The following is a 576,716-nucleotide window of genomic DNA, read 5'->3' as shown; positions in this document are numbered from 1 at the left end:
TGGGTAGACACTGCATTCCTTACGGTCATTCTTGTTAATTTCACGGAAGAACTGTCCCCCACTGGGAGCCCTACTGCCCCCCTGGGGTCCCTGCTTCCCACTCCTCACCAGGAGCACAGCAGCTGACTGGAGTCCAGGCGCAGATATTCCCACCAGAGGGGAAAAGCCCCAGGCAGCTGCCCCCCACCCCCGCTCCCAGCTGGGAGCAGTAAGGCGAGAAGTAAGTTTAACATTTGTAAGTTCAACTTTCATTATGAAGAGATTGCACTACAGTACTTGTAATAGGTGAATTGAAAAATACTATTTCTTTTGTTTTTAACTGTGCAAATATTTGTAATAAAAATAAATATAAAGTGTGCACTATACACTTTGTATTCTGTGTTGTAATTGAAATACATATATTTGAAAATGTAGAAAATATGCACAAGTATTTAAATAAATGGTATTCTGTTATTGTTTAACAGCACGATTAATTGCGTGATTAACTGTGATTAATTTTTTCAATCGCTTGACAGCCCTAGAAAAAAGTGATTTTATTTTCATTCTGACATGACTAAAAGAAGGCTAAATCAAATTTGGTTAAAAATTATACAAAAATCACATTCAGGCTGAAATCAATCATGGAAAGTTTCAGACTAAAATTTGTTTTGTTTTGTTTTAAAGAAAATTATGGTCAACTAGTAAAAGGGGTTAGTGTGGAAAACATGGCCAGGATTTTCAAAAATAGGTGCGTAAAGTTAGGTTCCTAATCTATATGTAGACACCTGAATAAGTAGAGTGATATTCAGATATGCTGACAGCCTAGCAGCTCTCTCACTTAAGTCATCCAGATTGGAAAACCTTTGGCTTTTACTGTACAGTAGTTCTTGCAATAGATGGACCAAATTCTGTTCCCATTTACACCAATGTGAATCTATTGGGAGTCAGATGAGTTACCCTGGTATTTCAGTATTATAAAACTGAGAGCAGGATTTAGCCCAGTGGATTTACGTTAAAGCGTTTAAAGCGTTTGGGCTTAAGTATACCAAGAGTGGAATACTGAAACGAATTATGGAGGAATTTATGCAGTCTTTAGCATACACAGAGGTCATTGAGACTTCAGCAACTATAAATAAGTGCAAACATGTAATACTAAAGGGAAATACAGTGTTAATTTTGCTTTCAATTCATGTGTGGATCTGCAAATGATATCACTGGAAGTTCTATGTATAGATCAAGGGTAGTACATAGCCCCATTTCCCACGGTCATCTAATCATGTACCCAGTAGCACAACTGTATACTGCTAAAAACAAAATAGTTCAATAGCTGGGTCACCAAACTGACAAGCAGAGCATAGAAGAATTGCTATAGCGCTCACAATAAAGTGTCAGAAGATCTATACCATGTAAATACACACTTTAAGTCCAATAATGGCTTCCCCAGATGAGCATATTAAGGGAGAACAGGTGCCTCTTTCCACCAGAGCTTACTGCCTGTTCAGGAGCCACATAAAAGGCTGTCTAGTATTCCTGAGCACAGGGGGCAGAGGGCATGGGTGGATATTAGCACTGCTGGCAGCACTCTAACTCAAAATAGGCATGTTCAGATAGCTTGAAGGGGTGGCCTTGCTCCATACATGAGACCTATTCCATAAAAGTGTAGAAACAGCCATTGATGAATGATCCCCACAGCATACTTGCATCCCCATCTCTGAGCACTTCCCCAGTAATTCCATCAAGAGCAGGCAATAGCGCTCCCAGCCACCACTAAGAGCAATTCCTAGAGTGGCTTTGGCAATGGGGGCCCTTGTTTTAGTGTACGCTCCTATTTTTTATTAGAAATACAACAAAACATCTGACATTCTAACTATACTAAGAAAAAAATAAATGCCATTTTCTGCAGGGGTGTTTACTTTGTTATGAAGAGCATAGTATAGCAAAGAACTAATCTGTAGTTTATATTTAACTTATATTTGTTAGGATCATATCAGCCATCCCCTTTTACATAAAATTCCCATGGACTTCAGCCAGAATTCCTTGTGTGGAACAATGGCAGGCTATGCCCCCAAATAAAGTGCCAACATTAGACTGTTACACTGGTTTTAGTGATATTCTTGAGACTGATTATGTTTCCGTTTTCTTTTTCCATCACTGTCAGAAGTCTTACGGTGATGTGTAGAGGAAATGTTGGGAGTGTGAAAAAAATATGAACATTTTTAGTTCCCAAGAGGAATCAAATGGAATCATAAGCCTACTGACCACAGATTCAGATTTCTACATAATGACTTGACATAAGAAACTAATTCAAACAAGCAGTCAAAAAGTAACTCTTCTTAGAATCGTTTTCCTTAGAGTGGACTGAAAACACATTTATATCATTTTCTTTCAGATATGAGCTCACTAATGGTAAAACAATGGCTCCATTAGTACATCAAAATTCCACAGAGAAAAATTTAATTGAAAATATGACTGTAATAACTGAATTGCATGTGGTAAATATACTAGGGCCCAAGGCAGGCAAAACTTCAAATGAAGTCAAATTTCATAGGCATAGGCACTGCAAAATTAGCCCTGCATAAATAAATGGAAAGATTACACTATCATTTTTAGTATGAAGGTGATCCCATTTGGCAGTATTGACAGATAGGAATATTGTAAAATATTTATATGTAAAATAATATTTAGAGTTTTACATTATTAACTTAATTGAATAAGCCATATTAATTCCTGGTATAACTCTACTGAAGTAAGTGGAGTTACCCAGAGATTAATTTGATCCACTGTCTAGATTTACAAAATTATGGTCCCATAGTAGTTTGTAATAAGCACACTGGTACTCCTTGACCTTAAAGAACAACAATATTGTCTTTATATACTTGTCTTTTCCTTTGCATAATCCTGTTTCTTTTAACTATGAATTTAATTTAAAACTTCACACAAATCTCATGAATCATTTTACTGCATTATCTCTTAATGGAATTTTACTAAGGACTACACTGATTGCTTTCAAGAAAGTGGCTTAACTTGCTGTAACAAATGTGTAATGTGCCTCATAAAATCAAAATGGGGACTGGAAAACAAGAATGGATATTATCACCAAATCCTTAAATGCTGAAAATTTTTAAAATATACAGTAGGAATATAATACAAGATCTTGAACTGTAGTACTGCCCTAGAATATTGTAACATAAATGTGGAGAAATGAAAAAAGTTTGAATAGACAGTGAGATTTTTTTTGCACTGTCCAAAGCTGATGAGGTGGAAATATGAAACATGAGTACCTGAAGTTAATAGGTATTCACACTGAATTTAGGCCCCTCCACCTAATAAATATATCCCTAATCAGGATATCTCACAGGGCGTCAATTGAAGCCTGACAAATAATTAAGCCAATTACAGTGGTTGCTGCTTAAAGGAGACAGATTCTGCTTAATGGATATGTGTTCTTGTGACAAATTGATGCTCAGTTCTGGCTCTGTTTCTGTCTCCTGCTGGGTCTGTACGTTTACTCCTCTGACAGTTCTGTTCAGATTTTTTGAGCTGTGATACAATCGAAAAGTGCTACTGCCTGCTCTTAGCTTGACCCTTCCACATCAGCTACACATGCGAGACCAGCGGTGGGCAACCTGTGGCCCACAGACGGCATGCAGCCTGTCAGGGTAAGCTGCAGGCGGGCCGCCAGACCATTTGTTTACATTTGCACGGAACCCCACAGCTCCCAGTGGCCATGGTTCACCATTTACCGCCAATGGGAGCTGCAGGAAGTGGCAGCCATGCCCACACCGCTTCCCACAGCTCCTATTGGCCGGGAATGGCGAACTGCAGCCACTGGGAGCTGCAGGTGGCCATGCAAATGTAAACAAACACTCTGGTGGCCCACCAGCAGCTTACCCTGACAGGCTGCGTACACCACTGTACTAGACTATCATTGTGGTCCTTACAGTTAGTCCCTGTTCCTAATTATTGCCTCTTCCTAATTACATAGACCTGTTCTGTATGTGTGACAACCTCACTAGCTTCCCGGACAACAACATCACTACTGCAGTGACATTTTTCATTAACCAGGAATTCTGTTTGCTCAGGACAAAAGGCCATCTATAGAGATACCTTGGTTAAATAGATCTTACTCTATCTAGCAGTATAATGAGTTGGAAAGAGCCCTGCGTTGGACTATTTTTTTAATCCCACTCTCATTCCACCCCACAATACCCACTCCCACCTGTTCTCACATTGTTTCTTGCATTTTTATCCCACTCCTACCCACAAAAACCTTAGATCCCACAAGAGACAGATTCTCCCATGTTGTTAAAAAAAAAAGAAAAAGAAAAGAAAGAAACAGAATTCAGACACCATTTTTATGTGGTAAACTGACAAGAGATTTAGCGTTTTCCTGAAAATTACCATAGTCTGTTTTGGTTGTTCACCCAATCCCACCCACTACAAAGTATATTTCACCCACAAGATCCCAGTCCCACTGCAGAGATTTTGAAAGGCGCTTCCAATCAAGGACATCTGTTCTTCCAGTGGTGAATATACATAACTTGCATTACCATTCATGGGTAATAAGTACCTTTATCAATAGCAGACTAAACCATAGGTTGTTTAGATATAGCACTGTGTTTCAAGAACAAATGTGGAGCTAGGCTATTGCTAGCTGAGGATCTCACCCAGTAATTCAGCACACTGCTTAAGATAACTGGTTTTACTGTATTGAGTACTGGAAAGGCATAATAAATAGGACTGATTCCTCAGTGTTTCTATGTTTGTTTCAGTTCTTATTGGACAGTTGAATGTTCCAATGCATTCTGTATTCCCTATTGAAAATGCATAATGAATTCTAAGCTGGTTGTCCTGGAGTCTCTATTGTGTGAGCTGCCTGTTGTCCTTTCTTTATAAAGTGCGTAACTGCCTTCCAGAAATGTATTGTAACTACATTTAGCAATTGAAATGATATAAATGTAAATACATTTGGATATGTAAAATATCAGAAAAATATCAGAAAAAAATAGTACTCAGAAAACTTGGAACTTGCACTTTTATTTTAAAATTGAGAGAAAAGAGCTTTTTCTAAGTGCTATACCAACTTGTAAAATTGCAGATTTAAATAAAAATGGCAGTACAGTTACATACCTTCCTTGTCCATAATTTTCAGAGGAGAATTCATTAGTGCCGCTATCCTAGTATGGAGTACAGTGCTTATATCCTGGAAGCAGGTTTCAATGAACCAGAGGTTCTCAAACTTATTCATTCTCACAGGTGATCCATAGAATGTTTCATGGACCACTTCCATCCCTCCCAAACCCATTTGCAGGTATGCAACGTCCCACTGGTAACTGGTTACATGGAAAAGTCATATTAGCAGTAGCATACACTAATATTTTCTGAACTGTTTTTGATGCAAAAAGTGAGTTTTTTATTTTTGAAAAATTAATCACTCTTTTTGCTCTTTATTTCATGCCCTCTCTCACCTTTCTGTTCCTTTCTCCCTGGCTTCCCTGCTTATAGTTCTAGACTGCTTGATACTCTTCTTCTCCTTTCCTTCCCTGCATATATTTAACTTCCACTTCTTTCCCTTCTCTCTGGGCATACTGTCTAGCCATCTGGCTCTCTTCTCCTCTGAGTCTGCTGATATTCCTTTCCTTTTCCATACTAACAACAGATACCAATTTCTCCGACTTTCCAGTGTATCAATGGCCATCAGGCTGCTCCTCCTTGTCTCTAACAGCTTTTTTAGGTCTCTGTGTCCTTTGCAGTAATTAACCTGGGCACCTGGAGAAGCAGCTGAAAGCAAAGAACAGAACCAGCATCCTAGCAGAAGCTTGCTCTCTGCAGGTCACCAGAAGTCTGTAAACCACAGGCTGGGAATAGTTCAAATAGGATATCCATTTTTTAGAGTACAATTATGGGACATACTGGTTATGGCAGGTTACACTGCTGTCACCTACTTCCCAAGAATATCTGATCAATCATTTGACATTCAAGATGTCAGTAAAAATGTATATATTGATCTTAGCACAATGGGGTCCTCATCCATGACTATTTATATTGTAATATAAATAACAAATAATCATAATAATTCTGCTTTTAGTTATGTTGCTGCAACTCCACCGATATCCCACTGAGCTGAACTTAGTCCATTAAGTTATTCTTCTGGGTGGGATGGGAGAAACGTGCTAAAAATGTAGACTATGTAGTCAAAAGGATTCTTACAAAATATTGCAAATATATCAAATGAAATCTCTGCTTTCATTAAAAAAACAAAGAAAAATAAATTTAAAATTGGGTTATAGTTTTGCTTTAGACTTGCCTAATTATATATGGTTGAAAATCTACTATGGATTTAATCTGGAAATATGAAATGGAAATTATATATATTTCCTTTTAAAATTAGTTATGCTGATTAAACCAGCAGAATTCAGGAAACTCCAAGTGATGGGTCAGCTTTCATTCTGACATGTCAGTTGAACCAAGAAGGTAAATCAATAATTAAACACATTTTAAAAAACAAACAAATCCTTCATCTGCATGAAATGGATTTCATCCAGCACTCTGGCAGTGGGACAGTTTGTACAATATGTCCTGTGACATAGTGCAGCAAGGCACTGACCACTTTTCTCCCAACCTAAGCAGACGAGGAGTCTCATTGAAGTCAATGGGACAACTCATTTGCTTGAAGTTCAATAAGTGATTCACCAGTTCAGGGCCTAAGTGCTTAAAACCTTACAGGGGCAAGTCCTGCATGCTTAGTAGAGTACAACACTGAATTGGGGACCTATTTCAAATATTTATGCTGCATAGTGTGTTTAGTAGAAATGAACTCATCATTACCACAGCTACATTATTCTTATCTAATAACTGCATAACCTCTCCAGAAGCAAGTATAATTAATTATGTTTCAAACAATACTTAGTATAACTATAATTAATGTACTATAACTGACATGCCTTGTTTAGATATACTTTTTTTCCTAAGGCAGCAATGCTTACTAGGATCTATTTAAGGAAAGAAACAATATATTTCTTATGGTAAAAATAAAAAGCTACTCAGTGAACAAGTTTACATGATGAAAAGTCATTCTGTGGTGTATTAAAGAACTGACATTTTCATATTAATCTCATTTTTCTATTAGGAGAAAGTGGATTTTATTAAAGTTCATTATGGCACTTAGAATACAGATTCTTCATTAGTTCAAAATTATGCTAAATTTATATCTAAAATAAATTGCAAGATAATTCATCTTGTATTGTACAGTATAAAGAAGCATATTTTAAAACAAACAAAAAGAGTAACATGCCTAGGCTGCAATTTTATTTGATCTACAGAAAAACAATATTATACTTACCTTTCAGAGAGATTTGCAGAGGCTGATGATCTTTTGATGGTAACACCTACATAAAGATATCAAAAATAAGACTCTCTGAATCTTGATTTGCTGATACTTTTATACAGTGGTTCCAATCGAGCATGCATCCTGCAGTTATGTCACAGGGTGGTTTGCACTGTTTGCGAGAATTTTTATTTACTAAAAGTGTCCCTGTAATGGACAAAGTGGGAGGAGTATCAATATCCATAAAGTGACTCTTAAAGAAATTTCTTTAACATCTGACTAAACCCATCCATTTTCATTATGAGCTGCAAATGTACCTATAAATATACCTAGCATTTCAGAATTTTTTTCTAATGCGATATCACAGAGCAGTTTTAGATTTGGTAGGTGGTCACTAGAGGGTATTTGTTTACCTATTTGCAGTGAACTAATTGGTTTTAATGGATAATCCAAACATCAGTGGACAAGAATGTAGTCTACTTATTGAGATCCATTGTACTAATAAATGTTTCAAAAAAACAGAATTAGTGTATAAAAGCACAATGTGATCAATACCTAATGCAATATGGAATAGTAGAAAGAATTGCATGTACTTTCTTTCTGAAATATAAATTGCACTTTATTTTCTCTATTTTAACTTTGAAACTGCACAAAATTGTTTGGTTTATTTGAACTAATGGGTATATCTACACTATGAAATAAGGTCGAATTTATAGAAGTCATTTTAGGAAGCGATTTTATACAGTCGATTGTGTGTGTCCCCACTAAGCGCATTAAGTCGGAGTGCATCCACAGTACCATGGCTAGCATTGACTTTCGGAGCATTGCACTGTGTGTAGCTATCCCACAGTTCCTGTTGTCCTTGCCACCCATTGGAATTCTGGGATAAGCTCCCAATGCCTGGATGGGGCAAAAACATTGTCGCGGGTGGTTTTGGGTACATGTCGTCAGTCGCCCTTCCCTCCATGAAAGGAGCAGCAGACAATCGTTTCGTGCCTTTGTTCCGTGCGGACACCATACTGCTTTCAGCAGACAGTGCAGTAGGACTGCTAACCGTCATCATCGAACCACCGCTTCCGCTGCAACTCTGCTCTGCTGCTCTTGTCTCGATAGCAAATTTCTCCATGTTGGCTGTCATGGGCTCCCGCTGCAACTCTGCTCTCCTGAATCCACCTTTCAGGTCCTCTTGTCGTTCTCTATAAATATCTATTCTTGTGGCATCTGTCGTCAGCCAGCACTTCTGCTGCAACTCTGCTCTCCTGCAGACGCCATACCATGGCAAGCATGGAGCCTGCTCAGATCATCACGGCAGTTATGAGCATTGTAAACACCTTGTGCATTATCCGGCAGTATGTGCAGAACCAGACCCTGCAAAAGCAGGCGAGGAGGCGACAGCAGCGCGGTGACGAGAGTGATGAGGACATGGCCACAGACTTCCCTCAAAGTACAGGCCCCAGCAGTTTGGACATCCTGGTGGCAATGGGGCAGGCTCATGCTGTGGAACGCCGATTCTGGACCCAGGAAACAAGCACAGACTGGTGGGACCGCATAGTGTTGTGGATCTGGGATGATTCCCAGTGCCTGTGAAACTTTCGCATGCGTAAGGGCACTTTCATGAAACTTTGTGCAGGAATACCAAGATGAGAGCAACCGTCACAGTTCAGAAGTGAGTGGCGATCGCCCTCTGGAAGCTTGCAACACCAGACAGCTACCAATCAGTCAGGAATCAATTTGCAGTGGGCAAATCTACTGTGGGGGCTGCTGTGATCCAAGTAGCCAACACAATCACTGAGCTGCTGCTATCAAGGGTAGTGACTCTGGGAAATGTGCAGGTCATAGTGGATGGCTGTGCTGCAATGGGATTCCCTAACTGTGGTGGGGCAATAGACGGAAAGCATATCCCTGTCTTGGGACCAGACCACCTTGGCAGCCAGTGCATAAACTGAAAGGGGTACTTTTCAGTGGTGCTGGAAGCACTGGTGGATCACAAGGGACGTTTCTCCAACATCAACACGGGATGGCCGGGAAAGGTACATGACCCTCTCATCTTCAGGAACTCTGGTCTGTTTGAACAGCTGCAGGAAGGGACTTACTTTCCAGAACTGAAAATAACCGTTGGGGATGTTGAAATGCCTATAGTTATCCTTGGGGACCCAGCCTACCCCTTAAAGCCATGGCTCATGAAGCCATACACAGGCACCCTGGACAGTAGTCAGGAGCTGTCCAACTATAGGCTGAGCAAGTGCAGAATGGTGGTATAATGTGCATTTGGACATTTAAAAGTGCGCTGGCACTGTTTACTGACTCGGTTAGACCTCAGCAAAACCAATATTCCCATTGTTATTACTGCTTGCTGTGCGCTCCACAATATCTGTGAGAGTAAGGGGGAGATGTTTATGGTGGGGTGGGAGGTTGAGGCAAATCGCCTGGCTGCTGATTACGCACAGCCAGACACCAGGGCGGTTAGAAGAGCACAGCAGGGCACGCTGCGCATCAGAGAAGCTTTGAAAACCAGTTTCATGACTGGCCAGGCTATGGTGTGACAGTTCTGTTGGTTTCTCCTTGATGAAAACCTGCCCCCTTGGTTCACTCTACTTCCCTGTAAGCCAACCAACCTCCCCCCTTTGATCACCACTTGGAGAGGCAATAAAGTCATTGTTGTTTCAAATTCATGTATTCTTTATTAATTCATCACATAAATACAGGGATAACTGCCAAGGTAGCCTAGGAGGGGTGTCGAGGAGGGGAGGACAAGGCCACACTGAACTTCAAAAAACTTATTGAATGCCAGCCTTCTGTTGCTTGGGCAGTCCTCTGGGGTGGAGTGGTTGGGTGCTCGGAGCCTCCCCGCCTGCGTTCTTGGCATCTGGGTGAGGAGGCTATGGAACTTGGGAGAAGAGCGGTTGGTTACACAATGGCTGCAGCAGTAGTCTGTGCTCCTGCTGCCTTTTCTGCAGCTCAACCATATGCTGGAGCATGTCAGTTTGATCCTCCAGTAGCCATAGCATTGAGTCCTGCCTCCTCTCATCACACTGCCGCCATCTCTCCTCTTACTCCCGCCACCTGTCCTTGCGTTCATTTTGTGCTTTCCTGGACTCTGACATTGCTTGCCTCCACACATTCTGCTGAGCGCTTTCAGTGCGGGAGGACTCCATGAGCTCAGAGAACATTTCATCGTGAGTGCATTTTTTTTGCCTTCTTATCTGTGCTAGCCTCTGGGACGGAGATGATAGGGGGAGCGTTGAAACATTTGCAGCTGCGGGAGGAAAAAAAGGGAGAGTAGTATTTAAAAGACATTTTAGAGAAAAATGGGTAGACTCTTTCATGGTGAACCAAGCTGTTAACATTACATAGCACATGTGCTTTCGGTACAAGGTCGCCCCCCCGCCCCGACACACACAATTCTCTGGGATGATCACTTCACCCCTGCCCCCACCGCATGACTAACAGTGGGAATGGTTTCTTTTCAGCCACAGGCAAACAGCCCAGCAGGAACAGCCACCTCTGAATGTCCCCTTAATAAAATTCCTCTATTTCAACCAGGTTATCCACTCTGAGGATAACACAGAGAGAAAGAACGGATGTTGCTTGAATGCCAGGAAACACCGGGACCATATGCTGCCATGCTTTCTTATACAATGATTCCAGACTATGTGCTACTGGCCTGCTGTGGTAAAGTGTCCTATCATGGAGGATGGAGTAAGGCGGCCCTCCCCAGAAACCTTTTGCAAGGGCTTTGGGAGTACCTTCAGGAGAGCTTCATTGAGATGACCCTGGAGATTTCCGCTCCATCCCCACACACGTTAACAGACTTTTCCAGTAGCTGTACTGGCTGCGAATGCATCCCAAGTCTTCAGGGAAAATCAATCATTAAACACGCTTGCTTTTAAACCATGTATTATATTTACAAAGGTACACTCACCAGAGGTGCCTTCTCCGCCTTCAAGGTCCGGGAGCCCACCTTGGGAAGATACAGGTCCAGGGTGATAAACAGTTCCTGGCTGTTGGGGAGAACTGTTTCATCCTCCTCATCTTCCTCGTCCCCAAAATCCTCCTCCCTGTTGTGTGAGACTCCCCCCTTGCAGGGGTGCATGTACAGGGGTGGGGTAGTGGTAGGGGCACCACCTAGAATTGCATGCAGCTCATCATAGAAGAGGCATGTCTGGAGGTTTGACCTGCAGCAGCCATTTACCTCTTTGGATTTTTGGTAGGCTTGCCTGAGCTCCTTAAAGTTTCACACCACACTGCTGTGGGTCCCTGTTATAGCCTCTGTCCTTCATGCCCGTGGAGATTTTTTAAAAATATTTTGGCATTTCGTCTTTTGGAATGGAGTTCTGATAGCACGGATTCATCTCCCCATATAGCGATCAGATCCAGTACCTCCCGTTCAGTCCATGCTGGAGCTCTTTTGCTATTCTGGTACTGCATGGTCACCTCTGCTGATGACCTCGCCATGCTGGCCAAACAGGAAATGAAATTCAAAAGTTCCCAGTGCTTTTCCTGTGTACCTGGCTAGTGCATCTGAGTTGAAAGTGCTATCCAGAGCCATCACAGTAGAGCACTCTGGGATAGCTCCCCGAGTCCAATACCATCCAACTGCATCCACACTACCGAAAATTCAACCCGGTGATGTCAATTTCAGTGCTAATCCCTGTGTCGGGGAGGAGTACAGAAATCAATTTTAAGAGCCCTTTAAGTCAACAAAAATGGCTTCATCATGTGGACGGGTGCAGGGTTAAATCTATCTAACGCTGCTAAATTCGACCTAAACTCATAGTATAGACCAGGGCTAATGCATCTTAGGCCTCATCTGCTCTACAGAAAGACTCATGCTACACATAACCACTGTTGATACGCTTTTTTGATATGGGAACAGTCTGTGTGGTTTAACACATCTATACTGAACAGTATTTCCTAGCACAATCATATTTCAACCAAGTTGTCTAATCACATACCAAACTGCACAACTGTATTTGTGTAGGCTGGAGAAATTTGGCTCACAACGGTATGTTATACTGCCTCATTTACTGGGTGCCACGATCAAATGATTATGGGAGTTTTTCAAAATATTCCTTCTCCCAACTCATCTTCTGGTTTCACAGTCCATCAGTTCCAGAGGGCATTTTCAAACCAGGGTGTTCTGTAGTTCAGAGTAGTGCATTCTCTAGCTTTGCTGTTTTCACACTTGATTGTATAGGAAGAGGACAAAACAGAAATGTATAAAACACAGTAATCTAATCTAAAAAACATAGTAATCTAAAATATCTAAAAACAAAAGCAACTCCTGATGCAAAAGTTCATCTCTTGAGCCTACTGATTTGTGCCAAATGGTATCTGAACTGTTGCTCAAGTCCAGCTCTACTTATTAGTGGGATAAGGTTGTGATTAAAGCAAACTGAGAATGAATAGTTGGCCCACTTTGAAATGATCAAAACAACTATGAAATTTCTGTGGCTGGATCTTGCCCTAACATTATAGCACTATTCTATCCATAGGCAAGTATCTATCGCTGTGGAGAGGGCAAAGGGGCTCAGACTTTGACTCCAGCCCTGGGCCTCACAAGTCTAATGCCAGCCCTGGCAACTCCATTAATACAGGGTTGTGACCCACTTGGGCGTACACACCCACAGTTTGAGAACCACTGCCTAAGCGATAACCACTTTTGGTGCAAAATATTTCTGTAATATTACAAATTAAGGGATTTGAGAGGGAGTGGGGCTCACAGTTATAATAAGGTTATTCATGGAATCTACTTTCAGTGTTTCCAAATCAAAAATGTTCAGAATTTCTGTTCTGGAAGAAATTCTGAAATTGTCTTTTGATTCCAATTTGGAACAAAATCTAATTTTGAAATGTCAGAAATAATTAAATGTTCTGATATAATGTGGGACAAGAATCCCATTCACCTCCATCATAACACACTGAAATTCTTGAAAATGTTGGTATTTGTGTGGGCAGCTGATGTCAATATCAATTAGAGCTGCTTGGAAAATGGAATTTCCATTCCATGAGAATTCTGACTTTTCATAATTTGATTTTGTTTCAAACTTGAATGAAAAGACAAAATTTCAGAATTTCTCACAGGACAGAAAAAATTGGGGAATCCAGCCTACCTGATGTTGCTCTGGTATTAAAGTCAAACCACAACTACTCCAATATGGACAAGTGATCCTCATCTGTCACCTCATTTATCTAAGGCACATGTTCCCCATTACCTGCACCTCACTATCTTCAGTGTATTTATCCTCAAAACACCCCTGTGTTGGGGAACGGAGGCATTGAGAGACTAAAAAGGGTATGTCTACACTACAAGCACTACAGTGGCACAGCTGCAGTGCAATATCTATGCTGCTGTACTGTAAATACTTAGGCCTTGTCTACACTACACAGTTTTGTCAGCAAAAGGCAGCTTTTGTAGAAAAAACAGCGGAGGTGTACTCACTACAATGCCCCTCCCACCAACAAAACTCTCCTGCTTTGCCAGCAAAATAAAACCACCTTGACGAGAGGCACAGAGCTTTTTGCAGCAAGGTTAGATTGACAACTGTAGACACTGCATTCATTACATTGCAATAACTGGCCTCCAGGAGTCCCCCCCTCATTCCTGGCATGCTCAGCCCCTGTCCCCAATAGCCGAGCCCAGGCAGGGAGAAGACCACCACTGCCTCCCAGCCTGGCTCTCTGAAGCAGAAGCGTCTCTGTCCCACTCCCTGCCCCACTGCCAGGGAGAGCTACCGAATGTGTTGGGAGAAAAAGGCACAGGGGGAGAAGGACAGAGCCCCTCTCCCTCCCGCCCCTTGCGGGCCAATGGGGGGGGGGACTTGACCCCACATGTCCCCCCCATATGTGGGATAGCTGCCCACAGTGCACTGCTCTGTGTCAATGCAAGAGCTGCTGTTGTGGATGCACTTTGCCAAAAGAAGGAGCATACTGTGGACATGCAACAGCAGTTTAATTACAGTGGTGGCTGTATGTCAGCATAACTTGTGTTGATAAAACTTTGTAGGGTAGACAAGACCTTAGGTACCTCTACACTTAAACTGCTACAGCAGCACAGCTGCAGTGCTGTAACACTTCAGTGTAGACAATACCTCTGCAAACAGGAGGGGTTCTCCCATCAGGTAGGTAATCCACCTCCCCAAGAGATGGTAGCTAGGTTAACGGAAGCTGTCTAAACAGGGAGTGAGGTCAGAGTAGCTGTGTCTCTCAGTGGTGTGAATTTGTCACACCCCTAAGAGATATAGTTATGCCAATGTAAGTCTCCAGTGTAGACCGGCCCTTACAATAGCAACACAGTAGTAAATCTACCCCTCGAGAGGTGGTAATTAGGTTGACGGAAGAATTCTTCTGTTGACCTAGCAGTCTCTACGACAGGGCTTATGTCAGTTTAACTACATCTCTCAGGAGTGTGAATTGTTCACACCCCTGAGTGACCTAGCTAGGTTAACCTAAGTTTTAGCAGTAGACCAGACCTTAGTGATTTGCCCAAGGTCACACAGAAAATCTGTTGTGCAGCAGGGAATTGTACCCTGGTCGCCCAAACCCTGAACACTGGATCATCCTTCCTCTCATCAGGAGAAGGATGCTGGTGAAATATGCTTCTGGCAGACTAAAGGGGAAATGGAGATGTCTACTGATGTGCAGCGTTAGGTATACTTGGTCCTGTCTCAATGCAGGGGGAGGGACTAAATGATCTCTCGAGGTCCCTTCTAGCCCTACATTTCTATCATTAATTATCTTAAATACATCTGCAAAATGACTAGTGTGTTCTCCCCAACCTTTGAGAAAACAATGGAGAATGTTATGTCAGGGCACAGGTCTTTGCAGCAGCCTGAAATATGAGATGTGTGTGGGAGTTGGGTGGGGTGGAGGGAATACTGAGAAGCGGCTTTTGCCAGATGAACAAAATAATCAAAGGAGGGATATTTTGTAACACTGTTGTGCCAGTAGAGAAGCTGCAGAGAAGGTGGGCTTATATTAAAAACATGCACCACTGATGGTCACAGAGCTCTCAGGGCAATAGAGTTGCAGGTTTTACATATAAATGATAGCATTGAGCTAGGTAGATTAGTATTGCTGAGTGACATGATTCCTATTTCCAGGTATATTAAAGGCTGATTCTTTCTTTGTGAATAGTTTATATTTCTTTTTATTCCTTTATCAGTGTGTAGTACTTACAATATGCCTCAGTACTAAAGGAAGACCACCACTGGGGTTTGGAAGCCAGAAGAGCAAGGATTCAGAGGATGGGAGGAGGAGTAGTAAGGAGCTGGCAGGAGGGATGTAGGACCAGGAGCAGAAGGATAGAGATTGCCAGGTGAAGAGAGGAGCCAGAGCAAAGGGACAAAAGCAATTTTGAGGAGGGGGAGACTGGTGAGCTGTGAGGGACAAACTGGCTGTAAGTCAGGTAGATGAGCTTCAGGAGTGTTGATTAACTAGGAGAAGGAGTAGCAGTGTGCTGGCTAATAGGGAAAGGGGGAAGCTAGATAATGCGCTACTGGCAGGCCAATTTGAGATGGGGCAATAGAAATTGCTTAGTCAGGATGAAAAGGAATAGGGCAGGCATGAGGGTGGGGTGAAAGCCAACAGAGACCCAGAAAGGAAGAGATGCTTCCCTGACAATTTGTTAAAATCAAAGGGCATTAGCACTGCAGGAGTATTGCAAATGCTTTTTCCTAAGACCAGTTCAGGTGCACCACTAAATGGACATGTCAGAACAAAGAGGCAAATGCTAACATGATGGAATGCTGGAAAACTTGATTAAAGGCACATCACTGTTAAAGAAGTTCAGTAGGGCAGCTTATTGGCATCCATAAACATTGAGTCAACTTAAGGCCTGGTCTACACTATGGGGTTAGGTCAAATTTAGCCACGTCAGTCATTTTTAAAATCGACCTGCATCCACACAACCAACCCAGTTCCGTCGACACTAAAGGGCTCTTAAAATCGACTTCTGTACTCTTCCCTGATGAGGGGAGAAGCACTAAAATCGACCTTGCTGGGTCGAATTTGGGGTAGTGTGGACGCAAATTGACAGTATTGGCCTCTGGGAACTATCCCAGAGTGCTCCATTGTGACCGCTCTGGACAGCACTTTGAACTCCGATGCACTAGCCAGGTACAGGGCTGGCTCTTTTTGCTGCCCCAAGCAACATGCCGAATTGCTGCCACCGCGAGCAGCTGAAGAGATGAGAGCTGCTGCTGATTTGCTGCTGCGGGGGGCTGAAGATAGAGGCTGCCACAGAATTGCCGCCACTGCGGAAACGCCCTAACGGCACACGGACTGCCACCCCTTGCAGATTGCTGCCCCAGGCACCTGCTTGGAACACTGGTGCCTGGAGCCGGCCCTGATCAGGTACACAGGAAAAGCCCTGGGAACTTTTGAATTTCATTTCCTGTTTCCTGTCAGCGTGGCGAGCTCAGCAGCACAGGTGACCAGTCCCCCCAGAATCACAAACGAGCTCCTGCATGGACCCAAAGGGAGACACTGGATCTGATTGCTGTATGGGGAGAAAGCATCTGCGCAGGCTGAACTCCGATCAAAAAGAAGAAATACAAATATATTTGCCAAAATCTTACAGGGCATGTTGGACACAGGCTACAACAGGGACACACCGCGTGAAAGTTAAGGAGCTCAGGCAAGCCTACCAAAAGACAAAGGAGGCAAACGGTCACTCCAGGTCAGAGCCCCATACATGCCGCTTCCATGATCAGCTGCATGGCAGTCTAGGGGGGACCCGACCACTATCCTACCACTGTCCATGGACACCTGCAAGGGGGGGGGAAATCTCATGCAACAGAGAGGATGATTTTGGGGATGAGGAAGAGGAGGAGCAGGAGGAGGAGAATGCGTAGCAGGCAAGCGGTGAATCCATTCTCCCCAGCGGCCAGGACTTTTTCATCACCCTGGAGTGAATACCCTCCCAAGGTGGGATCCCCGACCCTGAAGCCGGAGAAGGCACCTCTGGTGAGTACACATTTGTAACTACAGTACAGGGTTTAAAAGCAATTGTGTTTAATGTTTGATTTGCCCTGAAGAATTGGGATGCTCTCCTGGAGGTACTCTAAAAGCCTTTGCAGAAGGTTTCTGGGGAGGGCTGCCTTATTCATCCTCCACGGTAGGACACTTTACCATGCCAAGCCAGTAGCAAGTATTCTGGAATCATTGAAGCACAAAGCACGGGAGCTAATGGTCCTGGGTTTTGGTCGCATTCAAGCAACATTCAGTCTATATCTTTCTGTGTTAGCCGCAGTAGAGTGATATCATTCATGGTTACCTGGTTGAAATAGGGGAATTTTTGTTTCTGCTGACATGCTAAGGAGTATAAATATAAAGATAACCCCTGTGTAAAGGGAACTTAGCACTTGCATTGCAATGGCTTCTGGCTGGCTGGGTGGTTCACGTAAAAGAAGGAAGTTCTTACATTTTGTTGTAGACTTAGTTAAGACAGATTGCTGAAGGCACACTGCAAACAATTTATTACATATTTGTTTTGTAGACAAATCCTATGTTAATTTTTACTTAGTAGCTTGGAAATACTAAGGGGCAAATGCTGATACTTGTATACATGGTGAGTAGTACCTTACTCCTCATGCAGTCCCGTTAGAATCATAGAATATCAGGGTTGGAAAGGACTTCAGGAGGTCATCTAGTCTAACCCCCTGCTCAAAGCAGGACCAATCCCCAATTAAATCATCCCATCCAGGGCTTTGTCAAGCCTGACCTTAAAAACTTCTAAGGAAGGAGATTCTACCACCTCCCTAGGTAACGCATTCCAGTGTTTCACCACCCTCCTAGTGAAAAAGTTTTTCCTAATATCCAACCTAAACCTCCCCCACTGCAACTTGAGACCATTACTCCTTGTCCTGTCCTCTTCTACCACTGAGAATAGTCTAGAACCATCCTCTCTGGAACCACCTTTCAGGGAGTTGAAAGCAGCTATCAAATCCCCCCTCATTCTTCTCTTCTGCAGACTAAACAATCCCAGTTCCCTCAGCCTCTCCTCATAAGTCATGTGTTCCAGACCCCTAATCATTTTTGTTGCCCTTTGCTGGACTCTCTCCAATTTATCCACAGACTCAAAGAGCAAGATACTACTCAATATGTGCAAGGACATCAGTATCTGGCCTTAAATTATTAAGGTTTGTTGACAAAACTATTTCAAACCAAATCATTATGGCCCAGGTTCTCTATCCTGGCCAAACTAGGAAAATTAGAGGTGCCTTAAAAAACCCACCCTTTGTTTTTTCCATATCCTGGCCCCTGGCATAAATCAACGCAATCTCAAAACTCTAATGTACGTTGGTTGCAACAGTCTACTACTGGCTGTTTCACAGCTGAGACTAGTAAGAACACCTCCAACTGTCTCCAGCACACCCTTGGAAGCTGCAAGGGAGGTAGCAAGGTAGCAAAGAGCCATTCCAGCAACTGTATGGTGCATTGGGAACTTTAATATACTAGGACTATTATGGCTGTTTCCATCATGTTTCTGGCCTGCTTATGCCACCAGTGAGGTGTAAAGGGAGCAGATTGCAATGGAAAATTTGGCCTGGTTTTCACAACTGAAAAGATAAAATATACAGGACTGATTCCTTGACATACCTGTATTTTTTTCAGTACTTACTGAGTTGCTAAATGTTTCCAGATATCCTACATTAACTATTAAACAAGTATAATAAATTGTGAGCTTCTTTTCCTTTGAGTCTAATTAATTCATGTGCTGAAGTTTCTTTATGTATAATAGGTATTGTATCCCTGACTTATTTTATATTTGCATTCAGGAATGAAAAATGTTAATAAATACTTGAAATATACCTCATTTCAACATGCACGCAAGTGTGACATAAATAAGGCACACAGGTTCATGCAGATGTCATACATCAAAGCATATGATGCAAGAAAATGGCTGAAATCAGAAATGAAAATAGAACTCTAAAGAAGTTGTAGCTGGTTTCTTGATTTTAAATTAGAGAGAAACCCCACTATTTCCTAACACTAACAAGCAGCAAAAGGTGTAGCTTTTATTGGGAATTGTATCTTAACAGATATTGATATGGTAAAGCTAGACAAATACCTCAAGAAGTGTTTTGTGAATATTCATTAAAACCCCATTTTCTGATGTTGTGCCCTTTCAACAGCCACAATTAGCGGCTAATATTAAGAAATGCTGCCATGTGTTTGGCCCAACTGCAGAATTGGTTTGGGGACTCAGGCCATTTCTAGACTAGAAAATTCTGCCAGAACAGCTATGTCAGAGGTATGATGAGGTGCAATTTGTGACCAACATACTCTACAGGCAAAAGCCCTAGTGTAGACAATGCTTTTGCTAGTATAGTTTATTTCACAGGAAAGGAGTGGGGGTGAAGGACTGGAATAAGTTATATTGTCAAATGCATAGTTTTGCCAGTATATGCTGCATCCACACTGGGAGCACTTAGCTATACTTGTAAAGTGCAGTCCTAGGGCAAGCCTACACTACAAAATTAGGTTGACCTAAGTTATGTTGACGTATAGCCACTGCAGTAATTGAATTGGTTTTACATGTTCACACTACACTCTTTGTGCTGGGCGGTGTGCGTCCTCACCAGGAGTGCTTGCACTGATTTAACTGCCAGTGTGGGGCATTCTGGGACGGTTTCTGAAAGACAGCAACAGTGGATGCAGTGTCTGCACTGATGCTGCGTTGACCTAACTACATCGACTTAATTCCACCTCCGCAAGAGGTATAGTGCTTAAGTCGGTATAGTGGGTGAGTTATGTCAGTGGGAGCTACATTTTAGTGTAGACACTTAGAGTTAGGTTGACACCTCAACCTAACTCGGTAATGTAGACCAGCCCCTTGTGTAAATACTGCATCAATCTCTTTGATTCAGTTAGCAATGGGCCTGTGGAACAATGCAGCAGATTCTCAGATGTAAACATTTAATGAAACAATTGTGCTAATTCCCTTTGGTCTCACTGAAGGTTTCATCTCAGGAACTCAGGAAACCAGATCCTCAGTCTCATACAATTTCACAGAAAGTTAGTGGATAAAGTTCTGTCATTCATGATTAAATGAGGCACCCATGTTTGTATGTGTAACAAAGACCTACTTGAGTAAGTCAGTTGGTCACCAAGCCTGCAGATTTTCAAAGCTCACAAGTGACAAATTTCACACAAAAAGTCTGAGTTTTTGTGGGTCTTGTCGCAAAACATTCAGCCTTCTAAATTTTGTAACAAATTAATAAAAAAATTTAGGGAGGCAATTATGTGACACAAAACTGGCAAAACATTTCAAATGAATGTTCATGAACTACTACCACCCCTTTCTCCCAGCTCTAGTTCTGAATAAGCAGAATTTTAAAAAAAAAACCACCATTAGAAGGGAAAAAATTTGGCAAGTAATTGATTTTAGGTGCCAATACTACCTCTCGACTCTTTCTGGTTTAGCCAGTGGGAAATAATCTGATTTTTTGTATGTACACGTAATTGTATAAGTTATTTTTTCCTATAGAACAGGAGTAGGCAATTGTGTATTATTTCCTCTAAACTGGGATTTTCAAAGGAGCCTAAGGCAGATAAAACAATTAAAATTAGGTGCCTAACTCCCATAGCCCCTAAGAAATTACATGCAGTACTAAACTTGAAAGTGTCTGTTTTGAGAGGCCACTGTGCTAAATTAATCTCACTGTCTAATTGACTACAGTAGCAAATATGAGGAGATAATTGATTAGTACTGGTTCCAGAGTAACAGCTGTGTTAGTCTGTATTCGCAAAAAGAAAAGGAGTACTTGTGGCACCTTAGAGACTAACCAATTTATTTGAGCATGAGCTTTCGTGAGCTACAGCTAACTTCATCGGATGCATACTGTGGAAATTGCAGAAGACATTATATACACAGACACCATGAAACAATACCTCCTCCCACCCCACTCTCCTGCTGGTAATCGCTTATCTAAAGTGATCATCAAGTTGGGCCATTTCCAGCACAAAATCCAGGTTCTCTCACCCTCCGCCCCCCCACAGACAAACTCACTCTCCTGCTGGTAATAGCCCATCCATCTGTGAGAGTGTCACAGATGGATGGGCTATTACCAGCAGGAGAGTGAGTTTGTCTGTGGGGGGGCGGAGGGTGAGAGAACCTGGATTTTGTGCTGGAAATGGCCCAACTTGATGATCACTTTAGATAAGCGATTACCAGCAGGAGAGTGGGGTGGGAGGAGGTATTGTTTCATGGTGTCTGTGTATATAATGTCTTCTGCAATTTCCACAGTATGCATCCGATGAAGTGAGCTGTAGTTCACGAAAGCTCATGCTCAAATAAATTGGTTAGTCTCTAAGGTGCCACAAGTACTCCTTTTCTTTTTGATTAGTACTGGAGTTTTGAACAGCAACTCACATGATTGCAGTAAAACTTCACTCTTAGCATTTGCTGGGTGATTAGCTATTGGAAAAATTATATTCCTGTGAGCCTGGTTAAACGTCACTGAGATCATTAGTCACTATCAAAAAATGTAATTATCTTGCTGTGATACTATGCATATGAATGGTTGCAAGGGATTTGAAAGGGTGACAGATGAGAGTGGTGACATGTATGCGAGAGTGAGAATCCATTTGTAAAAATGTTTCTTGTAGCTCTATCAGACTCCTGGATATACCACTCAGAAAGCTGGAAAAGAGTTCTGGGTAGAATTAGTACTCTTAGGGTATGTCTACACTGCAGTGTAAACACATACTTGAACCTAGGGTTAAAATACAATGTAGATGCTCAAGTCCAAGGTTCCCTAACACAGGTCAGCTGACTCAAGTCCTACTAACTATGGGCTTACATTTCAGACATACCCTAAATAGAACATAGGGTAGATAGAGGAGATATCAGTGTGGTAAATTTGCACTAAGTGTCTTTTGTAGTATAGACCATGCAAACAACATTATATGGATTATGTTATAATTTTAAACTATTAAGGATGTTCTTGCAAACATCATGAGATGGAATTTTCCTTTTTAGTTCAGATTAAAAATATAGCAGGAAAAAAGGCAATGTGAACCAGATCCCAGTCAATTAAACAGAGATACAGTTGCACTTTGTTTCAGTGTTCTTTTGGTAATTAACAAAAAATAAAATGGCATCTTATTTCACGTGGCAAAATCATCAATTGAAATGGTCCATGCAAACAGTCATCTTTAGGGGAATAAAATAGGCTTTCCAAAGAGAAGATGAAAAATTCAACTGAATTCTGCATTATATACAAAAAGCAAACACTTTCGTAGTAGATGTTGCCTGGACATTTATAGGCTTGACTAACAATCTGAAGAAGGGAAGGAAGTTGGACAGGGACACTTCTTTATAGAAAATAGGGAGCTGGAGACTTCTCCTACAAAATAATCTCAGAATTACAATTTGGTGTAATTAATGGAACATCTATTATATTCAAGAGCTATTAAAAAGAGCCAGCCTGGAATGAAAGCCACCTCAATACACTTACTACCTTGAAAAAATGTGCTTCCAAAAAAAAAAAAAAGCCTGAACTGTGAAGTAAACTTATTATAACAGCACCATTTTCCCTAGCATGGGTAAAGTGGGGTCTGCACTTGTTATAAATTCTGTCTGTGTTTATACCACCTGTGAATACAATTTCTGTGGGTGTTACTCGTTATCTAACACAGATGAGAACAAACTTTGTTTGATAGAGTCTAATCCAACGAAGCCATTTCAGTATACTAAGATATAGTATGTTATTAAGTACTTTGTTTAAAATCTGCTGTCTTATGTGTTTACCCAAGAAACTGCAGTAGCTCAGGGTCCTTCTAGTCTCACAAGTAAACAGTTATATTTACACACTAGTAGGAAACATATTTTGCCTTTAAAACAAGGCAGGGAAAAGGTATCCAGTTTGCTATACAGCTGACAATATGAAGCAGTTCTAGATGACTGAGTGACACAATCATACCAAAAAACCCAACCCAAACTGCTAAGTGTAAAGGTCTCCAAAAATGCAGAAGAAACACCCCAGCAAGTGAAAGGAATAGATAAAACAAAACAAAGCTCTTACCAAAAGAGAAGTGGTAGAAACTCATGAACTTGGTAAGAAGAGAACAGTGACGGATTGGCTTAGAAATGGTGAAAGAAAAAAAAATGGGTAATTGTATAAAAAAAGGAATTGGCTGGGATGGGGTCTTGGGGAGGCAGAGGAGAAATCTGAACTAAGAGGCTAAAACAAGCACATTTCCTAGAAAATAGGTCTAGGTGCAATCATGCTCCCCTCTTTAGATTGCCCAGAGAGATTAACCCACTTTCTTTTAGGCATATTTTAAAATATATGTTCCAGAATTAGGTTACTGTAGGTACTCAGATGCTGAATGCTGTAGAAATGCCTGCCTATAAATATAGAATAAATTCAGAGTCCAAGTGAGACTACAAAGACTTTGCAGGAGCCAGCCTCACCCTATTATTATGATGTTCCTATACGGGCACTAGGAAAAACTAGCGTTGAGGCACGCACAACATGCAGCTCCATTGTTTGTAATGTAACAGACCTAGTCATTTTTTTTATTTGTACAAAGATAAAGTTCCAGTCATGGCCCTGGTTGGTGCGCTGTTGTGTTAAGCATAATACAGACAGTTAAGACAGACATGATATCTGCCTTTGAGTTTACAATCTCATTCAAGACAAGATGCAACCAGTGACAGGGAGGATAAGGCTAAGGGTAATAAGAATCTATATCTCCAGAAGCTACCTGCGAGTACCAATTGATGCTGCTGAATCTGTTAAAAGGCTGGGGACATTTTAAACACTAATAAAGATCAGCAATCTTGTCTCCCAGCAGGATTCTTACATGCTTAGTTTAAGTTCCTCCAACAGCTAAAAAAACAATTGGGTAATACTGCTGGCACAGAACAGATGCTGTGTTCACCCTTGACATAGAGGATTTCAATAGTTGATGAGTAATCCCTAAAAACCATATATCGTTCGCAAATAAATTTGGAATGTTCCTGGCAGGGTTGGAATAAGAACAAACAAGACCTGAATCCACCAAAACTTTGGGATCACCCTACAAATTTTTCATCCTACTTTAAGTCTCACCCCTTCCCCAGGGAAACCTCATCCTCCAGTTCTGTCCCACCTGGCAGCTGGCCGCACTTCAGCTATTAGCTGTGGCCTACAGCCTTGACTGCTACTCTGCCTTTGCCTCTTAGATTCATAAAATTTAAGGCCAGCAGAGACCATAATGATCTAAACTGACCTCCTGCAGAGCACAGGCCATAGCATTTCACCACTTTTATATTTTGGTACTCTCGGCCTGGGGGGGCCAAGGATCCGACCTTTGATCATCCCTTTTTGTGGGCTGAAAGATGATGTAATAAATATAAAGAACAGATCCTCAGCTCGTGTCAACTGGCATTGCTCAGTTGAAGTGAATGGAGGTAGATTGATTTATACCAACTGAGAATCCGACTCAAGGTGTTGCTACTTTTGCTTCTTTCACTGCAAATTATTTCGGTTTTCTTTCTTGTCTCCTAACCTCTCAGACATTTCAGAGATATTAATTACTTTCTACACCAGGTTCCCTACCTTGTATGGAGTATCCATGGGATCTTGGAAGGGAGGATAGAGCACAATCTAGTCTAGAAATATCAGGAGAAAATAATGAACCATGAAATATTTCAGTTTATTGAATTGACACAACACACTTCATTTTGAGTCAGTTAAACATTAGACCACATCTCCCTATTCTTCTGCATTGCTTCATGGTAGGTGCAGCTCATGCGCCCGTCTCTCCCATGTGGTGGTCTCTCCAGCCAGGCCACATCTCCTGCAATGCACTGTGGTCTCTCTGCTGATGAGCCACATGAGAAATGTCATTTGGAAATATCAAAATGTTTTGTTTGGACTGAAAATGCACAACAAAACTGTTAGCCATTTTTAATTGAATTTTTTTAGAAGTTTCCATTCCATGAAAAATTGATCTATATCAGCTTTCTGTTGCAACTGTGATGAAAACAAATATCAACATTTCAGAATGTCCATGGGCTGGGAATTCGGATTTTTGCTCTACTGCAGAGGCCTGGCAGGAGAAATATAGATGTACTTCCCCAAGCAATGGACAAGAAGAGGTTACCCGTTAGTGTAACTGGTGCTGCATTGGTAGAAGGGAGGTTATCCTGAAGACTAATTTTAGCTAGCTTATTGATTGGCTTGCTTAAAAAAGGGAGGTTAGCAAGCGGGTGATAGTTTGCAAGGTTACAGGAATTGAAAGGGAGTGGATTTAGCATTGTACAAGCTATGGCATGTTTAAGTATGGGAGGTAGAATTCCTTCTTCAGAGTAGGTGCTGATGTCATCCGGGCTGTGCTCAGCTATCTTTCCTCAACCAGGAAGGGCAAAGTCAAGAGTCTCTAGTGGCGATCCCAAGAGCTGTCAGTGGTTTTATGATTATTCTTTTCAGAATGGGCTGAATTCTTGGAAAGGGAAAGGTTATGGCCCCAACCTGAGGTTTTATGTCTTGTCTCTTGAGGTGGTCTTGGATGTGAATGAGCTTTTCTAATGAAAAGAAAAAACAGATAATTCCACACAATGAGAGATGCTAGGTTCTGCCAGGGACCAACCTTCAGCAGAGCCAGTCTCCTGGTGCTCTAATGAATGCAGCTGGTCCTGACAGAAGGTGTCTGACTGCACCACCAAACTGGTTGCAGGAATCAGCAGGCTGATACTTGAGCTCAGCAGCAGACTAGTTACTGCTGAACACATTCCTAGCCCACAGCTGTGCTTGGTCCTGTCCCTGCCTCTAGCCTTGCTCCAGCCCCAGCCTGTACCCACTCATTGCTCCAGGCCCCGGTTTCTTCCTGACTTCTGAGAGGAGTATAAAAATACTATGTGGTGAAATAAGATCAGGGATATTTGGTATCTTTCTTCTTCCCCTTTTTTACCTCGGTCCATGAGTACACCACACCAAGTACATCTATAAACAGTTTAGATCTGCTGTAAACTGGAGAAGTGAAATGTGATATTTCCTTTTGTGTATATACACAGAAGGGAAGTGGAATAAACAAGGTATTTTTTAAAAGTTCTCATTTCTTGCATGTTATACTATATACGAAGTATCCACCCCATCCCTGCAACCACAAGCTGGACTCAAGAGCCAAAGCTCAGGATATCTTCAAGCTGCAAACCTTTTTCTTTGTATTTCTTTACAGTTATTAGCAAATGTAGCTAGGCAATGACTCACCAGTGCAGCACCTCCTGCTGGTTGTCCAGGGAATTAGCTCTCCAGCATACAGAGCACCCTCTGCAGGCCAGTGTCTTGCCTGCCACAGGCCCCATGTCCCTCCTGGGCCCCAGTGCCCTTTAGCTTGGGGTTCTGCCCTCTGCAGTACCCCCACTCTGGGTCTCCCCTCCCAGGGAAACCCCCAACCCTCTATCTCCACCTTGCCTCAGTGGCTACTGCCAGTCATCATCCAGCCCCTGCTCACTGGGGCAGACTGCAGTCTGTAATGGCCACTCATCATTGGCAAGGGGTAGGACCAGCTACCTCTGCCTATTCCCAGGCTGCCTCTCTGCAGCCCCAGTACCTTTCTGGGCCTTTACCAAGGCCTGCAGCCTGGGGGTTTACCAGGCTGGAGTGCCACCAGCTCCCTTTGCCCTTCCCCAGTACTGCTCCACTTAAGGTACCTTGCTCTCAAGCAGCTAGCCCTTCCCACTCCAGGGCTAGAGTAAGATTCTTCTGCTGCTGGCCCACAGCCCTCTTATAAGGGCCAACTGGGCTCTGACTGAGCTGGCCACAGCTGTGGTCAGCTACTCACACAGCTTCCCACAGCTGTCCTCACTCCTCTTCCCCCAGCCACAGCCCTCTCCAGGGCTGCTTTAACCCCTTCAGGGCCGGAGCGGGGTGACTACCCCGCTACAGCAAACTACTAAGACCCTTCTTGAATCTTGGTGGTCTGAACATAGTAACAAATCATTCAATTTTAATTGTATCTGTTTTCTGTTATTTTTGTAATATGTAACTTTTCGTTTATTATACTGTATGTTTGTTTATCCAAATACACTTTTTTTAAAAAGGGAAAATATCTCTAGTTTTGCTGCTCATTCAAAAAGACTGATTTTCACACTCCAAAGACAGACACATCTATTTCCTGTCAGTTTTCTGGACAGCAAAAGGAAACAGGATTTTTCTGTACTGTAATTTAAAACTACCAGAAGGCATTTGAAGCACCAGCATACATGATATGCATGGTAGAAGAGACATGGATGAAAACTCTCTTTACATTTCAGACTTCCAAAATATCTCCTAGGTTTTAATCACCTGACTATAAGAAGAGAGTGAGAGCCTGGTGGTTGCAGTCTCTTCAACCACATGCACCATTAAAGAAACAACAGAAGTGGAAGCCACAGAACTTTAGTTATTAACTTTTTATTGATGTTTTTGTATCGTCAGAGAAATCAAACCCTCAAAATGAGTGGGTTCAAAACACATTCTTATCACCCTTACTTTTGGATGAATAATCTCTGCATTTCAAAGCAGTTGCCTTTTTCAAAGGCTAGACAAGAAGAGAAAACAGGTTTACGGTATAACGGCTTCCACTCAAGATATTCTAAAGCAACTTCAATAATTTAGAAGCTGATACTGTAGAATTTATGTAGAGAAATGGGGCATCCACGATGCTTTCAGCAGGAGCAAAGGAAAGCTTTGGCCATTAAAACCTATTTTATTTTATTGAAAGGGGAAATATTAACCAGGACACCATAGTTATCACCTCTCATACCTGTATAAGATAATGACACTTTCTACAACTATCAAATCTGACACCTTTCCTGTACAAAATACAAGCAGATGAGACACAAAAAAAGCACACGTGTGCATGTGTGCGCGCACACACCTGCAGTGGGGGAGATGATTGATTAGGGAAGTCGCTTGTGCAAGCTGGTGGTGTGTTTGCATAATAGTGGTATGACTGATTAGTTAGTGGAACTGATGTGGTGGTTCAGCAAAGCACGGTTGCCATGAACTCAGCAAACTCTTCAACATGATCCCCAACTAACAATACGTCCCCCCAGAAGACTCCCATAACTGTCACGTTTTCCATGCCTTTCATAGAATCATAGAATCATAGAATATTAGGGTTGGAAGGGACCTCAGGAGGTCATCTAATCCAACCCCCTGCTCAAAGCAGGACTGATCCCCAATTAAATCATCCCAGCCACGGCTTTGTCAAGCCTGACCTTAAAAACTTCTAAGGAAGGAGATTCCACCACCTCCCTAGGTAACACAGTCCAGTGCTTCACCACCCTCCTAGGGAAAAAGTTTTTCCTAATATCCAACCTAAATCTCCCCCACTGCAACTTGAGACCATTACTCCTTGTTCTGTCATCTGCTACCACTGAGAACAGTCTAGAGCCATCCTCTTTGGAGCCCCCTTTCAGGTAGTTGAAAGCAGCTATCAAATCCCTCCTCATTCTTCTCTTCCACAGACTAAACATCCCCAGTTCCCTCAGCCTGTCCTCATAACTCATGTGTTCCAGTCCCCTAATCATTTTTATTGCCCTCTGCTGGACTCTTTCCAATTTTTCCACATCCTTCTTGTAGTGCGGGGCCCAAAACTGGACACAGTGCTCCCGATGAGGCCTCACCAGTGTTGAATAGAGGGGAACGATCACGTCCCTTGATCTGCTGGCAATGCCCTACTTATACATCCCAAAATGCCATTGGCCTTCTTGGCAACAAGGGCACATTGTTGACTCATATCCAGCTTCTCGTCCACTGTAATCCCTAGGTCCTTTTCTGCAGAACTGCTGCTGAGCCATTCGGTCCCTAGTCTGTAGCGGTGCATTGGATTCTTCCGTCCTAAGTGCAGGACTCTGCACTTGTCCTTGTTGAACCTCATCAGATTTCTTTTGGCCCAATCCTCCAATTTGTCTAGGGCCCTCTGTATCTTATCCCTACCCTCCAGCGTATCTACCTCTCCTCCCAGTTTAGTGTCATCTGCAAACTTGCTGAGGGTACAATCCACACCATCCTCCAGATCATTTATGAAGATATTGAACAAAACCGGCCCCAGGACCGACCCTTGGGGCACTCTGCTTGATACCGGCTGCCAACTAGACATGGAACCATTGATCACTACCCGTTGAGCCCGACAATCTAGCCAGCTTCCTATCCACCTTATAGTCCATTCATCCAGCCCATACTTCTTTAACTTGCTGGCAAGAATACTGTGGGAGACCGTGTCAAAAGCTTTGCTAAAGTCAAGGAACAACACGTCCACTGCTTTCCCTTCATCCACAGAGCCAGTTATCTCGTCATAGAAGGCAATTAGATTAGTCAAGCATGACTTGCCTTTGGTGAATCCATGCTGACTGTTCCTGATCACTTTCCTCTCCTCTAAGTGCTTCAGAATTGATTCCTTGAGGACCTGCTCCATGATTTTTCCAGGGACTGAGGTGAGGCTGACTGACCTGTAGTTCCCAGGATCCTCCTTCTTCCCTTTTTTAAAGATGGGCACTACATTAGCCTTTTTCCAGTCGTCCAGGACTTCCCCCATTCGCCATGAGTTTTCAAAGATAATGGCCAATGGCTCTGCAATCACATCCGCCAACTCCTTTAGCACTCTCGGATGCAACGCATCCGGCCCCATGGACTTGTGCACGTCTAGCTTTTCTAAATAGTCCCAAACCACTTCTTTCTCCACAGAGGGCTGGTCACCTCCTCCCCATGCTGTGCTGCCCAGTGCAGCAGTCTGGGAGCTGACCTTGTTCATGAAGACAGAGGCAAAAAAAGCATTGAGTACATTAGCTTTCTCCACATCCTCTGTCACTAGGTTGCCTCCCTCATTCAGTAAGGGGCCCACACTTTCCTTGACTTTCTTCTTGTTGCTAACATACCTGAAGAAACCCTTCTTGTTACTCTTAACATCTCTTGCTAGCTGCAACTCCAGGTGTGATTTGGCCTTCCTGATTTCACTCCTGCATGCCCGAGTAATATTTTTATACTCATCCCTGGTCATTTGTCCAATCTTCCACTTCTTGTAAGCTTCTTTTTTGTATTTAAGATCAGCAAGGATTTCACTGTTAAGCCAAGCTGGTCGCCTGCCATATTTACTATTCTTTCTACACATCGGGACGGTTTGTCCCTATAACCTCAATAAGGATTCTTTAAAATACAGCCAGCTCTCCTGGACTCCTTTCCCCCTCATGTTATTCTCCCAGGGGATCTTGCCCATCAGTTCCCTGAGGGAGTCAAAGTCTGCTTTTCTGAAGTCCAGGGTCCGTATTCTGCTGCTTTCCTTTCTTCCTTGTGTCAGGATCCTGAACTTGACCATCTCATGGTCACTGCCTCCCAGGTTCCCATCCACTTTTGCTTCCCCTACTAATTCTTCCTGGTTTGTGAGCAGCAGGTCAAGAAGAGCTCTGCCCCTAGTTGGTTCCTCCAGCACTTGCACCAGGAAATTGTCCCCTACATTTTCCAAAAACTTCCTGGATTGTCTGTGCGCCGCTGTATTGCTCTCCCAGCAGATATCAGGGTGATTGCCCTGCCCTTTACCCAGCCCTCCCCTGGAAATTCATAGAGCATCATAACAGACTCACACATGTTATCAACACCAGAAAATCTGAAGCACAGGGACTGCTATTGTGGGCAGCACCTGCACAGACATAGAATGGGCGGGGGGTGGAAGGAAGCCTCATGCTTGCTCTTGTGTGGGGCAGGGGCTGCTCACAATCTGAGCCTAAAATGAGATATAAAAATACCAAACTAGATATACCTTAGTTATTTTTATTAAACAGTAAAAACCAGACTCCATCAGATGGTAATACTTCTAGCAGCAAAAACTGTTATAACCCTCCGGTGTAAATTTCATTACACAGTACATAAAAGCAGCATTAAGTGACAACCATCCTTCACTGAGACACCGCACATCAGCTCATTACTAATCAAATGCTCCCTTAGGAGCCAAGTAAATATTTGCAGACAATCCTCCTGTGTTGAATAAACCAAGAGAAAAAATAGAGTGGAAGCTGCAATCTAGACTGTTAGAAAAGACTCCAAAGTCTATAATTACACAAATCAGCCAGGAGGAGTCACACCTTCATCTGACGCTCACTAAAGTCCTAATTTAGCAAAAGTATTCAAACATCTGCTAAATTTTAAACATGTGTTTAAGTCCATCCCTGTTTAGCAAAGTACTACAATGTTATGCAGGAAAAGACCATTTTCAAATCTCACCTAAATCTGGGTTTATTAGGCTGAATAAATAATCTTGCAATCGGGTAAATAATATTTTAACCAATTTATAAAATAAATGAAGTGGGAATTTGTACACAGGGATTGCTCTTTTCCCAACTTCTAAGTGTTTAAACCTGTCTCAAGGGAGTAATTTAAGGTTTCCAGCAAAAATAGAGAAATCTATCCACTAATGGCTTGATTTCTGGCCCAGTTCAGGAAAGCACTTAAGCATGTGCTTAATTTTAAGCACATGAGTAATGCCACTGATTTCAAAACAAAGGATATGCTTAAATATCTCAATGCACTGGGCCCTGAAGTCCATTCAAATTAATGGCAAAATACCTATTTATTCTATTGGTAGCATGACTGTGTGTTTTATAATAGTTGTATTCAAAAGGAACTACAGTCCATCTCCTTTTCCTTGTTATGCTTCTCAAGGTCTTTTAGAATTTCATGCACATTGGTTGGCTTTGTCCAATTATAATAATACTTGGTCTCTTTTGGCAAGTGTGTCTTTTCTAAAAATGGAAACAGTCTTTCCTATTATATGAGAAATGAAACTGCATTATAAATGTCATTATAAATGTCAATTCCCTCATGATCTCTTTAGGACTCAGAATAAGGGGCCAGACTTTCCCCTACATTCTGACTCCTTTGCAGCACTCTGATAGTGCAGAAAGGCTGGAAAGCAGTTAACCAGGCCAGCTGAGAATTCCGTTAGCACAAGGAAGCTCTCAGATGGTGCAGAGCCAGAACACTTGGACTAGCACCACCTCAAAATGCAGATTTAGTGGAAGGCAAGGGAAGGCGTAGGTATGATTGGAGTATAATGCACTCTGACAATCCACAGGTGGTGTACAGTTGCTTGGGCTGGGGCAGAGTGGTCCAGAGAAGTAGGGAGCTGTAACTGGCTCCATAATATCTGCACCCCCATGCTGAGCATAAAACAGGATAGCAGATTGTCTGGGGAATGAGTTATGTCATTGGTTAAGACACTCATATTAAAAAGTGAGCATTCACCAATGCAACCACACAGTGGTTTGAGATAGTTCTCTAACCAAAGTATTAGGCGATAACTGTGGTATGGCCAGCTGATCCTCTGTGGTAACTCCTGGTCAGTGATGACATTTTACATAAGTTCTGTTCTATTATATAAATTTTAGTTTAGCAAGTCACAGGTGGCAACTACACAGGTGGCCACCTCCTCAGCATAGCACCATTGAAGCCAGTGGAGCCAATTTACACAAGTTGATTGTCTAGACCTCTATTTTTACCAGTCATTTCACATTATAACCACAACTTCTAGATTGACAAGAAAAATAAAACTCCTCAGTTCTGTCAATAAATAGTATCCTTAAGTTTGGTTCTTAATTCTCTCTTGGCCCTCTGAAAGGGTTCTTCCCCAACTATATAGTCTTGAGTTATCTCTGTCTTTCTCAGCTGTTTCTTCATATAATTTGCCCTAAAATTCTTGTCTGAGGTTGAAATGGCTAAGAAGAGTTCTAATTCTATTTACTCTTAGTCAGACCATATCCAAAAGTATACCATGTAACCCTACAGTTCTGAGGAGGACTTCCAGGGGGACAAGGCAAGAACTATCTGGTAATGTGAGACACACAGGAAGGTTGCCCTCCTATTTTCTCTGGGTCTAGTAAATTTAATTGGGTTCAGCCTCTTGGAATTTCCTGTGAAGTTTGGAAGCAAATTATAATAATAAAACATTGTCATTCTCCCCCGCCCTCCACCACATACATACCGTGCAGAAATTTAAATTTTGCAGTTTTTCAAAACTGATAAATTTAACCAGTGTTCAAAATCTGCTATATTTCTGTGAAAAAAAAACTGGTAAAAAAGCTAGAAAGAGTGAAATATCACCATAAGGCAAGTTTGCAAGATAATCCATTCTTTAGGCTCCTAAACTCTATAAGGCAGGCATGTAATCCCTCATTAGAGCTGGTCGGGAATTTGCTGAGAAAACATTTTTGTTGGAAAATGTTAATTTGTCAAAACAGGAATTGTTGGGTCAGTTTTGATAAATCTTCCAATCCTAATTTTTTTAAAATTGTCTTGTTTTGACATTTTTGAAACAAAAAAGTTTCATTTTCTGGTTCAGAATAACTTTTCATTTCAAAATTTTACTGAACTTATAAGAAAGAAAAGTTCTTAAAAAGTCAAAGTTGAAACGAAGCATTTCAAAATTATCAAAGCAAAATGTTTTGATTGACCTGATTTGAAATTCAGATTATCAGTTCATCAAAATTTCAGATTTCAATCTTTCATCCCAATTTGTGATAAAAAAAAACCCTTCAAGATCTTGTGAAATGGCAAAACCATTACTTGCCCAGCTCTATCCAGCATGCCATTTTACATGAGAACTTCCACAAATGGAAGAGACTGGAAAATAGCCACTCCAAAGGATGAGATGGGGAAAATCAGTTGAGAGGTATGAGTGCAAACTGGATAAAAAATTCACAGGAGTGATGCAAAGTGGGTTGTATTAAAGTGGGAGATAAATCGTGAAAAGAAAGAATTACATGGGTGCAGATAATTTAACTTCTACCAACATATTTACACTGTATGTTGTGCAGAGAGTTACAATACTTAACTTATTTGAACTTCGAAGCACCTTACAAACACTGAGTAATCCCCATAGAGTTATGAGGTAGGTAACAATTGATAGCCTTTCCACTGCACATATCCAACAAGCTGTCACATTTCTTGGGCAGAGACCCATGTCTCTCTCCCTCCTGAGTCCGATATTCCCAGGCTGCACAGTTCTCTGTTTACACTTTGAATTCCCCACCAACACAAACTGCCTCAGTAGGCCTGATTTGCCTTCTCCTCAGAAGCTATGAACTGCTGTGACAGGATTGCTGGGATACAACCTGGAACTATGGGACCACTGTGCCCCCTTAACTCTCCAGCCTGGGCTGTCTTTCACAATCTTTTGCCACTGAAAAGCAGCAAACCCCTGCAGGCACTGTTATCACTCAGCCAGTATGAAGAGACTCACCCAGCTAAGTTGCATGAATGCTCTCCAAGCCATTCGTGAACTATAGAGAGGGAGAGACCAGCAAATCCTTCCAGCCCCCAGCCTTGTACCCCTAGAAATGTACCATCTTACACTGCTCAAGACTGTCTCTTAAACAATTCAAGCTCATTAATTAGTTCGCCACTTTGTCAAAGGATAGTGGCCATGCACCAGCCTTTTTAATCTGAGCAGGTTCCCCAAGCACTTTTGACAAATTCACTGGTAAGGATAAAACGTTAAAATAAGTTTATTAACTATAGAAAGATAGATTTTAAATGATTGTGACTGGTACTAACAGGGAATTTGTTTACCCAATTTGTAGTTGCTGTGTAACTTATATTTTTTTACTAATTTGTTTTTTTCTTGCCTTTATGTGGTTTTTAGCTGATTGTTAACTTAATTGTCCATATATGGTAGATAGAGGTGTATTTGACCGTCTTTTATTTATAAAGCACTTCATTTTTTTTTCTTGGTGCTTGGGGGTTTCTTTACTGTATACTTATATCATCTGGTATTTTTGTGGTGTGGTATCTTCTGGTGTGATATCTTCTGGTGGGATGCAACTTAAACAGCTAGTTAGTCAACATAATAAAGGTTGGTTGTTTTTGTTTTTTATATTTCTTTTGTTTTTAGTAACCCAAATTTAATACACAGATTAATTTAGTGTGTTTACAATGTAATAGGGAGCAAGTCTTGTATAACACAAGCTATACTTTTTGCAATTGTTGTACAGACATATATTTTCATTTGAGGTGCATTACTAATATTTTATACTAAATGTAATGCTTAACGGCTAAAATAAATGCTCACAATCTTCTATGAGAAGTTGTCTTGCTTTCCCTTGCTGAACACTTTGTTTCACCAAAAGAGTCAGTAACATAATTTTAACAAGCCTTTTAGAGTTAATTTTCTTGTGATACCAACTTTACACTTGTTAACTGTTTAGAAGCACAAACTTTAACAACCATTGCTTCCCATTAACATAACATAACAAAAGAAAAGCGTATAAAATTAAACCAAAATAAATTTTAAATATAGGTCCATGCAAATACTTTGAGGATATTAAACTTTCATGATGCTTTGTTATGTTTGGGAGCCAAAGGTGGAAACCTGTTGAAATTATTTGGTTAGCTTTATGCATAAATTGTTATTTTTAAACATTTGTGCTATCATATTCTTATAACTATATTCAAAAGTGTAAATAAGTTTATAAAAAGCCCACACAAGAAATTGACATTTTGTTTGTATTATCTTTACCTTAATGTTGAGGTTTTCCCTTACATTTTTTCTTTGAATAACAAATAAAAAAAAACAAACTGTGATTGATAAAGGAGAATTCTTTTGTTTTCAATTGCATTATTTATTGAGGCAGAAATATATGTACATATATTTGTAACTGAAATCTTTTGCACAAAACTTTGCACCAAAAATTGCTGCTAATAAGACTACGATTGTATCCCAACCATGATCTTAAAATAGTGTGGTACCACATATACATATATTTTTAAAAGGGTATAAAAGTGACTTTTGTTGCAACAAAATAAAAATAGTAAAAAATAGTCACGTGACACACACAACATACAACACACATGACATACAGGACAAACTTACAATTAAAAACAAATGGTGCCAGAATTCTATTTATAACTATACAAAATAAGGCAAACCAAAATACAAAATAAATAGAAGGGTTAAACATCTAAATAAGCAAGTTATTACCTTGTTATTTAAAACATTTAATAAAAATTGATAAAATTTAAAATTATAAATTCATATAATTACTTGCAAAATTTGTTGTATTAATTTAGTAACTTAAGGCATTTTTCATTACTTCATATTTAACGTTATTTTAAGACTTTGCTATATGGAAATAAGAAAAGAGTGTGCATTTTTGCTGCTTGGCAATCATATCTTTAAGAAAATTAGGAATAATTACAGCTGTTGCATTCTTGAAGGGTTAAAATAATTAATTTACTGGATTTATGTAAAGTAAAGTTTTCACCTTGTTTTCTCTTTGTTTGTTGTTTTGTTCTGTTTTCAATTGCTTTATCCTTTGGAGGTTTCAGTAAAAACTATAACTTTTAACTTTTAAAACAAAGAGATAGAGTCAAAGTGAGGAGAGGCGGGTAAAATGGGGGGTGAAGAGCAACTTAGGAAGGTAGCGAGATTAAAGTACAGGCAGTAGCAGTGAGTTTAGCAAACTGAGCTGAGGTGAAGAGAGGCGGGAGAAATGGGGGGTGAAGAACAACCTAGGAAGGTAACGAGATTAAAGTACAGGCGGCAGCAGCCAGTTTAGCAAACTGAGAAAGCATATAAAGGACAAAACTTAACCGGTGTGTAAAAATATTTGAGAAAGAAGGTTATATTTTTAGATATGAGCGCGGAGTGTGGTTCCGTGGGTCAAAGCAGTTGGGAACCTGCACATTTGGGAACTGTGCCCCTGGTTTTTATCCTGTCTTTGAGAGGAGAGTGGCGGTAGTTACCTGCTCTTGTAAAACCTGAATTTGTTCCCCCAGGGTCTGTTGCTTTTGTGTGCATGCCAAATGGATGACAGGAGTGCTCTTTTTTGCTGTAGTTAACTGTTTTGGGGCAACTCCAGGTCTTAATGCATCAATTTTAGGTGTTAACCCAATTAATTTTGGGTTTTTACTTTGAAATTCTTTTTTATTCACTCCCCTGCAATTGAGTCACAGCTCCTGTCTCCTAATGTGCTCTGTGAACTGTTCCATTTTTTCCTTCATTTGATTTACCAATTCAGTGAAAGGATTGTGTGCTACTTTTTCCATTTGTGCACTAACTTGTCCCGTTCTGACAGGCACCAGTCTAGGTCTCAGTTTAAGTTTAACTGGAACCTGGCTTTTATTATAAGGTGGTAGTTGCAATGCAGTGGACCCAGTTTCATCTTTTAATTTTGCTAGGGCCACCTTTTTCCATTTCTGTCCCCATTCTTCAGGCTCAGGGTAGCTACCTGAAGCCTGCTGTTTACCAAAAATATTTATAACAGGGGACGGCACATGTATTTATTGAAGGTTCCTTGCAGCTGTTTCCAGTGTTTTATTCTGTTCCTGTGCTGGCTGTTTTGGGGCTGCTTGCCACCCTGCAAGGGGAATGGGAGCATTCCAGGGCAGTGTAGCTTCTTTTGATTTTTTTTAACTCCTTCCTTGTTACTGTTACTCGCCCCACCAATTTTGTGGCATGTTGTCTTAACCATTTAGCAGCCATAGTTATAGTTTGCAATACCTTACATTTTAAGAAAGATAACAAATCACTCCAACAGCAAACAAAAAACAAAGGCCAGAAAAAATCCAGGCAGAAATAAATTCTGGGTCGGACCATAAACTCATTTAGCTAATCATCAAATACCACGGGGGGAAATAAAACCGTACAATCGTGGACCTGCCACAGAACTTAATACCTGGGGAGAATTGTAAATTCTCAGTGACAAGATCAACCCCAGCACAAGACAATTTTTATTACTTATGCTGACGCTGACATTATCACTGTAGATCAAAGGGATGGCACAATGGCACAAAAGGTAAACTATGCCGCAGAGTCTTTAGAGACTTATGGGTCTCAGGGCAGATGGGTTAAGTGTCTGACTGCATCCCCTTATCCCAGATTTTACAATCCCACTCTGACACCATGCGGAGATAAAGGAAGAAGGAGGCACGCATCAGGACCTTAACTGGGCCCTGGGTGATTGCTACTTCCCACCACCGAACACAGATGTAATGAGGTTGAGTAGTACACATATAAGAAAAATTAAAACTACTGATTATTCATCAAAAAAGGTTTTTAATGACTTTCGACTATAAAGGCAACACAGACAAAATAAGAAAAGCAAGAATAAAGACCAACACTGAATAAGGATTAATATAAATGGCAAGTTATACTGAAGACAAGCACAAGTACATGTAAAGTATTACTCATCAGCTACTTACTACTATTCTTAACACTATAGTATCGATACAGATTTGAGATCATTTCAGCACGAGCAACCAGACTTCTTTACGCCATAAACATACTGCATGCAACCAGAGTTCTTTACTTACCCTGAATTCGTCTGAAAATACGTTACCCTTCAATTGGCCGTTTTTCACACTGGCCAGGTACAGACAGTCGAGAAGTGCACGTTCCTTTGGTTCAGGGGCTGTGGGTAAGGTTTCCCTTATGACTGAAACACACACACAGTCCCGTGCCTTTGTACTTTTTATCTGATCTGTTGCCCATATTTTAAAACAGACCAACCAATTAGGGTAGGCCAAATTCTCACTGTGGTTAGCGTTGTTGCTTTGACTGTATAATTTATGCTTACTTATTTCCCTGTAGCCTATTGTGTTTTGGATTATTTTACCGCATAGGAGTCCGCATAGATTGTTGTCTGGTTGCACTGCATTTTGACCACAAGTCTTAGCTTCCTTTTGCAAAGCTTGCTTTTCAGAGCTTCCAGAAGTTTGAGGCCTAACACTGACAATACTTTTGTTCAGTTCAAGTTTGACAATACAGTTGTTCAAATTATTCACACATTACAGAGAAAACATATTAAAACAATAAAGAACCTAAATGAATTATAATAAACTGAGATCACCCCCAACTCCAGCAGGTAAGCTGTCCTTCAAACCCTACAGAGGGGTTTTCCTGTGATTACAAGTTCATAACTCCTTTTGCCTTGCTCAGAACAAGAACACCCATGAATCTGTGAGTTCCTCTTTTATGCCATTTGGGCCTTTTCATCCAGGGAATACATAATCTGTAGACAAAGGTCTCCTCCCAGGGTGAAGCTTCAAGAGATCAGATCTGGAAATAGGCATTTGCATTCTCCTCCTTGCAAGTGTTTCCTAGGAAACTTATTTGTTGCTTAGTGAAAGTAGAGACCAAAAGGATGAAATCCAACACGGTTTTATTTAGACAACCACCATGCTTCTTCAGAAGTAGTTGCAGCAGTTGTGCCTGACCACAGCTGTGACACACACATGCACACACACACACACATGTGCACACACACACTCCCTGCTTCCTGTTAGTTTTTGTAACACAAAGACCATAAATTCCAGCATGCAACACTGGATCTAGCAACACCACATTCCCCTTTATCTTAGGAACAAACCCAGTCTTACAACAATAATAATACCATAACTTGCTACCGTATTAACAAACACCCATAAAGTAATTAGCAAATAACTAAGAAGAAATGGTTATGTAACTATAATTAAACTACTAATTATAACAAAAGACTCATTTTTTTTGTTAATAATTACATAACACTCTCTAGTCCATACAGGTGGCTGTCTGGCTCTGATAACATGTCTGTCAGGACCAATGTCCTGTCGGTTATCCTATACTGTCAGTGGCAAAATAAAATCATCTAAACAAGTTAGATTGTCTGAAACATATCTGCTTTGTTCATGGTACATAAGTGCAAGATGAATAGCATTCCATACCCAACCATCTGACAGCTTGTACGTGTATGGTCCTTTTTTATAACAATTTTCAATGGAGATGTGAACGTGGGCACTCCTTTTTGTAAGATGCCAAATTTTTGTACTTGTATAAACAAACCACATTTGAATTTCAGTGCCTTGGTGTTTATCTGTAGACATCTTATATTTTTGGTGTTTCTGTTTAACCATTGGTCATATCTGGCTGCATGGATATATCAGATGTAGGCCTGTGTAATCCAGCAATATTTAATTTAGTCTCTACCATGCAATAATTCAACAGGTAACTTGCGTTGTGGCCTGGCACATAGCCCTGTCGATCTGTAAGAAATCAGTAGTAAAAGTTGTCCACGCTTTTCTTTCCAACATAGCTGTCTGCAGACTATCTTTCAAAATTCTTTTGAATTGTTTAATGTCCCCATTAGTGTGAGGGTAATACATGGATGATTTTCTATATCTAATATTCCTCTGTGCCAGAAAGTTTCAAATTCCAGTGAGGTATATTGCATTCCACTGTCAGATGCTAATCCTTTTAGGCTCCCTTTCCTGCTAAAGGCTGACAAAAACTTGATCATTGTAGCAGAGGCAACCTGTGACAAACACCACTTCCTTCAATTTACTGAAGTAGGGTGATAGTGTAGCGACTGTCACTGGGTGCATTGTCAAAGGGACCTATAGTATCAATGTCAATCTTTTCCCATGCCGCATCTTCAAGAGGAATAGGTTGTAAGGGTGGCACATGCATCACCACCATCTTATCATGTAATTGGCAAGTAACTCATGTTTTTATAGCTTAAACATCCATTCCGGGCCACCTATTCACATCCTGTAGACACTGTTTCATTCTGACAGTTCCTTGATGTGTGTCACATACCAGATGTATGAATTTTGGCTGCTGTTCATCTGGCACAATTAACCGATAAGTACTTCATATCACGCATCCATCTTGTAGAAAAAATTAACAGTGTACCTATAAAGTAAGGTACCAAATTAAAGCATTTGGGGTTCTGTGGCCATTTTACCATCAGCAGTTCCCACAATCTTTGTTGAATCAGGTATGCTAACACAAACAGTTTTGAATTGTTCGTATGTAATGCCTGTAAAAGTGCCTTTTATAAGTCTACTACTTATTTATTGTCATCTATCTGTATGTGAGGGGAAGGCAAGTTCAGGCAGGACAAGCAGTCAGCTGTCACGTTTTTAATTTCCTACCCATACTCTTGCATTCGTGAAAGACACTAGTCCTGCTGGCCATCTAGCAATTTGGCTTTCCACTCATTCGAGTTGTTTAGATGCTAACAATGTCATAAAAGCGCTGTGATCTGTATGTAGTGTGGAAGTAAGTCCCTGTCACATTTTGGGGTGCAATCCAGACCAGTGAAGGGTTTCGCTGCCTGCCCTGTATTCCCAATTGCCTCAAAATGATCTGCTACTGTAGCTCTTTTGTCTGGATGCTCCCAGCGATCATACAAGCATGAACAGCATACAAAAATGTCTCTGTGTTAACCAGCTCTGGCTTAGCAATTCTGATTCCAGCAGCCTGCTTGTTACACCACTGCCACATTCTGGATTCCACCAGCCTTGATTACACTTGGCAAGATAACCCCAATATTGTCCAGTCCCAGATTTTCCCAAAACCATATGGTCAGCAATATCCAGCCCTCTCCTGGGCCATTCAAAGAGATATTAAGGTTTGTTTGTTTCTTTAAAGATGCAATATCCACCAGCTTGCCACATTAACTGGAGTTAACATTCACTTTAAGTCAAACACAGAGATGGGTTAGTTCTGATTAAAAGTAAAATAAATGTATTAACAAAAGGAAAGGATTGTAAGTGAGTTAAAGTACAAAGAATAGAGTTAGAAATGGTTACAAGCAAATAAAAGTGAAAAGTGCTTTATAGAAGCTAAGAATTAACAAAACAAGTTATAGATTTTGTTCAAGGTAGTTTTGGGCAAGATGGCCGACCACCCCCCTGGTCAGGATTGCCCACAAAGTCCAAAGTGCTTGGTTCCTTTGCCTTCTTAGGTAAAAGATAACTTGGGGTTTTTTGCCCTTGTTTTATCATCCAGTGCACCTTTGCGATAGATTTTTCTGAAGATTACCCCTCAAAGTAAAGTTCATTCAAGCTGTGAGGAAGGCGACATGGAGTTTGGTGGTGAAGGAAGTGCTATGCTGGTTCCTTCCCCTGCTGGTGTTTGCTAAAATGCAAATTGTTCCGTTTTCTGCAGTCTCCTCCCCCTGCTGTGATGCTGAGTGGTTATCTCCTCCCCTTGTTGGCTCTCTGGTCCTTGAGCTCACTTAAAGCACTACCAGATGTCAGTTAACCCCTTGCCCTCTTGCATTAGGATGCTGTTAGGGTCACCACTTCTTCTTTCAGAGTAGCAGCCGTGTTAGTCTGTATTCGCAGAAAGAAAAGGAGTACTAGTGGCACCTTAGAGACTAATCAATTTATTTGAGCATAAGCTTTCATGAGCTACAGCTCACTTCATCTGATGCATTCAGTGGAAAATACAGTGAGGAGATTTATATACACACAGAACATGAAAAAATGGGTGTTATCATACACACTGTAAGGAGAGAGATCACTTAAGATGAGCTATTACTAGCAGGAGAGCGGGGGGGGGGGAAACCTTTTGTAGTGATAATCAAGGTGGACAAAAAGACTTCGAAAACAGACTCCAATGAGAGACTGCTGAATTGGAATTAATTTTCAAACTGGATACAATTAACTTAGGCTTGAATAGAGACTGGGAGTGGATGTGTCATTACACAAAGTAAAACTATTTCCCCGTGTTTATTTCCCCCACCCCCCACTACTCCTCGGACGTTCCTGTTAACTGCTGGAAATGGCCCACTTTGATTATCACTACAAAAGGTTTTCTCCTCCCCCCCCCGCCCCCCGCTCTCCTGCTGGTAATAGCTCATCTTAAGTGATCACTCTCCTTTCAGTGTGTATGATAACACCCATTTTTTCATGTTCTGTGTGAATATAAATCTCCTCACTGTATTTTCCACTGAATGCATCCGATGAAGTGAGCTGTAGCTCCCGAAAGCTTATGCTCAAATAAATTGGTTAGTCTCTAAGGTGCCACTAGTATTCCTTTCACTTCTTCTTTGTCACCACTATCAGTGGGACCCATTCAGATAATGCAATCTCTTCAGTACCACTATTCTGTACTAACTTTTTAAGTTCTTGCAATACAGCATCCCTAACTGAAAGTGGTAGATGGTGCAACTTCTTTCATACAAGTGGCCCCCTCTGTACCACCCTTGTTAAAGGTGGAGCCTGGAGTATGTGTTGTAGTGGTGCCAGATGAGGTAGAGGCAATGTGCCCTTTGACTAACTGCATGTGCCTGATGTTACTGTTTTGAGTGTGAATGGAAGCAGGAGGGAAGCCCTAGGGCAGTGGAATTAATGTTGGACATCAGTTCAGCAGTTCCTATACAGCCTGAATCTATTTACTTGCAATAGTTTGGCCGTGTGCCACTTAGTGAACTAAGCTTATACTTAGTGTGCTACTTGACGAGCCCCCATTCCTGTGTTTGGTTGCTTATTTGTAACTGACTTTTAATACATACTACCTACTGGCAGAATTCTATATCATTCAGGGCCAGGAAAGCTCTCCTCATCACCAGTGTGTTGAGTAGTGGGAGTCAAGACTGAAAGGGTGAAATCCAACTAGGATTTATTTAGAACCACCATGCAGATCCAGAAGCAGTTGCACCAGTAGTCCCTGATGCCAGCCCTCTCTCTCTCTCACACACACTCACACACACACACTTTTCTTGCTAGTTTTTACTAACTCAAAGACTACAATTCCCAGCATGCCATACTGGATCTAGCAACACCACACTACTCAACTAACAGTTCATTCTGATCTTACCCGATTGTTTAAAAGAGAGTCCTTTGAATTGCATAACACTTCCTAAGGTTTACATTACTCACATTTCCTAAACAAGTTACATGCAATCCTACAATACACATTTGCATTTTTAATACAATGAGTTCCTAAGAGACTTAATTCAGTAAGGTTTAACATAATTCCATATGGTTTGTCCAGGTTATTTCAAGAAATTACCATCCCTGTCCACAGGCCTATTTTACAGACTGCTTATCTGAGACACTGAGGTGAAGTGACTTTCCCAAGGCCACAAAGGGAATCTGTTTCACAGCAAATATTACAACTCAGTGTAAGGGTGTGGGAAATTTGGCCTAGCAGTCACAGATGGGCTGGAGTCCACAAGTCAGGGACAGTAGTCAGTGAGCAGGAGTTGGAGGAATTGCTAAAGCTGGGGTCAGTGTCAGGCCAGGGTCAGAGACCAGAGGTAGTACCACATCAGAGCCAGGATGCAAGAGTCAGGGTCGTAATCAGGCTGGGATCGGCGACCAGAGATCAGGCAACAAGGTGGAGTCTGAAGTTGCAGCAGGCCCAGAGCCTGCCTCGCTGCCCAGACAACCTCCTGGGCCACCCTCCAGGTTTAGATAGGGCACAGGGCGAATCAGAGGGCTGCAGGGTACTGTTACTCTGGGTCCCTTGGGTGGTACTTCCTGGGATGCTTATTCTCCAGAGCGTCCCTGGCTGTGGCTCTGCATGCCTCCCGGTGGCACTGGGGGACTGTCAGCCATCCCAGGCTCTGTAGACCAGCATTCTAGTCCACAGATCCTTACACTCTGGAGCATATGGCTCTCAACTGAGACCATTCCTTCTGTGAGGTTAATTTCACCTTTTTTAGAAAAAGGTGAAATTAACCTCACAGAAGGATGAAAACTATGAAAATATGAAAACTAAAATGATCGGACTCGCTTCATTACACCACTTGGGAGCCATCCCCAGCATGTGAAAATAACTCATGGATCCTACTCTCATATACTCATCTGGTGTACACATTCTCTCTTTTCAATCATATAATAGAATATTTAAAATCTCAATTTACCACCAGACTAAGATATTTACCCAAGCGCCAGGTGTAGTGCACTAATGGATTGTGGTAGAAAAGAAAGGGACTAAAAGTTCTTGACCTCATTTTACCTCACAGAATTTTGATATTGTTCATCTCATTTCAGGCCTATTTTAGATATTTGAGTTGAAAGTATTAGCTGGGTGAATGATGTTACAGGCAAATGGAAAATCTGCGTATACCACAAAATGGCTGATTCTACACTTTTAGTCTTGTTTTATATTTCAGTCTTACAAATTCCCCATGTGTCAATTTACACTCTTCTTTACTGCCACCCAATTACTTTGGATAGACCTGCTTCCTCCCAGGACTTGAGATTAAAGGTCAGGAGAAAGGTCTTTTCAAAGTAATATTCAGCCCTGTTGATGATTAATGCATTGTGTCAGCATCAAATATGTGTTAAACACAAAGATTTCAGTGTACAGGTGCCTCTAGATAAAATTTTAGATGACCTCAGTCCTAAGTGATTCAGCATTCCCAGTGTTTTCATTCCCAGTGGTCAGCATTCCCCACGTTTTCAGCTTCTCTCATTTTTATACTTTTTTTTGATGGGGTGGGGGTGGAGGGAGAAGTGGATAATACAGTACTACTATGTACTCATGAAATGTGCCACTTCAAACACTCCAGATTTTTAACATGTTGAGTTAGACAGATTATCTATAGTTTGGTACTGATGGATTATCTTCATTGGACTGTGATTACAGAATCTTAAGTGCAGATTTGTTATCTTGTAGAGTAGCTTGTGTGCTTCCAAAGGGAACGGGAAAGATTATTCTTTCCTTCCGCCTTGTACTTTATTTTTGTTTTGGCCCAAAACAGTGCCCTCATTTTAAATGATTGGTTTCACTTTGAGAGAGTGCCTCAAACTCCACTGGAGTTGTCTTAGTCTCCAAAGGCAAGATTTTCCAAAGTGCCCAGCCTTTAGCAGCTCCCACTGCAACACTTATGGCTTGAACATGCTGAGCTCTTTTGAAAGACTGTCCATAAGTCATTTATGTTTTTTAACAACATGGGGCCTAATTCTCCATTCACTGACACTAGTTTTACATCCTGATAGCTCTGTTCACCTCACTAGTGTTATTCTCGATTTACAACGGAGAAAGTGAGAAGAGAATCAGGCCCATAGTGCCTGGTCCTATAAACCCTCTCCATGCAGAACTCCCACTGAAGTTAATGTGAGCTCTGCAGTCAGTTAGTGAAACTGACCTCTGGGTGGTTCACCAACACTAGCTCTAGGCACCACTTTTGTCTCACTTAAGTTCTCAAAATAGAATCATAGAATCATAGAATAACAGGGTTGGAAGGGACCTCTGGAGGCCATCTAGTCCAAACCCCTGCCCAGGGCAGGACCAATCCCAACTAAATCATCCCAGCCAGGGCTTTGTCAAGCCTGACCTTAAAAACTTCTAAGGAAGGGGATTCCACTACTTCCCTAGGTAACGCATTCCAGTGTTTCACCACCCTCCTAGTGAAAAAGTTTTTCCTAATATCCAACCTAAATCTCCCCCACTGCAACTTGAGACCATTACTCCTTGTCCTGTCATCTGCTATCACTGAGAATAGTCTAGATCCATCCTCTTTGGATCCACCTTTCAGGTAGTTGAAAGCAGCTATCAAATCCCCCCGCATTCTTCTCTTCCGTAGACTAAACAATCCCAGTTCCCTCAGCCTCTCCTCGTACGTCATGTGTTCCAGACCGCTAATCATTTTTGTTGCCCTTCGCTGGACTCTCTCCAATTTCTCCACAAATAATAAATAATAATAATAATAAAGCTTAAGTGGACTTACCTGCTACATAGAACCTATGCTATGGAGTCTGTTTTACTCAGAGGGCTTGCAGGATTATACCACAACCCTGTGTTAAAGTGTTCTACTCAGAGAAGGGAGTTTGCAGAACTAGCAGCCTGGAGTTCCATGTTTATTGTTTCAGTGAATTCCACTCAAATTTGTTCTGTTTACAAGTTAAAAACAGCTTTTTTTTAAATTGCTACCCATTAAAACTCAAGATGGCTTCAGAAAATCAAACTGGGCTGCTTTTGTCTTGCACTTTATCATCAGTAATAAAAATTCTTCAGTTGGAACATAATGATTAAGCCAAAATTCTCTGAAATCATTGGGAGTCTTTCCACTGACTTTAGGGCACTTACACCCTACTCCTATGTCTCTACGCCTTATCCTGGGGTAACCCTGGCCATTCTTACAGATTCAGTTATTGAATCTGCAAATCTTCCTCTCTATTCCTGACATATGATTGCCTTTCTGACATGTTATTTTGAATGGTCCACTGCCAGGCAAACCCCACAATGGCTAAAACCAGGCATAACTGACCCCAGTTGGACTGTCTACAAGATTTGGTATTTGGCATTAAAAGCATGAGCCTCTAACCACTTGAAGTAAAGGAGTGTCCCCATTAGCTAGCAGCGGTAATATTCTCAGAGTACGTCTACACTGCAATTTAAGACCCACAGGTGACTCAGGCTCGGGCACCGGGACTGTAACATGACAGTGTAGACATTCGGGTGTGGACCCTCCCCCTCAAAGAGAGCCTAATTTCAAGTGGAGCTGAAAACCAGCAGTTCCCATTACATTCCCATTAGACCCGAATAGGCAACTTATTTAGATGCCTAAAAACATTTAACAAACAAATTATAGAGGGGGTTGGAAGAGGGAAAATTGAGAACATTTGGGCAAAATGTTTCTTGTTTTTTCATTGAAATTTAAAATTTTGACCAAAAATATCATCACAATTTTGTAATCTGAAAAAATTAGATGAGGTCTCACTAATAACTAAGATTAAACTTTTGGTTTATATAACACCTTTTTTCACCTCCTTTCCTGTGTATTGGCTCTTTTCGCTTTGCTAATAGACAACATTGTGCTGGTACTCAGTATTGACCCAGAGGGTAGAATGTGTTTCTAACCCCTTTCCCCATCCCATTCAATATAGCAAATTATTTCCTAAAGTACTTTTTAATTGTCAAGGAAGCCAGGAAGCCACTTCTAATTGTGGCTGAAAGCCTTGAACAATGCCATTAAACAAAACCTCAGTCCTCAGAGGGCAGTAATATTGAGATAAGTTTGCCTTTAGTTTGTGAGATCAAAATGTCACTTTAAAGCTTTTATTGCCAGCAGACTGCTTAGAATGCAGACTCCTAGCCATAGAACTTTGCTTCACTTACAAAAAAAAATTTTTTAAATGAAACATCTTGAAAGTGATTGAGAATAGTAGACTCGAAGTTTAGCAAAGAAAAAGCATTACTGACCATTTCAAAATGTAATTCTTACCACAAGGAGCAGACCACATTCACATGGCAAAAAATTACTTTAAATTTGAGGGCAAATAAGAGCAGCAAAATGTTTTTTTCTATATAGAGAGAAGTGGTTTCTAAACTTGCAAGTAAATATGCCAGAACAGTAAAAATATGAACTAAATAAATCTTATCCATGCTTTAGTTCACTGTTGAAACATGTTTACTCCATATATATTTAAGTATTAGACAAATGGTGGTCATTTTCAAAGTTATGAATCGGACTTGAGTTCCCAACTCCAACTGACATTCCTTGGGACTTTGGCGCTTAACTGTTCTTTGTGTCTTTGAAAATCTTTCTCAATAAAGATAGATACAGATTACATTTAACCTGAGGTTCATATTCCATATAGGCTGTATGTTTTTTCTCTTTGTGTGGAGCTGCCTGTTCAGTGAAGTTTAAACCAACCCATAACAAAATACTGCATGTATGCTGCAGTATTTTGTTATGGGTTGGTTTAAACTTCACTGAACAGGCAGCTCCACACAAAACACAGGCAGAAATGGAGGCTGCTCAGGAATCTGAACTGGGTCATGGAGCAGATTTGCTGGATATTTTGTGTGTGTCTGTGTGTAAGAGAGAAAAAAGCAGAAGAAATACTGAAGAATCAGAGAAAGAAGCAACAGAAATCCAAGGACATGGCCAGAACAATTACTAGGAATGAGGTCCTGAGAAAAGCCTATAGAGAGAGAGCTTTAGTGCAAAGTACTGGCTGGAAAGGGGCTGTGAACTATGAGCAAAGAAACTGTCCCCTGCTGTTTGAAACCTATGTGTTCAGGAGAAAAGGACTTCATACATTCTTTGTAAAAAAATAGGATTGTATAAAAAAAAAAAATATCTGACTCCGTCATCAATTAGTCCCCATAATGGAAACAATCCTCAGGACCCTGAATTTTAGCTAACTGCTTGGATTAACAGGGGGTAATAATATACTATTCAATTTTTTAAAAAACATATATCAAATGGGGCATATAAGAGAACAATAAGGAGAGGGGTAGTATAGAGTAATTATGAAGTGCTAATGTCACTCAATTTATTGGGAATTTTAAGTTTGAATTGTAGTTTTCACTGTGTGATTCTGCAGTTTCATGTATTGGTGCACTGCAAGCAAAGTACCTTCATAATGACTGTATCATTCGGATGTTTGGAAGCAGTCTAATGTCTTTAAACCATTTCAACCCATCTCAACTCTGAGTAATAGATTCATGATTTGCTCTTAATGTTGTTTCTGGCTCTATTTTTTGCATCATATCCTGTGTCTGGATCGGTTTAATTAACTTTTTTTTAATTTTTTTACAATACATTTGCTTCCTCCTTAGGTTTATTTTTTCACTTCATGTTTTGTTATTTCCCAGAATAGGGAATTCCTCATAACTCATGTAATCAGCAGGAAATATGTATTGCTAATAAACTCTTGCAGAATGAGCAAATTCATTAAGTACACATTTAGATCCCTTTTCTTCCTTGTAATAAGGCTCTCTCTAATGAGCTGGAATATAGCTTTTCTTGAACTCTGTCTTTGTTGACATTTGTCAGGGTTCCTTCCCCACTCTGAACTCTAGGGTACAGATGCGAGGACCCGCATGAAAGACCCCTAAGCTTATTCTTACCATCTTAGGTTAAAAACTTCCCCAAGGTACAAACTTTGCCTTGGTCTTGAACAGTATGCTGCCACCCCTAAGCATTTTAAACAAAGAACAGGGAAAGAGACCACTTGGAGATGTCTTTCCCCAAAATATCCCCCCAAGCCCTACACCCCCTTTCCTGGGGAAGGCTCGATAATAATCCTCACCAATTTGTACAGGTGAACACAGACCCAAACCCTTGGATCTTAAGAACAATGAAAAATCAATCAGGTTCTTAAAAAAGAATTTTAATTAAAGAAAAGGTAAAAGAATCACCTCTGTAAAATCAGGATGGAAAATACTTTACAGGGTATTCAGATTCAAAACACAGAGGATGCCCCTCTGGGCAAAACCTTAAAATTACAGAAAACAGGAATAAACCTCCCTCTTAACACAGGGAAAATTCACATAAAACAAAAGATAAACTAATCCGCCTTGCCTGGCTTACTGATACTGGTTGCAATATTGGAGACTTGGATTAGGATGGGTTGGAGAAGATGGATTTCTGTCTGGCCTCTCTCAGTCCCAAGAGAGAACAAACTCGTAAACAAAGAGCACAACAAAAGCCTTCCCCTCCCCCCCCCACCAAGATTTGAAAGTATCTTGTTCCCTTATTGGTCCTTTGGGTCAGGTGCCAGCCAGGTTAGCTAAGCTTCTTAACCCTTTACAGGTAACAGGATGTTGCCTCTGGCCAGGAGGGATTTTATAGCACTGTATACAGAAAGGTGGGTACCCTTTCCTTTATATTTATGACAACATTGATGGCCAAGTATTATCTGGATAGCGTATTTTTTAAGATAATATTTACAAATTAACCAATAAGCTTTCAAAATATTGTTAATGTTGATGAAACTTGTCTTGGAGAGTGAATGCCCATATTTATCTGCCCAACCATTAAAATGAAGTCAGCAGCAATGTAGGTTCCATCCTCTGGCCTGCTAATATGCCTTCACACCCATCTGGAAGGACAATGTATCTCCATGTCCAGTGAGTATTTCAAAGAAACTTAACTAAGCTGCCAGCTAGTGCCTGTTTTGTTGGTGGTTTTTACAATAAGGATACCTGTCCAGCAGAAATGGAAAGGAGACCAACAACTCATTTCACCTGATACTGAACAACCATAAAATTATTACTTTTGTTCACTACTCATCTGGTCTGGATTTGAATCCAATTCACTCTAGATGTAAAATGCACTTTATTCCTTTATTCATCTTCTTTAAAATAATGTTAATTAAAAACAAATGTCAAAATAACACTAAAAACTGGATTGTCAGAGATGGCCTGTACGTTTGCATATTCAATTATTACTTTATTTTAAAAATGTTTCTCCTAGTGAATAGTCGGCACAAATAATAGCAGTTAGACATGTAGAATCAAGTTGTCTGCTGGTGTAAACTGTCACAGTTCTATTGACTTCATTGGAACTGCATCAGAAAAGAGAAGTTGGCTCTTAACTAGTTCTTTGTACCTAGAACTCAGGTGATTAACAATGTTCCCTCTAATTTTTGACAGGCCATGTGTGCAAAAAATGTCTTCTGTACAAATGGTTGTGCTTCTGTGTAAATGTTTGTGCGTGCGGTGTTTCATCGTGTGCGCGGGGTTTAGGATCTGTGTGCTCATGCACACACGCGCACAGCTTAGCGGGAACAGTGGTCATTAGGTTCTAACTAGTAATGTTTGTTTCTGCAGTGCATTTTAGATGCAAAAATGCAGGCACAGTTATTTGAGGACAAAAATTACTGGGTCATAGTCTGTTGTAAATCAGGTCCTAAAAGGATACTGTCAGCTCACATTTAACCCACAATTCTGACTTTACAAAAGGAAGGATTTGCAAATTGTAGAACCAGGAGAGATCTGCCCATGGCATTTAAAAACAAAAATCTAATGGAAACACATTAGTATTTTTTTTAAAAAAAGCTGTATCTTTATTCATTATATAAATGTTGACACTCTGCCATGATAGCATGCCAATGAATGCACATCTTTACACTGCGTGGCCCCTTTTTTCCCCCACCCTTTTTTTTTTTCGTCCATTGAGCAGGCTGTATAATTTTGGAAGTTCCTCCTATCCTTTCATCCCTTTCCCAGAGCCTTTAGGTTTCTCTTTGGACCCAGAGGCCATTATGAAAAAAAAATAATTTTACATATTATTTAATTTATCATTATTTGAAGCATTATAAATAACAGAGTAAATAGAGATTTTATGCCTCTTCCCCATTTTAAGAGGAATTTTTTTTTTTACGTAGTTAGTTTATTTCTAAATAAAATCTTACGGTCAGAGGACTAAAGAAGTATTAAAACATATACAGAATCACACATTTTCAAAGCAAAATGTTTTTATGCATTTACATAGTACATTTTTTAAATAAAGCTGATTAAACAATTCCAAAAAGGCCACAAAATATTAGTGATAGAGTGTGAAAACACAGCTTTAGCGGCATTTACCTTGTTGTTTTACAGTCTTCTTTCAGAGCTGTCCAAGAAAGTTTTTAAAAATCCATAATGGAAAAAAGAGAAAAGAAAAGTGGGATACCCCATTGACTACTAGCAGCCAAATGGCAGAACTTCAGTTCTGGGGGTTTGCAAGCAACCATACCTCACCTGCTGAGCCAACTAGAGGACAATTTTTTAACCACATGACCATTAGCGCAAACATACCTCCCCCTTTGCCTGAGCCAACTAGAATATATCTGCAGCATGGTTGGGGTGTGGCTACTGACTGTTGGACGGTTTGAAAAATGAATCTTTTTGGCTGAGTTTGTCAGAAATGGTCTCCTGCTGATTGGGGCACTAGAAAAACACTAACTGAAAACTGTTTGACCTTTGTGTATAAAGCCAGGCTTTTTCGCAAGAGATCTTAGACAGGGAGCCTAAAGGTTGGATTATGGTCTTTTGGAAGACACCTACAGGCTCCAAGAAGCTTGAACTGCCTTTGGGTGCACCTGCTCGTGATCAGAAAGATGACCTACCTACACTTATTTCACTGAACTGGCAGCACTGATACTGAATGCTGTTTTCCATCTAGAAATTGAACCAAAGAAGCAGGGAGATCCTAAGGAGATACCCACTCCTGTAAATGGGGAAAAAGACATAACTGTACCATACATGCTTGAGGAGAGGGTGCCAGGAGCCCTCTTGACTGCTTCAGAGCAGACAGAGTCAAGGTATGAGGTAAGGCATTCTACAGAATTTTATAAGAAGTTGCAGTAAAATTATAAGAAGCTAAATGTATTTATGTATTTCTTGATAGGATGAATAGCCCAAATACATGAGCATGGTAGCTGGGGCGCCACTGGAGGACAGCAGGAGCCAGTCAGTATTTGACGATCCAGAGACAGATGACAATGTTATTACAGTAAAGCCACTGACCTTTTTACTACCCCTCTGTCTCTGAAAAATTATCACAATTAAGAGTCGAAAACAGGCTTTCTTTTCTTTGTTGTTTTGTTTTTGATATGTACCCAGGACTGAGAGTCACCTTGTTACCCTCCTGCCTCTAGCATGAGGCAGTCTTGCCTGTACTTAGCTGGGTGTCAGCTTCCTAATACCAACAGCCTTCTAGCCACTCAAGCACTCTCCTGTGGGCTATGCCAGCCCTTACTTTGACTTGCGGGTTAATAATAGGTGCACCCCAGTCCCCAAGTCCCTTTGAGGCATTCACCTACGATATCCAGGCCTTGTCAAGGCTACTCACAGAAATACCAGGTCTGCTATCCCCAAAGGACCAGTATATACACCAGCTTGTAAGATTCAGCTCTGGTCCAGAAGGTTGCTCAATATCACAGCTCTTATATATATTTATAGTGAAAACAAGAATAAGTTTACTAAAAAAAATTCAAGATTCAAGTGATAGTGAGTAAGGACATTGGAAACAAAACATTTATGTATAAAACAAAATCATAACACACTTTCTAGAGACTAAAATTAACTAACAGGTTAACATTATGCCTAAAGTTTTTCACCCAATGTCTTTTGCAGCTTTTCAACCAAGGTTGGCATTTCATGAATGTGAATGCTCTGCCCATTTACTTCCTGGGTGCAGGAGGAGGGCTTGTCTTCTTTGCCTTCTACTTATTCTCCGCAAAGTTCATTGTCTGTACTTTGAGACTATGTACTGCTTCCCTATTGATTTCACATCTCTTTGTTGACTTCATATGTAAATGGATATCCATTGTGTTAGCTTACAATGCTTAATTTACATCCTAACAGAGAGGCAGGTGAATAAATATCTCTTGTCTGACAGAAAACCTTTTTTCTTTTCACCTCTGCTGGTGATTCATACCTTGATACAGAGTCTAAGAATGTATTTTCAGTATATATACATAATTTCTTACATAGTATCTGTACATACATTTCACAACTGTATTCATGACTAGTGTGACCCCAGCTTTCATTTTAGCCCTCACATGATATTCTTTGGTGAACCAGAATGTACATACCAGATTCAGGACATTCCTGTAACCCCCTTGCCAGCTGGCATTAAGGGGTTCTTGGGTCACACAAGCCATGCCCATGCTGGATTACTAGCAGGATGAGGAATAAACTGCCAATGAATATTGAGCAGCCTGAGCAAGAGGTGGATACTGAGGTAACATTGCATAGAGCATTTTGAAAGAAATTGCTGTAAAATTACATGGGTGTGTTTTAGTAGCTTGGAGCAAAGACAAAAGATATGGATGAGGATGTGAAGACGAGATTGGCAGAGGACAGCAAGAGTAAGACTAATGGAGTGACCCTGAGGGATGATGATTTAAAAATGGACAAGAGAATGCTCAAGGTAGAAGTGAAAGTTTTTCAGATTGTTGGTCTCTCTCTCTCTCTCTCTCAAATTATTACAATGAAGAATCTAAAATGTGCTTTTTTTTCCTCTGCTTTTGACAGATATCTGATGAATCTTCAGAGCATGAAGCAGATTAAGAGAATTGCAAGTCTTTGGGAATAAACCTCTGTTTTTAGGAGGTACATTTCTGAAAGGGATGAAGGTCTTTTTAACCTCTGTTCTTTTTAACATCTTCCCCCTGTCTTTCTACGCAGGCTTTGGACCTGCAAAATAGCTTACAGCTGGGACATCTCATCCTTTCCCCATACACTTCAATGCATTCTGTGCTAATACATATATGGCAGATTTTTTTTACAGGCATGATGTTTGTGGCTATACAAAGTATGGAAATGCATGCAGAAATATGGTGCCCTATGAATGCTTTGATATTTAGGATACCATTATAATGTTTGATAAGTAACAGAATAAACATGGTTTAGGGGCACCATTCCCAACCTGATGTGACAATGTGCCAATCCTCTCCTTCATGGTACATTACTTTAATAGTCATACCTAAATGTTCTTCAGAAGAGCTCACATCAGTAAAACCCTAAATTCTGGTGGAGATGGTTGGTCCCTTTCTAATAGTTGTGCATCTGTGGAGTTTTCGTTTGATAAGCAGGCCAGGATGATACCAAGAAAACAAAGGTTATTACTCTGGTTATTTAAATCAATTCAATATTTCCTTTTTGGGGATAATTTTAACAATGCACAATAATCTTTAAGGGCCTAGCAACCTGCCTTCCCTCTTTCGAAGGACTGTCATAATCAGCTATAGAGTACCAGTTCCCACTATCTCTGCATTACTCTGCAAAATGTTGATGATGTTATTTAAGAAATCTGCAGCATTTATGTCTTTCCAAAGTCACCTTTGAGAAAAGACAGGGTGGTTTAACCCTGGATCACCTAAACATAGCTGTACAAAATCACCAGGGCCTATTTGGGTTTCAAACTCTTCCAGCAGAATTTGAATACTGATCACCTGAGTGAAGGTTGTCACTCTCTACCAATTAGCAAAATAACATTATTGAAAATACTATACGTGTTAAATGCTCTTTGATGTCTTACCCACCATCTCACACACTCCAGATGCACCTGTGGAAACTCTTCAGGTTCATCAGGAACAGTATCTTCTGCTCCTTCAGAATTTGGGGAAGAGGGGACTACAACCGTTCCTTCTGATTCGGGATTAAAGTTATCTGTACTCTTTCCTGAAGTGCTGGATTAGGCAGATCTATTTCCCTGGGGGAATTTTGTCTGGGGGAATTTTATGAGCATACCCTTCTTCCTAATGTGATTTTAATCTTCCTTCCAAGTGTTTTTGCTTTTTTAAGTTTCTTTGCTAATCTTCCCCTCAATATTTTAGACGTCTCTCACTTTTTCTCCTGTTCCCCTTTATATGTTCAGGATTCATGTGTAGTCAAGACTGATGTTGTGAAGGCCAAGACTATAACAACATTCAAACAAGAATTAGATAAGTTCATGGAGGATAGATCCATCAATGACTATTAGCCAGGATGGGCAGGGATGATGTCACTAGCCTATGTTTTCCAGAAGCTGGGAATGGGCAACAGGGGATGGATCACTTGATGATTACCTGTTCTGTTCATTCCTCTGGGGCACCTGGCATTGGCCACTGTTGGAAGACAGGATACTGGGCTAGATGGACATTTGGTCTGACCCAGTATGGCCGTTCTTATGTTCACTTTACCATCCTCAGCTTTAACCAACCCTATAAGCAACTCATGAGTCTCTGTTATTTCTTGTTTTAAGGTCTCCCGCTCATTCAGAGAATCCAGTTTTTGAAATACTTCAAAAAATAGATTTTTAATCTTTTTCTCTATTGCACATCTAACAGCTGCAGATCTTTGCTCATTTGCTACAACACCCCCCACTCAGGTTTGTAACTGTTGAGGAGTCAGAAATGTTTAACCTTCCAGACACTGTGAAATGCACCGCAGACCTGGGGTCCTCAGGGTTATGTGTAAGGCGTGCCCTGGAAGTACTGAGTTGTTAAAAAATCAGAATTATGAACAACACGTATGGACAGTCTGTTGTGTGGGCGCTGCTTACCACTAGTCTGGCCATCCTTGGAAACTGTAGCTGACTCTGAACCTCTTGAATTTCTTAAAACAGGGGTTATCTTTGCCCTTTTTAAAGCTAGTTCCTGTGAGCATTCTTCTTGTTACTGTAGTGTGCCTGGGTGGGTAATGTTTAAGTCTCACAAAGAACATATATAAACCCTTTTAGGATTCAGCAAAATATTCTAGAAGTTTAAAACAAAATCCTAGGCCTTTATTAATTATATTAAAATGTCAGAAACCTGCGCAGACATACAGACCACTGGGTTATAAGCCCAGCACCTTAAACAGTTGGCCACTCTGAGACAGAATCCTGCTCCTTAACAGTCTGCTAACCAAGTTAAGATACAACTTTGCAAATTCCTGTAGTAATGTATCCTTAGTATGTAAATGTCTAGCAGGGTTGTAAAAACAACACACATTTTTACACTAAAAAAAAAAGGATAATTTAAAAAAAAACTTTATACATACATTATCATGTTTATTTCAAATTAATTTTGAGTGAAACAAAACGAAACTTTAGCATTAACAAAAAGGGGGGAGGGGTGTGGAATGAGGGACATCCGAGTCTAACTTAATTCCTTAAGTCTGCAAAAACAGTTTGGTAATTACACATCCTGCTTCTTTAAGTAGAAAACAGTGTTACTTTATATTGTACAAAAATCATATTTGAACCCCTATAATATTAAAATATTTGTTATTAGTACGGGCAAATGATTTTTAATGCATTGTAAAGCCTTGCATATATTTAAATTAAAAGCAAAACTTTAATACAGAGTTATTTCAAAAACTAAGCAACATCAACATTTCCCACAACCTTATTGTAAACAATACCGTTTATTGCAAATAATTATGAATACTAACAATACATTCTTGGGTATTATCAGAAATAAGTACATAGTTTTGAATTTGAAGGCTGCCTTGATCTAATTCCAATAATAAAGAGAAAAACAAACTTTAAAATACAGTTATTTTATATTTGCAATATTATTAATAATGTTAGTGTACACTGTTTTGTGGAGTTATCAGGAACAATGACAAAAATTTGAATTTTACCAAAATAGGAGCTATTCATATATAAAAGAGAAAAAACAAAACTTTAAAATACACTTCAGAGTTGGAGTATCATTAAAAACAATAGCACACACTACCTTGTGGGTTATCAGGAACAACTATAATTTCGTGAGTTTGACTTCTATCTTGGTTTAAATTAAAAGGTAAACAAAAAGTTAAAACAGTTATTTCACAGATAAAACATAATTTTGGAACATATTACATAACTTGTCAACCCTTCTACCAGATCTTGTGAAAATTCAAAGAAAACCTCATCAGTCTATTTAAAATAAAATTCAAACATTTATTACTAAATACCACATGTATTACACACACACACACGAAGTATTTTCTCTTCCCGTATCATTGTCTCCCATTGGGCAAAAGTCTTATGTAGAAATACATCAGCAACCTTTCATAATTCCTTTATGACTGAATGCCAAGTTCTCTGTATATAAAAATATATCTCAAAAGGGAACATTCCTTGTAATGGCTCAAAGAAAGGGTGTTTAAAATTAATCCATACAAAGAACCCCCCAAAGAACAAATTTTTAAATTTAGAAATATCCTGGTATTGACGTCTTTTTTTTATTAACTAATACATAATAGCATTGTAAAACACACTAACACAGGTTTTTCATTTTTTATTTTAAAAGGGTGGTATAGTTTACATTTTAAAACTTAATTTTCATTCTCATTTTATTTAGTCCTTTATTAAAAACTATTTCTTTAGCAAAAGGATATTGAAAGAATGGCCTACATAACCCCATAAACCCCACATAAAATCCCTTGTTTTTATCTCAAGCCATTAGAAATCCATGACTTGAATTTTATTTTTTTTATGCAAACACAGATGTAAAAGTGGGTATAATATATATTGACATTCCCTTGTATTTATGTCTGTACTTTAGACAATTAGAAAGCTATGAGTTGAGGTTTTTAAACTTATAAACACAAATTTGTAAATGGGGACACTGCTATTGCCAAGACACCTGTTTCTTCCCAAATTACAAACTATATCTGTATAAACTATTTTTACAGGAGATTTTGCATATTACACACTTTGTTTAGGCAAAGCTTTGCTAAACTTGAGATGCAAAAGGGGCCTGACTCTCTGGTGCAGAATGATAATTATTTAATTATGCAAAGGATGTAAACTTAGCAATTTCCTGTTCTTGGCCTTTCTAGGGTGTAATATATAGATCCAATGTAAAAACAGATGCATGTTATGTTTAAAAGGCTGGAATAGTATAGCTTTTAAATGTTTTATTTCAAGTCTCATTTTATTTAATTTTAATCCTATGATTAAAAAATATGTTGCTGAATACATTGCAAAAGGTGGTTTTCTTAGGAAAAAGGATGAGAGGTTGTGGGGGACATGTTTCAGGGCAAGTCTACACTACAAAATTAAGTCAAACTAAGTTACATTGACATACAGCCATCGCATTAATTGAATCAGTTTTACAGGTCCATACTACCGTCCTTGGGTTGGCAGTGCACGTCCTCACCAGGAGCACTTGCCCTATTTAACTGCCAATGTGGGGCACTGTGGGATGGTTTCTAAAAGGCAGCAATGGTCGCTGTAAGTAACACAGCATCTGCACTGACACTGCATCGACCTAACTACATTGACTTACGTGCTTCGCCTCTTGCAGAGGTAGAATTATTAGTTAAGTCAGTGTAGTGGGTGAGTTACACTGGTGGGAGCTACATTTTAGTGTAGATGCTTACAGAGCTAGGTGGATGTAAACTGCCTTAAATTGATCCAACTCTGTAGTATAGACCAGGCCTAGGAAAACAGCGTCAGAGGGGGCAGTCTTTATCTGTCTCCTTCACACAATTACAAAAATATAGCTTGTCTTTTTTAACTTTTTTTTTTATTATAAAACTCCTCTGTAAATCATGGGGATTTTATGTGGATCTCAAAAATCTTCACAGGATTTAAATTCGGAGGCCTGCACACAGCTGAAGTCAAAAGGCACTTATTTCCAATAAATATAAAAGGCGATGAAGAAATATATTACTTTAAGTAAATGTAATAAGGGAAATTGGTATAAAGATTAGGCATGTCTTTCATTAGGGTCTGTCTACCATTTTTTATAGACAAATGCTAAAGCTATTGTGTAGAAAAAAGAAATTTGGTACAGGATTGAAAACAAATAAGGCTGTCTGATAAATTTGCATAGATTTTGTTAAAAGGCTGATAAGGAAATCAACATGCACATTCCTTTTGTTTGGTATTTTAGCTCCAATGTACATTTTAATATGCTGCAATAAATAAAGTGCTGTGTTCACAGTGACTGAAAAAATATGCAGTAATTAAATATCAATAGATAAACCATCAAGTGCTGTGTTCAGAATGACACAGGAAAATGGGATGCATTTTAAAAGAGGCCCCTTGGTTAACACGACCTTTTGATTGACTAGCCAAGCAGACACAGAATCAGAGGGTTCGAAGGGCATGGTTTGTCACAAGCTCTCGGGACAGGGGTTTCTGCCATTTGACCAGTAATAGTCTGTGGGTTGAGATGCTTTTCTCTACTCTCTGCCTTTTACCCTTTCTGGATGTTTTCAAACTTTCTTGGTCATCTCTGAAAGTTGCCTGTCCCTTGGAGTATGCAACTAGCCCTGTGGTTACAGCTTTGCTCTCTATCACTAATATTTTGTGACCTTTGTGGAATTGTTTCATCAGCTTTATTGAGAAATGTACTACCTGAATACAATTATTTTTTTCTGAAAATGCATGCTTCTCTATATATTAATACTTCTCCTTTATTCCTCTATTATTAAGACTTTGTACAATTGTTTTAATGACTTTATTTAGAAACATACTAATTGAATATAAAATATTTTCCTCTAAAAATGAGTGTTAACATGTATGTGTATTACCACTTCTTTATTCCATGGTTAAGGTTTTTGTAAATTATTTAGTGCAGAGGTGGGCAAACTATGGCCCGCGGGCTACATCTGGCCCTTGAGCTCCTGGCCTGGGAGGCTCTCCCCCAGCCCTCCCCCGCTGTCCCCTCTCCCTTGCAGCCTCAGTGCTCTGGCCTGCCGCTCCTGCTGGGCAGTGCGGCGGCATGGCTGCAAGCTCCTGCGGCTCTGAGCAGCGTGGTAAGGGGGCGGGGAGGGGTTGGATAAGGGGTAGGGGGTCCTGGGGGGCAGTCAGGGGACAGGGAGCAGGGAGTGGTTGGATGGGGTGGAGGTTGGGGGGCGGGGCAGTCAGGGGACAGGAAGAAGGGGGGTTAGATAGGGGGTGCGGTCCTGGGGGGCGGTTAGGGGCGGGGGTGTGGATAGGGGTCAGGGCAGTCAGGGGACAGGGGATCAGGGGGGTTGGATTGGGGGTGGGGTCCCGGGGGGGCAATCAGGGGGCAGGGGTGTAGATAGGGTTTGGGGCAGTCAGGGGACTGGGAGCAGGCAGGGGTTGGATGGGGTGGGGTCCCTGGGGGCAGTTAGGGGCGGGGGTCTTAGGAGGGGGCAGTCAGGGGACAAGGAGCAGGGGGGTTGGATGGGTCGGGGGTTCTGAGGGGGGCAGTCTGGGAGCAGGAAGTGGGAGGAGGCAGATAGGTGGCGGGGTCCAGGCTGTTTGGGGAGGCACAGCCTTCCCTACCTGGCCCTCCATAAAGTTTTCAACCCTGATATGGCCCTCGGGCCAAAAAGTTTGCCCACTCCTGATTTAGTGAGTTTATTTTAAAATGTACTAACTGTATTAAAGTTATTTTTCTCTAAAAATGAAAATAATGCATGTTAACATATTTTTGTCTTAACACTCTGTAGCTCACGAAAGCTCATGCTCAAATAAATTGGTTAGTCTCTAAGGTGCCACAAGTACTCCTTTTCTTTTTGCAAGATTTTATAAATTATTGAATGTCTTTATTTAGAAAAGTATTAAATCTATTACAAGGTTTTTCTCTGAAAATGCATGTTGATATGTTATTCTTCTGTCATTCAGACTTTGTGCACCTGCGTACTAGACTTTGTGCAGAGTTGCACTAAATGGGGAAAAATCATATTCCTCTTAAAATGAGGGAAAGGTATGAAAGTTCTATTTATCCATTTAGTTCTAATGTATCCGATAAGAACAAACTAAATGAATTTTTTAAAAAGCTTTTTAGCCCTATCGGCCATTCTGAAAAAATGCACATGTCAAAAAATGAGACCTAGGGGTGGGCCATAAAGCAGAAAGGAGGCATGGAAACCTGTCAAATGTATATGATTTTTTACTGCTCAGCTCTTTTTAAACAAAACACACACCTTCAATATGTGTAATTCAAGCACTGCAGAACTAAGAATTTGAAAGTGAAACTGACACCATTAAGTTCATAGATTCATAGAGTGCAAGGTCAGAAGGAACCACTATGATCATCTAGTCTGACCTCCTGTATAGTACAGGCCATAGAACTGCCCCCAAAATAATTCCTTTTGGGGGCAGATCCTTTAAAAAAAAATCCAATCTTGATTTAAAAATGGCCAGTTATGGAGAATCCACCACGACCTAGGTAAATTGTTCCAATTAGCCTCACGGCAAAAATGTACACCTTATTTCCAGTCTGAATTTGTCTAGTTTCAACTTCCAGCCTTTGGCCTTTTGTCTCATATCTTTCCCCCTTTTTACCCTCACCTTCTGTGGTTTGTTTAAAGCTCTCCTTACTACTCTAGCAGCCAGTCCTAGAAGAGATTGGTTTCCCTTCTGCTGGGATGGAGGCCATCCAAACTATACAGCCCTCTCTCCCCATAGAGGATGGAACAATCTTCCACCAAACCAATCCCCCTTGCTCTCTTCACCACATATCTAGCCAGGGGTTCACTTACAGAAATTCTGCCTTCTGTCTTCCTTCTCTCATGGGACAGGAAGAATCTTGGACATTCTTCTTCTTCAGCATGCTTCCCAGTTCCCTGAAGTCATCTATCATCTGTGAAATATCCCATGACACAGTGGTGATATGACCAATGGATCCTTGCCAGTTGACTTCAGAAGTCTACCCAATCTCAGAGTGATGGCTTGGTTCTTGGCTCTGGGAAGAAAATACACCCTTATGGTGTCTGCCTATTGCTTGTAGAATGTTCTTTTGATTCTTCTTAGTTGTGAATCTCCAACAAGGATTCCTTGGACAGTTGGAGATCTGTGTGTTCACTCTCAAAACTGAGAGAATAGCAAAAAGTAAACATAGTATTTCTTTAATTTTCTTTTCATTTTAATATTCTATGGTATTTGGTAACTGTTATAGATTTGTTAATTCTCTTATGTATAAAATAAAAGCCAGGACCCGTAAATAATCACATACTGTGTGTATGATCATGGATTATTTTGAGACTATAGCCCAAGTCCATATGCCAAAACTTTTAATTTATTCAGCTTTCAGGTGCCTTTTCTTTGAAGTGTTACGTTTAGTTTGAAACAACCAAATCTTAGCCAAGGTCAGGTGATTGTGTTTGTCTCTGCCTAGGCCATAGTCAGTTTGCACCTATCTTTAAAAAAAAAGAGCATGGGACAATTCTGAGAGCTAAAAAACAATAACACTTGCTTCACTCCACTACCAAATAAATTAGCTGAAAGAATTAAAATGATAGAAGAGATTGATGGGCTTGGCAAACCAGCACAGCTCTGTAAAATAAGATCATATTTCGCCAGCTTGCTAGAATTCTTTGAGGAAGTCAATAAACTAGTGGATAAAGAAGTGATAGTATAATACATTCAGCTTTGCTACAAGCCCTTGATAAAGTCCCTCACTAAAAATATATATGTTCTCACTATATTCAGGTAGATTTTTACATGTTAATTTTCAAGTCTTAGAGTAAAATCAACCTTGAAAACAATATGCTGATTGGCTCATCATTCCAAATGTTTACATTTCTGCAATAGGTGCAGATGCAAAAGTTGAGTATCAATATCATCTGGATCTGTTTGCTTATTATGAACCAGCCAATTCTTCTCAAATGTCAGCATTGACTAAAACAATTAGGAAGGATGCCAGAGTTTGGAATGGTTTTGATGGAAAAAATAGAAAAACAGATGATCCCAGCAAAGTCATCCGCCCTTAGGTGCAAAATTATTGCTGGAATTTTCAAAGGTGCCCAGTTCCCACTGAAATTTTTATTGTTGAAAGATCCTGGAAGACAAAGGGACTTAATCACACGCTGAAAATTAAGCACATGCTTACGTGCTTTGTTGAATCAGGGCTTTACTGAGTAAGTGGCAGTTATAGAGAGAAATTAGGAGATTAGAGGCTCTTTGCTCCATTTGAGATATAAAGCGGGTACAGCAGTTTTCCTTCTATTTTGAGCAAGCATTTGGAGTGTCTGCTCCATGTGAGAACCTCAAAAGGATTCTTCTACAAGCCAGGGATCATGAGTGCCAGTTTTCTTCTGTATTCAGGTTCCTGTAAAACCTGAATGCACAGCTCTTGCCTTGTTATAGGAAAATCTGGGAGTATCACATTCTTTGTGGAATCTCTCTAACTCTGACTTCAAAGAACTAATTATTGGTCAGTGGGATTTAAGTACATTCTTAAAGTTAAACACATGCTTAAGTGCTTTGATGGCTTGGGGTCTAGGTGCCCTTTCCCCTCATCCCCTGGTGGTTTCCATTATAACACCAGCCTTTTCCCCTTTCCCTGTAAATGGTACCTATCTTCCCCTGGTAACCCCTGTCCCACTCCCTTTTGTATCCACTCCCCCTCCTCCCCACTTCCCTTTGGATTTTGGGGACAGTCATCAAGATTGTGTTTTGGCTCCCCTATTCCCACATAAAGCCCCACTGTGTTTTCAGACTTCACGGGCCCCAAAAATCAACCCTGTGAAGCAATAGGGATTATTCAGTTTCTGGCAAGGACTGCCTTATAAACATATTTAAAAAAGCTTTTTGAGTCCTGTGATTTCCTTATGAGCAAAAGCAATTCCATCCCAGGGCAATGGCAGATCTAGTATTTCTTGAGACTACTTTAAACTTTGCCTCTAACAGAAATGAAGCACTACTGAAAATGAAAAAAAAATGCTATCTATAACTAGAGTAAAAGAACAAGTTTTACAAATTCCACTATTAATGCAATTCACTGCAACAAATTCAAATAAGGCTAATCTAAACATTCTTCTCCTCAGTTCTGCATTTAGATTCCTGGAGCTCCTAATCACTCAAGAATTTTAACCACAATTTATATGAGCTATCCTGTTGCAAGAAGATGAAGATAATCCTCGATGAATAATCTTCCGTTGGGACAAAAAAGCATCACTCTGACTTGGTGTATACATGGCAAGGCTTACGAAAGCACCAGAAGCAATAACAAAACAGAGAAGGTGAAAAGCAGCATCTGATCATTTGAACAGCCTGGATCTCCACAGACATATAGCTCATGTTGCAGTAGAATATCCACCGTTATTCATCACTTTCCAATTACACTTAGCACAACCACAGAGAAAGAGAAAACGGAAATGTACTTACGATGCCTCATAAAAACTAAATCTAAAAAATAGTTTAATATTATGCATAGCCAACAATTAAAATAATAGGGCTTTTTTACACCTTTATTATTTTTTGCCAGTGCAGTGACCTGCTTCTACTGGGAACATACCCTATAAGTATAACTTTCCATTTTACCTAGGCAGCAGGAATTTTCTTAGCTGTACAAAAGCAATTGTCCTGTTAATACTGACTGAGTATTAGTTTAGGCAGCTTCCAGAAATAGTTATCTGACTTCACGAGCAAGGAAAATCCTGCAGTGACAAGCATATTTTGGTGCTCAAGAATTTCAGTTGGGACATCCTTACTGTGATGTATTTAAATAAATTGCCTTTCAGATCAAATGTAAGAGTTTTATAAACTAAACTATTTCAAATGTCAGTTTCCTATTAGAAATACACATGGAACAAATTACAGGATACATCAAAGGGTGCTGTATATCTACTGAACCGTATACACTGCTACAGTGATCAACAATCCCCACAGCACAAGATCTATGGATCCTGCACATGCCTGTCACAACACATGGCGTACCTCATCCAATGCACTAAATGGCACAACAACAACTATGTGGGTGAAACCAGACAATCACCACACTCTCAGATGAACTCACACAGGAAAATGATGAAAGACAAAAACACCACATCACCTGTGGGTGAACACTTTTCACATCTAAATCTGACCTCTTAGTCCTTATCCTGTAAGGAAACCTGGGCAACACCTTCAAAAAACAAGCCTGGGAGCTTAAATTCATAACTTTGCTAGACACTAAAAATCATGGACTGAATAGAGACACTGAATAGATTTAGCAATCTATAACCCACTAACATCCTCTCCTTCCTTTCCCCCCTGTGACTGCCGGGGTGTCAACGAGCCACTTCACATTGAAATTTCCCTTGAAATATGTAAAAAGAAAAGAAGTACTAATGGCACCTTAGAGACTAACCACTTTATTTGAGCATAAGCTTTCGTGAGCTACAGCTCACTTCATCGGATGCATCCGATGAAGTGAGCTGTAGCTCACAAAAGCTTATGTTCAAATAAATTGGTTAGTCTCTAAGGTGTCACTAGTACTTCTTTTCTTTTTGCGAATACAGACTAACACGGCTGCTACTCTGAAACCTTGAAATATGTGTTAACTACTTATACTAAATAATCTGTTCCACCTCGTATTTTAGCTGTCACACTCTAAGGGCAGGTCTACACTACAAACTTGCACTGATGCAGCTGTGCCACTGTAGCGCTTCTGTTGAAGATGCTCTATGATGATGGGAGAAAGCTCCCGTGAGAGGCAGTAGCTATGTCAGCGGGAGAAGCTCTCCCACCAACATAGTTCTGTCTACACAGGGGTTAAAATAGATATAACTTTATGCTGATGTCTATGCCCATCATCTCCTTGATGGCTGAGATTTCCACCAGCATGAAGTGGTACAACTCTGTTTGGAATGAACACAGCTCCATGAAGTCTTTCTACTTCCATTTTTGCAGCACTAGTGATGAACTGCATCAGCTTATCATAATTGATGCACAATCCATGAAGGTGTAGCATATCAATTAAATTGTGAGACCAAATGTCAAGGTGTAGCTGTGCAGTAAGGCTTATGTGCAGTGATGAGATAATTTTGGAATTGCTGTGTACTCTGTATTTGAGAGATATCTTCTCTGAATGTCTTCTGAAGGATGATACTCATTGCTATCTGAATTATTTACCACTTTATCTATCAACCAAAGATAAAACTCCTGTACCAATTAGGGCACAAAATTGGTTGACCTCTGTAAGCCACAATCCTCTGGCTTTGGATAATATTCTGAGGTTTTCATTTTGGCTATTTCAGACCAAAGGATTGCAGTGACATTTTACAAAATCACTTGTTCATTTGAAAGCTGTTCATCAGGCTCACTCACCGGAAGAACATCCCTTTGGATAATTGAAGTTCCTGCTTTGGATTGCTAGCAGCTTGGATAACATTAGCTAATGTTATTGCACTGCATAGAACAATGGTAGATTTGCCTTGTCCATGTTGTGCATGGAATGAAATTGCTGAATCATAGTGGCAAGTATCAGAGGGGTAGCCGTGTTGTTTTTGTGGATACAAACTAATGAGGAGTCCGGTGGCACCTTAAAGACTGACAGATTTATTTGGGCGTAAGCTTTCATGGGTAAAAAACCCCACTTCTTCAGATGCAACACGAAAGCTTATGCTCAAATAAATTTGTTAGTCTCTAAGGTGCCACAAGTACTCCTTTTCTTTTTGCCAGTACAGACTAACACGGCTGCTACTCTGAAACCTGACATTTTTCAAAGTTTGTGGAGAATCTTTTTCTCTTTTATGTAAGCTTTGAGGGGCTTGTATCCTCCATGTCTTCATAGACTATAACTTCCCTGTAGAGATAAAATTCCCAAAGTATATTGTCAGCATTACAACCACCTTTTTTCATTTTGTACAAATGTATAGACCAGTGCTAAATTAGGTGTAAATCAGATCTATATGTTATTATCAGAATTGTCATTATTGTTGAGTAAGCACTTTGATTAAAGCGCAATATAAAGCTGTGTCATGTCATGTCTATCGCTAACACTGACTTGTGCATAAATGTCACTGAATTTAAAAACTAGTTTTTAGAATATTTCAAAGGCTAGTATTGCATGCATAGGCAATTTCAAATTAAAATCTTCTACCAGACAGACTAGATGCTACATTGTATGTACAAAAGCTTACAAATGGAGACGCATTGCTTTAGGAATTCGTGTACATTTATAGCTACTCACTATGCAGTACAAACTGTAGGCACACAATCTACTTACACTGGTGCACAGCCCTCAGTTAGAGACTGATCTGGTCAGCAAATTTCAATTGAAAATATAGAAAAGTATTATAATCACTTGTGAGATACGCTGACAATTAAAAATATGCAATGTGAAAAGCTTTTATATTCATATATTGCAAAATGTGAATATTTGCCATTTTTGCTGCATTCTAAGGGAGGAGCCAGGGAATTAGATGTGGCTCTCCCATGGTGGCTGCAGAAGTGAGCAGTCCCTGAGGCTATAACCCTGATGCTGTCTGTAGTTACAAGGTGGTGGGAACTCTTACTGTAAATAAAGAGCACGGGTGATTTCACCAAAGCAGAAGTCTCTGGCTGGTTTGTGGGCGCAGAAGTAGCTGAAGATAGAGGGGCCCACCTGTGCTCTATTACATGTGGAGGCTTGTCCAGTACTCTGAGCCAACGGACGTGGTTCGTGGCCGGGAGATGGAGGAAACCGTACAATGGCTGGTCAAACAGCAGGAGCAGACGCACAAGGCCCTGCAGGACTTCCAGCAGTCCCACCAGGCCGAGAGACAGGCCTTGCTAACCTGGCAGGCAGAACAGAAGAAAAGCCTACAGGACTTTATAAGAGACCAGGCTAACGTGCAGCAGCAACTCCTGCAACGAATGGTGAGTCCTGCAGTAGGGGATGGCACCCAGCCGCCGGGCTGGGGACTCTGTAAAATGGGCCTGGCAGATTATCTGGATGCCTTCCTCGGTACGTTCGAGAGGGTAGCCATGGGCGCCGGATGGGGTAGACCAACCTGGGCCCTACGACTGGCTCCCTACCTGACGGGAGAAGCTCAAGCGGCCTACATGGCCTTGAGCAAGGAACAGGCCTGGAACTATGAGGCTGTGAGGGCAGCCATCCTAGACCAGGTGGGCCTGTCAGTGGAGAAATACCACCAAAAGTTCCGGTCGGCCAGATGGACGGGGGCTATGCGCGCAGAGACTGATGGACTGGGCCACCCATTGGCTGAGGCCTGAGACGCAAATGGTGGGGGAGATAATGTATGCCCTCATCCTAGAACAAGTGCTACAGGGCCTCCCAGAGAATATCTGAGTCTGGGTCAGGCAACATCAGCCAAGGACGGTCAATGCGGCAGTCAAGCTGACTGAGGAGTACACGGAGGCAGATGTTCCCCGAACAGAGGGCCGACCCTATAAAGACAGAGAGTTGGAGAAGAAGCTGAGGGAACCGCTTCCTGAGAAAGGCACCGAGAGGAAGGAGGAACCCCGAGGAGCTCCCAGTAGAGCCAGTGTGATTGTTTGCTGGCAGTGCGGGCAGCCAGGATATAAAAAGGGGGACTGCCCAGACATGGAATGTGGGTGGGCTGAATTTTGTGGCTGGACTAATGCTGGAGGGTAGACAAGGGGGCAGAGGCTGTCCACCATCCTGGTGAGGGTGGGGAGGAAACCCCATAGAGGCCTAGTGGATACAGCTTCAGCCTGTTCACTCATCCAGAGGGGGCTGGTAAAACCGCACTGGATAATTCTAGGTGCACAGATGGCCCTGGATCCACAGGGACAGGAGATACTGCTTGGTGGCCCAGGTGCCCCTAGAATTGTGGAGCAGCTTTAAATGGAAGTGGGTCAGGGTAGTAGAGGGGTTACTGTACCCTGTTGTGTTAGGTATGGACTGGGGCCCTCCCCTAGAGGGAGAAGGAAAGGTTCCCCAAAGAAGGGGGTGGGGACCCCTAGACTGAGAAGCCTCGGGAAGGAAGAGGCGCAAGGTCCTCGGAGTAGCAACCATGAGAACCCTAGACAACAGAGCCCGGATAGGGTAGACAGAGGGGAAGGAGGTGCGGGGTCTATGGCCAGCCCCTTAGAGGGAGAAAAGGGTCAACTGGAGCTCCCCACAATGCAGCTCCCAGGAAAAGAAACAGGGACCCCACTTGGTGGCTTGGGAGAACCTGAGGCCCGGGGTGTCCAGCAGGAGGTCAGCATTGGCCTCGACCTCCTACCAGAAGAAAAGGGCATAAAGGAGAAGGGATGCCCGCAGGGGTGCAATTGGTGTGAGGACCTGTGGGTGGTGGCAGAGCTATGGGCACATCCACCCCTCAACCAGTGTACTTTTTGCAGGTGGGGGATGAAGGAACCCACAGGAGATGATGCAGGTGATCATCCAAAAGAGGGGGAGAGACTTCCCCAAACAAACCCCACTGGAAGGGGGTGGAGAGGCTGAGGAAGGACGAACCTGGTGGTTCATAAGGGGGAAGGTGTGTGACAGGGTGCTGTCTAGGAAACCCAGAGCCAGACCTCTGTCATGCCAGCTCCAATTGCTAAAGCAGAGGTCTCTGGCTGGTTGGTGGGCTCAGAAGTGGCTGAAGATAAAGGGGCCCACCTGAGCCCTGTTACAGTGGGAATTCAAATTCAAACACACTTTAGGAAAAGTTTAGATTCAGAGCCTAGCTTTGTGCCTTTATCAACTAAGAATGCTAAACAACTAGTTTCAAGAGGCACTGTGTATTCACAACAGTAATTCAGGAAAATACCCATTAGTGTGGGATTGCAGTCTGTTACTTTCTCAAATATAACAACAGTAACTAAAAAAAGCAATCTAGAGCTAACATTTTTCAGTCAACCAGCTGATGGCAGCATTTCCCCAATGTAGTCGAGCAATAAGGGTATGTTATTGAGAAGTGCTTGTTCGTTTGTTGTCCATTATATTATGAGACGGTATTATCGATAAAAAAATTGCTGGTTTTGTGCCAATTTTCTCATGATCCGCATTTATTCACATGTGATCCTTTGTATTCCCTGCAAAACCTTACTTAATGAAGACAGCAGTTCTTAGGTTATGAATAGCTCCTCCGACTTATCCTGTAATGCTTATTGTCCTCCATTTCAGCTTATGTAATTACAAAAGTGTCACTTTGGGAAATAAACATTAAGGAGCAAGTGCTGCTTTGACTAGCCCAGGTGCATAGGAACAAGAAAGGGCACAAGGAGTCTCTTGAAGAGAAGCAAAGAAAGAGCAGTGTCAAAGGCGCGGTTCCAACCAGGGATGTTCTTACTGGAAGACTAACCCTGAGATCCACAAGGAGATTTAGGCCTTGCAACACTCAGCATCGCAATGTCTAATTTTTAGACACTTAGAAAAATCACAGGAACAATCCACCAAGCTAAGGTAGGCCCCCAAGACCTCCAGAGAGTTAATGGGAAGAAATAGGTGCCTGAGAATGCAATCCACCAAGCCAGTAAGTTAGTAGGAAGCCACCTACGCGAGCCAATGGGAAACTCCAATGAGAAGGGTGTGTACTAAACCCCACCCCTCTCTCAGAGATAGGTTCCTAAGTCTGGGCTGCAGGGAGGCACCTATCTGTGCTTGAGATGCACGAATGGGAACCCACCAACTGGAGTCAGGCAGCTTAAGAACATAACGTATTTCCTACAGGAATGAATTAGGTGCCTGCCTTGCATCACACAAAACTGCACCCCAGCCTTAGAAAACTTTTAGCTCAGTGGTTAGAGCACTCACCTGGGTTCAATTCCCTCCTCTATCTGGGGGGGAGAAAGGAGTTAAACAGGAGTCTCCCATCTCTCAGAAGAATGGTCTAATCACTGAGCCATGGGATAGTCTGATGTCAGCCTTCCTCAGTCTCTCCTGTTGAAACTGTTTCCCTGTAGATAAATAATGAATGAGTAACTGGAATAGAGGGACCGGATACAGGGTCTCCCATCTCCTGGGTGAGTGCCCTAACCATGGCACTACACAGTTATCCCCACTCTCTCTCTCTCACCCAATGACTGGTCCTCTGTAGATAAATAATGAAAAAGTCGTTGGGCCAAAAAGAGAGAGAGGGGGAGACTCTCCATAGCCCAGTGGTTAGGATAGCCATCTGGGAGGTGGGCCCCCCCTGCTCAAATCCACCAAGAAAACAGGAACAACACTGTGCTCCACCAAGTTAGCATGCTAAGTGGGGAGCCACATAGTCCAGCCAGATCTCCAGACAGCAGCTGTGACTCAAACAGGCACAAGCCTGACCCCACACTCAGATGGTCATGCAGGACAATGGCTCCAGTGAAACTCTGCTCTAATAAGTTCCCCACATTGGACAGCACAGGGACACACAAACTATCTGTGAAGTACACATCTTAAATAGATTGCAAGGACACACTCAGAAGACACCACCAGAATCTGGGAATCCACTAAGTCCCGCACATGGTCCCAGTTCTGGTGATGAAGGAGGCCCTGCCCCAGTGATGCAAGATTGTTCCAGCCTCCCTATCAACCAGAATGAGGCAGGGCATGCTAAAGGCCTCGATCAAATGCTGGGATGAACAGCTCAAAGAGGCACGCATGAACAGTGTCCACCAAGGCTGGGTTTACAAGGCCATTTCATCGCAGAATGAGGCGCTGGACACCCAGATTGCAGTGGTTAATGGCATAGCTGATGCATTGATGCGAATGGTCACCCATGACCTGGAGGTGCACGTTCAACCCACACTAGCAGGGTCTCAGCATTTACCACTTGGCTCTGCTGGAGACCAGCACCCACCCCAGCACCCCCATACGTTCACTGTCATCACATGGGGCCTGGCTATGCTGCAGATTTCCCTCTTCCCCTCTCTTCCCCAACCTTCTCTCTACTCTCCTTCTCCTTACTCTACTGTCCTTCCCCCCATCCGTTTCTCTTTGGGCCCTCCTCTTCTCTCTCTTCCTGCTCTCTGTCCTATCTCTTCTGTCCATTCTCCTCTTGTTGTCTCATATCTACTCCCTCCTCACTCACCTTCTGTTCCTTCTTGCTCCCCTAATCCCTGTCCACCTCTGACCTTTTCTCTCTCCACTCTGGTCTCCTCTTCCTATTCCTTCTCACGCCCTTCCCCTCTTCATATTCTCCTCTGAACCCTGAAGCCCCTCCATGTTCCTCCATCGAGCACTCTCATCCTGTCCAGGCCCTTCATCAATCTCTCCTTGTCTCTCAGTTTCATTTGCAAGCACCTCATCCCTTTTCTCTGTTAGCCACTTGGTCAGCTCTTGACAAATGGCTTGTTCCTCGGAGTGCAGTGCTACCCACCCGTAGTATTTTTACATTTATGTTCAGCTATTCCCCCTCCAGCTCCCAGTGTGGTCCTCTCCTCCTGATCTTTCTCTCCTGCCCCTCCTCCCCAGCTCCTCACCTGCTTTCTGACCCACACCCTTCCCTGTCTCTCCCTGTCTGGGGGCCTTCCTTCTCTTTCTCCCCACCCTGTTCCCCCACAGAAGAAGCTATTCCACCCCTAACCTTGACTTTGTCTTTCCCTCTTCCTGGACCACTCCCTCTTTTTTGCTAAGATTGCTAAGACCTGTTGATGGCCTAGAACAGCTCTTGCTCCCAGTTTCTCCTTCCTCTGTCAACCAGGGACGGTGGGCTTCATGCACATGACCCATCATGGATGCTGGTGTCGCCCGACTTTGGCAGCTGTAAGCGGTTACTCTTTCTCCTCCTAGCAGCTCCTTCTTCTGTGTGTGTGTGTGTGTGTGTGTACCCTCATGAACAGGAATCCCCCACTACTTAGCAATGTTATGCAAAATGCAGCACACCAGGAAGATCCATCTGGGACTGTACTATAGTGTCCCACAGGAATTATGGGAGATGCTGAAGGATCTCTCTATCACCTACCGGGTGGTGGCATGGGCACAGTTGTACCGCTCCTCTGCTCAGCTGGTGGGGGTGAGGAGTCCAGGTTAGAAGAGAGATCCTTTGTCTGTGGGGAGGACACATGTAGCAGGGGTTAGACACTTATCCCCATAGAAGGATTGGACATGGTGGGTTCTGAGTGGTCAGTATTGGCTTGGGTGGGGCATGCATTGGACAGGGACAATGGAAGAATATATAGGATAGGATGATGTGAGGAAGGGAAGCCTACTCCCAGATCCTCTAATGTATGTAGACTCCTAACATCCACTGAACTCAATGGGAAATTAAATTAAATACAGCTGCATATGATGTCATGTATTGTACAGTGGAAGCACTATCAACTCATAAATGTTAATTAAAACAGTATGAGAATAGCAGAGTATATAACAGTACTAGAAAAAAATAGTATAACACTGTTATAATACTAAAAATTAAAAAAGCAGGCTATAAATCCCTCCAGCTTCAGCATATAAGCCAACATCTAATTATTTCTGAGGAAACTTTCCCTGGAGACAGGTTATTCCATAACTGCCTACTGCAGGGTTTTTCCTCTGAAGCAATTAGTACAGGCCATTGTCAGGGACAGGATGTTGTACTGGATAAATGATTGGTCTGATTAAATATGGCAATTCATACTTTCCTGAGTATTGTAGTTCCCAACTGACTGCTCAAAACAAACTTAATTCCCTCATCAGTGAATTGACTAACTTTTAAAAAGCATACCGGTGTCCAATCATCTTCCACACATACTGCATACATATAACTAAATTCATTCACCCTCTCCATCTCCAGAAAACAAAAATTGTGGCTTCCAAATGATATGGAATCATTTTCGCCCACATAAAACAACAATTACAACTACAGACATTTAAACAACAGCAACTATAATTTAAACAAGAATTCTAATTGTGTTATTTATTTAAATTAAACAGAAACTCGGCTAAAATGAACATTCATCCTATGGTAGTGGAAGGTTGGCTGGTCTATGTATCAAAGTTACTGCTATGGTAGTGGAAGGTTGGCTGTCTATGTATCAAGTTACTGCTGCTCTCTGCTTCCCTCAAGTATCTATGTATCTATTTTGGGTACCTGTATACCCCTGTTACCATAGCATCTGAGTGCCTCACAATCTTCCATTTATTCATCCGTACAATACCCCTCTGAGGTAGGGCAGTGCTATTATCCTCATTTCAGACACAGGGAATTGAGGCACAAACACACTAAATGACAATACTAGGCCTTACAGAACATCTGTGGGACCCCATGGAATTGAATCCTCATCTCCTAGGCAAAGACTGGCACCCTAACCACCAGCCCATTCCTCACATTGGGGAATAAAACTTGTTTTATTTTAAAAAGGACAGGGAACTGACTCATACATTCAATCAAATGAAATCTCTGTTCTTTTGCCTATAAACGCACTTCTATTAGGTTTATAATAAAAAATAAATGAATCCCCAGATTTAATATAGCATTTATAGTAAGTGTATCAAGTAAGCAATGATAGGATAGAAGTTGTGATTGCTCACATGGCTCAAGGCAGTTAAAATCAAATTGCTGCAGAGGCATCTAAGCTATACAAATAGAAAAGGGCAAGGAAAAAGAAAAGGAGCACTGAGACATAGGTTCTATACTTCCAGAACAAGGAGACAAAAAAGATTGAAGGGGGCTGAAGCTTCAGTATAAATACTTTCCTTGAGTGACAGCTTTTGCCTGGGTCCTGCTCCTGTCCTTGTTAGTGGAGACATGTTGCACCAAAGACTGCCAAAACCATGGTTCTCTGAGTACTTCTCAGTAGTCTGTGGAGAGCTGAGTTTCTAGCTCTGCTTCCTTCATTCAGCTACAGCCAGGACACCTGTGGAAGGAAGGAGGAGCACCTCTAGAGGGTACTCTATAAGGCCTATTATCTATCCCTTTCTTAATGATATATATACTTGCTCCACATTCAAAACTTTCACTGACTTTAACAGGAGTTTTGAGTGTGGTACAACTGCAGAACTGGGTCTGTAGTGGTTAGTTTATTATATTGCTACATGATGTGATACTCAGCTCTGAAGCCTTTGGGTGTGTCTACGGAAAGAAAAACCCACAGCACCCGCCTCACAAACCCAGGACAGCTGACTTGGGCTCAGGCTGCAGGGCTAAAAATAGCAGTGTAGACATTTGGGCTTGGCCTGGAGCCCAGGCTCGGAGACCCACCCCCCTTGCAAGGTCTTAGATCCTGGGTTCCAGCCTGAATCTGAAAGTCTATACTTTTTTTTTATAGCTTCGCAGACCAAGCCCCACAAGCCCAGGTCAGCCAACCAGGGCCATGCTGCATGTCTTTTATGGCAGTGTACCCTTAGAGTACAGGCATTTTAAAAAAATTGTTCTAATAATATTGGTTGTTGATCCAGCTTCATCACTTCCTTTTCCTACCAATGAAATCCCTCACTTGTCCAATTCCACCCCCCTCTCTGTTTTAAGAACATAATAATGGCCATACTGGGTCAGACCAAAGGTCCATCTAGCCCAGTATCCTGTCTTCCGACAGTGGCCAATGCACGGTGCCCCAGAGGGAATGAACGGAACAGGTAATCATCAAGTGATCCATCCCATGGTGCCCATTCCCAGCTTCTGGCAAACAGAAGCTAGGGACACCATCCCTGCCCATCCTGGCAAATAGCCAATGATGGACCTGTCCTCCATGAACTTATCTAGTTCTTTTTTGAACCCTGTTATAGTCCTGGCCTTCACAACATCCTCTGGCAAAGAGGTCCACAGGTTGACTGTGCGTTGTGTGAAGAAATACTTTTGTTTGTTTTAAACCTGCTGCCTATTAACTTCATTTAGTGACCCCTAGTTCTTGTGTTATGAGAAGGAGTAAATAACACTTCCTTATTTACTTTCTCCACACCAGTCATGATTTTATACATGTCTATCATATCCCCCCTTAGTTGTCTCTTTTCCAAGCTGAAAAGTCCCAGTCTTATTAATCTCTTCTCAAGAGATTAATAAACAACGGCAGTTGTTCCATACCCCTAATCATTTTGTTGCCCTTTTCTGAACCTTTTCCAAGCCCAATATATCTATTTTGAGATGGGGTGACCAGATCTGCATGCAGTATTCAAGATGTGGGCGTACCATGGATTTATATAGAGGCAACAGGATATTTTCTGTCCTATTATCTATCCCTTTCTTAATGATTCCCAACATTCTGTTTGCTTTTTTGACTGCCGCTGCACATTGAGTGGATCTTTTCAGAGAACTATCCACAATACATATCATTGGGATTATGGTTTCCAATGTGCATTTTGTTGCCCAGTCACGCAGTTGTGAGAGATCCTTTTGTAGCTCTTCACAGATTGCCTGGGATTTTACTATCTTGAGTAGTTTTGTATCATCTGCAAATTTTGCCACCTCACTGTTTACCCCTTTTTCCAGATCATTTATGAATATGCTAAATAGGACTGGTCCCAGTACAAACCCCTGGGGGACACCACTATTTACCTCTCTCAATCCTGAAAACTGACCATTTATTCCTACCCTTTGTTTCCTATCTTTTAACCAGTTACTTTGCTTCCCACCCTCCTGTCTTCCCCCCCCCCCAACTTACCTACTTCACTCTCACCATTCTTATTGTTCTGTGTGTTTAGCAAGTGGCTTTTTATTGGTTATCTATCTTTGTTTGTCTCTTATCTACTTAGATTGTAAGCTCTTTGGGGCAGGGACTTTCTTCTATTCTATGTGTGTACAGTGCCTAGCGCAGCAGCCCAAGGGCCCTTACATGCTACTGGAATACAAATAAAATAATAATAATTAACTCCCACTATCACATCTTCTTTCCACTTTTCCCTTTTCAACCCAAGTGCCCATTCAAAATATGAACACTATAAATAAAATATTTGCTCAAATCATACTATCACTAAAAAATATAATCACAGCTTAACACGCACGTATATCCTTCATACATGCCCCAGCAACATTTTCAGAAGGGGCCACTAATTTAGTGGGCCTCAATCTTTAGGTGCCTAACTTGCCACACATTGTTCCTGGTTTTCAGGAGATATTGAGGAGCTGTAGCTCTACTGAAGTCAGTAGGAGTCAGACTGAGCTTTTAGGGACTAATCTGCCATGAGATGTGTGAGGGCGGACTCCTGTGCCTGTATGGAGCCCACGTGAAGTCATTGGGTCTCCACTGGGGAGCAGGGGTAGGCTTTCACACCTCTCAGTGCAAATCTTTGTTTGTAAAGACGTATTCATTCTGAACCAAAAGACAGACATGGTATTGTGTTATACTTACTGAAGTCTGGGTTTTTGTTGGGAGGGGGGGTTTCAGTGTTGGACACAGCTTTCCTAACTAGTGTACATGGGGAGAATAAACATGAATTTCTCTCACTTATCTGCAATTCTTGATCAGTGTGTGTATATATACAGTAATAATCCAGTCCACTCAGGAATGCCTTGATGAAAACAATACTGTAGACTGCAAACAGATACCAGTGCTTAGAAACCAGGGGATAAAACTCTCGGTTAGCATAACCATATAACTAACTGAACTCAGTGAAGCTGCACCCATTTACACTAGCAAAGAATTTGGCTCAAAGCTGATGGATACCTTAGAAATAAATAAAGGGTGAAATCCTAGCCCCACCAATGTCAATGTGAGTTTTCCCTTTGACTTCAATGGGGCCAGGATTTCACCCAAGATACATATCTTATCTGTCATAATTTACCTAATTACTCTTCAAACAGGGAAAGCAACTGGAATTTAACCCTTTCACATATAGAGACTAATCACTGTGTGGCAGATTATAAAAATATGTTCAGGGAGATACATACCACACAAGGATACCTACCTGATGGAGATATTGATTTGCCATTCTTGGCATAACTTTTTGACAGCTAAGAATTCATTCTGTTTCATGTTTAACGTTGTGCTGTTATCATCTCTATAAAACAGCAGAGCATGAAGATGTTGGAATTTGTATTCAACCATAACCAAAGAGAAACCACAGTAATGTTTTAAAGTTCTTTGTTTTGAGACATAATCTATTGCAGATGAAACATTAAGAGAAGAAGCAAGAGCTAATCCACTGAGATATATGAACACAGACTCAAGTATAATGAATGTATTAACTCTGTTTACAACTGACCTTAGACAATGAAGTACATGGGATTTTAATCACTTACACACCCAAAGAGCTGTTTGCAGATTTTTCCATATGCGGCTTCTACAATACTCATAGTGATTTTGCTGTGTAACATTAAATATCTGTGCCAAAATCAACAGCAGACTTCTTTTTCATCCTCTGCCAACTAAATACTTAGCAAATTGTAGAATAGTTTATCATCAGTAAATACTGATGTGATTGATGTAGGAATTTGTTAACTACCAATCCATAGTTTCTCATTTACTCTTTGTGGTTATGTTCTCTAGCTCTTGGGTGATCTTTGGTTAATACTATGATGTTTGTTCTTTCAACTACTTCCAAAATAAAGAATACCACAAACAAGCATGCAATACTTTTACAAGATACATTATCATGAACAATTAGTGTGCAATGTTCTTCTTGTCTTGTCCCTGAATTTACAGTTTCTATGCTACTCCAGACTCCACAGTGGAGCTGTGTGATCTATGCACACTGATGTACTTATCCAGTTAGAATAGAAAAAGGTACCCCTTTGTTCAGAAAATTGCTCCGAGAAATAATCATTACTCTGAGACTGGTTGGAAACCTCAGCAGTGATGTGAATGGAGACTAAACCACACTCCTCTCTTTATAGGTGGCCATTCCACTTCTGAAGCAGCACCCTGGAGGGTTTTGGGGAGAAGTGTGCACTAGCACCACCTATCTATCTATTTAGGTGCTTACACTGCACCCCTCACCATGGTATTTGACTGGCAGCTGTCAGAGACACTGTATGTCAGTTTCCAGTGCTATCAGCCTTTCACACACACACTACATTTTTACCAATGTAAATAAAATAAGTGAGAACATGTAAACAATGCATTCTCTTTTACCTGGCCTGGTATTCTTCCAAATATGTATGGCATATTTTTAAACTTCTGTCTCTTACCTTGGCCATCCCACTCTGCTTGTGTTCAAGGCAAGAAGGCAGAATAGAAGTAGGAATTAACCATATTATGTCCCATCCAGAGTTTTCCCCATATCTTTGCCACTGCTGCTGAGATATTTTTCACAAATACATAATACAAGATCCTAGATTTCAAAATGTTAAGGGAATAATGGTGTTTCCACATGCTCTGGTGCACTTGACAGTGCAAGGACCGTCCTTCCCTTGAACTCTGCATACAGGGGCCAGACACAGCAGCTGTCCATGTTCTCAGGCATTGCAAGGACTCCACAGAGCTAGTGACCCTGTTAGTGCAGCCCCTTTTCCACCCCTGTATCAGTCTGCAGAACTGACTGAGCACAGAGGAGGGCAGATACATCACCTTTTCCAGGAGAGACCCAGTGGTTGGGCTCCCTGGACTCTAACAGGAATTGTGCCTGAGTCTGGTATGATGGTTCATAGAGCTACTGCTGGGCAGGTATCAGAGGGGTAGCTGTGTTAGTCTGGATCTGTGAAAGCAGCAAAGAGTCCTGTGGCACCTTATAGACTAACAGACGTACGGGAGCATAAGCTTTCATGGGTGAATACCCACTTCTTCAGATGCATGCAGCTGGGACAGGTCACCCTCTACAAGGTCTCCAATGCAGGTTCTGGCAATGTCACAATCTGGCCTTACCATAACATTGCATCATGCTAGATGTCTTAAAGTATTATGAAAAAAATATTATTTCTAAATGTCATAGATGCTACCTCCCAAACACCCCCTCATGGTCCAAGGTCTCTCTGCAGGCAGGCAGCCTCAATTTTCTCCTTTCAGAAGCTTCTTAAATAAACTCCAGACAGGCTTTTTTTTTTTTTTTTTAGGGGAGGGTGTCCAATAATGCCCTTTATCCCAGGCTCAAATTTATTAACACAAGACACAAAACAATGCTCAGTCCCGGGGCTTCTCTTGTCCCCGAGTCTGCTCAGTAACAGCTAGTGTATATTCCCCTTATTCTGTAAGCCAGTGGATCAGAGAAATTTGTTTTCCTCCCCATTTTTTAACAAATCCATGTGAAAGTTATATTAAGCTTTCATTTTCTTAGAACTTTTAGACTTAAGTATGAATGTTTCTGTTGCATTATCAGAATGTCTTTGTTTTTAAATGTTGGCAACCCGTGTGCTGAGACACAGGTACAAGCTCCTGTGTTTGTGTTGGGTCCATAGATTCTTATTAAAATAATACATCACAGGCTGGAGCTGTGGCTTTCTCTATGTTTTAAAAACAGATAAGACTAATTAGACTAGCCAGTGGCAAGACTATAGTCTACCTTAAAAATGTTCTAGGGGTAACTCCTTCGGGTTGTTTTTTTTTTTTTTTACACAGACTTCTTTCCTAACTTCTTAAATGCTGTTAAAATTTTAACAAAAGGTGAGATTGCGTTCAAAGACACTTTGTGAAAGTTATAACAAATATTTTATTCCATTTACTGATTGTAAAAGACAAAAAACTTCGCTTTTTGACTGCATGAAGCTCAGAGATAGGCTATCTGAAGAACCCCACTCCTCAACTTTCCCTCCACACTTTTAACACTTGCTAAACATGCAGTGTTTCATTATATAAAGGTTTTTTTTTAACATTTAACAGGAAAATACAGCATTGTCTGAGATGTAACATAACATGACCTTTTTAAAGGATATTCTGTATGCAGTGAGGCCTATTTGAAGCATTATGTTTGTTTGTTTTAAAGTTTAACAGGAAAAGGCAATATTGATTGAGCTGTAACAAAACAAGGTCACCCTTAGGGATATTTTGTAGAAGTTTAGTGAACTAAAAAGGTTTAAGATACTAGCCTAGCCTTTTAAAAATAGTGTTTTTAAAGTACCAAAATAGCAATGGGGTAAGAATATGAAAACTGGCAACTGAAGGGAGTTTACATGTGTTTTAATAAAAAACAAAATTAATAAAAAAAAATACCCAAGATTGCTTTTTAAAATTTGGATTTATACAAAAAACACAAGAACAAAATTAGCTTATGTAAAAAAAAGTTAGCTGTTTTTTACAAGAATTAAGGAGTCTGCACCACCCTCCACCCCCTACCACCACACACCTTCCTCCTCATCCCTTACCCCACGCCCCACTTTCTTCTTTTCTAATATTTTTTAAAATCTAAATCGAGTACAAACAAATTTTAAAACAAAAACAAACAAAAAAACCCCACACGGCCACAGAAGGGGGTAAGAAAGCTGTCCTGAGTTTTAGGGGGAATGTTGATAACTCTTTTAGTGAATCAGTTTCGTAGGCAGCCAGTCTGTGTTAGTGGTTATGCTTTAGCACGGGCAAGCGTTTGTCAGTCGGAAACATTTTCCCACTTTATGAGGTATTATCTCCCCCATCCTATGGCCTATCAGAAATATTAACAAAAACAAACTTAAAGATACTTTGTAGCAGTGCCTGCAAAGCAACAATTACAATTTTGTTTATCATTATCTTGTCTAAGCCCCTGGAGAATATTTTTTTTTGGTTTGCTTTTATAAAACACTTTTATGCAAACTGTAGCCCTAGATGCTGTATTTAATAATATGAACCAGTAGACGAGAGACCTGAGAGGTTGTTGAAATCAGAGAGGTCATGATTAAGTCCTAATGCAGAGGGCCTGGGGCAGGGAAATGAAAAGGTACAGCTGAAGCGGAAGACGGTATGATTTAAGAGGGGTTCTGGGGCTGCTTTGCAATGGCCCAGATGCCCCAACAGCCTATATCCCTCATGCACAAGCACCAGGGCTGGGTGGGTCTTTGTTAGAAGAACAAGCCGCTTATATACCTCTTGTTGTTCTTGACAAACTGTAACCTAACTGCATGTATACTACGGGGGCAACCTACTTCCCTTTTGACATATCCCACACCCCTTGAACTCCATAAAAACACGCTTCACACTGTTATTTTCAACTGACATTTTATTTTACAACATGCCCTGTTTTGTTCCCAAAACATGCTCTAACTTTTAGTGTTTTTTCTTAGTAAGATTTTGTAATTTGCTGAACAAAATAGATGTTCAACATTTCGCATTAAACATTTATCTGTCGGTTTGATGATTTCATCTAAAACACTATTTGGGTCCTCGGCCTCTGTCACTTTGTCCACCAATTCTGCCCCTAGACCTAAATGTTCCTGGGTTAAACAGAGGCACTGCAGCGCATCCCAATGTGATGATGATATTTAACACACTCTCCATACACAAATTACTGCTAATTTCTTTAAATTTTACAGTTCACATCATCTAAAGACCAGTACACGCAGTCATGATGCCTCTGACTGGGGGCATCTATGGTGCACCCAGGGCAGTCCTCATTTTGTTTCTCTCTCCGGCAGTGCTTGATGATGCCCTGCACAGCCGCATGCGCAATTGCACACATCACAATTTTACGGTTATGAACTTGCACAGGCTTAATACTGAATTTCTCCCTCAACCTCAGACAGTACAGGCCTATAGAATAAGTATCCCCCTCTGTTTCAGCATTCTGTTGAGCATCTGATTTTGGGTCTGGGCAAAAACAGATCGGGCCCGATCTGCTCAGACCTTCGGAGCTGTTGGGTGTCCAGAACCTCCAAGTCCTCTGAAGAACCATCACTCAGCTGCTGAAAAATTTACAATAAGAAATGTGTGTAAGGCATCTTTGTACTTTTTCATAACAGGATTTTAAAACCTTTTACACTGTGTGTCAAGAGACTGCTCCCGCATGCAGCTTTTAAAAACAACAAACAACAACAAATGCAATATGTCTCTGTGCACACATGATCCAAAAGGCTCTAGCCAACCAAGCACCGGTGAACGGATCCCTGGCAAACCATCCCTTGAATGTTCTTACATACAACATACCTGTGCCTCATCTCCGCACAGCCCTTTGTTTGAATCATTTGGGTTCTCCTGGCTGGGGTCCAGAGTCTAAAACAAATCTTGGCCCAGCGGTCTGGCCGCGTGTTTCTCCACCACGTCATTCTTGCAGGTACAGGCATAGTTAGCTATCCCTGATTCCCCGCTCCCATGACCCGTCTCAAACACTATTTGCCACAACGGTGTGTTTGTTTCTTCAGGTCCCATAGCAGCAACCGTATAAGCTCTCTTAATGAGAGGCTTGATTGCTGGTGTTGGTCAGGGCCTTCTAAGTGCAGACATCTTTAATCATCAGACCTGTTTAAATAGAAGCTCCTCCTTACTTTAGCCAGGCCACATGATACTCTTAGCCAGTAGTTTAGGGCAGACGTTGCTCTCCCTTGATAAGTAAGGAGGAGCTTCTATTTAACCGGCTCGCAACAAACCCAGAGAGAAGGTAGAAATAAAGATATCAAGTCCTGTTTGAGTCCAGTGCTGAGTAGAGCTGAGCAAATAAATGATTTGTCAATTCAGTGGATGAACCCAAAAATCTGAAGAAAAAAAAATACAGGTTCATTTTGAACTGGAACAGAATTTTTTCAGTTTCTAGCCAAACAAAAAAAACCCACCCCCCAACTTTGTTTGGATCAAACAAAACGTTTCAAATGTTGATTGAAATTGACATTTTTTAAACAAAATGTTGATTTGAAACATTTAATCTAGAAAATGTTGTTCTGAAAGGAAATCTCAAAGGAGTTCATTTCAAAAATGTTGAAATGAAACATTGACATCCCCGCCCCCCGCCCAATATTCTGTTTTTTTTTTCCAACTCAAAACTATTCCCCAAATTTGAGAATAGTTTTGCTGCCCAAAAAATCCTTCTCCCTCCTCTAATTTTCTCAACTCCAGTGCTGAATACAGCTTGGCCAGATTTGAGGATCAGCACCTTAAATTCTTACTGACTTCAAATGCAAAACAATATACATATTGAAGAGTCTTCACAAGTCTCATTTCCTGGGGTGGACACAGCAGGTGTATCCACAGCACCTTCTGTTTGCACACACAAACACGAATACCCAGGTCAGGTATTTTCAAATCTAGCTGTACATTAGCACATGCAGTTACTGGATTTCCAAATGCAAATGTCTGTTTATAAATACAGAAGCTGGGGACTGTCTGCACAGCAAGTGCATGTGATTTTTAGTGGGCTCATCTGAAAACTTGTCTCCTCTCCTCAACAATTGTTGATTTGTACAGCTTTTCTTTCATTTGTTACATAATCCATTAATTCCACCATCAAAATAATCCTAGCAATGACAAATCAAAAGTACTGTATTCAGATAGCCCTCTGGAACTGTGTGAAGTAAGAAAACAAATGCCAAGTTAGGCTGACATTACTAAATTACTATTTATTTTAGTGACAACCTTTTTTTTTCTCAAATGATTGGTAACCCAGTGCCCTCCTCATCCTGCTGGAGGAGGCTACTTACAAGAGAAAGAAGAGAAACAGACCAAATTCTTACTCATAATTGGAGCCATCTCGTAAACCAAAGCAGATGGCAAAATAGACTGTGGAACAGCTGACTCATCAGCTGATCAACTGTATTTAAAAGAGGAAAGCCAGAGCAGGGATCATCAGATTATCTCTCAAGAAAGTCTCTAACTGCCTGTAAGAATGTTTGTGAAATGAAAAACGAACCTAACATAGAGAGAAGACATTTGTTTTCCTGAGGAGGGAGGAATAGTATGTCAGCCATTGCAATCTGCAAGTTTACCCCTCCAACTAGCTGTTGAAGGCCTAGAGACACTTTCCAATATTAAGAAATTGGTGAAATGAAAATTAATGCTTTAAAGTTTCTCTAGAAATGATAAGGGGTGCCTGATCCTACACTCTTCATTCAAGCTAATCCCCTGTTTGCTTAAATGGGAGTTTTCCAAGCCTCGGGACCGTGGGACCGGGCCAATTGTTACTGCACATAATAGCAAAATTCATGTTAAGTCCTCATTACTTGATCGCATGATAAATAATTGCTAGTGGATTTCCTGTTGCTAAATATAGGTAAATCACAGCAAGTCTCTGTCAGTTTTAATGCAGGTTTTAATTCTTCAGCATGTTACAGCTTTTTTTGTGGCAGCTCCCTTATAATGCTTAGCTGACATTTTCATTTTCACTTCCTGTTGCCCCACGGCTTCTATTTGGCTTTTTCACTATGCACTTGGAAACTAGAGAACTGTCAGGCTAACTAGCAAGAAGATGACACAAGGTAGGAGGGGTAATATCTTTTATTGGACCAATTTCTGTTGATGGCAGATACAAGCTTTTGAGCTACACAGAGCCCTTGTTCAGGTCTTCAGAAGGAAGCAGAAAGTAGTCATTCCAGATTATGGATCAAATCATAGAGAAAGTTCACAGGCCTGATTCTCCATTTCCCTGCACCATGCATGGTCATTTGCGTGCCAGATTGATAGTGCTTTACAATCACTTTGCATTGGTATAAATGATCATAAGAGATGCTGGCCAATAGAGTATTAAACCCTGCATATTTTAACCACACTGCTTTGAGAAACCTGCTTTCCTACCTTTCGAAAACATTAGGAGTAATATAACACCGCACAATATAGATATACTTGTGTTGTGCTTGATTACAGGGTAAGTTATTCATCTTAGGCCAAGATCAACTCTGTCTCCCATTACCTCTTATTGATTGGCATTAGAAATGTGCATTCATTAAAATGAAGTTACAGAAAACTTTAAATGTGTTACAGAAATGAATCCCACATCATTTTAAGCTTCCTGCTCAACTATTGCTGGAAATGCTTTTCTAATTATAATGGGTAGCCTTATAATGTATGTTTCTCATTATTATGTACAAGTGCTTAGATATTATGGTTATTGTGCTTTAAAATGACCAAATAAATAAAAAGTCTGTTTTTATGTCTTTTGATATTATCTTTCACACATTTTCAAGACCTAAGTTTCACATCTGAGTCATAGAGTTGAAAGCTATGTACACACTTGATCTATTAGAACTAATTTTATGCTGGATCGATTTCTGTGTATCCAGTATTGGTACAATTGTACTTCACTGGCCTCACAAATCTATTATATGCCATATGCAAGAGTTTGTAATGCACCAGAATGAAAATCTTGGATGAAAGGTGCTGTAGTATTTGGTCCTAATTTTGCATTTAACTTCAAATGGAGTTTTGATAATGTAAACTCGGGTCCTAAAAGCACACAGTATTATTTATTTATACCCTCTCTATCCCTGATCTGCCTCCTTCTCCCCAGTCCTGCATCTCAGCCTGTGTCTCCAACATGTCTTGGATAGTTTATCATCATCTTAATATAACTCACTCTCTATCAATGTCAATAACATGACCATCTGCCCTGTCACTCAGGCTTTTATTCTGGCAGTTAGTTTTTACCCTTTGCCCCACACATGCACGCTATATCCAACTCCTGTCACTTTTTTCTCCTAACCATTTCCAGGATCTAACCTTTTCTTTCCATCCCCGCTGATAAATCTCTCATTCAGGCCCCATTATATCCCACTTTGGCTACTGCAACAATCTCCTCTCTGGCTTTCCTAAAGTCCACATTATCCTTCTCGAATCCACACAAAATGCTGCAGTGAAAGTCATTTCTTTGCCTGGGGATTTGATCATTTCAGCCCCTTTACTGAGGCCCCGCTCCAACAAGGTGCTTAAGCACAACTCTAACGTTAGGCACATAAGTGGCCTCACTGAAGACAATGATATTACTTACATGCTTAAAATTAGACACATGCCTAAGTACCTTTTGAACCAAGGCCTTAATCCCTTCACTGGCTCTTTGCTTGTTATGGTATCAAATTCAGCTTTGTAACTCTGTCCCTTTGCCCTGCTTAATGAGCTAATATCACTTCTTTTTGTCTGTCTGGAAAGTACCTATCAAATACAGGGTGCTACCACCTAATCACATTAGCCTTTGTTCCCCCTTAGTGGCTGGACCACGTAAAGAGATTTATGACTCTGCTATTGCTTGTGAGCTCATAGACCTGGTCCTTTAGCTCAACTATTTTGAGACTCATGCTTTTTAGATTCAGAGAACCTGAATTCCTATGCTGCAAGCCACCTGATGAAGGGCATGATTAGAATCATAAACAAGTCAATAATAAAAAATATGCAGAATGAGACTATTATTTAGATATTGTGCTTATTTTTAAAATGACAGGAATTACGTTACTCACTCTTTGCATCTGATAATTGTCATTTAAAATATAAGTTTTATCTATTTTTTCTCAACTATGTCATCTCCTTACTCCCAGCTCCTAATATCCAGCGTCATTATTTGAGCGCTCAAACTGGAAACTAAATATGAAAAACAGATACCAGTATAGCATCTTACACCATGCAGTGCCCAGTGGTCTAAGAAAGTGATGCACAAAATCATGAAGGCATTTAATAAACCAACATTTCTATCACTGCAAAAAAAAAAAATCACACTTCAGCAGAGTTAAATTTCAGAGTCTCAGTGTTTAAAATAGAAACAAAAGAAAGCCAAAAAATACCATTAACTCTTTAAATTGGTTATTTAGGGATGTATGTATTTTCCATTAATATAAATTACCTGTTCAGTTTAAAATGTTACAGCATCACTTTTTTATTTTGTGACTATTGGAATATAGGAATTCCTATGCCAAATTAGAACAGTGAAAGGTGCAAGAAAACCTGCTAAGGACAATTCTGAAATATCCAGCCAATAGGGGAAGTTTTCTCTACCCACTTATCCCAGTCTGGCAGTGCTAGGCTTATAATTTCAAGTAGGAGGGTTTATATTCTTTGGGGGGGACAGTGTTTTATCCTATCTGACATAACTGTGTGTGTTACTATTATCCATATACATGTCTAATCCTTTTCTGAGTTCTACTAAGCTCTGTACCTCAATCATTTCTTGTGGCAATGAGTTCTGCAGGTTGATTATGCATTGATTAAATGAGTATTTTCTTTTTATCATGTATTGTGTTTCAATTTCATAGGATGTCCCCTTTTTCTTGCCTAATGAGTGAGGTTAATCAGGAGTGTCTGGTTAGCCTGTCAATGCCATTTGATATTTTATATACATTTATCATGCCTTTATCTACTCTTTAAAAAATTCCAATCTTTTCAATGTGTTTCAGTTTCTACATCCCCTGTTGCTGATGTTAATTATAAAAAGGTTACTTTTAGTGATTATTGAAGTAATGTTTTTGTTATATTCCTTACAGTGAGTAAAGATAAAGGAAATTCTGTATACCTTTAAATAACATTAAGAATGTGTGTGATCTTAGAAACTGGTTTAGTTCAGAGCCAGATTAAGAGATAGGCCAGAACCTACGGCCCTAGGTTTGGGAGTCACCTGAGGAGAACAGAATCTTAGCTCACATTTAAAAAAAATGTTTCTGTCCTTCCTGTATGTAAATAAGAGCTTCACATTGTGACCTCAGTGTTGTTACTGCCTGTCTGAGTCTGCAGACACCCTCGAATAATAGCTCAAGGAAGTGTAGGCTGTCCCATTCATCTTAACTTTAAATCCTGCTGCTATCGCAGGGAGGAGTGGAGACATGGCATGGAGGCAGAGTCACAGCTTGAGACTGGGGCCATGATTAAACAATGTACGATAGCTGAGGGCACCACATTGCCTTAAATCAGACCTGGTTTGGGTGCATTAAATGTAACAATTTATTTTTTTTACTAGATTTACAGATAATAGTTAGAAATATGATTAATTTGAACTGAGATGCACCCTGTGAGTGTAACCTAGAGGAGGGGAGAGTAACCCTAATAACTCAGTTATATAGGTTAGCTATGTGCTTAACTCGATAGTTTCAAAAGTTTTTCAAGAGCCAGAGCTTTGAAACACATTTTTCAGAACCTATCAGGATTTTAAATATGTATCTCTCATTTGCATATTTAATTCACCTGGTGTATCATTGAGAATGTAAAGGGTGCCTCTTAAACTGAAAGTACATTTTGTTTTTTCTACCGAAGGTACATTTCTTTACAATCCAGAGTATGACAATGCTGGGTCACTTGTCCACAATCCTTCCAATACAATCCAGATTACTTGGAGTAATTCTCATTCTTATGGCAGAAGTGTAAAAGAAGTGAAGCTGAGTAAGTTGCCACAAAATGACTTCAGTGAATACTTGCTTGAATACAAAATGGAATGACCTTCCCGCCTCTGTCTGTACCCCTTCTGTGAATTTTCTAGTGAACAGGTTGATTGTTAGGAATATTCATGGAAACAGCACATTTTAATCAAATTTTAGAGCATATTCTTTGAAAATGAATGCTGAACTTGTAAAAAGGATTACTTATTGGAAATCTGAGTCTAAGTCGAAGAGTAAGCCCATTCAATCCACCAGGCATCAGAAGCAGTAATATGAAAACTAACCAATGCAGCTCAACTATCAAATACTTTTAGCAGGTTGTGAACAATCTATGGAACAAGAATTAGTCACAGATAATAGGAAGCAAATAAACATTTACTCAAAGATGCAATCTGCTAGTGGACAAGTTGTGATCAGAACACTTTGAATACATTATTTATCACTATATGACTTATTCACTCAGCCCTAAAATGAATGCACTTATTCACTTTCTTTTTAGCTTCACTCTGTCATAGTTTACGATGTCACCAGAAAAATACCCTTAATAGAATTATAAGACCATCATTCTACTTTTGTTCTCCTGGTATTCTCATAGACTCACAGACTTTAAAGCCAGAAGGGACCATCATGATCATCTACTCTGACCTTCTGCACATTGCAAGCCACAGAACCTCATCCACCCACTTCTGAGGTAGGCCCATAAACTCTGGCCTAGCTACTAAGTCCTCAAATCTTGATTTTAAGTCTTCAAGTTACAGAAAATTCACTATTTACTCTTGTTCAAACCAGCAAGTCACCTGTGCCCCACACTGCAGAGGAAGGTAAAAAAACCCCACTGTCTGTTCCAATCCCGACCCCAATAATGGCGCTCAGTTAGACCCTGAGCATATGAGCAACACCCGCCAGACAGAAGTCTGGGAAAGAATTCTTTGTAGTAACTCAGAGCCTCCCCAGCTAGTGTCCTATCTCCAGCCCCTGGGGATATTTGCTAATGAAGTGTTGTTGTAGCCCTGTCTGTCCCAGAATATTAGAGAGACAAGGTGGGTGAAGTAACACCGTTTATTGGGCCAATTTCTGTTGGTGAGAGAGACAAGCTGAGAAAACAAAGAGCTCTGTGTAAGCTGAAATGCTTGTCTCTCTCACCAACAGAAGATGGTCCAATAAATGATTTACCTCACCCACCTTGTTCACCTTGTCTTATATTTGCTAATTGCAGTCGTGGATTGGCCGTATGCCATTGAAGGCAATCTCATCATACCATTCTATATGTTGTGTCAGGCTACATACACAACTCTCAGCTCGGTGGGAAACATTCAGCTAGGTCTGTTTGCTACCTATTTGAGTTGTAAAGCAACTGGACTGCTCAAAGTGTCATTTTTGCATTTCTCTATAAAAGTCTTGTGTTTTGTAATCTTCCCTGTTACTAGCTCCGTCTGTAGAGAAGTCCCTGCAGTCATCAGAATGAGGCATTTGGGGAAAATGTGGAAATAATGAAAAAAGACCCTGTTAGATGTTGAAGTACTGCTGCAGAAAATTCAGTCGTGAACTAAATACAAAATTGAAAACACACAACAAAGATGAGAAGTAGACTGGTCTTGTTCTTTTTCAAACCGATTTCACCAATCCAAAAATATGAACCATTTCACTCTATACTGCGCAAACTTCTCCTGTGTCGACAGTGAAGCAATGCAACATAAATAAATAATGAAGTGGTGCTCTCAGAAGCATGACTTTTCTACATAATGAGAATCAGAGGATCCGCAACAAGACTAAGACTAGTTCTTAGGAAGTGGTGTGGCTATAAAAAAAAACATTTTTTTTAAAAACCACTAACATTTGAAACAGCAAGGCTTTAAAATCTTTTTTTGTTTGTTTTGTTTGAGGCAGGGAGATGGGTCTAAATCTAAAGGGATTTCTAACAAAGCATGGTGATCTTTCAGAGAAGTCATCCTATTTAAAGAGTATGTTGGACAAAAACATTTATCTGTGACATTTTCTTACAAACAGATATATGCTTGGTGGAGTAAACCTAGGATAGAGCAAATTAACGGCATTTCCTCACCAGACAGCTGTCTGCCATCTGCTTTGTAATTACTGTGGTTAGAACGTTACATTTTATTCACTCCATTAAGTAAAACCTGCAAATGAAGAAGAGATAATATAAATGTTTCACATGCATTTTAATTCTCTTTTTTTCTTAATTTTGGTTGTTAGGGTAACTTTCCAGTTGGCTTAGGTTATCAAAGCAATTACTTGTATGTCCTTTGATGAAATGCTACCGTAAACCACTTGATGGCAACAAAACAGTTCAAATACTAACTAAGTTTAGAGTGCTGTTTTATAGATATATATAAAGGTCCCCTTGATCAAGATAATTTTAGACATCTAAATTAACAGACAAGTACTTTGAAGAGTATAAACCACAGGGGACCAAAGTTCATCTTGCAATTATTCCAACAGGTTCCTTTAGCTAAACCCTCCAAGTCAGGAATAAAGACAGACAAAAGGGGTAATTATCAAAAGCTACTCCCCCTTAAAGACTGTTGACTACAGGGCTCTGTGTTAGAAATACAAAGTGATACACCTGCCAAAGTCTTTTGATCCAAATGGATAAACGAAAGGACAACATAGCACATAGGAGAGGTTCTATTCACTCCATTTTCCAGTGGTAGAAGTAGGCAGAATGAAGGTTGCAGTTCCTCAGTGGCAGAAAGTTCACCTGGAGGAGAGTTACAGCAGCACAATGTCCTTACCAATCCCTTCTCTTCCTGAGGGCCTGGTGCCAGGGACGGAGTTCGGGAGGGGTGCCTGAGAGATACACAGACCCAGGGTATCTCCAAGGCATTCTTTGTGTAGACCCAGCACAAAGACAATGGGGATGTTACAGGTAATCAGGAGGTGATATCATGGGAGAAAATGTATTGCCAGTTATGGAGAGACAGGAGAGACTGTAGATTGTAAACCTTCCAGGACAGGAGCTTGTCTCTTTACCTTAGTTTGTAGAGAGCTCAGCAAAATGGGGCCTCAATACTGTTGAGGGCCTTTGGATGCTGCAATAATAATAGGTAATAGTGTCAAGGAATTTGAGGGGTGTAAGGAACTGGCTGGAAAATAAAATAAGGAACTGCTTGATTATTCATAGTACAAGAGATACCCCAGAGCTCATTAGATTTTAATACAGACACTGGTCCAATGATACTGAGGCCTACAAAATGAAGTTGGCAGGATGTTGGCAAAAGACAGAGTGTTCATGGAAGAGAGGCCAGGTCAAGAGAAAAGCAGGGGCTGCATAAGGCTGAGGAGGAAAGTGACCCAAAGGGAAATAGTTTACCTACATAATTAGAACACCTGAGTCTAGGGCAGGGCAATGCCAGCCACACAACTGATTGCAATTAGAAGAAAGCTTTAGTTGTGGGAAATGGGGGAAGGGAAAGTTGGGAAGAGGGAAGGCAGACACCGGAATAGTTAGAATATGGTTTGGATTGGCATCAATACTTGGGGGAGAGGAGGGAAAGTGGGTGCACCTCCCCAAAAAGGAGATGAGCTCTGCATCTTGATTCAACTGACAATTGGATATTTGGTATTTAAGGAGACCATAAAGTAGCAAATTACAGCAATCTAGATAAGAAATCACCCTCACAAAAGCCTAAGTAAGAATATTAGCAGAACAGTGGTTGAAATAGCACTCAGCGTGGGCACTATCTTAGAGGTGAGAGTAGTAAATATATAACTGAAAGATCTGAGAGGCAGAAGTGCTTACGGTCAAGGGAGAGGATAGGGAACCATATATGAGAAATGCTAGTTATATAACTTAATGCCTTTCTGGAAGGTACTCAGATGGGCATGAAAATCCAAACAGAAAAGAAGAGAAGAGAAGATAGTCCCTGAAAAGAGATTTCTACTTCTCTTCTGCTGCAAATCCATATTCAAACCACACCAAAGCAGTCGACAGTCCTCTCCACTTCTGTTCAATTTTTTTATGTACTGAACAGTAAATCGTCACTTAACGTCGTCCTGGTTAATATTGTTTCATTGTTATGTCCCTGATTTGTTAGAGACCATACAGATTTGAAGTTGTGCAATGTTTCCTTAGAATGTTGTTTGGCTGTGGGGGCTTGAAACCAGGGTGGGCCAGCAGCTACTCGATCGGATCTCCTCCACCACCACCCCAGCGCCTCCTGAATGCCCTGAAACAGCTGATTACTGTGGGCAGGAGGCCCAGGAAGGGAAGGAGAGGCCGCGCGCCACATCCTTGCTCCTCCCCACTCTCTCCCAGAGCCTCCTGAATGCCCACAAAACAGATAATTGCTGCGGGCAGGAGGCGCACAGCCTCCCCCCCTTCCCCATGCCTCCTGCCCGCAGCAATCAGCTGTTTCAGAATTGTGGCATTCCGGAGGCTGTGGGGGGGAGGGGGCAGGGTGGGAAGAGGAGCAAGGACACGCTCAGGGGAGGAGGTGGAGTGGGGGTGGGCCTGGAGCAGAGCTGGAGGTTGAGCACCCTCCATCACTTTGTAAAGTCGGTGCCTGTTCACCCGTGCACGCGTCGTCTGAAGGAGGGAGTGGTGCGCTCCAGAGAGATAGCATGGGTTCATCAATCACCACGTTCAGTTTCCCCAGGGAAGTGTTTGCAGTTGCTGCCATGTGTCTATTGTGTCTCCTCCCTCCTGCCTCCCTCGGTGCTGCCTTGCAGAGTGTGAGGCTACATTAACAACAACGTATTAACGCTTGAGGGCTCAGCCGAGTGCTAGTTCATCATTTAGCAGCAAGGCATTCCCTGGGAAATATCCCACCTGATATTAACTTGGTTGCTTTAGAAGAAGCTCAGGGAGCTCATGAGCAGGGCCCCAGACAATCCTCTGATTAGAGACCGCAGGGAGATTTGGGGGAAGGGGAGCTGCTGCTAACATGTGTGAGCAAGAAACAGAAGGGGCTCAAGGAGCTGACAGAACATTGTTCTAGTGACCCTGTGCAAGTCCGTTTTAAATATAATGGTGAAGGGCTATGTATAGCTCTTCATGCAGATCGGGAGGAAACTACTATAGCAACAGACAGTATACTAGACTATAGTAAACAGCCATTGTTGTTTACATTGTGTCGGTACAAGTACAGTATTCCCTGAACATTTCTAGCTTGTTGTGATTGTACAAGATCCAGCATCATGAGTCAAAAAAACCCAGCAAGTGATAGAAGAGTGCCTTGCAGTAGCAGTACCACTAGCAGTAAGAAAAGCAGGAAAACCATTAGTTTGGATACTAAATTAGATGTTTTAAGGCATTTTGATGCAGGTGAGCACGTGGTAGACATTGGCATCGCTCTAGGTCTTACTCCGACCACTGTGAGAACAATTCAGAGTAATGCCAACAAGATCAGGGCTAGTGCTCGGTGTGTAACACCACTTAGTGCTACTAAAATAAGTCGATCAAGAAGTAGTTTGATGGAAAGCATGGAGCATCTTCTCTCAGTGTGGATAGAGGACCAAAACCAGCGGAACATACCTCTACGTTTGCTAGCGATACAAGCTAAGGCAAAAGTGTCGCATGACAATTTGAAGAGAGATCAAGGAGAAGGATCACAGACATACATTCACTGCAAGTCGGAGATGGTTTGATCAGTTCAAGAGGTGCTTCCACCTGCATAACATCAAGATGTCCGGTGAGGTGGCTAGTGCCGATACTGAAGCAGCTAAAAAATTCCGACTATCTCAAGAAAATAACTGAGGAAGGCAACTATTCACCTTAGCAAGTCTCCAGTGTTGATGAAATGGGCCTCTACTGGAAGAGGATGCCTGAACAGACTTACGTTTCCTGAGAGGAGGAGAAAGTGCACAGACTTAAAGCAGCTAAAGACCACCTAACCTTGCTTCAAGGTAGTAATGCTGCTGGAGACATGAAGATGAATCTGCTGAGTGTAACAATCCAAAACACCACGAGCTCTCAAGGGATTTTCAAAGGAACATCTTCCGGTCGCTTGGAGATCTAATAAGAAGGCATGGATAACTGGATCTATGGCTGACTCTTTATGCCGTCCCTGCATGGAAGGAATACCGTGCCAAGGAAAAATCTTGATTTCAAGATTTTTATTAATTATTGATAATGCACCGACTCATCCAATCAACCTGGACAACCTGTGCGAAAATGTCAAAGTTGTCTTTCTGCCACCGAACACCACATCACTCATCCAACCGATGAGCCAAGGAGCCATCACTGCTGTCAGGGTTCCTTCCCCACTCTGAACTCTAGGGTACAGATGTGGGGACCCACATGAAAGACCCCCTAAGCTTATTCTTACCAGTTTAGGTTAAAAACTTCCCCAAGGTACAAACTTTGCCTTGTCCTTGAACAGTATGCTGCCACCACCAAGCGTTTTAAACAAAGAACAGTGAAAGAGACCACTTGGAGACTTCTTCCGCCAAAATATCTCCTCCCCTCCCCCAAGCCCTACACACCCCCTTTCCTGGGGAGGCTTGAGAAGTAATATCCTAACCAATTTGTTACAAAATCAAAGACCCAAACCCCTGGATCTTGGAACAATGGAAAAATCAGTCAGGTTCTTAAAAGAAGGATTTTATTAAAAAAAAAAGAAAGGTAAAAGAATCACCTCTGTAAAATCAGGATGGAAAATACTTTACAGGGTATTCAGATTCAAAACACAGAGGATGCCCCTCTGGGCAAAACCTTAAAGTTACAGAAAACAGGAATAAACCTCCCTCTTAACACAGGGAAAATTCACATAAAACAAAAGATAAACTAATCCGCCTTGCCTGGCTTACTGATACTGGTTGCAATATTGGAGACTTGGATTAGGATGGGTTGGAGAAGATGGATTTCTGTCTGGCCTCTCTCAGTCCCAAGAGAGATCAACCCCGTAAACAAAGAGCACAAATAAAACCCTTCCCTCCCCCAAGATTTGAAAGTATCTTGTCTCCTTATTGGTCCTTTGGGTCAGGTGCCAGCCAGGCTAGCTGAGCTTCTTAACCTTTTACAGGTAACAGGATGTTGCCTTTGGCCAGGACGGATTTTAAAGCACTGTATACAGAAAAGTGGTTACCCTTCCCTTTATATTTATGACAGCTGCATTTAAGTCATATTACTTACGCCATACTTTTGACCAGGTCATCAGAGGCACCGATGGGGAAGGCAAGCCTGTGATTTGGCAATTTTGACATGACTACAATATCCGCAAGTGCATCGATAAAAATTGGTGAGTCCTGGGCTGAAGTCACTCAGGCATGCATGAATGGTGTGTGAGGGAAGTTGTGGCCTCAATGTGTCAATGACTTAAAAGGATTTAAAGATGTTGTCTCTGCTATGAAGAAAGTTATCCTCGGCTTGTCCAAGAAAGTGGGTTTTGATGAGGTGGAAGAAGCTGACATTACACAACTTTTGCAATCACATGGAGCAGAGCTAACCAGTGAAGATCTGTTGCAACTAGAGGGGATGAGAGCAATGGAAGAAGAGGGCCAAGAAGTAAAAGAAGAACCAATCCATCGAAATTTGACTGCCAAACGTCTTTCTGAAGCTTTCCAAATAATTGAAGCTGGCTTGCAAATCCTTAGTGATGCCAATCCTAACAGGGAACGCAGTTCCAAAGTGGTTAAGGGAGTTGGTCATGTAATGAATTGCTAAATAGGAATTTACCAAGAAAAAAAAAAGGAAAGCAAAACAACAATCTCTAGATGTGTTTTTTCGAGTTGGGAAAGTTCAGTAAGAACAGCAAGAGGAGCAGCTGGACGATCCACCCTTTGACTACATCACCTCAACCAAGCTTCACAATCATCAGTGCTGAGTACAGTATTAAATTGTTTGTTTAAAATTGTTTATAACTTATACTGTATATTATATAATGTCTTTTGTATGGCAACAGAAATTTCCCTGGAACTTAATGGCCCCCCTTTACATTAATTTTTATGGGGAAATTGGATTTGATTGACATTGTTTCGCTTAAAGTCACATATTTCAAGAACGTTAAGTGAGGAGTTACTGTGTAGATCATTTATATATTGTGGCCTCAATCCTGGGCCCTGCCACCGTAGTGATACAAAGGGAATTTAAACATGTCCTAAGTTGTCGACATGGTGGAATCCTCAATTGGTGTAGAACTTCTCAACCAATAGACTTAGGAGGCATATTGGGGATGAGAGGTATATTCTCAGGGCTAGATGGCATGGGGTAAGTTCAAAAGCAGTACTTTTGCATAGTACGCAGCAGCACCCAGGAGCAGTGGTTTGGTTGCAGTTGGTCCTGGCAACTCACTCAGCTCTCACTAATGGCTCCAAATAACTGCAGGCGCACTGCAGGGCCTCATCCCAGGACCTTGGCGTGGCTGGCATCCTAAACCCAGTGAGGGTAACTAGCAGTGACAACCACTAGCAAACGTGCATATCTGGACCCTGAAGTGCATGAATTCTCCTATGGCAAAGCTGGCAGAACAAGTCACAGAGTATAACCTTCACAGAAACAGTGCTGGAACAGGCTAGTAAATAGTCCAGAGCAGTGTTGCAGATGGTTTATGATACACTGGTCAACCACAAAGCCAAGGAGTCATGGTCAAACACTTTGCTAATAGTGGACCATAGAAATAGAATGAAGAATGGAAAGAAAAACTAAAGCAGGCCAGCTTGGTCATTGCCCAAACCAACCAGGGCCACATTCACCACTCACAAACCAAGGTAGAGGCAAAAGGTATGTGATCAGAACAAACACAAATACAACAATACACTGAACAGAGAATTATATGATAAACTCACAGGTTAAGACATTTATTGGAGCATAAAATGTAGGAACATTATGCCAGGCTGAGGCACTTGTAATACTGCATGAGTTGAAAAGGTATGAGTGGGAAATCATCATTCTGTACAAACTGAGATAGGAAGGCAAAGGAGAATTCTACCACAATGAACATAGTATACTGACATCAGGAAGAGAAGATGCTGGACATCAGGATGGAATCGCATTGGTGCTAAAGCCAAAGATAAGCCAGGCTCTTATAACATTTAATCTGATATCTCCTCATATGTTGAAGGTGAAATTCAGAATCAAATCCAGTGCAGTCACAATAATACAAGTATATGAACCAAACTCAGCTGCACCCAAGGAAGAAATTGACAAATCTGACAATGATCCTTAGAAAACAATACAAAAAGTTTCAACACAAAATGCATTATTGATGATGAGAGATTTTAAATGGAAATTGGATCCAACTGGATTTCCAAGGCTGAAGCAATAGGAAGATTCAGACTTGATGAAGAAAATGAAAGAGGGGAAAATTTCTGCCTCGGTAACAACCTGGTGATAACAAACATGCTATTTCATGCGGTGAAAGAAGAATTGAACTCTAAAGATACATGCAATAGTGTAAAAAAAATAGGATTAAGAGTGGCTGGTCAAGTGTTATCTATAAGGCCAAAACAAAGAAATCAAGGTGGATAACATATGCGTGTTTCAGTTGAGTAATGAGCATAATGTCATGACCAGGGTGAGGTCTCTCAGACATAGTGGTCAAAGCAGGAGTCAGGCTGAGTCAAGTACCGAGAGGTCAAAGTTCGAGACAGGACAGAGGGCAAACCAAAAATCAGGTGTCAGGAGGCAGGCAGGGTCAGGTTACCAAGAGATCTGGGTGGTGCACCAAGTTACAGACAGCAACTGAATAGTGAAGTCAAGACAGACCAGGGTCAGAAGCCAGAGTCTAGGATCTATAGCAAGCGGGGCATGGAGCAGAGACAGGCAGGAGTTTGTGTTGTTGCTCAGACAGCTCCCCTTTATGGCTTCCTGGTTTAAATACTGGTATTGGCCAATCAGGGTGTTGTGAGAGGCTGCCACTCAGGTCCTGCTGGGTGGTACTTCCTGCCAAACCCAACTTCACAGGGTCCTCTCTTGGGCACCTAGCCTAAGCCGCGCATGGCGACGCAAAGGTGGTCAGCAGCCCGAAAGCTCCGAGGTTCCAGCCTTGCTGGTTCTAACACATAGGAAGCTAAAGGAGAATAAAAAGGAAGATGCAAGTCTAAGAGCTGAGTACAACAGGTTGAGCAGAGAGATAATGAAGAGAGAAAGAAGCAACTAAGTACGTGAACAATGTATAAAAAGCAGAAGAATACATGAAGGGAAATGCACTACAGAAGTTGTATTTCAAGGTAAGAGGACTGAGTGGGACATATGAGTCAAAGATGTTGGCAGCAAAAGATAAGTGCAGACAAATAATTGAGGATAAAGAATAAGTGACAGAATATTTTGAAGAGCTGTACAACATACAGAACACAGTAGATGAAATGGTCCTAGAGAAGCTTCCCAGTACAAACAAGGGAGAGCAGAATTCTTGGAAGTAAAGATTGTAACAGAAAATTTGAAAAAGAAAAAACAGAGTGCTAGGAAGTGACAACATAACTGCAGAGCTGCTGAAAGCGGGTGAGGAACACATAGTAAAAGTAATGCACAAGCTAGAGAACAAGATTTACAAATAAGAGCAAGCAACCAGTGAATGGGGGAAGCAATAATAGTGCCAATCTATTTAAAAAAAAAAGATAAGAGTGAGTGCAAGGTCTATAGAGGAATCATCTTACTGGGTATTCTGGGAAAAACATTTACCAAGATATTGCAGAGGAGAACGAAGGGGTATGTGGAAGCAGCACTTGAAGAGGAATAGACCAGATTCAGACCCGGATGAAGTACGACAGATCGGCTATTTGGGATAAAACAGATATCAGAGTAGTACACAGAATAGCCCAAACCCATTACAACAGCTTTATAAACTTCAGACCAGCTTTTGATAATATTTGGCACGAAGGATTATGGCAAGCCTTGTGAATGCATGGCATCCCCGAGAAATTGATCAAGCTGATAGAAAACATCTGAGCAAGTCGATGAGTGTGATGAGAGAACACAAGAAGCTGATGGATTTGTTGAGGATGACCATAGTGAGACAAGGCTGTGCAATACTGACAGATTTGTTCAGAACTATCCCCATGGTTAAAACAGAGAGGAAATCTAAGGTTCATAACATGATGGTCATACTGGACCAGCATTATGTTTTTTTTTATTTTGGTTGCTGATATCTCTTACCCAGTTTCAACGATGTCAGTAATTTAGTCTCTGTTACATATTTTGAAAGTTACAGCCCTGTGGCAAGTATAGTATCCTGGCATCTATAGGAAACAAATGTTGTATTCATTATTATTGTGCTTTAGATGTGTTCATGTTAGTGAAGGATATGGTACTTCATTGAAAAGCTGTACACGTAATTGCATTCTATTGTCAAGCAGGCTCTAAGGCAAAAATATTAGGGGACCATTTTCCTATTTACTTCCAAAAGTTAATGCCTGGCCTAGGGTAACAATCTTGCCCTTCTGCTTTACTGGCTTTCAGGAATGAGGATGCTTCTTAGATCATCACTTTATGTCCAGCTTTGCCATACATTGACACTGCTTTACTACATTTTTAAATCCTTAATTCCCTATCACTCTCTCTCAGAAATTGTCAAACTCATCCTCCAGAGCTGCATATTAACGTCCCCTAGAACTGAAGCTAATACGAATACGACAGGATTATACAGCTAGAAGTAACTAGAGATTGATATGATTCCAGAATGTTTACACAGTTTAATATTTATATAGTTAAGATGTCAGCATCATCAGACTACAGGTGAAATGTCCAAGATCATCAGCAAAAGGAGAATGTTCTTTACCTTCCTGACACTAGATCAGATTTGGCTACCAGCAGAGTCATATGTAAATTTTTTACACTCTGGTCTTAGAGGGCAGTGAACCATGTGTGTGCATGTGAGCCTTGACCACATACAACATATCATTCTGACAGTCCAATTTTTAAGGGCTGTTTTCCGTGAATCCCTATTAAAATTATTCTGTCCCATACCACACAGAGTAATGAACTACTAAGAATGTCCTCCTGCTGGTCCTTCATGTTGCTCCCACAATGTAGTCCATTTGTCACTCTGACTGTAAAGTGTGGGAGCTAAAAGCAGAGCAGAGGCCCAGAAGCTAAATAAATTTAGCTCAGTAGGCTAAGAAGAGCGTATGAAGCCACATTATCACTCTGGTTCGCAATACAAAAACAACATAGATAAAGAATAAACAAAAAAGATTGGAGGAAATTAGAAGGATGTGTCTCCCCAACCCCTACATTTTTAGTATCCAGTGTATATTTTCCTTGGTAGGGCTGTTTGAAGCATGTATTTGCATCTCTAAAAAACAACCTCTTGGGCACTAGCAACATCATTTAAAATCTTTGGGCTAGATGGTACCTTTAGGCACAGTACTGTGTACCAGGTAACTCATTGCTGCACCACCTCTCTAACGTACTTCTGCCCCCCCCCTTCCGAACCATCACAACTTTAAAATATTTATCCTCACAGCACCCATGTGAGGTAGGGAAATGCTATTATCCCCATTTTACAGATGGGGAACTGATGAATGGACAGGCTAAGAGACTTTTCCAAGGCCACACAGAAAGCCTGTGGTGGAGGAAGGAATAGAATCCAGCTCTCGACCAAAATCCAAGCTAGTACCCTAACCACTGGACCATCTGTCATCTACCTAAAGAGGAGCCCAGTGAAGGAACTGCAACTCCGAGGTTAGAAGGCAGGTGAGGTAGAAATCTTAATTTGACAAGAGTTTCTGGGTCTCAGCTGGCCAATTAAAGAAGCACCAACAAAGCCTTTGGAATCACAAGAGGAAAGGAGAGTTGCAGAACTGCCAACACCAAGAGACCAAAAATCATGAGTCAGAGTCTAAAAAATTATGAGATTGGCCCCACAAATCATCAGATTTAAAAGTCAACCCATGTTTTTAGCCAGCTTTCACTTTTTAAACTCTCCTCTATCCTTCTGGCAGAGTGTGTGGGGGGGGGGGGGCAGGGGGATCATTTCAGGTTGAAAAGTCAACCTTTAGTGCACATGAGTCTTTCCCTGACTGCTGACAGCAGCACCCATGGCATGTTGGGGAGGGGGGGAAGGTAGGGGTCACACACCCATCATAGAAGTCAAATAGGCCCTTCTACTCCCTTGTTCAAAACCAATAACTTCCTGTGATTGCGTGTGTACACAATCCTGGCTGTGAAAGGATTAATGTGGGCCAGATTGGCCAGTTAACCCACCTGGTTGCACTTGGAGGATGGGCTAGGTCTAATTAAAGATGAAGTCCAGCTAACAAGTAGCTGGGTGGAGCTATCAAGGCAGGAAGGACTGACCAGAGCTGGGATACCCTCCCAGGTAGAAGGCTTTATGTGGGGCCTTGAGGTAAAGAGGAAGAACCAGAAAAAGGCCAAACCCAAGAACAGGAGGATTATCCTGGAAGAGATAGGCAGAAGGGCCTAGAGAGTGGAACACTGCAAGGAGTCTGCTTGCAGGAGCCCCGATGCGAGGCTTGCAGTAGATTCGGAACACAGCTGAGGGCAGGATCTGGAATTTCCAACCCCCCAGCCTTTTACCCCAGACATTTACCATCTGACATTGCTCAAGACGTTCCCGTGAACAGTGCAAGCTCATTAAATTAGTTTGCCACTTTGTCAAAGGACAGTGGACATGCACCACCCTTTGTAATCTGAGCAGATTCCCCAGGCACTTTAGACAAACTCACTGGTAAGGACCAAACATTAAAATAAGTTTATTCACTACAGAAAGATATATTTTAAGTTATTATAAGTGGTAGGCATAAAGGTCATAGATAGTTATCTTAAGAAAATAAAAAGTAAACATGCATTCTAAATCCTAAACTTTTAGATTAAGCAAGAGTTGAATCAAATAGCTTTTCTCACCCCACTGAATGTTGCAGGCAGGTTACAGTTCTTAATACACAGGCTGAATTTCCTTCTCAGCCTGGGACTAGTCTCCTCCATTCAAAGTCATTGGCTTCCCAGCATTCTTGTTGCCTGCAGCGTAGGTGGGAGAGGAGAGAGATGGTCTCATGATGCCACTGTCCCTTATTTTATACTCTCAGTCCATGTCCCTGGATAGGGATGCTGGCCCAGGCATGTCCTGGTGGGCCTTGCTGAGTAATCCACAATGTGTAATCCACAATGTGTGGTGCTTGAGCAACTGTCTCTTACATTTGTAAATCTCTTGTTTACAATTCCCCTGCTGATCAATGGTTGTTTAATGCCTGCCTGGGTGTGGGTCACCATCGTTGTTGTCACTGGAAAGCTAGCAGTGAGCATCTCCCAAACTCACAACATATTTCAACAACAACCATATAGCAAAAATCTCATAATATCATATACAATAATAATATACATATTTTGACAGAACAATGAATTTCAGAAGATCATGGCATTTCATATGGTACCTTGTAAGGCATGCCTTATATGAAATATCACAACCAGATACCAGTAATGAATATGGGGGTTACAGGGTGCTACTTTGAGGTATAATAAGTCACACTCTCCCACACACAATACAAAGGGACAGATAAGGACATTTGAAAGCCCTGGCATGAGAGGGTATCAGGACCATGGGGCCCATGGTAGATGGCCAAAAACTGATGTAAGGACAATGGATTATTATTTGGTTGGACTTGTTATCCTGGAATGGGTAGGACTAAAACATGACCTGGCCAGAAGGAAGAGTTACAGTAAGAGACAGACCACCATAGGATTGGAGTGACCATCAACAGGGAGCGCAAGAGAGGAAAGAACTGCTATGCCATGCCCAAACACAAGGGGACGCACTGGTAGTGAGTCAACTCTTCTACACTTCCATTTTACTTCTGATTGCCTGTTCTAAAAATGCGCTTACGCCTGATTTTGTACCATTATAACTAGGTTGGTAAAAGATGTGATTTTTATACTGATCTATAGCTATGCCGTAAAAACTGCATCCATATTACAGGTTCTATCAGTATAATGGTGCCTTAGGTCAGGATATCTTATTTCTAGGGCTGTCAAGCAATTAAAAAAAATTAAACAATAATAGAATACCATTTCTTTAAATATTTTAAAGCAGTATCTCCCGTAAATGTAAACAAACTTGTTTGTCTTAGCAATTGGCTGAATAAGAAGTAGGACTGAGTAGATTTGTAGGCTCTAAAGTTTTATGTTGTTTTATTTTTGAGTGCAGTCATGTAACAACAAAAATCTGCATTGTAAGTTACACTTTCACGATAAAGAGATGCACTATAGTACTTGTATGAGGTGAATTGAAAAAAATATTATTTCTTTTATCATTTTTATAGTGCAAATATTTGTAATAAAAAATAATATAAAGTGAGCAATGTACACTTTGTGTTCTGTGTTGTAATAGAAATCAATATTTGAAAATGTAGAAAAACATCCAAAAATATTTAATAAAATTTAATTGGTATTCTATTGTTTAACAGTGCGATTAATTGAGATTAATTTTTTTAATTGCAGTTAATTTTTTTAAATTAATCATGTGAATTAATTATTTCCCCTCCTGTATAGGACAGCTTTGTTTGTAGACAAGGCTTTGGTTACCATGGCAATGAGCATGAATAAGACAGACAGAGCAAGCTTTCAGAATCCCCATAATGTTTTTGTTATTATTTGTCTGTGAGTGTAACACCTTCTGTATGCAGTGAGTCTTGAGGTGAGAGCGCGTGGATTTTTCCTCATTTTTGTCCAATTTCTAGATTTCTTCCTAGGACTTTCCTCAGAAAATGGCTGAGAAATTTGCAGCAGCTCATTGGATTTTGCATTCAGCTGCCTCTTTATCACAGCTTTAGCCTACTCTACTTGGTTGTTCACTTAGTTTGAAAAAGTTCTGAATGCTATCATGTACATTAAGATAGACAAAGTACGTAATACCTTTTATTGGATTGCCTTCTGATTGTGGAAGGGACAAGCTTTCACAAATCACAGAGCTCTTCCTCAGGCCTGGAGAACGTAACCAAAGTCCAAGCTAAATACAAGATGGGACAGATTATTAAGCCTGTAGGAGGCCACTTGAAATGAAGTGGGCAATTAAGGGTTAGCAGGCAAGTGGATGTGTTACAAATACAAGTATCTCTGTTAAATCCATCATTTTTAGTGTCCAATAGCTTTACTCATTTAAGTTCCCAGGCTTGTCTTTTGAAGGTGGTGTACAGGTTTCCCTTGAGGACAAAGGTTAAGAGGTCAGATATGGAGTGATCACTTTGTGGAAAAAGTGTTCTCCCACAGGTGATAGGGTGTTTTTGTCTTTCATAATTTTTCTGTGAGAGTTCATTCAAGAGCACAGTGATTGTTCGGTTTCACGCACTAAGTCATTGTTGGGACATTTGATGCATGGGATGAAGTACACCGCATGTTCTAATAGTTTTTCTGAGGTCCTTTTGCAGAGCTGCTCAGCATATTTGGAGTTGTATGTAGTGGTCAGAGGTTCATAGATGGCGAGTCCTCTGGGGATGATGATTTGTTTCTCACATCTGCCCAGGAAGTAGATGTCACTGTTCAGTCTGGCTTCCTTCTCTGTGCTGTGAAGTTTCCATTTTAAATGACAAAATTCAGTATCTTCCATTGTTGTTTGTAGTGTTGCTGTAGCCATGTTCGTCCCATGATATGAGAGAGACAGGGTAAGTGCAGTAATATCTTTTACTGAACCAAATTCTGTTGGTGGAAGGGAAAAGCTTTTGGGATTCATAGAGCTCTTCCTCAGGTTTGAACCTCTTATGCTTAACAATCTGTCCCACCATGTATTTAGCTTAGACACTCTGGTTACCTTCTCCATAGCTGAGGAAGAGCTCTATGAAGCTCAGAGCTTTTCCCTTTCACCAAGAGAAGTTGGTCCAATAAAAGCTATTACCTCACCTATCTTGTCGCTCTGGTACCAACACAGCTACAACACACAAGCAATTATGTGCATTTTTAGTCTCTCCTGTACTCAGTAGGCTTCCAACATATCAGACAGTCAGCGTGATACCAATTTAAAAAAAAAAACTTGGAGGAAATATGTAAATTATCATCCTAGTTTACAGTTCTATTTCTGCCAACAATTAACTGAAAAGTATCGCAACTTCTGCAACACCTCATGAAGAAACAATTTTGCACATTTTAATTGAGAGCAAAGAACTGCCACTAAGCAAAATGGGCCTGTTTGTAAATATCTGGCATAATCCCCTTTTCGGGAGAAAGTTAGCATTCAGTAAGAGGAATATAGTGATATCAGAAAAATCTGAGGAGAAGGTTGCAGATATGTCACAGCAAAAGTCAGATGGAGACAGCTGAGGAGAGGAATAGAAGAATAAGGAGCTGTTTGTCCTTTCCTTTTACAATAGGCTCTGGGATAGAAGGATTAACTGTTTGAAAGTTAAGTAAACCAGACTGCATGTTATAGCAGAATAAGTAGGAATGAACTTCTGCCTTCACTAGATTCACCGAGTTTTTGTGTATTTTTTCCAAAGTATATTTGATTCTTACAAAACTAGGATTGATAATTGTGAAGCTATAGTATTAAAAAATTCCTCATTTTTGCAATACAGCTGTGAGACTGCACTGGGCTGCAGCTGTAGTGCTCTGTTTATATCTTCTGACCAGAGTTTTGTTTTTGCTTTCCCACCTCATATTTTTGCACCTCACTAAGGCATTTTAGACATCTGACCACAAGCTTTTGTTTCAGTGACTGAATACTTACAACATTTCCAGTGCTACCCAAATAGTTTAAGTACAGCCAGAGATCTATCTTGGGACATATTTCTTTTGGAGTGATAGGCTTTCATCCGGAAGTATTATACATTCAGTAGTCTCCAATATCACTCGGCTACATGTTGGTCATTTCAGACTTCATGAATTGTCTCTGCTACTTGCATGTTTGCATGTGCTGAAAACTATGCCCTAATAGACTTCATGGAGTCTATGGCTCTGTTCCCTTTTTGGGGTAAAACTCAGCTTGGGAAAGTGGTTTTTTGTTTATTTATTTGTATTTGTGGATTTGTCTGGTTCAATTGTTTCTACATTATTTCGTAGAATTTTTTTGGCAAAGTATTGTAGTTGAAGAGGGTATAACCATTGTCATTCCTGACATGGCAGAAAGTCTTTTTCAGAGAGGATGATTTGGCAGCATTTTCTAGAGCTGTTCAGAGGCTGGATGGACGTAATCTTATGTAGAAATTAATTCCATCTCTTCCCCTCCACTCCCCCCCCCCAAAACACTGAAGGCTTTGTACCAACTCCAACATGTGTCATTCTGGGATTGGTGATCTGCATTTTCCGGAAGTGTTACTGACTCAGCTGTTTGTAGACTGAAATTCAGTCTTCAGTGTAGCTGGGGCTTGATCCATTAACTCCTCTTCCAGTTTTGTTATTCAACACCTCTAAAAACCAGTGAAGATTAAAGAGAGAGCTTGGAGCCTGGTGAGCAACTAAGGTTCTGGTCAATTCACACAAAATTCCAAAGAGTTGGAAGTTAAATCCACTAGGTGTAGGGCCTGGCTGGATACTGAAAGGTTTGGATATCGTAAGGATATCCAAACCCAGTTTTGAGTGATTTGGGGCATCATATAGGAAGGTTTGCTTAGGTCTACACCTGACAAAGAAAATAAAGATACACCATTTTGCCAGGGTCTGCTGTGGGCCTCCGTTCTCTGTTGGAACAGAGCTACACTCTGACTTACTGTACAATTCTCAACAGCCACTATTTCTACTTACCACCTCAGTAAGCTCTGACACTTACATTAAGTATCCTTTCCTCTGGGTTTCTTTTTTGAAGTCTCTCAAATATAGACAAGAAGTTTTCACTTTTAAACAATTCTTTCCTCTCTCCTGCTTTATATACACTTATTCATAATTCAGAGTTGTTCAATGGATAGTTTTTATGAACCTGTTTGAGCTCTGGATTATTCACAAAGTCATTATAATGAATATTCAGTGACTTCTTCACTGCTGGAATTGGGTATTGAAGCACTGTGGCTGATCACCTATGGGACATTGTATTGGTCCCTCACTGGAGTACTTAACCCTAATAAAAGGTGTGACAACTAGAAGTGCTGACAAGAGACTGATCTTTATTTCCTGGCCCCAGTCACGTGACATGCATCAGGCTTACAAAAGGCTAATACCACTGTCAATGGAAGAGGTCAGTATTCACTGATTTCAGTGGCGACTGTTAAGAGAACCTTAGTAAGCTACCTTTTCAGCTCTAAATCAATCATGTTACATCCCAAAACAAATTTTGTTCTGTGATTACAGGAATCAATTACAGGCCTTCTTTGATTTCTGTGAATATTCCTAGGTACAAAATTTCAGTTATATAGGCATTTGCAAGCAGTGAATAATAAAAGCCTAGACACAAGCCAAATCAAAGCCCACATTCTTATTCAGTACACAGTTTGTGAGATGGATTTTACTTTACTGAGGTGGCTCTAGTTAGCCCAGTGCACATAACCTCTTCTTGTGTTGGATTTTCAGAAGTAATGGTAAGTGGGAAAAGGGAGGCAAGAGGAAGTCATTAGCAGATTGATTAATGAACTTGAATCAACAGATGTGAACGAGTGTAAAGGAGGCATGTGAGACCAATGTGGCGTTGCTGTCACAGAAGAGGGGGTTTCTCATGAAGAGATGGCAGTGTTTTGCCAGCCGCCTACCTAAAGCTTTGGTTGTCTCCTACTAAAACTAGCACAACATGTAGAAAATGGGCACCATTCCATCTCAGCAAATAGGCAGAGGTTTCTATGCCCAAGAGACAATAGTGGTAAATTTGTTATGTGAAACAGAGCCAAAGTTGTGTAAACAGATGTCTACCCTGAGATGGCAGGCCTGTGTTTGAGGGGCTGTGCAATTGTCAAGTGAATTCAGAGCTGCATGGATTTCAGAACCTCCCCCAGAACATGTGCAGCCACAAAGGTGAGATTTGTTTTCACTTTCCCCACCAGGAATGGGGAAAGGTATTATAAAGAAGCCTACACCACCATTTTTCTTCCTACAGAAGAGTCCCATTTTAGTGTTTAGGCTTATTCTTCTCACTATTTGTAAGATGAGAGGCATACAGCAAACTATGTAACCTGCAAGAGAAAAAGTTCATTTTAGTTGAATATATTTTAATCACTTGAATCCATATTTTAGGTCACCTAATTAAGTTGATTTTGGTCCCTCAAAGAAACAGCACACTAGAATATAAGCGTGAAGTTTTACAGAAAAGCCTGCATGTCTCGAGTGCTTTCTGATATATGTTGCTGCAATATTTGAGAAGGGCAGTTATGTGACAAAGAAATGCAACTAAATCTGTTACTGCTTTTATTTCCTACAATTTGAGCCTGATTGTCCTTTCACTTAGCCTAATGTAAATCAGAAGTATTTCCACTGAAGTCAGTGTCAGAACCGTGTGAAAGGAGAATCAGGGTCTCCCCTTTTAAATGGAGGAAGGACGTTTTAAAAGCTTAATTCCTCTGTTTATGAAATTATTTTAAATATATACATATTTAATTCTGATGTCTTTGTGCTGTTCAGGAATCAGCACCTGCAATTGTCAGGCAGGGCCACTGAAATTTTACCAGAGATTTTAACAATTGCTATGGGCTGCTGCTCACTAACAATCCTGTTCACAATAGCATCTCAGATTTTATGATTCAACAGGCTTCTAAAAACCTAGTGGTTCAGCAATGGAAAGAAAAAATACATTTAAAAATGATAGGGGATTAATCTTAATCCAGCTGCAGCCTGCACACTGTTCTAATTCTTTTTCCTCCCTAACTACTCCCACCCTCAAAATCCTCACACGCAGCCTGAAAGCTTAATCAACATAGTGTCAAAATCCAGGTTTCTGGGTTCATTAAAGGAGTCAAACCCTGAAATATTGCCAAGTCAGTACAAGTAAAATAAAATGTTTTTAGACTTCTCTTAGTCCCGTATAACTGTTTGTCCATATCACATAATCACCACCCAATTTAACCTACATCTCACTCTGTCTGTGCTAAAAAAGAGACCAATGACTGGAATAGCAGGAGTTTCTGAAGGTCAGGATTTAGATACATTGGCAGAACTGTTGGGAAGCTTGCACAGCACCTGTCCACATTACATTTGGGTGCAGTCAGTGGTAATATTGATTCAGTTTCCTGAGTATTAATTTTAAGAACAGAGCAAAAACCCAACACCAAGCTGAGTTAGGCCATGTCTGCACTACCACTTATATTGGCAAAACTTATGTCGATCAAAGGTGTGAAAAAACACACTGCTGCTAAGTTCCCTCTAAACTACTCAGCCGCGCAGCAGGCTATAAAGGGCCATGCAGGCGTGCAGCCGCAGGGGCCTGGCAGGGAGAAGAGCAAGTTGGGGTATGCAGGATTGCTGCAGGCCTCTCCCCCACCCCGGAGCTGCTGCCGGTGGGGAGAGGCACCTTTCCCCCGGCCCCGGAGCTGCTGCCGGCGGGGAGAGGACTGGGGAAGAGTCCTCTGGCTCCAGCCTTGGGGCAGCCTGCACTCCAAACTCCACATCCCTGGCCCCACCCCAGAGCCCGCACCCCCAGCTGGGGCCCTCACCCCCTACACACCAACACTTTGCCCCAGCCCTGAGCCCCTTCCCACACTCTGAACCCCTCGGTTCTACCCCCACCACACATCACCTCCACATTGGTGCACATAACAAAATTCATTCCGGATGTGGATATAAAAAATGAGAGGGAACATTGCCCCTGAGCAACATAACATTCATCAGCATAAGTGTAGTATGCACAGCACTATGTCAATAGCTACCACTGCTCGTGGAGGTGGCTCTCTCCCATCGACATAGAGCAGCTACATGAGCGATCTTACAGCGGCGCAGCTGCATCTGTACATCTGTGCCACTGTAAGCTTGCTAGTTATAGACATGGCCTTAGTCTCCATAATTCTAAATTTCACTTTTGAAATGTCCAGAATGGATATAAATGCTATTTAGAGTGCCCATGAATTACCAATGGAATACTGAAATACCCTTATTTCCAGTCTTAAATTTCTAAGACTGGACAATTTTCATTCCATTAACTATGTACAAAAATGACTACCCGGAGATGGATCAAATACAGCCGCTTCTTAGCGTAACTTCTGTATCAAGGAGGAGGAAAAAGCAGAATCGTGAAGCACAGAGGCAATAAATGGGAAGCAATACTAAAGAAAAGCATCTCATTTATTAGCTGTGCAATGAATTTTCCCTCAAACAGCTCCTATCCCAACTCACGCTAAGTTAAGCAATTATGAGTCATGTACAGATGGCTCAGCAGTGATACATTTACAGCTGCATCTAGCTCTCACACACAGGTGTCTCCATTAGTATTTTCTACCTAGCCAGCAGCTGTAGCAGCAGAAATAATTGTGGGGGAGGGAATCCCATACAATTGACTGAAACAGAAATATATAGAGAGGAAAACAGAGACTAGTCCAATTTATGACAGGTTCAGAGCTAGAGCCTGAACAAGTCACTCCCCTCCTGCCGTGTATGAATCAGTTGCAGAGTTTCTTACAGCAGATGGCTTGGGCAATTAATTGTTTCTCTGTCATTAAATGGCATAGGTATTATAATGCTCTTTGCACCCACATGAAACAGCAGCTATGAGTTCTTTTAATTCACATTGGTTCTATTTTCTAGTCTAAGTGGTCAATAGCTTAGCACCGTTTTCATATTGCTGCCTGATGGGAGAAAATCATGCTGTCATTCAGTAACTGTTATTGTTCTGGTGAACAGTACCCATGTCAATAAAAAAATAGCAATATTAGATACGTAATTGACGTCCCTTTGGTCTGCTTTGGCAGATGCTACTGAGCCTGTTTTAGTGAGATTGTCTGCAGACAGGACAGCAGTTCACTTTTTAGTTTGTCCCTTTGCATGTGCAATTAACTGTTTTGCATGATCAAATGTAACTTTTCATCTGAGCATGAATATTTGGTGGGAGCTTTAGACAATGGGGTTTGAACATTTCAACCTAGGAATATGTTTTTCCACAAGAACTTTCACTTTCTGTGAATACTTGGATCATAGCTGAATCATTGCTTAAGGTATATGTGAATTTGGGAAGACAACAGCTCTACCCCATTTTGCCTTGGTGAATTAACATGCAAATAATCTCAGTGTTGATTGGTTGTTTGTAAGTAGGTTGTTTTTATTCTGAATTTGCAGCATACAAAAAATAAACCTACATTATATCGGTGTCTATTAACCATAGCTGATTCTGCCACCACTACTTACACCCTTGATACTGTAAATACTCCTATTAAATCCAATGGCGGTGACTCATGGAGTAAAGGAGTAAGTGTAGCAGAATCAGGTGAACTGGTCATCATTCAGTTTAATTCGTCACTGAGGTAAATTCACCCCTGGTTTATACCCATTTCTGCCAATGTCCCTTCTATCTCTTTGGCAAGCAGAATCAGGTGAACTGGTCATCATTCAGTTTAATTTGTCACTGAGGTAAATTCACCCCTGGTTTATACCCATTTGTGCCAATGTCCCTTCTATCTCTTTGGCAACTGAAGAACTATAGTTGGTGTTGCTGACTGGACAGGTTGACTAGTACCAGCACGTTCACTTAGCTGCCTCTACTGAGGAACGTTGGTGGTGAACATCGTCTACCTTTCTCTAGTGGTGTTTTCCCCTCTGCTCTCTCCCCACAACATATCTGCTCCTTCCCCTAACACACCTCTGGAGTCCTGCAAGCCTTCCTGGCACAGGGAAGTGCCGTTTGCCATGGTGACTCTGGCTCCCTGTCATTGTGCATAGGGAGCTCAGTGTTAGTCAAGTACAGTTCCAAAAACGGGAAGCACATAACCTCCCCCCCACAAGGAAGGCACTTAAAAGGTTAATCCAATTTCTAAAGCATAAAACTGCATGGATATCAATTATTCATTTCAAGTCAATCTTAAAATGCTTCCAAACTGATTTCCTTCCCCCTTTATTTGTCCCTCCACATTATTTATTTCTAATCCGGGAGGTTCATTCTTTCCTTCAGTCAGTTACCTGAGAAGGACAAATGGACTGCCACTTTGATAATGTACCCACAGAAACATAGCGATACATCATAATTTATAAAGGTCAAATACAATCTTATGATTTACCAAATCAATACTGCGGATCAAAACTATGCTTTCAGGTATCAGAATGGAAAGGTCTGCCAAAATACAAACAGCTATATACCCTTGATCTTTGAGCAAGTCTCTCATTGACCTCAAAAGGAGAAAGGGCAATTTTTGGCCCCGAGAATAGACAGAACATCTTCCATACAAAAAAGCCAATGAGCAGGAAGTCCAAACCATGTGAACAAACCAGCCTTGTGAGCCAGACACATCTATGGCAAGAATGCATTTCAACTATCTAGCCAGCATATAACACCATCTCTGAACTAAATAGTATGATTGCATCCCTTTAAATTTAGTACATTTGGAAATGGATATTCAGTTAGCAAGGACATCAGTCCAGTTGTCATCTTGACTAGAATTTTGTGAATCATCTTTCCATTTTGCTTCAAGAAATACAATCTCTTTTACTCAAGCACTGTGTGAGGGTCAAATATATTTTAGAGATTAGCTTGAGAGAGAAGGATGGATCACGTTTTGCTCTGTTTCAGATAGAAAGGGACTGTAATTGGCTTATGGCACTTATAATTCTTTTTCTTTTTAAAAAGTACAAACAAAAACCCTAATATGTTTTTAAATACCATAAAAAGATTTCAGAAGCTGAAACCTGTCTGACTACTGAGGAAGTACAAAATAAATTAAGTTTTCTCTTAAGAATCTGAACCCTTTGCCAGAGTTCAAAATAATTGCCAAAGCAGTTACATTTTCTTCCCCAAACAGGAGCATTAAAAGAAAAATAAGGACTTACACCTAAATTATGCATGCTATCACACACAGTTTGCATGTACAAAGTGAAAAGTTTCTCAGTATAATCTTCAGTTTTAGCACTTTGAGTCAGCTATTAAAAGGACCATTGTAGCCACTGAAGATCTATGAATGAGCAGATTATAAAATTGTATCCATTGATAGGCTTTAAAAGTGAAGTTTCAACATATCACTTCATATTGGAAAAGCGTTCCTCCCCAACTTTATAAGAATTAGAATCTTCAGAAAGTGTTTGGAGTGACAGTATATCATAATGTGAGTGGGAATTTCTGCCTTAGATGAACATAATCTTAACATTTGCTACTTTCAGAGCAAAGACAAATGATTCCAACCTTTAATGTTTTTAACCAAAAGAAAATAATTAATAGTAAATTCCACCAAGTCAAGAGTTATATGAATAACTAGGTCTCTGAGATTTGCTATCAAATATGCCAAAATAAAATATTATCAAAACAAAGTAATCATAATGTGTGTGTTAATAGTCATGTAGTACCAGACGTGACCACTGATCTTCTTTATGCCTTCGCCACCAGCACCAACCAACCTTTAAGATCGGTATATGTCAGTATGCTGGTCTCTGGGTTTGCATCCCAGAGACTCCATGGGATAAAATCCTGGCTGCACTGAAGTCAATGGGGCCAGGATTTCACCTAGGGAGAATATCCAACACTACGCCATCAAACTTGCACACATTTGTCCTCAGCTTCATTCCCTAGTCAGAAGGTAGAATACTCATTTTGCATGATTTGAAAGAGAGTTGGGCTCTACTGTTAAAGTTGTATCAAAAAGTCAAGAGGTGCAGGATGAGAAGGACAGGGAAATAGGGCCTTTAAATAATAACGTGGAATAATTGTTTTCCTTAGTAACATGCTATTCAGAATAGTGGCAAATTGGTATGTGAAATGAGGAACAGGACAATTTTCCTGGCACCTCTTAGTGAGTATGGAACAAAATATTGAGGGCTCCGTTCAATCACATTTAAAGTATTGTCATGATCAAATCCTGCTGCCCTGTCCAGAATTTCAGAACACTCACAGAAAATAAGCCAGATAATAATATCACATAATGTTCCCACATGCCAACTGGCATTGGAGAGTAGCCTGACCTCACAATGACCCCAAATGTTATAAACTGGAAGGATTAAGAACCAGGCATAATGTATTCTTTTGATTACTTTTCAGGGAGGTAGGCCAAAAATCACAACACTTGGAAGAACAAAGCTGCTTAACTAACATAATAGACTGGTTTGATTAATGTTCATCAGGTGCTTTGAGATCCTAATGTGTAACTGCAAAATGATGTTGTTCTCCATGCACAGATGATTTCTATTAACACAAGTGAAAATTATGATGTCACTGAAAAGAGAATGTACCTCTTATTAAGTACTCACAATAGATATCTCACAATACGGCTCCCACCCTACATTTTACCCACTCCAGAAGATACTCTAAGAAACTAGCTGCATGTTTTGGACTACTCAAACCAATAGAATAAATTAATTTTGAGGTTGTAGTGTAGTTTCCTGTGGACAAGTATCTATATCAAAGTCCACCAACATAATTACTCTTCATGTAAGTCTCAGAGGATCAGGTTTAAATGAATATTATTGATATGGAATTACGTTCTCACCTATAGATAATTTATAGATGTGGTCTTGGGAAGCTCATGCTGATAATGATTGTGTATAATACTTTTGGAAATAAATTTTTCCAAGATTGTCCAACCAGAACCTTTAATAAGCATTTTTTAAAAAACCCACTTTCAGTTAGAAGAAAACATTGTTTTTAATCAAGAAGCTAATATTATGACTAGTCAAGACACACCAAAACAAAACCAAAAAAAATTATTAAGAGAACCATAAGGTTTCAAAAAAATCACAGGAGGGGATTAGTCCTATGGAGCTGAATTACTGTTGCCCAGGGAACCTTAATTCTGCAGTTCCTAACTTTGAGTGCTTGATTTTGCAACCTTAGTGTTCTTTTAAAATAGGAAACATATTTAACACAGAAAACTATGTTTTTTAAAAAAAGCAAACTGAAAAAAACCAACAAATTCCATCAGGTTTGTTGTTGATTGTTAGTATTATCGTAGCACCTAGGAGCCAAAGTCATGGGCCCCATTGTGCTAGGTGCAGTACAAATACAAAACAAAAAGAGTCTCTATCCCCAAAACCTGGGAATCTAAGTATGGGACAAGAGACAACAGATGGATACAGATAGACGGGGACTACCAGGAAACAATGAGGCAATATTGTTTAAATAGACAAGACAGACATAGGGTGGGAGAAGAGGCCTAATAGAGTCAACTGTGATGGAAGCAAAGGTCATATTATTTCCTTGATTTTTTTCTTTTTTTTTGGCAGAGAGCAGGTACAGAGGGAAGCTTGATTTATTTAGGAGGGGATCAGGTAAATGGGAAGGGAAGGGAAGGGGTGGAGGGGGACAAGGAGGGGCAAAAAGGTAAAAGGGGCAGACATGGAGGGAAGCTGAGGTGAAGAGACTGAGGAGGGAGAGGGAACATTGGAGCAACCAGACAGACAGTCACCACAGGGCAGAGAAAGTCAGAACATGCCACAGTTTTGACTGGAATGTCCAAAAGTCCCTGCTTTGGCTGCTTCTGCTACTACCCGCTATAGTCTCCGGCTCGCTTCTCTCTGTAGTTTTCCCTAGGCCACATTGTGGGGGTGCGGAGGGGAGGCATCACCTAGAGCCCCCACCAAAGTAGGAGGTCTCCCCTGAACAGTTCTGGATCCAGGGAGTGTAGGGGGGAGGGGTGACCCTGACTAGCCCCATTTTACTCCCTCCCTCACCGTGCAGCAGTCGCTGCTTTGGCAGTTTCTGGGCTTACTGGTTAGAGTTTTATGTGGCTTCATATTGACAACCACATGGGTCATCAGCAGGGTTGGAACCTTTAGATCCACTGCACAGACCTCTGCCACTTGAGCTAACAGAGTAATTTATAGCAATAGTAGGTTGTCAGCCTGTACAGGGACAAGTACTAGGTGGGATGAGACACACAACTCTTGCCATTTCTTCACAGGAGTTTGGTAGGCCTAGAGTCTGTCAATGACACAAGATGCTCCAGCTCTCTAGCAAATTTCAGCTCTACCTAAGGAAAATCCCCTCAGATTGTCTCCATTCTCCACTGCCCTGCCTCCTGTGGAAGAGCTGCAAGAGGAGCAGAGGTAAGGTGGGAAGGGAGAGAACTGATATGGGAACAGAAGTGATGGGGTTTGAGCAAGAAAAAACTGAAGTGGGGACAGAATTAATTGTTGGGCCAGGGCTGGGCAGATGTGGGGGTGAGAGCACCTGCCACAGGGGCCAAAAATCACCTTACTACATTTGGGAGCCTTGGCCAGGCAAATTATCACACACACGAGCGCGTACTGGGAGAGTTAAAAAAAAAAAAGAGACAAACACAATATAACCTTTTAAAATAATCATGATTTTGGGGCCAATCCCATGATTTGGGAGGGACTGATTCATTTTTGTATCCTTTGGGGTTGCAATACTGTTTCCATTTCATCTCTCTCCTCCATCCACCTCATCTGTGGTCCTCATACAATCTCAGTGCCTCTCCTCACCCCACCTCCCAAGCTTCTTGAGTCAGACTCTTTGCCCAACCAGTCCCAGCTTTCCCCCCACATCCTGGCTCTTCAACAGATCTTTACCTCCACTCCACTAGTTCCCAGTCTCCTTACCCAGCCAGCCCTGGTCTCCCCAGCTCCATGTCCAATCTGTCTCCCCCCAGCCTACTGGCTCTCAGTTCTCTCACCATTTCCCTCCTTGGCTTCCAGTCTCCTTGCCAAGCCAATTCCAATTTCCCTCTCTCAGTTTCCTGTCCAATCTCTCTGGCTTCTCCTCCATGCTGCCTGGCCCCAGTAGATGAGCCATTGACAGCACAGGAGATACAGGCTCCCTTTCTTTGACTTCCTTCCAGTGCCTGGTGTCCAACCAGGATCACAGTAGCCCTGAGCTTTAATTGCAGGAAAGTCCTGTTTAGGCCCCTGCCACTGCAGACTGGGGTATGTGTGTGTATGTGTGGATAGAATCTTCAAGAAATTTAGCTGTGAAGCACTAGCAAGTCTTTATTCAGCACATGCAAACTGATCCGCCACCCCCCCAAAAAACAAACAAACAAACGACTTAGAACTTTCCAAGTTTGGTGGCGATTTTCATGAAGATGGCAAAAAAACACACATCAATTTACAAAGGCCACCTCCTGCCAAATGTCATGCTCCTGCACCAAAGCATGAGAGAGCTAGAGTTTCTCAAATAAAAGGTCACCATAATTTAGCATGGGCAAAATAATGTATTTTATTTTAACCATATTCTGGGACATGGCTGAACTACTTTGACTAAAGTTTTGCAGAACAACTTGGCCTGACATGTAAAATTTCAACCCAGATGGTTAAAGTTGGGCAAAAGTATAAGTGTCAGGCAACCTTAATAAGAGACAGAGCTACCAGCCTGATCTCTAATAGAACATTTGGCTTCAGGATTCTCAGCTGACATTTAACAAGGAATACTCCTTTTCCCTTCTGACATATCCCTATATATTAACTCGGGTGTGTTTTAGTATGTGAAACTCTTTATTTAGATTTTATAGTGGAAAAGGAGGCTTTCCAGGATGGTCAGATTAATGGAACTAGGCTGTGGTAATCCAAGGAACTGCTGCTATTCTCCTTCAATATGCTCTCAGTGCTATCATTTCTTTGAGCAGCAGAGATGTGAGAGCCCTGAACACTAGAAGACTTTTCAAAACCACTGAGAACAAACATTTGAAGACAGAAAGTGTTGAATATTTAGGGAGAATTCCATCAGTATATACCCTTCTAAAGTATTCCTGATAACCCTTCCCTTCATTTCCCTGCTGAGAATGTGAAGTTGTCAGAAGTTCTTGGTTTTCTTCTGTAAAGCTGAATGAAACTTTGCAAATTAAACTTGAAATCTGGCAACATTTATTGCCATCCAGAAATTTGGCCCTTGAATCTTTTGGCAAATCTTGACAGAGTTTCAGGCCCCTGCCTCTCCAAAGGGTTCTCATTCCCAGCCGCAGGCCCCAGACTCAACTTCACATAGTGCAGGACAGCCTCTGGGAGAAAAGGTATTAGCTGGCTGTGCATAAGCATGTGGATGAGGCTGACAGAGGGGCCAATAGTTATTTTCACACTATAGTTGTTATAGATTCATGGCCCATGAAGTTTGCTTTGAGCTGGATTGGAATGGATCCATAAACTCGAAGCAAAATTCAGCAGAAATTAATGTTTGGTCTGGCTAGGGGTTGGTCTGGCTTTGGTGTGTAAATTAATGTTTGGTCTGGCTAGCAACTATGAGAAACTGCTGCGTTTGACAGAGTTTCCAACCAAAATCTCACCCAGGACCCTGTCCCACTTCCAGCCCTCCATCCCATAACAGACCAGCCATTCATCATAAAAGGACTCATTAGGGAAAATTGCAAATGCTATCCTCTGATCAGTGTCATTCTCTTTAGTGTTATTCTGTTGCCTACATTCTGAGTTGTAAATTCTAAGGGGTTGATTATGAGAGGAGCTGAGCAATTGCAACCACCACTGAAATAGCTCACGAAAGCTTATGCTCAAATAAATTGGTTAGTCTCTAAGGTGCCACAAGTACTCCTTTTCTTTTTGCGAATATGGACTAACACGGCTGAAACACTGAAATCAATGTGAATTATGGGTTACCAGCACTCTCAGCATAAGGTTCTTGCTGTCTAATAGAAAGCCCCATTTTCAGTCAGATGAGTTCCAGAAGTTGTAGATGAGAGCAGATAATCTGTGCCTCTCATGCCTCTCTCTGAGAGCTAAGGCTCCTTCTTTTCCCTCTTCCCTGCATTCCTCAGCTTATTCTTCCATTTCCCTATCTGCTTAATTTCTCATCTCCAGTTACCTTACCTATCTCTCATCCGAGCCCCAGTCTCTGTGACAAAGGTCTTATTCTGTATTTTTCAAGCAGACATTTCAAGACTCACTCTTTTTTAAATCTTCCCTGGTTCAAATTAACAACCTGGTGGTCCTCTTAATGATTTGTCTCATGTTTAATTAACATGTAGAACTAATGACATTTTTAAATAACAGCTATTACATTTTTCCCCGGTTTTGGAATCTAACAAACAAGATTAACTTTTTTCAGAGTAACAGCCGTGTTAGTCTGTATTCGCAAAAAGAAAAGGAGTACTTGTGGCACCTTAGAGACTAACCAATTTATTTGAGCATAAGCTTTCGTGAGCTACAGCTCACTTCATCGGATGCATACTGTGGAAAATACAGAAGATGTTTTTATACACACAGACCATGAAAAAATGGGTGTTTATCACTACAAAAGGTTTTCTCTCCCCCCACCCCACTCTCCTGCTGGTAATAGCTTATCTAAAGTGATCACTCTCCTTACAATGTGTACGATAATCAAGGTGGGCCATTTCCAGCACAAATCCAGGTTTTCTCCCCACCCCCACTCTCCTGTTGGTAATAGCTTATCTAAAGTGATCACTGTCCTTACAATGTGTATGATAATCAAGGTGGGCCATTTCCAGCACAAATCCAGGGTTTAACAAGAACGTCTGAGGAACAGTGGGGGGGGAAGGAATAAACAAGGGGAAATAGGTTACTTTTTATAATGAATCAACCATTCCCAGTCTCTATTCAAGCCTAAGTTAATTGTATCCAATTTGCAAATTAATTCCAATTCAGCAGTCTCTCGTTGGAGTCTGTTTTCGAAGTTTTTTTGTTGAAGGATAGTCACTTTGAGATCAGAAATCGAGTGACCAGAGAGATTAACTTTGTGTGCTTTTGCAATTTAGGAAAGCTAATAAATTGGTTTTTAATATGATCAGTGATGATGGTAAGTGTCTGAGGGTGAGGGGAAACCTCAGAGACTTAGAGCCCATTGCCCCCTCCCCATTATGCACAGTCTCAGTGAAATAGCACATGTTGAAACCCACCTAAAAACAGCATTCATAGGGGTCTGGTTTTCCACTCATTTCTGTGCAAGATTGAGTTTCTCTCCATAGAGTCAGAGTTCAAGGACAGAAAGAACCACCAGATCTACTCTGACCTCCTGCACTTCACAGACCACCAGCACCAAACAATTGAAATTAGATCACACTATTACTGCCCAGACTAGACAATTATGTGCCACAGGCAGAGAAGAGGATGGACTGAGGTACACCAGTGCCTAAGGCCCCTACATTGGCAGGGAAATGACGAAGGGAGCTATACCCAGAAAATCCTGGCAAATGACCCACACCCACACTCAGCAGAGGAAGGCAAAAAACCCTGTGGTCATTACCAATCTGACCTGTGGGAAAATGCCTTCCCAACCTCACATATGGCAATCAGACCCCAAGCATGTGGGCAAGAACCATCCTGCCAAGCACCTGAGAGAAAGAATGCTTCATGCCAACTCAGAGCCCTTGCCTTATGTCCCATCCTCAGCAATGGCCATCTCTGCTGCTTCAAACGAAGGAGACTAACTCCCCCTAGAATTCACTGGCCGGGGCGGGGGGGGGAGTGTGAGTGGGGGAATTCCTTTCTGACCCTGCATGTGGCCTGCTAAAACCCTGAAGCATGAGCATGTAAGAACATAAGTCATAAACCAGAAGTGAGCCCTGTCTACTGCCATAACAAACAACCCCAACATACACTCACACTCAAATTTGTCCAGCTACCTTAAACATAGGTTACCAGAATTGTACAGTTTTCCTAATGAGGTTTTACCAGTGCCTTCTAGAAAGGCATGAATACTTCTCTCTCTCTCTCTCCTGGAAATGCCTCCCCTGATACATCCTAGGATTGTAATTGCGTTTTTCACAGCCACATCACATTGGTTGCTCACAGTCTTCCTGTGATCAACTCACAAATCCAGGTCTCTCACCTCCTCTGTTATTTCTAACTGATAAGCCCCTAGCTTGTAGCAGAAATTCTTTATGCTAACTGCCCACAATTTCTGGAAATGTTTGCCTCTGATAAGTTAAATTAGAGCTATAGACAGCACTAGAAATGTGGGAACTAACATATAATATGGTTTAAAGAATATCTATGTAGAGAGACAGAGAATATGTGGTGTTACAGTATTCCATAAATCTTTGTCAGTATGAGTTTTGGAGGATGCATTATTTGCAAGTAGTAAAACCACAGGCCATCCCAAATGATTGCCATGCTATACCATCAACTATACAGGAACAAAACAAAACAAAAGTTTTAGAAAATGTTTGAGCTTTTTAAATGTTTTGTACTGGGACTAGTTTTTATATCCTTTCGCCCATAAAGCCAAGTGCCACATATGTGACAGATATTTATCTGTCTTCATGACATCTGGTAGAAACCTGCTGCCATTTTCCTTTAGTAGTCTTCCATTTATTTGTCCCATTACGTGTGAAAATGTCAATGCATTGTGAGGCCCCAAAGTCACTTTTTTTAGTTTTGCTGAAAATAACTAACAACCTTACCCTTTCAGAATGAATTGTCTGCACTGAAAAAAGTTCAATCAATCAATCCAGATAAGATATTTTTATTGGTCAGGTGTAGGTCAAGTGAGATTTTCATTAAGATTTGTTAAAGTGACCCAGAGAAGGCAGGTTAGACCATTTATAATGGAGCATCAAAATATTTTGTAAGATGACCTTTAAAGTGTGAAGAGTAAAAGCTTTGATGGTGTGAGAGGGTGCTGGGCAAGAACTGCTGAGCCAGCCCTCTGACACACCAGCTCCAATTAAGGGAGGTAAATTGGAACTGGCTAGAGAAACCTGTGCCTGACTGGCAAAGGGGAAACAGCCGCCAGCTTGATTACCCTGGGGCTGCATAAAAGCCTCAGAGGAAGGAAGCCAAATGGAGGCAGACAGAAAGGGGGAGGGGGGAGAAGGTCAGAGAGTGGATGTGCTTCTCTCCTGGCTGCAGAGGCTGGAAAGTCTTTTAGACTGAAACCCCCATGCTGTATATGGTGGGATTGCACACTACAAATAAACTGCACCAGTGATTGCTGAGCCAGAGGGTCTCTGAGTGGTTTTTGGGGCAGAGCAGAGGCAGGAGCAAAGGGGGCTGTGCTACACCCCTGTTACAGATGGGAAAATGGAATCCTCTTGTGAACTGAAAATATCATAAAACAAAATTCAGTTTGACCAAAACAGCATTTTCCTATAAAAAACAACCTTAAAGTATATTGTTTGTGAAAGATGTTGACTTATTTTTTACAGGCTGATCCTGGCAGGGGCAGAGCACTCTAATGCAGAGAGAGAGCACAAGCTCCTTGAACAGTGGAGCTGGGGTTGGGTTTGATCTTCACTGTGCAACAACTGGAGTCCAGCACTGCATGATTCTCCAACGGAGTCAGTGGGAGAGAGTTATGGTCTTTAGAGGAGGCTGTACACACCTTTAGAGTGCCCCCTTGCATCAGGCCACAGAATTGCAGAGTCGCTCATCTGTAGTGATCCCCCTGGCAGCCTCTTCCTTGGCCCCACAATGTCCTGTCTCCTTTCCGGCCTTCTGTGGCATGATTCTTCAGCCAGGTCAATCAAAAGTTCAAGCCCGCTTCTGGTGTTACAAAAGTCCAGTTAAACAGCATAACCCAATATCTCAAAACAAATTCTACTTTGGCCCTCCTTGAGATAATCAAGCCACTCCCCTCAGCTTCTTCTCTGCATTTCCTTTATAGGGACTTTGGCAGCTTCTCTGTTTACTCCAGACCCTACCCTGACAAAAGTCTATTTCACTTCCTGCACCTCCCTCTCTGCAAGAGAGTCCTACCTTTCTTGTAGGTAGTCAGTCTCCCAACTGACTTCTCTCAGTCTACTTATAAGGCGCAGGTGCACAATGGATCCTCAGCTAACTGCCTCCTCTGGCCTGAAGGCAATCAGTCAGTTATCCCACACGTGTGAAGCTCGTCTCTCACTGGGTGTTTTGCTTTGGGTTTTTTTGTGTGCTTGTTTTTTACCCCTCTAAGAGGTGATGGGGAGGAAACCCATCACAGGCCTCTTGTCTAGCTAGAGATAACCATAGGGTGACAAGTCCCTTTCACAGCAGCTGTCAAAAATGCATATGCCCTGACGGTTTGTGCACCAGGCTGGGAAACCCACATTTGAGTCCCTGTGCTACTTATTCCAGAGATGAGGTTTTTCATTTCAGATCTTTCTGAATCAACCAGAGTAGGGACTTGAACAGGGGTCTCCCAAGGCCAGTGCTTTAATCATCAGAGTATGTCCATCTAATACCCATCAAACTATGTCTCTAGGTATGTATATGCTCCCTCCCACCACCACCAATCTGCTACCTGAATTTTAGAAAAGGGTACAAAATATAAGTACTGATAGTTATTGGGAAATAAGAAAAATGGCTGGTTGTGAAAGAGAATTAGTGTTCATATATGACTTTTTATGAGCAAATGCTCCTGGGGTGATCAGTAAAAATTATGTCTGTAGCTACATTAGCCAGAAAGTAAATACTGTGCACCAAACACTTTTGGGACAGATCTGCCTAGCTGTATGTGTAGGTCTCCTGTTCTATGTGCAGAACATGCCGCATTAGTTGATTTACTTAAGTTCTGCTGGAACTGAGATCCAGTTAAGAGAGCCAACATCAAATTAAGAAACAGGATTTTTCTTGCTTTCATATCTTCTCTGACTGCAATTTCTGGGGTAGTTCCTTGGGTTTCCTGGCATTGAATTACATTATTAAGTTGATTTTCGCTTGTCCAGCTGTTAAGGCTCAGAAACTTTGTGTGCTTGTTTAAGTGAGATGGTTTACCGGATGCAGCTGAGCCAGACCCCAGGAGTTAGATAACAAAGCACTATGGCTCGTAAGATATTTATTATACCCAATCGGGCCAGACAGAAACCAATTAAAAATTAGCAATAGAATAACTCTACCTGCCATTTCCATTTGTGCAGTAATTGTGCTTCTCCTCATTCCACCACCAAATGAAAACAGGTTTAAAAAGTAGAGCTATTGTAATACAATCAATCCAGGAATTAGCAACCAGAAACGACTGAGTAAAATATGTTTAAAAAAAGGTTTGTTACCAAAAATTACAGTAACTGTTAAGGTTGGGATTTTCAAAGGCATCTTAGGGAGTTGGGCACTGACATCACTGGGCTCCTTTGAAAAACGCATCCTAAATGAATGACACAATCAATACCATGAAATAAACAGTTCTATAAAGGCTGGATTCCATGAGGTGTTGAGGCCTCTCAGCTCCCTTTGGGCTGAAGGTGGTCACTCTCAAAAGGCTCTCCGCACCCTGCAGGATCAGGTTCTCAAACCAGATCTGAAGCTATTTCAATGCTTCTCACACTGCAGTAAAATATCCAGTTTGCCTCTGAAGTCTGCAGTGCTGTAGCGTGTAAATCAGGCAACCTTGCCATAAGTCCAGTGTGCCGTAGTTTACATAGGTTCCCGGTCTATAGGTAGTTAGTGGGACATTACGTGCCCCTTTTTCTCCATGTAATTCTACATTCTTCTTACCATACTGAATTTTAACATGTTCATTCAATATATGTTCACAAATTGTTTTGCTTCAGAATTTTAATTGGCCCTTTAGGTGTTCACCTCGTAATCATAGGCTTTCCTGTTTGACAGAAGAGTTTGCTATCCCGGTTTCTCCTGAGTTAATTTAAAACCAATGGAAAAATGATCACTGAGGATGCACCCCATTCCCAGGTCAACAACTGACTGAGCCCAAGGAGTATCTGCTACCAGCAAGTCCCATCTTTTTTTAGGACTATGAGATAAAGTCCTAACTCTCAGACACTTCCATTTCTGTGTGCAAATTATTCCTGCCACCACATAAATCACACTCTATAACAAGAAACCTGGACCGTCTTTTGTTTGGAACAGGCTGCCACTAAACAGCTTCCTTTCTCATCCATATTAGGAGCTCACTGACGGATAGTCCCTGGCTCCAATGTATCTATAGCAATCGCTTCTAACAGGGAGGATCCTAATGTTCCTCTCACTCCATACCCTCTTCAGCTCCTTGCCTTGTATTTATTGATTACCTACAAATGGCTCCCTTCTTCTTTACTACTTGCTTTCAGTGCAGTAGCTTTCGCCTGCCTGAGTACAGTCACTTTATTTTCCCTAAAACTGCTGACTATGCTTCTTCCCCCTCCCGCCACGAGATTCAGATAGTCCCCTCGCCTTTTCTTAACACTTTTCAGTATTTGACACAAAGACATTACAAAGTAAAGTGGGAGTATGTAGGGCCCACAGGGAGCTGGAGGGTAACCTCTCCCTACATAGCTGGAGGAAGGAAAGCAGTGTGTGTGTGTGTGAGTATTTTGCAGCTCTGAGGAGCTGTCCAGTCATTGCCACTAACAAGTAACTCCCCACTTCTTTCCCCCTCACCACCTTTTTATCTAGAGAGGTTTGCCTGCAACTCCTGTGAGCATGAGACAACCCCACGGTACTTCTTTGGAATCTGCACCCTCGGCAGTTCCAGCAGGATGGCTTTAGTCACTAGAAATATCCCCTGTTGCCTGTTTGTGTGGCTATTAGAAGATAGAGCAGAATTTAGACCTGATATTTGGGACGGTTTGCATACTGGGACCTTATACAAATTGTACTCCCACCCCCCCCAGCCAGCTGTAGATTTTGTGGGTCCTAAAAGCTGGCCATGAAATCAGATGCCAAATTTTATTGGATGTATTTCTTCCATGGTTATAGGTCTCAAAGTCTGCCTATACTTAGGAAAGTCTCTTAATCCTTTAAAGACTGAAAATGTACACACAGTATGTATACTTCCTCCTAAGCATTTGTATGCCAGACAGCCTTGAAAATGTCAGTATTCTGAGGGGTAAATGGAGCCAATTCCTCCCCAGTGCACATTCTGTGTCATCAGAATAATATCCAGAAAAAATATATCTTTGCCACTCCAGAACAGCATTCTTGGGCATAAGTGCCATTTTCAGGACATACATCTAGAAGACTATGAGATAAGCATCATTCCATCCTTTCTATATTTAGAATTTTTCTCTCCTGACTACTAAATGCTCCTCTATAGGATCTATATCAATATGCAAAAGTGACAGTATATCATTTTCCATAAATCTGACCCAATCAGCCAGAATTCCTATCATTTAAATTAAAATCCTGGAACGGCTATGATCATCTAAGTGGCCTTTTAGTAGTTTTATATTCCAAAATCTAAAATATATTCCATTCAGCAACTTACTCACTAATGCTGATTGTGCCACTGTTTGGAAAACCAGCATATAAGACCATCCTATAGCTCCCTGTTTTTCTCAGACTGTTTTTCATGGACTCCAATTTTGCAGACATTCCTTCAGGTTTTTTGTTCTGGGGAGCTTAAAGCTGTATGCAATTTATCATTTTTATCACTTGCAACTTCAAACAGCTTTCACATTATAGAACATCACTCTCATGAGATGTTATAGGAGAGGCCACTAGGCTGAAAGAATTTATAAAATAATTTTGCCTGTCTCCTTTATTTTTTGCACATTTATTTTCCTCCACGAATTATATTTTTCTGGCTTCAGCAAATTCTTAAGGGAAAACTCAAATAAAACTGGAAGTGAAAAAATACAAAATTAGCTGCCAGAGCCAGATGCCAGGAGCTCACTTTTTGGACATGACCTCTCAACTTACTGTACGTCTAATAGAAATAGGCCTGGACCCAAACCTGGATCTGTGTTTTGTATTCTGTAGTGGCAAGAACCAAACCCCTAGATGTCTGATTCTCCACTGCCTTGATCTTTGTGGAGTCATTTATATTTCTGAAAAGTGGGTCTGAAATGCTACCATCCTGATAAGGTAGCATTTAACTCTTGCTTTGTATTCACTTTGCACAAATATAAATAACCATGTATCTGATTCTAAGAATGCCTCCTTTCACTTCCAGCTTACTATGGGTTTACTTTGTTCCTTCTTCTTGGACAAGGATTTGATCACAATAATCCAGGCATCCAGGCTGGATAACTGTAACTCATAGTATCTGAAGTTGTATGTGAAGACAATCCACAGATTTCAACTGTTACAGAAGGTGGCTGCTCACCTCATCCATGGTTCAGACCACTGTGAGTAAGTCAGGCCTGTGCTCAGCTCCCTCCACTGACCCCCAGTCAGCTTCTGACACCAGTTTAAGGCTTGGTCCTAATTTTCAAAGCAATTGGTGGATCAACCCCCAGCTGCATCAGAGATCGAATTTCAGTTTTTAAACCATCCCAACAACACTGTTGCTCTGGGACAATGCAGATCACCAAGTCCAGGACGAAGCACTCTCTATGGAGGAGATCCAATTATAAAACACTTTCTCAGAAAACATCAGCCAAATCCAGAGTCTGACCATCTTTATGAACATCACAGACTTCCTCTTGGAGAAAGCCTTTCTGCCATAAGAATGCAATTTGAACAATGTTTTTATTCCCAATCCCCTCCAGAGGACCCTCTCTGAAAAATCACAAAAGCCCTAACCCCAAGCAGACAGGAAATAAGGTGTACATTTTTAACAGTGAAGGTAATTAACTATTGGAACAATTTAGTGAGGATCATTTTTGATTCTCCATATCAGGACTGTGGGCTCAAAACCTAGCCTAGGGGTTCCTGGGAAACAGCCGTAACCATTACACCATATCAATTCATCAGATTAGAAGGGAATTTGCAGATGTGGGTGGACCATCTTTGAGCGTTCTGTGACCTGCCTGCCTCCTGATTGGCCGCATGGTCTTGACCTTGATGGCTGGTGACCAATATATAAGTTTTCTGCTTCCTTTCTGTGCATGTAGCAAGAAGAGCAGATCTCCCACTAGGAACAGAAGCTAATAATTTCAAAAATGGTCCCTGATTGTAGGTGCCTCAATTTTGGGATGACCATTTTGAAATACTCTAGGACAAGATCAATGGATACTTGAAAATTCTGGCTGCAATTTCTTCCCCTTTCTATCTACCACAAAGACACGTGAGACTCTAGAGCACCTACCTACATGGGACCAAATCACCATGTGTTGGTCACTTATTGTGGCTAATAAAATGAAACTATGTTGGAGACAGTTATAGGCCTCTGCATCTCCTTCCACAAGCAAATTTTTATGTCCGGCTCTTAAGGTGTGAACCTCCCTTCATGAAGGGACAAAGACCAAAAAAGGGGAAAAACTAAAACAAGAATCATTACTTTTTGTGTATGTATCTATGGGGAAAAGTTTTTTAAAAGGTTCACAGCCTACCATATATGTAACAGTGTGTGGTTTCTTTGGGCGGGGGGGAAGAGGTAGGGAACAGGGCAGTGAAGATACAAAACCCAACTTCCTTATTAAAATGCCAGTCCTTATAATTTATTCTCTTCATCCTCATGGCAGCTTAAAGGATTGTAATTAAACAGTCACTATTGAGCAGGTATCAGGCTAAGAAGCATTTAATCAGTACTCATAAGAGTGGCATGATAAGACACTAGGTCAGGGATCGGCAACCTTTGGCACGTGGCCTGACAGGGTAAGCCCCCTGGAGGACCGGGCCGGTTTGTTTACCTGCTGCATCCGCAGGTTCGGCCGATCGCAGCTCCCACTGGCTGCGGTTCGCCGCTCTAGGCCAATGGGGGCTGCGGGAAGCGCTGCGTGCCAAAGGTTGCCGATCCCTGCACTAGGTTATGGAAATAAGTCATTCACTGCTGAAAAAAATCTTGCCTACTACTAAATGTAGTTCTACTATAAATGTAGTTCAGATGTGTTTATTAAAAAAACACAATTACAAACTAGTATTTCACACTTGATGATGATTTTCTTCTGACTGTGGGGGTTTCTGGTTTCATAGCAATCACTTTGATAGTTACAAAGCAAACACTTAAATATTACCTTATAACATAGGATACAGATATTTACGTGTGAGATTAATGCATGCAGCAACCCACAAACATTTTATGAAGTCCAAACACTAAACACACCTCTATAAATCTAATACCTATTTTAACAATACTCACACAGACTGGTTTCCAGTTATGTATTTGTCAGTATTCAGTGGGGCCTAAGGGTCTCGGCATGAGCTGGCACCAGCTCTGCCAGCATCACATTTAGCTTGGCACATCACTGTTAAAATTGATTGTTAATGACTTCCTCTATCTATTTCTATGAAAACTATATGTTGCATCAACAACACACTCAAAATAAAGTGCTGTAGTACCTGATCTAGTTGAATGGAAATGTAAAAGCTAATTTCCTTTGAACATTTTATAATTCATTTCCGACCTTGTAGCTAGTCAGTGTTATTCCAGCATTGAGACTCGTGCCAGATAACGCATCATACGATGGTTTTCATATTCAAAAATAGAACTAAATCCTAGTCAATTTTGCCCTTTATGTTTTGTTTCTTTTAGCCAAGTGTTTGGGATCACCATAAATCAGATTATGAAAAAGCCTTACAGAAACTGTAAAACTGTCTTCAAGTTAAAATACATTGGAGGAGGAATAAGTAAATATGGTCATTGTGACTGGTATTCTCAGGCAAACCTCAGCTATTCTCTCCGCTTCAATGCTAAAGAAAATACATTATCAAGGCTTCAATTTCAAAATTCAGTTTCATAAAACTTAAATGTTACTATGTGTGTATGGTTAATTTCACCCTTGATTTAACTCTATTGAGCTCAGGGGAGTTGGTATACCAGGGATAAATATGGCCCATTGGAGCCAATTCTGCTTTCATTTACACTATTACCAATTGGAATAACTCTGAGGCGTGCAACAGTTACTCTGATTAATGCAGGTGCATGTTGAAAGCAGAAGGTGGCCCTCTATGTGCAGAAAAAGCCACCATATATCAGTATATGACAGTTATTTCATAGAAACAGAACATTTTAAGACTTGTAAATAAAGTATAGCACACATGGCTTAACACTGATTAGGGCAACGTACATGCCAAAGAGAAGGGCCTGATACCATTCAGTTAGGTGGGATTCTACTGCAAAAGCAATCAGTGATTAACTCCTTTCAAAGCTTGGAGAAAAAGAGTCCAAAGTCAGTGTTATAAGTCAAATTCTGTATTTTCTAATCCTATCTATATCCTACTTTGGCAGGATCTTTTGCAGAAATCAAACTATTTTGACATTTGCTTACATAGGGTATTTTCGCAATGTACTGTAACATTTAGACATTTCAGTGGAAAAGGAATGACTAATCTGATGAGATTTCTATCATCAAATTTAATCTTAGCCAGAAAAGGAGCTCAAATGCCACAGTGATGGACTCAACATAAGAATTTAAAACAGAAAAGAGTAGACTAGAAAGGGCCACACCTCATTAAATTTAACCCTAATCTTTATCTTGTGCAATTATAAGTCTTAGAGGCTGTGTTTCTTACTCCATGAGAGGAAGGAAACAAAAGCAGGAAGCCTGCTAAACAACCAGTGGGGCCACTGGATGATTGAGATGCTAAAGGAGCACTCAAGGAAGATAAGGAGAAACTAAATTAATTCTTTGCATCAGTCTTCATGACTGAGGATGTGAGCCAAACCTGAGCCAATCCTTTTAGGTGACAAATCAGAGGAATTGTCCCATATTGAGGTGTCATTAGAGGAGGTTTTGGAACAATCTGATAAATTATACAGTAGTAAGTTACCAGGACCAGATGGTACATACCCAAGAGTTCTGAAGGAACTCAAATGTAAAATAGCAGAATAACTAACTGTGGTATATAAATCAGCTTCTGTACCAGATGACTGGAGGATAGCTAATGTGACAACAAATTTTTTTTAAAGGCTCCAGAGGCAATTACAAGCTGGTAAGCATAACTTTAGTACCAGGCAAATTGGTTAAAACTATAGTAATTATATAATTACAGAATTATCAGACCCATAGATAAACACGATTTGTTGGGGAAGAGTGAACATGGATTTTGTAAAGGGAAATCATGTCTCACCAATCTACTAGAATTCATTGAGGGGGTCAAAAAGCATGTGGACAGAGGGGATCCAGTGGTTATAGTATATTTAGATTTTCAGAAAGCCTTTGACAAGGTCCCTCACCAAAGGCTCTTAAGCAAAGTAAGCAGTCCCATGGGATAAATGGGAAGATCCTCTCATGGATCAGTAACTGATTAAAAGACAGGAAACAAAGGGTAGGAATAAGTGGCTAGTTCTCAGACTGGTGTCACAAAGGGTCTGCTCTGGGCCAAGTTCTGTTCAACATATTCATAAATGATCTGGAAAAAGGGGTAAACAGTGAGGTGGCAAAATTTGCAGATGATACAAAACTACTCAAACTAGTTAAGTCCAAAGCAGATTACAAAGAGTTAAAAAGGGATCTCACAAAACTGGGCAATAAAATGGCAGATGAAATTCAATGCTAATAAATGCAAAGTAATGTACCTTGGAAAACATAATCCCAACTATACATATAAAATGATGGGGGTCTAAATTGGCTGTTACTGCTCAAGAAAGAGATCTTGGAATCACTATGGATAGTTCTCTGAAAATATCCGCTCAATGTGCAATAGCAGTCAAAAAAGCTAACAGAATGTTAGGAATCATTAGGAAAGGGATAGATAATAAGACAGAAAATATCATATTGCCTCTATATAAACCCATGGTACACCCAAATCTTGAATACTGCATGCAGTTCTGGTCACCGCATTCATAGCAATTGCAAACAGACTGACTTCCTGGTGTCTCCTCCAAACTCTTCCCTCCTGCAATCTGCGTTCCTTCTTCCAAGTTACATTCAGGTTGCTACATCTTTCCTTTAATGATGTTGTTCTTGTATTTTTTATGCAAGAGTTTTCTGACTTGCTGGGATCAGAAGTTACTAGTACATAGACCACCATAGGGGAAAAAGTCTTTATCATCAGCCCATTGTAGCCTGTTAGGCCTCACAGTCCTTCAAGTGTCCTATAATTCTTCAGGCTAGTCTCCCACTTCTAGTTTGTGTTAGTGCTGTTGGTGGAGTTGCTTCCACCCTGTTGCTGCCTTTATTCTACTGGATGGGGTCCTGTTCTTCTGTTGCTTATATGCCTTGTTTCTTCTGACTCTCCTACATTAGGCCATCTGTAGGCTGAGGCACTTTATAAGTCCTCCTGCCCTGTCTTACCCCATCTGTCCAGGGGTGCTGGTTGTCTGCTGCTGCTTCACAGTTATCTTCAGTTTTGTCTCTGTCACTGTCCTGAGCTGTAGCTACCTCATCTGTCCCACTGCAGCTTAGATTGTTGCCTTTTGCCATTGCTTTGTATGACTATTTGATATTGGACCCACATCTGTTCATTTGTGCATAGTGGCTTCAGTTCCTTGGCTCCTTTGTTGTAGGAAGATGTCTGCTTAGCTTGATGTTCTCTTAACTGCTTCTCTGTCCTGTCCATCATTCCTCCACTGAGCTATAGCAGACTACCCCTCATAGGAAGCAGAGGATTCTATGGATCATCAGTCCCTATGCAGGGCTACTCTAGTCTTTGAGAGGGTGTACTGAAATGGTCCAGCATTGCTAGGTAGGGATCCCTTCCTGTCTGTTTTGCCTTTGCCATCAGTTTCTTAGCTGTCTTTATTGGTGACTCTGCCTTTTGGTCTTTCTGGATACCCAGCGGAAGAAGGCTTGTGCTCCATTTCCCATTTGATGCTGAATTGTTTAACTACTACTGCAGTGTACTGTAGCCTTCTCCAAGCAAAGTGTGTTAGCTAGGCCATACCTTGCAAAATGTGCCTTCAATTTCTGAATCACTGTGACAGAGTGCTAAGAGATGGAGCTTGAACCAGCACTCTGGTCACTATCAGCACCAATTAGGTTCCCCAGAGAAAGCCTAATTGGTCAGGGGTGTGCCTGATCAGTAGGCCAGACTGGGGTTAGGAAGTTATGAGCATTAACAGGCAAGTAATTTAAAAATAGAACAGAAAGGAAAAGCTTGAAAAGGAAGAGGGAGAAAGAGACAGAGAAAGCTAAGAGATCTTAATAAGGGTAGTTCTGAGTAAAGGCACCTCAACTCCCCCTCACTTCCATAGGAGAAGGGAGCAGAAAGCTGGAAAACACTGCAAAGGTGTGGATTCACTGATATGTATTGATGGAGGGACTGAGACACTTTGAAGTACACACCAATGTTTACAAGCAAGAATGTCTGCGCAGTCTATGTTCGTAGAAGAGGTGTGGGTAGGGTAGCCACATCCCCATTACATGTAGGGACTTGTCCAGGATGTTGCCTTGATTTGTTCAAATGGATAACCTCCTAGAGAGGGGCCAGTGTAAAGATTCAGCTGCCTGGACAATGGAGGAGACCCTGCAGTGGCTGATGGAACAAAAAAGGGAAATGTAGAAGACCGTGCAAAGCTTCCAGCAATCACACCACCTGGAGAGGCAGGCATTGCTTGCCTGGCAGATGGAGCAATAAAAGAGTATGCAGGATTTCATGTGGAAGCATGCAAATGTGCAGACAGCAGTTACTACAAAGGGTGGTGAGTCCGGAGGTGGAAAATGGCAGCCAGACACAGGGACCGGACTATGTAAGATGGGCTCCATGGACAATTCCAACACGTTTCTGGGCATCTTCAAGAGGTTGGGTATGGGTGAAGGCTGGGACAGGGAATCTGGACCTGTGGCTGGACCCTTATTTGACTGGGGAAGCCCAACTGGCCTACATGGTTCTAAATAATATGCAGGCCTGAGACTATCAGGTGGCTATCCTGGATCAGATGTGTCTGTCCACCAAAAATTATAGACAGAAGTTCTGAGTTGTGAAATGGACTGTGTGGGAGGGGGTTGTGTCCATGAGCATTCACCGAAAAGATGACAGATTGGGCTACCCCATGGCTGACATTGGATACCTGAACTGTAGGGGTTAGATTTTGGACTCTGATTTTGGAGCAGTTCCTGAAGAGCCTCCCTGAAACATACAGCTGTGGATCAGCCAGCATCAGCCAGGTACCTTAGATGCAGCAGTTAAATTGACTGGAGTTCAGAGGCAGACCTCTCCGGGAAAGAAGGCCAACCATTTAGGGGACTGTATCAGGGGAAGAAGTCCTGGAAACCCACTGCTGGGAAGGGTGTAGAGAAAAGGGAAGAGTCCATAGGATCTCCGACAGGGACTCATATCCTTACCTGGTTTCAGAGTAGCAGCCGTGTTAGTCTGTATTCGCAAAAAGAAAAGGAGTACTTGTGGCACCTTAGAGACTAACCAATTTATTTGAGCACAAGCTTTCGTGAGCTACAGCTCACTTCATCAGATGCATTCAGTGGACCTGTTACCAGCGCAGGCAGTAAGGACATGTGAAGAGAGACTGCCCATACATGGAGTGCAGTTTCATCTTGCTCTCTGGGATGGTGGGAATTGGAGCAAGATTGAAATTAGACTGCCCATGGGGATAAAATGTGTTGACCTGTGGCAGAGATACCCCTGAAGGTCCAGAAGAGGCTGCCTTGGGTTACTGGATAGATCACTCCACCCTGTTGTGTTCATCACCAACTAGAGGCCCTTCCCATTGGAAAGACAAACTGGCATTGGGAGACCCAGGCAGGAAAAAATAAAACCAAGGTAGGAGGAAACAATACCCAAAGGGAAAGGAAGAGATGAACCAGGGATAGAAGCCGCTGTACAAAAAGACAAGACAGGATGAAAGGGAAGAAGGGTACTGAGCGGGAGGATGAAAAAAGATCCAGGATCCAGGAGTGGAGGTAACATGAGCTCATCCATGGACGCTGAACAGTTAGTTGAGTTCTTACTTTTCGAATATTGGGAGGAGGCACCTCTGGAACTCTTTGGAGAGTTGGGCAAAACAGACCCCCATAGTGTCCAGGAGGAAAGAGAGTCAAAGCAAACCCTGACAAACAAAGAGGGCGGAAGCAGAGAGAATAACTCAACAGGCTGGCCTTGGGGTAAGGATCTGTGGGCGGAGACAGAGCTATGGGGGCAACCTCCACCAACAAAATGTGGTTTTTTGTGTGCATATAGAATGGCAAGACCCTATAGGAGGATCCAAGACTACGACCCTTAGGGAAAGGAGAGAGATTGCCCTAATAAAGCCTCCAGTACAGTAGAGCAAGGGAAAAGAAACTTCCTTCTGTTAGGTCAGGGGAGGTTATGTTACAGGATGCTGAGAGATGAAGCTTGAGCCAGCACTCTGGTCACTATTAGCACCAATTATGTTCCCCCTGGAGAAGACCTAACTGGTCAGGGGTGTGCCTGATTACTAGGCCAGATTGGGGTTAGGAAGTTAATGAGCTAATTAGCCCATCAACAGGCAAGTGGTTTACAAAGAGCACAGGAAGGAAGTGCTTGTGAAGGAAGAGGACAGAGAGAGAAAAGGGAAGTGAGAGAAGGCTAAGAAAGCCTGACAATGGGAGATCTCTAAGTAGGGGCATCTCAAACTCCTCCACCCCCGCAGGAGAAGGGGGTAGAAAGCTGGAAAACAATGCAAAGGTGTGGATGAACTGAAGAGTATTGGCAGAGGTATTGAGACACTCTAAAGTGTGTTTACTAGCAAAATGTCTCAGAGTGGTCTGTGATTGTAGAAGACGTGACGGTTTGGTAGCCACATCCCTGTCACAATCACAGTTCTTGCTAGAGTGTCTATCTCCCAGAAAAGGAAGTAGTAATCTACTGTGACCATGCACTTCCTAATATTAAAAGTGGGCAGGTTGTTCTGACCTTCTCCCAGGATTTGGTTGGGATTTCATGAGGCTGTAGGGAGACCCTACCATTAATCACTATACTCTTTGCACACCTTGCTTTGTTCCATGTATGCTCTCAACTGGGCAGTACATATGCTACCTGACACATCTCAGGCATGCCTCTATACCCAGGTGGGAAGCATGTATCTGTATCATGATGTTAGCTCTTACAACTGCTGGGATTACTGCTTGGTCCACTTTAAATAAAATCCCATTTTGTACACACAGCTCATCCCTCACCTGAGGTACTTGCTTCTGTTCATCTGGCCAGCCCTGGAGTGTGAACTGCTTTACTGCTTGTAGCACCCCATCCTATTCGGTGCTTTTTTGGGTTTCCTGGAGCCTCCCATCGCAGATGCGAAGGTACTGTGGCATGTTGATAACTCTGGAGCAGGACATAGTTTATCTGTGTTGCACTCTGGAAGGTATGCTTTGCTCAGGCTAACTACCACCAGTAGTGACTTTCTTGCACTGGAGTCTCAATATGCAGTGTAGCCGCTTGGGTGCACTCTGTAGTGGCTTCTTCATGGTGCTGTCTAAAGGCCTGGGATCAGACTGCACATCCACCTTGTGCCCAAAGGTGAACTGATGGAATCATTCCATTCCAAAGAGCACAGTAGCTGCTTCTCTGTCTGAGCATATCCCCTTTCTGAGCTTCTATTAGCAAATGCTATGGTCTGCTGGTTTTGTAGCTGAGCAGCTTTTAGGCCCCCTCAGAGGCATCACACCGTAATGATGCCCTGCAAGGCTGTAGTACTTTAGGACTGGTGCTTCACTTATGATTCTTTACTCTTTCAAAGGCCTATTCTTGGGTCTCTGACCATTCCCATGCTGATATGTGTGTGTTAACCATCTCAGGGGTTCACAGGCTTCTGGTAGGTAAATACAGAATCTGGATAGTTGGCCATTCCTATACATTGCTGAACTGTTTTCACATCCTTTGGTCTGGACATTTCCCCAATGGCCCTCAGTTTCTCAGGGTCCAGTCAGAGTCCCTCAGATGTCAATAGAGGTCTAATGTAGGGGACCTCAGTTCTCCTCAGCTTCAGTTTGTCTGCATGCAGCCTAATATTCCACTCCCAGTGCCTGTTGAGGAATTGTTGCAGCTAGGTATCATGGTCCTGGATTGCCTTTTCCTTGATATCTCCTTCTCCTACAATCAGAATGTCATTAGCTACAATCCTGATGCCTGGGAGTCTCTAGTGTCTGGAACACCGTTGGGACCATGCTGATACCCATAGGCATTGATACCTAGTGGTACCTGCCAAAATGTGTGGCAAAGGTTGTCAGGTGGCTGGATGGCTTAACTAGCTTACTATGCCAGAACCCATTCTTGATATCACAGACTGTTAACAATTTTGCCTTGCATAGATCACGTAGTATATCCTCAGTCATTGGTTAAGGGGAGTGATGTCATTTCAATGCTCTGTTAAGTGGTTTTGGATCAATGAAGATCTCATTTTACTTGAAGGTTTTCTCACAACTACAAGGCTACTGATCCAGTCTGTTCTAGTTTCAACTGTGATGATGCCTCTTCTTTGCAGCTTGCCAGTACCTTCTTCCATGGCTCCACCAGAGCTAATGAAACTCTGTTAGTCTCTCAGACTTCACATCAATGTCTATTTCTAAGTCCAGCTTGCCCTCTAGATGTCCATCTCCTTGAAATATATCCTTATGTTCTATTAAAATGCTGAACACAGCCCACGATGGATTGCTCTCCCGCCTCTCCCATGTTGAGGATATTCTGGTGTTGTATTGTGATCAAATCCATGACTTGGACTGCCCTTCTGCCCAACAGTGGGTGGTGCTCTTGTGTGTCACTACTCTAATATCCAAGCAATAATGTCTCTTGTTGATGGGTTTCTTATTGAAGGCCTGCATTTTCCCACTGACCTCAGAACACACAGAGGTTTTGTTTCCCACACCCCTTGCACTGTTGCCCATGGTCTGGGCATTTTCTTTCTGCCCTGCACGGTCTTGTTTTCCACATTACGCACTGAACCATGAAGCTTGTATTCTCAGTCACTCTGTCTCTGTCCTGCTTCCTGGGTTCCTGTAGCTTGAGCCTGTGTACTTGTTCTGTACTGGTGGCTAACATTGTTAAGAGAAGCAGATCTAAGCCTAGAGAAATGTTTCCAAGTAACAAGGACAGCTGAACTGTCCAGGGAAAGGATAAAAACAACCTCTCTTGTAAACTGGAGTCACATGTCCCACAAATGGTTCTCTATCTAATTAGGAATCTTTCACCAAAGCTCTGGATGGATGCCAGAGGTCTCAGTTCTATAACTGAAGTATTTATTCCCTATTCTGTTTCTTGGTTTTGGGGTGAGTGTGAGTGTGGGGGTATCTCTACAGTTGCATTCTGTCTGGGGTCACAGTACTCATCAGTATTTTATCAGCTGTTCCAGAGTTTGGGGCCTATTTCTGGCAATGGTGTCTCACTCATTTCTCATACTTTTTTCCCAACTAGATAGTAAAAAAAAAGCTTTACTGTCATTTTCTCACATTTATCCCCCAGGGTCAGCTCTGTATACAGACTCAGTTCATTCTTTCATCCTTGTGGAAGGTTTTTGGTCTGGAGGTGCAGCATTCCCAGTGGTCTGAGTCCCTCCTGTTCTGTTTCCACGTGCTGCTTTATTTTCCTGTTAATCAGACTCTTCCTTGCAATGAACACTGCCACCATGTTTTATGCACCATGTGCTAGGTAACAACATAAGAGGATTTCATGTTTCTAAAACTAAACTGGCTCTTTATTAAGAGAACTAATTGAAGATATTCTGCAACTGCAGCGAGCATTCCAGTCATGTGCACACAGACTGACTTCTTAGTACCTCCTCCAAACTCTTCCCTCCCAAGACTTATGATCCTTTCTCCAAGTTCCATGCAGTTTACTACATTGTACACAACACCCCTATCCTGCCTCTCACTCAGGCCCGTGACATGGATGTCATTTTTGACTCTGACTTTTCTCTAGATCCTTATGTCTAGGCTATGTGTAAATTTTGCAGATTCTTTCTGCATAGCATATCTAAGATATGGCCTTTCCTATCCATACACACAGATAAAACTCGTGTCCAGCTTCCATCTCATATCTCAATTACGTCAACATCCTTCGCTCTGAACTTGACATATTGAAACCTTGTCCTGTTCACATCCATTCAGAATGCTGCTGCAAAGATCATTTTCCTAGCCTGTTGCTTTGACCTTGTTACCCCTCTTTGCATCCCCCCACTGACTCCGTCTTTTCTATTACATCAAACATAAGTTACTGGTGTTCACTTTTCAGGCCCTCCAAGGTGTCTCCCCCACTCTATCATCTTTCATTCACTACTGAGATTTTGACTCTTGCCTATGACTGCCAACTTATAATGCAGAAAAGACAGATGTGTTCAGTAAATATTTCTGTTCTGTATGTGGGGAAAAAATAGAGGAGTCTCACCATATCGTGTTAGTGGAATAGAAAGTGTTATCTCTGGAGGATGTTAAACAGAAGCTACTAAGGTTAGACATTTTTAAATCAGCAGGTCCAGATAACTTGCATCCAAGAGACTTTTAAAAGATTTGGCTGAGGAACTCGCTGGAATATTAATGTTGTTTTTCAGTAAGTCTTAGAGCACTGGAGGAAATTGCAGAAGATTGGAAGAAAGCTAATGTTGTGCCAATTTTTAAAAATGGTAAATGGGATGACCCAGATAATCATAGGCCCATCAGCCTGACAAAATAATGGAGCAACTAATAAGGGACAGAAAGAATTAAAGGAAGATAATGTAATTAATACAAATCAACATGCGTTATGGAAACACTTTTTTTTTGAGATTGCAAGTTTGATAAAGGTAATATACTTAGACTTCCCTAAGATGTTTGACTTGATACCACATGACATTTTGATTTAAAAAATAGAATATAAAATTAACACGGCACACATAAAATGGATTAAATACTGGCTAATTGATAGGTCTCAGAATGTAACTATAAACATGGAATAGTCATCAAATGGGGATGTTTCGAGTGGGGTCCCACAAATATCTGTTCTCAGCCCTGTACTATTTAACATTTTATTAATGATCTGGAAGAAAACTTTAATCAGTGATGATTTTATGTTTTTGATAACAAGTTGAGGGAGTGGTAATTAATTAAACGGACAGGTCACTGATTCAGTGTGATCTGGATTGCTTGGTAAACTGTGTGCCAGCAAACAATATTCATTTTCATATAGCTAATTGTAAATGTATAAATCTGGAAACAAAATGTAGTTCATACGTATAGGATGGGGGAACTATTTTCGGAAACAGTGACTCTGAAAAGATTTGGGGGTTGAGCTCCCCGTGCAACAGTGTAGCCAAAAGAGAGAATGTGATCCTGGGATGCATAAGCAGGGAAGAAGTAGATTAGTTTACCTCACTATTTGGCACTGATGCAACCGCTGCTGCAATACTATGTTCTGGTGCCAACAGTTCAAGAAGAATATTGATAAATTGAAGAGCATTCTGAGAAGAGCCACGAGAATGATTAAAGGATTAGAAACTGTGCCTTAGAAAGAGAGAGAGAGAGTCAACAAGCTTAATCTATTTAGCTTAAAGCAAAGGCTAAGGGGTGACTGTTACAATTAATAAGTATGTACAAGAGGAACAAATATTTAATAATGGGCTCTTCAAACTGGCAGAAAAAGGTATAACGTGATGGTCTATGGCTGGGAGTTGAAGCTAGGCAAATTCCGACTGGAAATCAGGTGTAAATTTTTAACAGTGAAGGTAACTAAAAACTGGAATAAATTACCCAGGTTCATGGCGGATTCTCCATCACAGACAATTTTTAAAATCAAGATATGCTGTAGGAATTATTTTGGGGAAATTCTGTGGCCCTGTTAGACAGGATGTCAGACTAGATTATCACAATGGTCCCTTCTGGCCTTGGAATCTATGCATCTTTTTACATATCAAACACCTTTGCGTTTTCTCCCATGCTGCCTCTTTTATCCTTGGGGGGAGCTTCCCACAAACATCTGAAAAATGAAACCTTTATCCTCCAAAATCCGCCTTAAATTTCTCCTTTGTGATGATTGCTACAAAAAACTCGACAATGGTTAGGCTGCTGGTGTGCTGAAGCCACAACCTATCAAGCTGACCGAAATTGTTTCATTGTTTCCTTACACTCCCCAGTCTGTCTATATCCAACTGTTCTTGTCATGTCTTATACATAGACTGAGAATTCTCTTTTCTTGTTTGCAAAGGACACCAACTTATATTCTTACTTCTACAAATAGTGTCGGGGGGGGGGGTTAAGGGTAAATTTTCAAAAGGGCAATTTGTACGGGCAGGTACCTAGGTACTAAGAAGTGCAAGTACCTAGATTTGTGCCCACAATTCAATTGCACACGAAAAAGGTGAATATAAATTTTAGGGTACAAAGTATACCTACACATTTATCTATACTGAACAGCCAGAATCAAAATTTTTGAGGTCTCAACTGAAAAATCCCCACACAGTAAACTGCATGAAACTCCATTTATTTACTTTGGAAAAATAAAAGGTCTGTGTGGACACTAGCAGGTTTTTAACCTGTAGCTCTTGAGGGTACATCTACACAGCAAAGAAAAGCCTGTGGCTGGCCCTTGTCAGCCAGCGGGCTTGGACTACAGGACTGTTTCATTGCTGTGTAAACTTCTGGGCTCTGACTGGTGCCTGGGCGTTAGGACGCTGTGGGGGAGGAGGGTCCCAGAACCTGGGCTCCAGCCCAAGACCAGAAGTCTACACAGTAATGAAACAGCTCCACAGACCAAGCCCCACGAGCCTGAGTTGGCTAGCATGGGCCAGCCACAGGCTTTTCTTTGCTGTGTAGACACACCATGTGTCCAAAGGTAAACCACTAAGTCTTACCCTCTAGCATTATAGCTTTCTCAAAGTTCTCATACTATAAGTATCAGGCTTTTTTTCTAACCTTGCTTGAAAACAAAATCCTTTGCCTCATCAACCTTCTACACTGCTCTATTAAATGACCTTTTAAAAATGGGTTATTTATTAATTCAGATCCTTTGCTTATTTGCACAAATTTAATTTTGGTATCCATGACACTGTACAGTACAAGATGACATTTTAATGGAAACTTTTTTCATCTCCTCTATTTAAGAGTTGGTGTTAGCCTTAGGAGACAGTTCCTGTTTTCATTTTATAGCACAAGTGACGATTATGCTGCATGGATCTGTTTCTACTGTATATTGTCTAGGTCGGTCTCCTTCAGTATCATACACTTAAAGAAGATGTTAGAATGAAATATCAAGCTTTCTGGATTTCAAAGTGACTTACCACATTTTTTACCAGCCCAACAGAAATTCAAGAAGGCAGCCATAGGGCTTTTTGACCTGATCCAAAACCCACTGAAGTCAGTGGAAGACTCCCATTGACTTCAGTGTGCTTTAATGAGTCCTAACACTAGCTTCCTGAATTTTTACTACTTTTGAGCTGCATTTCAGAAATGCCCTTTATAATGAATACTTTCTGCAGTGTGGTCATAATCGTTGTATAGAGCCAGATCTTCTACAATCGGGCTGTAAAGCAGAGGGAAAAATGGATTAACTGGCTACCTTGAATTCCCCCATTTACCTAGCTCCTGATACAAGTAGTTAGTTACTTAGGGAAAGGGTATGTGGCCAGAATATCACTATTCCCCAAAGAGTGCTGCTGGAATAGTCCCTTTGGGACCATAGGCAACTAAGCACACAGAGCAACCCAAAGACCGTTCTAAGTTGCATCAAAAGCCATGGGGTTGAAAGTGTGCTGTAAAGACCCCACTGCTGCACTGAGACCTGCGCTGGTGCAGCTGAGGATCTGGCTCATACTATTTACTTGCTTTACTTTTTTGAATGATGGAAATTATTAAAAATATTTTTCTCACTATAGTGGAAAGGTTTCCTGTCACTGAACAGCACCTCTGAATAACCCCCATATAGATATTGTGTATTTCCCAAAGTATCTATACTACAAAGCAGCTAAAACAACAAAACAGACATAGATTCAAAAGATTATTTCTAATTTTTGAAGACTGTACCGCAGCAGTTGTACCACACTGAGAGTGATATTTTAAGCTATAATATCATTCATATAGCTTCATGGTTTTGGACTGAATTTTGACATATAGATTCTAACATAAGGCAACTGCTGTTTGACCATTAAAACGAATGTGAAAATACTGGCTTTTAAAGTCTGAGATTTAATGCCAATTATCATTGTATTGCCTTGCACAATGCAGCAGCCAACTGTTGTCAATAGCGATGAGTTAGCCAAATGATTTTTAGTTTAATTTGTGTTCTGCAAGGTTTACACAGTCACACACATATTGCCCCATTTAATTTAAGTAGATAGTAGAAATGTAAATCTTTAATTTCATGTTTGCACGTTGCACAGCAATGGTGCCCAGCTGCTCATTGAGGTATGCGTGCCACTCACATATAGGTAATAATTAATAAGACTTAATGAACTTCAGCCACTGGAGGATGATTCCAAGTGTCCACTCTCCATTATCACTATTAAATTCATGAGTATGGGGGCATGGAGGGAATGAACTTTCACAAAGCGTGATCACTCCAAAACACCACATTGATTTCAACTTGTTCTGAGGCATTCATCTGAGAACAAACCATAGCATCCAGAAGCAAAATGTTCATTCTGTAATGATATTCAGTATATATGGCAATGCTTAAGTGTTATAGCTTTGTATTTTGGTAGCACTGGCATGTCAGCTTACTCTGGACAGATGCCAGCAGTATTCAAAGATAAACCTGCAACGGAACTTAGCGCTCCTTATCACTACCCCAAAATAGTGTATTTTTGAATTACTTTAGGTTCTCATCACAATACAGTTAATTGCATGGTAGAAAAAATAGTTTCTTTTACTCCAGCAGTATCTCTAACAAGGTAAAGGTCCAACTGGTTGCTTGTGTTAGGTGATGCTGAGGAGCTGACCTTGACCTGAGGATGTAAGAGTTTATTTAGTGCATTGTGCTGACCAGAGGAAGTATTCATTAATGTAATCAATGATAGACAAGACATATTTTTCCCTAGGCCACAGTTTCTAAATGTGTCTGCACAGTAAGGTAGATGAATACATCTAATCCAGCAAAACATTAACCCCACTGTAATGTACATCTCTAACAAATCTATATTCAAGATGCCTAGCACCTTTTGGCCTGTGAAGAAATTCATGCTGCTACACTGTTCTCATAATCCAAGACCAAACTAATCACAAACGTCTGCTAGTAACAGAGCAAGAGGACATCCAGTGAAACTGAAAGTCAACATATTTTAAATTGATTAAAATAGGCTTTAGGGCTCACACGGGGAGAGGGCTCACACACACACACACACACACACATACACACCTGTACACCTCTCTCACACGGGGGGGTGACCGACCGACCTGACCCTCCCTGCCTGCGCTCTTCACCCTCCATGCCTGGCTGGGCCCCTGGGGCAGATCCGCCTCTCCTGGTACCTGGTGCCGCATCTTCCTGATGCCACACTTGGGAGGGGGCACGCATGGTCATATGCTCCCCACCCCAGATTCCTGCCGGGGTTCACACCAGAATGTGGCCAGCAGCAGCCTTTCAGCACGGTGTGGGAGGGAAGGGACAGGAGGGGAGAGGAATGGATGACCTGTCCCATGTCTTTGCAGAGCTCATCTCTTCTCCCCCTGCTCCCCTGTGGCTGGAAGCAGCTTGTCCCTTCCTACCCACATGGTGTTCAAAGGCAGCTAACACCTTCAGACTGCTGCTGGCCACTGACAAAACCCAGCCGCCTCCTGTCTCCTGGCTACAGCATGGGCAGGAAGTGGTTAAGCCCTAAGGACACATTGTGCAGCAGGGCCCAGGGAATCTGACTGCAGGGGCTTCAGAGAACCTGGCCAGAGAGGTGGCTCAGCAGCAGAGGGTGTCTAGGGGACGGAGCAGCCCCATGCTTCCTGAGGGCGGGAGGTGAAGAGGGTGCTAAACCCCTGCCTGGGAGGCTCCTGTGTAGCCTGCAGGGTTGGGGCGTGAACAGGCTGGAAATTGTTCTCCTTCCCTTCACCCACCCCCACCCCCCCACCACTCCAGAACTTAGCTGAGAGGCGGAGAGGCTTCCCTGTGCCAGCGCTGTGTGGGGCTTTGGCACACACAGGGATTGGCTCCTCCTGGCCAGTGCCCCAGTTCCTTTCCCAGGGAACCGGCCCAGCCTGAGGCAGTGGGAGAAAGAAGGAGCCTGCTGGCCAGGCTGTTGGTCAGCTGAGTGCTCCGACCAGGAGCTGGTTCTCTGCCCCACCGGGGGCGGGATGTGGAGGAGCAGCGGAGCTGGTGGGGGTGAAGGGACAAAGCAGGGAGAGAACAGAGAGAAGGGGAGCACGTAAAGGGCCGTGGGGCGGGTAGTAGAGGCGACACGTAACTGGCCACTGCCTAGCGCTTGCCCGCACTCACCAGAGGCTACAGAGTGCAGCCAGCGCCAGCCAGAAATAGCACAGGGAGCTAGGCCCTGCTGGCCAAGAGCCGGCACGCAGCCGGGGCTGCACTGAAGGACCAAGAGGAGAAGCAGCTGGCCCCGCATGCTGCAGCTTTGCCCCGCCACAAGCCTTGCATACCCACCCCCATCATTGGCCACTGGACCCTCCCACTCACCACTGGTGGGCGGGCGGCTGCCAAGCAGGGATCCAGCCAGCAGCAAGACCCACCAATACTGATGCGGGGAGATGGAAAATATGGGACCATTTGCCCATTTTTAAGAAAAAGTCAGGACCCCTGCAGGAGGGCTTAAATATGGGACTGTTCCTTTAAAAACAGGATGTCTGGTCACCCTACTCTTGTATGATGATGAAGTTTTGGGGTGAAATCCTGGCCCCACTGAAGTCAATGGAAGTTTGGCAATTGACTTCAACGGACCAGGATTTCACTCTTGAAATCCAGGAATTTCCTTGCATGATCAGACCAACAGGCCCCCTAGTCCTGTATCCAAGATATAAGAAACCTTGTAATATTATTATTATTTATTTGTATTACTGTAGTGCCGAGGAGCCCTGGTCATGGGCCAGGACCTCATTGTGCTCGGAGCTGTACAAACACACAAACAAAAGATGGTCCCTGCCCCAATTGTCGGCGATCCTTCAGAGTTCGAGGATGATTGTCTTCTACAAAATAATAGCCAGCTATTGCTGGTGGATCCACAGTGGCTAATGAGACCTATCCCTGATCTCCAGATCTTGTCACAATTGAGGCAGACATTTCCCCAGCGGAAGGGACAGATATGTATTGTTGAGTCAGGCTGCGACTTTCCTCCTTTCCCCTTTATCCATTTCCTGTTGTCTTTGTTGGATCTTGAAATACTGGGATCCTTGCCACAAGATCCTTTTCTATTTTGGTCCATCAAAGGTTTGGGTTTCCCATAAGTTTGTCAATATTGTACTTCTTCATGTTGGCTTTGAGAATGTCTTTGAAGCACTTTTTTGCCCCCTTCCCTTGTCCCTTTACCATAGCTCAATTGTGAGAACATGACCTGCTTTGGGAATTGATTGTCTGTCATTCAAAGAACATGACCAGCCCAATGGAGTTGGTGGCAAATAATTATAGCTTCAATGCTGGAGGTTTTGGCTTCAGAGAGAAACCCTCTGAGGTTGGTGTGTTAGTCATCCCACTTGATTCAGAAGATCTTGCAGAGGCACCATTGATGGTATCATTCAAGAACCTTGAGGTGTCTACCGTACATCACCCAGGTTTTAGCACCGTACAGGAGAGAAGGGATAACAATGGCCTGGTACACGAGGAGCTTGGGTTGATTCTTGATGCCACGATCTTCAAAGACACGATTTCTCAAGTTTCCGAAAACTGCACTGGTGCATTGGAAGTGGTGTTGAATTTCCTCATCAATGTCAGCTTTCTACAACAGATGGCTGCTGAGGTAAAGGAAGTGCTCGACATTCTCCAGGATCTCTTTATTGGAAGGACCTGCCCACAGGGAAAGTTTCCTTTTAATCTCTAGTAGCTAGAGGTTGGCTTAAACCCTGAAATATGGGGGTTTATGCATCTTATACTGTAAAACTCTTCTCTATTTATCTTTTTTATTTTTCTTAGCCAGAATTATAATTGTAACGACTATTTTCTTATCCATATAAATATCTAATCCCTTTTTGATTTCTGCCAAGTTCTTGGTTCCAGTGCTGCTTCAGGGATTGTTGAGAATTTTGTTGGCTTTAGAAAGGACAAAATGAATTGATGTGTATGCCTGGAGCTTGTATTCTGGAGAGTCAGGAAGGAATTACTTAATTAAAATGTTTCTAAACACTTGCAAAGATTATGCCTTTGTGTGTTGTTATATATCCCTTATCTTCCTTCTAAACTGTCATCACCTAAATTTTTTGGCGCATAATACAGTTAAAGATAAAATAAACAAATGTAACCAAATGGGAATCTTGTATTTGGTTTACAATTTTTCTAACAACCTTCCAGAAACTATGTCACTAACACTGGAGAAAAACAATGATCCAGTGTAATTAATTGTTCTCTGTGTTGCATTTTTGCAGAAGACTAGGGACATATAAGGAAGAATTATCTTGACAGGCAGACATCCATGTACTTTGTTTCATTCTGTACAATGAAATCATAGATGAAATGACAAGAATCAGATGACTCAGCAGAAATGAACTATAACTTAGAGTGGCTGAGAAGCCACTGATAACTCCTTTTTTAACACCTCCTGTCTTCTCTTCATTTACTGCAAGCTTTATACCATAAACATTCAGCAAACATCTCAATACTTTTCAGAGTAGCAGCTGTGTTAGTCTGTATCCGCAAAAAGAAAAGGAGTACTTGTGGCACCTTAGAGACTAACAAATTTATTTGAGCATAAGCTTTCGTGAGCTACAGCTCACTTCATCGGATGCTTGCAGTGGAAATTAGAGTGGGGAGATTTTATATACACAGAGAACATGAAACAATGGGTGTTACCATACATACTGTAACAAGAGTGATCAGGTAAGGTGAGCTATTACCAGCAGGAGAGAAGAAAAAAAACCTTTTGTAGTGATAATCAAGGTGGGCCATTTCCAGCAGTTGACAAGAATGTGTGAGGAACAGTTGGTGGGGGGGGGGGAAATAAACATGGGGAAATAGTTTTACTTTGTGTAATGACACATCCACTCCCAGTCTTTATTCAAGCCTAATGTAATTGTGTCCAGTTGGCAAATTAATTCCAATTCAGCAGTCTCTCATTGGAGTCTGTTTTTGAAGTTCTTTTGTTGAAGAATTGTGACTTTTAGGTCTGTAATCGAGTGACCAGAGAGATTAAAGTGTTCTCCGACTGGTTTTTGAATGTTATAATTCTTGATGTCTGATTTGTGTCCATTTATTCTTTTGCAGTTTGGCCAATGTACATGGCAGAGGGGCATTGCTGGCACATGATGGTGTATATCACATTGGTAGATGTGCAGGTGAACGAGCCTCTGATAGTGTGGTTGATGTGATTAGGCCCTATGATGATGTCCCCTGAATAGATATGTGGACACAGTTGGCAATGGGCTTTGTTGCAAGGATAGGTTCCTGGGTTAGTGTTTTTGTTGTGTGGTGTGTGGTTGCTTGGGAGTATTTGCTTCAGGTTGGGGAGCTGTCTGTAAGCAAGGATTGGCCTGTCTCCCAAGATCTGTGAGAGTGATAGGTGGTCCTTCAGGGTAGGTTGTAGATCATTGATGATGTGCTGGAGAGGTTTTAGTTGGGGGCTGAAGGTGATGGCTAGTGGCATTCTGTTATTTTCTTTGTTGGGCCTGTAATGTAGTAGGTAACTTCTGGGTTCTCTTCTGGCTCTGTCAATCTGTTACTTCACTTCAGCAGGTGGGTATTGTAGTTGTAAGAATGCTTGATAGAGATCTTGTAGGTGTTTGTCTCTGTCTGAGGCGTTGGAGCAAATGTGGTTGTATCGTAGAGCTTGGCTGTAGACAATGGATCATGTGGTGTAGTCTGGATGAAAGCTGGAGGCATGTAGGTAAGTATAGCGGTCAGTAGGTTTCTGGTATAGGGTGGTGTTTATGTGACCGTCACTTATTAGCACTATGTCCAGGAAGTGGATCTCTTGTGTGGATTGGTCCAGGCTGAGGTTGATGGTAGGATGGAAATTGTTGAAATCATGGTGGAATTCCTTAAGGAATTCTTTTCCATGGGTCCAGATGATGAAGATGTCATCAATGTAGCGCAAGTAGAGTGGGGCTTTAGGGGACGAGAGCTGAGGAAGCATTGTTCTAAGTCAGCCATATAAATGTTGGCATACCGTGGGGCCATGTCGGTACCCATAGCAGTGCCACTGATTTGAAGGTATACATTGTCCCCAAACGTGCAATAGTTATGGGTGAGGACAAAGTCACAAAATTCAGCCACCAAGTTTGCCGTGACATTATCAGGGACACTGTTCCTGACGGCTTGTAGTCCATCTTTGTGTGGAATGTTGGTGTAAAGGGCTTTTACATCCATAGTGGCTAGGATGGTGTTTTCAGGAAGATCACCGATGGATTGTAATTTCCTCAGGAAGTCAGTGGTGTCTCAAAGATAACTAGGAGTGCTGGTAGTGTAGGGCCTGAGGAGGGAGTCTTCATAGCCAGACAATCCTGCTGTCAGGGTGCCAATGCCTGAGATGATGAGGCGTCCAGGATTCCCAGGTTTATGGATCTTGGGTAGCAGATAGAATACCCCTGCTCGGGGTTCTAGGGGTGTGTCTGTGCAGATTTGTTCTTGTACTTTTTCAGGGAGTTTCTTGAGCAGATGGTGTAGTTTCTTTTGGTAACGCTCAGTGGGATCAGAGGGTAATGGCTTGTAGAATGTGGTGTTGGAGAGCTGCCTAGCAGCCTCTTGTTCATATTCCAACCTATTCATGATGACAACAGCACCTCCTTTGTCAGCCTTTTTGATTATGATGTCAGAGTTGCTTCTGAGGCAGTGGATGGCATTGTGTTCTGCACGGCTAGGGTTATGGGGCAAGTGATGCTGCTTTTCCACAATTTCAGCCCATGCACATTGGCAGAAGCACTCTATGTAGAAGTCCAGTCTGTCGTTTCGACCTTCAGGTGGAGTCCACCCAGAATCCTTCTTTTTGTAGTGTTGGTAGGAAGGTCTCTGTGGGTTAGTATGCTGCTCAGAGGTGTGATGGAAATATTCCTTGAATCGGACACATTGAAAATAGGATTCTAGGTCACCACAGAACTGTATCATGTTCGTGGGGGTGGAGGGACAGAAAGAGAGGCCCCAGATAGGACGGATTCTTCGCTGGGCTAAGAGTATAGCTGTATCAATTAACAATATTGCTGGGTGGGTTAAGGGAACCACTGTTGTGGCCCCTTGTGGCATGTAGTAGTTTAGATAGTTTAGTGTCCTTTTTCTTTTGTAGAGAAGGAAAGTGTGTGTTGTAAATGGCTTGTCTAGTTTTTGTGAAGTCCAGCCATGAGGAAGTTTGTGTGGAGGGTTGGTTTTTTATGAGAGTATCCAGTTTTGAGAGCTCACTCTTAATCTTTCCTTGTTTGCTGGATAGGATGTTGATCAGGTGGTTCCGCAGTTTCTTTGAGAGTGTGTGGCACAATCAGTCAGCATAGTCTGTGTGGTATGTAGATTGTAATGGATTTTTTACCCTCAGTCCTTTTGGTATGATGTCCATCTGTTTGCATTTGTTGCTGGCCAGGATTTCTGATGGCCTCAACTGATCCACTGCTGGCTGAAAGATCAGTAAGCCTTCAACTCTCATTATGATTCATAGTAAAATTATTCCTAACAGAGGACTATTTTGACCTCAGAAGGCCACAGGTAGATTTTAACAGTGGTGGACTGACAACAAACAATGAAGCAGATATTTCTCTTTCTTTGGACCGGATTGTTTGGATTCTCTGCGTGTCTTATCTTTCTTCCCTCATACACCTGTGTTCAGGCCTGCAATTTCTGTCAGATGCTTTTCCTTCTATAGTTAGATGTTATCAATTTAAAAATCATATATTGTGAACACCTTTGGAGACACTAGACATTTCACAGGCCCAAACTGTATATGATAGCACCTTTGATTATTGAACTAGAAATCATTTTACATATCTAATTTACTTGTCACTATTTCTCCTTTTTCTTTTACTCTTTTGTCTTTCTCTCATTTTAGGCAATTAAAATCATGGAAGTCACTTTGACACTATGTACGTTGTTTGTAGTGTAGCCATGTTGGTCCCAGGATATTAGAGAGACAAGGGAGTGAGGATTAGAACACCTTTTACTGGACCAATTTCTAGCGTGAAAGAGACAAGCTTTTTGAGCTACACAGAGCTCTGTTTAGCTCAAATTGTTTCTCTTTCACCAACAGAAGTTGGTCCAATAAAAGATATTACCTCACCCACCTTGTCTCTTTAACTCTATATAGTCAGTTTCACTTTCAGTTGCCAGAACTGCAATGTTTGCATTGCAAATATTGCCTAAAAGGGGGTGTGTGTTTAAAACAACTGTTTTTGCTGGAATTCTTCTTTTAGGGAAATGTTTCCCTTATGTTGACTTACATTTTATAAATGTTTGTTTTTATAAAATCTAACTGTTGGGCCTAATTTGAATTAATAATCTACAGTTGAAAAGAAATGAGCTATTTTCCCAATGGATTAGCAAGCTGAATAGTCTCCTCTCGCTCTGAGTGATCGTTCCATTTCAAATTTCAGTATGTCAACTGTGTCTACAACACGGGCTGTAGTGGGAGACAAGCTGAGATCAGAAAGTGAGGTAATTCATGTGCCATTTTGCAACATCATGTGTCATTTTCCTTTTTTGGTTTGCTTTTGAGGACAGGCAGGCATTCCCTGTCAATCTCATGCAAATAACTATAATGCATATATGTGCAAGCAATAATATTGCTATTCTTGTCACTTGAGCAATGCCACTAATGCAACTGAGAATTGAAGTGGAGGTGACACATTGCTAGAAGCAAATCCTCCAGCCCTTCCAAACGTTTCAGTGGAGGTTTAGTGCTTGGTATGCTCATGAACAAAAGCATTAAGAGATCCTTTTCCCTTTACATGAAGCTGTAGTGTCCAGGGCTATGTTGCCATGGAGAAAATAATATTAGAATGAATCTGTAGAGAGATCAAAGAAACCACTGTTGGGCAACTGTATTGTTTATTTACATAAATTGGAAACTGGGTGAGAAACTCCTGGGCAGTGTGCATGTAAATAATTCCTGTACAGTAAACAGGACCAGACCTATGCCAAAAGATGCAATTTTTTTCACAAATATTTTCTGTTTATTACTATTATTATGGTATATTTAAGGCACCCACCACTGTAATAAATGGGCATATTTCACAATCTTAAAGTGGGTGATTATCCTGCCAAATAGGAGAAGCAAAGCCACCATTTACACTTGTATTGTGCTTACCTTGTATACAGTGCCATGAACAGAATACTGATTCAGATTTCCTTATTCCTTGATAAAACTTAACAAAAACAAAATAAGGGGCGGGGGGAATAACTATTGTCCTATTTATTGATCTGACCATTAGAGAAATAGGTCCCATTCAGGAAAACATTCCTGATCAGGAAAGCACTTTGGCAGGTGCTTCATTTTCAGAAAATGCTTAAGTCCAATTAGGCATTCATTAATGCTTTCCTGAATAACAATGGACTTAAGCGCGTGCATAAGTACTTTCCTGAATCATGGCTATGGCTAATTTTGAAAAACCCAAAGCATTATTTATTCCTTATCCCGGAACCTACTCATGCTTTGAGAGCTTTTTGATTAGTTTTTTTGGGGTGTTTTGTTTAGATGTGACACAGGCACTAGACTAGCAACTCTGGATGCTAAGGTCATTTATTTATCTACAGAACAGGTAAAGAAGGACAATAACAAAACAAGCTGCTTCAAACAACCATGTGGTTGGACACAAAACCTGTTCCCATTGGCTTCAGTGACGTCTGGATCCATTCAATGACAACTGGATTCATTATGCAGGACCCAATTCTAGAGGGTGAGAGTAGTTTAATGTCCATTTCCAATCAGTCTCTTTTGGCCACTTCTGAAGTCTGGGGGGCAATTAGTGCTAATTGTGATAGTGAATCATTTTAGTTCCTTACAGAATCATCAGAGTTTGACCTAATTAAAGACTAAGTATTCTACTACCGTCAGCCTGTGAAAGAGATTGTTAGATGAAATGTAAATATTGAGTTTCTACAATATATTTCAGGTTTTCAGGGTTTATTTTCATTTTTGTAGTTTATTCTTAGCAATTTTTGAGTTTTATGTAGAAGTCTCAACCTGGGTTTTGGGGGGATCTCTTTGTATATATTGTAATGAGTGATCTCTTCATAATGTTCCCTAGTGTTCTTTGACATAGTACTGTTTCAAACAGGGCTATGTTAAAGTGCACTAGGAATCCTTTAGTGCACACCAGCAGGGTCTATATGGACCAATTAATGTGAAACATGTTAGTGTGCTTTAGAAATCACATCCCAATAGTCCACGTTACTGCTCTGTGTTGACAAGCCCATACGTATAGGTAACCATTTCCTGTGTTTTACAGTGTTTATTAGATAAACACATTTTATGTTTGCATCAGAGGGTGTTTTATCAGTGTTTATCAGTTAAAACCTAAAATTAGAAGCCTAACTATGTTCGGCAAGCAAGATCATTTAAATATGCTATGAGACTAATTAGAAAGCGTCTAACAATTGCCTGTATTCTCCAACCCATCTGAACATGTAAAACAGGCCACTTAATATAGGGGCCTTTTTTGGTTGAGGGTAGGGCATTAGAATATAATTACACAAGTGCAGAACTATATGTCATTTTTATAGCAATATCGCACTCATTGTTTTCCTTCCTTCACCTAAGACTTTATCACACTTCGGTTCACTGCATTAGTCTAAAATGGTACAACATAAGGAACGAGCCTAGATGAGCCTAGACTATCTACCGACTATCTACCATTTGGGGAACTTATTTTAAAGCTGCTTTACAAACCCAAACACTTCAAAGGCAGCATAAACTGGTCGTCCTGTGTATCTCAAAAAAATAAAACACACACAGATGTTTCCCTAAATAGACATTTCTTTTTACAATACTCCAATATTTTATTTCCCACCTATATCTTTTTATTTTCTGTCCTTTTTAGTTTTTATATCCAAACTCTGTACCGAAACTCCTTTTTTTTTAAAGTGTGTGTTAAACAAAGGACCTGTTATTAAGCAAAGTACCGTTCTTGACTATTCTTATTATAGGGTAACAATATTTTACCTTTGATTCAATTATGTGTAATCTATCTAGGTATTGATACCATGTTCGTTGCATCTTACAAGAACTTAATACAGGTGGTTCATTGCCAGGTGCTGCGCTGATTGTCCATCCCAAAGTAGAGAGAGATATTTTGTTCTAGTTATTGATTTGTTGAATTTTGCTGGCTTATAATCTGGTGGTTTTTGGCTATTATCACTGAGGAAAAGCTAAAGCAAACAGGTGGGTCTTGCACTTAAGATTTGAAGGTGATGAAATCCAAGGTCTTTCTGATCTTCTCAGGAGGGCAATACTATACTCATCGTCCCAGCCACTGAGAAACCTTTTCATCTCCCATGAGTCTTACTCTTGTGACTTGCTCCATCATTACTGGGTTGCTACAGACATCTCCATCTACATCCTACTACAGATCTGTGGGCCACTGGAAAAGGGAGCAAAGCCTGACCTTTCCTCCTTCCCTCACTCTTTGGTATGTTTTATGTGCTCTGGATACACAGAAAAGGCAATTCCTTTAATTTCTGATTGTGGGGACCATATCATCCCTTTCAAAAGTTGTACAAGGGAGCGGCTCCAGTGCTCAACCCTAACCCCCATGCACTTGTGCAAAGACCAGGGACAATCTTGACCTAAATGTAACAAAGTCCGTGGTAAGCATCTCTTCACCTGTTAGAAACTATATGTTCATTTGCTGGTGTCACTTTGCTCTCCAACATACCAACCATTTGGTTACCATGTACCATGCACGGGTCGGCATTTACATTAAGCATCAATGCTTCCACATTTTTAAGTATGTTTATTAAAAAAAATTGTGGTCTAAAATGGGACTCTGTTATTGCTGGATCTCAACAATATAAAATACATTTATACTGTCTATTTATACCGGATGGCACAGATCCCTGGTGATACAACTGACTTCTGTGATATTACCCAGGAGTGATTTGGTCTAAAGCAACACTCCTATCCACAGCTGAAGGCAAAAGTCAAATAGAAAAGAAGGTTTTGAATTCAGTTCTGGTGTAATTAAGTGAATTTCTGCTGAATCAGTGGAATGGAACCCACTTGTGCCAGGGATAAAAAGAATCATTGTGTACAGTAAATGTGTACAGTAAATGTGGATGTGTAATCCATGAAGCTAAGCACCGCCGGCACCTTTACAATGATATGCTGATAAGGTGTATGTTAGCACTGGTCAAAAATTTTCCATTGAAACTGCTTTTAATGGAAAATTGAGGGGTTGATTAAACTTTTCATGTACATTGTTGACTTTTGGTCAAAAAGTAAAACATCTGAAAACCAAAAACTGAACTTTTTGATTTGGAAATCCTGCCATGGTGCCTCATGGGAGGTGTTGTATGAGTGCCTCATGCCCCTGTTCTGCTCTGTGCTCCAGCCCCCCAAGCACTGGACTCTCATGATGCACTGTGGTGGCTCAGCAAGAGAGGGGACCATTGTGCTTCATGGAGATGTTGCCAGTCAAGCACCCTGGCCCATAGAGGAGAATGGGGGTAGCAGGCACCTGAACTACCCGTCCCGTGAGTCACTGTAGTGGAATTTCTAAAATGAAACTTTGTTTTCAGCCAGAAATGTTTGCTTTTCAGTTCTTTGCCAGAAAGTTGAAATTCTGTGTGGAAAATTTTGATGAAAATAATTTTCTGTTTTCACTTATTTTTCTATGGGGAAAAAAATTCCAGCACAGTATAGTGCATTTATTATGCACTTCCTTATAAATTTTGGTTTCTTTTTGATTGAACAACCCTGATAAAAATATAAACATAGAATGGCAATAGTCCTTGCGCTATTTTTATGTTGTTCATTTATTTTTCACATTTTGGTAATAAAATCTTGTTCGTATTCAACAGTGGCAGTAGCCAGTTGCTGTTCTGGATGTCAGAACATTATGAGAGCCACAAAAGAGGTCACTTCTCTGACATGACAAGAATGCTTCATCATGTCAAAGAAACATGCTCACTGATTTAGAGCCAGACCCTGCTTGAAATCAATGGTAGTATTGCCATTCACTAAAATGTCCATCCAAGTCTTTTTTTTTTTCCTAATTCATGAGGTAAATTTGACAAGCCTTATATTTGAGATCTGACATGAAATAAAATACATTTGGAAGCATAATGCTTCTTAACATTCTAGTAAGTTTTCGATTCATGTCCTGTATACTATGTTTATATAGCTATTCACATATATCAGTTCTCAATTGCTTTTTCACTTTTCCTCTTTTGGGATTTTATTCTTCACCAAAAAGAACTATCCACCTTCCAGTTCCTTTTATTCATGCCTCCGACTTCCAGTGTTTCTCCTTCAAACTCCAGTCAGAGGTGTTTTTGCTTAAGTTATATGTGAGTTGCTTTTTTCTCACATCAGAATAGTATTTGGACTTCCCAGGTGGTAATATGGGATATGATCCATCTCCCACTAGAGTGAATAGATGTATTCCATTTACTTCAATAGGAGTGAGATCTAGCCCATAATGACATGCACTCACGTGCTGTAGCTCATGCTGATTTGTGGTGTTCTTCCACCATTGCAACTTTTAGTTCTGATGAAATTATTCGGTAAGAATTCATTTTAGTATTCAGTCACTGACTGTGATTTCAAAATGCTTCATACATCAAAGCATATGGGTGTTATAATAAGAAAACTATTTGTGGTGATGACAACCATGACAAGGGGGAGCAGGTGTAAATAATTGCATTATTTAAGAGCTTGGCTGGCTTGAGTAACAACAGAATAGAGCCATTTGTTCTTCAGAACAGTAGCCAAAAACAAAGAAAACTGATAAAATGCGGAAGGCATTTGTCTCAATAAAAATTGCTCCAAAGCTAGCCATGCCCTTTCAGTGTGTTTCATAATCTGCAGGGTCACATACCTTCATAGGATTCTGAATGGCTGTTGCAATGACATTTTTAGTTCTGCAGTTTCATTCATGGCCTTTTACTTAGCTGCATGCGGAAAACTGAGCGATTTATTTCAGTCGAGCAGTCACCCAAGAGAATGCCAAGAAATCGCAAAGTCTTAATTAGCCTGTTGCTTCTCAATGGATTTCTATTGTTATCTGTTTGTTCAAATCACTAAACCTCCCATGGTACTCCTTGTGCCTCACTACTCCATAGCACTGGAGATACACTATTGAATGTAGGTGCTATAAATAATACAACATTTTTCCCCAAACAAACTTTCATTCAGTCACTTGCCTTTCTGGTTTGCATGATTTAATAACACATTGGTAAAGATCTGCTTGTGTGAATTTCTTGAAAACATTTTGAAGATTTCCATTTCCTTAGCAACCTGTTTTCCAAGCAGTACAAACAGAGAACATATTTGCCTATTGCTTGTGACGTATGTGAATGAGATGAAAAGGAGTGACGGGGGTGGGGGGGAGGAGATGACCTCAATGGTAGAGTAACTTTACTTTTCAGAGGGTGTCCAGCATTGTGGATGTAGAGTGTCTCAACCAATCCCGCTGGAAATAAGAGGTTATTCACAAACAGTTATTATTTGTATTATGGTAGTTCCGAGAAGCTCCTACCAAGATTGTGGCCCCATTATGCTAGGCACTGCCTAAACACATTGTAAGACACAATCCCTACCCCAAACAGTTTACAATCTAACTAAGCAGAGCAGACAAAGATTTTATATAGAGCTTATTTCTGTCAATATTCATTTAAACTATAGCACTCTTCAGTGACCTAGCACTAGGCCTTCTTCATGAAAGATTAACTGGCAAAAAAGCAGGTCTTGCATGGACTCTGAATGCAGAGACTATGAGGAGGTAATTTGGTGTGTTTTGCATACACAGAAGCTCACTATTCCCCTTAGCTTTTTCTCCATTTTCCCTCAAAGGAATCTGCTTTTTATAATGAAGGAACAGAGTCGTGTCTAATGGGAGCTCTCGTCACTGAAAGAAGCAAAATGCATCCGTTTGTTTTAATTCGTTCTTTGTAACAATGTTCAGAAGCCAATACACAGATGAAAGCTGCCAAGAGGTACATCTCCTGGCCATCTTGGGCTGATGGGATTTTTACAGTTTTATTATGATGATGTTGAAATCAAATGTCTAAAAAATCATGACTCAATCAAAGGTCAGTCGGACTGACCAAACGTGATTCAGTTGAATCTGTGATTATACAGTCATTGTTGTCAGCCAGAAATCTATATTAGAAATTCACCAAATAATACAGAAAACCTCCCATCAGACTTCTAGAGAAGTTCCACATATGGAGCATTTTGCTGAGTCAGGTTTAAGATTGAATTTACTATGAACTTTGGGGAAGATTCCCTTCAGGAAAATTTAGAACCTAGCAAAGACCCTGGTGCAAAGCCCCTAGTAGTGGGAAGTCTACTGTGGGGTAGAAACCTGACATTTCTTCTCCTCCAAAGGGTGTGCAGGAGATCAAGTGCGTGACACTGGACAGAACGGGGACAGGACACCCTGTCTGTATTATGGAATCCTCGGCAAAATTGAAAACTGCCTCTGCCTGGTAGAAACTACTCAGAGAAGCAGGTGGCAATAGTACAATCTGCCAGCCACCAGATGAATCCCCCTGGGGGCACAGCAGGACGGATTCCACTTCCCTGCACCAGCATGAATGAATCTGGCCCCATATATTCAGATTCTTAACTCAGTCAAGAAGATTTACTGAGGATGAAACTTCAAACCGAGTGTTGCTTGAGCAAGGACTGCAGGATTAGGACCCTGATCTCAGTCATTCTTTTTTACAAATTAAGAAAAAAAACCTCTTGCTATTTTAATGGTACAGAAATAGAATGGTTACTACCCCACATACTGATATACACTTGGACCATAAAAATGGTCTGATTGCACCAATGTTTTTAGATCCATCACTGATTAGTATTCTGAAAGGGCTCGAAAAAGATAGAAAGATTGATCAGATAGATACTGTAGATATTTTAAAGTAAACATCAGGCCAAATTCAGCCTTGATGTAACCCCATTGATTTCAGTGGCATTATACAAGCAATTAAATTGCCCCTTTGGGTCTATGACATCACAGGAAGAGTTGATCACTGTGTGATATCATGAACCATAAATGGCATAAAGGTGTAAATTAAGGATGGTCTTTATCTCTGATTTAATTGCTATTACCAAGTGTCACAACCCTATTATTGCTTCTGGGTTTTTTTGTTCCTATGATGTTATTACAAGAGAATGTTGATGCTTTGACATAATGATCTATTTCAGCCAATGCCATGCCATGCTTCACTAAACAATAAATCATTCACATGTTTGAACTGAATTTATCCTGGAGATAACAGTTCAATATTTTTTTCTCTCTAGAATTTGAATAAATGGTTTACCTGCTCATTATTCCTTTACTTTACTGAAGAACACAATGAGAAAATTCTGCATTTTGATCTTCTTACATGTTTTGTATGGAATAGACCAAACAGTGAATTTCCCATGCCCTTGTTTACACAAAAAAGTTCATGAGGTCCTGCTGACTTGAATACGACTAACTTCTTTAAACATTCTTTAACCTGTTCTTTCCCTATTTTCGCTTGTGTTCCTTTCCCCTTGTTGTTAATATTCATTGTGTTGAATAGCTGGTCACCATTAACCTTTTTGGTAAAGACGGAAGCAAAATAGGCATTAAACATCTCAGTCTTCTTGATATCATCAGTTATTAGCTCTCATTTCCTGCTAAGTAGAGGACATACACTTTTCTTCATATTTCTCTTGCTCCTACATAAGAATGGCCATCCTGGGTCAGACCAAAGGTCCATCCAGCCCAGTATCCTGTCTTCCGACTGTGGCCAATGCCAGGTGCCCCAGAGGGAATGAACAGAACAAGTAATCATCAAGTTATCCATCCCGTCACCCATTTCCAGCTTCTCGAAAACAGAGGCTAGGGACACCATTCCTGCCCATCCTGGCTAATAGCCATTGATGGACCTATCCTCCATGAACTTATTTAGTTCTTTTTTGAACCCTGTATAGTCTTGGCCTTCACAACATCCTCTGGCAAAGAGTTGCACAGACTGACTGTGCATTGTGTGAAAAAATACTTCCTTTTGTTTGTTTTAAACCTGCTGCCTATTAATTTTATTTGGTGACCCCTAGTTCTTGTCTTATGAGAAGGAGTAAATAACACTTTCTTATTTACTTTCTCCGCACCAGTCAGGATTTTATAGACCTCAATCATATCCCCCCTTAGTTGTCTCATTTCCAAGCTGAAAAGTCTCAGTGTTATTAATCTCTCCTCATACGGAAGCTGTTCCATACCCCTAATAATTTTTGTTGCCGTTTTCTGAACCTTTCCCAATTCCTAATGTATATAAAGAACTTCTTCTTATTCCTTTTCATGTCCCTTGCTAGGTATAACTCATTTTGTGCCTCAGCCATTCTGATTTTGTCCCTCCATGCTTGTGCTATTCTTTTGTATCCCTCCATAGCAAATCTGTGCATCTGTGGGAGAACAGGCTCTTACAATATATAGATGGAGGATTATTTGTTGTGACTAATTTTGGTTTTAAGGAAAGGTTAATTTCCTATTAAATTCCCATATGTTGTTGTGCAGAATGATGGTGAAAATGATTCATTACTAGACTTGAATACGTATTTGCCTAACAAAATTAACATCTATATCAGAACATTCACATGCGGTTTTGGAAAACATTGGTAGTCAATCAAACTATTCTGCTTTTGTGCTAAAAAGATTCATTCAACAAATTTTCCTCCCCCCAATGTTTCATTTTTTCCTTTCGTTATTGGATAACAGTCATAAATTCCTCAGCTAATTAAATCAAGCTTAAGGAGCAGAGGCTGGGAAACTCTGTGGCCCCTTTATGTACTCCAGCAGTGCAAAAGAGCAGAAGAGCAACCTTAAGTAGGGCCCAAGGGTTCTTGTTGCACTTACATGATCTTTGGAAGTATCTCATTCAAATACAAACCCAGCTCAGCTCTTCTTGTGAGATGTGACATGATCATCGATAATGAAAATAAGAAAAAATGTTGTCCCATATATATACATTCTTAAAACAAGACTTTCCTCTAATCATAAAATTAAATAGATTTAAACTACCAAACTACATATAAATGAATGGGCTCTAATTCTCAGCTGTGGCCGAGGAGTGCACAGTGCAACTCTGACAGACAAGTGTGTATATGTATCTGCAAAGGTAAGACTAAGCTCCTGGGGCAACTCTGTATTGCCATCCTTAAGAGATCAAAAATCACAAGATGGATCCACTCAAGAGATCAAAAATTATGAGTCAGATCCCCAACAATCATGAATGGCCCCCAAAATCATCAGATTTAAAACATTATCAAATCATGTCTTTTAGTCTATCTTTGACTCTAGTCAGGAGCTCAGCAGAGCGAGTCCTCATGCACCTGAGCCCTGGGGTTCCACCTACCTTTGGGTAACTGAGGGACTCTCTGTCCAGCAGCGGAGCATGAGACTTGGCATCTCCTGCGTACAGAACAGGAACCCCTCTGGTTAGCCCAGGCGAGCCGTTTGTACACACACATTGTACTGGACAGCTGCGGGCTGCCCGCTACCAGTGACCACGAGTGATCGGGGAGACTGGTCCGGCTGAGATCAGTGGGCCTCGGATCGGAATGGTGTTTGCAGGGGTAGGCCCTACCCGGGAAGCTCTGACCCTTCGAGCTGGGCTGGTCTCTGGGCTATCTTTTGACTCCCCTCTACCCCTCTGACAGAGTGTGAGACAATTTCAGATTGAAAAGTCAACCTTTAATGTACACAAAAATGCATGCCTCTCCCTGGCTGTTGAAATGGATGCTCCTCTTACCCTCTTCTCACCCCTAAGATAAGGGAACTGCCATCCTTTTCCTATTATTGTCTTGACTCTCTTCCTTTCTAGTTTATTTCCTTTGATTAAAAAAATAGGGCTGGATGGTAAATAGTTTGAGAACTACTATGCTAATTAATGCATCATGATTCACACAGAGCACTGATATTACTTGCTGGGGTTGGTGAGTTACAGATGTACCTATTAAAGAATTGTAAATGTTTATCAATCATTTCATATAAGCAATCATGTCACAGTAAAATCAGTATGTGATTGGTTTAGCCTTTTGCAAGAAGTAACACTTCCCTGACACTCCCTTTCCCCAGGGGTAAGATGTGGTCTGGTGAGACAAAGGCTGCTGGAAGAATAAGATTTCACAAGCAGAGGAAGGTAGGTTGGTGAGGATGTTTTGTTTTTTGGGGAGCGGTTTGGCTGAGAGTTCTCCCTTAACTTTGAGATACACTACAAGGAAGGACCCATAATGAGAGGAAAACATTGTGTCACCAATGTCATTGCTAGCTCTTCCTCTGCCTGCACCTGTAGAGGCCCCCACCAGCCAGGCATCCTGACCCTAGAGGTTTCCATCCAGGCCCTGGTCTTGATTTTCTGGGAATGCGGCCTGCATGTCCCCGTGGCAAAAGCCAGGTCTGAGAGGTGTCTGTTAGTGGTGTCCCGCAGGAAGCAGAGCGGGCAGTAGACAGTGCTCCACCCTACATCCAGGTCTCCCATCCACTGAGGTCAGGACCCAGGGTTAGTATGCTGTACTGGCAAGACGAGGTGAGGAGCAGACCCCAACTGATGAAGAGGAAGAGCCTTCTGCCCCCAACCCTGGGATGCTTATGGCCACCACACCCAAGAGGAGGAGCTGTAGGATGGTAGTGGTCAGAGACTCTCTTCTGAAGGAGATAGAGGTGTCTGTCTCCCAACCTGACCTGATGTCCGAGGAGGTTTTCTGCCTACCTGGATCCACATCCAAGCCATTACAGGAAGGCTGCAGAATCTCCTTCATGCTACACCATGCTGCTCATCCATGTAGGCGCTAATGATCCTGCCAGGTATGTCCCTGAGCAGATCATCAGTGACTACAGGTTCTGGGAGAAAGGGTGAGGGAGTTGAGGTGCAGGTTGTGTTCTCGTCCATCTTTCTGGTTTAGTGTAAGGACCCAGGAAGAGATACGTGCATCCAGGGGATGAATGCACTGCTGCACAAATAGCAGTGATGGGAAGGCTTTGGCTTCCTCAACCACGGGGAGCTGTTATGGGAAGCAGAACTGCTGGGAAAAGATGGGGTCCACCTGGCTAAGAAGGGGAGGAGCCAGAGGTGAAAGTAAGCCGGTACGCTCCGGTACGGCATACCAGCAAGAGCCGGTGCACCATACCGGGGTGGATTGGCTTCCCCAGGCACAATTTAAAGGGTCTGTGACTCCCAGCAGTGGCTGGAGCCCCTGGCCCCTTAAACTGCTACCAGAACCCCTCTGCCAGAGCCCTGGCAGAGGCAGTGGGGCTGGGGCAGCGATTTAAAGGGCCCTGGGCGGTAGCGGCGGCCGAGCCCTGGGCCCTTTAAATTGTCCCCGCAGCCCCGCCGCCACTTCCCCAGGGCTCCAGCAGGCTCCGGGGACAATTTAAAGGGCCTGGGGTGGTAGTGGCAGCTGGAGCCCCGTCCCCGGAGCCCTGCTGCTGGAGCCCTGGGGAAGCGGTGGCAGGGCTCTGGGGATGATTTAAAGGGCCTAGGGCTCCAGCTGCCACTACTGTCCAGGGCCCTTTAAACCACTGCCAGAGCCCCCGGCTGCTGCTGTTACCCCCGGGAGAGGGAAGGAGGCACTTGCCGGTACAAGGTGGGCCGCGGCTGGCTTTGACCTCCCCCAGCCCCACTCCTTCCTCCCGAGGCCCCGCCCCTTCAAGGGGCCAGAGCCGGCCCAAGCCAACCCTGTACCGGTAAGTCCCTAGGCTTACGTTCACCCCTGGGAGGAGCTTCTTTACACACCAACTCACTAACTTAGTGAAGAGGGCATTAAAGCAAGTTCAAATCAGGCATGTGACAAAAGCCCACAAGTGAGCATAAAAAGGTGACCTTAGCAGAGGGATAGATATTGGGGGAGATATGGAAAATTACAATATGGTCATAGGAGCAACAAGAGAGAAATCAGGGTCGGGGGAGGGAGAATCTGCTGAAAATGTTAGATGTTTGTACACAAATGCAAGGTGTATGGAGAATAAACAGGAAGAACTGAAAATATCTGTACGTAAACTAAATTATAACTTGTTTAGGAAGGACAGGCAGGAAAAAAGAGAGGAGGTGTTACATTATGCATCATGAATATATTCATTTGTTCTGATGTCCAAAAGGAGGTGAGAAGCAGAGCAGCTGAAACTCTCTGGGTAAAGATAAAAATGGGGGGAATGGGGTGATGTCATGGTTGGGATTTACTATAGACCACCAAATCAGGAAGAGGAGGTGAATGAAATATTTCCAGAACACATAACAGAAATATCCAAAACAAAAGACCTGGTCATAAAGGGAGACTTTACTCAGCCATCTGTTGAAAAAGTAATACGGTAAAACATAAAATTTCCAGTAACTTCTTGGAATGTACTGTGGACAACATTTTGTTCCAGAAAGTGGAGGAAGTAATGAGGGGCAGGCCACTTTAGATTTATAAGATTAGAATGGCTATGCTGGCTCAGACCAATGGTCCATCTAGCCCGGTATCCTGTCTTCTGACCGTGGCCATTGCCAAATGCTTCAGAGAGAATGACTAGAACAGGACAATTTATTGAGTGATCCATCCCCTGTTGTCCAGTCCCAGCTTCTGGCAGTCAGAGGTTGTCAAGGTTCCTCCCCCACTCTGAACTCTAGGGTACAGATGTGGGGACCTGCATGAAAAACCTCCTAAGCTTATCTTTACCAGCTTAGGTCAAAACTTCCCCAAGGTACAAAATATTCCACCCTTTTGTCCTTGGATTGGCCGCTACCACCACCAAACAAATACTGGTTACTGGGGAAGAGCTGTTTGGATACGTCTTTCCCCCCAAAATACTTCCCAAAACCTTGCACCCCACTTCCTGGACAAGGTTTGGTAAAAAGCCTCACCAATTTGCCTAGGTGACTACAGACCCAGACCCTTGGATCTTAAGAACAATGAACAATCCTCCAAACACTTGCACCCCCCCTTTCCAGGGAAATGTTGGATAAAAAGCCTCACCAATTTGCATAGGTGACCACAGACCCAAACCCTTGGATCTGAGAACAATGAAAAAGCATTCAGTTTTCTTACAAAAAGACTTTTAATAGAAATAGAAGTAAATAGAAATAAAAAAAAATCCCCCCTATAAAGTCAGGATGGTAGATACCTTACAGGGTAATTAGATTCAAAACATAGAGAACCCCTCTAGGCAAAAACCTTAAGTTACAAAAAAGATACACAGACAGAAATAGTTATTCTATTCAGCACAATTCTTTTCTCAGCCATTTAAAGAAATCATAATCTAACACGTACCTAGCTAGATTACTTACTAAAAGTTCTAAGGCTTCATTCCTGGTCTATCCCCGGCAAAGACAAAATACAGACAGACACACATACCCTTTGTTTCTCTCCCTCCTACCAGCTTTTGAAAGTATCTTGTCTCCTCATTGGTCATTTTGGTCAGGTGCCAGCGAGGTTACCTTTAGCTTCTTAACCCTTTACAGGTGAGAGGAGATTTCCTCTGGCCAGGAGGGATTTTAAAGGGGTTTACCCTTCCCTTTATATTTATGACAGAGGTTTAGGGACACTCAGAGCATGGGGCTATGTCTCTGAGCATGTTGGCTAATTGATGGACCTATTCTCCATGAACTTATCAAATTCTTTTTTTACCCCAAATATACTTTTGGCCTTCACAACATCCCCTAGCAATGACTTCCACTGATTGACTCAGTGTCATATAAAGAAGTACTTCCTTATATTTGTTTTAAACCTGCTATCTATTAATTGCATGGGGTGATCCTGAGTTCTTGTGTTATGTAAAAGAGTAAATAACACTTCCTTATTTACTTTCTCCACATCATTCATGATTTTATAGACCTCTATCATATCCCCCCTTAATCGTCTATTTTCTAAACTGAACAGTCCCAGTCTTTTTAATCTCTCCTCATATGGAAACTGTTCCATACCTCTAATCATCTTTGTAGCCCTTCTCTGTACTTTTTCCAATTTTAATAAATTTAATAGTATTCAAGGTGTGGGTGTACCATTAATTTATATAGTGGCATTATGATCTTTTCTGTCTTATTATCTATCCTTTCCTATATTCTGTTCGCTTTTTTGACTGCTGCTGCACATTGAGCAAATGTTTTCAGAGAACTATCCACAATGACTTGAATGTCTCTTTCTTGAGTGGTAACAGCTAGTTTAGACTCCATCATTTTGTATATATAGTTGGGATTATGTTTTCCAATGTTCATTACTTTGCATTTATCATCATTGAATTTCATCTGCTATTTTGTTGCCCAGGCACCCAGTTTAGTGAGATCCCTTTGTAACTCTTCACAGTCTGCTTTGGACTTAACTATCTTGAGTAACTTTGTATCATCAGCAAACTCTGCCACCTCATTGTTTGCCCCTTTTTCCAGAACATTTATGAATATGTTGAGCAGCACTAGTCCCAGTACAGAGCCTTAATTCTGACCAAGAAGGAAGAATTGGTTGTAAATTGAATGTGGAAGGTAACTGGGTGAAAGTGATCATGAAATGGTAGATTTTAATTATTATAGGAAAACGAAGAGAATGAGGGCAGCAGAACAAGGACAATGGACCTCAGAAAAGGCAGATTTTAACAAACTCAGAAAACTGGTAGGTAAGGCCCCATGGGAAGAAATTCTAAGGGATAAAGGAGTTCAGGAGCAACAACACTTGATCAAGGAGAAAATATTAAAGGCACAACTGCAAACTATCCTTATATGAAGGAAAGATAGGAAGAATCGTAAGAGACCATGATGGCACCATCAGGAGCTCTTTAATGACCTGAAAATCAAAAGGAAAGGAAAAGGAAAGGAAAACATGGGACTAACTGTTAAGGAGACGTATAAAACAATACCACAGTGGGGACAAACTCAGAAAGGCTAAGGCACAAAATGAGTTATACCTAGCAAGGGATGTAAAAAACAATAGGAAGAAGTTCTTTAACTACATTAGTAGCAAGAGAAAGATGAAGGACAGCATAGGTCCTCTACTTAGTGGGGAACGAGAGCTCATAACTGATGATATCAAGAAGGCTGATGTGTTTAATGACTGTTTTGCTTCAGTCAATTAATGGTGACCAGATACACAACACATTTAATAATAACAATAAGGAGGAAGGAACACAAGCCAAAATAGGGATATAACAGGTTAAAGAATATTTGGAGAAGTCAGATGTATTCAAGTTGGCAGGATCTGTTGAAGTTGATTGTAGGGTACTTAAGAAATTGACTGAAGCAATCTTGGAATCATTAGCAATTATCTTCAAGAACTGGACAACACATGAGGTCCCAGGGGACTGGAGGAGGCCAACCATAGTACCTATCTTTAAAAAAAAGAGGAGGGGACAAAGGGGACCCAGGAAATTATAGACCAGTCAGCCCAACTTTTATACATGGAAAAATACTGGAACAAATTAAAAAATAATTAATTTGTGAGCATCTAGAGAATAACAGTGTTTTAAGGAATAGTCAACACAGACTTGTCAAAAACAAATCTTTCCAAACCAGCCTAATTTACTTCTTTGTCAGGGTTATTGGCCTAGTGGATTGGAAGAAAGTAGTAGACGTGATAGATCTTCATTTTAGTAAGACTTCTGACACAGTCCTACATGGCATTCTCATAAACAAACTAAGGAAATGGCATCTAGATGAAATTATTATAAGGTGGGTGCACAGCTGGTTGAAAGATCATACTCAAAAAGTACCAATGATTCACTGTCAAACTGGGAGGACTTATCTAGTGGGGTCCCAAAGGGATCAGTCCTGGGTCCAGTAGTATTTAATATTTTCATTAACGACTTGGCTAATGGAATGAAAGTAACAGAACTGATACAATGTTTACAAAACCTGATCTATGAGGAAAGGTTTAAAAAACTGGGCATGTTTAGTTCTAAGAAGATTGAGCGGTGAGCTGATAACAGTCTTCAATTATGTTAAGGGCTATTATAAAGAGGACTGTGATCAGTCATTCTCCCTGTCCCCTGAAGGTAGGACAAGAAGTCATGGGCCTAATCTGCAGCAAAGGAGATTTAGGTTAGATATTAGGAAAAAAATTCCAACTCTAGGGACAGTTAAATTGTGGAATAGGCTTCCAAGAGAGGTGGTGGGATCTCCAACATAGGAGGTTTTTAAGAACTGGTTGGACAAACATCTATCATATATGGCCTAGGTTTGCTTGGTCCTGCATCTATGCAGGGGGCTGGCTCAAATACCCTCTTGAAGTCCCTTCCAGCCCTACATTTCCATGATTCTGTGATTCTCTGCCTGAGACATGGCAGCACCCCCATATACATACTGTCCTCTTCTGCCTCCTCCTGCTCTGTAACCGCAGGCACACTCCCCTCTCCATCCTGGCCTGCCTTCCCCTGCACTGCCCCCACTCCTATTCCCTCCCCTCACCAGCCCTGCCTGTTCCTACTCCAGACCGCCCCTCTCCACTTTCCTCTCCTCCCCTTCCCTGCCTCCCCCTGCATTCCCCTTCTTACCCTTTCCTCCTGTCTTCCACATCCCCCTGCAACACATTACCCTGCAATCCCTAAATCTGCTTCCTGCTCCCCATCATTCTCCCCACCCATCTTCCCCAGTGTCTCTGCTGCTCCTCACAGTACCTGTGTCCTGTTGAACCCCCTGAACCACAGAGTGGCACCGTTTTGCCTGTCGGTATGTCTTCAGTCTAATTGGAAACAGTAGGAGGTCTCGGAACTTTATGAAGGTCAGCCTCACTTTCACATGCAGATGGACTATGGTGAAATGGTGGCCATTTTGTGGGCGTCAGCCCTATGGACAGTAATAGGAGATAGTAGCCATTTTGAGTAGGGGAAAATTCATGAGTTCACACCTTTCATGAGGCTGGTAAAAAAAACAACCACACCCCGATGTCTCTAGAGTTGTGATAAAATTGTGAGAGATGCAATACTGCAACTGTACACCTAGCTAGTCCCCCCAAAATAAATTTCAGGAAGCTGACCTCTCCTCAAACATATGCTGGCTGCTAAAGATCCGAAGGATCTGCTAAGGCAGCTGTGACTCACCAGAACATGCACTCCCTCTTTCCTCCAACTAGGCCTCCTACACACATCACAGGGGCAGTGGTATAGGAGCCTTCTTGATGGCTCTACACAGCTGCAGGATCAGACTGGGCTGTGACTGGCTACACCAGCTTTAGGGCTGCTTAGTGTAGGCAGTGTAGAGCAAAGCAGTCACAGCACAGGATTATGGCCCCACCCTAAAAATATTTGCATTGGTTTAACTGCATTTTGTACACATGCACTGTTGGAATCTATTAGACTGTCAATGTAATAAAATAGCCAAAGGAACTAGTGCATAAAATACTTATGATCTAGTCGAAGGGCCTGCTTATGCACAGTACTTTATCTAATACTCTATATTTAGAGAGACAACAGCTTTCTGTGGATTGGTGCCGATGGTCAAGATTCGACCGATGCTTACAGAATAAAGAATACTGCAAGTAAGTATATTATTATGATTATAGTAATAACATAGGGGATTGCTTTCTAACCAAAAGCCTTTACATATACAGTAATAATGTTTATAGAATCTGGGAAAATATGTACATTTAAGACATTATTATTAGAGATAGTTTTATGCTAATGGACATCTGCCAAGACAACGTATTCAGAAATCTTCTTGCATTAATATACAGTAATTGGAATATTCTTGGCTTTTTTTTGTACTATTAGTCGTGATGATGAACTTAAATTCATTTAATTAATATATTCATTTGTTTCAGTTAATACGCTCTATCCTTGCGATACAGATCTCTTTTATAAGAGTATTTCTTTCTGATGTTAGGCCAATGCAATTTGTATTATGAAACCTATTATAATCCTTTTTATGAAAAGTTCATCTGTTTAGTGTGGTTTAAATGTGTGGCTCACAGACCCGTGTTATGGTGAAGGCAGTTTTATAAGCATTCTCTATTTAAGATTTTCTGGCCCATTCTGGTCATTCGGGTGAATGGTATGATAACACCTTGTATTGTTCAGTTTATTATAATACTGACTGCAGTCTCAACTTACAGTAAAAAATACCTTTGGGAACTGAGTAATAATGAGGACACTACCTTGCTAGAGCTCAGTTTAACTTAAAAGGTAACAGCATTCTGCTACAATATCAAGGGAAGCCAGACTTAAAGCCAGGATGAGCCTTTAAGCATCAGGCATATGGTGGAGGTGTGGTGCAGAATTCTGCAACCACCACCTAGTGTGCATGAGGAGATCCTCTAGTACAGCTTTCTTTGGAAGGATGCAGCATGTTTCCCGCTCAGTGGCTCTCAGCCCTGCTGAGCGATAGATTTAGAGAGACTATCATGGGTCAACCTCTTCCCTACTCCTGGAAGCATTACACTAGCAAGACAACAGAGGGACTGTGATAGAATTTAGAACCTGCCTAGGAACACAAAGTATGAGGAAGGTCTCCTTATGCTCCTCCCCACCTTCACATTGGGCCCAGTACAATCTGTCTCTTCCTCTTTTTGCTTATGCTCATTTCTCTCAGTAACGGCAATGGAGTTATACATGTGAACCAAGAGCAGCCTGTGGCCAAAGAGCTGAACCAGTATATTCTGCCTTTCATTTAAAAAATTCTTTCAGTGGTATTACGCACATCTGTACTTAGGGATAAATTGAATAAAGATAGGGTGGAGTGGCAGAATACACAGACTACAGAAATCCATGCACTATCCAGGTTTTAGGCTTTCAGGCTGCAGAAATCTGAGTATTTCTTTTTTTTAACCAAATCTGATTTAGTTTTACAAGACAGAAAGTGAAACGTTGCAAGCCAAAAGCCAGGGGGCAAATTCTGCTCTCAGTTATGCTATGCAAATTCCAAATAACTCATTTGAAATCAGTGGAGCTAGTCAGGATTTACATTGGTGTAAAAGAGAACAGAATTTGATCCGAGGGGCAAACCGTGGGAGCTATGACCATTGCAAACCCAGGGATACACACAATCTTCAGCAGTGATTAATATATTTTTGCTGGGGTGATTTTATTTAAAAAGATAGTTTAGAAGAGAATGTTTTTGTAAATTACACACCATTTATCATAAATACACTTGTATACTCCATGGCATAGCATGGAGTATGAGACATCAGTTGTTGGTAACGTTTGGACTTTTAACAAGAAAAGTGACAAAATAAGTGGTTACTTTGTGGGTGTGGTGCGTGATAAAGTAGGTAGCCATTAGGTGTCACAGAACTGTTTATTTTGTGAAAAAAAGTGTCACAAATCATACAAAAATAGAATATATCTTAGAAACTCAACAAAGCCCCTGTACTAGGGAGTATCTCTCAAGATAAACTCCTGAAAAATAAAAGGTTTTGGAAGAATCCTTCTTTAGATAAATCTCCTACTAGTTCTATCTCTGGGAAAAATGTTCCCTGAAAAATGTCGCACTGGACAAAAACCTGTGTAAGAGAAAATACTTTTTAATAGCACCTCCCTTGATTTAATCCCTCCCATCTTTCTAATGGTCTCTCCCTCACTCTGGTAAGAAATTTATCAGTGTTTATTACAAATATTCATAGCCCGAGGAAGGGGAATGGCATGGAAGGCAGAGAAACAGGGCCATATGCTATCATGGCTTGTGCCTGTCACTACACAGCAACTTACTAAAATTATATGCACAGACCAACCCCCTATTTGGTATGCTGCACAAGCAATTTACATTACAAAAATGGTGCTATGGAAAAATGGGATTTTTGCCATTAACTTCAATAGGGCCAGGTTTTCACCCACAGTCTCATGAATGCTTAAGCAAATATGTATCTGCCCAAGTATTTGCAATGGAAATCTCTATGTTGCCTTCTTGAGAATTTGAGAATCACCCAATCACTGAGCAGCAACAACACCATGTGTGAGTTAGGTGACCAATCTCACAATACAAATACCAAATTTTGAATAATGAACACTAGTAAACATTGTTGGCCTGGCAAATAATCCATAAACTGAGATATCATTGACTAAGCCATTTATCAGTTTCAAATAATGAACACAATAATAATAATCCAAGTCTGTTCATAGGAAATGCATAATAAACAAATGCATAGTAAGCAAAAAAAGAAAGAAAGAATAAAGATAAACAAAAGAAAGGACTAAATTTAATCAGGGCCTGATTTTCTGTTGCCCTGCACCTTATACAGTCATCTACATTAGTACAAAGTGAGTACAAAACACTACTATTCTGATACAGAAGCATTTTACACCCACTTTGAACTCACTTTTCAGTGGCTCAAGTTAATACACAAGGCTCAATAAGGAATTGGGTCCAGTGAAAACATGTGTTTAAACAGCTCTAAAAGCAACTGTTTTACCCTACAGTAAGAACAGGAAATAAATACCACAACGCTGGGTCACTTCTGCCAGTTTCCAAGCAGGATTATCCATTTAAGATCATGATAATTTCTGCTTCCAAGCTGATGGAACAATATGGTCTTGTATGGTAATACAATAACTGCATTGAATTTGATGGCAGATATTAGCTTTTAAAATTGTATTAATATTTTCAAGGTAAGAGAATGGGACACAGAGACCCTAGGTGATGGATTAGAACGTTAATCCGTAGATTTGCCACTCTAATAAAAGGGTTCTTAAACATAATGTCACTTATCTTACTGTATTTTAATGTCCAGTGCAGCTACAGTAAGTATAAAAATATCACAAGAAATACTTTAAAAGTGATTGTGGCATGTAACATGCCAACTGAGATTTGATATACTGCAGGATAGCCTGTGGAATGAATACATAATTTAAACAAAGTAAGAGCTCTTTGACTTTAACAGCACCCACTGGTATTAATCAAGCTCTACAGAGCCACTAACTTCAGGTCTGCAGAAGCAACGACAAAGCAGTGACACTTACGCAGGTATTTGGAATTGTTCATCTATCTTCTGAAATTACTGCAAAATGCAATATCATATTGATTATTTTTAATAATTATTATTTCAAAAGGTGTTCATAAGCGTGCTAGGTACCTCCCATTATACAAAATGTGATCCTATCTTCAAAGAGTTTACAAATTAAGATTGTGATCCTGTAATAAAATTGTGCAGATAGACCCTAGACCCTGCTGGCTTCACTAGAGTTCCACATGGGTCAAGGGGGCTGCTTGAATGTATCTCATTGCAGGACAGGGTCTAAGACACAAAAAAGGCTAAAAAGACCATAGGATAATGTAGGGGGATGAAGGATAGGAACAAGAGCTCCGGTATGAAACTGCAGAAAAACCTGAGAGTCTCTGGATTAAGTTTAGAAGTGTGAGCAACGAGGGTGATGTTGTGGTGGGAGTCTGCTATAGACCACCAGACCAGGGGGATGAGGTGGACCAGGCTTTCTTCCGGCAACTAACGGAATTTACTAGATCACAGGCCCTGGTTCTCATGGGAGACTTCAATCACCTGATATCTGCTGGGAGAGCAATACAATCCTCTGTCACTAGGTTGCCTCCCTCATTCAGTAAGGGGCCCACACTTTCCTTGACTTTCTTCTTGTTGCTAACATACCTGAAGAAACCCTTCTTGTTACTCTTAACATCACTTGCTAGCTGCAACTCCAAGTGTGATTTGACCTTCCTGATTTCACTCCTGCATGCCTGAGCAATATTTTTATACTCCTCCCTGGTCATTTGTCCAATCTTCCACTTCTTGTAAACTTCTTTTTTGTGTTTAAGATTAGCAAGGATTTCACTGTTAAGCCAAGCTGGTCACCTGCCATATTTACTATTCTTTCTACACATCGGGATGGTTTGTCCCTGTAACCTCAATAAGGATTCTTTAAAATACAGCCAGCTGTCCTGGACTCCTTTCCCCCTCATCGTATTCTCCCAGGGGATCCTGCCCATCAGTTCCCTGAGGGAGTCAAAGTCTGCTTTTCTGAAGTCCAGGGTCCGTATTCTGCTGCTCTCCTTTCTTCTGTGTGTCAGGATCCTGAACTCGACCATTTTGTGGTCACTGCCTCCCAGGTTCCCATCCACTTTTGCTTCCCCAACTAATTCTTCCCCGTTTGTGAGCAGCAGGTAAAGAAGAACTCTGCCCCTACTTGGTTCCTCCAGCACTTGCACCAGGAAATTGTCCCCTACACTTTCCAAAAACTTCCTGGATTGTCTGTGCCCTGCTGTATTGCTCTCCCACCAGATATCAGGGTGATTGAAGTCCCCCATGAGAATCAGGGCCTGCGATCTAGTAACTTCCATTAGTTGCCAGAAGAAAGCCTCGTCCACCTCATCCCCCGGTCTGGTGGTCTATAGCAGACTCCCGCCACGACATCACCCTTGTTGCTCACACTTCAAAACTTAATCCAGAGACTCTCAGGTTTTTCTGCAGTTTCATACCGGAGCTCTGAGCAGTCATACTGCTCTCTTACATATAATGCAACTCCCCCACCTTTTCTGCCCTGCCTGTCCTTCCTGAACTGTTTATATCCATCCATGACAGTACTCCAGTCATGTGAGTTATCCCACCAAGTCTCTGTTATTCCAATCACATCAAAATTCCTTGACTGTGCCAGGACTTCCAGTTCTCCCTGCTTGTTTCCCAGGCTTCTTGCATTTGTGTATAGGCACTTGAGATAACTCGTTGATCATCCCTCTTTCTCAGTTTGAGGCAGGAGCCCTCCCCTCTCACGCTCTCCTGCTCGTGCTTCCCCCCAGTATCCCACTTCCCCACTTACCTCAGGGCTTTGGTCTCCTTCCCCCAATGAACCTAGTTTAAAGCCCTCCTCACGAGGTTAGCCAGCCTGCTTGCGAAGATGCTCTTCCCTCTCTTCGTTAGGTGGAGACTGTCTCTGCCCAGCACTCCTCCTTCTTGGAACACCATCCCATGGTCAAAGAATCCAAAGCCTTGTCTCCGACATCACCTGCGTAGCCATTCGTTGACTTCCACAATTAGACGGTCTCTACCCAGGCCTTTTCCTTCCACGGGGAGGATAGACGAGAAGACCACTTGTTCCTCAAACTCCTTTATCCTTCTTCCCAGAGCCACGTAGTCTGTAGTGATCTGCTCAAGGTCATTCTTGGCAGTATCATTGGTGCCCATGTGGAGAAGCAGGAAGGGGTAGCGATCTGAGGGCTTGATGAGTCTCAGCAGTCTCTCCGTCACATCGTGAATCCTAGCTCCTGGCAAGCAGCAGACCTCTCGGTTTTCCCGGTCGGGGCGGCAGATAGATGACTCAGTGCCCCTGAGCAGAGAGTCCCCGACAACCACCACCCGCCTCCTTTTCTTGGGAGCAGTGGTTGTGGAACCCCCATCCCTAGGACAGTGCATCTCATGCCTTCTGGTCGGTGGAGTCTCCTTCTGTTCCCTTCCCTCAGATGTATCATCTAGTCCACTCTTCGCATTAGTACCTGTGGAGAGAACATGAAAACGGTTGCTCTTCTGTATCTGCATTGCTGGTACATGGACGCTCCCCTTTCTTCTTCTGGAGGTCACATGCTGCCAAATTTCTTCACCGTCCTTCTGTCCCCACTGCGCAGCCTGCTCTGAATCTTCAGAATGTTGTGTTCATAGAAGCATATTCTGACATCTGTCCAGGAAATCTTTAGTTTCTCTTATGCAACGCAGGGTCGATACTTGTTTCCCCAGACCTTGAACCTTCTCTTACAATATGGAGACCAGCTTGCACTTTGTACAGACAAAGTCGCTTCTGTCCTGTGGGAGAAAGACAAACATGGCACATCCTGTGCAGGTCACAACAGCTGAATGCTCACCATCCATATTATCTTCCTTCTGTGAGCTTCCTCAGGAGTTGTAGTAACTACTCAGAGAAGCCTGCAAGATGTAAGCCTCAGTGGGCTCTGCCCAGGCAAACTCCCAGGCAAACTCTCTCTGTTAGCCTCTCTGCTGTTCGCCGCTCAGCTGGTTCGCAGCTGACTGTCTTTTTATAACAGTCAGGCCCACTCAAGGCTCACCTGGGAACAAGGTCAGCTCCCAGACTACTGCACTGGGCAGCACAGCATGGGGAGGAGACGACCAGCCCTCTGTGGAGAAAGAAGTGGTTCGGGACTATTTAGAAAAGCTGGACGAGCACAAGTCCATGGGACCCGAAGTGCTGCATCCGAGAGTGCTAAAGGAGTTGGCGGATGTGATTGCAGAGCCATTGGCCATTATCTTTGAAAACTCATGGCGATCGGGGGAGGTCCCGGACAACTGGAAAAAGGCTAATGTAGTGCCCATCTTTTAAAAAGGGAAGAAGGAGGATCTGGGGAACTACAGGCCAGTCAGCCTCAATCCCTGGAAAAATCATGGAGCAGGTCCTCAAGGAATCAGTTCTGAAGCACTTCGAGGAGAAGAAAGTGGTCAGGAACAGTCAGCATGGATTCACCAAGGGCAAGTCATGCCTGACTAATCTAATTGCCTTATATGATGAGATAACTGGCTCTGTGGATGAGGGGAAAGCAGTGGACATGTTATTCCTTGACTTTAGCAAAGCTTTTGATATGGTCCCCCACAATATTCTTGCCTGCAAGTTAAAGAAGTATGGGCTGGATGAATGGACTATAAGGTGAATAGAAAGCTGGCTAGATCATCGGGCTCAACGGGTAGTGATCAATGGCTCCATGTCTAGTTGGCAGCCGGTATCAAGCAGAGTGCCCCAAGGGTCAGTCCTGGGGCTGGTTTTGTTCAATATCTTCATTAATGATCTGGAGGATGGTGTGGACTGCACCCTCAGCAAGTTTGCAGATGACACTAAACTGGGAGGAGAGGTAGATATGCTGGAGGGTAGGGATAGGATACAGAGGGACCTAGACAAATTAGAGGATTGGGCCAAAAGAAATCTGATGAGGTTCAACAAAGACAAGTGCAGAGTCCTGCACTTAGGACGGAAGAATCCCATGCACTGCTACAGACTAGGGACTGAATGGCTAGGCAGCAGTTCTGCAGAAAAGGTTCTGGGGGTTACAGCAGACAAGAAGCTGGATATGCGTCAACAGTGTGCCCTTGTTGCCAAGAAAGCCAATGGCATTCTGGGCTGTATAAGTAGGGGCATTGCCAGCAGATCGAGGGACGTGATTGTTCCCCTCTATTAGACATTGGTGAGGCCTCATCTGGAGTACTGACTCCAGTTTTGGGCCCCACGCCACAAGAAGGATGTGGAAATTTGGAAAGCGCCCAGCGGAGGGCAACAAAAATGATTAGGGGACTGGAATACATGACTTACGAGGAGAGGCGAAGGGAACTGGGATTGTTTAGTCTGCAGAAGAGAAGAATGAGGGGGGATTTGATAGCTGCTTTCAACTACCTGATAGGGGGTTCCAAACAGGATGGATCTAGACTGTTCTCAATGGTAGCAGATGACAGAACAAGGAGTAATGGTCTCAAGTTCCAGTGGGGGAGGTTTAGGTTGGATATTAGGAAAAACTTTTTCACTAGGAGGGTGGTGAAGCACTGGAATGTGTTACCTAGGGAGGTGGTAGAATCTCCTTCCTTTGAGGTTTTTAAGGTCAGACTTGACAAAGCCCTGGCTGGGATGATTTAGTTGGGGATTGGTCCTGCTTTGAGCAGGGGGTTGGACTAGATGACCTCCTGAGGTCCCTTCTAACCCTGATATTCTATGATACTATGATTCTAAGATCAATCAGATTACTGTGTTACTCAATAAGAATAGTGTACAGCACAATGGAAGAAGGAATTTTTTGTGCATGTCTTTAGAAATAAAATAATTAACAGTCATTTTTTTCATTTATTTTACCTTGCAATTTTTTATAATACACATTAGGAGCAGAATTCTGTTACGTGGAATATGGTATTCATAATTGAAGTAATATGGAAGTTATTGCAACTTATTTCTCCTGGGTTCAGGACTTTCTGGTAGTGCATGTGCATTTTATTAATAAAAGCAGATATCCACAGGAATTCTACACCTGGAATTTTAATTTGTTAATTTTAATTTCAATTTATAGTTTTCATTTTACATTTAAACTTTTTTTATTTTAATTTTAGTAACTGGAAAAAAGTTGAAAGTGAAAATAATTACATCAAGTTAGATTTCCAGTCTAATTTTTTTTACTTTGGAACATATCAGGATATTGTGCAGATGTCATAAACTCCCCTTATTTGAGGTTTTACATTCAACTTGACAGAATTTCTCTGTCTGCCTGTGTGTAATGCAATAACTTTTGAACACTGCATCCAATGAATTCCAAAATTTCAGGGAATGTCACGCATCAGTGGCCAGTACCTTACTGATTTTGGGGGAAAATCAGAAAACTGAAAGGGGAAAAATGGGGGACACATGAAGCCTCTGCCAGCTCTTTAGGGGGGCAGACAGAGCCCCTACCATGAGAAGGAGGAGGAAAATAGGGAGAAGGGGGTAATGAGGGTTCACATAGAGCCTCAGCCATGGGGAGAGAATGGGGGCTCTGCTATGGAGGTGGGGAGACTGGGGAACCTTGGTATGTGGGGGTAATGATGGGCATGGAGAGAAAGGAGCGAATGGGGTACACACAGAGCTCCTACCATGGGGTGGGGAGAAGAATGGAGGACCCAGGAATGGGGAAAGGGGGCCACAGAGAGTCTCTGGCATAAGGGGGAAGTAGAAATGGGAGGAGGGGGGAATGGGGCACACAGAATCCTTGGCAGGCAGAGATTGTGTGATCCTAGTATAGAGGGGATTGTGTGATCCTAGTATAGAGGGAAGGAAGGAATGGCAGGAAGGGGGGGGGGCGCGGGAAATGAGGATGCACAAAAATCCCCAGCCATGGGGAAATAATGGGGGACCTAAGAATAGAGTGGGAGAGGAATGTAATGGGGCACACAGAGCTCCTGGTGGCAGGGAGAGAATGGCAGAGCCTGTTATGAAGGAAGCGAGGTCACATAGAGCCCCTGGCATTGCGTGGGAGGAAGGGTATGGGCGGAAGTAGGAATCAGAGTGCACACAGTTCTGCTAGTGTGGGGTGGGAGAATGGGGAGGTAGGGGGAATGGGAGTACACAGAACCCCTGGCAAGGGGTGACTGGAGGGAACTGCAGGGAGTCACTGGCAGGGGGGTGACCCAGGGAGCTTGAACTAGAGGAGGGAGGGAATGCAAGGAACCCCGGTGCATGAAATGAGCTCAGCTGAAACAAGCTATAAAGTGTGTGACCCCTCTGATTTACACATACTCTTCTGAAACAATCTCAGTCTCAGAAGAGATACACACGTAACCAGGCACAGTTGTTCCAACTCTTAAGAGTCTCCTTAGTTTTCTTTAAAGTCTCAGAGCGAGACTGTGCAAAAGCCCAGTGTAGGGGTTTCTGGGGTGGAGCTGCTCTGCCCTTGGGTGGAGAATTGAGGAGACTTTGAAGAAATCTCTCCTGTAGTTTTCCAGGGTGCCTGTGGGAGATGAGATGATGTAGATTGTCATCCGTTCCCTACAGGTCAGTGTGGGGCCTCGCGTCATCTCCTCACCCCTCCTACCTTCCTTCAGGATGAGGAGGTGAGTAGTCCCTGCTTAGAGGGACTGCATTTGTGGTCAGCCCTTGTGCATTGAGGAGTAAAGCAGCTTCTTGTCTCCCAATGACTGATCACAACCTGGCCTTTTCTCTAGTTGTCTCTAGAGTTTTTCTATTTCAAAATCCTGCTACTTACCTCAGTTCTGAACCCTGGATGCTTCGTACCCTCAATGCACATTCAGCTGGTGATTCTGATTGGCTGCTGAACATTCCTCTTTCAAGTTCTTTTTCTTAGTTTACATCGTTTTTTCCTTCAACCTCAAATTGCACAGAAAAAGTCCTCTGCTTATGCTTAAATTACTGTGACACATTAGTTGTAATCTGTCAGTAATCCATATTTGACAGAGAGCAGAATTAACTTTAAGAGAGTAGTCTAAGAATTATGAGTCCCATTTCTTTTAACTAAGAGGCAAAGCAGACAATGAGCTGTCTGTTAAACTAACATCTTCAATCACGCACAGGAAATGTTAGAAAGGAGGTTTATTAGCAGTGGAAATTTGATGTCTTCCACAGCAATCCTCTGGAGGCCAAGGGACAGGGAGGGGACGCTGTAAATGTAGGTGAAACACCCAATTTGAGTGTCTGTACCTCAAAGGCACATTTGAACAAAGGTAACAGGAGAACAAATAAGAACTTTTACTCAGGGCAACTGATTATAACAGCGAATGACTTTAAAGCAGAATGGACATTTCATAATAGAGGGGGATAACCTCATCAGAGATGATATTTAATGAAAAATCTTTCTTCATAATTTCATAGAAGTGTAGAGTTTAAGGCCAAAAAACCCATTAGATAATCTAGTGTTACTTACTGTATATCACAAGCCATTATTTCACCCAGTTACCCCTGTATTGCACCCATGTGTGGGGTATACCTGATCTATAGGCTAACACCATCAGAATCACAAGGATCACAGACTATAACTTTAATTGGACTGCTTTTAGAATGTCATTTAGGACCCTGGACAGAGATAAACTGCAACTTCTGTGAAGAGGTAGTGAAGGAAGGATGTCTGGAGTGTACTCTGTTTGGGACTCTTGGTCAAAAGAATATGGACTAAGCTATGTTCTGCCATAAGGTATGTTACTTCCAGGTCTGTGGTCTTACAAACACATGAAGACATGGGGCCCATCTAAAGGATCACCTCATGCTCAAAAGTTTAAGGGGCTAAAAGTAACACTGTACAACTTTTCAATAGATAAAGAACTAAGGCCCAAATCCCCAAAGGAACTTACACTTTGCAACACTGAACTTTCAGGTGCTACCCACCCACTGGAATTCACAAAGCCTGAGTTAGGCACCTAGGCTCCCTGTACAATGCATGGGGAGAGATAGATGCTTAAGAAAGGAATCCACAAAAGCCAGCACATCGGGGGGGAGCTGCCTAAGCTAGCCCATAGCAGATGCTGAGGGGAAGATTCTGTCCTAAGCCCACCCTTCTCACAGAGTTAGCTGCCCAAGGCCTTGGTCTACACTACAAAATTAGATAGATGTAAGCTGCCATGCATCAACCTAGTTGTGCATGTGTTAAAATTTATTCTCCCACTGATGTAAGCTCTCCATTATGTCGACATAGTAACACCCCTCCCCAAGCAGCATTGAGCCATGGTCAATGTATTTAGGTTGATGCAGCACAAATGTAGACACTGCATTACCTATGTTGACCCTAACAGTCCTCCAGCAGCTGTCCCACGATGCCCAACACTGACTGCACTGGTCACAGTTATGAACTCCACTGCCCAGGGGTCACAGAGACTGGAAGGCCATTTTAAAATCCAATGAATTTTTGAAAGCCTTTTCCTGTTTGTCCATCTTGGCAAGAACATCTAGCTGCTCTCCATTGTTGTGTGCAACTGCCAGGATGACCATGCCGACTACATGCTCCAGAAGCACTCTGGCCTGAGTAGACAGAGATATTGGATCTTCTGGGCCTGTAAGGAGAAGAGGCTCTGCAAGCACAGCTATGGACCAGCCATAGAAACATGGACATCTATGAGCAGATTTTGCAGCAGATGCAGGAGAAAGGGTACGACAGGGATCACCAGTAGTCCCACATGAAGACAAAGGATTTTCATCAGGCATATCAAAAGGCGCAGGAGGGTAACAGTAAATCTGGTGCCAAGCTGCAGACCTGCTGCTTTTACAGAGAGCTGCATGCCATACTTGATGGAGATCCCCCTCCCGCCCACAGCACCAGAGATACCTCCAAGGAGTCACAGGCCCTGGCATGAACAGCGAGGATGAAGAGGAGGATGGGGAGGAAGAGGAGGATGGGGAGGAAGAGGAGGATGGGGAACATGCTGCAAGTTAGGACCTGTTTGAGGCTGTACCACAGTCCAGTCAGTCCTGGCCGTTGAGCATGGACCAGCCCGTTGTGGGAGAAGGAACCTCAGGTAAGTGTGTACATTTATTTCCCCTTACACTAATGGTGCCCCCAACTAAGCAAAACACAGCTATTGACTTTTCATTAATTAACTTGTTGTAGAAGAGATAGCAGTAGAACAAAATGAAGGAGAAGTTGTTATCTGCTTTTCATTTCATTTAGAAGAGTTAGGCAGGTGGACCATGAGAAGCAGTTTGGATACGTACAAAGGGATGTCCCTTGAATACTCCTGAGAGTTCTCAATGAAACTTTCCTGGAGGTACTCTGCAATCCTCTCCCAAAGGTTTTCAGGGATGGCAACCTTATTTCTTCCTCCACACCAGTCAGCGATAACTTTGGCAGGCACCATTGCAATAAACAGGCTAACAGAATACAGGAGACCAGCAGCAGCTGTGCTCTCTGTGCCTTTGTTACCCTCAGAAATGAGATATGGGGCCAATATTCAGGGCCATGTTCTCAAGTCAGCAAAGCCTGATGAAATACATCCTAGAATATTCAAGGAACTGGCTGAAGAGATCTCTGAGAACCCATGGAGAGTGGGAGAGATAACAGAGGACTAGAAAAGGGTAACTATAATACATATATATAAAAAGGGGAATAAGGACAACCCAGGGAATTATAGACAAGTCAGCTTAACTTCAGTATCTGGAAAGATAATGGAGCAAATAATTTAACAATTAATTTGTAAGAACCTAGAAGAAAATAAGGTAATAAGTAACAGCCAGCATGGATTTGTCAAGAAAAATCATGTCAAACCAACCTCGTGTCTTTCTTTAACAGGATAATAAGCCTTTTGTAAAGGGGAGAAGCAGTAGATGTGATATATCTTGACTTTAGTAATGCTTTTGATACTGTCTCACAGGGGTTGCAAACACTTTAGAAGTCAGAATTAGAATCCAAAATGATCTTGACAAACTGGAGAAATGGTCTCAATTAAATAGGATGAAATTCAATAAGGACAAATGCAAAGTACTACACTTAGGAAGGAATAATCAATTGTACTAATTCAAAATGGGAAATGACTGCCTAAGAAGGAATACTGCAGAAAAGGATCTGCGGGTTATAGTGGATCACAAACTAACAATGAGTCAACTGTGTAATACTGTTGCAGGAAAAGGTGAACATCATTCTGGGATATATTAGCAGGGGTGTTGTAAGTGAGAGACAAGAAGTAATTCTTCCACACTACTCAGCCCTGATAAGACCTCAACTGGAGTATTGTGTCTAGTTCTGGGTACCACACTGGGTACTCTGGAGAAAGTCCAGAGGAGAGCAACAAAAATGATTATAAGGTCTAGAACACATGACCTGCAAGGAAAGATTGAAAAAAAAATGGTGTGTTTAGTCTGGAGAAGAGAAGACTGAGGGGGGATATGATAACAGTCTTCGAGTACGTAAAGCAGAGGTGGGGAACCTTCAGCCCGCGGGCTGCATCCGGCCTGCTGCTTCATTTCTTGGCAAGTCTCAATGCCACGGGCTGAACTGCCCAAGCCTCACCCTCCGATGGGGCTGGAGCCGTGAGCGCTGGCTCACCAGCATGCCCCTGCAGCTCCTAAGTGGAGGGGCAATCAGAGAAGCTCTGGGTGCTGCCCCTGCCCCCAGTTCCAGCTCTGCACCTCCCATTGGCCAGCAACTGCACTGCGCAGAGCCCCCTGGACCCTCTGCCTAGGGGCCAGACATGCCGACTGCTTCCAGGAGCAGAGCAGCACAGAGCCAGAGTGGGCACGGAGCCTGCTTTAGCCCCGCTGCATTATTGACCGGAAGCCACCTGGAGTAAGTGCCGAACCCCCTCCGCACCCCAACCCCCTGCCCCAGGTTGGAACCCTCTCCTGCACCCCCACCCATACTCCAACCCTCTGAGTCCCCTCCTGCACCCTAACTCCCTCCCAGGCCCCACACACCCACCTGCACCCCAACCTCCTGCCCCAGCCCTGAGCCCCCGCCCACACCCAAACTCCCACCCTGAGCCTGCACCCCGAACTTCCTCCCATACCCCAACCCCCTGTCCTGATCCCACCCCAGAGCCCACACCCCCAGCTAGAGCCACACCCCCTCCTGCATCCCAAGCCCTCTCCTGCAGTCCAACCCCTTTGGCCCCAGCCCAGACTCCCTTCTTGCACCCCAAACCTCTCATCCCCAGCCCCACCCCAGAGCCCACACCCACAGCCGGAGCCATCCTGCCCTCCTGCACCCCAACCTCCTGTCCCAGTCCAGAGCCCATTCTCGCACCCTGAACCCCTCATTTCTGGCCCCACCGCAGAGCCTAGGGGAGGCCCCGAGCACTGTGAGCACTGGCTTGCCCTGCTGTGGGGGGAAGCCCCGAGCCTCCCCCCCACACACCTCTGTGGGGCTGTGTGTGGCCCCTGACTGATTTTTTTCTGTGGGTCAATGGCCCCTGACAGAGAAAAGGTTCCCCACTCCTGACATAAAGGGTCATTATAAAGAGGAAGGTGATAAATTGTTCTCCTTAATTACTGAGGACAGGACAAGAACTAATGGGCTTAAATTGCAGCAAAGGAGATTTGGGCTAGACATCAGGAAAAACTTCCTAACTGTCAGGGTGGTTAAGCACTGGAACAAATTACCTAAGGAGGTTGTGGAATCTCCATCACTGGAGGTTCTTAAGAACAGGTTAGCCAAACTCCTGTCATGGATGGCTTAGATCAGGGATTCTCAAACTGGGGGTTGGGAATCCCTCAGGGGGTCAAGAGGTTCTTACATGGGGAGTTGCAAGCTGCCAGCCTCCACTCCAAATCCCGCTTTGCCTCCTGCATTTATAATGGTGTTAAATATATTTAAAAGTGTTTTTAATTTATAACGGGGGTCACACTCAGAGGCTTGCTATGTGAAAGAGGTCACCAGTACAAAAGTTTGAGAACCACGGGCTTAGATAATACTTAGTCCTGTCTCAGTGCAAGGGACTGGACTAAATGACTTATTGAGGTCCCCTCCAGTCCTACATTTCTATGATTACACAATAAAACTATTGTTTGGACAGTGAAAGCCCCCAATTACTTGTTATCGTACACTGTGACACAACTCATAGGATCAGAGACAAACGCAGTGTAATAATAATAAATGTACAGTAAGCACCACAGAACGAATAGGTGCATTGTCAGTGTTATATTCGTAGATGTGCACCAAGTACCACACAATCCCCAACAGGTTCTCAAACTGCAGGGCCAAGTAGAGCACAGTACAACACAACACATTACTGTAGCTTGCTGTTAAAGTGGTCCTTCGAAGCCTCCCTAAGCAGTGTAGCTCCCCATTGAGCTCTTCTGATAGCCCTTGTGTCTGGCTGTTCAAACTCATCAGACAGCCACTCCCCCTCTGCCCTCCACCCCAGCGACAACTTCTTCCCCTTTGTTTCACAGATATTATGTAGGACACTGAGGTAGCTATAACCACTGGGATGTTTTTCTCACTGAGAGCCAATCGAGTGAGTAAACAATGCCAGCACCCCTCAATCTATCAAAAGCTCATTCAACTGTCATTCTATGCCTGATGAGCTGGTAGATAAATCTTTCCTTGGTGCTGTTGAGGTGACCAGTTTTATGAGCCAAGGGAGTAAGAACTAGACTGGGTCTCGCAGAATCTTCCAGTATTTCAACATCGCCAATGGTAATCTGCCAGGTAGGAAAGAAAATCCCTGCTTGTAGCTTTCTGAACAGTTTGTGTTCATGCACCTCCTTTGATTAGCCAACACAGATGTTGGTGCGGCATCCTTGGGGATCCGTCAATTTGAATAATAAGATAAGAAAAGTAGTTTTTTCTGGTGGTATACTCTGTGGCAAGGTGGTCTGGTGCCAAAATACGGATGTGCGTGTCATCTATTGCTCCACCACAATTTGCGAACGCCATTGCTGCAGATCCATCCACTATGTCATGCACATTGCCAAGAGTCACAGTCCTGAATAGCAGGAGATGATGGATGGCCCTCCACACTTGCATGACAACGGCCCCCACAGTGGATTTTCCAACCCCAAAATGATTTCCCACTGACTGGTAGCAATTCAGTGTTGCAAGTTTCCACATTGCTATCACCACTTACTTCTCCACTGTCAGTACAGCGGGAATGAGCTCGGCACAGCTCCAGGATGTGGCCTTGTGCATCTGAAAGTTCTGCAGCCACTGCTGATCATCCCAAACCTGCATTACGGTGCATTACGATAGTTTCTCAGGCCCAGAAGCACAGCCCCACCATTTGCAGCTCACTGTGAACTCCACCAACTATCTTGAATTGACTCTAGCTATGTTCCTCAGCAATCTGCCCTCTAGGAAAGGGTCATGTTCCCAGTGGCTCTTCTTGCAGCTCTGCAAATACCTGGGATTATGTGTCCAGTGCTTGCAATGCTCATGACAAGAGTGCAGAGCTGTGCAGACTCCATGGTTCTGTCAGAGACAGTAGACAGTGACAAGTCCCATGCAGGTTCATGGGATTTTCAAAATAGGTGCAAAAAATATGGGATAGAGCTGGCATTCTGGGGTGGAGAAAGTTGGATGATGGGAACTTGACCCTGCAGTCCCAGTCAACCTTGCGCATCTTGTTTCTGCCCCATCAAAGCTTCCCAAAAGACAGTGTACTGAACGGTGGCGAGTTCCACCCTGGGATTCCTACCCATGATGCACTGCACAGTGCATTGAAACATGAACTCCTGGTGAGTACACGCAACACTGTTGCAAGAAGCCAAGTCTGCACGTGCACAAGTAATACAGTAACTGTGGCGGGTTTAGGCTGGTGTTACTTGAACTGGCAAAAGTTTGTAGTGTAGACCATGCCCTAAATTGGGATGGAGAGAGGTGCCTGTCTCTGGTTGGGATGGGATCCACAGCCAGGAACACTCTCTTTGCAAGAACAGCATTGGTGCACATCCAACTCCACACAAAACAGCAGGGAGAGGCTTCCCTTATAACCTTTAGCCAAGTGGTTAGGAAACTCACCCAGGACATAAGAGCCTCCACTTCAATACCCCCCTCGCCTGATGAGATGAAGGGCTTTCTCACCTCTCAGGTGAGTGCTCAAACCATTGGGTTCTGGATATCTTGATGCTGGGCTCCCTTAAACTCTCCAGTTGAAGCTATGCCACTTTGTATAAGTAATTAAATAGTCTAATGGGGATGCAGAGAGGAGCACACTATATTCAAGCCTTACAGAATCCTGTGCACCCTGGGAGCTCCAGGCAGCATTCTGCCTGCCTGAGAAAAACAAGCTGCTAGAAGTTCATACACAAGGCAACTTCCAAATCTGAAATAAATCAGCTTGTGTAACTGAGATTCTTTTGATATTTTATTGATATGCATCCGCTCAGTTCAAAGAGGGTTTATATTGGTGCTCTCTAATGTATGCACAGGATCTCTGCCCTGACAGCAATTTCTATTTATTCATTCAGCTCAATCCAGAGCAAAATCTTCAGTCCCTTGGAGGAGAAGAAAGGAGCAAGGAATCAATTTCATTTTTACAGCCAAAAAAGCCAAGGTTGTGGTTCATTTAACAAAGGCATCTTGCCCATGATTTGTCCTTTCTAAATGGGCTCTTTCTCTGATCTATTATTGTTTTTTATGATGCCTAGCCTTGTAAGCCTCCACTTACAGAGCTGGGAGGAAGAGGCAGCAAAAGTCCTTGGGCCTGGGTGCAATTGTGCACCAAGCTATGGCACCTGTACCAAACAGTTTTTAAGAAATCGTGCAGGGCTCCATCTCTATGTCACCCAGTCCCTTCCCTGGAGACTCGCACTCAAAGACTACTTGAGCTGCCCCACTTGGCGGGAAAAGCGAGCCGCTGTGACTCATTCAGCTCCTGGGAGGAGGAAGTGAGAGCTGTGCCACCTCAGTGGGGGAAGCCAATAAAAAAGAAACAAAAGACCCTGATGGGAGTGGAAAGTCCTCCTAGGGAGAAAAAACTCTGTGCCAGCTGGTACCTAATCCAGACCTGGGGTAGGCAAAAGGTGTATGTGAGGCAACTGGCTGCTTGCCCTGAGCTGAGGCACTATTGCCAGAGACTGTTTCTGTGTATGAGGGCATTAGGGTGACCAGACAGCAAGTGTGAAAAATTGGGACAGGGGGTGGAGGGGTAATAGGAGCCTATATGAGAAAAAGATCCCAAAATCGGGACTGTCCCTATAAAATCGGGACATCTGGTCACCCTAGAGGGCAAGGAGGAAAACTGTTCTACGCATCTATAGTGAATGTATCTCAGATGTGGGAAGGAGAATGAAAACAGATGACTCCAATTGCAAGCAGGGGAGAAGAGCTAGCTAAGCTAACTATTTCCATTCCTGTCTTCCTAGGTGGAGGAACCGGGAGGAGGTGGGAAGTAGAGGGGGAGGGAGAAGCCACCTAGGGAGCTGATCTCCCCCTCCCACACATAATAGCTGGCCACTGTTTGGAGTTTTGGAGGGAAGAGGACAGGCTCTTGGCCCCCCCCACATCCACAAAGACTTCAAGGGGCAATTTCCTGCTCTCTCTTGTCTTTCTGCACTCTTCAGGGATGGCTGCATGCCTTCTCCTCCATCTTATTTCTTAGGGAGGAGGCAAAGGTATGGCCCACTTCTCCTCACCAGTGCAGAAGGTGATGTTTCCCTATGGTAGTTGGACCCTGATTTTGAATGTTCCCTGCTGCTGCTTCTTGGGTTCAGGCATTACTGTGCAGCAGCAGGGCCGATGGGGAGTCTTGGCCCTGCTTCGATGGAGGGTGAATTGGGGAATAAAGTGACCATATCTCTGCAAACACCTGCTTGACCTCCCTCCCATCTCTTTCCCCCACTCCCCAACAAGGGTTTGGGAAGCATCCCTGTGACAGGGTGTACTCACCCCGTACTGGACAAGGAGGGGTTAATGCCATACTGTGGGCTGAGGAAGCCGTGCCCCTCACTCCTCCTGGGCATGATTCAACTGGAGCACCAGTATAAAAGGGAGCAGCCCAGCTCTGTCAGTGCTGACTGCTGAGGAGGGAGGATGCATATTACCAACTCCAGCCCGGGAGCTGCAGAAGCCCTGAGATTCAGGCAAATACCTGGCTAACTGAAGACACCCAAGAGAGGTTGGAGCCACCAGGAGCTACACAGGCTGAGGAACCTGGAGACCCTGGAGTTGCCCAGACCACTGCATTGGGAGACAGGGTAGGAAATAGCCTGGGAGACTATATACTGATCCAGTTGTAGAACTGAGAAATAAGTCAGTGTGTTTTGGTTGGATCCCTGCTGATCCAGTGGCAAATACACTGGACTGGGATCTGGTGGAGTAGGGAGGGCCTGGGTCCTCCTACAGTGGCCACCACCCAGTGCTGGGTTGGTGACCCACTCTCCCAACAGGCCTCTAGGCCACACAGCCCTGAGGGAGAGGGCTGCTATATTGACTCTGGCTGCTGAGGATAAGGGTGGTCAAGTGGACTTAGCTGTGGGGCTACAAATACCTTTGGCCTGCCCAAGAGCAGGACAGTGTGTACTTGTCCTGCAACAATCCCCCAAAGACCACAGGGGAAGTGGGCTAGTTGGGCACCATCCAGGGATTATGGAGGTGAGGGGGAAAGACCTAATAAGCCCTCTTTGGATGAGAGGTGGCTCTGAAGAGCCATAGGTGGAATGGGAGAGGAGGTATTCTGCAGCAGAAAGATTGGATGTCTCCTCTATTCCTCCCCAGCTGATGAGAGCCTCATGTTGTACCTTCCTTCACCCCTGGGTTTGGATGATGGTGGACCCCAGGTTGGTGAGAGATGTCTTGTTCTTTTTCCTCTCTTCAGCAGATGAAGGTTCCCCAATGGGAAAGGAGGAATTCTTTGACTTCCAGCCCCCATTTGTGGCAGAGCAGAGGAAGGTGTATACGCATGCAAAAGTCCTGACTAGGCAAAATAAACAAGTAAAGGAAAGGTCTTGTCTACCTGGAGAAATTGACCAGGATAACTATCATGGAATAACTATACCATTACAGCTATGCTGCTTAATTCCCTCCAGTGGACGCTATTCCAGAATAATCACTCTCCAGAATAAAAATTAACCTTATTGTAATAACTACTCTGCCTTGAGTGGAATAAAGTCAATCTTATTCTGGAATAGTGTCCATACAGGGGAGTTACTTTGGCATAACTATAGTGGTGAAATTATTTGCGATAGCTATGCTGCTCAGTTTCCCTGTGTAGACATGTAGACCCTTACAGCATGTGTGTGTGTGAGGTACTCCCTCTATTGCAAAGAACCAAACATTAAAAGCAGCTGAAAACACAATCCAGTTCTATAGAACACTTGCAGGCTTTGAAATCACTAACCATCTCACCCTAAACTGAGTATGTTCAAGACACTAGTGCAAAACACATAAGCACTAGGAACAACAGATCAAAAATAGCAACATGCTAGACTTCCACAGATCCCTTCAGAGAACCTTCATAGTAGCAAATTACAGTACTGCACAACAGTGAAATGTGCAAAACCAAGGCAGACTCTTACCCCTCACAGAATTAGAGGTGGCAAGTGGAAACAGGAAGTACAGGGCAACCCTCCAGAGGAACAGTTAAGCAACCAAGGGGAGAGAGGGGAGACTGAAACGGAGAATCACTTTCTAATCCAATATCCAAAATATAAGGGAACATCAGAGAGATTTCCTCAAATTATCAGGAACAAGACTGCGTTATAAGGCAATTACGAGAAACTGCATAAACCCAGGGCGGAGGAAAGAGGCAGCAAAAATAACAGCACCCTCTCTAACAGCCTGCTACACAATCAAAACTTGCCAATAATGGCAAAGGGGAGAAGGGATGAGACTTCCTCTGTGTAGAGGCGCACTGTGTTGTACCGTCTCATAGACACTTAAGGTTTCCCCACCTTTCACGTTAGCGACACCTTGTTTAGGTTGTCATGCCAATAGAGCTTGTTAGTCTCTGAATTTGTTAGTGTGTGAATGTGTTACCTCCCTGGGAAGAGGAATGTGTGTATGTAGGGAGGGAATGCGAGTGTGTGTGTTTGGAGGGGTGTGTGTACACACCCTGACTGGGAGGAGGAAGGCGTGTGTGTGTGGTGGGAGGGTGTGTGCATGTGTCCCTTGGTTGAAGAAGGGAGCTCGCTGCAGTGTGCCCACCCAGGCGAAGTGGAGTGAGTGAGGCTGTGTCCATGTGTTATGGCTGGGAGAAGGCTGTGTGAGCGCGCGTTTCTGCTCCGGGTGTGTGTATGCGTGCACCCTAGCTAGCAGCAGAGAGGGTGTGCATGGGTGTACACCCTGGCTAAGGGGCATGGAGCTCCTCAAGTGTGCAGTCCGTGTCTGTGCACACAGTGTGTGCCTGCGTGTGCCTCTGATTGTCTCCACAGCTCACTCCATGCTGTGCCGAGCTCCCGGCCCGCTGCTGTTCCCTTTGCACAGCGCACACATCCGCAGACACACACCAACACCCACCACCACCAGCAGCCACCACATCACATGCAGTCGGAGGGAGATTACACTGGGGCGAGAGGAGCTTTTCCTTTTTTTCTCAGCCTGCAATCCTAGCCGCTCGCTGCACTGATTTTTTTAGAGGATGGCTTTCCCTTTTTTTGTCCTCCCTCAGCCCCCTCCGCCCCGGGGGGGATGGTGATTTGGAGGAGTCAGGAATACAGAGCAAATAATCAGCATCAGAAAAGAAGCCACCAAAACAAACCTCTCCCCTCTGCGCGGGGTTGTCAACAGAGCACTTGCACAGGAAATCGGAGACCGGCCCCTGGAAGAAAGAGGGAATCCCTGAGCCTTTTGTGGTTCTCCAGCCCGTGTTTATGCTGAACGTGGTGTGTTTGAATAAGGTAAGCGGAGGGGCATTGCTCGTCGACTGTGGAGTGTTTCTTAAGAATGAATCCCCACTGCTTCTTACGCTGATATTAGTTGCAAAGAAGATGGAAACTGCCATATGGCTCCAACTGGACTTACAGTGCCCAGATCTGACTTAAGATATTATTTATAAGTAAGGTAGCTGGGAGCTTTCTCCTTGAATGCACACGCAAAAGTGCAACATTCAGAAATGCTTCTCGAGGAGCTGTAAAGCGATGCTGTTTCCAGGCACAGAACTGTTTTTAGACAGGATGCCTGGTAGGTTCAGTTTTTCATAAATATGATTCCCCCCGTTGTGGATGGGGTTGAAAGATTCTCATGTAGCGTACACACGAAAAATTGTGATTTCTATTTTTATTCCTTCAAAGCTCTTAGAGGAAGAAAAACATTCTGTAGTATTCTACCTCCTGCCTTTGATGAAATATAAAGATAAATGCTCACCACTTGTTTCTGGTGCACTATACTGCTGGTGGGGACCTGATGAAATAAAACCTTACATCTCTCAAAAGATATCTGTTATTGTACTTTGCCAGTGTACCTAGTGACTTAAAGATCTTCCTTATCAAAGTAGTGAAACTATTAAACATACCCATACCGGTATAGTATGCAGCATACTGTAATTTTATATACAATACTGTGTTTAGAAATGTGTGTATTTATAAATGTGGGTATGCTGCATGTTTATACATAATCCACTCCATATATTTTATTGATTTATAGCAATATTTAAATGCATGGGTACATAAAGCTATGTTTATAACCTATGCATGTACTGTCCATATTTATAGTAGCTCTTGGACTTCATTCAAGTCAAGTTGCATAATGATTAAGATATAAATAAATGGTATATTTACTGTTTCTGGGACATTTTAACTCATTGCTGATGAGACTAACTCCAGTTCCCACATTAGTGCTAAAATCACATTTCATTTTTCTATATATAAAGGGTGTGTTAATACTGTCAGGTGTAAGAGATGTCCCTTAGCAAATAAATAGTCATCAAGACCTTGTGACTAAGAGGACACCTAAGAGAGAGATTTCAGTCAATAATCCTATCCTTTAGTACTGAAGAGCTGCCAGGGTCGGTTTAGATGAGGAAGAATAGCAGCAAAGCTGGACAGGCTTGGGGAGTGGAAACCTGCTTGGTGAGGAAGCTTTGCTTTAAAACCACAGAGTTCTTCAAGTTTACCCAAGTGGTGTGTTTGAAGGATGCTTCAACCAGTTCAGTGGAGAAATAGAATCAAGCACTTGAGGCTGAGCAGGAGCTGACAAAAACTACATATCTAATCAAGAAGTAGGGCCTGATCCTACTTCCATCTGAAGGGAGTTTTGCCAGAGACTTTAGTGGCAGTAGAATCACTCAATTAATGGTGGCTGTGAGATTTGTTGGCTGTATGATCATCTTCTATTTGGTATTAACGGTCTGGTAATCTTTGTCAGAAAGGTAAGGTGCAGTGGAAAAAAGTTCGTACACAATTTGTATTGCCCAGTCCTCCCTGGCCTTTCAGACACTTACACACCCAGTCCCCTTTCCCAGTTTCTCCTGTATTTTCAGCTGCCCCAACTCATTTTTAAAGGATACCTCGACATGTTGTTTTCAAAACAGTGTATGCTCGAACTACACTGCCCTCCTCCTTTCTCTATCAGACACTCGCACTGATGTGCTGCACTGGCCTCAAGTTAGCCTCAGTCATAAGTATACACACACTAAAAATGAAAATGTCTTCAGGATCAAGATCAGGAGGAAACGATGTTCCAAATGGAACTTTATTTTGTTCTGATCATTTCTACTGGATTCAGCATTTTGAAATTTCCTGTTGGCTTGATGGTGCAATTTCCTATGCATTTATTTATGGTCACACTTTTTTTTTTTGGCAAATTTAATTGGCACACATCTGGCTTGCCATTCAGGGACAAGCTAAGGAGAAAAAGAGCAGGGGAGGTAAAAGCATAGAGGAGCTTCCTTGCCAGAGTTTGGAACTCAACAGTGCTTAATTTGTCATGAAAGAGATGCTGGGGCTCAAGAATGATTTACTCTCATAATTGATGTGACAAGCCCAGAGGTGCCGGGGCTATGAACTCCCAAACCTAGAGTTGCTGGTGCTGAGTCCCAGCAAGTCCTCGCACAAATTAAGCACTGAAACTCAACCAAATAGTTTGCAGATGGTGTTCCTGTTACTTTTCAAAAGAAAATCTCAATTTTCCAAGTTCCTTGAGCTCCATGTTAGTACATGTGCAAATAACATCTTATTCTTGGGGCACTAATTATTTTTAAAGCTATGTATCTGAGGGCATCCCATCCAATATTCTAGTTCATATTTTGTTCTTTTAGAAACTATATACTGGAGAGGGCTATATAGTCTCAGTTCTGCATGATTCATATGAAAACAGTCAGCTACATTAATGACATTTTGAAAAGTGCTTAGTGATTTTAGGGGGGGTCCCACTTGAGACACCTTTAAAGGGGCTTGATTTTTAGGAAGTGCAGATATCCTCAAGAATCTGGAAATAGAATGAGTTATCTCAAGTTAGGGACCCAAACATTGAGGCACTTAAAAATCACTAGTTTTGTGTAAAAGTTGGCCAGACAGTACACACACCTCAATTAAAAGTATGAATTTTTAAACTTTTGTGGATCATTTTTATCAAAGAATTCTGTTTTTGCTTTATAAACTTTTATCTAGCAACAATATGCATATGGTTCTTAAGAATTATGGGTGATGTCTATCTAATGGATTCTTTGTATGCTTATAATACTTCACTAGGACATATTTTTGGCAACAAGGCTTTCTATTTTGTAGACATCTGAACGTGACCAACTCAGACAAACTTTACAAATGAACTGTTTTTACCCTCTATATCTGCAGTATTATCGTTTCTACCAGAATGTTGGCATCATGAGAGAAAATGTATGGTTTCTTATAGGAAACTGTCATTTTTCTTTCTAGTTCATGGCTTGGATGGTGGTACTGGAAACTTTATTTATTGGATTTTTCACTCAATATGTGGAATGTCTTTTACCTATCACGCTATAGTAGGTAGAAACTAATGTCCACTTTCTGACTGCAACTTTTATCAATAAATCAATATAACCCTTTAATCACGTAACCTAAGTTTTTTTTATGTCTAGAGGAGTTTCTCCCTCCCACCCTAAAAATAGTGGATGCACCATTGCTTGGGACATTCAAAACTATGCTGGACAAAATTCATGCAATTTTACAATAGAAAACAAAGCTGGTTTGACTGAAAGGTAGATGACCAAAGAAGTCTGTCTCTAAGGCCATGATTCTATAACAGCATGGAAAGAATCTGTTTTGTGGTGTTTTTTTGCTCATTGCACATTTTCAGATAGCATCTCTTTTACTGTCTGCTGTAGCAAACAGACTTTTATTTTATCTTGCTATTTAGCATGACAATTAATTTTTACTCTGATTTAATTTAAAAATTATTAAAATAAATAGCTAAATTGAACAAGAAGATTTTCATTTAATAGAAATTAGTCATTGTCTTCTCCTCTAGTTTGATTTTATGTTAGAATATAATCCTAATTTCATGACCACATAAACCCTAGGTATTATATGCATCAGTCAGAATATCTAAAATTTGTTAAGATTATACTGGCCATATTCCCCTTTATGGGTAGAGAGACTAGGAAGGCCATTCTATTTTCTAGTGATATTGAACTTGAGAACTACTTGTATGAACTATAGTCTAAGTGCAAGTGACACACACATTTGTGAACTTGCAACTGCCAGCCATGCAAAATTATTGTAAACTGAGGACTTGTGGTTGTTACCTTAAACTACAAGCAATAAAAATAGGATAATTTTGAACTAAATTTAGTACATGAGTATTATTTTGAAAACTCAAAATAATTCTTACTCATTTATGATGACCACACCGAAGAACAGCCTGCAAACACTAATGGAAAAGGCTTGGTGGCATAAAAGCTTGGGGGTTTTTTAATGAAGAAAATCTACTCTTAACCATAATGACAGGTAAAACAGAGTGTTTGTCTGGTTTCCATATGGCCCCATTCATCCTTTCACAGACCCTGAGGAGCCGTCAATGAAATTACGTGGACAAAAGTGAGGAGAATAAGGACCAATATATTTTCAGATACACTGGTGAGATGCATGAAGAATATATTTCAGGCAGGGCATAATGTAGTGACCGCCAGCAGTATCCAGCAGCCATAGTTTTAGTTCCCATAATATAGTGAAAGCAAGACCTCAGTATATTGTGACATTGCAGAAGTTTATGCATGCTGCCTCTGTACTGTGTGTTAGTTCCTTAAGAAATAAATAATTAAGAAATAAAATGTCCGCTTTTTAGGTAAGATAATGTGGCCAGGAAATAGAAAGTAAAGCTGTAATGAAAATTAATAGTGCAAACTCCTAAAATGCGACATCTGTTGACTACACCAAGGATGAGTTTATCCCATTGATTACATAACAAGTTAACAAATAGAGATCAATTACTATCATTCTATTTCTAGGCAATAAAATACAAAATAAACTTACCTGGGAGTTTTAATAAGAAGCATCTCAAAACAATTCATAGCATTTTTTTATTAAGAAGTAGCTCATTAAATATGAACCTGTTAGAAAATAGCCTTATTTTCAATTTGCAAAGAAAGTGTTGATGAAGAAACTAACAGATGCAGCAGCAGCAAAAAATGAGACAATAGGTTGGTTCTACAGAGAATTCAGTTATGCATTTTGATTTTTAAAACTTGGGTCATCAGTGAGTTTGATGGCCTTAATCTAACTGGATGAATTCCCACATCATGAACCTTCTTGTCTGTTATCATATACTTAATATGGATGCAAAGATAGCTGATGCAAGGATACCAATGTTATAGAGAGATGCTAGGACATCGTGAGCAGAAAATGTACCCAACCTGCAGTCATTTTGCTACAGCTAGAACAATTGCACTGATGTTTCAAAGAAGACTTAAAACAGAGAACTGCAATAATTGGCCTTGAAATTACAAATGCATGAGTGACAATGTCTAACGTGCTCATTGAGTGGTTGCCAAGGTTAATAGCCCCAAAAAATTATTTACCTTGACAGTGGTGCCAACTTCCAGATTATTTCCATCTAGCTCTTTCCCCACACTGATCATTGCTGATGCTAATTGCATAGTCTTGTGCTAAAATTGCATTCTGGCCAAAATTGTCAAGCCTGGGTGCCTAAAGTTAGGGCTGCAAATTCACATTTAAGTGAATGCTTAAATGCCAGGTTTTCAGAGATGCTGACTGCCACTGAAGTAAATGGGAGGTGTGGATGTACAGCACTTCTGTAAATTGGGCCATTACTATTCAGTAGGCCTAGATATGAATTTATATGCTTAACTTTAGTGATCCAGGTTTTAAAATGTTGACCTCTCTATACAGGACTTCATTTAAGGGGGCTTCAAAGTTTTATTAAATGTTTTGGTTTCATACATAGAAAGTGTTTTAGTGCATTAACTCATTTACCATGCCAACCTTAAAAGGACTTTCCTTTTAACATGTATTTATTTCAAAATGCCTTATACCATTGATATTGCATAGGGCTGTGCATATATGTCCATATTTGTTTTGGATTCCTAGGCCAACTTTTAGATCTCAATATGAATAATTCAGATATCAGCTTTCCACTAGCCTGATACCTGCCTTTCCAAAACTCATGCAAGGCCCAGTTCTGGTAGGACTCAGTAAAATACAAAACAAATGTAAAAACTCCCCACGTTAGACTACAGTTCCCAGGAAGAAGTGCTCCCCTGCCAGCTACCGAAGCCAATGGTAGCCTGGATGCAGCACAGCTGAAGAAGGCAAGGGAAGATCTTGGGCAGTTAGCAGGATACTATGGACATCTTGTAGGCCCACTTTTTTGAGGGTATCCACCAGAGAATTTGGGACACCTGGAAGTTCAAGGTGTTGGCTGTTCCAGATTCAAGCTAGGGTATGGAAAGCCTCTGCTGATATTTGTTTATTTAATTTTTAGTGATAAAGGCTTTCCCATGATGAGACTTTGCTGCTAAGGCTTTGTGTAGATTTCTAACTATGTACAAAGGCACTAGTTAAAACTGAGGCACATAGATATTAATTGACTTGCCCAGGGAAGTCTTTGGCAGAGCCATAAATTGAACCCTGATCTCTTAAGTCCGAGATCGGTTCCTTACAAACAAGACAATCTTTCCTCTGAATTTCAATTTACTGTTATTTTTTGGATGCTCTGATTCAATGGTTAATTCCATCAATAAATTCAAGTTCTGATTTCAGATTCTGATAAGTGACTTGGATTCATGGTTATGGTTTTAGATTTGCTTTTATTCAAAGATTAATACAAATCAGATAATAATAATAATCAGCTTTAGTAATCTGCTTCCATTAATTTAAATAAATAATCTCCCAGAAAAATGCTTCGTTCCTTATTTTTTCAGTTTGTTGGTGGCAGCGATAATTGTTATCAAGCACGGAAGAGGGAGATTCATGAAGACAGTGTTTTCAAAAGGGTGCCGCTGTTTTAGGCCTACCAATCTTGACAGCATCTCATGGAAGGAACGTGCTGAATTAAAAATATCTCCCAGTTTCAACGTGTTGTGACATTATGAAAACCCCAGTCAAATAGTAAATACAAAAATGGGATCTAATTTATTATTAATACTAATCAGAGTTTTCTTACAGTATGGCTCCGAGGCTTCACTCAAAATCAAGGCCCTGTAGTGCTAGCTGCAGTACAAATATATACTAAGATGCAGTCCCTACTCTGAGGATATCAAATATTCAGTTCTGGATCTATGAAAATAAAAAAATTGCCCACAATTCAGCTCTGTGTTCCCTGTGACAATTGACGCGCACCAAGATTTCCAGAGAAGGATGAATATGCAGTAAAAGACACGTTTTCAGCTAGTCTATAGTAAGTCAGCCCTTAAGAACAGAATGCAAAAGTGAATAGAAAAATGGAGACGCTGTGGAGAGTTAGGCCCAAAACAAAACCTTGTGAGACATGCTAACATGCTGTGTTAGATTAGATGAAATGGAAATGTATTTTATAAAACGAGCAGGAATACGTTGGAATTGATTTTGCTAGGATCAGGTAGCCAGCTAGTTGTCAAAAGCACAAACGATGAAGTATTAATAATGAGGAATGACAGGCCCAGAGTTAGCCTGCAATAAAATATCATTGTACATCTTTGCAAGGCTTGACTCTATGTTGTGACAGTGTCTGAAGCCAGATTATGGTATATCAGATCAACTGGAAACCCAAAGATGGCCCTAGAGTTGCTGTACCACAGCCTCGACCAGCATTTTTACTGCAGTGTAAGAAATGAGCCAGAGGCCTGAAAAATCCATAAAGAGCTGTGATAAAATATTTTCTGTGTGGGTGTGTGAGAGAGAGAGAGAGAGAGAATGAATAGAGAGAGGAAAGGTAGGGATGAAGTAGCTTGCAGTATTTTTCAGTTGTGGCGGGTACCTGACGAGAAGACATAACATTTACAATCACTTTTATGGTAATAATTGAATATTCCAGGGAATCGAAAAACAACCCAAGTGGTTTAGTTTAGTGTCCAAGCTACAGTGAAGTGTCATCGTAGTGTCACACCAGGCACAGAAGCTAAGAACTGATAAAGTTTCTCCTATTTTCACACAAAATTACAATGAACTTGGAAAAATAAACTAGGCAAACAAAGCTCATGCTTATTTAAAGTTCTCCAGGTCAACTACACTTGAGCCTAGGGCTGATCTACCACTCTTTATTGGAGTTAAAATCCAATAAGTAATTACATGCGCTATTGGGGGTTCAAAAAACTTAAATAAGCCAAAACATTCAAGCACTTGTAGTTACCAGGTTTTGTGAACATTCTACCAATTGCCTCTTTTACTGTCTTCAGGCTGCTTAACTACCTAATTCTGTCCGGCCTGGTTTGTCTGTTTGAGGCTTAAAAAAAAAAAAAAAAAAAAATTAAGTGCTACTGATTGGGTGAGTTCAGCTCATCATCCATGCTCAACCTGAAGAGAACGAGGAACTTATCAAACTGACTTAGGTGCTTGGATAGGCTTGTTTATAGAAGTTCCAAAGCCTTGTAAAGTGTTCCCTACAGCTGTCAGCTGCATATAGTCATAAAACTGGTCTGCAAGATCTTGGACAACTGTTTTATTTTTCAAAACCAAGAAATATGTTTTAATAATTTAATAAATGTATGGAGTATCAAAGTTTAACTACTTTTCTTAAGTTTTCACATTTCTCTCTCTCTCTCTGTGTTTGTGCGAGTGTCTGTGTTTTATGTATGGAGCTGGTGGCACTGACTTTAGTTAAGGTTGCCCAACACTTTCCATTATCAGATCTTTCAGTTGCTTATAATTTTGTCGAACTTTAGCTGTTTGGGCTGGAATTTTCCATGCTGGGTGTCTGCCTCAGGTTGATTTCTTTCTTTCTTTTTTTTTTAAGTTTCAGCTAAAAGAGTTCAGCAACTTCAGAGATGAAATTAGGGGGAAAAAATACTATTTGCCCATGCTTTAAAAAAAATAAAAAATCTTGCAAGTATTTCATTGAGAAGCTCATTGCACCTCCATGATTTGGACAAGGAACTTGAAATGTGTGTGTGTGTGTGGGGGGGGGGGGGGCTGGAGGGTCAGCTTCATATCAGGGATTTGTCTTTTGCTGTCCCCATGAAACTGTTTCCCAAAATATCCCCAAAATATCTTAGTTCTATTCCTCTGAAGAATCTCAGTTTGCACACGCTCAGTAGAAGTTTGTTAGTTTGTACTAAACATGATCCATCCATGGGCTGAGCAGGTGTACCATGGGCTGAGCAGGTGTAAAAGGGTAGGGGGATGTTGAGGCAATATTATCTACAAGTTTATTACATTCCCCTTCTTTCTGTTCCTGTACTTAGAGGCCAGGTACAGAACTCTCTTTTCAGAGTTAAACCTCAGGGTTATTGTATGAAAATCTTTCCTGTTCCCACACTGGGACTGTGATAAACTGCGGCTCTGTCTGTACAACTTATTAGTTCTGATTGATATTGTGATATTGTCATATGAAAAACTGCTGTATCATGAACACCTGTGCAAATGTGGATCCATCATTGCTCACAGGTCTTGCAGCAGCTTTGCACCAGAAAGATACAAATAGAAGCTGTTTAGGACTTTAACAACGCTATCACAACTCAAACATCTGGGAACAAAAGAGTTAGCTGGATCCCTAGAAATCCAAAAGTTAGCTGAACTCCCCCTGAAAGGAGAGGAGAAGGTAGGTACAGTAGAAACTTACCAGGATAGAACAAAAGAGGAATGGGGTGTGGGAGGGGGGAGGAAGAGGAAATGTGGCACTAGAGAGAGAAAGGTGGGTGAGGGACTCCAGGAGGGAGAGGTCATCCAGCATGTAGCAGCCTCATGGGATAAGGGGACCTGCATGCTTTCCTGAGTCCAAATGGCCCCAAGGACTCTGGACAACCCAAGGGTCTTGGACCCCAGCCCAAAGAATGCCACGAGGCAGGGACATGCATTGAATGTTTATTGTCTTGTATGATCTGTACTCTCCTGTGCTTTGTATGATCAAATAAATGTGGAGACTCTGAGAAAAGTGGCTCTCTGTGTTAACTGCTCCATAACTGTTGCATGCCCCTGAGAGTTACATTGTAAACCAGAAGCTTCACACCTTTTGGACAGAGTTCTGGGACAGGGGTGTGTTTAAGTAACTAGGGTACCTTGGGGATCAACACTGGTCCTGAAGGCCTAGGCCAGTTGGGCTGAGGAGAAAGGGTAACAGACTGAGAGTCAGTGCCCAGGCAATATTCCAGAGAGGCCAAAGGAGGAACCCGTATGTCAGTCTGTTGAAGCTTCAGAAGCTTAGCACACCCCAGGGCATCAGAGTACAGAAGCTTGGATTCCCCTCATGGCCATCATAGTGAAAGGCCAAGAGGGGGTGCTTGCTAAGCTCTGTGACAGAGACAAAAAGTCAAAATCTCAAATTTTTGTGAACTGAACAAAGTCAGAACAGGTCAGTCAAAACATTTTGGTTTGATACTGACCTTTTACATTTTTTACTATAAATCACCTTAAATTTCAAAACAAAAATCTTGTTTTGACCCCAAACCAGAACTTTTTGTTTGAAAATTGTTGAAATGGGACATCTCTACAGTTTCAAAACACCTTTTTTCAAACAATTTTCAGAACTAGAAATTTGTTGAAACGACCCTTTTCCACAAACAGTTTTGGTTTTGACAAATTGGCCTTTTCCCATGAAAAAATGTTTTGTCAAAAAAATCCAAGCCTGCTCTAGTTAATAGTTTCCAGTCCACCTCAAAGAGAGAGTACCATGCACTTTCTTAGTGAAACCACCTTTGAGTGGACATAGAAAGCAATGTAAGAAGTGTAAAACATTGTAAATACTATATGGAATATGAATAACTTTTCAGCAAAAACCATGAAATAGTAAAATCTACTGTGTTTCTCATACAGACTTCCCCACTTTGTTGCTCTCACATATATTTAAATATATGGTTTCAACAAAACATTTTATACTTTTTAGCGCACACAGACACAAACACATTCCCATATGATCTTTTTTCAGAGATGATTCATCAGTCTTTATAGTGTGGCCTTCGTATGCAGTGTGTATCACCTGGACTTTTCACAGCTTGAGGAGAAAGTCAGCATCTCATTCAGAAGCCTTTCAGCAAACAAACAGTCTGAGGTCTCCACAGCTAGCAACATTCCTGCCCTTGGGTTAATGGTTTATTGGTCCTCAGTTGCTGGTGAAACAGACGACCATAGTGTGTATCCAAAGTGGTACAGATATGGGGACCCAGCCTACACAGCTGACACATCTCTTGGTCCTGTGTGGACCACCTGCTGAACCCACAGGGCTGTCTGTCTTTAACTCATCTATTTATAACTTTTTCTCCCTAAGCTCTGATTGGCTCAGCTTTCAACTAGTGACTATGCATGGGACTTCAAGTCTCCTTTCCCACAACGAAACCTTCCTTCACTGTTTCAGAAACAGCTACTTAGCATGTCTAGTAACTGCCACACCCTACTTCTGGATGTTTTGGGACCCTGTAGTTGAGTTGCTTTGCCCTGCACATGTGCAGAGTTAGAGTATTCCAACTAAAATCCATGTCTCCTCCACACTGTTTCTCTCCCTTTCTCTGGGCCAAACAAAGTCAAATGCTGCAGTATAAAGCATGTGGGTTACATAAGACTTTCCCTGAATTGCTCCTTCTGGTAGCGGGGGACTGCTGTGGCACCAGAGCTGAGAGAAGGGAGATAGTCTCTCCTGAGTTCTCAGTGCTCTTCTTTCTGGTTTCCAGGCATCGTGTGGAGGAGGAAGCTGCTTGATTAGACTGCAGAGGAGTGAGAAATGGAAGGGAAGGTTTTCAGGAGCTAGAGGGAAGGTAGGAGAAGAGATGTGGGAGGCAGCTGGACGATACACAGGTGCAGAAAAGGGAGGGAGGGAGGAGCGACAGTAGTGGGATTGATAGGAGCAGAGGCAAATAGGGGCTAGGAGTAGAGGGGAGAGAGCTGGGCTAGGAGCTGGGTAGCAGTGGGAGACAGAGACAGGCTTGGGGCACAGAAGCAGAAGGAATATAACCAATAGACAACACTCCACTCCAGAAATTGGAATTGAACCCTGTGTCTCCTCCGCTGTCAGCGAACAGCTCTGAAACCCACTGCAATGTGCGTGTTTTTTTCCTCTCTAGTGGCTTTTCCACGTAGAGGATAATGGCCTACTATTGCTGCCACTTACTCTGTTAGAGATGTGCGATGTGGATATAGAGGTCTGAACCCAGCTCTTGACCACCTTGGATCAGTATTGTTCCACATGATAGAAATTGTGTTAGTTGAGATTTGGTTTTTTTGTTTTTAAATTAGAAAAATATATCTAAAAATGGAACGTTCAGGTTACAAAGTCAGGCACTTAAAAGTTAGGAAATGCCAGAATTAAGGTTGGCTGTGCACCCTTAATTCATTCCCCCTTCTCCATAGGCAGATGATGACACAGCCTTCAATTACACGATCATATGCTGTTTTATGCACAGGCCTCCTGCCCCATTCAGACCAGCTTGGGGGGATGAACCAGGGTTGTGTAGTGAAGGAGACTGTTGTCTGTAGGTGTCCCATTTGATTTGCTGCAGAAGTTGGAAGGTATGTATGGAATGAGGCAGGGGACTGCGAGAAGAGAATGGTGGTCTGATGGTTAAGGGAGTTGATCTGGTCTCCAGAGGAATTGGATTGGTTTTGCTAGTGTCCCTATGTGAAGCTAGCCACTCATGACTGCAACTCAAGTTGATTGGAGCTGTGCTTTGAACATATAAAGTGCTAAATAGTGCTAAGTATTCCGAAAAGCCAAGCTCTAATAATATGTCTACACTGCAAAAAAAAACCCCGGCAGCAAGTCTCAGAGGCCTGGTCAGCTGACTCAGGCTTGCACAACGGTGCTAAAAATAGCAGTGCAGATGTTCTGCTGGGCCTGGAGCCTGGGCTCTGAGACCCACTCCAGCTTGAGTTGGTATAGCTATACTGCTATGTTTAGCCCTGTAGCACAAAATGTGTGAACCCAAGTTAATTGACCCAGGCTCTGAGACTCACTGCTGCGGGTTATTTTGTTTGTTTGTTGCAGGGTAGATGTACCCTCAGTGTCTCAAGTTGAGCGCCCAAAGTTTTGACCTTAATCTTTCTGGGCCTCAGTTCCCCAAGCGTAAAATGGGGTAATACCACACCTGCCCCTCACAGGGGTGTTGTGAAAATACATTCACTGATGTTTGTAAAGCACTTAGATACTATAGTGAGAGGACCACCGAAATGCCCATGGGGAAATTAATAATTTTATAGTTAGGACATGGTTTGAATGGTGTATATTAAAAAATGCCAGGGACCAAACACTGAATGAGATGAAAAGAAATATTAAATAACTGCCCATTCACTGAATGAGGCAGGGCTTCTTTGGGAACACCCCCACACCCCCTATCATGATTATGGAATTAAAAGCTGCAAGGGGGCTGAATGAACGCTTGCACAAACATTGCCTAACTTTTGAGTGAGTTTGCAATCTTACCATTGTTTGACTATAGTGAAGTTAGGTTTTTTGATGTAATATGTGCACACACATACATGCACACTGTAAGGAAGAAAAATATATTCTATCGAAAGCTGCTTGTATTGTATTTATTATTGTGTCTTTCTCTACTATTGCAATAGGATGCTAAGGATGTAATCACACTTTTTACTCTCCGCCCCAAGAGCAGTGTTTTGTAATTACACCAACCTATAAGACTCAAACCAGTAAACTAAATGCTAAAGACAAATATTAAAATCCTTTTCAGGCTGTAAAATAATTTAAACTTGCAATATCCAAAGAGTTTGGTTGGAGGTAGCCAAGTTTATTTAAAGCTATTTAAAGAATTGTAAAGGTAACCCTGATTGTGCACTTCTGTTTCCTAACTTATGCTCAAAAATTTGTGGTTATTTTGTATGTGTTTTATTATGTGGGTTATAAGGTGAAAATGTTACTCTCTTGAAGTGAAGACTATTGATTACATCTGTGTGGTACACAGAAAGAGATGCAAACACTCTCTTCTACCCTCTGTAAACAGTTTCACAGTAATAGAGATTTTTATAACGTTTTCTGAAAACAAAAAACAAGAAAAAAGCATGAAGAGGCTTATATAACACAGGCTCAAAATACTTTTTAAACATTTTTTAAAAGCTGTTACTTGCATGCGTTGTGCAGCATGCAATGTACAGCAATATAAAGGACACAAATTAGAAATGATTCTTTGATTTTTGAAGAGGTTTTACTTTTCATCTTTTCACAACGCTGCACATTGTGACATGCTATTATGTGCAATAGCAATGCTTGAGTTTATTCTATAATATATCGGACCCATTCTTCTGAACACTGAAGTTAACAGGACTTTTACCATTGACTTCACTGTGAGCAGAATCAAACCCATTGCTGCTATTTTAGAAATTCTTGATAAATAAATATTTCCTGAAACTTGGAGATTCAACCAGTAATCATTGTGTCATAATAAAAAATGTTTTGTTTTGTCAGCTTTGGCCCAATGCTAGTGGCAGTATAATTTTGCATCGTTTAACAATGCCATGGCACAGTTGTGATGCACAAATAGTGAAACAAATGTGTTCTTGCTTTTTCTTTTTTTAAAAAAGTAATTTTATCTCAAAAGCTAATAAGGGTATGGTTAGCCTAACCATATAAGTTGACTGACTGATTTCTAGTGAGTTTTACTTAAAGTTGCTAAAACTAGGAAGTACAGTTTAACAAAAATAAAGGAAAGGAAAGGGCTACACAATTTCCCTAAGTTCTCTAGAGTTTAATAGAGATTAAACCAATGGACTTCTATAGAAATGACTCTAAAAACCAATTGATTGAATTTAATAAAGAATACCATAACCTCTCTAAGTCTTTTTTTAAATCTATAGCAGGGATAAAGTTTCCTGTTAAATTCTATAGGACTGTCTGAGAGACCTATACAGAAGTTAACATTGTCTATTAAGTTCTAAAGGATTTTTTCATAAGCTTTCTGTGAGGATAAATATTCATGTATGTTATTGCAGTTGGTAAATATCTATTTATCTCCATCTCTATGTTAAATAATAGATAAATACATCCTTGACCCCTGGACAAAACCTAAGTGAACAGGCCATGCACAGAGAATCTCTCCGGGGGGTAGTTCAGTACAGAATCCTTTCTCAAGGTGAGGAGCACCCGGTAGCTGCTGTTTGTCTGCAATGTGGAGACTTGCATGAGTGGATTGTGTAGTTCTGAGTGCACAACTCTTACCCCTCTCAGTCCCAATATCCCGTTTTGGTACTGTGCAGAGAGCCACCACAGGGTGCAGATTGCAGGGTGTAGAAGTCCCGCCCTGTGCTGCATATCTGCAGCTGGTCCCCCATGCTGCACAATATTATCATGGCAGTTCTGCTACATTTAGGGCTGCAGTGAGGTGGGTGAGGAGACAGGAGCTGGCCCAGTGGAAAAAAAGAGAGATGCACAGAGTGGAAACATCCAGCCTGAGGGCTTTGATTTGATATGACATTTATCTCCTCAAGTGAAGTTATCAGGTGTCTTTTTCATGAATGAAGGTAAATGTTATAGGCTTAAGCCCTCGTGTAAATAGGCACTGAGCAGCTTTGGGTTGCCTCCTCTGTGCATTTACTCTAGGAGATCAGGAGGGAGTTTCATTGTGCAGTGTGGAATGTGAAACGGCAGAATCCTTTTGACTTTTAAATGATTTCAGCTACTAAGATATTTGTTTTTGACAGTAAGTTCTACATTTAGAATAAAAATGTAATCTTGTGTGTCTTTTTATACATGCATACAAATATAAATACATGTTTTTATGAGGTGAAATATTAGCTGAAATGATGTAGACTCTTTCCCTGATATTGCGTGGCATTGAAGGCAGGCAGTTCCAGTACATCACAGGATAGGGCCCAGACGTCTTGGAGTTCTTCCACCTGCTGAAGGAAGAAACGAAATCTTTAAAAAATATAAATTTAATAAAATCTCTGGGGGTTTTTTAACTTTAGATTTTGTGTTTTAAACAGGATTAAAGACTTGTTCTTACTCACATTTGTAATTAAACTGAAGTTATTTAGAACATAAGAACAGCCATACTGGGTCAGACCAAAGGTCCATTTAGCCCAGCATCCTGTCTTTCGACAGTGGCCAATACCAGGTGCTTCAGAGGGAATGAACAGAACAGGTAATTATCAAGTGATCCATCCCCTGTCACCCGTTCCCTGCTTCTGGCAAACAGAGGTTAGGGACACCATCCCTGTCCAGTTCAGAAGAAGGGTCAGGCCTCCGGTAGGAAGACAAGTTTGTTATCCAGTGGTGGAAAACAAGGCTAGCTCTCATCTTCCCTATAAGAGGTCGGTCAGTCTATCTGTTATGTTCTTTTGCGACCCTGTCTGTCTAGCCTTGGTTGTCAGTTTTATTTGCCCCTTGACTAGCCAGCATCTTATCTAAACACAGTGTCTGGTAAATGAGCAAGTGAACATAGGGAGAACTATGCTTTGAGGGAGACTTGTACCAGATTATGTGGGGACTACTTGTTTGATATTGGCATTTCCAGCTGGGGGTGAAGGGCAGCTGCACTTGATGAAGGATTCTGCAGCATTAGGCAGTGAATGAAGATGAGCTTGAGGATTATCAGAAACCTGAAGATGCTGTAATTCATTGGGAATCGTGTTCCTGCAGCCACTTAACAGGTAGGCAAAGTGGTGCAGAAGAAGAGGTCTCTGAGAGGATAGAGAGTGATATATATGCCTGCTCCTCCAATATGCAGCCAAAATATAATGTAAATGGCTAGAACAGAGTCACGGGATGATGTTCAAACATCTGTAAGCCAGTCAGTAGTTTCTAGCACTAGAAAACTTGACCGATTATAATGGCAGTGGAGCTGAACTATTTTTAGTTACATGACAAACCTTCCTTGGTCAATGAGAAGATGCAGGGCTATGAAGTAATGTAATAAATCAAATAATACCTTGAGCTGCGCAGAGAAAGGTATTTCCGTTTCATGGAGGATTTTGATATTTTGAAATTTTGGCTTTGTTCCAATTCAGAGCAAAACCCCAAAATGTCAAAATGCTCTGCAAAAGGGAATGGAGCCACGGAACCCAGAGGAGTCTGCCTGGCAGAATACCCCAGAGCTGTGGACCCTGGAAGCTGGGACTCTCCAGTCAGTGAGGTGAGCTAGCAGGAAACCAGGCAGAAACCCTCCATCAGAACCATCTTGGCAAACTATTTTGATTTTAGATGAATCGGCAAATTCTCACAAAAAATGTTTCACTGGAATTTTTCTGACTAGCTCTGATAATAGTCTTGGCATTCCCAACTATTGAAATTGGGGCATTGTTCCTACTACCACCACAAAAAAGAGCTTCCCTTCTCAGTGAGCAACATTACTGCGCTTGTCATTATATTCTGATATGTACATGAGAGTGTAGAAAGGGAGGTATATAGTCACATAAGAAAAAAGCTGTGTGAATATGCGGTGTGTTGCAAGATTCCATTTATTTTTCTTTTCTAGCTCCAGGAATGGGGAGACCTGTCTAAAGAGGATCCTGCTCGAAAATTTGTATTCTCCAAGTTCATTCTCATAAAGACTTTGGCTTCACAGCTGGATCCGTTTCAGAATGGCAGAGAACGCTCCACCAGGGATGAACAGGAAGTCTTCAAGGTCTACCCTTTCCCTCCCACCAGAACCTGTGGAGATCATTAGGAGCAAAACTTGCTCAAGGAGAGTTAAAATAAATGTAGGCGGGCTCAATCATGAAGTTCTATGGAGGACTTTGGACAGACTCCCAAGGACTCGATTAGGAAAGCTCAGAGACTGCAATACTCATGATTCTCTGCTGGAAGTGTGTGATGACTATAACCTGAATGAGAATGAATATTTCTTTGATCGACACCCAGGGGCTTTCACCTCCATTTTGAATTTCTACAGGACAGGGAAGCTACACATGATGGAAGAAATGTGTGCTCTCTCTTTTGGCCAAGAGCTTGATTTCTGGGGGATTGATGAGATATATTTAGAATCTTGCTGCCAGGCAAGGTATCATCAGAAGAAAGAACAAATGAATGAGGAACTGAGGAGAGAGGCAGAGACAATGCGTGAGAGAGAAGGGGAAGAGTTTGATAATACTTGTTGCCCAGATAAAAGGAAGAAGCTCTGGGACTTGCTAGAGAAACCCAACTCATCAGTGGCTGCAAAGGTAGGGTAAATGACATGCTTAACACCAAAGCACTAGAAAATTAAAAGTACATGACCTGTTTATCTGAAATGCATCAATAACTTTCACTAAAAATGTTTAATATAGAGAAAAAACAAGGGTACATGTGATCATGTGAATACAACTGATTAAATGTCTACTCCAAAGCCCATTGAAATCAATGGAAAACCTCCCACTGACTTCAGGAAGCTTTAAATCAGGCTGAAGCACTATAAATATGAATTATAAATCTTCAGAGTTGTTGTATATAAACACAAACGCACACATGTAATGGTATATTGCATGTATGTCTGATCGTTCTCCACGAGTATAAGTATGAAACATTAGTAGATTCCTTGCTCATAAAATCATTTTATTTGATTATAAAGAAATGTTTTCTGCAACTTCAGAGTGTTCGTACTGTTTCCATTAGGGGCATTGTATAGGTTTAAAATGGTTGTCTCTCAATTCATCAGTTAGGGACATCTAATAAGTGGCATCAGCTTGACTGTCAGGAGAGTGGTACCAGCCCCCAGCAGGTTGCTTTTTATCTGGCAAATATCATAGCAATATCATCTCTGGTAAAAAAAACCTTTGAAACCCAGAATGAGTTCTATATGAATATACAGAATATGCAGAGATAAGGAATCAGATTGTTTCATTAGACTATGTCCCCATCCTGCTGGCTTTATCCAGGCAAAGTAGGCAAATGTACTCCTGATATCAAGGGGAAATTTACCTGTGTTAAGAAGGCAGGATTGGACTGAAAGGGCCAGATTCTGGTACTGTTACTTACAATAAAAAGCTCTTGAGGAGTCCCATTGACTTCAGTGGGACTATTCATGGCATAAGGTACTACTCAATATGAACAAGACCATCAAAATCTGGCCCTAAATTAATAGCACTTAAACTATACGCAAAGCTTTAGTACACACGTATTGCTTAACTCTGGCTATGCTTTGCCCTCTCACTTGTGGGGTACTAGGGTGTCAGTCCTATATTAATAACTTTAAAATATGGAAGAGTTTATACAAATTTAAAGCATGGCAACATTTCCATGAATTGGTTAATAATTATTTTGTAATAGGCATTTTAAAAAGCATATTATGTTTTGTTTTAATTTTTCACAACGGGCTGTATTATTGGGTTGAGCCTGGACAAAATTTTCTTTAAGGAGTCAAGGCATGGTGTATAAAGATTTGTAACTAGAGTAAACAGCTGGCAGTGACAAACAAGGGTGTTCTAAAGAATGTTTTAGAAAATACATGCAAATGGGTTTTCTACTTCTGAGAGTAGAGTATTCTGAGCCATATGTTCCTCTCCGTTAGGAGGAGCAGAGGGAAGCAGATGGGCATAAGCTGTACCAAAAAAATCTTGAGGAAGCCATGTTACACAGTATGATCCAGTGGTATGGTATAGCGGCCATCAGGCTTCCTGCTGCACTTCTGTGACACAGCTGCTATGCAGCCTGCTGGACAGGCTGGAGTCAGTCCCTCAGTGCTGCATATATTCTTTGCAGTGCGGTTAAGTAAGCATGACCTCCCCCTAACCACCAGAAATATGAGTGCTCCTGTAGAGGGGAGAGAGAATGGCAGCACAGCAACATAGCCAGCATTGCTGGCAGTGGTCGGGAACGAGGGAGAGAGAGTCAAAGCCCCGTAGAACCACACTACCTATGCACATGATGACGGAGGCCTGCTGGGTTTGAACTCAGAGATCATTGGCTTACCTGTAGCTCCCTGGCCATGCCTGTTGCCAGAATAATTTTATACTGCTACAGTTTTGAGAGGGGAAAGGGCATGGATGTTTTCTTGTAGGTTCTCCTCTGTTTTCTCATGTCAGAGAGGAGTCTATGGCCCATAGTACTTAATACCCATGAGTCATGCTACTGCCAAAATATACTGTAAACTAGAAAGCAAGACACTAATGCTGAGTAGATACGGCAAAAGTCAACCCCCAGGTCCTTTCTTTAGTCTATTAGAATTGTTTTGTTTGGTTTTGCTCTTGATCATTCTTTTGCTTGGTGGTTAATTGTGTGTACACAGAGGATGTGGGATTTTTCATCAGTACTCTGCATTAGTCTAATTCTGCTCCAATTGAATTCAATAGCAAAACCCTCATTGGCATACATGAGTGGGAACAGCATTAGGCAAATGCTGAGCACTTCTGAAAACCCTGAACAAAGTGTTTATTGACACCGTACTTTACCACTAGTTTGGCCTATTTTGAAGGGCCTGGCAATATATTTGATTTAGTGGTAAAGTAAAAAAGTGGTACCCACAGTATTAATACCCAATCCAGGCAAGTTTTGAAAATCAAAGTGATTTATTGTTTTTACCTACTAGGGCTCATATTTGTTTATTTTTCACCTCTTGATTTCTCCCTCATCTGGCTGAACATGACTCACAGAACATATAGTTTTATTCTATTTTGCTGCAATGGAATGCATAATGTGCTTGTCTGTATGCTGCTATGTGAAGCCTATTTGCCTAATTTAAATTGCCTTCTATATGACTTATTGCCCATTTTATGTGATTCTTGGTTGGTAACTTGAACTAAAGCATATTATATAGTTGAAGTTTCCTTTCAACTGTCTTCAGCTTGTAAATACATTATATGTAAATATTCAGTGGGCCAAAATCTGATCAATTACTCCCATGGAAGTTGTGGTTGAATAATGTAAACGAGAGAGAAATTGTCCCAATGGGCCTAGCCCAGGGGTTCCCAAACTTGGTTCATGGTTTGTTCAGGGTAAGCCTCTGGTGGGCCGCGAGACACTTGTTTACCTCAGCGTCTGCAGATACGGCTGCTCGCATCTCCCAGTGGCCGCGGTTCACTGTTCCCAGCCAATGGGAGCTGTGGGAAGCGGCGCGGGCCAGGCAACCGCTTCCCGCAGCTCCCAGTGGTTGGGAACAGTGAACCGCGGCCACTGGGAGCTGTGAGCAGCCATACCTGCAGACGCTCAGTTAAACAAAGCGTCTCACGGCCCACCAAAGGCTTACCCTGAACAAGCCACGAACCAAGTTTGGGAACCCCTGGCCTAGCCTAATGGAGAAGGTTCAGAGAAGAGCCACGAGAATGATGGCTTATAGCAGGGGTTCTCAAACTGCGGGTTGGGACCCCCTCAGGGTGTTGCAAGGTTCTTACATGGGGGGTCATGAGCTGTCAGCCTCCACCCGAAACCCCACTTTGCCTCCAGCATTTATAATTATAAATTATACATATATATATATATTATTTATATTTATAAATATATTAAAAAGTGTTTTTAATTTATAAGGGGAGGGGGTCGCACTCAGAAGCTTACTATGTGAAAAGGGTCACCAGTACAAAAGTTTGAGAACCACTGGTTTATAGTAATAGACTCAAGGAGCTCAATTTATTTAGTTTAGTAAAGAGAAGGTTAATGGGTGACTTGGTTAGATTCCATAAGTAGCTACATATTTGATCATGGGTTCTTCAGTCTAACAGAGAAAGGTATAACATGATCCAATGGCTGTAAGTTGAAGCTAGACAAATTCAGACTGGAAATAAGGCATACATTTTTAACAGTGAGAGTAATTAACTACTGGAATGATTTACCAAGGGTGGATTCTCCATTACGGACAATTTTTAAATCAAGATTGTCCTATGGAGGTTGGGGAATCTCCATCATTAAAGGTTTTTAGGAACAGGTTAGACAAACACCTGGTCTAGATCAGTGCTACTCAAAGTGGTGGTCCGCGGACCGGTGCCAGTTCGCGAGCCATTGGCTGCCGGTCTGCGCGCACATTGGAAAAAAAAGTTGCCCGTCCCCCACATCAGATAGCTTGAGAAGCACTGGTCTAGATAATACTGAGGCCTCACGGCCGGGGACTGAATTAGATGATTTATTGAGGTCCCTTCCAGTCCTACATTTCTATGACTGCATGTTTTTCTAAAAGATCTGCTCTAGGAATTATTTGGGGGAGTTGTCTCATCTATGTTGTAGAGGAGGTGAAACAAGATGATCAGAATGGTCCTTTCTGGCCTTGGAATCTATGAAACATTAGAAAATGAAGAACTAGCCTCATATAAAACCAAGATATACTGAAATTGGTATACATTATGTGCCTTAATACAATATACTATTGATTGGATAGCATATTAGGATATATGGCATGATCCTCATCTAAGGTAAAAAATCCAAATTTCAGCACTTTGTTTTAAAGTGTAATTACATATTCACACAGCAAATTATTAATTTATCCTGAAACAAGGGGCAAGAAGCTGTAGTGGATAAACTCATTCCCTCTGTAGAAGGAAAATTGAAAAACTGTTGTCTTTGTTGACCCAGTATCACTACAACAGCATGTTGCATTGCTATCTAGTTATATGTTTCTGAGCCAAGCCCCCAGACTGGACATGTCATTGAGATGACTTGCTGAATTTCTAGGGAAAAGGGGCTAGTTCAACCACTCTTAGGACATTGTTTGCAAGCCAATCAGAACCGTATTGGTGTCAGCTTGGCAAAGGACAGCTTGTCTGCCTTCTTGTTCAGAGGTGAAGTTTCTTTTTGTAAGGGAAATAATGAAGGGATTTTTAGAAGGAAAAATCAAGAAAAACATATGGAAATATCATTCAGCATAAACCTAAAACATATTGTTACTTTGCCATCTTTCAAAGAAATATGAAAAAGAATATCACATTCATTTAATCTACAAATATCTGCATCCTCATTCAGATATTTCATTGCACCTTAGCAGTTGACATGAACAGATTGTTGTTGAATCCATTTCTTACACTGTGTGGGATAAACACTGAGAACTCAGTTTGGCTTTTGGGGTGTTTTTTTTTGCCAGTTATCAAACATGAAATCCCTATGGGTCTGATCCAAAGCCTATTGAAATTAAAGGGAGTCTTTACATTGAATTCAATGGGCTTTTGATCAGGCACTATGGGAAAATCACACCCATTAATTTTCCATGACTTTGGAATGAAAATGGATGTCATATGAAACATTTATACAAATTCCTTTGCAAGTCATATATTAACCCCTTGGTTGCCAAGCAGAGTGTTAGCCCAGTGACAAAGCCACGTTAATGCTGCACTATTGATTTTCAGAGTGTAGAGCTGAAGAATGAATAATATATGCCGCTTAGCTGGTTGTACACAGTGCAACGGGGAGTAGTTATGCGAGAAAACTAGTGTATTATCAAACGGATGTTTCTATTACAAATGTCAGAGCTACCATGAGAATGGAAGAAGATACATTTCTTTACATTTGCATCTTGAGTTGTGCAGCCCAGTCAAAATGTCTTTGTTTCTTCTGTCTTTATTTTAGGCTTAGGGTGTATAACGCTCGAGGTCATCCTAGTTACACTAATAACACTAATGCAATATCCACAAGACCCTATATTAAGGCTCTTTTTGCCCCCCAGTCCTCAAGAGCAGTGTTGTTCCTGTATGCTCTCTTGTCTAATTACAGACCTAGGATGAAGCAGACAGGGAAGTAAGGTTCTTCCTCCTTCTTAAAAGGATAGGCATCGCTTCTGTACGAACATTTATTCCTGAATTTTCACAAGAGTTTGGTTACCTCAATACCTGCCAGCTTGTGTTGAAAATGAGTGTTTTAATAACTGATTTTATTGCTGATCCATAGATGGACTTACTATTGATCTCTACTTCCCACTGAGTTCATTAGGAATTCTGTCATGAAGCGGCTAGAGAATCGACTCCAATGCCTTTATCTGAATGCACTGGTAATGCTGTGTTTTTGTCCTCATTCCCAGTACCACTGCCTTTAAGACATAATACTTGCAAAATGAAGTTATGGCAAAGCAGATCCATGATGCAGCAGATCTGTTTGGGAGATTGGATGGATGCTCATGGATTATAGGCATTTTACCACCAGTTCATCCTTTATTTCAGTCAGGACATTTTCCATCTTCACTTATAAGGAAATCTCATTTTCTGTGCAAATCTTTAATGGCAGCCAATGTGACTGTAAAACAAAGACATTATATTTTATCCTTGTCATTAAAATTTAATAACTAAAGTATTTTAAAGTCTTGAAAGCTAAGTGAGTTTATTGCTATGCCAATATATATCATATCAAAGAACACAATGGATTGGTAGTAGGTAATTGATTTTGTTTTAAAAGCTTGTATATGCTGACTACTGAGTTGGTCATTAAAAGATTATTTACCTTCTGAAGTTTGCACATGAAGTATCATGTAACTAATGATTCAGTATTTTTTAATCAGCATAAATATCAGGAAAAAACAGGGCTACCATTTGATCTGTCCTGCTTTGGAGGAGTTTTTATACCTTCCGTTACATAAGGGTTCCTTCAGGGCGTGTGATGTTGTCTATGGTACTGTAAGTTCTTTGTGAGAAATAGAACTTGCTAACTGCTGATATTGGAATAGCACAAATATAATGTCCTTTGAAAGTAACCTGTTGGGTATCAACAGTTATTTTTTAGTAACTCTGGTGTTTCAAGTATGAAAGCTATTCTGGGGCAAAGTTACAGTGAGCCAAATCCAGACAATCTATCACTGACTTCAAACAGCCGCACCAGGGAATATCTCCATTCATTAAATGTGCGGGGGAAAAGGATCTTTCACATCATGAGCAATGAAAACTGACTTCACTGACTCTCCAGTCCTTGTTTATTAGCTCTCTCACAAGAAAACCATACTTCTGCTGGACAGGAAAATGAAAAGGGCTTGATTGTGAATTTTATTAGGGAAAAAAAAAGGAATACAGAGAAAAAAAGGAACAGGGTAATCTGTTCTGCATACTTTGTGTTAAACTTTGGCTGGTGATATTTTCCTGTGCAAGGAAAGGGAAGTGGGGTGGAAGTGCCTAGAGAACTTTTTCTCTCACCGTTCAAACAGGCAGACAGGAGCTTTCTGTAGTGCAGTGGATTACACAGATTCACCATTGGATGCAGCTCGTTCTATAAAGCAGGATACCTCTTGTGCTGGTTTCATGAAAGAGCAAGAAACTTACTCCATACTAGCCACCTCTGCTAAGGGTAGGATTTAGTCCTGTATTGTTTGATTTGCCACCATTCTTCTTATTCTATTTCTGACAGTTGTAATGACAAATTACGTATAGCCCAGCAGTGCTCTGTACCTATGGATCACACTATTTTTCAGTTAGGATTGTAGCATTCTACAGAATATGGCATGCCTCTTGGTCAAGTCCAAGGCATCTCACAAGCTGGCTTTTCAGCTCTGACACGTTACCTAAATTGTGTCATGCCTCAGTGGAAAAAACAGAGTATTATGCCTTTCATTTCACCAAGAGGAAGGTCACATGTCCCAAAAGGCTGCAGTCCCCTTGCGTATTTTTATAAGCATTTGTCATTGGGTTGTGTTCTCTCAGGCATGATGCTTGAAAACAGTTAAGTAACATTAAGACTTATATTAACAAATAGCAATGAATTATACACAGGTGATATTTTAATTGAAGATTATCAATACTACATCTACCACAGATCAAGAACTACACAGAGTATATGGCTGAATGTACTCCACATGCAGATTTGGGGCTCAGAGCATAACAAATCCATATAATGTTCCTGAGTGCTGGTTTTTGCATTTGGCTCTCTGATTTGTGTGTAAGATGGGTGACAGCACAAGAGGGCAGATGGCTTCCAAATGACTATGCAGCTAAAGAGGTTCCTGTGTGTTGCTTCTTCCATCAAGAAAATGACATTTGTCCTGACACTCGTTGGACTCAGGAGTGCTCTTTTTTTTTTTATGGGAGTTATGTGAATATCTGATGTCTACTGCTGAGCCCTGGAAGCACTCAACTCTCCAAAACATTTGAGGACCGGCATGTGAGACTTGCACCACTGTTTTTAAAATACCTTTGGAAGTACAACAGCATCCCAGTAGAGCTACCTCTGTGAGTGGAGACCACAATCTGCTCCTCCTATGCGTCGGTAATTCTGGTAATTGTGATCCATATGTGTGAAAATCACAAGGCCAGATTCTCAGCTGGTGTAAATCAGTGTAATTCTACTGAAACCCAGGGAGCATTACTCATGTACATGAACTGAGACTCTGGTCCTCAATTCAGAATCTAGCCCTAAAGTTAAAGTGCATAGTTCACTTTCCATCTCATTAGAATGCAGGCTGTGAACTAATGCTAGGTGTGATATGTTTCAATAGTTTTAAGAAGCAAAGGAACTTTAAGAAGAAAGTTTAGTGCTAGATCAATAAAATCTTCATGTTATTGACAAACAGCCCCCTTCACGTTATTGACCAACAACAAGACTTGTATAAAAGAAGCAGGAATCATTTTAGGGACTGGTAGAGGTTCTGATTATAGATACAGTAGTCCACATGTAGACCCTACCAGACAAACCTATTTGTCAGAATAACAGTTTCAACAAAGGAGTTTTTGTTTAAATTCACAACAATGCAATAGTGTGTACCTATCAGAGGCCTAGCAAAGTTGTATCTAAGTATTGAAAACAGATGGGGAAAAGAGCAGAAGGCCATGTAAAGGGTTTACTTTGGGGACATATGTACCTTAAAACTGCTCCAAATCCTGTTTGTTTTCTTGTCAAATTTCAGCTACCTATTATTGACAGTCATTCATGAATGGTATATTTTATTCCAAAGTTTAGATGTGGACACTTCAAGATTGGAGGAAGTTTGGATCGAAATTAAGGTGGCCCCTGCTTCACTGTTTTTATGTTTGGGCTGATCTGAGTCCAAACTTTGTGGCTCAGGTTCATCTGTACCCTAAGGAATGTTTAATGTATAGTGCTTGTTAAAAGTGGCATTTTGCACTCCACTAAACTCCTACCTGAAACCTCCCACTCGGCTAATACAAAAACTTGCTTCAATTACCTAACGGATTTTCTATTCTGTCCTCTAATAAGTAATTTAACAGACCAACAGCTGCAAAGTTAATCACGGAATGGCTCTTAGAAGTCAGTTGTTCCCTAAGGTGGTTGTAAATTTCACTGCAGGACACTGGAGGACATTGTCACCTAAGCTTCAGTGTTTTCACTCATCTTTCATTGAGTCCCTCCTGATGCAACCACAAGGGTTGGATACTGCTTAAAATAGCCTAGGTATAGCACATGCCAGAACTATCCCAAGGGCAGCCAAGTAATAGTAATACAGTTCCGGATGTCGTCAGTCACTTGCAGGATGCCCCCTGGATGAGAAGGGTGGTGACATTCCTTGCATTGTACAATGTTCAATTCAACTTTACTTTGCTTATTGTCATATCGTGCCAGGTGATATTTTTAGAGAATTCATGGGACAATCCCAAATTTGAATGACTCACTTCTTATCAAAGTTTTCTAAATCAATTAAGATGTTTACAAGGCAATAGAATGAGACATCAAAAGAAGTTTTGTTCTAAACTTATGTTTCAAAGACAGCCTCATTTTCAGATATGTTCATTCCAGAGCACTGTAATCCCCACTTTATAGTTGTTTAATTTTTAGGCTGATCAATCTGCTCTGTTTTGTGAAATGTATGGTTTTGCTGGAGTGCAATGATTCTTTGCTTACCATGACTAAATTTAAAAGGCAAAGTCTGTCGTTAATCAGCAGATTATAACTGGGTACTGAAGAGAACAGAAGTAGATGAGCATCCAGTACTTGCCATAAGCTTGTTTTTGGGAACAATGATCTCATTTTCTATTTCTACTTCTAGCAGTTTCAAAAGTGTGTAAAGTCCTGGCTGTAATTATATGCAATGGTATCACTTTCAAGAAAACTCACTTGTTCTCCTTTAAATTTTTCAGGTATAAATTCCAGAGTAACCTTGAAGTGTAAGCTCCAAGTTAAAAACATTTCCAAGTGTCTGAGCTCACTGCACACAACTCCGCATGATTACCAAGCACTCAGTATCTGATCCATAGCCTACTGAAGTCCATGAAAAAATGATCATAGAGTTCAATGGATTTTGGATCAGGCCCTAGCTTCATTTAACATGCAAGAGCAAAGCATGGAATATTTAAAAGGAAAACAAAGGTGATGTCCCAGTCCTGCATTCACTAAACATCCCAAACTCCTGTGAAACTCAGTGTGAGGTTGGATGCATGAAGAATGCAAGCAAGCTCTTAGGGCTTGATCCCACAAGGCGTCAAGTGCTCTGGAATGAAGATATCTGAAAATGAGGCTAAGCCTTTTAAACATAAGTTTAGAACAAAACTTCTTTTGATGTCTCATTTTATTGAAAATGGCAAGAAGAGAAGGAATTCCTAGTGGAGCACAATTTTAAACGTTTCTCTTCATATGTCCCTTATTTCTTAGGCCCCGATCCTGCAAACACAAAATCACATTTACACATCAGTATTCCCATTGACTCCCATTGGCACATCACATGCCCATGCTTAAAAGCTCTATTGAATCAGGCCCAGGGGGGTTCCATGCCTTGCAGGATTGAGCTATTAATTTACAAAGTTGTATGTATACAAGCTTACTGGTCTTTAAATACAGGTATTTTATATAATGTCCATGATGGATTTACTGAAAAGATGTGGAGCACAATCCATCTGTTGTAACTATTAATTTTAAGGGATTTATAATAGGAGTGAATTTGGCCATGATAATTATTTAATGTTTGTATTATAGGAATACCCGTGGGTTCCATTTACGTATACAAAGATTTGTCTCTGGTTTTGCAGCATAGGTACTCCATAGCATTCTGTTCAATAAGTTTGATTGTAAATAAGTCTTCATTGTACTCGGTGGTATACAAACTCAAACACACAAAAGTATGGTCACTGCCCCAAAGTCAATGGAACTGTTGATGTGTAAAGTGAAATGTCCTTTAGTGTTTGCAGGATTGGAGCCTAAATAAATAAGTGACCTATAAAGAACAATCTTTAAAATTGTGCTCCAATAGGAACTTATTCTCTTCTTGCCATTTCAAGTCACCTCTCTTGCTCAGTAGTTGAATTTTTTGACAATTTTTATCTCATGATTTAAGCCTCTGTGGATTTTTTTACAATGCATTATGCAACAGGGAATCTGTTATTCTGTTATTTTATAGTGTGTTACTCTTCATTGTATTCAGCTGCTAATAAGAGTGCCATGGTGAGTGTTTTAAGGAATAACTCAGTAGATACACAAAAAAACTAAAGGCCAAGCAGTTCAGCTTGATGAAGGAACCTGATTAGAGCTTAGTCAATTTAGATCAGGTACTCTGAAAATGCAAACCTGCAAGCCTCTTTAAAAGGCTAAGAATACTTCTAAGTATACTTCTTCAGAAGGGTTCAAAAAATCTAGATTTGGATTTCTTCACTTTAGTAAATGATGAATGAGGGTTTTAAATAAGAAGAGCAGGATGCAGTGTTTTATGCTATGGGCAAGATTGCCAGTATACATTTTTAAATATTTTTTTAAAAATTGAGAAAAATCTTGGTTCATTCTCGACAGGAGATAGTGTGAAAGGTCAGTACATGTCTATTGTTTATGGCCCCAGAGGTTAACATAATGACATCTGGAATAAAGTTAACAAAGCTAACTGATCAGATTGCACGTTAAGAGTGCATCCACACTGGCTGCCGTGAGTTGAAGGAAATATAGGCTCTTGCCATTTTCAATAAAATATAGGCTTTTCTGGACTTTTAAGATTCTTTTTCCTTTAAATAAATGGTTTCAAAGGAAAATACCTGTATTGACCTATACTGAGGTGGTGTGGAGACTGCTTTGAATGCTTTCACTCTAACAGTATATGTATTAACTTCTTGTGTTGGTGAATATGGTCTTGTGTTTAAGGCATGCACCTAGAAGGAATTTAACTGGGATATAGTTATAACTGGTCAGAAAATGAGGTGTGGGGGGGTTCCCTAAAGAAAATCTTGACTTTTAGATGCAAAATCAAAACCCAAAATAATTGAGTTAGAAAACGCTGCTGTGGTACCTCATGGGAATTGCCGTTTCGGTGTCTCATGCTCCCATTCTCCTCTATAGGCTGGGCTCCCTAGTAGAACTACATCTTCCATGATAACACCATGTTGGTAAGAGGACGCAATACATTATGGAAGATGTAATGCTGCTAGGGAGACCTGTACATACAAAAGAATGAGGACATGAGTTTGCAGATGCTCAGTTTTTCAACAAAAGAAATAAAATTTTCCATGGAAAGGAGACATGTTTCATTCCATCAAAAAATAATGTCAATGGAGAATTTTGATCAGAGCTAGTTGTAGCCCTATGGGACCTTGGTCAAATCACTTAAACTCTGTTTCAGTTCTGCCACCTGTAAAATTGGGATAGTAACACTGCCCTAAACACAGGAATGTTGAGGGCTTAATTTGTTAATACGTATAACATTTCTAAGTGCTTTTAGTTCCTCAAAGTACATATTGCTCAATATTCACTTGGTCGGAATTCATCTTTCACGTCACTCAATTTTTATATTTGTCTCAACCAAGGCCAGTGTCTGCTTATCGTACTCTGAATTTTATTAGGCTCAGTTACATTGTACTGTATAGTGCTGAAGTGGGTACGCGTGTGTTTGACACTGTACTGCATGCAGGACATTAACCCAAAGCACTTTGTAGTTGCTGCAGTCATGAGACGCTGAATAATTCCATTTAGTTCTTACATGGCTGAATCTAGTACAAATGAACATAATCTAGTTGTCGTGACTTATTTTGCACATGTACATTTTGATGAAAAACATTCAAGAGAAATAGTATTTTGATTAGAATAACAGAGATGAGAGATTTCCGATCAAGAGGAATTTTGTTAGATAAACTTACTATAAACAGCATAGAGGGAGTTCAGAATGGAAAAGGCTTCACTCTATTAACTGTAGCATTGATACTGTGCCACTACAATTCTTATGATAATGTGATGTCACTGGTAATAGTGACAACTGGGTGGAAGATAAGATGCCTTAAATCTCTCTCCCTCCTTTTTGCCTGCTAACAAATCTCCATCCCTTTGAAGACAGAGCTAGTCTGGATCGCTATTTTTTTTCCTCTGAGGCTGATCTCATCATTATTTTAAAATCAAAATTTTGTTTTATGGGGTATGAAACTGCAAACATAAAATTGCACAGTGCTCCTGATAATGTATATGATACATGCCTATGGCAATGTTAGAGTCGTATTAAATGTAACCTTCGCATTTATAATAAATGTAACCCCAGCATCGTCACAGGCATCTATTCCTTTGTTTAACGTGTTTAAAAACCTCCTGGATGCCTGAAGCTTTTGTGACAAAGGAATGGTTAACAGAACACAATCACTGCTAAAAAATTTTTGCTGCCAGTCTTTCATTGAGGCAATCCTCCCTTAGGACTTCTCTAGAAAGGGCTTGTGCATCTGTAAACTGCACTGTTCAGGCATAGATGTCTTCTGGGTGTTCAATGAAGCTGAAAGGCAATATGCAAGCTAAAGGAGATTCCACATCCGTCACTGCAGTCAGGAGACAGAGCAATAATTCCCTCTGCCGCTTTTTCCCCCTTCCTTCTTTTAGAAAAGATAGGAATTAAATCCAAGAGCTCGGGACCTCTGCACATTACATGATTATGTAAAAAGGATGTTATCCATCAGGAACAAGGTTAAAACTATCAAAGCAAAGTATTCTAAGGGTGGAAAAATCCTTTGGGTGTATAAGCTAACTAGAGCTTCTTGGGAAATCCCCGTGACAGTCAATTTGCAGACAGCAATCTACATATTAATGATTTCTCATTTAGTGGTGTCTGTTGATTAAAGATGAACTGCAGAAAAAGAAGGGAAGTAGGGGGAGAACTGCATTTCTTTGAAGGCAAATACATTTACCGGCTGAAAAACCATTAAAGCTACAATAAAGGGCCTGACTAATGCCTGCAAAAGTAAGGCTATTTTTAGCAAAGGCTTCCTCTTCAGTCCTTACTGTCCCTGTTGTGCCTATATATGTATGAGATGTGACGTTCCTTTCCCTATTGAATATACACAGCTGTACCTATGTGGCGGGGGGAGGAATGTGTGAAAACAGCTCTGTGTTTCCCTGTTTTCTGGAGAACTAGGGGGAAATACATTTTTTCTTTTTTTAAATTGTTGTTCTTAAATTTCTCCAGGCTGAGATCTTGTGTGCCAAAGTCCAACCTACCGGGGATTTTGAGATAAACCTCCCAAGGGAGTTATAACAGGATGTTGTCAGACCATTAACTATAGCGGGCACTGCTATAATTTTGATTCAGTGCATGAGAAAAAAATTTACATTTTTCAGTGGATGAAAAAGCCTGATACATTTTTATGTGATGTCAAATACTTTGGCATTCCATGTTTGGTGAGTTGTCACAGATAAGGTAGATTTCCTGGGCTTAACAGGGCTATTTTGGAAAACAGTTGCTGTAAAAGGAGATTTACAGTACTGTAAAAAATGGAACTGAGTTAACGGATGAAAAAGAAAAGTAAAATAAAGGGCCTGATTGTCTCTGCACAGGGATGTTCCACCTTCCCCCAAAATGTGTAGTAGTGGACACGCTCCCTTGTGCCTGCTGGGAATGCCAGAAGACACTGTGCCTCACATACAGAGACTGGCCACAATTTCAGTCATTGCATTTCCCTGTGTGTAGGGAATCCAGGATCTTTCTGAGGTGACTTTTACAGGGGCAAGAAGCAAACAGACCCGGTGGCCTGTCCTCTCCTTCCAATCAGTATTGTTACCCGCAAAAATCTAGGGCAGCCCACCTATACCTTATAGAGGGCTCAAGGCGTGACCTGATCAATTTAGGGCACCCCGCCTATACCCTACCGAGGGCTCAAGACGTGACCCAATCAATTTAGGCATCCCCACCCTTTCCCTTCCAAGATCCCAGGGTGTAAGGCAGCTATCCTTACCCACGGGGCTCAGGAAGAAACCTGGTCAATTTAAATATCCACCCTTTCCCTCAGGCCTCTACCTGTCTGCGGAACCTTCTCCCAGTGAAAGAGACTTCAACAACTCCGCTTTAAACATCTATCTATTAGCAACACAGAGAATACATGTACCAGTCCCAATATACAGACAAATTGCACTCAATGGCCAGTCAGGATGCACTCATCTGGGGGTTCCCGGTGATGCCTCTGCACATCACGGTCATGCAGAGGTGTCAGAGTTCCCGTAGCTTGATGTTGAACTGCAGTCTGGAAATGGTTCCCAAAGAGCATTGGTTTTCATTTACATTATATAGGTAAAACTAGCTACCTCCTTCAAATTTACTAAACCTATCACATTATCCCACACTCCTAAATAACAGAAATTTTAACCAATTACACACTGGCAGCTATGTGTCTTCCTTCCTGCCCAAGTTTTTACATTTTATCTTTCATACCTAAATTGTAACTTAGTTGTGACCCTCTCTGTTTATGCAGATGATCAATATAAAATGCTAGTTAGAGCGTACCTTACCATTTGTTGAGTCTCTTTCTGTATCTTCCCTAATTTCCCAGCGCCTGGGTATCTCCACTTTACAACCTCAGTGGTTATAACTCTCGTTAGGGACATTTCTGAGGTAGGGGTGGGTGCTTTATCAGCAGCAGAACATTCTTTTAAAAAAATTTTAGTGGTGAACTCCCTGAGTTTTACCCAAAGCTGGTTTAATCTGGAGATGGGGGGTTGATCAGGTCTCAGTATTGCTGACTTTTCACAGAACAGTATGCTGTACCCTCTCAAGATGTGTAACAGCAGATGTGTTCCCACTGTGCACCTGGGAGTACTCTCTGGGGCAACTCAATCACAGGCCATTCTGGACACAGGCCAGTGCCCTGAAGTCCCATCTCTATTGCCCTACACCAAAGAAAATTTAAACTAAATCTGTGGACAGATTCCAGGTTGGTTGGAATAGCATCAGTTATGTCTGGGTGTAGGACCTATTGTTTCATCCTGTACTAAAAAACCTAAATCTGCCATCACTGAATTTAGCTAAGGACCCAGCACTGTTTCATATAATAAGGATTTAAGAAAAATGGAATGGACAATCAAGGTTAGTGGATGGCTTCCCTAATGCCAGCAGGGGAGGAGCCAGAGAAGAGACCAAGGAACAGGGAGGAGACAAGAGTGGGAAAGTAACTGGATATCTTAGTATGCTGAAATCCTGACGTGCATCAGGGATTTGGCAGATAAAGCCTGTTAGTGGCTATATTGTTCAGCTCTCTTCCCAGACTCCCCTACGTCCCCACTGCTGGTTCCTGCTGAGAGGACTGGCCTTGGAGGAGGAAGCCAACAGCCTTGAGCAGTCTCCCCATCTCCTGGATAATTGGGGGTGTTGGTTCTGCTAACTTTCTCCCACAAGACCTTCAGATAATTAAAGTTGTGCTTTCGGAAGTAAAACGTGCCACATCTCCATTGACCAGGGAAAGCAAGAGTCCCATTGCTTTTCCTAATAGGGTTTTAATGACAGGGAATGACAGAGCTCCAGCATGCTTTCCAGAAAATTTCAGGATCAAACATGCCACTATCACTGTCACTTACTGTTGCAATCAAACATAATGCCAGGTGTATAATGTCCCCAGTATCATGAACTGCCTAGAAACACATGTATTTTTCAGTATGATGTGTGAATACTATGGATTTGGGATATTGCAGCAGCCACATTCTTATGCTGCATGGAAGTGGAAAGAAATGTAATTTCTAACATGAGTTGCTTCTTTTAGCTGTTGAGAAGGGGGTGCCATATGCCATGTTTTCCACTGTTTTGTCATTTGCAACATCAGAATCACATATGTGCCTGTGTCATCAGTACTTTTGATCCATAAACCTGTGTAATTCCAAATCAGAATCCTGACACATTCTGTTCAGAATCTCACAGGTTCCTGATCACATCTATTTCTTTGCTTGTTATTAAAGATTGGGGATTTTTGTCTGGGTTTGTTTCCACCTGTGTCTCTCCAGGGAGCTCATTTATAACACTATATCCAATATAAAGCTACTTTACTTTATTAAAGCCCTCATAATACCCTGGTTAAAGCTCTTTGTAAGAATGAAAGTACAGGACTTTCAAATATTGTATTCGCTCTCTCGATTGCTCTTCTCCCCCTCCCCCCCCCCCACCCTGCAGTAGTTTCAGAATGCACAGTGGACAAAAAAAATAGACAAATTGTTCACACACCACTCTGATCTAGTTTGTAAATTAGCGCAGCGGGTATTAATCCAAGTACACTGCAGAGTTAGTAGTTAGGTTACTTTTCAAGGTAAACCACAATTCGCTTTATGGCTCAAATCTTTCTACCAAGTGTTTTGGGATTTACAAAGTATAACTAGGCTATGGTAACTATCCAGCAGTTATTTGACCTTAGCAGAATCAATTCCAGATTTCATTTAGGAGTGTGTACTTTGGAAGTATTTTGTGTCACAGATGAAAACCCACTATTGCTTTGCGAATCTGTTGAATTTTATTGACAACAAAACATGCAATTCACAAGGGTTGAGTAAGTACTACTACATTCCTTCTTGTAAAAATGGTTCTTCTTTCACCTAAGCCTACATTGCTATTAGCAGTAGCTGTAAATGAAGGCTGCCATGAAACAAAACTCATGCTTTCGAGTGAAAAGGAAAAACTCATTGTGTCACATGAATGACCTTTAAAATTCAGAACACTTTAAATAATGAATATATTATCTACCAAATCATCAGGAGCTTTTTGGTTCAAGTTGCAATGAGTGCTGGGTACAAATGGAAGGTGGCAGTTGATTAGGGTCTGGTGTGACAGTTCTCCAATATGCCATCATTTAACTTCTGGCAAAGAGCAGTAGGAGAGTGGTAGCTATTTAATAACAATGAGAAAGGGCTCATATGTAATCTACTTGTGTTACTCCTATGAATTCTTCACAGTGTTTCCCTAAACTTTATAGCTCAGATTTTCAGAATGAGCAGGGAACAATTGTACGCATATGTTTGCTCAAATCCAAGTTATTTGCATAAATACCCAATTTGCATGCACACATCAGGTATTTGCATATGGTGAGGTAGCTACCGATTAGGCCATGTACACATGCGGATACCTGATTTGCATGTACATGAGAGGGGATTTGCACCATACCGCTCAATCTGCCAAGGCCCAAATTGAGGTACACAAATAAAGTATCCATGCAATGATTTGAGGATCTCTACCATTAGCAAAAATAACTCCCTGTATAATTGTAGTGTCATGATTCTTTATTTGTGATTACAATTATTTTCAACAAGACACCAGATTTTTTTAGCATTATTTTGGGTCTGAAATGAGGGATTTAGACACGATCACCTGACCCTAATTTATATTACTGTATTTATCTGAGCACTTCACAATTTTTAACTAATTTATGCTTATAGCACTCCTGTGAGGTAGTATTATCTCCATTTTACAGGTGGGGAACTGAGGCACAGAGAGACTAAGTTACTTGCCCAAAGTCATACAAGCAGTCTGTAGCAGAGAAGGTAATTGAACCCAGCTCTTGTGAGGCCAAACTTAGCATTCTAACCACTAGACTATCCTTCGTATTTGAGCAAACATGGGCCTACATGTTTCAGACGTAAACTGGACACGGTTTATCCTCATTGACCATAGCCAATCAAATTATGTTTCCATTTATAATTTTTGGCAGAGATTTTTTAAAGATACCTAAGGGATTTGGACATCCCGTTCCTATTAAATTTAATTGGAATTGGGTGTCCAAATCCCACAGGCAGTTTTGGAAATCTCAGCCTTTGTATTTTTTGGGTATGTGTCATGGAGTTTAAGGCCAGAAGGGACCACAAGCTCATCTAATCAGACCACCTGTGTATCACAGGCCACCAACACCACCCAGGCCCCGCACACTAAACCCAACAACCGCGTTTGTGTGTCTGCATACACACATGCGTCTTGGCCACACAGTTCATTTGTCCAACCCGAGATTATTGTTTAAAAGAAAGTGCTGTAGATTACATTATACTTGTCTAATTTAGTTGCTGTCCATGATGGGAACCGTTTTGCCCTGATCAAATTTCTTCAGTAGTACATTGTTAGGAAAGTGAGTGAAGATTTTATTAAAAAAAAAAGAGTTGAGAGTAAAAAAGAAGGAAAGCTGGAAGTAGAGATTAAAGATTAAAGTTGTCTACAGGTAGGTCTGCATTTTCTTTTAAAGATATTTTACTCATAGTCATGGACTCTTAATTCCTTCCTGCTCTTTTCACTGGAAAACTCCTTTTGTTCAGTAAGCTGTTATTAAACTATTCCCTTGAGAGCCAGCAGCCTGACTACTCTTTGAATGTAGTTTGGGCAAATTGAAAGAGTTTATATTCAGTGCAGCCAGCTTCCCTTAGTTTCAGAAGCACAGTATGTCCCCTAATACTTTGAACATTTCTGAATCAGCTGACTCATGAAAGCACAGACTTATGCAGCCAAAACCTATCAGAACCTTTCAGGTCATCAGATGAAGTTGAATGATCCCTAAACTGGAAGGCTTATTTTACGGTGGGCAAGAATTGCAATAAAAGCAGCTCTGCAGGAATGAATCCCTGTGGAGTTGATGAGGAGTGAGAGGTCAGACATGAGAGACAGATATGTCTCTGGGTGTTCTGGCAGCAAATGAGAGGAAGGTAATAGGAGACAAATTATTAGTGAGTGATAGAATTCTACTCCAGGTGAGACTGCAGGGGAAAGGTTAGGTTCCTAGGGCAGGATGAAAAACTCAGTTGAGAAGCATCGCGGGTGAGTGGCAGCAAGTAGTCAAGATTTCCAGTCCTCATTCTGCTACTGGCTTTATGTGTGGCCTTTGGCAAGCTATTTAACTGACCCCTTTGTGCCTCATTTTCCCCATAAGTAAAATAGGGCTAATTTTATATCAAATAATAATGTTTACCTCACAAGAGCATTATAGGGCTAATTAGTTAATGTTGGTAAAGTGCTTTGAATGTGGAAGTGCAAAGTTAGGGCTAGTAAACAGTCTAATGACAAGCATTAGTAAAATAATAAGTTTATGTAATGAAAAGATAAAGAATATAGGTTTAAGGGGAAAATTGGAGATGATGTGGATCTGTATCACCTCATGAAAAGCAGAGGTTATGCCAGGGGGCCCTGATCCAGCAAAGCACTTAAGCACATAGACACAAAAATAGTCCCATGGAAGTATTAAGATAAAGCATGTGCTTAAGTGCTTTTCTGGTTGGAGCCAGGAAACTGTTGTTAATTTTCATGGATGGTGTGTTGTAGTATCTATTGTCTCCCCACCAAATACCCCCAAAGAACCCGCTTCAATACAGAAATAACCCCCCTCTGACTGCACACCCCTAGTTGTCACCTATCACCCCACATTGGAACCCATACAGGGCATCATCGAACAATTACAACCCTTACTCAGTGGGGACCTCATCCTAAAAGAAATCTTTTCTGAGCCCCTCTTCTGGCCTTCAAACAACCCCCCAATCTCTCCAAACCCATGATCAGAAGCAAGCTCCTCACAGACTAGGATGCACCAACTCAAAGCAGCACCAGACCCTGCCAGAACAACAGATGCAAAACCTGCAGGCATGTTTCCATTGCAACAATGATCAACAACCCCCACAACACATCTCTCAGGATCCATGGGTCCTACACATGCCTGTCACAACATGTGATGTACCTCATTCAGTGCACTAAATGCCCCAGTAACAGCTATGTAGATGAAACCAGACAATCACTACACTTTCAGATGAACTCACCCAGGAAAATGATGAAAGACAAAAACACCATGAACCAGAGCCACCGACTTCATGACTTCCCAGGGGATGTTCGACCTCTGCTCCATCCCAGGCCCCACCCTGTCTCTTCCTGCCCCTGCTCCTCCCCCTCCCACACAGAGCCTCCCGCACACTGCTGAACAGCTAATCACTGGCGGGCAGAAGGCTTGGAGGGGTGGGGAAGGGAGAAACTGATCGGCAGGGCCCGCAGGCGGGCTGGAGGCACTGGGGGAAGAAGAGCTGACTGGTGGGACTATTTTTTTTCCATGGGTGCCTCATCTCCAGAGAACCCACAGAGTCGGCACCTATGGGGTGAACACTTTTCACAAAGCAAACCCCCTATAACTGACCTATCCAGTCCTCATCCTCAAAGGAAACCTGCACAACACTTTCAAAAGACAATCTGGGAATGTAAATTCATAATTTTGCTAGTCACTAAAAATCATGAACTGAAAAGAGACACTGGATTTATGGTTTATTACATCAATCTGTAACCCTTTAATCCCCCTTTTTGTCCTGTGATTACTGGGGTAACAGGTGACTTCACCTTGAAGGGTCCCTAGAATATGTGCTAACTACTTATGCTAAACTATCTGTTCGACCTTGTGTTTAGCTGTGACACCAAGTACCTTTTTCAGACCCGAAGAAGAGCTCTGTGTAAGCTCAAAAGCTTGTCTCTGTCACCAGCAGAAGTTGCTCTACTGAAAAATATTGCCTCACCCACCCTGTCTCTCTAATAATTTTCATGGATTTTTAAGACCAGAAGGGATCATTAAATTATCTAGTCTGACCACCTGTATATCACAGGCCAGAGAATTTCACTCAGTTCCCCCTGTATTGTTTCCAGTAACTTGTGTTTGACTAAAGCATATAGTCCAGAAAGGTGTCTCAACTCCCTGTGATGGAGGAGTCTGCTCCCTCAGTACACAGTCTACTCCATAGTCTGGTATGAAGGGGGACAGAGCCATGGCCTTGCTTCCACTTTCTCCCCTCCTGCGCTATCCCTGAGCTCCCTCAGGTGCAGAGGCAGCAACTGTAATGGGCCCTTGCCTGGGCTGCACAGTATGTGGGGAGGCTCCTTGAATGCTCCTTTCCTGAAGACCAGGTCAGGGCCGGTCACAATTGATCCTCACAGGGGCTGTTGTGAGTGGGATATTTTATGTGCCAGATTTGATAATGATGTAAGAATTTCCAGAATGAAAGAGTCCCCGTGTTGCATCCTAGTCGCTTTATACAACCCAAAATATAGCAGTAATATTTAGGTGTCACTGCCCGTTGGTGCCTGTTTGTCAAAGGAAAAAGGAATTCTCACAGAAGTAGCTAGTCTGAAGCTTCAGCCTTCTCATTCAAATGAGAGAGTGATTAGCAAAATTGAATCACCCTTTCTTGTTTCTCCTGCTTCATCAAATATTTTCAGCTGCTCTTCTTGTAAATTATGGTTCCAAGTGAAAATTAAGGAAGTGGTATTGTCACAACTACCAGTCAGAAAGGCCCAAACTCCTCAATGCTGACAGCGTCTCTGTCAGAGCAATGTGTATGACAATAAAACATGAGCAATATGAGCAGATCCCTCTGCCTACTGCTTCTGGATATGAAAAGTATGACCTGCTGTTAAGTATTTAAGCTTCCAGCATTTAGTCAAGACTCAGGACCCATTTGCTCTGTGTGTCACTGGGAATATTTTTACTACCCAAGGAGAAGCTGTGAATTCTGAGAATGCTAAACAATGTAGCATTCACTATGCACGCTGATGTAGCGTCAGTATACACGGAGAGTGATGAGTGCTGTGTAATGTCAGGTCAAGATGAGGGGGCTGTCAAATCATGAAAACAAATTTGCCGATCAATGCTGCTACTGCGGCCCTTAACAAGCCCTACTAGCCACCTTTCCAGATGACTGCCAAAAGCTGGGGAGGAACAGTGTTAATGAACAAATAAAAAGGTGTATTTTGACTGTTTGATCGAGTATTTTTGAAAGGGAGGAAATCAAGTAAATTACTCATGAGTTAGGGAAGAGATAGAGCTACAAAATGCTCAGGTGGCATTCCTAGCAAGAAGTAGTTCCCCAGACAGTCTCTGCAACTATGCTTTGGCACAAGAAGGCAGGCAAGATGTCCTCCTCTGACTGTTATCCTTATGATTATTTTATACTGCAGAAGCACCTAGCACCTCAGTAACAGATCACAGACCCATTGTGCTAGGTGCTGTACATACACACATAATGAAAAGAACATCTGTTTCAAAGAGCTTATAGTCTAAGGGCTTGTCTACACCTACCTGGGGATCAATGAGCGGCGATCGATGCATCAGCGGTCTAAGATCTAAGCTATGTCGGTCTGAGTTACACTATTCATGTAACTCAAATTGCATAGCTTAGATCGAATTTCCCCTGTGGTGTAGACAAGACCTAAGTATATGACAAGCAACAACAGCTAGATGCAACAAACTGATATGGGCAGCACAAGATAACAGTGATACATCGCTGTAATAAGCTGTGGTTGCAGCATACCAACTGTGTCCTCGTGGGTTTCTGTAATGCACGGCATTCTCTCAAGTGAATCTGTCCCAATCTTCAAATCACTTATCAATGGTATTCACCCTCCTTTGCTTTCCCCCAGACTTGTTCCAAGACCTATCAAAATTGACTGGTTCTCAATTTTTAGCAGGAGCTGGTCAGTATTTTTTGAAATTGGGGGGAAAAAGTAGGGGAAATTTTCACGAAAATTGTTTACCATGTTTTAGCCAGCTCTACTATCTATTCTCAAATTTAGACCATTGAAAGTGCTATATCAGAACTCACCTGTTATGGGAAAAGCATTTCCTTGTCCATTTTGTTCTCATCAAAAGTGATCTCTTGTTCTTTCTTTTTAGTAGAAAATAGAGCCTTCACCAGTCATTGTCGTATAAATCTAGCTTATCCCCTCTTGCTCTTTTATTTCTTCATTGCGTGGTTATCTGTATTTGGCTCCCTTAAGTGAGCTTGGAAGCTTTTAAATAAATAAATAAATTTTAAAAAGCTTCTTCCAAAGTGAGTTTCCTCAGCTGTAATAAAACTTTAACGGCAATGGCCTTATCCAGTAAATTTGACATTGTGCTACTCATACCATCATCCCACACAGCCAATCAGCCTAAGTGCAACTCCACACATATTCTTTGCCTCTCACATATCTGAAGAGGAGGCAGTTATCCTGTATAGCTAGAAGATGAAGTTAATTAATAGAAGTGGAGTTGTAAAAAGGCACTTGAGGGAAATGTCAAGACGAATGCACCGCCCCACCAAATCACAGTAGTTCTGTTTGTTACCAGGCCAGAGACAAAGCACAGCTGGGGCTTATTTCTAACAATGCTGCAGACAATGCTGCCTTGCTTTGTGACAGCTGGTTAGTGTCTTTGCTGCATCATGGGCTGCACACAAGAGATCATTGTTTTTCCTTTGGCAAAAGCCCCTTTGGATTTTGATCATTTGGTCCCATTGGCCTAGATCCTCAAATCAATGGGTTTAGATGCCTAAATACCTTTGAGGCTCTGAGTGGTTGTGCGTTAATGTCTGTGGGTTTGAGAAAGGGAGACATTTACCTACCTACTAGCTACTTTTTCAGGGTCATAGAATGGAAGTAAAGGATGGCAAATCAAGTGAAATGCTTTGAATGCAAGCATGAATTGTTTGACTGATTGCAAAGAAAGGAGTCCTTATTAGTCCTAACAGTCCGTGGAGAGACAATATTGAGCTGGAACATGTTAGGGAGTGTATTATGTCAAAGCTGCTTCAGGGAGAGTTCACAGGGAAGTCTTGCTTGTCACACTATGCAGTAGTGCTCAGGCTACCCTATGGATGTTGATTTTATTAGGGGCTAGCTAAAAACAAAGATTCATTTGGAAGGCAGTTACCCTCTTGTTTCTAACTCTGTGGTGCCTCAGACCAGATGTGTGAGTGGATAAAAGTTGACAACCGTGGAGAATGAGTTCAAGACCAGAGAGGGTATTAAAATTCAATTTTTTTGTCTGCAATACTATGTGAAAAACTGTTTTTTGACTGAATGGTCAATGGAAATCACACTTTTGTTTACTGGTTTAAAACAAACACTTAAATTATATGAACATGCTTGTGGCTATGCTGGTTCTATAAGTTGAACTTTCATTTTTGTAGTTTGACTCTTTGAGTCTTGAATCTTCCTCTCTTTTTATTGATCTATTAAAAATTCATTTCCAGTAGTGCATAGGCTATTGAAATATAGCAGTGGGTAAATGACTTTAATATTAGTGAGGCAAAGGTAGTCTGAGATTTAGAAGTCCACTTAAGAAAAATAAAGTCACAATTGTTTATATTTTAAATTCAATTTTTAAAGCAAATTTTAGTCCCTGCTTATACCTACTGGTTTTTAGGGGAGACAGTAATGGCATATTTTCTATTTATTATACAGTACAAACAATCCATCAAACAAACAAACAAACAAACTTTATTTATAAAGTAGACAGTCTGAGCATTTTAGTGCAATGAAATGAAATGCAGATCAAGGTAACACTCTAAAACATAAAAGACCAGGGTTTATTTGTATCTCTCATGACATTTTGAAACATCACTTGATAGGATATATGTGGTATGTTGTTTTTTTAATGTAAGGAAAGAAAATTATCCATGTGAGAGGAAACTGACACAACATTCTGACTCTTTAGGCTAGCAACTTGTGCAGATAAAAGAGGGAATCAAAAGATTATTTCAAGTGTAAGCAGGTCATGTGATGGCAAGTAATCCCATCCACCAGTCATTTTACATAATCTCCTAATGCACTGATGCTTGGAGAGGTAGCACAAAGCCCTTATGGGAGAAAAAAAAATCACAGAGAGGATTTCTGTGTAATTCTTCAGTACACAAAAGAGGAGGAAGGGATTAAAGATTTTCTTCATTTTTCAGAGATGATCATGGGCTGTGAAATTTGGATTCAGATTCAAATCTAAACTTCCCCAGCAAAGGTGTTTGGCTCTGCAGTGTTGGCTCAGCCTATCTCTGTTAATTAGAACTCCAATCCAAATACTTAGGTCTTCATCATTATTATTTATTATTTGTTTTCCAGTAGTATCTAGAGGCACTAATAGGGTTGCCAGGTGCCTGATTTTCGACTGGAAAAGGGGACCTGACAGTGTCCGGTTAGGTCTACTGAATGGACACCCAAAGTCTGGTTACTGAGGGCAGGGAAGGTGGGGAGGCACCAGGTCATCACCCATGCCAGGCCCTATTTAGCCAGGGCCACCTCCTACTTGCATCGGGCAGGTGCGGCTCTCAGCCCCAGCTCCGCAGGTGAGTCCCTCCTGACCCGGGAGTGGGGGGAGAGAGGAAAAGCAGTGAGCAACGGGGGGACAGAGGAAGAGGAGCGAATGGTGGGCAGGACCTGGGGGAAGAGGCAGGGCAGGGGTGGGATCTTGTGGGAAGAGGCGGGGCAGGGGTGGGGCATTGGGGAGAAGGGGCAGGGCAGAGGTGGGGCCTCAGTGGGAAGAGGAGGGGCAGAGGAGGTTCCGGCACTCCTGCTGCAGTGTCCGGTTTTTAAATATTATAAAGTTGGTAACCCTAGGCCGTCATCGGTATCAAAGCCCCATTGTGCTAAGTGCTATATAAAGACATAATAAAAGACAGTCCCTACACCAAAGATCTTGCACTCTAGATAGAAAAGGCAGATGAAGTTTGGGGGAAACCGAGTACATTATACTGGAAGTTCTCGTGCTCTCAGCGGGGTTAGATGACACAATCATATACACACAAGTCATCTTTACACCACAGCTTCCACTGGTAAAGCTGTACTCTTTGGGAATTATGGGCCCTACTTTTCCCTGTGGTGATGAAGTGTGATACTACAGTGGCAGAAAAGAGAAGTGGTATCTAATAGAGACAGTGTGGTCTAGATGCCTAAGTACAGTTGTAAAATGTTCCTGAGTTCTAATCCTAATCGAATCCTAATTTTATGCCATGTATTACTCTGTGGCCTAGGAGAAGTGACATGATCTCATTTTGTCTGACAGACACATTGTGAGGAATAATTAGGTAATGTCTGTACTATGGTTTACAGATAAAAAACACTACATATGTGCCAAGTATTAATAGTAAGCAAAGGATTATGAATGTATCCTTTCCCCTTGCTCATCTCATTGAATTATGAATTTCAAAGCCCGTAGGAGCTACTTAAATGATAACATTATTAAACCCAGGCTTTCTCCTGTGTTTTCCTAAAAAAGAAAAAAATACAGAAAATGTTCATCTAAGTTAGGGTTATGCATTTAAATGTACAAATAACCTTATATTTTTCTTCTCTGGATATCTTAATAATATTAAGTAATTCATATTGTGCATGCATATGTTCAGGTAAACTCTAATTAGTAATCAAAATATTATACATGTGCAATGTCAGTGAATGAATGCTCAATTACACTAAGGGTGCTTTACACTGATTGGTTACATTTACATCCACTTTAAAGGTCCTTCACGTTGCAAGAATGGCTAGTGCACATGGGAAAAAGGCCCAGTATGTTTATGAGAAGTGTAATTTTTGTAATTCCTTGCTTTTGTGCATTAACATTTGTATGCTGAACATTCAATTCACATAACTTTTGCCATTTCATTTTGTAAACTTATTTTTTTATTTTTTGTCTTTAATATATCCTCTCTCTTTTATTTTTAAAGATCCTGCATTCCCTATGCAGAAAAACCTTCCATTGAAATAAGTGGGAATTTTGCCTGAGTAAGAGCTTCAGGATCAGGCCCATTTTGCTTATATAATTATAGCTGAACATTAAAATAGCTCTTATCTTTTTTTATTCTTAATAATAAAAGCATAAACTTATCAGCAAAGTTTCCAGTGTTTATCATATGGGAAAAAACCCTCTTTATGAGCTGTTGGTGAAGTAAGCCCTAGGGACTCTGCTTGGGAACCAAAATTTATTCCTAAACTGTACCAATGTCTTGCTGCTCTAACTTTTTCATTAGTCTCTATGATACCAAAGTCTCAGGGCCAAATAAAAATTTTGTCTAGTTTCAGAGGAAAAAAGACAAAGTAGAACCCTTATAATGTGTTATAATCCCGAATAGTGTGACATAAATTTACTTTTATTTAGGTGCTTTGATTATTTAAGTGTTGAGCTTCAGGCCTCAAGTTTGGAAATTTTGGCTTTAATGATTAGTTTGCCAAGATACCACAGTGCTCTAATTTTTTTTTTTTTTGCAAAATTCCAAGATCTGCTTCTGTGCCCCCCTAAGTCAATGGGAGTCTTTCTGTTAACTATAATGAAAGCTGAATTGGGTTCTTAGACTGCAATCCTGCAAAGAGAATTGCTGGAGAGAACCCCAGTGCCTTTGCAGAGAACCATTTAATTCAAGGAGGGCTCCATGCAGGTGCAGAGCTTCGCCAAGCAGTTCCCTATGCAGGATAGGAGTCTTAGGGTCTGTTGACACGCTAGCTGAAGGTGTCAGTGCCGGCTCAAGGAGACATGCTTGTGCTAGTTCTAATCTAGCTAATGTGCTAAATATTTAAGAGTAGCTCTAGTGGTGTGAGCAGTGGGAGGGGCTTAGGCGCCCTGAGTACACTCCCATCTGAGACCATAGGGGCGTACTCGGCATGGCTAGCCCCTTGCATCGCCACAGCTGCATTTCTATTTCTAGCACACCAGCTCGGTCAGGGTCTCCTCAAGCTGGGATTTACACCTCCCATTTCTAATCTAGACATACCCAAAGTTCTCAAAAGCATAATTTAAATAATACTACAAAATAAGAGCTGAATTCTGCAAAGGCCTGTGAATATCCTTGGGGGGTGCAGAGCACTCGCAGCTCACATTAAGTGAATGGGAGTTCAGGACAGTCACTGGATGTTCATCATCTTGCAGGATCCAGCCCATAACATGGCACACCATAGAAACGAAGTGTATTTCTGGCCCATTCTTGGGAAACCAGAAGTAATTTTTATTACGTTCTCCTATTTTACTTCAAAGTATAGCAAACTGCTCGAGAAAAAGTTTGCAGAAAACCAAGTGGAGGATACAAAATGTCATGTAGCCCCCTCCAGTTTAAAAAACCCCTGCTCCATTCCAGTCCACCAAAAATGATCACATCTGGTGACACACATACAAAATACTAGTTTCTTGGAAACTTTCGTAAGCAATTCCTTTGAAAACTTGACAAGTTATTATTAAACCTCATTCTTTACCCTCATATGGGTAGTGGATTGTGACACAGTAAACAGAGGGAATCAGACATTTCTTGTTCTTTTAGCCATGCTGTCTGTGCTCACTAGAACACGGCCTTAGAATTAGTCTCTTCTATGCTTAACTGCTTTGAAGTTAATGTCCTATCAGTCAACTGTAGCTATTATATGTGTTTTTGTGGAGATTCCCTATGAAATGCCATATGCAAAATGTGAATACCTGGGGAAAACCTTGGTCATGAAGAGGAAAATGAGGCAATTTTTTAAAAATGAGAAGATGACTTTTTTATTTAAAGAATGAATCTGAAGATAAAGAGATGTAAATTAATAAAGAGAAAAGCACATTCAGAAGTTCTCTGCTGAACTGATGCTTTTGAGCACACTAGCTTGGATAATTGGAAATGGGATCCAGAGCTTTTCCATCTCCTGATGCTTTCCTAGTTGTAATGGAAAAGCAGAGGATCTTGACCTCTGGTGTTTGAATCTAGCATCTGGCACCAATTCTAAATTCATTTAAAATAAGAAATAATCTAATGTTGTTCATAACTCCTGGAAATTTAGATAGTAGCAGGCTAACTGTAGGTTCACATGCACAGTAGGGTTGTCAACTTTCTAATAGCATGAAACCGAACACCATAGCCCCTCCCCTTCCCTGAGGCCCCGCCCCTCTCTCACTACATTCCCCCTCCCTCGGTGGCTCATTCTCCCCCATGCTCACTCACTTTCACTGGGCTTGGGTGTGTGTGGGGGGGGTGAGAGCCCTAACTGGGGGTGTGGGCTCTGGGGTAGGGCCAGAAATGAGGGGCTCAGGGTGTGTGAGGGGCCTCTAGGCTGGGGCAGGGGTTTGCGGTGCAGGAGGAGGTGAGGGTTCTGCCTGGGGGTGTGAGCTCTGGGGTGGGGCTAGGGATGAGGGGTTCAGGGTGTGGGAGGGGGTTGGGATGCAGGGGGTATGGGCTCTGTCGGGGGGATGTGGGCTCTGGGGTGGGCCAGGGATGAGGGGCTTGGGGTACAGGAGGGGGCTCCAGGCTTGAGGGTGGGCAGAGGAGTTCAGGGTGCAGGAGGGGGCTCTGGGCTGGGGCAGGGGATTGGGGTGTGGGAGGGGGTGATGGCTCTGGCTGGGGGTACGGGCTCTGGGGTGGGGCCAGGGATGAGGGGCTTGGGGTGCATGAGGGGGCTCTGGATTGGGGGGGCTCATGGCTGGGGAAGAGGGTTGGAGCTTGGGGTTGGAGTTGGGGCGTGGGCTTACCTCTGGCAGCTGAGCTGCCACATCTCCTGGTCAGCAGCACAGCGGGGGTCTAAGGCAGGCTTCCTGCCTGTCTTGCCTCTACTCTGTGCCACGGAAGCGGCCAGCAGCAGGTCCTCCTCCTAAACGGAGGTGCGGCAGGTGGCTCTGTGCACGGCACTACTCTCGGCTGCAGGCACTGCCCCCACAGCCAATGGGAGTGTGGAGCCAGTGCTCAGGGCAAGGGCAGCACGTGCAGCCCTGTGGCCCCCCTGCTTAGGAGCCGGACCAGCTGGCCACTTCTGGGGTGCAGCACGGAGCCAGGACAGGTAGGGACTAGCCTGCCTTAGCTACGCAGCACTGCCGACTGGACTTTTAACAGCCCGGTTGGTGGTGCTGACCGGAGCCACCACAGTCCCTTTTCGACCAGATCGAAAACCGGTTGAAAACTGGACACCTGGTCACCCTAATGCACAGTGATATCTTATATTTTTGGTATTTTGTAATCCATCAGTTTTCAAGGTAAGAAAGTTTCAGGTTGAAACCGCTGAGTCAAACCATACTGATTTGTTCTACAGAGGTAGCAGATGATAAATAAAAAGAGACTGAACTCACACAAAACATCCAGCAGTCAAATAAACTAAAACAGACTTTTGGGAATGCTAGACGGAGGGGTTCAAATGTATTAGCTAATTGACAATATTATGCCCTTTTGTGAAAAATTTCACCAGTTGCATCCTATTACAGATTGATGACCTTAGTTCACTGCTAAAATTGAAGAAAACTGTTCTCCGCAACCTAAAATTTGTGTAAGCATTTTTATTGGGTTTTTTAAGGATTTGTTTGCTTGAGAGATTCAGTACCCTAGAGTCATAAAAATGACAGTGCTAAATAATCATCACGTTAGAGAATTATATCTATTTTAGATAAGTGCTTGCAATTACACACTGGATCCAAGCAATCCTCCAAAACTTTAAGGAAGTGTACATTCAGGTCTGGTTCAAGATCCGAGCTTTCTACTCAACCCCATCTGCTGTGTGGATGTTGATGGATATTCCCAGGGTGTTACCAGGATGTTATCCTGCTCCATTCCTTCAAAAGAGGGAGTCCACGCCACACTGCTTTTCTGAAAAAGAATGTGTAATTTGTAACCATTGCTTGGGGAAGCATTTTAAGACCTTGAACAGCTGTGCACAGAGTTTACCCTAATGGACTTTGTGCAAGCAGGTCTTGAGCTTGTAAACACTGGCACCACTGTTTTGGGGCTTGGGGCCTTAATTTGTGCCAATCAGCTGCCAGGGTACTATCTCCCGTAGAATGGCTAAGTCTTGCAGTTCTAACTCACTCCTTAATCAAGCCAAACTCCATTTGGGATTTGCCTCAAAAGGATTTAAATTACATTCCCTGTATCAGAGGGAGGAACTGCATTTTCCCCCTTTTAATTTTGTATCCGTGGGACAAATTCTTTTTTCATACATACATGTGGAGTTTCCATTAAAGTCAATAAAAATAATCAGATCCAGCATTAAATTTTCACTAATAATCTCAAGGTCTGTACATAATTTATCTGCTTGGTAGTCCAAGACAAGCACCGCATTTGGTGAAAGTCCTTGTTTCTTTTATTAGTCATTAATAAGACGGGGAGTATACAGGAAATATTGTGTCTTGTTAATGGGATTTAAAAGTAAAATACTTACTACTTGTAGTTTAAACATCAGGAATATGATACTCAAAATGTTATGCATCACATTGTGTGATCGATCTAGGAAATATATCTGCTGTACACAATCAGAATCAGTTAGTACACTGGTCTGATCTGTAGCATGAATCAGCTATAAAGAAAAATATATTTTCCATGCATCTTTTATTAGTCAAAGTACGTCACACCTCAATCACACATGCAACACATATACAAACTGAGGTATGTAATTAAGTGCATTTTAAAGAAGTCATTGCCCCCATTTGATTCGGTGCAGGTTCTTGAAAGATAACACATTAGTACTTGATCTGCGCTCCCTGGAGGACAAAGCTCCCATATATTCAATGGTGCAGGATCAGGCTGTTAATGAGCAGCTCTTACTAGGTTTAATTTGTGAAATGTAATTGAAATCTAACTACTGTATATGAGCTGATTGTTGGGGTTTTTCTTGTTGGTGACAGCCATTTTTCTGGGAAATGATGATAAGATTCTGGCACTGGCTGTATGAATGTGCCCTGTCAGGAATCATAAGGCAGTTTGTGTCCTGCTGAAATGCTGGTTAAATAATCAATGAACCAAACTGACTGTCTGGTATATATGCCAAATGTTTCATATTACATCATATTCTTTTTCATTGAATTAATATATATTACAGCAGGGCAGAAACTGATTAAGAATCTATGAGGCCAGATCTCAAGACTGCCATTATCACAGATGTCACATTTCGGCCACATGTCCACTTCCAGTAGGAAATTCAGATGTGCCCATTTTTAATTCAGTGTTTGTTTTGAGTCAGATACATTTCCTGCTGTGAGAATCACTTACTACTTGGTATAAGCTTTTATATTGGTATTTATGTCAGGCAACGTGGGAATAGGCAGCTTTACTGCAGCTTTATGAAACCAGTCAAATCACTGTTTAATTTTGTCTGTATTTTACTGTAGCTCATATGTATTATAGGCATTTTTCACATGTAATGAATTTGGTCATATATGAAATAGATGTGTGTGTGTAGAGCACTTAGCAAATTAGGGTAGTGGTCTATGACTAGGGCTCAGAGGTGCTACCGTAATACAGATAATAATAGTAATGATAATATAGAAAATCTATGTGCAGCCTCTTGTTTTGTGATCAACATTTGTCTTGAGAAACTAAAGCACTTACGCTTCAGAGGACAGGCAGCACAAAAGAACCTAAAGTGTTTCAAACTTTATATATACTTTTGGATAAAGCTCACAAATCACTAAATTCTGCAAGTGCTTCCAATTCACAGCTGTTCTGGCTAGATAAAGCAGCTACCGTTGAGATCAGGTCCATTGTTAATCTGACCCAAACCAAAGATAAGCAAATTACTATCTGAAGCTGTGAGAAACCAAAGAACATTTTGCTAGTGGCTAATATTCCCATTAAGACTGAAAACAATTAGGCCAAGTGTTGTATGATTATTCATAAAATTATGCAGAAATGTTGCAAATTCAAATCTGCTGTAAGAATGAGCGAAGTGGCATTGTTTGAAGGTGTGGTGAAATAAGCACTAATAAGCTCCTGAATGGTTTGCCTTATTGAAACATTTAGTGCAACCCCATAATTATACACACACATGTTGTTGTGAATATTCATCGAGATGAACAATTGCTGTCTTGCCTGTGCTCGTTCATAGTTTCAGTGAAGATCCAAAGAGGAATCATATCTGTGATGTCTGAGATCTATATTTTGTATTGTGCTGAAAGTAACATGGAGTAAGAAAAGGTGAAGGTTTTATGAATCTGAAATTAGCCTAAAAATTGGGCCTGGTTTTATTCCTGCTTGTAAGTGAACTGTTCCTGTTTATGTGCTGTCTGGGGTAATAATTGCTTTTCCATCTATAGGATGTGATCCAGGCTCTCAAAAACTTCTAAGCACTTTCTTAAGCTGGGAGGAATAAACAGGTTTCAAACAACGGTTTGAGCAAATAAAACAAAATGTGGCCTTTAACAGACAAACATGATCCACCAAATTATTCTTTGGCCCCTGTGAAGCTTGTCCTTATTGCAGCTTTTGTGGTGTAAAACAGCAATGTTCTTCGATATGTCATCTCATCAACTTGTGACATAGCTGAGAAATGGTGTGACACAAGAGCTGCATCCTGCCACATGTGCCAGGTATGTAAGGAAGCAGTTTAGTTGGTTAAAAATGCTGGAAAATAGGTATCTGAACTCAATTAACTTGTTTTCCATTGCATTTTTGGACTGCTTTGAACTCAGTTGCATAATGTCATCCATCTCCTTGTATATCTGTCTTTAGTAAGGCCCAATGCAACTGAATGTCTTGAAATAGAAGGAAAACCTAAAGATGAACACACTGGAAATGTGCAGAAGGCGCTCACTTTCTGCTTAAATTAATTCAAAATGTCTTGCAGCATATACAGAGAAGTGAATCTCTGCTGCAATCTGTGAAGCTGCCATGGTGATACAGCTGTATCAGTGGTACCCGCAAACCAAGCACTGGCCATGGTCTGACAGCTACTCAAAATATTTGCGGAGAGCTTGGTATGTTTCTAGTCGTTATTGTCTTATTGTCAAATGTACAGTGTAAAGACGGTACAGATTCCAAACGATCTAGCTTTGAAAAAGTCTCTGATAGACCCATATGTCAACACAGTGAAGCATTGAAAGGTTTAAGAAAATCCATAAAAAGTCATTACATCTAGCAATGTTTTTTTTTAATCTATTAAGTATCTGACCATCTGTAAATGTCTAGCTAGTGCTAAATCATGACTCACTCAGAGCTACAATGTATAATAAAAACTCAAATGCTGCGGCTTAGCACTACTGCATATCTTAGCCCATCAGTGACGTCTGATAACTATGTTCACACGTCTGTCTCAGTTAATAGTATTACAAGACTGGGGAGTGGTTAAGCAGCAGACTGGTAGTTCCAGTAAATACACACACAGTGCACTTGGTTACTAGTCTGTTTTTTCCCTCCTTGTGCTTTGTAGGAGTCATATTTTGAGTTCATTACAAAATGAGCTAAATGCTGGGAACTGAATTTCTGGAGCTGTTACAGTTATGCAGTGCAGTCCGCATCTATTCGCTGTGTATGCAGAGTGTATGGGTTTAAACTCCCACACCATTCCTGGGATAATGACATAAACTCAAAGCATAAATGTGGATGATCTAATTTTAGTCAGGCGGCCGTAAATTCTCCTGCATAAATGCAGCATGTTATCTTTCTGTGAGAAGAACACAAAACAACTGAACATACTGCTCATGTTAACCTCTCTGCTAACCTAGGAACACACAATAACAAGCACTGCTGAAAGAAGCTCACGTTTTCTTTAGCCTCAGCGTGTCCTTTCCCAGCATTAGCTGATGGATACAGATTATTTGCCCAGGGTACAGCTTGACAAGTTAAGTTGTGTCCAAGTTAAAGTCTGGAAGAAAACTTGGTTTTAAGACCTCACATGTTTAACACTGGATACGCACGCTGAGATGGTGACAGGGGCAGTGGCAAAAGGGTTGACATGATTGTTAATTGACTCCCTTAATAATTTTTGACTCCTAATCCTTTCTGTAAACTGACACATATACATATAGTCTCCACCCCACTGAAAAATTAATTGATACCTAAAATAAAACAAACACAACTGGAGTCACCAGACCAAATTTGATCCTTGACATAAACACACAACTGTCAGCTAAAGTCAATACGAGCTGTGTGCACTTACACCAAGGCTGAAATTAATTCACCATCTATAGCAGTACAGTGACATGCAATTACTGTGCTGTGCTTCTGTTTATTAGCCTGTAATACATAGATAAACATTTAATGAGGTGTAATATATAATATCACTGCATTCCGAGATGTCCTAATTTGGGAGCCTTAACATTTTTTAAAACTATGAGCTACATTCTGCCACTCCTGCAGCGAGCTATGTTACTGCACAGATAGTTCCATTGAAATCAATGGGCTGCTCACAGAGTACTCAGTGTGAACAGGGGTGTCAACATCTGGCCCTTTGTGAAAACAGGAAATGGATATCTAAAGATGTTTGAAAAGGATCATGTAATTTAGTTAAAAGCTGTTTTTTCCCTTAGCCCAACAGAAGAATTACCTTTCATTTCAGGGGAATGGTGGGGGGCAGCAGGGAAAGGTGAATTTCTGGCAGATAAGGTGATTTCCTTGCAGAATTAAGCTGAGCAGAGGACTCAGAAGACATGAACACTATAAGTGGCTGTAATCTACTTTGATGGGTTTAGAAAGTCAACAGCCAAAAATAATACAAGAGGTCATTAAACAGCAGCGTACAAGGTTTGGTGTCATCAAGATGTCTGATGCCATGTGCTGGATGTCCTGAAGTATTCACTGTACCTAGGTCACGAAACCTGAGGCGGAATATTGACAGAGGAGCAAAGCTTGTAAGATCAGTCTGGAAAGGCTTAGGCACACTGGGAGATTATGTTTGTCAGCTGAAGGAGCAATGTCAAAGCCCACACAGACAGAACTAGCTGCTTTGAATCAAGGCAGTGATTTCACAGAGCCTTGGAACACAAAGTTCACTATTGACTTTGTCACTTTTCATTCTGAAAGATATCTTTATGGTAAAATGGTAGATTTAGAAGTCACATCCCACATATAGGACATTAACATTAACAAAGTATCACAGAGCTGTCAAATCCTGATCATCATCTGCAGGTGAGTAGTCCCAATTCTACCAGTGGACGATTCACCTCAGTATGGGGAGCATGATTTGGCACCATATTTGTAAATCAGCTATAAAGATTTATTCATGGATTGTATTTAATGTGCATTTTAGGGCTGGTAAGGGATCTAAAGCATAACTGTACATTCTCATTATATTTTATGTAACTATCCGGTTTGAGATTCAAACCCCCAAGTTCTTTAGCGCTGTGTGTAATCAAGGTGAACTCCGACTTTCACTGCGTTGCGCCATTTCCTAGCTACATAACAAAATTCATCATGGCTTATCATTACTCATGCAATTTAGATTGAGACTACCAAGGAAATCAATCCGATGCATGAACCTGGCTAAGCCAGGCAGAATCTTGGGAGTTAAGTCTGATTTAAGGAGACACTCAAAGCTGGTAAGCTCAACATAAAAAGTATTTTCAGTCTAATATCTGTTTTTATGCACTGTCTGTTTTTTGTGCAAAATATATTGCTCCTAGAAAAAAACGGTGCCACATCTGAACAGCATTTTCGTATCATAACAAAACAACACAGGAGAAAAAAGGACGGTCTGAGGTTAAGGCAGTGGACCAAGATTTAGAACATGGGGTTTCTGTTCCTGGCTCTGCCGCAGACTTTCTGTGTGACCTTGGTCAATTCACCTGGGGCCTGTGCCAAAGAAGTCAAGGCAAAAGCTCCCATTGACTTCAGTGGGCTTTGGATCTGTCACTTAATCCCTATGTGCTTTAATTCCCCATCTGCAAAATTGAAATAGTAATACTTCTGCTTGGCGTGATTGCCCATGTGTATTCCACTCTTGGTGTTCACACCCCATGCACAGTCATTGGAAATTTTTCCCTTAGTGGTATCTGTCAGGGCGGCTCAAGCACCCTCTGCTGCCGCGTGCCACTGCCCCACCAGCATAAAGGGCCCAGCCACCCCCAAGCTCTCTCAGTTCCTTCTTGCCACACATGACAGTCATTGGAATTACTTGGCTTGCTCTCATACTGTTAGTACTTAGTTAATACTGTAGATAATGTAAGTTTACTTTTTTGCCCCAGTTGGAGTTTTTTCCATTACTCAGTAGTACCAAGTGATGGCTCGGTCAGCAGGCTTCCAGCCCTGTGTCCCTTGTGCGAGGCCAATGCCCATGAACGACCCACAGTCAAGCTGCTTGACGTTTTTTGGGGGTGGAAACTCAAATGTGGGATCATTGCCAGATCTGCAAAGATTTTAAGCCTCAGACAAGGAAAGATGGAGAGTCCAGGCTAAAGTTTTTGCTCATTGAGGCGGCTCTAAGATCTCCATCAGAACCCGGTTGGTCAGACTCGGCACCAAAGGTATGTCTACACAGCAAAGAAAACCCGGCACCAAAGGTATGTCTACACAGCAAAGAAAACCCTGCAGTGGGCCCCGTGCTAGCCAACTCAGGCTGGCAGGACTCAGGCTATAGGGCTGTTTCATTGCTGTGTAGACTTCCGGTCTCGGGCTGGAGCCACAGCTCTGGGATCCTCCCACCCCGCAGGGTCCTCGTTAGTTCATGACGGGAAATCTGTAGCAAGATCTTCACTGCAAGCTGCGCTGGATGCAGTGGACTTGGTGGTCCCTGGCTTCTGCAGTGGCCATGTGCAAGAGCTCTTGATTGCAAACCTTGAGGTTTCTACAAGAGGTCTAACAGACTTTACAGGACCTGCCCTTTGAAGGGTCTTTGCTGTTTTCAGAGCAAACTGACTCTAAGCTCCATGACTCGAAGGGCTCTCAGGCAACTCTAAGGTCTTTGGGGTAGTACACTCCAACCCTGTCCAGAAAGCACTTCTGCCCACAGCAGATCCACTATTACTCTGCCTCTGCTCCTCAGCAGGACCTGCAAAGAAAGAAGAGTAGGGGTTATAGACATAGACCTGTTCCTCTTCCTTCTGCCTCTACAACAATACCTGCTCCATCGAGATGCCCAGGTGCTAAACAGGTGTTTTGATGGGATATTAGAGGATGCCATGCCAGTTTCCAGTATGCCAGATTTCATTTTCCACGGATTTGCAAACCACTTTTCCCCCTTCCTCAGGGCTTACTCCCGGATTACCTCAGACCAATGAGTAGTAAGCACTGTGGAAGTGGGATATAACCTCCAATTTATATCTACCCTTCCTCCCACCTCTCTCCCCGTCCCTCTCAGGGACCACTCTCATGAGGAGCTCCTAATCCAGGAGGTTCAGTCTCTCCTTCAGGTAAGAGCCCTCGAGGAAGTTGTGCAGTGGCACAAATGGAAGGGGTTCTATTCGTATTACATCCTAATCCTGAAAGCAAAGGGGGGTCTTAGACCAATTTTAGACCTGTGCCAGCTCAACAAATATCTCAAAAAGATAAATTTTTGCATGATCATCCTGGCTTCCATTATTTCCTTCCTGGAGACTGGTATGCTGCCCTTGATTTAAGAGACACCTACTTTCATGTGGCAATTTATAAAGGTCACAGGAAGTTTCTCAGGTTTATAGTGAAGCACTCTCATTACCAGTTCAGCATGCTGCCTTTTGGCCCATCAGCAGCTCCTCAGGTTTCACAAAATGTATGTCTGTGGTAGCAGTGTTCCTGAGATGTCTAGGAATACAGGTCTACCCTTACCTGGATGATTGGCTGGTCAAAGGCCGGTCCACAGCTCAGGTTATCTCCAGTGTTCAACTCATTCAGTCAACCTTCAAAGCTCGACGTCTACTGATCAACTTAGACAAGTCTACTCTTTGTCCAGTGCAGAGGATAAAGTTTTTAGGAGCAGTGCTGGACTCTACTCAGGCCAGAGCTTTTCTTCAAGATACAACATTCCAAACAATTCGATCTCTTGTGGTAGATCGCAAGGTTCACCCAATCACAACAGCCTGAAACTGTATGAGGCTCCTGGTGTATGTGGCTTTATGCCATATGTAGTCCAAATGTCAGGTTACACCTCAAGATTCTTCAGAGTTGACTGGCCTCCATGTATTCACCAAGTCATCACCATCTGAACACTGTTCTCTATGTGCCCTCACAGGTACTGAGTTTGCTAGACTGGTGGACAGACCCACTCAATGTTTGTGCGAGCACTCCCTTTGCCCACCCTTAGCCTTCACTGACATTGATGACGGATGAGTCTGCCCTTGGCCCCCTCTGAACTCCATGTTTTTGGTCCTGAAGGGATCTTTCTCTTCATATCAATGTTAGAGAGCTAAGGGCTGGCCATCTTGCCTGTCAGGCCTTTCTACAGCTTGTCAAGGGGAAAAGCCTGTTTGTTCTCACAGACAACAGATGTTTTACCTCAAAAGGCAGGGGGGAAATCTCACCCTTCCCTGCTTTGTCAGGAAGCAATTCACCTATGGAACTTTTGCATTGCCAATTCAATCAATCTCAAAGTCTCTTACCTTCCAGGAGTGCAGAAAGAGCTGTGTGTATATGAACTCTGATCCCTCCTCCTTTGGTATGACATGTGACTCACCAAGAGTGGAATGCACATGTGGACTCACTCGAAGATGAAAAAACAGTTACTTACCTTTCATAACTATTGTTCGGCAAAATGTGTTGCACTTGTCCATTCCACGACCCACCCTCCTGCCTGTCTGCATTGGAGTTGTCCAGCAAGAAGGAACTGAGGGAGCTCAGGGTGATTGGGCCCATTATACTGGCACACAATGGAACGCGGCGGCAAAGGGTGCTTGAGCTGCCCTAACAGGTACCACTGGGGAAAAATTTCCAACAACTGTGCATGGGACTCATACACTCCAAGAGTGGAAAGGACATGTGCAACACATCAGGAAGAACAACAGTGAGGAAAGGTTAGTAACTGTTTTTTCCCACCTTTATCATAGAATCACAGAAGATTAGGATTGGAAGAGACCTCAGGAGGTCATCTAGTCCAACCCCCTGCTCAAAGCAGGACCAACACCAACTAAATCATCCCAGCCAGGGCTTTGTCAAGCTGGGCCTTAAAAACCTCTAAGGATGGAGTTTCCACCACCTCTGTAGTAACCCATTCCAGTGCTTTACCACCCTCCTTGTGAAATAGTGTTCACAATATCCTACCTAGACCTCCCCCACTGCAATTTGAGACCATTGCTCCTTGTTCTGTCATCTGCCACCACTGAGAACAGCTTAGCTCCATTCTCATTTGGAATCCCTCTTCAGGTAGTTGAAGGCTGCTATCAAATCCCCTCTCACTCTTCTCTTCTGCAGACTAAATAAGTCCAATTCCCTCAGCCTCTCCTCATAAATCATGTGCCCCAGCCCCCTGGTCATTTTTGTTGCCCACTGCTGGACTCTCTCCAGTTTGTCCACATCCTTTCTGTAGTGAGGACCCCAAAACTGGATGCAATACTCCAGTTGTGGCCTCACCGGTACTGAATAGAGGGGAATAATCACTTCCCTCGATCTGCTGGCAATGCTCCTACCAGTGCAGCCCAATATGCCGTTAGCCTTTTTGACAACAAGGGCACACTGCTGACTCATATACAGCTTCTCGTCCACTATAATCCCCAGGTCCTTTTCTGCAGAACTGCAACTTAGCCAGTCGGTCCCCAGCTGTAGCAATGCATGGGATTCTTTAATCCTAAATTCAGGACTCTGCACTTGTCCTTGTTGAACCTCACCAGATTTTTTTTGGCCCAATCCTCCAATTTGTCTGTGTCACTCTGGATCCTATCCCTACCCTCCAGCGTATCTACCTCTCCCCCCAATTTAGTGTCATCCGCGAACTTGCTGAGGGTGCAATTAATCCCATCATCCAGATCATTAATGAAGATGTTGATCAAAACCGGCCCCAGGACCAACCCCCGTTGAGCCCGATGAGCTAGCCAGCTTTCTATCCACCTTATAGTCCATTCATCCAATCCATACCTTTTTAACTTGCGGGCAACAATTCTCTGGGAGACCATATCAAAGGCTTTTCTAAAGTCAAGATGTATCACATCACCACTTTCCCCATATCCATATAGCCATTTATCTCATCCTAGAAGGCAATCAGGTTGGTCAAGCATGACTTGCCCTTGGTGAATCCATGTTGACTGTTCCTGATCACCTTCCTCTCCTCCAAGTGCTTCAAAATGGATTCTTTGAGGACCTTCTCCATGATTTTTCCAGGGACTGAGGTGAGGCTGATCGGTCTGTAGTTCCTTGGATTCTCCTTCTTCCCTTTTTTAAAGATGGGCACTATATTTGCCTTTTTCCAATCGTCCGGGACTTCCCCCAATCGCCATGAGTTTCCAAAGATAATGACCAATGGCTCTGCAATCACATCAGCCAGCTCCCTCAGCACCCTCGGATGCATTAGATCCGGCCCCATAGACTTGTGCATGTCCAGCTTATCTAAATAGTCCTTAACCTATTCTTTCACCATTGAGGGCTGCTCACATCCTCCCCATACTGTGCTGCCCAGTGCAACAGTCTGGGAGCTGACCTTGTCTGTGAAGGCTGAGACAAAAAAAGCATTAAGTACTTCAGCTTTTTCCACATCATCTGTCACTAGGTTGCCTCCCTTATTCAGTAAGAGTCCCATACTTTCCCTGACCTTCTTCTTGTTGCTAACATACCTGTAGAAACCCTTCTTGTTTCCCTTCACATCCCTATCCTTTGTGGGCTGTTGTAAGGATATATACTTTAGGGTTTGTGAGATTCTTGGTAACTAGGGCGATAGAGGCCATGTAAGTAGATGCCAGGTTGATATACCGTGTTTATGGTAGAGTCACAGGGTTTAGTGATTTTTGATTAAAAATGCCCAGATAAAAGGGAGCGCTGACCACTGCCAGCAGCAGGTTCCGCCCCATCACTGCCACCCTAATCCTGGCCTAGGTGGCAAAGGGAAGTGGGGGGGCCTGGAGAATGAGCCCATTCTGGACTCACCCTGGGCAGTGATGGCTCCTGTGTCCTCTGGGGCTGGACCCCAGGGTTGAGAGGGAGCCTGCTCCACACTCACCCTGGACAGTGGTGGCTCCTGTTTCCCAGGGGGCTGGGCCCACCTCCCTGCTCTGGGTGTTGTAACTTGTCAGTTGTAGAGTCTCAGTGCCACTCAGGTTTGGCCCACTCCCCTAATCTTCCCTGTCATGACGAGAGACAGTTGGGCCAACCTGAGTGGTGCTGCGATCCCACATGCCTGGTCATAACACCCGGAACGGGGACCCGGGCCCAGCCCTGTAGGACAGGGGCCACAGAAGCTGCCACCGGGGGGGGAGTCGCAGACACAAAAAAAGTCACCAACAAATTGGAAAATCACACTATCTGTGACCTTTTTTCCCTGCGCTGTAACCACGTTACAAGGAGAAGGAACAGGCTGCTCATTTTTCCTTTTGTTCTTAGTCAGTGTCACTTACTGGTTCTGATGAAGTCAATGGGACTACTAGCCTGATTTAGGACAACTGTGTCCACTATGCTAGTCACTATCATATTTGAACACTTGAAGGACTGGACTATACAAGTCAGGCCCATACTACTTGACAAGACAGTGTCTCTTTAAACATTTCTTTTCTTTCCCCTGAGTTGAGCAACATGATAGCACCAGTCACTTCCTGGCTCAGCATCAGTGACTCAGGGCCGTGTCTTCCCCTTCTGCGCAGAAAGGGAGAATAGATGCACATAGCTGCATGGCCTTTGTCGAGCCGCCACTCCACTGCATCCTTTCATCCAGCAGGTAGGTCTGGCAATCGTTTTTCCAAAGCCTGCATTTCTGTGGGAACAATGGGGACATTTCCCTAGGGACTCAGCTGATGATTCCCTCAGGCCTCAAGCAACACAGCAATCTTGCCTGCCATGCTGACAGTGTTCGACTTTCCATTAGCTGTACACCAATACCGCAGCCTTGGACTGTAGAATCTCTTGCCAGCAGTAATTTGTAATGTATATTGCATTGTAAGCTTCTGAGAAAGTATCACATTGCATAAAACAGCCATTCACCTGTTCCTCCCTCCTCTGACTATATCCTCCTAGCCATGTGGAGATCATTTTCTCTGTAGTGGGCACAGAGAAGCTGCAGGTGGTTATGTGGTGGGGGTGAGGTTTCATCCTCCTTTCTCCTGCATGGGGTCTCTTTACTCTCTCGCATGCTATTCTATGAATACCCCCAACAGTGTAATGCAAGTACAACTGAATGTTTTCAGAGATCTGTTAGACTGGATTGTACAATTCCTTTCCTAGAATGTGATGTGACCCAATGTATTGTTAAATAGCTTTCTGTAACATACAGAATTAGAAGGTCTTTTTTCAGCACTTGTTTAAACAAAAGGCTTTGTGATTTCAGTTTAAAATAAATGGGTTTGAAATATAATGAATTGTTTTTAGACATGTTTTGGGGGAACATGTGATTAAAGGCTTGTGCAGAAATCTTTTAACGCAAAGAATTCTTATGCAAATATTTTTAAAGGCTTCTCTGAAACATGAAAGGAAATTCAGTGCTGTTTGAAAAAGCAGAATTGAGAGCTCTGTATAGAGATATTGCATCCCGTAGTGTTGCCAATTTCCACATATGCTTCTGTTAACAGACTTACATCCCAACAACCTGCACTGCTCCTACTGTTTTAGCATTGAGCAGAGATAATTTTAGGTAGCATGATGGTTTTATGATGTGAACAGATATAAGGATAAAGTTGAGACTGACAGACTTACTTGTGATCTAATCTGAACTGGAACTCAGATCTCCATAGCTGAAAGACTAATGCTAACCTCAGACCTGCCTAGATATTGTAACCTATAGGACTTGTTTCTTCACTCTATCGGAGCTGTGATAACATGGAAGAGATAGTGAAGCAGAGAACCTATATACGTTTCATCCATTTAAAACTCAACAGATGAGGTGTTGTTCTTCTTTACCCAGATGTAGTTCAAGAAATATCCATCCAAAATACATCCAAAAAATTTTCAAACACACAGAATAAAAGAGAAAAAAGGAAATAAGAGGAAACAAACATGAAATTACTGTGAGACCAATAGCAAATATAATGATCTTCGAAGGAATCCAACAAAGAGGATCACTAGAGATTGAATGAAAGAGGGGAAGGAAGGAAGGATTGGCTAAACCGATAGGTTTTCAATTAAATTTTAGATACTGAATGAAGTTCCATAAAATTAATTCATTCCTTCTGTAGCTCCACCTGTGCACAACAAGATCTGTGATTACCCCCTCTTCGGCTACTTCTCCATGTTTAAAAGCTGTGGTCATGTGAACTGTCCATGAAGTTAATGGGAGTGTTGCCTGAGTAAGGACTGCAGGTTGAGTCCTATGAAGAGCAAAGCACTTGACACATTATTATAAACGAATCTGTCTGTCTCTTTGCATCCTGTAAATTCACAGAGTCCCCCTTGCAACTCTGTTGACTATGATGGGGTGGATTCGAACTGAAATCTAAGCCCCAGTTATCCTATTTAGTGGAGAGAGAAAGGCTGAGATCCTGAGTTGCAGTACAACCGCTTTAAGACTCTGGTGGATTTTGGCACTGGAATTGGAGTAGATGGCCACAGGAATATCACTGCAGTGTAGGGAGATCGCCTATTGGCATAGAAACTCGTTTCCCCCCACCTCTGCTGTCAGCTGATGGGGCATGGCCAGAGAACAGGGACATGGTTAGAGCTTCCCCCATTCTCTTGCTCTCATATCACCCTGTTGGGAGCACTGGCAAGCAATGTGACTCAAAGCAGTCCTCAAGCTTCTTTACACTACACCAGTGGACTGGTCCAGAAAACAGCTGGCCCATGATCAAGGGAGCACATTTTTTCAACCTCGTCCTAAGCTGCACTTTGATCTGTTGAGTCATAGCTGAGGGTGCTGGCCAGAGTTTGTAACTGTTTTCTAATGCAAGCTCAGTGAAGGGGAGGGTGTAAGAAAAGGCAAAATTATTTGATGAGTTTAGGATTGGTGTGACTTCTTGCCACACCCAGTGTACATTTTCAATAGGGCTGAGGCCCTGCTTCCTTCAGGTGCAAATTACCTCTTGAAAAATTTGTGCCCACATTTTTGCAGAATGAACTTCAGTTGAAAAATCAGACTGGGTGTGCCTCTGACTCTGGGATCTGAGCCCGCCACCAGCAAGTTAGAGACTCAAGTACCCACATTTGTGATCATCACTGTTCACATTTTTCCGTGAGAAATAGTGTCCGCAAAGAAAATGCTGTCCTTTTAAAAATTAAGCTCGTCTCTTAGGCCACTCTGCTACCAATACTGCACATTTTATGTGTGTTAGCTTTTGTTTACTAGCTGTAAATGACAGATTAGCATTTACATGCTTTTGTCACAGGTTTATCTGTTTTGTGATGCCATACCAAACAAGGTGTTATGTCTCTCTCAAAATAACGCGCAATGTTGTACACAGTGATTTTCTGCCATTCCCCCTGTTCTAAAGGAATGGATTAATAGAACATTTCACGGTATGTACTGCAGCCTACAGTTCTTCTGAAATCTATCATTCACAGGAAATTATGTCTAGCAACACTCTGAAAGCAATTGCATTCCCAGTGGAGTCAGGGATACAGTTGCTGATTAGTTGGACTATGTCACTGTCGTTTTTCCTTTCTTTCCGTCCCCCCGCCCCCTTTTCTCCTATCTGTTCCACGTCTTCTTGTTTCTTGATGAGTCATCGTTCTCTTTCTCATTTTTCAACACATCTGCTCTCTCTGCTCTTTCTCCTCCAACCCACTACTTGTCTTCTCTCCCATCCCACTCTCCTTGGTCTTCTTCCTCCTACATTTCTCACACCCCTTGTTTTCTTCTTCTGATACAACTCCCCTTATGATCTCCTCCGCTCCCACATTCTCTTCTCGTTGTATTCTCATCTTCCCTGATATCCCATCCGTTCTCTCTCTCTCTCTCACACACGCACACTTGATGTTTCCTTTTTACTTCTCTCCACTTTTCTAATAAAAAAAATTCTATTTAGGGGACAGCCTTGTAAATTTAGGGAAGTCTCTTGGACACAGCTTTTCTGCAAACACAAATGACTCATGATCGTTTCTATTTTAAAATAAAGAGAGTTATTGTTGAAACATGCAGCCATTATGCTGACAGCATCATACAATTTTAATACAATTCCATTTTGGTTTTAATCAGTTCACAGCACTTCGGTTCTAAACTCCAGGAGAAGTTAGAGAGATGTCGATTTTAAACTGTTCACAACAGAAATGTGGTGAACTCTGCAGTTTCACTTCACAGGGATCTCTGCAAACATTTCCTTTGGATGCAAACATTTTGATCCATCTGACTTCACTCGCCTCCAAGTTATCCTTTGGGTTTTGGTTTTGAAGGAACCTAAAATCTCAAATTGACAGCTCAGTTGAAACCTCTAACTTCCACTTGACATTGGACCATCACAGGGAATACCATGAATTTCTCCTGATTTAGAGATGCTAAATCATCTTTGGAAAGTGCTTTCAGAGATATGGATGAAAATAACTTTATAAAAGTGTATTTTTATTAGTATTATTTCCTTAAGATACAAAAGTTCAGATTCTGGGAAAGGGAGATTAGAGGTTCATAAGCAGTTACACACCCATATTTACATGTGCAGTTGCACACATTCATTTGCATGTGTTTCTGCAACCTTTTATTTCTTAGTATTCAATCTCAGAACATGAATCGCCCTTGATTCACTTGAAAATTGGCTTTGATTTGCTGAAGTGCTTTTTAAGCCTTAACAAACCTTTCCCCAAATCATGTCTGAGTTTTGAGTTTATAAATAGAATCCTAAACCAGACAAGTGTATGGCTCTGCCCGTCTGTTTGTCTATCATGCCCTCATCACTACCATCTGAGTGAACATTTTGCACTTCTCTAGTGTACAGTAAGTCAATTCATATTGACTTTCGCCCAGGTTCACATTTATCTGATGCAGAGCTATTCATTTCTGCAGAATAACTGCAAAACTAAATGGCATATACAGTAAGGGAGCATGCAGAATGCTATATAAAAGAATAATGAAAATACCAACCCAGTTGTGACACAACACATTATGCAATCTGTCTTGACAGTATAAAAGTATTGTAGACAATTACATCTTTCCTCTAAAAGAACTATGAAAAAAAACCCCACCACATTGTACTCTGTCTGTCTCCCCACCACATCACAGGGCAGTAGAAGGTTTCCATGGATATCTGCCATTATTTCCAGGAGGACTCTTTCAAGATTCTGACAGTGGAGTTCGAGCAGTCAACAAACATAGACTATCTGTGTGAGAAAGTACACCACTCCCATCCTACCTCTTAATACAGACCTATCAGGAATAACAAAGGACAAGAGTGGATGTTTTTCTAAAAGATATGCTCTAGTTCAAACATGAATTAATTCAGGAAAGTGCTATGGCCTACGTTATCCCGAAGGTCAGACTGGATGATCACACTGGTCCTTTCTGGCATTATAATCTGTGACTCTGTGAACAGCCCAACAATCCAAGAGGCAATATTTCCAGGAATGATGCTGTGGGTGCAAGACCTAAGCAGTCAAACAGGAAGTGCATGAAAGCATAGGTGTTCAAATTTAAGCAGGCAAATTGAAAGGCTGACATGAGCTTCTTTGAAAATGTGACTCTCAGTGTCAAAAAAGCAGGTTGTTTAGTGCCGGGCTCAGGGAACTGGTAGTCAAGATTCTGAGGTACATTTCCTGACTCTGTCACTGACTCCCTGTTTGACTTGGGGAAATTATTTAACCTCTCTGACTCAGTTTCCCATCTGTAAGAGCTCTCTTTACAATAGCCCTCTTTGTCTATGGGGCTTTCCCCAGTCACCCAGTGCCTCAGCCATTTACCTCTGACGCCACAGTCCCCACCATTCACTAATGAATTGTTCACAGCAGCAGAAGAGGGGAGAGGTAGGACAACATAGGTGGCACCTGTGATTTTATTTGTGCATGCCAGCTAGTAGGTATAGCAATTCCTCACTGTGGTGGCGTAAGAAAGGTCAGTTGACTGGTGTTTATATCACACCTTGAGAACCTCAGATAAAAGGAACTAAACAGGTGCAATGTATTGTTATATTGAGAGCTGGATTAATCATAGGGTTGGAAGGGACCCCAGGAGGTCATCTAGTTTAACTCCCTGCTCAAAGCAGGACCAATCCCCAATTTTTGCCCCAGATCCCTAAATGGCCCCCTCAAGGATTGAATTCATAACCCTGGGTTTAGCAGGCCAATGCTCAAACCACTGAGCTATCCCTCCCCTCTAAGGATTGTGCAACCCTTCCTCACATGGGTGAGCTCTTGCTCACAAGAGTTGTCCCACTGAAGTCAAAAGGGACTGTTTGTGTATGTGCTTACTAGTGTGAGGAGTAAACAATCTAACAGCGCTTTTCATAGTGCTCTAGCCACCTCAAGGGCAAAAAATCACAAAGGTTACCCCATGCTTGCCAAGTTGTTGCTGAGGCAGCTAACTACCCATTCTGTCCCTGGTCCTCCATGTGTATGACACTCCCAAATCAGTTCGGTTCTTTTTTATCAGTGAGCTTGTCAGATTTCCAGTCTAGTTCATTTAATCACAGAGAACCCAGCTGTCTCCGCTGGTTTGCAGAAGGATTTTTTTCTCTGTTTAGAAATGTTCTAATCTGTTTAAGTCCCGAGTTATAATAACGATTATGTAAAAATGTTCTCTGAACATGACAGCCAGTGAGCCGTGACCATGTGTGACTTCCAGAAGCAATGTCCCTTGCCTCCTTGAGAAGCAAGTTGCTGCCTTATTTTTAAGCAAGATTGATAAGCACATACATTGCTGTCTCTTTTATAGGTTAAAAAAACAAAAAACCTTGATATGACAAGTGGCAATCCAAAGTAATGAGATTTGAAGATAATGTAAATTAGAAGCTTTAGAAAGAAAACATTTGCTGTGGAGAAATCATGTTTGAAGTCTGGGAAGCTAACCAAAAATAGAAAAGAAATTAACATCAGTTAGAATTTATGTGTTTTTCCAGCTCTTCTGACCTCTTGTATGTGCTATACATAATGCATACTGTGTGTGTTAATATGTAATGCATTGCATAGGCTGCAAATGTCACGGCAGAGAGAGAATGGCTTTCAGGAATACAGCCTCTACCAGAGATTAGAAAATCCTTTGGGAAATGTGCAATGCTTTCTTACATGACAGAAATTCAATGTAAAATTTGCCCCTATTTTTAGAAACTTCATTACACTCTTTTTATTTAAGAACATAAGAATGGCCATACTGGGTCAAACCAATGGTCCATCTGGCACAGTATCCTGTCTTTCGACAGTGGCAATGCCAGGTGATTCAGAAGGCATGAAAAGAACAGGCAATCATCGAGTGATCCATCCCCTGTTGTCCACTCTCACTTTCTGGCAAAAAGAGGCTAGGGACACTCAAAGCATGGTGTTCCATCCCTGACTGCCCTGGTTAATAGCCATTGATCCTCCAGGAACTTATCTAGTTCTTTTTTGAATCCTGTTAGAGTTTTGACCTTCATAACATACCCTGGTAATGAGTTATACAGATTGACTGTGTGTTGTGTGAAATACTTCCTTTTCTTTGTAAACCTGCTGCCTATTAATTTCATTGGATGACCCCTAGTTCTTGTGATATGTGAAGAAGTAAATAACACTTCCTTATTCACTTTATCCACACCAGTCATGATTTTATAGACCTCTATCATATCCTCCCTTAGTCATCTCTTTTCCAAGCTAAAAAATCCCAGTCTTTTTAAAATCTCCTCATACAGAGGCTGTTCCATAGCCCTAATCATTTTTGTTGCCCTTCTTTGTATCTTTTCCAATTCTAATATATCTTTTTTGAGATAGGGCAACCAGATTTGCATGCAGTATTCAAGATGTGGGCATACCAGGGATTTATATAGAGGCATTATGATATTTTCTATCTTATTATCTATCCCCTTCCTAATGGTTCCTAACATGCTGTTAGCTTTTTTGACTGTTGCTGCACATTGAGTAGATGTTTTCAGCATTTAAAGCATAGCAAACTGAAATATTTCAGTTTTAAAATCAAAATCAAATTGAAACTTGTTTCTGAAATTCTAAAATATTCTGATAAAGGATACACAGTCACACTACTTTCAGACTGGAAAAGATTAAATCTACAAGACAACTTCTGGCATGATATTTCTAGAAAGAAGTAGAAACACTAGGAATCTCATGAGATTTCCAGACCAATTTTGCATAATCATGGGGTTCTGATAATGCAAGTAAACTTTGAATATATATCTGAACTTTCTGAATTTCATCCATCACTTGCTAGTAATAGGTAATGGGACAAAGCTCCATCATCTGGGATCAGTGAGAAGACAAGGTCAGCAGTAATTTAATTTACATCGTGACAGGTTTCAAAGTGGTAGCCGTGTTAGTCTGTATCAGCAAAAACAATGAGGAGTCCTTGTGGCACCTTAGAGACTAACAAATTTATTTGGGCATAAGCTTTTGTGCGCTAGAACCCACTTCATCAGATGCATGGAGTGGACAATACAGTAGCAGGTATATTTATACACAGTACAGGAAAAGATGGGAGTTGCCTTACGAGGTGGGGGGGGTCAGTCTAACAAGACAATTCAATTAACAGTAGAATACCAAGGGCGGAAAAATCACTTTTCTAGTAGTAATGAGGGTGGCCCATTTCAGACAGTTAACAAGAAGGTGTGAGTAATTTCCCCCTACTTATGCCCAAATAAATCTGTTAGTCTCTAAGGTGCCACAAGGACTCCTTCTTGTTTTTAATTTACATCGGAGGAGTTGAGCCATTATAAAACTAGAATCTAGGCTTGGAATGTTTACATATAGTTAAATAAATGTTAATGAGTGTCAAAAAGATAACTTGTGTGCAAAACTCATGAAAAGAGATTTCAGAATTCATAATCAACCTAGTAAATAACTTAGTCAAAGCAGCAAATTTGTTATAGGTTAATAATAATTGCATCCAGTCCATAACAGTTGATGATTAGGTTTGCTGGTTCATCACATCTTCAATATCTCTAGTAAATTCTATGTAGCAGTTCCAGATAACACCAAAATGACTGTCCAGTAGCTACCATTTGTACCTATCTTCTTGTTAAACCACCCAGCACACAAACAGCACTATCTCCCTTGACCTTCTGACTTAGCTCAAAGAATATGGCCATGTTCTCTCTGTATGCTGCAGAACTTTGATCACGTGGTTACAATCCAATTTAGAAAGATATTTTCCATTAAGAATCAATAATCAAATCAACTTTTAATGAGCTCGACAGAATAATTCAATTCTTTAAACTTAATTAAGCCAAAGACACACATACATATTTGTAATTCATTTCCCTAACTTCTGCTTAAAGAATGAGTAACCTCTTTAAAAGAATATAGGAGAGCCACAGCTTTGTGCATTAAAGAGGGGCATTGAGAAGAAAGCAAACTTAAAAACAGGCAATATAAAGACAATCTTTCCTGGGATGGTATTTCTGAGACTCCTTATATTTGTGTTTGAATAAAAGCTGTCACCCTCAAAATTCAGCAGCATTTCCCACTATGACAGTATTCTTCATTTATGACATCACAGTCTAGTGTCATGTAAATGACTAGGTGTCATAAATATACCTTTAATGGGCCCAAGTTAGAAATGCAGCACTTTAGCATGAATTTCTAATGCTGCAAAAGAACTGTCATCATCCGCCAATATTTTAGCCAGCCCTAGGGAATTACAAGGTTATGTGATAAAGTACAGGGACCATGCCCACTCACCACAAAACCCACCTCTGGAGGCAGAGAGGACCTCTACTGTGGCCTCCCCAATTTTAGGGGCGTATGGCTCTACTTTTGCACAAGATCCCTAGATACTTCTCTTTAAACATATGCGTGCACACAGAGGAGAGTGTGAAATGGGCCTAAGATTCAGTAGAAGATCAAGGCTGAGGAGAAGATGGACAGTGAAGAAGCAAATGCTTGCCAAGACTTGCATATAATATTTTGCATTTATATAGTTCCTTCCTGTAGTATTATTACAGATGGTTGAAAAATGTAAAAGAAAAAAATTGCAAATTTTCAAAGTTTCACAGAATATCCTTTTTTCTTTTTTGAAGATTTTCATTAATTTGAATTAAATATTTTATGTAAAACTTTATTGCAATCATTATTTAAATAGTTGTCAACATATTTTTGTTTACCAAACCCCAAAATTTTGGTTAACGAGAAACTTTTAACTCTTTTTTGGTAAAAAATTTAATTAAAATATGACGACAAATTTTGCAAATGGGGGGGAGGGATTTATTCATGAAGTGATTTTTTTTTTTTTGCAAAATGTTTCACTTTCAAAAAAGGCAAGTTATTTTTAGTTTAAAAACTTTATTTGAAAAATCTTGACCAGCTCTAATTATCCCCAGTTTTAAACATGAGGAAGTTGAGACTTGGATTATATGCTCTTTGGGACAGGGACCATCTTTTTTGTTCTGTGTGTTTGTATTGCCTAACACAGTGAGGTCCTGGGCCATGACTAGGGTTTCTGGGAGCTATGATTATACAAATAGTAAAGAAGAAGAAGAAGAGGAAGAACAGTTAAGTGTCTTGTCCTAGGTCACACAGCTAGTCTGTGATGTAGCTAGGAACAGAGGCTAGATTGCTGGGTTGGGCTTTAGCTAAAACCATCCTGTCCCTTCTTTCTTTTGAGAATTAGCATATGTGTCAGAAAATTATGAAAATATGAAAGATAAACATATTTGTTTCATGTCTGATATGTCTGAAGTATTTTGTCATTTGAAAGTTCTTCTGTAAGAGAAGCCTAATCTGCTTTCAAAGCTACTTGGAATTCCACTGAAAATAAATAAATAAAGAGCCATTTAAGTGTCACTTGTTTATTTCTTTATTCCACCAGGTTTTTATCTATCTAGCTTTTTGAATGCGGAACTCCCATCCACTGCATAAAAATTGATGTCAGGTTGTGGATGTCCCTTTAGTGTCTAGTTCAACAGTACTGTATTATGAGACCTGTAGGAAAAACTCAATATTTATTAGTTTTCCGTTGTTAACATCAGACTCTTAATATACTCCTGCTGTGGACATGAGAGATGGCAAGAAAAAAACTGGAACAATGTGGAATGAAACAGAAGAAAGACAAAACAAAACTAAAAAAGAAAAAATCTATCACTTTTTCCTGGTTTAGTGGCTTCTCATTCTATTAATCTAAAAAGTTAGGGCCTTATAAGATATTAAAAATTAGAAGTGGAAAAGAGCTAGATCACTGATTACATTGCCCCACAAATACAGAATATAGAGTCTGATCCAAAACCCATCTGTAACGGAACTGCCATTCTCTTGGTAAGCAAAAATTCTTGAAAGTTGTAAAAATAAATGTGTGGGTGCACACACAAATACACACACTTGTAAATTTATTTATTTATTGAGAAAATGGAAACCCATTTACATGGAGGAAGAATGAGCAAGTCACGTAACATATCTGTGCTTTAGTTTCCCACTACCGTATCTCAGAGAGGTATCATGAAGATAAATTAATATTACTATGGTGCTCAAGCTCTACAGTGATAAGGTCCATATATAAACCTGGCTAGATTAATATATTTGCTTTACAAACTCATCTTATTTAATTCTTGGAACGAAGTGCTAAATATCAACGTTGAAAACAGTCTTTTTATTGGTTTCAGAGTAGCAGCCGTGTTAGTCTGTATCCGCAAAAAGAAAAGGAGTACTTGTGGCACCTTAGAGACTAACAAATTTATTTGAGCATAAGCTTTCATGAGCTACAGCTCACTTCATCGGATGCATTCAGTGGATTTTGATTGTATACATTCATATAATGTGTTTCTATTCTGTATGTTGTAAACAAACAGCACAGATTAGATCTTCAGCAGGTATAAATCTGCATATCTCTATTATCTTCATTGAAGATATGCTGATTAACGCTACCTGAGCATCTCACCATAAATTGTCGACCGCTGCCTTTCCCACAACATATGTGACTGGCAGACCTTATCAGAGAAACAGAAAGTTTATTTCCTGCCAAAAATCCAAGTCCAGAGTTCAGTGTTTCTCTTGCAATAATTGATGACATATAGGAATATGGGAGAGGCTCTCTCTCTATATATATATATTGTCTTTCATGTAAGTGATATCATGAGCTATTGTAAGAGAGGTGGAGCACCTAAACTGACATCTTTGTGGGTAACTACAAAAAAATTCTGATTTTTACATAGTTTGTTTTTAATTGTAAAGCATTGGACCTAACTTTTCAGCAAAATATACAGGCACATACCTGCCTCACTGGGTATATTAATGTTTATTTCAAATGCAAATGACCAATTAGATGTATAATTGATCATTTATAAGTACAGCGACCATTGCTGTAAACAAAACTGCAGTAATTCTGTTAAAGCATATGTAAGTTTTTTTAAAAAATATAGGCCTTTAAGGCTACACATATATGTTAGTTAATAATTTTCAATCTGAAACATATTTAATGGATTTTTTATATAAAGCATCTAATTTCACATTTAGTTGATCTATCTTTGCAAACTGACGATGGTGACTTGCCTAAATTTTTGAGGATGTGTATTTTGTTGCACATTGCAAAATTTGAATAACCGTGCATGCAATGTGTGGTTCTCTGTTGTCTAATTTGCAGTCACATAGGTAATAATTAAAGCTATGATTTAGTCATGGATAGTTTTAGTCAAAGTCATGGACAGGTCACAGGCAGTGAACAAAAATTCATGGCCCGTGACCTGTCCATGACTTTTACTAAAAATACTCATGACTAAATCGTAGCTGTGGGGCCACTGCTTGGTGGCGGGGCACGTGGCCAGCAGCGACTGCTGCTGGGCAGCGACTGCTCCAGCCACCCCCAGGGCCGCCCAACTGCCGCTGCTCCGGCTGCCCCTGGGACTGGTGCTCAGGCAGTCCCTGGGGCCAGCTGCCCAGGTCTGCCCGAGCAGTGGTCGGTGCAGCTGGCCTTAGGGCTGCTCCAGCAGTGCTGATTCAGCTGGTTAGGGGCCGCATGAGCGGCTGGCTGGGGAGCTGCTCCAGCAGTGGCTGGTGTGGCTGTCTCAGGGGCCACCTGACCAGCTGGTCCCAGAATCAGCTGCATGGGCGGCCTTTGGGTCAGCCACACTGGCTGCTGCAGACGTCACAGAGGTTGTGGAAAGTCACGGAATCTGAGACAACCACGACCTCCGTGACAGTCATGGAGCTCTAGTCATGGTTGTGGAGAAAAGCTAGTGAATAAAACCAAGTTGTTTCCTAAACACTCAAAAAACCAGGAGGTAAATAACTCCCCATTTAACAAACTAACAAAACCCTCCCCTGAAAAAAACATCATGGTTTTTAAACTAATCTCATGAATTTTTGTGGTTTACCTCATGATTTTTGAATATTTGGGATTGGCAGTAGTCTAGGTCCTGTTTGCAACTCAGCTCAAGTAACAAGAGTAGCATATTTGTTTGTTCAAAATCTGGATCTCAGCAGAAATATAAATTATGCATATCAGGCACATGTGTTTTGTGATTACCTGGATACCATATTCTAAGTGGAGATTATCTGTTCCCTTTGCTAGCCCCAATAGTCTTCTTTCTCCTCCAGAATGGACTTAGTCCATGAATTAGAGCCACTGCACTCCATACTACTCCTTCCCCATCTCCACTCCAGCCAGCCTGATTCTGAGTAATACTTAGATTTTCATACATAATCATTGGAGGAGATCAGCAAGGGCTGTGTACTGCCTTAACTCCACATATAGAACTCATCAGCGTCACTAGTGAAAGCCCCTTGCAGGAATAGCAAAGGAGTATATGGCTTTTAGATGGAAATTACATGGACATCTGCTGCATGGTCTGTTTTAATTCTTGGTACCTGACTACTCTTGCTCTTGATTTTTAAATTAGACCGTACAAGAAGGATGGAAAAGCAGGAGTCTGTAGCTCCCTCCCAGAGATTATAGAATCACTGCTGGTTTTCTCAAATTGACAGCCACATTTGGTGTACTGCGGTAGATGCTGACCTCCTAGGCGGAGCCTGGGTGGAAAAAAGCCAATACAGGATTTGAGTGAACTGCCACAGCTCACAGTTTTCTTACAAATGTAGGAAATAGCCTTGTTCGTATCTTCTGTGTCAAGACTGAAAAAGTTCAACGCATCAGATGTTGACCTTTTAGAGACGTTTGCAAAGTATTTACCAGTGCTGTTCTGAGGTATCCATTTTCTCCATCCTCCCTCACTAACTGGATCAACCCATGAGCTCACGCACATGAAATAAAATGGAAAATGGACTCTATTTGCATTTACACAAAGGCCAATTGACATTGTTCTGACAGTGTAGAGATGCCTCAGAATGGATGCAAATATGGTTTACACCCACTTTAAGGCACCTTTAAACTACCAGAGTGGTGTAAAGTGACATTAGTGTAAGTGAGAATCAGGCCCCATTTGTTCAGATTGAGATCTTGATTACGTGAACTTTTTTGGAACATTACTTTTCATTGGCTCCCAAGCTGGGAAAAACCACTTACTGGATCAACAAATCTTTTATAAAAGCTTATTATCATTCTGAAAAGCACTCACCATCTTTCGTGACGACATTTGTATAATATTAGTTCAGAATGATTTGCATGACAAAAAATACATTTACCTGATAAATTGTTTCTAGAAAATCCACTGTGAAAAAAGTTGATTGGTGCCATTAAATTCAGTAGCAACAATCCCTGTTCCTTCCTCTTCTTTCTACTATAACAAATTTTAGCTTGATGAAGAATTTATTAATTAAAATTTATTTCTAACGTGATTATTCCTGTAAAGAGCACAGTCAGAAAGAAGTCTAAGAATGTGAACATAATTGAAATCTTAACCATGAAGGCAATGGAAATTCAAACATTTTTAAAAAATTGATATAACCTGTCTCAAAATGTTAGTGCTGTGGTCAAGTTATACAGTTAACATAACTAATAAATTCTAGTGATGAAGACAGTCACTATGAATGCATGCACTATGCTCACAATACCCAAACCATCTTCACATAAAACTATAAGAACATAAGAATGGCTGTACTGGGTCAGACCAAAGGTCCATCCAGCCCGGTATCCTGTCTACCAACAGTGGCCAATGCCAAGTGCCCCAGAGGGAGTGAACCTAACAGGTAATGATGAAGTGATCTCTCTCCTGCCATCCATCTCCACCCTCTGACAAAGAGAGGCGAGGGACACCATTCCTTACCCATCCTGGCTAATAGCCATTAATGGACTTAACCTCCGTGAATTTATCCAGTTCTCTTTTAAACCCTGTTATAGTCCTAGCCTTCACAACTTCCTCAGGCAAGGAGTTCCACAGGTTGACGGTGTGCTGAGTGACAAAGAACTTCCTTTTATTTGTTTTAAACCTGCTACCCATTAATTTCATTTGGTGGCCCCTAGTTCTTATATTATGGGAACAAGTAAATAACTTTTCCTTATTCACTTTCTCCATACCACTCATGATTTTATATACCTCTATCATATCCCGCCTTAGTCTCCTCTTTTTCAGGCTGAAAAGTCGTAGCCTCTTTAATCTCTCCTCATAAGGGACCCGTTCCAAACCCCTAATCATCTTAGTTGCTCTTTTCTGAACCTTTTCTAATGCCAGTATATCTTTTTTGAGATGAGGAGCCCACATCTGTACGCAGTATTCAAGATGTGGGCGTACCATGGATTTATATAAGGACAATAAGATATTCTCCGTCTTATTCTCTATCCCTTTTTTAATGATTCCTAACATCCTGTTTGCTTTTTTGACTGCCGCTGCACACTGCGTGGACGTCTTCAGAGAACTATCCATGATGACTCCAAGATCTTTCTCCTGATTAGTTGTAGCTAAATTAGCCCCCATCATATTGTATGGATAGTTGGGGTTATTTTTTCCAGTGTGCATTACTTTACATTTATCCACATTAAATTTCATTTGCCACTTTGTTGCCCAATCACTTAGTTTTGTGAGATCTTTTTGAAGTTCTTCACAGTCTGCTTTGGTCTTACCTATCTTGAGCAGTTTAGTATCATCTGCAAACTTTGCCACCACACTGTTTACCCCTTTCTCCAGATCATTTATGAATAAGTTGAATAGGATTGGTCCTAGGACTGAGCCTTGGGGAACCCCACTAGTTACCCCTCTCCATTCTGAAAATTTACCATTTATTTTTACCCTTTGTTCCCTGTCTTTAACCAGTTCTCAATCCATGAAAGGATCTTCCCTCTTATCCCATGACAACTTAATTTACATAAGAGCCTTTGGTGAGGGACCTTGTCAAAGGCTTTCTGGAAATCTAAGTACACTATGTCCACTGGATCCCCCTTGTCCACATGTTTGTTGACCCCCCAAAGAACTTTAATAGATTAGTAAGACATGATCTCCCTTTACAGAAACCATGTTGACTTTTGCACAACAATTTATGTTCGTCTATGTATCTGACAATTTTATTGTTTACTATTGTTTCAGTTAATTTGCCCAGTTCTGACGTTAGACTTACCGGTCTCTAATTGCCAGGATCACCTCCAGAGCCCTTCTTAAATATTGGCGTTACATTAGCTATCTTCCAGTCATTGGGCACAGTAGCTGATTTAAAGGACAGGTTACAAACCATAGTTAATAGTTCTGCAATTTCACATTTGAGTTCTTTCAGAACTCTTGGGTGAATGCCATCTGGTCCCGGTGACTTGTTACTGTTAAGTTTCTCAATTAATTCCAAAACCTCCTCTAGTGATACTTCAATCTGTGACAATTCCTCAGATTTGTCACCTGCAAAAGCCATCTCAGGTTTGGGAATCTCCCTAACATGCTCAACCGTGAAGACTGAAGCAAAGAATTCATTTAGTTTCTCTGCGATGACTTTATCGTCTTTAAGTGCTCCTTTTGTATCTCGATCGTCCAGGGGCCCCACTGGTTGTTTAGCAGGCTTCCTGGTTTTGACACCTTCCTATTTTTGACACCATGATAATCGTACATCAGCCAAAGGTCTGAGCTGACTTGAGCTCATGGGGCTCAAGCTAAGGGGCTGTTTAATTGCAGTGCAGACATCTGGACTCAGGCTGGAGCCCAGGCTCTAAGACCCTGTGAGGTGGGAGAGTCCCAGAGCTCGGGCTTCAGCCCCATGAGCCTGAGCTCCACAAGCCTGAATCAGCTGGCATGGGACAGCTATGAGTGTCTATTTGCAGTTCTCAGAGTAACAGCCGTGTTAGTCTGTATTCGCAAAAAGAAAAGGAGTACTTGTGGCACCTTAAAGACTAACCAGTTTATTTGAGCATAAGCTTTCGTGAGCTACAGCTCACTTGAAGTGAGCTGTAGCTCACGAAAGCTTATGCTCAAATAAATTGGTTAGTCTCTAAGGTGCCACAAGTACTCCTTTTCTATTTGCAGTGAAGACATATCCAAGGGGCTAGATTGTGACTTGGATCTCATGCCTGGATAGGGGAGTAAAAGTCTAATGGCCACCTGGACTTTGGATCTGGGTACTCACATATTCCTATCCTGGAGCAAGGGGCAGGAGTGGTTGGAGCTTTCCTACTCACTGGCAAGCTCTCAGTGTCACATTCATGCCTCCAAGAGCAACTCCCTGAGGTGGTGCAGCTTACACCCCACTCCTTGTTCCAGCTGAGGCTAAAGTTGAAGGCAGTAGAAGCACCTGTACAAATCACGTCCTCGTTGTCTCAAGCTGGGCATCTGAAGTTAGTGGCCAATCTTGAAAAGTTGGGCCTAAGTGTTTTCCAGTCACATTTGCTTTTGTGATTTCCCCTTTTTGTTCCAGGCTAATTGCCTATCTCTGTGAGCTCCAAAAAGACTTCCCTCAAATACAGGCCTGATCCAAAAGCCCACTGACAATAAAAAGATTTCCACTGATTTCTGTAGGCTTTAGATTCGGCCCATAGAGCAAATATACAAGGCAAGAAGATGCATTCTTGTTGCTGAGATTGTCTTTTCTAATGCTGTGCAATGAGATGTGTGCACCATTTGCTTACGTGGAACTTTTAAAAAAATGAAAAATATTTCTCCCTTTCGATTCTTCATGTGTTTCAGAGAGCTGCTCTTCCTCTCCTTTTACCTGCCTAGCAGCCAGCTAGCTGGAGCCCTTTGGGAGAGATCTGTCCCACATACAACCCACATCTCAAGTGAAAGCTTTTTTTCAAAATATGTTGAGAGAGATATGTAAAGCTCTTACTAATTATCATTGCATAGTTCAAAAGTTTTGAGTAGGTTTTTAGTCCCCCACCTGCAACTTGATGCCATGAGCAGTCTGACACTTAGAGACAAACTGGAATGGCTGCTTGTATTGTCAGCAACTCCTACTGAGGTAAGGTGGCATCACAAATCATAGAATATTAGGGTTGGAAGGGACCTCAGGAGGTCATCTAGTCCAACCCCCAATTTTTGCCCCCAATCCCTAAATGGCCCCCTCAAGGATTGAACTCACAATCCTGGGTTCAGCAGGTCAATGCTCAAACCACTGAGCTATCCCTCCCCACCATATGAAATATGAAAGACCGTTAATGAAACTTTGCAGGGATCAAACAGCTGGGTACTTTGAGTGTGACCTAGGAGCCTGGGCCATAGGAGATGCTGATTAGTAATAGGAAAGTATGCTAATTTGTGGGGAGGAGCTTGGCCCATCTTTTAGATTTGGATACATTTTCCATTGGAAGAATTTACAGATCATCTTGGTTTTGCTCTGTATCATTGAAGTATTCAGCTGACTTTACTCACGTATTTATTCATTCCAGCTGGACTGCTGCTAAACACTTGGTAACAAGTGTAGATGACAAAAGTAGACCTGCATGTGAGAACCTGTTAAATTTAGTACAAAGTCCATTGGTTAATATCCCTGTTTTTCTAGCAAGCTGTGCTGGTGCCAGCAGCTTTGCATCGTAGTACATTTCCTCTGGTGTGAAAAGCCAAAGGGAGTTTTTCAGTGGTCTTTTCTTTGTAAGAATATTGTAAATAGGGATGAACCAAATAGCACTTTCTGGTATTTGTCTGGATGTTTGACTTTGTATATTTCAGACCACATATGAAACAGTACAAGTAATACCAAATGACATGTAAAAGATGCACTATTAGTACTGGACATTGCACTTAAAACATTTCTTTCTGTCTTTAAAAATTATCCATTGTTCAATTAATTTTGTAAAGTTTTAAGCAGTCAACTCTAGAACACCTCATAGGATCAGGCTTTTACTAATTATTTAATCAGTAATCAGCAGTGGATGGTAATTGGAGCTTATCGAAGATAAATTTCACTCTCCGAGTATAACTAGAATTAGAACCCTACTATATAGTTTCATTTTTCGTTCAGAAGATCCTCGTTGTAGCAGTGGCGTTCGAACAGTTTTTATAGTCGGGGAGCTGAAAGCCATTGAACAAAACTGTAAACCCTGTATATGATGGAAATCATTTCCAGCCAGGGGGTGCTGCCACATCCCCAGCACTCCTCGTTCCAGCTCCCCTGTATTACAGAATTTCAAAGGGTGGTTCTTGAAAGCACTGCAGGCATTGTTTTGGTTAGTACTCCCTGACTATTGGTCTGCAGAATCTCTTGTTTCAAACACCATTTTGATGACTCAAATTACTGTTCACGGTATGGTGTTTTTCTTTATCTTTCTTTGCTTTAGCACCTCTTGAAAGGAAATGTCTATTGTCATTTTCAGTGCAGCTATTTAAATAATTTTTTGCCTGACTGCTGATAAATATGTCTAACTTGATTCCGTAGGCAGGCAGAGGTGTTCTGAAGTAGTACAGCTTGGAAAGCACAGAAGCAGCCATGCTTTGCTAGAATCTCAGTGTAAACCCTGTAACACTCCACCCTTCTATTTTTTTCTTCAACACCCACACGCTTTGCACAGATGGAGGGATGTGACAGATCATGGAATTAACAAACCAAGGCTTTTTGTTAAATTTTTAATCCACTCCTCCCACACCTCCAGAGTCCCTCGATTTACAGTTTTATTCAAACTCAATGAACTGCCAGTCTCTTCTAACAAGGCATCTATTCATAGCATGTGTTAGCTTCCAGCCACATGTTTGACCCTTCTGATATTGTTTTTATTATCCCTTAAACAGAGAGGCCTATACTGAGGTGTGTTTATTACCAGATCTTCACACTGTCAAGTCTTTACAAACACAAGACTTTGGCTAGCAATACTCATGTTTCTTTAATTCACTAATTTGTGGCAATTTTTAGCTGAAATAACCACCATTTCCTACATAAGAACAGCCATACTGGGTAAGCCCCATGGTCCAGATAGCCCAGTATCTTATCTCCAGCACTGGCCAGTACCAGAGCTTCAGAAGTGTACAGAACAGGGCAATTTTGGAGAGATCCACCCCAGTCTTCCCTTCCCATCTTCTGGCAGTCAGAAGTTTAGGGTCCCCTTGAGCATGGGATTACATCTCTGACCATCTTGGCCAGTAGCCATTGATGGACTTATCCTCCATGAATTTATCTGGTTGTTTTGGAATCCAGTTATACTTTTAGCCATCACAACATCCGATGTCAATGAGTTCTACAGGTTAATTGTACACTGTGTGAAAAAGTATTTCCTATTGTTTGTGTTAAACCTGCTGCCTATTAATTTATTTGGGCGACCCCTGGTTTTTGTATTGTGGGAAAGTGTTAGTAACACTTTTCTATTCACTTTTCCATACCATTCATGATTTTATAGACCTCTACAATATCCCACCTGAATCATCTCTTTTCCAAGCTGAACACCCCAAATCTTTTTTAGTCTCTTCTCATCTGGAAGCTGTTCCATATTTTTGATCATCTTTGTGGCCCTTCTTTGAACCTTTTCCAGTTCTACTATATCTTTTTTGAGATAGGGCAACCAAAACTGGGCACAGTATTCAAGGTGTGACCATGCATCAATATTGAATTTCATCTGCCAGTTTGTTGCCTAGTCACCCAGTTTTGTGAGATCCCCTTTGTAACTCTTTGCAGACAGCTTTGAACTCAGTGATCTTGATTAATTTTGAAAGGATAAAGAATAATAAAAGAAAGGAATGGTTGGTGGGACCATGTATTTGCTCATTGACTGGGTTGTCTAGCATATTTAGTAATCGTCAAAAGTAATTCACAATAACTGAAGAACATAAATTCAGTCATTCATGCAGAAAGACAGTTTCAACTGAATTATGGGCCACATTGTACAGCTGTGATCTGCGTGCAAAGAGTCCCTCTGTGTGTGTCTCTCCTATTCCTCACACACAAGGAGACTGAAACCTTCACAAAGTACCCCACTTGAGAGGGGGTGAAAATGTTTCTATCAAAACATTTTTTAAAATAAAAATAGCTGTTGGCTAAATTCCATTTTTGTTGAAATTTTGTAGAAAAAGAATTCAAAGAAAAGTAGTTTACACTTAAATTATGCACAGGAAAAAAACAAGTTTCCTGAGCAGTTCTACTTCCCCCAGGACTTTTTTTAGGACTGTATGGAAGGCATCGTCCTGCCTTGTGCCCTGTGGAGGTTTCTCCAGAAATACAATACAGTCAGAGCTGGATTGTCCTTCCTGCCTGTCCTACCCTCTACATTGAGGATTCCCCCCGAAAGGGTTTCTAGGGCCATTCAGGGCCAGGGAAGTCCCTGCAGCACCACTCCAATGGCCTTTCAAACCATTTAGAACAAAATATCATTATCTGGCCTGCTTTAGTACAGTGAAAGAATTATGTAATTAATTGGTATGAATTAAATTCTAACAATGAATAAACCCCATTTGTTACTGTGCTTTTCCGTGTGTAAGACTTGATTTATACAGTTCACTTCTCGATCCGTTAAGAACAAAGAAAACATAATCACTTTGCAGAGCTAGTCAGAATTGGGTGCGTGTTTGTTTTACCCGCACTTCCTGGTTTGCACTATCTAGTTGGTGAGCGGCTGGTAGTGACATGGACAGCATGGCCAAGATTTTCAAAACTGACGTGTGATTTTGGGTGCTTCAATTGTGGGAGGCCTGATTTTGTTCATAGGGTGGGTGCTCAGTACTTTCTGAAAATCATGCCAATCAAAGTTGTCTCAAGCTGAGCATTCAATAACTGAGGAACCCAAAATTACAAATCACTTTGAAATTCCTGATCCAGGTGCCTTTCTTTGATTTGAGGGTACCCAACAAGTTAAGTACCTGCTCCTTCCCAGACACAGAATCAGCTAGGAAAATACAGACATTTGCAACATGGAATGTGCACATCTGGAGTTCAGTTCTGTATGCCTACAGGCAAAACTCCCTTTGACTTAGCCCTTAGTGACTATGTGACTGGTGTGATAGATATATCATTTCCCATGTGGCCATATGCTGTTTCTAATGTTTACAATTGCCAAACCAAATTCAAGTTCAATGTCTAATTCTGGAGTGGCAGCTGAACCAGGCCAAGATTTGGGAGGCTAACTCTCCAGCTTACATATTAAGCCAAGAAGCTGTCAAATGTGAAGTTAGTCAAGAAGCAGGGTGGAAGTCAAATGGTCTGTGCAGAGACACAGCTTGTTCTCTGTTTCTTCTCAAAGCCTCATTTTGCAGGGTGTTCTGAGAAGAAGCAACTCTCAGCTATATTTGTTATAAGTAATTTCAAAGCATTTCCTGTGAGGTCTTTTAAATCAGCAAGTGAGCTGTCCCCAGTAGTATATTTTATATTTCATTTCTGAAGCACAGAGCTATGGAAAAATGTGCTTTTTGAATCTTCCAGGGCTAGGATGACAGGGTGAACAGTGGAGACTCAGGGCTGGTCCAAATAGTGGAAACATTTTCAGAGAAAGATAGCTGCAAAGAACACTTTCTGTCATTAAACAATGGGACATGAGAAGCACCAAGGCCATGCATACAAACACAAGGTGACCCACACAATTATACCTAAAGAGGTCTTACTCTGTTCTTGAACCACAGTAGGACTATAATATTAATTAAAATGTTATTTTTGCCTTTGGTTTCCAATTAAAAGCTGTGATGTTCAAATATGAGTTTCGATCTGAATCTGAATGTTCCCAAGTCTGGGTTTGTTCAGGACTCCAACTAGACCCGCTACAGAAGTATGTCTGAGCTGCAAAATATAGGTCTAAAACTGAACTTCAGCAAAGTTGGTGAGGTTGTGGTTCAGGGCCATTTCTGTTAATGCTTGTACTGTGATTTGAAGGTGGAAAGCACTCTGTTATGGCTACATATTATTTATTAATTCATATGTCAGATCTGGTTATCCATGGTAGCTCTCAGTATGGATCCCACTTCCTTGTTTGGAGTCTCAGAAGAGGCAGCTAAGGCACCACAGACCGAACCCCTTGTCAGCACTGAAGGATGCCCCTACCAAATTGGGATTCAGGCACACTGAGTGTGCTCTGTGGGGAAATTTCCCTTCATTAAAAAAAGAAAGAACTATAGTATTCCACCATAATGATCCAAAACCCTTCATGCAGAGGGTAAAGTTGATTAAAGCAAGAGGGAAGCTCTCCTTGCAGAAGCCAAGTAGGAGTTCTGCTTCCTCAAGGCAGGGAGACAAGAGATAGGCAGCACTCTCTGATTACAGCAGAGGACTGGGTGCTGTATTGCCCCCAGTCTAGCCCCTGACTGCACCTAGAGACTACACTGTTTGGGCAATCACTATAGAATACTGTAGCAACGAGGGAAACTTCCCCACAGTGTAGCCTTCTGTGGCCCTGCTGCCTTCTGAGTGCAGTATCAACTTGAGGATGCAGCTTTTCTGTTCCAGGCCAATGAAATTTGGTGTCAGTGCAGCACAGGGGAAGCTGTGCCCCTGAAATAACATCCTGCAGAGGCAACCCACATGAAAAAAAGGTTAAATTATTGTTCAGGGCACTTTAAAGATATACGTGTAGATCCTCATCTGGTGTAAATCAGCATAGCTCAACTGAAGTCAGCAGAGTTATGCTCATTTACACCAGCTGAGCATCTGACATATAATGTGCTACATATGTAATTAGGTTGTTGTTATTTGGAATTTCACCATTTTAAAATCCATAATTGTATGGGCAAGTCTGAGTAAATCTTGTTTTCCTCATTTCACGCAGTGCTTTTGAATTAACAGTATCATATTTTAAAGATATCTTTTTTAGCTGGCAGAACAGCAACTTGTGCCAGTCTCCTAAAGATAATTAAAGAGATCGAGACACAAAGACTACACAGGCAGCCAGAATGCACCATTTGTAATCACTGCCTAAAGTCATCCATAATATGGGATTATGAGAGAGATCATTTGCTGAAAGAATGAAATGTTTTAGAATTATATTAGAGTGGGACTGGCAGCGATCCTCTGAATGGAAGTGAATTTTTATCCTGTTAGATGTTATGCAATTAAATGTAAATGTAAACACGGAGCTATTGTTCTTTTTCCATTGGTCCCTGTGAGTTTTTCACTGGAGATGTATTTGCTATGTAAAACATCCACTTCTCATGGCCTTCAAAATTGCACCAGATAAGGCCTATGTTTTAGTTCCCGGGGGAACATAGAAGATGACCTGGTATAATTGATCTTTCCCACCTGTATTTTTAGTTGCAGAACACAGAGGGGAAAACGGGAGTGTGTCAACCAGAAGAGATATGGAGGAGGGAGAAATTGTAAGGCCTAGATTGCGCCTGGCTCACAAACCAGATCCACAAGGGAGGGAGAGGAAGGGCACAGAGACCTTCAGCCCTACTTTCCAGGTGTAATGCTCAAAGCCCTGTGTTCTCTTAAGTGCTGCCCCCGTTCGTCCTATTGAGCACAATTAATTCCTTTGCGGAAGAGAGCATTTCTGTAGCTTACGTGTGTGCTGTAAAGGTAGGTCCACCCTGTCTTCCTCATCTGGTAGCTAAATTGCTCCAGTGCAGGGCATAAGGAGGAAGAGTAACAGGCTGGGGTGGGGAAGAGTTGAGCCACAGATGTCTTTGGGGCAGTTTGAGGCATAAAGAAGATGGCTCCACTCAGGTCCCTGGGAAAGTATCAAGCACTGGGTGGATAAACAAAGCAGGATTCAGATGAGGCAGCTAAAGAGTTAGAATTCACAGATGTCTGTTTGGAATGATGACACTATTGTACGTCTAATCCAAGCAGGCTGCTGCTTTATTACTAGTTCTCTGAATTCTTACAGGGCAGCTGATATCTCCAAGTCAAACTCATTGTAGTGATTGTGACGGCACAGCTAAGAGGTATTAGATAAATTATCAGCAAGTAAAGTAGCTTGGTTGCATTTAATCTGGACAGAAATTAGAAATCTATTTTGAGAACAGTTTCCATTATGTAGTGTGGAATACAAATTGGGCAGGTATCACTTTATAATCTAGTTCGGAGTAATCCTCTAGTTTTCATTCTCTCATAGTGAAGGGCTATCCCCTCTTTACCTGTCTGTCATATGTTAAGGTTGTAGAGCAGCAGAAAGATTTTGCACTCATAATTTAATCTCTTGACTGCAGTTATTTTGTCTCAAGGGTCAGACTGTGTTAGTGTCTAAGCTTCAATTGTATTCAATTCATTTAAATAGCATGGATCTGTCAATATGATATGTACCTTAGATTGTAAGTAGCAGTATAGCAAAGGGAGATAATCTCCTTTGTATGATGTTCTGCTTCTGCCCTCAGAGCTCCCATTGATGTAGGTGGAATTTGAATACAATCTGATTCTGCAAAGTGCTGCGTGCCCTCAGCTCCCATTAAGATTAATGGGGAATTGAAATACCTCAAAGAATTAGACCCTTAGTCTTATTTTTAAGTTGTGCTCACTGTGGTCACATTACTGCTTACTTATGTTACATTTAGTTTTTTAAGATTTCCTAGTGTTTCATATTTGCCTTTTCTCCACTGTCTCTACCATTCATTTTTCCCCCACTCCATTTTTTTGTTTTGTTGCATTTTCATGACCACTTCACAGAATCATATGAATAAAAGCTAGAAGAGATATACAATCTTTGGCTACCTGGAATGGATCCCAATTAATGCAGGATTAGTGCTTTTATAGTATTGGGCCTCTCTAATATTCTAATGTTCCAAACAGTGGCACCTTTATTTCTTCCTCTTCCCCTATTTTGAATTGGCAAGAAGTTTTCCCTTACACTCAGAGTAAATGTTTCCTTTCTCAATTTCATCCCCGTAGTCCTACATGTACCGCCGTGTGCCACTCCAAGAAATTCATCTCCCTTCTTGTAATAGCTTCCCATATTTATAGAGCATTACAGTGTTCTCCCCTCAGCCTTCACTTAGACAAGCTGTATGTGTTGGACTCTTTTAATCTTCCCTTATGAGTCAGTCCCTTCCAATCATCTAATCATTGTTGCTTTTCTCTCCATTTTGGCAAAATCTTTCTGATAGTAAACAGAACTGAATGCAATAGTCTCGGTACAATCACACTGGTGTGTAACACAGAGGGAATGGTGTATGTCTTCCCTCCTGCCTGATGTGATGCCTCTGCAGATGCAACCCAAAATCACATTGACCTCCTTTGGTACCTTTTTGTATTGCAAATGCTCATCTAAACGGATGTCTCCTATCACTCCTAGGTCTCCTTTGGCATTACTGCTTTTTAAGCTTTCCTCTCCACTACAGTGTTTTAGAGCTTAAATTGACCAGCAGAATAAAGTCACTTTTATTGTGGAGTAAAGTGTCCACATGGGGGAGTTATACAGGTATATCTATAGTGGAATAAGTATTCTGCTATATCTATACTGATCCATTTCTCCATGTAGACAAGCCCTTAGATAAGTTTCCCTTCTTGTAACATGTATCGTGCATTTTTCAATTTACTGTTATGCTGCTCCTATTTCTAATCAAGTCCCTTTGTGTTACTTTATCATCACCGATGTACACAACTCTTCCCAGTTTTTTATTATCTATACATTTCATTAACATACTGTTTATTTCCCCTAATGAAGATATTTAGTAAGACTGACTCTAACTCTGATCCCTGTGGTACCTCAGTAGACACTACCTGATACATTGCCATTCATCATCACCCTTTTGTTTATGCTCTTTGAGCCAATTTTCAATCCACCTGATAGTGTTTATATCCAGGCTAATTTGAATTAATTAGGAGGGTAAGATTTTTTTTTTAGGCACTCTTGAATGCTTCACTAAAATTCAGATTGCATCTACTAGGTACCATTCATTCATTAATTTTATGATCTGTCTAAAAAGTAATAAAGTTTGGCAGGATTTATTCTTTATAAGTGCAGGCTGCTTATTGTTTAGGGTTCTAGAATTTGAAGGATTTTTTCTGTTAATATTTATTTGTTCCATTACCTTACAATTGGTAGAAGCTAGACTTTTGGGGCCTGAGTTACCGCCAGATCATGCCAGCTTCTGCCCATATAAGAGTGGAGAGTATCCAGATAACAGCACCATGATGCACCTGCAGCCCTCATTCTGCTGAAGAGCCAATAGCTGGCCATCTCAGCCCCAAATGCAGGCAGTGCTAGCTAGTAAAGAAATGCATTGAATCTATGTATATTCTTGGCTTCCTTTGCCATTGGGGCTCCTATGGAGTGTCAAGCACACTTTAAAGCTATGCTTCCTTAGCTGAATGCCTTGAGAAAGCAGTAAATCCCATCAGGAAATCCCTCCTTGGGAATACCATCCCCAGGTGGTAGGATGCACTCTCATCCACCAATATAGGTCACTCAAGTCCATGGGATGGTAATTGCCAGGACAATTCTGCTTTCTTTTTGTGAAGATGAGCACTATGTTTTTTCTCTAGTTTTCTGGTGCCTCTCTAGCTCACCGTAATTATTTGGAATGTCCTCAGATTCTGGATCCTTCTCAATTTCTCTGCTTTTCTTTCTTTTTTTCTTCTCATCCTTTATGTCACGTTCTTTCCGAGTATATTCTGAAATTGCCCCAGAGTCATTCCTGACTCATTGTCCAGTATACTCCTCTCTAACCTTTGGACAGGAAAAGACGTTTAAAAAAATGCTATTTCCATGTATATGAACTAGTGCTCAAAATCTTGAAAGGCCATTTTTTTCCCATAGAAAGTTTTCAGTCATACTATTTTGCACACTTTTCTTAACTGGGTTGGGAATGCAAGCTATTTAACTGCCAAACAAGCCAGTCAGGTGGGAGGTAGTAGTCATAGGACATCATAAAGAAACTGGGAAAATGTAGCCTAGATGGAGCTGCTATAAGGTGGGTGCATAACTGGTTGGAAAAACTGTTCCCAGAGAGTAGTTATCAGCAGTTCACAGTCATGCTGGAAGGACATAACGAGTGGGGTCCTACAGGGATCAGTTCTGGATCTGGTTCTGTTCAGTATTTTCATCAATGATTTAGATAATGGCATAGAGAGCACACAATAAAATTTCTGGATGATACCAAGCTGGGAGGGGTAGAAAGTGCTTTGGAGGATAGGATTAAAATTCAAAATGATCTGGACAAACTGGAGAAATGGTCTGAAGTAAATTGCATGAAATTCAATAAGGACAAATGCAAAGTACTCCACTTAGGCAGGAATAAATTGCACACATACAAAATGGGAAATGACTTCCTAAGGAGTACTGCGGAAAGGGATCTGGGTGGTATAATGGATGACAAGCTAAATATGAGTCAACAGCATAATACTGTTGCAAGAAAAGCGAGCATCATTCTGGGATGTATTAACAGGAGTGTTATATGCAAGACACGAGAAGTAATTCTTTCTTTCTACTCCGCACTGATAAGGCCAGTGCTTAATTTGTGCCGGAGCTTGTCAGGGTTGAGCCCCAGCACTCTAGGCTTTGGCAGTTCATAGCCTGGGCACCTTGGTTCTCCCAGCTAGCAGCCCCCGCTCTCCGGCCACCCAGCTCTGAAGGCAGCACTGCTGCCAGCAGCAGCACATAAGTAAGAGTGGCAATACCACACCATGCCATTATTGTCATTGGTAATGACAATAATATCACTGCACATTCAAAGTCATAAATTTAAAATTTAAAATTAAACCATTGTTTGAGTCTCTCGCCTCTTTCATTACAAATTAAGTACTGGAATATTGTGTCCAGTTCTGGGCGTCACATTTCAGGAAAGATGTGGACAAAATGGAGAAAGTCCAGAGGAGAGAAACAAAAATGATTAAAGGTCTAAAACACATGACTTATGAGGAAAAATTGAAAAAAACCTGGGTTTCTTCAGACTGCAGAAGAGAATACTGAGGGGGACATGATAACAGTTTTCAAGTACATAAAAGGTTGTTACAAGGAGAAGGGTGAAAAGTTCTCCTGAACCTCTGAGGGTAGAACAAGAAGCAATGAGCTTGAATTGCAGCAAGGGAGGTTTAAGTTGGTCATTAGGATAAACTTCCTGTCAGGGTGGTTAAGCACTGGAATAAATTACCTAGGGAGGCTGTGGTAAAGCTAGCATAGGTATGTCTACTTGAGCTGCAGTCACACCTCAGATTTCAGTACAAAATATACGCTTAGTCTGAGCTAGAAGACAAGCAATAAAACTATCCAAAGGTCCAAGTGCTATTGCTGGAAAAATGAATTCCAGGGCTATACAGTCTGCCATATGCAGCTGTAAGCTGACCCTTTCCTTACAAGTGCCAAGGCATTTCAGCAGTCAAGAAGCACACTCCACAAAGTGGATACTAATTAATACTAAACTACAAGGGAGAACCAATGGAATTTTATTTTATAGCCCCATGAAGACCAAACAAAGTGAACATGATTAATGGCACTACAGCAAATACCAAAAGACATAATAATGATTCACTACTCTGGAATATATTTTCAGTTTGCTGTGCAGGAAATTAGGAATGCAATTAATTTAACAGATTGTTAATGGAAATTGCATACCTAATTAATTCCCTGTGGTATATTATGTTGAAAATTGATCTTGATGTATCGTGTATTGCCACCTGGGTCAAGTTTTAGAGCCATGCTGCTGCTAATGTTGTATTTTGAAAACTACCATTGAGGTCAACAGAATCTGACGATGCTCAGAAGTTTATAGGAACTATAACAGCAATAATCATCATTACAGAAAAGTTTATTTGGAAAAAGACATTTTTATAGCTATAGGCAGTCTGTATTGGAACACTAAGAATTGAGGAAATCTGGCAGGAGGGATTTTCTTCCACCATATTAGCCACCCAGAGTGGGGATCAGATGTGTATAAGCAAGGAAAAGAGAAGCCACTTGTATTGCAGTTTGTGCTGTATTCCCTCTCATTTTTAAATGAAATCATTGAAATCAGCTGCTGGTCTAGATTCAGCCAACTCAAACAGAATATGTTACATTCTTTTTTTCACTCTCATCTGACCACCACCACCACATTTTCCATCAGAACCTACCTTTGCACGGGATTCTTTGAGAGTGGCCTCCCATTGTCCTATCCCATTGATGGTGGCAAAAATTTAATGACAAACTCTATTAGCTTGATTTCTGGTAGCAGAGAAGGAAGACATCCTGGTCTCTATCAGCAGGCTATCACTGGTAATTGGAACAGTCAGGTGTCTTGCTAGGCATGATCATTCTTCTCACTTCATTTTGGTTCAGGGCCCGTTGAGTTTTTCCATTAAGTCAGTGGGGACTGAATCCGGCCTTTGTTGCTGTATAATTCTGGAGAAGGTCTCCAGCCCCCTGTCAGTGATGATGAAACAGTGCTCCATGTTAGCCTCCATTGTTGTGCCCTAAATCTAGTGCTGGATTTATACTCTGGGTCCATATTCATTTTATGGCCTAGTAGGGCTGGGCTTCAGGAGTTCAAGAGGCAGCTCCGGTATCTCTCATGATGAAACTGAGTGCATGTGGGTTCCCCCTGGTTCTTACAGTTGAATTCCAACTTTGCCTAGGCCTTTCAGGTTTTATTTACAGTGAAGTAGGGGACCTGAGAGGAGAGAATGTCAGATTTGAATAGAGCTTTGATGCATTCACTCTGATATACACTAGGTAATGGTAATGCATTTCCTTTCTTTCAAGAAAAACACGAATGTTCAGGAAAAGCCCTCTCAATTCTCTCATAAAGAGCCAAACTCTATCCAGCTGCTCTGTGGGTACATGAAGAGCGGAGAGAGCACAAAAGTCCCCCTCCGCCATACACCTTTGTGTCGCTGCATAGCAGCAGGGCACAGTCTTAGAGTTCCCTGAAGCACAGAGACTAATTTCTTCATGGATGAGACTCCAAAGGCAGGTGGCTACATTGCCCTGTCCAGGAGAGCTGGCCTGACAAGGAGTGAGATGTATTCTGTACATCTAAAAGAATGCAGCAGTGGGCACTCTCTCTGTCTGGGGTTCTGCAGTTCCAAACTGGTCCCAGTGTAGAGCTGACCCTTAAGGACAGGGCTGAACCCTAATGTGGTAGCGACTCATATTTTCCCTCCCCCCAACAAATCCATCCATTCTGTTTATGGCTAGAGATAGATGCCACCCACAGCGTTTAGCTTCAGATGTAAACTTAATTTCTGGTAGACTCAGATCTGGGTGTTTATTTTACCCCATTACAGAGGCAGGGGCCAAACATCAATGTTCTCAAGCTCTGAATGTTCTCAAGTTTGGAGCTATTTGGTCCTGGTTGTACTTTGTGCACATTCATATTGAAGACAAAAAGGAGAGAGTTGCTATTAAGGGCCAAAATTTCATTTGTAGCTTCTTGATTTTGCCCTATGAATGTGCGTATGCTATTGTTTGTACCCACAGAACTGTAGCTGTGGATGTGTGCCCTGTTTTAGGCACAAAATCAGAAGCTAGCTGGAGGCCAGCTAAACGTTTGGTTCTGGAGGTTTAACTCTAAAAGCAAAAACAAACAAACAATGACTATTACTTTGATTTGTGTGTCATTGTGTGGCTATGTCCTTTCTGTACATATATACATTACAACACGAGTAGGGTTCAGCCGTTCTGTTCTATGCTACTCGAGTTGACTAACATTTTACCACCACTGTTAACATTGGTCCAGTGGCAAAGCTAGGAACACTAGGGTAGACCAGAACCCCGGTGTCACAAACATTTTTAACACAGTTTTTGATTAGATTTGCTTGGAGCAAGCTGCACTGGTGGGAACAACGGGGCACATTATAGAAAAGCATCCCCATTGTAGACAAGGCCTGTCTGTCAATGTCCAATGACATCACTCCATAATCACACAGGCTTTTTTCTGAAACAGTTACATTCTTCTTAGCATTTTCTAACCCACCTTTTGAGGAGTTATTCCTTTAAGCCAAGTTGACTGAGGGAATAGAACCACAGAACTTTCAAACAGGCGTAAGACAAGAGAAATCATTGTTTGATGTTATAGTTTGTAGAATTACCTTGTGTGATAATACTGGGCCAACTACTGCGGTCTCATAGATTCATAGATAATAAGGTCAGAAGGGACCATTATGATCATCTAATCCGACCTCCTGCACAACGCAGGCCACAGAATATCACCCTCCCACTCCTGCGAAAAACCTCTCACCTATGTATGAGCTATTGAAGTCCTCAAATCGTGGTTTAAAGACTTCAAGGAGCAGAGAATCCTCCAGCAATTGACCCGTGCTCCATGCTACAGAGGAAGGCGAAAAACCTCCAGGGCCTCTTCCAATCTGCCCTGGAAGAAAATTCCTTCCCGACCCCAAATATGGCGATCAGCTAAACCCTGAGCATATGGGCAAGATTCACCAGCCAGATACCCAGGAAAGAATTTTCTGTAGTAACTCAGATCCCACCCCATCTAACATCCCATCACAGGCCATTGGGCCTATTTGCCATGAATATTTAAAGATCAATTAATTACCAAAATCATGTTATCCCATCATACCATCTCCTGCATAAACTTAACGAGTTTAATCTTAAAGCCAGATAGGTCTTTTGCCCCCACTGCTTCCCTTGGAAGGCTATTCCAAAACTTTACTCCTCTGATGGTTAGAAGCCTTCATCTAATTTCAAGTCTAAACTTCCCAATGACCAGTTTATGTCCATTTGTTCTTGTGTCAACATTGGTACTGAGCTTAAATAATTCCTCTCCCTCTCCGGTATTTATCCCTCTGATATATTTATAGAGAGCAATCATATCTCCCCTCAACTGTCTTTTAGTTAGGCTAAACAAGCCAAGCTCCGGTCTCAGCAGTTAGTAGGAGGTCCACTGAAGTCAATAGGGATTTGGTTGAGTAAGGATTTCAGGATTTGACTCACATTGATCACAGTGCTGAAGTATACCTGCAACAAATGCCCATGTGATTTACAAATTTCTCTGCTTCACTTCAGCAGTTAATACCCACCAAAACTCTCTATACTCATCTCCTGGGAACATTATCCCTTAAACAAGTTATATCTTCCTGTGTAATATTGTACATGCCAGTACGTATAATTCAAAACATGTCAGGCAGCAACCTAGCTTACCACAATAATTGATTCAATCCTTCCTGTTCTTCTGACACAGTAGTTTCAGTACGTTTAAATATGAATGGCAGCTTGACTGTGTAGTCTACATGTGGTTCTGACATTTTTCTCTTCAAGTTGACAGGGGACAGCATATGCCCCAAACCAATTTAGGAAGGGCAATCATAATTATTGTTAAATTGTTGAAACCACAAAAGCAGTGCTGACCTAGAACTGGACACAAGGAGACAATGACTAGTGGGGAAAAAAAGTACTCCTATTTGCCTGGCACGTTTGCTGGTTGTGGTAATGACTTATTCAGATAAGCAAAAGTCCATTTCTTTTTCTTTGTCATTTTTTAAAGAAGCATGTTAACCTCATTATATAATTAAATACATTAATTTCTTTGTCTCCAAAGGAAAAGATCCTAGCTAGATGAATCTTCACTGAAGAGTTACTTGGTTATGTGCACGTCTTTGTTTAATTATGTCTAATTGAACTCCACTAGGATACTGAAGTAGATAAATACTTCACTAAAGAGATGATGAAACAGTACAGATTAAAGGGTCATTGTGAATGCAGAGGGTGAGGGCTCTGAGAATGGCAGGACAATTTGTTCAGCATAACACTGACAAAAGTTATCACTAATTAAACTCTTTGACCTGGACTTCTTTTATAAAGATCTCCCCCACAGAAATTGAGGACATCTTAGGTGATGTTGCAGGTCATCTTTGTCTATCTGGAATCTGTTTCTGTTGAATGCACAAAAGAAAGAAATCATACCATTGAACAGACAAATGTAATATTTTAATAGTGAATTTGATCTTCTAAATAGATTGAAAGTCTTGGTGGAGGAAGACTTAAATCAATTCATATGTTTCATCCAAGAAACCTAAGGCTGACTTGAAACATTTTTTCCTTCTTTCTTTCCTTTTTTTTTTTTTAGTTAAGTCTCCTTTCTAATCTAACATGAAGTTTTCAGTCTGCCTTCTGTGGCCTAGAAACCCCAACAACAAAAAGAAAAAGAAAACAACAACAAAAAAACCGAGAAATAAAAGAAAACAGGTGTATTTCACTGGCTTTTTGTCTAGCTCAGAGACAGAAGCTAGTGGCCACCTTGTTCAGTTGGTGTGTGCATGCGTCAGCAAGGGCATCACATGCTGAAGCTGTTTCGCAAATGACTTAGACACAGAAATAGCCGACAGGTCATTGAAGGACTTCAGCAGCAGTAGATCACACACTTAATCAGACTTTGAGTCGTCTCTTGAACCAATCATATCCCTCCACTGCATCTGCAGCAGTGCCTACACAGTGACTGCACTCTGTCATTTTTACGGGTGGCTTATCCAAGGATCGAAGAACTCAGCAAACACATAGCAAAGATTACCAACATGGAGGCAAACTACTGTAGGTTATGAGGCTTTGGAGTTTGCACAGCTGAGGTTCCGTATATGCTTTTCAGTATGTGTTTGAATACATTCCTATGTCCTCTCGTTTTCATGCGCAATTCAGAAATGCTTTGGGATACCCCATATCAATCTATGTACACCAAGACACATGTTTCTTGTTTACTGCACTGAGGAAGATCATTAAAGTAGAAAATGTTAAAGAAAAATAGTCCAAATGCTTAGATAATCCTCAGGGTTCAGCATAGTTTGATTGTGAGCTACTGTACTTATCCCACCAGAGGCTTATGAATTTCTGTTCTTGTAAAATACAGCTAAGAATCAGACATACTGAGTCCTGCTTGCGAGGCTTTTGCATTTAGAAATGTAACATGTCATTGTAGAACCGTGTTATAATCTATTGCTAGCCAGAGGCTGTCTTCACTTAGGTGGATATGAGCTCTTCAGGTAATTTGATACATATATAAAGCAGCTGAAACACATATCTATAACATTTCCAACAGCATTTGAAGATGTTCTTTGCATACAACGTCAAGAAAAAAATGGTTCTCCACTCTTATGTCAATAAGGCTTATAAATGCAATGAATCTAGGAGAAGGTACTATACAATCATCTATGTGTTTGTGTGCAACGAATAATTATTTTTGTTCAAGTGCAATAACGTTTAATTGTCTGCATTGGCTTTACATACACCATTTTTTTTGCATATGATAAGTGCAATAGCTCACAGAATAAGCTGAAATTAGACATCTATGATGTATATGCCCATTTCATATTGGTGCATGGCCTGATACTGCAAAGAATGTACATGTAATGGACACCACCTTGGCTGACACCAGAGATTGAACCAGGGACCTCAACAGTATGCGTCTCTACAGCTTGATCTGAAGAGGCAGGGTCTCAAGCTGAGACTGATATCCTCTCTGTATCAGCACAGAGAGGGATATGTAACAGGAGCTGGCCACTAAGGGTATGTCTATACTGCACCTTTCTAATTGCAGGTAACAAGACCCCCAAGACTCTGCCCCCGCCTGACCTCTTCCCCCAGGCCTCGACCCTTCTCCGCCTTTTCTCCCCCACCCAAGTCCTGGCCCCCATCACCCACTCCTCTCCCGCCCTCCCCTGTTGCTCACTGAATCGTTTCAAGGAGCCTGCCTGCAGGTAGGAGGAGGCCCCCGCTGAGCAGGGGCTGGCGCGGGTTAATGTCCCAGCACCTCTCCCTGCCCTGCAGTAACCAGACTTTTGTTTTGGGTGGCATTTAGGGTTGCCAGCACCCCAAAAACCAGACACCTGGCAACCCTCAATGCCACTTGGACACAGAAGCCAAAAACCATACTGTCTGGGTAAAAACCAGATAGGTGGCAATCCTAAATTAGACACCTGTGGCTGGCCTGTGCCAGCTGATTTGGGCTTGTGAGGCTCAGGCTAAGGGGCTGTTTAATTGCGGTACAGACGCTTGGACTCAGGCTGGAACCCAAGCTCTGGGACCCTCCCACTTCACAGGGTCCTAGGTCCAAACTCTAACCCCAACCCAAATGTCTACACTGCAGTTAAACAGCCCTTAGCCTGAACCCTCGCAAGCCCAAGTCAGCAGGCCCAGGCCAGCTGTGAGAGTCTAATTGCAGTGTAGACATACCCTGGATTATGTATTTGCTTTAGACAGAGGAAGCTTATCCTGAGTACCTGACGCCCACTGCAGTTCGAATCCTGGATGAGCTTCCACTGACAACCATCTTGGCCGACACTGGGAATTGAATGGAGCCCTCCAGAGCTGTAAGCCTGAGCAGTCAGCTAAAGAGCCATGCTGTGTAGCTGAGGGCTTCAGCCGACTTGTATCCAGGCACATCATACAATGGCCAGTGGATTACCTCCAGAACTCCTGTTGATATTGGCGGGAATTCTGCATATGGAGTGCTTCCACAATTGGTCCTTTTGATTTTGTCATCTTCTCCCACTTTTTAACCTGTTGGGCTTGATTCATGCAATGGTGTTCACACCATGAGTGACTTACTGAAGCCTTCATCTTGTGTATTAGAGTCTGGCATCTGGTGAGGGAGCAGAAAGCTGCAAATAGCAGCAAACTTCAAATAGTGAATTCTTGAAGTAATAGTTGCAACAAATACCTTGTAAGCAATCCTTTCCCTCTGGCCCTCCACCCCCATCCAAACAGCAATCTGGGCAGACTGCCTACAAGGTGGAGAACTTACACCCTCTTACTCCCCTGCACAGCTACCTAATCTTAGGTAACAGTCTTACCCACCATTTTAAAGGTAATCATATAACAGTAATAAAGATACAGTAGAATCCTTTTAATGAGGACATCAGTCAGCAGGGCCTTGTCCCTGATTAGGAAGCTGTCCTGATCAGAAGTGGCAATAAAAAAAAAAGCCTAAAAGATTCCAAGTGATATAAAATATTGTTCTGGATAGAACGTAGGGCCCAGGTGTGGCTTTGCCATGAGACCTGTAGATGAGACAGCACATTGTTGCAATGCCTCTGGAGCACCATGGGAAGCAAACTGTGACTCGGAGTCACAATCTGTCTCTTGGGTTCCACCCTGCCCCGTAGGTATACGCAGGCATGTAACATACTTGGGGAAGGTATGTGTTGGGGTGGGTCATGGGGACAGAATCAAGGCTCAGCGCATGCCCTATCCCTTCCTGTACTTTTCCATCCACATGCATTGGATAGGCTGCTCTCCCCACCACGCAGCTAAACCCAATATGGGTCATAATTGGGCCCCGAGTGAATTTTCTATGAACGTTTTTTAGCATTTTTAAATAAATTGGCCTAGTCTTTGTTGGTGGTCCTTCTGTGTTTGCTTCCCAAGAATATTTTTGACGAATGAATGTGTTTAATGTTCATTAAACAATACATTTTAAACAAATATTTCAGAATGTTTTGTAGTTAGTGAATTTCAAATTCATATTCAAGAGTATTTTCACTGGGAGCCTGATCCTAAGTGGTATGTTCGTCCTATCAGGGATCAGCAACCTACCACCTGTCCAACCAAAACAACTCTGTTTAGCATAGTGAAATCTTGCAATGGACTCCTCTCAAATAAGCCACAGCCAAAGAATTACTTGCAGAAATTATTTGATTAGTTATCGCAAAAAATGAAAACAGTTGTTGAGATTGCAATCTGTTCACAGACAATTTGTGAGCAGAAAAACAGGTGTATGTTTTCAAATGCATTATTTCTTTTTGCTCATCCCACTCTTGTACTGACTATAAACACAAGACTAGAAATAGTCACTGCAATTATTCTCTCTTTCTTCTTTTAATTATTATATGACAATTTCTTTATTAAGGAACATGAGCTTAGAATTTCACACCTAGTTAAACACCATTTAGCCCCCTGACACTGGCTGACTGTATCCCATTAAGTGAAATTTTGGCTAATACTATCCCAGTTAAGCAGTTGTCATTGCCATTCACTATCATTAGACTAAACAGGTTCTCTGGGACACCTCCTAATAAGGGCACCATCCTGATTACGAACATCCCAATTAAGTGAAGTATACTGAACTGCAGAGGTATAAGTGTGTCATGGGATAAATACATTATAGAAATCACTATACATTTCATTTGAAGTGCTAGCAGCAGGTGGCCTTACAGGTCTGAATGGGTCTGATCTTATTTAGTGTTAAATGCTGGGCACACATGGATCTGGTGAATCCTTCATCTCATATGGTAGCCTATATTTTACCACTTCCAAATACCAAATTATTGCTGCAGTTGTTTTGTCATTTAAAAGTACAATTGTTTGGTTTTATTTTTGATCTTCACACCCGTTGACAACATGAGTAACTTTACTTATGTAACTAGTCCCATCAACTTCATGCTTTCTGGATATAAATCACTTCCCAAGACAAGTTCACTTTTAAATCTCACCTCCAACTCAGTGTAGGCTATCAATGTATATCAAGCACTGGGCTTAATTCTGCACTGGCAAAGGCCATGGGAATTTTGCTGTTCATTTAAATAGAGGCAGTATTGGGCTTAGAACAGACCTCTTCAACTCATCTCTAGCCACTTCTATTGAAAATGTAGCAGTATTTACTCTGTGTTGTAATGTAGAAAAATTTTGAGCAACATCTTATGAAGAAAATTATACAGTGAAATTAGATGGAGGCATCAATTCAAATCAGGTTCTTCCTAATACAAAATGGATCCCCTTGGAACTGAAAGGAACTAGTTAACTAGGAACGTGTACTATCCGCAGTCCACACATTCAGTTCCTCTCGATGTCTGTGGGATCCATGCATGGATCAAAGACAGTATGTAGCCCTTAGCACTGAATATGGTCTAATCAACTCTTGCCTAACAGATGTTAAAACATAGGCACACACAAAAGGATCCACATAATTGTAACCATGATAAAGGGCACAGCTGCTTAATTGAAATAATTGGAGTCAGTGAAATTTGTTTCAGTGACTCTGCACGTAGATACATGGCACTCCTCACCCATTTAAATAGCATGCCGTCTGCTTAGTTTACAGTTTGGCATTAGTGTTTGGTAGCATAAACCTCTTGCTCTACTACTTCAAACAGCTTCCAAGGTCCTTTATGGCAACTGAATGAATCAACTGTGCTTTATAGTCATTTTACAATGTTTAATTGCTTTATGCATGGCATGTCTTTAAAGCAATTCATGAAATAAAAGTGACTACACAGGAAAAGCGGAATGCTAGGACTCCCCTCGTAGTCTTGCATTACTATGTGTGTGAGCAAGCTGTCTACAGTATCTGTCCCCCTTATGGTATCTACAGATGCAGGAATGGACCTGGTAAATTGTGTTCTTCCTGTTCTACCAGGCCCAAGGGAAGATGGCTGATAGGGTCGGTTCAATCCAGTGGCTGAAAGGCTTGCCAGGTCTTTTAGAGGAGAGTGAGTGGTAGCACTGTTTGGCACGAGCTCGCTCTGCTGGTATGAGCCTCTCAGCTCAAAGCCTGCACCAACTACTCTGGGAATAATGGTTGCTGGACAGCTTATGGCCCAGAGGCAAGAACATGGTTCCCTGGTCATGAGCCTGCCCTGATGGCTAATTTCTATGAACCTCTAATTGAAACAATCTCTTACCTGGCATGTTTCTGTCTCCACAAGAGCATGCCAGTTTGGGAGAGTCCAGTGTTGTACAATATGTGTTACTTAAACTTCCAACAGATTCCCATTCAGGTTCAGGTATACTGTGAGTCATATAGGACTGGATTTTCTAATTTATGCAGCAATCCCATAAAGAGTTATATGTATACAGTACAGTATGTAACTCTGACTTATTAGCAAATTTTCTTTGTAGTTTGCCTTCTGCAATAGGAAAGATAAACCCATATGATGCCTGGCGATTAAAGGGTTAAAACCTTGGTTGTGACAGCCAGAAGCCCTGCAGCTGCTGCCAGCAACCCACCAATTATGGTTAATAAGTCATCAGGAGTTCCTCTGAGGGAGATGTGGACAAGCCTAATTGGCAGCAGGAAGCTGATTCCCCAGAGGGGGTGGAATAGATACCTGATTGGCCACAATGGTTTTATTCTGAACTGCCGGAAACTGCCTGCATTTCTGTTTGCACTCTGTAGCAGGAAGGCTTTCTTTCCACTTGATCTCTGAATAAACGCTGCCACCCTGGTGGCAAAATAGCGGCCTCCCTCCCCCCGGGTGCAGTACAGCTTCCTTTTCTATAGCAACCAGCCACTGCACCAACCAGTTCGTCACACCATCTGGTAGTTTTGGCTGTCCCAGTCTGGTGCTCCTTAAACAACAGCTTTGAATCAAAATAATGGACTTCCATTCCAAAACATAATCAAAATAATAGCTGTCATGTTTCACTAGCTAAACTTTATTGTTAACTTGGTTCAAAGTCGTGGCAAAGTGCCCAAATATCCTACACTTCACATTCTGGCCAATCTCAGCGTAGTTATTGTAGTTGCACTGAACTCAACCACAATCAAATTCTTTATATGTATTATTTAGGACCTCTTTGGCTGAAGTTATCACGGCTAACTTCCAAAGAACTCCCGGACACTGGTACTAAAATACCAGCTGTTCTCTCTTGCCTGTGGGTATCTCATCCAAGCCTCCCCACATTCCCAGATATGGCAGACACCCATTGTGACGGGTTGGATCACAGAAACCCCCTTTGGGACTGCCACCTGATGTGCCTAGATTACCTCTGAGCCTGTTTTCCCTGCCAGCTTGTGACTTCAGTCCCTTGCCTGGTTTGAGCCAGACATGCTTACCTGCTGCAAACACAGACCCAGGTCTGAACCACGTCCCCCACAAGCTGCAGGCTTAACTGAAAACAGCTTAAGAAGTGCTCCTGTCTCCAGCACTCAGATACCTAGCTCCCAATGGGGTCCAAACCCCAAATAAATCCGTTTTACCCTGTATAACACTTACACAGGGTAAACTCATAAATTGTTCACCCTCTATACACTGATAGAGAGATATGCACAGCTTCCCCCCCCCATATAATTAAGTATATTAATACATACTTTGGGTTAATTAATAAGTAAAAAGTGATTTTATTAAATACAAAAAGTATGATTTAAGTGGTTCCAAGTAATAACAGACAGAACAAAATGAATTACCAAGCAAAATAAAATAAAACATGCAAGTCTAAGCCTAATATAGTAAGAAAACTGAATACAGATAAAATCTCATCCTCAGAGAGGTTTCAATAAGCTTCTTTCACAGACTGGACACCTTGTTAGTCTGGGCACAATCCTTTCCCCGATACAGTCCTTGTTCCAGCTCAGGTGGTAGCTAGGGGATTTCCCATGACTGCAGCCCCCTTTGTTCTGTTCCACCCCCTTATATAGCTTTTGCACAAGGCAGGAATCCTTTGTCCCTCTCTGGGTTCCCTCCCCTCCTTCTAAATGGAAAAGCACCAGGTTAAAGATGGATTCCAGTTCAGGTGACATGATCACATGTCACTGTAAGACTTCATTATCCACTTGCCAGCACACACATATACACGAAGACTTACAAGTAAACAGATCCATCTACAGTCAATTGTTCTAGTTGATGAGAACCATCAAGATTCCAAACCACCATTAATGGCCCACACTTTGCATAATTACAATAGGACCTCAGAGTTATATTTCATATTTCTAGTTTCAGATACAATAGTGCTACATTTATACAAATAGGATGACCACATTCAGTAGATTATAAGCTTTGTAATGATACCTTACAAGAGACCTTTTGCATGAAGCATATTCCAGTTACATTATATTCACACTCATTAGCATATCTTCATAAAATCATATAGAGTGCAATGTCAGACCCATTTCCTGAAGTTCAGTGGCACTTCTAAAGGGGGGCACTACTAGGAAAGGTGTCACACTTAGAACAAGTTGGGAATTTTTTGGACTAAACATTTTTTTTGTTGGAAAATGCTGATTCATCTGGAAGGCTTCTCACGTCAAGGATGGAATTTCTGGTCAAAATGAGACAGTAAGACCCCAAAACAGCCAATAGCCCAGTGATTAGCGTGCTCGCCTGTGGTGTGGGAGACAAAGTTCAAGTCCCCCTTCTGCCTGATTTGGATCAGGGATGTGAACCTGTGTGTCCCACATCCCAGGTAAGTGCTTTAGAGTCAGTCTCACTGATTGAATTATACAGTGTCAAACAGCTCCAACACACAAGGGAAACCCAGGGTCAAGTCCCTGTTTCAAATCAGGAAGAGGAAGAAATTGAACTTGAGCCTCCTACATTCCAGGAGAGTGCTTCAACCATTAGGGTGGGTCTCTCTCAGTGCCGGTGTCATCGTGAAATATTTTGAATGGTCTAGTTTTCATTCTGATGCAGGAGGAAAAAGCAAATGACAAAACCTTTGCAAAATTTTTTGCTAAATGGAATTCCTGTTTTCCAGCCAGACCTAGTCACCAGGATGTCAGTCATTCAGTTTTCCAGCTAGAGGTAATGAAGCCTCTCTGGCAGCAGTAGGACCATGAATGATGGGAAATAAACATGGCAGCTTTTTGGAAAGCTCAGCAACAACTGTCACTTTATTTATAGTTATGCATAATAATAATAATAATAATAATATATTCAGTGCAAAGAAGCCCCTCTTAGCACAATGTGGATGTGAGCAAATGGATGTTTTAGCTTCGAGATGAAAAGATGCCTGCACATGGTCTTCACCTGATGGTGATCCTCATGCTGTCCCATAAATTGTCTTGGAAAGTCCTACCTTTCTTTTGTCTGTCGCTGGTGTCACTGTAGTCACTCACATGATGAGTCAGGGAACACAGACCGGACCGTCAAATGTCAAGTAGAGTCAAATCAGTTAAATTCCCCAAAATGGCAGGCCTGTTCTACTTGTGCAGAAGGTCCCTATGCACTGGCAGCTGCAGTTTGTCTCCACAGACAGATATAACAAGAAACCCGTCTGTGCCCAAAATGTGATCATGTACTGCTTCACTGCTCTTCTACTCTGGGCCTTTCATTAGGGATAGAGGGCAGCTCAAATTCAGTGTGACACCTTCCTTGCACTGGCCACGAGCATCATGTTTTTACCAAACATTTTGAGGAGCACCTAAAAAGAAGCAAACAAAATCTGTTGCAAAGTCTCCCAGGATTTACCAGTTTCTTCCTCCCATTTAATATCAATTTATAAATATTTTGAAAAAATAAACATCAGGTACACAAGTTAGCGTAGCCCTGAGCTACGTAAATGTCTGGCACTTACCTCCAGTTTCATGCCTGTCTGCTGAGCAAGTGCCAGACATTTACATAGCTCAGGGCTACACTAACTTGTGTACCTGATTTTGATTTTGATTTCTTCAAAATATTTATAAATTGATAGTAAACCTTTGGTTGATGGACACATGAACTCCCACATTGCCTTCTGTTCCCCTGGTCCATTCTCACACCACCCACTCTTGAAATTTGGGTTAAAATTTATTTTCTTCCTCCTTCCAGGAGGAAGAAAATGGTAAATCCTGGTAGACCTAGTAAATCTCAGCAGCAGATTTTGATAGCTTCTTTTTAGGTGCTACTCAAAATGTTTGCCTTCCTTGCTGCTATAGTTTTAACTTCAGACATACCTGATCTCTGATGCGCAACAGGGGAAAACATTGCAATAAAATGGAATTTGTTTTATTCTGTAAAAACAGGAACAAAATATTTAATGTCAGACAAAAACTGTATGTGAAACTGACAAAGTGGTGAACTCTAATGCATTCAATCTAAAAAATTATCAGTTCCCATCAGCTTAGAATTTTCATTGCAGGAGAACTAATGCTTACTAGGGAACATGCTCTCCTGGTCCATGGTATTCAGTGTGAAAAATCCAAGGGAGGAATGATACCCTGATGTTTTTCTTTCTACATTCCTTCCAAAGTTAGAAATGTGTATCCTTTCATTACCTTACAGTTCATATCTGAAAGAGTATTATACTTGGAAGAGCTTTTGCTTTGGTTTCATTCCCATTCAGGCTTTGGTTGATGAAGTAATTAGTTACATAAATAATTGTCCATTCAGGGGCTACTTCATGAAAGGAGTGGAAAATATTTAGCTTTTGGGAAGTTTTCCAAATTTGTATTTCATTTAAGGTCATATTGGAAAATGAAAGCTGTGTGAAGTGGAGTTACGGACTGAAGTATTTACCATCCAGTACTAAATTTTCTCATAAAACCTTGCTGTTGAAGATTACCTAACATTACAATCCACGGTGCCTTTGTGTCTGCTGAAGTCAATGACGACAGCTCTGAGCCATACTTCCCACTGGTATAAGAGCTGCAGCTGTACAGTGACTTGTCAAAAGGCCCAGATTTGGTTCATCCATATAAATTTTACTGGGTATTCATCTCCAGTTTGAAACACATATATTAAAACGATTTTTTTTATTTATTAGGTAATAGACCTCCACCAACTCATTCAATAACCCATTTCCGTAAATTCAGTTGTTAAAATAATGTTACACTGATCTACAAAAATTGAGTGTATTTAATCATGATAGGAAGTGTGCTATGAGGGTTTTGAACCTATTGAACATTGTGGGGTGAAAGTTCCCAGGTGCAAGGTCTGATTTCTCTCTAAAGTTGTCACTTTAAGACTTATACCAAGTGAATTTGCATCCTCCCAGTCCTTCTTCCTGCCAGCCCATCCAAGGTAACAAACCATAGACTGGGCAGAGCCAACACGTCTGGAACGAAGAGCAAATGAGGGCTTTATTATGATGTGTGTCATGGTAGATGTCTCACTGGAGATTGGATCCCCACTGTGCTAGGCAATGCACAGTTTGAGAGTGAGACAGCCCCTGCCCTCAGAGAACTAACAGTCTCTTGGACAGACTGTGAACCCCTTACTCACTGCTGAACATTTACTCACATGAGTAGTTCCAATGAAGTTAGAGGGATTCTCGTGTAAGTATCTGCTCACTGGTCTGAGTAAGGGGCTCACAGTCTGCCCGTAATTAGACAAGATAGACAAAGGGTAGGAGAAAAGAAGTATTATTAGCCCCTTTTACAGATGCAGAACTGAGGCAGAATATGATTAACTGGCTTCCACAATCACCCAAAGAAACCTAGATTTCCTGAGTCCTAATCCCGTGGCCTTAAGCACAGGACCATCCTTTCTCAGAGAATGAGACATCTTGTGAAGAGAGGTGGGAGTGAACTAAAGAGAGAAAGAGGAAGGAGAAAAAAGAGAAATATGGCTATAGAAACCTAGAAATGTGTGTAATGGGGCCCACCACTCACTGCTGGACTGGCGCCTCCTTCTGGTACTTTGGGGATTAGCTTGAGGCTGACGCGTCCCTTTCCACGGTTTGCACATTGTCACCCTGCCTCTGCTGTCTGTCTGCAGCCACTGGAACCACAGTGTGGCCCTTTGGCCGTGTCACCATCCCTTCCAGGGGAATATAGCTCCTCTATAGTCCTAGGCAGTCCTCTCACTCACTGCCTTGGTGCCACCCATGGCAGATAGGGGAACCCGGGCCGTCTCCCTTCTCTAGGTTCCAGCCCAGGGACCCTCAGCTCAGCAGTCTGGGCCTTCTCTCTCTAGCCTCACTGCTGTATCTCTGGGCTTCTTCCTACCACTAGGTCCTTTTTATTCCTGTGCTTACCAGTTCCTGAAGCCTCTTCCCCCTTCCTGCAGTCTCCACTCACTCCTCCCTTTCTCCGGGAAGTGTCTGCCGTTTCCCAGCAGCCTTTTCTCCTTTCAGCTCCTGGACGTTATAGTTTAGGCCCAAACTAAAAACGTAAGTGAGAGATCCAACCCTGTGAAATATGTTCAAGGAGTGGGCTTAGATACCAGGTGTGAAATCCTGGCCTCATTGAAGTCAGTGTGAGCTTTGCCTCTGTGTTTTCATTTATTTTTACACATAATACAATCAAAACTAGTGGGAATACGTTAATTTTCTTCTCTGATGTTATCCTATGTGGGGGAAAACAGTGAGCAGAAATGGGATAAACAGTTAGTAAAGCCCCATACTTCTCTGGATTCTCCTTCCTTTAATTGCATTTTCTGTTAGCTTTATAACTGTCTGTACTGTGTTGACATTTTATATTAAAGGGGCCTTTTAGATTATAAATTAGATTGAGCTAGTAAAAGCCATGTCATGTCTTTTATTGCATTTTTCATTTGTTGTTATTTTATGAGAATTCAGGCTGCCAGCAACTGTAGTCTTGGTGCCATGGGGAGAACAAGTAAAAACAAAAATGAATACTCATCAGTGTGGAAGCTACAGGAGAGTTCAGCAGGTCTCAACCCTTATAATTAGGGTGACCACGTGTCCTATTTTGGCCGGGACAGTCCCTTTTTTAAGCCCTGTCTGGGCCATCCTGACTTTTTGTTCAAAAGGAAGCATTTGTCCCGTTGACTTTTGCTGACTTGATCAGTTGGCAAGAGCAAACGGGACAGATGCCCGCTTTTGTCAAAAGAGTTGGATGCAGAGGAATGTGTGGGAGTGGGGGGGCAAGCAGAGATGCCAGCCCCCCGCAGGTTGGGAGGCAGAGCTGAGGGGTGGAGGGGAGGCAGTATTCCAGCATGCAGGGGCAGGGTTCCAGGACTGTTGACAGCCTTGCAGAGCAGGGGTGCGAAGGGTTCCATGGGCGACAGCCTCACGGTGGAGGGCTTGGACGAGCGGCTGGAGTTGTCCCATTTTCTCTTTGGGAAATATGGTCACCCAATTTATAATTAAATTAAGAGCCTTGGAGAAAGAAGCCATTGTCTGGGCTGCTTTTTATGTCAGTTCAAAAGATTCCCAGACATTGGGAACAAGATCACCACTGCTTTTTGCAAATTAATGCATATGTTCTTTCTGTTAAAGCAAGCCCTGAACTGGATAAAAGCAGTCACAGCTGGCTATGCAATGGTGGGTTGCTTCCAGGCTAGAAATGGGCTCACATCTAGATCCCGGTTGTGAACATCCCCAGACTTTGAGGGCGTTCAGAACCTGACCCCAGATTCTAACTATGCCTCTTGAAACGATCTCTGTTTTGGACATGCAGGTACACACTAACAGATGGGTCAGGCTAATACTGTGTTTAATCATTCATGCCTTTGCTTGCCCACAGGAACAGTCATCTCTCCCTTGCATTCCCCATATATTCCTGCTGGAGAATACTTCCTTCAGAACATGGTCATTACTGGAATGATGTAACAATGCCAGAATCTCTTCTGGAGGCAGCCGTTCTGGAATGCTGTGAATTATAATGATCTTATATTTATATGAGGCTTTCATCCCAAAGTGGTTTACAAATTTAACAAACTGCTATATAAAGGAATCACTTCATCCACCACTGAATTTCAGGCAGTTCTCAGGTAAAACATGGGAAGTGTTTAGAAGAGTATACAACACTGTGTGACAGCTTAGGATAGGAAGTAAAGAATCTTTTATCCAGTTGAAACTATAGGGGAATTCAGGCAAGTAGGATGTAATTAAATGGTTTGGTGTTTAGCAAGGGCTCCAGAGTTACGCAATAATATCATTTATGGTTTTCTAATGTAAAATAGCAATATTTTTATATTCTGTCTTTACAGTTTGGCATTAAACATTCTCTGGACAAAAACATGATATTACTACATCTCTCTTTAAGCACACAATGGACAAGATTCAGTGCTCCTTTTATGCCATTCAGTCAGAATAAAGAAGGTATCTGGCATGCAGAACTGTTCCTGGGGAATACACCCAGGTTCTATATATGGCACAGAGCTGGCAGAATAGCTCTGTGCTTACCCTTTCCTCTGCTCCACCACAGAGGGAGGAGGTGGGCAGGAAGTAACCAGAGTACAATGGACTCTTGCTATTCTTAGGTCCATCTGATCCCTAGGGAGCCATGAGGCTCATGAGTGCAGACTAGAGCAATCCTGAGGCTGATCTAATCTACACTTGTGATTAAGCAGGTCCCCAAGTGTTCCCAGAGTTCAGGAGGTGAAAAAGTAACTTCACTACCCTCCCTCATTCATTTAGCAGGAGGAAGAAAGAGAATCCAGGCAATGTTTCCACATTCACAGATGTAGTTTTTGCATCCATCACTCATAAAATGCCTTCAGACATATAAAGTATAATAGGTATCATAATATTACAGATTTAACCTGTGAAGAGAGTTTGATGATCTCAGTCCACTTCTGAGTGGAAAGATGTCTATTTCATGCAAACTACCACAAGCACAATTGTTGGTAGCCTCAGTCCAGCGATTAAGGTTTAAATGAGCATGGAGCATATTCTCCCACCCCTGGAGGTCTGAGTGACATAAGGAGAAACTGCTCTTGTTGGAGCTGTACCTGAATTGTGCGTGGAAGGAGTTCTGGTTCTAGAGCTATCATAAATACATAAGTTGCGGGAGACACATATGTTTTTTTAAGATTTCATTGTGTTATACTTTCTGGAATGACATAGTAGGAGAAGTACAGGTATTTTTGTGAGGTGCTACTGGATAACGCAATATAAGTTAAAAAAATCACATTTCTCTGCTAAAATGTCTTTAGACAGAATTACTGTTAAGTAATTCTACCTTCTCTCTGATCATTGAGAAATTAAATGGCTTACAAGCCACTACTGCAACAGTATTAAAAGTCAGAGCTTCTTAGAGCTAGGATATATTATCAATACATTTGGACACTAATTCACTGCCATTTTGTTGGCTGGGAGTGATTACTTCTCACACTGTTCCACCCTGAAAATTTTGTGCTGCTAAAAATGCAGGGTATACATAGGCTGGCCAAAAGGCAACCAGTTAGCAAGCTGTTGCTTTGCCATGATCTGTCTTTTTCATTTGTAGACTGGAAACTTCTTCCTTCCACAAATCTATTAAAGCAAAAAAAGAAAAGAAATATAGAGCACAAAGAGCTGGGTGTCAGAATAGAGGATAAAAGAAAAGTCTTGAGGGTTCAGTATAGCAGTTGAGTCTCTTTTTTTCATTCAAACAATTATAAATGGCAGATGTCATGTTGGCATTAAATTTAGGATCCCCAGCTGCCAAGTAGAACCTATTTATTAGAGTTTCAGTCATTCAATCTGACAGTTGCACTTAACAATATTTACAGTAACCCTTTGGAGGGTGTTTACATAAAGTAGATTGCAACATATGTACTCCAAGGCTCTGATTTTGTTGGCAGTGGAAAGTGCCAGTGTTCTAAGGGTTAAACTGTTTTCGATTAGTATTTGAGTTCCTTTGGATAATCATTTTGTAAATGGTGGATTGTTTTTAAAATCTTTTTAATAGAATAAGCTTCAAGGGCTGCATCAATCTTTGTTATGATTGTGCAAGTACAGCATATCCACGCGGCAAACGGTAGAACAGACAGATATTTCCCATAACCAGTGACAGGAAGCTTTGTCAATGCAACTGTTAGTGAATTTGTCACTAATGCAACAGAAGCACAAAACCCTGAATCAATGGTATTTAAACATACACAGCTTTTGTGAGTGTGTATGTATATGAATCTGTTGTGGATCTTCAATATAGGCTGAACAATTACTATATTGCAGATCTCTTGTGATCAGAATTTTCTACAATCAAAACAATAGTTAAAGCAAAATGCCAATTCGAAGCTTTCATATAAAATTGGCCTGGCATGTACAGAATTTAGTTTTTGTCCTTTTAGGTTTTTCAGGCTAGGAATATACAAGAAGTTTATTATATAGATATTCTATGAAGAACAGTTAAGATTCTATTTCTATTCTAAGAAAGGCCTGTTACCTTTAAAACACTCATTGTTTTTTATGTTTGCCACACCAGATGTGTGCCTCTGCTAGGACACCATGTAGTAACATTCTGGTGTTTTGATTTCTGAATAAACACTGATTGAATAATGAAAATCTCATTTCCTAAATCAGTTTTCATATTTGTTGACATTTTGAAAATATAAATATCTTTTAAAGATCTATTTACTACTAGCCCTCAGATTAGGCAAGCTAAACTAAGTTTTAAATAATTCTAATATACTTTTCATAATGGTGGGTGTTTGTTTACTTTTTGAACTTCAAACAGTTTGGTCAGAGATACAGACTGGTCACTTCCATATTATACATTATCAATATTCTAATCCAGTAGTTCTCAAACTGTGGGTCGGGACCCCAAAGTGGAGTTAGACAGGGCTAGTGTTAGACTTGCTGGGGCCTGGGGCTGAAGTCGAAGCCTGAGCCCTATCACCCAGGGCCAAAGCCAAAACCAAAGGGCTTCCACCCTGGGTGACAGGGCTCAGGTTACAGGCCCCCAGCCTGGGGCGGCAGGGCTCAGACTTTGGTCACCACTTGGTTGTGTAGTACTTTTTGTTGTCAGAAGGGGGGTGCGGTGCCAGGAAGTTTGAGAACCTCTGTTCTAATCAAATTTTTTTGCATTAGCCCCAAGCTGTTGTTTTTTGAATGTACACAAAAGCAGATGAAAATATGTTCCAAGATTTTTTTTTTGAAAGCCATTAATACCATTGATATTCCATTTCTTTTCATCCCATTATCTAAAATCATATTGGGTTATGTTTTCGGTGACTTAAGAGCCCAAGTCCCATTGCAGCAAGTTGACTTCACTACGAATATTTGGCGAAGGATTTGCAGGGTCAGACCCTTAACCCCAGTCCTGCGATCATATAAGCATGTGTTTAATTTTACTCAGATGAGTAGTCCAATTAATCTCAGTGGGATTTCTCACATGTATAGAGTTATTCTCCTGCAAAAGTGGTTCCAGATCAGGGAGTTCGTCTTCATTTGGCTAAGCTGTCCATATTTGCTGCTTTTAATTTTTCCTAACAAATCAATCCCCACAACTCTTTGAACAGTTGTGTAGTTGAGACCCACGATAATTCTGCATGTTTTCAGAGGAGACCATCCCTGTTCTTTAATCTTGATGTGATTAATGCATTTTCCTTTATGGTCATAATTAAATTTATTGTCTTATTTTAACAATAATCAAAGAAAATGTCCAAGTAATGCTAGTGACTAAGAGATGCAGAAAATTAATCCATTTTGGGGGGTTTTTTGAGGGGGGAGGGAAGAAGCATAACTTGTCAAAAGAAAAACACAAATCATTCTCTATTAACTTAGCGCCTGTTCCAAAGCCCACTGAACTCAGTGGAAAGATTCCAATTGATTTCAGTGGGTTTTTGATCAAGTTAATATGTATTCATAATTTTTAAAGTGTCACTATGGTCAACTGGAGTTGCTCCTAGTTTGATTGATCTAATTGATATTTTTGGTAATTGTCAACCCAGATGAATTATTCCTCATAAACCACAGATCAATTTGGTCATCTATTAACTAAAAAGAAAAATTGAATGCAAAATCTGACCCAGGGAGTATTTAATCCACATACAAATCTGTTTCCAATGTGATATTCATTTGGAATCCCAACACGTCACATGGAATTTTATGCCTGACAGTATATGCTGGACAAAGTAAAATATATGATATCATCAGGAGTATGTCACCTGATTGGGAAGGAGAGCAATATAAGGAGGGATTTTTCTTTGGGCTAGATTTTGACATGAATTACACATCTGCGCAAGTTAAGCAAAAGGCAATAAGAAAATTCCTTACTTCCTTGCATCTCTATGGGCTTCTAGGGGCTTGGGTTCAGGTGCAAAAGAGTAAGCAAGGTTATGCACCTACTTACTACTTCCCTGGAGCAGGTGGGCAGGGAATGGGTGGCATGCTAAGCTACACTTCCTCCTCTGGGATGCTCCTGGGACAACACAACTATGTGCTGCCCCATAGTATGGGTGGGTGTCCTTGCCACAAAACCTATCCTTTAAAGAGCTGTTATAGGGATGTGGTTAAATTCTAAAATAAGCAAGATAAAAAAATTAAAAGCCAAAAGATTATAGCTAATGTGAGTGAAAAAGAAGTGTGATATGAAGAGGAAAAATACTTGCTCAATCTAAACTTTTAAAAACGCTTTACATTTAGAACAAACATAAAAGGCTCTACTATACTTTTGATACAGAAACCGCTTTGCAGATTGGAACTTTTTCTTAAACTCATGGAAAGTATCTATTCTAAGAGGGAATTCAGGGGTTTTAAAGGGAGATTGAGGTAGGAATTATTCACAAAGTTCCAGATTTGTCTCTTTTGCCAGCATATTCAGTCCACACTGGTTTAAAGTATTACTTTTCAGTAGGCACATGGATCTGTTTGACTTTGTTTTATTTTATAGAAAACTAGGCCCTATTTCCCTTCCAGCAAGGCTTAGTTCACACTTTGATATCGGGTAGCATAGTCTCTGGACATGTGACTGTAGTCTGATTCTATTAACCTTTAGTTTTTTTTACTAGCATCATAAGTCTGTATAAAAACTGGATGTTGCACAGTCAGAAACTGAATTCTAATTTTCTTTGCATTTAACCGGTTCTGTGACTATGGTTGTTTCAAAAGATATACGGGGGTCTGAGGGGGATACGTATCCAACAGTTGCTAGGTCTTCAGTCTTTCCTGTGTCGTGCAAAACTCTGGACCATTCAGAACCTCAAAAAAACACAGGATCCTATTAGATTCTCTTCCAGACACTCTCCACAATCACCATTTATTTCTCTGCGGCTTGTGCCTAATCACTTTTTCTCTCTCTCTCTCTTCCTTTTCCTCTAGGTAGGGAGACCAGATGTCCTGATTTTATAGGGACAGTCCTGATATTCTGGGCTTTTTCTTATATAGGCGTCTGTTACCCCCCACCCCCTCTCCCGATTTTTCACACTGGTTATCTGGTCAACCTACCTCTAGGGTGGCTTCCTTGAGCAGCCATCTTTTATTTGCAACACAGTATCCTGGTAAATATGCCTCTAGGTACTGATATCCTCACTGACGATACTGTGTTGTGTTCTGTGTATTATTTGTTATAGGGACTTTATGCAGTCAGTAGCAGTCTTCTGAGGCAGATGGTAAATAGTCTAAATTTGCAACCTAGATACCATTAACTTAGGTTTGAACAAAGACTGGGAATGGCTCGGTAATTACACTAATTTAATCTATTTCCCCATGTTAAGTATTCTCACACCTTCGTGTCAACTGTCTGAAATGGGCCATCTTGATTATCACTTCAAAAGTTTTTTTTCCCCTGCTGATAATAGCTCCTCTTAATTAAGTAGCCTCTTACAGTTGGTATGGGTACTTCCACTTTTTCATGTTCTCTGTATGTATATGTATCTTCTTACTATATGTTCCATTCTATGCATCTGATGAAGTGGGCTGTAGCCCACGAAAGCTTATGCTCAAATACAAGGAGTACTTGTGGCACCTTAGAGACTAACCAATTTATTTGAGCATAAGCTTTCGTGAGCTACAGCTCACTTCATCGGATGCATACTGTGGAAAATACAGAAGATGTTTTTATACACACAAACCATGAAAAAATGGGTGTTTATCACTACAAAAAGTTTTCTCTCCCCCCACCCTACTCTCCTGCTGGTAATAGCTTATCTAAAGTGATCACTCTCCTTACAATGTGTATGATAATCAAGGTGGGCCATTTCCAGCACAAATTCAGGTTTTCTCCCCACCCCACCCCCGCACAAACCCACTCTCCTATTGGTAATAGCTTATCTAAAGTGATAATCAAGGTGGGCCATTTCCAGCACAAATCCAGGGTTTAACAAGAACGTCTGAGGAACAGTTGGGGGGGGGAGGAATAAACAAGGGGTAATAGGTTGCTTTTTATTCCTACCTACATGCCTCCAGCTTTCACCCTGACCCCACCACACGATCCATTGTCTACAGCCAAGCTCTGCGATACAACCGCATTTGCTCCAACCCCTCAGACAGAGACAAACACCTACAAGATCTCTATCAAGCATTCTTACAACTACAATACCCACCTGCGGAAGTGAAGAAACAGATTGATAGAGCCAGAAGAGTTCCCAGAAGTCACCTACTACAGGACAGGCCTAACAAAGAAAATAACTGAACGCCACTAGCCGTCACCTTCAGCCCCCAACTAAAACCCCTCCAATGCTTTATCAAGGATCTACAACCTATCCTGAAGGATGACCCAACACTCTCACAAATCTTGGGAGACAGGCCAGTCCTTGCCTACAGACAGCCCCCCAACCTGAAGCGAATACTCACCAGCAACCACATACCACACAACAGAACCACTAACCCAGGAACCTATCCTTGCAACAAAGCCCGTTGCCAACTGTGCCCATATATCTATTCAGGGGACACCACCACAGGGCCTAATAACATCAGCCACACTATCAAAGGCTCATTCACCTGCACATCCACCAATGTGATATATGCCATCATGTGCCAGCAATGCCCCTCTGCCATGTACATTGGGCAAACTGGACAGTCTCTACGTAAAAGAATAAATGGACACAAATCAGATGTCAAGAATTATAACATTCAAAAACCAGTCGGAGAACACTTCAATCTCTCTGGTCATTCGATTTCTGATCTCAAAGTGACTATCCTTCAACAAAAAAACTTTGAAAACAGACTCCAACGAGAGACTGTTGAATTGGAATTAATTTGTAAATTGGATACAATTAACTTAGGCTTGAATAGAGACTGGGAATGGTTGAGTCATTATAAAAAGTAACCTATTACCCCTTGTTTATTCCTCCCCCCCCCCCCCCCCCCCAACTGTTCCTCAGATGTTCTTGTTAAACCCTGGATTTGTGCTGGAAATGGCCCACCTTGATTATCATACACATTGTAAGGAGAGTGATCACTTTAGATAAGCTATTACCAACAGGAGAGTGGGTTTGTGCGGGGGTGGGGAGAAAACCTGAATTTGTGCTGGAAATGGCCCACCTTGATTATCATACACATTGTAAGGAGAGTGATCACTTTAGATAAGCTATTACCAGCAGGAGAGTAGGGTGGGGGGAGAGAAAACCTTTTGTAGTGATAAACACCCATTTTTTCATGGTTTGTGTGTATAAAAACATCTTCTGTATTTTCCACAGTATGCATCTGATGAAGTGAGCTGTAGCTCATGAAAGCTTATGCTCAAATAAATTGGTTAGTCTCTAAGGTGCCACAAGTACTCCTTTTCTTTTTGCGAATACAGACTAACACGAATGTTACTCTGAAACCTATGCTCAAATACATTTGTTAGCCTCTAAGGTGCCACAAGTACTCTTGTTATTTTTGCTGATACAGACTAACACGGCTGCTACTCTGAAACCAGTAAATAGTTTCTATTCCTATTTCTTTTCACATTCAATTCTTACATCTTCTTGTTCAGAAGTGTTGTTAGGAGTGGACAGTAGCTTTGTTCAGCCTTCCCTTTGTGCTGAGATTTAGTCTGCAGCATTTTCATAGGGTTAAGCTTTTCAAAATGCTGCATCTGCTGTGCTAATACATGTTTAATTTGCTTTTCAACTTCTTCATTTCCTGTGATCTTTCCTTCCTCGTTAGCACAACTCATCAATCATATCGGTGTCCTCTCCTCATTCATAGTCAGATTTCTAGTTTATTTTATCTTTGTCTTCTCTGCATTTATTCTGAAAAAAATCTTGCCATCTTTTATTTGGATTTTGTCTTTGACATTAATCCAGCCCATGTTTTCCTTATGCCAGATAATATCATTAGCAAACTCAAGGCCATTAAATCTGATGTATTCCATTTGTATCCTTGACCCAGATCAAAACATTAAACTTTTTAATTATCCAATCAATGGATAAGGCAAACAATAGAATGTCACTTGCTGTCGAATTTTCAAATGAGGGAGTGCCATATTAGGACATCCAGATCTTCCACTTGGACTCCTTTGTGGTACTCGTTGAAAAAGCGTGAATCAAATTGAGCATGAGTTGCACAACTGAGCCATAAATTACAGTCACTTAACGACTCCTTCCTTTAAATGATCGTATTACTTTTATATACCGGAGAAGCAGAGTGTAGTGATATACTTAAACCCAAACTTTTACCAAAGGAAGCTAATCTGGAAAAAGTTAAGATCAAAACAAATATAGAAACTAAGTTTACAAATGGTAAATACTGAATTCTGGAGGATAGTCCATTACTCACGGCCACAGGGGATAGTACTATCACCCGGCATGCAAACTCTGCTTCATGCAGCCTAACTTTATCAGTAGAATTATTTTCATAACAGTTTATCTTCTTGCATCGTTTATCTTGTCGTCAAAGATGGGCCCATTATATCTTTGCTTTCTGGAATTTACTGCCAAAATGGCACTTTAACACTTACAATCTTTACTCATCCAGGGCATCACGTCAGATACAGTCAGAAAGACATGCAGGGAAAGAAAACAAAGAAATTTTTGATGGAAATTTCATTCTCACAATTAACTACAAGCTAGTGAGAGGAGGGGAAAGCATGTTTCATCCACACAAGCACAGTCCATTATCACATTGTGCAGCCCGTACTCCAGATTACATTTTAATATATACAAACATGGAAAAACAGCTTTCCGAATTACGTCAGAAGGTCAGATGCTGTGTGCTGCAACCAGTTAGACCAGGGACCAGATTCAGCTTAGGCTCATGCTGGCAGAAACCAGAATAAACCCTAGTACAAGGCCTTGGCAGCAGAACAACTGCCAAAGGGAGGAGAATTTGCCAGAAAGCTTCCACAGCCTGCCAGGGAGCAAGGAGGGGTCCATAAGAGGCCACTGCAGTACCAGAAGTGGATGGCACTGTCTGGCAAAGGGATGTGAATGAGACAACTTTGGAATGCTCTGATTCAGTGTATTATCTCTAATAGCCTATTGAGCCCTAGCCAAAAAATGAACTGCCCCACAAACCCTGAGGGGGAGAGTATCTGCAGAAGCATTACCAGCCCTCCTCTGGAGTGAATCCCCCTGGGGCACAAGGAAGCTAGGAGGATGGTGCATGGAAGTGTAATTCATACCTTCTTGCAGCAGCTTCATTGATTCTGGGCCAGCTATTTCTCCCTTTGCATCCTTAAGAAATGTTTCAGAAGCCTGGAGCTTTCAGTAGTGTTAAAACATTTTTAAGGTCATTGTTTGAGGAAATTATAGTCTTGTTTTATTGGATCAATATTAAGAGCAGGTCAAAAATTTTCTGTCTACATATGTTTTTGATGGAAAATGTTTTTTAATTCAATGGAGATTTTTCTATTTTTGTGGGACACTTTTGGCTAACTTTTGAAAAACAAAAAGAACAGGAGTACTTGTGGCACCTTAGACACTAACAAATTTATTTGAGCATAAGCTTTCATGGGCTACAGCCCACTTCATCGGATGCATAGAATGGAACATATAGTAAGAAGATACATATACATACAGAGAACATGAAAAGGTGGAAGTTGCCATACCAACTCTGAGAGGCTAATTAATTAAGAGGAGCTATTATCAGCAAGAGAAAAAAAACCTTTTGTAGTGATACTCAAGATGGCCCATTTCAGACAGTTGACAAGAAGGTGTGAGGATACTTAAAATGGGGGAAATAGCTTCAATTTGTGTAATGACCCAGCCACTCCCAGTCTCTATTCAAGCCCAAGTTAATGGTATCTAGTTTGCAAATTCATTCTAGTTCAGCAGTTTCTCGTTGGAGTCTGTTCTTGAAGCTTTTCTGTTGCAAAATTGCCACTCTTAAATCTTTTACTGAGTGGCCAGAGAGGTTGAAGTGTTCTCCTACTGGTTTTTGAATGTTATGATTCCTGATGTCAGATTTGTGTCCATTTATTGTTTTGCGTAGAGACTGTCCGGTTTGGCCAATGTACATGGCAGAGGGGCATTGCTGGCACATGATGGCATAGATCACATTGGTAGATGTGCAGGTGAATGAGCCCCTGATGGCGTGGCTAATGTGATTAGGTCCTATGATGGTGTCACTTGAATAAATACGTGGTCAGAGTTGGCATCGGGCTTTGTTGTAAGGATAGGTTCCTGGGTTAGGGGTTCTGTTGTGTGGTGTGTGGTTGCTGGTGAGTATTTGCTTCTGGGTGGTGGGCTGTCTGTAAGTGAGGACTGGTCTTTCTCCCAAGATCCGTGAGAGTGAGGGATCGTCTTTCAGGATAGGTTGTAGAACTTTGATGATGCGTTGGAGAGGTTTTAGTTGGGGCTGAAGGTGACGGCTAGTGGTGTTCTGTTATTTTCTTTGTTGGGCCGGTTCTGTAGTAGGTGACTTCTGGGTACTCTTCTGGCTCTGTCAGTCTGTCAATTCAAAATCATTGAAAATTGTTGAACAAAAATGTCATGGATAACAAAAAAAAAAATGTTTTGTCAAATTGCCATGGTGAAAAAACATTTCCTAACTAGCACTAGTCAGTAATTTGAACCATGAGAAAAGCCTGAGTGGTCAAACATTGAACTTGTGCAGAGAAGTTTAAAATGCAGTTTTGTTGTAGTTTTATTATTTGGTGGCCTGAACCTGCAAACACTCCTGGGCATAGTCTTTACTACTGTGAGTAATCTCATTGGCTTCTGTGGACCTTATCCAAAACCCACCAAACTCAGTGGAAGTCCTTTCATTACTTTCAGTGGGAGGCGACTCTTGGTATAAGACTAAGCCTAAATGTGCTTAGTATGAATAAATAATACAGAACTGTCACTTTTAAAGGAAAGCTGCAAGACAACATTATTTTTAAATATAAAATCAGCAGAAAAATGAATGAATAATTCAAATGTTCTATTAATCTCTGAGGTTTTAACACAGAAATACTAAAATATTTTTAAATAAATGGAGAAAGAAATCATCTTTAATGTTATTAATTACAGTATCTTTGGAACAAGAGAGAAATAACCTGGCTACATAATAGCCATTTCTGTCTTTAAATCCTTTGTTGTCGTTGTTAGAATTAATGGATGGGCAATTTGTAGCATTCTAAGATTTTTTTTAAAGCTAAAGTGAGCTTTTTGGTTCTTTTGCTTGTTTTTTAAAGTAAGAGACAGGTGATCCTGTAAGCCAATTGGATATGTGGTGTTGGTGTTTGGTAGCCTAGCAGCAGAATTTGATCTCTGACATTTTGCTAGACAATAATCCATTTTTTTCCAGACAAATAGGGGACTGTTGGAAAGAACCAAAAAAAAAAAAACCTTTGCTCTGATCAGACATGCTCATTTCCTGTGCACCGAGTTGTACTTTCTTGTGTATTTGTGAGGGGCAGTTTGGAACATGAAGCCTGATTCACTAGTGCATTGCCTCTTGTGTAGTCATTTAGGCCCTGCTTCAGGAAAGCACTTAAGCCTGTGCATAACTTATCTATAGTCTTAAGTCTCACTGATTCATTGTTCCCATGTACGTAAGCACATCAGTATTTTAAAGCACTCTACGTACTTTGCACTTAAGCCTTTTAAAGATTCTGTACTTAGTGCATGTATTTAAGTACATTTTAAAGGTACTTAAAGCATAAGTAACTTTTTTATCTGCAAGTGCTTTTTCAAAATAGTTTTTTGAAACAATCACATCCCTCCCAACTGTACTGAATTCTGGTTGGCCCCCAGAATGAACTGTCCTGGCTTGGGAGCTTTAGGCCCAGAGTTCCAGCTGCGTGAGCACCTATTTGTCTAGGTTTTGGGTTTTGTTTTTGCTTGGTAGATAATATATATATATATTACATACATATCGTGTGTGTATGTGTGTGTATGGAAAGGAAATTTATAAATTTATTTACATTCATAAATCATAAGATATTTCTTCAGTGTTATTCCATGCTTCTTTGTGTATATGAATAAAATCTCATTGTTGCTTTTTTTCCTTTCTCTTCCATTATTTGCTTATATTATTTCAGTTGTTGTCCACATAGTAGTCAGAAAAAGGGAACTGAGCCGCAGTAATTGCAGTCAAGTGAACAGGCCTTTTGGTGAGTGAGAGAGTTGATCCAGGGCTGCAAGTTGAATGAGGAGATGAGGGCAAGGAGAAGTGTGGCTAAGAGGTCGGATGGGTCATCAGAAGGGCCCCCACCAAATTTCTGGCCTTGAAAAATGCATCGCAGAGTGTGAGATCTAATCTCCCCCATGAAATCTGGCTATTGTAAGGGAGGGGGTTCCTACTGTGCACTAGGCTCTAGCTGCTAGTCCCGGCTGGTCTTGGGAGGGACAGGACTTCCTCTTCCCTTGTAGGGGCCATTCCCAGGGCTGGGTCAGACCCACCTCCTGGAACCTTCCCTGGCTGCAGCTGGGAAGCTCTGAAGGCAGCATGGAAGTGAGGGTGGAAGAAGGTTGGACCCTCACTTCTGCTTTGCCTTCAGAGATAGGCTCCCAGCGAGCATCTGCAGAGCTTCCTGCAGCTGGGGGAGGTTCCCAGAGGTGGGTCTGACCTGGCCCCAGGTGCAGCCCATGGAGGGGAAACGGAAGTCCCATCCCGCCACAGCCCCACCGGGATTAGCAGCTGGAGCTTGGCGCACAGTAGGAGCCCTCGGCTGGGGCACCCCAGCCCTGCCCCTCCCCAGTTCTGGGCCCAGCACTTGGAGCTTAAAGGGGCCTTGGGTTAACTGTTGGGGGGGAAAGACCATGATGCCCCCCTCACCATGGGGCCCTGGTTGGTCGCTCACCCATAAGGCCAGCCTGCCCCTCTCCAAAGTGACAACCTCTCCAAACCCTGAGACCTTCACTTCTGCGCTGCTGCTGGTGGTGGTGCTGGCTTTAGAGCTGGGTGCCTAGCCAGCAGCCGTTGCTCTCTGGCCAGCCAGCTCTGAAGGCAGCACCCATGGGTGGCAGGTATAATAGGCAAGGAAGGCTTTGCCTTCCCTGGTGCCGCCGCTGCCCCGCCACCGGACAACTGGGCTGTGCCCCGGCCCTAACCCCAAGACCCCCACCGCCTCCTCCACTGCTTCCCCCCTCCTCCCACATCCCTGCTGTTCGTCGTGTCCCTCCTCCTTGGGACAGGGGAGTGAGGAGGGACGTGGAGAGACAGCGGCTGGCAGACTGAGGAGGCTCAGCAGGACACTGGGGCCGGCAGCTCAGCGGGGGGGCAGGGCCTTCAGGGACAGGAGGAGCTGGGGCTATGGGGACAGCAGCTCGGCCCGGCGCTGAGGCCAACCCGCACTGGAGGAGGCCGGAGGCCCAGCCCGGCGCTGCGGGAAGCCAGTGGCTCAGCTTGGGGAAGCTGGCGGCTTGGACCAGTGCTGGGGCCGACCTGGCACTGCAGGAGGCCAGCGGCTCGGCCCAGCCTGGTGCTGTGGGAGGCTGGTGGCTCGGCTCAAGGAGGCTGGCAGCTCGGCCTGGGACTGGCCCAAATCTGGTAGGGGGGGCCCTCAGGGGCAGGGGTGGGGGTGGCATCTCAGCCCCATGTGACTGGGGCAGGCGAGCTGGGGCTCCTCTGGTCATGGAGGCCCCTCAAACTCAGGGCTTCTCCTTTTATGAGGTGGGAGGGGGGTTTGGGACGCTGGCATGCGGGGGGGTGAGGCCTTGGGAGGAAGGAGTGGGGCCAGCAGGCTAGCCTACCCAAAGCAGGGGTTCACCCGCCACCCATGGCAACGCCCCTGCCAGCAGCAGTGCAGAAGCAAAGGTGGCAATCCTGCAACCCCACCCCCATCGACTCCACTTTGGGTTGGGATACCCCCCATGGTTACAACACTGAGAAATTTCAGGTGTAAACATCTGAAACTGTGAAATTGACAAATTTTTAAAATTATATGACTGTGAAATTCACCAAAATGGACTGTGTATTCGGTAGGGCCCTAGTCATCAGCACAGAAATAGAAGTAACAGAGGATGAGTGTGGAAGACTGCGAGGAAAGGAAAAGGGAGAGACAGGAGTCAAAATCAGAGAATGGCAGACCAGGAGAGGCTGGGTGAGCACAAGATGACAGAAAATGGCAGGGCAGAGCAAAGAGGAGTTGAATGCAGTCCTGTTCAGAAGAGGAGCGAGAGTGGGAATGGGCAGGAGGGAGGGTTGAGAGAGGCAGGTATGGGAAAGAAGCAGCCAGCTGCTGCTATGCTCTGTTGATCTGCATTACTGGAATAGTCCCTGGTGGGCAGGCACAGCACAGTGCAGTCTGGAAGCCTGGGAAGCCTTCAGTGGCAGATCAGCACCTGGCAGAGAGCTGCTAACATGGCTTTTCTGAAGACAAAATTTAGCCGTCTGGATCAAAAATTATATTTTTGATTCTTCAGTTAGTTCTGCCCATTTGGCTAATGATATCGCTTTCCATGGATCAGCCGACAGGGATGAGGGTAGTCTAGCCTAGTGGTCAGGTCAGGCATCTGACCTAGTGGCTGGGGTCAGAGCTGTAGTCAGGAGCCAGGGCTGATTGGCCAAGCCGGAGGTCAGGAACTAGAGCGAGTAGGGTAGCAGGCAAGGAGGGGCAGGAGAGAGGCAAGGCTGGTGCAAGGGAGGAGCAGCAGGAACAAAGTGACATCAGAGCAGGCACATTGGGGAGCATGAGTATTGAGAAGCCAGTGAGCCACTGCTGCTGGCAGAAGAGCTGGTCTGCTGGCCTCTTCAGCCAATCAGGTGGCATGGCTAGTCGGGCAGCCTGCTGCAGGCCAGTTGTACTGATGAGGCTGCCTGGAGACTAGCTGTGCTTCAGACCCTGATGCCTGAGACCATGGCTTCTCTAGTGAGTTATGATATTTTCCAGTGGAGAAGTCAATCCACCAGCACACCCAGTCCAAACATTCTACCTGTTGATGTGTGTTTACAAACAGTTCAGTACAGTATTTACAATTCTTCTGAATTACATTTCGCTAATGTTTCTTCCAGACCACTGCATGTTAGTAACATCACTGCCAAGTTCTGTAAAGGAGTTGCTAGCTAGCGCAGTTGAGCAGCCACCCACGCTGGAAAGCCTCCAAACATTTCAGGAAATGCTGATAGATATTAGCAGCCCTCTTTTAAAAGGAGCCTCGAAATGAACACATACTTATCCAGCTCAGATACAAAGAGGGATCAAACAGGAGAGTGTGGTTGGTTTTGGTTCTTTGACTGAGAATTGCATTTTTAATTTCAGGAAAAGGATCTTGTCATTCTTTCATGTAACTGTTGTGAGCCCAGAATAGAATGGCTTCACGTGAGGAATGGTAGAAACAGCTGGGAAGAAATAAGAATCAGTCTGAATACAGGCCAGCTCTTGAACTGCACCCTGAATTTTTAAGTGCCTGCCTCCCACTTCCTGACCACCAATCAACCTTTTGCTTTTGCTGAAATCCATTGAAATGGCACTGTCTGGTAGGCTTGTTGCAGGCTTGAGATTGGTAAGGCTAATGCATTATGGGCAGCGCTGAAAGTAACTGAGGCCACTTACCGGTGCCAGAGCGGGGCGGCTCTGGCCCCCGGAAGGGGCAGGGCCTCAGGTGGAAGGGGAGGGGCTAGGGGGGGGTCAGCATCCCCTAGCCAGCCTTTCCAATCTGGATGGCCCACGCCGCCCAGGGTTCCCGTGTTGATTTAAAGGGGCTGGGGCTCCAGACACCACTGCTGCCGTAGCGGCAGTGGTGTCCGGAGCCCCGAGCCCTTTTAAATCGCCGGCCCCAGGGCAGCTGCTCCCTTTGCCCCCCCCCGCCCGTCGGGGGGGGCCAAAGGGGGCAGGAACGTTAAAACGCTGCAGGGTCCTTTGCCGCAGCCCCGCCGACGGGAGGGGCGCAGTGACATTAAAGCGCGGCGGCGGCAAAGGACCATCCTTAAAGCGCTGCTAATGTCCCTGCCTCTTTTGCCTCCCCGTCGGCGGCCCTGTTGGTAGGGTCCGTACCGGCAGGGCCGCCAACAGGGGGAAGGGGCAGTGAAGTTAAAGCACTGCCGCAGCAAAGGACTGTCCTTAAAGCTGCGGCAGCACTTTAAGGTTGCTGCCCCTTCCCCCCACCCCTCCGTCGGCGGCCCGGCCGGTACAGACCCTACCAGCAGGGCCCCCGACAGGGGAGGCAAAAGGGGCAGGGACGTTAAACTGCTGCCGCGGCAACGCTTTAATGTGGGCTGGGTATGGGCCGGTGCGGGTTCTTACCGGTACGCCGTACCGGCCCCTACAGGCTCACTTTCACCCCGGATTATGGGGTACATCTGACCTTGTGAATGTGTGATAAAAATAGAGCACCTGGACAGATGAGAGTCATTTCAGAGTCTCCAAAATAGAGAGCTTTCTGGGGAGGAAGCACGGGGGAATATTTGAGGCTTTGTTAATATCAGGGAGCCAGCGAGACTGAGAGAGAAAGAGAGATGGCTCTTCTCTGACCCTGGAAAGAGGGATTTGGAGTATTGAGGACTTAGTCATATAAATGAGTATTTCAAACCTTACCAAACTTAAACTATGAACGTGCTGTGATTCACTGAGCACTACTTTGATCTTAGTCTGTATACAGCCATATTCTCCTCTTTGGCCTGGTCTACACTAGAGGGGGTGATCGATCTAAGTAATGCAGCTTCAGCTATGTGAATAACATAGCTGAAGTCAACATACTTAGATCTACTTATTGCTGTGTCTTCACTCCCCCGTCGACTCCGCCTGCGCCTCTCGCTCCAGTGGAGTACCAGAGTCAATGGGAGAGCGCTCGGGGGTTCATTTATCACGTTTTCACTAGACGCGATAAATCAACCCCTGCTGGATCGATCGCTCCGGAGGTAAGTGTAGACATGCCCTTAAGTTACACTGATGCAAATCTCAACTAACTTAGTTGGGATCAAATTTGGCATCAATCTTCAATGGCTATTAGCCAGGTTGGGCAGGGATGGTGTCCCTAGCCTCTGTTTGCCAGAAGCTGGGAATGGGTAACAGGGGATGGATCATTTGATAATAACCTGTTCTGTTCATTCCCTCTGAAGCACTGGGCATTGGCCACTGTCAGAAGACAGGATACTGGGCTGGATGGACCATTGGTCTGACCCAGTATGGTCAAATTATGTTCAACGAGTGCAGAATTTGGTCCATTGTTATCAATTTATAAATAAACACTGAAAACTAGACTCTGATCTCACACCAGTGTTACAAGGGTGTCAGTGGATTTATTTCTGATTTACGCAGCTATAAATGAGATCAGCATCAGACTCTGAGCTTCTTATTCACTAAATATTACATCTTCATCTCTAATGATTTTTAAATAAATCATATGTCGATCCAAACAAAGTCAGGAGACTTCCTAAGTGCAAACAGATTTTAAAAGTTATAAAAGAAGACTCAAACCTGGCAAAAAATGATTAAATAATATTAAGACATTTTAGGACCCCAGTGGAATATTTCTGGAACGCCATTGTGGAAAACTTAGAATACACATTCTATCAATACAACAAATCTTTTGCATTTTAAAGAAAGAAATTACAGCAATTATAAATTCAGCTCATGTATAGCTATCTAGTATAAAAAAAAGTCACTATAGAAAAGTAATCAGCACAGCATTGGCAACATAGCCAGTGTGCTGCAATAATATTATTTGAAAATTACCTAAGCGATCACCATTTTTGTGTATCTCTACGAGATTAATACAAATCCAAACCTTGTAAAGATCTAAGCTAATAACTCATAGTCAGACCTCTATAACACATTTTATATAATGCAATATTCACAAATACATTACTTTATGATGAATCCAGCTCTAAGAGCTTTGCCCATTACTTGAAAAGTCTTGCTGGTTTTCATAGAAAAACCAGGTATGTTATTGCAGCAGTCTATTTACAGGAGCTGTTAGAAGCCGTTTACCAACAAAAATTCAGGTTCAGGATGTCTGCTTAACCAACTCCCCATCTGGACTTCATTTGACGTCAAGAAATGTAGGATTATTTCAAATTTCACAGCTATAGTGTGGGAGATTAACTGAAATCTTCTGATAAAGCCCTTTAATTTTACCTGATGTACGTAAGGAACGTTCTTATACCTAACAGCATCAGTGACCTGTGAGGCTGTAAAACAGAGGTGGACAAACTTTTTGGCCCGAGGGCCACATAGGGGTTCCGAAACTGTATGGAGGGTCAGGTAGGGAAGGCTGTGCCTCCCCAAAGAGCCTGGACCCTGCCCCCTATCTGCCCCCTCCCACTTCCAGCCCCCTGACTGCCCCCCTCAGAACCCATGACCCCAACCCCCGCTGCTCCTTGTCCCCTGACCGACCCCTCCTGGGACCCCCCCAGCCCTAACTGCCCCCCTGGGATCCCACCCGCTATCCAATCCCCCTGCTCCCTGTCCCCTGACTGCTCCGACCCCTATCCACACCCCCACCCCGACAGGCCCCCTGGGAGTCCCATGCCCCCTCGAACCTCAGCCCCATCCAACCGCCCCCGCTCCCTGTCCCCGATTGCCCCCCGGGACCCACTGCCCCTTATCCAACCTCCCCGCTCCCCGCCCCATTACCATGCCGCTTAGAGCAGCAGGACTGGCAGCTGCGCTGCCTGGTCGGAGCCAGCCACGCCACCGCGCTGCCCAGCAGGAGCTCGCAGCCCGCTGCCAAGAGCACCGGCAGCATGGCAAGCTGAGGCTGCATGGGAGGGAGGACAGCAGTGGAGGGGCCGGGGGCTAGCCTCCCTAGCCGGGAGCTCAAGGGCCAGGCAGGACAGCCCCGTGGGCCGGATGTGGCCCACAGGCTGTAGTTTGCCCACCTCTGCTGTAAAAGATATGCAAAATGTACCTACTGAGCCAGATCCTTCTCTGCTGCGCCTGGGGGCATCTCCACTGACTTCAAAGGATCTGTGTCAATAAAGACCAGGGTAATCAATTATTTTTTGTCAAGGTCCAAATTTCTTGGTCAAGGTATAGTCAAGGTCCAGGCTCCAGAGGAAATAATACAAAAATATTAACAATCATGCAATAATAAGTAAATTAAAAGATTTCACGGTCCATTCAAAAGCATCTGGCAGTCCAGATTTGGCCCACAGTCTGCCTATTGACTACCCCTGAAAGACCAGCTGAGGATCTGGTCTTTTGTGCATAAGACCATTGTGTATAAGACCTGTTGAAACATTATCACAAAGTTGGGAGAGCTTAGATACCTCAGCGGAAATGCATGATAGATATCTGGTCTCACTTTTGGACTAGATGAGTACAAAGATTCAGATCAGAAATATCATTGAACATCTCCAGTGATGACATAGAACTGTGCAGGAATGTTTGAGGTATGAAGGCTGGTTAAAAGGAAAACCTACCTTATTTGAATCATATTTCTCTTTTGACAGGTTGTCATGACAATACAAGGGGGTTGGAGGGTCAGAGGAGGGTTTCTTTTCAGCTATGTTTCTAAGATACCATTTGGGATGTTAGCTGTGCTACTATGCTGATAATGTTGGAAATTATAATAGCTAGAAAGTGGACCATCCCCACGTGTATTTTTTTTCTCCTGCTGTATTTAGCATTGATTCAAACTTGACCTGCCATTTGCTCCAAAGGGTGATGAAAAAGCTGTGTAAGGAGAATTATTGTTTGTCACTGTGAAAAAAGGGCATGTCTGCTGTCTTGGGATACTGGTCTGATATTTGCTTTGATAGTGATAAAATTGTTAAAGGACAGCAGTGCGGTGATGAGGCCCTGGGTGTCTACCGTTGTTAGACTATCCAGTCATTTTGGACACTTGGCAGCTATCAAACTTTGTTTTATTTATCAGCTTCTCATCCCATTCTTAAATCAAGTTCCAACATTTTAGGGATGGTCTACACTTAACTTTGGCATCCATTTAGTTAAATCAGTGTAACCGTCAAGTGTGGATGCAGTTATACCACCATGAAAGTATTTGAATTGGTATAGCTTGTTTCAGAAACAGAAACAAACTACACGGATAAAAACAAAACCCCGTGATGTGGGTATAACTGCATCCACATTAGAGAATGATACCAATTTAACAAAATGCTAAAAGTTAAGTTCATGTTTAAGGGCTTTTCTGAAGTGAGGCCTGTGTTTTTAATTAGTTAAGCATAGGGCTGTCAAGCTATTAAAAAAATTAATCGGGATTAATTGCGCAAGTAATCGCGCTGTTAAACAATAATAGAATACCATATATTTAAACCCAAGATGGGTTCTGCTTGATAAGAATCCAAACCGTGCAGATCGACATATGTTCACGTTCATCATCTGAGTCAGATGCCACAAGCAGAAGGTTGATTTTTTTTTTTTGGTGGTTCGGGTTCTGTAGTTTCCACATCAGAGTGTTGTTCTTTTAAGACTTCTGAAAGCGTGCTATTCGTCCGTCCCTCTCAGATTTTGGAAGGCACTTCAGATTCTTAAACCTTGGGTCGAGTGCTGTAGCTCTCTTTAGAAATCTCACATTGGTACCTTCTTTGTGTTTTGTCAAATCTGCAGTGAAAGTGTTCTTAAAACGAACAACATGTGCTGGGTCATCATCCGAGACTGCTATAACATGAAATATATAGCAGAATATGGGTAAAACGGAGCAGGAGACATACAATTCTCCCCCAAGGAGTTGAGTCACAAATTTAATTAACACATTTTTTTAACAAGAGTCATCAGCATGGATGCATGTCCTCTGGAATGGTGGTCGAAGCATGAAGGAGCCTATGAATGTTTAGCATATCTGGCACATAAATACCTTGCAATGCCGACTACAATAGTGCCAGGCGAACGCCTGTTCTCACTTTCAGGTGACATTGTAAACAAGAAGCAGGCAGCATTATCTCCCATAAATGTAAACAAACTAATTTGAGCAATTGGCTGAACAAGAAGCTGAAGCTGAGTGATTGGCTGAACAAGAAATAGGACTGAATGAACTTGCAGGCTCTAAAGTTTTATGTTGTTTTATTTTTAAATGCAGTTATTTTTTGTACATAATTCTACATTTGTAAGTTCAGATTTCCTGATAAAGAGATAAAGAGTGCAGTACTAGTATTAGGTGAATTGAAAAATATTCTTTCTTTTGTTTTTTACAGTGCAAATATTTGTAATAAAAAAGTGAGCACTGTACACTTGTATTCCTTATTGTAATTGAAATCAATATATTTGAAAATGTAGAAAAACATCCAAAAATATTTAATTAATTTCTATTGGTATTTTATTGTTCGACTGTGTGATTAAAACTGCAATTAATTGTGATTAATTTTTTGAGTTAATCACCTGAGTTAACTGTTAATTGACAGCTCTAGTTAGGGATGAATAAAATCAGTGCTTACTAGGGCCCTGCTCTTGCAAAGCCTTTAAGACAGTGTGTAACTGTAAGCAGTGGGATTACTCATATGCTTAAAGTTACTGACATGCATAAGTGTTTTGTTGAATCGGGGCCTTTAACTTTAATTTTGGGCGGGAATACGTTATCTTCATGGATAGGGCAGTACTGCACTGCTGCTGTACAGACTTCATTAAATTAAAACATTGAAGATGTTACCTGGATAATCTCCAAGATGAGAAAATACCAGGTTTGGAATCTACATAAAGTCGTTGGCACTCTTCTCCTTCCCCTTTTTCTTCCAGCATCATCTTTCTCTATTAATCTTGCACAAATGGGTTATACATGGTGATTTCTTGGATTTTGAACTAATCCAAGCCTTTAAAAATATTTTAAACTCTTCTAAGTTATTCCTTCCTCTAAGCTTCCCAGTGTATCCCAGCTTCTCAGTTTTCTTGACGAGAGCGCAAGCTCTGTGGGGCAAAAGCTGTATTCATTCTGTGTCTTGTACAGCATTGTCAGCACCTGTCAACAATGGCTTTGTCCGAGCACATCCCAACTTTGGGTGAAGTTTGGATTCAGATCATAACTCCGCAACTCAGGACCATCTCTTGATTTTGATATTTTTCTGTACTTTGTCTTACATTTTAACACTTCTCTGAATCTGTGTCTGCGAATCTTGCTGGTTGATAGCCTTGCCAAATGAAGTCCTCTCTCCTCAGAACAGCTGTGGCATGGGCTGCAAGCTTCCCTGCCCTGTTCCACCTGGCATAGAGGGACCTTCTGTGGGGGCGAGAAGCCGTTGCCTTTGTAGCTCATTTTGCCTCCGAGACTGCAAACTGCAAACAGGTGGTGGATTTGTGATGGAGACAGCTGTGCACTGGAAACTGGACTCATTGCACTCCTAGTGTATTTCACATAGGACACTGAACTGCTCCATCAGATGGTAACATCTCTCAGTCCCTGTTATCCTGGGCTAGATTCAGAGGCCCAGAGCTGAAATACTGTATTACCTCCATAATCCTTTGAACCATCCCCACCCTCTAACTTACTATCGCTAACGTAATTATCTGTTAATTTATTGTTAAAATTAATAACGTTGTAACCTAAAGAAGCACTGAGGGTGAAATTTTAGCCCTCCAAGCAAGCCTGCTTAAAAGGCTTTGCATAGAAGAACTGTGTGACAGTTGGGTAGGAAGTCTTCCCACCAGCCCTGAAGAGTGGCTTGGATCACCAGGGCAGCTTAATTTGAGTACTGACTGTGGCCCACTAAGCCCCAAAACTTCTACCAGGGGGTCTGATCCAGTGGATCTCTCCAATTCATAGACCCACTGGCCACCTCCATCCTCCCAGGTCACCTACCCACACCCCTCAATGCTGCCAGTGGGAGAGCTACTACGGAGCTTGGATCTGCAGCATGCAAGGGGCTGCAGAGTTCAGACACAGCAACTCTCCTTCCCAGCTCCCCACATAGAGTGGCAATGAGATATTTCCATTTTCCTTGGCCCAGCCTTGATTGTGCAGGTGCCTAAGGATTCAGCCTAAAGACGATGCACTTTGGTGTATTTCAGAGCCCTCTGATTTAGTATGTAAAGTCTGAAAATAGCTGAACACATTAGGCACAGCAAGTTCTGCCTCGGCTATCCCTGCACACACCATTGCCAGCTGGAGCGGTAGCAGAGCTGGCTGAGCTCTCGTATCCTCCTAGAACAGTAGGCACGCCTCCTAATCGAATGATTAAATATGGTGATTATTCAGAAATAGCTCCTGTTATTGTCCCTAGCTGATAACTTTGTACTTGCTGCTTTACAGCAGTAGTTTGTGCTGTATACTGGAGTAACGCTAACTCTCCAAGTACATGCCAGGAATGAAAAATAAGGCAAGAAATGTCCTCTGGGCTGTGACCCAAGCTCCGGGCTGTGTTAGAAATAAAAGGTTAGTTTCCTATTAATAGGTCTCTTCTGGAGCTCTGCAGAAAAAGCCTTCATGGTGAAAACATCACTTCAAATCCCATTTTCAGTTCTCAACTTGGGCTTTGGCCCAGAGTGTCTTCGTTATTTGGCTTGCAGCCAGGGTGAAGTTACCCATCCCTACTTCTATTTCTAGTTGAATAATAAAGGCTGCTGTATGTGTATTACCTCCTCTCAGATTCCTGCTTCATTAACAAGTCTCTGACTGTTGCAGATTTGCCGTGAGCACGAAGAAGCCCTACTTTTAAAACTATTTAAATGAATATATTCTCAATAGGAAAAGAGAGAGAGTCTGTTCACTTCAGTGGAATGCGTAGCCACGCTTCATACCAAGCTGGCTCTGCAACAGGGAACCTATAGCCCAGAGATACTCATACCAGCCCCCTGCTCATGTGCATCAAATCACTGCTTCCACAGCACCGAGCTCCCATGAAAATATAGGCTTATCACCATGACACTGATATTTCTGGTCATAGTCATGATCCAATCATTACTGTTTCCTTCCCACTGAAGAAGCATACTGGAATCTTTGGGCCCAGTCCTGAAGTTCTTACTCGATCCTGACTAAGGAAAAAATCTCTTGCTCTTGCCATAACTTATTAAAGATGTTGAAAAAATAATGGATCATCACTAATGTGTTGGCCGATTTGTATTTGCAGAGTGCTATGAATGTGCATGGCACTTAGATGAAAAATAAAAGACCTGGTGCATGCCCTGTAGAGTTTTTGCAGACTACATTTAAGCATAATTAGATGATTACAAAGAATGTGGTGGAGGGAAAGAGGATGAAGGAAACAGCAATATGATCACTCAGTTGAGGAAGGTTCTTGGAATGTTTTATTTAATTTTCTCTCTGGACAGAATCCCACATATATATTTAGCTGGGAGGAGATGTTTGTGATAAAGCCCCACTTGTAATTTCCCATTTCCTACTTCCTAGCAAAAAGAAGTGTTGAAGAAATAGGTGATTGATACTGGGAGAATACCATAGCAGATTAGTCTTGGTGTAATAGTGAAAAGGTGCTGGCCATTTGGGGAGCAAGGTGCTTTTCCTAACAAGCCAAACACTAATGGAGGAGTCTATTCTGGACCAACTATCGGGCAGCCTTGTTCAAAATCCCTGCTCCAGAGTCACTTATAACCTTATTACCCTAAATCTAGATCTTCATGATATGCATCAAGGATGTACCACCTTCAAGATCCTCGAAGGACAGGAAAAGGCATAACTTGTATAAACAGTGTAGCATTGTACACAGATTTATTGGGTGTTTTTTGTTTAGTCACTGAGACTATTTTTTGGCAAAAATTCTGTGTGTATCCTCTATAGAGTGAACTATAATTTGAGTCTATGGGACTGACCATTTTTTTCCCATTTACTACCAGTTCCATATTAGAAATGTTTGCAGTATTGTCGTAGCTGGGTTGGTCCCAGCTATTAGAGAGACAAGTTGGGTGAGTTAATATATTCCATTGGACTAACTTCTGTTCATGAAAGAGACATGCTTTTGAGCTACACAGAGCCCAGACCTGAAGAAGAGCTCTGTGTAGTCTCTTTTTCCAACAGAATTTAGTCCAATAAATGATATTAACTCATTCAGCTTGCTTCTCTAATATTAAAAATGTGGCATTTGGTCAAATGCATACTATTCCCTTTTCATTTAGGGCTAAGTTCTTCTTTTTGACCCACACTCACTAGTGCAGTTTTTATTCACTACTGCAATGCCACCCTCAGAACTTCCACTAATATTAGAGAGCTCTAATATTAAAGCACCACCCTCAATTCTGGAAAAAAATTGATTGGATCTAAATTTCTAGGTTATAACCCGTCCCTAATGGATTTCATTTCACCTGCTATGATTGCATTGCACTTCCATTGACAACATCCCATTAGACCATGCAAGGAGTAAATGCGGGATATGCATCAGCTATCTATAGGGCAGCTAAGAGAGAAGAGTTTTGCCTTTATTCGCTGTATTTCTCTGATTATTTTTTCATCACTGTGCATGTCTTTTACAGCTTACCTTATCAGATCTTCATTTAAAACTTGTACAGTGGCTGATTGTACAAGCATTCCAACATAGTCAGGAAAAATATTAACTTTCAGTGACCAGCTTTCTAAAATGTAAGGGCCAATAGCACTCAGTACATCAATCAATCAGATAGCATACATATGAAGAACATCCATTCCTCCCATAGCGTTCATGTGTAATACTTTTACATTATACCACTCATCTAAGAAATAGCTGCCTTAATGCTGAACCCAAGTCTTTTACTACACTGTGTGCTGCCTTCAATTTCCCAGCAAACCTGAGATTTTTTTCCCCCTTTCCAACATGTAATAACTGTGTACCAGCTGTTCTCTTTCTGTCAAGACTTTAAGTGGTGGTTTTGTTCTTCGTGATACATCAGTGCAAATCCCATTAATGACAAACATGCATTTATGACTTCTTAGTCTGGAGGCACCATCCTTGATCCTACCAGCAAATGAATGGTTGGAAGAAAAAAGCCAAGCTTACAGCTCCAAATAATGATTTCAAATAAATAATATAAATGGATGCCAAGGGCTAAACTCATGCCTTGCTAACTCCATTGATATTGGTGGAGTTATACTAGGCATGAATTTGGCTGGTTGTGTTCATTTATATTGATTTAGTTATTAAGTCTACATATATTTCTGCAACCCATATCTTGAGACAGTGAAAACACAGCTCAAGTGTTGACAGTGGCATTACTGCAGCTTGTCCTTGTGAAGAGGCAGGTTTTGTTTTGCTTTCTTTCTCCAAGGGACTTGAAGACAAGGGTCACTGGCCATTTTTCTTGTTTAATAAAGAAGACCTGAAATGCCTGCAAAAGGGATCTTCTTGGCAATGGCTTTACAGAACCCTTAGTGTCACTGGCCATTTTTCTTGTTTAATAAAGAAGACCTGAAATGCCTGCATTTTCACCCAAACTTCTTGTCTGCTTGAGAGGGGAAGAAATTATAGAGAAATTAGACCACAATAAGATTCTCTTTAGCGTCATTTAAGACCAGATTGTTTCTAGGAATCTGACAATAAAATGTTGAAAACTGGCTGTTATAAATTTTTAATTGTTTATTATTCCTTTAAGGCTGGCAAATATAGCCATACTGCAAAAGGGAGTGGCTGAGCCCAGCATGGCTACATTCATTTGTGCTTTTCAAAGCTTGGTGTCTTATTCTGTTTATATTCTTGAAATTCTCTTCAGCTCATTGGGGTAGGTAGCAATTGTCTTTGCTAGTCAAAGTATGGTGTTCCACACTACTACTATTACCTGGGGGGTCATGAGCTGTCAGCCTCCACCCCAAACCCCGCTTCGCCTCCAGCATTTATAATGGTGTTAAATTATACCAAAAAAATGTTTTTAATTTATAAGGGGGTCGCACTCAGAGGCTTACTATGTGAAAGGGGTCACCAGTACAAAAGTTTGAGACCCACTGAGCTATACAGAGGCTTGTGTGTGTGTGTCTGTGTATAAATACACACTCAAAAAAGTGTACATAAACTTAATGTAATTAAACTTAAGGCACTGTTTCCTATATGCATCAATATATTATTTTATTGTGATCTTCTATGAGATGGATAGAAAGCTGGCTAGATTGTCGGGCTGAACAGGTAGTGATCAGCAGCTCAATGTCTAGCTGGCAGCGGGTATCAAGCAGAGTGCCCCAGGAGTCGGTCCTGGGGCCGGTTTTGTTCAACATCTTTATTAATTATCTGGATGATGGGATTAATTGCACTCTCAGCAAGTTCGCAGATGACACTAAGCTGGGGGGAGAAGTAGATACGATGGAGGGTAGGGATAGCATCCAGAGTGACCTAGACAAAATTGGGGGATTGGGCCAAAAGAAATCTGATGAGGTTCAACAAGGACAAGTGCAGAGTTCTGCATTTAGGAAGGAAGAATCCCATGCACCGCTACAGGCTGGGGACCCACTGGCTAAGCGGCAGTTCTGCAGAAAAGGACCTGGGGATTACAGTGGATGAGAAGCTGGCTATAAGGCAGCAGTGTGCCCTTTTTGCCAAGAAGGTCAATGGCATATTGGGCTGTATTAGTAGGAGCATTGCCAGCAGATCGAGGGAAGTGATTATTCCCCTCTATTCAGCACTAGTGAGGCCATACCTGGAGTATTGAATCCAATTTTGGTCCTCCCCACTACAGAAGGGATGTGGACAAATTGGAGAGAGTCCAGCAGAGGTCAACGAAAATGATTAGGGGTCTGGGGCACATGACTTACGAGGAGAGGCTGAGGGAACTGGGATTATTTAGTCTGCAGAAGAGAAAAGTGAGGGAGGATTTAATAGCAGCCTTCAATTACCTGAAGGGGGTTCCAAAGAGGATGGATCTAGGCTGTTCTCAGTGGTGGCAGATGACAAAACAAGAAGCAATGGTCTCAAGTTGCAGTGGGGGAGATCTAGGTTGAATATTAAGAAACACTATTTCACTAGGAGGGTGGTGAAGCACTGGAATGGGTTACTTAGGGAGGTGGTGGAATCTCCATCCTTAGAGGTTTTTAAGGCCCAGCTTGACAAAACCTTGGCTGGGATGATTTAGTTGGGGTTGGTCCTGCTTCGAGCAAGGGGTTGGACTAGATGACCTCCTGAGGTCTCTTCCAACCCTATGATTCTATGATTCTGCTATTCAAAAATGTTGTGGCTCTCTCAGTTCTTCGAGATGAGTCATTTTGCTCAGTTATTTTGATGTCTGGTTACCATTTATATTTCATTTTTATGAGACTCTCTGATCTGCCTTTAGATAGCAGGACATTTTTTCTGCTCCAGGCAGAAGAAACAGCTGCCTCTCCTCCTTGGACCTCAGGCCTGTATAGTTTTCAGTAACCTTTTAAATTACATGTTTTAAGTACTCTTAACCAGGCATTTAACTTAACTTTGTACAGTAAAATACCAGCCCATTATGAACAACAGATTATTGACAAGCATTGACTAGATGGGACTTAATCATCTCTAATGAGAACCATCTTTCTCATGAGATTTCCAGTCTTTCTAAAGTCTCAGACTAGTTTCTGGTGTAGCTTTAGTTACTTCATCTAAACTGCTTCCCTAACTCCAAGCAAAAAGGAGATTTTGGGGGAGAAAATATTCTTTTTCTGGAAAAACTGGCTTAAAGCCTTCTTGAATTGCTTGAGTTTTTATGGATGTGTACATTGTATACCCTCAAAAGTGGAACATGCATGACTTGGTAGTTTAGGCCACATGTCTGTGCAATGTATTGTCATGCCATTGCAAATAATTAATGTGCATGGTGGCATGAAATTAATCAAAGTACTACTAGGTTACTGATTTTTCTTATGCTGTCAGTTGTGTTCATCATGTGAAACAGATAAAGTCTGAAAACCTTCCCAACTTTCCCTGCATCAAATAAAAACTGAGTTGTAGATATGGGGCAGAGATGGATGTGTAGGCATATTTGGCAGTTTATCCGAGACCAGTGGTTCTCAAAGCCACTTGTTCAGGGAAAGCCCGTGGTGCGCCGGACTGGTTTGTTTACCTGTCGCGTCCGCAGGTTTGGCCGACCGCGATTCCCACTGGCCGCGGTTCGCTTCTCCAGGCCAATGGGGGCTGCGGGAAGGGCAGCCAGCACATCCCTTGGCCCGCGCCACTTCCCGCAGCCCCCATTGGCCTGGAGCGGCGAATCGTGGCCAGTGGGAGCCGCAATCGGCCGAACCTGTGGATGCGGCAGGTAAACAAACCGGTCCGGCGCTCAAGGGGCTTTCCCTGAACAAGCGGCGGACCGGCTTTGAGAACCACTGTCCTAGACCACAGCATGAGTAAAAAAGAAGCAGATGCAATTTATGTAAAGTGAATGGGAGTCTTTCTATTGACTTTCGTGGTATCTGTATCAAGTCCTAAATCTGTACTCTTACTTCTGCTGTTCCAGACAAATGCCAACAGGTAAATATGTTCCAGCACAAACTACCCCCATGCACCATATCGTAACAGAGATATAACAGAACAGCATGTGTCTCTCACACTAAGGAAAGGGCAAGGTGACATTTCTTTATATGTGAATGTCATTATGGTCTCCATTTAAATTAAATGTAACTACTTGTATTTGTCTCCTAGCCCTTTGGGTCTCACCCAAACTTCTCCCTGAAGGCTATGTTCTGAAATGAGTTGAGATAATTGGGGCCTGGTCCAGTATTATTACATAACGTAAAAGAAAACTATATGACAATGGAAAAATTAAATGGTCACATTTACATTATTTAAAGTTATACATTTCAGATTGCACTCAGTAACTAAAGAAACATTACAGGCAGCTTTAGGAGATGCTCAGGGCTTGATTTGAAAAACATTAAGTTCAAGATAATGAAGCACAGTAGGTGATTCCCTTAAATCAATGAGAAGTGCCATGCGCTACTAAAATATTGATTCTTCATAATACTTGTACCGATTATTTTAAATGACCTCTGCCAGTTCTATTTAGATTTACACTGACCCATACCACAACTGATCCATCCATAATCACATGCAACAATAATAATGGTTTCAGAGTAGCAGCCGTGTTAGTCTGTATTCACAAAAAGAAAAGGAGTACTTGTGGCACCTTAGAGACTAACAAATCTATTTGCGCATAAGCTTTCGTGAGCTACAGCTCACTTCATAATGGTGTTGTTCAGAGAGAGAGAGAGGGAGAGAGAGAGAGAAATATTGAATAAAATGCATATTTGTACCAAGTTCTGCTTCTTTTTAGAATCTATCTTCTTTTCCCGTTACCTCTGCCTAAGCAGATATGGCTGTTTCTCTATTGCCTGGTTATAAGCAATGTTGCTTTTCTAACTGAGGACTGGTTTCTTGCTATTTGGCTGAATTTTCTAGCTTCCTACAACATCAATTTTCTAGCTTTCACTGTTTAGTAGTGAAAATGGCTTAAAACATAATGGACCAGATTGTCTTTCTGTTTCTCTGCCCATGGCATTTATCCCAGTCTAAAGTAGATGCAAAATTCTACCATTAGGCGGCTCTGATTTGGGAAAACATCCCTATTCAAAGAAAGGGTGCGTAAATACTTTGAGGAATCAGGGCCTGATTTAGGAGGGTTTTATCCGCTCTTTGCACGGGTGTAAATGATTGCACAAGTTTCAGGGAAACAGAATCTGGCCCACTTTATGTATGGAATTTTAGAACTAGAACCCTGATATCATAGAATCATAGCATCATAGAATATCAGGGTTGGAAGGGACCTCAGGAGGTCATCTAGTCCAACCCCCTGCTCAAAGCAGGACCAATCCCCAACTAAATCATCCCAGCCAGGGCTTTGTCAAGCCTGACCTTAAAAACCTCTAAGGAAGGAGATTCCACCACCTCCCTAGGTAACGCATTCCATTGCTTCACCATCCTCCTAGTGAAAAAGTTTTTCCTAATATCTGTCTGTCCTGATTGTAATAATAAAAAGCACTTCTCCCAATATTATAATAGTAGTAGTAATAATAACACCTAGCTCTTATATAGCACTTTTCAACAGTAGCTCTCAAAGTGTAATGCTTCTCAGTTTGTTTCAGGGTGTTGGGATCTAGTTTTATACCTTTGTTAGAAGTTTCTCTTAATTTAGCAGGGGAGAAGGGAAGGAGTCAGGGCTTGGGTTAAAACAAGAAGTACCTTACTGGTTGCACTTATGGTGACCTAAAGATCAAGGTTGGATGGAATGACCTGCGACTAGCTCAGGAAATTTGGGGATATAGGGCCTGATCCAAAGCCAGCTGAAGCCTGACCCAAAGCCCAATTAACTTTGAACCAGGTCCATAAACTTTTAAAATGTCAAAACTTTGGTTTCTGATGACACCTGGCACTTTTAATTTTGCTCTCATACCGCTGTACTTTGTCTCCATGATTTTTAATCCTTTACAGCCTTTGAACAAATGTTGACAATCTTCACCTTGCAGCTGGCATTAGTGATGCCCTAGACTAGGTAGCAGCTGGAGCTGATCTGGGGATTTTGACATATCCCTAATCAGAAATAATTTTGAGTAACTGTTAAACTGCCACATAACTATCACTTCATGTATACTGTGCAATAACTGCTCACTAGAGTTTTACCCATAAGTATCAAGTATCCAATTTAGTGCGAAGTGATACTGTAGTACATTACTTATTTCTCAATGTATTTTTGCATGCTAAGTCATATTATAGGTTGACAAGGTCAACATAATGTAGCAAGAGAAATTTAATAAATGCCACTGTAATGCCACATGCACAGGGCACAAGGCAACACAGGCAGCCACCCAAATAGGGCATGAACTTCAGTGCGTTTTGCGTGAGGCCCTTAGTAGGCAAATACACCTTTCTCTACTAACTAGATTATCTTTCAGTCAGTGGCATGAAAACTATAAATAAAACTATGAAGCCACCTGTTGTTTTGTAGAAATGGGCTGGGGAGATGGTGTTTGGGTTAAGGTAGGATGGGAAGTTGGGAGGAGAATCGGGGCTGGGTTTGTCACTAGATTCAATAGTGATTGTGTGAGATTTCTGTCACATTTTGGAGACATTTTATTATGTATTTATTTATATTCCAGTGGAACCTAGAGGCCCCAAATGTAATTGGGGTCCCAGATACAACATTGGGCATTGTACAAACACAGAGTAAGAGATGGTCCCTTCCCCCACTGAGCTTACAGTCATAGAATCATAGAATTGTAGGGCTGGAAGGGACCTTGAAAAATCATCTAGTCCAGCCCCCTGCATGGAGGCAAGACCAAGTAAACCTAGATCATCCCTGAAAGGGTGTTTGTCCAGCCTGTTCTTAAAAACCTCCAATGATGGGGATTCCACAACCTTCCTTGGAAGCCTATTCCAGAACTTAACAAACCATATAGTTAGAAAGTTTTTCCTAATATCTAACCTAAATCTCCCTTGCTCCAGATTAAGTCCATTACTTCTTGTCCTACTTTCAATGGACACAGAGAACAATTGATCACTGTCCTCTTTATAACATCCCTTAACATATTTGAGGAGTGTTATCAGGTCTCCCCTCGGTCTTCTTTTCTCCAGAGTGAAACTAATTACAATCTAAGTAGACAAAATGGGAGGGGAAATAGAGGCATAGAGACTTGTCCAACATTAAAGAGCAGGTGAGTAGCAAATCTTGGCATAAAACCCAGGTCTCCTGGCTCCTACTCTACTGCTCTATCCGCTAAACCATGCTGCCTCTCGTTTTTTGACAGCATTGGTACTATTTTCCTTTAAGTTCAAAGAGTTTTAGATTTGAGGTTCTTGTTTTGCCTCTGCATGGGCTATTGGTTCAGTCTTGGAGTCTTTCCAGGCTTTCCCATTCCTGTAATACGTGTTAGGAAATTTTTTTTTTTGTTTCCATTCATCATTTTTAACATTATGCAAAAATAAAACTGCATTTACACTGCATTCTTCCAATACATTTCCAACCATCTAGTTCCATTTTTCTCCCTCTTGAGAAGCTCAGACTAGGCCACGTGTAATTCATTTTAAATCCTTCAGTACTCAGTTGGTCCTTTACAAACATGCCAGACAGATGAGAGTAATGTCAATACACAATTGACAATGTGTATTTTTTCAGGGAGATATATGTAGGTCATTCTGGGGGTTATAGTGCTGGGCTGTAGGATGTCAAAATGATAAGAAATCATGATTAAGAAAGGGTCAAGCAGGTTCAGAACACAGCAGGTATTTCTGAGCAGAGGACAAAGTCTCATTAAAAGCTGAATTGGGACTGAAACCTTGCTCCCCTTGGATTATTGGAATTTGCTCTTCCACTTGCTGAAGAACAGATTATATAAAAGATTTTAAAAGTCCCCATGTCATTTAATTTTACAGCTCTTTCAATAGTATTTTATTGCACAGAGATGGTGAAATGAAGTCATGGCTAAGGCACATAAAAAGGGAGTCTGCTGAACTGTGGCCAATTTCTTTCCATGCTAAACCTGCTCTCTAGATAAACACAGAACTTCCCACTATTCCCACCACAGCATCATCCTACAATAGGGCTAGAATGAGCTGAGCCCTGTGCAAGTGTACAAGAGTGGGGAGTCAGTACAATATTGACACCATTTACAATTAAACAGTAGAAATAATAATGATCAGATGTAGACGGTTCATTGATTTTAATATGTACATGTACAAAGCATTGAGGTAAAATCTTCTGCATGAAAATAATCCAGGATTTGGGTAATTACCATATTCTTTCAGTCTGAAAGAACAAATAAAAATGCAACTAAACAGATTAATAAATTACACTGGCCTCTTTGTTTCCAAAGCCCATTGTACTTGGTCTGTATTAGTACTGCAAATTGTAGCAGCAAATCCCACATTTATCTGCCAAAATATTACATATGACTCGATCAATAAATAAAGTTGATAAATTGGTGAAACTGATAAATTTGGCACGTAACATTTCTCCCCCTCCCCTTTTCTGAGTATATCCCTATGGCTAAAAGCGGATTGTATAAATCCTGCACTGAGATTAATCATGTTTTGTATTTTAGAGACAAAATAGAGCCCTGAAACTACAGATTTTGAAGCATTTTCATTCTATACTCGTCCAAAGAGCCCTTGTGTACTGTAGATTAGAAATAGGTCACAATTTAAAAAATATTCATGGCTTGGTGCCCTAACTAATCTTACTTCAAAAGCACACACCAGCTATCCACATCTCAAGGAAACAGTGCCTGAAGGTAAACCAAGTTCTGTCTAATCAATCACCTTGGTTGAGCCTTCAGGAATCTTGACAGAAAAGCACACTACGTATAGAGATGTAGACCCTCACAGGAATTCAGGGTCCAGTCACCTTGAACAAAGCAGACACACACAACTAGAACAGGCTTCCAAGGAAGGTTGTGGAATCCCTGTCTTTGGAGGTTTTTAAGAACTGGTTAGGCAAACACCTGTTAGGGATAGTCCTGCCTCAGCAAGGGAGATGGACTAAATGACCTCTCAAGGTGCCTTCCAGTCCAACATTTCTATGATTATATAACTGACTGTGTAAGATCAAGATTATGAAGGGGGATTTTCAAAGTTTTTACCTCTTGTTTTTCTTTTTCTGCCTCCTTGGGGAATCAGTAGCTGCTCTCTCATCCCCAGGGATTCAGCTATCCACACATTTTTCAGGGAAACATCTGGGAATCTTAAGAAAGGGAGAACCTTTCTCTATTCATAGCCTCTCCACCTCCACTCTCTTTGATGTTTTTTTAAGACTGAAAGACCTTTAAAGGGATAGAGTGTTTCTACTCATTGTGCTATATTCATTGTGGTCTGTTTAACATTGTTACAAAATACAAAGGAAATGGCAGCCAGAAAGGTGACGGTTTGGTCTCTGTATCTCCATGCTAGCTGGCAAAATTATATTTCTACTTCTATGTGAATCTCTTTCTCTCCCTCTCTCTTCTATATATATGTAATATAATCAATCGCTGACATTAATACATATGTAACTGGCTTAGGATCTTTTATCATATAATTTTATCAGGTATAAAGTTACGAATTAGACTGGTGGGCGATAACACGAGAGTTGAGACCTAAGGGTGATAATGGATATTAAATTAGATACACTTTTAGTGTGCAATGCAACATGAGAGCAAAAGGCTAATGTGGTTTTGTGGTACATGTGGTAGAAGGAGACTTTGGCCATGATTTTGTGTTGTGTCTCTCAGAAGGCATAGCCTGGGGGGGTATAAGTCATCTTTGTACTTTTGGGATTCTGGGCCCAGCTTGTGTGTAAATTAGAGTAGCCCCAGAAGTCTCTGTAGTTTATGGTGGCTTCCCATAGCTGACTATTGGCCACTTCACCAGCCCAGAATAGCTGAAGTATAGAGTGGTCTAGCCACATCCTTTCCTTCCCCCAGCATTCATCCTCCCATCCATGGCACACTCCTTGACCAGTTATCCCTCACGTGTTGGTTAACCTGCCTTTGTGGCCCCTTTAGGGTGCTTGAGCAACCATAAAGGGACTTTAGTGGAGCTCAGAATTGGGGCCATTGTTACGATTAGAGCTGGCTTAGACCTAAAAAAAAATTCCATGGAATTTTAGTTTTCAGTGACAATTTTTCCCCATTACTTATTGACAAAAATGTTCTGACCAGACCTAGTTATTCTTAATTATTATTATTCTTTAAGAATATAACACTAAATGTGTACTAGGCAGATTACTGACAGTACAAAAACCAGGTCCTATCCTGAAAAGATTGCAATCTAATTAGACAATGTACAGATAAAGTATGAGGTATAGGAGATGATTTTAAACAGTCTGACTGAGCAGTGAAGTTTAGCATGCGTCTTCCCAGTTCCTTAGTCTCTTTAGTTATTTATACATATATTTTCTAATGCCTAAATTGCAGAGCTAAGTATATATCATGTGATGGATCAGGGAGATGACTTCCCTGGTGAGACCTTACCTAGAATACTGTACTATGAAAAGCAAAGGCAACTCTAGGTTTATTGCCCTACTCCTTTATTGCCTTGGAATTATAAGGAAGAGTAAAAGCACTTCCCTTCTAGCAAAAAGAAAAGTGATTTCATAAACAAGAAACAAAATGACTTGGATTTAAAACTCTTTAGGCATAAGTATCATACTAAGAACTGGTGGTATATCACCCAACTTGAAATACTCTCATCTTTTCCTGGGCAGAAAAATACTACAGAAGCAGCTCATTTGGTCTCTGATAGCTTTTGTCAGTGCACTTGCTTCTTGACAGAAGATGGTCCTTTTCCTCACATCCTTTTTCTATGTATAATAAGCTTTCAGGTTTGAACTTCTTCAGTATTCTCCTCCCTATTAGTTCTTCATCCTTTTATTGGAGATCTCCATCCCTGTCATAGCATTGTGACAAGGTTTTATAATCTCACTTGAAGGTTGTTAGTGGCTAAATTAAATAGGAGAGTGTAGAAACAGGGATAAAAATCAATCTTTGAACAAATGAATATTTCAACTGCAGTCACACAAAAAACTCCTACTGCAGCTGATGGCAGAACTATCTCAGCTGGGACTGCAGGACTCAATCTTTAATATGGGGTACCTGTTTGCAGTGATGAATAACAGTTAAAAAAAAAGAAGTTTGACATCTCTGTATCAAAAAACTAAAAGGAAATTCCCACGAAATTGACCAAAAAGAGGAAAACATTGAAAGCCAAAGTGGGAAATCTTGAAGCCAATTGACTCTGTAAACTAATAGTATATTTGACCATTTCCAAATCAAATTTATACATTCATGACAAGGTGAGAAAGATAGCAGCAAAATTCACTTCTGCCTAATTGAGGAAAATAAATAAAAGTGAGAGAAAAAATGACCCAGGAATTTTAGTAAAATAGAAGTTTTAGGAAAATTCCCCCAGTCCCCCAGTTCAGCTCTGTGAAGGCCAACTCTACCACCCCCTCCACTCTGCTTTAAGCTCTGATTGGTTAGGACATAGGCAGAGAGTAGGAGCTGTCCTCTGCACCTACATCCCCCCATTTCCTGGTTGGCTAAAAATCTGGCAAGAAATCATACCCGAGTTCCTACTGCCATCTCACCTCCCTTTGGAGGATGAGAATGCCACTCAAGAAGAGATTACACAGGCTGTTTGGTGGGCATGTGTTGCTGCTCATGTAGGCATGGATAGAGCCAAAGCTCATTGCTGGGAGAGAGGCCTAGGGAGCAGCCTGTGTGTGGCCGCTTGGTTTGCACTGCACTGCATGTAAGAATGAACCAAAGCCCCAAGATAAGAAAGTCCCTTAGTCCAGGGCTCAAAGAGGACCAAGGTTGGAGGAACAGCTTAGATTCTTTACTAATGATGGAGTTTGAACTTCTTTGTTAAGCGTCTTAAATTTATTTCATTATAATTATGCTAACTCTTCCATTTGACTACACTGTGGTTCCATTTGACTACACTGTGGTTCTGGGGAGCTAGCAAACAGGATCAGCTAACAGGGGAGTTTTGCAAGGGACTTCTCCAGGTGAAGGAGGAGCGATTACGTGACCCTTGGGGTAAGTTTGTTGTCTGTTGTGTGTCTGTTTGTGTTTGTTGTGGTGTGCTTGCTGCTGGACTGAAATATACCATGTGGTCTGTTTGTTTGGGACTGTGTGCTGACCATGTGGGTGCTGAGCCTAGTGGCCTGCTAGACAAGGCTGAGAACTTCTTAACACGGCTTTGATCCCTAAGCCCTTTAGCACCCATCAGCCCTTAACCATGGGGCAGGGCTACTCAGGAAGACCAGGGCTTTAAAAAGCCCGCTCCGAAGTGACCAAAGGAGCTAGCAAACAGGAGCGGATAACAAGGGAGTGTTGCGAGAGAGCGTGAGGGGGAAAGAATGAGGTGGGGGGGTGCATACACTTAACATTCCTTAAACTTGTTTAACTTAAGCTAAAAAACATCCCCTTATAAAAACAAAACAACAAAGGAACCAGCTGCAGGAATAAAAAGATAATGTAGGCAGAAGTCCAACAACAGAGTGGGGGCTACCCAGTTTATTGCACCCAATGCACCATGTACGATTATCTTCCCTATGGGCAGATGGTGTATGTGTGCATTCGGTGCAAGGAGCTCCTGGCCCTCAGAGACTGTGTACGGGCTTTGGAGGCTAGGGTGTCTGAGCTGAAGGAGCTAAGGGAGACAGAGAGGTACATAGATCAGACTTTCTGGGACACAGCAGAACAGTCCCATCTCTGTCTGACAGCCTCTGTGCTGTTGAGGAGGATGAAAGTCTCAAGGAAGCAGAACATCCAACTGGAGCAGAGGAAAACGATCCCATAGTTGAGACTCTCCTTCCAGATGATGTTGTGGTATCCTCTCACATTGAGGATACCTCTCCAGGGGAGGGAATTCCAGTTATTAGGAATAGACAGTAATAGTAATGGGTGATTTGATCATTAGAAACACAGATAGCTAGGATTGAGATGACCGGGAGAACTGCATGGTGACTTGCCTGCCTGGTGCAAAGGTTGTGGATCTCTCAAGACATCTAGATAGACTTATGTATAGTGCTGGGGAGGAGCCAGTGGTCATGGTATATGTAGGTACCAATGACATAGGGAAGGATAGGAGAGATGTCCTGGAGGCCAAATTTAGGCTGCTAGGTAAGAGATTGAAGTCCAGGACCTCCATGGTAGCATTCTCTGAAACGCTTCCAGTTCTACATGCAGGGCAAGTTAGACAGGCAGAATTGCAGGGTCACAATGCATGGATGAGACGATGGTATAGGGAGGAGGGGTTTAGATTTATTAGGAACTGGGGAAACTTTTGGGAAAGGGGGAGCCTATACAGGAAGGATGGGCTCCACCTAAACCAAAACGGAACCAGATTGCTGGCACTTAAAATTAAAAAGATTGTAGAGCAGTTTTTAAACTAAGGGCTGGGGGAAAGCTGACAGATGCAGAGGAGCACGTGGTTCGGACATCACTTAGGGGAGGATCTATAAATGGAGATTCCCTATGTCCTAATAAGGAGGGGATGGAAGATGATAAAATACAGGTAGGATCTGATGAGAAACAGTCAAACAAAAAAAGTCCCATTCAATTACATCATGTAATGGCAGGCATGTGTCAAAAGTGACATGTTTTTAAAGTTCTTATATACCAATGCTAGAAGTATAAATAATAAGATGGGTGAACAAAAGTGCCTCGTATTAGATGAGGATATTGATATAATAGGCATCACAGAAACTTGGTGGAATGAGGATAATCAATGGGACACAGTAATACCAGGGTACAAAATATGTCGGAAGGACAGAACAGGTCATGCTGTTGGGGGAGTGGCACTATATGTGAAAGAAAGCGTAGAATCAAATGAAGTAAAAATCTTAAATCAACCAAACTGTACCACAGAATCTCTATGGATAGTAATTCCATGCTTGAATAATAAGAATATAGCAATAGGGATGTATTACAAACCACCTGTCCAGGATGGTGATAGTGACTGTGAAATGCTCAGGGATATTAGAGAGGCTATTAAAATAAAAAACTCAATAATAATGGGGGATTTCAACTATCCCCATATTGACTGGGTACATATCACCTCAGGAAGGGAGGTAGAGATAAAGTTTCTTGACACCTTAAATGATTGTTTCTTGGAGCAGCTAGTCCTGGAACCCACAAGAGGAGAGGCAATTCTTAATTTAGTCCTAAGTGAGCACAGGATCAGGTCCAAGAGATGAATATAGCTGGACTGCTTGGTAATAGTGACCATAATATAATTAAATTTAACATCCCTGTGGTGGGGAAAACACCACAGCGGCCCAACACTGTAGCAGTTAATTTCAGAAAGGGGAACTACACAAAAATGAGGAGATTAGTTGAACAGAAATTAAAAGGTACAGCACCAAAAGTAAAATCCCTGCAAGCTGCATGGAAACTATTTAAAGACACCATAATAGAGACTCAACTTAAATGTATACCCCAAATTAAAAAACATAATAAGAGAACCAGAAAAGAGCCACTGTGGCTAAACAACAAAGTAAAAGAAGCAGTGAAGAAAATAGAAAGGAGCATGAACTCTGGCAAATGAAGTGTAAAAATATAACTAGGAAGGCCAAAAAAGAATCTGAAGAACAGCTAGCCAAAGACTCAAAGTATAATAGCAAAAAAAATTTTCAGTGCATCAGAAGCAGGAAGACTGCTAAACAACCGGTGGAGCCACTGGAAGATTGAGATGCTAAAGGAGCACTCAAGGAAAATAAGACCATTGCAGAGAAACTAAATGAATTCTTTGCATCAGTCTTAATGGCTGAGGATGTATGGGAGATTCCCAAACATGAGCCATTCTTTTTAGATGACAAATCTGAGTAACTGCCCCAGATTGAGGTGTCATTAGAGGAGGGTTTGGAACAAATTCATAAACTAAACAGTAATATGTCACCAGGACCATATGGTATTCACCCAAGAGTTCTGAAGGAACTCAAATGTGAAATTGCAGGACTACTAACTGTCGTCTGTAACCTATCATCATATTAGCTTCTGTACCAAATGACTGGAGGATAGCTAATGTGATGCCAATTTTTAAAAAGGGCTCCAGAGGAGACCCCGGCAATTACAGGCCGGTAAGCTTGACTTCAGTTCCAGGCAAACTGGTTAAAACTATAGTAAAGAACAAAATTGTCAGACACATAGGTGAACATAATTTGTTGGGGAATAGTCAACATGGTTTTTGTAATGGGAAATCATGCCTCACCAATCTACTAGAATTCTTTGAGGGGGTCAACAAGCATGTGGACGAGGGGGATCCAGTGGATATAGTATATTTAGATTTTCAGAAAGCCTTTGACAAGGTCCCTTAGCAAAGGCTCTTAAGCAAAGTAAGCAGTCACAGCATAAGAGGGAAGGTTCTCTCATGGATCGGTAACTGGTTAAAAGATAGGAAACAAACGGTTGGAATAAATGGTCAGTTTTCAGAATGGAGAGAGGTAAATAGTGGTGTCCCCCAGGGGCCTGAACTGGCCCAGTCCTATTTAACATACTCATAAATTATCTGGAAAGAGGGGTAAACAGTGAGGTAGCAAAATTTGCAGATGATACAAAACTACTCAAGATAGTTAAGTCCCAGGCAGACTGTGAAGAGATACAAAAGGATCTCTCAAAACTGGGTGACTGGGCAACAAAATGGCAGATGAAATTCAGTGTTGATAAATGCAAAGTAATGCACATTGGAAAACATAATGTCAACTATACATATAAAATGATAGGGTCTAAATTAGCTGTTACCGCTCAAGAAAGAGATCTTGGAGTCATTGTGGATAGTTTTCTGAAAACAGCCATTCAATGTGCAGCGGCAGTCAAAAAAGCAAACAGCATGTTGGGAATCATTAAGAAAGAGTTAGAGAATAAGACAAAAAATATCATATTGCCTCTATATAAATCCGTGGTATGCCCACATCTTGAATACTGCGTGCAGATATGGTTGCCCCATCTCAAAAAAGATATTTTGGAATTGTGAAAGGTTCAGAAAAGGGCAACAAAAATGATTAGGGGAATGGAATAGCTGCCGTATGAGGAGAAATTAATAAGACCAGGACTTTTCAGCTTGTAAATAGATGAGTAAGGGGGGATATGATTGAGGTCTATAAAATCATGACTGGTGTGGACAAAGTAAATAAGGAAGTGTTATTTATTCCTTCTCATAACACAAGAACTAGGGGCCAGCAAATGAAGTTTAATAGGCAGCAGGTTTAAAACAAACAAAAGGAAATATTTTTTCACACAACACACAGTCAACCTGTGGAACTCCTTGCCAGAGGATGTTGTGAAGGCCAAGACTATAACAGAGTTAAAAAAAGAACTAGATAAATTCATGGAGGATAGGTCCATCAAAGGCTATTAGCCAGGATGGGCAGGGATGGTGTCCCTAACCTCTGTTTTCAAGAAGCTGGGAATGGGTGACATGGAATGGATCAGTTGATGATTACCTGTTCTGTTCATTCCCTCCGAAGCACCTGGCATTGGCCACTGTCAGAAGACAGGATACTGGGCTATATGGACCTTTGGTCTGACCCAGTGTGGTCATTTCCTGGATTTGCGCTGGAAATGGCCCAACTTGATTATCATACACATTGTAAGGAGAGTGATCGCTTTAGATAAGCTATTACCAGCAGGAGAGTGGGGTGGGAGGAGGTATTTTTTCATGCTTTGTGTGTATAAAAAGATCTTCTACACTTTCCACAGTATGCATCCGATGAAGTGAGCTGTAGCTCACAAAAGCTTATGCTCAAATAAATTGGTTAGTCTCTAAGGTGCCACAAGTACTCCTTTTCTTTTTGGATTAATTGACATCTGGCTTTGACTACAATTACATTTGAGGGCACTCAACAGGTGCTCAATACCTTTCAAAACTCGACCCTTGCATTTTGTCCTGAACTATTCAATGCGACAGAATTGTAGGGAAAGAAACAAGAAACCCACTGACATATAAGTGACTTCAATGCAAAATATGCTTATCTATCTGCATTATAGAGCAGTTTTATATATAAAACTGCTCTACAATGCAGGGCTGTTATCATTAACATTTACAGACTTATTAAGCAGGATCTTTATTTTGGTGTCAGCATGAGTCATGCATCTCCGCAAAGGAAGTGTGTGGTTGTTTCATTACTAAAGCAAACAAGAAACCTTTGTGCCAATGTTAGGTTCCATAATTTTTATATGTATGATTCAGCACGCTTTGTTCTTCACAATTTGTCAGTGGTTAAAGAAAAGGAAAACACCAAAAGATTGAAAATGTATAAAACACTATCAGATGTAATTAGTCTCAGAATTAAGTTACCAAATATTGTCAAAAATCCCTATATGCATGAGTCATTTCCAGGAATCACACCAGTAAGTACAAGGTCAAATGTTTAAAAAGGTGAACAAGAGTTCTAGTGACAGGAGCAACGGGCAGTCAGCTATAATAAGAAAGGGTTTTGCTCAAATTGACTGAGGCCTCAAAGCAGTTGTTTTTTGTAATGGAAGGCAATCCATATGTAGTAGTTTCCCCAGTTGCCTGAAAACCTGCTGAGAACATGGCTGAATGCCCACAGCTGCAGCCAGTAGCCTGCTGATTTATTAAGAGCTACAGTTCAAGCTACAGTAACAGTGCACGTCCATTCTGAGGAAAGTACAGTCCATTTTTCCTCTCTTTATTTTTATGTACAACACTCTTTGCTTATCTTTTTCGGAGATGTTGGACGAGGAGGTTGGAAATCTAGGAATCACCTACTGTAAGGTCAGATTCATCCCTCCTGTAATTCCATTCAAGAAGAACTTCCAAGCTAACTATTACTCTTTGACACTGTGCTACTGCAATCAGTAGGAGTAGTGCAACTAAGTCCCTCCACCCTCGAGAACTAACTGGAAATTTACCCCACTGTGTCAGAGACCAACAACTAGTGTGGAAGTTCCCACGGCGATTTCTCATGTCACAGTGAATATCTCAGCATTGTTAACAGACAGTTAAGAAGATTCTGATTGAAAGAGCCGCATATTTTGTTCTCTTTCTTAGGTTACTTGCCTAATCTTACCACTAAATTTATGTGCTGCAGTTGTTGGTCTCTGCTGAAGTTCTTAAAAAGAAAAAGATCAAAAAAGAAAGATCATAAAAGCGTTCAAAAATTGTCAAAAATAAAATATGCCCTATAATCACCATTTTCTTCACAGTAAGTATCAAGAGTAGGCTACTCCTGTAAACGCTTCTGCTTTTGGAGTTACTGCAAATACTGTCCCCATATATGGGCAGCTCTTGAGTAGTAAACTGATAGCGTAACTTTGCAATTGCCAACCATGGGAAGGCATTTCCATCCTTTAATATTGTGACAGATGTGAGACCTAGGATGTGTAAAGAGTTCAGATGTTTATATTGAAATGTGTCAGACAAGCATGGACTTTGGGGACAATATGTGTTAGAAGGATTTCCTGGGGAGTGGGTAATGCCACAACTCTGGTTATGCAAAAAAACAGCCTTTTGAAGCTACACCCTGAGGAAATAGCTAGTTATCTGTTCCCAGGGACTGGATTTCAAATGCCCAAGTTGTATAAAGAAATAGTTGATCTGCCCAACCTGGGTTCTGGTTTCTGATTTAAAGATTGGTATGAATTTGTAACCACAGGGAAAACTCAGCTGTGGGATTTGAAGAACTGACCTCTACCAGAACCCTGTGTTGCAGTTGGGGGTGACCTCTGGTAAACTCTTTAGCATGTGTGTAGATTTTTTTATTGTTTTAATATGCTTAATGTGTAATGCTTTCACCTTAAAAATAAATGTGCTTGCTTAGGAGGAGCTGGATGGTAACTTGTAACTATTGGCAGTACACTGATTATAGTCTTTGGAAAGAAAGCAAAGCAGAGGTGCTGGCCTTTTAGGCAGACTGGCTTGCTGGGGATATCACAATATAGAGCAGGGAGCTGTGCAGCCTTAAAACTCACAGTCAGTATAGAGTGAGACACTTCAAGAGAAGTGAAGGCTGGGAGCCGGAAATCTTTAAATGGGTGCCCTTGGGGAACCACAGAGGGGGAATGCAGGTACAATTACCATGAAATTGAGACATATCTTTTTATCAACATCATGAAAAGAAGTGTGGTCCAATGGATAGCTCGCTGGACTGGTACTCAGAAAAAAAAGTGCAGCTAAACAGAAAATCATCTGTACTGTTCCAAAGACAAATAAAAAAGAGGATATTTTGAGATGTACCGGACTTTGTGTTGTAGATCTAGAATGAAAACATGGCCATAAATACTTTAAAAGCAAGACTTAGCAACTATTGCAAATTCCAAGTTAATGCTACTTAGTTATCTAAAGCTATTGGCATGTTTTAAGCACAACCAGTATAAATGATATTAAATATATTTGGGTTTGATCATACATTCTGTGAGCACACACATTCCATTGGTGAGAATAGATAAAACAACGCTGAAGACCATACGGACTGACAACCAGGACATGAAAATGCCCCATTTATGTGGTCATTGTGAATCTGGATCCTATAGCCCATAAGAACAGAATTATGTGGAATAGGTTGAGGAAGTATTACTGAGAAAAATAGTTTTAAAAATTAACTTAGTTTGGGAAATGAACTGGATGATCTCATAGGACTTTACTCTTCCCAACTTCTGTGATTTACAAGATGTATTTTTTTAAATTATGCATCATCTCTTTTTCTTTTATCTTTTTGACATATTGCATATAAACACTTTGGCAGTGTTACTGCAACATATGTTTTTGTATGAATAATTCAGTGATTGGACCATTCTGTGTCGCTTCTGTCTATATTAATGTGAATATGGGGAATATACATGACACTGACTAATATAGAAAGACTTGGGTAGAAAACAGCACTGTGAAAATGTGTCGGGCAGAGATGTTATTTTATATGTAAAATGTCTGCAGTTCTTTAAAAGCAAAGAATAATTGGGTTTCTTTTTAAAATGATTTATTATTATTAGTTGAACATGCACAAACTATGGAGAAAAAGAGGACTCACTGACCTTCCCTACAGGGATCTTACAAGCAAATGACCAGATTCTGATACATTACTCACTCTGAATACAACCTTAATCTGTGTATGTGTCCCACTGGTTTCAGTGGGACTACTCGATCCAAAGCATGACCATGGATGGCTATGCACCTGTGCAGAGTAGTAAAGGGATGAAAGGACACCTTTACTGCCAGGCACAGGCCACCCATATTGCAAGTAACAATGCAGTGGGAAGAGAACAGCCTCCATTAAGATGCTACTCTGCCTCTCACATGTGTGGATGGGGAGCGAGCAAGCAAGGGGAGAACAGGAGGTAAAGAGTAGGGGAGTCTTGGCACAACTGAGCCAGGGCACCAGGGAAAGTATTTTGCACCAGCAAGGGAGAACCCAGAGTCACTCCAATTCTCTGTATTGCAGTCTGGTTCTTAGTCTGCTCCATTGTAGCATAACCACACGTTGCCCCTTGTGTATGGTAAAACCACAGATGAGCTCACGGTAAGGTACCATTCATTTTGAATAAGGGAATCAGAATCAGCCCCAGAGGAACCATATAACAGAACATTAAGGGCCTGATCCTAGCATTCTGAATTAAGCGCAAGTTGGACTATTGCTTGCTTTAATGTGGCAGATTTCCCTCTTCAGAGGAGGCGTTGACAGTCTCTATTAGTATGGGTCCCAGGTGTTCACTGTTTTCTTTCATCAGTCAGGAAACCTAGGGTCAAAGTTCTCTTCCATCCCTGTGTATTTCACTGTGACAGCACATTGACATGGGAGGATGATGTTTTGCCACAAAGATGCAATGTGGGTTGCCTCATACATTACAAAAATAGATACCTACATTCAGAACCACATCAGTAACCCTGAAAAATACACCCTGAAACACAAAACCAGCAAGGCCAGGATTGATTAGAAATAAAACAGAATATGGTTAGGGTGAAATACAAATGCATAGTGTAAAAAGACAAGGGTCAAAATATTTGCAAAAAAAAAGTATAAGTAAAATTAAGTACAGATATACAGATGGAATTAACAAAACATGTGCCAAACACCTGTCTGATCATTTTGCATGTATGTTATATTCTGCTTCTATCCCTTTGGTTATTTGCCTGTCTGCAAACTCTTTGGGGTAGAGCCAATATCTTCCTATATGTGTGCATTTATGCCCGTTCATATTCAGCTGTATTAAGAGGGTAGCACAAGTCCCAGGCCCTTTTTAAGTCCTATTTAAAGGGAAGGTGGCCAAAACTGCGGCAAATCAGTGGGTGCTCCAGTGTTATCAAAACGTGGTATCAATACATTGCCTGCCATGAACATACTTTGAAAGGGGGGGAATGGAGGAAAACCACCTGATGTTGAAATGCATTCATTCAGCCTTTGAAAGCGGCTTTTGTCAGCATCAAGACCATAGTGAATGCGTGATGTGGCTTTCTGCTTTTGACTTCTGTTGCTTTTATGGATGTCAGTTTGCTAAAAGGGGCCACTTGTGCATCAGACAGAATACCAGTCATCCATCTGAACATTATTTTGTAGTATTTAATCTGGAGGCCAGATTGTGAACCTCTTACTCCCAGTTCTGAGGGGTTATTTGCATAAGTAGTCTCATTGACTTCCATGGGACCACTCCTCAAATAACTTCTCGCCAGTGGATATAAGAGGTGCACAGTCTGGCCTTCACTAACCGCAAAAGAATCTAATTAAATGTATATTTATAGCTAGTTCTTAGATAACTCTTAACAAGGTTTTATTTTATTATATGAGGGCTGCAAACTACAGTATCCCAGTCAGCATGCACCACTGTTTCAGTTACCTATAGTTTAGTACAGAATTAGCACAATAGCTTTTAACTGCCGTGTTGAAACTATAAACAAGTTACAAAGGTTCTGACAATGCTTAGTCTTGACAAATTGGCTTCCTTCCCTCCCCCCGTAGGAGTTGTGTTTTTAACCTCTTTTTACATGTATTTTAGGCATTAAAATGAGTAGGACCCAAACAAATCAAAAGAAATTGTGTGCTTTGCATGTTTTAAAAAAATGTATTGAGTCATTTTAAAGGAATAGCCAGAGTGAAGGAAGAGAGAATTTCCATCCCATTTGATTCTTTTAATTACATTTCTTATGAATGGTCTGAATCTTTCATACCTGAGTTGTTGCATCGAGAAAGTTATTTTTAGTAGCTGTAGCCAGAAGCTACTGTTGCTACCCTACAGTGGCATATCCATAGATACATTTTCCATTCTGCAGTTTCAGGCTCAGTAGGTAAATTAAATGCATTACCTGATATGGCATCTTTAGTAATAATTAACACATATTGGACAAATATTAACGGAAAGGAGAGGGAAGCAAAATAAAGACAGCCACAGAAATTGCCTGCTTTGTTTGTTCAAAGATGCCTTAGATACATAAAGCTCAAAAAGAAGAGATTCTTTTTAAGGAGCAGATATATCAAAGCACTTTGAGAATTACCTTTCTTCTGATTACACAAAAGAACCACATTTTTTATTTTTTAAAAGGAGTTTTCAGTGTTTTCAAATTCAGGTGAAATGTTGTATAGAAAGTGATGTTCTGTTTCATTTTAGTTGTGTTGGGTTTTTTGTTTTTATTTGGTTTGTTTCCTCCCCAGTGCTAGACGGTTGACTGAGAAAGCGGTCTCTGCTGTAATGAATTAGACAGCTTCTACTGTACAAAGTGCATTTTCATTAGGGTGAACAAAGGAGACTGCTGGGTGGAATTTGATAGGTAACTTTAAATCGAAGGACAAGCTGCATTTATCTGAAGGCAGTGCCTAGGTTTATAATGGGCAGCAGGGCCTTTGTCTTTTGTAACAATCCTCCTGCTAGAAGTGCTATGATTCAGAGTCAAATTGTAGGCATTTCCTATTATCAAGGCCATTTTAACAGCAAGGTTCACAAACCACGGTCTTCAAATGGAAAAGGAGTACTTGTGGCACCTTAGAGACTAACCAATTTATTTGAGCATAAGCTTTCGTGAGCTACAGCTCACTTCATCAGATGCATACTGTGGAAAGTGTAGAAGATCTTTTTATACACACAAATCATGAAAAAATACCTCCCCCCACCCCACTCTCCTGCTGGTAATAGCTTATCTAAAGTGATCACTCTCCTTACAATGTGTATGATAATCAAGTTGGGCCATTTCCAGCACAAATCCAGGTTCCCCCCCCCCCCCCGCCCCACACACACAAACCCACTCTCCTGCTGGTAATAGCTTATCTAAAGTGATCACTCTCCTTACAATGACAGGTTTCAGAGTAACAGCCGTGTTAGTCTGTATTCGCAAAAAGAAAAGGAGTACTTGTGGCACCTTAGAGACTAACCAATTTATTTGAGCATGAGCTTTCGTGAGCTACAGCTCACTTCATCGGATGCATACTTACAATGTGTATGATAATCAAGGTGGGCCATTTCCAGCACAAATCCAGGGTTTAACAAGACTTGTTAAACCCTGGATTTGTGCTGGAAATGGCCCACCTTGATTATCATACACATTGTAAGGAGAGTGATCACTTTAGATAAGCTATTACCAGCAGGAGAGTGGGGTGGGGGGAGGTATTTTTTCATGCTTTGTGTGTATAAAAAGATCTTCTACACTTTCCACAGTATGCATCCAATGAAGTGAGCTGTAGCTCACGAAAGCTTATGCTCAAATAAATTGGTTAGTCTCTAAGGTGCCACAAGTCCTCCTTTCCTTTTTGCGAATACAGACTAACACGGCTGGTACTCTGAAACCGGTCTTCAAATGTTAAATGGCACAAATGGGCTTGCTCCCATTTTTGTGTGTGTGCCCATTAGTACTGATTAAAAGTAAATAAATAAAATTAGTCCTCATTTTGACTATTCTATTTATTCCTTTTGAGGTAATAAGCTGTAAACACAAGTATGCTGTCAATCATTTATACTCATATTGTTCACCCAAATTTTAAAAAATTGTATTTCTGCTACAAAATCTGAATGTCTAATTAAAACCAGTCTTACAAAAGTGCAGCTGGAGATGAAGAGTAAGCTCACTTTAAAAAAAAAAACAACATATAATGAACTGGTTGTAAAATGCTTTGAGATCCTTAAATGAAAGTCACAATAGATCTGTACATGATTATGAACAATCCAAACCCCACTCTACCTAAAGGAACTGGTTTTAATTTCAAGCAAGTAAATGGTTGTAAAATAAGGTTATTATTATCTGCAGTAAATAGGTATATACTAGTTGTGCCCAAAAGCCCCAGTCAGGATTGGGGTTCCTTTGTAGATGCTGCACAAGCATAGAAAAGAGGCAGTCTTTGCCCTGAGGTTTACAGTTTCTACTTCATTAATCTAGGGTTTTTTTCAGGCTAATTTGTGTGGGTTGGAGGGAACCTTGCACTTGACTAATATCTGCTGCAGTAAGTTATTTGTAGAAATTGTGCTTTGATTAAAAGATAAGTTGGTTTGCCTTAGAATGTACAGAGGCCATGTGCTACACAGTAGCCTCACTGTTTCCTCAGTTGATTGGCAGCAGCCTTAATCTTCTAATTTACATAGGGTATGTCTTCATTGCAGCTGAGAGTGAGTCTCCCAGTCCTGATACAGAGACTCATGGTAGCTCGGCTTGAGCTAGCACACTAAAAATAGCAGCGGGGATACTGCAGCACTTGTGGAGGCTCAGGCTAGTCGTACAAGCTCAGGCCCGCCTGACCCCCTGGGCTGAAGCTCAGGTGGCGAGCTCAAGACCCAGGAAAGAATTTTCTATAGTATCGGCCTGGTGAATCTTGCCCATATGCTCAGGGTTTAGCTGATTGCCATATTTGGGGTCGGGAAGGAATTTTCCTCCAGGGCAGATTGGAAGAGGCCCTGGAGGTTTTTCGCCTTCCTCTGCAGCGTGGGGCACGGGTCACTTGCTGGAGGATTCTCTGCTCCTTGAAGTCTTTAAACAACGATTTGAGGACTTCAGTAGCTCAGTCATAGGTGAGGTTTTTCGCAGGAGTGGGTGGGTGAGATTATGTGGTCTGCGTTGTGCAGGAGGTCACACTAGATGATCGTAATGGTCCCTTCTGACCATAGTATCTATGAATCTAAGACTTCCCTGGTACCACAGTATCCATGTTGCCATTTGTAGTGCACTAGCTCAAGCCGAGTTCGGATGATCTGGCTACCCAGGCTGGAGGGCACTCTCCCAGGTGCAGTGCAGACATACCCACAGAGGTAAACAGGATTATTGCTATTACATGCCATTACAATATATTTTTTCTTTTTTTAAGACAAACTTAGAGCCCAAAGATTTAAGCCTATTTTAACTCAGCTCAGGCTAGAAGAAAATGAGTAAGTGAAAGTCTCACAAAGCTCACAGTCTCACTGTGAGTTACCTGGCAAGTCCAGGCTCCAGTACCTTCATACCAGTCATTAATCTGGGCCCTAAAGGGACTTATTTGGGGATTGGCACTACATTTTAATTTTCCTGTCAATCAAATGTACATTGCTTTAGGTTGCTCGCAATTTTGTGAAGCAAATTTTGCTCAAAGGTAGCCAAGAACATTTTTGGTAGCACAAGGACAAGAAGAGGAAAACCCAACATCCCCATCAGGGAGCTGTTTAAACTCATTTCAGGCACTGATTCAGCAAAGACTTAAGCATGTGTTTTACCATTGACTTCAGTGGGATTCAAACAAGTTCAAACAAGTTCTTGGGTGTTTTGCTCAATTAGGGCCTAAATGAGTCTCCTGCACACTGCTATGCCCTTTGCTACATGCTGTCATTTTCATCATTCCTCTGTTTACCCCCTTCATTGGGGTGGTGGAAGACTCTCTGTGCAGCCTCAACAGGGAAGGGAGAGGTCCAAAGAAGCCAGTGTCATGAAGAAAAGCCTGCCTCCATGTTGCCTAGGATGACTAGGGTTACAGTGATATCATTTCTATGAAGCCAACTGCTGTATTCAATACAATGGTAATGGAAGCAAACTTGGGTGGCCACTAGTATTACAACTACTGTTCCACCAGACATCCCAGGGGAAAGGCACAGGGTCCTTGTACATAGCATGGGCATAATTTGCTATAGGGCAAGGGGAGAAGTTGCTCCCCAAACCATGATTTGCTAACCCAGACTTTTCATAGGTCTATATGCTTCATTATGACTTCCACTTCCCCCTTCCCTCGCCAGTGACTTTGAAGGATATAATATAATCACATATAATGTTCTATATGCTGACACAACTTTGCCTCTCACAGAATTTTTCTGAAATGATGCCCTGGTAGGTAGCCTCCTGGAAGTGAAGATGTTTGATGGTTTATGGGAGAACATTGTTGATTCTTCCTGCTTGTAAGAAAAGGTGGGCCTGGACCAAAAATCTGGGTTTGAACAAACCAAAACTTTGGGAAAATTTGGATCCAGATTCAAAGCTTGGTGCTTCAAGCCAGACTGTTCTTTCAAGTCCTAGTGCCCACCTGAGGAAGAAGTAAACCTGTTAATTCTGCTCTTTTGTATCTCACTAACCCTAGGGTCATGTAGAAGTGAAAGCTGTTGTATTGGAGCTCTGCCCGGTAGCCTTCTAATAGCTGGATAAGACTAAGAGAGTACATATTACAGGTTATGTCTACGCTACGAAATTAGGTCGAATTTATAGAAGTCGATTTTTAGGAAGTGATTTTATACAGTCGATTGTGTGTGTCCCCACTAAGCACATTAAGTCGGCGGAGTGCATCCACAGTACCGTGGCTACCGTCAACTTTCGGAGCGTTGCACTGTGGGTAGCTATCCCACAGTTCTCCCAGTCTCCGCTGCCCATTGGAATTCTGGGTTGAGCTCCCAATGCCTGATGGGGCAAAAACATTGTCGCGGATGGTTTTGGGTACATGTCGTCAGTCGCCCCTCCCTCCATGAAAGCAACGGCAGACAATCATTTTGCGCCTTTTTTCCGTGCGGACGCCATACTGCTTTTAGCAGACAGTGCAGTATGGTTGCAAACCGTCTCCATCGAGTGCTATGAATCCACCTTGCAGATCCTCTATATGACCGTCATCATCCACCGCTTCCGCTGCCACTCTGCTCTCCTACTCTCCTGGTGGTCTCGTCGGGGAGGAGTACAGAAATCGATTTTAAGAGCTCATTAAGTCGACAAAAATGGCTTCTTTGTGTGGATGCAGGGTTAAATCGATCTAACACTGCTAAATTCAACCTAAACTCATAGCGTAGACCAGGGCACAGAGGCTTCTGTCTCAGTGCTCAGAAGGGGTGAAATTTCCCCCCGTTGTAGAATGCCAACATGTGCCCCTCAAATGGGATGTAAGTGGGGCATAGGCCTGGGGGCTGGCCCTCTACAGAGGACTTTTACCCTCAGTGACAGAAGCTTGGGCCCTTTTCTGGCTAATGATTGGTCATTTGTTGATTCTGCCCATGTTTTCGGAACTGGCTAAGTGATGGTGACATTTGCTTTACAAAGAATTACTATTCTCCGTGATGATAAATGAGGTTTAAACATTATTAGTGCTAGGCAATTGTCATAAATATAAAGGGAAGGGTAAATACCTTTAAAATCCCTCCTGGCCAGAGGAAAAACCCTTTCACCTGTAAAGGGTTACGAAGCTAGGATAACCTCGCTGGCACCTGACCACAATGACCAATGAGGAGACAAGATACTTTCAAAGCTGGAGGGGGGAGAAACAAAGGTTCTGTGTCTGTCTGTGTGATGCTTTGGCCGGGGACAGAACAGGAATGGAGTCTTAGAACTTAGTAAGTAATCTAGCTAGATATGCGTTAGATTCTGTTTTCTTTAAATGGCTCAGAAAATAAGCTGTGTTGAATGGAATGGATATTTCTGTTTTTGTGTCTTTTTGTAACTTAAGTTTTTGCCTAGAGGGTTTCTCTATGTTTTGAATCTAATTGCCCAGTAAGGTATTTACCATCCTGATTTTACAGAGGTGATTCTTTTTACTTTTTCTTCTATTAAATTCTTCTTTTAAGAAACTGAATGTTTTTTCATTGTTCTTAAGATCCAAGGGTTTTGGTCTGTGGTCACCTGTGCAAATTGGGTGAGGATTTTTATCAAACCTTCCCCAGAAAAAAAGGGGGTAAGATTTGGGAGGATTTTTGGGGGGAAAGACGTTTCCAAACAAACCCTTTCTCAGTAACCGGTGTTAGACGTTTGGTGGTGGCAGAAAAGTCCAAGGGCAAAAGGTAAAATAGTTTGTACCTTGGGGAAGTTTTAACCTAAGCTGATAAAAGTAAGATAAAAGTTTGTGTAGGTCTCCACATCTGTACCCTAGCGTTCAGAGTGGGGAAGGAACCTTGACAGCAATCAAAGTGCCTGGAGGACAAAATAAATAAATAGCAAGTTGATCATCCTGGCAATGTTTCAGAATTAGTATGGAGCTGAGGTTACACTTTCTGAGCTTGAAAATGTCCCTGCTTAATCAGTGCTAATTAGATGCAGATGTAGAAAAGACAAATATTCTTTACACCAATTAAAGCCTAGTTTTTCTTTCTTATTTCTCCTTAGAGTGACTGTCCTAGCTATACTGAAGTGTGGTCCTGCTTGTGCCAATAGCCCAACAGCAAATTTTAAGTGTATTATTATTATTTGTGTTGTTATTAATAATAAATAATGATAATAATAATAACATTTAGAAAAAAATAGCAAACGTTTGCAGAAACAGGCAAAGGAGATGTCAGTGTAAGAAATTAAAGAGATGCTAACTTATCACAAAAGGCTCCAGTGAATTAGAAATACAGCAGAGACTTTCTTTCTTAGAAAGAAGAGATGCTAAAGTAGAAGAACGGAAAGAAAAAAGTAAAGACAGGACAATTGTGATAGGATACGGAAGAAGGGAGTGCTCGGCTGCCAGGTTGGAAGCTAAAGCGCAACAAGTTCAGACTCGACATAAGCGGCAAATTTTTAAAACAGTGAGAGTCGTTAAATATTTGAACAACTTACTTAGGGCTGTGGTGGATTCTCGATGACTTGTGGTCTTTAAATCAGGACTGGCTGGCTTTCACAAAGGGCTTGATGCTGAAATTACTGGGCGAGGTTCTTTGGCCTGTGTTATTCAGGTCAGACTAGATGATCATAATGGTCCCTCGTGGCTTTAAAATCTATGACTCTGTCACAAGTGGGACTCCAACAAAAAGAAAATGGGAATCACCGTGGCCAGATCTCCAGCTGACATAAATAGGCATGCAGCTACTGCAGTTTATATCAGCTGAGTATCTGGCCCCACTACTTTAATAAGGCCCATCCTGCTGTCCTTGCAGATAAAGATGCACAGAGATTACAAGTTTGGACTCATACACTGGTGTCTCGTTTATAGGGGAAAACTGCACATCCTGTGGGCTGGATAGGGAAAACTGCATCCACACATCCTGTGGGCTGGATAAAGGGATTTTCATTAATAGGTTTCATACAGAAATATAGCCTGAATCAGAATATAGTCTGAATAAGACTGGCCTGGCCTGCAATTGCAGGGGAATGGACACAATCTCTAATTTCTTTGGACCAGAATCTGATCTCTGTTTATACTGGGCTTTATCCACAGCCCAGTGCAGTCTCTGGGAGTCTTTCCAATAGTTTGAGAGGGCTTTGGATCAGGCTAATTGTGCATTTCCTTCCTCTGAGGACATGTTTACATTGCCCTGCAGTTCAGACGTCTTCTTGGCATATGCGCAACATGGTTCAGGTGGCACGTGACCAGGATTCATCACCCAATTTGGTCCACTGGTTGGATCGCTAGCTTCTTCGGCCTAGACCGGGTACTGACGGGGAGTACGACATGAACGCTGATCCATGCCCCCCAGTTCAGACTAAGGGAGCATGAATAGCAGTGCACACAAAAGTGCTGTGGTGTAATGCCCCCGTGTGAACACCCCTATGTGAGCACTTTAGTGTGCACTGCTGTTGGCACCCTCTTTGTCCAAACCAGGGGGCAGTGAAGACATGCCCTAAGAATAGTCCCACAGAGGTCAATGGGATCACTCATGGAATAATAAGATCCTAGTTAGTATGACTAAGGGTTTCAGAATCTGGCCTTTTGCTTACTTTCCCCTTATAAAAATGATTGAAGCAATTATTAAACATTTCCCATCCAAGGATATTTGAAATGAACTACATGTAAACTGAAATAGAGTTGAAATAAGCAATTTTGTCAACATTTAAAACATCACTACTTATACCCTTAACACAGTTTCCGCAGGTCTCTGGAAATGCCTGCTGTCTGACTGAAATGATTATTCTTCAGAGATAATGGAATCTTTGATTTTAGACAGCCTGTGAATTATACATAAGGATTTTTTTCCCCTATCTGGTAAAAAAAAAGCAACTGCAATTTTTCTTTTTAGGAACAATCTGGTGCTTCCATCTTCAAAGCTGTTATTTACATATCAACAGCTTTGTTCAGTTCCTCTATTCTTTGGCCAAGTGTGAGATTACAATGAAAACTAGAGAGCAGGGATAGCACTTCAAGAGTCAGATCAAAGGAGGCAGGAAAGGAGTAAACAGGTCTATTATGAGAAGTAAACGATGGTGCTTAAAAGGACACAACCAAGTATTTTGTATTTTGTTTAAATTGATTTCACATTTCCTTGTAAAATCCTCTCAGAAGCTTTCAAATATTTTTGTTTCCTGGAACCAATTTGATTCTTTTCCATTTGGCAAAATTTTTTTTTTCTCTGTGTATTGAATGAAAATAGAATAATTGTGTTTATGATGTGGTGTCTTTGTGGGCCCCTTGCTGGAGGGCCCCTGCTATGCTACACTCCTCCCTAGAAAATCACCATCTGGAAAAAAAAGAGCAGTGAGTATTGGACCTCCAGACTTGCCTAGAGAGCTGTTCCAAGAGCAGCCATTTTGGAGAACCATTGAGTGGTGTTGCTCCAGCAGCTAGAAGGGCTGTGGACCATCAGTAGAACAGTCAGTCAAGGTCTAGCAGGCCAAAATAAAAGGATCTACCTGCTGCTAGCAAAGTCAGTTCCTGGCTGGAGCCCATAGAGTGAGGAGAGATGCTCTTAGGCTCCAGCCAAAGAAACCAGGGCCTGTTGCTCACCACCATCAGTGGCAGGAGTTCAGAAGGAACACTGCTGATTGAATTCTGGAGAGGGAATTTAGCCCAGGAGGTTAAGGAACCATTTTGTTTATAACTGGCCCTGAAGATCAAGTTTGCTGTACCCTGGAAGGGGTTGGACTGTATCACCAGGCTAGAGGGCTGAGCCACAGAAGACCTGCAGAGGTAGGCAGATGGCCTACAGGGGGCAGAGAGAACTGAAGTGAACAGCAGCTCTGCCCCCAGCAGCCAGGGAAGGTCAGGGAGGTGAGCACAATCTTCTACAGTTTCTGATTGTTTTTGTTATAAGTACAGTGTTGTATGGTACCGCATCAGAAAAGGACTTTGTACACCACCATGGTCATTAATTGATGTCAGTGCATCTCTGGGAGTAGTATTTGTTAATGAATTGTTCCAGTGCAGCAGGTGTTGAAAAATGAGTGCCTGCAGTGGCACTAGAAGTGAAGTGAATTTGGCTCAATGCGTTGATGTACCTCCTACAGCAACAGCAGCCTTTGGTACTATTAACATTTCTCAGTGGTGGAGTGGGAGATGCTTTAAAAAGTAATTCTGGGGGACAAACCTGACTTTCTTACTCAAATCCTTACTATAATTGATGGGAGTTTGCCTCATTAAGTGCTGAATAAAAACTGAGTAAGGCTGTCTACCTAAATCTTCCTAGGTATTTAGGCACCTAGCTCCCATTGAAATCAATAGGAGTTAGGTGCCTAAATACTTCTAGGATCTAGGCTGTCAAGATTTAGCAGTAGGTATTTATAAAGCAGAACATTTCCCCCATCAGATTATAACTGCACAAATAGGTCAAATTTAGGGCTGAAAAATGATGGGTCAAATGGGATATGTAGAAATCCACTGAAATGTGTAGGCGTTGTGCCTGTATAACTGAGGGCCCCAGGGCGGTATTGCCTGAAGATACTGAACCAGACTCAAAGATGAATTAAGATAAAGTTAAGAGGAAAAAACCAGCATGGAGTGGAAAACACTAACTCCAAGCAAACTGACCACCAGGAGTTAAGATGATACAGGACAAACCCAGTATTTTAAATGGCATGGCAATGGAATGCCAAAGTGCAGCATAGTGTAATTCCACAGGCAAAATGGGGGTTCCTTGCTACATACACCTTGTGGCTATAAAACACTTAAGGGAGTAAGGAGCAAACACACATGATAATGAAAATAAGTTCAGTAAATATAAATCTGAGATAGAATTCTCTAGCTGCCCAAAGAGAGGGTGATGGGGATGACAAATCAAAGAAAGCTGTAAAAGAGGAATAACAGTGCTAAATGATAAAAATCAGATCTCCTTGTATTACTTTTTTGATTTTCTTATATTGTATGTATTTTATAGTACAATCTCAGCACCTAAGTATGACTGCTTAGGCTTTAACATGGGACCAGACTTCGTTTTGAAGACACTGGCCTCCATTGTGGCAGGGGTAGCTCCAGGAGGCATTGTGGTCAGGAGGAAGGATGGAGGGGGGAAATTGTAGGCTGTTGGAAGAATGGTGCAGCATACTCCCCTATCCAGATCCAGCTAACAGATGGCTAGTGCAGATTGGGGAGCAGGGCCATGTGTCCACCTCTCTTCAGGATGCCAGCATATCAGGGTAGTAGGAGGGAATAGTCATTGCATTCAGGACAATGCAGGGGCTATGATTGTAACTGGATGTTATTTTTCTGAGCAGCAATGAGCCCTTTCCTTCCTCCCTATGCTTTCTTATTCCTTGCACAACCATGCAAGGAATAGCCACTATCCAGGGCATTGAATTCTTCTGTGGATCTCAAAACTCTTTACAAAGAAGGGTAAATTTCACTATCCCAATTTTACAGATGGTAAATGATGAAATGATTATGATACACACAAAATTTGGGTTAAATACCTAAGGTCACTGAGTGAGGCAATTGCAGATCATGGAATAGAACAAAAACAGTATATACAAGACTCTCATTAGATATCACTAAAATCCAGCTGGAGTGGAATGCACCTTCCTAACCGTGCACAGCACCACTCTTCAACATTTTAGGATGCAAAGTGAATACCTCATCCAACTGAAAGCAAAAGGGGAAATTTACATGTGCAGAATGCAATTAGCCAAATAGAATTGAGCTAGGACACCTGGGTTTACCCCTATTTACAAAGCATGAAAACACAAATGTGAATCAGTTCCAAGGAATTATTCTTTCCTGTGACTAATTCTGATTGTCTATTTAAATTGCCTGAACCACGTACATCATTTATATTTTCATCCTCATTTTTGAAACCACACTCGCTCTTAGCCCTATAACTGAATCATCAAAAGGAAGCACCAGAGACTATTTCAGAGCTTTGGTGCAAATTAAATTGAGACAGAGACCAAGAATATTGGATACTAAAACCTTTTAATACTTTCATTTCAAACACAGTTAACACTGAAAAATACAACGGGCCACATCCTCAGCTGATGTACATCAGGAGACCGCCTCCAACATCAGTGGATCGATCCTGGCTTACACCACTTGAGGAGCTTGAGCAATATCTTGAAGCCTCCCAAATTTTTGATAAAATCTGGCCTCTCTTCCCGCCCACCCCAACCCAGCATGGGACTGAGTTCAACACCATAGGCAGCTTGAGTCCATGGCCATGGATTGCAATCTGTATCCTGAGGAAGAGGCTTCTCCTCCTAGGGACTACTGCCAGAGGCAGTACTCAAGTGATGAAATCTAGGACACTGCCCTGGGCCTTTGAATTATGATATCAGGGGGCTCATAAGAACGGCCATACTGGGTCAGACCAATGGTCCATCTAACCCAGTATCCTGTCTTCTGACAGTGGCCAATGCCAGATGCTTCAGACGGAATTAACAGAACAGATCAATCACTGAGTGATCTTTCCCCTGTCACCAACTCGCAGCTTCTGGCAGTCAGAGGCTTAGGGACACCCAGAGCATGGAATTGCATCCCTGACCATTTTGGCTAATAGCCACTGATAGACCTATCCCTCTATGAACTTACCTAATTCTTTTTTGAACCCTGTTATAGTTTTGGCCTTCACAACCTCCCCTGGCAACATGTTCCACAGGTTGACACTGCGTTGTGTGTTTGTTATGTTACATTTGTTTTAAACCTGCTGCCTATTAATTTCATTGGGGATCTGTAGGTTCTTGTATTTTGTGCGGGGATCAATAACACGTCCTTATTTACTTTGTCCACACCAGTCATGATTTTATAGCCCTCTATCATATCCCCCCTTCATCTTTTTCCAAGCTGAACAGTCCCAGTCTTTTTAATCTCTCCTCATATGGAAGCTGTTCCATACCCCTCATTGTTTTTGTTGCCCTTCTGTATCCTTTTTCCAATTCCAATATATCTTTTTGAGATGGGGAGACCAGAACTGCTCGCAGTATTCAAGGTGTGGACATACCTTGGATTTATATAGTGGCATTATGATATTTTCTGTCTTATTATCTATCTCTTACCTAATGGTTCCTAACGTGCTGTTGGCTTTTTTGACTGCCACTGCGCATTGGACGGATGTTTTCAGAGAACTATCCACAGTGACTCCAAAAGCTCTTTCTTGAATGTTAACAGCTAGTTTAGACCCCATCATTTTGTGTGTATAGTTGGGATTATGTTTTCCAAGGTGTATTACTTTGCGTTTATCAACACTGAATTTCATCTGCCATTTGTGTTGCCCAGTCACCCAGTTTTGTGAGATCCCTTTGTAACTCTTAGCAGTCTGCAATGCCTTGGTCTTCCTTAAGTGCTCCTTTAGCACCTCGATTGTTCAGTGGCCCCACTAGTTGTTTGTCAGGCTTCCACTTCTGATGTAATTTAAAAAAATGTCTGCTGTTTGTTTGAGTCTTGCTAGTTCCTCTTCAAATTCTTTTTTGGCCTGCCTAATTATATTTTTATACGTGACTTGCCAGAATTTATGTTCCTTTCAAGTTTCCTCATCAGGATTTGACTTGTGGGGTTTTTTTGTTTGTTTGTTGGTTTGTTTTTGTTTTTTAAGAATGCCTTTTTGCCTCTAACTGCTTCTTTTACTCTATTTAGCCATGGTAGCATTTTTTGGTTCTCCTACTATTCTTTTTGATTTGTGGTATACATGTAATTTGAGTCTCTACTATGATGTTTTTAGGAAGTTTCCATGCAACTTGCAGGCATTTCACTTTTGAGACGGTTCCTTTTAATTTCGTTTAATTAGCTTCCTCATTTTTGTGCAGTTCCCCTTTCTGAAGTTAAAGGCTACTGTGCTGGGCTTCTTTGATATCCCCCCACCGTTCCCCGCAAGGACGGTAAATTTAATTAAATTATGGTAGATATTATGGAGCATATATAGTCACCTCTTGGACTAGATCCTGTGCTCCACTTAGGACTGAATCAAGAATTACCTCTCCCCATGTGAGGTCCAGAACTAGCTGCTCCAAGAAGCAGTCATTAATGGCATCTAGAAATATTGTCTCTGCATCCCATCCTGAGGTGACATCTACCCAGTCAATATGGGAATAGTTGAAATCCTCCATTATTGAATTTTCTATTTTTGTAGCTTCTTTAATCTCCCTGAGCACTTCACAATCACCATCACTGATGTAATTGAATGGGACTTTTCCATTTGATTATTTCTCTTCAATTCCTACCTATATTTTATCAATTTCTATCCTCTCTCTGTATGGAGACAGCCCGCTCAGCTGCAGAGAAACAGGTAATTGATAGTCTGCTATGGAAGGACTGCACAGTCCAAAGAATGGTATTAGATGACCACTCTGAAAGAGCATTTCTTCCACATAAAGTTCAGTTATTTGCCCAGTCAATTTCATCTATATGGGACCTGATTTTTCACAGGCACTTAGCATTCACAGTTACCATTGAGTTCATTAGAGCTGTAGGTACTCAGCTTCTAAAAATCAGGCCCCTGGGGGTCTTAAAATCAAACTAAATAGGGAAATATAATTGTAAAAGTTACAAGTGACTCCATCCAGAGAGAGTTCTGAATGTGATTTCAGTGCAGCCTGCTCCCTGGGAGGCACAGGAGAGTTGACAAATTTGTGGGATTTCTCTTGGTAGTGGCAAGGATTAGGCTAGCTGCTCGGGGGAGAGGGAAAGTTGAAACCCTCATACACACACAAATTATTTGTTAAGGTAAAGTATGGAACATCCTAGTAGTGGAAAAGCTCATGGGGAAGGGAATGGCAGTTGCATACATTTTTGATGAGAAAGAAATTGAGGTAGCCAGGGCAGCATTATCTTTAATGCACCCATTTCCTCTATAATTGAAGCCATTCAAGCTATTTGGCTGTGTATGTACTAAAGCATCAGATTGCATTTTTAGATTTTTACCTATTTTCACTTTGTTTTTTCTTTCAATCAATCTTCAACAATTGTAATAGACTCAGAGTGAAATTCACCCCTATGACTAGATCTTTGCACAGCCTGTGTAAGCCCTGCACTGTATACGTAGTTTTTTATTTGTTCTTAATAGTTTAATGTTAAAAATCTAGTAAAAACATAAAAGGAAAATAATAAAAACAAACTGGGGACTGATCTGGTCAATGCAGCTAAAATTGGGCTCTAACAACCTGGCACAAAATAGGCCTCTAATCATTTATACCTTAACAATTTCTAGTTTGATTGGTGCAGTTCAACAAGAACAGATGCTTGTAGGCTTACCTTTGTAGATAACAAATATTATGAATTCCTGATATTGATCTGCACTAAACAGTTGTACATTCAAATTGATTGGAAATTACATGTCATAATTCTTAATTGATAAATCATATTAGAAAGCACAGATCATTTTTATTGCCTAATTGTAATTGAAAATGTAGGCTTCATTCTTTAAATACCCATATAATGCCTGAATTTACTTTTTTAATGTTACCTAATGAACCGTGACTGTCATCTAATCCAGCAAACTGATTTTACCAAAGAGTTTGTGAGTTAATAAGCACATTGTAAATTTACAGTAAATCAGTTATCATTTTGCACAAATGTTACATTTTCATTTCAGTGGTATGTATACTGCAGGGTAGATATATGCCCTTACAAACAAATTGCACTCAGATTCCGACAGCCAGATCTTGATCGCAGTTACACTTATATAAATCTCCTAAATTCCATTTTCTATCAGCAGAGTTACTCCACTCTGTGTAAATGAGATCAAAATGTGGCCCAGAGTCTTCAGATTTAGCTCTAGTTTTTGAGCCTGAAATTCTTTCTTATAGGCTTTTGGCCTCATTCTGATTTCGCATAGCAATTTTACATTGATGTGACTCTGCTGATTTAAATGGAGGTACTCCCAATTTATCCCTAAATACGAGATCAGAATCAGCCCACTGTGAGGAGTGTAGTTATAGTTCTGTGTCCATAACCATGCTGAGGGATAGTCTACAGGATATATATGCCCCAATCATGAAACAGAATGCATTTATTTTATTTTGATGCACAGAGCTCTCAGTTTGGAAACAGTAAACAGTAATAATATTTTCAGTCTATACAGCAATAAGGGATGCAAACTTATGTTTTTGTCATATGTGTTAGTGATGATTTTAACAATTCATGCTGTTCACCCTGCACTGATTTTTTTCCTCTTAACCACAACATCTCTGAATGCAGTTGCTTATGAAAATTTTAAGGAAGCTTTCAAAATGTTTGTTTCTAGGAGTAAATGCTGAGCACTACAAAGTTCAAGAGGAATGCCACTTAAAGAAGTCAGATACAATCATGATCCCTGTGAAAAGTCATATAGATTTAATTTAAACATGCTTTTTATCATGATTTGATGCAACAGTTTTCTCAGTTAACAGCTGTTTACCATAATTGGTCCAGCAACATGAAGCCACATATCCACTGCCAACCCTCTCATGTTTACTTTAAATTTATACTGACGACTTGAACATGGCAGGTAGTACTGTTTGGGTCCCATCTACTTTCCTTACACTAAATTTAAAAAAAAACAGGCTGATATCCAGATGCCTTTTTTATTACTCATGTTTTATTCTACTCAGGTCCAATGCCATGCATCAAAATGTTGAAGCTATAAAATACATTCAGTCTTGAATGTGTCAGGCCAAAGAGATGAGGAAGACTTATTGGCCAGAGATCAATGCCATCTTTCTAGACTTCCAGCTCTTGGATCAGGTTGCCAGCAAAGCTGTAGCCCTTTTTCTTGGTCTCTCTGCCCTTAGAATCAATCAGTTGTCTTGTTGATCATGTAGGTATTTTATTTCTCATAAGGAAGTTGTATTTATTGGGCCAGATTGAGCCTTTATGTAAGTGGAAGCAATTCCACTAAATCAACTGAGCCTTCTTACTCTGGAGCTCAGTTGGTGCCATTGTTCTCTGCAGTGGCGACAGGCACCTGAAACCCACGCAATAACAGGGGCCCCAAGGTAACGAGGGCTCTGGGGCCCTGAAAGCCAGATCTGGCCTGCCAGCCATCAGCTGTTCAGGTCCACCAAGGGCTCAAAATGGCATCCTCTGCATGGTGTAACCTTGAATGCACCGTACATGGGACAAACACAGTACTGCCTTTCTGTTTGGTATTCTGAACATTCACACAGAGATGAGCAATTCTTACCACTATATTTAAATCCAACTGTATTTAAAGTGCAAGTTTTTATACTGGGTCAGCATGTCTGAACCTCAGATTGATGGAAAGTGACAAAGTTTGTGGCTGGAGGCCTCAGTGCTCCACCCCACAGAAGGACAATCAGAAGCATGCTTGTACTCCTTGTCTATCGCATCACTTCTTGTCTTTTACCCTGGAGAAAGCCATCTGAAGAGCTGGGTTCTTTTGTGCCACAGAGTTGTTGCATACCTGCATAGAAGGAGGGAGGATTTTTCCTTACTGATTGGCACCATTTTGGAACACATCAGTTAGCAGTGAAATCGATTCACATTATCCAAGCACTGTATAAAAATTAATGAACCACACCATTTAAAGTTAGGTGGGTATTATTTTGAGCTCAGTCCAAAGCTAAACACCCTGATCCAAATATCCCCAAACCTGTGGGGAGGTTAGGGTCAGGATTTGATCCTGTCTCTATAATGGATTGAATTAAAACATAGGAATCAAATATCCCTGAATATAGGGAAAGTTTGGATTAAGGCACTGATCCAAACTTTGTGTCTTGAGCTCATCTCTAGTATTAGTATTTTGTTTAAAAATGGGGGGATGGAATAAGACTGGGGGATTAACATGTGACTTACCCAATATGAGGAGAGATTTAAAAGACTTTTCAGCTTGGAAAAGGGACAGTTAAGGGGGAATATGATAAATGTCTATACAATTGTGAAAGGCGTGGAGAAAATAAATAAGGAAGTGTTATTTACTCTTTCTCATAACACAGGAACCAAGGGTCATCCAATGAAACCAATAGGCAGCAGGTTTTAAACAAAAGGAAGTAATTCTTCACAGAATGCACAGTCAATCAGTGTGTAAATCATTGCAAGAGGATGTTGTGGATGCCAGAACTATAAAGGGGTTCAAAAAAGAATTAGCTACGTTCATGGAGGATAGGTGCATCAATGGCAATTAGCCATCATGGTCAGAGATGCAACCCCATGTTCTGGTGTCCCTAACCTCTGAATGCCAGCAGCTGGGAGTGGATGACGGGAGAAGGATCACTCAATGGGTACCCTGTTCTGTTCATTCCCTCTGAAGCACTTGGCATTGGTTACTGCCAGAAGACAGGATACTGGGTTAGATGGACCATTGGTCTGACCCAGCATGACTGTTATGAGACAAAGAAAGAGGACGAGGCAGGAAGAGAGAGTCAGTGGTAGCCTGTACCACACAACAGTTCCTGGCTCTTAATCCCATACTCAGTCAACTAGATCATCCTGTGTCTACCTTCATTATACCACTCATAAAAGAAAGCACTTTTGAAAAATGGAATTTATCCCTGAAGGACGCCTCAATACACTGAACAGCGTGTTGTGCGGCTAGACCTCTGCTCTGACATGAGGGGTTGGGTTTTTTCAGTGTTTGCCCCACAGAATTTATGTCTGTTTGATATGCTCAGCTCAGTAATAAAAGTTGGCCAATCAAATACCGCTGCATTTTGGATATAGGCTCATTAGTCATTTATATTGCTCACTATAATGTCTAGACAGCAAATTAGCACTCTATTCAGCCCTCCCAGGAATTTAGCATTGGGAAAAAGAAGATAAAAGGACCCCTGGTTCCTGAACTTTCTGTCAGGAATCAACTTGACACATACAAAATTGCTTCCTTGGGGGGAAGATAGGTTGTTATTTCTAAGTAATAAAAGGACCTACCTCCTGATCGACTCTAGTAGAAATTCCAGTGGACTCTATTAGAATCATTCAACTAGTTACTTTTCATTTCAGCTGCTGTCTGTTGATTTTTTTTTTTCTAGTCTTTGTTGGTTTCTACTGGAGGGGCCATAACTGCAAGAATCAGCAGAACAAACAGACTCAATATACTGTTCCATGCCTGGCTGGCCAATGAGAACCAACTGAAAATTTTTAATTGGAATTTCCATTATGGCAGGGAACCCCCAAATTTCCAGAACCTAAATATTCAGATCTGTTACTCAAAGTTTACATGTGGTCGTGCTTCCAAAATACATATTGAAATTGATAGGGTTTTGTAAAAATACATAGTTTTACCATGGTTTCAGATATCCTCAAGACCTGTGTAAAACTTGCTCTGTTATATTTGAACAAATTATGTTACATATCTCAAAACACATCAGATTTAGTATAGTCAATATAGAACAGCATAGTATTTGCAAAATGCAATATAACAATTAATGGGTATGGTAATATGTATTATTACACTTTAACATTTTATTATGTACAGAGACAGAATTGTATGGTCTCCATGCAAAGTACCTTGTCTCAAATGTATCAAACTTTGTTTTTGTGCAGAGCGGTCACCTCATTAAGGGTCAGTTTGTGAAGTCCTTGTTGAAGTCTACAAGGCTACTTATAAAATACTGTACTACTCATTGTAAATAAGGATGTCAGTTTGGCCCTATGAGTCAGATCCAGCTCCCATTGAAGTCAAGGAAGGTCTCTCATTGACTTCAGTAGAAAAGTGATCAAGCTGAAAATGCTACTTTGCGGCAGAATGAAGGGAGAGTGCTTGAAAACACGTATGATCATGTTTTCATAATATATTATATTTAATAAAAGGATTTATAATATATATTTTGATTACATGATTTTGTCTTGCATTGACTAGATTACACATCACTTCACTTCAGCAGAGTTGCAGCTGAGATGAATTTGTGCTGCACCAAACCCAATATGTATCACTATTGATTTTTTCCCATTTTAAACAACATTTTTGTCTCATTTGAATTAGTCTCTGTAGTGACAGATTTCAGTATCAATAACCCATTTTACAATATGTTTGCACTAGCAAACAAAAGAAAACAAACACACACCCACAAGGAAATAAATTAAACAATACTCAGGCATTTCTAAGTAACATGATTTATTATTAGGCTTCAGAGAGGAGTTAGCAGTACATCTGGAGCTTTTTCTTTATCATTTCTGCACCATTTACCACTTCCAGCTTGGGAAATTGCTTGCCAATGTGATGTCATTGCTACGTAATGTTCATGTTGTTTACTTTCATCTAGAGATGGGCCTGAACACTTCTGAATCTTATAGGAGTTGGTGGGGGCTTTATATCAGAACCTACATGCAAACTTTATGGATGGCCATTTTCTCTGTAGTGGGACAACCCCAGATTTGAATAGCCCCAAACTACTTGTGCTTTGAAACTTGGATCCAGATCCAAATTCTGTTGCTCAGTTTCATCTGCTCTTATCCACACATCCTATTACTCTTATTTTGCACCCTTTCGAAGGGCATGGCTACACTTGCAGATGTAGAGCGCTTTGAGTTAAATCCACCTTTGGAGATCGCAGTAGGGAAAGCACTGCAGTCTGTCCACACTGACAGCTGCAAGCGCACTGGCGTGGCCACATTTGCGGCACTTGCAGCGGCATTGGGAGCGGTGCATTATGGTCAGCTATCCCACAGAGCACCTCTTCCCATTCTGGCGCTGTGGCTTGTGGGAAGGGGGCGGGAGGTGTGGGGCATGCTGGGTCCCCTCCCAACGCCCCGTGATGCATCGGTTCGCATCCCAGCAATCCCTGTGCTTCCGTCCACATTTGGCACCATTTTTCAACATTTTTTGTACTGTGCGCTCTGTCTTCCCTTTCGGTCTGCGGGAATGGAGCCTGAACTGCTGAGGAGTACACTGAGAGTCTCGCCAGCACGTCACGTTTGGCAGTCGAGTTATTCCTTAAGATCCAAAGTGACAGTGAGGGCTCCAACGATATCGACTCGAGTAATGCATATGACACAAGTTTGCTTGTGGCATTCACGGACATGATTACCACCGTGGAACGCTGCTTTGGGGCTCGGGAAACAAGCACTGAGTGGTGGGATCACATCGTCATGCAAGTCTGGGATGACGAGCAATGGCTGCAGAACTTTCGGATGAGAAAAGCCACTTTCATGGGACTGTGTGAGGAGCTTGCCCCCACCCTGCGGCGCAAGGACACGAGATTGAGAGCTGCCCTGACGGTGGAGAAGCGGGTGGCTATTGCAATCTGAAAGCTGGCAACTCCAGACAGCCACTGATCGGTCGCTAACCAGTTTGGAGTGGGAAAGTCGACCGTTGGAATCGTGTTGATGCAAGTTTGCAGGGGTATTAATCGCATCCTGCTCAGAAGTACCGTGATGCTGGGTAACGTGCATGACATTGTGGATGGCTTTGCACAAATGGGTTTCCCTAACTGCAGAGGGGCAATAGATGGCACACAGATTCCAATTCTGGCACCAGCCCACCTAGCCTCCGAGAACGTTAATCTGAAGGGCTGTTTCTCTATGGTTCTCCAGGTGCTTGTGGATCACCGTGGGCATTTCATGGACATTAACGCAGGCTGGCCCAGAAAGGTGCATGACACACACATCTTTCATAACACTGGCCTGTTCAGGAAGCTGCAAGCTGGGACTCTTTTCCCAGACCAGAAGATCACCGTAGGGGACGTCAAAATGCCCATTGTGATCCTTGGAGACCCCACTTACCCTTTAATGCCGTGGCTCATGAAACCCTACACAGCGAGCCTTGACAGCAGCAAGGAGCAGTTCAACAACAGTCTAAGCTGGTGCTGAACGACTGTGGAGTGTGCTTTTGGCCATTTAAAGGGCCACTGGCGCTCTCTGTATGGGAATCTGGACCTGGCCGATGACAGCATCCCTGCGGTTATATCCGCTTGCTGTTCCCTCCATAACATTTGTGAAGGGAAGGGTGAACAGTTCACTCAGGCATGGAACTCGGAGGTTCAACACCTGGAGGCTGAATTTGAACAGCCAGAGAGCAGGGCTATTAGAGGGGCCCAGCGCGGGGCTGCAAGGATTAGGGGTGCCTTGGAGGAGCAATATGAGGCTGAAATCCACCAGTAATGTCTGGTGCCCTGCACGGGAGTGAAGTGCAGTGGTTCCAATGTTAGTAGGAATCTGTGTTTTCTACACTGACTTGCAGTGCCTGTTTCTTCCTGGGCTAAGGTATCTTTTACTTTATGCAATAATAAAGAATGTTTTCAAAGCCAAAAAATCCATTTATTGAAAAGAGACACAACTGCTTGGGAAACAGAAAGGGCAAGGAGGTGGGGTGGGGAATGGTACAATCACAGATTTGCGTATGTCCAGTTATCATACTCAGCCTTCCTGTCTGGAAGGCTGTGCAATGAGTGCTGCACTTCAGGATGGCTATACTGCATGGTGATGGGGGTTGAGTGCAGAGGGTAAGGGTCGTAGTTTTCAGGGCTGGGTGGTGAAGCTACAGGTGTTGGAGGCCGCTGGTGGTGGTAAGAACCCAAATGTTGGGGAAAGTGGGTTGGAGGTGACATGGGGGCACAAGGGAAAGAGTTTTGGGTCAAGGGCTGCAGGGGTGGGCAGGCCCGGTAGTGCTCCTCCTGCATGGCTACTGGATAGAGTCCGCTTGGCGCTCCATTATGCTTATCAGCCGATCCGTGCTTTGCTGCTGGAGCACCGCGCTTTTGTGCCAGCGCTCCTCATTCTGCTGGCGGATCCTCCTTTCACTGTGCTACCACTCCTGCACTTTTTGATTTTCGTTACTTGAATGCTGCATTACTTCATGCAACGTGTCTTCCTTGCTTCTACGTGGCCTCTTTCTGATTTTTGGAGTCTTTCAGCTGGTGAAAACACGGATGGCTGAGATCTCAAGATTGCATCTGTAAAGGCAAAATGCAACACTTAACAGAGGCAGCATTGTTCACACCAGACAGACCAATGATTCCCCCATACTTAAGGGCAAGCACAGTCTACACAATAGCATAATTTTGCCCATCCCAAAGCAAGCACACATAACCCATGGGAGCCCCAAAATGGTGAGTAAGCAAAGGGTCGAGCGTGACTGATTATTTCAAAGCTGTGCTGTCCTCTGGGTTTCTGTGCCTTGGGGAGAGCCAACAGTGGCAGGGGGCCCCTATACTTCGCTGCTGAGGGTGACCTGGGAAGCAAGGGAGGGTCTTCTACTGCAATGCGGCTTCCGCCCTGGCCCATATGCAGCTTGCCTGTGTGCAGCAATGGTCCCCCCGCCCCTCACGGCACAGTGGCGTGGACAAGTTAGCCTTACTGGGACAAGAACCACAGTGGCTCTCCCAAGAAACCTGCGCAAGCACATTGCCCAAGTTCTGGATGAGACCTCTGAAGAGATCACTGAGGCCGATTACCATGATGTGAGAGAGCATATCAACGCCCTATTCTGCATCTAGGCATGCATGCAGCCCTAACCCTCCTCGCCCCAAGAGCCCGCACTGAATAACTTCCTTTCCAAAATAAAAGCCACTTACCGGGAACCTCCTCTGGTGTTTGTCCTTCCCCAAGCACCGGCCGCCACGACTGGCTCCCTTCCAACTGGCTTGGGAACAGCTCCTGGCTGCATGCATCTAGGGATTCCGGGGTGTCTTCCTCTGCCTCAGCACCCTCGCTCCTGCTTTGCTCCTCCTCCTCTTCCTCCTGCCTTGTTGAACTGGGCTCTGAAGTGTCCATGGTGGTACTCGGAGTGGAGGTGGGATCACCCCCAAGTATTGCATCCAGCTCTTCTTAGAAACAGCAGGTCGCAGGGGCAGCACCGGAGCAGCTGTTTGCCTCGCAGGCTTTGCGGTAGGCATTCTAACCCTGCACTGCAGTGCATCCCGGTCATGGCCCCTTTCCATCATGTCCCTTGATATCTGCCCGAAGGTATCGTAATTTCTACAGCTGGAGTGCAGCTGGGACTGGACAGCTTCCTTCCCCCCAAACACTGATGAGGTCCAGCACCTTGCCATTGCTCCATACTGGGGCTCGCCTGGCGCATGGAGGCATGGTCACCTGGAAAGATTCGCTGAGAGCACTCCACGCCTGGCTGAACAAACAGGAAGGGGATTTTCAAAATTCCCAGAGAATTTAAAGGGCAGGTCTGACGGTTGGTCACCTGAGGGCAGGGCAGTAGAGTTCAACTGATGACCAGAGTGGCTAGAACAGGCATTGTGGGACACTTCTGGAGGCTGATTAGAGCGCACTAACAGACCAGGGCGTCCACACTGGCAGCGCTCCAGTGGGGGCGCACAAAATGTTATTCCACTCGCCGAGGTGGAGTACCAGCAGCGCTGTAGCCGCGGAGTCAGAGCGCTCTACGTGTCTTGCCAGTGTGGATGGGTAGTGAGCTAGTGCGCCCAGAGCTCCTTTAATGCGCTGTAACTCACAAGTGTAGCCAAGCCCTGAAGTTGTTACACCTGCAAAACTCTCACTGAAGTTATTTCCATGCCTTTGCAGAGACTTAAGGATCAGACCCACAGAATGGAGTTGCCCAGCACTGTAAATATGACAGTTATTGCGTGGAGGAAACCACCCACTTTTCTCCATCCTTAACAAAGCACAGGCAGGTCTGGAAATTCAGGTTGAAAATGCAATCTTAAGCCCTCTTGCACAATTAGTGATTGTCAGGGTTCCCTCCCCATTCTGAACTCTAGGGTACAGATGTGGGGACCTGCATGAAAAAAACCCCTAAGCTTATTTTTACCAGCTTAGGTTAAAAACTTTCCCAAAGCACAAATTTCGCCTTGTCTTTGAACAGTATGCTGCCACCACCAAGTGATTTTTACAAAGAACAGGGAAAGGACCACTTGGAGTTCCTATTTCCCCAAAATATCCCCCCAAGCTCTTACACCCCCTTTCCTGGGGAGGCTTGAGAATAAACAAGATGAGCACAAACCAGCCTTGGATTTTTAAGACCCAAAAAACCCAATCACATTCTTAAAAAAACAGAAAAGGAGTACTTGTGGCACCTTAGAGACTAACAAATTTATTTGAGCATAAGCTTTTATGAGCTACATCTCACTTCATCGGATGCATTCAGATGAAGTGAGCTGTAGCTCACAAAAGCTTATGCTCAAATAAATTTGTTAGTCTCTAAGGTGCCAGAAGTACTACTTTTCTTTTTGCGAATACAGCCTAACACGGCTGCTACTCTGAAACCTGTCATTAAAAAAACAGAACTTTATTAGAAGAACAAAAAAAGATAAGAGAACAACTCTGTAAGATCAGAATGGAAGATAATCTTACAGGCAGTCAGATTGAAAACAGAGAGAATCCCTCTAGGCAAAACCTTAAGTTACAAAAAGACACAAAAACAGGAATACACATTTCCTCCAGCATAGCGAATTTACAAGCCAAAACAAAGAAAACCTAACGCATTTTCTAGCTAGATTACTTACTAACTTTACAGGAGTTGGAGGGCTTGCATCCTTGATCTGTTCCTGGCAATGGTATCACATAGACAGACAAAAGCCTTTCCCCCCCCTCCAGATTTGAAAGTATCTTGTCCGCTCATTGGTCATTTTGGGTCAGGTGCCAGCCAGGTTAGCTGAGCTTCTTAACCCTTTACAGGTAACAGGATGTTGCCTCTGGCCGGGAGGGATTTTATAGCACTGTAAACAGAAAGGTGGTTACCCTTCCCTTTATATTTATGACAGTGACCATGTAAGAGTAAGCAGCATATTGTCAAGGCCCTTCAGTTTTTCTGAGTGCTCACTTGAACCTTCAGGGAAATGAGAAGGTGTTTATCATCAAAGGAAAATGGATAAACCAGAACTCTAGCCTTCAGCTGTCAGCACCAGAATACTATAATTCAATTGGAATAGGAGTTGGCTTTGACAAGCATACATCTTGCCTGCTTTAGTCAGCCCAATTTGAAGCGACTTGATTTAAGTACAGATTTTTACTGCAGCAGCAGGATGCTTATCAGCAAAATCCATTAGCTATGAAAGCTGTTGCATTGATTTTTATTTATTTATTTTTTTAAATAAAATGCTGCTGCAGAAAAGGAATAATATTCGTGTATCCTCACTAATATTCTAGTATCCTCCTTGGCATACTGTATAAGGCTTAGCACTGACTTACTTCCAGAGCATATTGGTTTCACAGAGTAAAAATATCTTGTCTAGCTAGCTTTAGTCACCAGCTTGATAGTTCTATCAAGCTACCAGTACATTTAAATAAAACAATATGGAATTCTCTGAAAGAAAGCCGATAACATAAGAACAAAGCGACAATATAAGATTGTGCTTCCATTGGGCTCAGTCCTACTCTCGTCCTTATTCCATTAATTCCAGTGGCAAATTTTCCCTTAGTAAGGAGTGTAGGATCTGGCTCATGGCATATTTTTACTAGTGTTTTGTGGGAAATGGGAAACATGTTGCTACCAGGAAATATCCTGTGTAGCAATAGATTTCTGCTGATCCAAGTCATTCGGAAGGTAAAACTAATTTTATATTACAGTCTGGATTCATTTTAAGTTGTTCAGTTCAAAAGATTTTATTTACAAAAACAGAAGTTATAGGTACGGATCCGCAGCTGGTGTAAATCACCGTATAGCCATAGACTTCAGAGTAGTCAAACCCTTAGCTCTCTGAACTAATGGAGCGAGACATGCCCAGGCATCAGGCTGTGTGTCACTTGCATATAGTGGGAGATCACCCTAGGAATTGATTGTATTGTGTCACAGTAAGTGAACCACATCACAGAGCAGCAGCACTTGTTCAGTGCAGATTATTACTACTTTGGAAAGGAGTCACATAAATTAGATCATTCCCACCACTGTGAGCTGTGAAGTAGGTGGGAAGATCAGGTCCTTTACCAATAGTGTACGTTACAAGTTTTATTGTGTCCAGAATATTTTGCTCAAAACCAAATTATTTGACACTAAAGTGTTTCAGCGTTTACTAATAACTTCTAATCTCGTATCAACATGATTTTTGGAAGGCATCTTCTTTGAGTGCTATAAACAAGTGTTAATTTATATCTAGAATTATTAAAAGGGAAAATTATGTATGGAGGAGCTAAGAAGGGGTAACTTACATCAGAGTTATAAGAGAACCCTATAAAGTCTTACATTTGCGGCTTATACATAAAGACTGGCTTACCTTGAGTGGTCTCAAGAGATAGATGTTATCTGCCGAAATCATGTTGCATATTTATTTTAACTGATCATCAAAACAGTTTTCTAAGAAACATACACAACATATTTTAAGACTTTTATTAAAAAAAACTACACGTGAACTGTGACTGTCACATCAGTAACCACTTCTATATTTTAAAGAACATTTTAAGTGGTGATAAGAATCAGTAGTGAAAAATATAGTTCTGAAAGTACAACATCTCAGTGGGACCACTGCAAAGGTAGGTAATAATTTGAGCATACTAGTCTTCTTTTAATAAAACCCTCTGACTATGCTTCATATTTATGAACACAGTGCCTTTGATTTCCCATGATAATTATTTAACTCCACCTCGTACTAAGCATTTGGATTGCAAGGGGATGTTGTCCATTTTTTTGGCAAATATTTATTTTTGCAGCATAGAACTTTATGTTCATGGGCCCTTGCTTATAATTAACAAGTAAATGACTACAAACACCTGCTTCAAATTTATCATTTACATAACTCTAAAACAGTGTAGAATGACACACTTCGTCAGTCAACGAATACTAAATTAATGCTTCATTTGTGCTCTAGTCATTTAAGTTAACTAGTGTCAGCTAACTAATTGGGCATATGTGATGGGGCTCAACCTCCATTACCTTCAAGACAAGGAAAGGACCCCAGTTAGTCATAGTCTTCACTTGGTGGGGGGGCAAGGTGGGGGGGGCATAAATACCTCCTGAGCAGAGCAGGTAGAGCTAAATATAGGTAGACTGAGGGAGTTCAGTTGGAGGGAGAGACTACAGAGGAGACAGGTCTCTGTGATGGAGAGAAGCCCTGGTCTAGGGTTTACGAGGCAGGATACAACAAGGGAACTATAGCGAAGCCTGAGAGGGGTGGAAGGTCAATTAATTTGAAGTCTTGTTTGTGCTACCTCGTAAGGGGTTTAGACTTTTATGTGGCTCAATTGGAGGGTTAAGCCACAGAATACCCTTAGAGAGAATTGGGAGATGATGCAGGCAGAGCACGGGCATTGCAGGTCTGAGAGAGAGTCCAGCAGGGGGTGGTAGAGTTGAGGACGCCATGCAATGCAGTGATGAGAGACAAGGAGGTGCCTATTGGGTGAGGATGTATGCTGACAGCATAGCAATACCAAGCAAATATAGATAAAATCACACACAGAGAGACTATGTTAAAATAACATAATTAAGGTTGCAAAGTCAATCTCTCAAAAAGCAGAAAATCCAGAAAAGGTTGCCTGTGTAACTGTGATGGCCTGGCACCTTGGTTAATATTCCAGGGATTGAACCAGGCCTCTCCAAAGCTGCTATAGGGTGAGTTGAAGGGAATCATGTCTTTGTAGCTGCGGATGGTAACAACTCTTATCATCCTGTGCAGACTGGCACAGTGTAGAACCTATAACACACTCTCCCGATTTAGTTACACGACCTTAACTCAGCCTCCTTGTGCATTTGCATTATGATATACTTTCATTACATAATCACATACTCTTTTTTCATAGGACCCCTGCTTCATTCAGTGCACAGAATGGAGATGCTCAGGAGATGGTTCAGAAATGTGTGATGAAGGAAATTCTTGTCTATAGACCGCTGCTTTACATGTTGCAGAAGTTAGAAGTGTGTAGTGAATGAGGCAAGAGGTTACAGGAAGAGAAAAGAAGGTCTCATGGATGACAGTTTAACTCTGTCCTAGAGGATGAAATTCTATCCCTGCCATTCCTACAGAGTTCCTGTGTGATGTTATGCAGGTTGCTTACACACAACTTTTCAGAGGTGGTTTCTAACTGTCTTTCCTCATTTTCTGGGTGCCTGACTTCGGATCCTGGGGTCTGATTTTCGGAAGTGCTGAGCATTCACAGGTGCAACTGAATTCAATCGGGACTGTGCTTTGAATATGTTAAGTACTATTATAATGCTACCTGCTCTGAAAAATCAGGCAATGGGCAACCTTAATTTTGGCATTTTCTAGCTTTTGACTTTGCAACCTTAGTTTGAAAATATTTATATATATTTTTCATGTGACTGTATCTCTATATATTTGCTAGGTTTTTAAAAAAGCAAAGAAAAAAACATATTCCATCATGTGGCATCATATTGACACCCACATGGTTCATCAGCAGGGTTGCAGCCTTTAGCTATACCACACAGCTATCTGCCACTTGAGCTAATGGAGTAACTGACAGCAGTAGTACAGTGTCATCCTCTGTTGGGACCAGCAGTAGAGAGGGATAAGACTCATAGACTTTAAGGCCAGAAGGGACCACCATGATCATCTGGTCTGACCTCTGCACATCGCAGGCTACAGGACATCATCCACCCACTCCTGTAATAGGCCCATAACCTCTGGCTGAATTATTAAAGTCCTCAAATCTTGATTTAAAGACTTCACATTTCAGAGAATCATTTTACTCTAGTTCAAATCAGTCAATGGCTCGTGACCCATGCTGCAGAGGAAGGCGAAAACCCCAGGGTCTCTGCCAATCTGACACGGGAAGGAAAATTCCTTCCCAACTCCAAATATGGTGATCCTTTAGACCCTCAGTAAATGGGTGAGGCCCACCAGCCAGAATTCTCTGTTGTAACTCAGAGCCCGCCCCAACTAGTCTCTCATCTCCAACTGTTGGAGATATCTGCTGATAGCTGACATGGCTGGGTCCTATGACATTGTAGGCGACCTCATCATACCATCCCCTCCATAAACTTACCAAGGTCAATCTTCAAAGAAGTTAGGTTTTTTGACCTCACTACTCCCCTTGTTTCAGAACTTCACTGCTCTGGTGGTTAGAAACCATTTAATTTCAAGCCTAAACTTATTGATGGCCAGTTTATATCCATTGGTTCTTGTGCCAACATTGGCCCTTGTGCCAACATTGGCCCTTAACCTAAATAACTCCTCTCCCTCCCTTATGTTTATCCCTCTGATGTATTTATAGAGAGAAATCATAGCTCCACTCAGCCATTGTTTTGTTAGGCTAAACAAGCCAAGCTCCTTAAGTCTTCTCTCATAAGTCAGGTTCTCCATTGCCCTGGTCATCCTAGTAGCCCTTCTCTGCACCTGTTCCAGTTTGAATTCATCTTTCTTAAACATGGGAGACCAGAATTGCACACAGTATTCCAGATGAGCTCTCACTAGTGCCTTGGACAGTGGTACTAACACCTCCCCATCTCTACTGGAAATACCTCCCCTGATTCATCCTAAGATTGCATTAGCCTTTTTCACAGTCACATCACACTGACGGCTCATAGTCATCCTGTGATCAACTGATATATTCAGGTCTTTCTCCTCCACTGTCACTTCCAACTGGAAAGTCCCCCTGCTTATAGCAAAAATTATTGTTGTTAGTCCCTAGGTGCATGATCTTGCACTTTGCATGATTAAATTTCATCCCTTTTCTATTACTCACATTTTCAAGGTCATCCAAATCTCCTTGTATGATATTACAGTCCTCCTCCATACTGGTCCATACCACCCAACTTTGTGTCATCCACAAATTTTAATGGCACACTCCAACTTTTTGTGCAAAGGCCAATAAATAAGATTGATACCAAGACTGATCCTTGAGGAACTCCACTAGTAACCTACCTCCAGCCTAACAGTTCACCTTTCAGCATGAACCACTGTAGTGTCCCTTTAACCAGTTCCTTACTCACCTTTCAATTCTCATGTTAATCCCCATCTTCGCCAGTTTAGTTTATAATTTCCCATGTGGAATTGTATCAAATGCTTTATTGAAATTGATCAACTGATTGGTGTGGCATGATCTACCTTTTGTACATCTGTGTAGTAGTTTATCCCAATGACTGTTTACCTCTGTCCTTAGTTACTCTTTCAAATTTTGTTCTAAAACTTTGCATACAATTTAGGTCAAACTAACAGGCCTGTAGTTTCATGGATCACTTTTTTTCTTAAATATAGATACTAAATTTGCAACCACGTTGTGTTCAGTTTGTTGAGGACTGTTATATGGAGACAAACATAATGTGCTTCTTTCATGGAGACTTTATTTTTGTTTTTTCATGTTGGTTTGTTCTCTGAATCTAAAATGTATGGTTGCTCTGTGAGTATGGAAAACATTAAAAGGAATCTGTCCTTTTAAACAGGCATCATATTGCATCCAGACCATTGGCCTTATTTCTTCTTACTTAAAGAAAAGGAATGGGACCTAATTTTGGTATGGCATGGATGTACAACACATCTTCTTGCTTTAAGTAGCAAACTCATCACTCTACCACCAACCAGCAAGCAGATATATATTATTTAGTAGCACTCACCAAAATTACTCTCGGTAGTGAAGAGCATCTATAGCTAGAAACCATCTGATTTGATCATTATATCGCAACATAAGTTTCGTCTGTCCAGAAATAGTGCTCAAGCCTTTTAATTTCCATGTGTGTTTCCTGGAAAGGAAGATATGGAGGGATCCGGCTAACATCCTCTAAAATGACATTGAAGCCGCTGTTTCATAAGGGAGGATGTATACAGGACTAGTGGCTGTGCAATTGTCATTCATACAGAGAGTGGTCATCTCTGTGTGAAGGCATTTTTAAAGCTTTTCTCTACATATGAATGCCTCTGGAATTAATCCAACCCAATTCTCTACCAGCTTCCTTACTAGTTGTTTCTGGCCATTACCTCACACATTTCCATCGGGGAAGGGTAGTTGAGCAGCTGGCATAGGATATTCATGTACAGGGTAGTCAGCTGCCTTTAGAGACTAATCTGAAACACTGAGCAAAATAGACTCAGACACATCAAGGCCTCACAGAGTAAGAGCTTTGTCTAAATAATCATTTCTCCCCTACAACTTCACCAATTCAGAGATGGCAGTCATCCAGATTATGGTAGGGCAGCCACTTCTATTCTCTAGTTTTCCTATCTCTTGCTATCCTAGTGATTATATTCTGTTTAAGAGACACCAGCCAGGGATCAAAATTCAGGGGCTGATTCTCCTGTCATTTAAATCAAGGGTAACGCCATTGAAGTCACTTGAATTAGATGTGTCAAAATGGTGTAGAGTGAATAAGGAATCGGGCCCTCTGTTACAGAAATGAAACATTTTCAGGGAGGAATTACACTCCCAGGATTGAAGGTCCATCCTGGCTTGCAAAACTGAGACTCTGGAAACCTTATTTCATACTGATTCAAAATCAAATTCAATTTTCCTGACAATTTGCCATGTATGACCCATGTGACCACCACCTTTAAGAGCTAAATGGAAAATATATGTTTGTGTTATATATTGCTGAGCTTGCTGTCAGATTCTCATCATGTCCATATCCCTTAGCCCTTCCAGAATACAATTTTCAAGATACTTTTTTATTTTTATTTGCTATTAAAATAACTGGTTTAACATCTGAAGATGTTATGGGCTGTCTTTGTAAATTTCTCTAAACAGTGTTTTCAACCTTTTTTCATTTGTGGACCCCTACACATTTTGAATGGAGGGGAGAACCCCTTTGGAAATTTTAGACATAGTCTGCGGACCCCACCGGGGTCTACAGACCACAGGTTGAAAACCACTGCTCTGAAATAACTTGGCAGTAGTCAGAACATGAAGTTACAGATATCTGAAGGAAAATATGCCAGATTAATAAGTGTAAAAATAACAAGAGTAAATGTGACATAATCGACAGGATGAAAGCATGTATCTGATCAATGTAAAAATTAACTCTTGCTTCCTAACAATAATAATGTTGTTAATTTTTCTAATTGAAAGAGAAGAGTATTAGCAGCTCAAATCAAATACAGCAGAAGCAGTTAGAGAAGCAGCTCTTTTATAAGGCTAAAGACTTAGAATTTAGTCTGTAGTTATAGGAGCCTCAGTTCTCTCCCCTGCTGTGGCTCCTTTGTAGCACAGAAGGGAGCAGAACACCTTCTTGAAGATACCCCTTGGTAACGGGCTTTCCTGGTGGCAAAGAACTGGCAAAGCTGCTTCCTCACAATTGAACAGAGCACTGTCAGTTTTTTCCTCTAATTTTTCAGATCCACTGACTGGAAAAAGCATGACTGAATGGAATAAAGTAGGCAGCCCAAGGGATTGCCATTAGATATGGTTTTGGATACTCATCTAGTTCTGTGGATGTGGTAGGTTCCATAAGATCTTGCAAAAGCTTGATGGTTACTTTAAGCTCACGACCAAATCTGTCTCAAAACAGAGGGCTTAGGTTTTTTAGACCTTTAAAGCTTGTCTATGTTAAGTTTCATCCACAGCATTCAACATCTGTGACAAGAGTTCTCATTAAAACTCGAGTTCACCAGAGCTTAAGCAAACAGTTTTACTGAAAGTGTAAGGATTATGCTTGCCTGTTGCCTTGTGATCTCCAGTGTTCCCTATTAAACAGCCACAAGTGGCATTTATGTATGGGTGGACACTGCATATTAATCTACTTGAAACACTAAAGTGAGGGAGGAGAAAACTCTTGTCCTTCTCTGTTTTACTCTCCGTTCCTTATCTATCTGTGGATAGAAAAATGTAGCCTACTGTATAAGCCCCATATTTATTTTATTCTATTTATTGCACAAATCGACTGGAAAGACAGGTGTTTGGTAAACCAGCACTTCATTCTATTACTTAAGCTCCCTTATAAACAGAACTGCAAGAAGATAATAAAAGAAATTGAAAATTGGTTAGAACTTCAACAAATTAAGGAATATTTATAAAGACTAACTCATTGCTGTTCAGCAGGCCAGTGTGAGGACTGAGCACCACTTAAGCCCCAAACGGACCTTAAGTAGGACCTAACTAGTGCTTGGGCCTTGTGCTGTCCCTCTCTACACATGGATATGTTTGGCTCAATGTGTTTGGAGAAAGTTACTTAAAAATTACATCAGTGAAATCTGAAGGGAGTTGAACAAGAGAACACTATTTAATTCAGTGGAAGAAATTGTCAAAAAGCACTGCTATAATGCTTGGCACCTGACTCACAAGAGTCTGTCTTATGCCATCGGAAGCCAGTTCTTCATTGGGCTGCTCTAACTTACAGCCCAAACTGCTTTCAGAATGTGAGAAATTTATAAGTAGCCTAAAGCCACCTTGGCATCCCTTATTCTAAGCACAGCATGGCCAGACAAGGCAGTCTGGGCCTGAATGTGCAATGAAACCAATGAATAAAATTAGAACAGACGTCCAGGCTGATTGACAGCTGTGAATCACAGCAGATGTCATGCACCCTTTGCAGTGCAACATACTCCCAGGCAATGTAACACATGCAGTGTAAAACATGCAGTGAACTACAGCATTTTACCAACTAACTAAATGAAATATTCATATAATCCTGCATATTGTTTCTAAATATCGATGCTGTTATAAATTAGTGGTTCCAGATATGGATCTAATTAAACCATTACTGTGTGTTGACTAAACACAGTATCAATGATTCTCACTTAGATGAATAAGAACATATTTATTGAAGATTCACAGCTGTGCCATAGACATGCAGCAAAAGCCAAAATATCTGTTAGTGCTGTTCATCCTCAAATATGTTCTCAGTCATCTCATCCTTCAAAACACAGCAACTGTCTCATTACGTCAAAGTGAAAAGAGTAGTGATGCCAATTAGCCTGAGGAGTTACCAAGGTTCTTGTAAACCAGTGGCCAGATCCTCAGCTGTCCTACAACCCTACTCAGTACTGGTGAGGGTCTAAAGGCAGCTTTAAGCCACACTTACCTCTCCCAATACTGAGGTCATTATGGCCTAACTCCAACTGAACATGAATAGGACATTTGTTCATTCACTTGGCTGTAAGTAGAGAAGCTTTTTGCTCTTTTGTTTTACAAATTTCTATTTGTTTAGTTTAAAAAATAAAAATTAAAAGAAACCATTATAAATCTTGGGAGGCACCTCTTCACAACCCAGCAACTGTCTGGGGCTGCCAGCACCCATCTCCCGTTGTCTTACCTTTACTGAAAGGCTGTTCTAGCACATGTAGGACATTATTGTCAGACACTTGCTATGACTATCTATTACATCTGGGCAACATTTTTCAGATTCTCATATTTTGACAAAACAACACAGGAAAAAAGTTGATGAAATTTTCATGTGGGGTTTTTTTTTTTTGTGATAGTTCTGTGCTCTACAGCAATGGTTCTCAACCAGGAGTCTGGGGCCCCCTGGGGGGGGCCACAAGCAGGTTTCAGGGGGCCCTCCAAGCAGGGCCAGCATTAGACTTGCTGGGACCCAGGGCAGAAGGCCGAAGCTCCATTGCATGGGGCTGAAGCCCAGGGCCCTGAGCCCCACCACCTGGGGCTGAAGCCAAAGCAACTTAGATTCGCTGGGGCCCTGTGGCATGGGGCCCCAGGCAATTGCCCTTTTTGCTACCCCCTAATGCCAGCCCTGACTTTTATGTGCAGAAAACCAGTTGTTGTGGCACAGGTGGGCCATGGAGTTTTTATATCGTGCTGGGGGGACCTGAGAAGGCAAAGATTTGAGAACCCCTGCCCTGCAGGTAGGGTGACACATCTTAGATTCATAAGAACTCTAATGTAGCATTGAAATTAATGTGACATGAAAGAGTATCAGAAAACATGATACATGGACAGGGCCTCTAGCAGGGTGGCTTGCCCTATTGCCTGGAATGCCCAGTGCTAAGCCAACCTGATTACAGAATGAGCCCCACCTGGGGGAAATCAGGCAATTTCCCCATAAAGAGCAGAAGGTGGCTGCAGTAGAGAGGGAAAGGCAGGCTTAAGTGGCGGTAAAGCTGGGGAAAGAACTGGTGGGAAAGCCAGGCAGGCACCTCAGAGCAGTAAAGAAAGCTCTTCAAGCAGGGAGGCCTGGGAGAAACCCTGTTTAAGCAGGGAAGAGATTTGGAGACCCACAGGAGAACTTGATAGAGTGGGTAGGATGTAAGGTGACCTGGTGTACGGTTTTCGACCAGAACACCTGGTCAAAAAGGAATCCTGGTGGCTCCAGTCAGCACTGTTGACCACACCATTCGCTGTCCGGTTGGTGGCACAGCAGGGCTGGCAGGCTCCTGCTAGCCTCCACTCTACACGGCTCCTGGGAAGCAGCCGGCATGACCCTTCTCCAACTCCTAAACGTAGGGCAGAGGTGGGGAACCTAGGGCCCCCAGGCCAGAAGAAATTAACCACGGGGCCGGATGTGGCCCGTGGGCCCTAGGTTTCCCACCCTTGCCCTATGCCTAGGAAGTGGAGGGGGGACATGCCGGCTGCTTCCTGGGATCCCATGCAGCGCCCCCCCACTGCCCCAGTCCAGAGCCCCCTTCTGTACCCCAAGCTCCTCATCCCTGGCTCTACACAAGAGCCCGCACCCCCAGCCGGAGCCCTCACCCCCTCTTGCATCCCAATTCACTGCCTCAGCGTGGAGCTCCCTCCTGCACCCTGAACTCCTAATTTCTGGGCCCACCCCGGAGCCCACACCCCCAGTTGGAGCCTTCAACGTCTCCCGCACCCCTTTAGCCAGCCCAGTGAAAATGAGCAAGGGAGTGAGGGTGGGGAGAGTGAGTGACGGGGGGGCGAGGAGGGGATGGAGTGAGCGGCGGTGGGGGTAGAAAATGTGTAGTAGGATGTGGCCCAGGGAAAACCATAGCACGGGGTAAGAGTAGACCTAGCCGCTCGGTACATGGCCCTGAGCCAGAATCTAGAATAGAGGGTGGGAATGGGTTCCCCTAGTGGCCCCTAGAAGGGTGTATACAAGCCCATTGGAAGGGTTTTTTAAGTCCATTCGGGGGCTGCAACTAAGCCCTGGGGATAGATTGAGGAATAGCCCTAGAGAGGGCGGAAGGATTTTGTTTGTGTTAAAGATATTTTGGGGTTTTTAGTTTGGACAGTTGTGACTCTGGAAGGGGCAGACTTAAGATGGTGACCTTGGCCAGAGGGCCAAGTCACTGGAAGAGATGCCCTTGCAATCCTGGAGCAACTGTCTGCAAGGGGGCACTCCAAAGCGAGAGAGCTGCTATACCTGGCCTAGCTCGGAGCAGGTGCTCTAGCAATGAGTGGACTCAGTTAAAAAGCCCAATTAGAGAGGGTCAGAATTTTCTGAATTGAACTTTTTTAACAAATATCTTCAGTGAAAATTCAATTTTCACAAATAACAAAAAACCCCTAAAAACTGTGGGGGTTTCAACCAGTTCTAACCCCAGTCAATACTCATTCTTTAGCTGCTTTTTCCCTACGGAAAATCCCCATCACAGTAAGCTAGATAGTGACTGAGAGCTGGCAGAGCTGACTCTGTACCTCCCCAAGCCTGTCTTAAGGCCCTTGGAATAGGAGCATTCTGGGTTCAGAGGTGTGGCTGGGGCAGGCAGTCCTATGCTTTAGCTATTCCCCAGATGCTAAGACAGTCCTCAAGATTGGGGGGACAGAGACGCTGCACCAGCCCAGGGACAAATTAGGTCCCAAAGGGCCAAATTCAGTTCTCAAAGTCAATGGCGTTGGACCCACTTACACCAGAGGTGAATTTTACCCTTTGTCTGGACCAAAAAAAAATCATGTAAGTTTCATCAGTTTGTCTAGATCTCTGCCTTGAAACCAGAGCAAAGGATCAAAATGCATCTAAAGGAATAAATGCAATAAATAAATCTATTGGAAAGGAAAATGGTTTCCCCACCACCAACTATTTTTTTTGCATACTTTCCAGCCTATCATAAAGAAGGCTATTGAAATGAGACGTACAATGACAGTGTGCAGGAAATGCACACTGTCACACAATTCCTTCTAACTGACATAGGTTTTCCCTAAGGGAGGATCGTGCCATTTCATCAGATTTTCCCTGACATTTCATTTTACGAGACCAGGGTTTTATGGAGATTCATGTCATGAATAACAAATCTGCTGTTTTGTACTTATGTTTCCAAGAAATTTGGAAAGTTTTCTGATAGAGCTTAATGACAGGTTTCAGAGTAGCAGCTGTGTTAGTCTGTATCCGCAAAAAGAAAAGGAGGACTTGTGGCACCTTAGAGACTAACACATTTATTTGAGCGTAAGCTTTCGTGAGCTACAGCTCACTTCATCGGAACATCCGATGAAGTGAGCTGTAGCTCACGAAAGCTTACACTCAAATAAATGTGTTAGTCTCTAAGGTGCCACAAGTCCTCCTTTTCTTTTTGGTAGAGCTTAAGTAACGCAGATATCTTTGCCTGTCTTAAAACCTCACTTTTTTAAAATCTGCTTATATGGTGGACAGTAGTATATGGGATATTTTTTTTCTGATGGAGTTTATTAGAGACCCTTCTTGTTGTAAGAGTATGGAAAGGGACATACCAGTCAAAATATGGGGTGGGTGCAGAGGTTAGAGAGGTCTGTTAGAGTGCACCCGAATCTCCTCCCACTCCATTTCATTTCTCTTGAAACATTGGTTGTAATTGTTTACAAAATTTTACCGACACCCAAAGCAGCAGATGGATGCATTTTTATAAAATTTACTTTATTATTATTTGTGTTACAATATTGCTCAAAGGCCCCCATCCTGATCAGTGGCCCACTGTGCTATGTGCCATGCAAACACACAATACATAGTCCCTGCCCCACAGAGTTTACAGACTCACTTTAAGATGCAGCAAGTAGGTGTGCCCAACAGTATGCGAAAGGAGGAGGAGGAGGAGACAGTGAGAAGAGGTTCTCACTACACTGCTGGCTACACTGCTGGCTAATACACTGCTGCTCACTATCACTAGTGTGATACTAGCTTAGTTCTTTTTATTTACAGAACATTTGACCATTTGTATTTTACCCTCAGCCTCTTTCCAATTCTCTTGTTGTGTTTATAAAATTATGTGGACATTACTCTTTATAGAAACATGATTTACTAGTACAAAGGTTTATCCATTTCCTGCCAGAACAATAGATTCCAGCTACATTTACACAGACCCTTTCCCCCACTGGGCATTTCTTCTGCAAAGGGGATTCACAGTCCTAGTCCCAGTGCTTTTGGCTTGGAAGGACTGAAGCTCTCTTGTGGTGTCCATATTCCCAAGATGATAACGTTCCCCACTCCAGCCATATTAGGCTATAGAGCAGGGTTGATTAAGGGGACACATGGATTGCTGTATTTTAAAGGGCTTCTTGGCTCCTTCTCTGACTTGTTTTCCTAACACTCCCAGAGGCATTTTGGTTGATTCAGCCAGGATACCGCTGGGGATTGATGTAGGTCAAAGTGGTTCCACACCCACTCACAGTTCAGTTGCTGGCTGTAACGGACCAAATAGTCCAGAAATTTGTATGTAAGAACAAAATAACTTATAACAGGACAGCTGTTAGCCCTTTAAAATGTAGTAAGACAGCAAGCAGTATAATCATTCACTTTATGCTAATATCATGGATTTGTAATTAGTTTTGCAAATATCAATTTAATAGGTTATAGATTTTTTCAAAATAATGCTTAATTTTTATATTATAATCTGTTCTATAAACAAAAGGCCTGGGTCAGGTCAAGCGTGTGAGGCCTGCTACTGGTACCATGTAACACAATACAATCTGCTGCAGATTGGGTGCTCGGCATCTAAACCAGGAACCCCACCACTCAGATCACATTAAGGCAACTACTCACTGAGTGGTGGGGTTTTTGCTGGAATGGAAAATAATATCCACAAAGGAGTAACTCCTGGCACTGCTGCCTTGTAGCTAGTTCTTGGTTGAACAAAGGTTATGGCAGAAAACCCACTGAACCAAATCCACTGTTGGGAATGTGTCAGGCAATAGCCAACATCATAAAGCTGTATAAAAACAAAGGAGATTGGAATGATTGCAACAATTACAAAGGAATCTCTCTACTTAGTGTTGCTGGCAAGGAATTCCCATGGGTCGTTCTCAAAAGACAGAAAGTTCTTGCTAAACATGTGTATCCAGAGAATCAGTGCAGGTTTCGTGCCAGTAGATCAGTTATCAACACAGTCTTCATACTAAGGCAACTACAAGAAAAATGTCAAGAACAAGAAAGACTTCTCTGCATGGCCTTTCTAGATCTTACAAGGTCTTTTGACCTGGTCAGAAGAAAGGGTTTTTTCCAGTAGTTAGAGAGAATTGGTTGCCCCCCACTTCTTATCAGTGTGATTTAGGCCTTCCATGATGGGGTGAAGGCTACAGTCCAGTATGATGGTGATAAATCTGATGTCAAACATGGGTGTGTTGTGGCAACAGCACTCTTTGGTATATTCTTCTCTCTGATGCTTTCTCATCTGGCACTGAGGGTGTACATCTCCATAAAAGACCAGATAGGAAATTCTTCAGCGTTGCACATCTAAGAGCAAAAAGCAAAGCCAAACAACTTCTTTCCGCCGCCGACGCAGTGCTCATTACACATAGTGAAGAGGAGATTCAGAAACTTTGCAATAGCTTTGGGCTAGATTGTGATGCATTAGGACAAACCATCAGCCTAAAGGAGACAATTATGGCACAAGGTATGTTGACTACACCAAAAGCTTCAGTAGCTAACACCACTCTAGAAGTTGTGCACAAGTTCTTCTATCTAAGATCAACTGTATCAGAAAACTTATCTCTAGATGACAGGCGTAATTCTCTCATTGGAAAGTCAACTGCCACATTCAGGCAACTTACCAAGATTGTGTGGGATAACAGGAAACTAACATTGAACACCCAAGGTATGAGCCTACTAGACATGCATTCTGAGCATACTGCTGTATGGTGGTGAGCCTTGGACCACCTTCAGCAGGCACTGGGCTGACCTAGGCTCAGGTTCAAGGACATTTGCAAGAGGGACTATAAAGCTTTCAGCATCAACATTGCAAGTTGGGAATATGCTGCTATCAACAGCCCACACTGGAGAGCAGCACTGCACCACGGAGTCAAAGAGGCTGAAGAGAGTGTTTTGAGAGAGAGGAATATGAAGACTAACATGCAGCAGGCCTCAAGTGATAGCAGTGCACCAGCTTCATCCACTGGCCCTACATAGAGCACAGATAGTTCAATATCTATTGCAAGGATTTTTGCTCAAGAATTTGAGGTTTTTAGCCACTTGATGCTGCAGCATGACAGGACAGTAACTAGGGCTGTCAAGCGATTAAAACAATTAATCACGATTAATCGCACTGTTAAACAATAATAGAATACCATTTCTTTAAATATTTGTGGATGTTTTCTACATTTTTGAATATACTGATTTCAAATATATTGATTACACAGAACACAAAGTGTATAGTGCTCACTTTATATTTTTTATTAAAATATTTGTGCTATAAAAAACAAAAGAAATACTATGTTCCAATTCACCTCATACAAGTACTGTAATCTCTTTATCATGATAGTTGAACTTACAAATGTAGAATTATGTACAAAAAATAACTGCATTCAAAAATTCAAAAACAAAACAATGTAAAACTTTAGAGCCTACAAGTCCACTCAGTCTTACTTCTTATTTAGTCACTCACTCAAACAAACAAGTTTGTTTGTTTGCAGGAGATAATGCTGCCCACTTCTTGTTTACAATGTCACCTGAAAGTGAGAACAGGTGTTCACATGGCACTGTTATAGCCGGTGTTGCAAGATATTTACATGCCAGATGCGTTAAAGAGTCATATGTCCCTTCATGCTTCAACCACCATTCCAGATGACGTGCATCCATGCTAATGAGGGGTTCTGCTCGATAATGATCCAAAGCCGTGCAGACCGATGCATGTTCATTTTCATCATCTGAGTCAAATGCCGGTAGTTTCCACAGCAGAGTGTTGCTTTTTTAAGACTTCTGAAAGCATGCTCCACACCTCATTCCTCTCAGATTTTGGAAGGCACTTCAGATTCTTAAACCTTGCATCAAGTGCTGTAGCGATCTTTAGAAATCTCACATTGCTACCTTCTTTGCGTTTTGTCAACCCTGCAGTGAAAGTGTTCTTAAAATGAACAACATGTGCTGGGTCATCATCTGAGACCACTCTAACATGAAATGTATGGCAGAATGTGGGTAAAACACAGCAGGAGACATACAATTCTCCCCCAAGGAGTTCAGTCACAAATTTAATTAATGCATTATTTTTTTAACGAGTGTCATCATCATGGAAGCATGTCCTCTGGAATAGTGGCCGAAGGGGCAGATGAATGTTTAGCATATTTGGCACATAAATACTTTGCAATTCCAGCTTCAAAACTGCCATGTGAATGCCTGTTCTCACTTTCAGGTGACGTTGTAAATAAGAAGCAGGCAGCATTATCTCCCGTAAATGTAAACAAACTTGTTTGTCTTAATGATTGGCTGAACAAGAAGTAGTACTGAGTGGACTTGTAGGCTCTAAAGTTTTACATTGTTTTGTTTTTGAGTGCGGTTATGTAACCAAAAAAGTCTACATTTGTAAGTTGCACTTTCCCGATAAAGAGATTGCATTATGGTATTGTATTGTATGAGGTAAACTGAAAAATACTTATCATTTTTACAGTGCAAATATTTGTAAACAAAAATAATAACGTGAGCACTGTACACTTTGTATTCCGTGTTGTAACTGAAATCAATATATTTGAAAATTTAGAAAATCATCCAAAAATATTTAATAAATTTCCATTGGTATTCTGTTGTTTAACAGTGTGATTAAAAATGCAATTAATCGTGATTCTTTTTTTTTATGGCAATTCTTTTTTTTTTTCGTTAATCGTGTGAGTTAACTGCAATTAATCGACAGCCCTAATAGTAACTGAACTGCTTTGGTGCTTACACTATCAACTTTTGAGACCGACTGCTGCCAATTAAACAAGAGGCACAAGTACATGTCGCTTAGTGGTCTGCTGTATTCTTCCCTCTCATCAAAGAGTTACATCACTTCTTTGGTAGAAACCAAACAGTAAAAAGTATATTCCAATGAACAATATATTGTTCTACTATCTCTCAGTATCCAAGATATGTCTCACAAGTTGCACACTAATTTTAATTAAGAACAATGCATAAGGCTACGACAGTTCCTAACTGCTTAACACACAGAGCTACACTTTTATGTCAGGCTTTTTGCTCTCTCCTTTACAAGCGTAGTTAAATTGAACTATTACAAAGCTAGCATCAAGGTCATTGGCTCTGTGAGGAAGACTTTCACTCTTTGCTCTCTGTGGGCCTACTTCTGAGAGATGTTGACCAGCTAAATGGTTTGTTTTTTGTTGCTCAGGATCAATTTCTTTTCGTCCACGTATTTTTATATATAGAATGTGCCCCAACAGTTGAGGATTAAAGGTCTTCTACAAATGACAGGATAATCAGAAGATACCACCTCATATAAGCCTTGATTTATTTGACTTCCTTATATCTTAATAAAAGACTTGCTTTGAATTTTCACTAGGGGGAAAGTTGAGGCTGTAAAAATAAAATTTGCAAAAGACAAGACCTAAGTAATTTGCAAACAAACAAAAAAACCCATTTGTAAAAATCTTATTTGCAACCTGTTTTGCAATATTCTGGTATTCTGACTGAGACATTTTGGGGACTCATTTAAAAAAAAATCTTCTTTGCTTTCTTGCTTAACTCACTGATAGCTGTTTTTAGTGTTAGATACAATAGAGTGATCTGTCCATTCGGAGAGAAAATAACTTATGTTTACCCAAAATCTAATTAAACACCAGTATGATTTTTTTTCTTAAATGCTGTAATGCAAAGCCTCAACCATTAAACCAATCCAATTTACTATAGATACAAATTGTAAAGCAAAACCAATTTACTAAGTATCAGCTGAAAAAGTCTTAATGAGCACAGTGGAATTGGTCTCTGACAGAGCTATGAACTAGTGATCTGAATACAAAATCAAGAGTCAGGAACTTCATTAATTCTGGATATTAGCTCTGGCTCTTTTGGGACGTTGGGACAAGTTCCTTAATCCCTCAGGTTTAGTTTCTCTGTCTATGAAATGGGCCTACTTCTAAATCTAGGCTATTGTAAGACTTGTTATCTAAATTGTGTAAAACATCATGAAGAAAAAATCATATTACAGTAGAAAATACTATTGGTGCCTTTTTAACACAGTTTTGAATAGCCCGAATTCACTTTAACTCTCATCTTCGGTTTGCATGGGTCTTATCCGCAGATTCTGTTGGTTTTACCTTTCAGGTGAAAGCATTTCCCTTTCCCTTCATGCTCACCCTGGAAATCTTGATTCCCTTCTCTCAAGAACAGCAGGCTTACCAGCTCCTGTAAACACAAATAAAGAAGATGCATTACCAGTCCAATGTTTCTTGAGAGCTCTGATTTCCCATAGAAGGCGGATTTATCTTCCTCCAAGTATTCAAAATTTTATCATGCAGTAGATGAAAAATACTTGTATCTTGTGTGGCATACGCTCCTACCATAACAGCAAATGAAAATTTTAGCCCTGGCCTTCATAATATGAGGTTGCTAAACCTCATGACATGCGGTGTATCTTTAAATGAAGTTTTGTTAACCAAGGTAACATGAGTAATTTCTGATAAACGTTCTCAGGCTATTCAGAGTAGCATATGTATAGTTAACTTATTGACATCTATTTCATCTCCAGCAGTTGGTGTACTCAAGAAGAGCTGGGAACGTTTTGTGCTTTGATACTGCTCTTTTAAATATCAGCCTGCATTAACAGTGACTACTGTTAGTCAGCATTGGCCAGCAGTACCACATAGTGGTATCTGAGAAACCACAGTTATTTTGCCTATAGTGGGAGAAGGCCGCATCTCGGCTCCCATTCTGTGTGGTGACTTTTGTCAAAACTTGACTCTCTGAATAGCAGTACAGTATCTTGTAAAGTTAACCATTGCACATTTGAGCATAGGATTTAGTTGTTTATGTATAACTGCAATTATATGGTGCAGTAAGTCATAGGACCCACTGAACCACAAGAAGGATAGACATTCTAGTTAAATATTTGCTGTGGCAGGTCTCTTTCCCTCTTGAAGGTCCTTTTCTTTCTTTATTTTTCTCTTTGGACACCATTCTAATTAGTGGGAACTGTCCATATATCTCAAGGGCAAAATTTGATCCTGATTATATTAATGACAACAATGAGAAGAAAGATGGGGAAATAACTGAGTTTTTAACCCAAGTGGGTTTCATTGCTATGTCCTGGTGAGTAGTCAGTGAATCCAGTGAAAAGAGGTGGATGGTGGTTATAACCAGAAAAAGAAATGGGGTTCAGAGGAATGTAAATGTCATGATTTCTGATCGGCTAGGAAGCTTTGTGCTCGGGTGGTCTGATTTGCCTCTCACTTACAGTAGTGGGGCAGGGGGGGGGAACAGTGTAACCCAGTTGAGACGTTATTCGGTGTCTGGAGAAGAATCAGGCCCAAGGAATGAGTTAACTTTTGTTTCCCTGGTTTTTGTGAGGTATAAATAGGCATAGACACAAGACTGATCTATAATTATTGCAGGATATGACTATTAGTAAAGATGAATCTTAAATAACAGCAGAAGCATTCTTAATTCAACTGCAGCTCATACAAAACTACTGAATTCCAAAAAGAAATAGCCCTGACTAACTATAGTCCATCACTGCTTCTCTTAAAGGATAATCATGAGTGTGCCATCCGCCTCCTCTGCTAAACACACACAGGTTTAGAGGTCCCCGGATGCAGTAGAACTGGTGCGGTTCCATTGTGCCAGCTACCAGGTGAATTGGTTGCACAGATGGTCCATAATTTTTGAATGCAGTGGTGGCCTCCTTTGCAGTCACGTTTGTTGTGGGAAAAGGGACATTCTATCTGTTTCTATATTGATCTGCCAGTCATTCCGCCAACCCCCTTTCTGAGGGAACAATTGAGCCACAGAGCTTTAGCAATTGGGCTAATATCAATGCTGGTTTAAGTCTGTCCAGTTCTGTGGAGTTATGGGCGCAGAGAATTTGTCCCACAACAACCTCATGGCTGTAATAACTGCCACTCCAGGGCCTAGGGGAGAATTTCTGCCCCTCAACCACATGATGATCCCAAAGATCTATTTAGTGCTGGCCACTCGGACTACAGGAAAACTTCTGGGATTTTGACCTTAATTTCCAAAAGACTATGGGCCGGAGAATTAGCAGCTGTAAATCATCATGACTCCATTGACTTCAGTAGACCTTTGCCAGTTTTACATTAGCTGAGGATCAGACACTCTGTCCTTTCATAGAATCATAGAATATCAGGGTTGGAAGGGACCTCAGGAGGTCATCTAGTCCAACCCCCTGCTCAAAGCAGGACCGATCCCCAATTAAATCATCCCAGCCAGGGCTTTGTCAAGCCTGATCCTAAAAACTTCTAAGGAAGGAGATTCTACCACCTCCCTAGGTAACGCATTCCAGTGTTTCACCACCCTCCTACTGAAAAAGTTTTTCCTAACATCCAACCTAAACCTCCCCCACTGCAACTTGAGACCATTACTCCTTGTTCTGTCATCTGCTACCACTGAGAACAGTCTAGATCCATCCTCTTTGGAACCCCCTTTCAGGTAGTTGAAAGCAGCTATCAAATCCCCCCTCATTCTTCTCTTCCGTAGACTAAACATCCCCAGTTCTCTCAGCCTCTCCTCATAACTCATGTGTTCCAGTCCCCTAATCATTTTTGTTGCCCTCCGCTGGACTCTTTCTAATTTTTCCACATCCTTCTTGTAGTGTGGGGCCCAAAACTGGACACAGTACTCCAGATGAGGCCTCACCAGTGTTGAATAGAGGGGTGTCAAGGTTCCTTCCCCACTCTGAACTTAGGGTACAGATGTGGGGACCTGCATGAAAGACCCCCCTAAACTTATTCTTACCAGCTTAGGTTAAAAACTTCCTCAAGGTACAAACTTTATCTTGTCCTTGAACCCTATGCTGCCACCACCAAGCGTGTTAAACAAAGAACAGGGAAAGAGCCCACTTGGAGACGTCTTCCCCCCAAGCCCCACACCCTCTTTCCTGGGGAAGGCTTGATAAAAATCCTCACCAGTTTGCATAGGTGAATACAGACCCAAACCCTTCGATCTTAAGAACAATGAAAAAACATTCAGTTTCTTACAAGAAGAATTTTAATAGAAGAAAAAATAAAAGAATCACCTCTGTAAAATCAGGATGGTGAATACCTTACAGGCTAATCAGATTCAAAACACAGAGAATCCCTCTAGGCAAAACCTTAAGTTACAAAAAGACACAAAAACAGGAATATACATTCCATTCAGTACAGCTTATTTACCAGCCATTTAAACAAAAGGAAATCTAATGCATTTCTAGCTAGATTACTTACTAACAAGTTCTAATACTCCCTTCCTGTTCTGTTCCCGGTAAAAGCATCACACAGACAGACAGACCCTTTGTCCCCGCCCCCCCCCCTCCAGCTTTGAAAGTATCTTGCCTCCTCATTGGTCATTTTGATCAGGTGCCAGCGAGGTTATCTTAGCTTCTTAACCCTTTACAGGTGAAAGGGTTTTGCCTCTGTCCAGGAGGAATTTTATAGTTCTGTATACAGAAAGGTGGTTACCCTTCCCTTTACATTTATGACAAAGGGAATGATCACGTCCCTCGATCTGCTGGCAATGCCCCTACTTATACAGCCCAAAATGCCATTAGCCTTCTTGGAAACAAGGGCACACTGTTGACTCATATACAGGTTCTCGTCCACTGTAACCCCTAGTAAGACTCTTTGATTTTATGGACATGTGATGCACCCCAGGTGTCAATCGTCCGAGAGAATACCCTTTCTCTGCTTGCATCACTGGGCATAATTTTCTCTTGCCACACAAAAGAGACTGCCTATGGCAGCACTGTAATTTATTTTAATACCTCAACGTTTCAAAAAGATTTCTGCTCTTAGACAAAATAGCTGCTATTAACCCTCCATATCTTACATAGTGCCCTCAGTTAGTCCATCATGTTACTGAGTTGAGAGGATGCTCTTGCTGTGTCAGGTATGAAAAGACCAGGAGTAGTAGTTGAAAGGGTAGAATGCATTCTTTTGTCTTTAAGATTTGTGCACTATTGTTCAGAGCTGTAGGTGCTCTTGTCATGGGTGCCATATGAGAGAAATAAGTAATAAGAAACAGTAATAAGAAAATAGAGATTTTTGTGTGTAAATTAAATACTGTATATGCTTCATTTTAAAAAAATTGCATGCTCACTTCTGTAGCATTTTCATGCTTTTCACTCTAAACTATCTAACAAAGGATCCTGATACAGAATGGATCTCACACGCTCACTGCCTTGGTGGCAGTTTGAGGTACATAGCCTTTAGCTACTGAATTTCAGCCAGATAAAATGTTTTGTGCCAGTTTTGAGTATGAAGGTGGCACATTGGCGCACACAGTTCTTTATAAGCAGACAATATGTACTGTACCAGCCAGAGATGAGAACTAGTCCCTGAAACAGTACCTTACCTGTAGTAATGCTCTTTGAATCAGCTTTAGATGAGTACTTTGGTACACTGTTCTCTCATTCAGGTCCCTTATTAGGGAATGCACAGCAGAATGAGGAAAAGGGATTTTCACCTCAGTGACAGAGTCTTTTTTAATGGAACCAGTTCAATAACTAAATCAAAGTATCATTCCTTTTCTTAATTTAGTGCTGACTGCTAATAATTTCCCCATTAATTGGGAATGCAGAGAAATAGATGCAGCATTGCTCTGCATGATAATGACCCTTTAGCTCCCTGAAGCTGTTTTCCAGTACTCTTACAAAGCATGTCACCATGGTTATCTGACAACATCTTCATTTCTCCCAGGATGTTCTACTAAAAGTAGAAGAGAGAGACTCTCAAATACCCACAATTTAATAACTGAAAGGAGGCAGGTCGAGAAGTCACGAGGTGGTAGAAATACCTGTAATTCAGAGGAATGGGGAGAGGCCAAATTCTGCCATCTTTAATCAAGCAAAGCTCCCAGTGCAGCTCAAGCGCCTCTGTACTTAAAGCTATCCTTTCTATTTTCCTTTCTTGTCAAAAACTAAAACCTCATCTTTTATGACCACCACTAACATCTCTAGCTATGCAAATGGCAATAAGATTTTTTTCATCCTCCAGGGCACAAGTGATCACCAGCAGGGGTCAAGAAGAACCTCCCACCCCACCCCAACATAATCAGCTAGGTGTTTTGTGGATCTTTATTATATCCTTCTCTGAAGTACAGAGTATAAGCCACTGCTGGAAGGAGTGTGAACCAGGCGGACCAACTGCCTGATCTGGTATGCAGATCCAGAAGGGAAAGACTCCGTTAATTACACTGGTTTTATAACTAGACCAACATAACAATAAAGTCATTTTCATTGTAGTTAATGGGTAACGTGGTCATGGGGGAAAATTGACAGGAATGTGACAGAAGGAAACATGAACTAATTGACGAGCACAAGATCAGCAACTTTTTTTTCAGTGAAAAATGGAAACATTTTCTATCTTCTAAAATAATAAACATTTCTTCCATTTTGGGGTTTGGGTTTTTCATTGAAAAAAATATTTTTCATTTCTTTCAAAAACAATGTTTATTGAAAATACCATTTTGTGAGCACCTCTAATATTTATCAAACCGTACTAAAACAGTGGTGAAGAGTTCACCACAACATCTGTCAATCCACTCCACCTCTAAAATTACAATAGGATCTAGACAGCCAATTATGGTTGGCCCTGAATAGATGAGTGTAAAGGTTCCTTCCCCACTCTGAACTCTAGGGTACAGATGTGGGGACCCTCATGAAAGACCCCTTTCTAACATCTTATTTCTACCAGCTTAGGTTAAAACTTCCCCAAGGCACAAAGTCCTTGCCCTTGGATAAGGTAAAATGCTGCCACCACCAAGTGTTTTAGACAAAGAACAGGGAAAGGACCACTTGGAGTTCCTATTTCCCCAAAATATCCCCCCAAGCCCTTACACCCCCTTTCCTGGGAAGGCTTGAGAATAAACAAGATGAGCACAAACCAGCCTTGGATTTTTAAGACCCAAAAAACCCAATCAGATTCTTAAAAATCAGAACTTTATTAGAAGAACAAAAAAAAGATAAGAGAACAACTCTGTAAGATCAGAATGGAAGATAATCTTACAGGCAGTCAGATTCAAAACAGAGAGAATCCCTCTAGGCAAAATCTTAAGTTACAAAAAGACACAAAAACAGGAATACACATTCCCTCCAGTACAGCAAATTTACAAGCCAAAACAAAAAAAACCTAACACATTTTCTAGCTAGATTACTTACTAACTTTATAGGAGTTGGGGGGCTTGCATCCTTGATCTGTTCCCAGCAAAGGTATCACACAGACAGACAGATGAAAGCCTTCCCCACCCCCCCCCGCCTCCAGATTTGAAAGTATCTTGTCCCATCATTTGGTCATTTTGGGTCAGGTGCCAGCAAGGTTACCTTAGCTTCTTAACCCTTTACAGGTGAAAGGATTTTGCCTCTGGCCAGGAGGGATTTTATAGCACTGTAAACAGAAAGGTGGTTACCCTTCCCTTTATATTTATGACAATGAGTTATAGAGTAGAGAGAGTTCCTGAAACCCCATTCTTCTGCACAGTGATCCTGTACAAGAGTCAGCCATGTCTTGGCTGCAAGCATTGGGGGGGTGCTAGGAGGTGCAGTCAGTGCCAAAGGCCACCATCCCAGAAGAGGTATGTTTAAGGCTCTGCACATTAGAAGGTATCCGCTGGTCAGGCAGTGCTGAAGTCACTGTTCACCACATTCCTACCAGCAGCCCTCATACAGACATGATGCCTCTCTCCATACTAAGTGTTCGTACCTGAGCACACCCCACCACCTTTACCACTGCTCCACTGGTTAACCAGCTTATAGTTGTATAAGTTACATTTCTAGGAAACAGGAATAGTGGAAGTTGTATGTCTAATTCAATCATGTACACTAGATAGGATTTGACAACTTTGGGAAAGATTACATTTAGATATATAAAGTAAAACTTCACCCCATCCTCCAAACATAGTAATTTTCATAAACTTAGTCTCCCCAGATGCTCCAAAAATATCCCTTGGAATGGGTTGTTCATTTGGTATCAGTTATTTTGGATATTTGCTGTTTTGTTTTTTTTTAAAAGAGTTGCATGCCGTGCTATTTAAACAGCAACCTTTAAGCTGTTTAAAGGAGGAGAGTACAAAGCACTGGATTAATCTGCTTACTGCCCATATGGCCAGATGTTCCAAGGACTGTAGAGGAGCACAGGTCACAGTTAACCCACATTCAAATGGCTTTCTCAGCAAGAGGTCTTTATTCCACTTGATGAATCAAACTGGATGGCATTTTTATCTCTAGTATTGATCACAGTATTCTGCTTTATCAGGGAGAAAAATAATATTCATGAGCGTGCCTTTGGATTGCACATCAGGAGACACTGGGAACTATCCAATAAGTTATTATGCTTTATAAAAGTCAGCAGTATTTTGGCAAAGATACATGTGTAAAAATGCTAATGATTATTGTCATTCAAAGGAGTGGTAAGGAAAATAAACTTCTGCTTCAGGAAGAACACAAAGATACATAAGTGAATTGTATACTCTAGTGAATGTAGGCAGAAGAGTAAGGGCTGAGAAGGATCTGTTTTCATTTATAGTACAGTTCCTTTTATGAACTGATAGAGCACCATGGATAACATTTTAAAGATACAGTTAATGTATATATCCATTAAGCATTCACTCCAGCCACACTCTTCCTGGTATCTCATTTCCCTCTAAAAGAAGATGACTTCAGAAAATGCTTGTTGAGTCTTTCTTTACAAAACCACTATTTGGCAACTTGGCACCTTGGGTTTGTGTACATGTCACATCTGTGTTAGATTTATTCATTTTAGAGTTCTAATCACAGATAGGTTACAGCTTCTTATGTTGTTTTCTTAAACATACAGGAGTTGAGCCAAATGGCTTTGCTCTCTGTCTGAATGGGGAAAGGCTATAAAGACAAATATGTCTTTAGCTTAGAGGAGGTACGTGGCAAATGCTGATTGTACAGCAAGTGATTTGGGTGCCTTTTAAAGGTGTAGAAAATCAATGTGAAGGTTTTATCTCCTAACTCATATAACTTACAATGTCCATATAAAATGAACAAGCAGTTTGATTCCAGTGCTGTTAAAAGGAAGGTAATGGTTTTCACATCACCCAGCAGCACAGAGAAATTTTTAAATTTGCAGATAATTTATTGGTAAGTATAGTTAGGATTAATATGTTTGATCTGATTTACTTCACGTTACTGGAAATTGTAAACCCATAATACCACACTAAACTCCTACAGTATTAATCAGAAAAGTACTAAACTTTGATCTGCTGCATACAGTAAATAAACTGCAGCCTACTAGACTATACTTTTGTGACTCAGCAAAATAATTTTGTGAAATGAGTATGGAAAATCAGTAATAGGGTTGAACAATGAACATAAAAAGAATAAAACTAATCTAACTTCGCCTGTTTGTATAATTTGATGTACTCGCTGGAAGACTTCTGCGGACTCCCAGGTGTACATACCCCTGGTTGAGAACCACTGATATACATAATGTAGGGGTTTTTTCACCAGAGATATTCTTTTACAGGATGCAAGGTCCAATCCTAATTTCAACTGAAGTCAATCGTAAAATTCCATTGACATTAGAGGAAGCAGGATCAAACCCCATGCTCTGAAGCCAATCTCATATAATAAATACAGCATAACATAGTTAAGCAATTACTAATTAAAGGGAAATATCAAATTGTGTAAATTCAAAATATGACTTAAATGCTGAACATTTCTATTTATCTTTTGCCAAAATCCATGTAGTTGTTCTCTTTATTTCCCCTAACAAAGTACAGTTTCAGCAATTATAAGCAGCCCTACAATAACTAACCAATAGGTCATATTTTGATTTCATTTACATAGCTGTACTCCAGATTTAACCTTGTATAAATCAGATTAGAATGTGGCACATTATGCTCAAAGTGACAAACAAAATATTAAATACCCTGACAGTCTCCTTTTATTTCACATGATTACATAAATGTCACTTTTAAACTCTCTGATGTAAATTTTCTCTTTTATGTGAAGTAATTACAACCATTTTCTGAACGTCTTCAAACTTCTTCTCTTATGGAGTACCAGTAAGCACCCTGGTCAGATTTACCACAAGTGAGTGCAGAATGGCAAACCGTACTGTACTTAATGTGCACATCTCAGGACATTGACTGTAACATCTCAAAAAGCCTGCACTGACTGGACTTAGCTATGAAACTAATTGTCTACACAGTGTACCGTACTTTGGACCACAGTGGGACATCTTCTATTTGCAGTGTTGCTAAGTCAACTATACATGTCACTGTTCAGCTGGGAGAGTTGACCTAAACAAATAATAGATCCTTGGGCAAAAGGATTACATTCCATTAATAACTGCCCATACCTGTTCTTTTTACTCTCTCCATAGTCTTAATTTAGTTAGTGTTATACCACTATCACTAACAATACGAATAATACATAGTAAACAAAAAAAAAAAACCTTGGAACTAATTAGAGCAATGCCAAATATACCTGCTTAGTAATTTTGAGTGAAGTTCTGGTCCTAATGGCAAAGACAAAGGCAAAGCTCCCGTTGACTGCAGTAGGATTAGGCTTTCTCTCTGTTTTTTTATCTTGTATTCCTTCCTTCATTCCTTTATCGGATATTAAGATCTTATTCTGCGAGAAGCAGAACACCTCCTGAGAGGTGGGCTCCATTGCCATTGAAGCCAGCACCTCTCTGTAGTTTAAATGGAATTACTTATGTGAGCAACATTTCTAAATTGCATGAGTGTTTGCCCAATCAAGGCCTTCTATTGTAAGTTGTTTTGGGCAAAGGCCTGTTTTTAATGTCTGTAAAACACTATGCACACCAATGGCACTGTAGACATAACGATTGTGGGGCCACCAACTGGTAAAGAACAGTCCAAGTACAAAGATATGGTAGCAGGTGCCATCTTTATGCAAATACTTCTAAAATGTGCAACTCTTAAAAGATGTTGAAAGATTGTGTGATGTTTAGTCATTATTGATGTCACACACGTAATGTCCCAAAGTAATTCCCTCCCCCCAAAAATAAGAAAATTTATCAAAATCGATGAATTTTTTCTTTGTATGCAACTTATAATAGCAATGACTGCACCACAACTAAAGCAGGGCAGAGTTTGTCTGGGACTTACACAGGAAGGGCAGCTCTGCTTTGTGGGGGAGGGAGGAAGGAGGTCAGAAACTGCTGTAAAAAAAGGTGTTCAGTGGTCAGCTTTGCAGCAATGACTCTCCCCCACTCCCGCACCCCCAGGAGTGTGAATAAAGGTATTAAACCTGGATGGGGCAAGTCTCTTTGTTCCACAAAGCAAGAAAGCCAGCACCCACCCTCCCTCACCTAGTGGAGGCGAATGGCAGACTGGGTTAGGACCTGCTGTGGGCATTACACTAGACGTCCCTTTTAAAAGGGGGCTGAGAAGGAATTTTTCCCGCACCACCACAATTGGCTTTGGTGGAGTGAGGTTTTTTCACCTTCCCCAGAGCGGGTGTAAGGGAGGACCTTTTCTGGTGAGAAGAAAAGGTGGTAGGCCATATGTCACAACTTATTTTGTAAGGTTGGGCAGATGTCCAGTGCAGGTTCTCCATAGGGAGGGCAGCCAGTGACCAGATAAATGGCCTGGTAAAGAATTTAAAAGGAGGTACTGGACAATGGAACAGAACGGGGGAGAGGGTTGGGGACTGCTATGATTGGTATGGCAGGGAGCCAAAGTCCTATGCCCCCACCCAACCCCCGCCCAGTTCTTATAGCCCTCCTTAACCCTTTTACAAGGGTGGTGGATGGTAAGGTCCAAGCCATGGGTTGGCTGGGGGACCTAGATGGAAACAAAGGGGGGCTGGTGGAAGCCCCAGAGAATTGATTTGAATAAGCATGGATTTGCTTGCACTGTACAGTTTACCTGCTGGGTAGTCCCAGACATCTATATCAGTGGTCTCCAAACTTTTTGGCTCGCGCACCCCCAGGGTGAAGACCGGAAATCCTGCCGCAGACGCGCCGCTGGAGGGGAACACCAGCCGTGGACGTGCAGAGCTGCCGCCGAAGAAAAAAACCGGCGGAGTGCCGTCCGGCCACGCACCCCCTGGGATCATCTCGCACACGCCCTGGGGTGCACGCACCCCAGTTTGGAGACCACTGATCTATATAATAAATGTAACTCCCAAGGAGATTACCTTGGTTACATAAAGTTGCAGTCTGATTAAAACCCATAACAAGTCTCCTGTCCTTCTTGCAGTATACCCAGACAATACTGAGCAAGCCACAAAACGTTTACTGGAGACAGAGGACCACGTCGGGTTAATGGCTAGCAATTCCGCTCTTCTCAGGAACAACTCTGCTCCTCAGATATTACTTCTTACTTCCAGAGTTTGTTAATTGAAACTAAAATTTGGACAGAATAGGAGATGCAAGAACGTTACTATTCCCAAAACCAAAGAGTTTAAAACAAGGAGTTGATGAAACTATGAAAAGCCCAAGTTATCTTCCATGGGCAGCAAATTGTAAGCCTGTGATTAAAGCACAAAAAACTCTTTCAAACCAAGTATGGACTCTGGAAGACTCATGTGGCGCACTGGGGCACTGCTGAACTGCACTCTGCTTTCCCAGATTTTCTTTTGCAATGCAGTAATTTTGTAATCTTTGTTTGGGATACTCACTGAGGGTCTGTGGTACAGATGATGCATGGGGCAGCACTGGGGGAGTGGGAGGGCACATTTGGAGGGGGAAGAGGCAGGAACAGTCTGAGGAAGAGACCAGATGATATACCACTGTGTAGATCTTTTGTTTTGTCCCCTCTTCAGTGGGGATGTATAAAGCATGTGGAGGGTTATTGCAGCCAGTGAAATTATCTTTTTGCATAGTGTCCCTGTATTCAGTCTGTGGCCAGGTAGGAGACAAGGAGAGTCCTCCCTCCCAAGCAGACAGCATATCTGCCCTGCATCCACCTGGTACTTGGACTGCAGGCTGAAGGTAGGATGTTGGCCTATGGGGGAACAGAGAGAGAAACCTCTTAAGCCTTGATAATGCTCCTTACTCAGGCAAAAATCATATTAATTTCCATAAATGTGGTGCTGCAGTAAGAATAAGGGGTGTTTTTTCTGGTTGGGTGTGTTACAGACTTATTGCAGGGTTTTAGTCATTCCCAAGCTGCTTGTCATGATATTTGGAGAGGCAGTGTCTACCTCTGAAGACTTCTACCTCTTAAGACTTTCATAGAACAATAATGTATCCATAGCCACTCATGACATTACAGATTTCACTATAGTGCTTACTGTGGATGCTCAAACTTCACAGCAACAATGGAGACAGAACTTGACCCTCCACTTTCAGCAGCACAGATCTTCTCCATTGTTTAGCACTATAGGTCTAATGAAACAGCTGAGCAGTTCTGATCTTCTCCAGTAGAAGACAGTGGTATACAGACACATTAGTTTATTCATTATAGTAATATTAGAATAGTTAATTTTAACAAGGGAAGAGGGAAAAACAACCAATTCATTTTGATACAAAGAGAAGTAGTAAAGATGGCATTGATAGGAATTTTATAACTAGCATAGGCTGAAAAGTTGGAGAATGGAGCTAACTCCCAGAGATTTATCAGAGTGCAAAGTATAGGTGCAAGTATATTTTTAATGGGACACGGAATCTATGTTCCTTTATGGTTAGACACTCTGAGAAGTAGTGCCCATTTTGAACATTGAGAAGGCGTTTTAGATTCCCACATCTACTCAGAAAATTTTGATGGGGATTGACATAGGAGAAATCAATGATTTAGTTGAGGAAATGTGGTAACATCTCATTTCATGGACAGATCTTTACTTCAATCCAACTTCAAGCTGAAAATCTTTACATTCAGCTTTGTTTCTAAATTAATTTGTCCTTTGTCCCCTCCTTCTCTCCCAGCCCTCCTCATATGTCTCCAAGACATGCTCTATTAAGCAATCCTCTCCCACAATATACTCCTACAGACAGAGCTTCCTGACCCATCCCCAGAGGGATATTAGACTTCATTTCCTAAAAGAGTGATTTTCATTGGAAGCCAGAATTCTTATGGATGTGTAAAATCCTTAGTCGATCTTCATTCAAATGTATGTATCTGCCAAAGCCCATTTTAAAGGTACCCTGAAGAGTGCTTTCTATTCTGTCGTGCATGTCAGTGCATCAGTGGCAAAGAAAAGAGGAAAAACACGGTTTGTTATCAAATCATAACATTCATGTTTTACCCATCTAACTCAGTCAAAATGCCACAAGCTAAATTCTTAGACCGGATTTTTATTGGGATCATGACAGATGTGACATTATTATGTCCTGGAAATTTCACATTGTATGATTCATAAGGATATAAAACACTATCTCTTATGGCAGGGATAATGATTATGATACAAAAATGTTGAGCTAATATAAGTGCCATTTGAACTACTTGCTGTAACATCTGTGGGGGGATTCAGCAGAAGATACAGAAATGTATTTGGGGACATTGCTTCTAATCTCTCAATAAATAAATTCAAAGGAAATGGAAACTACCGGTTTATTTACTGGGGAGGGGAAAGTCTTCTGGTGTATTGATAGAAATGGGCTCAAGCCTCAAAGTTCAGAGCCAGATCAGGATTTTTGGTAGTTCACAGTCTGCAGATGTTCAGATTCAGGCATTTGGTCGATTTCATTATAAAGATAGATCTGGGTTCGTATTTTGATCACTCCAAAATGGGATCTTTGTTTGGACCTGGTTTTTGCTTTGGGCCCATCTGTCCCTAGAAGTAAAAGAATAGTGGTTTTGAATGTAATTGCTTAGACTATTTTATTTGTACTACTGAAGTACTTGGTATTGTTGTACTGTAGTTCGACTTCTCCAGAATCACTGCAATGTGGACTTGTACTAAGTATCAAATGTGTATATACAAAGCTTTATTACATAGATTAAAGACAGATTTGGGTTGAGTTTTGCTGATAATTAAAATGCCCCTTCTCCATGATCTGTGGTGCAGAATTTGTGAAAATAAGAATAATTAACAGATTAAGTCTTTGAGGATGGAAAAGTCGATAATAGGAAAATCAAGTTTTGCTGATGAAGTAGTGAATAGTGATTTTTTTTGATTCCCTTATGCTCTAGTTGTAAAAGTTCAATTAAGTGTTACTTTAAGATAAAAATTTAAGTATGAATCTGGATGATTTAGGGGATTGTTAATAGGTTCACACAGCTCTGTCTATACATAGCAAAAAACATAATCCGCCATTGACCACTGAGTCTTGTGTGTGTGTATATATATATATAATATATAGGTACAGGGATGACCCTAGCAGTGACACAAGGATGCAACAGTATGTACCATGAGAAGAATAATAAATGTATTCTTGACACTAATTATTGCTTCCCCATCATGCTGCTCAGCAAGACAAATGAGAGGCTGCCATCTCGTTTACATCAGTACATGACATAATTTTAAATATGGGCAGAAATAGATAATGCTCCTTTTACTTGTCAGGCAGCACTCAAAAGGAGAAGGGAAGTTGTTCATCAATAGAGCTGGTTAAATAAATAAATTTGCAATGAATAATTAATCCGACTAATTTAGCCTTTTGTTCTGCTGTTGGAATATCCACGCAAGTAGATCATAATTTCCATGAATTTATCTGTTAACATTTATTCAGCTAGTATTTCTAGTTCACAGTCAGTTCTGCTGATTGATCGTGAACCGTTAGCTGTGAGTATTCACTATTCAAAATTGGAGCTGTTTTGGTTAGTCATAATGGGTCAGAAGTTTCTGTTGCCTCATTAAACAAGCATGGAAGCATTAGCAGTGCAAATACTAGTACGTACAAATTTAGCATTCAGTTTCCACAAACACTGATGCCAAAAAAATCTCAAACACTTGGAAGTTCAGAGAAAGCAGCACAAAAGGGGCACAGGTACTGCTAAAGCAAAGTAATCTAAAAATCAGAGTGAATAGTCATGGCAGACTTTTTTTTTCAGTATCCTCCAAGCTCTGTTCATCAGCCAGGATGACAGCACCTCCCTGACACCAGTAATTGATTGCAGGTGATAGAGAGAAGCTGGAGAAGTCACAGCCTTAAGAAGCTGGGAAGGGTGCTAATAAAATTTCCTAAACTGACTTTGTCAGGCAACGTTAGATTTCTAATAACATTAAAAGCGCACAACACAGAAAAACAACACTGTTCATCACCAGGAGACATGGTTATTAACAGTGAGGCAGTTTTCAGTATACTGTAATAAAATAAATATCATCCCCCAACATCCTAACAGGTCTCGGACTCCACAAGGGGAGCACCTTAGAGGCAAAGGAACAACTGCCTGTAATGATCATCCTACAGTTGGTTTGAGAAGGACCTGAGCCACTTCAGGACACTTCCATTCATGCCTGTAGCCTCAGAAGTATTTGGTGATCAATGATCTTAAATGTCATAGAGAGATCCAACAGGATAATTATAGATTCCTTCCTTTAATTGTGGGCAGGAGGAAATCATCCAACACAGCAACAAGTTCTATCTCTGTACTTGTTACATACGTGCCTTATGTCCTTGTGAAGGGTGTCCCAGGCATTCACTCCCCCCTGCTGAAGATCCTGCTGCCTTGGTGCACGCCTTTAAGAAAAGAGTGGCTGCAAATTTTGGACCTTCAGGGTTGCCTAGAGAGCCTTCCCTAGGTGTGTCGCTGATGGAAACGGGGAGTCTGGGTACTCCAGCAGTTAGAAGGGCTGGGAGCAGACAGCAGCACATCAGGGCTTAGCAGGCAACATAAAAAAGGAGCTGGCTGCTCCTATCAAATGGAAGTTCTTGGTGAAGGGGAGGGAGGAAGGATCTTATCTCTACTATAAGCCAGTTCTGGCTGACCACACTTTGCATTTGTCATTGAGAGACCTTTTTGATTTACTCTGTGCGAGTGTAAGGTCCGATGGGCTGACCTGAGTCATACACTGGTTGGACTATTGAAAACTAGTTGAGCGTACTCTGCTGCCCGCTGGTGGCTCTGGTGAGCTGAAGACTCAGTGAGTAGATTCTAGGATACTGGGAGCAGATGGGTGTCCTTGGAGACTCTTTTGTGAGCTTCCCCATTAGCTTGCTTAAAAAGAAAAGTTAGACACCAAGCAGTAGTTTGCTGTGCCACTATCTTTCAGTGATGGTTTCTCTAGTATTATTTGGACTATTGCATTCCTTAAGGTTATAGGGTAGACTCTCCTCATCAGAGGAGGTACTGACAGTCCATCAGTGGGGGTCCCGCATGTTTTCTACTTGTTTACCATCCAGAAAGGGCAGTGGTCAGAGTGACAGGGGTGGTCCTGTTTGCCATCATTGCTTCTATCACTACATCTTGTGTGAATGGGTCAATTTTTTGAAAGGAGAGTAAGGGGGAGAATTGGATAGGTTCTTCTCTACCTGGAAGACATTGTAAAGGGTTATGTGTTCTAAGGCTGACATCCCTCTTTCTAAACTTTGTGACAAGTTGGCAGTAACCTCCATCAAATCACCCTTGAATTACAGCCCCTCTGTTGACAGGTGTTAATAGTTTCCCAGCAAGGTTGAGTGGTTGCTGCTGACTCACTGAGGCATGTTGTTCATTCTCCACCACATTGGTATAAGGGAAATACAAATGGCTTTCTAGGGAAAAGAGTGGTGTGAGCTGAGCAGTCCTGAGATAAGAAACCTAAGAGCAATGAAGGCTAGGAAGGAGGTTTGAGCTGAACTTTGTTGTACTGTTAATTTCTGTGTTTCTGAAAACAGACTCCAGGAATGAGTTAAGTGTGGGCTGTGTTGGGGAGCAGGCTGGGAAAAGCATCTCCTGGGCCATCAACCTCTTCCGCTCACCTCCCACCCAACCATCAAACTACGTGGCTGAGGGGGTCCCAAACTGCAATCAAAATGGGAAAGTCAAGGTCCTGCCAACCCTTATGTGAGACTTTGTTTCTTTTATTAAGCAGCTGTATTCCTCTCCCTTGTTATGGATCAGCACCGGGGAGCTAACAGAACTACAGACACATGCACAGCCTGCTGTTGCCTAGGCTAGAGAGTTGCAGTTCAGGGAGACTGGAGGCTCCATCAGCCCTCTTTGCCTCTGATTAGATCACACCACTGCACAGCGCAGCATGGGTAGCTTTTCAGAACATGTGTGTCCTCGAAAGCGATAAATAATTTTTGACTGACAGGGCTTTTAAGCCGTTCAGTAGAGCACAAGCCGTGTGGTTTCGGATAGGTCAGATCTTTTGAACAAGAAATTGTTTTAAAGTTTGGAAAAAAAAATGGATGGGTAAGTTGTTTGTTACATGCTGTGTTATGGGATGCTTGCTCCTCACTGTACTGGAAAGCTCTGTGGTTCAGCAGTTTGAAATGATGTATAGATTTGGAAAGATGATGTCCCTTCTCATTGCCAGCACTGCCATCTTACAAGGAGGAAAGTGTAACTAATGACCCAGACCATGTGACACCATGGCACATCATAAACCTATTGTGTAACTCCTAATTAGAAGCAAACAAAATGCTGCTCATGCAACTAAGCAGCCAGGTTGTAAACTATAGAAATATTTTATGTGAAATAAGCTGCATACATTAAACCAGTGATTCAGACTGCCCTCAGAAGAAAGGCATAATCCATTCAGCACACCATTCAGGGAAAGACAGCATGCTCTCCACTGTCAAAGCATCAGGAAATTGTTAAATTTGAGTTCTCAAATTATAGAATGTGGCTGTTGCATAATATTAAAAGATAATGCTGAAGAATTTGGTTTATTCATCAAGGAGAGATATCTCTCACTGGCTACAACCTGGAGTAAGCTAGTGAAGTTCCATACATAACGTCATCTGCCAAGGCATGGCATTTAGGAAACAGCTCTAACACTAGAATCTCTCCCTTGCAGCGTATGAGGGAGATTGGGTATTCCTACCCACCTCCAACTCAGTGATTACTTAGGCCCCAAATTTATTCAAACACATGCCTAACTTTATGCAGATGAGTAGTCCCATTCATTTCAACTTAAAGTTAAGCATGTGCTTAAGCATCTCCTTGAATTTGGGCCCTTAGATTACAAACTACTTGCGGTAGGGAGTGTCTCTCATATTGTGTTCACAATGTCTACCATGGGGCCCTGGTCTTTGAGCGGCTAGGGTTGCCAACTCTGATTGAAGCTATTCTGGGAGATTTTTTTTTCCAACATAACAATGGCATTTTCTTAAAATATCCTATTAAAATCTCCTGGATTGCTTTCAATAGTCACCAGGAGATTGATTCTGGGAGACTCCAGGCCAATCCTGGAGGGGTGGCAACCCTATAAGCGGTCTTTGGACACTATCACAGTACAAATAATAATAATAATAAGTTATGATTGATACCCAACCTGTGGGTCTAGAGAGCCTCCATGTGTCCATTTACTACCTCAGTTCATGAACATGGTGTGTTTCTCTGTGTGTGCTTCTCATTCCCTCTCTAAACTCAGGCCTGGTGTACACTACATAGTTAGGTCGACGTAAGCTGTCTTCCGTCAACCTAGCCATGGAAGCGTCTTCATTTAAATTTGGCTCCCACCGACACTCTATGCTGATATAGTAGCATCCCAGTCAATGTAATTAGGTCAACATTGCTTACATTGATTGTTACTGGCTTTCAGGAGCCATCCCACAATGTTCCACACTGACAATACAAGTGATACAAGTGCTCCTGATGAGGTCACACACTGCCAACACAAGAAGCCAAGTGTGCACATACAAGTGATTTAATAACTGTAGTGGCTGTATGCCAATGTAAGTTAGGTTAACATAATTTTGTTCTGTAGAGATGCCCTCAGGCAGCAACTTTCTCAATGTTATTGAAGAGTTGCAAGGAAGTGAGCTTTATTATAACAGGAACTTAGGGCTCTGGGCTGAACTAAGTGATTTTATTTAAACTTTGTTAGACATATGTTTGAAAATCTGTAGGGACTGGACTAACCCTGCCAGAGATTTGTCCATTTCGTTATTGAATTGCCAGGAGCATACCTAGAAAGGGCTTTTCATTTAAGGAAGACTTATGAGCTGAGGGCCAGGAGGCTACCTAGGGTTCTGAAACATCTTGAGGATATTCAGGTTTCGTCTAGAGCATTCTGCAGTATAAAATTCAGACTTTTTTATTTTGAAGTTAATTTCTCCTGTTCCTGAGGGTAAAGCAGGGGAGGAGGAGATGCACTGGCCAAACAGAGATTCCTGGAGGCATTATGCTTTTTGTAAGAAATAATGCGTCTGTGAGAGCATTGCATGAGGTGAGACTTGCTACACCTAGGAAAAGGTGCAGCCAGCACTCCTCCAGCAATGCTGGTGCATTAGGAGATGGACTTTCAATACAGACATACCGCATTAGGGACCAACCGTCAACAACTCGCCATTCCAAAAACTATGCCCCAACAAAGTCAGCTTTCAGATTGAACTAGGAGGGTGAAAGACTTCCTTAGCCTCCTGGGTCCACCCAAATTATTTTACCTTGAGTCATAAACATGGGCAGGCAGTTACAATTTGCAGTACTAGAGAACAGATACAGCTATAGAACACTGTGGATTTGTTAAGGCTCTGCTGAACTCAGAATACTTCTTGTTCAGTTATCTTTAATACTTTAATAGAAAGGTTTGATTTAGGGTAATTACAATAATCCTGGTGTTGTTCCACATAAACACCCTAGAAAATATTCTGTGTGTGTTTGTCAAAAAGCTTTTACTACAACTAAGGAAAATGTGTCTTAAACTGGGATTTGAGAAAGATGGAGGGTCAGTGAGGTGGGGAAAAAATTCAGATGCTTAAAAGAAGTCCACATTAAAAACTGTAGATTACTGTACTAGGACCTAATATTGCTCCCACTGAAGTTAACGGAATTCTTGGTTTGTCTTAAATGGGAGCAAATTGAGCCCTATGAGGCTTTCAATTGTAACCCTTCTGTATGTAATTAAAACTTGGGTTAGCCTGCTGAAAACAAATAATGTATTGGGAATTTACCACATCATGAAATTCATTTTTTCTTTTTCTTTTTTTTTTTTGTGCAGCACACTAGGGTCTCTATCTATATATGTGCTTAATGAATGACATCAACCTTTTCATCAAATTCTTTAGAATACCTTGTGCATCCTTTCAATAGACAAGTTATTCATCTGGTTGATCTGCATTTGCAGACTTCCTTTCAACCCAGGCACACAAGACTTCCCATTCCACTGTTTCAAACTTCATTGAATAGTGTCTGGCTTGATAGGGACGTACCAGTCGCGGTGCTGTCACACGGGTTTGTTTTGTGCCTCCCCTGTAAAATAAGCACCCAGGGAAATTTTTGGAAGTGAACAACCACCTTTTCCGATTCTCTGCCAGGTACCCTTACAGAGGGAAGGTTTCAGGTAATTTAATTTCTTCCATTTTTGCGTAAGATTTTGTCTCCTCTTGGGACCGCTTAATAAAGGTATGAGGCACATGAGTGCTGATGGGAGACTGAACTTTATTTCCTGGCCTCAGTCTTCAGACATAAGTCAGTCTTACAAATCATGGAAATTTTTTTGTGAAAAAATTGGAAAGAGTCCAGCGGAGGGCAACAAAAATGATTAGGGGACTGGAACACATGACTTGTGAGGAGAGGCTGAGGGAACTGGGGATGTTTAGTCTGCAGAAGAGAAGAATGAGGGGGGATTTGATAGCTGCTTTCAACTACCTGAAAGGGGGTTCCAAAGAGGATGGAGCTCAGCTGTTCTCAGTGGTAGCAGATGACAGGACAAGGAGTAATAGTCTCAAGTTGCAGTGGGGGAGATTTAGGTTGGATATTAGGAAAAACTTTTTCACTAGGAGGGTGGTGAAACACTGGAATGCGTTACCTAGGGAGGTGGTGGAATCTCCTTCCTTAGAAGTTTTTAAGGTCAGGCTTGACAAAGCCCTGGCTGGGATGATTTAACTGGGGATCGGTCCTGCTTTGAGCAGGGGGTTGGACTAGATGACCTCCTGAGGTCCCTTCCAACCCTGATATTCTATGATTCTATGATCATGGGTGTAATTTGGGGCAGGCTTTGCTCCCCCAAATTGCAAGCCTTGGGAAGGTGCAGAATTTGCTTTCCCCCCGCCCCCAGGCATGGTTCCATTGGCCTGACTGGAGCTGCCCCCCACCCCAAATATAGAAGTCAAACTAGATCCATAGTTATAATAGGTTAATATCCCTGTCACATGACAAAAGTCACTATCCACTGACTCTAATGGCTACTGTTACACGATGTGCAGAATCCAGAGTTCTCAAGGAGCCTACAGACTGGAAAAAATATTCAGGGCTTTATTATGGAACCAGTCAGTAATAACAGTTCAGATACTTTCTAATCTTAAGAAGCCTGAGAAGCCTGTCCAAATGAAAACATAGCACTTTGTTACAAGCACCATTTGGTGTGCACGCAAAAGAGTAATCACTGTGAAAGTTTATGGTTCCAGGGTGCACAGGCTCCAAGCTGATCAAAGAAAACAATTTGCTTCCAAAGTACTAGAGGTTAACAGGTCTCTGGTAAATACAACTTATGTAAGCTGCAATTAATATGGAAGAAGCTGTACCAGGATATATATCTGCAAGGAAAAGTGTGATGTTTGCATCCACCTCCACATTCAGCCTCAGCCTGCCCATATGCTGCAGCTTTAGCACACTTTTTGTGTGTGAATGATATATCTGGCAAGAAGGCCATCAAGGACATTGTAAGCCCCAAGACCAGATGTCCAGGGGATCACATGGAGAATTCATAGTCCTGGTTCTCCACTGCCTTGCAGAAAGCATGTAAGATGTTACTGAATGCATGGAAGATGCTGCTAAATGAGAATGAAGGTATTTTACACCCAGTTTGCTTTCACTTTGCGGAGAGGTAAATGACTACATAAGATGCAAGGCAGTTGACAGGCCATATATGTTTCGATACGTCCAGTGTAACCCAATCTTAATACAAAAGACCTGGATAGAAAAACCTTCATCTTCTAAATAACATGTTGTTGGTATTAATATTGACTTGTAGGAAGCAAGAAGGTGCTTATGAATAGTTGAAAATTTTCCAACAGAACAATTCTGTGTTTGGAAAATGCTGACTGGACAAATTCAAAACTTCATGGGGATGTATTGATTTCATCAAACTTTTTCATGGGAAAATATCAAAACATTTTGTTTTCACAAGGTCAGAACAGTCCATCTTTGATTATATTGTTTTGTTTTGACTGTAATTTTGAATAGAGTATAGTAGTCAAAATGATAAAGTCAAAACAAAACATTTTGACCTTATTGGAATAAAACTTTTTGATAAGGTCAAAAATATTTTGGAATATTTTTCTCACAAAAAATTCAGAGATTTCAACTTTTCATGTCAATTTGGGACTAAGTGAAATTTCAAAATCTCAAAAAATCCCACAGGACAGAAATTCAGGTGTTTTTTGGCCTGCTCTAAGTAAAACCTATCCCCACATTCTACCAACGGGGTGCTGAAGAGTGTGGTCTGACTGCCTCTTTAAAGTTTTGGGTAACTGTCTCTCACCATGTCAGTAAAGGCTTTATAAAGTCTTCCTGTATAAAAAGAGGTCCTGAAGCCGGGTCTCTTTCGCACTAACAAATGGCATAGTTGCCAAGCTACCAGTCTGGGTTTATTTTATCAATGTTTACTATTTTCCTTTCAGTCAAAATAAGATTGCGAGACCATCTGAGCAGATAATCATGTAACTGTGAAAGTTCAGAGCATAGTGAACAAAACAAAATATGTTTTGACTAATTTATGCAAATGAAACATATTGTAAAGGTTCTGAAGCAGTCATTCCAAAATCTTCAAAAAATACTAGTTTCCCAAGTAGCCGGCAGCGGAAGAATTGCATCCAAACACTGTTCGGTCCTCTGAAACTGGAGAAGAGATTACTAAACACTTCAGCCCCTCGTTGTCTAAATCTGATTCGTTTACTTTACCCACTCCAGTATAGCCATCTCCAAGAATTACAAAATCATGAGTTTGGCTTCAATCATGAGATTGTTTTTTAATACACTTTGGATTCGTTTTATTTACATTCTGGTTGTGAAACTTTAGGGTCCATTCAGTTTGTTTCAAGCTTTTCTCCACAACCATAAAGGCTAGAAACATACTTTATTTTTTAAATGAATGCTGGGATTCATATATATTGACAAGGCTCCAGGAGCTGGAGCTTTAAGAAAGACACCAAATATCATAAGAGTTGGCAACATTGCCACTTGAAGGGATATTTTCAAGATTATTAGGCCCAAAAGTCAACCTACCCACACATTTGTCCCATATTGTTCTTATTAGGTATCAGTGATGTGTTGGTCGTTAAGTCCTTGGTATAGCAGAAAATTAGAGAAGAGACAGGACTTTGGAAAACTGGATTCACAACCAGCTCTGTTACAGACTTCCTCTGTGACCTCGTAACATGTGTACCAGATTAAGTGTTCACTAATCTGGCATGCCTCCATTTTTGCATGCTGAACACAAATCCCCCTGCACCTGAATTTCAGGGGTGATGAGGACTCTTAACTTGAATCAGCTCCCTTGTTTAGGTGTCTAAATATGGATTAAGGCACTAACTTTATGTGCCCAAATTGAAAATTCTGAGCATCAAGAATATTCAAGGATTTAAAAGTTCTTGACAAAGAAAGCAAAGTATAATTACCAGTATTCCCTTTTCCAGAAGGGGACTTAAGTACGGAGAAGTTAAGTGATTTGCCCAAGTTCATACATTTAATCAGTGGCAGAGTTGGGAATAGTGCACAGGTCTTCTAATTTCTAATCCCCTTCTAGCCTGCCTCCATGCTTCCTTATCTGAGCAGTTATTGCACATCAGATACATCCAGCCTCCCATGTACCAAGCACTCTTGTTTTGCATTTCCTCACAGGTTACCATTTACATTTACAGGCTGCAGGAGTTTTACTTTTTGTATTTTCCAGTCTTTACAAAAGATAGAAGAAAACGCAATCCTGACAGAATAGGCTTCCAAACTCATTCTCCTCTCAGTATTGCATCTGTCCATGCAATACCCTTTGGCATTGCACTGAAATTTAATTTTTCATGATATTAATGGCAGTGTAAGAGAGTATTTCTCCAGTCTAACTCAGTGATAACTCACACACACAAAAACATACTTTTTGCCTTACGGTGGTTGCATACAGTTGATTACCAGTCTTGAAACTTGTTGAGAGTTGCTGAGTTGAGAGTTGTTTTTAAATGTCAGATATTCATTTTGCTTTTGTCCTCTAGATTTTCCATTTTTGATCACTTCTTCTGACATTTATATCCAGACCGAGTCCATGCTTAAATAAAAAGTAAATGAATGTCCAGTAGGCGACTGTCTCTGATCCACTTCTTTTTCATAGTGACTTGTGTAAGGCTTTGAATGTGACTTTATGTTGCCATGGTGAAATCCAAATTGAGTTAATTAGTGTGATGTGACTAGAGTCTTTGCTCAAGCCCTTTTATTCAGCCTCCTGGATCTTGCTCTCACTGAAGCCTATGACAGCTGTAATTGACTTCATTGTAGGCAGGGATGTGTCCATTATGATAGGTATAAGTATTCCAAACAGTTTCCCAAATTCCAGCCAGTCAGCCAGCCAATATCTGGCTGGCAGGATTCAAGGATGGAAACTTTAATTACATCAATGCAGTGCAGGCTCACAGGAGAGGAATCATTATTAATTATTATCGTATTCCTTCTCAAGTAACTAATATAATTCCTTCTAGTTCTACTCTCCATGTAGCTGATGATTGTAAAACACACAAAACTCAGTGTAGTAATATTGCGCTCATTTTAAACACTTTCAAATTTTGCCTCAGATAGAAAGACAAGATTGGCTCAGTATATGCATTATTCCCTAAAGGAATTAAAAAAGAATCTTACTATCTATGTAGGGCAAAATTGGCAAGTTTTTAAGGGTGACCACTACACTATGCATTTTTAATAGTACCTTCAGTCCCAGGATTTCAACTGAATTTAAAACATGAACGAATTAAGTCTTAAAACACTTCTGTCAGTACATCCCCATTTTACAGCTGGAGAAGCTGTGACAGACGTTAAGGGTAAAATTTTCAGAAGCACCTAAGTGACTTAGGAACCTAAGTCTAATTGAAAGTCTATGGGATTCAAGCTCCAAAGTCAATGGCACTTAGGTTCTTAAGATGCTTAGGACCAGAATTGCAAAGGTATTTAGTTGCCTAAAGGTGCAGCTACGTGCCTAGTAGTATTTACAAAAATGCCTAAGCAGGTTAGGCACTTAATGCCTATTGAAATCAATCGGAGCTAAGCATTTAACTCATGTAGGTGCTTGTGAAAATCCCAGTGGCCATCTAGCTGCATCTTTGGGTGCCTAAGTACCTTTGAAACTCTGGCCCTTAGCCACCTTTGAAAATTCTACCCTCAATGACTTGCACATGATCATACACAAAAGAGTGTATGTGGCAGAGTGAGCAGTAGAATCCAGCACTCCCAAAAGACTGACCTTCCCCTCTTACGCAGAACTATATGCAGGGCAAGACTATGGAAGTGCTACTTGCTCTGCCTCATCGGAGAAAAGTGAGGCACTTTACCTCAGCAATACACAATGCTTCCATCATGCAGGGGAAGCACACCCACAAGATTGTATGTGCTGGCTGCTGTAGCCAATCAGCTCTAATAGCCACTGTGGCAGGTAACGGGGCCATGCCTCTTCCACACTCCCTTTGAGGTGACTTGCATGGCATGAGGTGCTGTAGGGCTGCAGCCCGCAGTACACGCTACAATAACAGTGCTGCAGATGTGCCTGCCTCGTGCATGAAGGTACTATGGTGGTGGGGGTGGGAGATTCCTTGTTCCATCCTCTACCTCTTTATGCAGCTGGTCACAACCTGGCCCATAATATAAGAAAGATGTTTAAAAAAACCTCAAACGAATGCTTGTTTCTGGGATGTGTTCTCTCATTGGAAAGTAAATCCCTTGGACACAGAAAGATCAAATGGACTATGTGAGAGTGGGATGGAATCTTCTACCTCATTCCTTCATGTTCATTAATACAGTGGAGAAAGGCGGGTGAGCTCTGTATAAACTTGAAAGCTTGTCTCTCTCACCAACAGAAGTTGGTCAAATAAAAGTATTACCTCATCTCCTTGTCTCTCTGATGTCCTGGGACTGACACAGCTATAACAACACTGCATATAACTAATATAATAGGCACTTGTGGAATAGTAACAGATGTGCAGAAAAATACCTGGAATTTGGGATTTCAGAATTCATTTTAGTCAGTGTGAAAGAGTTAAAGTTTACTCTTGCAGACTTATTGGTAATTAATTCATCTATCCCATGGTCCTAGCGGCATGTTTTGCACTGGGTGCTGGTTTTTAAATGTTGGTGTTTGATTAGTGGAGCTCTCCTAATCTCACAGGATTTTGTGAGAGAAAGGGCAGATTTAAGGCTTCAGGGTTTCAGTTTTTATCTAGTTTAAGTAATGCTGGACATATTACAAAACAGTACATGGACTTCCATCTGTCTGCCCTTTTTATGAATCTATTTTTTAAGAGGAACTTAAAGATTTATTACATTAAAAATTGGGAAGGATACTATAAATGTATTTACTATAGAATTTATAAACAGAGCAGTGAAGCCTGTCTACGCTACAGGCAGAAGAGAAGAAAGGAGTGGATTACACCCAGCACATGGAGCGCTTAAACCAGACCAAACTCGACTCAACGCATTCAGCCAGCAAATTGGACTGAAAATCAGCCCCAATAAGACAGATATCATGACCTTTAATATTGCCTCACCATCACCAGTACAGATAGAGGATTATGTTCTCACCAATGTAGAAATATTCACAAACTTGGGCAGCACCATCAGCCAGGACGGTGGAACAAGCCAGGACATCCGGAACAAAATCAATAAAGCCAGAAACACCTTCGGGAGCTTCAATACAGTCTGGAAATCAAAATACAACACCCAAACCAAACTCAAGATTTATCAGAGCTGTGTACTTTCAATACTACTTTATAGTGCAGAATGCTGGGGAATGAGAAAATATGACATGTCCAAACTGTTTTCATTCCATAAAACCTTCCTCAGAAAAATGCTCCGTATCTTTTGGCCCAGAATCTCAAACCAAGATATATTGACACAGTGCAGCCAAGAGGATCTGAGCACCATCATTGCCAGGAGGTGTTGGAGATGGATCGGTCATGTGCTTCGGATGAAAACTGATTCTATCACCAGAGTAGCAATCAGATGGACAGCTGAAGGCAAGCAAAAATGAGACCGCCTGAAAACAACATGGCAAAGAGCTGTGGAAGCCAAGTTGAAAAGCCTGGGGCACAACTGGGGAACCATTGAAAGATTTGCCAGAAACAGACAGGAGTGGAGGAGCGTCTTCACTGCCCTAAACGTCAGAGGCATAATAGGAACATGATGATGACTATAGAACTAATGCCAAGCCATGATAATTCTCTGTAAATAACAAGTGACAACAAATATAAGTTTGAGCCTAGAATGGATCACATATTTCTAGAAGTGTCTTGATACTGAGTAACTGAAAAATGCTAGAAGGAAATGTATCCCTTTTACTAGTGTTCCCTCTGAAGAAGATTTTTTATTCTAATTCATAGATTGTAAGGCCAGAAGGGATCGTTGTGATCATGAAGTCTAACCTCCTGTATAACAGGCCATAGAAATTCCCCAAACTAATTCCCAGAGCAGATCTTTTAGAAAAACATCCAGTCTTGATTTAAAAATTGCCAATGATGGAGAATCTACTATGACCCTTGGCAAATTGTTCCAATGGCTAATTAAAAATATATCCCTTATTTCCAGTCTGAATGTGTCTAGCTTCAGCTTCCAGCCATTGGATCATGCTCTCTGCTAGACTGAAGAGTCCATGATCAAATATTTGTTCCCCATATAGGTACTTATAGACTGTAACCCAGTCGCTCCTTAATCTTCTCTTTGTTAGACTCAAGGAGGTCAATCTATTTAGCTTATCACTGTAAGGCATGTTTTCTAATCCTTTAATCATTCTTGTTGTTCTTCTTTGACGCTCTCCAGTTTATCAACATCCTTCTTGAATTGTGGCCACCAGAACAGGACACACTATTCCAGCAGCAGTCGCACCAGTGCCAAATACAGAGTTTAAAATAACCTTTCTACTCCTACTCAAGATTCAGCTGCACCCAAGAATTGCATTAGCCCTTTTGGCCACAGTGGCACACTGGGAGCTTGTGTTCACCTGACTATCCACCATGATCCCCAAATCTTTTTCACAATTAGGTCTCAAAATGTATCAGTTAAACATCTTTTAATCCATGTAACCTGTGCTGTTTGTAATATAGTAGCACTTTGCTCTGACCCTCAGCTCCTTTTAAAATGAATTCTGAACTCGCTCAATTCTAAAATGAATTCTTAATTAGTGTACACTTCATAGAATCATAGAATATCAGGGTTGGAAGGGACCTCAGGAGGTCATCTAGTCCAACCCCCTGCTCAAAGCAGGACCGATCCCCAATTAAATCATCCCAGCTAGGGCTTTGCTGTAACAGGCTGACTTCACAGGCATTTTACACTGGTGATGAGAGCAGTAGTAAATGGTCAATGAGGCTAGACAGTTCACTGCTGCAGCCGTTCTCTGAAGCCCCTGCCAGTGAAATTTCTAGGGAGCACTGGCCTCTTTCCGCTACAGAACCACAGTGGAGGGAGAAAAAGTAGGCTAAATCCTCCTCTGAAATGAGTTTAGCTGTCCCATAGGGAGTACTTGGCAGTTCCCTGGACCTGCTTTGCTGAATGTGGCTCAGAATCATTGAATCCAAAGAACCAGGTCATAAGAAGTACACCAGAAAGTATTTATATGCTGAATATACCCTGGGAGAAAAGATGTATCTAATAGTCATAGGTAATTATATTCAGCAATGACCATTGTATTGCCTAAATCATGCCTTCCTCTTCCAGGCATTCTGTTGCTTTTGAGAAAGAAACCAGAACACTTAAAAGTGGCATTTGTGGCTTAGTCTTTACACTCATTACCTCCCTCTCAATTCCGCTGACATTTTTTAAAAGCATGGAGCTGAAAATTAGAGTTAAAGCAGGAACTGAGATGAATGTCCACAACTGGACCCTAAGCCAGCCCAACCTTTGTTTTTTAGGTTCAACAAAAGTTCACTTAACTTTTTGAAAATTATGTTTTCACTCATGTATTTCTGTACTTTCTAGCAGTAGGTAGGGATGGAATCCTAAAACACCGTGAGCGAGGCTGTTCTTGCATTACTGCCATCCCAACCAGAAGAAAGAAGGGCCAGGATTCTTGCAAGAAAGCTTGTTCTCACTCAAGATCCTGCACAATTTAGCAGGTCCACCTGGTTTGAAAAAGGGTTACATAAGCTCCCAAGCCTGTGACTGGTCCAAACCTCAGAGGTTCACCCATTGTTCATGGAGCTTTGGTGCTCAGTCTATTTTCCTCACTTCCTATATTAGGCACTGATCCTATAAGCTGCCAGGTACCTTTTGGGCACTTCTTCGGTGTCAGTTTGTCTGGTCCTCAGAAATGCAGGTGCACAGTGCCAAAGTAAAGCCCAGTCCTATGAGGTACTGAACACTTCCCATAAAGTAATGAGTACCCTCAATATCCAGTGACATGAATGGAAGCTGAGTGTGCTCACGAACTCCAGAAGGCCCATAGCTTCTGCACATGTGTTTGCCAGTGCACCAGTAATATTGTGCGACTATATGCTGGAGGCAAGATCATGTCTGTTCTTTAAGTGGCAAAGGCCCAAATTTTTAAAAGTGCACTTACAAAAAATGTGCATGCAACCTTGCATTTTACCTTGCCGGTTTTGTGTGCAAATCACCCAGGGCTTAATTCTCTGCCATGTTACCCTAGTGCAGCTTCATTGCAGTCTATGGGTAAAACTGGTATAGCACAGAGGAGAATTAGGCCTTAATGCACGTGAACAAGTTGATTTGCATGAACACAAATTCCCCACTTGTGTTTGCACCTTGGGCATTGTATGCACAAAAGAGTGAAAGTGCTTTCTAAAATGTCACCACTGCTCTAACCTTAGGCTAACCTGAGGTTCCCCATAACAAATCATGTTCCAAATGTGACTGGTTTGCTGTCATGACTTTCTTCTGAATGCTAACTTAGAGACAGATTTGTGGCACTCAGCCACTGGCCATATTATGGGAGGGGAAGAAGGGCCATACAGAAGCTTGAATCTCTGGAGGAATTCTGCCTGACTTCCCCAGAATTCCCCCAATAGCTCTGAGGGTGCACACATTGCACTCTTGGGATGTCAAGGCTCCCTCTCCAGCATGCACTTCCCAGAGCCCTGGGAGTAATTTTAGAAGAGAGAAGAATTCTGGCTGGTGTGGAAAGGAAGCCCTTCCCTGCCACCTGTGGAGTAGGCTGGCACTGCTAGCAGCACCAACCTAGTGCAAGGTGTGTGTGTGTGTGTGTGTGTGTGTGCACTCTCCATCGTGACTGAGGCTGACCTCTTTGTAGGTGCACAGAAAAGAGTGGGGTAGCATTATTGTGCCCTCTCATCTCCTCATCTACCTTGGATGTCCATGCAGTGTCAGTCACAAACTGGCCCTTACTGCAGGAAAGCAGCTTGAAGAACCAGTTGATTTGCTTTCCAGCGCTATGTGGTTTCTCCCTTTCTTCTTTTGTTGATCTGTGCTCCTTCATTCTTCACCATGAAGCTGCTGGGCTCATTCAACTTTTGTGTGGACTGACCCTCACTGGGCTTGTGAGCTTTGCTGGGCTGGTATGCAGGAGTTTACCACTCTGGCTAACAGTATGCCTGAGGTGTAATAATAAAATGTCAGGAATAATATAGGATAGCTCAGTGTGCATAGCATCTTCCCCTTTCACATGGAAGGTGGATAATGCATTAAGAGATGACCATAAGCCATTTTTTCTAACCAACGGGTGGGTGGGTGGAAGGGAGGGAAACTACCAAACTCTGGGAAACATGCCTGGAAATATTCTTGGTAACTCTTACTGCAAAACAGAAGTCTGACATGGGGTCAAGGGTGATTTGCCATCCATTGTTGTGAACTTGTCTCACATGCAGTTCCCCTTGTTCCTCCCAATCTGCAGGCAGCTCTGTTAGATGCTGCAAATGAGAAGGCAAATCCTAATCAGTGCAAAAGCAAATTTATTTACATTTTTATGTTTGAAAAGAAGCAACAATGATGCAAGTTCTAACAATGCAAAGGCAAAGCTGGTGGCACCAAAGGGAATATATACTTCGAGGAGAGATGGTGGAGAATGAGGTTTCTTCCTTCAGCATGAATGTTAGGGAAAGTCATGAAATAACCATGCTGCCTGTAGGCTCCCCGCTATCTTAATACGGATACCTTGGGGCATCTCAATATTTAACCTAACTATGAGTTAAATCTGAACTTTTAAAATACAATAGGAAGGGAGGAACTTCCCTTCCCCCCACATATAAGCTTAATTGGAGGATCCGGCTTTGTAAGTGGGGGGCAGGTGGAATGGAAGCAGAAGGGAATAAGCCCTCTTTGCACATCTTTCTTTTGTTTTTAGAACCAAGTTCTACCCTTGGACACATAGATGACTTCTACTGAAATCATCTGAGGGCATAATTAGACCATTCAGATATCAAAGGCTTGCAGTGAGAAATTGGAGGCAAAAATCTGACCACCCTCATTGCCATTGTCATCACAGTGTCCTTCTGACCAAGGAAAAAGGCTTCACACTCAAATGTTTTGTAAACCCAAAGAGATTTTTGCCATTGTTTTTTTTTTTTTTTAGAAAGGAATGAAATGTCTGCGTTTGGATTAGCTTTTCATTCTACTGTCTGCTGCAGTTTCTTTCAGCTCTTTCAGTTAATCATGAAAGGGCCAAATTTTCAAAATCTTTTGGTTGGTTGACACTCCCAAAAGGCCTGTTTTCACATGCAAATCAAATACTTGTGCATATAAATGTGATATATCTTGATTTAAGTAAGTCTTTTGAAACAGTCCCATGTGACATTTCTATAAGCAAATTTGAGAAAAGTGGTCTAGATGAAATTACTGTAAGGTGGGTGCATAACTGGTTGAAAGGCCATTCTCAAATAGTAGTTATAAAGGGGTTACTATCAAACTGGGAAGGTATATCTAATGGGATCCCGTAGGGGTCAGTTCCGAGTCTGGAACTATCCAATATTTTCATTACTGGAGTAGAGAATATGCTTACAAAATGTGTAGATGACACTGAGCTGGGAGGGGTTAGAAGCATTTTGGAGGACAAGGAATAGAATTCAAAATGACCTTGACAAATTAGAGAATTGTTCTGATTTCAACAAGATGAAATTTGTCTGAAGACTAGTGCAAAGTACTACAAAATGGGGAATAATTGGCTAAGTGGTAATACTGCTTAAAAGTATCTCAGGGTAATAACGGATCATAAATTGAAAATGAGTCAACAATGTAATGCACTTATGAAAAAGGATCATATTCTGGTGGTATACTAACAGGAGTGTTGTATAAGACACAGAAGGTAACTGTCCCACTTTACTTGGCCCCAGTGAGACCCCAGCTGGAATAGTGTGTCCAATTGGGTGCCACGCTTTAAGAAAGATGTGGATAAATTCAAGAGAGTCTAGAGGAAAGCACCAAAAGTGATAAATGGTTTAGAAAACCAAACCTATGACAAAAGGTTAAAAAAACAGGGCATGTTTATGTAATGCCAACAGATCCCTGGTCGTTGACGGGCAGGATTGAACCAGCGACCGCTGGAGCTTAGTGCATGAAACACTACAGCATGAGCTAAGCACACTGGCGGTTACCTAAGGCTGTAGAGTAGACTCATTTTATCTCTCTCTTTAAGTGGGCTTGGTGCCACTAGATGGCACAGAACACCACACCCAGAAGGGGTGAGAGTTACATTTAGTCTTGAGAAAAGACTGCGTGAGGACCTGCTTGCCTTCAAATATGTTAAGGCATGTTATAACTAAGATGGTGATCAACTGTTCTTCATGTGCACTGCAGATAGGACACAGTGTAATGGGCTTAATCTGCAGCAATGCAGATTTAGGTTAGATGTTAGGAAAAGCTTTCTATCAGGGTAGTTACACTCTGGAATAGGCTTCCAAGAGAAGTTGTGGAGTCCCACTTTTTTAAAAAAAAATTCTATTATATGTCCATCATACCCCTCAGTCCTTTTTGTTTGAAATTAATCTGGTTCTTTCTTCAGTCTTGTTTTAAAGACTCATTAAGAATATCTTATACTTATTACCCTAGGCAAAAAGCTGTCTTCTTATTCATAGTTTTATAAATTATGTGTCCTAACATTTTCATGTTCCTTGATTTTTTGAAAAGTTTGGATTAGTTCTATCAATCCTCTCTATACTGTTAGGAATTTAAATTAGATCACTATAAAAGCATCTCTTTCAGTGAATATAAACCATCTTCCTCAATCTGTCAACTGAAACTTCAATATTTAATGCAAGTTACCATTCTGGTTGCACTGCAATTTACCCCCTTAAAATTGATTATGGTTTGTTTTTGGATGGGTAACTAGTACTACAATGGCTCTCTGTTGCCACAGGAATCTGTTCTTTAACATCTTGTTTGTCACTTTCACTGGAACAGCACATTAGTGTTAAGGGATTTTTTTTTACATGAACTTTCATACCATATTTTCTTGTCATAATATCTGCTAAATGTAAGAATGTTTTTATAGCTCCTGCTTTTCATTGTCCAGACTGATTTGTGTTAAATTGCATTTGCCAGACACTATATTCAGCTAATGATGTAATGAGATATACTGTCCATAAGACAAAGGAGGGTGCTATTCCATTGTAGAGTTGTTTTTTCCAAACACAGAGCCAGGGGACAAAGGAAACAACTACTGACAGAGAGGAAGTACTCCTGGAGCTGCATTTTGCAGCTTGAGAAGAAACCTGGACTGATAAGTCTGTTCAGAGCCTAGGACTGGAGTTTTGAAGTATGGCTTTGAGGCATGGTTTCCCCCTCTCTCGTTCAGAGAGTCAGGAAGAATCCTGGGATTTGCTAGCCTCCTCGCTGAGATATGTTTGGAAGGAAGGGAGGATATAAACCACTTCCTTCCCTCATAGGATGGGAGACTCTGAAGGGAATTGGAGGCAATGGCAATCTCTCCCAAAGCTAGGGAGAACTTTCCTCTCTCCCACCATTCACTCAGTTGTATTGCTGCCAGTCTCTGGGATGAAAATGGATCCCCAGGTAGTACACCTGGGAGAAAGAAACCCCAGGTAGGAGCCATTTTGTTTGTTTTAAAACACTCCATGAGAGAGACCTCTTTGAGGACATTAGCCTTCTATGGATAGAAACTATCCTGTGGTCTAATGATCCCCATTGGGTTCTGCCACAACAAAACTGGACATTCAACCCTGCTGTTCAGGTCCTCACTCCACTAACCCCGCAAATGCATTACTTCTAACTCATTGTTTACTTCATTACCATTCTGTGGTTAACCTTGTATTCAGAGTGCCAGTTTCTCCCACTGTTTCACTGTCCTTGTTGTTAAATATTAACCTCCCATGTGGAAATCTAGCATCTCGGCAAATGATAATAATGCATAGCCCTTACATAAGTCCTGGTTCTGCCACCCTTATTCACACTCTGCAGTGGATACCAAAATGGGACTGTTTGCAGAGCAGGGTAGTACCTCAGTGTGGGTCAGGCTGGCAGACTGGACCCATTGTGCTCTCCATGTTCTAAGAGGTTTACAAATAGTGTTCAGTTAATCCTCTCAGCATCCCTGTGAGGTAGATAAGAAAATGTTTTATTCCCTGTTTTACAGGGGAGGAAACTGAAAGAGAGAAAGTGACTTACTTAGACCACAGAGAGAGTTAGTGACAGGGCTGGGATTAGTATCTGGGAGTACTTAGATACTTTGGTGACAGGTGCTCTGAAAGAACCTAGATATAGCTTGATAGACATGCTATGCTCAGACCATTAGCTAATGTCTCTTTCTGTGCCATTGAATTCTGCTTCCTGCCCTGCCATCTCTGTAAAGAATTCAGACATATTAGTGAGATATAAATGATCTCGCCCTTTAGAGGCTCTTTGGCTATTCTTTACTCCTTGGTATCAAGATATTCAGGCTATTTCTATAATGGTGTTTTCAGCCCCTCAAGTACCCTCGTAAGATGCGTGAGTTGGGGGGAGGGAGGGGGGGGCTTTATAAATAAAATGTACTATTATGCCTGTAATCAAGAGTGAAGCAATCTGGGGCCAAATGGTAAATGTTTAAGTCTCTCTAGATTTTAGTTTACTAATACCTCTCATAAGAATGTCTGTCTGCCTGGCTAAGCTTCATTTTAGAAAGAACAGAAAGGGTGGCTGTGTTATCAACTTGCCAATCCTTCACAATCTGACTCCAAAGAGAGAGCTTGGAAAAGATCTGCCAAATTTCCCTGTGTACAGAGTCATTATGTGAAGAACAATTCCATCTCAGCATTTTGGGAGCCTTGAAGCTTTCTGTAATCATATTCTTTACTTGCAGGCATTAGGCCATAATATAGCAATCTACATTAGATCACTTCTTATTGCTGCATTACACTCTGTTTTATTAAGAACGACTATCTGAGTCCAGCACTCTGGTTTTATCACATGTTCTCATCTAAAGATGAAGTCAAACATTCATTTTTTATAAAAGGGCTTTAAAGATTATGAGTTAATATCTCTTGAGGTAGAAAATGGACAGCAAGATTTTTAGAAAATTGAAGGGAATTGAATGACTAACATTGTAAAGAATTACATGGGAAAACTGCAATAACTAATAGGTAATTTTTTTAACCCCAAAAATCTGAAATATTTGTTAACGTTTATTTTCAGAAAGGTACAATGAGTTTTCCCAGTACTTAGGAGATTAACAGTTCTAGACCACATGCTTATCCCTGTGGAAGAGCATTGTTGCATTTACTTCAGTTCAGTTATTGCTCTGGGGACTAAGTCATTTGTAATGCAGAAAGTGATGCCCTCTCACTACAGTAATTGTCCTTTCAGAGAACACAGTTCACACCTTTTTGGAGCCCACATAATTAGGACTCAAGAAATAAGCCCACCACCATTATTGCTATTTTATTCCAGTATGATCATTTGTATCTAAACATGTCACTCTTTGGAGAATGTCTGTCTATGCCAGAATATGCTAATTAGCTCTATTTATATAACTGTGCGTTTATTATTGTACATTTTAAGATGGGTGAATTTGAACGTCTGATTTTAAATTTAGCCAACTAATTAATAACCCAAGATGTCACAAACCATCCAGAATAATTTTACCAATTGGTAAACAGAAGGACTTTCTGTAAGGAGCTATCACAGACAATTTGCATTTCTTCTGTACGTCACTCATATCACAGAGGCGGTAACCACTGTTAGACTAAAGAAAAGCTAACACATCTGAACGAAATCACAGATGTCAAATCTGCACATGGGTATTTATTTTGCTAGTTGAGACTTTGCCTTGATATACAATATTGAAGGAGCATAATTACAGATGTTGAAACCTATGACAGCCTCATTGAGAACAGGATATTCTGATTCAGGAAAGCATCACTACTCAGGAAGGGGGCTTAAGCATATGCGTCAAGATAACCAGGTCTGTAAATACTTTCCTGAATAGGGATATACTCAAGCACGTGCTTAAAGTGCTTTCCTGCATTAGCTTGAAGAACATAATTTAATCTCTTACCGCTGCAGAACATCTCGGTACTTTGTTTCACAACAAATCTTTGGAAAAACTTCTTGACATTTTTATTTTGCTGGGAGGAACACGTGAAGAAAGAAAGAAAATCTTAGGTGGAGAAAAAAAGATAAACCAGGAGAAAAGGGAATGTATAATAGAATTAGCCATCTAGAGGGGAAGAACAACAGTAAGACGTGCTAACACCAATAAGGCTCCCAATGATAAAGTTTATTCTCTGAAGGTTTCGTGTTGGTGATAGTGTTTTGCGGGGGTTGCAATGGAAGCTTTTGAATGCTATTGGTAGTATCAACCATATTAATCTATTTTGAGGAGAACACCGATAGTATTTCTTACCACTACTGTGTGCTCACAGTGTTTCAAGCCACCCATTAAAGCCAAATCTTAATCATATATCTCAGGCTGTCCTGTTACTTCCTGAAAGTCAAGGGAGCCTTTATACTAAACAGATCCACAATCAGTGCAGGCAAAGGGATGGTGGAAATGCTGTGAAAAGGGAAGAGTGGCATTTTCATTATTACTATTAAGAATCAATTAAATGTACATAGCCACTTTTCATTCTGAAGAGTCCCACAATTCTTTATACAAACTTGAAAAATGGATATATTTTGCTTTACAAATTATACTGTAGGGACAGAGGCAGATTAAGGTTTATTGGGGCCCTGGGCACAAAGAATATTTGTGCCCCCCACCCCAGACCATTAAAAACATGAATGTATCGAAATGCATTTATACAAAGACTTCCTTTAACGTTTATACACTGCATTAATAATGAAGCAAATCATATCCCAGTTTGTTATACCTAAATTAACTGCTCAATTTTTCCACATAGAAACTGTATATGGCTAGATATTATCCATACCATTACACAAAGGTGTTCACTGCTAATCTGGACAACGCTGCTGTTACAAGAATCACTCGTTCACAGGTCAGCATGTGGTTCATTCTCCTCCCCCAATTTTCTTAACCCTGACCATTACTGAGGGGAAGCCCCTTACCAGCAGTGGCCACCAGCAGTGGCGACTCTTATTGGTGGCCATTCTAATACTTAATTAACTTTAGGAAAAAAGCAAACTTATGCACATACACATGTCCAAATCATTGTAATTTATTTATGTAGAGGGTTTTTTGCAGACTCAATAACAAACATAATATACAGTTGTCTCTATTCTTTACTGAACCTATACAGAATAGGAACACAAATAAGGTGCTTTGCACATTTTTTTCTTTGTTGTTTCTTTTGCTTTTTTGTTTTTTTCGTTTTTTGTTTTTTTTTTGGAGGCTTGCTAGCTAGTAAGTCTGCTACTGTGAAAAGTGATACTTGTATGTTAATATCACTTTTCACAGTCTCCCAGCTAGCTAAGCAATCTGCTGTGAAAAGTGACATTAACTAGCATGCAAATGTCACTTTTCACAACAGACTTACTGAGCCCTGGCAAGCCTGATAAATTAAGCCCTGGATGGGGAGTTGGTTATGGAGGCAGTGGGGGCCAGGGGTGATGGGCAGACTGGATAGGGGGTTGGGGGCAGCAGCAAGGGCCAGGGGATATGGGGGAGTGAGCCCAGGGCCGGCACCTGCTGCTGCGTAACCAGGGGCTGTAGCCCTAGAGCCCAGAGTCCCATGGCCAGATCTCAGGGCCCAAGCCTGAAGCTCTGCAGCTGGGGGATGGAGCCTGCTGCCATGCAGCCAAAACCCAGGGCCAGAAAAGGCAGCAGGGGCAAGGAGGGTGGGGGAAGAGGGACTGGAGGAGGTAGCGGGGAGCCAGGAGTGATGTGGGGGTCGTGAGCTTGAGGTTGGCCCTGGAGAAGGCAGCAGGGGCAGAGGCGATAGAAGAGGGGTGATGAGCCTGGGGCCCTGCAGCCAGGGGACAGAACCTGCCATTATGTGGATGAAGCGCAGGGCCGGAGGAGGCAGTGGTTACCAAGGGCAATGGGGGTGAGCCCAGGGCCAGAGCACATCACTGCACTGCTGGGGAACAGAGCCTGAATCCCTATGACCAGATCTCAGGGCCAAAGCCTGAAGCCCCGCGGCCAGAGCCGGAGGCCCCCAAATTGGCCAGGACCCAGGGGCACAGGCATTAATCCACCACTGTGTAGAGACTGGGTTTCCTGCTACTGAAAAGTGGAAAATGAAAGGTCTCTACCAAACAACACCACCACTACCCAACAGGTTAGGACAGGAACTAAAGACAACTATCATATCCAGATGATTATTGTAGAGCTGATTTTTGTATACAATATAAATATCCATGCTGAAATTTGACAAAAACACTAAGATTAAAACACTCATTTTTGCAAAAACTGTCACTGGATCTTTAATCACCACAACTGGTCAGAACCTCGGTTTTCTCTCCTATGTGAAAGACCTTCAACACACAATGACCCATATCTCCATGCTGAGTCATTGGCTCAGTATTGTAAGAGACCACTTTATGCATGGTGGTCTCCGTGGAGGTCTGCCAGCCAAATATTGACCTAGCCCAGCCCTGCTCAGTTTCACAGATATGACCAATTTTAAATTCTACATACTAAATATATTAGCCCTACAACCTTGTGGTATGATTCTAAACTACATACATGAGATTAAAATTTAATCTCTCTTCCTATATGTGCTTCCACCTTGCTCTGGTGGTACTGTCTCTAGTGGTGAAAGGGTAGCTCATTCTCCATGCTTATTCACCCCCTGCTGAGAATGCCAAGGAAGAGGCCAGTTAGTGAAAATCATGATTAGTTTTTGTGTTGTAAACAGTTGTCTGCCAAGAACTGCAGTTGTCATTGACTTTTTGACTCTAAATTGGCCTGGATTTGAAACAGTAACTTAGGGCTTGCCTATACGAACAGTTACTGCCCAGATTTACATGCTGGGCTGTAACTCTATCCCACAGTAGCCTGCCGCACATTAATTGTCTGTGTGGCCCCTGCTGGCTGCACACCGAAAGTTCCCTAGTGCATGTTTTTCTACCCCCCGCTTTTGAAATGGGAGTAGATCAAAACATAGTAGGGAATTTGTGTGCAGCAGCGGGGTCAATCCGGAGACAGTTAATGCACGGCAGGTGAGAACAAGGTAGATTTACAGCCCAGCTTCCCATCATCAGCCGCTCCTATGGACAAGCCCTTTGGAAGTGAAAGTCTCTGTGACCTCCCCTTCTTCCAGTCTTATTCCATGCATAGTTTGGTAATATATGGATTTAAAATGAAATGTAATATAAAATTTACTAAAACAAAACCAATAAGCTTTTGTGGATCAATGGTATAAGTGAATTTTTTTTTTTAAAGCTAAACATCTAGTGGAGATGTTTAGATTTTGTTTATTTCATTTGTTTGGTTAACATTAAATAAAAAGTGAACCAAAGAAAGCTACACACTTTAAAATAAAGATGAACATCTGACTTAAAGTTCTTAATTTAGACTATGTGTTATGAGCCTGTTAGCTAGAAATTTGTTAAATCACTGTTTTCTAATATGAATAAGAGGCTGAAACAGTAAGAATTAAAATGTTACAGTTTCATGCAGATCTACGTGGGAGGAATAAATCCATCTAACTTTATGAATGTGCTGTACTGGTGGTTTGTTGCATTCACTGTGGCGTTCTGTAGGCCCCAATTCAGCAGTCTACCCCTACGAGGCAAAGCATTTAAGCATGTGTTTAACTTTAGACAAATGCTTTTAGCCAACTGACTTCAGTGAGGTTTAAGCATAGGTCTAATGTTACTGAATTGGGGCCTTTTTAACGATGAGGCATAACAGTGAAAGATCTAACAGGGAGCTAAAAGGCCCCAGAAGTTTCAAGCACAGCAATAAACCGCTGAGACTCATGGAGTTTGAAACAACAGTAGATAGTGTTAGTAGTTTGAAGGGACTGCTAGGAGGGTAGGTTTAGTAACCTTATGAGACACCTAGACTGTGGTTACACAGTGAACTTTCACCCACACGTTTGATTTTCTCTATTGAACGTGTATACTCTTCATATTTATGACTTGCTATTGCATTTCTATTGTTACCCTCAAAATAGAAGTTAATTACCTCACTCTTCAGAACCCTGAATCTTATGTACATTATTAGTGAGCCTTTGCTAAAGAAGCTAACTTTTAATCTTGTTTGTGTATTGATAAATCTGTCGTGGTCCCTTGCGTTTACAAACAGTAGGAGGAGTGCCTCCTTCAAGATGTGACTTATTACTGGAGAAAATTGCTCTGATGTACTTCAAATGATATCAATACTTCAGCTAGTTCATACATATTTTGAAAGAGATCTCCTGTTGCGATCTAGGATTTTTAAATGTATTCGATTTAATGGCTGGCACCCATGATTGGCGAGTGACTACTCAACTCACTGCCGTGTAAAACTGCAGATTTGGTGCAGCTGTGGATAACTGAATAACCCCAAATTTGCTTTGTTGTAGAGTAGCAGCCATGTTAGTCTGTATTTGCAAAAAGAAAAGGAGTACTGGTGGCACCTTAGAGACTAACAAATTTATTTGAGCATAAGCTTTCGTGAGAGAGCTGTATCTCACGAAAGCTTATGCTCAAATAAATTTGTTAGTCTCTAAGGTGCCACCAGTACTCCTTTTCTTTTTGCCAAATTTTCTGTACCAGACCAAGGTTTGGTCATGCAACTCAAAGTATTTTCCATCTGCTCCATGGTGTCCCCCATACAACAGCACTGCCATCACCTTTGGAGGATGGCAGACATGCTCTCTGTGTTGTAATGAGAATGAGGTGAAGGAAACAGGGACAACACTGGATGTGAAAGAGGGGATGGTGCCAATGCCTCTCTCAAAGAAAGGGGGACAGTCCATGCTTTCATACCTCAGTTCTGAACTAAAAGTGCTAAGTAATCTGTAACATTTTCTAGCAAATAAGAAGCCTTCCTGGTGGACAATAGTTCACGCTGAATGGAATAACTAATTATGGAACCAGAAAACTGCTAAGGCTAGAAACAGGGTTTCATATACTATTAAAGCTAACATGATTTAGCTAAAGCAGCAAATCTGATTATGCAAAGTAGCTGAGAATCTGTTAGACCACTAAGCAAAGGTAAGCTGTGCTTTCTTACAATAGCACATTTCCTACCACCTTCACTGAATAATATTCAAGAGTGATTAACTTGTTTGTAGCCAACCCAGAGCCTTGAATTGCATTTTGGAGGTGAAGAGGGAACTCATTAATGAAGTAGCTTGCATAATCTTGCTTTATTTGTATTTTCTCTCTTTCAAACCATTAGTTCTGTTCTCTCTCCGGTGCACAGTAATACCTGCCAAAGGGAGACTGAGAGGTGGATCATCAGACTACTAAGGACCCTCATTAAACTAACAGATTAAAACACTGAAATGCATTTGGGCACCAGCCAGCTGAACTGCAAAAATCTTCTACACAGAATTGCTGGACACTAAGGGTCTAATCCAAAACCCATTAAAATCAATAAAAAGATTCTCATTGACTTTAATGTGCTTTGCATCAGGCCCTAAGTTTGGTTCTCTCATTCCTTAGTAAACAGATGTTTGAACATTTCCTATCCTGAATAGGTTCCTTTTTGTATTAATTACTATATAGCTTAGTGGGATTTCTGGCTTGTCTATTTGGGGGGCTATTTAAAAAAAAGACCCTTGAAGGATCAGAGTAAACCTTTGTATGCAATTACCATAATAAAGTTTATCCATTTCAGACAGTGGGCCAAAACGGGGCCTCAGCCCAGCCTTCATTTGTGTGCACACTGCATTGAGCTTCTAACCACTTGGATGGCCAGCTTTTGCTCATTACCATTTATGGTTCATTAGTATCTGATCACCATTTCCTACATGCACTCAGAAAATACTGCAAGTGCCCAAAGTCTAGAGTTTTGGCCATTTGCCCTCTAGACTCCCTTTTAGAGCAGACTCTGCAACTGAACAGCATATCTCTTTGGCAATACAATCCTAACAAAACACCATATCAATGATAATATTTGCCAAGCCAAAGACCTACTACAAACAAATTGGACTAAATTAATCTCGGCAATGAATTTGGTCCATTCATTCTCTTTTTGGAATAGGAACATATGCCTCTGTAAAAGTCATGGAATCAAATTCTGCCCTCATTTATATCATCTGGAACTCCACAGAAACCAATAGGACTGCAGCAGATTCCAGTCAATGCAAAAGCTGGTCCACTGTCAACTCCAAAATTAATACAATGGGCTGATTAACCACTAATTTTACTGAGAGCAGTAATGGCTACATATATTGTGACAAAGTTCCTCCTCTGCCTTGGTGGGTCCTGCACTTATTGGCAGATTTGCTCGCCTCAGAGATTCACAGCAGCCCTCAGTTTGGCCACTTTTGCTAGTGGCTCAAACCTGCCGGTCACTCAGCTAAACCTCATCACTAGCCAGCATGGGGAAAGGGAAGGAGAACAATCCCCACAGTCTCTGCTGGTCCACCTAGTGGGTTGGGGGACCCACAGTCCAGGTCAACACCTCTTGTATCCAGTAGGGAGTTGGGAGAACCCAGGATCGCCCTCCATTCCGGGTTCCAGCCCAGGGCCCTGTGGATCACAGCTGGGCTCAAATAAATTTGTTAGTCTCTAGGGTGCCACAAGTACTCCTTTTCTTTTCACAGATACAGACTAACACAGCTACTGCTCTGAAAGCTGTCTACAGTGTTTCATGTAACACTGTGTAACCGCTACAACTCCCTGGGCTACTTCCCCATAGCCTCCTCCTTACACCTTCTGTATCCTCACTACAGGACCTTCCTCCTGATGCCAGATAGCATTTGTAGTCCTCCAGCAGCACACCCTCTCAACTCCTTGCACACACCTCACTAACTGAGGTGAGGTCCTTTTTAAAACCAGGTGCCCTGATTAGCCCGCCTGTCCTAATTGATTCTGGTAGCTTCTAAATTGGCTCCAGGTGTCCTAATTAGCCTGCTTTAATTGATTCCAACAACTTTTTTTTTTTTTTTGAAACAGAAAAAAAATTTTATTGTGACAATTACAAGAATTACCAAAGAACCAAATCAAAGTATGCAACAAAACAACGCAAACAGAAGGTATAACACAGCAGCTTTCAGGAGGGAGAAGTGTTTTGTTTTTTTTTTAATTGAAACAAAAAAATTTTATTGTGACAATTACAAGAATTACCAAAGAACCAAATCAAAGTATGCAACAAAACAACGCAAACAGAAGGTATAACACAGCAGCTTTCAGGAGGGAGAAGTGTTCAGGCTAGCCTGGGCCCAGAGCGGGGGGGTTTCCTCGACACTCGTGGTCTTCCACCCTCCTGAGTTACCTGGTGGCCTAGAACGGGGGGGCTTCCTCGACACTCGTGGTCTTCCACCCCCTCGAGTTACCTAGTGCCGCGCCCAGTGTCACCGATTATCCCCCCCCTGAGAGTGCCCGGCAAGATGGGCACGGCTGCGGGGTGGGTAGTTTGGGGGTGGGGGGTAGACACCCACGTATTATAGGGCCCTCCTAGCAAAGGGTTAGACGGAGGGAACCGGATGGGGTCACCGAGCAGAGAACCCTGGACAGCGCCCACCGCTCTTCAAAGGTGTCAAGGGAGTCGGTGGACGCCGCCCAGAGGAACTCCACCCGGATACGTGAATGTACTGAGGATAGGAAAAAGGCCCTACAATCGCAGGACGTTTCATGGGCCAACCTCCTCTCTCTGGTTTTATAAATGGCTGTTTTTGCCAAAGCTAGGAGGAGGTTAACCAGGAGATCCCGCGACTTTGTGGGGCCATGGATGGGGAGTGTATAGATAAAGAGGTGGGGGGAAAAATGAAGCCAGAAGCGCAATAGAATATTTGTGAGGAGCCGAAAAAGGGGCTGCAATCTGGCACACTCTAAATAGACGTGCGCCAGGGTTTCCCTCACATTACAAAAAGGGCAAGTATCCGGGATGGAAGTAAACCGTGTCAAAAACACGCCCGTGCTCACAGCTCCGTGAAGGAGCCGCCAACTGATGTCTCCGACGGGCCTCGGGACCAAGGTGGAATACAGGCTGGCCCACCGAGGTTGCTCACCCTCCAAAGGTGGCAGGAGGTCCCGCCACTTTGTGTCGGGGCGGGACACCAGGGTGTGGGCGTGAAGGGTGTGAAGCGTGAGTGTATACAAATATTTCCGTGGTGCAAGTTGAAAACTGACCGGCTGCAGTTCATGCAGCCGGCACGCAGTGAAAGGGTGAGGGGTTTGTCGGGATCGGCAGGGTAGGGGCCCAATGGAAAGGTCCGGCGGGCCCGGGGTAGAGGATGGGCGTGGTGCGCCCTCGCGCAAGGCTCGGTTGACATAAGCCCGAGCAGCGGGGGTCAAGGCGGCCTTCACCTCCTGAAGTACGCGCCGGGGAGTACGAGGGCTGGAGAGCCCCATGCGCCGAGCGAGCGTCAGGGGATCCAGCCAGTCCCTCCGGTCGTAGTCCAGGAGGTCTCCGACCTTTGTGACTTCCGCCAAGACCAACCTCTGGCGCACCGAGCGGGACTCCGCCACCTGCACACGGAGTTGGGGGTTGTGTAGCAGGGGCTCCGTGAGGAGATCTGCTCCCGCGGTGGCTGCCATGGACCTGGTCGTTAGAAACAGTTTCCAGGTCCGGAGGAGGTCCTGGTAGAAGACCGGCAGTCCGGAGAGGTCTCGCGGAAAACCTCTCGGACAAAGGTAAAACAGCTGCCGGTCGTATCGGAGCCCTTGGAAGCGGCGCAGGAAGGCGTGCGCCAGTATGCTCCACGTCGAACTACCTGCACTGTAAAGGAGCCTCTGCAGGGCCTGGAGGCGGAAAACGCGGACCTGAGTGTTCAGACACTTCAGGCCCTGTCCTCCTTCCTTCAGGGGTAAATGAAGAACTCCAACAGGGGCCCAGTGTATTCCCGACCAAAAGAACTCTAGAATCAATCTCCGGAGGTGGGTCAGGAAACCCGGGGCCGGGGCCAGGGTGTTGAGCCGGTACCAGAGCGTGGACAGGACTAGTTGGTTAAGCACCAGTGCTCTCCCTCGGAGGGAGAGACATCGGAGTAGCCCTGTCCATTTCCGGATCCGCTCTATCACCCCGCCCTCCAAATTTTGCCAGTTCTCCGGCAGGGAAGGGTGCGTGGCGGAAAGGTAAACGCCGAGATAGAGCAGAGGACCCGCGCTCCACCGGATGGTCTGAAGCGCGGGTGGGAGGGAGCTTACCTGCGGCCAGTCCCCCACCGCCAAGCCAGAGCTCTTGACCCAGTTGACTCGGGCGGAGGAGGCTGCCGAATAGATGGCCTGGCATGCCTCCACTCGCGCCAAGTCGCCCGGGTCCTGGACCACGAGAAGTACGTCATCGGCGTACGCCGACAGGACCAGCCGCAGCTCCGGCTCCCGCAGCACCAACCCCGTCAACCTCCTGCGGAGGAGACAGAGGAAAGGCTCGATCGCAAGAGCGTACAGCTGGCCCGAAAGGGGGCACCCTTGTCGCACTCCTCGCCCGAAGCTGACCGGTTCGGTCAGGGTCCAGTTGAGCCTAACCAAACACTCCACGGAGGCATACAGCACCCGGAGAAAACTCACAAACTGAGGTCCGAATCCAAACGCCTGCAGAGTGCTCAGGAGGTACCCATGGTCTACTCTATCGAACGCCTTCTCCTGATCAAGGGACAGGAGGGCGAACGACAGACCATCTCTCCGCCCGAGTTCCAAAAGGTCTCGGACTAGAAATAGGTTGTCAAAAATGCTGCGACCTGGGACAGTATAGGTCTGGTCTGGGTGGATCACGTCCGTCATCACGGACCCTAGCCGCAGCGAAATTGCTTTCGCTACGATTTTGTAATCCGTGCTAAGGAGTGAGACGGGACGCCAGTTTCGTAAATCGCAGAGGTCCCCCTTCTTCGGCAGCAAGGCGAGCACCGCTCGCCTGCACGACAGAGGGAGGATCCCGCCCTGCAAGGACTCAGCCCAGACAGTGATTAGGTCTGGGCCGAGGATGTCCCAGAACGCGCGGTAAAACTCCACGGTCAGCCCGTCCATGCCTGGAGATTTATTGGTGGGCATGCGGCGGAGGGCTTCCGAGCACTCGGCCAGGGTGAGAGGCAGCTCTAGCCGCTCTCGGTCACCCACGCTGACCGTGGGGAGGTCCTTCCAGAGCACCCCGCAAGCGCCAGGATCGGTCGGATCCGGGGAGAAAAGGCTTGTGTAGAAGTCGCGGGCCCTCCCACACATCTCCTCCGGATCCGTGAGGGGGGTGCCGTCTTCCGCTAGAAGGCAGGTGACGTGCTTCTTGGCCCCCCTCGTTTTCTCCAGGGCATAGAAGAAGCGGGAGCCGTGGTCCATCTCCCGAAGGAGGCGGATGCGGGACCGGATGAAGGCACCTCGGGCCCGGTGGTCCTCGAGGGCCCGAAGCTCCTCCCGCTTCTCCCGGCACGCTCCGCAGAGGGACGGGTCCTCGGGGTCGGCAGCCAGGCGCCTCTCCAGCTCCAAGACCTCCCGTTCCAACTGCTCTATCGCCGCATTTCTCCGTCGGCTGGTGCCCCGAGTGTAGTCACGGCAGAAGAGCTTGGCGCGGACCTTCCCTAGATCCCACCATCGCCGCACCGAGGGAAAGGCACGCCACTGCTCTCGCCAGGCGAGCCAAAACTCCCGGAAGGACGTCACGAAGCTCTCGTCCTCCAACAGGCTATTATTAAAGTGCCAATAGGCCGGCCCCGGTCTCTCTGCACGGAGGGAGACCGTTATAGTAACTAAATGATGGTCGGAAAAAGGGGCCGGCCGAATGGTGGAGGAGTGGGCCTGTGAAAGATGGAAACGGGATAAATAAATACGGTCCAACCGAGAGTGGTGTGACCGATGGGCCTCCACCCGGACAAAAGTGAACGTGGAGGTGTCATCTGGGTGATGGTCACGCCAGACGTCCACTAGGGAGTGATATTCAACTATTCCCCGGAGAATATTCGCGGCAGCCGGGCTCGGCCCGGCGCCTGAGCGGTCCTGTTCCTCGAGGGTGGTGTTAAAGTCCCCTCCCAGGACCAGGCACTTGTGCGAATCAAACAACTTCCTGATTGTTCTGGAACTGCCCCTGTTACCTTACCCAGGGAAAAGGGAGCTGCTTAACCTGGGATCAGTATCTCTCCCTTCATTCGCTCTCCTATAGCCTTCTGGCCTGGGGGGAGGAAGGAAGTAGGGGGCTGCTGCTCCTGCTAGGCCCTAAGCCCTTGCTGCTGCTCCAGCTACTCCCCTGGCTGGGCCAGACACCACCCCCACCCGCCTTCTCTGCTAACTGGTTGCTGGCTGGCTGATGGACCCTCCCCAACCCTTCATTGCTGCTGCTCCTGCTGCAGCCCCTTGGTGGGGGGACTGCTGGCCTGCTCCCCAGAGGAGGGGAGTGAGGGACCCTTGTTTCAGCCCTAGCTGCTGCCGTGGACACCACCACCACCTGTGGGGTCCTGCCTGCCTGGCTGCCAGACTGCCACCTGGAGTCACTGGAGCTGCTGCTGCGGTGTTTACTGCCCAGGAGCTGCTGGAGCCTCAAGGAGGAGGACGAAAAGGACCACTGGCTGCTTACCATCTGCCTCAGCTCCTGCCTCGAGGACTTAGTGGCTCGCCTGGATGGCCACGCCCTGTTACCACCATTTGGGCCTGAAGCAGCAGCCAGCCCAAATTGACTCCTTTTTCGCAAGTGCACGTGGGCACACGTGCCCCCCTTTGTACTGTTCCCCCCCACTGCTACAGCAGTCTCCCCCTCTCCCCTTGCAGCCCTTGCTTTTTCCGCCCCCCTTTTTGCCCCAACCCCTTGTTAGCTCCAGTTTGTTTGCCTGCCTTGTCCTTTTCCCTCTTCAGTTTTTGTTTGTTTGTCCCGCCCCAGCCCTGAAGCTAGCCCCTTGGTTCCTCTGCCCTACTCCCAGCCTGGTTGTTCCCCTCCCCCTGCACCCTCCTCCACCTTGCCCTGATTAGCCCCTCCCCTCGTGCACCCATGCCCCCTCCCGTGCACTTGTACCCCTCCCCTGTTTGAGTTTGTCCCTGTTTCACTGCCCCCCCATGCTGTTATATCCCCCACTCCCCTAGTGCAGCTAGAGGAGCCAGAATCCCATCCTGAGTTTCTTCCCCACCCCCTCGCAAGTCCTTAATAGCCCCTGAATCCAGCCCTCCCCTTTTGGCACCCTCCTCCCCTGCCTGCAGCCTAGCGGGGAGGAGTGGTCGACCTGCTTCCCCTTTCCCCTCCTCTCTCTGGTGTTTCCCCCTCCCTCCCCACTCATTATGGCAGAGGACACAGCAGGTGGGACTCCACGGGCAGACCCTGATGCCTCTCCCCCACCTGCCACCCCATCGCTCCCCCTAGCCTCGACCTCAGCCGCCGCTACTGAACCACCTGCTATCACCCCCCTGGGGTGCGGGCAGCGGTGGGCAATGGGGTGACCTCCGCTGCTGCCACGTCCCTCGCCTCCTCCGATTCTGGGGGAGCCTCCCCAGCCGGCGGGAAAGGCCAGGGCAGAAAGAAGAGGAAGGGCCCCACCAAAAAGACTAGGCTCTCCAAGGCAGGGGCTGCCCCCAGTGCTGCGGCCCCACCACCAGCTGCAGCGTCCCTCCCCACTGCTCCTTCCACCAGTTCTGCGGGCGCCCCTCTCCCAGACCCCAGGGCATATGCCCACGTGGCGGCGGCTCCCCCACGTGCCACCACGTCATCTCTCCCGACCACCACCTCTGCTACCATCTAAAGCGACTTTCTTCCCAAGCGGGGGCCCCACTGAAGACTGTCCACCTCCTGATGCTGTGGATGCCACACCCGCCATAGAGCCTGAGCCCGACATCACTGAGAGTCCCCTTCCCACCCCCCCAGATCCCTGAGCCAGACCAAGAGGGGCCACCTCCCAGCGACCCAGCTACTGGGGCCCAGGATCCCGTCTCTGCCCCTCTCCCTGCCCCTATTCCTGACCCCTGCCCTGCCCCTGATGCTGACTCCGTCCCTATCCTCTCCACCTCCCACGATGCTATTGCTGTCCTTGCGGCCATCTCCTTTCCTTTTCCAGAGGATGATCCCCAGGGAGCTGCCTTCATGTTTCCCTGTCCCGACCCACCAGGGGCTGCTATCTTCCCTCTGCTGTCCCCCATTGAACCGGGGTCTGAGGCGGGCCATGTGGCACTGGCACATCGGGCACCACGTCGGGGGTCCGCCCCTTGCCTGCCCTCTCAGTGGGCCACGGGGCTGTGCCAGGGGTCCCGCCAGAGAACAGCTGGGGGCCAGTGACCCCACCCCCCCATACACTGTGAGAAGAGCTGCGGGAGTTTCTCAAAGATGTCCGTGGCTCCCGCAACAAGGTGCACCTTTCTTTCCAGCGATGGGGGGATTTTCATCAAATCCTCTGGGCCGTGAAGGCCCTCATGGGGGAGGGTAAAAGGACTGGGAAGCAGACCGCCGCAGCCTACCAGCGGGTCCGTGGCTTCCATGACTCCTTGCTTACCTACGGGGTAGGTCATGGTTTGCTGCGCGGCCCAATGGGAGCCGTGAGCGTCCCTGCCGGCAAGAATCCCGCCCCAGCCCTCTCCATGTAACCCATCATCTTTGCAATGTTGAACACCCAGGGCTGTAGGATGGGTCTCCGCAGGTGCCAGGTGCGCCCCTTCCTTCGGGAAGGGGGGTATTCTGTAGTTTTCCTGCAGGAGACCCACACGGATCCAGCCGCCGAAGATAGCTGGCAGCTGGAGTGTGGGGACAGGGTCTACTTTAGCCATCTCACAGTTCATACAGCTGGAGTGGCTACCCTGTTCTCCCCTGACCTGCAGCACGAGGTGCCGGGGGTCGCCGAGGCTGTGCCAGGCCACCTGCTGCATCTCCGGGTCCGCATGGAGGGGCTCATGGTCAACCTCGTCAATGTTTCTGCCCTGACATCAGGCCCTGAGCGGCTGCGTTTCTATCAGCAGGCATCCGCCTTCCTCGGCTCCTTGGATCCTCGCAAGTGCCTGGTCCTGGGCGAGGACTTTAACACCACCCTCGAGAAGCAGGACCACTCGAGGACTGAGCAGTGCCCAGCCGCTGTGGACGTCCTCTGGAAGATTGTCAACCATCACTCCCTGGTGGACGTCTGTCATGACCACCACCCAGACAATGTCTCAACATTCACCTTTGTCCGGGTGCAGGCTCATCAGTTGTGCCACTCCCAGTTGGACCGCATCTACCTGTCACGCTTCCACTTTTCATGGGCCCACTCCAGCATCCAGCCAGCCGCGTTTTCGGATCACCATCTAGCCACCGTGACGGTCTCTCTCTGCGCAGAGAGGCCAGGGCCGGCCTATTGGCATTTTAATAACAGCTTATTGGAGGATGTGGGTTTTGTGGCATCCTTCCAGGAGTTCTGGCTGGCCTGGCGAGGGCAGAGGCGCGCCTTTCCCTTGGCGCGGCGGTGGTGGGACATTGGGAAGGTGTGTGCCCAGCTCTTCTGCCGTGACTACACTCGGGGCGCCAGCCAACGGAGGGATGCAGGGATAGGACAGTTGGAATGGGAGGTCTTAGAGCTGGAGAGGTGTCTGGCCACCAGCCCCAAGGATCCATCCCTCTGCGGAGCATGCCGGGAAGAGCTCTGGGCCCTTAAAGACCATCGGGCCAGGGGTGCCTTTGTTCGATCTCGCATCCGCCTCCTTCGGGAGATGGATCGTGGCTCCCGCTTCTTCTACACCCTGGAGAAAAGGAGGGGGGCCAAGAAGCACGTCACCTGCCTTCTGGCAGAGGACAGCATACCCCTCACAGATCCGGTGGAGATGTGCGGGAGGGTCGGGGCCTTCTACACAGGCCTTTTCTCCCCGGATACGACCGATCCTAACATTTGCAGAGTGCTCTGGGATGGACTCCCAATGGTCAGCGCGGGTGACCGAGACCGCCTAGAGCTGCCTCTCGCTCTGGCTGAGTTCTCGGAAGCCCTCCACCAATAAATCTCCAGGCATGGATGGGCTGACCGTGGAGTTCTACCGCTTGTTCTGGGATGTCCTCAGCCCGGACCTAATCACCATCTGGGCCGAGTCTTTGGAGAGCGGGGTCCTCCCTCTCATGCAGGTGAGCCGTGCTCGCCTTGTTGCCGAAGAAGGGGGACCTCCACGACTTACGGAATTGGCATCCCATCTCGCTCCTCAGCACGGACTACAAAGTCGTAGCAAAGGCCATCTCGCTGCGGCTGGGATCCGTGCTGGCGGATGTGGTCCACCCAGACCAGACCTATGCCGTCCTGGGCTGTACCATCTTTGATAACCTGTATCTGGTCTGGGATCTCCTGGAGCTTGGGTGTAGGAGTGGTCTATCGTTCGCCCTCCTGTCCCTGAATCAGGAGAAGGCGTTACCCATGGTCCACCCTGTTGATCTCCTGGGCACTCTGACAGCGATCGGCTTCGGACCCCAGTTTGTGGGCTTTTTCCAGGTGCTGTACGCCTCCGCAGAGTGTCTGGTCGGGCTCAACTGGACCCTGACCGAACCGGTCAGCTTCAGGTGAGGAGTACGGCAGGGGTGCCCCCTCTCGGGCCAGCTGTACGCTCTGGCGATCAAGCCCTTCCTCTGGCTCCTCCACTGGAGGTTGATTGGTTTGGTGCTGCGAGAACCGGAGCTGCGGCTGGTCCTTTCGGCGTACTCCAATGACATGCTCCTCGTGGTCCAGGACCTGGGCGACTTGGTGTGGGTGGAGGCTTGCCAGGCCATCTACTCAGCAGCCTCCTCTGCCCGGGTCAACTGGTTCAAGAGCTCTGGCCTGGTGGTCGGGGACAGGTGGCAGGCGAGCTCCCTTCCACCTGCGCTTCAGGCCATCTGGTGGAGCGCAGGTCCGCTGCTCTATCTTGGCATTTATCTTTCTGCCATGCATTCGTCTCCACCAGAGTACTGGCATGGTTTAGAGGGCAGGGTGACAGAGCAGTTCCAGAAATGGACAGGACTACTCCAGTGCCTCTCCCTTCTAGGGAGGGCACTGGTGCTCAATCAACTAGTCCTGTCCATGCTCTGGTACCAGCTCAACACCCTGATCCCAGCCCCGGGCTTCCTGGCCAACCCCCGGACGGCAATTCTGGAGTTCTTTTGGCCAGGAGTGCACTGGGTCTCTACAGGGGTCCTCCATCTGCCCCTGGAGGAGGGAGGGCGGGGCCTGAAGTGCCTACGCACTCAGGTCCATGTCTTCCCCCTTCAGGCCCTGCAGAGGCTCCTTTATAGTGCAGGTAGTCCGGCGTGGAGAGTACTGGCGCACGCCTTCCTGCTCCACTTCCGAGGGCTCTGATACGACCGGCAGCTCCTTTATCTCCATCCGAGGGGTCTTCCGCGAGACCTCTCCGGGCTGCCAGTCTTCTACCAGGACCACCTCCAGATCTGGAAACTGTTCTCAGCGACCAGGTCTATGGTGGCCACTGAGGGGGCAGATCTCCTCGTGGAGCCCCTTCTGCACAACCCCCAGCTCCGTGTGCAGGTGGTGGAGTCCCCCTCGGTGCGCCAGAGGTTGGTCCTGGCAGAAGTCACCAGAGTCGGAGACCTCCTGGATTACGACCGGGGAGACTGACTGGATCCCCTGACGCTCGCTCGGCACATGGGGCTCTCCAGGCTTTGTAAACACCGGCACTTACTTCAGGAGGTGAGGGCTGCTTTACCGCCCACTGCTCAGGCCTACCTCGACCAAGTCCTACAAGAAGGCATGCCCCGCCCACCTTCCACCCCAGGCCCTCCGGACCTTTTCATTGGGCCCCTTCCCCATGTACCCGACCGGCTCCCCCCCACCCCTTCACCATGAGCCGGCTGCACAATTTACAGCCAGTTCGTTTCCAGACCGCGCCAAGGAAACATCTATACATGCTTGTGCTCCACACCCTTCATGCCTTCACCCTCGCGTCCCGCCTCGACACAAAGTCGCGGGACCTTCTGCCACCTCTGGAGGGTGAGGAGTCCCAGTGGGCCAGCCTATATTCCACCTTAGTCCCGAGGGCTGCCGGAGATATCAGTTGGTGGCTCCTTCATGGAGCCATGAGCACAAGTGTGTACTTGGCACGGTTCACCCCCGTCCCGGACACCTGCCCCTTCTGTAGCGTGAGGGAGACCCTGGTGCACGTTTATCTGGAGTGCACCAGGTTGCAGCCCCTATTCTGGCTCCTCTCCGATATCCTGTTACATTTTTGGCTGCACTTTTCCCCTCCTTATCTATGCACTCCCTATCCATGGCCCCACAAAGTCACGGGACCTCCTGGTCAACCTCCTTCTGGCCCTGGCTAAAATGGCCATCTATAAAACCAGGGAGAGAAGGTTGGCCGAGTGGGCCTCCTGTGACTGTGGGGCCTATTTCCGATCCTCCGTCCGTTCACACATCCGGGCAGAGTTCCTCTGGTTGGCGTCCACTGGCTCACTTGATGCCTTCGAGGAGCAGTGTCCAGGGTTCTCTGCTCAGTGTCCCCATCAGTTTCCCTTTGTTTGACCCTTTGACCTCACTCCTGTCCCTGTTATTTCATTAGTTGTCCCCCGGAATCATTTGGTTTCCAGGTCCTGTGGATCCTCCCCTTAGGCTGAGGGGGGGCCCTTTAGCAGTGGGCGAGCTTTCACCCGCCCACTTCCTGGATCCCAATAGGATAACTCTCCTGTAGCCATCTGGCCTGACCCTGTCACAATATGTATATTAGAAACAGATGTTAATTGCAGAAGAATATATTAAACAAAAATGTATTTTCATTGGCAGAAGTCACATGACTTTCCATTTGGCCTTTAGGATAGCATAAGAACTTGCTGGAAGCCTGCCAGTGCTAGGAGTGTGATGAATTAGATGCCATTTTGCACGCAAATAGATACAGTAAGTGAGGAATTTTGGTGCTCTGAAGTGTCTGCAAATCTAGCTGGTAATTGACTCAATTAATCTCTGATCCTGTTTCCACAAAATTATATGCTTTGAACATGGAAAGACTGGCAGTGTCGTGGATGATTAGAGAATATTGCTGTAGTGAGCCTTTCAAAAGTATGAACAGTTAAATGACCATTAATCTGGAAAAAATAGCTGTGCTCTCCACTTGCAGTCAGGAAAAAGGAATTTTGGCATCAATGAAGAATTTTAAAGAACTGTTAAAAATGTGATTAAATACATTGATGGTTATTATAATTATTAACCATCTATGGAATATGCAATCAGTCCATCACTAAAAACAACTTTTATACCTTCAGAAATTTGCTTTCTGGAAGCTTAATTGGTACCTGACCCTTGTCTGAAGATTTTCTGTTCCATATATGAGTTGTGTTAATGGCCCACTCTGGCTCAATGCAATAGTTCAGTTGACACAAAAATAAGAATAGGTGCAGTATAAAGAAGCCCTACCACACATTTAAATATATAACAGGAGATAATGAATGTGGATAATGTATGTTTGCTTGGAAAAGAGCTACGAAGTTAGGTCAGGGTGGGGATTTTTATGTTTTCTCTGTACATAGACACGTTCTGGAACATTATTTACCAGTGGAGATATGGAGGACACAGAGAGGAAAATACTGTAGGAAGGCAAAGGACAGTTAAGGGTAATTGTAATAGGATTTCTATAATATAGCAAGGATGTGAAGCCACTCTTAGCACTTACTCATTCTTTCCTTGCACAGGTTGACAAACCATCTGATGTTTCTTCAAGAGCATTTTGGAACTGAACCATTTTCAGGCTTTATAACATTGTCACTTAATCGAATGTCGTACATTATATCTTAGTCCATTAAAATAAACACAGATATGACTGTCAATAAAAAGAGTTTGATAATTGGAGCCTTTAAAGTGGATAGGCAAAGCAGTTCACTGTATAGATTATTTTTCAATTACACAGAAACTGAAAATAGGCTTATTTATGTATTTATTTTTAGATATATAAAATGTGTCCTTCCACAAAGCTTATCTAGGTCCTGCCCAGATGACTGGCTATTAGTAATAATGAATGCCTTGGATAGATTATGATCTGAGGCAGCTTGGTCTGTGATACTTCTGCTGTGCAGTGGCTAGGGTTCAGGAGATTATTTTTTGTCATTTGTACAGCATTGTAGGTGTATATGACTAAAATAACAAGCCCCTGACCTGCGGAGACTGCAGTTGTAAGTAGACAAAGCACATCAAAGGATAAGAATAAGGAAAGAGAGGAGGGAAAATGTAGGAGGAGAAGAGTTAAAACAGGGGGAAGGCATGGTATATACCTTTGAGTGGTTATTCATTTCACAAAACAAAAAACCATATGTGTTTAGCACAAAATAATGTTAATATGCTAGGATTTGTGGATAGGGCTCACCAGTAAAAGATGAGTCTTCAGAAGCGTTTTGAAGGAGGAGTGTGAAGTTTCATGGCACACTTTATCAAGGAATGTGTTTCCCAAACAATGAGAGTGCCTTGAATTAGTATCTGGTTGTCTGAATTAGTATCATTACCCCAGGAGCGTATAGTTAATAGATTGTTTACAGAGTATAGTCCACACTGCAAGTGAGCAACCAAAGCCTCTCTGTTTCAGGTATTAGTAAGGCCTCTCTCCCTTGGCATCTAAGGGCCTGATCCAACTCCCCTTGAAGTCAGTGGAAAGATTCCATTAATTTGGATTCCTACAGAGTAAAATCCTGGTCCCACTCGTCAATGGGAAATTTTTCAGTGGAGTCAGGATTTCACACATTGACTTCAAGGGGAATTGGATTGTACACTGCTTCTGTGTGAGGTTAAAAAAGTAACTGAGCAGGCTAGCAGATAAATTTATTCCCCAACTGTGCACATAGCAGGTCTGGAGGAAAATAAATCTGAATCCATCTAACTAATGCCTGCTTTTAACTCACAAGGATTGTACAGGTTGTGCTTGTCTACCTTTTTTTGATACTCAGTATAGTATCTTTCAGCATTCTTCACCTGTACTTTTAACTCATAAACCTTATGTTACATGGTAGATACATTCAGTACGCTTTGAGTGTCATAAATGAATGTGGTTTTGTCGGTCGCTATACAGCAAGTGTGTCAGACAAAATGCTGCTTCTGGAGTGAGTGCTAATATGCTACCACAGTTTTTCATCTCCTCTGTTGACATCTCTGTGGCTAGTTAACTTGAGTTTACACAGACTTGCATGTGAAAGTGGGTTTTATATTAAATGTAGCCACATACACAGTTCTCTTTGCCCAAAGCTGCCACTGTGAGAGGCACTGTGCAGTGCATGAACTGTGCCCATATCCAGAGAGCTATCATTAGGCAAATAACTGAATAGCATAAAACCAAGTTCCAAATAACATTTCTGTAAGCAAAAGGAAGGGACATCGCTGTCAGACCATTAAAGATAACCGTAATAGTTACGCATTGTTTGTAAGACATTGAAAGACCTATGTGCTTATTGGAACAAAGAAGAGCTATTTGATGAGCTGTATAAAAAGGAAAAGTTTTCATTTATTTTATTTAATAGTTCTAATTATTTTCAAAGCTCGTTAATGGAAATGGAAAGGCATTACACAGAAAACCAGAGCTCTGATGGTGGACCCTGTCATCTTAAACATAAACTTTTTGCTGTTCAGTTTAATTTTTTAAATGAGGCCGAATACTCAGCTTGTGTAAATCACCATAGCTTTACTGACTTCCAAGGAGCTGTGTGGATTGATAGCCACTGTGGATCTGGACCATATTAACTACAGAAATGGACATTTATGTATTTCTCATTTCATGAGGGGTTGAGATAATATGTTAATGGTCCTGTTTTTCAGAGGTGTTGAGCACCTGCTGCTCCCATTGAGCTCAGCTGGAATTCTGAATGCCCAGCACTTCTGAAGAGCAAGCCTTATTTGTTTACTGTTCATTACAACATATTACTCTGGCTTTACATTTTCATCAGCCCACCATAAGCTTCTCGTTTCATCTTACAAACGAATTAGCTATTAGGAACTAAATGCTACATTCAATTACACCTAGAGCCACAGCACCGAACTCCCTGGTGTAACCAGCAGAGTCTGGTTCTGGGTGTCTATTTTAATGTTCTTATAGAATTGTGTTCAAGAGTTTGATATTAAGTTTCAGAAAGAAGGTTGTTTCTAAATACATCTTCCTTGGATTAATTTTATCTCTGTGCCTCAGATAAATATCCGAATGTCCTCCAGAGTACTGAGAATGCATTCTGATTAATTTTAGACTGTTTTCCACTTTTCTCAGAAAAGAGGAAAATAATATAAAATTCACCAGAGCATCTATATCTATATATCCCTCCAGCAGCTCCCAGAGCCCTGGATTCCTTAAAAATCATCCCTTGGAAAAAATACACTATTCCTTATCCAACTTTACCACCCCTGCCCTCTTCCCTCAAGGACTGAGCTGTACGACTTTTAGCCTCATGACATAGTTATCTTGACACAACTGAGAGGCAGCATTAGGGGATGGAGTTGTCAGGCAGCTTACTGCCGTTGAGAAAGGCAGCCAGTAGGGACTGGGATAGGGTCTTCTAAGTATCCAGGAAAGCATAACTACTGCTTTCTCTGGTGCAACTAGTGCTGGGAAACTCTCCTATCTACTTAGCCTTTTTAGCCCCCATCACTTTAGTTCCTGAGCACGTCCCAAGTGTTTAGCAGTAACAAGTTCTTTTCTCCTTCCCAGCCTGAATGAGAAGCAGCTTGATTAGTTTATAGGTTTAGTGGGGTTGCTTGTATAAAGAACTTCGTGAGGGAGCTCCATGTCAGAGTAATGAGTTTTGTGTGTAGTTCTGAAAGTGGTGAGGCCAGTGGCCACTCTTACTTCTTGCAGGATTGAGTGCCATCTAGGCCCAGTTTCCACACTCACGGCTCCAGTGGGATGCAGCTGAAGTTGCAGAAAGAGAATTTGGTAGTTCAGGCCAATCCAAGGGCTCAGGAACTAGGGGAGCTAGGGTAAGGCAGCACCCCCTGCCTTTTAGTAATAACAGCAGCCTAATGCATGGCTTCCATCATATCCAGAGTTTACATTTCAATGGCTTTCAGCACTCCCCACAATAAAAATTGTTCCAGCATTTCTGAGCCAATCCTGTGGAGGCCTTTGAATTTTGAACAGACCTGAAACTGATCTCTGTTCAGTTGAGAGCCAGTGCAGGGAGCACATCACCATGCCAAATTGCTCATGGTAACTTGTCTTGCTCCCCCTACTGTTCCCTTCCTTCTCCAGTCCCGATTATATCTGGGACACAGTGCCTTCCCCCAACCAGGACCTGCTGCTTTCTCTCCCATTCCACTGGAAACGTGCTGCCCTTCCGTCCCCTCCCCCAAGTTCTCTTGCCTCTTCCTCTATGATCCGCTGGAACGCACTGTCTCTTCTCCCACAGTTCCACTGCTGCGCCTCCTCATTCCAGCAGGGACCCTCTTTTTGTCCCTTTCCTTGATTTCCCCCTCTTTCTGCCCTCTGCTCTCCTCTCCTCTCCTCTCTCGCTTGTTTTGCCTTGCCACTTTACCTGGCATATCGGGATAGCTAAAAGGCTCTTCTGCAGCTCCCAGTTACCCAAACCAGCTGCTTCACCAGTGACTTTATTGTGCTGTTATGCATATACACACAGCATACCTGCCAACAGTCAGGGGACACTGGCTGGGACATCATCTCCACACAGTGAGGTTTCAGATGAGGACTGTCCCACCCAACTCAGGACCTTGGCCAGATAGGTAAAGTTTGTATATTTTTCAAAAATTCTCTTGTTTGAGCTTGAAATTTGATGGAACTCTCAAGGAAAAATAAGCTTTCAGACGAACTTTTCTGGCAGACAGCAGAATACCACAAAAACAGGCTCTGCTGTTAATATGTAAGGAAGTCTGTGTTCATGTGTTTGGGTGACTAGAACAACACTACTCTCCTACAAGTCCATAAATATCTATTTACTGTCTGGCTTCCTGTGCTTTTATCCCCAATATGATATCAGTTCTGCCAAGGGCCTGATTCTGATCTCACATTAATGCAGATGAGAGGTAACTCCCTTGAAGTCAATACAGTTACACCTCAAACTGGTGTGCAAGGGGACTTGGGCCTACTGGGAGATGTGTTAGTGTAACTGGTTGACTGCAGAATTTGGTTGAGAAAGTCCAATGAGTCAGAGTCAGGATGGACTGAGAATCAGAGTCAGACATATATTCAGAATAGATATGGTTGATCTGAGAGGATTTATCAGATTTGTTTGCTTGTAAAGTATGGCTTGCAATCTTAAAGAGATGGATGTATAAACTGACAAACAGATTCACATTTCACAAAGGTAAATTTATTTGTATATTAATCCCAGATTGTTTCACTGAGATTTTATTGAGCAAGGGTCTTTATTTTTAAAACAATATTTGGCCCATACACTTTCCTACTGTAATGGCAAAGTAAATCCACAAATGTAAGATGGAGAAAGGGGTTTTCTTTTTAGTTTTTAAAGAAAATTTAGTGCTTTAGAAAGGTGCTGGATTGATGGCCCCTAGAGTGCTCTATTTATCCACACAACAGGTATGCATTGGCAAGCTGCCCTGTATTGCAGCTTTTTGTGTGTGTGTGTGTGTGTTCTCAGAAAGAACAGTCACACAAATCTACTTGCATCAATAATAATTATTTAAGACACAAGGTCAAAAAAAGTTTCATAATTCATCTCATGAATAATGTTCTATTCCAATAACCCTACATCTACCATATCAAGTGATTAATCACATTGATTTTCTTCTTCTGTTTAATGAATAGCTCTGCAGAAGAATGACAGCTGCACAATGTAAATATGTGCAAAAACTACCTTCTTAATGGCTCAAAACATTATATGCTTCAGTCAAATCGCAAACAAGCTCACTTGTAAGTACATGTAAAGTTGTGTTTAGAAAATGGCATTGTCCACCACTTCAAAGTTGTTGTTTATTAATTTTTTTCTAAACTAAAGTTGATTAAAAAGGGACTGTTTGAGCAGGGCTGAAATGCCACATGATTACAGTGAAACAAACAGAGTATACATATACTGTATACAATCCAAACTTTTCCTGGGGTTTGGCTTTGCACATAACTCAAATAGCAATTGCAAAACATGAACTTCAGCCTCTACTTTCTCCTCTAATATGGCTGTTCCTAGTGTTCTTTTCTTGCAGGACCTCCTGTGTCCCAGACCATACTTTCCTCTACCCTTCAGCAAGAGGCAATCCATCTCTTCTAATATTCTGCTTGGAGTTAAGTTGTGTCTGCCACTATGACTCATCAGTAATTACTCTGCATCGTTATATAGGATTCTAGTACTTGGCATGAGGAATAATTCAGAGGAGCATTGCATTTCCACAGCCTGCCACCCTGTTACATACCTTCCTTCTCTGAGTAAACTCTCTGGACCAGCCAATTGAGCACAATTCCCAAAGTTCCCTGCTGATGTCAGAAGATGCAGTTTTGCACACTTGACAGGTTTGGACAATTGAGATGATTTTCCAATAGCTCCCCAAACTTCTGGGTAGTCCTCTCAATGAAGCATCCAAATCTTCTGAAGTTTGCCTATCATAAATTTAAAATATTTCCTTCCGAATGTATCAAGAAGAACTATTGAAATATAACCAGGCATGACTTTATGCCAAAGTCACACAGCTAGTTGAATTTTTGAAATTAGAGGAACTCTCTCTTGTTTAGATACACATGATCTGAGAAGAAAAGTCTGCGATATATGTAATGGCAACAGGTTTTTTTTTTTAAGTTGCTTGCTCTAATATACACTTGCATCTCTCAGCTTTACAATATCTACAGTGGGCTAAAATGTCAACCATAAGTATTAATATTGTTACTGATGAGCATAATAGTAGACCAAGGAAAAACAATGTAATAGTTTATGAAAATTCTGGACATTGAATACTTTCTGAATAGGTTTCTCTCAACAATCACTGAGAAATTCATTCTGATTTTCATTTTGGCCTCTCTCTCAATTCAAGGATATCTTCTCAGCATTTTTTAATCTGTTCTAGTAAACCCTTTCCTACCATATTGCAGTTTGAATGTGCAATCTATATTACCACTTTGACAAAGACAGAATATTGTTCTTTAAATGCAATTTTTTATTATGGTATTTTAGCTGTGCCTTTTCGCTTCCTGTACTAAAATCAATTCCTGCCACATCTGGCAAGTCAGCATGTGTATTTTATTTGGTATGTTATGATAACAAGATGTTCTGCTACAAGGAACATAAAACTACTTTCCAAAATGGGTATAATGCGACTCTGTAATAAGAATATAAAAATCTTGGTAGGTGCTTTCATTGTGCTATCATATGTGTTTAGGATCCAATCCTGCTATCTTTACCCACGTTTACTCCAGGAGATTTGAAAGTATTATTCACCATATGCACGAGTGGCAGACTTATGTCCTTAAAGTGCTGTTGTACCCAGAAGTGTAAATCTGTAAAACAAAAAAAAAATAGCATTTGGGACTCCACATTTGTTTCTCAGCGACTCCATATCCAATTTTTCTCTGCTTGCAAGTAAAAAGATGGCTTTTGTAACGATCAGCCCCGAGGACTTAACCTAAGACTTGGATGGCATGCTCTATTGTTTCTGGTCCTTCCATCACCAATAGTAAAGATTCTGTAATTGGAACTCCATTGACAAAAATGTTGATGATGTTTGAAGCAGCACAGAATCCAGGTCACTTTTCCACACTGGCTCTACTGTGCTAACACGTATAAAAAGTAGGCACACTTCTTGCTCAAACACTGTACTGCAAAATTGATGCTGTGGCGAAAAGAAAAAAATTCTAAAATCCTAGTTTCAAAATACAATGGCCAGCTTTGTTTTCTGTTTTTATCTGGGAAGGATGTGAGAATAGAATAGATGACACCTATCTCTAGAGAAGAAAGTGCAATATATGTCCCACACATCCTCCCCGAGTTTAATATGAGCATTCATTCATTTGGAAGATGCATTATAATCTTGTATATATCATCCAAAACCAAAGGGAACATAACTGTAAAAGCAAGCTGAAGTTACCACGTTTGTTGTTTAATGCATCTTTATTTTCTTTACATACCATATGAAACTAAATAAATGCATAAAATGTCAGGAAATATAATAAGCAGTAAGATGAATTAATCCATAAGACTGTCAATGACTTACAATGTGTAGCAGTGTAATCCATAATACGTATCTGTGAATTAGACTATGGAGATCAATTTACAGCTGTAGAAATTAATCAAAAGTAACCAACAAGCCAAAATGTGCTTTCCACCTGAAGTAATGACATAATTAAGGCCAAAACTTTGCAGAGACAATAACAACCATTTTGAACTGGGACGAACCAAAGATCTCTAGTTATCCCCACATTAAAAGGATCCATAGAGCAACAGTGCTTATTAATCCTTCTGTGGAATATAGATTCCCTTCCTGGAGCTCAAATTTGATACTAGAAGCCTTAACAAAATAACCACTGAAGCCACTACGTGCTTTTTTTAGTCTACTTTCTGTCTCTCAAAGTGGCTTTGTTAGTAGCAATCACCTCAGCTAGGAGGGTATCAGAAGTTGGAGCATCTGTGTTTTTCTCATAAAAATAAAATGATTATTCAGATGTATCCATTGCTTATTTAATAAAGAAATAGTTTTCCCCAGTTCACAAGAAGTGGTGTTTGCCTTCTCTCTGTCCTAATCCTAAAGCATCCCAAGGAGACCGAATAGCATAAACTGGTACTTACAATCTGTCGAAAGTGCACCGAGCCTTATCAGAGGTCCATGATACTTTTCGTGTTGTATCACTCTCATAAAAAGAAAGAATGCCTCCAAAACCTCCATTGCATGAATTAAAGAATGTATTTCTGAAAGTTATAGAGCATCTGGAGAAAATCAGCCAGATATCATTACATCCCACTCTCTAAGGGACTCAGCAACCTCTTTGGTTAAGAGGTCTTGCACCTCATAAGAAGAGATGTGCAAGGCCTCTGCGTGGTCATCCGTGCACATATACAAAGCACTACAAAGTTGATGTCCTTTGTTCCTCAGATGCAGTCTTTGGGAGAAGAGTATTTCTGAATGTGTTTTGTGAGTACTGCTTTGCACTTCCCACTGCACAGACTGTCAGGCATGGAAGACTGTGAGAAAGGAATATTTCCTTCTTACCTGTGAATTCTCTTTCTAATACCCTCCCTGTCCAACAGTCTAACCCCACCCAAGGAGGATTCATTTATCTCAGAATTTAAAGTTGTTGGTTCTCTCCTCTGTTTCTCAGATTAGAAAGGAAAATATGTGTGCATCAAGGGAAATGCTCTGTTCAAGAGTCACAAGTTAGGTGACCTATCTTAGCTATGTTCTTGGAGAATTTTTCAGCGTCGGAATCTGTCATTCTGGTGTTCATCACCAGAAGCGTGGTCCTAGCCCCAGGCTGGCTGTCAATCTTTGGTCTGAAAACTGAATTTCCTTTACCAAATTTTTCTCTTTTTTCATTTAAAAAAACAGCCAACCAAAAAAATGGAGGGAGCAATTTTATTGTAGCATTCAAAAATTGTCTTGGAAAATGCTTACCATTTTCCAATCAGCTCTAATTTTCAATATTTCTGACACATAGTGAATGATGAGGAATTTGGAAAGACACATGGGTCTGATTCTCCATTCTGCTACATCAGTTTTATGCTGGAAACTGACAAGAGTTGCACCAATATGAAACTGGTGTAGCATAGTGGATCTTTTTTTCCTTTTGTGAATATGATGGTGGCATGCAACAGTAGATTTATTCTCTTCTCATGCAGCCAGCTAGTTATGGTGCTTCAGTTTACTAAATGAGAGACCTGAGTTTGATACCCAGTACAAGTCTTATTCTAAAGCCATTCTGCATGACCTAAATAAGAGCTGTACCAACAGTTCAGGAAGCAGTTTCACCTAGTCTTCATTACCCATAAAGATGGAGTGAGACCAGCTTGGAAAGCAGTGAACAAAATGAGGGGATCCTGGGGTTATGAGAAATACAATGAATGAACCGGGAAAAAGATGGATCCCAAATGCACATTTCATTGAATATAAGAAACCTGGTATGTTAATAAAATTAGATTGAAATTTATTGAAGTTTAACAACCCTAAGATATAGTCTATATGTATTTATTCTATAAGCTCTAATTTTAAATCTTCAGCGTCACTGGGTATTCAACATGCAATAGATGTCTTTTAATTCTTACTATGTTGAGATGTTATTTACTTTTTCTTGCAGTTCTTTGGCACCTGGGACTCTTTTTTTGAAGTCAGTGGGGGCTGAGTACACGGCAGGATAACAAGATCGAGTCCTAACAGCATATGCTCTTAACCATTGTAAGAAAGGGAGGCTTGAGAAAAGACTGTTCTGGGTGACTGATTGCACAGGGAACATATAAAGAAACTTTATTTTCCAGTAGAGTAATTTCATCCCGGACCAACCCTATTTGACTATTAACTGTATATTTTTAATTACTTTAAAAAGCACTAGCAATCCAAATTAAGCTCCGGGAATTTAATGTTGTCTCAGACTCCCAGAGCTGACATAAATTAATTAAATCTTCCAGACCAATCCACTTTGTTACATTTGGCACATCTGCAAATTTTTGTATAATAAAACATTGCATAAAGGATTTAGTAAATTTATTTAGCACATGCCAGCAATGCAGCCCAAAACTCTAAATGCTACTAAATTAAGACCCTGGTCTCTCAGTACTAGAGACCTATACTATGGATCTTTAATAGGACTAATATATATATATATATAAATTACATATTGGCAGCTGGTGTATTTGGAGGATAAGTGAAGATAAGCCTCCTTTGGCCCTCCCTTCCCACCTCCTCCAAAAAGAAGAAGAAAAAAAGCCATTTCCAGTTTTGTGATTTTAGAAGTAATTTCATATAGGAAGAATAAGAATGAAGAATGCAGAAAGAACTGAAATGAGTTAGAAACGTATTTTCACCATCTGCTGCTTTCATGAAATCTGGGGATTTACAAATTGCAGTTTTTAGAAAACTAAATCTGAGATTTGGTGACTCTGCTGCAAAATCTGTAACCTCAGGGCAATGTTCTGATATTTTAGACCTCCATATCAGACATCCTAGATTAAGCGAAGTGTCTTCTATGGGCCATGTGGGGTGAATTGTCTTAGTGGTTAATTTGCCCTCCTCATTTTTACTATGCACAACCATAAATAGTAAAATGGCCAAATTCTGCTCTCATGTACCATGATATACACATGGAGTAATACCTAAGTAACAGAGAGCAGAATTTGGCCAAAAGCATGTAATAGGGGAAGTCAATACAAATGGCATAGGTGACCTGAGGCAGCTACAGTTAATTTAGCGGGTACTTGGTGTGACTCAGTACTGAACCATCGCCACAGCACAATGTAAGCATGCAGTTACAAGCAGATGACACCTAAAATTAAGCTGCATCTTTAAGACGCCTGCAGCAATTTACTTCCAGAGTTTCTTCATTCATCTGTTGTGATGAGTGATATTTTGTGGTTACCCCCAGATCTGCTGAGAGAAATGGCCATCTGTACTGAAGCCCCATGCCTCTACATTGCTACCAGGCCCCATTAGCGTCCTGGTGGCTCCAGGGCTGCACAGTTTGGATAGAACCAAAGTTTCAGGGACTTCTTACCAGCCACTGCTTCCAAAACTCCTTCTCAAAAGGTGTTTCACAATATAGAAGGGGAGCTATCACAAGTTAAAAAAAACAGGGTCAGCATTAACTTGCATCTACTTGGTCTTTGGGTATGATCATGAAACAAAGCTGCGGCAAGGATTTACCCATCCTGGTTTCAAATACAGACCAGCAATATACCCATGAGGACCCAGGGAAAGCACAGGAAGCATGCATGGAGCTGGGACTTCCCCTTTCCACCCCCTCCCTGACCAAATTGACTGGGCTATACTACTCTCCACTTGTGGAAGCTCAAAGTAACACTAGACTCATGAATCTCTCTTGGGCAGACACTAGGCACATAATGCTGCATGCTTGCCCATTGGTCTGAACTGCATAGTGGTTTTATGAGGTGCACAAAAGACTAAGGAAGACCACTAAACTCACTTTCACTCATGACCTCAGCAGAATTTGGTTTAGAAACAGGATCTTGCTTCTAAAGTTCTTTTAAAAGCCCCTTTTTTAAAAATGAAATAATTAACATGAGAAAGAGGAGCCCCTCATTACGTGTATTACTTTTGAGGTCAAACTTTCCATCAGATCAGTATCTCTGAGGGCATGGAGTTGGCTTTGCTCTTCCTATACAATCTCTGTTCGTCCCACCAGTTTTTCCTACTGCACAGCTACTTGTATTCCCATTCCTGCTTCCAGGTATAGTTAGTTTTAATAGTTGTGGTGGTATTATACAAATAAGATGGTTTCTTATCATTTCAATAAGAAACTAGGTATGACCTACCATAGATCATGAAGGGGCAGTGTATTTGATGGAGTATAATGTAGCTTCTTTAGTTTTGGAAATATTCCAGAGAGAAACCTAGCAGAGGAAATCCCTCTTAAGTGCCCATTAATGTTTAATAAACTGTATTCTAATGACATATGAACCAGGCAAGTTTTATTTGCGTTTGTTGTCCTCTCCATTTGGCATTTGATTGGCTTTATTTAAAGTGTGATATAGATCAATACCCAGTATTCTTGTTCACTACACAGCACTATAAATAACCGGGCATGCAAAGCAATAGGTAACATTTTCAATGGTAATGTAGGCTTTCCGGTACAGATTTAACCAACTGGACCAACACATTATCAGCTGCTCTCACACGTTTTGAACACAGCATTCTGCAGATCAGCTGTAAGTACCATCAATAAGGCATTTATATTGAAAGAATTCTTAAATTTATGTCCTTATTGCATTCTGATCACTAAAAAGACGGATACGGGTGTGGGTATGGGTGGATGCGTGTGTGTGTTTCTTGTTATACACTGTGTCTTAATATAAATTTCTCAATAGCTACAAAGACATCAGTGGGAACTAAAAAGCTCAGACATGAAGTCAAGATATGGTCCACTGAGAACAACTAATAATGTCAGTCTTCTGAGCTGGCTGATGTGGGTGTTAGCGGGAGAGGAAAAAGATAATTTTCTGTTGTTAATTTTCTTTTCTGCAAATGGACCACATAGAGATTCTTTTTTCCATGGAATTTGCGTAAAATAGCTGCAAAAACAATTCAGTTTTGCCAGAGCTGCTTCAAACAGAGATATTGTCAGGGCAGAGGACAAGAATCTAGAGATGTGCCAAAACCTGACAAATTACTCTAAACCACATCATCACAAATGATAACAATGGTGACCAGATCCAAACACATTGTGCTTTGGTGTTTAGCCCACCTCAAGTATTTCTTTTGTCCTTGGAAAAGATCTTTATTTCATTTTGTGGGAGGGAGAGGAGGAGGAATGGCTATCACAGTTGGTTTTGAGCCTGATTCTAATTTAAATTAAGGTCCCTCTACACCATGATGGTAACTGCAAAGGGGCTTAAAGTAGGTGTAAATATAATTTATAAAGCCTAAATTACCACTGAAAGTAGTAAATCAGGTGCCACTGTTACACTAATAAAAATGATACCAACAGGATCTTGTAAGAGGGACAAGGCAAATTGTCACATTTATTGTAAATACCACAAAATATTCCTATATGCAATTTCTATATAGATCCATTCACACACACAGACATTCACACACAGGTTCTACATAAAGGTTGTTATAGTTACCAGCCTAGATGTTGCTCGTGCCAAGTCACTGGCCAGGTGGCCTGGACACGAGAGTGGAGCCGAGTCATCGTCAGATGCGCATCTGATGCTCCTGGAGGGTGGTCGTAGAACCAGATTCAAAGAACACAGTCCCTGGACCCAGTTTTTGTAGGTCTCTGGTTCAATGCAAGTCTATGGAAGTTGCTTCATCATGCTGAATTTACAAATGAGATGACATCAATCAGCTCAATCAGCAGAAGGTACATCCATGACGGCTCCATGATGGCTAGGTGTTATCTTCTTGTTCTTCCTTGATGCGTTTTGGGTGGATTCCAGTTCGCCCTCCGAGGGTCATCCGGTTATCTCCACTTTGCATATTCTTCGGCCCATCGATATCAAGGTTGAAATTCTTAGGATTAGGCTGGCACCATTTACTAACCAATTATTTCCCTGCTTCAGGCTCTCAATTCCATTCACTCCTCATTCATTCTTTTACTTAACAACACAATCTATGACTCTTGATTCATTTAACAAGTTTTTTCCCACTATCTATTTTTCCCTCTTTGGATACCAAGATTTACATAGGCATGACAAGGGGCTCCCGCGAGGGAAGAGCATCAGGGTGTTGTTTTAAAGAACAGCACGGTTTCCTCAAAGTTCTTATCATTTTCCAGCACAGACTCTTTGTCCTGTACCGGCCTGAAATAATTAGCACTTTGGCCTTGCATTTGTTACAGAGTGAAATTCAACAGCATGGAACTGATGTTCATACCTTTTTACAATACCTGTACACTCTTTTGTCTATCTTTGTTTCTACTACTATATAATTATAATTCTATCATACTTGTGTAACTTTGAGGGTGACCCAACATCACAACAGTGTAAAGTGGACTTAGTGTAACTGAAAATCAGGCGCTTAATCTTTGAGCTGCCTAGAAGTCATGAAATTCTGAACTGTAGAAACATTCCTACAAGGGGTACTCAACAAACACTGTATAGAGCAGTTAAGTTTGACCACTAGCTAGGTAACTAAACTTGGTAATCCTCCTTTTCCCATTCTCTTCACTACTATGGTTATTGACATCCCATTCTGTGTCATGTCTAATCTGGATTCTTAAATCCTCAGGGCAGAAGTTTGTCATTTTATTTGTCTATAAATGATGCAGTGTAAATAATAACAAATAGTTGAACTGGTAAGACAAATGTATTGTGTAATGCCATAGAGTAACATCATACAAAGGAGGACTTTTTAAGAATGATATCAGAGCCAAGGTGAATACTAACTGGCCCAAGAGACATCATTTCCAGTACCTTCTATAAATTATTAGTAACAGTATCTATCTAGGTATTTGGATTGCCCCCTGCACAGTTCTGAGTGCCTACTGCTCAGGATAATAACAATGCTTCAGTCATGTCAAAAAAGGTATACTGGAATTGGAAAAGGTTCAGAAAAGGGCAACAAAAATGATTGGGGGAACGGCTTTTGTATGAGGAGAGATTAATAGGACAGTGACTTTTCAGCTTGGAAAAGAGATGACTAAGGGGGATATGATATAGCGGTCTATAAAATCATGACTGGTGTGGAGAAAGTAAATAAGGACATGTTATTTACTCCTTCTCATAACACAAGAACTAGGGGTCACCAAATGAAATTAATAGGCAGCAGGTTTAAAACAAACGAAAGGAAAAATTTCTCCACACAATGTACAGTCAGCCTGTGGACCTCTTTGCTGCAGGATGTTGTGAAGGCCAAGATTATAACAGAGTTCCAGTAAGAACTAAAGTTCATGGAGGATAGGTCCATCGATGGCTATTAGCCAGAATGGGCAGGGATGGTGTCCCTCGCCTCTGTTTGCCAGAAGCTGGGAATGGGCAACAGGGGATGGATCACTTGATGATTACCTGCTCTGTTCATTCCCTCTGGGGCACCTGGCACTGGCTACTGTCAGATGACAGGATACTGGGCTAGATGGACCTTTGGTCTGATCCACTATGGCCATTCTTATGTTCATGCCTTTTGTTCATGGCTCTTAAAGCACATTACCAAACTTAATTTAGCCCCACAACATCACCTGTGTATTTGGCAACTATTATTATCACAGTTATACAGGTGAGGAAGCTGAGACACTAAAGGGATATTCCCCAGGTAACTATGGGTTTATTGGCTTCAATGGGAGCTACAGGTTTTTGGCTCCTCTGAAACTCAGTCCACTTTTATTTGGGAGGCCAAATATGCACTTGGATGCCTAATTTAAGGCATCTGGTTTTGCAAATGTTGGCCTAGCTGCAAGTTTTGATAACTCATGGATTATTGATGCTTGAGTGACTTGTGATATCTTCACAACCGTGAGATGTTTTTGTAGCTTTATTCACAAGGTTTCTGTAAAGTTTCTGATATATTTAATAAATCATAAAAAAAATGTGGACAAGAAAAACATATCTCTGTATATTCATATATGAGATGTCTGTGTTCCCTCTTTCCCCGCTGAAATTTCTACTGCTAAAGATTCACTTTTACAAGAAAAACAAATTATGGCTATTAGGGGACTGGTGCTTAGCTGTTATAAATTGGTATAGTCCCATTGACTTCAGTAGAGTCATACTGATTTAAAACAGCTCAGGATCCAACCCAGCAACTCTGCCAATTCAATTTCAAAAGGTTTTTTGGAACAGCTGAATGCTAAGTGATGGGAATGTGACAGCAAAGGTGACTCAGCTAATCAGAATTTGATGTATAGCTTGATACATTAATCCATTTGTATACTGTAGTCTTATTAGGTTAAAAATGCATATTTAACTGAGGTGACATTACAGCTGTGAAATATATCTTTGTTTCACAGATAGCCAGTTACAATATTGTTTGCCGGTACAAGGCACACTGATTCCTGCTGTGTTGTCATACATGATTTAATAGGTCTTTTCCACCTCTAATTTCTATGCTCCAGTGATTCTAAATAACTTGAAATTGACCATGTGTAGCAGGAATCAAAAACAATAGGTAGTGTACAGAGACGAAACAGAAGGAACGACTTCAGGCCCAGTTTTTAGATTTCATTTAGAACACACCAATTTGGTGTAGGATTTGGATTTACTCTACTATCCTTAACTTGTGCTTTATGGACCCAATCCAAAACCTGCTCATGTTAATGAGAATCTTCTTATTGACTTCAGTGAGTACTGAATCAGGGGCTGTGTGCGTAGAATGTGTATGTAAAGATGTACTGTAAATGCATTCACACAGGCAGAGTTACAAACATTCCACAGTTTAATCCCTTAGTTCTGGTAGATCAAAGCTCATCGTGCTAAAACCCTAATCCAACTCCCAGTACCAAGAGGTTAATATAATGCCACTCCTTCAGTTATTTTTGATAAGACTGACTCACATGTTACCCCAGAATTGATGGATCCATTTAGCAAATGGAAGGCCTGCTGGAAAAAAATATACAACTCATTCTTAAACCAAATCTGATAAGCAAATAATGTAAGTCATATATCAGTTTCTAAAGCCGTGAGAAATATTAAACCAAGAGGCAATTTTTACACACACTGACCAGTGAGTTAGAAAGTAAATAAATTTTTTAAAATGAAGCAATATATTTTTATATGAAGGGAAAAGTAGCTTTTGCCTGGTTTGAGAAAATATATAAGAACAACTATACTGTGTCAGACCAATGGTCCTTCTAGCCCAGTATCCTGTCTTCTAACGGTGGCCAATGCCAGGTGTTTCAGAGGGAATGAACAGATCAGGCAATCATTGAGTGATCCATCTCCTGTCATTCACTCTCAGCTTCTGGCAGTCAGGCTCTTGGGACACCCACAGCATGTGGATACATCCCTGACCATCTTGGTTAATAGCCAGTGATGGACCTATGCTCCATGAAGTTATCTAGTTCTTTTATGAACCCTGTTATAGTTTTGGCCTTCACAACATTCACTGGCAACAAATTCCACAGGTTGACTGTGCATTGTATAAAGTTGTACTTCCTTGTGTTTGTTTTAAACCTGCTGCCTATTGATTTAATTGCGTGACCCTTGGTTCTTGTGTTATGTGAAGGAGTAAATAACACTTCCATATTCACTTTTTCCACACCATTCATCATTTTATAGACCTCTATCATATCCCCCCTTAGTCATCTCTTTTCCAAGTTGAAAAGCCACAGTCTTTTTAATCTCTCCTTGTATGGAAACTGTTCTATACCCTTAATCATTTTTGTTGATCTTCTATGTACCCTTTCCAATTCTAACATATCTTTGTTGAGGTGGGGGGACCAGAACTGCACGCAGTATTCAAATGTGAGCATACCATGGATTTATATGGTGGCATTATATTTTCTGTCTTATTAGCTATTCCTTTCCTAATGGTTCCTAACATGCTGTTAGCTTTTTTGACTGCTGGTGCTGCACATTGAGTGGATGTTTTCAGAGAACTATCCACAGTGTCTCCAAGATCTCTTTCTTGAGTGGTAACAGCTAATTTAGACTCCATCATTTTATATGTATAGTTGGGATTATGTTTTCCAGTGTGCATTACTTTGATTTATCAACAGTGAATTCCATTTGAATTCCATCTGCCATTTTGTTGCCCAGTCACCCAGTTTTGCGAAATATTTTTGTAACTGTATCAACTGGGCCCTTCTTTTCCATTTCTGTGAAGAAGGAAAACTAGCCACTTACATTTCAGGTTTCATATTTGTTTTACAAGTTCGTCAACACCTGTACTACTAGTTTTACTTATGTTTACACTATAGGTGAAATTTTATTTGCATCCCTTGCTTTATCAGCACCATTCACTGTATTTAAGGACCAAGTGTGAAAGGAAGCAGTATAAAAATGGAAATACAGTACACTGGCACCATTTTCCTCTTTGGAACTTTGCTTTCCACTGAGAAAGATTTGGAAACTGTGTTCAAATTTGCTATGGTTTCTCTGGCCTGTAGGGGAATATTTTACCCAAATCATGCTGCTCTGAAACAAGCCTCCTGATAAAAACCCATAGAAGTTGCTTTTGGTCTTGTTGAATTATGTATGGTATGCTTCCCCAACTGATCCATTATAGATGCACAGCAATAGCTCATTGGTGCTATGTGTGTGCCTACCTCTCATGAGTCAGACTCACTGTCAAATTCCAGCCACAACATGTCCACGAAGAAATCTGTGTCTGGCAGGGCAGAAGATTTCTGCTCTTGTCTGGCTTTACCAAAGCACGCAGAGAAGCCACTCCTCAGGCCTTCTGTGATAGGAGTGTCAGAGGGGCATTCCAGGGAAAGCCAAAAGCCCAAGGGGCACAGTTTATGCTTTCATACACAAAAAGAGAAAGATGCTGTGATGGAAAATGATGCAGCCTCCCCTTTCTTAGGAGACTCTCCCTGGGGCCAGTGCAGTCTGCAGTGAGAGGAGGGCATAGTCAGGATATACAATGAGCCCCACCACCATTTAGAACTACTTCCTCAATCCCCAGCACAGCCCCTGAGTGAGGGTCAACTCATCTACCAAGTGTGGGAGGAGCAGACTAATTACAGGTGGTGTAATTACATTTCCCTGAGTCAGTTGGGTGAATGTAGTGCAGTGTCTCTAAATAATCCTAACCTTTTGATGGCCTGTGTCAAATTAGAGTCCCCTTTAAAATTTACAGTTGAGACAAAAGTTCAGATACTACTGTACTGGGTCTTGTAGAAGCAAAGGTAGACCTTGACTAGCAATTGTTGAAAGAGCTTGAAGGTGAAAAGCATTTTCTCTCCTCCTGTAAACATCAGTTCACATATCAGCTGGACAGAACCAAAACTGAGAAGGGTACTTCAGAGTTACTCTGATAATCTGACTCCTTAAACTCCATGTTGCATGAATTTTTGCATCTTGATATGACAGAAAAGGCAGCATTGCTATTGAGTTGCTTTCAGATTAATGTTAACTCTCCTGTTACTAATGCCACACTTATGGCACCAGGGGCAACAAATCACTTACCTCCCACCTTTTATCCTTCAGATGTGCATGGGACAATTATAGAAGCATGCACTTCAATTATTATAAAGATAAATCATTTCACATCCAGAATCCAGCCACAGTACAATCACCACGTTTCTTTTAATAGCAATGAAATAAATCAATGTCTGTTGGTTTGCAGGTACAGTAAAAACAAATATTCTCTGATAAATATGTGTTCCTCATTACTTTTATGTACAGAGACTATATCAGGCATGGAGGACCATTAATACAGCAGCAAAGTTACAGCCTGCAGAAGCAATTATAAATAACTTGTCTTCTGAAATAATGTAACTTTGTGCTGAAATAGTGCCATCTCAGAGAAATCATATAGAAGAGTATATAGTAGTGATCTATTCATTCTCACATTATAGGCCAAATTTATTCTGGCTGTAACTCACTGGTACTTGAACTATGCCAAGACTCCCCCTAAAGGTAGGTGTTGTGTACATGCCTGTGTGTGTGTGTGTGTGTGTGAGAGAGAGAGATCTCTCTATTAAAAGACACATGGATTTATCATCTTTCGTCCTACAGTAAATGTTAATTTTCATAAAGATTTTCGTAACTTTGGTTAATATTTCTTAATGACTAATCAATAACACAGATTCTGACTTTAAAGGCTGTCTTGTCCAATGCTCAACCCCCTTGTAAAGATATTGGCCAACAGAGGACTCTATCATCCTTACTATCCTCATTTTATCTGAGTGTGGTTTATTTAAAATACAGCATTTTGAATGTAGACATAAGCTTTGTGTAATCTCTGGGTAGAGGTAAGCAACATAAACACCCTCAAGGTCTCCATTTGAAGGAACAACTCTGAGTCTTTGTCATAAGTTGCCAGATGCAGGCAGTTAAAAGAAATAGATAGATTTTATAGTCATCATATACAGAACAGATTTCCTGAAGGCACAATCTGAGTATAATATATTTATACCATTCTTTGAAGAGAAATTTCATGGTATACAGTGTTAAGGGAAATAGCCACATTATGACTGTGTTCACCTGAAGAATTTATTTTCAGATTTGTTTCTTTTATGAAGGCTCTGCTGAATTGTAGACCTACTGATTCATAGCCACAGTCATGGAAACATCTTTGGTCTCTATGGCCTGGCAGTCAACTGTACAGTCAGGAAGATTCAGCAGATATTTCGGTCCCTTTCTTGCAGCCACATAACACTGATTTCCCCCTTTGCAGTCAACTCTTCATTGTTGGTGCTTTTGGGGAACAGTGCCTGGTAGTAAGTCTTTTCAGGATTGAGCCTTAGATTTCCTGCTTATATCCCTCATTGTGCCTGACCCTTACATAGTTGTGCAGTGTGAACAAGGGACTAAGGAGACTTCCCTACCCTTGCATGACTGGCACAGGGACCATGAAGAATTACGCTCCTCTGGGCCTGGAGACTGCTGCCTCCTTATTCCCCCGAGGACACACAGCATTCTAAAAGGGGCAGTATAGGGCAAAAAGTAAGTAGAATCATGGCTCTATTAGCCCCACTTGCCAGGAGCAGAGCAGGCTACCGTGTGCACTGTGTGGATGGAATATGTTGCACCTTATGAGGGATTTTAGTAGTGTGCACATGCGTTGTTCTCTCTTGGGGAAGTGCTCCTTCTGAAGAAGTCCTGCCCCTAACACAAGGCTGTGCCTAACAGGCACAATCAAGCACTAAATCACTGAATAGGATTTTGTTCATATGAGCTACACTGCAAGCTAGGCAAAACTGCCCTTGGCTCCATCAGGCCCATAAAGTTTTGTAATATACTTTAACTACTATGAGAGACAATTTCAAACTTTGCCAATGTCTGAGGAGATTTCAATCCAGTGAGCACAGAATCTGGATTGAAGCCCCCACAAACATTGATGCAGTTCAGAGTTTGAACCCAGATCCTGATCCAGATTTTGCACTTGGGCCTTCTCTTTATAGTGGGCTGAATCCAACATCCCAAATGTGAAGACCCTCCCACATAGCAGAACCAAAACTCCAGATCCAGATACTAATCTTGTGGCTCTTACCTGTAAAACAAACAAGGGCAAAGACTACAAAATGGTCTTCTCCTGCATGATTCCTAGAAATATGGTAAAAACCTGACACAATTTTAAAACATTTCTATAATTCAAGAAACGGTCAATTTTACAAAGATTTTAGAATACTGACATTTTGTCTTATTTCTTTGGAGAAACTGATGGGGAACATCCACATATATATATTAAAAATCACTGTGTCAGGTTTTGATTTTTTTTCGAATTAGGTTTCAATATTTTGAGTCCTGAATCATTATTTTTTTAAAAATAAAAGCATAATTATGTATGTCTCTAGGTACTGATATGGAAATAATACTACTATATACATTAATGCCTTTTCTTATGCATAGGGAGGTGGAGCAAAATCTAGTAGAAAATAATTTTTCTACAGGATCTTGAAATTCTTCCATGGAATTCAATAAAAATTGAATATCCATGTTACAGAATTCTATAGATGTGCTTCAAAAAAACCTATTCAAGAGTTTTATCATTCTCTATTACAAACTATAGATTTTTTTATTAATTTCAATAGAACTATATTAAATTATCTTTCATCCCTATTAATTTCTATAGGACTTTTCCAGATGGGTGATTTTCAGAGGTGCTGAGCAACCACAGCTCCCACTGAAGCCTCCAGGAGCTCCAGATGGTCAGCAAATCTGAAGATCAAGCCAGGATTGATTAATTGAATTAAGGCATTTCTAGATTTTTATATATATATATACATACATATATTACCATAGAACATTGTGGGTTATTAGTCTATAAGGTGCCACAGGACTTTTAGCCACTTTTAGCAGAAATCTTGGTGTCCCTGTCAACATCTGAATGATAAAACAGAGACATCTACTGGTTAAAATAGGGAAACTTTCTTGAATGACTGTGAAGCTCTAGCTTAGGCCTTGTGAGATCTCCTTTAACTGATGTCTCCATACCACTATTAAGTTCCAAAGTGTTAGTTTCTTTAGGCAGAAAAGATCTCATGTTGCTGTTAGTCACTCTTGAAGTAAACATTACCAATACATTCAAGCACCGTCTGGGGACCCAATACTGCTCCAGTAGAAATCAATAGCAAAACTCCCAATGATTTCAACAAGAGCAGAATCAAGTGTGAGAAGGATGTAATGATATGGAGCGTAATAGATATTTACAGGCAAATAGATATTCCAGACAAATCAGCCCCCTCCACAATGCAGGAAGTGTGTAGCACTGCTCTAGGCCTCTCCACCATTTGGGAGGAAGAATTCTTTCTTTGCCCATCTGTTCAGAACCTGACCTGGCTACTCAGGGCAGATGCTTAGTCTGAAATATGGGCCTAAATTAGGAGAGTTCACCTAACTGAAAACCTGCTTTCCTGTTTAATAAGGCAAGCCATTAGTTTGAGTTCATAGTAAGATAAACTGATAAATGATGGGTGGATAATACATTTTGTATATCAAATCTTTAGTTGGTACAATCTGATCTTTCAAAACATGATATGATGACATTTAAATATTTGTTTTAATAATTAAACTAAGTCAGTGACTGCTTCACAGACTGCATCATGTCATGGTAAAGGTAGCGAATTATCGTATGTAACAAATAACTTCATCCACAATTATGCAATGGGAGGGGTTAAATAACATTCTGGAGTTATGTATAGACTAGAGATGGGCTTGAGCCCAAGCCCTGGGTCTGAACTATCCCAAACATTGGGGAAATTTGGGACAAGATATGAACTTTTTTAGCAGAGAAACGTTCACTATCTGCTTGCAAAACATCAGCTTGCTAGTGTGTGACTCTGGATGATCCAACTGAAAAAGAACTACACAATGACCCTGGGCACACTTTTAGCAAGAGCAGGGACTGTGGGGTGATCACCCAGTATCGCTTTCCATACATTCTGCAAGAGAACCGTTGTTCACCTGTAGCCTGGCTGTGAATTTACAGCTTCAATTCAGTGCAGTCTTCATACCAATAGTAGGAACACATTTCTGTGCACAGCCCTTCCCTTTCCCAGATTATTACTACTAAGACTAGAGATAATCTGGGTTGAAAAGGGCTATGTATAGACACCATTCCTGGGTTATGGAATATGCATTCATTAATATATGGACTGTGTACACGAACACTTGACCATGCCCCAATGTACACTGCAGCTGCTGTCATGGAAGGTCTACAAAGCAGCATATCCACACAGTTTCAAAAAGTCCACAACAGAGGCATTCAGTTTTTATCCCAGGTGCTTACTCCTGACTACAGGTTGGCTTGCTTGTGTCTCTGCCCACCCCCAGAAAGGATCTGACCCCATACTTTCCTTAATATTTAGAATCAAAAAAACTATTGAGGTTGTAAGATACAGAAAAGATTAACATGAAATTCACTGCTATAAATATTCGGCCTGCTTACATTGGCTCAAATTCACTGATTTGACCAGATTGTGCTTGCCGCAGGACACAAAAGGGCTTTATGCCACTTTTTGAAGCTCCCTGATCTTAGGGCTGGTGCCTGGCACAATTTAGAGTAGCCTCAAGGCTGCTTTTATTTACACCAAGTGGTCTGTAGCACCAAAGGGCCATTTTGGCCAACCAGGGATGGCCTCACAAAACACACTATTTATCAGCCATGTGCCCTATACCTGATGCTGGGCCAGTAGTGATGTAGAGTTGCTACTCCAGCTTACGCAAAGGAAATCATCTTACACCAAGGAAATCCTCATATAACCAATCTAGCCATTTCACTGGTATAAAGCAGCCAAATGGGGAGAATTAGGGACATCAACTTCTATGGGGTTACTCCAGTTTATATCAGGCACATTGTGTTCTTTTATGGCATCATTGGTGGTGGGAGGGATAGCTCAGTAGTTTGAGCATTGGTCCTGTTAAACCCAGGGTTGTGAGTAGTTCAAATCTTGAGGGGGGGCCATTTAGGGATCTGGGGCAAAAATTGGGGATTGGTCCTGCTTTGAGCAGGGGGTTGGACTAGATGACCTCCTGAGGTCCCTTCCCACCCTGATATTCTAGGATTCTGTGTAGAAATCTCACTTTGGTTTTCAACCTAACTTCTCATAATGATCACATTTAGTTTATCTAAATATTCCATTTTAAAATCTTCTTGCAATTTACTCTCAACAAGCTAAAAAATAATATCTAAGGATGCTGCCTTTTAATTTACATTTGTAGAGTATTTTGGTTTTATTAATTATTCAATAGCAGCTCCTCCCATTCCTGACTGACTGTTATTTTTGCCTTTGAATAAAATGTCTGTATGTTAATGGAGTCTCATGGATGAATCTTACTGTACAGCTGCCAGAACCAATTTGGTATCTTTTTCCTGGAATTTAGAAATGGAGTCTAGTTAAGCACCAGCACCTTTCTTTAGTCCTTTAGCATTAATACTGTATAAAACTGGCTTTAAGTTAATATGTGTTATTTAAGACAAAGAGTATGAAATTTAGATCCTAATCAAGGCTGTTGAGCAATGAAGCATAGGAAAAACTACTTTTTTTTAAAAGAATAAATGGACACAAATCAGATGTCAAGAATTATAACATTCATAAACCAGTCGGAGAACACTTTAATCTCTCTGGTCATGCGATTACAGACATGAAAGTTGCTATATTACAACAAAAAAACTTCAAATCCAGACTCCAGCGAGAAACTGTTGAATTGGAATTCATTTGCAAATTGGATACAATTAACTTAGGCTTGAATAGAGACTGGGAGTGGCTAAGTCATTATGCAAGGTAACCTATTTCCCCTTGTTTTTTGCTACCCTCCCCCCTCCTCAGACATTCTTGTTAAACCCTGGATTTGTGCTGGAAATGGCCCACCTTGATTATCATACACATTGTAAGGAGAGTGGTCACTTTAGATAAGCTATTACCAGCAGGAGAGTGGGGTGGGAGGAGGTATTTTTTCATGCTTTGTGTGTATATAAAAAGCTCTTCTACACTTTCCACAGTATGCATCCGATGAAGTGAGCTGTAGCTCACGAAAGCTTATGCTCAAATAAATTGGTTAGTCTCTAAGGTGCCACAAGTACTCCTTTTCTTTCTACTTTTTTAACTGTCTGTGGGAGTTAAGTAATGACAAACAATTTATTTATCAATAGAGAAGTGATGAAATTGGGATTGTCAGATGATCTCCCTCTTTTAGAAAATGTGGCTGCAGTTCGTATATAATCGGCATTCATATTCATATGTTTTCAGTATGTTCTCATTTTTGGTAGGATTATCATGCCATTAATAGAATTATTAAGCCTCATAAAACACATGAATTATACGGAAGTGAATTTTGCTCGGTGTATTTAGCACAAGCAAGACAGCTGTAAAACAAAAATAATAAATATCAGGGGTTAACTTTAAACTTAATTTGCTGTGATTGTTTTGGTTCCAAAAACAAAAGTATTTATTTAAAAGAAATTTTATAGCCTTGTGGGACCATGGATGCTGTGATGAAAGCAAGTCCCTCAGATTGTGACTGGAGTTTTCATATAAGGCAGTGTACCTATGTCTGGGCGTGCTCCCACCTCTCCACTGAGAAGGCAAAGGGTTAGCTGGACAGGGTGCAAAGAGACCTCTCTATTATCAGCCTCAATTTCTTAAAAAACTAAGTCTCTAGCTGCTATGGCCATGGAGAAAAAAATCAAAATCTCAAGTGAGTGTAACTGATGCGGCAATATCTGCCAATGTTTGTAGAGAGCCTGTAACAACAGCTGTGAGGGGTGTTGTCATCTCAGATGCCAAAGATATTTTAAATGTCAGTATCATTAACTGTCTGACAGTTCATGTACTAAAGAAGAGGAAATATCATATTTGACTATCTACACCAGTGTTTCCCAAAGTGGGGGTGCATGCCCCTCTCAAAGCATGCAAAGGACTATCTGATGAGGTGTGTGCAGAAGATGTATGAATTAAGATGGGCAGGCCTTTAACCATACATAATCAGGTTACCAGGGGAGATGACTGGTTTCACTTTCCTGAAGGGGGACTCAGATTTCACAAGTTTGGGAACCGCTGATGTAGTTGAACAAAAAAATTGGTCTGATAGATAATGGCAGTCATCAGTTTGGAAGATCAACTGTACTCCATGTATTATGTTACCTCAAGAAAATCAAGGCCAGTGATAGGCAAAGTTGATTAAATGAGAATGGTTTAACAGTGAACTTAAATGTGAATCTCAAGTCAAATGTAAATTCAGGTGCCTAAGAGATTTCAGCTTTAAATAAACTCCATTTAAATATCAACAAATGTGAATAACATTCACTATGAGGTGAACCAAGTAACAGAATATCTGTGTTGGCAGTATTTATGTATATAAAATCAAATACATCCAATTTTCTGCTTCAAGTAAAAGGTAAAAAACTACAAGTTTCCTGTATCAAAATGAGGAATGTCAAAATAAATCGTACATCAAATAAGATGATTCCCATACTATCTAGTCAACAAACCATATTACAATTAATTACAACTAAATGATCATTCTTATCTGATTTTTCCTTACTGCTACTTGTTTGGCTCACCTTGTTTTCCCTGCCATTTCTAACAACCTGTTTAACAGCAATCAGTAAATAGAAACATTTCACCTCTAGAGACATTTTCCAGCCTAGTTCAGTGATATTCTGTCTCAGAAATAAATCTCACTCCAATATAACCCTTATAAACTGCTAGTATATTTTCATATCTTCATTTATATAAGGAGATGATAGCAAAAAACCTATGTTTATACAAGGCATGGGAATGGAACTATGCAATTTCAGTGTTATATTTGGTAATTTGCCATGGTAAGTTATTCAGCACCACCTTCATGGACAGCTCCATAGAGCATTGCTATTTAATGTTTCTGTTATAGTCTGATTCTATGTGTTTGTCTAGATACATTATTATCACCATGGGATAGTCAGCACTCCTTGGTCACCTAAAATGCCCTTAAGGCCAGTAGACTTTTGCGGTGTGCAAGGAATGCAGAATAGTGCCTATAGTGTGGAATGGTCATTTATGCAGCATCGTTTATGTGGAAGTTCCAAAAAGTCTAGCACATTGTTGGCAATGATAATACTAAGCTTTGTCCAGTCTGGCAAATTAGTAGAACTGTGAAAAGCTTTCATCACAAAATCCAAACACCAGTATAACTCAGCCTATGATCATCAAAAGGCTTCAAGGTTTGTGGACCTTTTGAGTGAATGTGGGCAAAAATTTGAGTGAACCCGCACTTTTCCCCCAGGGAGAGTTTTATTGTTTCATTCAACATCAGGCATAAGTCTGCAACATTGGCTGATTTTTCTCTGAGTCCTTGATGGTTTTTTTGAACCCCAAAGTGAAAGTGATGGAATCCAAATGAAAGACAAACAAAAAGACCCTTGAACTGGCGAACACTTTGTAAATGGAAACTGCTGGTTTTCACACCACTCCTAAAACTTCTCTCTTTTGCTTTTACATATATTTTGGAGCAACATGACAAATTATATTTTAACTATATTTGTCCCTTATATTACCAGTAAACTTTAGCTAGAAATATATTTTATTTTTCTTTGAATCTGCATTACATTGAATCATTGTATTAAACAATTTGTGTTATATTCATAAACTAGTATCAATACAACATCTGTCAATAATGTGATATTCAAGTTCAGCGCTTCATCCAAACCCCGCTGATATCAATGGAAAGATTCCTATTGACCTCAGTGCATTTTGGACCATGTCCTCAGTTATTAGAATGAACTAACATTTCTTCTGTATTAAATACTGCCTGTCAGTTTTCTATTGATTTCATGTCTCCATCTGAGATGGCCGTTCACTATTCAACAACAAAATTATCATAGCTGATTTGATAGCTATTTTTATCCTAATAGATTCTTCAAGTATTAACTGCAATACTAAGACTTCAATAGGAATTTTTTCCTATTTAACACATTATATGTGTTGATCAAGACATGCAGGAGAATGAAACAGAGACAGTGATGCATTGTAAAAGAGAAGGCTGCACCTGCATTCACTCTTTATTTTAATGTGGGGGTTAAGCCCATCCCCAATAACCAATATTCAGGGTTGGACCCCCTTCCGCCTAATCGCTAGGATTCAGCCGCCCTCTGAATCCTCTCACCCTCCCCCTGTGAGGGGGGAACAAGGGTAAGCATGAAAAGTGCTTAACTCTGTGAAAACATAAGATCTTCCCTTCTTTCTCCAGGCTAATAAGATATCTCCCAGCAGTTATCTCCCAGGTCTCTCACTCATGTTTACCTCTGACGCATAGCCCGTGTATTGGCCACTGGAGGTGCCAGTGAATAGTTTGGCCACCCCTCCCCATTCACCTCATTGCCTGATAGCTGCCTCTGACCAATTCAGTCTCCAATTTGTCTACACCACATATTGGCCCCTGTGACTGATAAATGTGTACATCTTCCCTGTAAAGTTCAGGAACACTGTACCTGATTTTCTTGTGTATGACCACAGTGTCCCCAGTGGCCAGAAGGATTCTGGCAACTTCCTGGTTCACCATCTTCCAGGCTTAATCCACATGACCAGGAATGACTGCTCCCTGTCACACCTGCCTTGCAAGCATCTCAGACCAAACCTCCTTTGTATTCAGCCACAAGTGGGCTATCCAGCCCATATTCCTGTTAAATCCTGATGCTTAAATCTACCCTGGGGCAAACTGGCCCTTAAAATCTACTCCAGCCAAATACGGTGAATTGGGCAAGAAGATGAACAAGAAGGATGCAGCATTATATGTGTGGGGAGATCAGTGTAGAAAGTCTTTGTGAACAAACTGGAGGCTAAACAGGGATCCAAAGGAATAGAGGTCATGGTTCTTATTACACAGGAAATGAGAAACTGTCCCAAGCATAGGGGGCTATCTGACAGAAGTTGTGAAACAGAGAATGGTAGAAAAGAGAAAGGGGTCTTTTCCCACACATCTGGCAACTATGCACAATGTTCTTTAAGGATGTTGTAAAGAATGAGTGTCTATGGAGTCAGTCTTCAAATCCTCAATCAAAACTCTCATTGAGGTTGGACTCAATAAGGACTTCCAGACTGAGCCTTTACCCTGACATTCACCGAGCACAGAAAGTCAGTAAAAAGACCCTATGTACCACTTTTGTGCCAAACAAGAGCTGCATTAAGTGGTTCGGCCCTTGAGCAGGCCTTCTACATTGGGAGTTCATGGTATTCTGAATGCATATCTTTTCAAGGTCAATGGAGAAATTTCAAGCTGAGTCCTTTAAAAAAAAACAACAATGATTTTGGGAAAAGTGGAACTTGAAAGGTCAGGAATTTAAATAATATCATCAAGGAAAGAGATCATGAGTAGCAGAGAGAAGCTGTTCAGTAATTGCACACACTGTCAAAGTCTCATCAGATGTGCTAATTGTAATTGTAATGTGGCTTTGATCAAATTTATGTTGTTCTGTTAAATTATTTTCCTCCCCTTCACTGTGTTTAGACTGCCCCAGGAGTCTGAAGGCAGCGATCACGTTAGAGAGGTGAACTTTCAAAAGGGGAACTTTAGGAAAGGATGTGCTGCTACAACTGTGTTGTCAAAGTCCCATCACAAATAATGGTGTGCAGGCACAGTAACACAGCAGCAGCATGGCATACATATTGTGAGAGCTCATGGCAGGGATGAAATCAATTCGGGTCATCTCTGTATTTCATATGGGATCAAATTCTGCTCTATTTTGTTGTACACTGGTGTGGGGGAGCATCCTTGAACCATCCCACAGGATGATTCATAGGGTTGAGAGACAAAACAATTGGGAATGCTCCTTTCTGTTAGCACCAGGTGCCAACAGCAGCATCTATACATGCTGTGCCAAGAGCTGGGCCATGCGTATAAACCAGCTGATCATGCTCCCATGGAGCATATCTGGGCATTCCACCCAATATTCAGTGGGGCCCTAATGGCTTGATCCAAAACCTGTTGACATCAATGTTTTCCATTGATTTCAGTGGGCTTTGGATCAAGCCCACGATGCATATATCTTCCCTAACCTTGGGCAGATGCCTTAGGGAGAGAGACTCCCTGCACCCTAATACACCTTCACAAGACATTTGCTCATAATATAGAAGTTTTTAATAATGCTTCAAAAGCATAATGGGATACTGGTGTTTGCTTTTCTTCTTTTCCTGACAAAAACACTTAGGAGCCCATAGGTCCACACTTGTACCTGCATTCACATTAGCTGCAAGCAAACATTGTAGGCTGTAAATTATTATACTTGGTACAAATATAATTGTATATAGCTTTAGTGCTTGTGAAAGCCAGGCTGACAGGGCTGGCAACTGAAGTTCTGTCCACAGAAGAGTACAGGGAGGGCAGTGAAGTGCAGATTTGCCAAACCCTCCCCCATCGATGTGCATCAACTCCCTCCCAGAGGATAAAAGGGTAGTTTTGGTTTCTGTGCCCATTCGGTCCTTTCCCTCTGTGCCCAAAAAGATGCCAAATGTGATGGTTGTATGTGTGATGCAGATAAAAAATGTGTAACTAGAACTCAAAGGGGATAATACAGCTAATCTCGTTTTATCTAATTGCAAATTTAAACTAATTTAAGCTGATTTCCTATACTGACTGATTCAGTTCAGCTCTGAATTTTCTGTTGAGATGGAGGCTGCATTTCAGTTTGGATCTAGTGTGTCCTTTCCACCACTTCATGCAATAATTTGGTTTTAATGAGAGTGACCTCAGAAGTAATTTTATAAAAAGGGTTGTTGCAGAGTGAGAGGAATGCAAGAATGCCTATTACATTATGCCTTTATGTTCTTCCTTTCTTTTTGTACCCCCTATGTAATAATCTTCAGATTTTGTATAATAAAAAAACAACGTTTTTCTACGTCTTTGTAATAATGGTCAATGAGTTCGAGTAAATTAGATGCTTAGGAACAAAGCCAGTTTTTAATGGCAGTTTAATATTGGAGATCTATCAAATTTCCTACAGATTGCTGCTAATTCTTGCCATAATAATATTGAAGCTTCAGTATCTACAGAATCCCACTAAGGGTCTGATAGTGCACTTTTGACATCAGTGGGAGTTTTACTATTTACTTCAATAGAAGCACGATCAGGGTTTAAGTATTGGTCTACAGAGAAAAAATTTCTGTGCACACATTACTTCAGAAACATTAGGCTAGCAGGAAATATTTAAAACACGGAATGAGGTTTTATTTTTGTAGCCGTAGCTAAATAGTATCAGTTGCCATTAACACTTTATCGATGGATGATATTCATTTTTAACACAGAAAGAAAAAATTAAGTAAACTATTTCTTGTCTTGAACTATAGTTCAACTGCCATGCTGTTTCAAATGTCTTTTGTGCTGCTGTTCTAAACTACTCAGAGAGAGAGTAGGTTTTCCAAGAGTGAAATGTGGAGTAAGAAAGAACCAAAGCAAATTTCAAGAATAATGAGGTTTGTGTGTGAAAACTTGCATATGTGCCTGTAATGCGTGTGGGTATGTTAAATGAATAAGCCTTTTAAAAGGATAAAATGTGCAGTAAATGTGTGTCTCTATTCACAGGTTCCTCTGCTTTTTATGGCACCTACTCATTTAATGCTAAACATGACACCTTATTCTGTAGGTTGGTTACTTGATCTCCTAATTAATCACAAAATTCTGGCCAAGTGGCCCGGCCGTATCTCAGATATTTCCCTCAGTAATCCTAAATTCTGTGCAGCCACTCCAACACTAAATAGTATGAGGCAAGGAGCCTGGAGGAGGAGACACGTAAGCTTAGCTGCAGCTTGGCTCTGAACCTCTAGGGCATTGTTTCTCAAAGAGCTCGGCTGTTCCCCCTCTCACTTTCACTCGTCTCCATCAGGCCTGGTCTACACTTAAAAGTTTTGCCTCATAGTATGTTGGGTAAGGGTATAAAAAAATCACACCCCTACCCAACATAGCAGAAGCTCTAGTGTAGGTGCAGTTATGCCAGCAAAAAATACATTTTGCCGGTAAAGCATATTTTATTCAGGCTGTTGGTATAAGGTATATCGGCAAAAGAACTCCTGCTGGTATAAGCTGTATCTCCACTGGGAGGGTATAACTATACTGGCAAACCCTTTCTTGTGTAGACAGTTGCTGCTGTTACTATTGCTCCCCTGCCAGGCTTTGCCTAATGACTTGTAAAATCTAATTAATTGCAATACAGGGAGTCCTCGGACTTACGACACAATTCGTTCCTTAGAATTGCATCATAAGTCGAAACATTGTAAGCCCAAACCGCTTTTCCCAAAGGAATCAATGGTATGAAGGGCGGATTGATTCCTGCACCAAGGCTTGGTAGGCTATTTTCACCACAATAACCCAGATTTTTGTACTAAATGAATTATAGGTGACTAATGCTGCAACATCAATGTATTTACTGGACACTGTATTTTGTAAACAGCATTCAAAGAAACATAAAAACTCAACAAGCTATCCTGCTGCCTCAAAGCCAATCAGAAGTGACCACTTCCAGCTCCATATCAGTATAACACAACCAGGAAGTGATTTCAGGGGAACTTTATACAAATCTAGCATCATAAGAGCAAAACAAGCATCGTAAGGGCAAAACGGGCAGTCAATTGAAAAGCGTCATAAGTGGCGTCCAATGTAAATTGGGTGTCATAAGTCCGAGGACGCCCTGTAATTAAAACATACCATGTGGAATGATGCACAGTTTTAATTACACTGCAAAGTCCCAATGAAATAAAAACTTTAAATTCTTGCGTGCAAAGTACTCCACTTAGGAAGGAACAATCAATTGGGATACAAAATGGGAAATGAGTGCCTAGGAAGGAGTACTGCGGAAAGGGATCTGGGGGTCATAGTGTATCGCAAGCTAAATATGAGTCAACAGTGCAATGCTGTTGCAAAAAAAGCAAACATCATTCTGGGATGTATTATCAGGATTGTTGTAAGCAAGACACAAGAAGTAATTCTTCCGCTCTACTCCAAGCTGATTAAGCCTCAAATGGAGTATTGTGGCCCGTTCTGGGCACCACATTTCAGGAAAGATGTGGGGAAATTGGAGAAAGTCCAGAGAAGAGCAACAAAAATGATTAAAGGTCTAGAAAACATGATTGATGAGGGAAGATTGAAAAAATTGGGTTTGTTTAGTCTGGAGAAGAGGAGACTGAGAGGGGACATGATAACTGTTTTCAAGTACATAAAAGGTTGTTACAAGGAGGAGAGAGGTAAATTGTTCTTGTTAACCCCTGAGGATAGGACAAGAAGCAATGGGCTTAAATTGTAGCTAGGGCGGTTTAGGTTGGACGTTAGGAAAAAATTCCTAACTGGCAGGGTGGCTAAGCACTCAAATAAATTGCCTAGGGAAGTTGTGGAATCTCCATAATTGGAGATTATTAAGAGTAGGTTAGACAAACACCTGTCAGGGACATTCTAGATAGTACTTAGTTCTGCCATGAGTGCAGGGGGCTGGAGTAGATGACCTCACAAGGTCCCTTCCAGTCCTACAATTCTATGATTTTATGATTATAGGAAACCAAAATTATTTCCTTTGTACTAAACATCCTTCAAAAATATGAACAGGTATATAGCTGACAACTATAATTCTACCATATTGCAAATCTGCCTTTCCATGTGCATTTTCAACTCTTACTGAAACACCTGGTGAACACAGGATTTGCATGTTACCAGCAACGGGCACCAAAAATAAATGACTCAGAGATAACAGGGAGCATCACCTTGATTCACTAAGTTGCACTCTCTTCTCTGGACAAGAAGGTCATGTGTCCAGGTCCTAGAAAAGGTTTTTTTCTTGTATGTAATGCTAACACTGCAGTGCAGTGTTATAGGTAGGGTGACCAGACGTCCCGATTTTATAGGGACAGTCACGATATTTGGGGCTTTTTCTTATATAGACTCCTATTAACCCCAACCCCCTGTGCTGATTTTTACCCCTATACCGCTGTACTTCAGAGTCACCCATTCCCCTCATATTGTATTACAAGATGAGATCTTCCCCTCTCCAGTCCTACTGCACATTTTGAAAAGTGCATGAAATAACCCCTGTATCCTGGCCAGCATCCCCTGACTAAAGCCAGGTCTGATGACAAATTAGACAAATGCTGCTTTCATGATTTTATTATCTCAATATAACTCTGTCCTGTACTACCTGGCTATTTCATATACTACTCTTTATATTCTGTATTACATTACATTCTGTATTACAATATGAAGTCTGATTACGTATTTATTTTTCCTTCACATTTTTTAAATAAAATTATAGTGTTATTAAATATTTTATAGAACCCAAGGATGTGCAAGCTACAACAATGTTATTCTAGGATGCTGAGGTATGTGCAATACCCCAGGCTTTATGTAGGCTTCAGACCTTTACACAGTGAAACCTGATATTCTAACATAGCTGGGGCATGTCTCACAGTTGAGTGAGGAGTGGTTGCGCTGCAATATGATTTGCTTGGGAATCCATTCCTTTGATAACTGACCTCAGGCCATGAAGGATTTCAGTTCCAGGATCACTTATTGGTACCTGGCTATGCAATGTTATCCCTTCCACGTTCTCTTGCCATCCTGTAGCAGTTTGCTAATGTTCACTTCTTTCCCCTGAGTGGGTAGTGGGATGACTTTCTATTGAGAAAAGGCCCCTAGCAATGCCCTAAATAGAGGTGTAATGACACATACAGCCCAGATTAATTAGAGCATAGCTTCTTTCCTGCCTCTGCTTGGACTGTGGGTCGAAGGAAGACGAAAAGAGATGGTTCAGGATTCATTGAGCAAAGGAGATGGCTCTTATTGCCCTAATATAAATGGTTCTCCTCAGAAGGAAGAGGGTTGACAGGAAAGACTTTGGAGAGAAGCATACCTGTCTGGGTTACTCCAAAGCATGGGTGATGGGTTCTACTTTGTATGTTTATTCTACATTACTCTGAGTTGAAAAAAAATGGGGATTATATCTGGGAATGACTCTCAGACCTCTGTGGCCTTTTTTGTTTGTGTTTAGAGAGCTGAGTCTGCTATAAGTTACAGCCCGACTTGAAAAGACTGATGTACCTATCAAAGTATGAGCTAGCCCAAGCCAATGGCCCCCTACCTCTGTTATTTCTATTGGGGTCAGTGAGTCAGCTGTCATATGTAGGACAGATTTGTATATTGCTATATTGCACTCCACATTTTTTTGTATATTAGAGCACTTCTGGCTGCCTTATTGAGTCTTTGGAAGAACACCAAACATCAAAAGATGGTTTTAAATGAACCATTTCTGAGAAATGAGAACAAATGCTCTTTGACTGAGCATCAGTTAAATAGTAAAGTAGAAAATAATTAACATTAGTACTTCTAATGGAAACCTTGAGTTACTTATGGCTTTTTTTAAAAAAAATATGCTTTTCCAAATAAAGTACTTCTATAGATTTGTTTCTCATAACTGTTAAACGTTCATAAATAATTTCAAGGCTGCCCATATTCCTTTATCTTACAAATAATTGAACTAAATGCTAAAACCATTAAATTCTGTAATATATTCTGTTCTTTTATCATAATGCTAGCTATCTGAAGGGAAATGACCAGATATTCCTGACAAAATGAATGCTACAAGACATTGAAATGCCTGTTTCCCGTTAAAATTAATGGCAAAATGTTTCTCCTTAGACTGAGGTCAGGGCATTTTTTGTAAAAGGTAACAATCCGTGGAACTTGTTCCATACAGTGATCTGTGAGAACCTGATTTTGTTTGCCTTCAGGCTACTGTATAAGGTTTTACTTCTCAACCAAGCTTTTGCCTAATCAAAGGGCCATTTCCTTCATTCTTTAAGTGCGCCCAAACTGTCGTAGGCATCACAGTGGTGCAGGATCAGGCTCTTAAGGCATTTCTTTTTCTTTCCTTGTTTAGACTTTTCTAGTTTAAAAGTTGATGTTTGATTTTATATGTGATGAAATGAGAGATGTGTGCACTATGACTTATTAAATTAACTAAACTGAATGATTAATTTCAGAACATGTTAATCAGTTTAATAGAGTGCTTTGTGGGGTGAGGAGGCCTAGTGTTTGCCATCCTTAGTGCCATCCTCTCTGTGAGTAGGATTTGCAGTCCAGTCCTTCTCTTAATCAGAGGTGCACTGAGGTGGCAGGAGGTCTATGTCCCTCCTGTAATAGGGGTCATTGGCAGCGGAGCTTGGAGCCACCCATTCAACCAGGCTCTGACCCATGACCCTAGGAGGGTCAACTGTGTCTGGCCCCTGAAGGTGTCTTCTGAGTTACCCTCCGTGGGTCACTTCCTCCCGTCTGCCTTTCTCCTCCAGCCTGATATGAGGCAAAAAGAAAAGGCAACCAAAACCATCAGCCACAACCAGGCTCAACACATAGTCTTTCTCCCTCTGGAAGGCTTCTCTGGCATCCTTGTCAAGAACCTCCATGGAAAGTCTGTCCTCCTCCCCAGCCTCCCTCCTTCTGCGCTGGGTTGCTCCCTTTTCAACTCTTTCTTCAGTTGGAGTATGCGCTGCAGGTCTGGAGAGGTGGGGCTATCTGGGCCCAGTACAGCCCTTTAACCCCTTCAAGCCCAGTGTGGGGTCATACACCCCATCACAATCAGCCATTCAGTTTCTCACCAGTGAGTAAGGTTTAAAATAATTACATTTAATGCTGAATGCTAAAAGATGAATGTTTAATGTAATTACAGAAACTGTGGCATTTTGTATTCTTTGCCTGTAGAGTTAATTTGAATTAATGAATATCACCAACCTTTTTATTTTAAAATTGTAGGCCAAATCATGCTTACCTTACTCATAAGTAGACCCTCTGGAGTCAGTAAGAGAAGCAGTATTTGACTTGGTGTGGGTAAATCTAGCGTTTTTCTTTGTGAAAATCAAATAAAAGAAAGAAAAAAAAAGAAAAGAAAAATTTTAAATAATTTTGACTTTATTTGGAGCACTTAACACATTTTTTAAAAGAATACAAGCAACCACTAACAAATACCTTTACTTTTAGCTTCCAGGATGGTTTGCTAACCAGAGCCTTGTTTATTTTGTTTTACAGATTTTGGCCATTGTATCCATTCTGTTCATCGTTCTGTCAACCATTGCTTTGTCTCTCAACACACTACCTGAGCTTCAAGAAATAGATGAATTTGGACAACCAAATGACAACCCCCAGTTAGCACATGTTGAAGCTGTGTGTATTGCTTGGTTTACTATGGAGTACCTTCTGCGTTTCCTGTCCTCACCAAATAAGTGGAAGTTCTTCAAAGGTCCATTAAATGTGATTGATTTACTGGCCATTTTGCCATATTATGTCACCATTTTCCTCACAGAGTCCAACAAAAGTGTGCTGCAGTTCCAAAACGTCAGGCGTGTGGTTCAGATATTTCGTATTATGAGGATACTAAGGATCCTTAAACTTGCCAGGCATTCAACAGGCCTTCAGTCTTTAGGTTTCACTCTCAGGCGGAGTTACAATGAATTGGGTTTGTTGATATTATTTTTAGCAATGGGAATAATGATCTTTTCCAGCCTTGTGTTTTTTGCTGAAAAGGATGAAGATGCTACAAAGTTTACCAGTATCCCTGCATCCTTTTGGTGGGCTACCATCACTATGACCACTGTAGGATATGGTGACATTTATCCTAAGACTCTACTCGGAAAAATAGTTGGAGGACTGTGTTGCATTGCTGGAGTGCTGGTAATCGCCCTGCCCATACCAATCATTGTGAATAACTTCTCTGAGTTTTACAAGGAGCAAAAACGGCAGGAAAAGGCCATTAAAAGAAGAGAGGCCCTTGAGCGAGCTAAAAGAAATGGAAGCATTGTCTCCATGAACCTGAAAGATGCTTTTGCACGCAGTATGGAACTCATTGACGTAGCAGTGGACACAGGAAAGCCTGGCAATCCAGCCAGTTCAAAGGATACACCTGATGATAACCACCTATCTCCGAGCAGGTGGAAGTGGGCCAGAAGGACAATGTCTGAAACAAGTTCAAATAAGTCTTTTGAGAACAAATATCAGGAAGTTAGTCAGCAGGGCTCCCATGAGCAATTGAATAATGCTGCTGCTGCTGCATCCAGCCCACAACACCTGAGTGCTCAAAAACTAGAGATGTTATATAATGAAATTACTAAAACTCAGTCTCAGCTTAATCTTAATGCTGGCTACCAAGATCAGCCAGCAAAACCACCTGAGTATGAGGAAGAAATAGAAATGGAAGAGGTCACTGGGCAGAGAGATCAGCTGCCAGCTGGACATACAGATGTAATAACAGACATGAGAAGCACATCTAGTATTGATAGCTTCACCAGTTGTGCAACTGACTTCACAGAAACAGAAAGGTCACCCCTTCCTCCTTACCTTGGCTCTCACCTGCAAATGAGATTCCCGAGTGACTCTGTTAATCTAGAGGACAACCAACGAACAAAGAGTTCTCCATTTGTATCACTCACAAGAGAGAAAACGTTTGCCCCTAAAGATGTCACTTTTGACTATAAGCCAATTGACACTGCTGCAAACAACGATGGTTGTGGCTCCCAAACTGTCCTGTATGGTCACTTGCGTTTTGACAGTGCCATGGAAAGCCCCAAAAGTTCTCTAAAAGGTAACAATCCATTAAAACCTAGATCCCTTAAAGTTAACTTTAAGGAAAACAGAGGCAGTGCTCCACAAACTCCACCAAGCACTGTGAGGCCATTGCCAGTAACAGCAGGAGCGGACTTTACACAGTCTACATCTCAGCATATTAGCACCATTCTTTTAGAAGAGAATTCACCCCAAGGTGAAAGACCCATCATGCTGGGTGCTGATGCCTCGATGCTTTGCCAGGGACCTCCTAAAAGATCATCCCCTCTGTTTCCCAAACAAAAGCTTTTCACTTTCCCTTCGAAGGAGAAGAGAAGCTTTACTGAAATAGACACTGAAGAAGAAGAAGACTTCATGGAGATCACTGGTGTGAAACACGAAAAGCAGCAGGATATCAAAACAAATTGCTTTGGGGACAAACACAGTGATGGCACCCATTTAACAGACGAGCCAAGAGTCAGCTCTTCTTCACCCAAAAGCATGGGCCACAACTGTACTCAAGACATTTACCATGCTGGGAGTGAAGTAAAGAAGGGCAGTAACCAAGAAAGTTACAAAATGGAAAACCATTTATTTGCCCCAGAAATTCATTCAAATCCAGGAGAACCTGGTTATTGTCCCACACGTGAAACCAGCATGTGACTAGTCACAAAAGCAATAAAAAAAACTCTTCTTAAAACCACAGTTAGCAATGCCTGTGAACTAAAACATGGAAGCCTCAAAACAAAAACAAAAAAAAGTGCATAAAATTGTTATTTTTGCATGGCATGAAGAGTTGTTTAGTTTACGTACTGTTTAAGTAAAGAGTTCCAAGACTGCTTTTTGTAACAAACAAACAAAAGGGGAGAAAAAAATGACTCAAGAACAGTGAGTAAAATAAAGAGAGCTCTATTAGGAGCCAGTGTTCTGCAAAGTCTGACATTTTGATCCTTTCACTTTATGATTGTAGACAGATTTTAAACTCTGAACTTTTTTTTTCTCTTGGTTACAAGGAGTTTTAGAATTTGCACATGAAAGGATTAAAAGTCAATGCATGCATTCATAATGATGTGAAACAAGGTGCTTTGAGCTTGCAAATTAATATATTTGTAAATAGTTTGGGGTCGGGGGGAGAGCTACTGTTTTCAAGGATCTGTGGACATCAAGTTTCCTGGGACACAGGTACTTCCTTCACAGCACATTGCCTGGAGGATTTGTACAGACTTATGTTGCAAAATTGCAACTTCTGCTTAAAGCATCTCACATATCTTGCTTTCTGTTAAAAAGCTCATGAGTATATCTGTTTATTTAAGGGACTACAGTATTTTTAGTTTATCTGTGCTGTAAATCATTTTTTATTTGCACAAACTTTGTTGTTGCATTTGTAATTTAAATGAAGGATTCTTGAGAAAAAGTAAAGATTTAATGACCAGAATTGAAGCATTTAATATTTTATATAAGCACTGCCAGAATTTCCTAATTTATAACAATGCCCCATCATCAAATAAGAATACAAACCATACAGTTATTGCCGTGGCAATAAATAGGGCCAAATGGCCATCAAGAATGAAACAGTTTATATCCAAGGACTTCTCACTCTCAAAACAAGAACAAGAATGTTTTTATTTCTTTTGTTTTATTTGATGATCTCCTGAGGGCCCTTTTTTAGCATTTTCCCCCTTTAACTTACAATTCTCTTTTCTCTTTAACTGTGGTGCCCATGTTCCAGCTGGAGGTCAGAGGAACAGTTATCTTGAAGGCTGTTGCCATTGCCACTCCATGGATCAACAGAAAAAAAGCATTTAATTAAAGGAAAAATATCAGCCACCCCATTCCCCCCAATGCCAAAGCATCTTTATTTTTAGGGTGTACTTGAGCTCTGTCTCAGCCTTGGAAAAGAAAGATGCTGAACCCAAACCTAGCTTATAATGCACCCATGAAGCTCCTGCATGAATGAAGCTATTCATTTTTTCTTATCAAGTACCAATATTACATGTACTAAAGAGACAACAAATCTTTGTAAATACATGATTCATCTAGTAGATTTTTTCAGTTCATAAATCCCCATATGTCTGATGAATAAGCAGATTCACAATAATGTAAACTAGCCAATATTTTTCCTTGTGAAAAACAAATAATTTCATTTTGATATTTTCCTCTGACTACTTCAGAAATATAGAGCCTGATTCCCTTCTTACTGACAGTGGTCTTGCTATGGTGTGGGCCAGCTCCTTACCTGAGATGAAGGATTTTTCCAGTGGTTAGGAAGGTAGCCTTGTACTTGAGAGACCCAGGTTCAATACCTTGTTCTACTACAAACTTCCTGTGTGACTTTAGGCAAGTCACTTAGCCCCTCTGTATCTCAGTTCCCCATCTGTAAAATGGGAAGAACAATTTTCACAGGGGTATTGTAATAAAAAATATATTAAAGCTTGTGAGGCTCTGACATACTGTGGTAATGGGAGCCATAAAAATGCTTGAGGTAGAGAGCTGGTGTAAATCAGCATAGCTCTCTTTATCTCAGTGGAGCTTGGCCAATTTACGGAGGCTGAGGATCCAGCCGTGTGCTTTCATTCACTTAAACAGAGTTGCCCCTCTCTTAAGTGAGTGGGACAATCCAGTCCATGGTGTGCTTCTCTTAGAAGAGAGGACATTTTTGTTACAAAGCTGCCTTCCCCAAAAGACTACAGAGCTGATCATGCAGAGCTTACTCAGGTCTCACCCATGTAAGGGCTGCAAGATAGAACCCCATATACCTGTTCAATTGGCTGGACCAAATAATAAGCACAGCATAGTTCCTTGGTTTAAAATAGAAAAATCTTTAATTGTTGGTCTTTTAAAGACATTTTTTTTTTTTACCAAAATGAGTCCAAGTGTTTCTTGTGTGATTTGAAACCCTGGCATACGATATCATTTCTCCCAATCAGTGTCTGGTCATTACTTCTCAAAATAAAAATGTACTTTCTGTCCTTAGTTGCAGTCCAGGTAACTCTATTGCTACATATAATTTTACCTATTTCTATGGCACTCTGCTGAACACTTTTCAACCGTTTGTTTCACTGTTCTAATTATCTCTTGAATGTTTTCTAGTCGTTAAATCTTCTATATTTATTTGTATTGTTTACTGGTAGATATTTTCAATGACTAAGACTAAATGCCAGTCCATTTTATATGCCTAAAGTGTTGGTCGGTCCGTATTTTCTATGTACAGTTTTCTGAAATCACACAATCCTATTTGATCTGCCTTTAGGTTCTAGCCAACAAAATGAAAACCAGGTTTTGTCCAAATGGAGCCCAGTCCTTTAGTTTTAACCTAGGGAAAACTCCTATTCAAGTTAATGACTCTGTTCAGGCAACCCCCGCAGGTCTACGGTTCTGATGCCACAACGTTCTCCACACAGGTGGACCTCTGAACATGGTCAGAGCCCCTTTGAAGTCAGTGGCTTTCTGTACAGGAGCAGGAGTCTGACCATATGGCGCTCATTGGAGTTTTAATCCTTAAATCTCCCCTGAGTTAAATCAGTCCTTTATCAAGGCCTAATTCTGCTCCTAGTAAAGTCATTGAGAACTCAGTGGGTGTAGAATCAAGCCCTCATGCCTTGTGCAGGCAAATTCCCATTGAAACCAATGGGAGTTTGGCCGAATAAGGACTGAATAAAACCAAAGTAAGGACTTTGAGATTTGGCCCCGAGTAAAATCAGTGAGAGCTTTGACTGAGTAAAGATCACAAGACCGGGCCCTTATTGGCCATTATATTTGAAACATGTTCAGAGAAGCACAGAAGCTTACAATTGAACAGGCAAAGCCAATGTAGTTCTCGTTAATAACAGTCATAGTAATTTTAGAACTCTTGAGGGAAGAAGGATCAGGCTTTAGAAATGTTTTCTATGATAGTCTAGTTCACGTAGCACAGTGTTGATCATGCTGAATTATATTTCCAGGAACACAGGCTTGCACAGTGGGCGTTTCCAGCCTAGCCTAGAAAGAAGGGGCCCAATCCTGAACACCTAACTCATGCAAAACTCCAAATTAAAATATTGACCAGAGTAAAGGCTGCAGGACTGGGCCTGTCTCTTCCTCCAACAGAGAATACATCAGAAGCATGGTCCTGGGTGATTTGATTCAGTAAAATTAATCCCTTTAAAATTATGCAAAACTACTTGACCTACATTTTTTTCTGCTTTGCTGAGACTTCTGAGCCATTTCAGACCCAATTCTGCTCCCATTTGCCATATATTACAATAGAAGGAGACCTTTTAGAGTTTTGGGGCCAGATTCTATACTAGTATAAACAGAGCGACTCCGGTACTCTGGTTACTCCAGATTTACATGCACACCCGGGCAATTGAAACTGGAGCCTGGCTCTTGGCATCCCTGGAACATGAAGATCATTCATTAAGATGATTTTGAAACATAGGCAAAGAGTATTTTTTAAATTTTTACACTGATTTCAAAATTCTGAATCAAAGTTGTAATTAATTTTCCATGTTTTAGCCAAACTTACATGTTTAAAAGAGATTTACATTTTCTGATTGTCTAAGTGACACTGTTCCAGAGGAGGGGCAGAAAGTGATATATTTCACAAAGTGCAAAGTAAATACATACGGCAAACTATGGTTATATGGGAAACGTATGGGCTTAAGAATATAATATGGAGAATAAAGTTATTGCACTACACAATTTGTGTAAAGCAACTACACCTTTTTAATAAACACCAAAAGCCTTTTAAACTTCATTTCATAGAAGGTGTGAACCCTTATGCTGATGCGGCAATATAATGCACTGCGTTCTCATTTCACAACTGGGCTTAGAAGTCAAACATTGCTCAAGTTAAAGCGGTGGTTTGCCATCGGACACAACACCAAAGCCACTGAGCTGAACAGCTGTTTATTTCTACTGCCATACTACATAAGCAAAAATATGTCTCTAATACCTTGTATTTTTGTTTCAAATCTTTAAATCAAAGCAGTAATTGGTTTCTTAGTTCCTATTAACAATAGATATCATCTGTAGATTAAAAACATTGGCATGTTTTAATGGTTGTTTTTTTATAAATATGGATCAGAAGCTTGTTTAAGGTTCTTTAATTCTATTGGGAATGATGTTTATCCTGAAACTAAATCCCAAATAGATAAGTGAAAATAGAAATAGCAATTAGTTATGTTTACAAGCAAAATGAGTTAGAAATGAGAGAATTCCGAATACCATGTTTAGACTCTTTAAGAATTTCATGGAATATTGCATTTAAAATAGTTTGAACTTTGAAGTTCTTGTGCTTGCATAGTAGTTCATTAACTGCTTATGCTACTGCCTTTGTAAAATAGCTTTGCCACAAGGACTCAATTCTGTTGTCATTATCAGGCCAAACTGCAAGCAAAGTCAATGAGGAAAGTTGCAGGTTGGCCTGATAGAGGCTCCCACCCTAATTGATTACATGTTTATTTTCACGAATGCACAATCTTGGCTTTGATGGCAATGAAAAGATTTGATTGTGTAAAACATTGTAAATGAAACAATGGCAGAAAGAGGCTGTCTCACAGTAGCCAGCCCAGGTCCACCAGGAAGTGAAAATGCAATAAAAGGGGAAGAAAGGCAAAGAAACTGTAAGTCAACAAGGCATGTTGTTAATTAAAAAAAATATATCTGTTGGTCTTATACATAGATAATGAGAAAATATGGATATGAAATATAGCATTAAGGCTCTAATTCTGACCCTAACTCTCCTACAGTGCTTGTACAGCAGTTCCTATGGTTCTTCACTGAGAGTCTCAAAACAGTGAATTATGTCTCCATCTACCTAGTCTGTCTACCTGGGCATTTACACCATGCTTATTATAATATTTGAACACTTTCTTGAAAAATAAACTCACAGTAAAGTCTCTTTGTTGAGCTTTGGTTCTCCTCCCATTACCCCCAAATGGCAGATACGGCTGTGCAAATATATAGAGAAATTCATTATTATTTATTTATTAAAGAAATTTATCATGAAGGGAGAAGTCTTGCATTTTGTCTTGCAAACAGGGAGATTCATGCTCAGTGTAATCTCTCATAGAAGGGAGTTAAATTTCATCCTCTATTCAGGGATGAACCACTATAGTGTCCAGAACACTGGGATACTTGCCACGCTTTGAACCGGACAGAGCTCTTTCAAAGCTGTTGCCCTCATTTCCTGTTAACACATGCATTGTAGCAGTCAAGCAGTATAACTCTGGCAAAGGCAGCATACAATAGGCTGGCGCAGAGGCATAAATAGAAGCTGGTGTTTCTGAAAGTCTTTAATTGCTATATGTGCATATCGGAGCAGTAAAAATGCCAGGGTGATTCCAAGGCTATTGATTGTTTATATGATTGATGCTGGTAGATCCACTCACCTGAGGCTGATGTGCAGGTTTTGGATAGATTTTCAGAGAGACTCACTTTCCCACTTTCACTTTCCCACTGTCACTTTCCCACTGAAGCAACGGGCTTAAATTGCAGCAAGGACGATTTAGGTTGGACATTAGGAAAAACTTCCTAAGTGTCGGGGTGGATAAGCACTGGAATAAATTGCCTAGGGAGGTTGTGGAATCTCCATCACTGGGGATTTTTAAGAGCAGGTTGGACAAACAGCTGTCAGGAATGGTCTAGATAATACTTAGTCCTGCCTTGAGTGCCTGGGACTGGACAAGATGACCTCTCGAGGTCCCTTCCAGTTCTATGATTCTATGATTCCGTTTCCTCAGAGGTTAGCTTCAGATAGCAGCTTTTCATCCCAGCATTAATCTCTTTTAGGTGCAGGGTAAATAGGAGGTGGCATTGTTAGCATTTGATCTGAGGGACAAGCGGTGCTGGATACCATCTCTAGCTGTTGGTATTTGAGGCTATATGTCACACGCTCTCCCCAAACAGTTTTACATATATTTTGAATAAGATAGGCTAGTCTCGCAACACTGCCCAAGTGAGGCCTGTGGCAGCAAAGGTGCAGTTTCCCATCACCACCCTCTATGATCATTCTAAGAAGCTCAGTGGATTTGCTCATCCCTCACAGGTCTTTCTGGCATACTAGAAGCAATTTTTAGTTGACTGTTGAAAGCTATTGAGAAATCATGCAGCATGAGTATGGATGTTTGTCCCTTGTCCATGGACTAGAGGAAATCATCAACCTAAGCCATCTCAGTCCAGTGTGTGGTCTAAACCCTAGTTGAAAAGGATCTAGGATTCTAATGCAGGTCAAATGTTCTTGGAGGTGACTCTTTCCCAGCTTCTCCATCACTTTGCTTAGGGAACAGAGATTAGATACTAGGCGAAGTTGGTAATACTGGTTGCATCGCATGCTGGCTTCTTGAACACTGATCTCAGCCCAAAGAACATGGTTATACCGTATGAGATGTAATACTAGTACAAAGGGGTGAGTCAAGGGTGGAGTAACAGACATGTCTGTGTGTTTCCTCTGCTGGGAGTATAAATAATACCTTTGGGAAATGTCCCACTGATTTAAGCAGAATTACCCATTAGCTTCAATGTGGATTTCTTCTAAAACATCAGTGGTACCATATGGCCCTGTATTATTACTTTAATGATTATTTTGGTATTTAATTTCCTTTATGAGGGCTAATAGAGGACAATGCTGATCCCTTTGTAGAGTTGGGGACTAACATACCAATGAATACTGATCTTCTTAATTAAAATTTTCTAGAGAACACAATACTAATTAATTCACCTAACTCAAAATAAAACATTATGCTGCCCAAACCTGCTAATTAAATTTAATAGTGATGTTTCATCACTCTATGCATTGTCTGTACTCTTACGGTTAATGTAAACACTCATAAAATCTCTGCTGAACAAAAGAGTGGTCTGGGCTATTAATTTCATTGGGCTAAATTTTACCCTCAAGTAACACTTAGATCCTCCATTGACTTCAATGGAAGTCACACACAGTGATCAGAAGGAAGAACAAGGCTCAGCATGAACACTAAAACAAAATGAGTATCCTAAATTACAGTGTCTTCAAAGGACACTTGTATATCTACACTGCAGTTAAACACCTGAGGCTGGCCCATGTCAGCTGACTTCAGTTCATGGGGCTCAGGGGGTGGGGCTGTAAAACTGTGGTGTAGACATCTGGGCTCAGGCTGGAGCCTGGGCTCTGGGACCCTGCCCCCTCATAGGGTCATAGAATCATAGAAGATTAGGATTAGAAGAGACCTCCGGAGGTCATCTAGTCCAACCCCCTGCTCAAAGCAGGACCAACCCCCAACTAAATCATCCCAGTCAGGCCTTTGTCAAGCCTGACCTTAAAAATCTCTAAGGATGGAGATTCCACAACCTTCCTAGGTAACCCATTCCAGTGCTTCACCACCCTTCTAGTGAAATAGCTTTTCCTAATATCCAACCTACCTCCCCCACTGCAACTTGAGACAATTGCTCCTTGTTCTGTCATCTGCCACCAATGAGAACAGCCTAGCTCCGTCCTCTTTGGAACCCCCCTTCAGGTAGTTGAAGGCTGGTATCAAATCCTCCTTCACACTTCTCTTCCTGGGCTCCAGCTCAAGCCCAAACGTCTACTGCAATTTTACAGCCCAGCAGCCCAAGCCCTGCCAGCCCAAATCAACTGACACAGGCCAGCCACAGGTGTTTAATTGCAGTATAGACACTGAAGACAGTCTTATCGCTCTATCTGGAAAGATATCTGAATACCAACCATCACTTTTCAGGGATATAGCCAATCCTGCAGTCCTTGACCGGTCCTGCACCTCTTACTCATGCAAATTGCACCATTTGAAATCAGTGGGACTACTTGTGGGTAAGAAAAGCTGGATTTGACCATTTGCGAAAGTGAAATTCTCACCACCTGTATTCCTAGTTATTCCAAGTGAAGTGAACTCAGGAAGCCCATGTATGACATTAGCTAATGGTTTGATCATGTGACAGTACTTCAGGCCTGATTCTCCAGTACTTTGGATCTTCGGTAATCATTTACCCATGCAAACTGGGTGCGAAATGTTCCCGAGTTGGTATGGTAGGCTAGTGGTGGAGCTAATGGAGTGGGCAGGTGACTGCACCCTGTGGTGGCTATACATTTAGCATGTAACCTCCTTGTCTTCAGTAGACTTACTCTTCGTTTACACTGGTGTGAATGAGAGCAGACTCAGGCCTGAGGTGCATTACACCTACTTTTCACAAGTATAAATGGCTACACAAAGTGGTGGAGAATCAGGCCCTTGGACAGTATATTTGTGCCCATCTGAAATGTAGCAAAAAATGACGTTTACTTTTGTACAATTACAAGGGGAAGCACATATATTTTATACTGGTACTTGAGCTAGAAGTTCAGAAAACAAAATATGTTGGCCCCACATCCTCAAAAGTATTTAGGCCCAATGGGAGTTAGGTGCCTAAATACCTTTTGAGGATCTGGGTCATTATTCCTGTTCCTGCAGGCTCTAGGAAGGAAGCCAATGGGAGTTTTGCCTGTGTAGAACTGAAGAATTGGGCAACTTATTGTGACTTGAGGCAAACCAAACAGTTTCTATCAGATGTTGCAAACTGGAAAAATAAAAAAGGTTGTTGTGGGACAATCAAGGGCACATTTGGTAGGGGCAGAGTTTTGGATTTATACCTTTGTATTTTCAAAGAGTTATGCAGAGTTTTAGCCATCTAACTCCTGTTAACGTTAAGGGGAGTCATGCACATAAAATGAAACATTTAGGGATTAGTGTACAAAGAAGTTGAAAGTTGACTACATAACCTATTATTTTAAGATCATTGTAAATATCAACTAAAATATGTATTATTTCATCTTTATAAGTTATTTATTGTATTAGGTACAGTAATATGTACTATAATTAGTTTTACTGAGTTTAATGAATTTTACTTTGTATTCTTTTGTGAATGCTCTGAATGCTGCAGAAAAAAAAAGCACAAAAGTATTTTTTCAAGTTCTCTCGGCACAATAGTAGTGTCCTCACCTTGTTCCATTTTACAGGATTAGCAGCATTTCATTGTAAAACGCTCTGTTAACAACATATCTCTTTCTTTACAAAAAACTGTCGCTCAACGATAAAGGCATAATGTGATAAGTCTTGTCTAACCTCAATCATCTGCCTTTACAAAATGCCCCAGACTTGTGGGAGAATTTGCTGCTTTTGCTTCACATGTTGCTTGTCTTGGGGTGCAGTTGGGAATTATAACATAGGGCATTTTGCAATGGTAATTGCATCAAACATGCTTTGTTTCATTATTATTATATTTACTAGAAATATTTTGATTTCATTTCTTTCTGCAGATAATACCATTTAATAATAGTTTACTTTTTTTCAGCTCCCCACCTTACACCATTAGTATAATAACTTCTCACATCTAATGGTATTCGTATCAATGTCTCCATATCAGCTGCATTTTAACCTCATAAAAAAGGAAATGTGATTTTTTTTTGTTGCTATACTAGATTTTGCTAATCAACTAAATATTTCTGCACCAATCAACATATTAATATGCATGTGGTAGTCTGTACAATTGTTCAACATCAAAATACCTGTTTGATTTATGTCAAATGTCTGTAAAATGAATGGCATTGTTCTCCATTTCAGTCTGACAGAATAAGCAGGCTAGTAAATAAATGTGTAAATGAATCATCTGTGTCTCATTTCAGTTCTCTGCATGAAGCCACTTTACATTAAACATTGCATACATACCAATACAATAATCCATAGTGTCTTTAGATTTCATTATTTTACAATATCATACAGGGAGCTCTGGTAGAAAATGTGTAAGGAAATAAATTAAACAACTATGCAAATAAAGTCAGAATCCATTATTTTTCCAAGAAAGTAAATACAGGGCTTCTAAGCTGTTTGTTCTCTCTCTATAACATTACTACTAATAATAATAACCTTGCATTTTTATAGATCAAGGACCTCAGCACTGTACAAATGGATAAATATTATTATCCCCATCTTACAAATGGGGAAAGGGAAACCTAGAGAGATTTAGCGGTGTCTTCAATTTTCAACAGTGTCCATTAATCTTGGGTGCTTCGCTTTTTGGACACCCAAATTGAGATACCTATAGGCTGATTTTCCGAGGTGCTGAGCACCCAGGATTCCAGTTCAACTTAACGAGAGATTTAGGTGCTTGACACCTCTGACAAGTAAATATTAGGAAGCCAGAGTATCCAAAATTATTCCACACTTCTGACAATATTAGCCTTAATGCTTGGAACCCTGGCATCCTCTGAATGGGGAGTGAACCCAGCTTCCTCCACCCCCCCACAACTCTGAAAGAAAGATAATCTGGAAACTACTCAAGTGAAAACAGCATTAGGAATAACTTGCTCTGGGGATCGTGTTTCCTTTTAATAACAGTTTTTGATATAACCAAACATATTTTGTATATGAAAAAGTATTTTTTCATTTTTTTCAATATGCAGAGATAGTAGGGAGTTTATATCACTTAGAAACTAATGCATACAACATTTTTCTCTCCAAAACGAAAGCTGTTTTGAATTTCTATGTCTGATCTGTAAAACAATGAAATAGAGATTTAGGGCCAAATTCTGCCCTTTAATGTGCATATGTAACTCCTACTATTATTGTTTATATCACTGTAGAAGCCCCAGTCAGGATCAGGGTCCCATTGTGTTATATACTGTGCAAACACATATGTAGACACTTTCTTGTACTGAAGAGCCTTTTTGTGTTGTTTTTTAACCTCAAGGCTACTTAATGCATAAAGCACGTAGATCTTGGTAGTACAGATTAGTAAGTTTTTTTCTGCTTTTCTTTTATTTTCAATAAACAATCCTCCCTTTCTCTCCTGGCCCCAGAGGAGCCCTGGTCCACCCCTCTTAGTGCTCCTCCAATTTACCTACCCTGTCCTCTGTGTGACACCGTGCACGCAAAGAAAGAAGATTTTGGTTTGTATTAAATAATCAAACCTAGTGATTACTCTTAGCAGTCCCAAGTGTTTCAAAGTATCTCCTAGCCCATGCACAAGGCGTAGGAGACCTTTATGTCCTGGCCTTCCCCTGCCCCCTGCCAACAAAGTGCAGCAGCTCCTTCTTTCGTGCCCGTTGCTCTATGAGTGGAATTTCCACTGACTTCAGAAGAGTCTCTAGAATCCAAAAAGGAGCTGTGGGCCGATGCAGCAGCATACGCAAACTGATTATACTTGTTGCATCCCACAGAGCATTTGATAGGCATGGACTTGATGATGCTAATAAACAATAAGTACAGAAAATTTCACTGTTAACCTGGTGTCAGTGCAATTGATCTGCAATTGAACATGAAGTCAAAGGGGATTCAATGTTGGAAAGCAGACAGTCATTAGACCAGGCTATTTCATGAGAAGCATCATATCTGATGGTATGGGAATTAGATAAACAATATCTCCTATGGACTGTGAAGGCAGAAGCATCTGCAGAAGTTCATGAAGGGAGCAATGTCCAGGCATCAAACTCAAACAGCATTGAGGTTAGTGGTTTTGGGTAAAGAGATCATCCTCTAGTCAACTCAACAAGCAAAGTTGAAGCACTACCTAAAGGTCAACACTGGAGAAAAATAGTAAGAAGGCAAAGAACCATACGGCAGGTTGTCATTAGAAGCAGCCTGAATGTACTGTATGGGCCCAACACTAAGGTCCTTTTTCAATTTCCGCTTAAACTTTATTCAAGCAAACCACCATTGAATTTAAACAGCTGCATTAGAAGCTGAGCAAAAATTGAATAAAGACCTCAGGATTTGACCCATATGAGGATTTGAGCCTTCGTCTATCCCAAAATAGGATATAGATGGGAAAATATAATAATGAATATTAATAATAATAATAACTTCTAAAGTGTTTTTTATGCAGAGATTTCAAAATGCGCTAAGGATGGTAAGCATCATTATCCCCACTCTGTGATGGTGAGGTGCAGAAAAGTTTTCTACAGCCACAGCAAGTAAGTTTCGAGGGTAGAGCTAGAACCCAGATTTTCTTACTACTAATTATCTGCCTTATCAAGTGAAGCACACTGTGTCCCATCAAACCCCCCTTTCTACTTGGTATATTCAAACCTGGTTGTTCATACAGAATGTAGTGTTTATGTTGACAGTTAGCCGACAGGCATCGTATGTAATGGAAATAACTAAAATCAGCCATACAGCAACATTTGTTTGTTCTGACAAATGTGCATCCGTGCACTGAAGTCCCAGCATGTTGAATTAGTGGACACAATAGACTACAGGAATAAAGCTATCACAATTCTATGCATGTAAGTAGGAAGCTATCTAGCATGTTCACTAGTTCCAGAACTACTACTCCTCCAATCTGTAAAATGAAATGTTGTCAGGACTATTAAAACATAACTCTTTACTTTTTTAAACCAAATCATGAGCTTCTTACTCAGTTTTTTTTCATTCGCCTTTACTTAGGCAAAAACTCTCTTTGAAGTCCATGGCAGCTGAGGGCACTCAGCACAACCCAAGAGGCCCTGAGCTTCCTGACCAGCTAACGCGTGAAAACTGCAATTGCCTGGTCCACACTAGGACTCTACCACATGTTTAAGCACCATGTGCTAACACATTTCTAATGCAAAGGCAAGGCCTTTGTCTCTGGATAATTACACTGAGGGCTGAGGGAGTTGGAGAGGTTTGCATTAATGGATGTTTTCAATGCAAAGAGGAACAAAACTCTTGCTTTCAAAGCTTTTTTTTAACAAAATGCTGCATAGTCCAGGGACCACGGCCAGAGGAGCAGAAACGTGTTGCTAATTTGCCTTCAGATGTGGTAGTCTGCATTTTAACATGCATTAACAGGGCTTTTGAATTAAACTAATGTAATTGAGTTAACACAACTGAAAACTACATCTTTTGCCCATCAAGGCAGGGCCTTATTTGCAGCAAGTTTAAGACAAAAGAGGCATGAACACGGCCAAAGGGAGTTCATTTAAAAATTCTACTGAATATGAATGGTTGGGGTTTTTTTTTTTCATTTCTCACCCTCCCTCCAGATGCTTTGCACTATCCTCCCAGCCATGTGGATTGACACAGCAACCGTTTACCCTTAACTCTACTGGGATCATTTGTGACATTTTAGCTATTCCTATTGCAGAAGAAAAAAAATAGGTTGCAGTACATTAGCACACCCTGTCATTTCGGTTACTATTGAAACCCTTGCTTTACATTACAAAAGAAACCTACCCTTTATTATGGTTTCTGCTCCTCTATTAAAGCTTTTAGATGGCACACATAGAATGTACTCTTTGTAATCGCCTTGAATGTCACCTTATTTCTAACAGCTGGATCTGTGGCAGGAGGTGAGTGTTGCATATACTAGGTATAAGGCTGGAAAGTATCAGCATATTAGCATCAACCTCATCCACAAAGATTAAATGACTTCTTTGAACCAAAAATATTATTAGACCTTAAAGAGATGTCAACCTGTTACATTCAAGAATGAGGCATTTTAAAGAATTTCTCAGTTGTTGTGCCCAACAACTGGTAACTAGATCACATTTAAGCAACCAGTGAAATCCTCCCTTTTGTCGGCTGGGCTCGCTGAACTTGAAGAGGATGTCACACTGGTTATACATCATTGTAACTGCACAACTGCAGTGAGCCTACTCCTTATTTATACTGGCGTAAGCGATGGCCTCACGTGACATCAAGTCACGGTTACAGTACAGTGGTAGAGATGTGTTGAGGAGCTTGCATACTGCCTTCCTAGACTGTGTCTAACTCTTATCATTTACAACAACAACAAAACTAGTGGTAAACAGTGCTGCACCCTACACCCAGGTCCCCCATCCTTCATGGTCGAGAACCAGTATGTTGCACTGGCAACAGGGAGTGAAGAGCAGACCCTAATGGCTGAGGAGGAGGTACCATCTACCCCCAAGGCTGGGTGGCTCACAGGCATTGTACCCAAGAGGATGATACATAGGGTGTTGGTGATCAGGGACTCCCTTCTGAGGGGGGCTGAGGCATCCACCTGCTGACCTGAACTGATGTCCAAGAAAGGTATGCTGCCTGTCTGGACCTGCATCTGAGACATTACTGAAAAGTTGGCAAAGCTCATCTGTACTTCTGGCAACTGCCCAATGCTGCTCATCCATGTGGCCACTAATAGTACTGCCAAGTATGACCCTGAGCAGATCAGCACTGAATACAAGGCTCTGGGAGCGAGGGTAAAGGAGCGGGGGGCACAGGCGGTGTTCTCCATTCATTCTCGTGGTTGAGGGTCAGAGTCCAGGCAGGGGGACACCCATCCTGGATTTGAATGCATGGCTGAGCAGATGGTATTGCTGGGAAGGCTTCAGCTTCCTCAACCATGGGAGGCTGTTCTGGGAAGGAGGACTGCTAGGAAGAGATGGGGTCTATCTGACCAAGAAGGAGAAAAGCATCTTTGCACACCAACTCGCTAACCTAGTGAAGGGCTTTAACCTAGCTTCAAAAAGGACAGGTTACAAAAGCCCATGAGCGAGCATAAAAAAAGCAAACTTAATAGAGGGCTAGATGTTGCGGGAGGGGGCATGGAAAATTAAAATAGGGGCATAGGAGCAACAAGAGGGAAATCAGTGCGGGAACTTGCTCAACATCTTAGATGTCTATACACAAGTGCAAGGAGTATAGGAAATAAACCAGAAGACCTGAACATAGTCATACATAAACTGAATTATGACTTACCTGGCATCACAGAGATCTGGTAAATCTCATGTCTGGAATATCAGTATAGAGCGGTATAGTGGGCAAGAAAAAAGGGAGAATGTGTTGCATTGTACATCAAGAACATATACACTTGTTCTGAGGTACAAAAGAAGGTGAGAGGCAGAGCAGTTAAAAGTCCTTGGTAAAAATAAAAGGGGAAAAATAGGGGTGATGTCATGGTAGGGGTCTACTATAGACCACCGAATCAGGAAGAGGAGGTGGATGAGGCATTTCTAGAACAAATAACAGAAATATCAAAAACACAAGACCTAGTACTAATGGGAGACTTTAGCTACCCAGACATCTGTTGGAAAAGTAATATGGAAAAATGCAAAATTTACAGTAAGTTCTTGGCATGTACTGGGGACAACTTTTTGTTTCCGTAAGTGGAGGAAGTAACCAGAGGGACAACCGCTTTAGACTTAATTCTGACCAACAGGGAGGAATTTGTCCCAAATCTTAAGGTGGAAGGCAATTTGGGTGAAAGTGATCATGAAATGATCAATTTCACTGTGCTAAGGAAAGGAAGGAGTGACAGAAGCAGAATAAGGACAAGGGACTTCAAAAAAAGCAGACTTTAACAAACTCAGAGAATAGTAGCTAAGGTCCCATTGGAAGAAAATCTAAGAGATAAAGGAGTTCAGGAGAGCTGGCATATTAAAAACACAACTGCAAACTATCCCAGAGATAGGAAGAATAGTAAGAAGCCAGTATGGCTCCATCAGGAATTCTTTACTTACCTGAAAATCAAAAAGGAGTCCTACAAAAAGTGGAAACGTGGATGAATTGTTAAGGAACAGCACAAACATGTAGGGACAAAATAAGAAAGGCTAAGGCACAAAATGAGTTACACCTAGCAAGGGACATAAAGCGCAATAAGAAAATACTTTAAATACTTTGAGAGCAAGAAAAAGATGAAGGAAAGTACAGGTCCTCTATATAATGGGGAAGGAGAGCTAATAACTGATGATATCAAAAAGGCTGAGGTGTTTAATGCCTCTTTCACTTCAGTCTTCACTAAAAAGATTAATTGTGACAAGATACTTAACACAATACTAACGACAAGGGAGAAGGAATGCAAGCCAAAATAGGGAAAGAACAGCATAAAGAATATTTAGATAAATTAGTTATATTCAAGTCAGCAGGGTCTGATGAAATTCATCCTAGGGTACTTAAGGAATTATTAGCTGAAGTAACCTCAGAACTGTTAGCAATTATATTTGAGAATTCATGGAGCTCAGGTGGTCCCAGAGGTGCCAGAGGACTGGAGAAGGGCAAACAAAATACCTGTCTTTATAAAGAGGAACAAAGAGAATCCAGGGAATTATAGACCTGTCAGCCTAACTGTGATACCTGCAAAGATACTGAAATACATTATTGAACGATCAGTTTATAAGCACCGAGAGGATAATAGCATTAAAAGGAATAGCCAGCATGGATCTGTCAAGAACAAATAATGCTAAACCAACCTAATTTCCTTCTTTGACAGAATTATTGAGCTAGTGGACCGGAGAAGCAGAAAATACAGTATATCTTCATTTTAGTAAGGCTTTTGACACAGTCCCAAGTGACATTCTCAGGGAAATATGGTCTGAATGAAATTACTATAAGGTAGTGTGCACAACTGGTTGAAAGACCATACTCAGATAGTAGTTATCAGTAGTTGCCTATCCTAATGGGAGGGTATATCTAGGAGGGTACCACAGGGATCAGTCCAGGGTCTGATACTCCGCAAAATTTTCATTAATGACTTGGATAATAGAGGGGAGAGTATGCTTATAAAATGTGTGGATGACACTGAGCTGGGAGGGGTTACAAGCATTTTGGAGGACAGGATTAGAATTCAAAACAACCTTGAAAAATTAGAGAATTGATCTGAAATCGACAAGGTGACGTTTTGTAAAGACAAGTACAAAGTACTACACTGAGGAAAGAAAAATCAATTGCACAACTACTAAAATGGGGAATAATTGGCTAGGTGGTAGTACTGCTGAAAAGGATGGGGAAGTTATAGTGACTCGCAAATTGAATATGTCAACAATGTGATGCACTTGCGAACAAGGCTACTATCATTCTGAGGTGTATTCATAGGTTGTCATATTAAAGAGATGGGAGATAACTGTTCCACTCTAGTCATCAATGATGAGGCCTCAGCTGGAGTATTGTGTCCAGTTCTGGGCACCACACTTCAGGAAAGATATGCATAAATTGGAGAGTGTCCTGAGGAGAGCAACAAAAATAATTAAAGGTTTAGAAAACATGATCTATGAAGAAAGATTAAAAAAGCCAACTGGATTTGTGTTGGTAAAAGTTTATACACAATCCTACATATTTGGACTTTGGACTTAATAAAGAAAATTATGATTAAATTAGTATCTGGTGATCTCCCATATTAATAATTTCTAATATTATTAACGCCAACAGTATATGATGATCTAGGTCATCAAAATCTAGTCAGTCATGGCTTCCAAAGTTAGATGTTTCTCCTGGCAGCAGCTACAGAATAGCTGCTCTCATTCTCCCTGCCTTGAGGGAAAGATTCTGCTAGCGCTCTGTCCCCACTGGGATCACTTATGCAAGGTCAGTTTACTCAGGCTCTTCATGCGGTTCCAGATATTGTACCTTATGAAATATTGGGAAAATGTACTGTTTAGGGGGATGGGGTTACTAAATATTAAAAAAATGAATAGTGGGGCAGCTCTAGTTCTTGAACAGGATAAACAATAAGATTTTAATATATATAAGTAACAAAGAAGTTAGCAAACCTCAAATCAGTTCTCTAGAGTTATACAATAAAAAGAAGAGTATATTTATGGATTTTTCCATAATGTTTCTGAATGCTTCTCTTCACCCGGGAGGATGAGGATATCATTTAAAATATGTACCATTGGATAAATTGTGTAGACAATATCACTCTATGTGAAAAAAGTTTCACTTGAAAATTCCCAAAGGGGAAAATTTAGAAGGAATTTTTGGCTAAATTAGCATTTCCTGTCCCCCTAGAATTGCCACATCATGTCACAGAAATGCTTGTAGAATGAAAAAAACTGTAACCACCTGAATGTATTATTATATATTAACTTGACATTCATTTTGATATTTCTGTCAGAATAAACCCTTTTGTTACTCATATATTTTCAGTATACTTTCAGAAGCATCACCTTTCATAAAGATTAAGATTTCGATGACTGACATTTAAAATAAAGCATTAAAAATAATAGTGAAAAGGAACTGTACCAGTTTTAAACTTTTAAATTTTTTAATGACAGAAAATTATTCTTTCTTCATTTGGAATCAAGATGTTGAGCGAGCACTTCATTCAGTTTTGTCCAATAATTCACATCACATGCTTTGCATCCTCAGGCATTACCTCAAACTCTGATCCATTCTACCCCTTTTACATGTAGCCTGATAAATCTATTTATGTCTCTTTCCCTCTGTCATCATTTTCAATGCTTTCACAATATAGTGTTGCGCCGATCACCAACCCCTTACTTTCCCTCAAGCCTTTTAACACACATAGTGTTCAGCTAACCAATGCACCCAGAAAATCACAATAGTTTCAACACCTTATTTTCATGGGAAGGAAAAGTTTCTGAGCTGTTAGTTGCTAGTGTCTGGCAAACTAAGCAAAGAATGTAAATTACAGACACTAGAACAGCTGGAATTTCTGCTTTCTAGACAAGCAAAGTTTCCGAGATGCTCCTAATAACCGTGTCACGGAAATGTTCATGATCTAGGACCACATTCTGCTCTGAGTAACAACAGTGTAAATTGGGAATAATTCCACTGAAGTCAATGGAGTTCCTCCCTATTGCACCAATATAACTGAGATCAGAATCTGGCCCATAGTTTGAAATCTGGCCCATAGTCTGGCCCTTATTCTGCAAATCCTTACTCAAGCAGTCTTTAGCACATAAAATGAATTAACATAAGGAATATTTAAATGAGTAAGTGGTTGCAGAATGGACCCCTATATTTGTTTAATCTAAGGGCAGGTCTACACTACTGCTTAAGTCGATCTAATTTATGTCGCTCAGGGGTGTGAAAAAGCCTCCCCCCCTCAGCGACACAAGTTTTGCGCTGTCCATACCAGCGCTATGTTGGCAGGTGATGCTTTCCCACCGACATAACTTACGCTTCTCACTGAAGTGGAGTAGTTATGCCGATGGGAGAGCACTCTCCCGTCAGCATAGTGCGTCTTCATCAGATGTGCTAAAGCGGTGCAGCTGCTTTGGTGCAGCTGCACCAAATGTAGCGCTGTAGTATAGACTTCCCCTAAGTGCCTGACCCTGGATGTTATACCAATAAAATAAAACCCAGCAGGATCTTATTAAAGGGGAAAAGGCAAAATGCCACATTTGTTGTGAATACAGAAAGAATCATAGTAAGCAGTTAGTTATAGCTATAACATTCCATTCAATTTCCTATTTATTCACACATTCATTCATACACACACACACACAGGTTCTGCAAGGTGGTTGTTATAGTTACCAGCCTTAGAGTTGCTCATGCCGAGCTATTGGCCAGGTGGCCTGGACATGAGGAGGGAGCAGGGCCTTGTCAGATGCTCATCTGATGCTCCTGGAATTTGGTTTGCAGAATCAGACCCAAAGTTGTTGGGTGGATTCCGGTCTGCCCTCCGGGGGCATGCCAAGCTATTGGCCAGGTGGCCTGGACATGAGAAGGGAGCAGGGCCTTGTCAGATGCTCATCTGATGCTCCTGGAATTTGGTTTGCAGAATCAGACCCAAAGCTGTTGGGTGGATTCCAGTCTGCCCTCCGGGGGTCCTCTGGTTGTTTCCACTTGACGCCTTCTTCAGCCAATGGACACTGGATTCTTAGGCTGGCACCTCCCTGATCATTCAGTTATTATCCACACCAAGCATCCATCCACATACATCCTCTATCTCTATTTTAATCACAATTGTTAACAAAGCGAGATGAATACAACAAAAGGGCGGGGAGTCTCTGGGTGCTGTTTCTGTTGTTACAGAGTATTGCTTTGAGTCTCTCTCTCTGTGAGTAGTTGTTGTTACAAAGAATTGCTTTGAGAACAGACTCTGTCTTAGAATGTACTAACACAATTAGCAGCTTGCAAGTTTCACACAGAGAGGGAGAGAAACAGTACCAAAAACCAAGAGACCTCTTAATTAGTAATAACCTGGAATTTAAACTATGGGGAACCAAACTCATTTGTGATTTTAATAAAGAACTTCTTTAATATGATCCAACATAATGTCCTTGCTCAGGTGAAACTCTGATGAAGTTCATCAGAAGTTCAGTGTAAGAACTGCAAGCCGTGTCCTAAATTACTGAAAAGACCGTGGGAAAGAGTCCACAAAACTGTGAGGAATACTGGTTTCTGGAAAGAAGACGGACAGTTGCCAGTACTGTCCACTGGGTTAGGTTACCATTGTTCTTGTTAATGGAAGTTTCATACACTAAACTATCAACACTGGTTGTATACTCATTGCCACAACTGTGCTAGTGGGTACAGTTGGTCAGACTGTCAGCTGCATTCTCTTAAACTCTGTTTGACTCTTTAATGTAGTTCCTTAGGAAAACAGTTGGGTTAATGTGGTAGAATAAAATACCCTTGAACTTCTTTTTTTGTGTATGAATTAATCTTTGCAGGGGGGAACTGATCCTCATAGAGTTCGTTAAACTGAATCCCCTGATGTTTGTCTCCCCAGCTACATCACATTAAGTGAGAATATGCTACTGATATTCTTTTTGTAATAAATATCAGTTTAATGTTACATTTAAAAGTTAACATTTAATAATGCATAAAGAGGAGTGAATCTATATATGAACTTCAGAAATCCCACAAAAATATAAACAAACCAAATCAAACAAGTGCTAACAATATTCACTACGGCATCTACACTACAAAGTTTGCCAGTGGAGCTAAGTTGGCTAAGAGTGTGAAAAAAATCACACCTGTAGCTGACATAGCTTTATTGGCAAAACCCCCAGTGTAGATAGAACTATGCCAACAGAAGAGTGCTTCTGTCATCTTAGCTAATGCTGTAATATAGTGTAGCTATGCCAGCTGAACTCCTGCTGGTTTACATGGTGTCTCCAATAGGGAGCTCTGCTGGCATAGCTATGCCAATGAAGACTCTGTAGGTAGACAACACAGAGCGAAATATCTATATTTCATAAATATAAATATATATTTATCTATAAATATAGATATTTCATAAATATAAACATATATTTCATTTATTTTAAACTCCATTTTTTATTGCATGTCCACAAGTTATAAACACTTACAAACAAAACAAAATAAATGTATGTTACAAGATTCTTATTTAGGTTGCAGAGTCAAGCACTCAGAAGTTAAAATGCTCGACATACGGTTGCCCATTCAACCTTAATTTTGCCCACTTGTGCGTCCATTCACCCAACTGGAAAAAGGTTTTAAAAAAGGAGCTACAAGAATGATTTGAAGTCTGGAAAGCCTGCCTTTTACTCAGAGACTTAAGAAAATCAATATATTTAGTTTATTCAAGAGAAGATTAAGAGATGACTTGATCACAACCTACAAGTACCTACATAGGGAAGAGATTTCTGAAAGTAGAGAGCTCTTTAATCTACCAGAAGAAAGCATAAACATAACAAGTTTCAATAGTTGGAAACTGAAACTATGTAAATTCAGACCAGAAGTAAGGAGCAAATATTTAATAGGGAGGGTAATTAAACATTGGAAAAAGTTACCTAGGCATATGGTGGATTCTCCATCACTCAAGAGTCTTTAAATCAAGACTGAATATCCTAAACGATATGCTATAGCTAAAGCAAAAGTTATGAGAAATTATTTCGTGTGGTTCTATGGCCAGCCATTATACAGGAAGTCAGACAAGATGATCCTAATGGTTCCTTCTGGCCTTAACATCTAGCAATTGGTTAATCCTGTGCACTGAATAAGGCAAGGATCCTGTGAAAAAACACTATGTGATCATATAATTAAAGACTGTACCATAATGCATACACAGAAGGAGCAGAATTAAAATGTTGCCCAGGCAAGTGTAAACTTGGCATTTCCTAGCTTTTGCGTGCTTGACTTTGCAATCTAAATAACATTATTTTAACATATTTTTAATATATTTTCCTTTAAAAAAAATTTCTCACACCCCTGAGTGATGTAGTTATACTGGTGTAAGTTTGTAGCATAGACCTGGCCTAACTGCTGCTCCTGACAGACTGTCCCTCCTGCAGCTCCGTAGCCCCCGGGTTGGTGTCCAGGAAGGGGTTCATGCAAGAAGTGTGGGTGTGCAGGAAGCTGAGGAGGCGCCAGAGGGAGGAGGTGAGGTGAGGTGAGCTGTAGCTGCGGGGGTGAAGGGCAGCACGGAAGAAGACGCAAACATGAGAAGTAGACGGGTACAAGGGGGCCAGCAGCGGCTTTCCTAAGGCGGCAGGGGCCATAAACGGAAGGAGAGTTCCTCCAACCCCAGGACACACAGAACAGCCCGTCACTGCCTGGGGCTTGTGTGGTGTGTGACGTCCTCCTCCTTCCCCCCAGGTTCTTCCCGCCCCCCGGGCATCTCCCAGCCAATCAAAGCCCCACTCACGGGAGAGTTTTATTGACGGAACGCGGCCGTGAACTTGGCCGTGTCGCCCCCCCCCCGCGCCACAGGAAGTGACGTTAGTGGGGGCGGAAAAGGCTCTGCAGCGGGCGTGTTTGGGGGCATTAAATTGAAGCAAGCTGAAGCCGGGGTTTGCAAGGCAGAAGAGGTGGAGCCTGAGTGAGGAGAACGCGCGTAGTAGTGACGTCGTCCCGCCCGCACTGCGCTTACTGGCGGCGCGAGGCCAGACGTTGTTGGCGCGCGGGTTTGAAAATACAACGCGGGGCCGAGGCGGAGCGGCCGGGAGCGCGGCCCCGCGGGGAGATGGACGGGGCCGTGCAGGTGGAGGGCGAGGGCTCCTCCGGCGCCCCGGTGTCCCTCGAGCTGTTCGCGGAGACAGAGGCCGTAGCCGCGGGCTGGATGCTGGATTTCACCTGCTACGCGCTGTGCCGGCACTTCCGGGAGGGGCGTACGCGGGACTTCGAGCGGAGCCGGGACACGGCGCAGGGTGAGGGCGGACGGCGGGTCGCGGCCGCTCCGTGAGTGCCCGTGTCCTGCTGTCTGGTTCGGCCGAGGCCGCGGGGGCGTCGCGGGCAGCGCGCTAGGCCGGGCCGCCACTTGTCCTGCAGTGGGGAGGCTTCCCCGCGGGTGATGCTCCCGGGCTGGGCGCCCACACGAGCGGGGCCACCCAGGGCCGCCCCGCGGTGGCTCTTGTCGCCGACGGAGCTGTCGCCCCTCCCTGCTCCGATCCTAGCCCCAGCGCAGCTCGCTGCCCCACGCCAAGGATTCCCCAGCCTCAGGGGCCCAGGCCCGGCTGGCACCAGCATTTGACTGTGACATCTGGTCAAGATGACCCCAGAGCAGTAGGAGACAAACATGTGGCTAGCAAAGCAGTGTGGGATAGCAGTGGAAAGATTGCCTGAGGCAGAACAGTGGATATGAAACAATTCTGCATGTGAATTAACTCATTTTGAAAGTGAGTTAATTAATGTGTGTTGAGATGCCAGATGATGACGCAAAACAAAAAATGCTAGGGTGGGGAGGCAGGACAGTGTATCCTGAAAAACAATCAAGTTAACCTGAACCAACGTTTTAGTATAGAAACACATCTTTTGTCCTTTGTCTACATTAATCATGCTGATTTGAATTTTGAACCGTTGTCTGTCAGCGCTGCTCTGCAGTTGCAGTGTCCTCTGGATATGGATCCCACAGTTTTTCCAAATATCTGACAGAAGCACTGGGTTCTTGGAGATTGCAAAAGGCCACTAGTGACCTATGGGACAGTTATGGAAGATGAGATGCTCTTGTGCCTTGTGAACAAGAGGCAATCCAGTGTATCCATTTCCGTCTGTCTACTGCTATGCGTCTTGTTCAGTTGTCGTCTGCTCCCATGATACATCTTTCTCAATATTTTTTGTGGGGGAGTTTTATATGTACAGTAATAGGAAGGGACTCTTTGTGCTATTACACCAGCAATTTCCCTCCACACTGGAAATGAAACAGTGTCGGTGAAATCTTTTTGGATTAATTTATATATTTGTAAGCCCCTTCATTTTCAGTTAAACTGATTTTTACTGAAAAATTTCTGTCTTTCAAAAAGTTGCTATGTTAACTGACTGACAAAGCAAGAGTAACCGCTACAATGAATTTTTTGTCTAGGTAATCCTATTTCCTTTGTTCCTTGTCTCTGAGGTAGCACATGGTTTTGGGATATTCCCTAGAAATGTCTTTGAAGTCTCCAGTTGTATTTTATTCATCTCACTTAAGATTCTGAGCAAAACAAAAGCTTTCATTTACATGTGGTATTGTGCGATTCTGAACTTAGCTAAATATTTTACAGAATATGAACCTCTGGTGTGCTCCGTCACTTCTAGTTTGCTGCTGTAAATCTCAAGTAATCTGTTTTAAATATGAACTTGATTGTCCTTTTGTAATGGAGACAGAAGTTATTTACTAATGCATTTTTGAAAATGACCGCTAATACTTTTTAAAAGCATTTACTTTGGTTAGAAAACTAGTATTTTAAATCAGATAGGTATGGCAAGTTCTGTGCCTCTTTTACATCTAGCCACAGTGTGGCACTGCTGGAACAAAACTGATTAAAGTTTACCCTTTCCTTTTTCAGCTATTATTAATGGCCTGTCCAAAGTAGCTACTCATCAGATGAAAACAGTGTACCTGTGTCAGTTTTTGACACGAATTTCAGAAGGAAAAACACTTGGTAAATATTTCTCAGTTAACTCTTTTCTCATTTTTAATGTAATTCTGATTTTAAACAGTTATTTGGATGAAGCTGATATGCTTTTCTCCACTAACTTGGTATAGTGCACCAAATGAGTTCTTCCTTTCCTTCCTCCTCCCCCAATCCCCACTTTTCTTAGTAACTGTGAATAATTAAATAGCTTTCCTTTGGTATATATTTTTCACCTGATTACATTCAGACAGTGTTCAGCTTTTTCTTGTTTTAAACTGTTATCAGTTTTTTCTGTATGGAAATTGATTTGATTATACAGTATTTTTATACTTCATTATAGGGTATCCTTATCTTTATCATTTTTATGTATTTTTGTCTATTTTACAGAACAGTAACCTTTAAAATGAAAAGGGATGGTTCTCTCAATTTACCATGTTTTGTCATTTAAAATAATGGCAATTTTTCTTAGATACCTTCTCTCTAGTTTGTGTAACGCAGTATCGTGGGCACCTGTCAAATGTAATCTGACTAAAACATTTTATAAAGAAAAGTAGAGAACATAATTAGCTCAAACTGAGCTATACTAATGTCCAGATTAAGCATCATCTTGTAAACCTCTTGTGAATTCTTCACATTTCTTAGTAAGTATGAAATTTATTCCACTAGGCCAATTACATTGCTACAGGTTTACAGTAAGCGGAGTCCATCCTACTTTCTTTGGCAGCATACATCTTCAAAGCAGTAGAAGTAATTGAGTCAGAATTTGTTGTGGGCAACTGAAATTACATTTCCATCCGATGAAGTGAGCTGTAGCTCACGAAAGCTTATGCTCAAATTTGTTAGTTCCTAAGGTGCCACAAGTACTCCTTTTTCTTTTTGCGGATACAGAGTAATATGGCTGCTACTCTGAAACATTTCCATCTAAAAGATCTAGTGTTGCTAGATGTAAAGCTTTAGCTGTTAAATCTGAAAGAGTAAAACACACTTGAACAGAAAGGATTAAAGTATTTACAGTCAGATTCACACCTGCACGGGGTATAAACTGTGCTCTCCCTCTTTACCTGCAGCGTATTTGCTTTGATGGAGACATTCATTCCAGGATAGGGCAGACAGCAGTGCCAGGTTATTTGTATCTGAAGGGAAGAGAGGTGGCTTTAGTTTATGTCTGGGACTTCTTAGGAACTTCATAATCAGCAGCTCCCCAGGAATTGTAGTAATTTCCACGTTGGTTGGCCATGCCCATTGTCTCCCAGTTTGACCGTGCCCATTTTGTGGATTGTGACACTGTACTCAGGCTTCTGGCAGACTTACTATTGTCGGAGCCTTTCAGCCCATTTTTTACCAGGAGTACACAGAGGCTAATCCAAGGACTTTAAGTACTAATGTAGTGTGTGTATTGATCATGTGCTCTCCAGAGAGGTTACATACCAGTATTCTCAGAATTGATAGCTTCCACAGATCTACATTTCAGAATTGTATGCCCAGTCATGTGAACCACAGAAGATTTTCAGGCAATGCAGTGGTAGGGAGTATGTATTCCTGCTTCTCAGATCCAGTATCTTAAAATCGCTAACTGTGCGGGTTCTTGCACCTTCCTCGGAGGCATCCGGTGCAGCCACTGTCCTATCCAAAATACTGGATTAGATGAATCGCAGGACTGATTCAGAATGGCAATTCCTATGTTCCCACTGACAGGTTTCAAAGTAACAGCCGTGTTAGTCTGTATTCGCAAAAAGAAAAGGAGTACTTGTGGCACCTTAGAGACTAACCAATTTATTTGAGCATGAGCTTTCGTGAGCTACAGCTCACTTCATCGGATGCATACTGTGGAAACTGCAGAAGACATTATATACACACAGAGACCATGAAACAATACCTTCTCCCACCCCACTCTCCTGCTGGTAATAGCTTATCTAAAGTGATCATCAAGTTGGGCCATTTCCAGCACAAATCCAGGTTTTCTCACCCTCCGCACCCCCACACACAAACTCACTCTCCTGCTGGTAATAGCCCATCCAAAGTGACCACTCTCTTCACAATGTGTATGATAATCAAGGTGGGCCATTTCCTGCACAAATCCAGGTTCTCTCACCTGGATTTGTGCAGGAAATGGCTCACCTTGATGATCACTTTAGATAAGCTATTACCAGCAGGAGAGTGGGGTGGGAGGAGGTATTGTTTCATGGTCTGTGTGTGTATATAATGTCTTCTGCAGTTTCCACAGTATGCATCCGATGAAGTGAGCTGTAGCTCACAAAAGCTCATGCTCAAATAAATTGGTTAGTCTCTAAGGTGCCACAAGTACTCCTTTTCTTATGTTCCCACTGCTGCTGTTCCCTGTACAAAATCTGTTACTCTCACACTCTAGGGGCACCCACCTTTACCCAGTTCCTAGGGATCAAGGCATAACAAGGTTGATTTATGCACACACCCCTACCCTTTCCAAATTCCTAGGGCTCCGGGTGAAATGCACCTACCCTTACCCAATTCCTAGGGCTCAAGGCATACTCCTTTGCAGGGTCTTTTACCAGTGAAGGAGCCTTACACAGTAATATCTATCTTAACCTCTATTAACAACACCAGAACAAAATGCACGCACTACACATACAATGCTCACCACTCCCAATAAGACAAATGAACTTTTATTGATGGCCAGTCAGGATCAGGTCCACCTGGGGGATTCCAGTTTCTGCACGGTGTCATTGGCAGAGTGTTGAGGTCTGGCAGCTCTGATCTTTGGGGCTGTGTCCTGAAGTTGGTTCCCAAAGAACTTCCTTTCAGACCAGTTTTTATAGTGAAATTTGAGTCCTTATGGGCAGTTCTCTCCTTCCTCTATCAGCTAGGTAATTTGCATCAACACAGATGCTTTTTTGGCTTCTTTTGGATCCAGAGCAGCTCAGAGACAGTCTTAAAAGGGACATAATCAATTTCCACCAGTGTTCTGATTACTTTTTACTTTAACTCCTGCTTCCAAAACACATGGCCTGCCAGGGCCCCGCGCTGCTTCCAAAAGCAGCTGGCACCATGTTCCTGTGGCCTCTGGGGGAGGGGGGACAGAGGGCTCCGTGCGCTGCCCTCGCCTGTGAGTACCTCCCCCGAAGCTCCCATTGGCTGTGGATCCCCATTCCTGGCTATTGGAAGCTGTGGGGAGCAGTGCTTGCAGACAAGGGCAATGTGCGGAGCCCTCTGCCCCCGCCCCAGGGGCTGCAGGGACATGGTGCCAGCCACTTCCAGGAGCGGTGCGGGGCCTGCAGCGCCACGGGGGTGGCAATTCCGCGGGCTGGATCCAAAGCCCTAATGGGCCGGATCCGGCCTGCGGTCTATAGTTTGCCCACCCCTGCTCTAGCCGGTCTCTATGGAAAGTGGCTCTCCTTAGTAGGAGGTGGAGGTGCAGTTGCTGCTAATGTGTAGCACAGCACTACCTTCTATTGTGTCTCAACTGACTCAAACATGAATGTTGAATGCTCTGCAGCACTGGATATAGCACTAGATAATACTGGCTATCTGGAATCTTCTGTAACATTGGAGTATGGGTGAGATGTTGACAAATTGAACTACCAGAGAGGAATTTTCCCTTTTATACATGTAGCAGTTTGAGAACTTCAAATGTTGGCTTCCACAAATGCTGGTGTAAATATGTGATGGCTCAGAATGAAAGCAATTTGCAATGTTAATGATGGTTTTTACCTTGAATATTTTAAGTTTACCTGCTACAGGTTTTCTTTCCACTCTTTATCTTTTAACTATCCAATAAATATTTGGATTCTGTAGAGGACCTTATAACTTAGTGTGAGTGTATATCCAGTCACTTAAACAAGGTGTTTATGTGTTTATACAGCATGCTTAATCTGAGGATAAGGAAGATGAACTACATCGTTTAATTTTAAAATGCATAAGCTATTGTTTTTGGATAGTGTTTCTTCCTTAGACCCTAGTAAACCTCAGTGGACCTCTGACTTCAAAGGGAGTTTTGCCTGAGTGAGTTAGAGATGCAGAAAAATCTCCAGAGACCCTGTCTGACCAAGCAAAGCCAGAGTGACACTTGTTTACAATATCAAATTTCACATTTCTGCAGTACAGCGTCTCCCACGTTTCTGGATGTCTGAGCTGCTCCCCTCTCTCTGCAGCTCATGAAGGCGGATCAGTGTTTTGCCACCATGTCTCCTCTGCTCCTGCTTGCTACCAGATTTTTTTGCCTGTTCAGCAGAAACTACCATTGGCTGCTTTTGCTCTGACCCTTGCTCCTTTGCATTTAACTCTTCTGCACAGTTTTTTGGGTGTTGGGGAGCCGTGTTATCCCTCCTCAGCATTCCTCCTCCTTCCTGGGTCAGTTAACCCCTTGGGTGTTTAACCCTTCCTGAACCTCTGCTGCAGCATCTCCCTGTCGAGTCCTCTGTCCCTTACAGGCTTTGCAGAATAGCCAAGAAAGCATGGATCAAATCCATGATGTGCCCTATATGTGAGGCAGCCTTCTCAGGCTTGGCAGATGGCGAGGTGTGTGCACCCAGCTTTCCATCCCTAACTCTGTACGGTCCTGGGGCTATGAGTTGCACAGGCAGATGGAGTTCCCTACCAAGTTCCCAAGCAGCTGCAACGAATCGGGAATCCCCATGAAGAGTAGCAAGAGGCTCCAAAATCAGGGAGGATGCTTACCATTCAATTCAGGATAAGTCCCAGGAGATGCCTGCAAAAAGGGGAGGTCTATGGGGCCACAAGTCTTAAAGGGTCCAGAGCACTGTGGAGGAAGATGCAGAGCTTTAATTTCAGACAGGGGAACTACACAAAAATGAGGTTAGTTAAACAGAAATTAAAAGGTTCAGCATCAAAAGTAAAATCTCTGCAAGCTGCATAGAAACTTTTTAAAGACACCATAATAGAGGCTCAACTTAAATGTATTCCCCAAATTAAACATAGTAAGAGAACCAAAAAAGAGCCACCCTAACTAAACAACAAAGTAAAAATCAGTGAGAAGCAAAAAGGCATCCTTTTTAAAAAGTGGAAGTTAAATTCTAATGGGGAAAATAGGAAGGAGCATGAACTCTGGCAAATGAAGTGTAAAAGTATAATTAGGAAGGCCAAAAAAGAATTTTGAAGAACAGTTAGCCAAAGACTCAAAGTAATAGCAAAAAAGTTTTCAATGCATCAGAAGTAGGGAGCTTGCTAAACAACCGGTTGGGCCACTGGACAATCGAGATACTAAAGGAGCACGGAAGGACAATAAGGCCATTGCGGAGAAACTAAATTAATTCTTTGCATCAGTCTTCACGGTTGAGGATGTGAGGAAATTCCCAAACGTGAGTCATTCTTTTTAGGTGACAAATCTGAAGAAATGTCCCAGAATGAGGTGTCAGAGGAGGTTTTGGAACAAACTGATAAATTAAATGGTAATAAGTCACCAGGAACACGTAATATTCAACCAAGAGTTTTGGAGGAACTCTATGTGAAATTGCAGGACTACTAACTGTCGTCTGTAACCTATCATTTAAATCTGCTTCTGTACTAAATGACTGGAGGATAGCTAATGTGACACCTATTTTTTTTTTTAATTTTTTAAAATGGTTTTTAAAAAGGGCTCCAGAGTTGATCCTGGCAATTACAGGCCAGTAAGCTTGACTTCAGTAGCGGGCAAAGTGGTTGAAACTATAGTAAAGAACAAAATTGTCCCACACCTATGTGAACACAACTCTTGGGGAAGAGTCAACATGGCTTTTGTAAAGGGAAATCATGCCTCACCAATCTACTAGAATTCTTTGAGGGGGGTAACAAGCATGTGGAAAAGAGAGAACCAGTTGATATAGTGTACCGTAACTCCCCACTTAACGTTGTTTCGATCTTACATCCCTGCTCAATTACAGAACATGCTCCATTTAAAGTTGTGCAATGCTTCGCTATAACGTCATTTGGCTGCCTGCTTTGTCCACAGCTGGCAGCCTCCTGCCCAGCAGCAGACCCTGGGGATCAGCGCCTTCCGCCTCCTGCCTGTGGCAATCAGCAGGCTTGTGGAGTTCTGGAGGGAGGGGGGAGGAGCGAGGACTTGGTGTGCAAGCTTCCCCTGCCTCCTGAATGCTGCAAACCAGCTGATTGCCAAGGGCAGGGGAGGGAGGGGGGAGGCTGCGAGCAGAGTCCTCACTCCTCCCCCTGCCCCCAAATGTCGCAAGCCAGCTGATAGCCAGGGGGAGGAGCGAGGATGTGGCGCGCCCTCCTGCCTCCTGCCCTCGGCAATCGGCTGGCTTGTGGTGTTGAGGAGGGAGGGGGAGCCTGCGCACTGTGTCCTCACTCCTCCCCCCCTCCCTCCTGCCTGGGGCAATCAGCTGGCTTGCACGTTCAGGAGGGAGGGGGGAGGAGCAAGGACGTGGTGGTGTGGAGTAAAGGGAGAGAGGGGGGAAGAAGAGGGGTTAAGGGTAGGGGTTTGGGGGAGTGTTAAAAAGTTTGGAAAATTCGGGAATGGAGTAAAAGCATAAAATGTCCAGGACATGAGTCCTCTGGCTCTTGTTCCTCCTGCTAATTGTCCACTGAAGAAGGTGAGCTGTGAAACCTGAGCAGGCTACTGAGAATAAGCCTCAAGTTAAATTTCTCCCCAAGGCTGCAATAACCCTTCACTCCTCCGAGGACTTTATTAGGGATGAATGGAACAAGCCTGACAAGGGCATTCATATTAACCAGCAACCTCAGGCTCTATAACATTCAAGAACCAAGGGGCTCTATTACTGTGACACTGCAGATTGATGCCATTGCACTGTCCCTTGCCAGGAATATGGTTATTCTGTCAGTGGGGGAGTTCTACCCTAAGGAACCCATATATAGAAAGATGGAAGCCACTCGTAAAGAGGACTTTGAAGCCTGGGCTGTCGTCCTCTGAGTGTCCCTGGTAGCTACTTGCTTTGCAGGAGCATCTCTTTCCTGGCTGGAATTGCTCAAAGATCTTAAGAACAGAGACCACCCTGACTTTGGTTCCCCATTAGAGTCTCCCTAGCAACAGTATTTGTAGCCGATGCCTCAATGGATGCAATGAGGTTCTCAATCCAAGCCCTGGCTTTCAGTGGAGTAACCAGGAGCCACCTGTAGCTTTGACCATGGAAGGTGGAAACTCTCTAAGCTGCTCCTACGTTTGGCAAAGTTTACAGGCTCCTTCTTTGGAGAAAAGCTGGATAAAGTGTTGGCTGACAATGTGGCAAAACCCAGTTTCTTCCTTCCCCACTAAGGGCCCTCAGGAGAGAATATAAACTAGCCTTCATAGAGAGGTGCTCCTTGGCCTCATGAAGGTACTAGTGAAGGGACAACCAATTCCCCTCCAAAATCTACTTTGACAGAGATAACTAGGTCTCCATCAGAGCTGCAGCTAGGGGGCAGGATTTCCATTTCCTAGAGGAATGGTTTTTATTGACCATAAACAAGTGATTCAGGGAAACAGTAAACCAAGGATACTCCCTTGAGCTGAGAGTTCCACCCCATCTGTTCTTCATCCAGTCACCCAGCTGGACAATAAAACACAATATGATCCAGAACAAAATATCTTTTCTGCTTATGAGAGTATTTAGTGTTTCCCTTAGAAGCAAAGTTCTTTTGTTTCTGCTGCAACTTCTTCCTTGTACAGAAACACACGAGGGGCAGGTATGAGAGCCATCCTCAACCTCCGAAAGCTCAACAAGTGGATGAAGAAGTTTTGGGTGGAGACTGTGATGTCCTCCCAGTCCTGGGGGGAGGGAGGGACTCTGACTTCAGTAGATCTAGCAGACACATCTCCATATCCCCATTAGTCTAGACACCACAGGCTTCTGAGGTTCACCTACAGCAGGAAACGTTATCAGTACTGAACACTCCCATTTGGCCTGTCCTCCGCCCCCGGGGTTTTTACAGAAATGTTGGTAGTGATAGTAGACTTGGGTTGCAGGGGATTCACCTGTATACCCTCATGGATGAAATCTTAATCAGAGCTCCATCACAGTGAACAGCACAAACGGCCACATCTTGGATGCTGAATCTCTTCCAGGCATACAGCTTAATCATCTGTGCCAGGAAAAGTTCTCTGGTGCCATCGAGTGTTATATTTTCTTGTTGCAGAGCCACACAATACCTACCATCTGACTACGCTTCCAAATGCTAGGACTCCTGGTGTCATGCACAGGGATCACTCCATGGGCACAATCACTCATCAGAAGTCTTCAAGCCTTCATAGTAAAGGTGTGGGACCACTTCCTTGATCAGATATGGGTTCCTTACAGTGGTGGTCAGCCCACCACCATGTGTGCAGAGGCATGCCCGTTTGCCTTCCAAATCCTTTAGTCCCCACAAGCGATGCAGATTCAACAACTGTGCCAAGAGCACAGTTCATATCCCAGAAATCCAGGAGTTCTAACTATTCTTGACTTTCTACAAGAAGGCATAGACAGAGGCCTTCAGCCCAGTACCATTACACATCAGCTGTGCGCTCTTAGAAGTGTGCTATTTGCAGTATCCTCAGGCTTCCTGTCGGATCATAGAGTTGGAAGGGACCTCTGGAGGCCATCTAGTCCAACCCCCTGCCCAGAGCAGGACCAATCCCAACTAAATCATCCCAGCCAGGGCTTTATCAAGCCTGACCTTAAAAACTTCCAAGGAAGGGGATTCCACCACCTCCCTAGGTAACGCATTCCGGTGTTTCACCACCCTCCTAGTAAAAAAGTTTTTCCTAATATCCAACCTAAATCTAGATGATCCACAGGGAGCTAGATTCCTTCAAGCAGTCAGACTAGCCAGACCAGTGGGCAGGCTACTTTTTCCAAAATGGGACTTCTGCTAGTTTTGGGGATCCTGACAAGCCATCCCTTCAAGCCTCTGACTTTACTGGCAACCTTTTATTTACCCATTAAGACTTGTTTCTCGGTAGCTGTCCCATCCACCAGGCGAGTACCAGAGCTGGCAGCCTTGTATATACAAGAGCCTTACTACATGTTCCAAAAGGACAAAGTGGTGGTCAGGACACGAGAAACCTTTCTTCATTCTGTCCAAAACTACAATATCCAACTGAAAAGGGATGGCACACTTAGATTTTCAGAGTTCTTCTGACATCTATCTCAAGCATAAAGAATCCACGAGAGGCTCGTGCTCCTTGTTTGTGTTCTTCCATTCAAGATACCAGGGGCACAGAGCTTCCAAGTCCTCAATCGCTGGGTGGATTAGACCAGAGTCTCTCAACCTTTCCAGACTACTGTACCTCTTTCAGAAGTCTGACTTGTTTTGCATACCCCCAAGTTTCACCTCACTTAAAAACTACTTGCTTACAAAATCAGATATAATTCAAAAATGTCACTGCATGCTATTACTGAAAAATTGTGTACTTTCTAATTTTTACTATATAACTATAAAATCAATTGGAATATAAATATTGTACATACTTTTCAGTGTATAGTATATAGAGCAGTGTAAACAAGTCATTGTCTGTATGAAATTTTAGTTTGTACTGACTTCACTAGTGCTTTTTATGTAGCCTGTTGTAAAACTAGGCAAATATCTAGATGAGTTGATGTACCCCCCTGGAAGACCTCTGCGTACCCCCAGCGGTACATGTACCCCCAGTTGAGAACCACAAAATTAGACTGTATTGTGGAAGCTTGCAAATCATCAGAGGGGATCAAGGTGTGCTCCCGGAAAGGATTAAGGCACACTCCATGAGATCTTTAGCAATCTCATGTGTGGGACGAACGAGTGGATCCACTTCTGAAATTTGTAGAACTGCCACTTAGTCTACATCTGACACCTTCATTAAGCACGGCAAAATGCCTCCTTTGGCAGGAAGGTGCTGCGGGCAGTGGCCAAGAAATAGATTTCTTTAGACTCTTTTATAAATGTCAAGACAGGAGCTTTTGAAAGGCCACTAGTTGCAACTGAGTTGTCAGTTTAGTAGTAACTGAAGCAACAATATGAAGAGAGAGATAGAAATGTGTGTTTATATAAATATTTTTCTGCTCTCTGAAATTGAGGGCACTTCAGTTTTCTTTGAGTCTCCAGCTATACTGTAAGTGATATCAAGTGTGGCTGACTTTAAAACATCTTTTTCAATAGTTTCAGGAGGAATGATACTCTGTCTATAGCTAAGAAAGATACTAAAAAATAAAAGAAAAAACTTCCAAAACTAAGGAAGATACTACTCTGTATGGTGTGTACGGAGAAGAGGGAGAATCAGAATTTAATCAGTTGAAATTAAGAGGAAAAACTAAGCCAGATTCCAGGTATATGTAGACCAATATAGCCAAAATAAAGACTGTTCATACAAGCAATCATATTTAAACTTAATACCTATGAGCAAGAATACTGAGCTAATCACAATACTGGAAGTATAACTTGCTTTAAAAACAAAGGCACAGTAGTGCAGCCACCAGTATGTGGAAGGAGTTCAGTTCCTGTCATGTTTTGCTAACATTGAAAAGACTCTCATTCAGCTCTGCAGAACGCATCTGAAGAAAATGTAAGACAGCAAATCCTCACACTGAAAATATTTTGAAGAGACGTGAACTTTTTAAAACACCAATACTCATTATGCACAGTGTTAAAAAACAAACAAACAAAAAAACCCCATACAATTAAATATATTTAATGTGATAATTTCAGCTGTTAGGAAAATGGTGTCATGCTATTACTATTTGCCACTTTAGAAGAAAGAGCTACCTCTGAACTTTATTTCATTTTCTCCTTAAGGTCGTCGCTTTGAAAGTGATCAGAGAATTTCACCTTTGGAATCTGCTCTGTCAATTTGGAAATTGCTTGAAGAAGAGCAAAGCAAACCAGATAACCTGCATGAAGATATTCATCGCTTAATTTTGATTCAGGTATATGTGTTCATCTGCATAAATATTTTTTAAACAATCTAGCAATTCACATACTCAAAAGAAAACTGCCTGAGTTCTAGTTCAACTTATACATTATACTCCTGGAGGAATTCTGCATATTTTATATATCAAAATAACCCAGTGTAGTCACATTCCCGTTGTCTGCCCCCAGGGACAACGTTCTCTGAAGGAAAATCACTAATTCTGCAGGGAACATTAATTCTGTGCATTGGGTAGTGGAGCAGAATTTCAGCAGGAGTAATTTAGTATCTGATCTGTTTAGTGAAACAGTAGCTGCATGGAATTGAGTTTGCATTCCAGGTTCCTATTTTCAGGCCCCTGTGGTGTCTGACTAAATTACTGTTTTGGGGTTGAAATTTTTTATGCTTGACTTAACCTAAAGCCCTTTCTTGAAGTTCTTGATGAAGCTCCATTTTGCTATTCTATTTCTCAAACATAAGGTCAATGTTGATGTGAAAAAACTTTTATTGTGCTGAAGCGATTTATTTATAAGATACCAATCTTTACGTTTGGATTTTTGAACTAGTGTCATTTACACACTTGAAGAAACTTATTTTGGTAATAAATTACTAAATTGTTTATGCAATATGATTATCTGCTAATTGTAATGATCTGGAACATTCTATACATTGCAATGTGTTCAGGGTTTCTCTCTCTGAAACTGACATTACCCATCAAAATAAAGAGCTGTAATGTGATCATCTGAATGTGATTTTAAAAAATAAAATGATGACATTAGTTCAAAAGCAGGAAAATATATGCAAGTGGGATGAGGTGTAATTGCTGTTGAAACCATAAATGAGAATTTCAGGGGAAGGTGCGAGGATACACCACAATAGACAGTTGTGGGATAATCTGCACCTGCAAAAATTTAATTAACCCCCAACTGAGGTTGACTTAAGTCCTCGGGCATGGGGTCATTTCAAAACCCTTTCTTTTTTTAGTATTCACTATTTCTGGATAGTTCTTGCCATCCATATAAATGTCCAATCATTCTTTGAATCTTGTACTTCTTGTTTCTGTTTCTTACAGCAAAGTACTTACCCACAGTGTACCATAGCTAGATGCAGAAAAATAACAAAATATATACACCCCTTTTTAATGAACTTCCTTGCTCTAAAATTAATAGTAAAAAATTTCTCCCACTATAATACCTTATCATGGGGAATCGGTTAAAACTCAAGTTCAGATTTTAAGCAGGAGATCTCTTACTCTAGATTTGGTGCATTGTAGAGCTGCAGCTCTACAAGTTTTACACTTTCAGATTTTCTAAATGGTATTGCATTTTAGTATATCCTATAGATACAATGTATTTACCCTCATTATAGGCTGTAGCCGTCCACCTAGAGAGAGGATACTTTAAGGAAGCTACCGAAGTCCTTAAAAGACTATTTTCAGAATCTGAATCAAATAAGGTAATAATGATAACTTCTGGGTGTCTTGGTTTGCGGGTTTTTAAAGTTGTGTTTTTTGTTTTTTTTTTTAATATTTTCATCTTTGTATAGAATTTAAGGGAGGGGGGAAATAAAATCAGGCTGTTTAGCTTGGGGTTTGTTGTTTGCCATATATACTTTCAGCTGCCTCTCTCACTGAGCCAGCTGTCAGAGTGATCTTCCAGGAATTAGACCATACAACTTTGACTAGATTAGGATTTCACCAGCATAACTGGAATTCAGTGAACAATTTTAGTGATTCACAAGCAGAAATAGAATCCACCTTATTCTTCATAGTAGTTGTCAGTACTTTTCAAACAGGAGTAAAGAGCAATAAAAACTGATTAGTATCTAAAGCAGATGATACTCATCATACTCATAGCATTATACCAATAAAATAAAAACTAGCGGGATCTTATTAAAGGGGAAAAGGCAAAATGCCACATTTATTGTGAATACAGAAAGAATCCTAGTAAGCAGTTAGTTATAGCTATAACATTCCATTCAATTTCATATTTACACACACACACACACAGATTCTGCAAGGTTGTTATCATAGTTACCAGCCTTAGATTTCCTTATGCCTAGCCACTGGCCAGGTGGCCTGGACATGAGGAGGGAGCAGGGCCTTGTCTGATGCTCCTGGAAGTTGGTTTGCAGAATCAGACCCCAAAGTTCTCCTTTCTAGAGTCCATTTTTATAGGAATTTCTTCCTATGCCAGTCTGTGGGAATTGCTTCATCATGCTGTTGCTGAATCAATCAGCAGATGGCACATTCCTGACGGCTCTGTGCTGCCAGATGTTCTCTTGTTCTTTGGTTCTCCCATCCTTGAGGCTGTTGGGTGGATTCCAGTCTGCCCTCTGGCGGTCCTCTGGTTGTTTCCACTTGATGCCTTCTTCAGCCAATGGACACTGGATTCTTAGGCTGGCACCTCCCTGATCATTCAGTTATTATCCACACCAAGCATCCGTGCAAGCACATACATGCTCTATCTCTATTTTAATCACAATTGTTAACAAAGCGAGATGAATACAACAAAAGGGCGGGGAGTCTCTGGGTGCTGTTTCTGTTGTTACAGTGTATTGCTTTGAGTCTCTCTCTGTGAGTAGTTGTTACAGAGAATTGCTTTGAGAACAGACTCTGTCTTAGAATGTACTAACACAATTAGCAGCTTGCAAGTTTCACACAGAGAGGGAGAGAAACAGTACCAAAAACCAAGAGACTTCTTAGTTTAAATTCCAGGGTATTACTAATTATGGGGAATCAAACTCATTTGTGATTTTAATACAGAACTTCTTTAATATGATCCAACAATAGGGAACAGATTTGATCAATAAAGACTTTTCATTTTTATGTAGTTTCTTATGAGCAGAGCCACTGTCTAAAAAGAAAAAAAACTTTAGTACCAATCACAAGCCAGGCATGTGGAGATTGTGCTGAGAAACAAGGTAAAGCCCATACATTCCTCTGCATGGATTGTGATGGGTTCCATAGCAGCTTGGCATTTCCAAGAAACTTGAAAGTTTTCTAGAAGCCTGGCACCTGAATTTTATTCTGGTCATACTCATGAGTTTTCCACCTGAACCATTGCAGAGTGCTCTATTCACTTCCTCTCTTATAAGTGATATTTTCACCTTTATGGGGGTGTCAGTTACCACAAATTGCAGCACAAGGAGGAGTTGGAATTTAAAGCTATGTCCGCTTCCATAACATGAATTTGTAGTACTGTCTGCAGGATCTGGAAGGCTGATGTCTGGAAGTTCAGGTCATATCTTGGCCCAACTTTTTCTCATTGCCTTAGTACTAGTTGGCTCTTCTTTTTCTGAATATTACTAACAATTGCTAACCTCTTTGAGTGGTAAATTGAAGAGGCAATAAAAGAGAAAAAGTGTTATTTACTAACAACTGGAGTTGTTTGAATTTTCTGCTCCACTCTCCTTTTCCCCATTTCCTTGGAGTCGTAGGATTGGCTTAAAGAAGGTGAAGAGGAAATAAGGGTCTTTTGGAAAGTTTTGGAATCCATAGGTTAATGTTCATGCAGCCCAAACTGTAAACTCCTTGAAATGGTTCTGGTACTCATAAGGCATGGTACAGAACCCAAAATAAGGATCTATGTAGGCAATACCTTCAGAAGACTCAGTTACTAGTAAATAGCCTTCCTTTCTTCTAAGTTTTTGATAACTGCCATTTCCAACCAGTGTAGAATAGAAATTTGAGAAGTGATATGAAGCAGATTATAAAATATATTTGCAGGTGTTACTTATATAATTACATACAAAACATGAATTTTTGGTATATTCTGAATTTTCTTTCTGTTATAGGCTTTAAGAATGAAGCTGGCCTTAATAATTAATGGGAACGATCCAGATCTGCCTTTCCTCCAGAGCTTCAGTTATAATCTCTTGATCGATAAAATCAAGTCTTACATTGATGATTTCTTGAAAGAAAACTCAACAAACTTTCTAATCAAGGTATGTTGAGTAAACACAAAGCTGATAAAAATGGTGCACGATGAGGCAAAATAAAGGGGATGGAAAATGTTCAGGAGATGAGTTGAACTAGAACAGTACCTTGAGCACTTTTAGAGATGATAAAGCCTTACCTTTCCACATATGGTTCCATTAATAAACAACGAACAGCGTGTGCTTGAGAGACGAATACTAGAATAAATTTCACAAAAGTTACTACAGAAAATATTTTTTTAATGTGGGAAATGAAAGTATTGCACAACAAGCTTTATTTAGAAAAGAAATATGAGAAAATAAGAATTGTCTGATTAAAACTGGATCCTTTTAAACTTGCATATGGGTAAGAGGACCACTTTTTGTCATCTAGAACAGACTGTTTAAAAATACTGTACCTAGCTATTTCATGCTTTATTTTTTCTTTTAAGCCTATAAAACTTTTAGTATTATACTGCTTAGACATTTATTGTAGGTTAATATCCGATTAACGAATCAAATTATTTTCACTTCTCTCTCTAATAAAAATGTTCCTTATGCACCATCTATCTCAACAATGATTTCAAATAGGAAGGAATAACACTTCTACCGCGGTTCATTTTCAGGATGACACTTTAATAAATTCCATCTTCTTTTACGCAGATACTGAAAAGATATATTCATGAAAACTATACATAGTCAACAATGAGGGGAAATTCTTTAATGTGTGCTTTTTATAATTGAGTAATTCAGGGGATTGCTTCTAAAACTTTGTGTGGGATTTTACAAAACTAAAGAGAGAGAAACAAATCTTTTAAATCAAATCTGAGCTGCTGTAACTATTTTAGAAGCGGAGAGCATTCAAAGTATTAAGTACACTCAAAGCATTCAAAGTAGCACTGTAATATGGGGGTCTTTATCTGTTAGTGTCCCCTTACAGCAGAACGGGGAACTGCACCAACCTGTCTCCGTTGCTCATTATGCTGTCACACCCCAACTCTGCATTTGTCAAGTCACTGTCAAGAACTGACCCCTCCTGGACAGGTCTTCAATAGTCTCTGTCCCCGTTAGGATAATACGGGAACAGAAGTTGTGACACTCCAGTAGGAGCTAATCAGTCCTAATTCTCCTGGAGGTAGGAGCTTCTTCTGTAAGAGACCCTGGCTAAGGTAGGTAGGTGCATCCGCTCCACTGGGTTCCAGCTCAAGGCCTTTGTTAATAACAGCCAGCACTAGCCCTTCACAGACCCTTACTGTTCTCTGAGTGACTTCCTACCTCTGTAGTCTTCCCCAGCTTCTTGCCCTGTTTCTCCCCCTTTGGTGGGTTGGTTTGTCTGGCAGCTTCTCACCAGTCTACTGGAGAGATCCTTTCTCTGCTATCCCTCTGTCTCTGGCAGTTGCCCACCCTCCTGCCTTGTAGCCCTTTTATCCTCACAGCAGCTGTGGGGTTGCCAGTCAGCTCTGGCTGAGCAGTCAGTTGCTTTGTTAATCCATGACAGGCTCTGTTCTAACTTTTTTTTTTTTTCAATTGGTTAAAAAAAAATTCAGATTCCTGTTAGGGCACCAAAGAAAATCCCTTTAGACCAGGAGTGGGCAAACTTTTTGGCCCAAGGGCCACATCGGAGTTGCAAAACTGTATGGAGGGCCGGGTAGGGAAGGACGTGCCTCTCCAAACAGCCTGGCCTCTGTCCCCTCCCACTTCCCGACCCCTGACTGCCCCCCTCGGAACCTCCGACCCATCCAACCACCACCTCAACCACCCCCACCCCCACTCCTTGTCCCTTGACCACCCCCTGACAGGCCCTCCGAGACCCCACACCTATCCGACCGCCCCCGGGACCCCTGTCCCCTGATCTCCGCCCCATCCAAGCACTCCGTGTCCCCTGACTGCCCTCCAGGACCCCCTGCCCCTTATCCAACCCCCCTGCTCCTCACCCCCTTACCATGCCGCTCAGAGCAGCAGAAGTTTGCAGCCTCCCGGCCAGAGCCAATTACAACCCCCAGAGCGCTGGTGGTGCAGCAAGCTGAGGCTGAAGGGGAGGGGGAACAGTACTGGGGGGCCGGGGGTTAGCCTCCCCGGCCGGGAGATCAAGGGCCAGGCAGGATGGTCCCTTGGGCCAGATGTGGCCCGCCAGGCCGTAGTTTGCCCACCTCTGCTTTAGACAGTTCCCTACCATTGCTATGTGTCTCTTCAGTAGAGGTGAGACAGGAAGGCCCAGGAGCTCCACACCAAGTATTCTGAGGCCCACAGTATACCACACCTGCTTTCCTACCCATCCCTGTTAACCTCTTCAGGAGCATCACTGAGGTTAGTCCTTTCAATGTCTGAAGTACTTTCTGGTACATGCAGAGGAATCCTGGGGAGCAAACAGCTCCCTCCTTCCATTGCACAGTCAGCTGCCTTCCCCTCCTGCAAATGCCCATGGAGATGCCTGTACTTCCCTGGCATAGAGAAGTCCCACAACTCCACCTCACTTGGCTGCATTGTCCCCTGGTAACATGCAGGGAGGTGGGTAGGGTAAATGGGGCCCATATGTGGGTCAGAGTGAAGGATTGACTTTCTTGACTACCACCAAACTCAATCTTCAGAAGTGCAGCTGCTACTGCTATTGGTGACCTCCTTGCAGGGCCTTGAAAAGAGCGAGTAGGTAAGCTGTGCCAGAGCAATGTGTAGACAGTGTCATCAGGCTAGTACTGAGACAGGAAGTGCCATCAACAAAATCCATCTGAATTCATACCCAATAAACTGGGGATGATTTTTTTTTTTTTTTTTTTTTTTCAATCTGTCAGTTACAATCTCGGGTTTTAACTTTAAAAATAATAGGTACAACATTTTCAGGCACAAATGTGATTTTCAAATGTGTCCCTTTAACTTTAAATTTTAAAGCATTATCTGACACATTGATGGTTTTAAATAGCTGACTATGAATATTACACTTTTTCTGCTTCTCTCTCCACTTGTGTATAAAATATATCTTGATTGCCTTTAGATAATATTTGTTAGTGTTACAGCCACACCAAAAGTGTCTGCTGTACATGTCGTACCAATATTCTTAAATTCTGAGCGATCAGATATTTAGTTTTAAATGCAAGAAAGCCGGTATGATCTATTCATACAAGCAGTATCATTGAATCTGCCTTTATAATATTTGCTCCCTTAGAATTGCTCTAAAACGTGCATCTCCCGCATACCCTTGTTTATTTGAACATGTATAACTATTAATGCACATAGCATCAAATGTGTTCCTCTCTTAAAATGTCTTTGGTTATTGAACTTTGATAAGTATTCTGATGGAACTTTAGTTCTATGCGTAACCTAATGAAATATATTCAAAGTAGCATTATCATAATGGTGAAATGTTACTATTAGAAATGTCTTGAAAGTAACTACTTCAGGTGTTGTAACAGTAATATATGTTGTTACTTAGCTGCAGTTTATGTTCAAATAAATGTATCACTTGCTCTTACAATCCTCATAGGCAGCCACAGAAGAGGTGGAGACTAAAAGATTGGAAGCAACAATGTCTCACAATAAACCTGGAAATATTATTGAAACAAATAATGAAAGTAATTTGGAAACAGAACAAAGGTTTGTAACTGAGCATCATACCAGTAACCATGTAAGAATTTATCAGTGGTACTTGAAATTAGCTTAGTGAGTAAAATTTACTTTGTTGTGGGTTGCAAAAAAAAAAACAAAAACAGACTGCAGCAATTTGTGGGGAAACTTTATTAAAAAAAAAAAGGTTTTAATACTCAGACTAAGTGAGAGCTAGGAAGAGACTTGTCTGAGTTAAAGTGCTTTTTTACATGATTTAAGCAAGATTTGTTTATTCTTTTAGTGGTAAAAATTGTGTGAATTCCATTTTTTTACAATATATTAACCAACTGTAGTTTTGTTTTTGTTTTTAGTAGCATGGGCTAATCTCTCTTGTGGGATCTAACTTTTTGTGGGTGGGAGCAGGATACAAATGCAAGAAACAATGTGGGACCAGGTAAGGGGCAGGACGGGAGCAGAATTAAAAAAAATAGTCCCGCGCAGGGCTCTACTATAAGGAGGTAAAAGAATTCTTCCAAAAGGTAATGTCCAACAGAAAACAAGTTGGTAGGGCTTGGCACGGATTTGGTAACTATTTGTTGAAGATGCACGTTTTTAACTTGAACAAATGTTGTCAGAGAACAAAACCTTGTGACAGTTAAAAACATTGAAATCTATTTTAACTTTTCTTTATGCTCAAGCTTTTTTAGTCCTGCCCTTCAAATTCGGGACATACTGGTATATGAAGAGGAAAGAGCAGGGAGACGAGGGTTTCATGCCCTGGTATGCTTCTGCCAAAGTGGAGGGGAGGAACCCATCCCTAGTTCACTGATGACTCTAGTAAATTAGGTCATCTGTTTACTAGTTGTAGTCATAGTGTAGAAAGTAGTTGGGTCTCTTCCAAACCAGTAACCTAAAAAACTGTTTGCTCTACTCCAAATCAGTTGAACTTCTTAACGCTTCTGTTTGAAAGCACTGATGTGCTTTTTAATAATGAGGAATGTTGTGGAAGTTTGACTGACTAAACTTGAAGGCCAGTCACTTTTCATTCTGACTGAATGTGCTGTGGTGATTATTGAAATCCTAGATCTGCTACAAGTTGTTTCTTACTGAGAAAGATGGTGGGCTAGATCTTCATTGTGGATGTAGTCCTCACTGCTACTGTTCTTATGCTTGATCTGAACATTTCACTAAGGAAGGTAACTTGGATGCAGATTAGACTATTAGTGAAGAGTAATTGCAAAATGTTGTAAGGATGGTGCCTTACGCTGATTACATCTCTTGAGAGAGAGTGATAGAATACAGGATAGGGAAGATTTAGTTGAAGAATACAAATGGTTTCCATAGTTTGTCTATAAGAAGTGTTTAGAATTAAAGTTTGAAAATATGGGCATACTACTCTTTGAAGGACTTCTTTATAATTAATATTTCAATTTTAAGCATGTATTATATTTAGTCACATATTCTTGTTTTTTGGCAGGCCTGGGGATTGCCACTGGTCTATTTTTTTTTTAATGCTTTGGGTAGATTTAAGGATAGGCTGCTAATGGGTCTCTAAGGAGGTTAATGGTTCTACATAGCTAACCTTTGTATACTTTGTTAGAAGTTTTATTAGAGAGGATAAGTTTACTTGTCTAGACAGAAGGGCTGAAGTCTAGGGGATGACTTTTTTGGCTTTTAAACATTTGTCTTTTTTTTTTTTTCTTTCCCCTTCAGTAATCTAGAAGATCAAAGAAGTATTGCAAATGAATCATCAGAGAATGCAAGAGAACCTCTAAAAAGGTAGAGAATTTTTTTTTTTTGTTGCTGTGTGTCACTAGAGCTGGGTGAAATTTTGATGGGAAATTTGCCAAAAAATGCAATTTTGAGGCAACCAAAACTTTGAGAATTCATCCCAAATTCTTGAATAGTCTTGGCTGACTAAAAAAATGAGGAAACAAATTTTGAAAAAGTAAAAACAGCTTGTTCTTCTTCTGCAAGCAATGGCATGTGTCAGTTCCACTGTAGATTTGTGTGCACCTCATGCACAGATGTTGGAGATTCTTTTTTTTCTTTCCCTCGGCAGTACTCATCGGGCAGCTTGAGGGCTCTTTATAGCCACATGCCCCTGCGTGCTGGTATAAGAGGGCAGAGCTATCCCCGATCCCCCTCAGTTCCTTCATACCGCCAGTGATAGTTGTCCAGAATGTACTTCTAAATAGTAGAAAACCCTCAACTAGAATCACTTACCTGCCCAAGTGGAAGTGCTTCTCCATTTGGGCTCATCATAGAATCCTAGATTATCAGGGTGGGAAGGGACCTCAGGAGGTCATCTAGTCCAACCCCCTGCTCAATGCAGGACCAATCCACAATTTTTGCCCCTTTGTGTCTCCTCACAAAGCACCCCTGAAAGCTGCGCTGGACTACCTTCTAGATCTAAAACAGAATGTGACCATTAGTTCCCTAAGGGTACATTTGGCTGCTATCTCCGCTTTCCGTATACGGGAGGATAATAGGCCCCTTTTCTCCTACCCCATTGTTAGTCAATTTCTGAAGGGCATGGCCAGACTATACCCTCAAGTGCGGGACCCCATCTCTCTTGGGGACCTTAATTTAGCCCTGACTAGTCTAACGGGACTCCACTTTGAAACTTTTGTGACTTGTTCCTTCCTTCACCTTTCCATGAAGGTAGTATTCCTAGTAGTGATCACCTCAGCCAGAAGAGTTGGTGAGCTGAGAGCTCTAGTATCAGAACCACCTTATACCATTTTTACAAGGATAAGGTTTATCTCTATCTACACCCTTAGGTCCTTACAAAAGTAGTCTCTCTAGTTTTCATGTTAACCAAGATATCTGCCAACATTTTTTCCAAACCCCATCACCACAAGCATGAAGAAAGACTTTACTCACTGGATGCGAGAAGAGCATTAGCTTTCTACCGAGTGCTCACTAAATCTTTCCAAACTTCTTTACAGCTCTTTGTCACAGTTGCTGATAGAGTTAAGGGCAATCCAGTTTCCTCCCAGAGAATCTCCTTCTGGATCTCTCCCTGTATCCATTTGTGCTACCAACTGTGTAACACACCCCTACCATGTCCAGAACCGGCACATTCTACTAGAGCACAAGCAGTTTCTGCAGATTTCCTGGCTTGAGTACCAATTGTTGATATTTGTAATGCAGCGACTTGATCATCAGTCCACGCTTTCACTTCTCATTACACCATCAACTGTCAGTGCAGAGACGATGCCAGTTTCAGACAGGTGATCCTGTGATCACTGTTTAGATGGACTCTGAACCCACTTCCATAGCTGTTTCCGTGAGAGTCACCTACATGGAATTGACATGTGCAATCACTCGAAGAAACAGTTTACCTTTCCGCAACAGTTGTTCTTTGAGGTGTATTCCACAATCTGCCTGCCTTCCCCTCTCTAGTGGAGTCAAATGGGCACGAAGGAAGAGAGAGGTTGGGGTGGCTCTGCCTTCTTATACCAGCACGCAGTGCCACGTGGCGACAGAGGGCGCTCAAGCTGCCCCAATGGGTACCTTTGAGGGGGGGAAAAAATCTGACATCTTTGCAAGAGGGTGCGAACACCTCTCTAGTGGAATGTACATATGCAACACACCTCAAAGAACAGCAGTTACGGAAATGTAGGTAACTGTTTCTTTTGAAACTTTCGAAACTAACAGTTTTGAAATGTCACTTCAGATTGATGTTTTGTTTTGCCAAGAAAAAATGAAAATTTGGTTTCAGTTGGAAAAAATGTTTTTTCAGTTCAGCAACCAAACCGAAAAATCAGCTTGCATAGCTGCGTCACACATATTCCTGAATGTTTCAGCAGGTCTAGTTGTTATATCTTTATGTATCTTGCAGGTCACGCAAACACCTTTATTCCTTAGCACACCACACCCTCTGGAAGCTAGAAAATGTGTCTTCTAATGGGATAACAAAACACAGAAATACCAGTTGTCTTCAAAGTGAGTATGCTGTGGCTTTCATTAAGACTTGTGGTACACCGAATGCAATATAACAATTCACAGATAAATTCTTGACACTCATGGGCTTTCAAAATATTACCTCTACATGACTGTTTTCCTCCCTTGAAATTTGCTATTAGCTTGTTCTTCAAGTACTCCACCATTTTTTGTCTGCATTTGGAACAGGAAAGCCGCAATCACGGTGCCTCAGGATTCTGCCTGGTTTCAGATTTGGGGGCCAAGTTCTAAAACTTCAAGAGCTAAAATTTTGCAAAATGATTTGAGGTCACCAACCAACCAAAAGATCTAGGAAACAGCTGATTATGCTGTCCACTTCATGATTTATCACACTTTAGAGTATATTTTATTTATAAGAAATCAGTTAGTAGTGTCTGTCCTGGATCTCTGGCCAGGGTAATTCTGGGGAGAAATTCCTCATTTTGTAGGGGAGGAGGAAGAAACAGGTAGGCTAGCTTTTTAATAAAAGACAGCTGTGGCAAAGCTGCACAGATTTAGGATGTTAAAATAAGCCGCAGGGGAGATGGGTAGGTGGTCAAAGGTGCATGTAAATAGTTACAAGGTAGATTTTGTACTGTTTTATTTGTAGTAATGGAGAAATGTTTAATGCTGTTCAGAATTCTTGTTCGTTAAATATTTAAAGTACAAGTAAAATTCTTTTACTGGTACAATCTCTTACAGGAATTTAGTGGCCATTTGTAAGTATCCTTCTTTTTTGAGTACCCCAACAGACGGTCAGATTCTCTACTGTGCTTATCCCACATAGACACTTACAATAGTCCAAAGTAGATGTAAAGGCTAACAAATCAAACAGTAATATTCTACACTCACTTTGTTCTTGCTTCTCACGGGTGTAAATGTTACAGTGGAGAATTGGGTTCAGAACGTTGACATTTATTGATCTTTGTGTGCTTAACTTATTAATTTAGGTCTCAGTGATTTGCAGAACATTGAAAATGATGGAAAATCTCTGTCTCACAGGCCAACTCGCCGAAAGAAGCAGGTGTGTATTGGTTTTATGCTATAAATGGACCTAAAATTAATCTACAAAATGTATGGGTATTCCATCAGAGGAAATGTAACATAGCATTCTTTCCAACTTTAGTTACTGTGCAGCATGTTGCTATAAGACAGCAGTTCCTGGCAGGAGCTTTGGACAAGCCAGCACCCATGATTTTGTCATGCAGTGGCTTAATGTTGGACTGTCACCTTAGTGAACAAAGTGCTCCATAATTGGGATGAAGTTTTCAAAGTAAACCTATTACAGTAGTCTGATAACAGGCAACTTCCCATAATGCTGCATTTCATAAAGGCCTTATCCATGAAGAAAATGTAGAAATCTGTTTGTAGTCACTATTTTAAACGCTAGTTACATCAGACACCAACTAAAGTACCACCTAACTTTGGGAAACCTAGAAATATGACCTTAATATAGGGATGTTATGAAAAGGGTATTTAAAGTGCACTTGACTTTGCTTGGGAACAAGACTACTACTGTTTTGAAATAATACATCTGGTATACAGTAAACTTTTTGAAATGACTGTCATGATGTTCGAAATAATGATGAAAATCTTCTAACTCTTAAAGCTAAAATATAGGCTTCAGTTTTCAACGTAGAGGGGCACTCTGAAGAGATTGTTGTAAATCTTGAGTCTCCAAACTGTCATTTACAACAGCCTGACACAAGCTGTTTCATCCTTTTACCTTGAGTTCATCAGGAAAAGATGAACTTATTTTTGTGACTCAAATTTTTAAGAATAACTAGAGAAAAGAACTTTCCTATCAGTTTACTGTAGAGCAGTGGTTCCCAAACTTGTTCCGCCGCTTGTGCAGGGAAAGCCCCTGGTGGGCCGGGCCAGTTTGTTTACCTGCCATGTCCGCAGGTTTGGCTGATCGCGGCTCCAGACCAATGGGAGCCGCTGGAAACAGTGGCCAGTACGTCCCTCGGCCCGCGCCACTTTCAGCAGCTCCCATTAGCCTGGAGCTGCGAACCACGGCCGCTGGGAGCCGCGATCGGCCGAACCTGCGGACGCAGCAGGTAAACAAACCGGCCTGGCCTGGCAGGGGCTTTCCCCGCACAAGCGGCGGAACAAGTTTGGGAACCACTGCTGTAGATAGATGTCCTTCTAGCTCCTTTATTCTTCCCTTCCTTAATAGCCTATATTGAAGTCAAAGTACTGGTTAAATTTACAGGTACATCCAATCCTCAAACTAGACCATCTACTAATGAGAGATCCATTATTAAGCCACCAAAATCCATACCCCCCAGAGACTAGATATGGGAACAGGCACCACATTAAAACACTGATTTGAAACACAATTTATTTCAAAGCAAAGCTTAACCATGGCAAAAACTTTACAATCTCCTTAGAACCTACAGATGTTTTATCAAAACAAAATTTTAGAGGGGCACATTAACAATGCATCTGTTTGCCTTAAAATATTTATTCCCTTCATACAGAAACATAGCCAAATTGCTCAAAGCAGCGCCCCCTTTCCTCTTGTTTCATTATTGATGAAGGTAGCAAAAACTGCCACTTAATGACATGAAGAATATTGGCACATTGCCACATGATTTAAAAAAAAAAAAACCCACTTATACTGCACCTGGTGCTAAGTTTGCACTCCTCACTAATACAGAAAAACTATATATATATAATCAATATTTTGTTCTTTGCTATGGTAGTTCTGCATCAGTAGTTAATTATAAACACCTTTCCCAGACTTGTGCTGACTTTAATGATCTTTGTGAACAGATACCTTAGAAAGACTAGAAGCTATGATGGTTACAGTTCCTAACTATGTGGTAAAGTCAACCCTATAAAAATGCAGAAACCCAACAACAGACAGAAATGGATAAAAGTTGGTAGGGGATGGGAAAAATTCCTAAATTCTTATAAAGAATGGAAAGAGAAAAATTCAAATTCTACACAATTGCTCTCATGAACCTATAGAATGCATACTTTATCACCTAGCTATTTCTGTGCAGTAGTCCTTGTCAGTGGGATTTTTAGTATCCATATTACACAGAGCAATGTTTTTGGTATTCCAAAAAGTTGAGTCTGCTCATCCACATAATTATGTGGGTTATATAAGACTGTTTGCATGCATAAAAGAATGCTGTGAATGTCACAGAAAGGGTTGTTGACTTTTAGAACTCCCTTTTCCATGCAGTCCCTCTTTCAATGTTGGCTTTGTTTGTTCTTGTTTTGTAATGGCATTTCGTTGCAATGGTTCAGTGCCCGTTTTCAGCTTTTCATAGCAACATTTTTCAGTTAAGCTACATTTTAGTCTGATGCAACGCTATTGAAAGGAGAATCCTCTGTAATTTCTAATGCCTTTCAGTAGTAAATTGAACTCTACAGATGCAAGTGCCACTTACTTATTTTACGGTGCTAGAGAGCTCCCTTTTATACCCCTTTTTTGTGTGAGAGGTCCTTTAGTGCCATGAGTAGCCCAACTGCAACCAGTGGGGCTTGCTGCTGAAGCAAGGGATCCAGAATTGGACCTTTATTTGTGTCTCAGAAGAAAATTTAGATTTTTTTTGGACAGGTTGGTGGGGAGGATTCAATTTAACTTCCAAGGATGTGTAATACTGGTTTCCAAAGAGCAATTATATGTAAAGGATTTAAGAGGAGTTTGTAGTAGCTTATCACAGAGGATTTAAACTGTTAGTTTTGCTTTTTGTAATTATTTGTCACCAACTTTTCAATTTGGGTCAGTACTGGCTTGCTCTTTTTGTGGCCAGATTCGCCATTTGGCTTAACGGGTGGTAACTAGCATCATTAACCTGGAACAAATCTAGCCCTCAATAAATCTAAGCTATTGAGTCCCAATGTTTGTAGAGTCCTTCATCCTACATTTTAGGAATGGGCTTGGAAGGGGACACTCAAACTGTATGAGGAAGCTTGACATTTTAAACTAAAATTCAATTTATATGAAATAGAAATGTAAATATTTTTAGGAGAGCAACTTTTAGATTGTAAACTCAGGGTGGGGATGGTGTCTGTGTTTTTTACAGCACTTAACAGAATGAGGCTCAGGCTCCTATCCTATTGGTACTTTCTGGTTGCTATCACAATGTGATTCTTAAATAATACATAGTAGTAAGAAAGGGTCTGGTGACATAAATCATGTAGTTTAGTGTGCTAGCACTGCTATGGTTATCCTTCTAGTAGCATTTCCAGAATAACTCACCCTTACAGAGTTATTCCTTTATCATTAAAACTCTTTATGATCCTGGGGTGAAAAATGACAACTGATGAGTACATTTAGATTTACATTAAAAATGTGTTCACCTTATGAAAGAACAGGGCAAAAGCAGAGGGAGGTAGTATCCAATTCTGAAATCTGCCAGTTACTGTTACTGCTGTTGCCTAGTTCTCTAGTGGACAGAGAAGGCATACTGCTATTCCTCCTCTAAGCAGCTTACAATATTACTTAAGATATATTACAGCGAGGGATGATGCAAACAGTAAAATTATGAGAATATTTTAGTTCCCTCTTACTTTTTTTTCTGTGATTTGAAAATCTGTTTAATTCTGTATAGAATATGCTGTTTGAGAGACTGGTAAGGTTCAGGAGTGGACATCAGCATTGGAAGGCTAGTTAAAAGTGAGCCTTTAGTAGGGCTATAAACTCCCAAATGGTTTGCTTCATTTTTTTATGAATGAAATGGTACCTGTTAGAGCTATAAAACTAGATTCCATTGACTTCCCATTTGTTTCTGGATGGAATTTGAGATGTCTGAACCTGAAACGTAACAGGCTTTATAGTTAGAGTATATTAAAAGTTGGCCCCCTCCATGCTTTACCCTGAAAGTTGAGATCAGCTGGGACACTTGAGCTGACAGTTCCCCTAGATTTGTATGTTTTGAGAGCAGGGAATTCCCAGAGGAAGGTCTATGTTTTGGATTTTTCTTTTCCTGTTCACGTTTACATTTGTCCAAAAGAGAGTTAAGTTGCTGTGGTAGTGTATTGCAAGAACATTGTGTTTACTTCCTGGTGGATTGATTTTAAATTGCCAATTTTAATCATGATTTAAATAAGTAAACAGGAAACTTTGATTGATTTAAATACATTTTGTATCTTTTGCCTTTTTACTTTTTAGTTATTTCCTAAAGAAAGGTTGACTCTCATTGGTTGGTAACCATTCCAATATGTTGGGTTTTTTTCATCTAAACATAGCCTTTACACTGAGCTTGGTATTATTTTTTACTAATCAGGAGGATGCACCATATCTATATACAGTTATTTAAGAAATTATATAGCTCCTCTTTCATTTATTCAGATTAATCATTTATATATTAAGTGTTTAAAAATGGTGGATTTACTAGATTTTTACTTGTGATTTGAGTCAAGTTCTAGTTGGATGGAAATTCTAATTTGATTAAAATTGCACACAAATAGCATTTTAAATAGTTTTATTTAATACAAAAAATCTTAAATATGCTGGATACATAAGAAAAGGGTTTATCAAAACATGTTTTTCATTCAAAGCTAAGTGTTGAATAAAACAAAGTATTATCTGCAGTTAGTAAATTGAACTGATTTTCCTTCAAGATTTTAGAACTAATAGAGCTCATCCTCTCACACTGATCATAGATCAGAAGAAGAAAAAGAGCTTTCCTGGTTTGCAACTCCCAGTTGGTTTCTTGACTGAATCAACTTTTCAGTCACATGGGGTGCATGAGCAGTTGTGCAGCACCTCCGCATGCCAAATACAGAAATGAAATGGTGTCCTCCAGGCAGTGTGACCTCACATGAACTATATGTACAAGTACCTACTGTACAGAGTACACCATTTTGTAGCACAAAATGACATCCTCCATGCAGCGAGACCTCGCACTCATGGTACGTGAGAAGTCATGCCATGCGAAGGATGCCATTTTGTAGAGCAGGTTTCTGGCATGTGCAGCATTTCACTGCAATGCTCTCTACATTCCAGGCAGCTACTGCTGGGGAGTGGACAACATGAGCACCAGAAGTGGCCCATTGGCCACCAGTTGGGCCACCCTGAACTAATAATTGAACTGAAGTAGTTGAATAAACTGAAATGAAGAAAATATTCTCTCTGACAGAAGAGGCTACTGCTGTCAGAAATTAGTTTAGCACTTCAACAAAGTCTGATTCCAGGTGCTTAGCCTGTGACTTCCACCAATTCTTTACTTTGATCTTCAAAAGAAAATTTGTGCTGCTTAATATTTTTTATTTAATTTTAATTATAGTAAGTTTCAAATTAAATTTTAAATAGGTTTATTTTAAAAGTATACCTGTGCTTTAATTTAAATTAAAAAATCAATTTTAAATTTTTTTTTAATCATAGATTTTTATCCAGCCTGATACAGTTAATACTTTGGTCTAATTTCTGTTGTTGTTTTTTACTGTGCAGGTGCTAGGTGGTGTTGGTGTCTTGTGATATACAGGAGGTCAGACTAGATGACCTGGTTGTCCTTTCTGGTCTTTAACTCTATGACTAAAGACTTTTTTGAGGGTTGAGTTGGGAGGGTTTCTAGCTTTGTTGGGTTTGGAAGTTCTTTTGTGTCATATTTGATAACTCGATGCATTTTGTATGTTTAATTTTGTACTTGTGGGCCTATCATTATAGTTGCATTAATAGCAAAATACACTAAATATACTGCTGTAGTCTTAGATTAGTTTAGATGTAGCATGGTCTTCTGGTTAGTGCACATGACTAGATGTCAGATGGGTAGTTGCTTTGACCTTGAGCAAGTTGCTTACCTCTGTCTTAAATGGAAATAATATACACGTGCTTGTATTTAAAATCCTGGATAAAAAGTACTAAACATATAAAAACTAACATTTGAAATGCCATTGCTGTTGGTACACAGCATCTGCTTTTGATACTTATTTCTCAAGTGAAACTGTCACAGAAATAGCTACCTATATATCATATTGACTAAGTACTGTCTGTTGTCTGAATGGTCATTCTGCATGTCAATTAATGTTAGTCTTGGTCATCACTGATAAAATTTTCAAGAGCCTGTCTAGTAAATTTTGAAAGCCAGTCAGACATTGGGTAGCATTTTCAAAATGCACCTATGTCTTTATTATGTGACATTCTATGTGAAACTTCAGCAGCCCAAATGTATTTATTCTAAAGGGCTATCTATTTAAATCCACCAAACCCAAACAGGAAAATATCTCCCAAAGTATCAGATGTAACCTGAAAATGTAGAATTGTACTACCTTTAATGTAGCATTATATGAATACATGTAAACTAATAAGTGAAATATAAACAATATTTTCATACATTTCTGGTATTTATACTAAATGTGTCAAATTAGAACTTTCTACGGAGAAAATTTAGTGTACAATTGTTATCTTTCTAAAGCGATGGACTTGGGAAGAAGACAATAGACTGAAGAATGGGGTAAAGAAGTTTGGAGTGGGAAATTGGAATAAAATTCTGATTCATTATGACTTCAACAACCGAACCAGTGTCATGTTAAAAGACAGATGGAGAACTATGATCAAGCAAAACATTGCTTAGTTGGACAGTAAGAACTAACTTCAACTCCTACCCCACTTTTCCCGTGAAGATTTATGTTTGGACACCTATCTAGTTTTTCCCAATAATTTTGGTTATAAAGTGTTGTGGGCAGTTTAAGTTGATATAAAAGAACTTCCTGTGTGTGAATTCATTCTTACAGTAATGTAAGACTAATGTTTCTCTCTATGAATGTATATACTAGGAAAAGCAATAAGTGATAGTGTAAGCTCTTCTTTTTTTTTTTTTTTTTTTTTTTTCCTTTAGAATGTTTTAATATTTTGAATTTTTAATTCTGCAAAGCAAAGGTACTGTAGCTTGTTAATTCTGGTTGGGCAAGGCAAAGTCTCAAAACTAGCATCCTGAAAGTGGAACCACAATAATAAAAGGTATACATCATCTGTATATCCTCTCTCTTGTTTGAGTATAGATATGTAACTTAACATAAAAGATGGCATTTATCTGTATAAAGTGGATGTTATCACTCATGAAATGTAAATGTTTTACTTAATTTGTAAAATACTAATTATATAATATTAAAGCTGTAAATAGAATGTAAAACAGTATGCTGTATTTGTACCCAAAATACAAAGCATTTAGAGATTAGTCACATCATAAAGGCTTGCATCAGCAATTACAGTTTGTTTAATCCTCAAAGAGAATCAGATTAAGGTAGGTCATGCAGCATCAATGTGATGTTTTTTGATCTCTGTCCAGCATTTCATTCTTGAGATATCTTGGTCAAAGTGGCTTGTACACTTATTTATCTGCAGGCATGACTCCAAATGGTCTGCAAGATTTTTGTGCAAAGTATCTTAAATTAGCAATGCAAGTGGTTTTTTTTAATAGAAATACTCACGGCATTGCTCCATTTGTAAAGATGCCATTTTGAAGTTACCTATGCTGCTGGCACAACTGAAAATTAATCTTAGCTCTTCTTTCACAGAAGAGGAAATTGGGGTGAGGTGGAACGGGAGTGGGGAGTAATATTGTGATAGTACCTATCACTTGTAGGTCACGTAATCCTCTTGTGGGTCTCTGTTCTCCCATCCCCCAGTTGCAACCTTGACTCTCTAGTATGACTCTACCAGTCAGGATATGGAAGGCTTGAGACATACGGTTCGGTAGCCTGTTTAGTTGACACATGGCAGGCCATTGCGCATAGGGAATGATATAGCTGGCTCAGAGGGCTGCTTCTGTATTTTCTCACCGTCAACTAGTGAAGATAAACTCTGGGAAGGGCAGCTCATGTAAGTGCATCAGGATGCTATTAGCTCATATGAAAAGAGTGAGTGCTCCCTAAGCAGCACAGTGTGCCACCTATTGCCTTTTAGGGAGCATCTGGCTGTCTCTTCCAGTCTTAAACCTGTGGTACAGAATGCCAAAATCTCAAGGAAAAGGCTTTGTAGATTAAGGAGAAAACACATACTTCCCTGTCCACCAGGTCGTCTTAAAAATTATTGTGGAATCATTAAGTTGCCTTTTCACAACTTCTGTGGGTTAGACAAGTACCACCATGATGGGTCTGGCAGATAGCCATGGTTCACGATGACAAACGGCTACTTCAATGGTGAGCTGCCTATTCTGAGGCTCTTTTAACAAGTTGCATTAGGCTCTTCACAATAATTCTCTCCTGAACACCTTCCTCCTGCCACCATACTGAATGTCAGAAGTTTGAGACTTCTAAATAAGATTTCCTGCTGTATCTAGTTCATACATCAGCATTCCATCAGAGCTCCTGAGTTCAGGTGTAAACCAGTTTTCTGAGATCCTCTCTGTCCCATGAGCAAAGGAAAACAGAAGTCAAAAGATTCCGGAAGTGAGCTGCTGGCTAGATAAGTGGTGTAGGGTTGAACATTGGTCCGCCCTCTACAGAGATGGGAGGACCTTATACTTTGGATGGCCTCCACCTCAATAGAAGGGGGACTAATCTTCTCAGGGACAGACTGGTCAGAGTAGTCAGGAAGGTGTTTAAATTAATAATAAAGGGGGAGCCTAAAAAGAAGAGTATGAATGAGCATTCAGTACAAAATCAAGATGTAGAGAACAAAATCAAGGAATCAAGTCATAAAGGAAAAAAAAATTGCTTATACACCAATGCTAGAGCCTGGGTAACAAATGAGGAATTGGAATTGCTCATTTATGAGCATAAATTTGATCTAGCTGGCATTACTGAACTTGTTGGAATGATTCCCATTACTGGAATGTTAAAATCAATGGTTAAAGCCTATTTGAAGGATCAAGTTGGCAACCGGGGTGTGGGAGTAGCACTCTGTCAAAAATGGCTTTACCTGTTTCCAAGTAACTTATAACTCAGAAGAAAATGATCTTGAACGCTTATGCATCAGTGTCCTAACAGATAAAGCGCAATATGGGGTATTAGTTTGTGTCTGCTGCAGCCTACCAGATTGTACTGTGCAGCAGGCTGACTGGCTTCTTACGTATTATCAACAACGCATAGGGAAAAAAGCTGAATGATTGTGGGGGACTTGGACTGCAGTGACACATGCTGGCACTCTTATGTTGCCAGTACTAAAACATCCTTGGAATTTCTAAATATTATAGATGACAATTTCTAACTCGACAAGTGTTGCATCCAACATGGGGGAATTCTAACTTTGTCTTGACAAGTAAAGAGGAATTCACGAGAGAACTAAAAATTAATAGTAACTTAAGTACAAGTGATTGATTGTGACTTGATCACATTTATCAAGTGCAAACAGAATAAAGTCCACACCAGTGACACATATACATGGAGCTTTAAAAGGGCCAAATTCATAAAGCTGAAAATGATTGAGCCAAATCATCTTAGAGGAAGAACTTAATTAGTAAAAATGTAAATAATTGGGAATTATTTAAGACCACTTTACTAGATGCCCAGAACGCTACAATCAAGGAAGAAGGCCATTCTGGTTAAACCAACCTGGTTCAGAGAGGAAGTGAAGGCAGTTGTTTGTTTTTTAAAAGGAATGTTGATAGCTTCTGATTTATATTAATTACTCGAATTGAGAAAATTGATAAGGGAAGCAAAGGGATACAAGAAGAAATCTATGGCTAGCAGCGTTAAGGAAAATAAGGACGATTTTTTAAGTGTCTGTTAGGAACAAAGAGAATCCTAACAATGGCATTGGTCCATTACTAGATTGAAATAGAATTATCAATAATAATGCAGATAAGGAAGAAATGTTCAATAAGTATTTGGGGGAAAGATATGATATGATATGTAGTCATATCATAACACTCAATTCTACTAGTATCTCAGGATGATGTTAAAACAGCAGCTACTAAAGTTTAGACACTTTTTGAATCAGCAGGTCTAGTTAACTTGCATTCAGCAGTTTTAAAAGAGCTGGCTGAGGAGTTCACAGGACCATTAATGTTGAGTTCTCAACAAGTCTTGGAACACTGGGGAAGTTCCAGAAGATTGGAAGAAAGCTAATGTTGTGCCAGTATTTAAAAAGGATGAATGGGATAACCTGGGTAATTATAGGCCTGTCAGTCTGATGACAATCCTGGGTAGGATAAGAGAGGCTGCTATGGGACTCAACCAAGAATTAAATGAGGGTAATATAACATGGGTTTATGGAAAATAGATCCTGTCAAACTAATTTGATATCCTTTTTTTGATGCAATTACAGATTTGGTTGATAGAGATGATAGCATTTATGCAATATACATAGACTTTGACTTGGAACTGCATGATACTCTGATTATAGAACTAGAAGGATATAAAATTAACCTTGTGCACATTAAATGGATTAGAAGCTGGCTAACTGATGGGTCTCAACATGTAATTGTAAATAGAAAATCATCGTTAAATGGGTGTTTCTAGTGGGATCCTGCAGGGATCAGTTCTTAGCTTCACACTCATTAATTTTTTTTATTAATGACCTGGAAGAAAATATAAGTTCATCACTGAAAAGTTTAGATGACACAAATTGAGGGGAGTGCTAAATAATGAAAAGGATAAGTCACTGATTCATGGTGGTATTGATCACTTGGTAAGGTAGACCCAAGCAAAGAGAATCATAGGACTAGAAGGGACCTTGAGATCATCTAGTACAGTCCCCTGCACTTATGGCAGAACTAAGTATTATCTAGAACATTCGTGACCAGTGTTTGTCTAACCTGCTCTTAATCTCCAATGACAGAGATTTCACAGCCTCCCTAGGCAATTTATTCTCGTACTTAACACCCTGACAGGAAGTTTTTCCTAACGTCCAACCTAAACCTCCCTTGCTGCAATTTAAGCCCATTGCTTCTTGTCCTATCCTCAGAGGTTAAGAAGAACAATTCTTCTCCCTCCTCCTTGTAATAACCTTTTATGTACTTGAAAATTGATTATCATGTCCCATCTCAGTCTTCTTTTTTTCAGACTTAAAAAAACCCAACTTTTTCAGTCTTCCCTCATAGGTCATGTTTTCTAGACCTTTAATCATTTTTGTTGCTCTTCTCTGGACTTTCTCCAATTTGTCCACTTCTTTCCTGAAATGTGGTGCCCAGACCTGGACACAATACTCCAGTTGAGGCCTAATCAGCGCAGAGTAGAGCGGAATAATTATTTCTCGTGTCTTGCTTACAACACTCCTGCTAATACATCCCAGAATTATGATCACTTTTTTTTTTTTTTTTTTTTTTTTGCAATAATGTTACATTGTTGACTCATATTTAGCTTGTGGTCCACTATGACCCACAGATGCCTTTCTGCAGTACTGCTTCCTAGGCAGTTATTTCTGAGTTTGTATGTGTGCAACTGATTTGTTCCTTCCTAAATGGAGTACTTTGCCTTTGTCCTTCATTTGTCCATGAATTTCATCCTATTTACTTCAGACCATTTCTCCAGTTTGTCCAGATCATTTTGAATTTTAATCCTATCCTCCAAAGCACTTGCAACCCCTCCCAGCTTGGTATTGTCCGCAAACTTTATAAATGTACTCTCTTTGCCATTATCTAAATCACTGAAGATATTGAACAGAACCGGACCCAGAACTGATCCCTGTGGGACCCCACTTGTTATGCCCTTCCAGCATGACTGTGAACAACCGGTAATTACTCTCTACTACTTTCCAGCCAGTTTTGCACCCACCTTAGTAGTTCCATCTAGGTTGCATTCCCTAGTTTGTTTGAGAAGGTCATGCAAGACAGTTTCAAAAGCTTTACTAAAGTGAAGCTATACCATGTCAACTGTGTTTCCCCCTCATCCACAAGGCTTATTACCCTGTCAAAGAAAGATATCAAGTTGGTTTGACATGATTTGTTGTCGACAAATCCATGCTGTTACTTATCACCTTATTTTCTTCTAGATGTTTGCAAATTCATTGCTTAATTATTTGCTCCATTATCTTTCCAGGTACAGAAGTTAAGCTGACTGGTCTGTAATTCCCTGGGTTGTCCTTATTTCCCTTTTTATAGATTGGCACTGTATTTACCCTTTTCCAGTCTTCTGGAATCTCTCCCGTCTTCCATGACTTTTCAGCTCCTCGAGTATTCTAGGATGCATTTCATCAGGCCCTGGTGACTTGAAGACATCTAATTTGTCTAAGTAATTTTTAACTTGTTCTTTTCCTATTTTAGCCTCTGATCCTACCTCATTTTCACTGGCATTCACTATGTTAGATGTCCAATCACCACCAATCTTCTTGATGAAAACTGAATCAAAGAAGTCATTAAGCATCTCTGCCATTTCCACATTTTGTGTTATTTCCCCCCCCCCCCCCCATTGATTAATGGTCCTACTCTGTCCTTGGTCTTCCTCTTGCTTTTAATGTATTTGTAGAATGTTTTCTTGTTACCCTTTATGTCTCTAGTTAGTTTGATCTCATTTTGTGCCTTAGCCTTTCTAATTTTGTCCCTATATATTTGTGTTATTTGTTTATATTCATTCTTTGTAATTTGACCTAGTTTCCACTTTTTGTAGGACTTTTTTTTTTATTTTTAGATCCTTGAAGATCTCCTGGTTAAATCAGGGTGGTCTCTTGCCAGACTTCCTATCTTTCCTACACAGTGGGGTAGTTTGCTCTTGTGCCCTTAATGTCTCTTTGAAAAACTGCCAATTGTCTTCAGTTGGTTTTCCCCTTAGACTTGCTTCCCATGGGATCTTACCTACCAACTCCCTGAGTTTGCTAAAGTCTGCCTTCTTGAAATCCACTGTCTTTATTTTGCTGTTCTCCCTCCTACCATTCCTTAGAATCATGAACTTTATCATATCATGATCACTTTCACGCAAGCTGCCTTCCACTTTCAAATTCTCAACCAGTTCCTCCCTATTTGTCAAAATCAAATCTAGAACAGTGTCTCCCCTAGCAGCTCTCTCTACCTTCTGAAATAAAAAACTGTCTCCAATACATTCCAAGAACTTGTTGGATAATCTGTGCCCTGCTGTGTTGTTTTCCCAACAGTAGTCTGAGTAGTTGAAATCCCCCATCACCAAGTCCTGTGGTTTGGGTGATTTTGTTAGTTGTTTTAAAAAAAAAAAAAAAAAGCCTTATCCAGCTCTTCTTTCTAGTTAGGTGGTCTGTAGTAAACCCCTACCATGACATCACCGTTGTTTTTTACCCTTTATCCTTACCCAGAGACTTTCAACAAGTCTGTCTTCTATTTCCATCTCAACCTCAGTCCAAGTGTATACATTTTTTAATACATAAGGCAACGCCTCCTCCCTTTTTTCCCTGCTTGGTCCTTCCTGAGCAAGCTGTACCCTTCTATACCAATATTCCAGTCATGCATATTATCCCACCTCGTTTCTGTGTTGCTAACTATGTCATAGTTGTGTTTGTTTACTAGCATTTTGAGTTCTTCCTGCTTATTCCCCATACTTCTCGCATTAGTATACAGACCTCTAAGATTCTAAGAAATGTGCATTTTTAGTAGCCTAAATGTAAATATAGATCTAGGAACAAAGAATATAGGCCATACTTACTCTATGGGGGTGAACTTTATCTTGGGAAGCAGTGACTCTGAAAAAGATTTAGGGGTTGTAGTGGACAAACAGCTAAGCATGAGCTCTCAGTGATCCTGTGGCCAAAAGGGCTAATGCAATCCTTGGATGCATAAATAGGGGAATCTCAAGTAAGAGTTGAGTGGTTATTTTGCCTGTGTATTTGGCACTGATGCAACCACTGCTGGAACACTGCATCCAATTCTGGTGTCAACAGTTCAATAAGGATGTTGATAAATTGGAGAGGGTTCAGAGAAGAACCACAAGAGTGATATTAAAGGATTAGAAAATATGCCTTCTAGTGATAGTCTCAAGAAGCTCACTCTAGTTTAACAAAGAGAAGGTAAGGGCTTACTTGATTAGTCTCTAAGTATTACATAGGGAACAAATATTTAATAATAGGCTCTTTAGTCTAGCAGAGAAAGGGTATAACACAATCCAATGGTTCGAAATTGAAACCAGACAAAATTCAGCTTAGAAATAAGGCATACATTTTTAACAATAACAGTAATTAACCAGTGGAACAATTTACCAAGGATCATGGCAGGTTCTCCACTATTGACAATTCTTAAATCAAGATTGGGTGCTTTTCTAAAAGATATTCTCCAGGACTTAATTTGGGGAAGTTCTGTGGCCAGTGTTATACAGGTCAGACTAGATGATCACAATAGTCCCCTTGGCCTTGGAGTCCATGAACCTATAAAACTAAAGGTTTCAGAGTGGCAGCTGTGTTAGTCTGTATTCGCAAAAAGAAAAGGAGTACTTGTGGCACCTTAGAGACTAACAAATTTATTTGAGCATAAGCAGGACGGTGGCCATGGAAGTTGGAATCCGCTAAGGAGTGTGTAACAACTCACCTGCCGAATCAACTAGCCCTGAAAATGGATGGCGCTGGAGCATTGGGCCCATGAGACAAAGAAAAGAGAACTCTCCCTGGGGCTCCTGCCGGCTTCTCCGGGATCGGTTGCGTTACTGCACTGGATGCCTCGCGGCACCCATCTCCACCACTCCAGATTCGGGGATCTGAACCCGACTCCCTTTTGATCAGCTGAGGGCAACGGAGGCCATCGCTCGTCCCTTTGGAATGGTGAACGTGGGTCAGTCCTAAGATAAGCGAGCAACTGCTGTTCACATGGAACCCTTCTCCACTTCGGCCTTCAAAGTTCTCGTTTGAATATTTGCTACTACCACCAAGATCTGCATCTGCGGCGGCACCACCCGGGCCCGCGCCCTAGGCTTCAAGGCGCACCGCAGCGGCCTGCCTACTCTTCGCGGCAGTGAGAGCCGATGAAGTGAGCTGTAGCTCACGAAAGCTCATGCTCAAATAAATTGGTTAGTCTCTAAGGTGCCACAAGTACTCCTTTTCTTTTTATAAAACTAAAGAAAACCTGTCGCATCAGGTGTCCATGATTTCAGGAGTGGGCAAACTTAGTGTTGTGCTGCAATAGGAGACTTGTCTTCCATAACGTTACACTAGTCAAGCAGCCAAGACAGATGCTGTATTGAAAGCAAGGAGTGGAGATACCTGCAATTCATTCTTGTTCAGCGCTATTACAGTGGGAATTTTAAGTGTCAGTTCATCAGTGGGAAGAGAGCTAGACCAATATTCAGTGTTTTTGAAAATCGTACCCAAGACTTTTAGCCAGTGAACAGTGGTTCAAGTACAGTTAGTCACTTATTTCACTGCTGTAACCCAGATACAATTTTAAAGTAAATGAGCATTTTTACTTTGAGATGGATCAATCACCTATTACATCAGGGCAATAGGACAATGCAGTCTAAATTTACACTGCTCTCCGTTAAAGAATAATCTGCAATTTGATACATGGGTGCTTTGTTTAGCATCATGTGCCAAGAAATCCCTATTGTGGTAAGTGATATTAAGTCCTTGAGGTTTTCCATCCAAAACAGGAAGGAAACTAATTGAGTAGCTTTAATTTTTTAATATGAAGGTGGTTGCCTGCATTGGACAAGGGGAATACATACAGTGCTAATCCACCTTCTTTAAATGTTTATGTTCAATAACATCTGTAGCTGCCTAGACTTGTCTGAGATGGGGCACAGGATTTGAACTGAGATGCAGTACTAGTTCCTCAATTGTCCACTTTAAGCACTTCTAGTGGATTAATGGTGAGGGTAACTTTTCTCACATTTAAACAGAGCATAGTAGCCTGCCTACAGTGGAGCAGGGTCCATACCTCTGATAGTGAAGGGTGCCTTGTAAGAGATGAAGAGGTAAGAACTGAAACTACTCACGTTGGAGACATTCAATCTTTTTAATTACAAAAAAGAGAAAAAAGGTAGCTCGGAGTGTAGTCAGCAGCAAGAAGATCCATCTTAATATCTAGGTACAGGGCAAACATACTCAACCAGAATGGCTCCTAAAGTCTTGTCTTTTTAAAAATTTGATTAAGGTTCAGCAAGCAAGCACAGCATAAAAGTAGAGTTCTTGTGGCTTCACAAAGTGTTAAATTGATTTAAAGATGTTCATGGATGTTGTTCTTCAAAGTTCTCTTTCCAACTTTTTTATGTAAAAATAAAACTATGCACAACAGGACATGAACATTGTTCCACTTGCCGAACTTTCTTCCATGTTCCTTGGCACCGAAGATTACCAACAGCTTGCCAATGGAGAACTTTATTTCTGAAATGTGACAGTAAATTATTTTTCTTTTTTTAAAAATAATTGAATGTAGGTTTTCAAATATTTTCTTTGAACTATAAACTTTACTTTTTACTACAGTGCTAGATTCGATGTTTTTAGTAAACACTGACAGGTCAGGCTTGATTAGAAATGTTTTGTTTCGAAGGCTAGATAAATTAATCTTATTCCTTATATTGTAAACTCTCTGGAGCAGGGCCTTTCTCTGTACAGTGCCCATTCTCATTAGGGTGATTGAATACCACCATAATATACATGTTAATATATACTAAGGATTTTAGTTTGAATGATTAGAATACAAAATTGGATTAAAATCTGTTCCAAATAGTAGATGACTTTGAATCCATTTGGTTAACCAAGTTGGCTGTATGGCGTTTGATGGGGTAATGTGCTATCGTCTAACTGCTAGAGCTTGGGCTCAAATTCAGATTACAGCACTGCCCCTTTAAAAAGTGTGGTAGGCCTACAGTGTCATCAAGTTCTGTTCAGTACAGAAACTACACCATTCCTCCATTTTCATAGTACAACCGAAAGCTTTAAAACCACTACACTTGGCTGCAAGACATTGGAGACATTCATCTAAAAATAAAAGGAGATGTTTAAAGTTCTAATATGTACTTGCTAAATCACTAAATAGTTTGGCCCTGGTCTCAGCAGCTACTGTAAATAAAGCATAAAGTTCTATCAGAAAGCCTAATATAATGAATTTAGGCCTGGAAGAAGGGTTCCTTCTAGGCTAGGACAGAATGGAGAAATCATCTCAGCTACTGCAGCTGGTCAGTGTGAGCTATTTCAGTTCAGCTTTTACGTTGCTCTTTCACCATTTCACTTCTCTTTAGCCACTGCCTAAACCCTGAGCATTCTTACATTCTCTCGTGTGATCCAGCGGAATAGAAGGTAAGTGAAATCAGAGCTCGGTGTTTTATATTAAAACTACTTAACAAAAAGCATTCAGACTCCTAAAATTGAAATATATCTTCCATCCTTACCCATCAGCACCCAGGCCATCTCCAGAACAACGATGGTTGCCAGTATTCATAGCTGGAGGCTGGCAAGCTACACACACAGTATATCCCTCTCGTAGATACTGCATCCAGCGGGCATATGGCCGATTCTCCAAAGTGCAATGGTGAGAGAGTGATTCAGTTTTAAATTCCACACAATATCTGCATGGGGGTGGGGAAAAAATAGTACCACTTTAACTGGCTTTAGTATTGATGAGCATAACTTTATCAGACATTAGGATGTGAATCACTTTTATGCCATATCCGTGCATCATACAAAAAGTATTAGTGATACAGAGCTTAGGAAAGAGATTGCTGAACAGTGGCTAAGTTGCACACCCTTTCAGCCACGACCAAACGATGGACCTTGGTTCTGACATTTGCTGCACAGCCCAAACATGACATAATGTACAAAGTTTCTTTATATTAGGATGAAACACTTTAGTAGGATACAGTCTCCCAATCACTCCTATTTTTAATCTAACAGTAAAAGATAAAACTCAATGTATGACTAATTGTTTTCAGAATGCCTACTGGTTTCATTGGCCCAGGGTAAACAGAGTAGGATAGAGCATTCGAGACAGTGACAGAGCTGAGTAGATCAGATCTGTGAGCTACATATTTGTACAGCTTCTGCCACGCAGCCCTAATAGAGCAGCCCTTGGGACTAGAACTTTCCGCCAATTTTGTTTATGCAGCGATCTATGTATAATTTCTCAGGCTACTGATAGTTACAGATTTACTTGACTTTGTGTTAGCTTTATTTTTTTTTTTAAAAAAGCAGTCGCTCTACAAAATTTTCCATGACCTCAGTAAATGTCTAGTTCAGGATAGTTAGCAAATAAAATAATGACCTGGACTAACACAGAAAATAAAATGCTGTACAGGAGAAAAATTAGGTATGTGGTTATTTAGGGCTGTCTGCTGCCCTTAAATTATTCCATATCAAATTAAATGTATCTTTGTAGATACTTTCTACTTAACAAGAGGACCAAAATGTACATGTGAGAGATTACCCAGCTTCCTCTGTATCTGAAGACCACAGTGGAGAGACAGCTTGCCTTTTTCTTTCCTTACTGTATTCAGAGGTAGTTATGAAAGCAGGAACTGAGAGGGAAAAATAGTTAGAATGAGAACACAACCTTTGTGAAATAAGGTAGATATCTAATCTATATTTTATTTATAGCATCAATTATGTTGTCTTTATTAGAGAAATGATGGCTTATTAAAGATGTCCGAGATGGAAGTCAGTGATTTATTGAAAACACTTACAGCCTGAGCAAACTTTTCTACTCAACTCTACCAGTGTCCCTCTATTCCGGAATGAGTGCAGTCTAGTCTCTGAGATAGAATGGGAAATGTCTGGGTTAGCCCCAGTCTACACTACGGGATTAGGTCAAATTTAGCTGCGTTAGGTCGATTTTAAAATGAATATCTCTACACAACCACCCCTGTTCAGTCAACCTAAAGGGCTCTTAAAATTGACTTCTGTACTCCTTCCCCGGCGAGGGAAGTTGCGCTAAAATCGACCTTGCTGGGTCAAATTTGGGGTAGTGCAGATGCAATTTGACGGTATTGGCCTCCGGGAGCTATCCCAGAGTGCTCCAATGTGACCGCTCTGGACAGCACTTTCAACTCTGATGCACTAGCCAGGTACACAGTAAAAACCCCGGGAAATTTTGAATTTTATTTCCTGTTTGGTCAGCGTGGCGAGCTCAGCAGCACAGGTGACCATGCAGTCCCCCCAGAATTGCAAATGAGCTCCAGCATGGAGCAAAAGGGAGACACTGGATCTAATTGCTGTATGGGGAGAAAAATCTGTGCAGGTCGAACTCTGATCAAAAAGAAGAAATGCTAATATATATATGCCAAAATCGCACAGGGCATGGTGGAGAGAGGCTACAACAGGGACACGCAGCAGTGCCACGTGAAAGTTAAGGAGCTCAGGTAAAAGACAAAGGAGGAAAATGGTCGCTCTGGGTCAGAGTCCCATACGTGCTGCTTCTATGGTCAGCTGCATGGTATTCTAGGGGGGGACCCCACCACTGTCCGTGGACACCTGCAAGGGGGGATTCTCATGCAACGTGGAGGAGGATTTTGGGGATGAGGAGGAGGAGGAGAATGCGCAGCAGGCAAGCAGTGAATCCATTCTCCCTGGCAGCCAGGACCTTTTCATCTCCCTGGAGCCAATACCCTCCCAAGGCGGGATCCCTGACCCTGAAGCTAGAGAAGGCAGCTCTGGTGAGTGCACATTTGTAACTACAGTACCGGGTTAAAAGCAATAGTGTTTAATGTTTGATTTTCCCTGAAGAATTGGGATGCATTTGCAGCCCATACAGCTACTGGAAAAGTCTGATAACGTATCTGGGGATGGAGAGGGAATCCTCCAGGGACATCTCCGTGAAGCTCTTCAGAAGGTACTCTGAAAGCCTTTGCAGAAGGCTTCTGGGGAGGGCTGCCTTATTTCATCCTCCACGGTAGGACACTTTACCACGCCAAGCACAAAGCATGGCAGCGAATGGTCCTGGGTTTTGGTCACATTCAAGCAACATTTGGTCTTTATCTTTCTGTGTTAACCTCAGGAGAGTGAGATCATTCATGGTCACCTGGTTGAAATAGGGGAATTTTTGTAAGGGAACAGTAAAAGGACCCCGTTCATGTTGGGTTGTTTGCGCTTGGCTAAAAGGGATCATCCCGGAGAATAGCCACGCGGCGGGGGGAGGGGTGAAGGGATCATCCCAGAGAATAGCCATGCGCTGGGATGGGAGGAGGTGTGTGCTGCATATACACCCGAAAACCACAGCCCCTCCTTTTAAATGTGAAACCCAGCCGGCATTGCTTGCTATGGGAAAGGATGGCACTGCAGTTTGAAACTATTCCCACATGTTATGAAGGCGGAAGAAGCCAACCCTGCGTACCAAAAGGCTTACCATGGCTGCCTGGAAACCGAATTCTGTTGCCCAGCCATGTGTGATGTGTCACCATACCGGCAGGCGCTCAATATAAAAGGCAAAATGCAACCTTGTACTGAAAGCACATGTGCTGTCTGCTGTGAATTGCTTGATTCTCTGTGAAAGAGTCTCACATTTTTGAGAACAAAAGGATAGTCTTAAATCTTACTCTCCCTTTTTTATCTCCCCCCAGGTCAAATGTGTCTATGCTCCCCCTATCATCGCCATCCCTGAGGTTGTCACAGATTAGAAGGTGGGGAAAAAAGCACTCGCGATGACATGTTTTCCGAGCTCATGCAGTCCTCCCACACTGATAGGGCACAGCTTAATGCATGGACGCATTCAGTGGCAGAGGCCAGGAAAGCATTAAGTGAGCGCGAAGAGCAGAAGCAGGAGGCAATGCTGAGGCTAATGGGGGGGGCAAACGGACATGATGAAGCATCTGTTGGAGCTGCAGGAAAGCCAACAAGAGCACAGACCCCTGCCGCATCCATTGTATAACCACTTGCCCTCCTCCCCAAGTTCCATATCCTCCTCTCTCAGACGCCCAAGAACGCGGAGGAGGAGAGGCTCTGAGCACCCAGCCACTCCACTCTAGAGGATGGCCCAAGCAACAGAAGGCTGTCATTCAAACAGTTTTGATTTGTAGTGTGGCTACAATAAGCAATGTGGCCTTGTCCTTCCCTCTTCCCGCACCACACCCCACCCGGGCTACCTTGTCAGTTATCTCCCTTTTTTAAAAAAATTAATAAAGAAAGAATGCCTGGTTTCAAAACAATAGTTACTTTATTTCCTTTGCCAGCTGTGATCGAAGGGGGGGAGGGTGGTTGGCTTACAGGGAATTAAAATCAACAAAGGAGGCAGGTTTGCAGCAAGGAGAAATACACACAGCTGTCACACCGTAGCCTGGCCAGTCATGAAACTGGTTTTCAAAGCCTCTCTGATGCGCAGTGCACCTAGCTGTGCTCTTCTAATCGCCCTGGTGTCTAGCTACTCAAAATCAGCTGCCAGGCGATTTGCCTCAACTTCCCACCCCGCCATAAACATCTCCCCCTTGCTCTCACAGATATTATGGAGCACAGAGCAAGCAGCAATAACAGTGGGAATATTGGTTAGCAAACAGCACCAGCAAGCTTTTAAATGTCCAAAGGCACATTCTACACTTGCTCAGCCTATAGTTGAACTGCTCCTTACTACTGTCCAGGCTGATGGGAGCAAGGGCTAGGCTGGGTCCCCAAGGATAACTACTGGCATTTCAACATCCCCAGGGGTAATTTTCTGGTCTGGGAAGGAAGTCCCTTCTTGAAACTGCTCTAACAGCCCTGAGTTCCTAAATATGCGAGCGCCATGCACCTTTCCCAGCCATCCCACGTGAAACATCCCTTGTGATCCACCAGTGCTTACAGCACCATTGAGAAGTACCCCTTGCAGTTTATATACTGGTTGGCAAGGTGGTCCAGTGCCAAGATAGGGATATCGCCCCACCACAGTTAGAGAACCCCATTGCAGCAAAGCCATCCAGTATGACCTGCACATTTCCCAGAATCACTACCCTTGATAGCAGAATGTCAGTGATTTGCATTGGCTACTTCGATCACAGCTGTCCCCACAGTAGACTTGCCCACTCCAAATTGATTCCCAACTGACCGGTAGCAGTAAGGTGTTGCAAGCTTCCACAGGGCTATCGCCATTTGCTTCTCAACTGTCAGGGCAGCTCTCATCTTGGTATTCCTGTGCTTCAGGGCAGGGGGAAAGCAACTCACAAAGTTCAAGGAAAGTGGCCTTATGCATGCGAAAGTTTTGCAGCCACTGCGAATCATCCCATACCTGCAACACTATGTGGTCTCACCAGTCTGTGCTTGTTTGCCGGGCCCAGAATCAGCGTTCCACTGTATCAACCAGCCCCACTGCTGCCATGATGTCCCAATTGCCACAGCCCGTGCTTTCAGGAACGTTTGTGTCCATGTCCTCATCACAATCATCCTCATGCTGGCGTCTCTTAGCCCGGTTCTGCACATACTCCAGGATAATGCGCAAGGTGTTTACAATGCTCACAACAGCAGCGGTGAGCTGAGTGGGCACCATGCTTGCCGTGGTATGGCATCTGCACGGGTAACCCAGGAAAAAAGGCGCAAAACTATTGTGTGCCGTTGCTTTCACAGAGGGAGGGAGGGGCGACTGACGATGTACCCAAAACCATCCTCGACAATGTTTTTGCCCCAACAGGCATTGGGAGCTTAACCCAGAATTCTAATGGGCAGCAGAGACTGCGGGAACTGTGGGATAGCTACCCACAGAACACCACTCCGTAAGTCGATGCTAGCCACGGTATTGAGGACACACTCCACCGACTTAATGTGCTTAGTGGGGACATACACAATCAACTGTATAAAACTGATTTTTAAAAATCAACTTCTATAAAATTGACTTAATTTTGTAGTACAGACATATCCTTAGATTGTGAACTCCATTTTGTAACCTCCATTTTCAATTAGACCTCCATTTTGTGTTATGTGCTAACAGCCTAAGAAAAGGGGAGGCAGCTCTACGCTACAGAATTACTTTGGTATAACTACGTCCCTGAGGGATGTGAATAATCCACACCCCTGAGCGACACAGTTATACTAACCGAAGCACAGGTGTAGACAGCACTATGCCAGAAGGAGAGCTTTTCCCACTGACATAGCTACCACCTACGGGAGAGCTCTCTCCTGTCAGTATATAGCGTCTTCATTAAAGTGCTACAGTAGCGCAGCTGCCCCAATGCAGTGTTTTAAGTATAGACCTATAAAAGTTATGAAGTATTCCAGTCAGCTACTTGCCCGGAAAAATGCTTGACACATCATTGAAAGACAGTCTCTGAGAAGCCATCAAGACAACAATCTAGGGCCATTGACTGTCTCTCAACTTCTGGCCCATGCGCCTGGTATGGAACAAGGGTCGGTAACGTTTGGCACCCAACCCGTCAGCATGAAGCTGCTGGTGGGCCAGGCCAGTTTGTTTATGTGGAGTGTCCCCAGGCACTGAGCACCGCAGCTCCCACTGGCCGCAATTTGCCATTCCCAGCCAATGGGAGCTGCAGGAAGCAGTGGCTAGCACATCCCTCGGCCTGTGCCGCTTCCCGCAACTCCCATTGGCGAGGAACGGCGAATCGCGGCCCATGGGAGCTGAGGGGCTCCGTGCCTGCGGACACTCCACACAAACAAACTGGCCCGCCAGCGGCTTTACCCTGACGGGCCAGATGCCAAAGGTTGGTGACCCCTGGTATGGAACAACAAATTTTCAACACAGGAACTTGGAGAGGGAAAGGGACAAGGCTGCCAATTGCCATATGGCCAAAAGAAGAGAGTCAGGGTTTGTCTACATTTGAAACACTGCTGCAGCACTTCAGTGTGGACACTCACTACGGCAATGGGTGGGGTTCTCCTGTTGACTTTTGACTCAGAAGGGGTGAGATCTCAGGACTTTTATTTTGGACAGTTCTGTACTTGCTAGTGCCTTTTAATAGTACAGTGACTGTGGCTAAGAAATTCTGTGGCTAAGCCTGTGTTCCTTGCTTTCACACTGTCCCCAAAGGGGTTAAACTAGAAGTCAAAATGCCCCCAGCTAGGTAGAACTCTGGGGGAGTGTATGTGAGCAACTGAGGGCTTGGGAGCTTCAGAGACTGTCATACTTCCCAACATTCCCAGTGGCTAAAGGGGACAAGTCCTGCCCCTGGGGAGTGGAAAGCCTGGGTTTTGGGGGGATGGGTGCTGCCCCTGAGGAATAGGAAGCCCTAGTGGGGAGTTGCAGAGCAAGCCCATCCTGCACTCACCCCACAGCAGCAGCTTCTGTCGTGTGGGTCCAACTGGGTTGACTCCCACTCCAGGCATTGCGACCTGGTCCCTGGCACAGGGAGTTTCAGTGCTGTTCACATTTGGCCTGTCCCCTGGATGAGGGGGCAGCTGGGCCAAATTTTAGTGAGTGGCACTGCTGGACTAGGGTGACTGGATTGTGACATCCCACATTCCAAGGAAGGGCTCAGACAAGAGGTCAGCCTGCAAGTGCACCTTAGAGATGCAGAACAGTGACTAGACTACCCAGACCCAGGGGGCCTGATCCAGCAGCTGGGTCCACTTACAACAGACTGATGATCATCCAGAAGGGGCACTGGGCCATGATGTAATGGTTTCCATGCCCATTCAGTCCTAGCAAATAAACTGCCAATTGTGCCAACTGAAACTGGATTTTTTTTCTTTTTTGGTGCTGCTATGGGCACCTATTAAGTAGGAACTGGACTGACACAAATTCATTTCATATAAGCCACTAAACTGGCATCTGATACCATGCAAACCACACATCCTCATTTTGTTTGGACAGCCACATGTGCAAGTCAATGAATCGCATGCTTGAGTACCCAATTTGTTGCAAGAACACATGCACATTCATTTTGCTGGTGCATAGACTGGAAAAACCTTTGAAAAATTGCTTCTAACCTTCTACAAAGACAAGGAAACATAGCAGCTTAACTTCCTTTGTATCTCCAGTTCGGCTACAAAGGCCTTCATTTGTTTCTGCCTCTACTCTGTTCCCATTGCCGCTAGTATGGCTGAATGGGTAAATAATTGTTTTCATCTGTTCACAAGGCAGGGGTAGTCAATCCAGATGCAGGACTTCTGTATCCTGTGCCTCCCCAGCCCTGCATGCAGGTCAGTTGTTTTCCTGCTTTATTGCAAGCAGCTGAAGTTTGTGTGTGTCTAAGATGCCACCTTCTTCCATGCCTAAAAGAGGCTCCAGACTGCCACAGAACAGGAGTACAAAGGAAAGAGCCAGGCGAGAAGGGCTTAAAATGTCATTCTTGTGTCCCTCCCACTGCAACCTTTTGGCAGCAGGCTTTTTCTGCACCCCCTTCCCCCCCCCGCCCCCCCCACCTTTCATGTAAGTGCAACAGCCAGGCCTGAGCCACAGGGTGCATGATTCTGAAGAAGACCCACATTCCAGCAGCCCCCTATGGATTATAGACACCAGCAGGACAGGTCCCAAGGGACTTTTAGGAGGACTGGGGCTCAAAAGGACTTCTGGGAGGTAGGGGGATGCTGTCTCTAGAACTACCCTAACCCCTCTATTTTCATGAGAGTTCTTTCATCTTGGAGCCATAGCAAAGATAAACTGGGCTTCTGCTGCCTCCCTTGCAAAGGATCCTTTTACCTCACAGCTAAGACAATTTTCCTTCTTTAGTAAGGGAGCTCCTGGTTCTACCATGACCTATTGATCCTAGAGGTAAGAAAAGCCTTGTCCTTCATTTTCCCTTCTTGAAGAACCTCCCAAAGGCAGTGAGCTAGATTTGGATCTGGATCACCGAACTGTCCCTCTCATTGTAAAAATACCCTCAGAAGGTCACTTGAGAGGAATAGGGTTCCGTGGTCACGCACACAACAAAAATGTCATGGTCTCCAATGGAGCAGCGAGACTCCCTATTTTCTTCCCAAGGCAGCTTTTCTGGGGTGATTCTGCTTACCTCCCTCTCTGTTGTGAAGATGGTGGAAATAAAGTTAGCACTCTTGATTCAACGATAACTTACACAGGCACTGCAAGTTGAACACTGACTTCCATAAACTGTGGTTGTCCCACCTGAAGGTGGATTTATTGGTGGCTTTCCATTCTAAGCCCATGCACCTACTTCTGGAGGCTAACCTCCTTTTGTGATTCCATGTACAGGTAAGTAGAAGGGGCAGTTATTTAACAATGTACATGGAAGTGGCACTCAGACGGCTACTATAATCTATGCCTCATATGCCTCTAGAGTGGCCATCCCAATGGCTCATGAAGATGTGAGGGGGAAAAGCCATTTGCTTCAAGCTGCCCTTTATGGTATGTAGGAACCTCTTGAAGTACCTCATCTCAGTTGAATCCCCTCAACAACCTGTATCAAGCTTCCATTTTCCTTTGGAGCCAACTTAGGTGCTTCTGCACTGGCTCAGAGAGCTCTCTGGATCTGTCTCTGGGATGGGGATATTTCCTCCAAACTTTGTTTCCTCACTCTTCCCTTTCAGGGTCCCAGGCTGTTTGGAGATATGTTGGATACGGTCTTGGAGCATCCAGTTATGAGTGCCAGTTTTGTATGTCTGACACATTAGTGCAAGTGCTTAAAGGAGTACATTGTAAGATGGGTTTAAAAACTATTGAGTGGCCTAAGTCAGAAAAGTGAAGGGGAACATGTAGTTGTAGTTCTTTGTACAATAAACTCCTTGTAAACACTTCCAATAATAATATATCTTCTGTCATTTAGGTGAGGTGCATTCACCTTATACACATTGTTTCCTTTTTATTGGGGCTGATGCTGCAAGATGTTAGGAGCCACCTATGAGATGTGGAGCATTCTTAACTGTCACCGAAATCCAAACCTGACCCAAAATGTCTAAGTAAATATTTAAGTCAGAAAGAATAAGCAGCTATGAAATTATATGAAAGTAAAAGATAAAGTTTCAAAAGGGAGGTCTGAGGACCAGAAGAAGAGCTCTGTGAAGCTCCAAAGCTTGTCCCCATCCACCAACAGAAGTTGGTCCAATAAAAGATATTACCTCACCCACCTTGTCTCTCTCAAAGTTTTAAAATGCATTTGTACTATGTAGACTGTAACTGCAACTTATTGTCATCAATGCCTGGAGGGTGTGGGGGACGACTATTAAGTGGTGATAAAGACATCAGGGCAATTCAAATAAATCAGAGTGAGAGTACCGTATTCATGTCCGCAGTCCTGCCCCTGGTAAGTCAAGTATTCCAGGCAGCCAGACTTCTCTTCAAGTAGGGGGCAAGGTTCCCCACCATTTTTAGGTTCCTGCTTCACATAGCGCCTACGCATTCGCAAATTAGGCTTACACTGCTCTGCACAGCCACTCCAGTGACTCCACTCCCCAACGATGCACGGAAGAGCTACAAAGCAATATTTGAATATTACTAGCAGTCAATACCACTATCTTATTACAGTAGCACCCTCTAACAACTCTAATATTAAGGCCCTTTGGGAATGCTCCTTTACTGAGGGGTTTAAGATGAAACTTTCCCTTTGGGAAGATTATTCCATAGTTGCCTGCTTCAGGGTTTCTTTCACGTTTCTCTAAATCATCTGGTGCTGGCCATGCTGGAGACAGCATACTAGACTAGAAGGATCTGTGATCTGATTTAGTATGGCGATTCCTGTATTGTTAAATTTGGTTTAAAGGAGGAGAGAAATAAAACGTAAAACAGCGGAGTTAGGGGGCATATGCTCTTCACCCCCCTCCCTCCTTGGAGTTACTGGTTTCCCATTTTTATAATCTTTTTTTTCAAGATGACCTTGCTGCTGGTAACTTATTCCCAAAGTTGGTAGAAATTCTGCCTCCACTTTGTTTTCCTTTTGTTTATGTTGGGTGGTCCCTGTTTGCTGTGCATGACACTAGGTCAAATTGCCTTGTAATAACACTTTTCCTCTTGATTCACCTCAGAATATTGTATAAGACTATATATTATTGAGATCCCCTTTTAATCATTTCCCAAAGAACACAGTTCAAATTTCTCTAACCCTTTTTGACTGATGTGCCTAGATTCTACTGTTACTGTAGATTTAGATTAGTGTAATTCCAATGGCATTACTCTAATATAACTGAGAGCAGGGTGTGAGTGGAATTTATTTTAATTTATGTACACTTTGGTTACCCCTTCTCTGCCTTCATGTCCTTTTCCTTTTCACAATTTAGTGACAATTCACAAGGTGATGCACAAAATTACAAATTTGGCCCCACAAGTTCCCTTAGATAACAATAGAATATTTTACACTACCTTAAATTTGTCAACGTTTTACATTATTATTAAGCACCATGCTGGAGCCAATACTGCCCCTAGAAATTGTGCCTATGTATTTCAAAGGCTACATACCCCTAACAATAAACACTCTTTGACATGCTGCCACTTGTTCTTTCTTTGGGTTTTGAGGGGGAAAGTGTCAGTGACAGTTTGAGTGATAGAGGGAGGAGGAACTCCAAGCAGGCACTATTCTTTAGTTGGGGAAAAGATGAATGGAGGCAGACACAGGCCAGGCCTACACTTAAAATTTAGGTTGACATAGCTATGGTGCTCGGTAGTGTGAAAAATTCACACCCCTCAATGCTACAGCTATACTGACCTAAGCCCTGGTGTAGACACAGCTAGGTCAATGGCCGAATGCTTCTGTTGCCCTAGCTGCCATCACCCAGGGAGATGGTGTTTTGACATTGATGGGAAAAAACCTTCTGTCAGTGTAAGCTGTGCCTACAATACAGGGTTATGCCAGCATAGATATGGCACCCTAGCCATGCCGCTATAGTCCCCATAGAGTAGACATGGCCACAGACTACTGTATTCCTAGTCTGTTACTTCCAAGAATCATCACTTTTGAACAGACACTGAATGGCAAAAGCAACAAAGTGAAGCAGCTTAAGGCAAGAGGTTTGAAAATAGCAACACAGGTAAACCAAAGTTCTATGAATTCCAATGTTAAGAATTTCTGTTTAATCCAAAATGCCTCTGGGTCCCTCCAGACTGTAAACAGGCTATTGTATTTTGACATCATATTGCAAATCTCAATTTTACAAGCTTTGGGTGCCATCTAAGACCGTTAAACATCAGACTTGACCAATAATAATCATTAGGACACTGTACTTCCATAGTATCTTCCATCCACGAAGCTCAAAGCTCCACAAACTTTATTAATGAACAAGGCAGTGACTGTGTAAATGCCTCCCCAAGTATGTGTTAAGTGCCACAAGCTAGGGTATGATTGCAATACCTGATTCCATTTTTTAAATAAAATTGTATAAACATATTGCTTAATTTCTTTATCACTTTCACATAATACCTCTTATGCATGCTTCTTTGCATGGAAATTTTGTTCTTACTGAAAGGCTCCTACAATACAGATATTCTACAAGAGCTTTGTTTTGATTGTTTGTTTTGTTTGTTAGGCCATTTTATTTGTCTTAGATAAAGGTGCACTAAGAGTTGTCTGAAGAAGTTCTGATTTTGATCTAGTTCTGTTAATATAAATATGAAGACTTGATATCACTAAATTTACTGGAGACAAAATACTTATCACTTATATAATGCCTGTCATCTTCGATTCCAAAGTCCTTTGTCATTATTCCATTTTACAGATGGGAAAATGGAGGCACAGAGAATTAAAGTGACACATAGGTCACATAGTTAATGGCCAGTTCTCATGCACAAATTCACGAATGCCTTGTGAATCATACTTGGAAGTGTTCACACAGCTCCACTTCAGACCTTTCCAAAAGCATCTTCTGGGGGAAAAAGAGCCATTGTTTTGAAATCAGATTTTGATTCAGAAGAAAAATTATTTTTCAAAGCAATTCCCTCAGAATTGTAGGAATACCATTCAATAAATAGCACATATGCCACGTTTTCACAGAGCGCTTATAAATCCTGTTGTGTTTGTATGTCCTACCTCAAACCAGACTAATACAGTCTTTACTTTTCCAAGGTTCTAGTGGAGTTCATTTTTCACCAGGTAAAATGAGTTTATGGCATAGAAATATTGTCTGAGGAGAAATACCAGAACACATGCTCAACTCAGTGGCGATTTCAATCAAAGAAAAAAGGAAAACACTGTTCAATTAGATAAGACTTTTGTTTTGTATTATACAGAATTCTTCTGACACCTGCTGGAATGTTTAGCCCAAGTATGGCCTTTCATACTTTTTATGCCTCCGTATAGATATATTGGATGGATCAGGCAGCCCTCTGAATCAGTGCAGGCTGTAAAGGCTGGACCATAAGACCTGATGTTGATCACTTGAGAAAAAGCCTTTCAGGGTGAAAGTGCTTGTGATATGTAGAAGATAGAATTTAGGTGATACACTAACCAGCTTTTAAATTTTCAAAGGTCACTCAATGATAGTGCCTGCAGAAATTCTCAGTAATGGATCTGTTATATCTGATTCTTCCAAACTATCTCTTTCTTTATCTGCAATGCTTCCTTCTCTGGATGCATCCACTAAGGATTACATCTTCCTTGCATCTCTCCTCTATATTAACATGATAAGCTTCTTTCTGCTCTATATTTTCCCTTTCCCTTGGATTTCTCATTCAAATTTTGACAAAACAGTAGCTCTGTCTTGTTTTACCTGTAAAAGCATGGACAACAGATCAGAAAAGATGTCCCTGGTGGATACAGATACTCTGCAAGCTGCCTGAAAGAAAAGTTTTAGCAGCTTGTTTCCCAGATTCCAGAAGCAGGTCATGGATACATTATCCCAGGGTAAGAAACTGCCTAATGAAGAGATCTTTGCTTTGTTTGCCCTTTAACAGCCATCTTACATTAGACAAACCCACACCAGCGTGACACACTGGCATGAGTTCAGCTTTCCATGGCCTCATCTCACCGAGACACTGAGAGTTACAGATTTTGAAAACTGTGCCTATATGGCCTGCTGCATATTTATTTGTTAAATTGTCATAATGGATTGTATAGGTCTTTAAATTCTGTTCATGAGATGATTATGTACATTACCAGAAATGTCCCGCGGATAATGGGCTTTTAACTGATGCAAATATCTTCTGTGACTGAGTGGAGAAATGCAGGCCTCAACTTTTTGCTCTCTAATAACTTACACAGTGCCACTTGTTTATATGATCAGGACAAATCTTGCTCCTCTTACTCACAGGAGTGGTCCCATAGGGCCAAATTTGCCCCTGATGCCAGTCCATTGACGTCAGTGAACTTGCATCCCTGATGAGTTTCGTCCAGCACCCTATTTCCGCTCATCTCCATCCATTTTGTCCAAAGAGGTGTGGCAAAATTATTTTCCTCTCCTGCCATTTTGCCCATGTCATTCCCTCTTCAGATGTCTTCACTGGTCTCCTCTCTTCTTCCATCTCAAATTCAAGTTTCTTGTTCTCACTAGAGGTGCAATTCAATGTTTCCCCTGCTTTTACTTCTTCCTTCTCTCCTCTTGAGAAGAAAGATAGTCTTGTGGTTAAAGCATTGAATTAGGACTCAAGAAAATGGTTCAATTCCTGCTTCATGTATAGATGTCTTGTGTGACCCTGGGTAAGTCACCTAATGTTCCTCAGTTGTAAAAATGAGGATGATGATAATTCCCCCATTCACTGGGGTTTTCTTTACACATCTAATCTAGTGCCTCCTTCCATGCTGCACCTTAGCACTTGGAATGATCCCTTCTGTTTGTGAGCCAAGTGACATTCAGGGCTTCTTTAAATCCCTCCTTCAAATACACAACTATCTCCACATAACATCACACTTCCAAGTTCTTGCCATCCCCTGTCAGAGGCAACGCATAGGGGGGGATATGCGGGGTCAAGTGCCCTGCCAGACTGGTCTGACGGGGGGAGGGAGCAGGGCCATTTGCTTCTCATGCCCGCTACTCTGAGTCACTGCTCCATGCACCAGGCCCAGCTGCTGGGGACAGGGGCCCAGCAAGCCATAGCTGGAGTCCCCTCTCCCCCCAGGCATGTTTCTGGCTCACTCCGTCCCGTCTCCAGCAGCCAGGCCCAGGTGAGGAGCAGGCAGCCACCACCAGGCTCTCATAAGCTACACTAGGGAGACAGTTCGAACTAAGATACGCAACTTCCGCTACGCTACTCACGGAGCTGAAGTCGAAGTATCTTAGTTCGAGTTACCTGGCCATCCTCACAGCGGCGAGTCGACCACGGCGGCTCCCCCGTCGACTCCGCTTACTCCTCCTGCCGAGGTGGAGTACAGACATCGATTCAGGGATTGATTTATCGCGTCTAGACGAGACGCGATAAATCAATCCCCAATAGATCGACCGCTACCCGCCGAGCCGGTGGGTAGTGAAGACATACCCTCAGGCAGCTGCTGCACTGCACGGAGCAGCAACCCAGAGCAGCCAGCTTCAGCCATGTGAGAAATGGTTCCATCCTGCTCCCTGCCTGGGCCCGCCTGCCAGGGAGAAGTGGGGAGGATCCCACAGTGGGAGAACAGAGCCCTTCCCCCACCCCAGGTAACGTGGGGCGGGACGAGCGTGGCCAACATAGGCTGGGTGCAGGGTGGGGAGGTTGCTGGGCAGAGGAGACACGTGGGGTGGTCACTTGTCCTCCCCTTTAGATCGGGAGGCACAAGTCATCTATGCCTGATATACTATCTGGCCTATCTTTCTGGACCATATTGTCAACTCCTTGGGACAGGAACCACATCATCATCTTGTAAGCTCTTTGTGGCCGGGGGCTGTCTTTTTGTTCTGTTGATACAGATCTGTGTTTGTACAGCACCTAGCACAATGGAGTCCTGATCCATGACTGGGGCTGCTAGGCACTACTGCAATACAAATATAATAATGTTATTATTGCTGAATGCTTATGTAGTGCAGTTTGCACACTGATGTTACTCCAGAAATAATAACACATAGCTCAAAAAGAACAGGAGTACTTGTGGCACCTTAGAGACTAACAAATTTATTAGAGCATAAGCTTTTGTGGGCTACAGCCCACTTCATCGGATGCATAGAATGGAACATATAGTAAGAAGATATATACACACATACAGAGAAGATGGAAGTTGCCATACAAACTGTAAGAGGCTAATTAATTAAGATGAGCTATTATCAGAAGGTCCTACAATGGTGTCACTTGAATAATATGTGGACAGAGTTGGCATTGGGCTTTGTTGCAAGGATAGGTTCCTGGGTTAGTGTTTTTGTTGTGTGGTGTCTGGTTGCTGGAGAGTATTTGCTTCAGGTTGGGGGGGCTGTCTGTAAGCGAGGACTGGTCTGTCTCCCAAGATCTGTGAGAGTGAGGGATTATTTTTCAGGATAGGTAGTGTCCAGGAAATGGACCGCTTGTGTCCCACCATCAACCTCAGCCTAGACCAATCCATACAAGCGGTCCATTTCCTGGACACTACTGTGTCCAATAAGCTAATAAGCGATGGTCACATAAACACCACCCTATACTGGAAACCTACTGACCTATACTTACCTACATGCCTCCAGCTTCCATCCAGGACACACCACACGATCCATTGTCTACAGCCAACCTCTAAGATACAACCGCATTTGCTCCAATCCCTCAGACAGAGACAAACACCTACGAGATCTCTATCAAGCATTCTTAAAACTACAATACCCACCTGCTGAAGTGAAAAAACATATTGGCAGAGCCAGAAGAGTACTCAGAAGTCACCTACTACAGGACAGGCCCAACAAAGAAAATAACAGAATGCCACTAGCTGCCACCTTCAGCCCCCAGCTAAAACCTCTCCAACGCATCATCAAAGATTTACAACCTATCCTGAAAAATGATCCCTCACTCTCACAGATCTTGGGAGACAGACCTGTCCTCGCTTACAGACAGCCCCCCAACCTGAAGCAAATACTCTCCAGCAACCACACACCACACAACAAAAACACTAACCCAGGAACCTATCTTTGCAACAAAGCCCAATGCCAACTCTGTCCACATATTTATTCAAGTGACACCATCATAGGACCTAATCACATTAGCCACGCCATCAGGGGCTTGTTCACCTGCACATCTACCAATGTGATATATGCAGTGGTGAGCAAGGAGACAATTCGCACTGGTTTCCGAGAACCGCTTGTTAAATTTAGAAGCAGTTTTAGAACCGGTTGTTATGGCTCCCTGAGCTCCCGGCCGGGGAGGCTCACCCGTCCCCTCCCCCGCCTTCCCTCCTCTCGCAGAGCCTCAGCATGCCGCACCGCTGGCACCAGCGCTCTGGACCGCTCCTGGCAGCTCTGCAGCTCCTGCTGCTTTGAGCAGCATGGTAAGGGGGCCGGGCCAGGGCTGGGAGGAGGGGTTGGATAAGGGGCAGGGAGCAGTTGGAGTGGGCGGAGGTTCTGAGAGGGCGGTCAAGAGACAGGGAATGGGGGGGGTTGGGTAGGCAGCCGCCACCACAGAAAGTCCCAGCCACGCTGGGGCTCGGCTGGTGCAGCCCCCCCAGGCCAAAGGGGCCCCAACTCACGACGCTAGGGAGGGTGCATGGTGTAGGGCTCAGTGTTATAGAAGGGGGCTGTTGGAGAAGGGGCTCGGTGCTAGAGGGGGGTGCACGGAGCAGTGCCGTTTGCGGGGCGTGGGTCTATGGAAGGGCTGCAGGGCCCCACATCCTGTCTCGGGGCAGGCGCCGTGCTGTGGCTGGTACCTGCGCTGCGCAGCCATCCGGGCAGCCGCTCTGGGGCCCTGCGCACAGAGGCCGATCCGATGCTGCCTCGCTCAGCAGCTGCGGCCGAGCTCCACGCTGCTTCCTGCCTGGCCCAGGAAGCGCGACTGGCCCCGCTGGGCAGGGAGATCAGGCACCATGTGACTGGGCGCTGCGTAGGGCCAGGGAGCCAGGCCCCTGGCAGCAGCAGCCTCCTCTGCCCCAGGAATCAGGTGGCGCCGGCTGGTGCCATGGCTGGGGGCTGCCTTGGGCATGCTGGGGTGAGCCCACTCTCCACTCCCAAGTCTCTCCCACTCCTGCACTGTGGGGCTGTCAGGCCTCCATCACTCGGGGACGCTCACATCCCGCGGTGGGGAGTTGGGCAGACGGCAGCCTTTGCCTGCAGGGAGCCGCTGCCCCACATGCCGGGAGCGACCCCACTGATGCAAGGGCTGCAGGACGCCTGCACCACCAGCAGGCACCTGGGATGGAGAATGGGCCTGGGGAGGGCCGGGGGGCAGGACGGAGCTTGAGGGGGCGAGAGGGGGCCAGACAGAGCCTGGAGGGATGGGGAGGCAGGACGGAGCCTGGGGGGCACGATGGAGCCTGGTGGGGGGGTGGGAGGAGGCCGGACAGAGGCACATCCCTTAAATCAGAACTTTTTATAGGGAACCGGTTGTTAAGATTTTGGCAGCTCACTACTGGATATATGCCATCATGTGCCAGCAATGCCCCTCTGCCATGTACTTTGGCCAAACCAAACAGTCTCTACTCAAAAGACTAAATGGACACAAATCTGACATCAGGAATCATAACATTCGAAAACTGGTAGGAGAACACTTCAACCTCTCTGGCCACTCAGTAAAAGATTTAAGGGTGACAATTTTGCAACAGAAAAGCTTCAAAAACAGACTCCAACGAGAAACTGCTGAGCTTGAATTAATACGCAAACTAGATACCATTAACTTGGGTTTGAATAGAGACTGGGAGTGGCTGGGTCATTACACATATTGAATCTATTTCCCTATGTTAAATATCCTCACACCTTCTTGTCAACTGTCTAAATGGGCCACCTTGATTATCACTACAAAAGTTTTTTTCTCCTGCTGATAATAGCTCACCTTAATTAATTAGCCTCTTACAGTTTGTATGGCAACTTCCACCTTCTCTGTAGGTATATATATATATTCTTACTATATGTTCCATTCTATGCATCCGATGAAGTGGGCTCTAGCCCACGAAAGCTTATGCTCTAATAAATTTGTTAGTCTCTAAGGTGCCACAAGTACTCCAGTTCTTTTTGCGGATACAGACTAACACGGCTGCTACTCTGAAACATAGCTCAAAATGTCATGTCCTGTGTAGTAGGTGTTTAACAGAATCTTAATTGCTTTAACGTTAGTCATCAATCTTTTATTTTTCTAGGCAAATGAATGCAGTACAAAAAGCCTATAAGGCATACATGACAAGCAGAGAGTTTGTCCATGGGGTCATGCACAGGCCACGGGGTAAGACTCTCTACACCTGTATATGAAAAGGGAATGGAATGTACTAAGTACAAAAGAATATCTGTCTGTTAGAATCATTATTGCCCTTACAATATTTTCTGTATTTAGGATACAGGATACTGTAATTTTTTCTCACACAGCCTGATCCAAATCCCATGGAAGTCAATGGAAAGATTCCCATTGACTTCCCTGGGCTTAAGATCAGACCCATCTTCAGTATTAATTTTCTTTCTCTGGGATTTTTTTTAATGCAATTAGTATTCATTTCACATCTAAGCACCAAGTCCTATGGGAACTGCATGCATATATCCAAGGTTAGAATTTAGCCCTTTGATTAAAAATTGCAAAACTTATACTATGGTACCACATAGGAGCTATTTTTCCTTTTTTCTAATCATTCTGTAGTGACGGTTCCATAGTCATTAACATCTCAGTTTCCTTACAACCTACATCTAGACTTCACTCACAGCCAATTTTTTAAAATGTTCTTTTTCATGTTGGTATTATGATAGCACCTGCTGGTCCCATCTGAGATCAGGGCCCCGTTGTGCTAAGTACAAACACATAGCGAGAAACAGTCTCTGCTCCAATGATCTTACAGTCCAAATAAAAAGGTGGACAAAAGGTAGGCCCGGAAACAGAGGAGTGAAGTGCCTTGCCCAAGGTCACCTTGGGCCATTGGTGCAACTAGAATTAGAACCCAGGTCTTTTAACTCCACTGGGGTATTGTGACCTATCCACTAGATCATGTTTCCTCCCAAAACATCATCAAATATCAATGTCAAGTTTTCTGGTGCTGTTATTTTCTCAATAAAATAGTATTCAGTGTTGTGTAACTGAAATTCCAGCTCAGTAACTATTATAAAACATAATGGTGAGCATATTATCATTATAGTTTATTATTGATTTGGAAATCTCTTAAGTTGTGTAAAGTTTTAATTTTGTCTGCATGTCATTTTCAGATATTAATCATATTTTGCTTTACTTTTTCTAGTCCTTTAGAGATAGCTTTTCAATATGGTGTTTGAGGAACAAAATATAAATCATGTTACAGTTATTGGGCACTGTGCCTCAGATTCACTTTGAATTATTTTGAAATGTAGCCCTTATTCCAATAGTGGTTAAATTAATTTTCCCCCCATCCCATCTACATTTTCCCTTCAGTGTACACCACATGTACACAGTGTACACCACATGTTCTGGATCATTATTTTCCCCATATTTCCTAATTAAATGTTAAGACACGGGGAAGATTTACAGCTTAATTTATATTAATCTTGTCCAGCACCTCTTTTCATATAGCACTGTATAGTCACAAGTGCAGACCTCACTCCCACTTTAGTCTCCATTGCTGTTCTATGTTGTCATCGTAAAAAGCTCATTAATAACATTTATGAGGTCATTAATGGCTATCAAAATCCCAGACAGTATTTACTCCCTTCTGTGCTCCTTTGCTGAAGAAAGTTATAAAGCTTATTTAGAAAACATCTTGCAATGCATGAGCTCTGACCTAAATCTATTAGTTATGTTATCATTGCTAATGCAGACAGAGAATCAAGATGTTCATTCACAGAAGTATTTCAGGGTCTCAACGATTCTCTAAGTAACAGAAAATGGGGAGAACTGGGGGAGGTGGAGAGTGAAATGTATTAGTCTCTTCATTGTGTCCGTCTGTCTATCTGTCTTCCAGAAGGCCCAGATGTTGCCTTTTGTGCTCTCCAGTAACCACCTGATTCTCCCGGGGTTCCATGGGCTGCCATCCACCAGACTAGGGTAGTTTTAACTTGCTAGTGGAGGAGGCTACCCAGGAGATGTGCTTTATGAGGGTGCCCTGGCCCCACCCCTCCCTCAACCAGCCTTGACTACTTTTGTGTGTCCCTGACAGGGGTCTGGTTGACACTGTGCCCAAATCCTGGTGAACACTCTGCTGCCCCAGTGCACAGCTCTGTGTAAAGTGCTACTTCTCAACCAAACATCCTTTCAGCATTGTTAACACTGTACGGAAATTAATTTAAAAATCCCTGTACATAGGTTTTGCAGCCCACACCATACCAGAGCAGCTCTTTATAGAGTACCAGGCGTGATACAATGTCTAGGTACAACAGACCTTAACACTTGACTTGGCAGCTTTAGAATGGCCTTTCTTTTGATGGTTTCTGGCTCACCTTTACTGTTATTTCAGGGCAGTGCTTTTGTACGTCTTAATATATTTGTTAATTACGCAGATTCGAAGATGGTGGGCATTTTAACTATTTCTGTAATTCCCGAAGTACTTTGTCCAGTAGAATCAGAAATTTGCAGTGCTGACAGGGATGGAATGACAAAAATGCTATAGCTTAAAACATAGCTGTTGGGTGGGATGACAAAAGTGTTATACATGATAGGAATTCCCCCAAATTACCCCTACCCCATTCCTCTCCTGAAAGCATTCTAACTTCAGGTTCTTTGCTTTCAACCTTTGCGCATCCATACAAAGGGATGCTCACGATATTTCAATCTATTTTCTTGATTTTAATGCCATTTTGGGTGGTTTCAAAACTTCTGAACTACTCAGAACCATCTTGCTGACGCTGTTTCTTGTGCATATATCTCAGTGTTTCTAAATGTGTGTGTGCACACGTGCATGCATAACTAATCAAGTACAGATAAGTTTATTGATTTGCAAAATGTAATGTCTTCCTAGCCCTAGACTGTTGAGGATGATACAAACTTCCACTGAAATAATATTTGGATTTTTGAAAAGTAAAACACAGTACAGTATTTGTTGGAGTTGTAGAGTATTTCTGAGCATTCACATTGAAAAGATGGGTTTCAGAGTAGCAGCCATGTTAGTCTGTATTCGCAAAAAGAAAAGGAGTACTTGTGGCACCGATGAACTGAGCTGTAGCTCACGAAAGCTTATGCTCAAATAAATTGGTTAGTCTCTAAGGTGCCACAAGTACTCCTTTTCTTTTTATTGAAAAGATGAGCTCAATTAAATTTGTTTTATAGTTGCACTTTCTGGCCTGAGTTTGTAGTTATCTGCCCTCTTCAAATGAGACTTGTCGATGCTTCTGCATGCCTGGCTCCTGAGTTAATTGGGAGTTGAAGGCAAACAGCATCCCTCAAGATCAGGGCCTTTTGTTAGCTCACAGCCAATTTTTGTTAGCCATCTTCATCTTTCTTCTCTCTCCAGGACTTTACAGACACTTGTACTCCAAGTATATTGTGTTCCTCTACTAGTTTCCAGGGATGCTTTCAGTAAGCAGGGTCATCCTATATTACATTCCTAGCAAGTCTCTCCCTCTGAAGCCCTCAAACAGTAGCTCATAATGTCTTCAAACTATTTCCATGGAAGCTTTTCAGAGGTTCTCTTTAACTCTGTGAAGATTAAGCTACATTCTCCCATTTTGGTCTCTTCAGTTCCAAGTCTTTTAGCTTATGGCCAGACTGCGCCTACCTGTGGGAAATCCCTCATGTTAGGCATTCTAGAGGAGGGGATTCCTCCAACTCATTCCATCAAGGAGTTGGGGCCTGGCCCCTCTTCCTCTTCTTAAAATGAACAGGGGCTTCACCCCATAACTGCTGAATCCCCCAAGATCCCTGCCTGGCCTCCCTTTGTCCCAGTTTTCTGCTAGTATGGACTCTACTGTTTCATTAAAAGAGAGGGTGCCGTTGCACAGAGGGACACCACAAAAAGTGAATGCATGCTTTTTGGTGAGTGTCCTTGTGATGCGGGAGAGGCAGGAGGAGATGGACAATGTGTATTTCCCCAATGCTTCATTTCCCATCGTGCTGCCCTGTGGGGTTTATGGAATGGGAGGACATGGATGTGGCAGAACCTCCAACTTCACATCTATGGACACATCAATGTGAAAAGGGTTCCCTTCCTCATATAAAGCTAAGAGTTGTAATTGGCCTATAGATAGAAAGTAGCAGTTACTAGATCCTCTTGAGTAACAGCCACCTACAAGAGCAACAGAATTTGCAACCAAATTTCGAGTTCCTTTTTTTCATGTGATAGTTGCTTCTTTCCTCTCTGTATATGGTCTGTTACTGCTCTCCACCCATGTTCTCTCCATGAGCTTCAAATAATGCATCACTGCAGTGCAATCATAGTATGAAAAGTGACTTTACAAAAATGGCACATTCTTATCCAACAGATCTCTTTCTTGAGTCCCAGCAGTTTGAGGGACAAAAGTAGAAGTTTACTACTTTCTGTTTTTGCTAGCTCTGCAGAGCCTGTACAGCTATGGTAGAGTGAGCTGGATTGCATTCTGGTTCGTGCATCATCAACAGAACTATAAACTTAAGTTCCAAATGCAGACACTTTGTAACTGGTGATATGTGAGTTAAAAATACCGGCTTGATCCAAGACTAAATCTTAATGAGCACCTTAAACATGGAACCCCACAATGCTATTTTTACTGAGTCCCTTTTCAAAGTATACCTGAATTTTAAACATATATTGCCCAAGAGGTCATACATGGAGAAATCACATAGCTAGAAATCAGCTCATTTCTCTTTTTGGGCCTCATGGAAGTTTTTAACCGGATTTTAACTCTTTTAATGTTAATTCAGTGTCTTTACATGATTGCTCCTGTCGAAGTTGTGCATAAACAGCTCAGTTTGTTTTCTTTAGCAAGTGCAATGACCACAGACGTCGATTTGTTGATGTTCCACCCGCTGTTTTTCCAGCCTGACATTACATGTAATTATACCATCTTTTAAAACTGCAGTTGATGCATTCTGTGTTATATCTTCTTGCGACTGTTTCTTCTCTGGTAGGTTTCAGAGTAAAGAAAGGCTGGTTTGGTGATTAGGGCACAAGCCTAGGACTTAGGTGACCTGGGTTCAAGTTCCTGCTCTACCACAGACTTCCTGTGAGGCCTTAGGCAAATCACTTACTCTCTGTGCCTCAGTTTCCCAGCTATAAAATGGAGATAACAACACTGCCTTTCCTCACAATGGTGTTGGGAGGATAAATACATTAAACATTATTGTAAGGCACTCAGATACTAGGTGATGTGAGCTCTATAAGTAACTAAGCTAGACAGCATCACCAGTCAGCCCAACAAAACATATTGGAGAAAATTTATCTCTGGTGTGACTCCATTAGCTTTGTGGTCCTACATTCTCATTGTAACTCCTTTACAGCAGGAGAGAATTTAGACTATGGCTTAAAAATAAGATCCATAGCATTTTATGGGGTACATAAAAGTGGGCAGGCAAATTCCAGGCACAGCAACTACTGTTGAACCAGAAACGGAATACACATCCAATGCTGTGTGGAGGGATAGGTGAAAAGATTCTTCAGTCTCACTTTTCTGCTTAATGCAACTCCTAGCTGCTATGTTCACACTGGGCCAAATCCATCCCTGTCACTTCACAGATTGAGGGTGAGTGACACCAATGATGAATTTGCCCCATTGTGTTTTGCATTCTAAGGAAAAGTCAGAGCCTCGTTCACATCATCTTACGCCCATTCCCTAATACAAACAAGCAACAAACAAACTAAAAATCAGGTGGAACATCAAGTGCGTAAGCCACCAAGATGCAACAAAAAATGTTCTTATTATCCTTCCATCATTTTTATACTATCTTTACATCATCATAAACAATAACATCAATGCATTTAGTCTCCTGGACTAAACTTTGCAAAGGAATGGAAGTTTGTTTCTCTGAGCTGCACCCCTGCACTGTAAGAAATAACTGGTCACTTTGAGTCACTTCCTTGCATTCTTTATTCTGTTGTGACTCGCACCCTGTAAGAATGGGAAGAAAACGGGCTTACTCTACTGCTACTCACTAAAGCTTCAGGTGGAAGGAAATGCAGGTAGAAGGGGTGCAGTTATTGTACTGAGCAGCATTGGGAGCATGAATAGCTGATAGCTATCGAACCCCAGCTGCCTGCACTTGCCTGCCCTATGCCGGGGTTGGGTGCTGATTGACCTACCTGGGCATGCCTGCGAGTAATCATAGCAGCAGTCCCCAGTGAGCCTGCAGGCTTCATCACAGAAACAGGTCCCATAGACTCTGTCCATCCTCCAGCCGGTGCTGGCACAGCTTGGGTCCCGGCCAGGGCAGCATCTTCTCTCTTCGGAGCAGCCCGCATCAGCCCGGTGCCAGAGTCTCCACGGCGCCAGCAGCACCATCCACAGGACACTCGCCAGGGCCCTCGCGCTCATTGCTTCGCCCTCAGCAGATTCAGACGCTCCAGCTGCTTCGCCCGGCTGAGCGGCGGGCCCCAGCGACCGCCTCCCGCACTAGGCCGCCGGCTGCAGCATCCCGGCGCGGCTCCCCCAGCCCGGCGGGCAGCTCTGAGTCATCGCCGGGTGGCCCTAAAGGCGCCGCCAAGACAAGCCGCGGGGACGGGATCCGCCAAGCCCAGCGCGGGAGGGTCAGACGGCGGGCAGGGAGCGCGCGTGGGAGCAGGGCAGGGCCCGGGGCGCTGGGGACATGCCCGGGAGCTCGTCACTGACCCGCAGCTTCCCCACCACCGCCCCGGCGGGACCTCTGAGGCTCGCGCTGCGTCTCCCTGCAGCCCGCGCGGGCAGCACACCCTGGCCTGCCCTGAGGAATGCGGGGCGGGTGGGGGCTCGTGCTGTGCTCCGGGGCTGGCTCCATGCTCCTAGGGCACAGCAAGGAATGTGACTGGCTGCCGGCCAGAGAGACAAGGCTGCTGGCACCGCGTCCCTGTTCCTTCTGTCAACCAGGCAGGAGCCATTGCAGCCCCCCAGGTCTGGCTGACCTGCTTTCCCCAGGGACCGCCCCAAATGCTCCTGAAGTGGCCCTGGCAGTGATTAATTCTTGCCAGGGCTGAGTCCCTAGACTTGGCAGTTCATAATCCCAGCACCGCGGGGTTTGCCAGACAGTTAGGAAAATAAAACAATTGCTTGAGGCCCAACACCGGATTCATTACAAAGTAAGCACTGGGCCCCAGCCTGGTTCAAGATTGCAAGCTAGAGAGTGAGTTACATTGGAGGACAGCTCCTGAAGTCCTTACACGCAGAGCTCTCCGATTCATTAGAAGCCTGAATGAGTGGAGAATGAGAAACGCCCTCAGGATTTGGACCCAAACGGACAGAGGGCCTCACACTGCTCCCATAGCCACCACTGGCAAACTCTTCCTGCACTGGCATGGCAGCCCAGTAAAGTGTTAGTTGGAGCCCTTTGTACCACCATGAGCTTGTGAGGCTTTCTGTTCATAAATGCCATACTTTCCAGAAGGTGTAACTCCACTGTGAAAAGTTGCTCTTGTCTAAAACATTGTCTCCATGTAGTTATTTGTTTGTTTTTGTAGATCTGGCAAATGGAAATTGCCTGTGGAGGAGCCAATGGTTTGTTGTCTTAAGAATATTTCTGAGGACAGGGCACAATTAACAGGCTAAGGAGTATTTATTTATTAATAAATAAATAAATAAAAGGAGGTTACTAGGGGGAAAAACAAAAGAAATTGTAATTGTTGACATTCTAAACAAGAAGCGGGCAGCATAATCTCCTGAAAATGTAACCAAACTTCTTTGTCCAAGCAATTGGCTGAACAAGAAGTAGGACTGAGTGGACTTGCAGGCTCTAAAGT

At 41.9% G+C, this 576,716-nt stretch overlaps 3 protein-coding genes across 4 annotated transcripts; 2 read left to right on the top strand and 1 right to left on the bottom strand.

Annotated features, from left to right (window-relative positions):
* The first annotated feature begins 192,168 nt into the window (after positions 1-192,168).
* Positions 192,169-495,381, top strand: KCNB2 (potassium voltage-gated channel subfamily B member 2). The gene is made up of 3 exons (XM_074944237.1): positions 192,169-192,904; positions 209,986-210,670; positions 483,289-495,381. The coding sequence occupies exons 2-3, from the start codon at positions 210,092-210,094 to the stop codon at positions 485,458-485,460; spliced, it is 2,751 nt and encodes a 916-aa protein (XP_074800338.1). The 5' UTR covers positions 192,169-192,904; positions 209,986-210,091; the 3' UTR covers positions 485,461-495,381.
* Positions 495,382-508,068: 12,687 nt separating this feature from the next.
* On the top strand, positions 508,069-540,419 carry TERF1 (telomeric repeat binding factor 1). Of its 2 annotated transcripts, none has more exons than XM_074944235.1 (10): positions 508,069-508,540; positions 510,158-510,253; positions 520,901-521,031; positions 522,381-522,467; positions 524,808-524,957; positions 528,406-528,515; positions 530,181-530,246; positions 532,315-532,418; positions 533,366-533,439; positions 539,792-540,419. In XM_074944235.1, the coding sequence occupies exons 1-10, from the start codon at positions 508,357-508,359 to the stop codon at positions 539,948-539,950; spliced, it is 1,161 nt and encodes a 386-aa protein (XP_074800336.1). In that variant the 5' UTR covers positions 508,069-508,356; the 3' UTR covers positions 539,951-540,419. The 2 variants fall into 2 exon arrangements, with proteins under 2 accessions (XP_074800336.1, XP_074800337.1); XM_074944236.1 differs by lacking the exon at positions 508,069-508,540 and adding an exon at positions 509,671-509,691 and having other exon boundaries at positions 539,792-540,416.
* An 8,755-nt stretch (positions 540,420-549,174) lies between these two features.
* Positions 549,175-575,732, bottom strand: SBSPON (somatomedin B and thrombospondin type 1 domain containing). Its single transcript, XM_074944232.1, has 5 exons — positions 575,091-575,732; positions 560,219-560,413; positions 551,567-551,657; positions 550,536-550,712; positions 549,175-549,528 (listed from the first exon to the last, which is right to left on the bottom strand). Exons 1-5 carry the CDS (start codon positions 575,320-575,322, stop codon positions 549,411-549,413), a joined length of 813 nt encoding a protein of 270 aa, XP_074800333.1. The 5' UTR covers positions 575,323-575,732; the 3' UTR covers positions 549,175-549,410.
* Positions 575,733-576,716: the final 984 nt, after the last annotated feature.

The sequence above is a fragment of the Natator depressus genome, chromosome 2 (genome assembly GCF_965152275.1).
Source record: "Natator depressus isolate rNatDep1 chromosome 2, rNatDep2.hap1, whole genome shotgun sequence".
Classification (NCBI taxonomy): Eukaryota; Metazoa; Chordata; order Testudines; family Cheloniidae; genus Natator; species Natator depressus.
Note: the sequence above shows the minus strand (reverse complement) of the source record. Positions and strands in the feature narration are given on the sequence as shown.

Excerpts from the sequence above, each read along its gene's own strand:
- KCNB2 (XM_074944237.1), top strand. The coding sequence starts at position 210,092 with ATGGCAGAGAACGCTCCACCAGGGATGAACAGGAAGTCTTCAAGGTCT. Across the intron at positions 210,671-483,288 it reads ACTCATCAGTGGCTGCAAAG|ATTTTGGCCATTGTATCCAT; the intron begins GTAGGGTAAATG and ends TTTGTTTTACAG.
- TERF1 (XM_074944235.1), top strand. The coding sequence starts at position 508,357 with ATGGACGGGGCCGTGCAGGTGGAGGGCGAGGGCTCCTCCGGCGCCCCG. Across the intron at positions 521,032-522,380 it reads ATCGCTTAATTTTGATTCAG|GCTGTAGCCGTCCACCTAGA; the intron begins GTATATGTGTTC and ends CCCTCATTATAG. Across the intron at positions 533,440-539,791 it reads CAACTCGCCGAAAGAAGCAG|CGATGGACTTGGGAAGAAGA; the intron begins GTGTGTATTGGT and ends ATCTTTCTAAAG.
- SBSPON (XM_074944232.1), bottom strand. The coding sequence starts at position 575,322 with ATGAGCGCGAGGGCCCTGGCGAGTGTCCTGTGGATGGTGCTGCTGGCG. Across the intron at positions 560,414-575,090 it reads TTACTCGCAGGCATGCCCAG|CTCTTCCGTGCATCGTTGGG; the intron begins GTAGGTCAATCA and ends ATTGCTTTGTAG. Across the intron at positions 551,658-560,218 it reads GGACTGCGGACATGAATACG|TTCCTGCTTTCATAACTACC; the intron begins GTACTCTCACTC and ends TTTCCCTCTCAG.